We start from the raw sequence: 464,383 nt of genomic DNA, 5'->3' as shown, positions 1-464,383 counted from the left end.
CGGTGAGAAGGCAAATCGTCACGGAACCATATTGATCATCATGAATTGTTACATTCTGTACCGAGCAGATATTTCAGACGATGTTGGTTTCAATATTAAAAGCAAAACTCAAGGACAAAGAATTCCTAGAAATATATTATTGAAGCATAATTTTTTAGGAAAATCAACAATTCCTATTTCAAATTTTATACGAGACACCTCAGTTTGTAATTTCAAAACATTTCATAAACGAGAATTATTACCTTTCACTTTTTTGTTGTGCCTTCTGCTGTGTCGGACCTTGCTTGTATGTACCAGACCGGTTGGAGCCGGTATTCGGCGTCGATACATTGAGAGGGGTGGTTCATTGAGACCATTGCGTTGCCTGGTGGCAGGTAGTTGGCAGAGAGATGGTTCTACGTTTGAACACTTCTCACTGTCCATTCCTCTTGGTGAGGACACGTCGGGTATCGGCTCTGACCGGAGCTGCACTGCAAGCATTGTACGCGCCGCGTCACCTTCGAACTAGAGCCTTCTGCTCTGGTTCGCTCTTGTTTCTCACTTTGAAAGAATCAGAGCCTTCTGCCTGATTTGCCTTTAATCCCCCGTGGATCGGAGACTTCTTCTCCGATTCACACCTTTTGCCCCGCGATAATTACTCGACATACTTGCGTAATATAGTATTAAGTCTGTCGTTGTAAGAAAGGGAGGCAGAAGGAATATTGCATTCGTTCTGACTCCCTTTCGGGTCTCTCGTGCAGCAACCTCCTCGTGGTGAGACCTGGGCAATCGGTATTAACCTCTATTTGTAAGAACTTTTAGTGTCTTATGAATAAAGGATAAGCTAATAGCTGCACATTTAATAAATATGTTGATTTTTCAATAAATTCTATTCCTATACCTATTGTCTTTCACAACATTTTGCAATTTTACCTTCCTTCAGATCAAAATATATGTATTATCCAAGCTGATTTGCCCCGGGCGTGAACAATGTCATATATCGTCTGGTTCTATTTAGGTAAAGAGACGGGATAGTATTATAAGGCAATTACAGAATGGGTAAATACTATATCATTCTTCTTCTACTTGACGAGTATCTCGTCGTTGGTAGAACTTTTAGCGATGTGGTATTTCAGATCACTGTAAGTTCTACGTTATCCCCGCGCCCGTCGCGCTCGGTTACCGGTCCCGCTGAATAACACAGGGGCTGGCAGTCTTTAATAGTATCTCGTCGGTGGCACAGGGGCTGGCAGTCTCGTCGGTGCCGCAATTAAAGACTAAACCAGGAGATTAATTGTTAATTGCGATTATCGATTGGAGTAGAAATGTATTCGTCAATCGTTGATTACATTTTCGCCCAACTCTGGTAAAGGAAGTGTTTAACAATATCGCTGAGAAAGTAAATCTTTTCTTGACTAAAAAGTTTAAAAAATGACCGAATTCATTGTTGGTCCCCGCGATGGAAAACTATCGAAGTGAATGTAGGGGGAGCATCCCCAGACACAATTCATAATCGGAGACAACGTGTCAATTCGTTCGTTTTACCCACCCGATAGTTCACGCCTTCCATTTGTATTCCCGGTGTGTCCGTAGGACGTAATAATAATCTCTCTTTCAAAGGAATGTCGAATGAAAGCGGATGCAATAATACGCGTATAATTTCGTGCGTGCAAATGATCCGGTCGTCGTCGGCTTACTTTGATGATCGCGAGAGTAAACGTTACCTGAGACCCGGTCTTTTCCGACTTGCACGATATGCACATATACCGGTGTATCTCAAACAAACATTGCCCTGATTTTCCATTGTATAGATCGTCGATCTATAACTGCGTGTTAACATAACACATAATTAAGTGTCACCTTTGCACACGATTTGATAACGATCTTCGACAGTATAATTACCAGCCCATAAATTACATGCTTTTATTGCACTTCGGACGTTTCATTTCATTTTCAATCAAATTCTAAATGCCAGGAAACTTGCATTCACCTAGAAACCGCTGTTCCGTTCAGAGCAAAGTTGATTTTTATACAGAATATTTGAATAGTTTCCAACGAAACTACTACCAAAAAATAGTTTCAAGGACAAGTGTTCGGCTGAGAATATTGCAGTCGATTCGACGCAAAAATGTGACTGCACGAGCATTATCTTTTTCAGTCGATGTCAGTGACGTTCGAAGGCGAAGTCCGCGAAACGCTGTGTTTAGAATTCGGAATAATCATGCAAGTACATATGATGACTTTTTTATCGCTCGCTCTATTAAGCAGAACGTGCTCATTATGTTGTACGTGTGCGAAATAAGAAAATACAGCGCCATTGAAGCAATTTGATTGAAGCGCAGTGACCAAATTATTGAGAGAATTAATTCTTTGTCCATGTAATGGATAATTTACGGTGCGGCGTAATTTTCATGACGATGCGATGTAAATTTCCTCTCTGGATGTAATAGCAATTGACAATTGAGATGAAAGTGAATAGCGATCGTGGCGCTTCGAGGGATTTACGGTGACACGTTTTCCACCAGAAGATTATCTCCGTTCGACAACGTTTACACACTACTGTCGGCGAACGAAACGGACATGGGGACAAATGAACGTGGCACAGGATACAGGCCCACGCGTGTGCACTCTCTTCGCCTCCCACGGTCCTTCTTTTACGCTACAACGTATCGGCGGCGTTATAAAGTCCAGTTCGGATAAACGAACCTGAATAAGTGCAGTCGAAACAAGAACGACGTCCAACTATTGATTTGTCGCAAAGAAAAGTCACCGGACACGTCTCGAAACTTCTCAGAATTTCTTCCAACATTTCTAACGACAGACTGTTTCCAAAATCATGCTCAAAAAATATATAAAAAAAATTTTTTAAAACCACGCTTATATTAAAATGCACTAAAAAGGAGAACATAATTTTTTCCCTGGTTCTCCATAAAATATCGAATCCAGTTAAATGATTAATTTCAAGCACCATTTTACGCCCCAAAATTTTAAGCAAGTAGATCAAAATTTCTTCGGCTATAAAATTAGTGTCGGAATAGATAGAAAAATTTAATATAAATTTAAACAAAATCATGACATTAGTGACTACAAAAATGAAAGCGTGGAGCGCCCACGAAGATTACGTCAATATAGTTTAGCGCTCCACGCTTTTATTTTTATAGTCAGTAATGTCATGATTTCATTTACATTTATATTAAATTTTTCTATCTATTCCGACACTAATTTTATAGCAGAAGAAATTTTGATTAATTGCTTAAAATTTTGAGGAAAAATATTATTAATCATTTAACTGGATTCGGTATTTTATAGAGAACCGGGAAAAATTATTTTCTCCCTTTTAGTGCATTTTAATATAAGCATGGTTTTAAAAAATATTTTTATATATTTTATTTCCTACTTTTATTGTCATCGGAAGCAAGTGTGTATACAGAATTTCAGCAAGATTGGACTATGGGAAGAGGTTTAAAATTCGATTACAGGATTTGACGCATACAACAACACGGCAAGTTAATATAAGCGTGGTAAAATAATGATGCTGGGAAAGTCACTCGAACAAAAATGGATTTTTATTCAATAAAGTAACTACTGTAATGCCAGATAAATATTCGCTGGTGTAGGCGGCACCTTTGTTTAAGCTTGAAACACTATAACGTTTTGATTGTAAATATTATATGCGAGTAACTAAAAGTTCAAAATAGTTGCTCTTGATCGTTTCACAGGGCTCAGAATTGATGTACGAACTGTTACGTTACTTTCTCTGCTCCCAGGTTTTTGCAGCCACCGTTTGGTCAATTTAGCAGCAACAACCGCGTCTTCGCAAATGAATAATCTACAGCTCCCATTACGATGATGTAAGGGATTACGTGTGCCCCGTAGAACACTTTCATTAGCAGAACTTTCTTCGGCATTATTGTGCATCGAACTGGTTCTCGCATTCATTAAAGAACGTTAACAATGCGACGCCATAAATCGTTCTTGTAACAACGTCTGCGTGCTTCATAACACATCTTCACCGATCGAATATCACCGTTTCGCAAGATCGTACGAGCTCGGACGAGTTTGTTACATTGCTCTTCTGATCCCGAGCGAAAAACTGCTTCGAGACGTGAATGCTCAGCTGGTTCTTAGCCTCGCGTTGCACACGGAAAACGCTGCCACGAGCGATCTGTACTATGGACATCGATAAGTACAGTGTTTGTCGTTCTTGTCGTCGTAAGATGAATGTTCGCGCTGTGGAAACGACGTCTCGTCACTTTGTTTCGTAAAAAAACCCGTTGACGTGTAGAACTTGATCTCAGAAGAGTCAAAATTGTATATGTACATTAAATATCGTGTCAACTGTATAAATTCTGATCCGGAATGAATAATGCATCCATTCAAAATATGCCTGATGAATAAATTCTGACCATGAACAAATAATACGTTCGTTCAAAATGTACGTTCCGAATAAATTCTGATCCACAATAAATAGATCCAATAGGCAGATTGAAAACGGGAATTTTCGCAGAGCGTAAAATGCTGAAGAAAGACGGGAACGTGAAAGCATGACTCGGTTCGAGCCTGATTCCATTGCTGCGAATAAGATAAACCAACAGTCGTGTTGTTGAACTCGTGTCGCGTATAATGCGGCTGACTTCTCTTTATGCGTTTGTCCGCGGGCCGCAATAAAACGCGCGTGCATATATTATGCAGCCGCCTTTTCACGAGGACCACCTAGACGGCCCATGACCGTGGACAATGATGATCTAACCGTTTCCGATCTTGTGGGAACTCTCGCCGTCCCTTGGGATTCGATGAAGAAACACGTCGGAGGCGACGGTCGTGCAAACAACGAACAATAAAACGATTTTACGCAATCTTACATGGACGTTTCAGGCGATTAAAAATTACCATTGATTCCTCTCGACAGGGCCTATAAATTACGCTTTAGTGTCGATGATTAAATTGCAATTCTATTTGGTCTTTAGCTTCCAAATATGTCTACGGATATGTTAAATTAATTCTGAATTTTTCAGATTGATGCATGGATATCGTCAAGAGAAGAAATTGAAAATTGAGGTCTCATTGTTCTCTGTAGAGCTGCAGCTAATTAATAATAAAGCAAACACATCCGCACTGCAGTTACTCACTCGAGTATCAGACATCGCGTGATATCGGTCAATGGCAGTCTGTCTAGATCCTCGGCGTCGGGCATAACACAATGATCATAATGCAATCGTTTAAGCAGGCTCGAGTATATACATTCGAGTGTATCGAATCCTCGCGTGACGTGAATGCCTCGCATGCTACGTCGCGATTTAAACCAACATGAACGCGACCTTTTCATTTGTTACGCTCGATGAAATTGAAATTGCTCGACTACCCCATTCTGGCGCTCCAGATTTTTCCAAATTTCACGAATCCCTGAAAACACGATAGATAAATTCATGTATGGACACGTGACTAAATTCAAATTTAACTTTCGATCATTATATTTAAATCTAAATTCACATTCAATCGTTATATTTATATCTAAATTCAAATTCAACAGCTCGAAACAAGAAATATATGACTTCGACCACTTTCATAATTATGGGCACAATTGTGCGTTTTACCCCCTCCACTGGCGAACGGTTGGCGAGACGAGGCTCGCTTAATATTCCGGGAATGTTCGGATAAGCGGTCCGATATTGATGGGTAAGAGCGACTGATTGCGAAGGAGGTCAATGTCAACTGAACCGTGAGATAGAAAGCCTGGGAAAATTGACCCGCGGCCTGCACGAGTTGCACCGTCATACACGGCGTTGTTGCATCCTCCTCGTAACGGGGCCATTTTTCTAGAGAAAGACCGGAAGCGAGTAACGAGTGAAAATGATTTCACCGAATTCCAGCGTGGATTCGCGCGACGCTCGCTACACATGCATATACGCAATCTCTTTCTCGGCGCTTCGAGCGCGAGAGTATCGAAGCAACTACTTTAATTGCAGGATGTCGTTAGACCATTGCGACCCGTGAATTACTTCATCCGCTTGACCATGGGGTAGCAACACCCATAGAACACGATTTCGTCGAAATCGACGCCTGTTACGTATCGATACACAAAAAATCGCAACGCTCGCATCGCGTCCTCTAGTCCAGTTGCTGGATCCAGCGATCACTAGATCTTTACGCATTCATATGCGCACGTTTAAACAATTTTCAAATTCTATCCTCACCATAAGGAATTTTTTAATTGATAAAGATATAACCAACGTGTTAAATTAGTCAACCAATTCCGGACGAGAACGTGAACGTTCCACCAGGTGCTGAAACGCAACTGCGACTTGTCAACGTACAGTTTCCCACGAAGTAATTGCTGTATAATGCTCTAATCGTGAGAGTTGATCTCGTTTCTCACGTGTGTATGCAGTTTTAAACATGCTTTTTAACGAGGCTGATCAAGCAGCGAAGCTGACGCGAATTTCGGGGCCACGACAGCAATCTCGGCGAACTGCTTCGTGATTTCGGCTCAGCGAAGTGCAGAAGCAATGTCAGAGAGAGAAAGAGAGAGAGAGAGAGGGGTGAAGAGAGGAACTTCGGTAATTAAGTGGGAGCAGCTCGAGCTGGCAGACATTAAGCGTTGTCCCTTTGTGACCGTGCAAACGCAATTTAATCCGGTTTGCCGAGTGGCAGGCGGTTCGCGACCTCTCCATAAATTCAAGTTAACCCCGCCGGCATGGCAGTCAGAAGTCAAGTATCTTGATCGGCGTCATCGGTCTCTGTCAGTATCGTCGAAACGTCTCGGTTCGTCAGAAAAATATCGGACGTCGCGGCCACCCTCGCGAGGGACGACCTTCTTTATTGACGACGCGCTGGAAATTCAATTTCACATCGAATCAAACGACGCGAGACTGCGTTGCACTGCGGTGTCACTCTGTTTCCTCGTATGGGATCGTTCGAGGTCCGACAGGGTCAACGGAGTACGGGGACGAAAATGATTGTAAATGGTTTTCGAGTTCTTGACACTTTGAGTAATCTGTCTTTGTTATTATCACATTGAGATAAACTGTATTTCAATAAAAACGGAAGGTAAGACCGTAGACCACGCTGATTCTGGGAATTGGTAGAATGTCAGGGCTTGGTTACTACCAGAAAATAAAGGATTACTATCAGAAACAAGCCCTGACATCATTTATTAAGAACTCCCACGCGATTTCGTTATTCTTGATTTTCATCTTATTTCCAGTCATAGATTCGACCTGACCTACTTTATACCAGAGTTGGGCCAAAATTTAGCCAACGATTGACGTATAAATTTCTACTTTAATCGTTAATCGCAATTAACAATTAATCTCCTACTTTAGTCGTTAAAATTGCGGTTAATAAACGATTAAATACTTATTAATCGTTAATTGGGAATAATGGTTGCATTTCTACTTTATTCGTTAATTGTAATTAACGATTACATTCCGTTCAATCATTACAATGATTACTTTTTAAATCGTACACATTAATCAATCAACCTTGATTAATGAAACACCCTGTGTATGGTCTAAGGGTAAGACCTTAAAGGTCAGCTATGTTTTCGCTCAATTCTACCACATTTTCGCTGGAATTTTCTACGTAGCCCAACATGGCGCATCTAGATAAAACAGAGCACACCATGAAGCAGCAGCAGTTAATTTCCAGGGGCCGCGGTATCTATGGAATTTCCATAGGGTCCTGAATGTCAGACGCAGACTATTGATTCGAAGCAACCTATGTTTAGCGAGACATTTTGGGGAGCCGGGGTCGAATGAGTCCCGATAAAGCGACTAAAGAGCATTGTTCTCTCGCAGGAACACTCTCTGGTAGCAACAGCTCGAACAGCTGACACGATCCTTGCGTGACGGCCTTGCGTAATTCGCATTACGTAATGGCGGTCGCGCCGATGACAGAGGCTTGGATCGGCGTCATCGGCTTTGTCCCAGACTAAATATCGATCACTGTCCCGCATACGCTGCGTTATTATCGCGAGTATCGTTGGCCTATGCGATTTCTCGTTCTCCTGGCGCCCCTTGATTCCCATAGAAAAAAAAACACGCCAGCCATGGCGACAGTTATGAAAGACTGCTTGCTTACTATATCTCTCGCCGGTGATCATTGCGCAATAAAACTTTATTCGCGACTGTCTTCGCTCGTTTGCGGCCTCCTCTCATTCAGCTTTCTGTTCAACACTGCTTCCAGTCTCGCGAGACTGTACTGCTAGTCTTTAGTAACATTTATGACCTACTCTTTTCCCATAAGTGGATTTTTAATTGTTTTATTGACTGGGGACTGTTGCTTTGTTCCTTTGGAAATGTTTGTACAGTCAGCTGACTACATTATTAGTTTGGGGAGGTCCGAGGATTGCTTTTAAGTAATACAGGAAACAGGTTCGGCCTCGAGATTTAAAAAACATGTAAACAGAGGCGCGATTCATTGCCGATGCAGATTGAATTCGCCGGTCCCCCGCGGTATCACTTTCTCCGTCCCATGCCGTATTGAAAATGTAATGCGGGGAGATCTTCCAGGGCTACAGGGGCTAGGCTTCTTACTATTCGGAGAAATATCCGCATATTTTAAAGCGGCGTTCGTGTCGATGAGCGTGGTAGTCGTGCCTATTGTCTATGTTCGATTATGGAGAGGCTCACATCCGCCCTGCGTTCATTTGGTCTTTGTGCTCTTTCGCTTCGACACACCGCGAACCTATAATTACAGTCAGAGAAATCACGTTCCTCGTTCGTTCTCACTATCGATACGCAACGATGTCTCCGGGTCGACCAAAAATGCTAGAGTTGCAATCGAGAGCACGCGTCGCCAATTGTTGCCCAATCTATTCAGTAACATGTTACTCAAGGTACAGTATTGTGAAAAACAATTCTCATTTCGCACAAAAATTGCGGTCTATAATTCTTATTGAAGGAACTTCCACGAACTAAGAATTTTAATGACTCCGATTTTCCAACGAAGAAGAATTTTTCCAACAGGAAAACAGCAATTGCTTTGTGTTCCTGCTTCCGACGAACTGCTCATGTTTTATCCAGCATAACGAACAAACGTCATCAGATTTTTCGCATAAGTAGAACTAGAATACGGACATTCAGCTGGCCACTCACCGCGCAATATAGAAGATTCATGGAGGATTCAAGGACATGGGGGGTAACGCATTCCAGTTGCCTGATGAATATCACACGAGGCAATCACAAACATGTCTTGGAAATCCTGTCAATGTGTGCTGTTAGATCAATGGCAGCGATACATGGTTTTGCGCAATGATCGCTGACGCCCCATGAACAAGGGATTCGTTTGAGTCCGTGGCGCCTAAGCGATTAATCCTAAGCGGAAGTCAGTGAAGTACAAGTTCTGCGGAACATGAAATGTGTCATCGATCTGACGCGTCTTTTTTCGAAGAAGCCACAGAAATTGTCTTCAAGGGTTCTAAGAATTCTTCGTCAGTAAAAATGCTCGATACATTTTGTACAGAGAGAGAGAGATTACCATACCGACAAACATATAATATTCTCCATAGATCAATCTTTGCCTCACCCTTCTCCAGCCACTTTGTTCGACAAGTAGATGGTATCAACGCCGATCTCCGTTCTGTCAGAAAGTGAAACCCGTTGCGAAGCATTTTGAATTGTTAATGTCGAATTCCGGGACGAGATTTGGGATAGGCCGAGGGCCCGGTGTCTCGTTGCTGTTTCCCTCTCGACGGTGGTTCGATCCTTATAAGCAGCGTCGCGTCGCCTGGAGTGGGTCCCAGACGCGAAACGAAATGAATTCGTGGCCGCGAGTGCGTGGAGCATAATCGCACCCACGAGAAACACCATAACCGGGCGTCGCGTTACGTCTTTATCGTGCAGACCCCTCCCCACCCTGTCTCGCCAAAAAGGGGCCCCGATTCGAGGCCCGGGGGCGTGGCTTCCCTCGCCAATTTCCAAGGACAAACACGTAAATCTTCGCACTAGAATAATCTTTCATTTTTTCCTGAACTGCGATACGCTCGCGAGTCTAGTGACGCACAAGCATTTTATTTAGCATAAAGACGTGCAGGCCGGCGATCGAATTATTATTTATATGGAGCCATGCATACGTAATTTGAAAAACCAAAGGCGACGCTGACTTCTTTCAAGGTGAACCAAATCGGGAACGACGTCCACCTCCGGATCGGATGCACGTGTCGCGATCTCGTTTGCATCGATACTTCCAACAAACGCGGCCCGGTGCATTCCGCCGCGACCATCTTCGTACGGAACCTTGAATTCTCTTGCTTTTGAAGTTCGACCCAAGAAAACTGGAATTTGTTTTCTTCGCTGCGAGATTGCAACGTCGTCCTCTTCGCGAATGGAGAGTGGTCCGATCAAATCGAACTTTTGTAACTGCATTGTGGATTTTTATGGAAATCCTCGTTTTCAGAAGGTGCTCCGCAAGCAGCTGAATCAGTGCAAGAGAAGGCTCCACTTTGTCTTAGGGTGGTGGAAATAAGTTGAAAGGAAAGATAAGATTAAGTAGGGTTAAGGTATGTGTGGCGATAGAAGCAGGACTGTTTTCTTGGAGGATTCTTCAGATATCATCTTTGGAATAAACTGCAGAAAATATTCGTTCGTTTGCGTCTATTCAGAAAATCAAATAAATTTAACTCACTGACGTGTTACTCCTGTAACACGTGATCCAATTCACGATTCCATCCGCAAAATTGCAGATCCCGATGCTCTAACGGTAGCTAAAGACTATCGGATCGTTCATGCTATTCGTCAAGACGATGTCAATCTATGGTCTCTGCAAATACCGAGAGATATCCTGCATCCTGCAATGGAGTTTCTGTCTTTCACGGAGAAAATCGAAGCAGCAGATCAAAAGCGATCGTCGATCTGAATGACCGATGCTTGCCACTGACCTCATCCATCCTCCTCTCAGCTTTTTGTCCTTGTAGCAGCATTCTGCGTACGAAAATGACGGAAGAAACGTTGTACACGACATCCCGGGGGAAGAAACAGTGTAGAAAATCCCATGGCACGATCGCTCGAATCAGAGTAGTCGACCACCGGGGTCTTTTTACCATGAGTCATCGCTCGTGTGTCGTTTCTACCCGTTTCTCTCTCGTGTTCTTCTGCCTCCTCTTTCTGTTCACTCTCTATCTATCTCTCTCTCTTCGTCCTCTTCGCCTCCGTTTCTTCTTTCCTTCGTCCGTTTCTTTTCTTCGTCTCGTGGGATCGCACAGTGGTCCACAACGTCTTTCAGCGGTTCCAGAGTTTAAGCGCAGAGAAACGAATACAACAAAATTCAGTTTATTTTTATAGGTGTTTGTAAAAATTAATTCTGTGACATCAGAGTTGAATGAAATTGTATATGACCAAAGATTTATCTTTGAACTCATTCTTTGGATGGGTTTCGCAATGAAGTTTCGTATAAATTTTATCAAAACATTGTTCCGAGGTTGTTGGTAGACATGTTTTGCCACTAATATTAAACAACATTTACAAAATATCTACAGGAAATTTTTAGTTCTCTTGAAGAAAATAACCAATGCTGATAGTAAATCGTAGAGTCCCGATTCGAAACCGCTGCATCGCCAGGACTTGCAACTCGCGTCTACTTCGCTGGTAGGTATTCACCGAAAAGAAAGCGAAGAGAAAGAAAATGGCCGCGTCGAGAACCGGCGGAGGAGGCGGAGGAGGATGGAAGAGGACAAAGGCTCTCGAGGTGGAGGCTTTGAACGAACCGAAGGAACCGAAGGGTATACAGCAGACTCGATCGACCAAGCTCTGCGTGTATGTCGTCGTCAGCCAAACCGAAAAAAGACCCGTCGTAAATGTTGCTTCGACGTAGGCCGGGCTGTAAAAAAATCGACAGAGGCGCCGAAACGTTGGCCGCGATTTAACCGCATCCTCGGCGAACCATCGACGAGACCCTGTCGGAAAAGAAATCTCCGTCGACGCCGCCCCGGTCGTAACAAGCTCGAAAAATGCTCCGGCAATATTTCCATGCATGCATCCTGCTGCACTGTTGTTGCACATCCTTGAAATTGTTGCCTCAGACTGTTGCAATCATACTCAGGATTCCCAGAATGTTTTCTGAGAAATTTGAAGATGGGATAAAACGTCTGTATTTAGAACGACTACATTTTCTGTTGAAATTTGGGGAGGAAAAATGGAATTGGCTAGCAGAGTTTGGGCAGAACGAAATCGAAAATTCTATGGCAGAACGAAAAGGGGAACGGACGCATAAAGATAATGGACGCGGCGCTACTTAACGGTTCACGGCCGCGTAGGGATTCGACATTCCGCGGATTTACGATTCTCGCCCCGAGGACTGAATTATGGCGGCTCATAGCCCTTCGGAGTTGGCGCATTTGCAAACCCGTCGTGGCGTGCTCGGCCAGGTTTTGCGCGTTACATTTTATATCCGGCGGGTGCATGCCACGACAGGTACTTACATAGCCGGCAACAGGCGTTGCAACGCGCGCTGCAGCGTACGGTTACAAGTGAAAATAACGAAGAAACCATCGCGGGGTTACGGGCCTCTTAACAATTAGCGCGTACCGTTCACGCCACGGACCTTCGACACCCATAAATACACGCGCACAGCGATAATGAAACAAGTTGGCCGAAAAATCCGGACGCCGCCGCCATTAAACCGGACCCCGTCCTCGCCTCGGACAATTAAGCCTCTTTTTCTCTTTTTTCGAAGGCTTCCCGGTTACGCTGTCTCGACGATAGTGCCCGCCGGCAGTGAACAATTCTCGGCGCAAGTCTCTGCAAACAGGCGTGATGACTTTTTACCGAATTCTGCGAGATTTTAATTGCTGGGTCGGCTTGGACGCCATGTTGGCGAGCGGTGGCCTCTATCGGTAGAAACGGAAACTATAGTTGTCCATTATTTGACTGTGGATTTGTGAATTTTTTCAAAAAATGAAAAGCTTCTCCCAATTTCCCAGCATTTCTTACCACTCTTCCTGCTCTGATCACGAAGCATAACATTCTTTTGCATATCCTATGCAACACCTCTTGATTAACGTACTGTAAAATACGACTAATAGATGCAAATGGCTCATGAACATAGCACACATGAAAAATGTTGCTCCATAAAGGATACAGAGTAATTTATGGACTGTTGCTCCCAATTATTAGCGTTAAAGGCCACTTAAGTGAACGCAAGGTCTTAATACAGCCAGGAAATCGGATAATAAATATCTCTACGGCGCCTAGCGCTTTTCAAACACAGTCATGGCGTTCCATTAGTGTCGAAACGCTAATTACACACACCAGTCCTCAATCAGGCCGGCAGAAACAAAGCATCGAGAGATATTATCCAAGATTTTGAATAAACACCGAGCAGATAGGATCGAAGCTCAATGGTTTCTATTTACAGTAACACGAGATAAGGATAGCCGGCGCGAACTATGCAATCTTTCCGCGGTATCGCGTTCTGTTCGGACCCAGCAGGTGTTCTACCGCTGTCTAGCAGTCGCGCGCGGATTATTAATAACGCAAATACGTTCCGCAATAATGCGAATTGCAAAACCGCTTGATCCTGGTTAAAAGTCGCTAATTTGGACGGCCTATGACCGCCAAGGATAATAAGCTGGGTTCTGAACAACCACGGTGGTCCCAGATCAGGCTTCAACCGTTCACTAGGTTTTAATATCCGCTAGTAGTAATTCTAAATGAAATGGCAAGGAAAAACCTTCATTTTGACACGCAGATTGTACACGGGAGTTTACATTGACGATTTTGTGCGTCCGCGAAAGGGAATTCGCTCTGGGCAGAAATTTCGCCAGATCGAATAATAATCGTCGTTACACCGTGGGCCGGGTTCTTCGATTAACCCGGATAACCTCGTGGGTCCCCAAAGGATCGTGATAATGCGATCTGCCGCGTTTATCTATCGTCGATTCGTGGCTTCGAGCAACTCCCTCTTGCTCAACCCGAGGCCGAGAGCCCAGTGATTCACGAGTCGTGTTGCACGTTACGATTCCGGCGTGATACACATAGAAAACCAGTCGCGTGCACACGCGTGCATTTCATGCAGGTACTGTCTTGCGACACGTTCATCTACTCTCTAATTACCTGCGCTTCCTTCCACACGCTCGGGATCCGTGTCCGACAACTTATGGCTGTCTAACGGCACCTAAAGGGAGTCTTTTTTACCCTTCGTTCTCAAGTGACATTGTCTTTTGCGGGTCCGACACTGTCAAACTCCGGGCAACTCCTTTCTACGAAGCAGGAACTTTTTAGCAGTAAGGACGAAATACTGATCCTTTCGACTTCATTAAAAATTGCAATGGAGAGCAACGAGCACAACGAGTGAAACAGGAACGGGTAAATTATTGTGGGATCATCCGTGCAATTGTTTCTGAGGATTGCACGAGGTTCGAACAAGCAATGAATCCTTTCTCCGGTGTTCACCTAACTAGACCGTAGCTCAGGATGCTCTGATGTTCGAACACTTTCGTCGGCCAATTAATTCTTCCAGAATGAGGTCTCTGTCCGCCAGGTAGTGGTCAAGCATTCACGCTCACTCCGTTTCACTCGTGTGCGGTGGTTGAACGCGGTAACTAACCGATTCATGAATGCGTTCCCGTAGATCGTTACGATTATTGTAAAGCGTAACATGCCGGTGGCGCGGCGGGGCGCGGCGTCGCGGCGTGCAGAAAGCGTTCAAACTTGAAACTCTCGTTGCGGGGGAGAGTGAGTCAGAGCCGAGCTATCTCATAGAGCCGACTAGACGCGCCTGTTTCGTTTCGTTTCGTTGTTGCCCGGCAATTACGAACCACGAGCCACGAACTGGTGAGGGTCGAGGAACGTTCACACGGGAGGGGTTGCCTTGCGAAATAATAAACGCCGGCTCCTTTATCGATTCGAGACACGGGGCCGTTGCATTGTACTCTGGACAGTCACTTTTTGCGACCTCAACTCCATTCTTCAACTCTAAATACCTCGACTTCAGAACGAAGTGATTCGACTATTTTGCTCGATCAAAATACGAAGAGTATATTTTCGTAAGCGTTCACAATTGATGAATCACCGAGTTTCGGATGATTAACCCTTTGGGCTCGAAGCAATTTTAATTCAAGACATTTCTGAAACCTAGATCATTTTTATTTTTAGCCGACTTCGAAAAAGGAGGAGGTTACTCAATTCGATCTGTACCTATGTGCGTTATTTTATTTTTTTTACGCTTTTTTTCAATGTATGTTCACCGATTACGCCGAGATGGATGGACCAATCGGAACGGAACCTTTTGCATCTTGTAAAGTATGTCCCCGAAAAAGAATTTGCATTTTTTTATTCCTTACGATTTTATTTGCGAAAAATGAATTATTTCATGTATATTCGCCGATTACTTCTGCATTTTGTAGGGTGTGTCTCCCGATTGGTCCCGTGAAAACAAATTTTGCATTTTTTCATTCTTTGCGGTTTTTATTACAAATAATCAATAAGACCGAAAAAACATCCTACGGTGTTCTACAAATTCTGCTCGTTCCACTAAAAAGTGTGTAATAAAAAGATTTTATAGAACAAAAATTAAATCGACTTCGAAAAAACGCACTAAAAAGTATGAAATAATTTCCATTTAATTTATGTGAATACACACGAACTTAAATACAATACAATACAATCTTTTCAGAGGCGGCGCAAAATTGAAAATTTTCCAAATGACAGACGTTGCTGATTATGATTTCATTGGAATATGGTGGACTAGGAGATCATTAGGTGGGAAGAGAAGATACATTAATATGTGAAAGCATGTAGAAGAAAATTTAAGGATTTTCGTCATTTCCAGTGTCGAAAATTTTCAATTTTGCGCCGCTTCCGAAAAGATTGTATTGTATTTAAGTTCGTGTGTATTCACATAAATTAAATGGAAATTATTTCATACTTTTTAGGGCATTTTTTAGTGCGTTTTTTTATGTAATCTTTTTTACATTGGGCACATAAAATTGAACCTGTTTTCTCATACAATGGTGAAGCTTTTTGCAATTCATTGTATAGTGGATAATCAATTTTTAAATATTCTTCGAATCAGTATGATGTACTGACGTCGTCCCCGAAAGGTTAATTATTGATCAATTCTAACTTGGGACTTCCGTGTCCGATTGCGTATTTTAATGATCACGTCCACGGCTGTCAATCGAGGACTATTTTAAATGCATCGGACTCCACAGTATGAATCATAGGCACGTGGTCGACTATTAAATCGTTAAACACTAGGCAGGCTACCAGAGGTGTTTATCGACACTTAATATATCGTCCGAGGCGATTCCATTTGCATGATGGTTTTCGGGATATGCTTGAAATGCGTGGAGCAGAGTTAGGGGATGCCTCATGACTGAACTGATGGGTTAAAAGCTATTTATTTATGCGAGACGCGTTTCAGAGGGTATTGGCGACCCAAGGACCCTCGAGTCGACCCTCCATTAATATTTCCTTTGTCCCAGTGACACATTCGTTGCTACTAGATACTGTACACAATTTTTTGAATTGGTGTAATCATCCTTCTAGCAAAAGAATGATGATTACGGAAGTGTATTGGTTCGGTTTCGGCAGCTTGTCTTCAGGGTAAAGCAGAAAGTAGTTCGAAGTAACACTGGTAGCACAATCGAGTCTGATGTATCTCTAGGGAACTATAGTTTGCATAAAAGAAAGTGGCGGCCATGTTGGCCACCGCCAACGCCGGCGCCTTTCATATTTTCTACGACGATTCTGACATCCATCTGGTGGAACATGATTTACTTAATTTTGCCATTTCCAACAACTCTCTAATTAGTGTTAGTTGTACTCCTCACAAATGAAATTCCGAAACGAATTAATACATCGATTATGAAACTGTCTGTAAAACGATCTCGTCTATTCCGAAAAAGTTCTCCATTGAAGGGTCTACAGACCCAATCGAACACACCCTGACGCAGCACGAGCTCAGGAAATCGACTTGAATCGAGTCCACCGAACCGTATCCGGCCGCGTAGACAAACCGCATATCCTCCCAATGACACGACACTTCCCCGAATCCAAACAGCTCCCTCGAAGCTAGAGCCTAAAGGTCGATCTACACTATACGGCACGATAGTATACACTAGGGCTGTTACTTTCCTTCGGAGCTTCGAAAAGCTCCGTAGTAAATTATTTCGGAAAAGTACCAGCCCTAGCATAGTGTAGACCGACCTTAATGCAAAGGGCAGAACACGCGTATCACCTGAAACCGGCGTACACTTTCTGCCCTTTGTCGTCGCGCGCGGGTTCGATTCATCTTGACTTTTCAAGGCGAGTGTAGGGTCATCGTCGTCGCCCACGAAACGGACGAATCGGTATGAATGAACGTCAGGTACGAGGGGGCAGGTGAGGGAAGCAGGGGGAGGCTCTTTTCGAGGGTGCTCACGTGCCTGTCACGTGAGGTAGGCACGCCCATTGTCTCGCGGAGAATGCAGCCGAGTCGTGTGTGCATGTGCGAGTCGTGCGGTGACTCTCTCGCACACATGTTCATCAATATAGAGGTATGCTCATGTGTGTGTGTGTTGCTGGCGGCGGTGGCACAACGCAGGTTACGAGAACGGTGGCTGAATATTAAAGAGGGGAAGAAGTAAAAGGCGATAGGATGTGGCGCGAGGTGGAGACCCAACGGAAGTACCACGACACCGGCGCTAATCGTGAAAGAAAACCGTTTTGCCGAGGGTCGTCTTCCTTTCGACGTTCCAAGTGCCTCGCTTTTTCTCGATTCAGCGTCCTCCTCCATGCTCTTGCCCTCCTGCGAGCCTCCTCTTTGGTAGTTCATTCGAAATAACACCGGGGACGCAGCTATATCGGCTACAATCTTCGTTTCCAATTTGACTTTAGCGTCGCATCGATATCTATTTCTCATTTTTCTGGTTCTGGTGTGTTTCTGCATGATGACCTCAATAACCTTCGCTGTGACGCGATAATAACGTTAAACAGACGAGAACGCTACAGGGTCGATAAAGACCCCGAGCACGGTTGAAGGGAAGCGTATATTCGAGAGTAAATTCACGGCACGCGAGGGCTCGGCGTTCACGTATTAAAGATTCAGCAGGAAATGGCGGCGGCCGGGCCGCGTCGCCCAACACACACCTAAGATCATTCTTCCATCTTTATGCGGTGCCTGGCAAGGGCAATTTGCCATTTATTTTTCCGTCGGTCTGCGTCGTGCTTGTAATTCGCAACAGGGGGAAGCGAATTACTCGAGGCATTCGAGGAATTCCACGGGCTCCAGTATCGTTCACAGTATGTCACTCTAATTACTACATGGTTGACCGAACACGGATCGGTGGAATTGGGCAATTGCGAGTGTTTTACTCCGATTACGCGAGGGACCTGCGATTAACGTCGGGGCGAATGCGCGAACATATCCGAACGGTGATGTAGAATCGAATCTTTAATTGTTGAAATATGTTCGCAACACTTTGTATGTCAAGTATAATTCGCGTCACGGGGCGTGCAGTGTCAACGTCGAAACGGTGGAGAAAGACAATGGGGATCGATGAGGTTGGCGAGGATCGAGGCAAGAGTCGCGATAGCCAATAACGGGGATGTTTTATTCGTCCTAATTGTGCCGGCGATTAGGTCTCGTTAACGAGAGTGGCTCTCGGAATGCTTTATCGACTGGTAAATTAATTGGTACGAATGTAAGCAGGCTCGAGATAGAGGATAGACGTAACCGTCTTACGGTTCGTTCGGGTCACGTGTCCTCCATTACACGATACCAGAAAAAAAATCGAGGGGGTTTGCTGCGCTGTTGATGAAGAATAACGACGCGGAGAAATTCGTGGCGGTAGTTGTAACCGAACATGGAAAAATTATTTTACAAAATACACGGACGAACGCTGAAGTACCCAGTTGGGTGACACCAATTGTGTATCGCGTTTGTAACAAGGTGCAACCGTATAATGCAGCCGACAAAATGGAAATGGAGCTGGCAGCATCGAAGCGAAAACGAGCGAATGTAAACAGGAGGAGTCACGCGTGTGTGTGGCTGGGCCATCGAAGCTTCCGCTTGTTTAGCTCTGTTTGTTTTGGCTGCGCCGTGAGACGAGCTGCCCCGCTTTAACTCTCTCCTCCATTACGATCGCCGGTGTTATATTGCTCTTTAAACGGCTTTTTCCGTTTCGCTCTTTTTCTTCGGCTCCTTTTTTATTCGCCGACCGACGTCAGCCGGTTTTACGATGTCGTGCAGCGGCGGACAAAGATCGACGCGTGAGAAATTCACCCCGCGTCGCGTATTGGGTCCGAAACGACATTCCCGCAGCACGAAAATCTCCAGAGACAATTATGAACGAACATTTGTCTATCAAACAGAAAATGAATTTTTAGACCACAAATAGAACCCGGAGGAACATTGGCTCGGTCTCGGACGACTAAAAATAAAATAGCAGACTCGCGAGAGAAAATGGAAACGTGTCGACAAAGAAACAAAACGGTTGATGCAAGTAGATACGATTACCATGTCGAGCAGATTGCACGGAAGTATTATGTTTACCGCGTAAACCGGCAAAAACGCGTCGCTGAACCGCCGTTCATTGTAAAATGCACGATTCCGATACGCCATTACATGCGAATCGCAACTGTCGGATATTATAGTCGCGTGACGGGAAGCTTTAACATTTTTCCGTTAGGGTAGCGAAGGTTTATCTAGAGATCGATAGATCGGTGCCTCCCCTGAACACCGATGCGACAGCGGACGCGTTTAGTAAACGTCTGGCCCCATAAATGGGTACGCCCTAATAAGAAAAATGCTCCTAATTGCAGGGGTGTCTCTCTCTTAAGTATCTTTATTGTTATCGGCCATATAAGAAATTAGGGGGAAGCTACAGCGAGCGGAGAGTGCGCTCGTGCTTAACGGATGTGTCGTACCAAGGTCATTTCAAGGCTGACGAACTTTAATTGCATACCAACTGCTGACGTTGGAAGATGATGTTAGTTACAATTGTTAAATTAAAAAATGACGCAGTGATCTGGCTAAATTAGTTCTTGTGCAGCCTCGGTCATTGAACGAGTCTAGAAAATCCAATACACTAAGCCAGTTTAAATAATTAAAAATTTACTACGATGCACAGTGGGCGGAACTACTAGGGTAAACTACTTACATCTTTGATTTTTTAAATTTTTTAGTTGGGACGCAGGTAAAACAAAAATTTTCCGATTCTGAGGACATTTAATATTTGCATTATTGCTCAAAATTTTGATGATCCACAGTAAACCGTATCAGGGCGAATCATTATAATCTCGCTGCATCTTTGTATCGAGTAAATATTTTTAGTGATCCTAGTTGTAAGTGTAATTATAGCTCCAAGGACTTGGATCATGTTCTATGGCAGTGTCGTCTTTATGATTCCCAAAGAATTAAATTAGTAAATAAGTTGCGCAAAATTAAGTTTTTTCTACCATTGAAAGCGGACATTTTCTTTGCTAAACCTAATGTTAAAGCCTGTGAATATATCTTCCAGTTTTTAAACGACTGCAATCTACATCTCTAGCGATTATTAAGTCTGTCATTGTACACTAACTATAAGCCTACTGTATAATGGTTAAAGCTGAAATAAACCTATAATAGGTTTCAGTAGCTCAATAAAAAAATAAATATTTGCATTATTCGCGAGGAAAGTTGCAACTGATATTCTAATTTAATATCGAGCTCGCCCAATTAATTTCTGCGGCAGTTCGGTCGTTAAATGGGTCCCAAAGAATCCGGCCGGCGTTTTTTAATTGCCAGGCGGTCGAGAGCTAAACGCGCGGAGAGAAGAGAGAGAGAGAGAGAGAAAAAGAAGCGTGTAAGAAGTGAAAGTTCGGTGAACCGAAGATTCGAGGGACGTAGACCTGGGTGCGCACCCTTTAATCCCATTTAACGCGTCGGGTGGCTCGGGCACGCCTAAAGTCGCGCTGAAACGCGATCCAGGTATATATCGTTCCGCAGTTCCGGCGTTCCGGACGTCCCGTTCCGTCGTTCCACGGTTCGAGCGCGAGAGTAGGCAGTTGCGTGTGTCGTGTCAGTTATATCTCGGCAGCGAGTGCCGTCAGGCGCACGGGTGTTACGACGCGCGTCGTTCCTTCGAAATCCTCGTGTATCTTTGCTCTAACGCAATTGTCACAGTTTTAAACAATTCTAAACTGTCCATCGTGATTTCCCCAGTTGTACAAAGTGTGCCTTTTCGCGTGGTTGCAAAGTGTCAACAACAGTTTATTTACCTACTAAGAACGTATATGTTTGTGTTTACATCAGCGAAGAAAATGTTTGTGTACATTGAGGAATACTCACTCTCAGGTTGGAATTGGTCCGTCGACACGTGACAGTGTTCGCGATTTCTTCTGATTTCGATCGATCGAATAAACCTTGATGCTGGTCGGCGGTAGTATCGCTAGCATGCATGGCGGGACACAATTACCTGCAGGACATTATAATGAATTATGTAGGAGATCGAATCACGTCTGTTCGAGAATCATCGACGTTGCACGGTCGATGGTCCTTACGCGTTGAAATAAACGTTGGTTAATTTTCAAGTGTTTTATACTATTTTCGTGGATGTTTTCGATTGATATCGTGCGTACCTGTGTTTTGATCGATGTGGAATGGTGATTCTACCCCCCAATTGTCAGCGTGAAGTTTTCTCGTTCGATCCTCTTGTGGGAATCGATTCGTTTTCCTGTGACTCACTCGCGGCACACGTGTTCCACTTGGTAACAACCACTTTTGCAACACCAACGAGGATTTTTAAGACGCTATTGATTGTCTGAACTATTTAATTCGCGGGAGACACTTTACTGCACGAGATAGAATACATATATTAGTATTGCCTGGAAACCACGAAGTTGCGCTTGCGCGTCGCGTACTCGAAATCGATCGGGATCGAGATGAGGTGTTTTTTCGATTATCGAACGATCGCGGCGACAGGGACAGTGAGCTTAGGGTTGCCAGATGTCCTCCTTTCGGATTATTTGTTCTTTCTCTGAGGTGCGTCAGTTCTATTCTCTTTTTAGTTGTTTATTATACTCTTAAAGCCTTATTATAAAAGTAATTATATATATGTAAATTAATTATGTAAATTGCAACAGGAATTTTCAGTAGTTCTGTTTCAATGTTGATCTATAACAGTTGATGTAATGTTAGAAAATGGAAAAGACCGACATGGTACACATGCTACACATCAAATTGCAAAGTATTTTCAGATGATTCTTTTTGCATCGTGCCGTCTGGTAACCCTAAGTGTTAGGTGAGTTCGAACGTTGACAGTGAGGTTATAGTGCAGTATAGTGAGTAAAGTGGTTTCCCGGAAGATCATTAGAAAAGGAAAACTCGGATAATCGTGATGGCTTACGTGCTCTGGCGAGTGTTCATGAAGAGGTACTTGAAGGTGCGGCTGGGCCTCAGGAATTTACCGGTAAGCGTGCCTGAGTTTTGTAATTTCGTGCGTCCATGATTCCGCGGATGCGAGCGCGCAGACTCCGCTTCCTGCGCGCTTGATTCGAACGCTGGCAAATTCGGACGCGCGCAATTTAAACGCGTGAAATTTGAACGCGCAGAGTAGAAATGCGTGAATTCGAGTGCGTGTAATTTTAGCGCGTGAAATTCGAACGCGCTCAATTTTTAACGCGTAAAATAGAAATGCGCTGAATTCGAGTGCGTGAAATTCAAGCGCCCAAGGTTATATTTTGCCAGCAAACTCCGCAAAAATTTAATCCGAAAATGCATGTTTCGCGAATATCCCAGCGCTACGGTAAAAGCCCCCGCAATAATTTACTAGCAGCATAAATATTTGAAACGTGTTGCGGGAAACATTGAAATTCGAGCGGCCATCGCAGAAAGTCCGCGAGCGGTGCAATTATTAGACTGCAACCGCGGCTAATGCGAGCACGGGTAATTGGATAATTGCCGTTCAGCTCGTGCACCGCTTCTTTTCTTTCTTCTTTTTTGTCACGATTCTACGGCAGACATCGATTCGCATCGATACATCGTGATCGATAGGATGCGTGCACGGTTCATTGAATTCCCTCACGCGGGATTCTTTCTTGAGCCGTTTCATCGTCGAACCACGACGATAGACGGTACGCAATTATCGTCAGAGAAACGTTTCTTCTTTTGCAACTCGCTCACCGGCATCGTTATTAACACGTTGACTGTCGATCGAAATTATACTTCTTCATTTCCCGTTCACGCTCCGCCGAGATTTCCGAGATTAACACGTGCGTACGGTTTCTTTCTATTTATCCCTCTTTCCCTGTTAGACGGTGTACTTGATCAAACTGGCCGAGTTCCTTTCCTGTAATTTGCCCTGTAAGCCCATTCATTTATGGGGATCACACTTTCATTTATTTCCCCACATTTTGTTTAACACGTTTCATGCCACGTGTACCACCGATGGTACTCGTTAAACTGTCCATTCAGGCTGACGTATTTGTTTAATGCGCTAAAAGCATATTATAAAAAATGCATTATAGAACAAAGCACACAACTTCGTTTAACTGTCGAGCAAAAACATCACGGATAGGTAAAAACGCAGTCGATAAATTCTGTAAATGAACGAATAAGAATTGAGTGAATAAAGTCTCTGTTTTCCATAAAATACATTGAGCACTGCAATTTTTTGGAGATCTCGTGGCTGTTTAAGAATTGTTTGATTAAATTGAAACTTTTTAGTGACTGCCGAGGTGGGTGGTAGTAATGTTAACGCATTAGTCGTGGATCTGTATCGCTCTCATTTGTCGATAGATCCTGTTATTAAATTTTCCCGGTGAACGGGTTGACTCGCTGGCGAACACGGCGCCGACAGGCCTCCGTGAGGCGTGTTTAATCAATCAAGGAAAAGAGGTACCCCGATGACCGGTCTGTGTACCCAAAGGCACACCCTGCTAATAAATTTCGTACAGCAGACCGGAAGGGAAATATAACCGTGAGGCAGGGTGCAGTGCAATTTACGACGTGTCGGGTTGGATTACTTTGATCGTCGCGCCGGACGATCTATTCCGCGGTCAGGCGAACCACTGTTTCATTCTGGAGTGATTAGGATACCTGTTAACCGATCGATCGATACCCATTCTACAACAATTAACCCTTGGTAAAGAAAAAAATATTCTTCATTCGATTTTCCAAACAAGATTATACACCGAGGAGGTCAACCTATTCCTCGATCGATATCGAATGCAACGCGTTTGATCTTTTTAAACTTACTTGGAGATATTTTTGTCTCTGTTTGACGTGGTCTATGCTAATAAAACTTGCACCATGATCTTCAAACACCACTTGATAAAATTTCTTTCCTGAACCCTCTGAAACGATTGATTAAGATATTGTGCGCGAGTCAATTTAAATAAAAGAATTCGGAATGGTAGGGGAACAGCGAATTGTTGTTTGAAATGATAAGGTATCGACGAGAGAGTGTTGAAGCAGTTTCTCTTCTCTTTGTATGAAATTCTTGGAACAGCACGGTCATTTGTCGGGCCCTCCTCAGACCTCGTTTCTTAATCACTTTTGCCATTTAAATCGGTTCGAGTGAATAATGATCGCTCACCCATTGACGAGTTATCTTCCGTTGTCCTTGCGAAAGAAGTCTTTACACAACGCGGATGATCATTCTTTCTTCAATGCCGACTTCAAATTAGCAATTGTTCGTTATGAAACTCCTTTACAATCTATGCTCGGTTGTTTATGGCACAGAGCAATTCCTTTGCAGGATGATCTGCGATAGTGATAGTATTTTACGATGCTTTAATGCGAGTAAATAACAACGATTATAGAAATTGTTTCTGAATGATTCATGATACAATTGGTCTGTGTCGAAAGGGACTACTCTACTTCATACTAGTCTGGTTATTCGTAATCTGGTGGAGAGGATCACTGTATTTTGTAGTCAGACAAAAGATTGAATACTTGAAGAAGCAATTTTTAAAAAATCGTAACTTACGGACACCCCGAAATTCTTTGAAAGGGCACTCGGTCTAAAAAAATGCTCACTGGGCCAAAGAAGGTATCTGGACGGTATCAAGACACGAAGCATCCTCTTAATAAATTAAGAGAGGGTGGGAGGTAAAAAAGGTAGGGTAGACGAGCCAGAGGGAGACTGTTGGAGAGCAGTCGGGAAGAAAGGAGCGGTAGGCGGTCAGAAACAGCCGGATCAGGGGCTGTGGCGGGTGCGGGGAGGTTCTGCAATTCAGTTTGCGGTCGCCGAGTCAGGTTACGTTAGGTTAGTCCAGCGGTTGGTCCCCGTGACCGTGAACCACGGCTGACCTGCGACACAAACACAGTCTCTCTCTCCCCTATCTAGCTCTCTCCTTCTCCTTCTCCTCCTCACCCCTCATTCTCTCCCTTTCTCTCTCTCTCACTTGCCTCCCACCTTCCATAAATCTACCTGCATTACATCGCGTCTCGTTCCACGATGGTTGGAACCATTCCCTCTTTCTCTTTCTGCTCTCGGTCTCCGTGGCCGTTGCATTGTGCGCTCTTCTGGATCTTCGAGTGATAAATACGGCTGGGCCACCCTCTAGTCTGTCCTCCTCCTCTGGCTCGATCCTCTCGTGGAACCGTTTCCCGGTTTTATCGTAGTTACGACCGTCGAGGAACTCCCCGGAGACATCGTCCCTGCGTGGGCGTGCGCTGATCTATTTCGTTTTTCTTCGATCCGTGTGTCTGACTACCTTGCCCGGTTGTTTCGCGGGAGTAGTCCCAGCCTGCTGGCCCCCTTATCGCCGTTAACAATTGCCCACGGGAATATCGCGCGTTCCCTCGGAGACGCTGTCAATTGCGCTCGTGATGCGCACCGGACGCCTCAAAACTGGTGGCCCACTTTTCGTCCAAACGTATATGCTGAGACGCAAAGTAATGCGATTGGAGGCAATAAATTAGTCTAAAATCCGCAGTCTACTGATTACCTAGCACGGTTTTAAGTAACCAAGCCGGTCTTGTCTATCTATGCACCCACAGTATGGACAGAGCGTGAATCGAACACAGTTAGTAATAATACACCCATAATGTTCGACGAGCGAAACACAATGGCCTCCGACGTCCTCAGGAAAAGATAAGCATGGTAGCAATTGAACCGCGGATTTATCAATACGTCAGATTGACGTTCCCCCTCGTGTTATCGCAATGTTGTTCAGCATTATCATCCTCGCTCCCGGGTAGATAGCAAAATCCATCCACTCCTCTCGCTGTATGACTATTTAATTGTTTCGTCTTGGCGCTAATTTAATTGCTGCCGGCGCGGCGGTCGGTATCGGTGCAACGCCCACGATCGGTAGCCTCTTCGTTTTATCTGAAATAATTTGTTCCATTATCGGCGCACTTGTGAATCGAATGTGGAAACACCGAGAAGAATGTTTCCTTTGGACGAATGTAGGCGGACAGATTGATCGATGGCTCTTTAATCGCTATTGTGAACGTTCACGGCCGTTGCAGATCGGATCAGCCATGTGAGATGAGTCTCGCAGTTGAACGAACGAGCCCGGCAGAATTGTCCATCCTGCATTTGCATACTCATTGCGAGCCGTTTGTCCTCTTAATTCGTTTAAGACTCTTGCGAAAACCCTTTCGCCGGGCCCGCAATGAAAACCATCGGATCATTTTTGTCTGGGAAATAATCCTGTAGAGGATTAGAATAAAAATTCTCAACAATTTGTTCACTATTCTAAATATTTCCTAGTTTCGAACTAGGAAATCATTGTTACCAAAATACTAAGAGAACTTCTACTACTACTTCATACCATAAAGATACGTCTCCCTATAAATCTCACGCAGGTTATATCACGGCGTGTAAGCAAAACAAAGTTCCCATAAGGAGACGACAAGTGTTGACACTGAGATACAGCCTCGCAAATTTGCTCTAGCACCTTTCCCAACAAGCAGCACCCAGAAAAATCCATCCTCTCATACTTTGCTCAACGATATCTTGATTTATAACTGCGAGAGTACCGTTTGGTGACTGCTACTGACTAGTCATCGTATTCTCGCGCACAGTAATAGGACGAGGAACGAGAGAAAAACTCTGCGAACAAGCCGACGTGTGTTTAAGGACGATTATGGTCGGGCTTTTCAATCAGTGACTGCCATAGAATTTCTATCTTTCGTTAATAATTAGGAGTCTCGAACACAATAGAACGAGCGACTTTCATGGCAATCGTTCGCTATCGAAATCTAGATACATATTTTCAATTGTTCCTGCTTAGTATATTAATCCCGATCCGGATGTACAGAAAAGCGTGAGTAACATGGCGCCACAGATGAATGCAGATCGGCTTTCACAAGCAATCTGCAGCACTTAGGGGTGAAAATCTCGAATTTCTACAACGTCGAACAGCACGTGAGAACACAGTTTAGTGTGCTGAGAATGAAAAAGTTTGATCCGGAAGCGAAACCTGGTAAATGGAGCAGGGAGCTTAGGTTAAACGTCTCTCCTCGTTTCATTTTTCTCGCGGTCTACATGAACGATTATGATTAACCAAGGAAAGAGAGAGAGAGATAGAAAAACGGTAAGCATGCATTCTTAGACGGCTGTTGGCGGCACAGGATGCTTCGATCCGAGCAAAAGGATTCTCGGCTGCGCGATGCGCCGCGTGCAATTTCACTTACTTTCGCCGCTAATTAATCGAGCTCGCTTCGAGTCGGCCGACTTGCAAGTCGCAACGTTCGTGCGGATCCAGAGAAAGGTGCGCTATGCAAATTCCGTCGAAAAAACGAAACGCGTGCCCTTCCCCCACCACCATTTACCTGGTTGTGTTCCGGCGTGATCGGACGCCATGGCTCGTTGCTTCCATTAAGTATCGTCATTGTGTCGTGCCCGGAACCTTGAAGAGAATCCACGAAGGGAGAAAGTGAACCCGGCAGGACTCGTCGAATTTTCGTCCGTGTCCCTGTCACACGATATTTATCGTCTCCTTTGTCGACGCCAGTTGTTCGAATATTTTTCGTCCGCCAGGCTACTTTGCATTTGTTTTCCGTTCGTTAGAATATTTATAATTAGGAAGACAAAAACGATTTACCCTCGAACAACAACGAACAAGACTCGGAACGAAGAAATCGTATTAAAGGCCGTTTCCCAGGGTCTTAGGCATTAGGCAAATGACTTTCGTCTTCCATGAACCCTGGCAGATTCGCTGAAGGGTCAAAATCCGGGAAAAGGCAGTGAGGGACAATCGAACATAGTGGCCGTTCCTTTCCAAGGACAATCCATTATTCCGATTAGCCGTCGGCCATTACGGTATAATGGAGGCGTGCTCTGAACCGGGTTGGCTGGCCGTGCACGTCGAGTTTCAACGATTCAATTCACTCCATTGAAACGGGCGAACTGGAGTGAACAATTTTGGAGCGAACGATATCTCGAGGCCTTGATTGCGATCTAGAATCTAGACTGTCGTGGTCGTCGTCGTCAGTTGTATATCTGGTACGCGGCCTTTTGTTTCATCGGCGACAGAGCGACTTCTCTCTGTCTGTCGTGTTGCGTCTCTGCCGTGGCAAGAGAAACTTATTGTTAGCGAAACAGCGGCCGTGTACACTGGGGACTAGCTTCCGGCCTGCCTGGCAAAAACCTTAATCGCAATTAAGACAATTTCACGGCAGGAATGGGCATTGTCTTGAACCCGTGTTCGCGACCGAGCTCTGTTCTTTGGTGCTCGTTGCTTACTGATGGGATCAAGTTCAATATCTCCTCGCGAATCCGAGACAACGATACAGCGACAGTCTGGAGACTTGGTTTAGGTCCTAGCTGGGGTGTCGTTCACAAATTAGACTGCATATACAATATAACAAAAGTAATTCAATAATCTGCCATAACAAAAATAATTTAAAACACTCACCACTGTCTTTAACCTACTTGCGAAGAACTTGAGCCCATCTCTAGCCACCTCTGTCTCTTTCCCCCCGAAAGGTGAACGCTCGTAGCAAAGGACTCCGAGCGAGGAGATGTGCCAGCTGACTCGGCCAGCAATGTCGGAAGATAATTGATGATAGTTGCTTAGCAGTCGACGCACAAAAGGTTCATCCTGGACTCCTTTTCGCCCTGGCCGCGTTAGGCAGAAAAATTTAAATTAGTACAATGAAAGAGCATTCAGGCAGCGGCCTCTCGTACTCTCGCGTGTACACCGAGGAACTCGGTTCTTGTCGCGATGAATTATATTATGTCCGACCCCGTATAATGAGCCTAACGCGTAGGAGATGTTCTCTTTGATCTCCTTCTTTGTTGGGGACTTCGGCCACTGACGTTAGTTTGTTTTCGACGATATGGAAACCGGGAACATGGTCTCGCTTCTTTTGCTGCTCGTGTTCCACTGTCGGTACATTGTCGATTCGAGGCTGTAGAAATGAAAGAATCGCGCTGGAGGTTCTTTAAATAATTTTTGCAATTCCTCAGTGAATATTTTCTTTGAACCTAGAGAGTGAATGTATTTTCGTTTTCCGCTGATTGTTCAAGACGAGCGTCAAATTTGATTGTTTAATCAAACAGGCTCCATAAAACAGGGTGGTTGGAATAACCAAAGAGCTGTTTTATTATTCCGTAAACCGAAAGTTACGAGCAATTGCCTTACCTTTCCCTTCCTTTGGTTTCCTCCTTCGCTCGGCGCATCCAACCATGAATTCGGTCATAAAGGGAGAAGAATAAATCAGCTCGGTAAACAGAAGATTTCCAGATAAAATACCGGGGCTCCCTCGGAAGCTCGATCGTGAATCGCTATCGGGTTATCTCTTTCTCTCTCGTCTAGACTACGCTATTCTTTGCTTGCACAACGCTGTTGCACCACATGTGTACATTCCATGGTGAATTTCGACCACGTGTCTCTCGCTGGCTCCACCGCGACAATTTGTATTCTTTGGGAAACAATATGTTGCCAAACAAATGTCCAGCCTCCGTTCGGAATCTTCGTAAAATATAAGTACTGTTGATTTTATGCAACGAAATTCTGCAATCTGTCCTGAATCTTTATTCTTGTACCTGAGTGTGAAACGCGCACAAAAGCGATTCATGGAACGGCTGTGTCAGGTACGATTACGGTGTTCCGCAGTGTGCCGTTAATGAAATCATCGACGTAACCGCGGAAATACGTAAAACCGTGTTAGGCCTCCTAGCAAACCGCTGGTCATTCATGTTACTCAGCGTTCCATTTTTCAAGAACGCTCTATAAATTTTCTGCCCATCGATTTTTCAAAAAAAAAAACTCTTCGAAACATTCTTAAACCATTTGACGTACATTCATTTTTACATCATTTTGTTCTGCATCTTTTCCTGCGGTTACAAATAGTGCATCAACCCAATGCACTTCTACCGCTGAATTTTTATTCCTATCCAGAATTGAATCGCTGCGTTCGCAATGACAATATGATTCTCTCCTACGTTCCTCGGTGTGACTAATTTTTATTGCCGGCAATTTCCTCTCGATTTTTTCCACCGGTAACAAATTGAGTAGTAACCCAATGCAGCCTGAACGCTCTGAAATGACCGAGTATTATCGTTGCGCGAGTTGATTGGTGTGCGATCATACTTTGAGCTCCACAAAGCGTCCGCGCAATTACAACTACTTTCTGCGGCCGGTGTATTGTGCCGCCCATCGGCATACAAACCGCGCCGGCATATCCAACACGCATGTTGATTAATATTAATTTCTCGACAATGGATTTTGTCGCTAGGAGAGCGTGGGACCCCGTTCCTCTGTTGTGCCGTTGTTGGTTTTACACCATCGCGATAAGCAGACACCCGTGAAATTCACACTAGAATTTCCCTGTTCGACGTCGACGATCGCCGATAACTCGATGTCTAACGGAACTCGAGCGTTTCTACTGTTCTTCTTCTGCGCGTGGAGAATGAAATTTAAACAATTCGGAGAGGATCAGGTGTACGAACTAAGAAATTTTGGACGATTGAACGAGAACTGTATCGTAGGGAACAATGATACCCGGTGCATGGAAAAGCGATCAACGGTGTGAAGCAATGAGGAAGCATTCGCGGCATTATTTATTACTGTGGCTCAGGAAGTTGTTAGCTGAAGTTATGATGCATTGAGTTACACTGAATACTGGGCTAGATGCACGAGATACGGACTGTCCTGTGCCTATAGGTGGATGCAACGCAGGTAACACTGGTCTCGATACGAACGAGATGCAGATCGATCCAAAACGAACCAGTTTCAACGATCCAATTACTTTCGATCATCTGAACAATTTGACACGTTTTAAAACGTTCTAAACGTCGGGGACAAGAACCTCTGAAGGCAAGTCTGAATTATATGGAGGAGATTGAACTTTATTACTCGTTTATTCAACAACAATCCCCAAACAAACGTCGCTCCCAGTCTCTAAACAAAAAGGAGTCGTCCAACGCTTACAGCAGGAAATTAAATACTTTCGCGAGATAATGGGAGATCCCGTGCGCAGATTTCGCGGAGCACGTGCGCCGCATACTTCTCTTATCATTACTGCTCCCGGTTTGTCCAGCAGTAGGCATAAATGATCATTTTTCTGAGATCGGCGCGCGCCGTCCGGCGCGAAATTGAATGGACCATCGAAGGAGAAGCGCAATCGTTTAAAAGTTAATGGGGTAGACTCGTTTCCAGGATTGGAAAGAATGATAAGTCAAACATGGGGCTTTTCAATAGCCAAAAGCGCTAGGTAAAAGATTAATCTAGGTCGCAGTCGCCCTCATAAGTCCTATTTTTATTTGGCGTCATGTAGATGTCGCAGCTTTATGCTTCCGAATAATGCAAACTACGCATTGTAAACGTAATAAAATATATAAAAAAAGCTTTTTAAAAACCACGCTTATATTAAAACGCTTAAAAATATTTAAAAATAATTAAAAATATTTTTCCCCAAAATTTTAAGCAATTATGTAGTTAAAAATTTCTTCTGTTATAAAATTAGTGTCGGAATAGATGGAAAAATTTAATATAAATTTAAATAAAATCATGACATTAGTGACTATGAATAAAGGCGTGGAGCGCCCAAGAAGATTACGTCAATATAGTTTAGCGCTGCACGCTTTTATTTTTATAATCACGAATGTCGTGATTTTATTTAAATTTATATTAAATTTTTCCATCTATTCCGACACTAATTTTATAACAGAAGAAATTTTTAACTAATTGCTCAAAATTTTGGGGAAAAATATTATCAATCATTTAACTGGATTCGGTATTTTATGGAGAACCAGGAAAAAAATTATTTTCTCCTTTTTAGGGCGTTTTAATTTAAGCGTGGTTTTAAAAAATTTTTTTTCTATTTTCTACTTTTATTGTCATCGGAAGCAAGTGTGTATACAAAATGCAAGATTCGACTATGGGAAGAGGTTTAAAATTCGATTACAGGATTTGACGCATACAACAACAACACGGCAAGTTAATATAAGCGTGGTAATAAAAATAGGAAATTTGGTGGCGGCCTAGATTGATCTTTTGTCTAGCGTTTTCACTACTGAACAGCCTCATCTTTCCATTATCGAGAAATGAGAAGAAACGAGCCTACCCCCTAAGCTGTCCTCGGATTCCTTCGGTCTGGTCCCCGGTGTGTGTTTACGAGTTTTGCACCGAAAAACAGAGTGAGCTGCGTCGCGTGGTGCCGGTCTCACGGGTAAACAAAGATCGTAATCGAACGCAGCCTCCCGATAGTTTACTACGGCACGTCGCCGGATCTATGTACACAGAAGCCAACTAAGGGAACGAAGTGTTTCAATTTATCGCCGCATGCCAGCGACTCTCTGTACAGTTACTCGTGTGAACGCGGACTCTAATAACATTATAAATAAAGATACGAATCTCGGTGCGAGAGCGCGCGCGCTTCTTCTTCACCCCGAGCTGTTTTCTACGCTCGAACGCGATACGGTGTCCGTTTACCATAGACATCGTACGATACTCTTTCCCTCTCTTCCACTTATCCACGTTCCTCTTTCTCTCCTTCTCTCCGTCCCTTCCAACGAGCGATCAACTGACAATTAAGTGCCCCTCTGAAATGCTTATGAAGTATTCTTCATTATCATCGAGCCCCGCTAGCTTCCTACAGCCTAGCCGGGCCCCTCTGGCTGTTAATGATCATTCTTTTCGATATCTGAACGAGGATCTCGCGCCGCGAGATTGAATTATCGGGTGGACACGGAAGCTCTGTTCTTCGTTCCGTTCGGTATTTTTCTAGGGAAAACCGGTAACGGTATCTGTGCTGGTTGCGTTAGATTACACGCTTCGGACGGTATTTCAACCTTTTGGAGGCTCATGATATAAAAGAGTGCAGTCTACATTTTCGGTTCAGTTTTTCCGGTAGAATCGGCTCATCCAGGTCCCATCGTGAACATCGGTCTCCTCGCAGCAATGTAGGCCTTGGAAAGTGTCGGGAAATGTAATTTTTCGCGAATTGGAGCAAATTAACGGGTAACCTCTATGTGCGACGGTCTGGCGTAAGGTCAAGGCGATAAATCGTGGCTCGTTAGCCGGCAGGATCGCACACAAAAGCCCCACGAAACTGTTCCGCAGAAGCAACGAATTGTTTCAGAGAGCGTTCGGCACGCTCTTCCGGTCGTTGATTGTTCACCGTTAGACAAGCCGCGCGACGGCTGCGCGGTTCCCCTTTTTTTTTTCTTTTCGTCTCGACGACGGGGTCGATCGCGCTCGTTTTCCCGCGGCCACTAAATCAATCGGATGATAAACGTGATAGGGTATATCGGAAACAATGTACAATGGGGGTTTCTCGCCTATTGTTACGAATTATCGCCGGTGATCGTTCGTTTCTTTAATAAGCGGCCTGCGCCCCGGGGCCTTTTGTTTGGGCGCGGGCATATCGCGGTTTCCGCGAACAGGGAAACGCGGTCTGGAACCGTCTCGAACGGGCCCACGAAGAGGAGTTGTCGCACGACGACACAATGAACAAGCAGACACGGTCCCGGATCGAGACTCGCAGATTTATCGCGGCAGGAAGACTTTACCTACGTAATTATTTATCTAGCGCGATACAGACCGATAGATCGACGTTGAAACCCGACTGGATTATCCGTTTCGCGCTATTGTTGCACCTAAACGCTGATAAATCGACCGACGATTTACTTCTAACGATCTACCGGTCTCTCTATGAGCCTATCGACGGATCGTTCCCCGTGGAAATCGGAAAAATTGGATAGGTTGCGCAGAAGTCGCTATTGTTGCCTCGGGATCCAGATAAATCGACCTACGACTCGTTCGCGACGATCGGCACGTGTCAACGATCTGCAGCGACTTTTTAAAATGTACAATGTACAAAACACGTTGTAGCAGATCTGGACGGTGTGTAAATCGTATTCTCGTTTCTCCGGAACGTTTGCTCGATTAATTACAAGCATTGATCCGTGTGAGGATAGCTTCTTGCTAGGACTTTTTGTTCGCGATCCGTTCTACCGTTAAGGGTACAGCCTTTTTTCCAAGATGAACGCGGGTAGCATCTTTTCTCACCGATTCAAGGCACCGGGAACGGTTCCTTGTCTGCCCGGTCAATTAATGTTCGTTAATAACAGGCTCGTCAACGAGGCCCGTGTAATTACACGACGATTAAAGCGCGTGGAGGACAAAGTGGCCGATCCGCGGGGCTGCACGCGGAAAACAGGCCGCAGGTATCAATTTCTTATGTAAATATCGCGGCAGATAAGGCGGAGATGTAATTGAGCGCTCAGATCGACGGTGGAACTTTCACCTGCGCTTCCGATCGCGAATTAATCGATAGCGATCGATTTTGCGAGATTTTCGAACGCGTCGCCCTCGCATCCATCCACGAGCAAGTTTTTCAACAAATCTTTGGGGCTTGAAGATAGAAAATAACCGAACTTGTAAAGAATCCAATTCTCATAATAATTTTAATTTTAGATTGCAGAATGGGAGTTCTCATTAATTGTATCAGTTACATACGTCCCACTTTAGCAGAACGCGATTCATGCGCAAACAAAGAACGCTTTCCAATAAAATTATGTCCATATAAATAAACAATTGTGGACCGAAGCATTGGATACAACAGGAAAGGAGGTCAGTGTGTTGTATAACTCTCTGGCAATTTAATTCAATCTCACCCGCGATGCCTAAATTATTTGTACAAAATAAACAATTAGCACAGGAACCATCAGACACAATACGAAACAGGGTCAGTGTGTTAGATAACTTTCTGAAAGCGGTATTATAATCTCTCTCCTATGACGACTAATTTATTTGTAACTAATGAACGCAGCGCATGACAGAATGAGTGTAGTTTCGAAGACCTAGATCCATTGTCGTGGATCATTAAAACCATAATTAATGTATTTCACGAGTGATCACCGGAGAGCATGGTCTTTAGCGCTGTTTATTAACACGTTGTCTCGTCGCATAACTCGCGTGGAACGACACGATTCTGAATCTTGACTTTCAAATCAGTTTTTACAACGCGGCAATTAAATCGTCGTTAGAATATGCAAGATACAAGAAAGTGAAAAAGTTGAGATTTTCCTTCCACGAATGAAAACTACTATTTTCTCGTGTTAAAGCCAACTGTGGCTGTTCCACGAATACGCGATATTATTATTGGCAGCAGTCGATGGCGTGGCAGCCTCTTTCAAGCAGCAACATTGAACGGTCCTCGGTGCACGTGCTATTGTGGCCGCGCGTCTGATTGCGTGGAGGATCCTAATGAGGCGAGGAAGCTTCTTTCGCAATTGATTTGCGTCAGCGTAATGCGCACTCTGCCTCTCCTCCTTCCTCCTTCTCACTCTCTTTCTATCTATTACAAGCACCTCGTCATCTTTCCGGTTGATTTCAAAGGTATAAAGGTGCACGACTCCGGGCGAAATGCAATCGCGATCAATTTCACAGGTAATTTTTATCGGCGCTCATTAAGCCGCTCGATTAATCTGCTCCGCCAAAAATCCAATCAACGGAGAGAAATTGCACGCGATATTTGTAATAACCAATTCCCTTTGTATCTCAAACATTTTTTCAAATTGAAACGAGCATTTCCTACAGTCCCCAAAGACCATGCAGAATATAAGACAATTCTATTATCTTTGAAACTGTTTCTCCTTCTGCACACAACAATGTACAGGTGAGATTTATTCAGAAAAAGGTATGCGGCTTCCTGAAATTACCGGGTAGAAGATCAGAAAGCCGGATAAGCTTCACGCCTTCCAGTTTTTACATGGGAAAAATGACTGTGTCTAGAGGAAAAATAATGATTGGGCGTCTCGCGTGCTAATAAACACTGAATAACACGAAATCCTGCTTGCAATTAGAGTGGCGTTCTCGAACTAATAATGCGAGGAAACCGTATAATGTATGACAATGGATTCAAGGAGCATTCCATTAAGCGGATCATTGTCTAATAAGAATTGTCTGCAGTCGTTGGAAGATTCCGTGTTCCTTGGAATTTTACATCTTCTGAAGATTCGCAGGAATTGATTAACTGCATCCATTCCTCCCACTTGAATCATCTCGTTCTCGTGCCTCTCAATTCTTAGTCACAAGGAACAAATTCTCAAATAATTCTGTTCTTCGAGTAAGAGTTGCAGTAGGTAAAAATCGTCTTCGTTTAAACCTGAACTGCACGATCAGCAAAGATCAAATTATGGCTGAGGAAGAATGTGTCTTCTTCAGCGATATTAGATCCAATCGCTCATGTTAGCGTATCAAGTATATGAAAAGTTGCTGCATCTAAAACCTGCAGTAACAGCCAAGGAGTATTCTCATTTTCAAACACGTCGTTTGAAGCGAATTTCAAAATTCGAAATATTATCGCAAACCATTATTCTCCGCGTCGATATTCTCTAATTTTCAAGAACATAGGTGGAAAGAGATGGTATCTCCGGGGAGAAGAGGAGACACTGATCTCCCCGTATATTCAGAGCAGAGAAGAAGCGGGATTCGCACTTAGAGCGTCTGACAATTTGATTGCTATCCGGCAGCGGTATCGCAACATCGTCGAACCGGGCCAGCGCCTGTACACCGGCCGATTTATCTTGATTTACACGTGATCGTGATGCCGGATACCCCGTAATTGAATCATAGCGCTCTTGCCCGTGTACATTCTTTACACGTTCCACGTTCCATCGTGCACCACCCTTACACCGCCGTAATTTGCGATTTCGGAGGTGTAACATTCTTTTATTTCAATCAACCCACTGTAGCAATTTTTCCAGATGAATAAAGTTCCAATGAGTCTTAATTTTGACGTATCAGCAAATTCTTTCGATGACTTTCATTTCACATTAAGAAACAAATATCCTACGAACTTTCACGTTCTAATTGCGACTTAAAAATAAGCGTAATTACAGCGACTGTCGGTGCATCGCGCCATTTTTTTTTAACGAGGACCTACAGTAATTCGGCGTCGTTTATCATGCAGTAATAAAGATTGAGCAATCGGTTCATTAGCAGCAGATTGTTTGGTGCAGCCTTTTTATTAGTTAATTAGTCGGCGGATTTTTTTTCTTGGACCGTTCGACTAATTGGCGAAAGTAATTGGGCCTCGTATCGGTCGGGGGAAAACGCGTTTTCCCGTGTCGGAAGTTCGCGAGGATAAACCGTTCGCGATATTGTTCGTCGGTTGCGAAGGAAGCGGATAACGCGGACCGATTAGCATGCAAATTCGCGATGACTTTCTCGTTAGCGGATCTGGTTGCTCTATCACGATCGAGAGACTGCATTGTTGATGAAACGCGGAAGAAGTCGCTCGGGTGCAGACTCCTTTGGACAGATGGCGCCAGTCTGCCTGCTGCGAACGCATTCTGCACACTTCTAACTCGCACGGTGCCTCAGACATTCACCTTCTTGACGGTCGCCGGTGACCGTCGCTCAACCTTCGACTGACAAATTTTCTTTTTCAACACTCGTACTTCCTTAAAGTTTCATAAATGTGCCCTACAAAAATCCTACATCGAATAAGAATAAACGAAAATCGTAAAATATGCTTGCATGTTATAAACAAATTCAAAATTAACAAACTGATGACTTAAACTCCCCCTAATCTCGTACATACTACTCTCCATTGAATTTTGAACAAAATCCCTGGCACGGTGGCGAAGATACACGAAAAAGTGACGTCATTGTTGCAGTTAATAGTCGAATGCACTTCGCGAGGAATGCAATTTCCTGGATCTACGGGAGTTTGGATTGCCCATTTGGCATGTTAAGAAATTTCGTGTTGCAGATAATGTTCATTAGAGATGCATGAAATTCGCGGTATTTCAACTGCAATGACGATGCACCGATCGAGCGGGCAGCGATGCGTTTTGCGGGAATAACGGAGAACGTCGTGGCCAAGTGTCGAGTCCCGTAACGCAACGAGAGGTCCGGCATCGGTGGTGACATGACTCGGTCGTTGATGAAAGAGTCATTCAATTAACCACTAGCTGGGAATGACGAATCAAAGCGTCCGGACGAACAAGGGATCTAACGAAAGCCGAGTTCGCGAACTCCTCTTTTCTCTTGCATCTCGCCGACGACAGTGATTTCATAGTCACGAGCTTGGGGGATCGCAGCCTGTGTGTTCGGCGATGACAATCGTTGCTTGAAATCCGATAAAGCGTAGTTTCCTCGCTGCAGAATGCACAACGCATTGTGAATAATACAGTAATATTAAAAATTTCGAATACGTCCGTTTTGTTCCCGGTCGTATCTTAATAAAAACGAAGAGGGTAATGAAAAAGTACTTGGCGAAAAGGCTCGATTAACTGGGATCTGATCCTGGATGACCAGAGAAGTTAATGGCAAATCGCAAAGTGTTCTCGAGCACGAATCATGTTCATAAAGTATCGCATTTGATAAGGGTCGGCGTGGCTTCGTTACGAAAGCGTGCGCGTCGGCTGGCAAGGAATTTATCGTCGAAAATCGTAATCGGCCAGTATTAAAGGAACGCAGAGAAGTGAAAATGGGATGAGGTTTCGCCCCGTGATATGTAGGATTTTCACTTGGCGGGCGAGCGATCACGCGAAGCAATTCGCGTGAGATGAAAGTACGAGGAATGAGTGGCCGACGCGGATTCGCGAGATAAGTGCCGCGAGCACGGCACCCAATAAATCCTGTTTCGCTTTTGTTGGACAGCTTTGCCTCATCATCAGAAAAGAAGACTGAAAGAAAGCACACTCCTCCGTTCAATTATTATTGACATTACCTTTGACAATTATCAGCTTATGTCCTCCTATTAAAAGATGGTTAAACAGATGAACTAAATAAGACCGCAATTCCCAAAATTTTGGAACGTCTCCAAATTTCAAGGTTGCAATTCAAAGAACCGACAATATCTCCAGAGCAGGAATCGATCCTAGCCCCATTCAAGGACGCCGCAGCTTCGACCCCGGAGCAAGAAGGCCAAAAAGCCACTTGCCCTACGATTCTTTCAATCGAAGAATCAGCTCGTCTCGCCTGTTCCGATAAATCCCAGTTGATACGGGAGCATAGAGCGAATCCCGCACGCGTCTGCTTCATTCACGGTGGCAGGCTGGGTCCGGAGTCGATGGCAGCAGTTCGATTATCCCCTCGTCGAGTCGACGTGAGCGTACTGGCGGCGTCGTTATCACGCATGCCCGCGCGGTGTGCGCCGCTGGTAGAGTGCCGGGCACAGTGTCGGCTCCCGTGGAAACGGCAGATATTTTGACAGTACGCCGCCCTGCATCCTCCGGTTTATGCCAGCCCGTCGGCGACCCTTCCCTCGGTGCTCGTTCGCCCTCTGGATCCTGCGTTTTCAGGGAAAACAAAAACGGTCTGTGCAACTAGCTCGACGATAGCTAACTCCTGAAACCGGGTCAGTCGATAGACGACGACGACGACGTGGAAAGAGCAGTCCTCGGTGCATCATGGTGTTAGTGCGATAGTGCTTTTCTCCGGGCAGCTAGAAGTTAGCTGTGGGGTTCTAGGGAGGGGATAAGGTCTCCCAAGGTGGATCAGTATTTACGGTTCTCGTCCAGGAAATTCGGGAGACTTCCGAGACGGATGGAAAGGTGTCACGCGACGACGACGACGACTCGGAGCTGTGCTTTCAGGTCGCGTTGATCATTCCCTAGCCCGGGCACATCGATCGTCCGCGAATAAAAGCCGGCCAACGGTGACCGTCGGTGCTCTGTGGATACCCAGTGAAGTGCCACCCTGTTTCCCCAGTGTTCAACGTCTCTCCGAATAGTGATCCTCATTCTCGTATAATGGATACCTCGTCCAGTTCTTCGCATAGTGATCGCGGGGTCGCGAACCACGGGAAGCTGGGGAATGATCCCGCAGGGACCCGGCCGGCGATGAACGTTCGCGAGGGTTGTTATTAAACGGAGCACGCGAGAATTATCGTTTTAACGTGGTGGTCGTGGTCCCGAGCTGTCCGAGCGAGCTGCCTCGAAACAAAGCAGAGAGAACAGGCAAACGACGAAGTAGAGACGAAGAAGAAGAAGTAAAAATCACCCGGAAGGCCTTGGGAAGAAGGCGAATATCCGAGCGACTTCTCGGGCCCAGGCTGCACTATTTCTCTCCGTTGCACTCTCGAGGTTCTGATCTCTCTCGCGTGCATCCCGAGTGGGCGGATGCCGCTGTCCATACCAAGGACACGTATCCTCGGGCGCGAGGCCGGAGAACAATGAGGATTTCAGCGTGGAGGCTCGCGAGGATGCCGTGTCGGGAATGCAAAGTCCATAGCGTCTCGTGTCGGTCGTGTTCCTCGTCCTCGGGTCCGTCCTGCTGCTCGTCGTCTTGGTCGTTCTCGTTGAGACGCGTCAACGAAACTTAGCCCGGTCTTTCTATCCCTCTCTCTCCTCTCTCTCTTTCTTTTTCTCTTCTCCTCGGTTCGGCTCTCTTTCTCTTTCTCTTCTGTATCTGTTCGGCTCTCTCTTTCTCTTCGGGGTCTGTTTCTCTGGGAGAAGCCAGGACCGTGCACACCGTGGGAATAAATCGACCGGCCGGGTGACACGAGAGAGAAGCTAGAACAGGAGGAAAGGAGCCGCGGAGCGAAGAACGGCGAGCCAACCTCACGATAAAAGAGAGGCTAACGAGCCGAACAGGATGAGTCACTTCGACTGGAAGCTGCTGCGCCGGAAGAAGGTACATACATACCTTGTCCTCGGACGCGAACACACTTTCCGTGTGCTCCTATTCCGAACTCCTGACCCCTCGCATGCCCCGTCACCGTTACTCGACTTATCGACCCGTGAAAAATACGCTGCGGGGGTGGATATATCGCCACGCAGAGAACCACGGCTCTCTAAATGGATCACGGGCCGCGAGACAGGGGGACGTCGCGCAGACCTCGACGTCCATTTGTCAACGGAACCCGGAGAGAGTCGATCCGAGGCCACATTAGGCTTGTCAACTCGTTCTCACCTCGCGCCCTCCGGTGTCAGCGCCGCCAGATAACTGGCGATGCGCAATTCCAGCGATTTCCGGTCAAGGTTTTTGCCAAGCACTCTGCGAAATTGTCACGGGCTTGCGCTTTTCGTGCAGCGTTCGCTATATTCAACGAAGTCTTGAACGAAGTTTCTTATTCTAGGGGGTTGTATTTGCAGAATTGTCCCTCGAAACGTTAAGATGTGTCTTACCAAGATTCGCTATAAAAGTACGCTGATCGTGTGTAGAATCTCCAAGGATGTGAAATGAAGGTTCGCAGTCAAGGGGAGAATGTCCGCAAGGTTAGGTTGATGGTCGAGCTATTAGATCGAAATGGAGGCCCTCCCATGGTCCCCGGACGTTTCCTTTTGCATTTTCTGAACATTCTACGTCGGCTGCAGGTCTCCCGCCGGAACTAGGGCACCGGGACTTAATCGGTTTTCTAGAAAGTAGCCTCCGCGATTACATCGCGAGGCGATTGCTTCGTTCCTCGTCGAATCGCGGAAGCCGGTGGAAGCGTTTTGCCACGGCAGCTTTCGAATTTAGCCGGGCTGTTACACGTTTTTCGAACATGCTCCTGCAATTCGTTCGAGTACTCTGTTTACGCTGCTTTCGACCAGTCATTACGACTCGCTCACCCGCGTACGCATTATGTACTCCACTTGGAATGGTTGAGAGCATGGTTTCCATGGAACCATCAAAACATTAACATTATAGTTGTCTAACATTTTCGTTGTCTCAATCAATTTTGTGTACGGTTTATTAGAATCGAATAGAAACAAACATGTCGTACATTTTTATTAATTCTTCGAAGCAATGTTGGGAAGCATTTTATAACTGTTCGAACACGTCACGAATGTATATCGCTTTCTCAACACCATGTACATACGACTCTGTACCGTGTGTGCTTTCTCCGTCATCGACGACAATATTCAACGGTCCCGAACATCGTCGAAAAACCGGGATCCCAGACGAGCCTCGGTTAATTAATAACCGAATTACCACGCAGCCGAGAGACACGACAAGCTCCTCGTTTTCATGCTTGCGACATAAATCTAATATAACCTGTCTCTCGCGGCTTGTTCCCGCGTCCGTTCCCATCCCCTTTGCTCGCTCCTGGTTCCTGGATCCGCGACGTTCGCCTGACGTCCTGTTAAATGTATAACAAACTCATTTCCAATTAATGGTCCCTCGAAACGTGGGTAACTGCCGTAGTATACACCGATTCACCGAGGATCGTGAGCCGTTCCGCGATCTGATGGGTGGCTGCGAACGTGTTTCTTGTGCCGAAGATGAAAGTCGTTGCGACAGAATCACTGTTCGTGAGGTAATCGTTCTCCGATGCGAATTTTAATGGGAATCAGAGCTAATCTTGCTTCGTTTCATTCACCTCGTTCGTAAATTCGTGCCGGGTTAATGCGAGTCTATAGAAAATCGACTCTTTGATTGTGAAAGCTGTTTTCCTTTCAAAGGGTTCCGCGGTGCTTGAAATTATAAATGGAGGGTTTGAAGACATATTTAATACTCCCTAAATTCACAATCTGGAGATAATATAAAATAAAATAAAAATCCACACAGGAACATCCTTCTTTCTTGAACAATTTTCTAGGTCGAGGCTAATCGAGACTTTTCAGTTTCCGCCCCAAATGCATAAAGTCCACGGTCCAGCAATAGCGTAACTCACACGTGCGGCTAGTTGTCGAAGACTAAAGTGGCGCATAATAATTTCCATGGGCGAAAAGCCGCGCGGCATCGAGCGCTATCATCGTTACCCCGAATAAGAACAGTATAAGTTCGAACACAAGTGGCGGACACGAGCACACTCGGCAGCGAGCGTACGGCAGTAAGGAAGCAGAGTGTTGAAGTTACGAGGTTACCGGTCGTAATTATACCAATCATTCCGCTTTCTCAAATTTGCCGGGGTCCGTCGGCTCGCACGCGATTCCTCCGGGATAAAAGACGATTATTATCGGTCGGCTCGGGCATTGTGTCCCGGGTCCATAGAATCGGTGTGCGGGTGCGGTTCAAAGACACCTCATGTCGATGAACCGATTCACCCGGCCTGTCGGTAATTCAGCGTCCACGGACGTTTATGCTCGCGGCGTCGGGCAGGTTTATCGCGGCTGAAAAACGTATGGGAAAAGTTCTACCTGGTTTCACGGTGTACAACCCGTGTGTGGTAGCCCCGGCGTGCCTCTAATTATCGCTCCGCTATAACGTACAACGTATTATGAAACCGCTCTATAAATATATCGTCGGAACAGCCCTATTAGCGGCATAATGCGAACTTTCCTGCATAAATTATCGCCGCTCGCAGAACGGAGAAAGCCACTTACAGCTTAATTCATTTTACCGTTTCTAATTACCGTGGCTACCTCACCAACCCCCTTCCACGCTCAAAAGCTCCACCAGCTGACCTGTACGATACACGATCGCGCACCGCCCGCCGATTCTCTAATTAACGACAGGTGCCATACACTTTGAACTACGAGCATACGTTTCGGCAACCTGCTCCACGCGTAACTGTGCATCCCCTTCGTCACTGAATGTCCAACGGGACTGCCAAACGTGGCCTAATACCCCATACTCGAGAGACCTTCCGAACAATGCCATTTTCTTGAGCTAAAGATCGGAGTATCTTGATTCAACTGGGACATTCTTAATGGGATCATAGAGGAGCATTTTCGTGACTATTTGAATTTTTTTATATTCTTCACGGGGGCGGAGTTTTGAATATTTTTTGTGCGAGACGTTGGGTCTAACTTTGAGCCCATTGGTTTTGCCGTTGTTTGTAGAGATATGTACGGAAAAATGATTGAAGAATATATTGTTGTGCTTTGTGAGGGAAATTTGATTGTAATGGTGAAGATCGGCTCAAGGCCATCTCAAGGTCGTGGCTCTCTGAAATGTTGCCAATAGTAATGAATTGATTAGTAACATTAAAAAATTCATATCTGAATATAATACCGAATAAAACAACGAAATACTTCCGGCGAAAATCGATTCTGTAAATAATGTGTGTGACCAGCTTTCATGTGGAACGTGAGAAAGCAAACTCGCAACGTTCTTCGCAATGTTTGCAAGTTTTGCAACAGTGAAGGTGACTCTGTGTCAACGTCTAGATCCTCGTTGGCGTATCGAAAAATCGTTTGAACGTAGTTCCGTCGGCCCGTTAGCATAAATTGCCAGGTTTCCGGTGAAACAGTGTGCGCAGAACTACGGTTATTACATAAAACCGTTGTGTTCGGAGGTGTAGGTTGCTCGATGGTATCTGCACCGCGTGGTTTCTCGCAATGGACAGCCCCTTCGAAAAAAAAAGACAAAACAAACCGCGTTTCGGTATTCAAACCGCGCGATCGTGCTGGGAAAATCGAGCACCGCGGTCAAATAGAACCGGCCCGTGCTTTTACGTGGAACCTGAGAAATGTGTAGCCAAGCTCGTTGACGGGTTTACGTGGCCTCTCTATGATACTCAATCACAATGCTATACGCGTTTGCCGGCGGATCTGTTGAACGTTTCGCGCTCGGTATTTGATTATCTTGATTTCAAAGTTACGAGACAAACGCCTGCGTTTGTTATTCTTGGAAGTACTGCCACTCCGCGGAGTTATGTTCTTTTATTCTGGATGTCTTTGTTGCGACAACAATCTTTGAAGTGTGTCAGGTTCTTTCAATTTATTTATATTCTATTGTGGAATTAGACCCCTTCCTGCTTCGAATTCTTTCGAATATTTATGCTCGAAACTTTCGTTCACTTTTACGGTTTACATTTTATCGGCTCTTTGGAGCTACAGAATCGTAAGTTGGTATTGAAGTCGAAGATCAATAGCAAAATTCCTACGAGAGCAATTCTCTCCATTCTTCATATTCTGTTCATTCTCTCCATTCTTTCTGTCAAGTGGAACGGAGGCTTCAGGTGTTCGGAACGCGCTTTTACGAGCTGCTGGCGAGGCAAGCAAGCAAGATTTTCCGCTTGTTACTTCTGTTCGGCGTGAAACGTCACGTATTCCTTTGTGAAAACGAGGAATCGATCGTAGTCCGTGTGCTCTCCGCATCAGCAGACGTCGAATTGTCGCCTGAGTGAATAGGAGCGCCAGTTTGCTAGGGTTGGGGGTAGTTATACCGTAACTGGAGTTGGAAAGTTAAAGCTTTACCTAGCGGAAGTCTGTTTGCTGAACGTTCCACGATTGTGCATATTTAAAAGCAGTTTGAAGAATTGATTAAGAACGACACAGTTATGAATCATAAACTCTTATAAACGAGTGAACTGATCGTTGGCAGGTTGCGTGCGCGTGTAGAACGAATGCTATAGCGCCTCGAGTTTGTTAGCGCCGGGGGTTGCTATGCTATAGGTATCGTTTGCGAGTCGAAGTAGGCCAACAGAGAACCGTGCGTCGGCCGGCACCGCGAGGGTAGCTTCGGTCGATGCAGTTTCGAATCAATAATCGCGTCTGCAGTTGGCTATTTAAGTTTCGTCGGGGATACACTTGCTCCAAGAATAGCGAGCCTCCCGACACACGGGCTTCGCGATATCTATTCCGTCAATATTTGCTTGTATAACATCGATATGTTTGTTAACGCGTCGTCTGGACGGACCGGTGCGTCGATTCGTCTCTATTCATAGCGACCGGCTGCCGGTTCAACGAATAAATACACCGCAAATAAACTATAAACTGCCCCGGGAATAAAGTATAAACTTGGCCAGGTTATTGGCCGCCCGTCGACTCGAAACAGTGTGTGACTCGAATATTTGTTAATTGATCGTTGACTCGACGGCTTCGATGATCAGACGCCATGCTTGCGTGGGTGAGGAGGTTTCTCGCTCGGAGCAGAAGGCTAATATCGAGGGTAAGATCTCTGCCTTAAATCATTTTATTATATTCACTTTAAATATATATATATATATATATACATTAGCTTTATGTTACCATCGCAAATGGAAAAATGCATTTCATTTTCCATGTGATTAACTTCAACAACCATCATCGTTAAAAATAAGTTACTTGTCGCAGGCTTCGCAGATTTCTCCGTGCCACTGATCTTTCACACTGCCCCGTCAATTCTCGACGACAAAATTGCGGATCTGTCCCCAGAAATTCGTCGTTGAATGGCGTTATTAAACGACGGTGTTGAATTTTTAACAAAGTCAGAATCCCAAGCTCGTCTCCGGTGGATAATAGAATGGAACGCCGACTGAAATTCAATTTTTCAACGTCACTGTTCGCTAATGGGACAGATCCCACGCCATTTCTCAGCCGATTTGCTATTTAAATAAACTGGTCCCCGGCGAGGTGAAGTTCAACGGAGGTACACCGTCTGAATGAACGAAAGAGGCTTTCTCTACTGGTTTTCAGAATAGACAAATTGATGGATAGAAGATTATGCATGCGAGGCCGAGGGAAACCAAATACTCGGGCAACGGCGAGAAGAAACTTATGCTATCCTCTGTTTTCGCGGACGTAGGCGTTTGTCACAAAAATTCTGTTGACACTATCATTAGACTGAAAACGCCCGAAGCAATTTATTCGTGACTAAAGATCGACAAAATTGTAAAAGAATTCGTTCTATCCTCTTTGCAATGGATCGTCAGAAGAACAGAGGATGAAAATCTGTTATTAAAATCCTTTTAATATAAAGTTTCGTTACGCCAAGATTGAAACCATTGTGCAGCTTTATTCGCGAAAATAACTTTTACATTTTCTCCACACGTTGTCAAAGGATTTAACGAACAGCGTACTCGAACGTTTCTGTTGTATCAAAGTGTTTTGTATAAACCGCTTCCAGTTCTTTATTGTTCCAGCAAGCACAGAAAAATTATTCCCTCTCTCACTCTCGCAATTCATTCCCACGGAACACTCTGTGTGTTTTAATTACGAAGACTAATTGAAAAAGGTCGCGTTTGAAAACTTAACAAGATGTGAAATTGCTTTGCGTTCTGAATACAACGCGGAATTCAACGAATGTATTAATATTAATGATTACACTTGTTTCTACTCAGTAATTATTTTGTAACAGTGGAGTTGTGCATTCAACAACTTTTTATTGAAACATCTGATTCAATATTCCTGCTGGATTCTCCTTTAGCATAAAGCTAGCTTCAAAATTGGGTGTGGCCCAGATTCTCGGGCAAGACGGCTGCTTTAAACTGAATCGATAGCTGCATTCTGACTCGTCGCAGTTGCAGGTTGCAGTTTCTAGTCCTGGAATGAAATGCATTCTCGAGATTGTAAAAAGTTGAGTGGAAACTATCAGTTTCTTCAGATGTTGCTCCAGTGAATTAAATCCTCATGTGAAATTCAAATAAAGTATACTAAAATATGTGACATTAATGCACTCAATCCAATTTGTTTAAAAAATTTTTAAAGCACGAAGCATTGGTTAATGAACGACGTAAAAATGTTTCAATATTAACGTGAACATCAGATATGAAATTCTAGTAAAGTATTGTACTCACTCCAATCTGTTTTAAATATTTTAAAATGATGAAGCATTGGTTATTGAACGACGTAAAATGTTTCAATGTTAACATGAACATTAAACTTGACAAATCTCCACTAGACCAATATATCAGGAGACCAATACATCCTCTATACACAAGAAAAATAGCAGAGACGCAAAACCATGGGGAAAGGGCGTCGGAAGGGTCCTAGGAAAAAAGCGAGGCAGACTGTGGGTATCATGGCAAAAGGGCCATCCTTTAGTCGGCAGGAAGTCGTTCGGTTCTGGGAGTCCTACGCGAGATAGACCTATCGGGAGGATGCTACTGATAAGTGATATATCTCGGCTGATTTTCTACCTGCGTTGTCGTCGATAAAGTATCTTATTATAAAGCACGGTATAGCTCCCTCGGCCTCGTCGGCGATGCGTCTACCATCGCCAAAGGATCGAGGGCACTGCCTCTCCGCCCTTCTCGCCCCTCTTCGCCTTGCGTCTATCCAGGGTGGGGCTGAAATCGATTTTAACCTCCCCCCTGGTGCAGCCTCCCAGCCCAGTGGAAGTTGCTTCGGGGACTCCAACCCCCGAGTAGCAAAAAGCTTTTTCTCCCTTAAAGCGCCGCCGCTTTGTACGCCTCTTCCATCCCCGCAAATCCCTGCCAACCCCCTCGCCCTCTCTATACTACCGCCGACTCTCCCGTTCTCTCTATTTTCTCTGAACCCCCGGCCACACTCCAACCCTCCAGCCTCACCTTGCCCTTGGACCCGCGTTTCGACGAGGTATAACCCGTTCTCTTCTATAGAGAGACCTCCTGCTGACAGACATCCCGGAAACTGGCCCTCACTGTGTTAATCGTGGTGACTGCGTGGGTTTTTCAATGTCCTGATCTCTTGGTTCCAGGGGCCGGTTGCTTTAGGGGATGATACCGTGCCGAGATATTCCGACCTTCAACTTTCAGGGCTGTTTTCACCCCTATCATGTAGACGGTGGTTGATAAAAATATATAAGCCCAATATTTTTCTAATAACCACCTGCTCCCAATGTTTCGTCTTAATCATCGTGTACCACTTTCGGCATTTTCCCTTGTTCGCAACTTATTTTATAGTCCCCCATCGCACAGTGCCGACAAACCTGGCATATCTCATTACTCGTTTATCCATAAATCTAGATTATTAAATTTCATTTTTTTCGAATAATCACCATTGCATAGACATTAGTAACCAAATTTAGATTTTTGTCCAAAATTTTACCATTTGTCCGCCACAGTCACAGTGCGGAATTTACTGGAAAAATTCAATATTCGTGTGGATCACGCTATGAAGTACATTTCTTTTGCAAACATATATATTAGATTACAGATAAAATACGTATTTTTTATAAGAAACTGTTCATTTCTTGTCAGATTTATTAATTGTATTCTTAAATTTCATTTTCTGCGAATTACCTTATGTATACATTAGTAGCCAAATGTAGAAAAGTGCCGAGTTGTGGCCATTTGTCCGCACTGTGCATCGGCAGGAAAATCAAGTGTATTCTGGTGTGCTCGAGTTCATCAGGTGTACCGACGTGATTCTAGTCGGACAGGGGGGGGGGTGTAGGGAAATTTGGCGAGTGTCCAGAGCCATCCTCCAATGAGGTTTCCATTATGACTCGCCGTGGATGAAGCGGAATTTCATTTACGAACCACGTACCGGTCGTCCTGCACGTTACGGTAGTAACGAGTGTACGTGATCACCATAATACACGAGATCGGATGAATCGTGGCTACACGCTTGATTTATTTCCCCTTTAAAATCCGCCGTGGAAGACGGTTGAATTATTGGGATCCGTGAGCGGGGATGGAAATTCCAATCGAACGGTTTGCATACTCGAAAATTTGTTTCTACGTATACATCGATCGTTAATCATACAAAAAGTCCTGGCAAAACCCGAAAACGAAGTGAAAGAATGATTAAAAACGAGCCGAACATCCCGATCAAATCACTTGGTATAAAACAAAATTATCTTTCGACGAAGTGTAAAACGCAGGTCGTCAAGATGCTCGTGAAGACAAATGCTCGCGCGGGAACGTGTGAAATAAATCGACGAACGACCGCTGGTTAATTAACAAGAATTACCGAGAAACGTAACGGGATCGTTATCTCGCGCTCACGATCGAAACGGACGAATTAACGGGCGACAAGTCTCGATCGGTTTCCAGCAATCGTCGGAACATCTCTCCAGGGGGAGCCTCTCTCTCTCTTTCTCTCTCTCTCTCTCTTTAGCATAATATCGTGTCAATGATTATGCGCTGCTCGATTTTAATTTCTCGACGATCCACCGCACATCGAGGCTCCTCGGAACCGATTCGGGCAACTCGACCGTGAAGCCTCGTGAAATTCGAGCTTAAATTTCACCCGGAGGACCATTCACGTCTCCGTAGCCGATCCTCGTGAAATAAGGTTATTGAGATATAATCAAGCGGCACCGGCAAAAGCGACTGGCCAAGGAATCTGCCGGTAGACACGGATCAGCGCGGGTACACAGGGTCCTGCGCAGGTTTTACGGCCAAAGAAGAGAGAAACTTTTCGGGCGAAAAAGAAACTTCACGAAGAACCGGGCCCACCCAAGCAAGCTGAAAATCTCGCGAACTTTCGACGTTCTTGCGAACCTGGCCGCGGTTTCCGAATTTTCTACAGATCGGTTTTTGCACTTCAATCCTCCTCTTTCAATGTACTCAACCTTCATTTACTCGCACTACATTTCTTCCCCGTAACTCCAACATAAATAAATTTTTATTCCATAGAATAACTACTTAAATGCAAAATAGATATTTGCTAGTGTAGTCGAAACCTTCTCGAAAAAATTAAGATTGGAAATGGTAAATAATCCTAATGAAGCGACAACAAGATCAGGAACAACTCTCGATGCAGTATTTGCAAGACATTTAGACAAAATTGAATCAAGAATATTTATATCATATTTTAGCTATCACAAGCCAATTGTTTCAATGATAGAATCATAGGAAATCATAGAACATAGAAAAATATAATGAACGATGAAATTTTGCGACGCAAAGAAGGAGACCGTATAGGAAATGTTATGAACTATGTCTCTTTCTTGAAGTTTCACTTCAAAAGTTTTCAGATTGTCAGTACTATACGCGAATAATTAAAAGATAAAAATCGTCAATAGACCGAGGATTTTACGCATTCTAACTTACGAGTTCTAACGAGCAGTTTAATTGCGGCACAGAGTCTCCAAATTTGGAATCCAATGGGCAATTTACCAATTGATTGCGGAGGGAACACAGTAGTTTCTCTTTACAGTTATCCCCAACAATGAGCAAACAACAGTAAACAGTTTTTTACGGTCTCAAGACGAAAGTACGATAGAGAGGCTCGAGGACCAGACAAATGGGCAAAGTGACTCGATGATTGAACGTTGAAAAATATTAAACACGATGATCCAGCAGGTACATCGTCAAAGTCAGAGTTCAGCGTCCGCTTTCTATGGTACCCAATCGATTCCTGTTCGATTCCGGTTTAATAACAAACCCGACAGAATGTAAACACCAAGTAAACGTCGAATGGTAGCCCGTACGCGTGGTCGTTAATCAGAATTAAGTTTCTACGCGAGCGAACGATGTTCTTGCTGTGTCACGCAGCCTCTCAGTGATCTCGCTGCGTCTTCGGTGTGTTTGCTCAGTATCCTGAACGAGGAGAAACCTTCGAGCATGATTCTTTTGGGGTGGGAGCAATTTATCCGAGGAATGCTTCGCCATCGTTTGCTACTTCATGTTCACTATCAAATTTCACTGATAGAATTAGAAAATACATGCACTGAATTTTTGGGAGTTGTTCAGAAAAATGGAGATTCTCAAGGAGAACGGTGCAAGTAACGTCTCGGTCGAGAGCAGACGAGGAAGTTTCTTCATAGAACGTGGTCGGGCTGGGTGATTTACGAACAAGTCGTCCGCGACGCTCCTCACCGTTTCCTAACGCGATCCATTCCGCTTGGATAGCCCCCGGCCGACAGATAGAGTACCGATGTATAAATTACGCATGGACCAATTAACATTGTCGCCGGACGAGTGTGGACCCGGCTTCGGGAACCGGACTCGGCTGGCTGACTGCCACCTAAGCACGGGGGTGGACGAGGAAGATTAATTGAGACCTTTTCCCCTCGGCTATCTCGAGGAAAGCGTACCTCTCCCAGGAACCCGTTCGACTCCGCGACGAGGAATTAATTCCGCGAGCGCGAATCCTCGCGATCGTCGCGCGATTCCCTCTGGTAGCCGCCTCCGAGACCTCGGGCACCCCTTGGGAACCAGAAACAAAATAGTTGAAATACTACTGGATGTAGTACACGACACAGTCCGTGCAAGAAAATTTTGATAAGTGGAAATACACTACTATTTGGAACACTATTTTGGACAGATTATTTAGTGTAAAATAATGTGATGTGAAATCACTGATAAATCCGTTTTTTTTTTAATTTTTATTTAGACCACTTTCATCGTTTACAACTGTTTATCACTGTTAGTGCAGTATTTTGCCCATCCGGGATTACTCGTAGGATACGACCAGGGAGGATCGCTCGCATAATTTCCTTCTTAACGAGACCAAGGGGACCGTAATTCACGGTAGGAATCGGAAATTTTCAATATATGATAATCTGTGAGAGCGAGTGGACGCTCGTTCCGCAACGATTTTAAATAGCCAGCTCGCCGGACGAGACTGAGACTCTTAACTCAACGCTTGTTCGAGGTTCGGCCTGGTAATCGGGCGCGTTATCTAGTTCCAATGGCCGATTAAATTCACCGTTATGGCCGAGTCGTGTTAATCCGCGAGAAGTTTCGTCGTAAACCGTGATTTGTTGGTGGACGCTCGGAAATTGCTTTATTTATGCGGTGAGAGAGCCTCTCTCGTGGATAGAGAAGACTACAATTGTCCACAAATTTTGAACATTCTTGACTATGATGACACTAAAAATCTCTCATTTCCTTTGTCACAAGTGCATTCATAGATTCCGACAATTGCGAGAAACGTCAGCAGCTACCAGCTGCAAAGACGCTCCCGGTGTAACGAGCAGCGCTGTCGCTCCTCCGGCTTGCTATTACACGATATTTCATTGTCTCGTTGAATATTGTTGCGCAATTATCCTGGTGCACCCTTTTAGCGCTCGTGGTTGCACAACGCACGGTGCGCGCCCATTTATAAACGCCGCATCGGCGATCGGTAACTTCTCGTTACCGCTACTACCAGTGCCGGTCTACTGGCACTGGTACTTGGTTCCTAAACCCTTCAGTAGTTTATTTAATTTTGAGAGCGAGCACACAGGTGCAGAAAATCATAGCAAGTGCACACGCCATTTCTACGAACTCGAAGTAAATGCTAGTAAAATGTTTCTTATACTTATCGCTATTCTAAAATGTATAAAAATTGCTAACTTTACATAACAGGAGAGTTTCTCTTTTTTCTCCGACGAATCTACCCGTCTCCGAACAAAAAATTGCCAGCCACTCATGACGAATATACTCGACAGTAACATCGCGAGGGTTAACGGGTTCCCGTGCACAACTCTCACCCACGCTTCCGGCGCAACGGTGATTTAGCGGCGCGGAATCGCGCAACGACGCGACGGAACGCGTCGATTTCACGTGTCCAGCAGCACCTTGTCTCGCCCGGAAAGAAGATATCGCGTGAATGATCATGCGCAGCCGATCGTTACTCTTCGCTGTCGCATCTCTGACGATTTAATCGGAGTTTTCGGGTCGGGGAGGACGCCGATCCACCGAGACAGTGAGCAACGATGCGACGCTACACTTTTACGTCGTGTACCTCGATGATCTGCTTCGCTTCCTGTTGCTAAACCTCGCGTTAAAATCGTTTTAATAATCAAAATATAGTAGACATGCTAAACTGCGAATTTTTCATATCAAAGAAGAATTTCATATTGCGACTTTCCAATGAAGTTTACGTAACGTAGACTTTCTTTTATCACAGTGGAGGTATTACGAAGATTTACAGCGCGGCGTAAATTGATTTTGGTTTTATTGGTCCGTGTCCAGGTCTCGTGAAATAAATTTCGCGGCGATACCCGCGCATGTAGCGCGAGTAAACAGAGAATTACAGCGACGCGCGAGCTGATATTTCTTAGACAATAGAAATTGGATTCGACGCGGCTTGACCAGGTCCGCGATAAACAAGCCTAGTTATCCGATGAGATATCTCCTCGGAGATCGTCTTTCCTTGCGCGCGCGCGGCGCGATGTTTTTCCCACAGAATCTATCCGTTGTGTAAACGGTGCCAAAGGGAGATGAAAACCTCTCGGAAAAAGTAGGAAAAAAACGTTGGTACAAGCACGGGCCGCGTAGCGTCGTCGTTCGAACAATAAATCTACGAGTTCCCGGGAGAGATAGAGAGAAAGGGTACTAGCGTGTACGTTCCATCAATTTGCTTCTCACAATAAGCTGCCAGAGTCGTTTAATATTCTCCGGGTGTTATTTTTCCGCGTGCAAAAGCTGGGAGAAAAGGCGTACAAGTGGAAGAGGATGACGAAGAAGTAGCAGAAGAGGACCGGCGCGCAGAGAACTTTCCCTCTTGACGGTGCCTCGCGAGAGACGAGGGAGACACGCGCTTTGAATGAGCTGCCCGCCTCGAAAGATTAGCTCTTCGACTCGCTCCCACGCCTCATCTCGCTATCGCATCATCGCCGAGATTCAATCTCCAGCCTGCTTCCAGACTCCTCGAACGATAGAACTTAGCCCGGGCTGCACTGTCGATCCGCGGAATGCCCGACGCAAAAACACGCGGGCTCGCTGCGAGGCAAGCTTATTAAGGAAGAGATATTCGGCCGTCGTTTCCGCGTTTACATTGAATGTGCGCGAGCCAAGTTGAATTCAGCCGATTGATGACTCCGCGAACGCGGTGTTGCTTGAGTGAAACGCTGATCGTGAATTATGGAGAGGACATAATGATCGGGGGACGAGGGAGGAATTAGGGAGATTAGAGAAGAGGAGTATGAAGGGAACCGATGTCAACTTAGATACCTGGACCCAGCAACTGGAGTAGAGCGAACGCGAACGGGTTGCTATAAAGCGTACGAAGGCGTGCGCAGTCAACAATAAAGAAAACATGGCCAGACGTTCTAAATAATGAAGTGATTTGTCCAGGAAAGTGACGCAACACCTGACGTCAGCGCGCACAGTAACCGCATATCCCGGTGCACCGTGAAAGGTGCAGAGATCGTAGCTCGTCCCACTCGTCCATCCGAAGTGTTAACAATCCATCTGTGAAGTTCGCCCGCAGCGTGATAGCCGTGCAAGAAACGTTAAGTAACGACCCAGCCGATACCGTTCGCGGTGCATAAAGAGGACAGTGAACCAGGGACGGGATCGGGTCGTTCCCGAGCATCATTTAGAAAATAACCGTGTTTCATCCTTAAAGATCGTATTTACGGTGGAGTCGAGTATAGAGAAGAAGAGGACAGGGGACAGGAGGATGGTGGGACGGGAATGATGGGTGGCCGAATCTTGTGTGTGCAGCTCGGAAGGGGCTGTTTCAGGTTGTCGATAGCCGGGGTCCGGGGACAGAGTGACGCTAATCCTCGCGTGTGAAGAGGACAGTGAACCACAAGAAGAGCAGAGGAGAGTTGTTGCGACCGGCTCCGTAACTCAGACCGCCGTGACTCACGTTGTTGAGCGTTTCGCTTGGGATCAGAGCATCGTTGTATTTCAGAATCCAGGAAACCAGGAAGTCGCCGGGCATTATGAAATCGGAGATATTACGCGAGGAAGTTGTATTCACGGCGATCTTATGGGCACGGTCGCGCGGGAAGGTGGCCGCCGAACCCCGAGCGTAAAATATCATCGTTATGCACCGCCTCGAGGTTAATATTAGCCGCGGCGCCGCCGTCCGCGATATTTACTATAAGCCCCATTGTTTTATGCGGCGCTGAACCACGGCCGACAGCCGCTGATACAGTTGTACGCCGCACCTCCGCAACGCTACCTACTCCGCAATGCCTTTCTTGCGAAATCGAATCGAATCACCGCTCTCGACACAACACCCGTTTCCGTCCTCTAGTCTACCATTTTTCAATCACTATGCCTGTCGATTCTCGCATTCGCCACACCGCTCAACTGCCGATAACAAAGGCGCTTTCATTAGGCACGATGGATCGTGCGATTATAACAAATGAATATTATCGAATTTTGGGTGGGATTTTGCTAGACAGTGATTCGGCAACGAACGTGCCAAACTAATACCAGCTAATACCAGTGTCAACAGGTCGATACGGATCAATTCACTCCATAAGCCAGTTAGGTGGGCGATGACCTCGAATCTGCAATCAATAAGCGATACAAGCGTCATTGACCTAGTTCTCCATCTCAGGTCGTCCGAATCCAAATGCAACCCAGTTTCGATCTAACCCACTTTCCACCCTGTCCGGACTGTTTTCACCCTAATCCAGTTTTTGACCCGATAAGCAAAAGTTACTTTCACGGAGGGGACTGAGACCTTGTACACGCAAGTGGACATCCTCTAACATATTTCAACTTTTTGTTCCAGGTGATACCGGCGGAGCGTCGAGTGCCGGAGAAAGATGAGACCTGGACCCTAGCTCCGGAGTCCAGCGATCCCTGCACTTACTATGAAGATCCTTCCGAGGCAAAAGCCAAAGGGTCCCAGGACGAGGCTCCTAAGATCTCTGACGTTCCAGAGACCTCTAGCGAAGCTCCAGAGACTGGTACCCTGCCTAGAAACCAGGAATCTCGAAAAAGTAAAACGAAGAAAGTGAAAAGCTACCTTAGAAAGTGCAAGGGTGCTCTATCGAAAGGTGACGAAGCCTCCTCGGACAAGAAGCGACAGGAACAGTGCACCTCCTGGTACCTCGAAGAGTCTCAATCACCAGAGGACGTGGATATCCGTGAAAAACAGCGCGATGCTTCGACAGAGAGGATCATCGAGGCTGAAGAAGCACTGGCAGTCGAAGAGGACAATGCTATCATGCCAACGAACCCTCCGAAAGACGAGGTTGAAACTCCTGACGAAGTTCTGGCTAGGCTCTTAGATGAGGATCGCAAGAATGATCTGAGAAGTAGTCGATCGTCTCTCTACGAAGATGCTAGAGATTCCATAAACGAGCCAGTTGTAGTTGTTGATAGCAGTTCCAGCAAGGTGGCTAAAGAGAGGAACGAGGCGGTGTCCCTGGAGACGTTGACTACGGAGGACACGAACCTGAACAAGTGCGACTCGAGCGATACTTTGATAGCGGAGGCAGGAGAAGTGTGCACGGCGTATCAGCCAGCTGACGGAGAACAGGGCGAAGAGGATGAGGGCAACGAGGAGACGCTGCAGGCGATGTCTCTGCTTGGGGTGAGTAAAGACTCCCTTTTACAGTATGCTAGATGTTTGCGACAGGGTATATGGATTATGCTGTTTAGATTAGGTGTAGATGTCTAAGAACCCAGTTTGCAATGTCGAGGAACTCCGGTTCTCCAGACATTTAACCATGTTTGACCAGCTCGATGCGCGAGTAGTCATCGCCAGCCATATCTACCCACCAAGTATAACAACAATAACAAACCCGAAGCACTGCCCACCAGTCGCACCACGCAAACGTGCAAGAACCCAATCGTGCGGTTACATTGAATCATGCTCGACCACATCCGAAGGTGGCAACGATGTCCTAGGCTCCGTTTGTTTACCGGCGGCGAGGAAACAGGGGAATTACTCATAACGCGAGATTTTCCGCGATACCGTGGTCCCGATAACATCGATCTCCCGGTTGGCGGCCTCTCCGTGGCACTGCTATTGAATCTAACGGTACAAGCAGCAACGAGTGGCAGCGTATATAAAAGGAGCGTGCAGCGGCCATTTGAATACAAACCACAAACGGTTTACCGCGGACTCGCGAGCTGGCGGAGAGCAGTAAAGCAAATTGCAAGCGCATGCACTGCACACACGGGCGTGTTGTACACACTCGCGAAACGCGGTGGCTTGGGCCAGAAACCACCGCGCACCGGGGCTCCCTACTTAGTAATTTATGCCGGCGGTCTTAATGCACTTGTACCGATGATTAAAACGTAATTTCCCCGGATGGGAAGAAACATACCGCAGCGCAGCAGCACTCCACCGCACCGTCGGCGGCTGGTTTTTTGTGTCGATCCTTCCCGCTTTATGATATACGACGCCCAGTTTTCCCGACGCCCAGGTTGATTTACACGCGTTGTTGTCGCGTCCCGAGGGACATACCCTACCTCCACAGTATTTATCGCTCGAAGCCGACTGCCGTGTGCCGGAATCCCCGGGATTATTGAAATTCGGCGGCCGATTGGGTGGTCCCCAGAAACTTGTTCGGGCCACGTTCGAATTACACGGACCCTCCAACCACGTTTCCACCGACTACGTTTACCTGCTACTCTCTGGACCAATGACTTTTAATGACCGGAACGCTGACCAACTTACGCCGCCTCCAAATTGTCTCATTTTGCTGCCCACTCGCTGCCGCCGTAAACGTTTTTGTGGACTTTTCATGGGTTTAACTGCGACCCTTCTGTGGAATTAGTGGACCATCCTGTTTTAGTGTTCCGATTTTAAAATAATTTCTAACTTACATTCCTTCCACGGTCACTCGTAAAATAGGTCGATTAATCGATCGAAAAATTCGGGAAAAACCAACACCACCTATAGAACTAAGCCAAACAGCTTCGCTGTGACGTCATCGCTAAGAGGCGTTCACGATTTACTCGGAATAGTAAGATTCACTTAAATAATATGCATATGTATAAGCAATAACTTCATTTAGTTTATAATAACATAAAAAAAAATAAAATATTCAATTCTTTATAACTATTACAAAAAATAATACAAATTGTGTGCTTTTTTTTATGTTCTGCGACACAGAAATTTTGTCGGTGAATAGCGTTTACCCATTTCTGTTTAACCCTTTCGTCGCGCGGAAATTTAAAAGCATGCAATTTTGAATTATCACCAGCAGATAATTTTGCATTACACTTAGATACACAACACTTATGAACCATTTTTAACTATTTACAATTCAAACGACTATAAATATAGCAAAATGTCGTTCAGATCACATGTAATACGAAAATATTCGTAAAATATGTATACGTATGACAAATTAAAAGTGACAGTACGAATTTGGACACCACCAGGTGGTGCTGATGCTAGGCCTCTTGTGTATGACGTCACAGGCTGATTTTTTCGGAGCTGTTTGGCATTATTACATAGGTGGTGTTGGAAAAACCCGCGGTTCAATTTCGCCGAGTCAAAGTAATTAAACGCCACATAAATACAGTATCGGACTACGCCCAAACTTTCCCCGCCGGCTTTTCTATATTTTTTTTCTTCTCTCTCTCTCTCTCTCTCTCTCTCTCTCTCTTTCGCTGCTCGGAGTGTCGATGATTTCTCGGTAGCAGAGCGGCGAGGGATCTCCCCGATCTATAAATCTCTCGCTCGCGATTAAGCTCGCTGTTCGCACACGACAGTCACGAGCGTCGTTATTCACAGTTATTTTAAAGGTAATTTTCAATCCGCACCGTGTAATAATTAAGTAGGATTCTGTTCCGCGGAACACTTGTTTAGCCGCGGGGTTTACAACTGTTCTCTCGATGTGATTGAAAGGTGGCTGCGCCTTCTAATACAGCGGGAGGTTAACGCCGTTGCTTGTTCCGCCTGCATACAGGGTGGGCCCTGACAATGATCGCCCGGAATCGTTCAATTAACTTTTATCGTTGCGCAAACCGAGACCGTGTTCTGATAACAAATTGCCCCGGCCACGTTTACGGCCATACGCTCCGCAGATAAACGCGCGCGAAAAGACATTTTATTTAAATCTTTTCGTCGATCGCGTGACAGAACGTTTTACAAGACGTCATATTCTGTGTATATATTTTATTCACCAGTGGCAGCTATTCACTACGGTATTGCTTTCTTTCGTTCATTATTAGAAGTGACTTTCATCGTTGCGCAAACGAGCCCCGTGTTCTGGGAACAAATTGCTCTGGAAACATTTATGGCCGTGGTTTCAGATAAACGTACAGAGACTCGAGAAAGGTACGTTTTATTCGAAGCTATCTTTTTGCGAGGCAACAAGACGTTTTACAAGATGCTGTATTTTATTAACGTGACGAGAGCCAATTGAATGAAATTGTCTGCCCGGGAGATTGACTGTCAATTATACGTTCTGTCTGGACTATTGCCAACTGACAATGTATTCAATTTTTTGGCTACAGTGTATGATTAGCTAACTAGAAAATTAAACATTTCTTCCGACCTAGAATATTTTCATTCTCAATGACTTGTGTGTTTTTGATGGATACGAAATTGATATGATACCTCATACAATATATCAATGTTCAATTTTTTAATGGCTCCTCAGAGTCGCCACCCGAGTGACCATATCCAGAAGATGGACGTTTCCCTAAAACCATGCGCAGATTTTCGAGTTCCGAAGGCACCGTTACAGCAGAAAGACCCTCATCAAGAGGAGATAACTTGGATCGTTAGGACCACCCTGTACATCGCGTTATTCGGCGCACATAGGCGTCGCACGTACGGAAAAGCCCGGCGATGTCGTTTGTCACTAGGCCCGCGGTAACTCGCGTACAGGCCCCGCTTGTGTGTATGTGTGCGGGTCTCTCGAATCCCACGAGTCATGTTCCCTCGCGAACTGTCATCGATAAGGCATGATCGATAAACGAGACAAATTCACGGCAATCTCACCCGCGTTACGCCCACGCGAATTTCAGCGGGAGACAACGATCGAAAGGAACACGGGACGACCTCGCGTGTCCCGGCACCACGCGGTCCTTATAAATTCACCGATAACGTTCTCGCAGAAAGACTTTTCACCCGTGTTGTATCGCGGCTGGGCCCCTCCGAGAGCTAACCTCGCCCCTGTAAATTTCGCTGGTGAAATACGAGCCGGTCTAATTGGAAATCCGCGGAATCACTGCGATTCATATTTAATTCGATACGACAAACGTTCCGCGACGCTCGACACACACTCGGACACTCCTTTCTTTTCCGCGACGCAATAACTAGACTGCGAAATTTATGCGTTCATTGTGGACATTGCTATTGAATATAAACAATGGCGCTCGCCACTCCAATAATATTTGATACCCCGGCTCTTTTGTCTTGCCGGGCTTCCAGGCATTAGTCGCGGCGAATATATGAATTCCTGATGCCAGACGCGATCATGCAAATTGCTGTCTTCTTGCTGAAACGCTGCGCCGATTGGTCAAACGTTTTGTGAAAAACACTCGAATTCTGATCGTTTCAAATTTTTCTAGCGGTCCTACTGTTTTAAATTACACCTACTCATTTTTTCCATAAATCCGTAAAATCCGCTGTGTAATGATTAGACTGAATTCAGCACCATTTTTATTTGTTTTCGATCTACAAAGTCTGTTCTCATCAAAAATAAGATTTTCTTTCATTGCACTCTCTTAAAATTTGTCTATAAAAATTGGAAATTGCATAAACATCCGCTGACTCAAATTGTCAAACCATTGTCGAAGAAAGTAGGATTTTCTTGAGCTTTGGCCGGTTCAACTTTGCCCGCGAAAGTGTGAATTCGCAGAAGGATCGACACCGCGTTCTGGTTATGGAAACAGAAATTGCGGGGAAACGATATTTTGTCACTGTCATTCTATACATCGGGTTTGTGTGTTCCTGGTACACGATCGCCAGAAAGAGTCTAGTACTCGGAACAGAATCCCAGCGCCTATCCCAAGCTTTCCAACGACAATTTCTTTCGGGATTCGAGTTCAGTATGTCTCCATCGGGCGGCCGAGTAGAGAGAATCCGGCAAAAGCGGTTCGAGGCAGCGTCGATACACGACGCCTGTAAACTCCGTTGCCTCGGTGACTCCCGAGAGCGACCGTACAACCGACTCTGGTCCAGATAGATCACGTCCGATATAATTAATGAGCACGACCTGCAATTCCCATACACACCTCTGGGCTCCGCGGGTCCGCCTTAACAAGTACCTCGGCGAACCAAGTCTAACCAGGGCCAACCCCTACTCGTGCCGGCTACACCAACTATTTTCCTATCGGAGAAACTGTTTCTACAGTCGCCTTCAGCTTTTCAAATGGAACGTCTAATATTTTTTCTCAAATTCGGATAAATTATGAAATTCTCAATAGGAAAATATGAATAATAAATTTTGTTCCATTGTTTCTGTAGTTTGCAGATCCTTTTGTATAATAAATATAATGAATATAAACGTGAAAACGCTATTTCTCTGGACAATGACACTGCACAGTCCCAACAATTACGACAACGACACCGACGAGAATGGTTCAGCGAATGGTCCAGCTTTCGATTCGAGTATTGAAACCCCATCTCGAGAAACTCGCCAAGCGAAAGTGTTAGGCACCGAATCCCCGGCGTCACCCTTCAGACAACGGACAACTGAATAATCCCAGAGACAACGGTGAACCGTTCCGGCAAACTAGAAAATGGAATATTTCCCGTGGCAAGTATCTCGGTACGTCGGTTACCGGGACAGCGCGTAAATATCCGCGGCGAGGAAAAGTCGCGGAAGTGGCGAAGTTCGTTCCACTTGTCTTCGGGTGGACAATGTGCCGCGGGAAGTGTGTGCCACCGAGGTGAGTGCAACGGGCTGCACAGGTCCGCTGCATGCTCTCTCGAAGACAGTGCACACCACTTTGTAGCACTAGTCCGAGGCGCCTGGCCGCGCCTGTCAGCTGATTGCTCTTGATGGACTGCGTATTTCTGTCTACATGCAAATCTAGATTTCTCTATTTTATTCACCTTGTATATATATTCTCTGCATTCTACAAAGAAGTTGAAAGTCGAGCAACAAGCCACTGTGACCTAGATGTTCATTCCTTGCGTCGGAGACCGGATAAATTAGCCCTTTAACGCTAAATCTACCACCGGTTTCTGGTTTTTTATTTTACATGTATTGAAATTATAATGATGCTTTTACTGGAAATAATTACGCACACCTTTGCATCCAAGTAAAATTCATAATAAAAGTGATGTAATTTTTACAAGGAAACACGTGCCAGTCATTTTTAGAGCTCGGTAGGTTTAGCGTTAGTACGTGGTAATGCTAGGTATTTGTTTGAATCTGTTCCAGAAAGTTTAATTCGCGTGCCACATCTACTAAAATTATTAAAGAAAGAAATCCGAAAATGGCTCTTGCACCCAGCAACAGGTGAAGAAAATTTTGATTCTACATAAGAATTCGTCCAATAGGGATTTGACGGGCCCGTCAAGTTGGCAAATGGAGGGTATTCCGCACGTGTTCGCAGGGTGGCGTAAATGCGAGTAGTCGGTGGAGCGCTACCCGGTGATCAGTCGTGAAAGCTGGCCGAGGGAAAATGATCGGGCGACCCGCGTGGCCGGGTACATACTGCGACGACGGTACAATTCAGGTTCTCTCCATCCTCTTCTGCGTTCGATCCGCGCGCGGCGGCACGCATACCTGCGAGCCCGTTAGCTCTCCCGCGTCGGATTATAGATTAAGCCGCGCCTCCGCGCGGAAAACGATAAGCGGAATACGGCGCGGGATTTATTGTAATTGGCGGTAATGATGGTTTTACGCCGCGGCTGCCACCACCACCATTAAACCGGCCGCCTCTCTCCTGATCCGGTGCGTGCTCTGTCTCTAGAAACGCTCGCACCCTGCGACAAAACCATTTCGAAGATAATACTACAATGCTGTTAAAATCTTCTTATATTTTCATGGTTCAACAATTCCCGAAAATTGCACATCATTTGGGCGTGTCGTCGTTTTATCGCGAGGTGTACGACCGCGATAGTGCACGCACTTGCACACGTGCTCTCTCCGCGGCTGGCTCGTTGCATCTTCTTGTTCACCTCTGAGAGGAGAGGAGAAAGAGTGAGAGAGAGAGAGAGAGAGGGGCGCAGGAAACTCGATGCCCAGAGATCGCGGAGCACGCGCGAACCTCGGATAGGTTTCCCATCCCGGCTCGTAAATTTCTAGTCGGTCGCGTTCCATCCTTTGATAGAATATAAATCGTAGCATTACGTAAATGCGTTTCGGACGCATGTACCACCGGCGACCGAACGGGATTTACCGGTCGTGTAATGATTACTCAATTACACTTACACTCGCCGCGTCGATTTCGTTTCTGTCCACTGGAGTAGCCCCCGACGTGTTCTGTTCCTTGAAGAATTTTTCCGTTTCACTGTTAAAGAGAATTCGTGATTATAAGAGAGACAAGGAGTCGTGACCGATGACCCGCGAGAGGAAGCTGCGGTGTTCCCTCGTTGGATGTGGTACGGGAAGATTGGTCGCGTGATACTCGGTAAAAGCGACCGGACTCCGGGTCTAGAGACATATTAGACGCGTGGGACTTCGGGTAAACAATCTCGGACGAGAGGACTCGAGGGTATCGTAGAACCTACTTGGGATCGCTGCGTACGATGCTGAGAGCCGCGGTTGTTCCAACGAGGCTCCGAGACTTGGAGGATAGATCGAAAGTTCGCTTCATAATTCTTTTCGTTAGAGGATACCCTATTGTTTGATTCCGAATGTGTCATTGCACTTAATCAGATGGCGATTCTGGAACTGTGCATTGACTCTTTTTGTGCCTGTTCTTATTTTTCCTGCTTCATCCTTCATTTGCTAGACGATCGAAGATGCTTGCTGCACTTTCAGAGACCTCCCGGTCTGTCAGCGATTACCTACAAATTCTGGGATACCTGCGAGCTGTTTCACCTCCGTGTTTGTTTCCATTGATTGGCCATTGACAGACGCGAGCCGCAATCACTCCCCTCAATCTATCATCCTTGTCTCCGCGTCTGATCAATGTTCAATCGATCTACTTACTCCGAAATTGTTTCCACGATATCAGTTAACTCCGTTTCAAGCCAGTCCATATCTACTCGACCTGGAAACGTATATCTCCAGCGTTCCGATATCATCAGCATATCCCGTCGTTACGATACCGGAGCTCCACGGTTCCCAACGAATCCGATGTTATCTGTACATCGTGTCGTGTCTGCCGACTCGGAAGTCACGGCGACAGCCTAATATATTTCAATCAGCCTTCTATTCCCAATCACGTGACAGTTACACGGATTGAATGGACCCGAGAGAAAAAAGTATCTCGGAGAAAATTCTGACGCTCGATTCATTTAGCATGTATCTCTCTACTTTTTTATTCCTTCGTGGTACAAGAAAGAGAGAGAGAGAGAGAGAGGGGGGGGGGTGAAATGCAGTTCTCTGCTGTACCCTATTAGACCTAATAGGAAGTGTGTTCGCAATTTGCATGATTCGGCCTGGGACAGGTACCTTTCTAGTTTCTTTATTAGCATCGGCTAGACCGGGGCTGTTTAAATATGGAAGATATTGAATAAGCCGGTTACGTGCCGGAGTTCTCGAGTGTCGGATAAAGGATCGTTTCTTCATTGAACCGTGGCGGGTCTGCTCTCCAGATTGCGAGCCGACGATCGAATCTTACGATCCACAAGAGAGAAAGAGAGAATCAGGCCAGGATTATTCCGCGTGACTTCCGATCGGAATATAGTTTACCGGGCCATTCTTTTCTCCGACCGACGACTTTCGCCGTGACGAACGGGCCCCGGCAATTTCTTCTCGCGATGATCAACGGGCCCCGGGCCCCCGGCAACGCGATAATAAGGTGTCAACGTTCACGGACCTCCGTCCCATGTCAGACCGTTTCCGGGTTATGCTCGTGCGAACCCAAACAACCGAACCCGATAATCACGGTCCCGATCCCAGCCTCGACAAAGATCCCGAGAACGGATCGAGGTTACTCCGCCCTGCCTCATAGTAAACACTGCTTCATTCTGATCGAGAGATTGCTGGTTTTTGGGAAGCAAGGTAATCTTCTAATAAAAAGGCATTCATTTCTGTTTCATACATATATCAACGCACTCTCTTATGGCGTGCGCAGGCTTCTAAAATATTAAACCACGAGTTTTGTACTGTTTCATAGATAAAGAATACGTAACAAGTTTGGTGTCGCGTGAGGACTTCACGGTTTACCTTTCATTCGAAGCTGGATAAATTGACTGTAAAGATGTCTGTGCGCGAGGATTCGAAACTCGATCCCTTTCGCAGGAAGAGACTAATAACAATAACAGCCAGGCTCGATCTAATCGTGCAACAAGTAGCCGATTATCTGGTTGTAATTATCGACGAGTTATCGGTATCGCGTCGCAGGATCGTCTGCAGCCGATTTTTGTCGAGGCTCGTGCGCGCGCGAAGCTCATAGATCCTCGGGCCCGTCGAAAAAGCAGCTCGTCATTAATATTCGCCGGAGTTCGGCGCAGCAACACCCGATACCCACCACTTCGAACGTATAAGATTACAATCCTCTCGCTACGGTACCTGACTACCGTTAAATATATGTTTTACAGCGTGTTCGGGCCGTGTCGGTCCCGGCGAAGTATTGCTCGGGCCCCGATCCAGAAGGATCGAGCGCGTTACGTTCCACGTTTCGTTTTCCCCTTCTTTCTTTCTCACCCCTCTCTCTCTTTCTCACTGGTTTCCTCTCCCGTCGTCCCGATAGGCTTAAGATCGGCTTTCAAGGTCGCCGAGTTTCCCGAGATTCAATGCCAGCCCACGCGAACCGCCGCGCCGGCTAATAAGCAATTAAATTTCGCGGTTTACCGAGCACGCCGCGCCGGTTCAAGAGCGATACGCACTCTGCGGTTTACCACTGGTCTACCGATCGATTCCTTTTCGCCTACGACCGCCTCGTTCATGGCAATTAGCGACCGGCCATTCCTCGACACGTTCTCCTTCGATTTTTCCCTGTGGCTCCCTGCCAGCGCGCAAACAACTCGACAAAATTCGTGTCTCTGTTAACCCTTTGCACTCGAGTGGCGACTCGGAGGCACCGCTAACTTGTTACGTTATTACATTATTTTATATGCAATAAATGATTAAACATTTGAGTATTGCATGAGTAAATTGCATCAGTTTAAGACGCATAAAATGAAAAAATCATATAGAAATCATAAATAAATTTTTTAGTTTAGTAATTGATTAGATGCCAATATATTTAATAATCTAAACAAAATTTTGAATAATGAGTGCTAAGAGTTAATTACACATTAGTCATTGCTAGAGTGAAGTCTCCAGTCTCTCAAACTTGATTTGCTCGAGTATTATTATTTTACTTCAACTCGCTGTCCGAAATTCTTCTTTTGCACGCGGATCCACAGCATAATTATCGATCGCACTTGTACCTCGCTTGACCCCGAATGATTCACGGCCATCAGAAAACACCTGACCAACTGCCCCCGAGACCGGGCAATCACGATTAACCAAAAGTACTCTGCCAACGTCCCCAATGACACGGTCTCGGTTATCGAGCAGTAAATACGTCTTTTACGATTTGTGAAGCGGGTCAGAAGCTGACAGCCTCCTCGACCGAAGATCCTTCACGGTTAAAATTTTTGTGAAACTCACTCCGATCGGTCGAGTGTCGACTCCGCTGATAAGAATCGTCGAAATCGCAATAACCCCGGGTGAAAGCATATCCGCGGGTACGTCTGCTTTCACGAAACCGCGGAGAGTTTAAGTGGCTACTTTTTCCGACTGCCACGGATCACTTCGGTTCCACCGCCGAAATTATTTTGCGGTTTGTTGTGCAACTTTCGATATTGCGAACTCAAAGCAGACGAGCAATTTTAATTTCGGTCTGGGAACGTTGCGAAACGTGTGAGTGTGATCAACGTTTGTGAGCAAAATCGATTTTCGCTTTTTTCTCATTTCCTGAAAAAGGAACAGCTTGCTCGCCGAGATTCGGGGACAAAAGTTTTAGTAGAAGCAATCTCGACGATTTTCAAGGATTCAGTCCACCGTGAACGAATCCAGAGTCTCCGAAATTGAGCAAAGGTGCCCTGCTAGATGAGAACCGTCCAGACGTGTTCGTCGAGAGAAAGTGATTGGCCAGAATGAAAGAGGAGGATAGACTCTAGCTCTCCTGGCTAACAGACGCCCAGCCTCAGGAGTCGACGTTCTTTCGTGATGCTCGTGATACGACGATATCTTCTTGCCGTTGCAGTGGCCGATGCACATGAGCCGTGCCGCGCGTGTCACCGGCGAGCGGGTCACGTTTCCGGTAATTAATGGCTCACGTCATCGGCCGTGGCTCAGCCACCGGTTACATCTGTCGATCGTTTGCTGCATCCGGACCTGGACGTTCGATGGGCCGAGGGATCGTTCTATTCAGAACCGACTGCTATTAGCTGACCCTCGGTCTTCGAGACTCTCGAACAGATCAGAATCACTTATATGACCGAACTTGGGCCCGTTGATTTTTACGAGATTTAACTGGGTGAGACAATTACTGGAACTGCTTCCAAATTCTCGATGTTAAAATAGTGGAAACTTATAGGAATCACTTAAGTGACCGAACTTGGGCCCGTTGATTTTGACCAGATTTAACTGATTGAGATAATTATTGGTATTTTGGGACGTCTTAGATGTTAATTTTATTATATTATTTATTATATATTTACTATGTTTATAAATTTTAAGGAAAAATAGATTTTTACGAGATTTAACTGGGTGAGACAATTACTGGAACTGCTTCAAAATTTTCGATGTTAAAATAGTGGAAACTTATAGGAATCACTTAACTGACCGAACTTGGGCCCGTTGATTTTTACGAGATTTAACTGGGTGAGAAAATTACTGAAACTGCTTCGAAATTCTCAATGTTAAAATAGTGGAAACTTATAGGAAATACTTAGGTGACCGAACTTGGACCCATTGATTTTGACGAGATTTAACTGAGTGAGATAGTTATTGAAATTGTATTTGCCACATATTTCTCTATTTGCAATTCTCAATGTTAATCCTTACGTCAATAGTCGGGTTGTTAAAATGCGCGTACGAGAAAGTGAAGAGTCAAAGGAGCCGCGCACACTTTATTACGTCTTGATCACTTCCGAAGCGAGCAGGATGCGCTTTCGAGCCGCGTTTGTCACGGTCTCAGGTCTGTAACCGACGTGCACGAATTATTTAATCCGCATGAATTTCACGGCGGATTGCCGACGCCGTGACAAACCGATTTGCCGGCGATTAATCCGCTCGTTCGATGAAATTTTACGGCAATTCCTCGCTCTATTCAGCGTTTTGTCGCCTGTCTATCGCCGCGGTAAACGTGATTGACGAGACAGATAATCCTACACTGTTGCTGACTAGTGTGCTCTTCTTATTAAAGGTATCGTCCTTATTTCTGAAACTGGCATCTTGCTAACTCGCTATCTCGCGAACCAACCGTGGAATTTGCTTGAGACTTTGCAAACACCTTCTGTGGAGGTTCTATTCTCATGTGAAAAAGAATTTTCTCTGGAAAAGCAGACTGAAAGGGCTTTAGAATCGAGACAAAGGGTACAGCGAAAAATGTTGAGGCACCGTGACGCAATGTCTCTGGGACAATTACGTTGGGGCTGAACTCGGTTGCGTCTAGCGTGCATTCGTGATCGATCGTCATGATTCATCCTTGTTCGGGTAACGAAACGAATATGGGTTACATACATACAGGCTTACGGTCGTGCCGTGGAAATAGAATCACGCAACGCTTGTCCTAAATCGCGGGCATGTCGTTCTTCACTGCGGAACACACGAAAGCCTGGTGGGTAAGGCAATGAGCGGCGTTGCTCGGCCATTAATCGACCGTATCCTTTAATCCTTCAAACGTGTACAACCGTAACCGCTCGTGGCGGACGAAACAACGCCGCCTCGAGGCCTTCCCTTTGTTCCACCCTGACTTCCGAAGCCCTCGACTTTACGTTCTTGTTAATTTCGTTACGAAACAGGCTTACATCGCGCTTCGATCCCCACCCGTCCGCTCCGGCGAATTACATGCATCGACTCCGAACTGTGCACGAGCATCGGCCCACCAGGATAATCGATACGTACCACTCCGGTGACAGAGGATTCGTTTCGCTGACTAATTAACAACTCGCTGACGAGCCACGGAAATTGATAATGTAGCCATTTTTTGAGAGATAAGTAATCGGCGTATCTGATTCAAAATCTGTGACTTGATTTGTCGATCATTGGAGAATGTAAGACAATTTTTTTCATTCGAAAACGGAAGTCGTTTGGAAAGAAAATCCGGATGTTATGTTACAGCACGTTTTTGATGTTACTATATGTGCCAGTAAACTACAAGGGGAAGAAGTCGCCGGATGTTCGACGGAAGTTTTACGAGGACGGTGGCTCGTCTTGAGAGTGAAAGTGTCCCGCTGCTTGGGGGAATCGAGGGCGAAAGAAACGAGGGGATGAAGAGCGAAATGTACTGTGTAAATGGCTCGTTGAGTCTCTTGTGTGCTCAAGAGTAATTAAGTGGTGTAATTTAGAGGAGCCGGAGACAATAGAAAGCGAAATTTAGGCTTTTAAATTTGCATAGCTGGCGACGATTGTGAACAGCGGAAGATTATCCTCTCTGAAAATCTGAAACTTAACCTGAATGAAAATAATTTTCGTGTAAAATGAACACTCAACATTCGTTGATAGGCTCAGTCAGGCTAAGGAGCAGGGAGTACCACGAAGAAGCAGCCGACAGGGATCGGGGTCATTAAACATCCCGCTAGAAGAGGGGTAATCGTTAAGAGGGAGCCCACGCGTTCGCAGAACCCTTTTTGCGAAGGATGCACCGTGATGCAGCGTGATGCGCTTGGTCTACGCTCGTTGCTCGATATTTATTCCCGGCCGTGGCTGCATAGCGTGTTCCCATCGCGCACGAGCTGATTATCCGTCTGCCTTCCGAGTAACGACTAACAACTGCTGCGACTCGAATCGGTTGGCCTCACCCTGTAACACACTTGCTAGGCGTGGATTAAACCGCATGTAATCAGTCGTGATGGAACGCTTGAACGAACTAAATTGTGCGCTGGGAAATTTAGACGCATTCCGAGAACGCTGCTGGCGTTGTAACCGCGACCGGAGTTGCTCGGAGATTGGTGGAAATTGTGGAAGACAGGCTGATTGAGCTGAAGTTGATGATGCGAGAATGGGTTCCAACAAAAGTTCAGCACATTGATCAATGAATAAGGGTTGCAAAGAGTGGAATATCTCTCGAGGAGGGTTCCAGGTCAACGGAACAGTCTCAGAATCAAAACGAAGTTAGTGGATCCCTGGTCTGTTGATCGGAGCTCGGGTGACCTTTAATTGCGCTGCCAGATAGCGATCGCGAGTGGAAAGAGCGCGATCTTTCCATCGTTTCGCACCTGAAAAACGGGCCTGTTCGCGCCAGGGGGGTGTCCCGCGGTGGTTGCCGGGCCTTCTGCGCCCGATTGAGCCGTCCAGGTGGACGTCCCGACACACCGGGACGTCTGAACGGTCTTTAATGAAGAAAGACACCCGGTGTCGTGGTGGCTGACGGAGTACAAGCGTTGCTAACGCGCCGCTGATCCTCCTCCTCTTCTTCTTCCCTTTCATCCGGCTGGTTCGCGGGACTTTCCAGAGACCGCCTCGGCCTTCTTTGCCAAAGAAACCGGTGAAGCGCGATCAACCGGTGCTTTCTACACGAGCGATACCGGCAAAAAACCCTTCGCGTCTCTTATTACACGCGCGAAAAACACCGTGTTGACGAAAACGGCTCTCGGGACCGAGCCCGCGATTCAATCAACTTTTTCAATCAACGCCGCCGCGCCGCCTGGACTCATTAACGGAGACTTCCGGCTTCGTTGGTGGCGCCGAGGAGATTGCTTGTCGCCTGAAATTTGTTTGAGGCCGATGTGTGCTGGGATGAAATGTTCAGGGGGATGTTAGTCTTCATTTTCAATCTACCAAAAAAGTCGTTAGACCGTAATCCTATAGATGGATGATACACTAAAAAGCATCTTCGAGTCCCAAAGAGCAGCGTCTCTCATAGCCACGATCCCAGCAACATCGTCGTGCCCGAGGACCAACCTATCCTAGGTATGAGCAGTCGCTATTGATCCTGGGTTCAGCGAGCAACCATTAAAGGCACGGTAACCCTTCGTCGCGGAGATAAATACACGGCGGCCCACTTTCGAGCGGGTAACGCGGCGTCTTTCGATCGTCCCGGGGGCTTCAATCATAACGGCGTAACCGGCTCCATAAATTTGTCGGAAAAGATAGTGGCGCGCACGGTTACACGTAGCACAACGACGAAGAGAACGACGACGACGACGACGATCGTGGAGCCCCATCGCGACAAGAGACGGCTCTCTCGGGGCCCAGTCGGGAGACACAACCACGTGGAAAATGTCATCCTCGTGGCGGAAGAGCAGGCCCGACGTGTGCCGCGAGCGTGGGATGTGGGTCACAGGGCTCGGCCCGGGTGTGATCGCCTCTTCAAGACGGAGAAGAAGAGCCGCGGGGATGCGGTGACGTTCTCGGGGGCCTGGGGCCCCGTGGACACGGGCCCCGACCCCGTCATGCGACACCGGAGACCCCCTCGACACTGTAATCACCGGCCATTACCTAATACTAGCGATGGCATGGAGTCCCTTGCGAGTTGAGGCTAGAATGATTGAAGATCTGAAGCTTTCATGGATTGGCATCTACCGTCTCAGCTGTTGAGTCTTTCTGATGCAAGCTGGGACCTTTCGGAATTATTCATTTTTCACCAGTCAGTTTACAAAACTAGAAAATTCCGCATGATAGTCTCGTTTCCAAGCGCCTTCAAAGAGATCCTTTGAGCCTTTAAAGGTCTTTTCGGTGGCGCAAATAGAAAAATTGGATTTTCTCACGCCAGGACGGTTGCTCCGGTGGAAATCGAGGAAGCCACGGTATAATATTCATGCATTCAGAGCTGATTATATTTGCAAAACACTCTCGAGCACGCGACTATCGAGGAACCATCAAACTGTTTGAACTATCCTCCTTTCCCGTCCGCGTTAGAATCTATTAGGCAAGATCGCTAAACTGTCTCTCCGTCTCTCACTCGTTCTCGCGTGTATACTTTCACAGTGAGGACACCTAACCATTAAACATAAAGTTTCATGGCCAATCTGTACCGCTCGGGCCCTGAGAACACTGAAAGATTCCCAGGATTCTGTCGCGCTAGGTATTTTTCCAACGGTGAAAAATCACCGGGGTAGAGAAGGGCACCGTCAGGTGAAGTGTCCCGAGGATCAATATTTGTCGTCTTGTCTCGCGCTGACGCGGACCTTGTCGAGAGTATCGGTCGACGTCGCTCGGGTAATTTAACTCTCGAGCTCTCTCTTCTAGAGAAAACTTCTTCGCTGCTCGTGCTGGACGGAACGTCATTTTTCATCGATGGTGTCGCTGAGAATGGACCCTTGCTTCTGACGATTTCATAACAGGCTTAGCTGGAGCCATCTTCGCGTTTGAATCCTGTTATTCGACATCAACACGTTGATCCTTTTAGGACGCAAACAGATCCGAAGATTCCACTTTAATCCATAATCCACTACATCGTTGACCCTTTTTCGACTGTGGGGCGACGTCCATCGTCTCTCGAAGGGAACGTATCACCTATGGCTCACGCCAAGTTCTCGTTGACGATGCCGCGGCTTATTACGATAGCGTAAATCGGAACGCTAAGCCGCGGACCGGTCGTGCACGTCGTAAGCTTATCTGCTTCCAGGCTATAGGGAGCATTAACGTCGCGAGCGGCGATCAAGTCTTGGTACCTGTCGACGGAACACGGCACACTTCCCATCCAGTACCGACGCACGCTTCCGTGAGCAAACACCACGCTGACAGCAGCTTCCTACCCTCCGAACTTTCATTTTTAGCGGTGCTAAGATGATGAATCCGCCGTCGCGGAAACTATTCAACCAAGCAATCCCATCCGTATCAAGGATCAACAATCTAAATAGACGAATATCATTGATTGCGATGATCTTTGCTACGTGTAGCACGTGATGTGCGCTGAGTGTTCGCTGGAACGACCACCCACACAGATGTCGGAAAAAATTGTGTGACTGATTGAAGGATCGAAGAGTTTATTTAACAAATAGCTAGCTGTACTTGGTAGTGAGACCTCGTTCGTCTTCTGCTTGGAATCAAGTTGTTCGGAGGAACCTCAATGCTGATTTGCTCACAAAAATGACTCCAACCCGCATTATGCCCGATGCCCTTTCTCTCGCACCCATATCAGCGTCAAGGGTGGATGTGAGGAAGGGTCCCATGGAAATCACCGACAACATTTCACCGACTTCAGATTTGACCGACAACGAATTTGATCCACAACGACTTGAGACGACCACAGGATGATGATACATATAATTAAACTGCGGATCTTCATGCAAAATAAAAAATGTTTGCATTGATTGCAAGACACAGGAGGCAAATGAAAATTTCCGTCTTCTTTTAATTATGCTAGATACTATTGTGAAATTAATGCAATGGTGGCCCTAAATCTTTTTAATATGTCCACTGTTTTAAATTGTACGTACCTCTTTTTGTCATAAATGAAAAATATATACTGTGGTCGTCTCAAGTCGTTGTGGATCAAATTGGTCAAAGTCGTTGCCGGTGAAAATCATTTTCTGTTAAAGGCGTTGTCGGCCAAAGTTATTGTCAGTCAAATCTAGAGTCGGTGAAATGTTGTCGGGGAAATTTGTGTCGGTGATTTCCATGGGATCCGTGAGGAAAGCCCTCTTTTCTTTCGAACCCAAATGTTGACCGGTTCGGCAGACCCAAAAGGTAGATCATGACTTTAAAAATGGAGGATGAAGACAAAATGGTAGCTGAGGATTAATCGGAACGTACCAGTGTTTGGACTCGATTTGTGGATCTATTTCAAGCTTGTACTTGCTCATTGATTCAAATAAGAAAATGTAACCAGTGTACCGTTCGAAAGCGGTAGCAAGTCCGAGGTCGAAGCCGGTACGATAGCAAGTTACAAGTCCCCCCGATTTGCATGAAGTTAGCCAGTCGCGGGACGGTCTCGCTAACAGACGAAGCATCGTTTCCGCCCACGCGAGCTTAGGGTGTGCGCTCGCGGTGGCTGGTATACTCGCCAGGATATCGTTGCAAAAGGCACCGCGCGCTGGTTTCTGCTCCTAAACGCTCCGCGCGAGTGACAGAACGCGCTTACTGTGCTGTCCGACGCGGCGACACGCACAATAAGGCCCCCTGACCGCAAGCATTACGGTCTTTATCACTCTAATCTACGGCCCGATACTCGCCGACTCTACACTCCCAGCCAAAATGATAACTCGCGGATTATATCCCTCTTTCCTCGATGATCGTTCATCTTTCGACTGGAGATAATCAGTTCATACATTATAGTTAGACATTTCTCATTTTCTTCAATTAAGTTTCAGGAAATTATAGATCGCAAATGGAGATAGGAGAACGTGTGCGATCTTTTTGGCAGAGATTGTAGCTCGCGAGTGCTGGATCCTGTCCCGTGTCTCGCGGATCGGATTCCGCGGCCACGCTCTCGCGTTTACGTTTATTAAAGGTTCCGTTATAGTTACCGAGCCACTTCCGGCTGCCCTCGGACAGAGACGGCCCGAGGATATCGCAGCCAACGCCTGTTACACCGCGCAGCTCGATAAATCTTCGACAAATTTGCGGCTTGTTGCGCGGCACGTTGCTCTCTAGCCTCTATGGGCTTTTTCGAGACTGGTTCCGCTTTGATCGGTCACCTGGAAGATGTTGCTTTGCTGAATCACGGAAGTTCACGGACCATCGTGAACAGAGGCTGGACTCTGTGTTCCTTTTTGGGGATGCGGAAGTTGGTGCATGTTGGGGGAGAATGTGTCAATTAATTTCGCAACTTAATGCAGCGGGCGGATTGAAAGAATTTAGAAATGTCAATGGGCCTTCGTTCGAACTGATTAAAATCATTAATGAGCGAATTTCAAATAAAGTTGATGCATGTTGTCGGAGAAAGTGTCTCACACTGATTATTAGATTGTGGAGTTTATGAGAAAAATTGGTAAGTGCAATTTAATGCAGCGGGTGGGTTAAAAGAATTGAAAGGTGTTAATGTGTTCGCTAAATTAAGAATTTTTCTATTTGAGGACACACTGCCTCCCTTATCCGCACAGTTAATTCGCGTGGGTGGCATGCGAACTTCTTGGTGTATTGGTCGCGCGTCGCTTATCGTTCTTGTGTTTCGTTGATACCAGTTGGAGAATTGTGTTATCGGGATGCTGACGCGCGAGATAATTCCGCCTTTCTACTCGCAGAGCTCGAGACTGCAGCTTGCTGCAAGCTGGTAGTTGCTCTTTGCCAATGCAACTCTGCAGAATGTCTATTATCTACACAGCTTCTGGGAAACAATTCTGTAATCAGTACAATTATTATTTTCGTAGTTGTACAGCTTCATAGTACAACATAAATGTTCATTGCGAAGCACCGTACAAGCAAACAACCCACTGAACTCGAAAAAACAGTTCATTTCACGTCAGGGGAATGAGATTCCACTGAAAGGAGCGGTCGTCCGTCTTGCGAGAAGTAATTAAGCGAGACCACCGGCGCGAGCAACGTCTCGTACGAGCAAAGAAGACACTATTATTAATCAACATCCCAGAGAGGAACCGCGACACGACGACAAGCGGAACCGTGATAAATCGCGTCCGGACGTCGGTGACCGGCGTCGAAAGCGAGAATGGAAACGTCACAGGGCCCGTTTAATGTCTGCGATATCCTCGAGGATCAGGGCGGCGCCGCTAATCGCCGCGACTAATTATTTTCACGTTTCATATTTCAGACACGGCCGGACCGTATCCCCGGAATTTCATCGCTTGACAAGGATAGTTGCAATAGTTGCAGTAGCATGTTTGAAATAGTTATAATAAAAATCCACTTATTGGCGTACCGAAAAAATTAAGTGGAAACCTAACTGTTTAGAAAGCCAGATTTCATAGCGTCGAAGCGCTTTTGTTTCGTCGGAAAGTTTGCCAGGAATTTATTTACGAGTCTCTTCATTTTGAATGAACCTGATGGAATGGTCGGTTATTTAACCAACCAAGTAGAGAATTCGCGGAAGCTTCGGATTGACAGCTTCGAAAAACCTGAATAGAGAAGACCGAAGAAATACGATGAAAGTTCTTAGATAAAATTAGTGGTTTGGGGCCGCTGCGGTTAGATGTCTTCACATTTACGGACTAGGAAATCGTTAACTTCGTAGAATGCAGCTAGCGTTTGGCCTTCGCGCTTTCATTTCGCCAATTTCAGTAATCGTGTTGTGTGCGAGCGAACCTTCCGAAGTTTGGGACTAGATGAATAGAGATTTCCATTATTGAGGAACGTTTGTTTCTGATTTATGATCCGGTGTCGTCGCTTTTCACCGATTTTATTCCCATGGGTGTGGCCACTTTCGGATTACAAATTGTTAATTATGGCGGATGCGAGAGGCATTGCAAAATATACTCCTCGATAAAATGTAATATTTTATTAAATTCTGGATGCTGAAATATTGGAATCATCGACACGGGCGGGATATTCAAGCTCCTGCAAAAAGCGAATAAAAAATTTTATTAAATATTTGGGTCAGCTAAAAATTGTGTTTGTGGATTGTTAATGGCAGCACGATTTTAATAGTCTTTTAACTGCATTCTGTAAAATATTCCCACCATTGTGTTCGACATTTCCTAATTGTTGAGCAGGAACATTTTTGCACATACCAAGCGGCGCACCATTAATTACCGTATTATGTACAATTTTTCACGAGGGATCATTAGATCACGGTTCGATCACCCCGATTGCGCAGCACAATAAATACCGAACTCCTACCGCTGGCAAGATAACAATAAGGAACGTTAAGCAATTAACCGAAGAGAACTAATTGAATCAGAAGTAACGTTACGCGGTGATTACGTTCTCGCGGACCGTTTTAACGAAAGAACCGATCCCCGATGCGGCGCGGCGTTGCGATACTGAAACCGCGATTCCCTTTAAATTATAATCCCCGTTGGGATCGTCGTTTGCAATTACCGGTGCAATTAATAGCCGTGTCGTCGTTACTATCGCCGCGCGGCTCGGACGTCACGTTCCGTAATCCTAACTTCAGTTAGGATCCGAGTTTCGATCATAGCTATTGTCGTAACTGTCCCGCGAGATATTACTGCGTCGGCGAGTTGATAGGCTTTTGCGGTGGAGTCTGGTTAATCTGGCCTGAAAACTAAATCGTTCGTTACAAAATAATCAACAGTTCCCAAGTAGCACGTTCGATTCTACAATTACGTGGAAAAATTTTACAACGATACAGAAGAAGTGAATATAAATTCTGCAATTCCATAAAAATATTAGGTTGGAGGGGAAAGTTCTGTCGTATTTTAAATAAGCATATTTCTAGAAAATCATTCAAATGTTTTCTTTAAAATACAACAGAACTTTCCATCCGACCAAATACAATGATACAAGAAAAGTCGGTGGATTAAGAAAATGGAAGGGACTCTCGAGGGAACGGTTCGAGAAAGCTGTTCGTTGGACTACCGAGTCGAAGGGTTAATACGACACTCGACGGTTCCCCGTGGCTGCGTCTAGAATGTTTATAAAGGGCAGCGACCTGCTTCTTCAGCGTTCGGGAACGGCGTAAAGTCGCCGGGCAAATATTTGCGGTATCGTCGTGGCCGGGTGTACATAGTCGGCGCAGGGTTAATAAAAGCGGTGGGTGCCTACGGGAGAGAATGAACAGCGAGAGCATCGGAAGGAGTAGAGAAAAGAAGAAGGATGAAGGTGGAAGAAGGTGAGGAGTAACAGGGGAGAAAGAAGTAGAAGAGGAGGCGGGACAGAACGAGCACGTCTCGGTCGAACCACTCGAGAGGTGGTTGCTCCTGTGCCCGATCGGTATGAACATCGAGATATCCGAGTTTCCACCTACGAGTCGCCGGAAGGGACGTTTCCGAGATCCAGACCAGCTCGGGATTTCGTTCGTCGGCGTGATTCCGTTTGAACCAGCCGAGATCTCCAGGGCGGCGGCGGCGGCGGCGCAGCGGCGGCTATCCTTTCTTATCCTTTCTTTTGCGCAAGCCGCGCTAAAGCCAAGCACCGCGAGCGATCCCTCGTGATCGTCGTGGCAACCAATAGCGGCCTCGGTGAAAGTCTGTCTCCTCTTCTGCTTTCTTCGGCTTTGCTGATCCCTACGTACTTCTGGCTCTCGCTCCTTCTTCCTCTGGTACGGAGTAGGAACGGTTTTGAAATTGAGTGCTTATCATTGCACCGAGATGAGTTCAGTTTTAGGATCAGCGGTTCGAAAGATCGCTGGAGAGGGGGCCAGGGTTCATAAGCGACCCTTGCGCGAACTCACTCGGCACGTTGTTCGCGCGGCTAGGAAACGCGTTCGCTCGGCCCGTAAATCAGCTTGCAGCGGAACATCGCGTTGTGCAATGGCCTCTGCGTCCCTCCGGTAACAAAGTCGCCGGGTGATGAACGAGTACACCGCTCGGAAGGAGTCGGATTTCCTCCGCGAAACCGCGATTTTCCGCGAGCAAGATGCATGCGACCGCTCGAGGCTGTTGTTCGCCTCGCTTCGGGATAGAGACCGCGATACAGAGAGAGAGAGAGTGAATAATCCAGCGAGCAACGGGAAGCTAGAAAGGGACAAGACGAGATCTAAAGAGACAGATATGGAGAGAGCAACTGCGGAGTAGAATTTTCTAGAATTAATCAGCTAAAGCGAGGAGGAAAATATGAAAAAGCTAATCAACAGAAAATGTAGCTCAACGACGTTACTACTCCCAGCGCAATTAAACTAACTACCCCAGGACTTGTTTACGAACGAAGCCGGCCAAGGTAGGAAAGTGATGGAAGCGTTTTAATTCCGACAAACGAGTTACACGCGACCATTTCCCTGGCAGCCGCACACGTTACAGGTTACACCGCCGGACAATGACGCTCCGATTTTCTTGCGTTACGTCGCGTCGGCCCGCAAATTGCGCCGATTAGCCGGCGACTTACAAGCGACCGATTCCGGTTACGTAACGGAAATCCCAGACTTCAGAAGTGTCGTTAACTCGGGGAAAATTGCGTTACACGGGTTTTGCGTAACGTTCACATCTCGGTCTGATCGAAAATTACGCGCCAGGAGCGAACGACAGCGCGACGTTGTAATAAAATGTTACGATAATGGCGACGGAAGCCTGTCGTTATTTAATTTGTCGAATCCGTGATCTATCACCCTGCTGTACACTCGATGGCTACCATTTATGGTTGAGAAAGCGTTCTCGATCATGTGGAAACTGTTAAAAACGTTTGAAACAATTTTTGGGGTCAGTGGATTTTTCGGATGGCGGTTCCATTTCCGTTTAATTTTAATGTATGTAAATAATTTTTGAATTAGAGTGGCGTGAGTCATCGGACGCGTCGGCTGGAGAGTTCGACGTATGGTCGAGCATCAACGTCGCTATACGAGTACATATCATAGAAATTGTTTCTATCGTCCCAACCAACATCTAGAACGGAATGCGAGTACATAATTGAACTATTCTGTTACATTAACATCCACGAATTGCGTCGATAAATCCAGGAACTCCGCTAGAAAAGTCGAAATTAGCATAAACGCTTCGAGATAAGGAAACTATAATTACTGGAGGGAAGAATTATATTTCAGATTAAACACACCTGTGCCTGTGCGTTGAGAATAATATTCCGCATTAACCGACGTCTTGTGCTTCTTATAATATTCATATAACCGCTTCAGACGAACACAACCACGCCGACGCTAATGATCTCTCAATTAATAACCGGCGGTCACTTAACAAGCAATTGAATCGCCACACACCGATCTAGGAACGAGCAAAACATACGGGACAGAATCGAGCCGATCAAACGAGCTGGATATTTTCTGCGCCCCCGTGATACTAAATGAAACGAAACGAAACCTATGATATAGAGAGTTTCCTCGTCGATCATCGACGGCGTTCAAGATCGACTCGAGCGGCATTAGGCGAGCGCCGATAGGTGCGTGGAACGAAACAAATAGGGGAAAGTCCAATATAACGTCGGACGCGGGAACGGGTAATAATGGAAACGCGACAGATCATACTGGACGCCTATTTATCGACTGATATCGTTCAACTCTCTCTTCTGCTCGGTGAAAAATCGCGCGCCGCGAGACAGCCCGCTAAGAAAACGTTCGGAGAACGACAAGCGTAATCACTGTAATTCGTGCAATGATCGCGCGTTCGCCATGCTGATTCGATATTTCCCGCCGGTGGCAAGGAAACCGACTGCCAAATTTTCCTTTTTTTTTTTTAGTAACTTCGTTTAAGGGCGTAGTCTCGTTTCTAGGATTGCAAACGTAAAAATAGGGCGACTGCGGCCTAGGTTGATCTTTTATCTCGCGGTTTTGACTACTGAGAAACGCCATCTTTGCATTATCGAGAAATGAGAAGGCGCATCCCGCACTCCCCAAATCGTGGAAACGGGACTGCCCCCTTAAGATCGCATCGACTATTGTCTGCGAGTTTCGTGTCTCGCTTTTACTCTTGCGAGGTTCGGGTCGAACGGCGGGTTGGCAATCATTTAGGTTAAATCAGCCCGGTTTGAGGCTGCCGGCTGACAAAATGGGATCTGTTAACTCCCGGGCCGGGCACGATTACCTTCCCTTTCGTGGCCGGTTCAGACGAACGGAGCGAGCAGAGCGAGCAAAGTGAACCGAGTGCAGCGCAATGAGCGCAGAGTGCTGCGCGCCGCGGCGTTTGTAATAGCGGCCTCGTCGCTCCTAGCGCCAGCCGGAGTCACAAAGGGTATGGGAGCGACACACCCACCGGATGCATTTTATATACACCTCTGCCACTCCGTAGGTAACCCGCTCGCGAGGTGACGTCACCGTCCTATATACAGGGTGCCGCAACCGTGACCCGTCGCCGCGACCCGTTCGCAGACTCGCCGATTCTTTGCCCGAGCGGGAAAGTCTCTTAAGCGCTTGCTCGCTCGCTCGCTCGCTTGCTTGCTTATTCGCTTGTTCTATACTATATAGCTCGCGCCGGATTCTTGATACCACCACCGATAACAACCACCGGCATTCCAGCAGCGCGGCGTCACGCCATTTGTCGGCAAGCTTTTCTTCGCAACCTTCACCGACACCCTTTTTTCCCTCCCCTACCGGTCGAGTCCTATTCAACGCGCAGCTTTACATGCAGCCAATCAACTCGAGAAATGTTGTAATTAGACCCGCCAGAGAGACCCAGCTCCATTCAGCTCCGCGATCTCGGTTGACAGTGCTTTGAATGCACCGTGTTAGTCGCAGCTTTTCAGGCCTCTCTTGGAAGGTCGTGCTGCAGTGCTTTGAGATCTTCCTTTTGTGGGATTTTTTTACGTTCCCAAGGTTGAAGAGATTTTAAACTTTGAAAATGTCAAATGTTCAAGGGACTCCAGTGTTAGGACAATTTCTCAGCAGGAAAGGAAATTGTGAGATTATAAAAATTTGCGAAATAAAAAGCCAGTCATTTGGTCGCGGCAGATCCGGTAAAATTCGTTTCTCAGTGAACGCAATCTACTAGGGAAGTTAGTCACGCGTTCCACAAAGCAGCAACGGCAACCAACAGATTTTTACGATTCCCGTTGACCCGCGGGCCCGAACTTACAATGTTACACACAGATTCGAGCACCGTCCGTGGACCGGAACGGATTAATTGCAATCGAGCAATTAAATCCAGACAGACCGAAGATTGATACATCGAGCGGCGCGGATATGATAATACTCGAAGCAGCTTGTTCTTTCTGATTCGGTTTATTAATTCGTCCTGGGAAATGGGCTTCGTCAATCTCGATCCCCGACCTCGGCCCGGCCAACCTAGCAACGCTATTAATTTGAAACACTGTCAGAAATGATTATTCGAATGGTTTATTAGCCGGGCCGCCGCCGCCGTGCCGTGGTAATATACGTTTCGAACAATTGCGAAACGAACGCGCGATACACGCGGAGTTCTAATGCGTTTTAGATGTTATTGGCAGGGGCGTGTTGTATACCCGGTCTCTGGACAGTTACAAGTCCTTAATTATCGTTGATTAGCGCTCGTTCGACGAATATTTTATTCAACCCCAACAAAGTTTCAATCGCTGTCTGACGAATGTGAAATTGTGCAAACCGCCCAGCCGTTTCACTTAGCCTGCGATTTTTTAGGCGACTCTGTTTGCGTATTATTAGTGGAATCGATCAACCGATGGATGAATAGTGTGTCTGTAATTATTAGACTGCGGATTTTATTGCAAAATAAAAATTGTCTGCATCGATTGCAAGAAATAGACGTCTTCAATTCTAAAAATTTTTCAAGAATTTTGAGTTTCATGTACTGAATTTTGCTATAATGCATAAAGTTCCGCAATCTAGTAATTATTATGGAACACATTATATTGGGTTGGGGAGAAAGTTTCTTCGTATCCACCCGATAGATGGCCTCACCATGTCATAACTCTGTTAATATTAATCGGATCTGGCATTACTTGAGTGCGTCCGAAAGGTGATGTATCATAGAGTATAATTACAAATAAGAAATTGCGATATTTGTTTATTTAGTTAAAAGTTATTACGTCTTGAAAATGAATGAAAATAAAGAAGCAATTCGATACATTTTGAAATTTTATTAGAGAAAAGGAAAGAATGCGACTCACGCTGCTAAAAAAAATTAAGATGTTTATGGACGTGATACAGTATCAGTACGTGATGCAAAAAGTGGGTACAAGCGTTGTGAATTTGGAAATTTTTATGTCAATGATACACCTCGTTCTGGTCGACCACACAGAAAAAATCGACGAAATCATGTAAACAGTTGAGCAAGACCGGCACATTAGCAGTCGTGACATCGGTAACGAACTAAACATCGACCACAGAACTGTTCTAAACCACTTAAAGAAGGCTGGATACAAAAAACAGCTCGATGTTTGGGTGCTTCGTGAGTTAACATTGAAAAATTTAATGGATTGACATCTTTGGCGACCTGTCAAAACTTAAGAGAGCTTGGCTGAGAAGTTTAGATGCATCCACCTGATGTATAGTCCTGATATTGTACCATCAGACTACCATTTGTTTCGGCATCTACAGACCTCTCATAATGGTGTGAAGTTGACTATAAAAGAGGCCTGTAAAAATCACGTGTCGCAGTTTTTCGCCCAGAAATCACTGAAGTTCTACAGTGACGGGATTATGGTTTTACCTCAAAAATGGCAAAAGATGGTCGATCAAAACGGCACATACTTGATCTAATAAACTTCATTTAAAATATGGAAAAAACTTGATTCATTTCTGCATTGAAATGCGAAGAAACTTTGTCCCCGAGCCAATATTTAAGGCGACAGAAAAAACACGTGTCGAAATCTTCTTGCGGATAATTGAATTGCCATTTCAGAGAAGAGCTGGCGAGTCGGTGCGAGTCGAAATAATTTGGTCGTGGAGGGTTTGTTTCCTGGTGGGACGCAGTTAGTACCGTTTAGAGTGGTCCGTCTTGTCCCGCATGTTCGCGCACGTCAGGTTATTAATCTCAAATGGAGGCAGGCAACGTGAACGTCTCTCGAACGCGAATAAATATTAGGAAACGTAACCTTTGGTCCCTTCAAACTTTCTCCGCGGGGGACACCGGCTCATTTATCTCTCGCGCTGGTGGCATGATGCGTCCGCGGATTTTTCACGAAGCGTACGACGACGGGACGCGGGGCCGTCGTCTCTTCGCGTGTGGCAGCGTGGAACCGCCGCGGAATTAACGGCGCCCATTGGTCGCCGTTTCTAGCATGAAATATCGGCTGGTTGTCGCCGATATCTGCCGTTGTAATCTGAGTGGAAACAAATCCGTGGAATGCACCGCGGCGCTGGATTGAGTCGTCGTTGCACGACTCTTGCAACGATTGCACCTCGTCTCGGCGCGCTGCGCCGCGGCGGCGTTCGAGCGTCGCCTTCCCTTCGCGTCCGAACGAAAGCCGAGCATTGTTCCGCCATCGACGGAGGACTGGGGCCGTGGAACCGAGATAACGAATCAATTTTAGATACAAATATCACGGTGACATATAAAGCTGTTCTCTGGACAACGCCGCAGCCGCCTTTTCCTTCTCCTTTCGGCCGATCGCCGTCTCTAAAAGTCAATTCCACACTCAAACAGTAAAAAATCACCGGTTTCAATCATTTTATTCTATAATACAATTATTAAAATGTAGATTTAGATTTTCTAATTTTTAATTGTCTACTTGACTAATTCCAATCTCCGCCTGATAACCATTAACCCGCGATGCATGCAGGGTAGCTAACCCAGACCTAGATCAGATTAGATAAGATTTGTCGTCGCATGAGGGGCCAGCAGGATTCGCTGCCCCCCTGCGAGGTTGTAGATTATCGACTGCATTCACGAGGATATGTTAAATGCCGTGAACTATCAAGCTGCGCTATCAGGTTGTTTCACAACTTTATTATGCCTCTGTCACAGGAGGGAATCATTCTTCAGTCGTCAAGCAGACGTTTTTATTCGGAGCGATCAATTCCAGCCAATTCGTAACGGATTAACTGATTAGATTGTTGTCGATCAATTTCAAATAATTTTTTACTCTTGTTTATTCCACTGTTGGAAAATTCGTCTACAAAAATTGAGAATTCCATAAACATCCGCAGTCTAGTGGACACGAACGAAATAAAGAATAAAGGACAACAATTCTCACCAGAGAACCATCGTCCAAGTCTCTCCCTCGAAATCCTCGTTCAATCAAACACAGGATCGTAACACAAAAACCACTGTGACACGACAAAGCACAAGGCAGTACATCGTCATCGTCTCAGCCGGGGTCCACCGCAAAACAATTTACAAAGTTTATCGAGAGCCTATGCTGTCTGTGGCACGGGTAACCGGGGGTTTCCACGTGCGGAGATTGATTAATGCGCGTTTCCATGCTGTCTCCTCGTTCTTCTCTCCTTCGCTCGGTGTGTGCCCGTCTCGCTCGAGAAACTCTCTCTTCATGGTCTCCGCGGACTCGGTGGTCCGTTGCATTATCCCCGGCGACCTAAACAACAAGGTATTGATGGATATCGCGGGCCGCTTCTGGTGTATTGTGCAACCGGCGCGGCGCAACTCTTGCCAACTCCGTTTCCGATGGCTTTTCTCGATCCTCGATTTAATTAACGATCGATCCTTCCGGCCGAACTCGATTTTTCGATAATTACGACGCGTCGAACGATCGACGAGACGCTTCTAACGAGTCCTCGGAGAAAATATTGGCGAAAGTGGACTGAAATTGTTCGGACGTTAGATCTGTTACGGGCCTAACGTAGTTCGGGGACTATCGATCTTAGATTTCGATTCGATGGATCACTATCCTCCTTAAAGCTGAGGTTCTTCTCTCTGGAATTTGTTCAAGTGTGCAGGAGGCTTAAGGCTCGCGCCCTAAATGTATCTAGGCTACTTGGACGCGACCAGCTGTTTTCCCATGGCAAATAAAGCGGCAGCAGTCGGTTTCATCCGAAACTAGTACTCGGCGCGTCTCTTGACAGATGATCTAAAGGAGAGAAAGAGAGAGAGGTAACGTTTGATTACCCTTTGGTGGCGGAGAGTTCAAGTGAAGATTGTTTGAGAAGCCTGAAGAGAAGATGAAGGCGTGGCGCTACCTCCCGCAGCGCTCCTATCTTGAAGTATTTACTCTGGAAAGAATATTTTCTATCCGCCTTGATACGCCGGCTATTTGCTATACTAAGATCCCGGCTCGAGAACCAATATTCTTAATTCATGCGGAGAAACACACCGATTATATTGTTCAAACTCGAATATCCCTTTATGAAAATGGAAAGGGATTGAATTTATTCAGACTTCGCACGATTCTTACTCAAAAATGTGAATGAATTGTGAAAAGCAGAAAATCTGAAGTAGTTCGTTGAAGTTTTAAGAACGGATTGTGGGAAAAAGCGTTTAGAGGGGACAGTCGATGTTCGAAGCGGCCATTTGGCGAACCGAAAGCGCAAGTGACGGGCTGCGAATTCGCCACAAGCTCCGTTGAATAGAGGCCACGGGTAAGAAGGTGTCAGACACGCCATGGAGAGTGATAACCCGTCAGTTATATAAATGTATTAAATTATATTCTATTGCGCAGACACGCATCTGCGGAGAATGGGCCTGGACGTCTGGCTGATTGGTTAGGGAGATCGTGTAACAAATGTTTTCACGATCTGTATTATTCCCGTCCCGTTTAAAAATCTATTCCCTCTGGTTCTGGCTCTCCGCGAGAGCCCCGTTTTGCTGTCCCTTCCATCCCATTCGTCCTCGCCGTCGCCGTTTCATTGTTTCCATTATGATCGGCCATAGATTCCCATGGAGCAGAGGACTTTTCGAGAGACGACGATCGCGTTACGGGGAAGACAAATCTGCCGAGATTACATTAGACGCGTTGCGAAACGCTCCCGCCGCCGCCGCCGCAAGCCGTTAAATAAATGCGAGACCGGTGAGATATCGTCGGGAAGACCGTTTTGCATCGATAAAATGCGACTTCGGAACCCGCCGCCGCCGCTGTATGTCGATAACTATTCCCCACGATAGTGGACAGTGGGTCGTCGACGATTTCTCTCCACGCTATCAACCACCATTTTTAGAAATCCCGTTTGTTATTTGACACCGATCGCGATCTCGTATCTTGCTCGGAGAATTCCTTTGTTGAGGACTCTTTCGGAATTTTATTTTATTACTTGTTAAGGTGGCGAGTTGCATTTTGTGCAGAGTGCGCGTTATTCAGCCATCAGTTTCACATTCTCAATTATTATTAGACTTTTAATTGCTCAATAATTTTATTGAATGCTTTGATGACAATGGAAACAACTTGAGGACATGTAAGGGCTTGGGTGGTCCTCTGGGTACGAAGGAGTCCTTCGAGGGTGCTATTGGCCCCTTGGAATCGGTGGCGGGTCCTTCAAGAACGTGGGTGGTCCTCGGTACCCAATAGAGCGTTCTCAAAGGGCTGGGCGGTCATCCAAAACCTCTGACGAGTCCTGCAAGGGTGTTATTGTTCTTCTGCAGGGTTTGGTGATCCTCCTTTATGCAAAATAAAAATTGTCTGCGTCACTGGCAAAGAATTGGTACCGAGAAAATATTTCTTTTGCTAGATCGCAGTTCCTCCGCCAATGAATTTCGCCCCGAAATGTTCCCATGGTGGCCGTTCATCTCGCGAAACATCGCCTCGTGCATCCTCGAATTCATCCGAGTCCGACGAAATGCAAATTGGTGGGCGTGAAGGGAACCGCGGCTCGCATAACGGGCCGCGATTAAACAAAGCGGCCGGTTAAACAAAGAGGCTAATCAAGGCCCACCCTATGGTACTTCCCCGCTCAATTTCAATTCCGCAGGCGGAACGCTTTGCTGTCAGCGAGCAACGAACAACGCGAGAGGCAGGGTTGCGCACTGCCACACGCTGACGTCCCAATTCTCCTCGCGTTCTTTCTATGCCGAGGGATTCGGCTTTGTAGTGCCGACAGTTTCGACTTACTTTTTTATGTTTTTTCTCCCTCCGCCCCATCTACCCCTTCCGACCGAGGTTTAATGAATGTATTCGCTGCAAGGATTTGCGTGAACCACGGACAGGGACTCTCCACCTACGCTCGACTCATTGTTCCCGAAAAATGTTCAATCGAACTTCGTCAAATACAATTCCCTCGGTCGGGCCACCTTTGTGCAGTCACTTCAAAGTCTCGTCATACTTTTTCAGCCTGGCTTTCGCGCTGTTATATGGGAGCCGTGCAAATTCTCTGGGGTTCAGATAAAATGATTTTGCGAACGGAAATTGATTATTTAGCTAGAATAGCTCACACACACACATTCGAGAATTTATTGCAGGAGGACTGAATGAGGTAGAGCTACGAGACTCTCGGCATTGTGTTCAAGCATGAATGTATATTGCAAACAAATTTTTTTTACAGAATAGTTAGGGTTCATAAAACCCTAAAATTAGTGTCTTCAATTTCAGTAACAGGGCCACGGTGCGGCTATGGGAATAACGGGGCCACTCGAGGGCTCGTCACGGCCAATATTTGGTCAGGCCGAAATTTATGGGGAAAGGGTGAGCTAGTCAGTGCATAAAAGGCTCGTTAGGTTAGGGTGAAAATCCCTCAAGGGAATCGTGGGGGATGAAATCCAGCAAGTAGCCGTATAGGAATAGGAGACACGGTCCACGCATAAATCCAGTCCTGGTTCACGTGCTGGTGGCTTGAATCGCTCACCTCACGGGCACGCGTTGTTTATTAATGCGTTTGCTCGAATGAACGGCCCTTCCCTGATCTACCATCGCTCGTATTTATGGCTCGGTGAGCTAACGCCGAGTGATTTATCCCGCGGAAACACCGGCCACGAGACAGTCTGCCGACTTTCCTGGACCGAACCGATTTCCTAAGAGGCTACGCTATAGTGACATTTAGGTGCCGTTTACAGAGCACGGGCTGACACGTTCTTGGGAAATTCCCCGGCTGATTGTGTGGGTGGCTGGCTCGCTGATTAACTTCGAGTGAGAACGTGTGGTCCCTGCTAATAGTCCCGGGCGTGTTTCATTGTTCGAAATTATTCGAAGAATTCCTTTTCCGTGTCCACAGTGTCCACACTGCGAATATAACCCTTATGTCAAAAAATTTCGTCATGGAAGCTCTTTCGGATCTTCTTTAATTGAAAGACAATTATCTAATTATCTGATTTTGATAGACAAATATACTTTAAGACTTTTTTTAAAAATTGTATTCGGAATCTCATTGTCAATAAGAAGGATGCCCAGGTATCAACCTATAGAAACATAAATACAATACAAAATAATACGATATCATTATAGGCAGTGTTGGTCAAATTTTATTTTAAATAATAAATAAACGTGTGATTTTAATTGCAATTAATATACATATAACTACACTTGTTATTTTAATAAATTATTTACTTAAATAAATTATTATTTCTTATTTGCAAATAAAAGATTATTTATTATTTGGATTGAGGAGGAAATCAAATAAATAGTTTTTGGTCTCCTCTTATTTCTTGTATTGTGTGTATACAATGTACACGTGCGCGATTTTTGTCTGCTATAGCAATCCTTTTAGGTCGGTCCTGTCCGAAGGGCCTAGTTGCCTATAAAAAAATACAATTTAAATAATAATTTGAAATTGTATTTGTAAATAACAATTAACTATATTATTTTAAATAATTCATTTAGACTTGCTCAAGTAATAAATAACTTGTTATTTACATTTTTATTTAAATAATCATTCATTTAAATAAATTTATTTATTGCCCAACACTGATTATAGGGATAATTTAATAAACAAAAACAAATATTTATATGTAAAAGGCAGGAGTTATAAACTTTTGTTTCATACAATTGATTTGGACAATTTTTATTTCGTGCAAAGATCCGCAGTCTATGGATCACGAAACATGTGCGCTCCTAGCTGGAGTCTCTTAGCACCCCACCATGCCTCCAGCATTCGACACACCATGAGACACACCGCCCCCCTAGCCCGAAAATTATTGATAGTCGAGGGTCGCGAGACAATGGCAGATTTATGCTACTTGTTTACGAGCACGTAACAGCAGGCGGGTCCGGTGTAAATGGGACATTACAAATTGTAACCGCGATCGAGCCGCGCGTCGGCTCGCTAACCGTGGCCATTAATTCAATTATGTCTCCTTCTTTGCTATCCCATTGTATAATAGTTATTGTTAGATTCGCTGGGAATGGCTGGGGCCGGAATTGCTGTCCCTTTTTTTCCCTGGCCGCTCTCGATTTATATATTACACACCGTTGTCGAAGAGAAAAGTGTTAGAGGTGGGATAGTTAACCTGCTAACCGGCCGGCGTGCATTTTTTCTTCTGTTTGTTGTTGCTCAGAGTGGAGATCGAAAGTAGATGCGATGCAGATAAACGAAAACGATCTGGCGCACCTTGTTTGACATTTAGCGCTGCTATGATGGAGTTCCAGCTATTACTGGACCCTGGAAAAATGGTTAAGAGACAAATACCGAGTGTGTGCCTCGATGTAGCTCGGTTTCTATGAATGAGTGTCGAGTGTGTAGGTACTTTTACTGAGATTTGGTTGTTTCTTATTTTTCAACAAGATTCTGATGGCGTTCGCTGAACATTTTTGTGGTTTTATTGCTCTACAAAGAAGTAGCAGCAAAAATAATGTTGCTCGGCTAGAATCTGGGTATGTGCGCGGTACACTGAATACCAAAGCGGACAAGTGGCGTGCGTCGTGCTGCAGCGGCGCACCCGCGATGTGGGTGCATTATACCGGGTCGCGTCGTTACGCCGGACTGCATAAACATTGCAGTTTAGCGAGGGCACGGACGCGAGGAGTAACCATTATACACGAGCGTGATCGCCCACGTGTTTCCGCCCTCGGGCATCCGCGAGATCCGAATCGAGATCACGTTATCAGAGGAAATGCCGCCGAAATTATGCTATCGGCCACGTCCACTGCAATTGTTTGCAGTTTAAGAAAGTCAAAAAGCGTCCAATAAAAATTAAAATAGGTTATTATTTAGAAAGAGGCACAAAGAGGTGAAAAAGAAAAAGTTGATCAAAATGTGTAGCTGCAGAACATATTTAAATTTCATCAAAATCGGAGAGGAGTGCCTTTTTCTAAATAATTACCTTAAAATAAACTTACAACGACGTGACTCAACAAAAGAATTAGTACAAGAGGAAAATGGTCAAGAAGATTCGCCGAATTTTGCACTGGAGGTAAACGGGTTTAGGAATTTCTTTGATTAAGCCGTCAGTGACAGATCCAATAAGGGGTCTGCCAGTGTCCAGGATTTCCTCAAAGCAGAAAAGATCCCAGAGAGAAGGTCGTAGGATGCTGCCGGAATTAATGTTCTTCCCTAAAACCGTGTGCAGGTCGTTGGTAGTCGTCCTGGGCGCTGCCATAAAATTCAATTTATTCCCCCTTGTTTGTTCTCACCGTTGGGGGAGATCGGCGTCGATAACAGATTCTCCTGGCGTAGGCCATGATTCCATAACAATATGGAAGAAGTTGGGACCGTTACTTCGAGCCTGTCCCCTCGAGTCGAGCGCTTCCCGTTTCCGGAACCGTAGGCTCTCGCACGTTACCAGCTTCTGAGAATGCGGAAAACCCCCATGGGCATTACGTAATTCAGGAATGCCGTTTGGCAACCAGCTAAATCTACTAACAATGCATACGTTGCGCCCGGTTCCGTTGCGTTAACTTTTCAACCTTCTCTGTAAATAATATTCCGACCGAAGAACGTCTGTTAACCCTCGTGCAACTTGGTGAGGTGAATTTACATGAAATAAACAGTGAAAACGAAACAGTATAAATTTTTCATACGGCGCTTCGTTTCGGAAATATTCGACTTCGGAAGTTTAATATGCAGAAGTCACTGTTCCCTCGAGTAAGTAGAAACAGCCGGCCATGTACAGACATGCTAGACGATTCAGTGGCACGTGCGCTGTACAAATTGTCGAATTCATTTATCTCCGACAAAATTTTATTATTTTTATTTTATTAGTTTCCCACGTAGAATTATAAAAGGATTGTAAAACGTTTTCACCTTCACAATTGAAGATCTAAGCTTTCGATAATTGGAAATTGTTGGATTAAATATCTAAATCTTCGTTCTTGATAAACCGATAATAAACGAAGTTACACACGTGATCGTCAGGATCGTGATAAGCTAACGACACTCTCGAGATAATCATTCAAGCATCGGTAGAGTCGCGCGGAGATAGGAACAGCATATCGCGTTACTGTGGCAAGCACTTGCTCCTGCAAGGATGTAGGAGTATATCATGATAAATCCCAACAATACTCGAGTATCTTGTTTTACGTTACCCGTTGATAGTCGATCATTCTCGGCGAGCATCCATCGAGTTGGTGAAAGTGGTCTAAAATTGTACCGAACACCCACAATCCGGCATTATTTTCAATTTCTATCCAGTACATTAACTTGTCCGGCGACTTACGTAAACATACAAACAAATTGCGAACATTACGCGTTTAATTATATAATATTTATATTCTGTCTTATTGGTAGCGAACAGGTCGGTGATGTTAAATGAGCTTCGTGTATGTCCATTACATAATAAATGCGTTTAGCTTTATATAAATCTGTGCTTGCTACCGGCAAGTTAACTCGCTTGCATAAATCATAACAACATTCGCAGCGCGAGCATTTATTGGTAATGCAAACAAATGGCTCGAATTAACAAATTTATACAGACATGAAAATTTCTATTAAAAATTTAAAGGAGAGATTAAAGAAGATTAATTCTTGTACTTTACTGCATCAAAACCCGCAGCATGATGATTAGATACTGTAGAAATTATTATTAGATAAAATGCTGAATCTGTGGAATCAGCCAGGCCCCATAAAAATTGTGCACAGGGGGATAAGGATTCCCAGCATATTTAATCGCTGATGAAAAGGTTCCTGTGTTACAGGGTCGCGGAGACGTCGCCTCGTTGGTCCGGAACTTGCTTGGCCCGATTTACGGCGATGGTGTTATCAATCTACTGATACGACAGGCCCGGGACATCCTGGTCTGCGCTTATCACGGCAACTTGGAGAACTTCCTCAGGACTTATCTCTCACCGGCCGCTTCGCTGATCGCGGAAGTGAAGACCATCGCCTCCGAAACGGTGAGTCCTCCTGTTCTCCTTTCGGCACACTCCTTTACAGAAGTATAGCACACAGCACACCCATTGTGCGTCATCGAGATCAAAATAAAAAATTGCAAAATCTTCAATGTACACGTTCCAAAACAATTTCAATTTTAACCCTTTGCACTCGGAGCTATTTCAACTCGAAAATTGAACATTTCTTTCGACCTGGAACAATTCCATTCTATATGATTTTTCTCATTTTGCGGATATGAAGTAATCCTTAAATATCTAGTAATGGCACAGCAACATTTACTGGTGACTCCGAATCATCGCTCGAGTGCTAAGGGTTAAAACCTGTGCTCAACAAAAATGACCATATCGTTTCACTTCCATCATCGTCAAGGTTGGTACGCACAAAGATGCACCGTTCAGTAATTACCCGAGAAGATCACGGTTTTCTAATTATAATACGGTTGTATAGTACGGGTTTTTCCCCGGTTATGTCTGTATGACAGCTCTTGGATGCACGTGAAAACTGGTCACGGCGGAGTGTCCGCGAGGCAGAAAATGTGAAAGAGAGGAGAGAATGTCGTTCGCCGGACGGATTGTTCCGCGAAGCGATTAAAGTAATCAGTCGCGTGCTCACGTCCAAGTATGGCCGGATACCTTGGATCCAGTTCGCGGACAGTTGCGAAATCTGAGTTATCGCCGCTCGTCACGATGACACGGCCTTCTATTTATATAATGCCTGACCGATTTAATCGCCGATGAAAGCAACCGATCGAAGCACCGGGAAGCCAACGTTCGTTGCTCCCTGCGCGTCTTCCGGGGATGCTGCCACTGCTTTTCCACTTGATCTGACACTGCATTTCCTATTCAATCTCGTATTTCATTAATTACTAGACTGCGGGGGTCTTTACGCAATCTCCCATGCTCGCAGCTGATTTTCTAAACGCCGAATTCAGGAATTAAGAAAACTGAGAGTATGTTATATTTAGACTGCGAAGGTGTATGCAATTTTTAATTTCTGTAGGCAAATTTTAAGGAACCGGGAACAAATGAAAACTTATTTTCAGTGGTAGTATCCTTTGTAGATCTAAAATATTTAAAAACCGTATTAAATTCTGTGGAATTTTACATTTTTTGAAAATTTTTAGAAGCCATAAATACATAAGCATCCCCAGTCTAGTTATATTTCATGAATGATTTCATTCCGAGAAAAATGAGTAGATGAAATTGAAAACAGTGAAAATATTCGAAGAATTTAAAAATATTTTGTTATATCATTTTTGACTTATTAAGAAAACTGAGTAGGTGAAATTGAAAACAGTGAAAATATTCGGAGAATTTAAAAATATTTTGTCGTATCATTTTTGATTAATTAAGACAAATGAGTAGATGAAATTGAAAACAGTGAAAATATTCGGAGAATTTAAAAATATTTTGTCCTATCATTTTTGACTAATTAAGACAAATGAGTAGATGAAATTGAAAACAGTGAAAATATTCGGAGAATTTAAAAATATTTTGTTATATCATTTTTGACTTATCAGTCGATGAAGAAAATCCCAGGTTCGTAAAATATTTGATTAGGCACCAAGGTCCGTTGCGGTAAGCTCGCCCCTCGCGAGGACACTCCCGATGACAGTGCTCGGCATTAACACCGGGGAATTCAATTAAGCCTGAGCAAGAATCCACGAGCAGAAAGAGAAAGGTAGGGAGGATCGTCGTGGAGAAAGGCAACCCTTCTCTCTCACGATTGCCTCTAATAACCCCTGTAGTTGCGGGTAACCGTCTCCCATGCTGCAGAACGACATGGGGGTGGCGACGACGCGTCGAAGCACGTGCCCTCTTAAGGGTTAATTTATTTAAGTCGAGGGCTCAGCCAGCAGCACGAGGTGTCTCGAGAGGGCGTTCAGACCTCGCGTCCCAAATTTGACTATACTCAACGATTCGTGAACGTTAATTAAAGCTCGCAATAAAGGGGCCGGTTCGGGAGCCCCGAAAATCGCCGGCGCGCGGACAGTGGAGGGTTGATTAGGCGATTGGGAGGCTTATGTTTGATCCGTGATTTCGAGCCATTAGTAATTTTCCAGCTGGAGCCCTAATATAGGATTATTTCTCATCGTACATTTGATTAAAAATTTTTAGTGGAACGCCGAGTGGGTTGTTTAGGTATTGTGGTCGATAGGGAGCGATTTTTTAATTTTTCCAAATTTTTTGCTGCAACCGTAGAATGGCCAAAAAGTTAGCCGACGAGGTTATTGATGAAATTCGAACGCGGCCGGCAAGTCTGCGAGATACCTTATAAAATACACTGTTCCCGAGCATCCCGGCGATGATGTCTCTTAAGAAACCCATTTTAAAAGGGATAAAAGGCGCAAGGCAAGAGCACACGCGGCGATCGGCACCGCGGAGCCCGTTCGCACACGTGACCGCCATTAAAAACACCTTGAACGTTCCCGGTAACGAGCAATTTGACTCAAGTATCCGGAGGCCGCCGTTAATTCCTATGTTTAAGAGCCGGTTGCGGCACGACAATGACCATTAACCCGGCGCGAACTAGGCGAGCCGAATGAACTCGTTAGCGGGTATCGTGTTTCCATAATTCCGGTCGATACGGGCAATTTTCATGGCATCGGCCACCGTCGACCGTTCACGGTTGTTTCTTCTATACATACATATAGTACGTTTCTTAACTCCTCACGCGAAGCTGCATATTTTTCATTGAATCGTACAATGTTGAACCAAATTTTAGCCAAGGTTAAAGTAATGGTATCCGCGAAGCCTGCCTACCTAAATGAAATTCCTGTGGTCTGCACACCGCACCAACGTCCGTACAATAGAATTTACCGACGATACCTTGTCGATAAATTGCCGGCCAATAAAGAAAACGATGCGCTCTCGGCCACACGACAATTTGGCAGATATGGGGCAGCGATGTCCACCGGTGGAAAGCGGAGCGAGCCTCTTTCCCTCTCTTTCTCTCTCGTCTCTCCGTGGTCTCCCTCTATCTCTTTCTCTCGCTGTGTGTTCCGTCGCTCGTTAGCGCAGAATTTCTGAAAGTAGGTAGGCAGAGAACCGGCGCGTTCTACCTAATATAGGCGAGCGTAACCGAGCGGATCGCCGTCGCCGTCGTTGCTCGACGAACGCACCGGGCTCCGACGAGAAAGATCCGGCACTGTCGATCTGGAAATTTGTCCCCTGTCCCGGGTGAGCTGTTCGGGGACGATTCGGGATCTCCTTCTTTGGGAACGCCACTTTGTTCGCGTCAACCGGCTAATAGAATTCAACCCGGCAAAAGTATTCCTACGGGCGCAGCGTTCGAGCCGGGAGATGGGAACCGTTTTGCCGCCCAGGAAACTGGTTTGCCAGCAACGGAATTATAATAGAAACGAGCCTTGCTATTTTGAAGCCACGGTAATGGGGAGTACTGGGTAGCCGGGATTTTTTTCAACTGTTCGGCAGCGAGTAAATTTTTCAGAGAATAATCTTCCAAGAAAAGTCTCGCAGCAGAAATCAAAGCCATTACACAGTTACTTCGCAATTAACCGAGGGGTGTTCAGAGCCAGAGAAGTCTGCTCCGATTCCAGTATTTCTAGAATATGAAAACGAGAATGCCGCGTGGAAAAATGCGGCATCGATTAGGTTGACAAGAGACACGGTCCCCGGCTTAGCAGAAATTACCCTGGCGTTAAATACGAGCGTCCCTGAGAGATAGTCCGTCGAATGCGTGCTGAGAGTGAATTACCTAACGGACAAGTAATTCGATAGAGCTCGCACTACGCCCAGGTTGGCATCCAATTAAATCCGGTGTGTGTGCTGCTAGGACTGGTCGCGCGATTCGTGTTTCGCGATTTCCAGCCCGGCCCAATGTTTACACCGATCGTTGGTTTACGGCGCATCCGTAATCGGCCCGTATCAACATAACCGATAACAAGGCTGCTCTCTCGCCGTAATACTAATAATTTCGCGGCAAGCGATCACCCGCCCTACCGTCCACACGAGGATTGGATGATTTACGAAACGAGCTCTCCTCTCGAAATTGCAGGATGCCCCGAGGGGACATCGTTCTCTTCTGTCCCTCTAGTCACTCTTCGTGATCTCCGTTTCGACGTTTCTCCCGCTCCTCGAAACTATTTCTCCTTGGGAGTATATTAGCTTCGTTAAATTTTAATGTTCTGCGTGTTGTTTGAACAAATGCTTTGTGTGAATAAATGCTTGTATACACCCTGAGAAACAAAAATCACTTCAAACGCAAATTACGCCTCGCAAACGTAAAAGTAGGACTTTTGAGGGAAACAGCGGTCTAGATTGATCTCTTCTCTAGCGTTCCTGACTACTGAAAAGCCCTATCTATGCGTTATCGAGAAATGAGGAGGCGCGTCCCGCACCCTCGCAGTCCTGGAAAGGAGAACACCCCCTTAACGTCTCCTGAAGACTCTATGGAGGTGAAGAAGCTGCCTAAGACGACTGGACCTAACAGAAGACCAAGTCAGTCGGTAGTCCATGTAACAAACAGAGACACAAGTAGAAACACGGCCGGGGCAGATCAGGAAGAATGGCATAGAGCAAGGTAGACCAAGGTAGAGTAAGGTAGAGCAAGGTAAAGGCAAGGCGCACGTAGCTCCCTGATCGAGAGGCCTGCCAGGTGGTCAGGAACCACGGACAGCAGGCATCCACGTAGTCGGTCCTCAGGGTGTGTATAGGTGGACGGTGTGGAACGGGACTGGCGAGGCACCGCCGCCAAAGAATAGTAGTAGGTGTACCTAAGATAGTAGCGGCGGGAGAGAGAGCATGACCATCGAAGACACCGGTAACGGTGCCTCGTCCGAACTGATTGACAATGATTGAAGGCTGCGCCGGGTTTCGACTACGGGACTGCACGGCCAGGTTCCGGCGGGTTCCTGTAAACCACTGATATATATTTCTGCCGTCGCTATCCGACCATCTTCCTCTGCTACGGGGACTTTAGAACCTGAAGCATAACTGCTCCCGACGACACCGACTGGTCCCGCATCAGGATTCAGCTCTGCAGGATCAATGCGAGTGGTTTTTACAGTCTGATTGAGTTGGACATTCTTCAGTGGAGGCCTAAGAAAAATCATGGAAAAAAAATCGTACATCAAATTATTTGACAGCATTTTGAAGAGGAGATTCTAATCTTCAACCTCGCATTGATTTTATTCTTCTGAAAAATTTTTTAATGTCGCTAGCGTAGATTGAATTTGAACAATTTGGTATTTGCTCTTTCATCATCTCCCAAGACAGAGGTACGTTTTTCAGAGAACGAACTGAGCGCACAGCGATTGAATTAGATGCATTCAATTCGTTTCTGTGTCCGAACGAACCCGTTGAAGTGCCAGAACAGCTAAGAGTGGACCGCCTCAAGCAGAAACGGGAAAATCAACGACGACGGCCCACGCTCCCCGTATCGGCCGGTTTCTCGATCATCTCGATCTCGGCTCACGTTGCCATACCCGCTCCTATAATTTTCGACTGATTAAATTAACCCGATCTTTCCCCGATATATCGCGATAACTCGCTCCCTAGGAGAAACACATCGATGACCGAGTTCCGTGACGATGCGACTCCGAACGTCCGAGCGCGTGGGCGACGCTCATTTAGAATATTGGGATTCCGCAAGAGAGAGAGAGAGAGAGAGACAGAGAAATAGAGAGAGACTCGAGCGGTCAACCCAATCGTCCGGAAAACGAAGGATACCGTCGGCGAATCTAGGTTGAAGACTAGATACCATAGCCTTCGGAGGGGAAAGAAAAAACGGGAGCACTTATGGGGATACGTGGCCAGAGATAGGAGCATTGATTGGGATTGCCGAGTCGCCTGGGTTAGTAGATCCACGCCGATGTCCTGGATCTACCGGTGTGCAGTCCTCCATCCAGGGAAAAACGAACTTTCACTCGCGTTTTTTCCGCTCCTCATCTTTCGTCATCGCTGACTCTTTTATTATGATTAAAGATGATTATCTCATTCAGGAATATTTGTTTCTTTACTAAATGTATATTAAATTGAAGAACTAAATCCTTAGTCCAGCGGGACAATTGTTACTTCGCATAAAGACCCGAAGAGTCAGCTTGCAAACTTGAGGATTAAACATGCGCGAAACTGAAGTTCATGTCAAAGAGACATTTCCGACAACGACAGAAGTGATTCAGAGGGTCACATCGAACAATTCGAGAAAACTGACCGGAGGTCACGGTTGTTCGTCATCGTCCCTGTGTATCGAGCGGAACGGAACGGAACGGACACTTGTCGCAGCTCTTCCAAGACATCGAGCCGCGTAGTCGGAACAAAGCAGCGCGCCAGGAGCTCTTGCAGGTAACGCAGGTAACGCGGTTTCATTATCATACAAGGTCGACACCGGAGGAATCTCGCGGAGAGAAATCCTTTTGACGCGAAGCATTTGTCTTGACGAAGGCGCGCGAGGCTGTTCGATTTTACAGCCACGTTGAACAGGGTCGGCACGCATAAGCTCGCGCACGGATTGCTAGGATGCTCTCGCGTGCAGGAGATGCCTTGAATTTTCATTTTTGTTACTGTGCTCGTTGTTTTGCCGCGCGGTGAATCGTCTGGGATCTGCTAACGCGGTTGGGATCGTTATCTTTATACGATGCTGAGGAAATGTGGGCACCGAGATGTGCACCTCTGCAATTTGAAGATTGTACGGATGTCTTCAATGCCTGAACATGGTGTAACGATTGCGTAAAAATGTCCTCTTCATTATCTGAATGATCTTAACATTGTCTGAAGATCCTCCATTTAATTGGTACTTGTGTATTACTCGTATTTCTTCGACTTCAACTGCACTTGATTTCGGCAAAACGAGAATGACGAAATCGGATGCAGTTCAAACATTTCTATCGGGCATCGATCGGACTAGAAAAGCGTCCTCAGGGTTCAGGCGACTCAAATGAAAACGACGACACGTCGGTCGGTGCATAGTGCATGATATATCGGTATCGAGAAGACAGTATCCGCGTGCGGCTACCAGCTACTTAACCCGCGACCAATCGGTTACGTACCCGGCTGGTTGCATTACCTACCTACCTACTTGTTTAATGGCCTGCCAGCTACCAAACGGGAATCGACCTCCATGCGAGGGACAATGAGACTAGGCATCTTCGCTTTCGAAGTGGCTACCGTTTCTTGTTTACCCGTTCCCTTGCAGGATCGAGACCCTTCTCAGAGGCCTATGGCTAAGTCTTTATTTGCTGAAGAAACTCTACCTCGGCTACCTCTCCGCGCCACAACGCTGTCACTTAAAATGCAGAAATTGTTGCTACGTTCTCGGAAGTAGCAAACGGGCTGCCACTCGGCCTACCGTTCCTAGATATTTGTTCGCTTGTTACCTTGATTCGATCTGGATACGGACTCGCTACTGCCAATCGCAGCCAAATGGATCGGTCCGTTGCGCTTCGCGATTCTCGCAATTAAGCGGAAAATTCTTCATTTATCAGAAAAATAGAGGACTGTAAACTTTTCTTAAGAAAATGTTCACGAAACAGAGAAAAATAGCCACCCTCGGCAAACAATTTTTCCGGTGCTTCCCTAATTAACTGCGACGATCAAACTTTTCCGAAAGTTCGAATCGATCGCGACGGGTGACGCGAAACGCGGCAAAGAGAGGGAACACAAAGCCTGTTAATTAAACCGAGTTCGGGTGAACAAAGGAACTCCGTGGAACTCCGTTTCCTTTGTGGCGCGGGGTCTGCAGCCTCTCGGATGATTTATTAAGAAAGAAGCCGCAGCCTCACAGCTCCGAAGCAAGAAAGCCGGCGTAGTCGGAGAGGCAGTCGGCCAGTCAAGGCAGCACTTTTTCCGCCGGGGCTGAAAGTGTTTTTCATGGGTTTTCTTTTCGGCGAGGCCCCGCTATCAGCCGCAGCATCGCTTACGCGTATCACAGGCGGCTCATTGTTCGCGGAAGATTCAATCTCTACGAGCGAGCAGCCTTTCTCTGCTCTCCTGCATCCGCGACAGAGACCGAGAGCCGGCTTCAAGATAAATGAAGCAAGTGGTATTTTCCCGAACTGCTCGACGGCTTTTACGTAATCCGGGGAGGAAAGTCAGGAAACTCTTGCCGCGCCGGATGTTCTCGCGTTTTATGGCGTTCCTTGGGGAAAGAGACGGGGAACGATGGGACAGGTGGATGGATTAGGACCTGCGAGGGTGTGGCAAGTATGTTACACACGTATGAAACGTATTTTTAGGGCAGCCTAATAATAGTTGGAGAACTGGAAGCTTTGCCAGCGCGAAACGCTTAACTACGCACGCGTTCCTCTCGATGGTAGATCCTGATAAGATACAGCAACGCTGCTTGTCATCGTGACCACGAGCCAGAGACGAAGACAACGTTTCTTTTGCAGTCTTGCTCGGTTTCCTCTTCAGCTTTGTGATTCACTCTCCGTTTCTACGTGCTTCCTTCCCTCCGTTTCCGCTTGGAAATGCCGCTTCTCTTGCTGAAGCATCTTGATGGGATCAAAATAGATCTCTATTCCTTAAGTTTTCCTTAAGAATTTATTCAGATTTTTTATTATATAAATTTTTTAAGATCAGTTTGGAAAAGTGCGACAATCAGCTGGAACCACGGGGTTAACTGAATCGCGGAAAAGTGAAAGCGCGTGAGATATGTTTGGCGGCTCATTAGAGTTGTCGAGTACTTGCTGGAACGCAACATGCTAGGAGTACACACTTACCAGGACATGCAGCATTGCTCTCGAGTGGACGGAGATTTGACAGTTGGTCCCGGTGTCCTACTCTATGGCAGTTTATTCTCCATTAGTTGTGCAAATTTCATGCTGGAGAGTGTGCCTCGAGTGGACGCTGACGTAAAAGCTGGCTGAGGGTTAGTCTGATGTAGCAGTGCTATTCGGAGTTGGTGCGACGTTGTACCACGCGAAATCTGCATAGATTTGCAAATGTTAATCATACAATATCTCCAGGTGGTTCAAATACGATTAGCACTGCTACTCGTTTTTGTCGTGCAGAAGCTTCGCAACCCAGCTGAATTTAAATGTAGCAACTCTCGAGCTAGCCTGAAGGCTAATCGTAGTACTCTCTGGAATTAACTCCTCCCACTGATTTCTCGATATTTACTCGAACGTTCCGATGTTCCGTATTCTTTCTCTTAATATTATTTTCTACACAGGCCAATTAAAATGTCTGGGAAATTTATGAAAAAGCCAGATGAACCAACAACTCTCTTTTCCAAGGAAGCGCAAGCCAATCATGATTTGAAAGTTCTAATAAAAACGAACGCACGCGTGAATGCAATCTTGTTTGTAGCTCACCCGGTAGAGTTGTGTGCCCGCCTGATTTTCTTCGGGTAAAAATCCGTCGCTAAATGATCCTTGCGAGAGACATGGTATCTATCACGAGCGGGAGTGATTAATAAACTACCCACCCAGTTGCGAGTGAATCAATAATTCTCCAGCAACCATTTGCGCAGGAGAATTTCTTTGGATCACTTTCTTGCAACTGGAACACGTTCGTTCGAAGAGGAGAGAATTATCGGAAGAACTGTGTCGTGATTAACAGCATTCTTTATAAGTCGAGTGCAGAGGGTTAATATAAAAACCCCATTAATGCTTCGCGACGTAAACGTTTCGAAATCCGCGAACGCGTCATAAACGCGAGGCCCGTTGATTGCCAGTGGTGCTAAGAACAACAGGACATTTGACAGCAAATTGCGGTCGCATGTTCGGCTGACGGTTTTTCAGCGGCAGCGTAACGAACAGCCTATTTAGCGCATAGGAAATAAGTTCAGCCTTGAGGGACGCCGAGAGGGTAGGGTGGCCGGCCTTAGCCGAGCAAGAAAGTGGCGCGAAGAAACCCGGTGAATCAAACTGCTTGCATTTCACGAAGATTGGAAGGAAGATTGCGCGGGTTTCTTGCGGACAGGAAGGACGAGACGCGACGGGACGGTTTCCGTGATGCTCGCCCAGGTAGTTAATAAATTAGTCCCATAACGTAGGCCGCGGCAAAAACTAGCGCTGCTCCGTAAGCCCGGTATAGTGGCTCGAAAGAGCTCCTCCAGCTCTCGGTTAGTCTCTAACTCGCGGGGGAGAGCAGAGTTTGCTGCCTTAAACAACCAGCACGCGAGCTATCTGTAACAGCGGTCCTCTTAAAGGAGATACAATTTAATTGGAGCTCGGTTTCCTCAGCCTTTCACCTAACAGACCATCCGACTCTGCCACGCTCGTGTTCCGGTCGTCCAGGTTTCTCGACGCGCTTCGATCGCGAATTATGGCCAACAATAAATTGGTACGGCGGAGACGACAATGGAGTTACGATGGAAATGTTCTGGATGATTGATAATCTTCCTAATACGTACCTCTCAGTTCCGAAAAAGCCTCTCTCGGACTATCACAATTAAACCCAATAGCAGGTGTGCAGTAACCACAGAATACCCCAGCAGAATAGATCCTTTGTGCGGGTACTTTATCCATCTAAATTCAAGTCAGTCCCGAAGAATAAACAACGAGGCGGGCTCTATCGATCTCCATCCGGCCGGCTCGGTGATTTCAGTCTATTGTCTTCGAAATGTATGGCATTAATGCCGCACAATTTGCACGTATTAGCGTAACCGAAAGGGCCTGTAGACAGTGGTAGTAACATAGAACGTTGGTTTTCCTGGTCCCGACACCGAGTTACGCGTGATAACGTCAACGGAATAGAGAAAGTGGTCTTCGTAAATTCAGCTGTATACAGTAGCTCGAGAAAGCAATCTCTCGGTTAACGGCGTACGTTTTCCGTTTTGTCTAATCTATTTCTGCCGATGAAAAGCCTCGCTCACTGCTTTCACAGGTATAGCGGCGGCAGCATCCTCTCCGCGAACAGAACCCTGCAGGCTCCTCCAACGACGACGTTGACTTCTTCTTGCTGCCTCGTCGTTAACATGTTGCTCGGTCCGTGTAACTCGTTTCTAGTGGCCGTGCACCCCGGATCATTATTGCTAGGCTGTGCGCGCGAGCATGATCGTCGTCTGTTTTTGAAACGCAACCGCTGCGCCGCCACCGCCGCGCGCTGAGTTACAGGAACATTCACGTCAAATCACCGCTGCCTTAAATGGCCAATATATAATGCGATTGATGTGGAAATTGACGGGCCGGTGGCAAGAAAGCTAACCGCCTACGTATTACCCGCAAATCGAGAACCGCGTTATTGCACGGCGAATTGGGAACTTTCATGCGTGCGCATTTTTTGGGAATCGCGTTCCTGCACGCTCGGGAATGTTATCATGCGAGTTCCGTGAAAGCATTCGCCGAGTGAAATTTGTCAAGAGACCAGGGTAAGATCGATTGGCGGTAAGTGTACCTCCCCGGGACAAATCACCAGTTACAGAGTTTTTGTTCACATTATACCGCTGGTCTCGTGGGGAATTATTGAATTTTCTTTGGCTACGCGTGAGGTGCAATATTGAATCGTTTTGAATTCCATCGGTTCATTTTTACCACGAAGACACGAAATCTGCAGTTCGATTGTTTGCGATAGACACTGAAGAAAATTTCATTCATTCTTAAAAAATCAGTGTGATCGAGTTATTCCAATCTGATCAAATTAAAAGTTCCAGATTTTTTGTTGAGATTATAATGGTGCTCTCGTGGGAAATTATTGAATAAATTTCTTTATCCAAGCATGTGCTACAATGTACAATATTGAATAGTTTTGAATTCCATCAATTCATGTTTGCCATGAATGCATGAAATCCGCAGTCTAATTGTTTGAGATAGACACTTAAAAAAATTTCATTCATTCTTAAAAAGTCAGTGTGATCGAGTTATTCGAATCTGATCAAATTATAAGTTCCAGATTTTGTATTGAAATTATAAAGGTGCGTGGGAAATTATTGAATTTCTTTATCCAAGCATGTGGTATAATGTACAATATTGAATAGTTTCGAATTCCATCGATTCATTTTTACCATGAATACATGAAATCTGCAGTCTGATTGTTCGAGATAGACACTTGAGAAAATTCTCTAAAATAATATATTGATAATAAATATTACACAGTATCACACCATCAATATTCACCACCTAGATTCTTCTAATCCGAACAAATTAAAAGTACCCAATTTAAGGCAAGTTCGCTGCACCTCCAACAGAAATTCTTTGCCGCAATAATTACTATACCGAGGTAATGCGTTCCCGCAGAACTAATGCGACCACTCTAGCATCTATCGGAAGGAACAAGCCGAGAAACAAGTATGCTCGCGTTCCCTTATCAGCGACGTGCCAGCTGGTGCAACGTTGCCGCGATAGTTGCGCCGGAATATACTGCACCAGCAACTTTCCACGGTCGCGTCGCTTCGAATATTAATTGAATGATCGCACCCACGGCTATTCATTATGCACGCGCTAATCCGACCATGCTGTATCTGGCTCCGGCGCGCATCTCGTATGCCCTCCCTTGCGTCTCGCCGCTCTTACGGAAGCCGATTAGGCCAAGAATTATTCATTCGCGTCGGTACTTCTGCGATTAATACGACAGGCATCTGTTTGTATTTAATTTCTTTTTAAATTAGACAATTTTGATTTTCTCTAAATAAATTGGACCGATAAAAGATGTAGAATTTGAGAATTTGGTAATAATTGTTTGAGCGGTGTTAAAATCTACGTTTACGAATTCGATGCGTCTTTTATCTTCGTCGATCGGTCTTCGCACGGTGAAACACGAAGATCAAGGGCCGGGTGCATCTTCAGCGGTAAGATGCCTTTTTTAGCGGCTCATTATGCGGCGGCGCAACACCGGGGGAATCACGGGAGTACCATTATCATTATGCCTGCCCGCGGATAACGTAATTGAAACTCTAACTGCGTCTTGGTAGCGTCGCTACTTATTACCGCGGCGCTCGTTAATCCGCGCCGAGGGAAGCCGATAAGGCGAGAGAGGCACAGGTGCAGCTCTCGCGGCTCGATGATAATGGATCGACGTATAGTGGATCGCAAGGCGGCGCGGAGATACGAGGAGAGCCCTCGATCCTACAGGGAAATTAAATAATTACCGACAGTAATCGATCTGTCGGCTCGATCCGCCCGATATTGATGACAACCGAACGAAAACAGAGAGCTCTTGCGCTCGCGGTGAAAGCGTTCTCGGTAGTTCCACGCTTGTGATTGATTGTCAAGGAGATTGAGTAGCGCTGATGTATCTCGTTCACTCGCGTACACATATACCCACACGGTCGCCTAATGACGGCCGAGGGACCATTCGCTGAACGATGCGAGCAGCCGCGTAATCGATCGCGAAACACTACGGTGCTTTAGGCGATCGCGTGAAACGCTTCAACGGAAAATCGGATGATGAGAACCTTGACTCCCGGGTCAGGGTCAGGGTCACAGTCCTGTGAAGCTTCTTCAACGTCTGGACTCGGAAAAGCATTTGTTCTATAATCTTTCGCGATTTTTCAGCAATATTAAAGATCCCAACAAAAATATCCTGTAAACAGGAGTCAAGTTCCTATGGCCGTAAAAAGTTGTGAGATCAAACAAAATACGGCCAAGTTCGCTAGCTTAGAAATATCTCTTGCAATACTGAAAAAAGCGTTTGTAAAAATTAGTTTAAAAGAATGCCATTTAATTTTTAAGGAGTTATACATGGAGGGCTAAATTATTCAAATTTGGCCGCTACCTAACACCTTTTACGGCCATTGGTTTAAAAAGTAACGGCCAAGTTTGAATAATTTAGCTCTCCATGTAACTCTTTAAAAATTAAATAGCGTTCTTTTAAACTAATTTTTACAAACGCTTTTTTCAGTATTGCAAGAAGTATTTCTATATCTCACAACTTTTTACGGCACTTGGCTCCTGTTTATAGGATGTTTTTGTTGGGATTTTATCAATTTTTGTTGAAATTTCATCAATTATCAAGTAGGTATTACTCTTATCCCTGATTCATTAAATCCTAAACATTTTTTATCTTTAAGGTGGACATTAAGTAAATTACTAAATGCATGTTCTATTCTACGTACCTATTTCGTAATGTTTTTTTTCAATACAACCCCTTTAAGGTGTAAAATTTCAAACTTTGATAATTATTTACTTTGATAAATTTCAAGTTTGTAGGTCAATGGGAAGTACCCAAAAGGTTTTGATGATCTGTTAGTCAGTCACTCAGTGACAAATTTAGCGATTTTTGATGTCCTATATCTCGGAACCTACTAATGTTGGAAGATTAATGTTTTGTCAATATTGAGACATGATAGAATTTAACAAGTGTACGAAACTACATCTCTCCATCTGCCTCCAGTGCCGAATTATAAGCCTCCAAAAAACGGTTAAGTTGTTTCGTGTAAAAGCACTACCGTGCACCTAGATTCCATGCTTGTAAAAATGAAATTTACACCGCATAAAGAATGTTGAAAGAGCTTTGAGAAAATGGTAATCCGATGGCACGTCCTCTCCGTAAAAAGCACACAATTTTTTCCTTCGTACACTGTTTTTGTACCCTTGCGGTAATAAAGAAGTAAAAGGTGATGGAAATGCGTACTTTGATTTTGAACATTTGATGCAAGGCACACAATAATCATAACTAAATCTGGTGTTGAAGAGAAACATCCTTTTTGATAAAAGTCAGCAAATTGTTTAAAAGAACACGAGCCTCGTAGCGCACATTTGATCGGAATCGCAATAACAAACGAGCCGGGCATTGTTCAACAATTTTCTTATCGATAACAGGTCCTAGTGCACCGGTCGCAGTTCTTATTGCCCCGAAACGGTCGTTTTCACGGTCCAGGAAACTTCCACGATCGAATTAATGTTCCCCGAGCGTTCAACGGACGTTTCACCGGGTAGGGACAACGATTTGTAGTCAGGGATTTTTGCAGAGTCGTTTTGCAAAGATACGCGCCGATTAGAGTGGTCTCTATCAGAGGACCGGGAAAACTTGCGACCTCGTAAGCTTTCCGCGATAGTATCGCACTGGTTACAGCCGGGCGTGGGCGTATGAAAATGTTACAGTCGCCGGAGAAAGTGTATCGGGCGCGTGCGTCGCTCGCGAGCCCGCGCGCGCGTGTACGATTTTCACGGAAGAAATTTCGCACGTGGCCAGATCGCATCGTGATTGGAATAATTATGTTTTCCCGGGTCTCGCGCCGCCAGCCCGGCCCGAGCCGTGTCCAAACAGGAATTTCTTAATCATTATCATTACGTCGATCCACTGCGTTCGATCGGTTTTGAAGTAATCGCTGTTAACGTTTTACATTCCGTCCGGGCTGTGTCTTGTAATTTGTTCGGCGACGTTTTTCAGCTGTCTGGGACTCAACCAGGTATGATATGTTTCTTGAAATTATTATAAAATCATGTCTGGCTTAATCGTGGTAAAATTGAATAAAGGCAAATTTTTGGAGATTGAGTGAATCAACAAAAGATATTGGTTGATTATGATGGATGGATCTGTTGGATATTCCTGAATGGAAACAAAATGGAAAGGTGCCGGGTCGTTAATGCTCCTTTTCTCTATCAGTTTGAGAGAAACTAGTTGTGTGATCGAACACGTGTGCCATTCGTGTTTACAGGCTCGCTTGAACGCGCCTCCTTGATGAAAGGGTAACGCGCGCGCCATTATGCTTATAAAAACCCACAATAAATCTCGCTACCATGCGTGGTAGAATAATTACGAGAGGACAGCGGGAAGCATTCATTTGCTTTTCACTTGGCTCGTGTTGCCGGTGTCAATGGATTCAGTCGATGAATTTTGTTTTGTTAATTTGCTCATTAGTACAGTGTACAAACGTCTACACTTTCTTTGAAAATTACGAAGAAATTGCATTCATGTATTTTTTAAAGAAATATTTAACTTTCAACAATTATTGTTGGCATTACTTCACGACGGTAAGAATTGAAATTGATCTACTCAAAAAGATTTTCAGGGTGTCATGTAGATCACATAAAAACAGGTACAACGGATTATTTATGCAACGTTTTATGAACGGAATTTTAATAGTGTTTTCAGAGAAACGTGTTTGGCCCCTCGGCGTATGGTAAAACGATTGGCAAGGGGTGAGTTCTGCATAAATAGGGTGCAGTCCAATAGTTGAGCTCTCGACCGCTAGATGGCGACTGGCTTCGTGGAGTTTCTCGCTCGACAAAGTGTGCAGCAAACGTTACATCTACCAGCAGCCGAGAAGCACTAGTCAGCTTTGCGCAGTGGCGATATCGTAACCAATGAGGCTCTACCGAGGTGCGATTATTGCTAGTTGAAAACTTTTACCAATACCCCGCCAAGACGATGTGAAATACCATCGGCTACGGCAATTTTTGATAACCCCTACGGGGGTTGCATACCAACGCAAAATTAATTTTCCAGGCTAATCTTTTAGACTTCTCGAAGTCTAAAAGAATGTAATAAACTTTCTTCCTGATCCAAGTTCACTTCACTCGATTCTGAAACTTCACTTCTTCCTGATATCGATTCAAACTTTGTACTCTCTACTCAATTGAGGATGTCTACGTATGTTTCGTCTGGCATCAATGTAGCAGTTCCGATATATTCTTTCCCCTTTTCATTCACGGTATATACCCCCCACACCTACCTGTCTTTACACCAGTCCATTGAAGTCGGCGCAACCGCGAATCGCGGTATGGCATTCAATTCATGAAACTTTTATGAAAGAACTTGTATGACGAGAACCGATCACGAGAACCGATCACGAGCAACGATAGAAGCAACGCCCTGTAATTCTCGGCAATTCTCAGGCTTCCGCGGGTGCGTATTGTTACGAGATAATTAGATGAATGAAAGCAGACCTTGTTCCACGATATACCTTCATCTGTAACGACTGTAACCATTGTTTTCATCCACAGTACATCAACTCCAAATTCCCCAACACTGCGAGACATCGAATTCCCCAAATCTGTCACAAGTTCGAAAAACTATTCTATCAGCGCAAACCGAGATCGTTGATTCATTTTCGACAACGAACAATAACTTCATTGTCCTGCTTCATTTTTCGAATTCCCAAAAGCGTCTAGAGCCACCCACACCGCGTAAATCAAACGCAGCATGCGTGTCACCGACCACCTGCCTCATGCGATTGTCCCCCGGGTTTATTTTCATTTCATTGTCCACCGCTCGTTTAATCCGGCTCATTGATTCCCGATTTCACCGTGCATTTCCCGCGGTAAATTTCTTATCGATTTCACTCCATCCGGAGTATCGATTCACGCGTTTCGCGTGGACCTTTTAAAGACGAACCGCTCGAATACCTTCAATATTGTATATACGCGCGCGTGCAGTAGGTCCGAGGCAGTTTCGGGTCCGTCGACCCCGTGATTTCCGGCTTCGGCAATTTGGGTGAATAGCGGCGCGACCGGCATTTAGACGAGCGCGTTTAGGCCAGCGTTCGAAACTCCATTCAGGACGGACGACACGCCGCGATTAACCTATTTACCTATTGATCGACGAGGTCTTCCGGCAACCTTGTTTCGACGTGGATCGATGTGTACCCGCCGGTCGTTACGCGCAATTACCGCCGAGGATGTTATCTCTGTCCTGCAACGGAGCTGCAGCCGTCGAGCTATCCTCGTGGTTATGCAATGTCGTTCACTGGGGAGAATCCTGCAGCCATTGATGCCTTCGATGCAGCTCCAGCACCGCTCCACATGTGTTGCATTTCTTTAATTAGTATTTTATTTATGAGATACAACGAGCAAAAGTCAGTTGATATTCCATTTCATATGTCTACAGTCTACAGGACGTCCCGAGATGGTATAAACGTGAACTCTACATGAGAAAATATAGAAGAAATTTTGTTCATTTGTCTCCTCCTTCCCGACTTTGCATTTGAAAATTCAGCGAACACGCGTGCTATCGAATAGGAACCGTCTGACGCGTCTGTTCATGATCGGCTCATTCTACTTCTTAAGAACGCTGGGCATGCGAACTTGACGGATTGTTAAAGAATTTATTCATCTTATCAGTTTCATGTTATCAAATTTTATATAAATTTACTAATTTATACGCATATTAAATTTTTCCTTAAATTTCATAACAAATCTACTAATCTATTCTATAATTTTAACCCCTCCTTTTAAATTATATAATAAATTTACTAATTTACATTCTAATATTAAATCTTTCTCATAAATTTACTAATTTATACTATTTGGGGATAAGTCAAGGATGAAATCATGAGTTCGTATAGTATTTTGGGTGAAAAACAGAAAGCCAGGTATCTATGTGCAACGAAATGACGTTGGTATACAACACATGCAGCATCAACGTAAACACCCCACGTCAAATCCCGAACCACGAAACATGATTGTTTAACTACGAAACAGAACCACGGTAAAACGGTGAATCGGTATAATCGAACGATGATTGCGATACACAAACAACGTTCTCACGAGGTTCGCGAAATAATCCGCGGGACGATCACGCTCGCGAACTTCCGACGACTCCTCCGCCGCCCTTCAGACGCGTAATTACCGATCGCGTGTGAGTAACGAGCGTCCGCATTGTTAAAACGCGTCGGCAACGTTTAACGGAAAGCGTTACATCATTATGGAAATAAAACGGCGAGTCCCGTTCCACGCGGGCATCGCGGAGTCACTCGAAAACGCTTCGTTAGATCCTCGATCCTCGTTCAACCTGCGATCTCAACGTCCCGCCGATCTCGCTTGCGTGGTTTATTAGCATCTTATAATTGATTTCGTCGATACACTCGGTCATGGGCACGCGATAACTTGCCGCGATGATTGTCTGCTCCGTCGGACGAGCAATCATCCTCAATTGTCCTGTCACGAAGGTTAAGTGAACTGTCCCTTGGTGAAATTGCAGTCTGATCGGCAGCGATGCAGTGTGCAGTTTCAACAGCTGTTTAACCGCCTTTACCGCGGTAACAAATATTTATGGAAAAGAGAATTCTATAGAAATTCATCTCACAAGTTATTTTCAAATTTTTCTGCTTGGAAAATGGAAGGTGCTCTCCGGTCTCTTCCTCGGAACCTTCATTTCCACAAAGAATGCGCCCAACCCCATTCCGCCAATCGATCTGCAGTCCCGCGAAACTATGCAATCGTTCGCATTCCGGAAGTTCGGTGAACTGGCAGCCGGATAGGGATGGTTTCAGCCACCGGGTGCGACGGTTAGAACAATGGTCACACCCCATCGACGAATCGGCACGCGAACCACCCTCTAGCACGGCAACCATCGATGCCGAGACTCTGTTCGGAAGTCGTTACTCCGGAAAGACAGCGGCGAAGACCTCTGCATCCGTTCCGTACTTTTAATCGCGTAATTTCCACGGCAACTTCAGTCCGTTCCATTTCCGGCGCTTTTACGGGATGGGTGCGGGCAGGACGCTTATCACTAGCTTCCACGTGGCGAGAGAACTTGCTGTGCAATTAAAAGTCTGCCGTCGTCGATCAACCCCACACACCCTGCACAACCCCCTTCTGTCGCCACGCAGAAAGGCTCCAACGCCACGAACTTCGCGAAAGTTCGCGATGATGCACTTTACTGGGTTTCGCGGGGGCGGAGCCGGAATTTGCACGCGTGCATATACCGGGTGCAGCTTCGTTTGCGATGGAATGTGTTCGACTTTCGAGTACGTCTTTTTCTATTTGGATTGAACTGTGTATTTATTCGTACAATTTCTATTTTATTCTTTTTGTTCCGCTGGAATGAAAGATATGGTCGCTGCCACTTAATCCAGATTTTTCAGTGTCCCTAAATTCCGCACCACCCTGTACATGATCGCTCCTGAATTTCTGCACAGTCGAGAGAAGGAACTCGTTTCGCGATCCCGATGCCAGCGCCGCGATTACCAGCCGCGATTTTTATCATGGCGCGTGTGCGTCGGCAATATTATCCGGGCTCGGTGTATTTTTTACGGGGAAGTTCGTGGCCCGGCCTTCCGGTTGCACGTGAACAATTCTGGGAAACGTTGATGAATCTTTTGGGACGGTCGTCGCCGGACCAGCTAACAGGGCTGTGTTTTAATTGAACGCAGCGAATAAAGCTGCTCTTTATTCCGAGCGCAGCAACATTATACTTGCGAAGAATCCGGTCTCGGTACGTACATTCTACAGTTAACGATGCTGGGTTAATATACTTTACCTTGGCCGCTTGTTAAGATCGTGTTTTTTTTCGAAACCGGGAGGTCATTGGCATTTTTCTGCAGAATTATGCGAACGAGCGTGTCGCCCTCGGGTGTTTCGTTACGTCGCTAATCATTAGCGCAGTTACAGTAAAAATTTAGATAAGAAATCAATTTCCATTTTACTAGGGGAAAAATTTTCTCTTCGTTGCGGATCTTCTCAAAACTGCTGATAAGAATAAACTGTGGTTTGAATAATTTTCTGAGAAGTCAGAAATGATTAACGAGAAGACTAATATTAATTTCCCCGCGGTTAGGGCCCGATAAGACGGGCCCTCAGCCGTAAACACTTCCAAGAGCCCATCAGCTTCGTCCGCAGTCTCATTGTTTCCATTTCCATGGTCCCGCACGGCTCACGAAAACAGGAAAAACGATCCCTGTATCGGCATCGTTTCTCTATTCGCCTCGAATTCACGGTTAATCGTGGCCTGACCCGCAGGTGACTCAATTACCAGATACACGAGCCACCGGCGGATATCGAGGACTCTCTCTTTCTCACGTTACGTATCGCCACCTGGTCGGCTAGGCGATTCCCGGTTCATAAATCGAGCTCCATCAAAATGAAATTTTCCACGGTGCTGCTGGAAAAACCTGGAGACGCGCGAGCCTTTCGGCTTGTACTCATTAATTGGATCGCCAGAAGTGACTCCAAACCAACCATAACGAATCTACCAATTGGTCTGCGAGCATTCGAATAAATTCGAATACGTATGATCTTCCACTACGTACAATGCAGTCGATGATGCTGTAAATGTAGAAAATGATTAAGAAACTAGCATTGGGTCGCACTAGAGAAGAACCGAGCCCGCTGTCAGTATGAAAAGTCAGTTTGCCAGAGGCCAGGCCGGCAGCCACGGAAGATCAGGGCAATTTCGCGTCTCTTAAGTCGGTTTCCGATGGAACACAGGCGGATCCACGGTGAGCGCGTTTAAAGAGGTCCGCGGCAGGCTATTTGTCTTCGTTTTGCGGTGTTCATGCACTGATAGGAACGCCATTAATCATATGCCGGTCGTACGGGGCCCAAGGCCCCTGCGGACCTGATATCCATTATTGCGGTTGCGGCGAGACACTGACGCCCGATGGATTAATTGCGTATCGCGTCGTCACGCCGATTAGAATATCTAAGGTTCTGGCTGTGGCCCCCGGGACAACCGGAATCTCGTCTGCACGCGTGCATGTTACCTCAATTATAAATTAAATTCGCTGTGGGATCTTGCCCTCAATGATACGGGAAAGCGGTGGTGATTTTAGTGGGGGTTGCTTCGAAGAAAGGGAAAGGATCCGTTTGTTGATACTCAAGTTACAGACTACACTATAGCTTCGTGACGTCACTCGGACGTCCGAACTGTAGCATTCCCCCACTATTTTTCCTAGGACTGCACATTCTCCGCAAATTAGCTTTGCACTCAAAACTATTTCTACACCACTATGTTTGTATCTAAAGAATCGATAAAAATTTAACTATTATAAGTACGAGTCGCAATAATATTCTAGATCGGACGAAATGTATTTAAAACAAAACATTTGGATGAATTTGGAAAAGTACAGGGTGGTCCATTTATCCTGGGGCAGTCAATTATTACGGAAACCAGCAGGAATATGAAAAAATGTTTTATATAAATGTTCTTCATATGAAAGGGCACATTTAATGGCGCTATGCACATTTTTCCATAATGGCCCTTTAAGGGTCAGATGAAGGGAAACTTCATTTTTTCAAATGGAAACCCATACTTTTTATTTCATATTCTTATTCTACATCGAAAAATAATAATATTTCGTATGAAACATTTTTTCCTAGCGTGCACGGTTTTATTAGACAAATTGTGGTGAATATCCCAATATTTGTAATGACTAGGTTGCGGATCTTCATGCAAAATAAAAAATGTTTGCATTGATTGCAGGACACAGGAGCCAAATAAAAATGGTATTCTCCTTTTAATTATCCTATTAAGCTGAAACTAATACTTTGGTGTCCTTAATTATTTTCAACATGTCCGCTGCTTTAAATTACATGTACCCGTTTTTGTCATAAATGCATAAAATCCGCAGTCTAGTAATGACAAAAAATACTGAGTTTGATCTGAAGTCATAAAAATCTAGTAAGCGGTGACAGGAATACGTGTGTAGTACATTAAGCATCGTAGCTGGCGTTATTGCCGCCTATTAGATGAAGATTCACAATACATGTTGTATGCCATTATGCAAGCTTTGCAACATTTATCATGGTATCGTTAAAAAATGGTAAGTTCAGGAAAAAAATGTTTTATACGAAATATTATTATTTTTCGATGTAGAATAAGAATATAAAATAAAAAATATGCATTTCCATTTGAAAAAATGAAGTTGCCCTTCATCTGACTCTTAAAGGGCCATTATGGAAAAATGTGCATAGCGCATAAAACATTTTTTCATATTCCTGCTGGTTTCCGTAATAATTGACTGTCTCAAGATAAATGGACCACCCTGTATATGATTAATATCATTCAATGAAATAATTTCCGTTATTTGTAACAACTTGTTGCCATCTCGCAGATAACCTGTCAATTCCTCTGTTTCAACATATGTTTTCCATTTACAAGCAAAATTACCTGCGCATTTAAAATACGACAGAACCTCCCCACCAGTCTAATAATTAGCCAGCAACAAAGCGACAGTTTTATGGAACTTTCGGCCAATGTTTGAGAGAATTGCGACTGTGACCGCCGGCAGATGCGCCCGGGGCCCGGTGCTACTTTGTGCTAGGTTGTACCTCGCCTGACCTACCGGTGCCCGGCACGAACATGGAAAAATATGTAAATATCGGGACTCATCCATTATCCAACACGGAGAGAGAAACTGGAGAAAGAAGGGAACGGCTCGTGTGTACGCGCTCGCTCGTGCACGTGACTCGGGACCGGAAGGTACAACGACCCGCACCCGCAACCGCGCGCGAAACCTTCCCGTCGCTGTTTTAGCAACGGCATGCGTATCGATTCCCGTGGAATTGTGTATGTGTGAGTGTGTGTGTGCACGCGCTCTGTAGTTTTCCTTTCTTTCTTTCTATCCCCCTTTTTTCCTCTTGTTTTAATCAGAGCCTACACAGTTGTTCGAAGCATCGAGTTCGTAAATAGCCCCGATACCGGACCTCCTTTGTTGTTGTTTTGACTGGTGCGCCGATTGCGAGGGAACTCGAGATGGTTTTTCTTGCTCGCTAGATTTGAGTTATCGGATCGATGGGTCCGGGCATGTTAATTGCGGGAGTACTGCTGCGATAAGCAGCCACTTTTGCGGTGATTTGTTGCCCGCGATTGGCGTCCTTGGGCGGAATGCGATCATTGAAATCGTGGAATATACGGAGGGAATGTTTTAAAATGTTTCAACCTGCCCTTCGGTGGAATTATTGCTCTGAAAAGAGAAGGGAATGCGACGAGCATTTTTATTTTCTACCATATGCAACGTGTGTTGTCAATAATATGCAAAGAGCCTAATAAAACTTCATGAACTTTCTGGTGGATCGATCGTACAGAGGATTTTCTCGAAGCAGTTCTTGTGAGAATATCATAGCCGACGTATATGTAGGATACCTCAGGGCGGTTTTCAAGTGGAATTACAGGGGAGTATCAAGACGAGAGAGTGGTGACTATACTTCTGGCTGTTGTTTAGTGAACCGCGCGTTCATCCGTGTCTTTGGAAAGTGCGAGGATAAACAGTTATACAATGGACGCCGCGGCGTAATGCGAGTGATGTCGGTGCCCTTTTCCGTTGTGCAACTGTTTTACATAAGCCCGGAAAACTGGTAATCGCAAAATACCCCTTTCGAAACGCAATCGGTTGACCTTCGATTCTTTCGATTGCGAACTGACTAGCAGGACGAGAGATTTTAGAAACTCCATTCTGAACGAAAATAAATGTGTCGCTTTATTATTTCGTTAAATATTGACTCGTCACCTGAGAACAGCGTCAGTAAATTTCGCTCGCGAGCTCTCTCAACTTCTCAGTTTGGATAGGGACTGTCTCCCAGGGCCGGGGGTGGCAATCCACCGAATAATGGAGAGCCCAACGTCCTCCATTATCCGGTGGTTGTTGGTTCAGAGAATTTCGACGGCCTGCTGGTATCTGCCAGCTCGCGGGAACGCCGGATGCCGGGAAGGGTGACGGTTTTAGGTAATAGTTCGTACAGGGTAGAGAGTGCCCGAAGTTCCGGCTGCAGGGTGAATGGCGGTTGTTACCCCCGTTGCTGTAGCAGACGGTGATTTTTCATCCTGACGCCTCCGCTCTCCGGCTAATGCGAAAATCCTTCTCCCTCTTCTTTCCTCACCCCGCCACTCCACCGGTATCATTGAAACTTTCTGTCTGCTGACCTTTCAACCTTGAGGCTTCGTTAACACCAGCTGTTCATTAAAATGTCGCTGGACGTTGTTTACGACCGGTGAATGGAGGACCGTGAATGGGCGTTTTCTTTCTTGGCTGTGTTAAGTATTGTAATATTTCAGTGGGATGCTCGCTTCGGTTTTTATTGTGTTCGGTGGACAGCCATTGTTTTCTCCTCGGTCTTCCGAAAGGGAGGATCTGCGTTGCTTTTTACGTATTCCTTTTCGATACTGTTAATCATTCCGTTTCGTTTGCTTGGTGTGAGGAAGACAATAAAGGTGCAGGTTTTGTCGAATACACCCTTTTGCAAATTAAATTTAACCTTTTAGAAATAAAGCATTTTTAACGAAGTTTTTGTAAAAATTCAAGATTCAGTAAGAATTCAAGGGAGATGCTTTCAAGCGTAATTAATTTTAAATATCCTTAATGGGTGAAATTGATTTGCAAAATGGTGAATTTGGAGTGAAAAACCTATGATTCAATATCATTGGAAAACAGTTGAAGAACAGAATTTAATGCTGGCTCTTGCATTCAAAAAATCGTATCAGACGTAGGAAACATACCAAATTCGAAAATATTACTGAAAGAGGCGAGTTTATAAAAATGAATATAATTAATATGAGGGACAGAAGGTTCAACCTAAACAGTCCAATCGGTAAAACAATGATCGCATCACCTAAACGTGTTCAGGGTGACAGTGTCCGACCATCGGGGGCTCGTACACACGGGTGAGCCGGGTCTGCATCAAGCCGTCGGAAAAGTAGTATGTTTGGTGGGGATGCGGTGTGTCTGGTGGGGAGGAAGGGAGCCCAGGCAGGGTTCCGAGCGCGTCGGCGGCGCTTAAGCGTTCGTCGCGGGGGCATTGCCGTCGTGGCCACAGTTACGATCCGATCGAGCGTCTCGCAGCGCGTTGTGTGCGACTCCTCCGCAGGATACTCGCTGCGAACCAATCGGCCGGACACGTGTTCGTCCCATTCTACATTCCATTGAACGCATACAGTGATCGAAACATCATCGCACAAACCCGTGACAAGATGGTAGCTTGAATCATCCTCGCGACACCTGGCCGGAGGACGTTACTCCTTGACGTATCAGTGTATCGAGCACCAACAATTTCATCATAGGATTCTCGGTGTTCCGATGGTGGTTAGACAATCTTTGTGTATATCCAGTTAGAGGACAAATTCTTTGGAGGATCAGTGTGTTGAGTGGCATGCGTGTTGGCCTGAAAGGAGTTAGGTGTTCCGGTGATTGTTTGACAATCTTTGCGTACATCTAGTCACAGGACAAATTCTTTAGAGGATCAGTGTGTTGAGTGCCTAAGCGTGTCCGTCTCAAAAAATTCTCTTGAAGGGGACTCTGTGTTCTGAAGGTAGCTTAGCAATCCTTGTGTGCAGCTGGAGGATCGATGTGTTGGCTACCAATCGTGTTCGTCTCACAGGATCCTCTAAATCGAGTCTTGGTATCCTGATGGTGGCTTGACCATCATAGCACACACTTGGAACATCAGTGTGTTGGGTATCAATAGCTTCGTTCAAGGATTCTCAGTGTTCTGATACTAGCTTGACCTGATCAGAGGACACGTATCTTTTTGGAGGATCGTCGTGCTGGGTCCCAACAAGTTCTTTGAAGGACCCTGACATTTTCACGCATCCTGGGGAAAGTGAAGTGGCTCGTTCCGCGAACACTCTCGGCTTGGTTTTCGGCGCGCGTCTCGTGGCCCATTCAGCCGGCCGCCGGTGAATGAAGCTCCCAGGGGCCAGCGGCTCGCCGTAGGTCAGTTTCTCGAAGGAGGTCGTACATCGCAGCCCCGCCCCCCGTCTTTCGCCTGGCCCCGACACAGCCCCGGAACATGTCCCCCGGGTCCAACCCGGTCCTGGACCCAGCTCCTCTTTGTTTCACTCGACGCGGATCCCATCTTCGGAGATGACAAGATCTCGAGCTTGCTCTTGGTATCTGGAAGCTTCGTTGCTCGTAACGCTCTGCGGAGTACCTTGAGATTCTGTCAGGGTGCTTTGACGGATTGTACGAGTGCCTTCGAGTGTTTTATTCAGGCAACTTTGAGCTGGCGTGATCGTCGTGAACTTGTCAGTGAGCAGAACGAGTCGTGACCATAGTGATTCGTTAGTATTTGTATCCGTGGCCGGACGTGGTTAACAGGACCTTGTGTGGACAGTGTGTGGTGCCGGACCCTGCGACTCAGACTGAGCCTCTTTCGGATTAATCGACGCTGCTGGTCTCCGAGGTCAGTGATACTTCGAGCTCTTGCTTTTTGCGAGTTAGGTCATCAAAAAATTGTTTGAAGAATTCTATGTGACAGTCGATCAGAAATTGGTCCGATCGGTTATATCAGCTGCGATCTCTTCAGGGTTAGAACGAGGACGGTGATTAGGTACACAGTCTATTTATAGTCGACGTTCACTTAACGAGACAGTTTTCTGCATGACGATTACTTTCTTTCGACGGCGATTCGTTCGGGGTGTTCTTGCGACGACGTTTTCTTGCTTGACAATTCATTCGCGAACCGTGATTTATCGATCGAAAGCACTCGCCCGACGTTTATGGTTATCGACACTCGAGTGATTAATGTGTAATTTCGATAATCCTAGTTTTATACTTGCAAACGGAACGTGAAGCGCTCTCCTAATTGGGGTATAAATTGACACAAGTCCGCGCAAATAAAAATGTTCTGCATTGAATGTGGGAAGCAGGAATAAAATACAAATCGATTTCATCCCTTAATGACTTTGGTACATTAAAAACAACATTATGATAATCTTGAATTTTTCTAATCCTTTACTGTTTTATATTTTTCCCAACCAATTTCTTCATAAACGCATAAAAATGGACAGTCTATTAATCAGGAATAAAATACAAATCGATTTCATCCCTTAATAACGTTGTTACATTAAAAACAACATTATGATAATCTTGAATTGTTCTAATCCTTTACTGTTTTATATTTTTCCCAACCAATTTCTTCATAAATGCATAAAGATCGGCAGTCTATTAATCACCAAATCGAATTTGCACCGAGCTAACAATTATTAATCATTGAATTGCCATCGAACACAGTACAGTTATGAAACTGTAACGGCATTGGATGTACAGTGAATGTGACGCTAGGTACACGAGTTATGACAATATCGTGCGCCACGATAATAAAGGAAGCTAGCATAACCGTGAGGTGATAATCGTCGTAGGACAGAGAATATACAGCGAATCTGACAGAATTCCGAATTCGAGGTCATGCGGTTTTCGCGGTGCAAAACGTGAGAATATGGCGGAGCGTTGTCACGAACAGGGACACAGGACCCTTTCCGTTATGCGGTGTTGGTTGTTGCTCTGGCGACGTTAGAATACAAATCGATATTTAGACTGACATAAAGGTGAATGTTGACGTCCTCAAGCTGCTCTCTTATCTCTCCCCTAATCGGATGGTAATGGCAACAACGGAGCGTCTTTCCCAGAATTTATGGGTCTCTTCCTTCTTTACTTGGCTCTGAGATTCTCAGCTGTTTGGTGCAGCATTCTCCATCCATTAATCTTCACACTTCATTATATTTTTGCAACAGAATCTTACAATTAATCTCTTCATTTCGTGTCTCTTAAATTACACTCGAATGCCTCGGCATTAATGCATTCAACTCGTAATTTCACCAGAACAGCGGCAGATTCCAAATATCCATTCAGTATAGAATCTTATAGTAACCGTGAGTCGACAAGAACCGCAATATGCTGACTGCCACCTATAAATGACTCCATGATTCGACTAAATATAGGAATTAAATCAGTTAGCGTATAAAACAGTGGAAGGCTGAAGGAACAATCAGTATGACAAATATTAACTTTCCTGTTTTCCTTTCAATTGATAAATTACGTCGATTTTTCGACAATCATCCACTAATTCTCGTCACTTTCCACGTGTCTTGTTCTATCATTACTTCTTTTCTGTCTCTCACTGCGAAAGTTATTAATTTTCTTCATTCTTTTCTCTTTCTTCTGTTCAGAATGCTGATTCATTTGCTCATTTATTCATTTAGCTCCACGACTCGCGGTGATAGGATATAAATAAAATTGATTTCAACTCGACAAGTCCACTCGAAAGGTATGCAAAAATTTCATAAAAACATTGTGAAAAAAATTAATTCATTTCCCCCACTCTGCCGACATGCTGCTACCACAAAATCGTTACCAAGCGTCGACGAGAGCTGCAGTCGATACGATAACCCAGAAACCCTCGCCGACACGCGTTTATCGTCGATGCCCGTCGACGACGTCGTCCGTCGGGACGACGGGCACGAAACCAGCGCCAATAAAACTCGTCCTAGCCCCTCTTCACCAGGAGTGGTATTAAATATCATCAGGAAACGGCGTCGCGCTACCATAAATCGCTTGCACGCTACAGCAACGGGCTGCCGGCCCGTAAATCGGCCTTGCGACACGTTTATTTCCAGCCGGCATTAATTAAAACGAGCCCGTGCCCTCTCCTCAACCCTCTCGATTCCTCCCGCACCCTTTTCCGCAATCGTTTCCGCGCGCGGAATCGCTGGAACGCGAAATAATTGTGCAATACTGCTGGGAAGGGCGGAATGGCTTGCCGCAAGTGTGTTCCGCTACTCGTCCGAATCTGATTTCCATTCAGGGCGTTGACGGTGCCGGGTCTGGATCGCGAGATCGAGATCCAGGCTCGAAACGAGTTTGACAGGTCGGCTCCTGTGCCACCACCTCGGAACCGTTTTTTTACCGGAGACACGCGCCGCGAAAAACTGTGTCGCGAAACATGAATGGTCGCGCGATCGCCTTTCGGATCTTTCTCCAAGGCTCTTTCGAGACCGTTTCAACCCCTTCTACTCGGCTCGACACGATGGAGAGACATTCCTGAATTGATAGAGGAAATTTTAGTTATGCGTGCTGACATCCGGCAGGTGTTTGATCCGAGCGATTTTATTCCTGATGAAATAATGCAGTTCTGGAACGGCTCACAAAGTCTAAGAACTGTTGCTGTCACCAGCGGAAATGACGATTAGTAGAAGAGTCGGTTTAGGCAGGACATATCTGGTATACTATATAGTATAGTTTTTTATTCGCTATTTTCATACACAACAAAGTCTTTTAATTAGACTAGAACTCCGCTCCAACCGTATCTTTCAACAATTTCGTTGGTAGTAGTTATTTAATTTTGACGCGACCCCCACCTCAATATTTGTTCACACAAAACCTCTGCGTTAATCAATTACGTCGCATAGTTGATGTCGAGCAGCCCTCGTAATTCCCTCTGAAGCACCCGGTGCAACAAACGTCCAACAAATTGGCCTCGTTATTCGCGATACTCGCAAATCGCGAAACGTGCCGCATGCACTCCGACAGCGCAATAAGGAGCAGAGAGAAAGAGAGGGCGAGAAGGGGGATGGGGGGTTGTGATGCGAAATAGGCAGGCCGATATTTTCCTAGGTAATTTACGCGGAATGAAGGGAACGTGCAATAAACGTTCGCGCCGTCGATGCTCCGATAATCCTTTTACGGTCTGGCATCGGATCGAAGCGTGCCGTACGATAGAGCAATAAATCGCATCAACGATACTTAACCGATCGCACGAAACGAGCGTCGACGTCCCGTCGAGAAAGTAATCCGCGGCGGTTTCTGCGTTCGTACACCGTTGTGTGCTAAAACACACATCTCTCTTTCTCCCTCTATTCGAGGTGTCCGTGTGTATGTTTTCACCGGACAGATTATACTACTCGAAGCCGAGCGTACGATGGGAAAGACGACGGACAAGGAAAAAACGATCCACGAGCAAACGAACACGAACCGTTTAGCACGATCGGCGCCGGTAGAACACGGGCCCGTCCGAAAATCGTCTCGTGTTCTGGCGCGAGCGGTTTCGAAACGCTGAAAACGCAGCTATCAAGGCCTCGGAACAACGTTAGCCCATTCCGTGAACCTTGTACGCGGGCGATATACACGCCCATCGAACGATACGATAACGAGAGAGAGAGGGAGAGAAAGAGAGAGAGACCCGGAGAGCTAAAGGGGCCTCAAATCCACGATCGCCGGAGCGTGAGATCGAACGTCGAGTCCCCACGATCGAGACGCGATTAACCAACCGATCGAGACCGTTTTTCTCACGGCCCGGAGTTTATTGGTCGCCATTGGCGAATCCGTTTTCGCCGATCGAAAACTACGGCCACCATTATTCCGCAGCTTCCGTTTTTCGCGGAACCCGACGGGGTTACACCGATCAATCTACGGTCACGATCGGTCGAGATCGTAATCGTTACGTCACTGTACCACTATTCTCCAAACTTTTTGATTCGCAATCTTTTCGATCGTCCACTAAGCGATTCCCGGCACCCGTCGATCCCGGAGCTTCCGGTTTCCGCGACCCCGAACGAGAATCCGCGAGTTAATCAACGGTCACGATCGTCCTAGATCGTGAACCATGTGGACTTCGATTTCGATCGGGCTGAAGTCGAGAAGTCGTGTTTGACTTCTGTAATGTTGGTCCGAAGATTGTTAGGTCGTGTGGTAGGAAATGTTGTACTTCAAATGGATTGCTGCTGGATCGTTTAAGTAGACATTCGATTGAATATTCAGAAGATTCAGTGGATTCCCGTCTTGAAGAATTAATCCTGGGCTCTCGGCAGGGTCTGAATGAACACGGGAGCGGTACAGTAGCCTCAGAAAGAGGAGAGACAGTCTAGCAGACGTTCTTTCCCGGTTTTATCGAGTTATTTCATGGGGGAATCGGTCAGCGAAGCGTTGCGGCTCGCGAACAGGGGGCTCGACTCCCTCGATACTCATTCATTTACTCGTTTTCTCTCCCTCGAGCATGCTCCGCTCGATGTTTCTCTTTTTTTTTCACCGAGACACGCGGTATCTGATGCGCGACAACCTAAAAGGCAAGGGACTTGAGTCGTTCGTCGTCCGTTTAGCCGAGTTTCTCGTTTTCGCATGTATCGCGTCGCCTCTCTCTCTCTCTAGAGACTTATTAAGTACGAATCCGCGGCTCGTAATTATTTCAGTTGTCTCTCATCTCGAAAACTAACGTCTCTCTCCCTCTCTGTCTCCCTCTATCTTCTGCACGGGGAACACGCAAATGCGTTGTAGCGCTGCCACACGATCTCATTAGCGCGTTCCTGTTCCTTTCCAGGAAACACGCTTTGTTCGACCATGTCTTCTCTCGCCTCTCGAACATTTTTTTCTCTTCGTTCTTCTCCCGCTCCCTTCTTCTCCCTTCATGATCGTTCCTAGCCTAACCTTTCTCGCTGTTTTCCAGATCCAATTACCTTTCGCAATTTATCGCCGACGTTTTATTGCCGCCCATAATTTAATGAGCAGATGGTACGCGCGTGTAATTCAGGCAGGAGATTCCCAAGCACGGATTAAACGCGAAACAAATTTTACTGCGATCGCGAATTAGGATTCGCTGCGAGATCGTGTGTCGGAGCAACTGCGAATCGTCGGTTATAGTTCATTCATTTTTAATGGTCGCTTTAATTAGAGACGTATTTTTTTAAGGTGTTCTTCAATTCGCTTGTGCGTCTAGGAGTCTGTTCATCAATGGAATGCTCTTGGTACTCCAATCAGAGAGCACGATAAACACGAACCTGTCCGATTGTACCAAGCGAACGAACCGTAGGAAGTGTGCCAAAAATTGGCAATAAATTTGGGGAAACAGTTAAATGGCTCACCTCGCCGCTGAACCCCGCGGACGAGAACAATCGAAGAATCGATTCCAGTTCACGGTTTAGGCGATACCCAATGGTAGCCCGGTGAAAGAATGCGGTAAATATGCGCGGGGGAACGCAAAGAGCCGCTGGATACGTCGTTATCCTGAATCGCGCGATCGTCGGATAAACGCTTGTTAGGTATCGCTGCCGGTGCTCGGGAAAAGTCTTTAATGGCTCGCGCCGGGCATACCGACCCGATGGCGGTCTTTCGGAATGAATAGAAACGAGGTGGCCGCGAGTTAGCGTCCGGCTCCGCGAGCGAATTCTTCGTCGACGCCTTGACGAATCGCGAAGCCAGCTCTGAAAACTCCGTTCGACCGCGACCAGGCCTGCTACTATTACTATTGCTGTTGCTATTGCAATTGCTACTGCTCGGTGTCGACTTCATTGAGAAAGCGGCTTTCGTTTCGCGAATACTTTCGCGGGGCCGATTCGAATTACGACTGGCCGGAGAGTTGCGCGAAGGGTAGCATTGCGTCAGATTCAGAGGAATTGTGTGTCCGGCTGGGGAAAAGTTTTCTGCGCTGCAGGAAGTGTACCTTTGAGTCACCACGATATTAGATCCTCAAGCCATTGAATTCTCACACTATTGGATCCCCAAACTAGTTCTCCAACCTCCCATGCAATCAAACCCTCAAATCCTGAATCGCTCTCATCCGAGAAGCATCAGTTCCCAAACTCATGAGAGCCTAAAATTGTGTATTCCCAATCTCATGGAGCCCCGGATCTTCCAGCTCGTCGAGTGACGTAGCACGCGCGTTGTTGGTGCATTGGCCGGCGGGGTTCAGGCAATATCAATGATATGAATTATCTAACTGCGTGGGCGTACCTGTGCAGCCTCTACCAACAGAGCAGCACCGACTGTCACGGTCTCCCTTCGAGATCGGGCACGAGCACACTGTGCGAGCCGGTCGTGGCTTACAACGGTCCGGCCGCGGCACCTCGCTCTCCTGCTAGCCGCGCTAATAAAGACGGCTGTGTTGGCTCTGGTGCTCGGTATTAGGACGATAATACTCGACGAGAACCGCTTGGCCGGCTGCATACACGCATTCCGCGCTGCCCACGGCCTCTCGGCAGGTAGCACGAAGTGGTTACGGCCACGGGGTAGGCTGCTGCGAAACACCAGGGGGGAATCGGAGGGGTACTATAGGAAACCATGGTGGTACGAAGAGGTGCGAGGGGAGCACGAAACAGGGTGCGGGGGCAGTTGCGAGTTGCGTACAGAAGGGTGGACAAGGGGAAGGAGGCGGTTAATGGCACATAATCGAGCCGATACGTGGGCGATGTTACTCGCCGACTCGCGAAACTGCCGATTTCGAAAAGGTAGATCGTGAACGGGCCGCATTCCCTCCTGGTTGGCTGGCTCGCCGACTCGCTGGCTGGTTGGCCGACATGTTCCCAGAATGGGGAGCCGCTTCATATATCATAATTGCTGCCAGGTGCACAAGCGTCCGGAATACCGAGCCGGCTGATCGGACACGATGGACCTCGAGCACTTCGACGCGGACAGAATGCCTCCACCTAACACTCGATACACTGTCAAACCAATTTTTACTCGTTCCATGATCCCTTTGTACGGTACACATCAACATTTATTCATATCACTCCTTTTCCATTTTTTTTTTATAATTTCTTGTGCTTTCGTCATGGATTTCTTTATTAAAGTCACTATGAACATGTAAGGATTGCTAGCACTTTTTAAAACATTTTAAACTAATCATGAACAAAAATTGCTCTCTGAAACGCTGTTCTCATACCATCAAACACAAGAGCCATGAAGCTACGCGCACTAGGCATACTTTGATGGAAGTGACATGGATGTCTTTCGTGGGAAAAGAATTCAGATTTGCAATCTTGAAGCCAGTTTACGTTTCCCAACATTTGTGATTTCCAAGCCAGTTTATGTTTCCCAGGTTTGAGATTTGTGAGTTTGAGAGTAAGGAATGGGTAGTTGTATCACGGTAGCAGGAAGCGCGGAGAGAAATTTCGCCGTTTAAACGATTTAAGTCGCGTTCTCTCGCAACGTTTCATCCTATCGACGGATCGTCGAACACGCGGCAGAAGACCAGCCATCGGTTCGACTTTTTCTCGTCTTTTTTTTTCCCCCGGTTTTGCCGAGCACAGAGCGAACTTGCGGACGATCGTCCGTGACGATTGTCCCGTGATTTATTGCACGGCGCATCTATGCACGCGAATAGTTGTTGCAGTTCACGTGTATTCCCTGCTACGTATCTGCCTCTGCAGAAGCGTGGCTGCATTTGCCAATGATCCGGAGAAGGGACTGTGAATTCGCGAGCTTTCTCCCGTTTACCGCAACCTACGCTGCTCAAATTCCAAGTTCACTTGCCTAATCGATCGAACTCTTTCTCCCGGTATATGTATACAGGGTGATTCTGGGAACTGGAACTGGCAATTATGACATATGATTTTTTGTCCCAGTTCCCAGAATCACCCTGTATACAAGATAAATAGCAGTTTTCAAACGATAAGAAAGTCTCCTGATAAGAAAATCGAAAATCAACCATTTTCTTCCTGCTGCAAAGTGTCTCGTTCGACACCGATTGAAATTGTGGTGTAACTGGCTTCGAAAAGCTCTGGTTTCCGAGACGCAGGTCTCATTGCCACACGAATTTGTTTTCCCTTTCACTGGCAAATTTTTCGCAACAGTTCGTGACGTCGTACTCGTTGATATTTGCCTTCGTTGCGTTGTCGCGGCCTTTGTGTTTACTACGTCGACGAGAGAGACCACCGTGGTCGCGTGTTCGATACGCCGTCGAGCACGTTCCACGCCATTGTTTGCCTTTCGTAATGGCGGCCGTTTCCGGTTTCGGTAATCTCTCATTACTGGCATAACACGATTGCCTGGTAATTGGTCGCACGGAGATCGAACTAGCGCAAACATACTCTCGCGGTTATTATCAAGGGTACTACGAGCCTAGTCACTCTGGAATTATCCTTTCTCCTTTCTGGATCGAGATCTTCTTTCCTGGTAGCCGACAATACTACCTTCTCGAGAAAATCGAATCAATTTTTCACATGCTCCTACCAATTTCACCATTTTTTCGCTGAATTCGATGTGCAATCACAGCTGTAAGTTCATCGAGTTTGCATAATTCCGATCCTTTAAGACCGCTGATCACGCACATGTTGCTACAAACCTTCTCTTCGGATTTCTGGGATTTCCTGGGATTCAATTTTTCAGCCCGTTCCTTTAATTTTGTAAGTTTTTACGTAATTGAAAGTGTGAGATGGCACCAAAGTACGACGAATGCAATTTAAAAGCAACAACATCCCATCGCGACAAGAATTTACTTACCTATGCAAACCTAATCTCAATTTCCACAGCAATTACAGCTGGTTTCCATGTAGCGCGGTATCACCGCGATCAAATTAAATAACCTGGTCCCGATCTAAATTGAATTCTTTGTAGGTGTTCACGATGAAGAAATTACTCCTGTCCGAGATAATCCATATCTCTTAATTAGAGGCATTCGCCCGACGATACTCGGAGTATTCTCAGATATGAATGGAACGCGTACTCTGATTTTACTTTTTAGACTCGGCTATGCGAAGAATGCGGCACGGTAACGACGCGTTAACAAGCTGCCGGTCGGGTGCGCGTTTAATTTGCTCTCGACAGTGGCAGCGAGTTTCCGAGAAAAATTCGTGTCTCGTAGTCACGAAGATTCCTGATTGAGAGTCGATGAAATGGGCGAGGCTGTTTTCTATCATCGTGTGGCAACGCCATAACCGTGACACACGGTGGCAATCAGTCGGCGAGCTTCTATTTCGCATCGCGTTATTACCGTGCATCGTGTTCCAGGTTATATGCGTAGGCTGCATCTCCGTGGATGCAACGAGATGCAGTATGCACCACGTAAACCACCATCTGCATTAGGCGCCCCGAGCTGCTCGGCACAGGCTATTCTGCACGTGAGGCGATTTCTTTTCGGGAAAAGGAAAGCAAGTGCGGGGATACCGGGAAAACTATGCGATCACTGTAATCCTGGGAACGAGGATTCGATACTCCCTGATCTGATCGCGTAGGGAACCGTTAGATTCGGTTGCTGGGAGCATACCGAGAAAATTTGTCTTTTAGGTCATCGAAGCGGAAAATCAATAATTTTCTTGAATTTAAAAATCGAGGAGAAATATGTTGGATTTGGAGAACCTCTCAGCTTGAAGAATTTTTTAAACCGCCGTAAACGAAAAAATAATTATGAAAAAAATACAGCGATACTCTTTAACCTCTTCAAGAGAAGAATTTTATTTTTCTCAAAATTCCGGAATGTACTTCCAAATATCGAATAATTCTCCACAAGAGGGAGAACCACTCAAGAAACGACGGTAAATTTTCTGCAATTATTCTCCTATACAAACTGAATGGTCAACTAAAACAATGTTGAAAGAACGAAAAATGTAGAGATACTCTTCAACCTCCTCAACTCTGTTCATTTGAACGGAGAAGAATTTTTATTCTTCTCAAAATTCAGGAATGTACTTCCAAATATCGAATAATTCTCCACAAGAGGGAGAACCACTCGAGAAACGATGGTAAATTTTCTGGAATTATTCTCCTATACAAACTGAACGGTCGACTAAAACAATGTTGAAAGAACGTCTGGCAGATCCGTCCACATATTCGATTTCCATTCACGTTCAAGCAGCCACGCCCCCGCTTAAAGAAACGAGTCGCGAGGAAACAGCCGTCGTTGTAGAAACGGCGTCTCAGAAAAGAAAAGAATAATCCGCGACGAAGCAGGCATTTGACCCCGGTTATGCTCGGTTCGCATGACAGGTTGCGCCTGCAATCGTCGGCTTGTCTCTCCTCCTCGTTCCTCGCCGGGTTCGTTATTCCCGAGCCGTTCCTTCGTAGAAAACCAGTCCGGCGCGTTCGGAACGATCGCAATCTGTTCTGTGTGCAGTGTGCAACTTTGTTGCGCTTCTCGCTTCGTCTGTGTCCACGTCGCGTGTCAACCCTCGTTCCTTCGGGAAACGAACCTACAACCATCGAAATTGGATCTTTGAGCTTCGGTAGCCGTGTATTTTGTAGCTGGGAATTGAAATGTCGTGGAACTTCTCCATTAAAAAGAAATTCCACTGAAATTCGGGAATTTCATCAGAACCAATTCCGTGTTTTAAATAGTTAGACTTATTACATCATAATGCAGCTGTTTCCAACCTTCATGCTGCTACGTCTCCATGAAAAAATTTTTTTTCTGCGCCCCCCTTTATTTAGTACATATAATAATGTGGACACAGTTTGTTTGTAGATACATATGTTTTCTTTCAAATACGACAAAACTTTCCCTCCAGCCTAATATATTGCCACTTTTATAATTATTGCTACATTTATAAAATGTACTTCTCAAATCGTTATTTGAATAAGATCATTTTTTGGTTTTCACGAGAATGCACCTCGGAGACGTTGAAAAATCGAATAAAAAATGCCAGAGTCGAAACACGTCGATTTCCAGCGGACTAGTGGTCGCCGACGATAACGAATCGACGGAAACCAATCTGGTTTCCTTTCCGAGATAATTGCAGGCGTCGCGGTTCTGTTTTTACGTGGTGGTTCTCGATGGTTTCGCGGAATCCCCTACGCCCAGGGAAATCTCTAGCTCGTCGATGCTATACGCGAGGCGGAGAGCGAAAAAACACGGGGCGGGCGTAATGTTATTTGCGGGAATAACAACGGTGGTTCACCCGGTTGCAGACGTTGCCCGACAAGCGTGATATATTGCGTGAGCGTTAGCCAACCCCTCGCCCCGATTCAATTCCACCCTGTCTGCGAGCCACGCCAACGAATAATCGCGAGCCGTCTGGGTGTCGCGAGTAAAATTCGTTGAACTGCAATTTTTCGCATTCCATTACCGCGATTAGACGCGTTTCTTCTGTTACCACACGACTTGGCACTGTCACTCGGCTGGTCAAGGTCAGTACTCTGCTGGATCATTGCCAGGCTCATGGTTTTTTCCCCGGAGAATTCATGCTGGACGACATAAAACAAAGAAATAAATCGTGGAGGTATGACATGTTCGGAATAAGCATTTTTATGTTTTTGTTATCAAGATGTTTATTTCCATTTGAAAACATTTCTGACAAAAAGATTTCGATTCAATTTCTACACAAAGAGAATGATTCTGTATCAAATGCATTATTGATTCGAGTTTTCCTTTCTTTCTAGACTCTCCCCGTCGTGTCTATCATCTGCACAAGCATGATTAATAGCTGTCTTCAGCCGCGATTACGTTTTATTGCCATCGCAGCGACGTTACATCAACCGAGTCCCAACGAGGCTACGATCGTTCAGATCAACTTTTCCTCGTTTTTTGCCCGCACACGTTTCGGTACGATCACAATCGAACGAAAGATCGGCCATCTCTATATTACCGAAAGTGACTCGGTGTTCCCGTAAATGTTCAGACAAAACCATCTCCGCTTTCACCTCGATCGACGAACACCCTTTCTGGCTGCTATCTGACCGCACGTCGATCTAGGCTCACGTTTCCAGAGCCGTTTATCGATTTACAGTGGCGAGACTGTGCTCGGGTCTTTGGTGACCCTTGGCTTCTCTTCTGGGATCTTGACTTTTTCCCTGAAGAATTAAAAACTTCAGCAAAGACGTAAAAATTCATTTTTCACGTTACACGTTTTTCATTTAAAGTTTGAAGACATCCTGTAACGAAACAATTACCACAAAAATATGAATTTGTCTGACGATGTGTATTGTTGTTACAAGCGAATTTTTCTGGCCATAGCCATCAGTCAAGGGGTTTTTCAATTTCTTTTGCCTCTCGCAGAGCAAAGACGATTCCTGACAATGGTTGCCTTTGTTTCCAAGCTGGTTATTAATTGTACTCGGTCGCGACGAGACGTTTAACGTCACGATCGGCGCCTGGTCGCGTTCGATTCGGACGTGGATCGATGCGTTCCTCTCTTTCTCTATCTCTCGCCTCGTTGGAAGCTGACTCGCATTGCGCAACACACATTTTTCCTCGCTTCTGCGAGTTCTTCTGCGGGTTAGGTTCGCTTCGAGCAGGAAGTCGCAACCGTTAATCGTTCCTCGGGAGCTCTAAGGGTGCACGCTTACATAAAAACAGTTTGCATTACTGTACTCGAAACGCGAAGGTACGCGAACTTTCTCCGGTGGCTTTCTTTGAACCTGGTCTTACACTTTCCTCGTTACTCAAACAAATGTTATCAGCAAAATCTGCGGGAAAAATAAAAAATTCGCATTTTTACAAATTTATGTATGTAATGCCAGATATTACGCACTCATGAATCATGTAAAAGTCTACACGTTGAGTCATAGCTCGCTCGAATTCCTCGGCTCGCAGATTCACAAGAAACCACAATAATCTCCACGATAGTCCTCTGAATAATCCATTCGGTATCCCACACGACAGGCGGAAGACAATAAACGCAAACGAGAGGCGGAGGAAAAATAAAACTGAAAACCGGAAAAAAGATCGAGCGACAGAGTTTAAACGAGGCCTGCGCGTTTGTTGTCGAGCGAAATAGAAACGAGAGCGAGGGAAGTAACTCTTCTGAATAGACCCGTCCCATGGTTCTGTCGCCTCGGAACCACTTTCTTCCGCAGCGTCGCGGAATATATAGTATTCGTAACGCTCTCTCGGCCGAAGAAAGAAGAAAAGTCGTCTGGAACGATAATCGTTAGTCACGCCGCCGCCTCGTCCCGTGCTCAAGCGAAATACGTAACAAAACTTTCGCGAGCAGGACAAAGCTCGCGCACATCCATACTGCACACCTACTCGGTGTCCTAGTCTTTTCCGTTCGCACCGATTTTATTCGTATTTATCTATTCCAATTTTTATTGAAGTCCTAGCGCTTGAATTTTTACTCCGAGGTACCACTAAAAATTGCCTGCTCGCGTACTAGTCTTTTCCATTCGCACCGATTTTATTCGTACTGATCCACTCCAATTTTTATTGAAGTTCTAGCGCTCGAATTTTTACTCCGAGGTTGTACCACTAAAAATGGTCTGCTCGCGTCCTAGTCACTTCTGTTCGCACCGATTTTATTCGTATTGATCCACTCTAATTTTTATTAAATTCCTAGCATTCGAATTTCCACTCCGAGGTACCACTAAAAATTGCAACAGATAAATTTCTCTCATTGACTAAGAGATTCCTTTCGCACAATTCGGAGTCGAGCAATCATAGCGTTCTTAAAAATTAAACCACACAGCGCTCTTCCCTCCCACATTATTTTCTTTGATTCGCCACAATCCTCCAAGAATTTCGACTCCGAGGTTCCACTAAAACTTGCTACAGATAAATTTCTCTCTTTGACTAAGAGATTCCTTTCGCACAATTCGAAGACAAGCAACCAGTGTATTCTTAAAAATTAAACGACACGCTGTTCCCTTCCCATGCACATTATTTTCTTCGATTCTCCACATCCTCCAAAAATTTCAATTCATTCTACTTCATTCAGTGCATTCTCCTGCATGTTTTTTCGGCGAATATTAGCGATCGAAAGGAGACACCCCGTGTGCAAGAAGGGTCAACGGTCGTCGGTGTTGCTCGACGCAGAAACGGTCGCGCATGGACCCGGACTCATTCGGCCGGTCGTCGAAGATTTCGCAAGCGGATCAGGCGTTTGCTCTCGACACACCGACACCGAGACACGGCGTTCTCAGGTATGCGATAGCGTGGCACACTCGGCATTTGCATGTCACGTTGTTCAGCCCGCTAAAGCGCAGGTAAAAGCGGGAAGGCTCCCACCCCGGGGCTGATCCGGGGATTAGTCGAACGATCGACGCTGGATCGGACCCGGCTGCTCTGATCGATGGAAATCGTGAACGGCGCCCGATGCAATCGACACACTCGGGAAATTATCGAGTCATAGAGCAGACCGACGGAAACGGTTCTACGGATTCGGTGTTTACGAGCGACACTTGTTGCCGCGCCGATTTTCACCGACTAGTTCCTGTCTTGCCGGTTCCATACACTTAAACCGCTTTTCTGCAACCCTTGCGTGCGATGCAAGAGAACGGTGCAATGGAGTGCTGCGATTTATTCAGAGATGTGTTTCGTAAAGTTGGTCAAATGCACTTACCATAAGCTATTCAATTTATTAGGGTCGCTCGAAAAAGACTTTCCTTCCTCGGCTAATAAATATTCCTCAAAATATTACACTTGTGAACGAACGTAATGAACAAGTTTATATTTATACTGGGCGTTGATTGATTTATATGTGCATTGAATCGAATGTTTAAACTAATATCAAGCCGGCTGGAGCAGACACGATTCCCAATTTCCCTCCTGTCCCGGACAGATTGAAAATCCCTGTCCATAAAAAAGATTAAAAACAAAAACACGGGGGAGAGTGGGTTACGATAAAACCATCATCCACCGCGTCGGAATTCGCATCGGCTTTTCACGGAAAAATTCAAACGGAGAAAGAGAGAGAGAGAGAGAGAAATGGATAGTCGGCCAGAGTTGGTGGACCGGTTGCAGGATTTTTCCGCTCGTTCCCGTCGAACGTTTGGGATAATTGATTCGCGTCTGTCGGTGACATTTTCAACGGTTTTTCGTTCGGCGGCCGAGACCAATCGGAAATGCAAGGGGGGCCGAGAGCGAGTGCATCGAGCGAGCATTTGCATTCTGCCCGGCATTAAACGCGGTTTCATAATCGTCACGCTGCTGCCGGCGCGGCTCGAGTGTTTGTATCGGGATCGGTCCGTGTATTTATGGGTTGACACTCTCATTCACTCTGTTATGTAACTGCGACGACGAGGGATTACCGAGACCAAAAATTTACTGACCTGCGATTTGCTGTTGTCATTCGCATTCCGGCTCTGCTGAAATCTGAACGGATTGAGTAACCAGGGAATGCAGATTTTTTTTGTTGAACTTGTGACGGTCATTGCAATTTATTGTTTTACATTGGCGATTTTTTGGCTGTACTCTTTTTGCCACCAAAAGGAAAGAAACTATTCAGCAGTTCTGCTAAAATAAATTCTTAAAGATCCCTTCTTCTACAATGACATAAAACCAGGGCTACGGAGTCGGTAGACAAAATTCTTACCTCTCCGACTCCGATTCTCCAAATTGAAAAAATATGTACTCAAAATAATTAACAGTTTTAATAAAACTGAATAAATAATTGAAATATTGTATTAACAATGTATTGTATCAACAACACAACGCGACTGTTACTTTCTCACTTTCAGGAAATAGGTAGAAAATACTACTACCATAACTTTAACTGTTTCTTCTCTACATAGTGCCGAGGTATATATGTACATATACAATACGTCTATACTGTAGATCGAATATTAGCAATTTATTTATGTATACATAAATCTATTAATGATTTATAAACAAAAGAGCCAGAGTTGGAGTCGGAGTCGATATATTTTTTCAGACTCTGACTCCGACTCCAGGAGTCGATATGTATATAGCTTTTTTTTACTCCGGCTCCGATTCCAGTGATCAGCAATTACATACTCCCAAACTCCGACTCCGACTCCGAAGCTCTGCATAAAACTGCTCATGAAAGAATATTGGAAACACATTTACTTCAGTCACGTGACTACCCAGTAAAAGAGATACATTGCATTTGTGGATGCGACGATGAGAAACAGGCGACGGTAAAATGAAGACAATAGCTCGCAGAATGCAAGGTACGTCGAACTCGTCGAACGCTTCTGACATTCTCGGGACACCTGTGCGCCGAACAGAGGGATAAGAGAAAAGAGTGAGTCGCTCCATCATCGCGTTAGCACTCGTAAAACGTAAGGGAGCACGTGTTCCCGTTGCTCGGTTAGCCCATTCTTTTTTCGTTCGACGGGGAACGTTGTTGGCAATCGTGTAGACACAGGTGGGCCGGTCCTGGTAATGCGCCCGATGCGCCCGATGCACTTTGCGCCGCGTGTACACTTCCACGTCGGTGTCAGCGCTGGCTCCTGCAAATGTTAACCGGTATCGAGCGCGGCGGACCGGCTCGTTAACGATATTCCCCTTCTCGAATTAACCGCACGTAACCGCGCGATAAAACGCGGCCTACGTTGCAAAACGGCGCGAAAACGCCGGTGCAATTTGTCCGGCCGATGCAACTGTTTTATGCACTCGTTCATAACACACCCCTCGTTCCAGCTAGTCTCCATCGTTTTAACCTAGTTCGGATGCATTAGATTTATTGTTCTCTATTTTCACACTTACATTTGTAACTAACGAAATGTAGACAAATTTAATAATACACAAAATATTTCGTCAAATATTTTTCAAACGATTTTTGCAAGTAAAAATTCGAAGATTGTTTAATAAAACTTACGAACTACAACAAATTACTGGACAGACGAAGGCTCGGTTCACTCAAGATCCATTCGACCTCGAACACAGCACGAAATTCATCTCACGGGCGTCGGTCCCAGAAGATAGGATCGTAAAATGGTACAATGGGTCGGGGCCCGTTAGCGCCGAATCAATTCTCAGCCTCTCATCGCCTCGCCTAATAACCATCGTTCAAGGCTAATGTACACGTCTCCATTAAATTATCTCGAGCTCGACCTTGGTAATTAACTTCCGCGTCTGGGTCGTACGGTTTTCTCGATCGTTTTCCTCTTGACTCTCAAGGCCTCAGGGAGCTCGATGAAATATTTCGTTCAACCAAGCTACAAACCTCTCTGCAAGATAGAAACGAATTTTTCACGAATGCATCTTGACAATTTCAATAGTCGTCTGATTGCGAAGTAAAATTTTCTGCAAGTGCCAGAGTGATGCGAAAGAGACTGCAGCTCTAGAACCGAGCCAGTGACGCATGTAACTGTACGAGCTGTACGGAATATGATACAGTCCCTCTGTGTTCCTCTTTATAAGGCCGCGCGGCTCGGGAATCGCGCGTAGGGCCTACTTTATGTACTCTCTGGTACCTAGCGGGATTATGTAGTGACCTATGTACCTCGTGTGTTTCTGCGTCTCCTCGGGGGCCCGATCCTCTCCGATCCTCCCTGATCCCCGTATTCGCGAGAGCCGCGTGGACGGCTTCGTATTGCAAACTGGGCTATTGCACGCGATGCATCCGACCGCTTCTAGAACAATGCACCCCGATGCACTCCCAACGAGTCGGAATGCAGCGCGTGCGACTGCGTTTCCGTTTAATCGCGTCGGATTTAACACTGCGCTCGCGGATCCGCATAATTTATCGATTTTCAAAGAGTAGAAAAGAACAGGTCTTTTGGAATAACTTGATGGACTTTGATTGTACTGTATTTATGAAATGGAGTTTGCTCATTGAAATTGATTGGGATTCGTAAAATACATACTGAACTCGACGCCATGTCCCTAATCACCAGGAACGTACACGAGTGTCGTTAAACGCCGACAACCAGCCAACCTTCCACCAGAGAATTAAAACCGTGCGGCGCTACGCGTTCGAGTTAATTAATGAATCGTTCGGGAAATTGATCGGAGACTGTGCGCCTGGTAATTACGCTTCTTCTGGAAACCGGCGAGACGCTTAATGGACCAGAAATTATTGCCTGCTGCGAGTGTAGTAGACGGAAAACGCGCTCCCAACGGATTCGAGCGGATTGGGTAATTTCATTTGGTTTTCGGGGTGACGACGTTTCAAGGCGACACTGACGATCTCTAACGAATATTTAGACTTGCTCGAGTGTTTTCGAAACCAAAAATTTTACGTGAAATTTGGAAGACACTTGAATACACTGCAGATTTTATGCAGTAAATGAAATGTAGGATGTAAAAACATTTAAAGAATTTCAAGAAACTGCCTAGTTTAATATATTAAACAATTTTGAGAATGATTATTCCCAGGGCCCTCTAGGGGCGGGCAACCCGAACATTTGTCCGGGGCGCCAAAATTTAGGGGCGCCATTTTGGCTGTAAGTGTGAGAAAAATATAAATAGCCAATTAATAGAAAATTTGCTTTTATTAAAATTTAAATAAAATTATTAAATTTTTATTTGAAATAAAAAATATGTACCTTTATTTAAAAAATATATATATGTATATTCTTAAGGGGCGGCAATTTGTCTTTTTGTCCGGGGCGACGTAACCGCTAGAGCGGGATTCCATAACTTCTCCATTCCATCGCTAGCCGTCACAGCTCACCAGAACAGCCAGTTCGGTAATTAATCGCGAAAAGCGACGCGAACTCGTCGAATGCGTTCGCGACTCCGCTCGCGAAATGGAAAACGGCTCTCATCGAGACGTTTTCGAGGATCATTCAGCTGGTAATTCGTAAGAGCGCGAGAGGATGTCGAGACAGATCGGCTTACACATGTTCCACCAACTGGCGAGCAGGTCGAGCCCCCCTGCGATCGATTTATCGCGCAACAGGCGGGACAACGACTCCACTAAACGCGAGATCGAACGTTTTTACATGGAACAAGAGAAAGAGAGAAAGAACTAAACTGTCGACGCTGGCATACGTTCCACCCACCCTTTTCTTCGCGAATTCCTGTTATTAATTCCTACCGTGTCACGCGGTGATCGAGGACTTTACAAGGGCCTTGTTCCGCCCGCAAATTCCTATTGTTGCGGCCGCGATTGATCACCGGTTACGCTCAGCTTGCGCTTTATTGTCGTTTCCAGCGGCTGTTGGTCGATTGCTTTTGTTGGCACCACGGTTCCCGGATTCGAGCGGCATTTTAATTGGCTCGTGTGTTCGATAAATATGTGCCAACTTTCTCACGTCGAATAAACAGTATTAATATGTTCCCTTCTACGAACTTCTTCGTAACGATCTCTCACAAATATTTTACACTGGCTCGAGTGTTTTTAGGAGCAACAGTTTTGGGTGAAATTTGGAAGACAAACGAATAAACTGCGAATTTCATGCACAATAAGTAAAATGCAAAATAGTAAAAACTTTTTTGATATATATTAAAATATTGATAAATATGTGCCAACTTTCTCACGCGTCGAATAAACGGTATTAATACGTTCCCTTTTATACTAACATTTTCGGGCGAAGATGTTGTAAAACAGTCCAAGAAATTATTCGTAAAACTCGACGAAAAATTCTTCAGAGCTCTCGATTTAATATTTAATATTTAATAATCGATTTAATACTCTCACAAATATTTAAACTGGCTCGAGTGTTTTTAGAAGCACAAATTTTGGGTGAAATTTGGAAGACAAACGAATAAACTGCGAATTTCATGCACAATAAGTAAAATGCAAAATAGTAAACACTTTTTTGATATATTAAAATATATTGATAAATATGTGCCAACTTTCTCACGTCGAATAAACGGTATTAATACGTTCCCTTTTACTAACTTTCTCGGGCAAAGATGTTGTAAAACAGTTCAACAAATTGTTCGTAAAACCCGTCGAAAAATTCTTCAACTCTCTCGATTTAATTCTGCGCTGACTGGACAGAATCAGTAGAAGCACCCCATGCGATCAGCCAACCACCATAGAACCATTTCCCACCGTGGGCATTACGCAATCCGTTGCTGTGCCAGGTCTCGTCGATTTTTCCATCGAATTCGAAGCACGCGGCGCGCACAGATACCCGATAACCTTTAATCTGGCCGTCGAATGAATCAGAGTCGCATTATCGCCTTGCCCCTCTTGTCCACCGTCTAAGTAACCATTACACGATCGATACACAACCGGCAACGGTCCAGGCTCCGCTTATTCAACCGGTCGATTGTCCATCGAGCGTACGACAGATAATGGCACTTGTGAATGAAAGGATTGACGAGCGCAAGCAGGTACACCGTCGTGTAGCCCCGGATATTTTTTTTCATTCTCTCTAGCTCTCTTTCTCTTTACCCTGTGTGGACACTGATTATTTGTAGGGTAGACACGATCGTCAGGAACGAAGCCAAGCAGCCGGATAATTGAGCGCACATGTTTCCCGTGTTACCTTTTCTTTTTCTACCTTTTCTTTCGCCCCTCAAAACCCGCGCACTGCCCACTGTTTATCTCGGAAACTGTTGCAGCTACACGAGAGATTTTCTTGCGGGAATTAACCTTTGAGCATCGCCGATTTTATGGCGGAGCTCTGAATTTTTTGGTGCCGTTCTGCGGTTCTGCACAGGGTCCTCGAGTTGTAAGATTTTTTCTCGGAAATCTTGTTTTTGCTGTGGACGTGTTTTGTGGCAATTCACGAACTGAAAAATGTCTATTTGATCTGCCCAATACATTTTTGTAGATTAAATCCCAACAAAAACATCCTGTAAACAGGAGCCAAGTTCCTATGGCCGTAAAAAGTTGTGAGATCAAACAAAATACGGCCAAGTTCGTTAGCTTAGAAATACCTCTTGTAATACTGAAAAAAAGCGTTTGTAAAAATTAGTTTAAAAGAACGCTATTTATTTTTTAAAGAGTTACATGGAGGGCTAAATTATTCAAACTTGGCCGCTACCTAACACCTTTTATGGCCATTGGTTTAAAAAAGTAACGGCCAAGTTTGAATGATTTAACCCACCATGTAACTTGTTAAAAATTAAAAAGCGTTCTTTTAAACTAATTTTTACAAACGCTTTTTTCAGTATTGCAAGAGGTATTTCTAAACTAACGAACTTGGCTCCTGTTTACAGGATGTTTTTGTTGGGATTTCATTAATTTTTGATGAAATTTCATCAATTATCAAGTAGGTATCAAAGAAAACCAATCCTTTTCTAATCTGCAAGACAAAATCCAAATTCAATGTATCGAAGATTAACACTCTGCCGGCGACGCGACGCTCGGATCCGTTTGTCTTCTGCCGCTATAGAGGATGCAGTTTCTTTTGTTTATGTTAGAGCGATTGTGTTTTTCATCAGTATTTTTTGCGACTTCGAAGCTAATAAAACGTATACTTATGTATGTTATGCTTCTATGTTCTATCCTACGTACCTATTTCGTAATGTTTCTTTTTCAATACAACCCCTTTAAGGTGTAAAATTTCAAACTTTGATAATTATTCCTTTGAGTGATTGTTATGGTGGACGTATGTATCAAATTTCAAGCTTGTAGGTCAATGGGAAGTACCCAAAAGGTTTCGATGATATGCCAGTCAGTCAGTCAGTGAGAAAAGCGATTTTTGAGGTCCTATATCTCGGAACCTACTAATGTTGAAAGATTAATGTTTTGTTAATATTGAGACATGATAGCATTTAACAAGTGTACGAAACTACATCTCTCCATCTGCCTCCAATACAGAGTTATAAGCCTCTAAAAAACTACGAAGTTGTTTCGTGTAAAAGGAGGTAGTGCGAGAACTTACAGCTAGATTTATTTTGCATAAGAATTTCCTCCTGATCTTAATTGTTATGAAGAAAAGTATGTGGAATAATGTCCGGCAAAGATGATTCTTACATTTCAGTTTATACAGGGCGTCCTGAAAATGTTGTACTCCCTTGACAAGCTAATGTACAATCAGTACGGATAGTGAACACCCTGTACATTCACTCTCCATTCTCTGCGGACCTAGTGTGTCCGCGAGATTGCGTGTCGGACGAATAAGCGGAATAAGAGATAGAGGCAATATAGCGGCGGAATGGAATTGCAGGGCGGCGGTGGAGAGACACAATGCTTGTTATGCATTGTGTTCGGGGGGCCTCCGCTCCGGTTCCCTTTTCTCTTTTCTGTTCTGCTCCGCATCGAGGGAGCAGCCGCGGCCGATGGCTTATTAGTTTCGTATGAACAATGTGTGTCACAATTTATTCGGAATCGGTGGTGTAGCATCGCGCGGATTGCACTCGGGCGGGGGTTGGATTGTTTGTTGCACGCGCTGTGTATACGAGGGAATATCGCAGTAGATGTTCACAATGCTCCGGAGAAACGGATTAGTCGACGATCGTCGTTCGAGAGCTGGTTATTTTGTTTCGCGACAGGGGATATTGCGTGTTCCGTGTCAGCGGGATTCGGCGATGACGATGCACGGAGAAGCGCATCGCGCGAGGCAATCGGAATTTTTATTCTTTGATGCACGGAGAGGGGAATTAGATTTTTTAAAGCAGTTTCAGACCCAGGAATTTGATACGAGCCTTTTTGAATTGATAAATGGATTTTGAGATTATCTTGCTTCTTTTAATCTACTGTTTAAAATGCACCAAGAACCACACAAGACGCACGAACACGAATTTTTCCGGTTTTGATAGGACATTAATTACGAACGATTATCGGACGAACGGAAAATTCGATCGTGGATCTCGCTACCGCGATCGCATGCGTCCAGGAGCAGCGTTCCCCGGCGATAAATCATCGCGGCACGCCGTCGACGATCATAATTTACCTGGTGAATAATAAACAGCGTCGAGCGCAGCGATTCGCTCGCGAATTTGCATCTCGATCCCCGTTAAGCTCACCCACGCGAGATACAGGGTGTTCGTTAACAGGTGAGAGAAAATTTACATTATTCATGCACGAAAAGAATTGTATACATACCTAATATCTTTATGCATAATAATAATTCTCCGCCTCAACTGCAACAAACTGCAGGAGAAATAAAAATTTCTAGGATCAGGAAAGATCTGTGAAATGAAAGATCGAAATTTTTTCTGTTCGTTGTCCTGCAGGGTTATGATCGAAATGATTTGTCGGACATTGCGGAACACGGTGTACATTAGAAGACGCGCGAAACGATGGCTCATTAACGCCGGTCTCACCGACAGAAGCCGGCGTTTCCGCGGCCGTGCGCTCTCCGCGCGAGCACGCTCGGCTCCGCTCGGTCCTATCGTCAATCTGCGAAAGGTCAACGCTTGGTCTGGAACGCGAGTTCATGTAACACGATCCCCGGTAGCCGGGGTAACTGAAATCTCTTTTCTGTCCTTTCGGAAACGGGTGCTTCGTGACGCGATTCGTGCCCGAAAACCAACCATTCCCCGGTCGTGTCCGCGATCCTATCCGCCCACGTAATATTACGTCCGAGAGCGGCGTCGACGAGACCCTCCGGAAGACACTCGGACCACTTTGCGTCTCTTGAATACGGAATAGGACGATGATATAGCGCGGTCTTCTTATTAACGTCATAGCTAAATAATGGCTACGAGAGAGGACGTCTTTCTCGCTCTGCTGGTAACCGAGACCTGTTGATTTTCGAGGAGCACTGATGCTGCGTTGAATCTTGTTCGCAATTGAATTTAGCCCTCATCCGTCCCTTGTATCGATTTGACACAGTTTTCGAAACTTCGTGATTTTTATTATTTAATGCGAAACATATAACCGAAAAAACATCGAGAAATAACTCTGTTTACCATGATATTTCATTGATCTTTTACTACTGTGTCAATTTGACACCGAGGGACAGATTCAGCTCGTGAAATGAGTAAATATTGTAATTTCGTATCGATAAAATTAAAAAAATCATATAGAATGGAATTATTCTAGGTCGGGAGAAATATTTAATTTTCGAGTTAAAGTAGCTCCGAGTGCAGAGGGTTAATATCAAGTGATTTTCGGGAGTTCCAGTCAATTTAAAAATGTGTTCCCGTGGGAAACTTTTACCGTTCGAGGACTTAAGTTGAAGATGAAAGAAGTCTCTTCACGATGGATTAACTGTGGTTTAAAAAAGTCAAACTAGAATTGCTTTGGAATTAGAGTAAGGAGCATAACTGATTCCACACACTTTAAATCAGAATAACTTTTATATGAATGGACCAAACGACTTCAATTTCTCTGTAAGGCTAGAAGAATTAGTTTAGTAAATGACGTCTAATAAATAAGTAAGAAAAACAATACTAAAACTTGATTTTTACAACTTTTTTAACTGGCCCGATACCGAAAATTTAAAAAATGTGTTTTGTCAACTGGTTCAAATTAGATACGCTATGAAAATTTCATTGAAATTGATTAACGGATTATAAACGATCAAAAATGGTAAAACTTGCCACTTTTTATGGTACACTACAAATTACCACTTTTGTTCGTTTATAATTGGCAAACCAATTAACCAATTTCAATGAAATTTTCGGAGCGTATATAATTTATACCGGTTGACCAGACACATCTTTTGAATTTTCGTTATTGGCCCCGCTACAAAGGTAAAAATCAATTTTTACTATTGTTTTTCACAATTCCGTCCAAATGCATTTTTTCAACATATTTTTTACACATCACTTACTAAACTAATTCTTCTAGCCTTACAGAGAAATTGAAGTCGGTTAGTCCATTTATAAAACAGTTGTTCTGATTTAAAGTGTGTAGAATCAGTTATTCTCCTTACTGTATGTTTATGTTATTTTATTAGAATTAGAATTATTTATTCTTCAGAATTATGAATTTATATCAGCCTCTGAGACTCCCACAAGCTAGCCAAGACTATGGTTGACTCGCAACCGTTCAGGAATACAAAGAGCGTGCTGGAATCCGCCCGGAAAAAGGCGTAGTCGCCGAACGCGTCTAGAATGCGACTCGCGGGGGCGATTTTGCACAGGCGGATAAGCGGTTCGCCGAGGTTTGTTATCGCGGACGAATTCATTAGCCGTAATTATTATGTAATCGGCGTCGGTGAGTCGCGGGGCTTGGGAACCGCCGCGCCGGTGGTAGTCGGGCACGTCGGGCCCGAATCGATTTTCAATAAATCAACGAGCCCATCGGCAGCACACACCGCGGTCGCTTAGTATGCGCATATTAAGCGAGCGGGTACACCGCGGGCCCCCGACGTCTGTTTATCCTCTTCGGGCCCCGACGCACACGCCCGTTATCGGCTGTTTATTCGTCTCCGGGCCCTAGCGGCCCGCACGCGTTTCCCAATTAGATCTAACGTCGTTCCGAACCGATTTCAAACCGGTACACGCGACCCCGGCCACGCCAGTACGTTTCAAGCGTGGCGGAAGTTGCTCACCGCAGTAATATCCAAAAAACCACGTGAGAATATTTTATGAAATTATTTCTGAGGGTACATATTGGAAATGGGTGTTTAAAATAAAACTATTCTGTATCTCGCAGCGTGGGAGAAAGCTCTTTACTTCACGAAAAGTAAAGTATCAAATGGGATACTTCGTAATCTCCGGTTATTAATACGATTCCGAGATCGTTGATTCACTTTTGACAGTAAACAATAAGTTCACTGTGCTTGTAACTTATTGATAATCCAACAGCACACGTATATGTAGAATTATGTACAGCGTTTATCAAAAATTCAGCACACCGAACGCGGTATACCCTTTCGTTTTCGAAGAGCATAATTTCGTCGGGACGTTTAGCATCGGTTAAATCGATAAAATAATTCAGTGCCCGGGTTTTCTCGTGGAAATGCATTTACGGGCGGCGATGAAGCGCGTCTGTTGCGCGTCGAGCACGTTTTAAAATAGGTGAAGTGCGGCTCTTCGTGAAAAGAGCGACGAGACTGCGCTGCTAGCACTTCGTTATCGCTCCAGTGCTATTGACCTTATATCGAAAGCACTCTCCGGCCACGGTTCAACGTATTTAACGAGCTCGCATACCATCAAGGATCCGTGTCGAAACGATCGTTCCACCGCGAGCGGAATACTTATTGTTGCCATTCCCGGGACGACATCATCGATCCACGGGTAAATCGAAGTTGTTCGTTTGTTCGACACGATCTACGATCCCGGTGATCCTGCACCTTCTCTCCTCGAAATTTCCTGCGCAAAAAGCCGGAGGTAGAAGTACACTTTTCATTCGGAGTTCGATAAAACGACTATCAAAAAATCGTACGTCAATTTCCGGGGAATCGTTGTAAAGAGGAAGCTTCAATCGTCAAATCCGTGGTAGAATCAGCCACGAAAAATTTTTTTTAACATTTCCCGAGACGTTGAATCTGTGCCATTTTCGAGAAATAATCGTCTCTTGATTTTTTGCAGCATGTCAAAAATTTTGTAAAATGAAATGACCGACGGTAACGCTATGCTCCTTTACGAAACTTTTGCAGTTTGAATGCGTTTTGGCATCAGTGCAAATTCACAGCGGCGCCATTATAGATTCTCCGGTTTCGTCTATTTCCAAAGTGAAAGATATGGCAAAGGGGTTCAGTTGTTCGCGGAACGGCGTTGTTATCGCGCACTATACCAAAACAAGGGGGTCTGCCAGCTATTTCGAACGCGATTCGCGAACGCGTGACGATTCGGGGCGGGCGCGTGCGTTCCTCGAATAAACGGAGCCCACGCACCTCAGCACGCACGCACGCACTCACTCACGCACGGGAAAATACAGGATCTATAATAATCGCGTTGGCCTGGTCAGTGACACGACACCTTAAAGCACGCTCGCTACCGAACGAAAGCGCGATAAGGAGTTATCCAGCCCGATGAGAAACGGTGCAAAGTGCGCTCGCGATTAGGCGAACCGCGTTTATATTTCCCCGACGACGACGAGACGCGAAACGCTCGTAAAATTCGACTCGTTTCACTTAGGTGTCTTGTCCGCCGGTATCCACGGCTATATTAATTATTTACGGGGCGTACCGTGTACCCAGGCTATTTCTGGCCTTTAATGTGACCAGATAAGCGGCGGCCAACGATCTGCTCGCATTATGCTTCGCTCCGAACCTGTCCCCGCTTCTCTCGCTGCGATCGAAGCGTTTTCTGCTCGGTTCGCGTCGCTTGTTCCGCCGCGTTCCCATTCCCTTTATTATCTTTCCGACAACAGTATTTTCATATAAACTGTGACGCGATGTTAGACGGCTGCCGTAAATTCCCCGCAACGATGTGGGATGTGATTTTACAAGCGACACATTGTCGATCGCTCCGCCGTTTTATGCTCGAAATCACTGTGCTTGCGCGATCGAGGATTTGAAACGAATAATTCCCTCTTCCCAGGAACACGAAATTTTTTCTCGAAAGCATCAGGTCGCCCATCAAATTTTGAACAAATCATAAAGTGCAGCAAAAATTCTAAATTTTTGCTAACATTCGAAAAAAGAATCTGTGAAAGTTCGAGAATATTGATCGACCGCTAACTGGTGAAAGCCGAGATCATTTGCAGGCAACATCGTTCCACGAAACTTTGATTGACAGCGACCACGCCAATTCCGGCTTCGAAACCAGGTTTCCTAAACGCGATCGCGGTTTTCCCTGAAGCCGGGCCGGATTCCGTGCAACAATGCGAGTTCCCCCGTATTATAGCATAATCGACCGTCGACGATATACCAGCGTAGCTGTTCGCATAAATTGCCGAGTTTCGGCCGGGGTTCACGCGAACTTCCGTGCGACTCCGTAACTCAATTTGCCATGGTTAGTCCGGGTAAGATCGTTTTGCAAAAGCGAGGAGGGCGGGCAACGATTTTCATAGTGGCTGGCGAGGTGACTGCAAAATACTTTATCTGTCGGCTCGCATCACGGACTTTGAACGCGAACATTCAATAACCTGAAAACCCGGCCACTGGAGAACTGTAATTTGCAACAATTAGTTTCTCGAGAACGACGATAAGTTGCAGCTTCGAATAAAATTAGCGGCCCGAGCGAAATGCTCGCCGGATAACCGTGCAAAGCGGTGCAAAGCGGTGCAATAAAAATCCCCTTCCCAGCCCCCGCTCTTCTGGATACCCGTGATCTATGGATCGAGATACAGCGATCTTTGCCGGGAAAGTAGCCATCGGTGGCCAAAAGTATCGGCGCTGGACCCCGTGATTAATGGTGGCAGACAATATTGCTCTATCTAGATTAAGTGGGCTGATTAAAAAAACTGGCTTATTACCCGAGTTTTTACTGCGATCGAGCAAGTGGCTGTGATTTATGCGCACGGTGCCGCCGGTACTTGGGAAAATTTAGAAAGTGAAGGCTCCGTTTACCGGCTATTTTATCGAACATTTATAAGTTTCAGCCGTGGTTTTTTTTGCGATAAACATTCTTATACCACAAATTTATTAACTCCGCCTCGGGATCTCATCCGAGGCTGAAAATTGTAATAATTCATAACAATTTACACACTTTGAATAATCTCCAACACTCCAAAGGAAAGTACTATTCCATGTAGCAATTCACAAAGAGTCAACTTTAAATAAATAGAACGAGTCTAGTAGAACGACTTTCAAAATTCGCTTCGAGGTCCTCGTTTTCTCCGGCGAATTTCGCCAAATTTAATTGGACAGGTTGTTCTCGAAATTCGCTCATGAAAATGGAAATTCGAGGCAGCATTCAGGCCAGTAATTAGAGTGAACAAAGAGTTGGCCGGAGGCTCGAGGCGACTAGATATAATGGAACACGAGGAAACAATCCAGTTTCGTCGGGACAATCGCTACCATAAAATCGCCTCTGCTATAGTTCGCGTGGTGGACACTGTCATGTCTGTCTCGGTGGACTTAGATGGACTACCTGTTTCTACCGGTTTGGTATCGGCGCCAACGCTGCGAAAGGCGCTGTCTGCCTTCGCATACCTGTATACACGTGCGCGACTTCTCGTGCGCAAGACTCGGCAAGAAGAGACAATAGATGATAGAAGCGGCGCGGCGCACGGAGGCATGCCAGACCACTTTTCTACTGTGTCCAAGGGGGAGGGAGAATATCAACTTTGTCGGTTGATCCTGGACTGACAGGATCTCCACTTTGAAATTCATGAGTCGAGGAAAACTGAGATGAGCGACTTCGTACCGAGATACTTCATACTAGGATCTTTATACAGAATTTATACAGAAATTCATAAAATACAATGCAGTACGTGAAGATCTTATAGAAATTCATAAACTATGTTCAAGTACCTGGAGATCTTAAAGAAATTCATAAAATACAATGAAGAACTCGAAGATCTTATAGAAATTCATAAAGTATGTTCAGGTTCCTGAAGATCTTAAAGAAATTCATAAAATACAATGAAGTACCTGAATATCTTATAGAAATTCATAAAGTATGGTCAAGTTCCTGAAGATCTTAAAGAAATTCATAAAATACTATGAAGTACCTTATTTTATAGAAATTCATAAAGTATGTTCAAGTTCCTGAAGATCTTAAAGAAATTCATAAAATAGAATGAAGTACCTGAATATCTTATAGAAATTCATAAAGTATGTTCAAGTTCCTGAAGATCTTAATGAAATTCATAAAATACAATGAAGTACCTGAATATCTTATAGAAATTCATAAAGTATGTTCAAGTTCCTGAAGATCTTAAAGAAATTCATAAAATAGAATGAAGTACCTGAATATCTTATAGAAATTCATAAAATATGATGAACTGTCTGAGGATCTTCAATGAATTCATGAAGTGCCAGATCATTGTTCGGAGACTTCGAGCAAATTTACGAAACGCAGACTACAGTCTAGGAAAAGTGATAAGGAATTGCAAGGAGCATTAAGAGTTCGTTTAATTAATTTTAGCTCGCGAGCGCACGAGGCAATTGATCACTGATTACGGTGATTTAGCTGTTGGTCTAAAGTCTACTTTGTTGGAAAGGTCATAGGGAACGCAAATCAGCTGAAAGTAAAGCCTAAATTAACCCGAATTACGAGTCCCGAGCTGGAGCGGAGCGATCGGCAGTGAAAACTAAATTCGACGTAAACGCTCCATTCACGTCGGGCTCGAGCCGCTCTACTAGAAGAGAACGGGTTTCGAGGTTTCACCTAATGGTATATTGTACTGCGCGCTACTTTTTTTCTTTTTCGCGTAGGCCATGCTAATGCTACGCTACTAGGGTCAGGATAATTTCACACTGTCTCCAGATGGAGCGAGTGAAACCTAGGACTCTGAGAGTCCCGCGTGAGAAACGTCGCATGATCCTCTTTTGTCTCTGCTCTCTAATCTTCGACCAGCGGCGCGATGTTAGCGAATATGAATATAATGTTCTTCTTTGTCTGGAGAATGTACAATGGTCACTCGTCAAGCTCTATCCCCGAGGAATTCGTAATTAATGTACCGTCTGAAGACAGTGAAAGCTGAAATGTGAGAGAATAAGAGTTAACGCATTATTAAACTCTCAGTTGTACATTGATCACTCGAATCTCAAAATACTGTATTCACAGTGGAGAAACACGAAAATTAAAAGCAATAAAGTCCTCCATCAGCGAAAGAAAAACATTGCAGGCTGTGAAACCAGCTGGGTTAATCCCGAAACTGAATCGTTTAGCTCCGCCACAGCCTTTGAGCGACTCGACGAGGTGGTACGCGAAGAAGTCAAAGGAAGAAAGCGGTTTGCAGAGAAAACAGCGCCGGAAATGCTGCGAGATGAAAGAGTAGCCTCGGATCTATATAAAGGAAGGAAGCTGGGAATAGCGGAGGATGTCGAACCGGAAACGGGACAAGGATCTCATGAAATTTCATCGATTGTCGCCGGTTGTGTCCGCGGATACGAAGACGATATAATTTTGATCGGACGATATCGTCTGGCCACTCGGCTCGGCCCTAAGATCCTTATTTATTCGGCCGGAGCCGCAACAATGACGCATAATAAGAGTTTCGCAGAAGACTAAGCGAAAGAAACGAAGGCTGCCGGCGCGGCGGGCTCGTGACCGGCGTTATCTAAAATACGAGTTCCAGAAACTAGAAAATACCGATCAAAAGGGAGCCACCGGACGGCGAAGGGCTCACCCCGGCTATTTTTAAGAAGGGGCTCGTGCGAGGGTATCCTATTAACATACAATAAGGACATAATTCTCTGCTGGCTCCTGCGGAACACAGGACGCCGCGTGCTCCGGGCCCTCTTCGGGAGCCCCCACCAACCATCCTCCGCGCCCTTTATGGCTGCGACGGGATACAAGAACAAAGGAACGGGCAATTTCGCGTATTGTCCGCCGGACACTCTTACCGAGCCTAAGACTGATTAGGAACCGGGCGTCCCCCGAAATCAGCGTGACAAATGGGAATCGATGGCGACCCTCCTTTGCAAAATAGCAGTCTAGAAACATAAAAATGCATAACAAGTATCATTCCACTGAAGGACTTGCCTCGATGCTTACACCCAGGTCCCCAAGTGCACCGGGAGTGTATGAACATCGCAGACAGTGGGAAAGAGAGGGGGGACCAGTCCCATCAGCATCGTTATCGAGCATCTGCTCCCGTTCCCATCTGAGGGCCCCGAAATCCCGATAAAGACAAAAAAGAGGAGGGACAGAGAAGAATACGCGCGGTGGGCGTGTCGAGAAGCCTGGCCCCGATTTCGGGTCTGCTCGGGGCGGCGTTTACGATCCGCTCGTAAACGCAACCGGGTCCCGTCAGCCCTCTCGGCGCATCTCGTTAACGCGCCTCGTAACTTTATCGTCGAGAGAGGGTCTCGCGACCCGTTTATTACGCGCGCGCTGCAAACAATATTCCGGGGTTCCTCTCGTCACGGGCCGAGTCTCTTCAACGAGAGAGCGAGGCTTACCCTCGCGGAGAGGACTCGCGAGATTTGCAACCACGCAGCTCGGATCTCCGAATTATTTATCGCCTTTGCGTTTCGTCACGAAATTGCTCTTCCTTTTTCTTCCTCTTGCTCTTTCTTGCGTAACGCGTTTACGCGCGCGGATTTTAACGCGAGGAATTTGTCTGAACACTATACGACGCTTTTCGGACCGTAAATCCTTGCGTAACGGGGACCACCTGTGTACAGGATGATTTCGAGATCGGAGACCTGTTAGGTTCGTTATACCGTTTAATCCTTGATGAGAAATCATTTGATTAGCTTCTGGACGGTGGTTCAATTCATTTTTGTAGGTCCAGAAATAAATTCCAACAGATCGTTTGCTTGTTTCATTAAAAAATTGAGGATGTTGAATGATTTGTGGTTGAATGGTTCATTGTTCCGCGAAGACTTGTGTCCTACGGTAAAGTTCCTCTCTCGAGATACCTTGAACGATAGTTCCTTGACTTTGATATGATGTAAGAGAAGAGGCCTACGTGATTCCTGCCGGTTTTTCTGAACCCGTGTGACTGGAATCCTTTGTGAGAGAGTATCGATGAAAGTTGCACCGACTCGAGGAACAGTCGACACTCTGATACGTTTAGCGATGGCGACTCTGGTATCTTGATGGCGGTGCGCCGAGATTCAGATAGAATGGGAGCCTAACGGGTCCCGTTTTCACAGTTTTAATGATACCGCACGGTGGATCTTGTTTCGAAACGCAATCTCCGATCCTTGAGAAAACTGATTTCCCATGATCCCTAATATTTGCAAATCAAAGGAGTGTACATTATTAAAGGAAAGCTTGCGCGTATTGGAGATAACAGAGGGTCTCCGAAATAAATTCCACTATCGCCAGAGGCAATACCGATGCATCGGCCCCAAGGCTACCGCCACGCCTCGTACTAACTATAGTCACCACCAATTTCTCGACTCTCCCCGACGGCGTTATTTCCAACATGGCACTCGGCCAGAGATACGCATTTACTAGTCTGCTTACTCGCAACTTTGAACTGCTCTATATATAAACAGTCTATCAATAACACTATCAATAAACACTGTTGCTAATAGCTTTTCGTTTCTTTTTCAGGTATGTACATTCTTCATCCTGTCTACGATTGAACGAGATCCAATCTTGCATCCGTGAGTTGATCGAATTTTATTCTATACTTAAGCGTAAACATTTTCCACGATAATTAAGTAAATCGAAGATCTTAAGCAATGAATTTTATTCGGCCATCCGGCTTAATTTATCCGATGGTATTTTCTCTGAAAGTGTAGCAAAAGGTCTGAAAAAAGAGTTCTTTTGCGTGCTATCGTCGAAGCATATAATTGTGAGCACCAAGACGATCGATAAGGGATTATTGACGTACGGTTTCGATCGGGATCGCGGCTCCCGTATCATCGGAAGCGATCGAGGACGCAAAAATCGAGACCAGGCCGGCACCTCAGGGCCTCCACCTCCTCTCTTCGTCTTCTTCGTCTGCTTCTTCTTCTGGTGCTCTGGTCGGAATTTTTTTACGAGGGCGGCAACCGGTGGAACCGGCGGGCACACCACTTGGGCCTTAATTTGTTCGGGCGCACTTAGGTAGTCACCTTAACAGCCCTTAAGACAACGTCGCCGACCACAGGCTCTCTCGCTCGTGTGAACGTCCATTACGGCCGTTAAATTGAACAATTGCCGTCGATGGGATCTCTTTTAAACACCTTCGATCTCACGCGCGTATTCTTCCCACGCGCCGCAGACCGCCACGTATGAAATTGTTCCGTTAGACGGATCCCTCGAAAACATTTTACGGAAATGTTTGCCTTTTCCTGCGTACACGGACTCTCGCGTGAGCCGCCGGACACGAAATCTCGTAAAAATCCTACTGCACTCAGTTCTTAAATTTTTACTCTCGCAATTCGGTTGTGTTTCGCGTTCGGGATCGTTTCTTGCGTTCCTTTTCTGTTTTAATTCGTCCAGTTAAAATTTCATCGAAAAGGCAGGAATTTTTATGTTTCATGTCTTGTAAGATTTTGAGGTTGAATGCACTTTTTACGCATCGTACGATGAATTTTCCCATGAATATCTTCGCGGATGGCACCAGCTACTTCCACTTCCTTTAGTACCTCACTTTTTCGAGGGCGTCCAACCTGCAGCACGTTCTCCAGAAGAAGCAGAAGAAGAAGAAGAAAAAGAAGAGGTCCTTCATCTCGCAAGAATAATAAGAAGAATAATAAGAAGAGGAGTCGGTTGCCGGCTTCCGTTCGTCATGAGTGGATCCCATACATCCCGATCCGGTACGGTATGAATTCAGTTATGAGAGCGGCCGATACATATTCATGACTGAATTCATTTGCCGCGGAGGAGGTTCGGCTGATCGCGGCGGTCCACTCCGTCTCCTTCGCCTGTTGTTCTCTTCGTGTCTGAGGCTCTCTATTCATTACGTTTCTCGCATAGAAACCATCGAGAGAGACAGAGACAGAATGAACCATAAGCGAAAGAATACAGGAAAGAAAGAAGCTCCATCCTCGCCGAGGGAGTAGGGTCTTCAGCAATTGATTTCAAAGAGGACCGCCCATCCGTTCTTCGAATAAAACATGAGGAAAGAATTTTCATTCGAATTACACCGGCACGTATATACATATGTATCCCACATGTATATATGTATACATACGTGTTCGTCCTACGTGACTACGTAACCCCGTAATCCCGTCGATGTAACGCGCGCCGGTAGACGAACTCCATGGCCCACCGGCATTAACTATCCTATTACGATCGTGATGATAATGCCGGCCAGACGCCCGGTTACTATGCCTTTATGAACCGGCACACCGTGATCAATCGTGTCGCGTGAATCGAACATGAGCATCGATACTCACCCTGGAAACGCTAATCGACCACGGAAAATCGTGCGTGGAGGATCGCTTCGCTCCGGCTACGACGTTCTACGTTCTTGTTGGCGATCTGTGCGATCATACTTGGGACACTTGTCGTCGTTTATCGTTGTTCTCCAAAGTTCTGTATGACAGGAATTTTCCTGTTATATTAGTTAGGACGGAAAGTTCTGTCGTATTTGAAATAAGCAGGTAATTTTTACTTGCAAATGGAAAACAAGAATTGACAGGTTATCTTGAAGATGGCAACAAGTTGTTACAAATAATGGAAATTATATCATTGATATTTTAAGAAACTGATTCAAAAATGTTTTCTTTAAAATAGAACGACCACACGAATCTGCTTGGATCCTCTAACTTAACTGAATCTATCTTCATGTACCAAGAATAATTGACGGTACTAGAAGTATCTGAGCCTGACCATCTCAAAAAGTGTATTCGATCTTAACGAAACCTGATGATGGAACAGCGTGTATGTTGAAAGAGTGGGAAGGACGGCGCTTTTCCCAAGCTAATCGAATGATCGGACAGCGTTGATGCTGGGATGGAGGACGGCCCTTTACCCAAGCTAATCGAATGACCGAACGGATGAAGCTATTGAGTAACCGTCTCTGCGGTTTACTCCGGATAAGCAGCTCGTGGCGAGAGCGTGTGTCCCCTGGTTGTCCCGTTGCTCGGCCAATTGGCAAAGCATAAATTCTCGCGATCGTAAAGGACAATCGGCGTCTCCGGAGGCGGTGGAGACTATCACTTTCCAGGTCGTCGCGCGTGACGGAACACCAGCGGCAACCTGGAAGGGCGCTGAGAGTTCTCTACCGTTGTAGAACCGAGAGAGGTTGGTACTAGAAGGTGCTCGCAGCAAGAACGAACAGCAACGACGAGGACATGTCCTGGTCCCAGCAGCTATGGCCACCGCCATTGGCATCGACGGTTGCCATAGAATATGCAAAACGCCGTTCGTTACGCGTTCGCATAAAAATCCGTCTAATGCCGGCGCGCCGGTCGACTGGCAGCCGTGCCAGCTCTCGGCCCGGCGTGCCTGCCCGTTGTTGGTAATTACGCGTTGCAAAACAGAGACACGACATCGACGACCCTACGACCCTGTGCTCGCCTGATCTCGGGACCACGGGCAGCCTGCGAGCGAGAAACGATCACGAGGACGAGCCTGCGAGACCTAGACGCGTCACTGAACCAGCCACTAGCTTTTCAGCTGATTTTTAGGCTTTCCAGGTTCTAAATTCGAAAATTTGTGAGGTCTCTGTTTGGTCCAAAAATGATGGTCTATTTCCAACTTCTTTACTGGGCTCATCAAAGTGGCATCTGGACGCGTCACTGAACCAGCCACTAGCTTTCAGCTGATTTTCATCTTTGCCTCTTCAAGTTCTAAATTTGATAATTCGTGAGGTCTCTGTTTCGTCCAAAGATGATTGTCCATTTTCAACTTCTCTACTAGGCTCAATAAAATGGGATCTGGATTTGTCTCAGTTTACTAAATTGTTGAAGAGTTGAAATTCTCGCCGATACCACGCCAAAGTTACGCGACTCTGATGCAGCGGGATGCATTCTCACGGGTATCTCCACTGCGTCAGATAAATGTCGTGCCATCGGGACGTAGATAAATGATAATACTCGTAGGATCGCCGTTCGCTGTGTACACTACTGGAAAGACAACAGGATTGAAACGGGAATCTCCGGCGTCGCGATAACGTGTTTATTATGGACTCGTTATCAGCGTTTCAATGCATTTCCATCGCTAGCGTTCAATCTCCTCGACATTTTTTAACCTGTTTCCTCGAACCAGGATGGAAACATTCATTTCTGAGTTTCAACTCTTCTGCTGTATTCAATTATTTACTCACGTGAACGAACACAATCATTTTTCAACTCATTCAATTATTTATCATTCAGTTTAATGTTACACATTTTTATTATATGATTTCAGAAATCCACTAGAAGTGCCATTTTCTTAAAGACAACACTTATTCTTAAAAAATCAACTATACTACCTAAATATTATGCGTAATAGTGTCTCTCTACTCTCGTTCAATGCTTCAAAGTAAACCTAACTTCAACCCAACAATCACTTACCAATCATAAACCGACAAAGTACCGTTTTCCTCTAACCAGGACTCGAGACAGCTACCATACATCTTGCAGTTCCGACAAATCATTAGCATAACTCCGACAAATATCTCGACCACGAAAAATTATCAAAGGATAAAAAAGGTCCTAGAGACTCGTAGTTGGTTCACAAGAGTCGCCAGGAGCGAAGTAGCAAGCACCGTGCTATTACTCACCGTCGAATTGCCGCGAATGTCAGCTAATTCGCATTTTTCCGCGTCCGGTCGATGTCGCAAGTATAATACGTCGTAGGGAATAAGTTCCCGGCCGATCGAGCGTGGGTGTGCCTGGCTCGAGTCGTGAAACACTCGAACTTGTCCGGTTCTACGTGATCCCAGTTAAGTCGGCTTGGCTCAGATATCTCGGATATTTCCCCAAGATTTTTCTACAATTGTTGTCACGAGCATCAAAATGTTTTCCAAAGAGAGTTTCATTAAAATCCGTTCTGTACAACAGGGATATGTTCTCTGGTACGTTCCCAACGGTTCGGGACACGTTCGTAGACGCGGTGTCACCTGGAAGGTCGATAATGAATCCCGCAGCTGGACCATGTCGATTGGTCACGTTCCCGGCGAGTATCGATTTTGCTAAATTACCCGGCTAATGTCACTCGGCTCGTGCGATTTCTCTCGACGGCTAATCTCTATCGGAGAGGAAATTTTCGAACTGCGAGAAACACCGAGAGGCTTTTCCACGCAACCAATGCCAGAAATGGCAGTCCCTCCTTCTCACTCGGCTACCCAATAATTACGATGATTGGCGGTAGCCGGCCGAGAGTGTGCCGAGGCATTTAAATATCACCGGCCGCCGATTAAAAGTCGGATTTTTCATGCGCTCGTGGGAATTAGGTGGATGTTAAACGGTTTGATAGGACTCTCAGACTCTAGCTAGAACGGCGATCAAAGATTTGTCTTTGAGACTACATAATCCAAATGATCCAAACACGTTTAAAAAAAACAGTAGTCATTTTTCCTTGCCGCTTTGCGAGTTATTTAAATACTGGATACAGCACGAAGGACCTACAGGTCGGCAGATAACAGTGTGAGAGATGTAGGAAAGTGTTGTATAATTTATTCTCGGTGGTAGTTTAGCGGAACTATTGTGTGTTTATCGAGAGGCGAGACGGTGTCGACAGGAATCGTTTCGCGCCGGGTGAATCATAGATTAGTGGTGTGAACGCGGCTTAAGGTAGATCCTCCGGGTCCCACTGGGGTCTTAGACCGTGACCGGTCGACACGAGGCCCGTCACACGATCGCACGGTTCCCGATCTGCCGATCCTCGTGGTCGATTCTACCTCTTTTCCTCGCCGTCTAAACTGTCCTTGGATTTCGCCTATATACGGTGTCTCTTTAAAACCTGCGACCCTCCTCTCAACCACAGTAACTCAAACCCCAAACACCTTCACACTCTTACTCTTCATCATATTGATCGAAACTGTAATAAATTTTTTACTCAATAATTAGTCGAGTCCTTCAATATTATACATTACCTGCTCGAATCTTATAATTAGTATATACAATCTCCACATAATTGTTCCATTGTTCGATAATACTATTCTCTAGACCAGGGGAGGCCAACCTTTCACATACCATGCGGCAATTTTTTTCTACTTTCAACTCTAGCACCTGTTCTACCTTCTTACGTTCATTGTTGGAAAATAGGAACTGCAGTAGGATCTGCTAATTACTTTACGCCAGTTCAAAAGACACGTTTATTGGAGCACCGATCTACGAAGTCTGTATGAATTCAGCTGTCGATGAAAACGCTCAATTTGAAAATGTGAAGATGGATTCAGTTACGGTTGCCAGAAATGTTTTATCCAAATATAGAAGAAGTAGTGAAAACTGCAATTATGTATATATGAGATAGGCTCAAAATATAGGAGTTCAAGTAAAAGAGGTACACAGCACATTTTAAACTTTTCTATTCAAACGAAGATTTTTGAAAATTCCTATAGATCAAGTTCAAATATAGATGACTCGTATCTAATATAGAAGATCTGGCAATCCTAGATTCAGTTGTGGCGCCTATTTCAAAAGAATGAGTAGACGCAAAGATGCAACGCGCCACAGGTTGACCACCCCTGGTCTAGACTGCAGACCTTGGATGTTAATGCAAAATCACAACCAGCAATTATCCAACTATCCATTACGTGCTCCTTGCAACTCCGAGAATATAAATGTCTGATATGTAGCATCATTTTTTAGCACAAGGATTTAGGTGGAACTTGCATTCAGTTTATGTAACGACGCTCACACGACTCCGATCTTTACATCAAATCCTAGGACGTATGGGGTCCTGTATTTAAAGGACACCGAGTGTGTAGGAGCCACGAGGCCGTGGAACTATTGTGGGATCGTGACGCCGATAGCGGAGCCAGGCTGCATCGTTCCCGTCGTCTCGTTGTTGTCGTCGGCGTCGATAGTCGTCTTCGTCGTGTCACCGTTCCATGGCTCTGCTGCACTAGTTTCCCTGACCGAATTCGAGCCCCGAGAAACAGCGTCTGTCTTTCTCGGTTTCGTGAGAACCACGCGCGAAACAACGCGGACAACGTCGAATCAGATCAGACCCGTAACCATTTTCGGAGAGAGAGAGTGGGTTGGGCTCTCTTCTCTAATTAATTGCACCGGCATAACCAATCGTGATCGAAAATCATTGTAGAGTAATCTAGGCTGTAGAACGGTGCACAAAATCGTTTCTATCCCTGAGGACCAAGCTGAGCAGAACAGTTCGCGCAAAGATTGAAATCAGCGAGGAGGGTGAACAGCAGAAGCAAGTCTGCGGTTTTCCAGCTCGATTCCCGGGCAAGTCCATGTGCTCCTTTTCCCTTTTGTTTCCCCCACGGCGCGGCGTGTCCCTCCCTCATAAGACATTCATATATTCGAGCGATCTCGACGGGTTCCACGGGTTCCTGGAAGACTGGCATTAGAAACCGGACGGGGAACCGGAGACCGGCTCTCCTTCCTTTCCGATTTGCTCCCGGGGGCCAGTGTTTATCTCACCCGGGATCCCACGGTGGTGGCTTTCGTCCTTTGACCCCCCTTCTCTCCCTTCTGTTTCTCCGCCCCTGCCACCCCGCCCCAACATGTGTGTCCATGTGTTCGTTCGTTCGCTCGCTTCGTTCTCTCGAATAGATCGTCCACGGTGGATCGCACGATCGAACGGCAGAACGGCCGCGTACCACCGGCAGATTTATCGCTATTTGATCGTCGCCGTCCTATTGATATACCGTTCATGGTGCTTCCCCTCCTTTTTTCCCTCCCCGTAGCCGGGGACGTCCGGTGAAACCGAGAGCGGGAACGAAGAAATCGAAAGCGAGTCGAACGTGCACCCGCCTCTCCGGCTACCCTGTCTTTGCACGCTTGCCTCCGAGGTGTTGGTTACCTGGACCATCAGGTATTCTCATTGTCTACCCGTGAAATTCGTTTTTATGCGAGCCACGCGTTTTAAAAAATTTTTAAAACACAAGAATCTTTGCTCGGTAATTTCGAAACAGTGTTCGAGGACAAACGTATTTTCTAACTTTCTTGTGTACGCGTAATGTTTGAACGATCGCCTGAAATATTGAGCGTTGAATAGGCATTGTAGATCCGCAGGATAGAATGGAAGATCTCATTGTTCTCGGGTAACGGTGACGATACATCATCGAAACAGGGGTTTGCGTAATTACTTTCCGCGAGGGAGAATCGCTCGACGGTTCTTTTAAATAAATCAGGGTACACGTTACACATTAACGTGGAAAAGAGCGGGCGTCGTATATTATCTGTCGCATAGCTCCTCTGACAACCAGGATACACCACACTGTGTCTTTGTCGAGCGCGAAACACCGCGTCCCAGTGTATAATTCATCGTGTCACGTTTATCGTTTCCGCGACATTTTATTGAATAATGAACGAGAAATGGTAGGAGCGTTCGCTTCTCGAGATCCCCGTTCCTATCGGTCGCCATAGGAATTCCAATATTTACAAATCCTCGTATATCCTCGACGTACATCAGTGTTTCGTATAATAAATTTCTTCAGAAGCTCACAACAATTACCATACATTTATGTCCGCCACTACACAGCTTGAAAAATCTGGTTCACAAAATTTAACACACGAAGCAATCATTGTTTTAATAAGAAATTTGATGGTTTTCTTCGCGAGACTTTCCACCGGAAGTCCAGGTTCAATCCGAGCGACCATGGTCTCTCTAAAAATGGTCAGCCATTATCCGGCGCGCGAAGCACCGAGAATAAAGTGCCAATAAACATGCGAGTCGGTAGAAACTGACCGGGGTCCAGGCCAGAGAGAAATAAGTCAGAGAAAGCTTAATTATCGTTCGAATCGCGGCACGAACGCGTGGACGCGCGCGAAATTTAAACTCTGAACCCCGCGAGACGACGTCGACTTGCTGAGGAACGATGCTGAAGAGGAATCGTCACGTCACGGCGCGGCGTCTTCTTGCCGAGAGAGTAGGAGAAAGAGTAAGGATCCTAGGCGCGATCCTAAGCGTGTTTAATGTCACTGCGGCACCTGGACCCGATCGGCCAATAAAGATGCGATAGGAGAATCGCGGAGAAAGCGGCCTGTCTCGGGACCCACAGGCTCTGTAGGGGGCCCACGAATATCGATGAGAAAATGTGGTGGGGTCCCAAGAATGGCCGCTCGTTCCTCCTCGATCCGGAGTTCCACATTTTCCAGTGACAATGAGCAGACAATTTTATTCATGAGAAGTGATACAATCAATTCTGGGTGCAATTTAAAATGGGAAAGACATCGCGCAAGAATTTAGGAGCATCGATGTATTGCTGTCGACTCTTGAAATTATTAACGAAAGGAAGAACTTTTTATGCATGTGGACAACTTAATCCCTTGCACTACAACATCGTGTCAGACTCGTGATGAAGATTCAGAACAGAGTCTAATTAATATGTATGTTATTAATTTCCTTTAAACCAGGGCTGGCCAACCCAAATGGTTTCACGGGCCACTTTGATGACGCGTAACGTTACAGCGGGCCGCACTTTAGGTAAACATGCTTTTAAAAAATGTAATACAAATACAAAATGAATAAAACTTTATTGTTATACTATGATTCAATATTATTAACTCTCGAGTCTTAATTAATGAGATATTTGTTTATCCTTTCTATCACTTAATTTTTGTAAATCTATATTTATGTTCGATATTGCACATCTTTTGTTAGCTGGTTTTGTAAATTGGCATCAGTTAATGAAGCACGTGAAGAACTCTTTGTAAATTTGATCTTCGGAAAAAATGTTTCAACTGTCTGGTTAGATGCAATGTATTTAACCCGATCTTGATCCAACTCTTAGAATTTTCAGAGCGGTACAGTTTTTAGTAAATGTTCAACAAATGTTTACAACTCGTTCTGCAAAATATCTTAAGTTGGAATATCTCTCGGATGTAATATAAGTATTGTAAAAATTAATTTTTGATGTGGATGAAAAAATTTGTTTCATTTTATTGTTGCACTGTAACTCAATTATATCAAAGATATCAAATATAGAACTGAAATTCGTAGTCGCAGTTGCGCATTATAACAATAACTTCATTTATTTAATATATTTTGTATACATACAACGAGAAACAAAAGTTTCAATAGAAATATAAAATCGCCCGGCGGGCCGCGTGTTGGACAGGCCTGCTTTAAAACGAAATAAAAATCTAGTTTGGTCTTGTTAATACACAGCTGTTGGAGAACATATAGGCATACAATTTATATCAATTTTCTCCCTTTTTTAGGAAATTATGAACCACAAAGAAAGTTCTAATCAGTGAAACCGTAAAATAAATCGTAGGGCAAGGGGTTAAAAAAGATTTGAGGTTATTGACAATGCTCCCTGATTATTTATTTAGAAGGTTAGGAGATTGAATATATTTTTTAACATTAGATGTTTATTCGAATAACACAGGACAATGAAGTAAACTTTGTTTTGACTGGGAACTTTGCGTGAATCGTGTGAGAGCTGTGACGAAAAATGGCGGTACCCGACGTATAATAAAACGCAGCTCAAAAGACCTTTCTGAACAGAACATCGTTTCGACGGTGTAAATTTCGATTTTCATTCCACCAGCACCATAAAACTCGAACGCGTGGTAAGCGGTATCGGGATAAAGCGGATCGATTCGCGACGGTGTAAATAGCTCGATCGAACAATCGAAAGTAGCCACCAGAAGTGTGTGTGCTCATGGGGCGCGAATCGAGCAAACAGTGAAAACCGGCGAGAATCGATTTATACGGTCGATAGGTTCTCATGCGGGCGATCGGGTCCCGATCGACGGCGAGCGACGGCGACAATCGGAACGCCTTGGCGCGCGGCTCTGCTTCGAGAAATCGGAACCCAAGAAGGAAGAACACGCCCCTGGTATATACCAGAATTATCTCGGGGCCGGTCGTACGAATGATTTTCTATGCTCTCGTGCAAACTCGCGCGGCGGAATGATCGCAGAGGCCGAACGTAGTCGGAGTATAGTATAATCCCGGGACCAGGCCGAGCGCTTTCACACGTGTCGCTGAATTACGGGATCTCACGTGGGCGGCGACACTTTTCTGCTCTCTCGCGACCCGCGAAATACGAGCGAAATACGCGTTCGCGAAACCACCACCGTGTGTTCCGCGTTTGAACACCTGGAAACTGGTTCGTGGAAACGCGCCGAGCACCGTGATACTTCGCGATCCTTCCGATTAGCCGAATCCGGCGAATTCGGCTGACAAACGCGAATCTTGAACAGAAATCAAATAAAAATCCGCGATCAAATTAAAATTGTTGTTAACCCTCATCCGTCCCCTTTACACAGTGGTAAAACCTCGATGAAATAACAAGGTAAACTATTATTTTTCTATGTTTTTTTTATTGCAATTGATGAGTTCGAAAGTTTAGTTGAAAAGATGAAATTCAATATTGTTGAAACATTTTTTGAATTGAAGATGTACAATATATGATTTTTCCTCCATTAACATCATTAAGGGAAGAAATAACATTCGATTTATTTTCAATTTCTTGCAATCGATACAGACAATTTTTATTTTGCATAAAGAACCGCAGTCTATTGATGAGTTACAAATAACAGAACGGTACAATTTATTACGGAAAACTGTGTCAAATTGTCACAGGGGACGAAGGGTTAAGTGGAATTTCCGTAAAAGTGGAATTTCTGGGAGTCCCCGCGACAAATCGGCCGCGATCGCGCGCGGAATCCCGGATCCGCTGACACTATCAATTTGTAAACAAGCAACGGCGGCGGTGCTTGTCACCGTGCAAAAAGACGCCGGCCAGGACGAGTCTCCGAGGAAGCAAAAACGAGTTGCGTTTCCACGGTTCATTACTCGAGGCTGCCGCGCGACTCTGTAACATCCATATTGCATGATCCGAACGGACGCCTGGTCGCTAGGAAATACGTACTCCGAAGCTTTCGACGATTTTCCAATGGATCTGGCAACTCCCTGCGGGAGCCAGGAACATGTCTTCCACCCCATAAAACTCGCGGACATCGTAGATTCGATTGAAACGTTTCCGTCTTCCACGTTTCTTTCGATTGTCGAAGAAAAGTCACGATGAAAAACGACCAACAGCCCTGGGATCGGTTGGCTCCTGCAGGTTGAAGATAAAATTGATAAAAATACGCAGTGCGGCGTCGTATTTCCACGGGGATTCTAGGAAAACATGCTTCTTGTATTTCTTGCAACTTCTGCGTTCAGTCAGGTACAATACGATACCATTCAGTGTACAACGGTTAGGGGTTAATCTGCCGTTTCAATCTATGACAATGCAGAACACAATATTCGCAACGCTATCAACATCTGCCACGATAGATCGCCGCTGATTAAGATGCAAAAACGTCCGAGCGCACTTTGTAGCAGGTAAAAGTGTCGGCGGCGATCACCGTAGAGAAAGTTCCTCTATAGATGAAAAAAAAGATCTGCATTGCGTGAGAATGTTTTCACTCTCGGCCGCCTCCTCTCACTGTTATTAAGCGAACTTGCCTGATCTATCTTAGCAACCCCCTGCGGAGAGCTTCGAGCTTCGCGCACGCGTTCGAATCAACGACGACCTCGTCCTGGATCGAATAAGTATTTTCCTAAGCGTATATCCCCTCTTGGAAAATGATTGTTACCTCTAGGCGGATTCAAATTAAATCTTCCATGGTCCTAACGAGCCACGTCGCTGGTTTGATAGTCTAAGCGAATCGTTCTCACGTTTGATACCTGCAGAGAATTGCTGGATCTTTAATTTCCACACTCTAAAGCAAGCATTAGCAATCAGAAAAATGGTTGAACCTTCGTCTGAGGACACTTCCTCCCACAGGAAGCACAGAATCTCCATCGCATCCTGCATCAAAGCGTCCAGACAGCGTTCGATCAGATATCAGCATCCGGAGTCGAGCTTTCCACGAACCACCGTACCCGTTCTCAAGGGATAGAAAAGAGATGGAGGCGACGACAGCACTAAAGACGACGAAAGAGCAAAAGGGATAAAGGAAAAAAGGAGTGCAGGATGCATTGCTGGATGCGTCGACGCGTCGCGTGGCCTTCGACGTGCGCGGAATGACGCTTCTCGAATCGGCGACTTCGAGGGAAGATCGAGTAGAGACAGAGAGAGAGAGAAATAGAAAAAAAAGAAGAAAAAGAAATAATTGCGGGGGCATCGGTTCCCCGTAGAACAGAGTCGTGGTCGATCGTAGAAAATCATCGGTTCTCCGACGGCAATTAAACCCGGATCGGGGAAGACCCACGTCAGGGCTGCAGCGATTTCGCCGAAAGCGAGGAGGCGACTTTGTGCCTTGAACGAGTAAACGCCGGCGTTACGGGGAAGAAACGATGTTGGGTCATCGAATTTTACGAGCTGGTTCGTTAGGCAGGTCCCGGATCCACCAGTGAATCCTTTTCGGGTCCAAATCGAGCGCCTTTTTTGGCGGATCGGACGTAAGATGGAGAACGTGGGCCCCGTGCATGGAAATTGGGACGGTGGAATGTTTGGGAAGTTAGTAGCCAATGTGTTCCATTTACTACACCACAAAAATTCGTGTGCGATGCCGAATCATGTTCGAACACATCCCAAAAAATTTTTTAGCTCTACATCGTTCACTTTTCCTACAATAAATTTCTAAAGTCGACCTATTTAATGTTGAATATAAAATCGTCCGAGAATCTTTCAAGGGTTAATTATCCCTGGCGTTTTCTAAGGGCGAGTGTCCACGTCGGATAAAGCGGCTGATTATTCCGCGTTGCACCTGTACCGCTATGTCTCTCGCGGTCTTCCGCGAGGCTCGTTACGTAACGCTGCCACGGCAGAGAATTTACGCGAAGAAACAGGAATACCAATTAGTCTGCGAGCGAGTCGTGTGTGGATTTATTCGGGCCCGTTTGCTCGCAGCGCCGAGAGCTGGTAACGATGCTCAGAGGTCCGGAACTATAACCTGCCTGATCATTTCTGAATGTAAATTTTTCAATTACAATTCTTTCTTCAGAGCGCGGCGATGAAAAGTTTGAAAAGTTGATTTTCTAAAATCGAGGGAAAATCTACATTTTCAATTACAATTCTGTCTTAAATTTGAGCTAAATTTAACTAGTCCTAGGACATCGATAATCTTGAGGACACCATAAATCGTACTATTTCCATCGTTCTGGGAAGCGATGGATTCAGAGTTGGGAAAAAGTTGCTTTTCCAGGGAACGAGTAGCTGGATTTTATTTCCGGAGTACAGCGAGTTCAAGGCGGCAGGACTCTAAAGGACCTCGCGCGCGCCGCGCCAGGATGCCATCGGCATTTTTCTCGCCTTGGCAAAAATAACCTCGCGACAGGATTACCGCCGCGGCAATTGCACAATACCCTGGATAATTCCGTGACGGTGACCGGTCTTCACTCTCGCCTCGTTACCGCCGCGAGATTTCTGCCGTGCGGCATACTATGTTCTTCTCTCTCTCCTCTCTTTCCTCTCTTGTTCGTTCTTCAGCCAGCTTCGGCTTGCCGGTTCCTGTTCCACCGGCAGAAGAACTGGAATCACGGTCTCTCCGCGTTCTTGCCCGGCAGCCGGTCCGCCGATGATTATCGTGCTAACTGGAGAAGACCCTGTCGCCTTTTGCTCCCTGGAACTAGGAGACGCCTCCTCGGAGAAATGATCGTGATATATCTGATCTGCTGAAACAGCGAACGCCCTCGGGCATCGGAACGGGCTCTGGAAACGTAGCTCGGAATCGGAACTATTTTGATCGCCAGACCCCGGATGACAAACAAAAATTGCAATAATTACTAGACAGCGGATCTTTATGCAAAATAAAAATGTTCTACCTGATTGCGACAAACTGGAGTGAAATAGAAATTTATTTTCTCTCTTAATAAGGTTAATAATTTTTCTAATGTTTTTACTGTTTTAAATTTTACACTTACTCAATTTTGTTCTAAAATCCACTGTCTAATAATTATTTAAGAATACGACTCTTATCATGTGATGCAACCAGAGGTGAGCATTATTTGGCGAAAAAATATTTGAAATACCATTTAATATTTTAGATTTTATTTTGCTTAAAGAAAATAGTATTTTGTTTGAACAATCTGAACCTCAAATATTTTCCAATATGTCCAAATATTTTCAATATTCTTAAAATAAAATACTATTTTCAAATACTATTTTCAAAAATTACTGCATCAAATAAAATATTTTATTTTCATAAATTACTTTACAGATACTGTAAAAAAAAAGTAAAAGGGATTATTTACTAGTTACTATTTAAAATACTATTTTCCCCAGCTCTGTGGATGCAACACAGGGCTGACCATTGTCTGCTCGCATCAAAATTGCCTAATCGCTTCCATCAGCGTTAACCCATCGCTGTCGAACAGTAGTCATCGTTTAACAATTTACCAGAATCTATCCAAAGAGAAATTTCTTCGGTATTGTCTAGAATTTTTCCAACTTCCACATCGCGCAGGGGATTGCGCAAGAAGATCGCAGACACGCGCGCGCGCTCGCGATTGTTCGCGGGAACACTTGGCGAGGCGAGCGTAAAAGGGGAATTAATAGACGCTTGTTCGGCCGTATCAGATTCTCTCCATTAACAGTCGCCGATGAACGAAAAGGTCGTTACAAGCAAATGCCAGATAGTTCCTCAATGGATTCACGATCCCCGTAGGATCGTTCCGCAGCGGTCTGTGTTCTGTGTTCTATGTTCTCTCCCGAAGCTCTCCTCGCCAACTGGATCCATTAGTCATCGGGCTGTTCCCCGGCTATCAAGGGACCCGCTGATGTGGTTTCCATTCGACTGGGTGGTCCGCGAGAGATATGCCCCGGGCAAATCGGATTAGAACCTGATCGCCTTGCTCTTCGCCCCTGGAAATTCGTCTGTCCCCAGAAAAAATGCCCTCGGCAAAAACCGGCGTCGCATTCTTCCGATTAAATCCACTGGAAGATGAATTTCCCCATGAAAAATGTCTGATTTGATCTTGCTAATACATTTTTGTAGATTAGAATGATTGATGAACGCACATGAATATTTCTACCCGAGCCAATCAATTAAGAAAAAAATTTCAATGTCCTCCCTCCTGATCTTAATAAAATCCTCGCCAAGACGACGTCCGTCTGAAAAGTACAGTTCGTGTGTTAAAGCATGGTGGGCAGCACGGAACGCGTTCCTGATAACAATAAATCTCAATCCCGGCTGTAAACACGACAAAACGGCGAACAATCCATCACGAAAAACGTCTTCCTCCCGGAAGCCGACGGTACGTGAGTTGCTCGGAAAGGTCAGGGTAGATCGAGACACGGGGGCTGAGGAGAGGGGGGCTGAAGAAGGGGGCAGATGCTGGCCAAGGAAATATATATGTTCGGTTACTACCTCGCTTTCCATCGTTAATCACGGCAGTAAATTAAACGGATCCGATGCATCATTATCTCCGCGGAATTACAACGTTCCATGCCCCGGCGTCGAACCCTCGAAATCGATTCGAGCCGTTAGACGCCGCTGCCGCCGACGCCATGATAACGCTACCAGCAGTGCTGCTAACTGCGGTTAGGTTTTTGCCTTGAACAACCCTTTCTTTTACACATTAGACGATTTTCTTACACCTTAGCTCGCAAAAATCCTCTTCAGCTCTAACCGAGCCCTTAATGTCTTGTTTTAATGACTAAGCCGTGGATTAACGTGGTTGGAAAAAGTTTGTTAATAATGAGGACACTCGAATCAGAATTTAGGGGCAGCTTCGTCGAAAAGCTGGCACGCGAGCCAAGAGAAGCCATACTCGGTTCCCATACGGGTCAACGAGCCCGTTCCTTTTCCCGTTCGATTAAAAGGGGTAAGCCTCTTTTTCTAACGAGAATGCAATCGTTTCTCTCTCGCTTAACGCGAGCGCCACACGGTGCAACTCGGTGCAACGCCGTGCAACGTCAGGTCGCGCCGTCCACCGAGAACGAAACGCACGTCACTCGTCTCGTCTCGTATATCCAGCCGAACGACACACCTGCGAGCTAATCCGATTACCTGCCGCGGATCGACGCCCGCGTATCCCGTCGCGATCACACGAAATCACGATCCAACAGAGAAACGAAACCGAGATTGCGTTTCAATAACGCTGCGCGCGATCTACCGAGAACGATGCCCTATTTTCGAGTGTCCTGTCGCGTGACCAGAGGAAATCGAGACACTATGTTTTCAAATGTGCTGAGGAAAGGTGAAGGGATTTTCGTCTAGAGTTACTATCCTAAGAGAATGATCGATTGATCCAGTACTGATTTTGTAGGACTGTAGAAAATTTTTGACGGTGATCAGCTGATTCGAGGATGGTTCATTCATTTTCTATATTCATCGTAAGAGTGAGTGATGAATTTCCTGTTCGGATCGAATCAAGATCAAAGGCACGAAGGATTGATGACTCGGGTATCGGGCTACAGTGCTTTGTAATTACAAGTCCCTGCCGATGGTAACATATCGGAAACAGGTAGACAAGCAGTCCCATCGAGGATGAACCGTTCACAATCGTCTAACAGGTGACACTGGAGGGTTAGCTCTCTCTCTCTCTCTCCCTCAGGCGTATAACGAGCGTTTAACAAGCGGTTTTCAGGGACTGAGGAGAGATTCCTGGAAGCCACGAAGGTCTGATCATCAATCTCGAGTTACGTGGAAATGGTCCGCCACTCCCGGGGAAGATTGAATTAGAAGTTGATGGAGGTGAGAGAGGGATGATGACTGCCTTTTAGATTTTTCTGCGTCCGAACGTTTCTGCGAAGTTTGTTGCAGAGAAACGAGCCTGGTTAAAGCGTCTTTCGCTTAGAAATTATTCAAATCGTTACTGGAACATCCTAGCTACAATTTGTCTATTCGAATCCTTGCTCTTCTGACAATTTAATTAGTGAATCATTAACTACTAATATTGATGAATCTGAAAAAATATCGGTACTGTGTAATTTGGTCCGAAAAATTCTTTATCATCGAAACATGTCTGTATCCATTTTCTCCAGAAACACATTTTACAATTCTCGTAAATTTTCAAAAAGTCCGACCGATTCGTTGATAATTCCAATTACCGCGATTCTATTAATAAACAGAGGTGTTTTACAGTTCATGCACATTACCGTACCTTCATTGAGGTATGCGCGATGCTCCCACATACTCCCACACACTCGCGCGAAACGGAGCGCGGCCCAGGTTCCCGGGATCGTCGGCGATTCGCTATCTCGGCGCGCGAGTATAGCCGCCGATGGGGCAATTAAGTCGTAATCAGTGCTAATTAGGCGAAACGCGAGCGCCGGTTCGGCTCGCGGGTCGTGAGCAGCTTGCCGCCGCACGCCCACGCGTTTTCTCTGTTTCACCTCTCGGGGCCGGCTTTCACGCGGCGGGCCATTAGCCACGCCGTGTCCCTGCGCGTGTCGTCAGGCCCGCGGGGCCAGAGTGGGGCCCCGGGGCACGGGCGTGGGCGTGCGAGGGCATTATTCACGAGCGTGCGTGCTCGGAAATTCGTACCAGAGCCCTCGGAGCAATGGGACGCGACCCGACACGAATTGTTCTGGATCGCGTTAGGCCCGGTCTTAGATCATTCTGTGCTTGGCCTAGCCTTGAGAACTGTGGCGTTAATGATTTTAATCAGTAGACTGAGGATTTTTATGCGGAATGAAACGTCAGAATATAATCAGAAATGTTCAGAAAATTTCGGAGGCCGTCAGAATATAATCAGAAATGTTCAAAATATTTCGTAGGCTGTCAGAATGTGATCACAAATATTCAGAAAATTTCAGAGGCTTTGAGAATATCATCAGAAATGTTCAGAAAATTTCAGATAGTGTCCGAACATCATCAAAAATATTTAGAGGCCGTCAGAATATAATCAGAAATATTCAGAAAATTTCGGAGGCCGTCAGAATATAATCAGAACTGTTCAGAAAATTTCAGATAGTGTCCGAACATTATCAAAAATATTTAGAGGCCGTCAGAATATAATCAGAAATGTTCATAAAATTTCGGAGGCTGTCAGAATATCATCAGAAATATTCAGAGGCTGTAGGAATATCATCAGGAATATTCAGAGGCTGTCAGCATATCATCAGAAATATTGAGAAAATTTCAGAGGCTCTCAGAACGTAATCAGAAATATTCACAAATTGTCAGACATAGTCTGAAATAGTCCGAAGCCATCAACCAGGAACAAGTTGCACGGCAGCCTCGCAATTGCTACCCCTAAATAAAAAATGTCCCATTCCCGCACGGTTACAAATCGTCGGCGATTTTTCCGTGCCACAAACGCGAAGATCCGAGGTACAGTAATTATAATCCCAGTACCGTTGCGAATAGTCCTGCAACGTTTCGGGTCATTAGTGTCGGTGATTTATACGCGGCAGCATCGACCCAGCCTTTGCCTTATCAGAACGGTTTCCTCGCCGCGAATGGAAGAACGATAGATAGTTTTCCTTACGGTGGCAAAGCCTACGTGGATTTATAGGCTTATTGATCGGCGCTTTTCTTCTTCCACCCGGCAGCGCAGCGAAGTGGCAGGGTGAAGCAACCCAGACACACGGAGAAATAGAAGCTCCGAGAAGAAGGATTTTCCACGGGCTTGATGGAACAAGATTTCTGGTCGGCCGTTTTAATGAGGGTGGACAGTGACTTATGAAACTTCGCTGTCTAGATAAAGAGATTTAGCGGCGTTCCAGACGCGATATTCAGGTTGCAAGCGATGTACTTTTTGTTCTTTCGGCCGATACCTTCTAGAAAGTTGCTGTGTTGCTCTCGTCCATTTTCACCCTTTTTGGTCCTCGGAATTTACGGTGTTGATAATTGTGTTGCGGGACTTTATGCAATTCCTGGTTTTTGTAGACTGATTCAAGACCGTCGAGTTTTATACGCATAAATGTAGTTCTCATTAATATGCTAATCGCGTTCGATTCGATATTGGTAAAAACGAGAACGGTGCTGAATGTTAGTATAGGTTGTTTACAATCTCTGTTAAGAGCTCCGCGAAATATAAATTCTGTTCTTATCACGCTGCTAATTGAAATACACTGAATTTCATGTAAGCGAAATGAAGACATTAGAAAATGTTGATACAGTCACTCATTTATACCTATCTCTGCGTAGTAAAGCGTCCATAAAAACATAAAATTATCACCTTGTAAAATTAATTGGCTACATAGGATCAGGCAATTTTTATTAGATAAAATGAATCAGCGTACCATGTAACTCCAATAAACACACCAGTGTGAGAAAATGTTCATTTCCGCAAGAAATATCAAAAATTTCGTACCTGAATACCTCGAAGAGAAAAATTTGAGAATTATACGTACATCCAATGGAAACATAAAAGACAGCTTTCTCCACCTGAAATCCGATTTTCCCGCGTCAACTAAACTGTTTCTCGCGTTTCGCCGTGTCGGTACACGGCCCTTACACAGCATAAAGCTTGCGCGAGGCTGTGTAAGCGACTTTATGGTCTCGAAAGAATATCGTCGTTGTCGCGGGAACGTTAAGCCGCTTGTTTATCTCGGCGACAGTGCCGGGCGACAAAATGTATGCAAAAGAGAGTCGGTCCGCTTACGAGAGGCGGGAACGAAGAAATCTGTTGCCGCGCCGCTTTATATTCGTGTCTACATACAGGGTGTCCTGTAACAGGTGGTACTGATCGAGCAAGAAGCGAAAGTACGTGTTCGAGCAAATCGAAAACTGAGAATGAAAGTTTCTTGTCCGAGGCGTCCGGTACCGAGGAAATCGATTATAAAGGCTCGCTCGTTCTATCACCATTACCGTCCAATCAACCAAGCGTTCCACATCAAATTGTTTAAAATTTCACGGTTACCCTCACCTCTCCATCTCTGTACTAAATTTATAATTGACTGACCTGGCTCTGTTCCACATCGAATTGATTCGAATTTCATGCTTCCTCTTTCTCCGCGTTCCATTCAATTTCTAATTAAAGTGAGTTAAAAATTGTTGAGATTGTTTACGTTATTAAATGATTGATTACATTAGTATAAAGGGTGAACATTTAATTTTCACCAGATTCACCTCATGAGTTTCCTTTTCACTTCTCCAGCAACCACGTGGAAACCCCCGCAGTCTATGGTTGTACCTACGGGGTAAACGGACCCCGAAGAAGCCGAAGGGCTTGCTCGGGCTGCTTAGCATAACGGAGCATCGACGCAGAAGGTTCGAGAGTACCCGGCACACCCACCTCGATCCTGGGTGGCAGGTCGTTGGTAATAACCCCATAGGTAGACCACCACGAAAGCGCAATCTGCGCTTAATGGCGGCAGCCGCCGTGAGATATCGCGATGCCAGTTCCTCTCTGCTTGGCAAGACGATCGCGGCATGGTCCACGACGTGTCTACACGCACCGAAGACGACCCGCAACCAGAATCGTACCCTTCTACCTGGCGGGTGTTTATGCGGCGAATTTCGTATTCAGTCGAGAAAACCCGCGTCCCGAGTCGCGAACTTAACGTACACTGTGTCCGACAACTTGTCCTCTTGTTACCCTGTCGAGACTCCCATGGGGACCCTAACCTCTTGCAATTTATTCGCATGGGAATTGCGCGAGGTCCCCTTGCTTTTAGAGCAGTGCTCCCTATTAGCAGCCTCCTAAAATTTTTCCGCTCCATAGAAACTTGCTTAAACAATTTCTTCTGGTGCATGGAAAAATTATTCGGAGATGCGTATACCTACAAATTTTCACGAAAAATTGTAATGCTCCGTACAAAAATTATTTTTTAAAAAATCAGTTTATACTAAATGATTCTTCATTTAAAGACGCACAAATTGAATTTTGAAATTTTTGTCTAGGCCTAATATTTTTGGAAATAATCAAATGGATTTTTCACTCAAATTTTGATGGCAAATTTTGACCCCCTTAACATGAATGAATATCATACCAAAATTTTATTAAAATCAAGATAGTGCTCAACATTATATGGAATTCATTGAAATATCTCGAAACAAGAAATACATGACTTTGACCACTTTCATAATGATGGGCACATATAACGGTGGACTGTTTCCTTGAAAAATTGACCACGAGCCAGGACCACAGCCATAAGTTCTCGGTAAGGCTCGAAAACCGACGAACCTCGAGCGAAAAGAGCAAGCAAGAGTTCAAGTGACGCGTTCTCGCAAGCCAAGAGGAGGAAGCATCGCTTGTACATATGCGACGCACGTGTCCCACCGTTTACTCATGTTCCCCACGTAAAGAGCAGAAAGAAACGAGCAAGAGAGAGAGAGAGAGATAGGTTTGCTCACGTCTCCTCAGAAAAATACGCGCACGTCTCGCCGCGAAACAAGCAAGGAAAAAATACACGCGCGTAAACGCGCCCGTCCTCTGCGGATCGCTCTGTTCAGCACGCAATCTTATTAGGGACGTGACGTCGCCGAGCAGGAAGTCCCCCTACGATATTCTTTCGTCGATAAGGATAACGAGGCAGGTCAGCGAGCGGCCGGGCCACGAAGCCCGCTTAATAAATCACGTTTTCCCAGGCCGCGCCGATTATCCACCTGATCGACGATAACTGTCTGCCGATGCCTGATAGAACTGCATCCGGGCTGTGGGACCTCCACGATTTTCGAATGTTCAAACAAATCTCGTATTCGTAGCCTACTTAACCTTCAATTACTCGCACTCCACTTTTATTCAATGAAATAACTACCAGGTCGTTCGGAAAGTAATTTCGTTTTTCGTGTGAGATGGTATTGCTTCCACATTTGTTGTTGCTACATTGCGAATCTTTAGAAACTTTTCAAAAAAGGCTAGAATATTGAAAATGTTGAAAGACCAGAAATTCAACAAGCACGGGATCTTCAAGTTGCCTGAAAAATCATAGAACAATAAAACTTCTTCGAAATGGTTAAAAAGTCGCTTTCATTTTCCCTTGAGAAAACGAAACGACTTTCCGAACGATCTAATACTTCAATGCAAAATCACCTTTTGTTTCCGCTTGAAACACTTTTAAAATTTTGAGATTGTAAATACTACATGCAAGTAATTAAAAGATGAAAATTCTTACGATGTTCAATCCCTTCTTAACCTTTAATTACTCGCACTCGACATTCTACATAACTGGTTACATGTATCTTTACGTAGCTCCAGCATAAATCAATTTCTGTTGAATGAAATAACTACTTTAATGCAAAATCAATATTTGCTAGTGTGGTCGACACCTCTGTTTATGCTTAAAACACTAAATTTAAAGTTTCTACGATGTGCAATCCCTGGTTAAGCGATCGACCTCTTCCCAAGCAATAACGAGGCAGACTCGTTCCGAAGATTTCGAGCAGAAATCGTAAAGTAAAGGGTTAACAAGCAACGGAACTTTGTAGCAGGAGTAGACATTGACTGATAGTGCGAAACACTTGGCTGCAATCCCGTTTTCCAAAGTAATTGGAAATTCTTAGCAGGAGCGATTCTAACTGTCGGCGCAGCAAGCAGTAACCCGTCGAAAGAAAACTCTCGCGTGAGTATAAAATCGTTTTGATCGATCATAAAGTTGGTGGGTAGTGTCATTCTTTGATCTACCTCACGATACCAGTGGACCGTATACATAAAGTTCACTTCGTACGGAAACTTTGCTTGACACTTCTCCGAGACTTCATCGGACTATGAAAGTAATAAACACATCTATAAAGTGGAACCTTGGACTATCTCCGGATCCGATGGCAAAAATCAGGTTAGAGTACCCGCGAAGCAGGTCACAAATCACTCTAACCTTTCCGCGGCGCTAGCACGCAGCTTAAAAAGCTGAGAGCTGGCTGACTTTTCCGAGATCAGTCGAACAGATAGCGGATATTGAAAGGTCGGCCGAGATTGAAGGCGGCGAGCGCACCTAAAATTGATAATTAACTCTTTGCACTTAAGTGGCGACTCCGAGGCACCACTGAAAATCATAATTCCACGCAATCTTCGCGTTAGAAAATTTGTTTGCCGATAATAGATCGCTGAACGTGCTCGGCCTTTCTCTTTGGGAGCGAGCAGACAAAGTTGAAATGTAGAAAACGTTAGAATTTATCAATGGTACAGTCTTCTTTTCTATTTGTAAAATGTGCTGGATCAATTTTGAAATTTTAAGATTCAGTGGAATGTCTAGAATCCAAAGCATCTTCAATTTCGAATGATTAATATTCAGGATCATCGAGAAAACGGCACGTTTAGCAGCATCATTGCCCATCGAACAGCAACAAAATCTAAACCGGCCGCGCCTTCTTGCCTTGTAATTAAGACGAGATAGGAAAGTGCTTATGGTCGGGCAGTATCGGCGAAACAGTCGATATATAATCGCGAGGCCGATATTAACGCTCGAGAGTACCCGTGTGCTCTCACTGGCTCTCGTTCTTATTAATTGGAATTATCCGTTCCGATACAACTACCCTTTGGTCGCTCATGCGTGCTCGTGGATTCGCCTGGACCCAACTAGTTTAAAGATGATTAACATTTCACGCTGCAGTGACGATATTAGTCCGTTGCTTCGAGGAGACGTTTACAAATCCAGTCGGTCGTTATTAACTTCCTTCTACTTCGAGCTGTCGTTGTAAGGACGTGAATCGCTTGTCCGGTGGGAACCGATGAAGAAAGCTGCAGCTGCAGTGGGCGGAGCTAGGCGACGCCCTGCCACGTGGCGCTGTGCCATTGGCCGTGGCACTTGGCGACCGATAATATCACTGTTTTCTGGCTTAGGCCCATTTTCTGCAATTTTTTCTCAATTTAAAAAATGCCAAGCAGATCGAGCTGGTTAAAAATTGTTTTAAAAAATGAGGTCAATCCAAGTCTCAATTTGATATGCAGTGAGTTGAGATTGAACTAAGATGTGTGTAAAAATTGAAAATGTTTCGAAGAAAATTTTCCTCATTTCCGCAGACCGATTAATTATCCCTCGACGCAGGTATTAACGTCGAGGAAAAACTGGAGGTGAAGAGGATAATTCTCGGCGGCTCCTAGCGCGTTTTACCGGGAGGAAATCGATCGATTCATCAATCGAACCGGCCCCCATCGATCCGCTTTAATTTACGCGAGGAAAGTCAAGCCTGATAGCTAGCAGTCGATAATAATTAAGTGGTCCGACGTTCGAGCCGCTCGTTAATTATTGGCTTTTTTAGGCAGACTAGGCGCGCGCGCGTGTCTTTCTAATCCTCGTCGATCCCTCGTGGCTTTCCCGCCTCGTTGAGTTATTTCGTTATTCGGCGAGAAAGCACCGATTAAATGGCCCCGCGCACGATTTACGCTTGTCTAAACCCGATAGCGAAATGGAGGACGACGCGTGTAAACGCTGTTCCGATCGAAATCCTTGCTAGTCGAGGATCGAGCGCGATGTTCGACGAGTGTAGGCCACCCTGAAGCGTGTTAACGCGGAGTCGAGGAGATAATTCTGCCGGGAAATTCCTCGCACATTATTTTCGATGCCGTTGCTCGGAGTCGTTCGTTTCGGATCGGTGAGAATTGAATCGTAGATGGAAATGTACACTCCATAAGTTACCGGATACTTATTCAAATTTGGATGCAGAAGATTTTGTTATTAAAGGACCTATAGTATCATGAAATAAAAATGGCATTTACTAATTTTTTCGAATGTAGAAAACATGTATAATTTTTAAAAAAGTGGAGTAATTGTTTTCTAATTTGGATTCTAGAGCTGTCCATAATTATTTATTCAAATAGTACACGTATATATTTTACTAAAAATTTTATTGTTCTCAGGGGTAAAAGAAGATGCTCACAATTATTCTATCGGAGAATTAGTGAGCCCTTAATTTTCCGTCTTCGAAGATTGTGGGAACGGGTGCATTCTAGAGGATGCGTAAACGGGGCGGAAGTGGATAGAAGCGATGCGCATCCGCGCACGCCGCTATTAGAATCGCATTAGGCACGCGGAAGGCGTCACCGGCAATGAATCACACGGCGACCTCATAGGTTAACGGCCGAAACAATTTCTTAATTGTTTGCGGCGGTCGCCGGCGATAAATCGACGCTCATCTGTTAATCAAACCGGAAGGAGAATGCTGATTATCGACGATCACCGATTAAAATCTGAATAGGAGCATTTTTGAGATTTGCGTACACAGCGAAATCGAAGCTAGCCGCTTCGATCGGTGCGTCCGGTGTTAATTTTCTCGGGCGCTGGTTTAATTGCTACGTCCCAGAGTACGGACATCATGGATCTCGCTGGACCGGACCGAGAACTAAATTAATCAGCGCCCTGTCCGGTTTTTGCTGCGAGGGTCTTTTAATTGATTAGATGATGGGATTACTTTGGAGTAATTAGGTGGACGAGGATAATCGAGTGTCACGCGTGGTTTATCTCATTGTTAGGGTTCCCTCCCTCGATCACTGATAAAACACTCCTCGCAGGATAATCTGATCTGGACGTACCAGTTCCGCAGGATCGTTCACTATTAAATCGTTGAACGATTAGATCGGAGCGTCAAACGAATATTTTTCTTGACTGAATTAGAAAAATTTGCCGGACTCGTTAAATCGCGCAGCATTAAGATCGACGGATAATTCTTCAATTTTTTAAAGACTTTAATTGATTAGGTTCGCGCGGTGTGCATTTATGTCGTAATTAATTGGAAGCTGTCGAGGTGGCTGGTTGAAGTTATGGATCGTGTAATGGATAACAGCAGCCAGACAGAAGAAACAGGTAAATTGTCAATTGGTTTTTGTATGGACGAAGATGTTCGTCCACTTGTATTCCGCTTCCTGTCATTCAAAGAAGCCGTAGACCCGCGATTGGCTTATCGTTCGTGCACCTACGGCCTATGTATGCACTTTGTTATCCTATAAGAGTCTATCGGGTTCGCAGAATCGGCAGAATTGCCCTCGATCCAGAAAAACTTCGCGGAAAACGCCACAGTCCCATTTCATTCACCCCTTAAAGTGTCGCCTGAAAGACAGAAACTGAAACCTCCAATTCATAATATTTCTCTAACAAAATTTATGTAACTCCCGCTCCTCCCAACTATAATTCCAGTGATAATAACGTCAAACAAGGTTCCCGCACATAAGCCGAAGTCTGGAGACTCGAAGTAGAATAAGACGACACGTGTCAGACACTCGACTAGTTCCCATTGTCGCGCGACAAAGGAAACTTAAACGTTCGAGATTATGCAGATAGTATTTTACTAAAGACGTCACGGACGTTGTTAAGCCCGGCGTAAACTTGGAAATATTATTTCGTAACATTGTGCTCGGACTGAGGAACGTATTGTGCTCGCATAGAATCCATTGTGTCAATCCTGAATAAACGTGAATCATTTGTAAACGTCCCTAACAATTCACTAGCATTCGAAAATAGATCATCATTTTAAACAATGGACCTCCCGTGGACATTGTTGAACTTCTGCTTCACAAATTTGTTTTCGGCTCTTTCTATCGTTTAAACAATTTTCCAGCTGACTGTAACACGATCAGTAGAAGTTCCGACCGAAATAAATCGTATGCAAGCGCATAGAAGGCGGATAGAGTACGCGAGAACGGATCCGCCGCCGAATTCAATCTGCCGGCGCTGTTAATTCGATCCCGGCGAGCGGTATTTCATGGTTTATACGATCATTAACAAGAAACCCCCTTCGGGATCATAAATCGTGTCTGATTCGCGGGTAATTAGAAAGGATGTCGATCGTCCCTGATCCTCCGAACAGAAGTCCGCGGCCGCGTTTATGAGGTTCACGCAGCCAGCGTTCTATTAGGGGCCCCGGCGCGGCGTAATGCTCTCGCCGCGTCTCCTATAAATCAACCGGGGGCCCGTTGCTCATGTGTTTGTTCATTAGGTTCTTTCCGACGGCGAGCATCGCGCGCGATTATCTGCCCGATTAATCTCGAACCGGTCACCGGAGCGGCGCGACTATACCAGCCGGACGTTTTTCCCGGTTTCTTCCCTCGGGACGTCCGCTTATACCACTCTGCCCGACATACTCGTTCGACCGAGTTTGCTCTCTCTCCCGAGAGATCAAATGGTCGGGCTCTATTTGACGACTTTGTGTGCTCTAGACCAGCAGTGGTCAACCCATTTACCAATTTACTGTCCATTTTTTTCGCATACACAAAAGGCACACGTTTATATTTATGCATTTATGAAAACATTGGCTGGATGAGGTATTGGGTTGGCAAATAAGTTCGTTCGGTTGTTTAAAGTGGAATAAATCACAAAAACCGAAGAACTTATTTGCCAACCCAATACAATACACTTGACTATAACACACCTGAGCACTCAGGTGTTGCAAATATGAAGATGGCGCTTACTTCAAGTTATGGCGCCTACTTCAAAAGAATAAGTAGGCACTTGTAATCATCGAATGCGCCACAGGTTGGCCACCCCTGCTCTAGATGATTGAGTAATTAGTGCACCACTGATTTGAACGCAAACCCACAGGCAACATACAGGGGAATCGCATTGAAATTACTTAATATTTGAATTACTGTAACTTTAGAACCATCTACGCTATTTTAGTAAATCTTAGACCGTTGTAGAGCGCGAAGCCTGCGCTTTAAAACGGTTTTTGTTGCATCGCGATACGATACTTGGTTCCCGAGATATCGCCGTGTAAAGGCAGAGGTAATTTTTAACATTTGACTACCTCTTTCTCTCTCGCACCAGCGGTACTGACCTATCCCTACGCGCCACTAGTAGAGGCAGGTCAGATTTTACTGCTGCTATTAGTGCATGCTATTATCTATGAATGGGCCCCCACTCCTCGCGTCTCACGTGACGACTTCGATCGCTCGTATCTCGAGAACGGATTGAGATATCGAGACGGGACAAAATGTATTGGAAAGGGCATGAACTGTATTATTGTCTCCGCCTGGCGACATAACTTTCTGTGCCCATTATAATTTCCGGGCCAGAAATGCAAATTAGTATTTTGTGTATTTCAGTGATAAATCCAAAAGAGAAGAAATGATAAATTCCAGTTTCGGTTCTATCCGAATTAATGACAACTTGTGAGGCACGGAGAGTACGTAACGTACAGTCTATAAGAACAGAGGATTTCGCTTGGAGAACTTCCGGGGATGGTCGTCTCCGGCCGGACGATTAATCAGCGAGCTCCGCGGAAACGATAGGCAGGAAGGGTCGACGATAAAAGCTGGAAGGGAAGAAGTAAGGGCGGGGAAAGGAAAGGAAAGGTAGGGAGGGGGACAGCCAGGGTCCCGGTGGTTCTCTCAGATTTATCATCGCCCGGAGCAACGGACTCCTGGGCGAGCGGCGCGCATTCAATTGCCGTTGCCAGCTTATTCGTCTCCCGTTAATCCCGGCCGATCGTTTGTTACCTCTTAACTCGCGATCCACGGCCAATTATTCTCGGCATTACGCCCTCTCCGCGAACGGATCGGGCCGCACGACGATTAAGTCGGCAAACGGTCTCGAGGCGGTCGCAGGTGCCAGCCCGAGACCCGCGGAACAGGAAATCATTAACATACCTAATAACGCATAACTCGCCGCCGCTGAAGAACCACTCGCCAGATGGAATATGTTGATAACTTTGCGATATGTTCAACCAGCTCTGCTCCGGAATCCCCCGGTGGCCCTGCGCCATTTTATCCTCTGCCATTATGCTACATTTTTTACTTATTATTCAGTGGAGCAGCTGACGTTCCTTCGTCGGTTCCTTCTTCAGTCGATAGATTAAATTGAGGACACAAAAAAAAAATGAATTACCAAAATTCGAAATAAAAATCATTCAACGAAAAATTGTTTTGCATGCATCGATCGAAACCAACACGAAACCAGTGCCAGGATTGGCAAGGTCTTCATACCCGAAGAAGCGCGGCTCGTCGCGATATTCCAGCGAAGATAAGACGGGGAAGGTCTCGTTCATTTCGCCGAGTAATTAGCGGAGGTTGTACGTTCTCGTCAGAGGAGTGGCGCTAGTCATTTGTCGCCGGTTGGGAGTCAGGCTGCTCGCTGAGATATCGCGACGGCGACACCGAAAACACGCTGACACTGTCGTGTTTGCTTAAACCTGACCGCTACGGTCCTTCAGAAAATAAAACGGACAAAACGGAGGAGCAATGAAACCGTCAAATGATAACCTGGTCGGTGTAATCCCGTGAAATGATCTTGCGGCGACTCGGCTGCGACTTGCAGGGACCAGTTCGGGTTTTTGGTGGGCTGTCAACTGAGAAGTTCATTAACACTGTGACATTTTTTTAATTGATTCGTTCGATATAAGTTGTGTAATTTTTTGTATACAGTTGAAGACAGGTAATTGGAAATGTTGTCGAAACGCGAATAATAAAACAGGCAAGCCTGTTTAAACTGCGGCAAATGAATGCGAGCTATAAAATTAGGTTTCGCGCAATAAATCTAGAGCGCGGAGTTAATACGAACGTCTCGTTGGTGACTTGAATGCGTGGTAAGTAGCTTAAGACCTATTCATACGAGACACTCGGTGTCTGGCTACTGCAAACCCGAATCCATTCACACGTTTCTCATCCTTACAGTATCAGACACGTCTGAATATATCGTTTAACCCACAATTGTCGTTCACTAACCAAAAATAAGTTTCAATAAATTAAAATACAATTACAATAGACTGTGGTTAGATCGGAATAAAAATTGAACGAAAATACATGGAATTAAACTAGATGAGATTGGAAAAATGTGTATCAGGAAGTATTTTCCGCTAACGGTACAGGCTTTACCGAGCGAAGATTCCCGGCAGGAAGTGGCAAATACATTTCAGTGCACCGGTAGGAAGCGGCGGAGGGGTCTTGGCTGATAGTTAACGTGTTAATCCAGAGGCAGTTACTCTTCGCATTAGGTCCCGCGTGGCTCGGTAAGCAGCTTAAATTGTCAAGCACCTCGAGGCACTTCCGACGCTTGAATATCCTGCCGCGTGTGCTCTCGGAAGATGCCTTTCTAGAAAAAGCACGAGCGAGCGTGTTGCCGAGGCTCACGCGAGGTCTACCCTTTCAGGAATTCATTAGCGCGTTTAGCTTCGAGTGTCCTCGGACGAATCGCCGCCTTTTAACACATTACCTACCGGTGATTATTCCATTATTGTTGAAAGTCTATGTTCATGGCTGAGGATTTTTTGAAAGAATCCTTCAATAGCAACAGCGAATTTAATCATAAACCAACAACTTACCCTCAATAACAAAATCCAATAATTTCCTTCGGGATTATTGTGTAAAAGAAGATTTCTAAGCTTCCATTTGGTGTAGTCTTAATACCTTGGGGACACCTTCGTTGAACCATTCTTTTTTACTTTTCCATACCTAAATCAACACTACAGTAAAGTAATGATAATCGAAAAATGATGAAAGAAATGTGAGAACGAGCATAGAATATCCCTCTGATAAAATGGGCCCTGTGGCTCCTTTTGCAATAATGAGCGAAAGCCAGCGACACATTGCAAAAATGTGTAGTGGAAACTGGAAACTTGACCCGAAGGATCGTGGAGGAGTCAGGAGAGAACAAGGTTTAAGCTTGTATATCCTGGAAATCGAGAGAAAGATGATCCTTGGTGGAGACGACGATTGAGAGAAATTATTTTAGTTGCTCGCGGAGCGGCCATTTTATGAGCGTACGTGTTTTCCAGGAGAAGTTTGTCTCATAACCGCGAACTCTGAACCAAGAGCCGAGTGATCCTCGATCACCGACGTAACTGTACAGGTCATCAGACAATTTTCCTTCTTTCATGCTGTTCGAACGGTGCTTCTCGACATGAGCTCACTTGCGTCTTGAAAGAGAATCGATAGTTCTCCCTTTTGTCGTAGTTACGTTGAATATCGCGTTTGTTCATCTTCTTCCTAGTATACTCGAAAAAGCTGATCGATAAAATCTAATAAATAAAAATGAATTCTTTCGCGTTATGAATACGCATGCTGCCCGTTGGAGCACGCGTGAACCGTCCAAGATAATAAATACCCAGCGGGTAAGAAAAGCCACGGACGATAGTCATCTGCGTTTCGACGCCCTGTGGACCCCTGTGGGCCCCTGTGTTCCTCGGTGTTGATTTCGGGCCCCTACGGAACCCTATACGAGCATAAATCGTGGTTGAATTTCGTCTGGGGGGCTTGAGTCTCGTCGAGGAAACTGATTCGTGGATCTGGGGTCATGTTGACAACGGGGATCCTCCAATAAAAATCTCTTCTTTATTCCCTGTGACCCTGGAAAATGGTTGGAACGTTTCATTTTACTGGCGTGTACCTTTATAATTATCAATTACAATTATTTACACTTACGCAGTAATTACAAGCGCCTCTATCTTTCCATTCTCTGGAAAATGGTTATAACGTTTTATTTTACTGGCGTGTACCTTTATAATTATGAATTTTTATTATTTACACTTACGCAGTAATTACTAGCGCCTCTATCTTTCCGTACTCGATCACGCCCGACGACTCTCTCGCCGAATGAATCGGTGGAAAACATGTTCCACCGGTCCGCTAATCCGAAATGTTATTTGCTTTATACTCGCGGAAACATTTCGCCCATAAATATTCATGCAACCACTTGACACTGACAAAATCATCGATTTGCACACCGCGCTAATGACTTTTACCACCTGGGACACAAGTTTCACCGTGTCCGGACCATTAAAACCAACAACTCCAATGCTCGCCGATATACTCGCGAGACGGTGCACTGAAAACGGCAGGAATCGTTTAAGAATCTGAGCGCGAGATACGCGAATAAATCGTGCCGGTGGTTCCGTAAGATTCCCGAGTTGAATCGGCACGAATCAATCGCGCGGAGACAGAGAGAAGTATCGAGCGCGCGGCTTGTCAACTTTCCACTCCGATAAAATCTCGTAATCAACATCGGCGAAAGGCTTCCCTTCAGGTGCGTCGTACATCACCCGGCATACTCATAATAGCCGCGACCATGCTCAAGCTAAGTATACAGCGCACCTTCGCGTATGGAGAGCAGGTCAAGTGCGTTTCTCGGTGTCCAAGAACGAGCGGATAACGCGCGCAACCTTTCACGGCGCTTCCTCGCTCGGGGCGGTGCTCTGGCATTAGAATCATCCACCGGGAAAAAATCGAAATGACTTGATCGAGGCCACGGCTGCAATTTTGGAAACCTCCTTTCTGCTCCAGTTATCCCAAACAACTCTGCTTTGCTTCACGGACGCTCGAGATTCACTGTGTCTGTTGCGCGGTTTCATTTTTGTGGAAAATGGTTCGTCAAGTACGAATTTCAATCCTTCGTCAGACTCGTCATGAAGATTGTAAGAAAGTCTAACAATTATGACTAACAAAATAAAATTTGATTCGTTTGTAATTAATATTTAAGCATTAAAATAAATGTAGCCATAAGAAAATGTAAATATTTTCTTTTCCTTTCTACGACATTTTTGGGGATAAAGACATTTTAATCACTGTAACTTTAAAGAAAATGGTACGGCAAGGGTTAACTCGAAAATTAAACATTTCTTCCGATCTATTATAGAATAATTCCACTCTATATTAATTCTTTTCTTTGTATGAATATGAAATTGTAAATGTTTGGTAATTGATTAGATACCGGCACATTTAATAATCTAAACAATATTTTTAATAATGGTACAGCAACTTTTTCTGAGTCACCACTCGAGTGCTAGGGGTTCAAATAAAATACGAGATAGACGGAAGAAAAATGAGAAACCAGTTCAGAATCAGCGATCCTGCGAAGCAAGGTAGCCAGATTATTTCCACCGATTTGTACCGATTATTTGCCGGGATTCGAGCGGTTTCGCACAATGCAGCCGCAGGGTTGCAAAAGCTGAGATATTGGCCGGAAGAGAAAATCCGCACGCGAGGCGTAATTGCGTTCTATCGCGGGGGACGACGGCGACGAGCGACACCGCGGGATCGATTTATCGATCGGATCGATCGATCGGCGAAATCTCTTTCGCTTTCCCGGCGTGTAACCACTGCGCACGGTTGTGGACTTCGTCGCGTGGCAGCAGTCACGACGATCCTTTTCCACATTGGTCCCCGAGCAATCGAAGATTACGATCGTATCGATCATTCTTTTTCTCGTGTTTGTCGCGCGTACACCGCGCTCGAGTTTCACCGTGAATGTCTCTATCCACCGGTGGTCGATGGCAATCATGAAACGTTGGACTAGAGAGAGAGAGAGAAGAGAGAGAGGACATCGCGGTATCATTAAGCAATTATTAGCACTGTTCTGATTGGCGGTCGAGTGCTACGGTGATCAAGATACATACACAATTTCATGGACATAAATTGTTCATTGACCGCTGATCACTGGCATCCGGTTGTTTGACTACCTGTTGACCAGAGAGTTATTAAATTGTGGGCTTCCTAGCGGCGGTTTTTGCGAGACGTTCGTTATCTTTGCGGTACTCTGTGATCCAGAATGATCAATTAAGTGATGTTATGCTTTTTGAAAGATGGATAGTAAATTTTCTTTCAAATATTTTTTCATTGTTTCTACGGGTCAGAATGGACCCGCGTCGCACAGTGCACCAGAAACCCATCTTTTTGGACAAAAATCTGCCGAAAGCTCAGTTTTTCATCGATTCAATTGGAATTTTTTTTTAAATGTTCGTGAAGGACTATACTTTGATGACGTGCTGCGCGAAAATCGTTAAATGTCACAATCGAGAGTCCTCATCTACAAAGCCCAATAACTCCGATACTTCATCCGCCCATACCATAAATTTGCATGTCCAAGCTGAGTTGCCGACCCTTCTTAACCCTAAACCGCAAAATTTTAAACTGTAAAAAAATTTTTTTTAAAATAAATTTTTATTAAAATTTATCCATGGCATAGACTACCTCCATCTGTTCATAAGGTACTGCAACATGGAAGTGAAGTACTTGCTACATTTGAACTGCCAATTGGTTTGTATTCAGAAGAGCCACAAGAGGCAAATAATAAAGACTTCAGGAAATCAGAAGCTGAAAACTCCCGAATGTGTTGCCGCAAAAAGACAAATATAGATATTATACGGCATATGTTATTATCATCCGATCCACTTATAAGCTCTCTAAGAATAAAGAATGGCAATCACAAGGAAGTTCTTTCTCCAGAAGCGAAAACGCTGCTGTTGGATCCATAAATTAATGGTAAGTCTCATAAGTGCCGAATGTAATTCTATTCAATTGGTAATTCTCAGGGCCAGATTTACAGTTTAAAATTTTGCGGTGTAGGGTTTAGGGTTAAGAAGTGTCGGCAACTCAGCTGGGACATGCTTTATGGTATGAGCGGATGAAGTATCGGAGTTATTGGGCTTTGTAGATAAGGATTCTTGATTGTGACAGTTAACGATTTCCGCGCAGCACGTCATCAAGGTATCTTCGCGAACATTTAAAAAAAATTTGAATTGAATCGATGAAAAACTGAGTTGTCGGCAGACTTTTGTCGAAAAAGATCGGTTTCTGGCCCACTGTGCGTCGGTCCGAGAAAGGGCTAGACGATCCCAGTGGAGCGATTTGCCAAGCAGCGCACGGAGACGACGCATTATAACATTAAATCTCCGCGAATCCTTAAGCCCCCGTGAGATCCTTCCGGGCTCTCGTCTTCGTCGCACCACCCACGTGGCCGGAGCTGTCGAGCCACCGATCCTTTTCATCCTAAACGAGCGATTCAAAGCTCGACGTAAGGTAAATCCCCCGGCATAGTCACGGCGAAGTCGTATATATTTCGCGTGTAGCACATGCTCGCGCCGAGTGCCCGTACTCCCTTACCCTCCTCGCCGTTCTTCCCGGGGCCCCCCTCTTGTGCCCCTCTTGTGCGCCGTGTGTGGTCCTTTTATATAATTTGTTCCCGGTCTCCTCCTTCTTCTTCTTCTCTCCCCGGCCTGTCTGCGTGCGCTCCTCTTCCCGGACGACTGCGTTACGGCACTTCTGCGAATGTTTGCGAATGTTTGCGAACGTTTGTTCCATCTTCGTCCGGAACACACGGTTCCGTCAACGGGAACAATGGCCGGAATCCTGTTCCGCTTAATTTCGCTGAATGATCACCCCAACAACCACCAAAAGCGTCGTGCATTGTCTTTTCGAGACGGCAAAGCAGAATTTATTTTAATGTCGTAGATATTCTATTTTGTGATTTCTCTGACGTTAGCAGTCACAGCCAAAACATTTCATTCCGCGTAAATGCTCCTAACTCGACCATAAAATTTAGAGCAGAGCCCAACGTAATTCGCAAAATACACAATGAAGATCGCGTGACGCAACAACGCAAGAAACTCGGACGAGGTGGATACGATAGAAGCGCGGAGCTTCGTTTATAACAACCCGAAGAAGTTAGCGGGCAAAGCGCAATCTCTGAGGCACCAGCTGGACTCAACCATCTGACAAAACAACCGAGTCTAATTTCTCGGAACGCGATCGCCGAGTAAACATTGCCGCGGTAATTCTGCGAGTCGGTTTTATCGCGCATTCCGCCGTCAGTCGGTCAGGTGAGAAACAGGCGATTCACCTTGCGTCATTAACTCCGTAATACACTGCGATACCATTCAGCGGGAAAACAATAATAGCGGACTCCAAAAGCCCATTCTTTTTAGAAAGAATTAAACAATTCGCAGAATCTAGACTACAATTGATACCTCCAAGAATTTCTTCGGTTTACAATGTCAGCGCAAACCGCAAGATTTATGGCAACCCCTCGAAACGACCACGGAAAAATCGTTCCGGGTTCCCGGACGGCTGCGCCTGTGTGTGTGATGATTTACGATAGAATCGCGACGAGTATCGATTACTCGTTGTGACGGCACTCCGCTCTGTTCCCTAAAGAGGAGCATCGTCCACGTCCACTTTCGCCTTTGCCGGCATGCAAATCGCTCTGTAACCGAGGCCCGGGGACCGGCATTAGCGGTATTACGGTTTTCTAAATGCGCCCGCTCGTAATCTCGGATTTAAGTATCGCGTAATGATACTTAAAAGTATTTTTCCGGCGGAGATGGGTTCCCACAAGGAACACCTGCAATTACGGGCTATTACCCGCGGCTCGAGAGTTTGTTTCGCGGGCATGCTCGCCAAACGATTTTTTGCCAGACTGCCCGGAGGGTGGCCCCCAACCATGGGGCCTCGTGAAGCCCGCGGTGGCCCGCACCGAAACGTTGACATTTTCACGGCCCTTTTTGAAACTTCTGTGCAAAAGTCTGGCAAGCTTTCGATATGAAAAATGTGAAAACGTTCAAAAGATCGGTGCTGGCTCCAGTGGGAGGATTTTCGCGGATCTGCGGAGGATCTTTCACTCGGTTAAACGTGAGAGGCCCCGATCGCGGGTCCCATGGGCACGGATCGGTCGCGTGGGAACCGGTCGGCCGTTCTCCCGCCCTTCTTTTCCCCGTTGGAAAATTGAATGGTACGAGAGGACGCCGATCGATCGTTAGACGACCAATCGTTTGCCGCTTTACGAATCGGCCGGTGAAATGGCTCCGATAAGTGCACCGATAACGACCGGTCGCGGGGGCCATCGTCTGCACGCGTGCACACCTTCATCCACCTCCTCTTGAACCTCTTTGTGCGCCTAACTTTCGGGCCCATCATTTTATAGTTCGAATGAAAATTATGAGTAGAAAGCGGCGTGTTCCCTAGCGTTTGACGCGAGCTTCGCGCGGGTCGATGGAAATTGAGGATCGGGGCACGTCGAGGGCCCCAATTTGTTACGTGTTCCGCGGAAATCGTTATCCCCCCCGGGCGCCACGGTGCGATCGATTCCCGACATTTTATATTCCGCTTGATCCGCTCCAACATTTATTGATCGTTAAGCGATGCCAGATAAATGACGAACCGCGTCAGCGCTGCACTAAGTGTCGTTGCGGAGGAGCTTTCTAATATCGACGTTGGACACTGATTGTTTAATAAAGATTTAATCAGACAATTTAAACGTTTATTCAGTCAGACGATCCCCCTGAAATTTTGCGTGCATTATATTGCAGCATAGTTAAAAATGGTCTCAGCGAGAATGCTCTGGGAGGAAGCAGCTTTCTAGGAAGCGACGGCCGAAACAGTTTTCAACTTTCTACCGCCCCGAAAAATAAAAACGCTGCTCCGAAGGAGAAAACAGTGGCCGAGCATTTTTCTTTATTATCCCCCGATTTTTGTCACTTTCATCGCCGCTACCCGTCTAGAGAGACGGTCCGCGTCTGAAAGAATCCGCTGGTGAACAGTCTCGAACCCGCTCGCTCGCGTGCGAGCAGCAGGATTTCTCCCGCATCGAATTTATCGCACGGCAGTATTTGCACTTAAATGGGAAGAGGTTAATCGCGCGTCGCCGACCTTTCCACGACTTCTTCTTCGGAGCGGTTTCCGCGCGAAAAGCGCTCGCTCACCGTGCGCTTTCAGTCGCGAAAAAATTCTGCCAGGTGCATCGCACTGCTCCGCAACCTTTACCACCCGGGAAATCCTAAAATTGAAAATTTCAAGATCAATTCCCTGCTTCTAATTCATTTAATATTTGCAATGCTCTTTGTTTCATTGAAGTTTTAAAAAACCCGTCGCCGGAGATAGTGGACGATACTTTAAACAGTTCGCTGGAGGATCTCCGAATCGAATTTCCGGCTCGTGGTTCTTTCTCGCGAAGGTTTCCTTCTAATTGTAAGCCGCTTTCCCGAGAGACCTCGCGATCGTTCGCCGATTGATAGCGGCGCGGTAACCAACGTAATTGCAGCGTTAAATTCATACGTCTGTCGGAGGTCGGGACGGTAATTGGTTTATTTGCACGCGCCACCGGCAGTTCTCGCTTCCCGGTGATTTAAGTGAACCGGTTTTCTTGGAAACGAGCCGTTTCGGGTGCTCATCAGATGCGATCCGTGGATCGTTGCGTGAAACCTTGCGTGGAGGCTGTGTTTGTGATCTCTCGATCCGCTTTTTATCGTTCCCTTCAACTTTGCACCGAGAGAAACTCGATACGAATCTCCAGAAAAATTAGCCGGAAATCCTGCTACGAAAATTTCAGTCACATGACTTTTTAATAGGTTTTAAAAAAATCTAGAACACTAATGGGAAAAAATAAACGACCCTAGAGGGTTAAATACAGTGGCAATTCCGTTATCGAATAACATCGTCCCGAATAACATGTTGCACGCGTTAGACTCATGCATCATTCTCCGATTAACCGAATCGAGCCGCCATAATCACAGTTCAGCGCGCAGCAATTACACGAGCGAACAATTTAATTGATACACTGGGATTGTTTCAATGAGGCCCGACGCCCAGGTCGGTAAACGAGATTTATTATATTGTAATAGATCGAGGCGGTGAGTCCGATTCTCATCGATCCTCTTAATTCATTCGCGTCGAGATACGATACCGCGGAATGAATGAATGAGTTTTCATCAATCGCTGGAACAATCAATAGCCAGATATTCACGGCGAAAAGTCGTCGAACACGTGGATGCGATCGGTATGCAAACCGGTCGTAATTCATGCTGCCGGTCGGCGCGCTTATGAGTGCCCCCCGCGGCTTTTATGCGCGCGGCGTTTGAACAATGAAAACGGCTCCACTGAAATATTGTAATGGTGGACCGTGATGCATCGGCGCGGCGCCCTCTGTTCTCACGCGTTGCAGGATCCTCGATTTTCGCGTGACTTACCGGAAGTATCGGCGCAACCCGCAATATCGCAGCCTCCCGACGATCGATCATCAACTTCCCCTTAATCGTATATTCGACGATGCTCCTCGGTCTCGTTTTCTTCCGTCGAAATTGCTACAATGTTCGCTTGAATGTTTAAAGCTGAAATGAAGCTTGTACATTTAAAAAGACACGCTTTAAAGTCAAAGCACAATCTCCAGGCTCCCGTAATCACTTAAAACCCGTCCACACCGAACCAAGCGACTTTACCGAAGCGATGAAAAAAGTGAATTTACGAGTTCCATTTGCGACGTTCGAAAACCATCGTCCGATCGAAGAACCAGTTGTTTTCACAAATTCCACCGACGGTTTCAGAATTTGCAACGCGTCCCCATGCCCAAAAAACGAGATGACCGCGGAACAATCCGAGAGACGCTTGCTTTCTCCGAGTGCGAGTATGTCCAGCCGGTAATTAACGGGACGAACAATATATTAGCGCGTGGTCCGTTGCGTAATTGCTTAATCATCCCGATTCGATTTCTTCTTCCGCGGCGCGTTCGAGCTCGCAAAGGCTGTTGCGCAATGCGCAATTTCGCGCGTTCGACGCATTTCTCTCGTGCCGCCGCGCCGCGGGTACGTGGACACGATTTCTTTCCTCGCGGAGCGGATCGAGAGCCATCCCGATTATGCAAAAACAATTATCTTCGGTCACGTATAAGGAGCGCAATTATTAAGCCGGTTAAACGGCAGTCGGCGCGGTGCAGAGCAGTGCAGAGCGTTCTTGCGAAAGCGGCGTAAAACATCTCGCGAGTTCTCTCTCTCTCTCTCTCTCCTTTCTGTTGCGTCAGCTCTCGTTCCATCCCGATTTTTTTCGCGACCGGTTTTCCTGCCGCGATAAAAAATAGGGCCGCTGGAATGACGTTCGTGACACCGTTCTTCGCGCTCCTCGCTCGTCGCTTTCGAGGGAACAGGTGCCGATCCGAGACACTGAAAAGAAACCCGCCGCGTGCTGCTACAAATAAAAATTAGATGGATCAGCATCTGCGTTGCCATCGTGAGCTAATTCTGTTCTTATCTCTTGCTAGCACTTCGATACGGAATAAGTTACACTCGATTCTTATTGAATAAAAATTAGCTGCCTCTGCCAGGAGAAGAGCTACTCGCGATTGTTGGACGCAATGGAATTTTTCAGATACGAACAGAACGGATTAAAAAAGTGTTTCATTTCTGAAATATGTTGTTCTTGTGCTTTAATTACCAACAACGAGATTTTTAACAAAATCCTCGCTGAAATGATAGTCTCCTTTAAATACAGTCATTTTTCTTCTGTAACTCTCATCGCCGCTAGTCGTCTACAATACAGAATCACTATTGGTTGGTCTGTGCACGATATACACAGCGAGTCTTGAATGGTATCGTCTGCCGCTGGTATTGTTCTAATGCTTTAGCATCCTCAGATATATCTGGTGGTTGAATTTTATCTTCAGCGTTTATATTCATTTGTAATCCACGTTCTCCAGACTCTTGCCAAATTATGTTCGATGGGTTGTCGTCCCTTGGAGTGGGATTTCTAGAGAACCAATAAAAAACAAGTAGGAAAATTTTTATAAATCCATGAAATCGTGATCTTACCCGCATTTCGCGAAGTTAGCCCACATCGCAGACACCTTCGTTCGGAACACGTTGACGGGATCATTGGGATCGGTAGGTTCGCGAGTCATGGCAATGTGGAATACATACTGCAGGTCGTCAGCGTGAGAAGTTCCTGTATCAAAAATCATTTCTTATTATAACCATCTTTATCACAGTGAAAATTTAAGAAATCGATTGTCATACCGTTCAAGTTTTCTCCATTTTGTCTGTGCAAGGCGTACGGAGAATCATAGGTAAAAATATAAGAATAAATTGGCAAGTTTCTATCTTGCTCCTGAATTACCCTGCGGGTTAGGTCTTGTGGTGCTGTGTAGTACCAGTCAGTCAAGAACTGTGAACGAGAGAACAAGAAATTACTTACAATTCTATTAATATCTATAATTTCTCTTTGTTCAGAAGACTTTAATTAATACAAAGATGTAGTCAGTGTTGGGCAATAAATAATTATTTAAATAACAAGTCATTTGTTATTTGGATATTCAAATAAAAAGCAAAAATAATTGTTTATTATTTGAGCAAGTATAAATAGAATTATTTAAAATAATAAAGTTAATTGTTATTTACAAATATAATTTCAATTATTATTTGTATTGACAAATAATAAATTATCCGGACGGGCCCGACCACTGGCGGTATACGTGTTCATTATACAAGAAATAAGAGAAGACCAAAAACTATTTATTTTATTTCCACCTCAAACCAAATAATAAATAATCTTTTATTTGCAAATAAGAAATAATGAATAGATCACTTTTTTTGAATTATTTAAATTACTATTATTTAAATAAAAAGCTCAGTTATTATTTGCAATTAAAATAACACTTTTATTTATTATTTAATTATTTATTATTTAAAGTAAAATTTTCCCAACACTGGATGTAGTGCAATAAATAGACTACGGATTTGATGCATTTGCAATAAAAATGAATGGGAAATAGAGAACAGATTTAATGAATTTCCACTCACCACAGAGTACTCCTTGGCTTTGCCTTTCATGAACCTGTCAAACACGTCCTGATCGATATCTAACAGTCTGTCAAAGTTTGTCCAAGTATCATTTAGAGTGCCTGTGTAGCCAGCTGTAACATGCAAATATAAAGTATGCAATCAGTATTGCCCTGCATATTTAACGATTGACGTTGAGTAGACGAAAACCTGATTTGTTCGATTACTTACGTCTAGTGAAACCAAGAGCTTCCTCCTTGGTGTGGCCCATCATGATGGGCACCTTATTGAATCTTCCAGTTTTGTACAATGTTAATGGACATTCTGTCAAGAACGCTCTATCGCCTGCGCTCTTCAACTCTTTAGTTGGTCTGAACGGTATACTGAGCTGAAATTTCCAAAATGATTCAATGAATTTGTCCCAGGTTTAGTTTTCCATTCAATTTATTCTCACACACTCAAGTTTGAGTCAGACAATTAAATAGAAAGTACAATTTTACCGTTTGTGTAATTTCATCCATATACTGGCTGCCATTCACGAGATCCTTCGCAGGTGCATTCATATAGAATTGCAAAAGTGCATCCGAGTCCTGCGCGTTGTTTCCAAGGAAGGAAGCCAGCTGTTTCGCTTTGGCCATTGTTTGCTCGGGTGTGTGGTACGCCCATGGCGCCAATGCTGTGCCACTCATGGCAATTGCTCTCACGAACAATCCTGATTCAAGGAAAAACAGCAACATTAAGAAAGACAGTTCACATTTTTATATATCACCTAGAATATTTTCGGCTCCTTCTATTAGGTTGTTGCAAATGAAATGGCCGTTTTGAATCTTTAACATAAACTTTTATTTTACAAGCTTTATTCATATTCCACTAATTGAAATAATTTCCATCGACATCAATGCACTTCTTCCATCGTGATACAAGTGCCTGAATGCCTTTCTGGTAGAAATCTAATAAACGTGAGGCAATCAGTTCATCAAATTCTTCTTTGAATATTTTTCCATTCAAAAAGACATCTAGGTGCTTGAAAAAATGGTAACCAGAAGGTGACAGGTCAGCCGAATAATGAGGGTGAGGAAGAACTTCACACTTCAACTTTGCTAATTTTTTTACTGTTTCTTTCGCAATATGTGTTTCGCAATATACGTCTATTGACTAATGCGGACTGTTGAACACGCAGTGTGTGTTTTTCGTCCATTATATCAATTTCCTGACAGTATTTATCAGCAATTATGGTTTCACGTGAATACCTTTCAACTATCTGTTTTAAATCTAAATCTTTAATAGCTGCTGGCTTATGACCATTTTCCAGATTTGTATCTCCGGAACGAAATTTTTCAAACCAACGCCTTATGGTCCGATCACTCGCTATACCTTCACCGAAAGCGGCATTTATGTTTTCTGCTTCAGACGCAGTATTTCCAAGTTTGAATTCGTACAAGTAAATTATACGAATTTCCTTTTTTTCCACGGTGAACGAAAATCGATTTTGAATTCATGTACCAGATATGTACTTTTCAAATTGTACAACTTCAACCTCATCTGTCGTGGAAAAATTAAACTACAAAGGCGGGAAGTTTCAAATGTGAAAAACGGTCATTTCGATTGTAACAACCTAATAGATTCTGTAAATATTCTAATTTGTTTGGAACAATTTTTTAATTTCCTTTTGTAAGGAAGATGTTGGCGTACCTGTCGACATCGGCGACAATATATGGAAATGAACTAGCGCACTGCCAGCACTCTCCCCGAATATCGTCACTCGTCTCGGATCGCCACCGAATTTCGCAATATTCTGCTGCACCCATTTCAGAGCTAGAATTTGGTCCTTTAATCCTGCGTTGCCCAGCGCCTCCTCTCGAGACAGCGACAGGAATCCTGCCACGACAATATAATAATTAATAAGAATTGAAGAATCGAAACAGAGTAAATCACTTTATCGAATTTCTCAATAATTACCGAGTGCGCCGAGACGATAATTGAAGGTGACCACCACAACGTCCTGTTCTAGAAGCATATCTGGCCCATAAAATGCAGTCAAAGATGATCCCGCATTGTAGGATCCACCATAGATCCACACCATCACTGCCTTTCTATGCGTGGACTTCCCAAACGAAGTCTGTCCAATAATAAATATTTAAAAAATATGAATTTCATAAAATTGACGAGATTTTTATGATTATACTTACAATAGGACTGAACACGTTCATGTACAAGCAGTCTTCATCCCCCACGTATCTGTTACCGCCAGCTTCATCGATTTGTGGGCACGCCACAGCGTCCGCGGTTGCGTTCAACGTATTCCGCCATGGTTCCGCTGGCACCGGCGGCTATAGTGACAATAGACAATTAATAACAGAGCTTGGACTGTGCCAATCCCTCGGCTACTGTTCACCGCGCATTTCCAATTCAAATGGCGTTGATCATTTTTTTCATTCTATGATTTAATACTGCCTTCGCAGGTGCTTTTGTCAAACAGATTGTATCAAGTCACAATCAATGTCACGATCGTAAAATACGAGTGACTCGAGATACATAATCATAAATGTCAATGTTCTACATGCACAGGGTGATTCTGGGAACTGGGACAAGTTACTGCTCTTATTTTAAGTAAAAATATAAAGTTTTTAGTTAATGCTCTTTTTTCAGTAAATAACAGAAATTTATTAGGGAGCTTTACCTGGTATCGAAGGTTTCCGATGGGCGGTTTTGCGTAAGGAATGCCTCTGAAGGATGAGTATGGCTTCGCTTTCAAGAAAGTAGTCTTCACCTCACCCTGTACTGGTCCTGAATTCGTGTGGATCACTGGCGTTAGGGCACCGAAACATTCTGACGAGAGTAGTAAAACAGATAAAGCTAAGAGATGCTTCATCTTGATGACACCTCTTTCCTGCAACAGTGAATTACGAAAATTTGCACAATATGTCAAGAAATTCACCACTGCAATTGTCACAAAAAATTACAAGACAGCTCCTTTTCACACTAAAAGTCAACGAGGTCCCACCTGCAGAATACCGTGCAGTCTGAGACGACAACCGTTTTTCGTGAGAGGATCGACTGAACAGCACTCGTTGAGGAAACTCGCTGATATATATCGCGACTGGGAGTCAGCGTGACAGACGTGAGTCATACTTCATTGTGCCAACAATGTTGACAGCTTGGGAAAATCCAATACGGCCCGTAGGCGAGCACTTGATAACCTCGATTACGAAAGTGGATCCGTGGCACGCAACGAAAAACGTTATCTCGCTTTATTTTCCTGGTTCGCGGTCAATTTGCATTCCGATGACAGTGCCTTTGACAACTCCCAAGATAGTGGCTTCACGGCTTCACGTTTCAACGAACCGGTGGCTATCTTGTAATTTATGCAAATTGGTCAATTGTTTAAACGCGTGCTTCGCGGAACATGAATTTATCAAGGTGATACCAAAGTGGGCTTTATTCTAAGATCTGAGACTGTTATTACGTGGAATAAATTATTTTTTTGGTGTTTAAATTGTCTAGGATGGTGTTAAACATTTTCTTAAGGATGTTCTGAAGGTATATAAAAATGCAACAAAATTTTTGAAAATTTGACAATATATAATTCTTATTAAATTAATGCAATTACCAAAGTTTGGGTTCGATTCACTGCACCGTTTAAGAATTATAGCAACTTAAAGTTTGCACATTTTAACACGTCTTATCCATAAGGAGAATTCATAAAATTCATCTTCAAACCCTATTTAAACCTTGAAAGAACGCAATTAGAAACTCCAGTTTTTTTATATATGTATAGTAAAAATTATGTAATTAATTATGCTCAAAATTTATTAGGATTCACTAAACAGTTACAGAGCAAAAATTTATAAACTGTTACAAAACGTCCAATTTATCGTGTTGTCGTGTTTATTATCTTGGACTTCAAATCAGAGGGTACAATTATTCGCAAAAGTCACTTATAATTTTTTATAATATGAAGACAATTTGATTAAAAAATAAATATAACATGAAATTCACTGATTGAACGAAAGCTTTTTAAATTAATCTATTTTTTTAATGCAAAATATACTCAATGGCTTTCATTGCCAATATATTGATAGATTTCGAATTTCTTGTACTTTTGTCTTCCATTGTACCTCCAGAACATCCTTAAAACTTGTTGGAAAATATTTTGCAAACTCATGACTTTATTAAAAATCCGATTACCAGGATAAACTCAGCATTAAAAAGCCGCCAGATGTTATTTACTAAAATTTACCTTATTGAGCATGAAACAATTCACATATTGATTGTTGTCTAACAGCTGCATTACCCTGATAAGATACGAATAAACTAACATTAATAGGAAAACATCTCTCGCGGTCGCGAGGTATAAATATTAGCTGAGATGCTCTCAGACCTGCGCAAATATTAACAGCACGCCGTTCGTGTCCCAGAATCAAGGAAACCGTAACATTTCATTGCAAGAAACGGTTTCATTGCGGTTAAATCCAGAAAAACAGTTCTTAAATTAGCGTATGAGGAAAACTTGTGGCTAATTATTCCGCAGCGATTACAAAATGTTCCGTTTGCGTAACCACAACAACAACAGGCAGGCAAATTTTCCGTATTAACGATCATTTTCTTAGATCAGTATGCTATGTCAGTATTTGCTGTCGGATATCGAGGAGTTTTAACAACGTCCCATACTTTTTTTTTAATGATTTATTTACAGATCGCATCAACATCAAGGTCATTAGCGACCACAAGAATTATAACATGTAAATTACAAATTTAGATCCTTATACTTAGAACTAATTACAAGTACATTACAGAGTGTGGTACATATTGATGGATTTTAGAAATGTTATGACTTGTTTGATATTCTTATTAACCTTGAGGCATTCACTTAATTTGCTCGGGATAGCCAAGCGACATCTTTGGAAGGAGAAAAGGAGACGGTACAGTATGAGATGTTCCAATCGAAAGTGGAGTTTGACATTGACTATGGTGATCCAGGTGGTTCGAGAAGACGTCAGAGTATGTAGGATTATTGGGAGACGAAATCAATTTAGCAGCGTAAGTTAGACAGAGCTGTTTTCTCCTAAACTCCAAGGGTACAACATTACTCTCCGCCAGGATACTAGAAATACATCCCATACTTGTTTACACAAAATTCGCAGGCTAGCCAGCATTCAGGGTCACCGAAAAAAAAACTATAGTTGACGAATTCGCGTTCGGGGAAACGATAAAGAACGCAGATGTATATAGTAATCAACAGAAAGCCACCGGCAGAGGTACGCCTTTCCACGGTCCCAGTGACACAGGTTTACGACTGGCGGCCGTAAAACGGCAAATCGATTATCGCCGGCAAACACTCCCATGAATCGGTCGTTAATTCCGATATTCCGATATTATGGCGCATTGTACATCTATTATCTCGGTTTCGCCGAGACCGCGATCGTTATCGGCTCGGAGTACTAGCGGTTCGTTAAATTAACAATGAATTATCGCGCTAATGTCCACGATTTTCTCAGCTGACTCGCCATTAAAATGCAGGGGAAAAGTGCAGGCCGTCAATTATCGTAAAACTTTCCTATAAATTGTTTAACCACCGACAGATTGTTTTACTGTGCTCTAAACTACCGTTCGCTGTTTATACCTAGCACAATCTTCGGTCTGAATTGTGCCTGTTTCGTCGAGTGTCTTCATTTTAATACTTCAGAGTGATTTAGGTGAGATTGGTCGAGGAAATGTTTTCCAAGATGATTATCATGGAATAGGTACTGTTTACTGCGTGCCTTTATTTTAATAAGCAGGTAATTTTGCTTGTAAATCAAACACACGAATGATGGAAATTATATCATTGAATGATATTAAATATAGATTTTTATAAATTCACTCAAATGTTTTCTTCAAAATACGGCAGAACTTTCCCCCTCCAACCTAATATATTTAGAATATTTTGGAATATCCTCGAATCAATTAATTACAATACAATTAATTACAATTCTTTCTTTAGACCACACTCTGAAAAATGTAGAATAAAATGACAGAACGTTATCACAGTGTTCGATGTAAATGTTGTGCTACATAGGAGAGGTAACTACATGAAAATGATCGGCAAAAGGCTGGTGATCGCGGCGATGTCCAGCGTACCGAAACGGAAGCGTTTAATTAGCCGAGGAAGAAGAAGTTTATTACTATATTTACAGTGGTCTTCAGACATCTTCAGTTGTCGATCACAGGGGTTGAGATGTTGCTCGACAGGCTCGGAGGCACGAGAGACGTGGAAGAGAGTCATCGAAAGACACCTGGCGTACCGAAAGAAGATCGTACTTACACACAAGCCAATGATCTATACCCGGTGCAGTCGGAGGCTTGCACCCGAAGCGATGCATCTCAGGCTGGTTGCGTGCCATTTGTTATTACCTGTGTCGTCCTGCCGGTGGACTCCAGGCAAAAACAGGGTGGCGATCTCTCAAACGATCATCAGCACGATGAAAGGAGTTTCATTATTCATCGATCCGTCTCATGGGGACACCGTGCAAGCAGAATAGGTGGGCCTACAGTTAATGATTCAGCGAGGGGAACCTTGGTGCTCGATGGAATGCAGCTAACAAGATGTAAATAGCATTTTCGAGGACGATGGAACCGCTTGCTATGCCCAGTTTCGTGTTCAACTTGCAAACTGATTATCCAAACGTGAAAGGAGACGTTGACAAAACACTTGGACAGATAGCCTGTGTATATTGAATGAAATACTCGTGTGACACTTTGAGGAAATTAATATATTCTCTCGGTTCTGGAAGATGATTTATGAATATTGGAAGATATTTAGAGCATACATTCGAGCCAATAGAGAGAAAGTGCAGAAAAAGATAGCAATAGCCCGTGGTGCATAAAAATAAAAAACTGTGCAACAAGGAGTAGGATCGTTTTACGATCTTCAACTGGCGGCATGCGCCTTGCGCCCAACATGACCAATGTTCGCAGGGCTCATTAATCTTTGTTGCATTCATTAAAGAAGCAGTAAACCACTCATTACTCGATCTTCATGGCGTTCTTGATGCGTGTATCCCGGGGTGATCCCGGTGGCAATCTCTCGTTCTAGAGTATCCTGCAAGTGGAGTCAAGTTGAAATCCTTAAGCGACATGATGAGCATCGGCCATCTTCCTCTTCCCAGAACCTGGGGCTAGCTTCTGCAGATACATACACGCACCTGAACAGTCATTACGAACGGTTGCATCCCTATCACGTGAACGTTCTACCTTCCTCTCAAGTTCCGGGTTCGATTATTGCTTCAATTATTGCTGTCGACGTATCGGTAATCCTTCGATTGGTCTCCGAGACTGGTATTTCACTTTCCTGTTATTGAGAATCCATTACATGTTGGAATTCCCGTATGCTCGCGGTGCAAGGACGTTTCCGTTTCAGTACACTCTAGTTACCTTGAATGGTAATGTTGCTTTAAGGAAAATTCAGAAATGGAACCTAGAATGTTATATTTTGTGGGCAGTATTATTTCTGTGCTTTGGCTAGATAAATGTATATTATCTCTCGAATTTTTTTTCGTCTGTCTCGATAAATAACGATCCAATACGAACCCGTAGCATCATAACAATCCAATAAAGATCGCGATCTAGCAGACCGATGTCTAGACACCGGTCACCGTCTTCATTTCTCTATATCTCGTCGTCGTCTGCCCGGGTCCAGCTCGCAACGAGATCATCGATATCTCTGGGCCGCGCACACCTATGCAATTATAATAATTGTACCGCGAGCCGATCGCGGATACACCGCCGGTCATAATTAATCACGGCGCGGCGGTTCGAGGAACATGCGTCGATCCGCGACAATTAGAGTGTCACGTCAGCGAAACGGAACGGGACGATCTAATTGGCTCCTGCAGGAAATATCGCAGGTGAATATGTTCTCGCGGTGAAATCCTCGGCTGCGCGCTTTATCATCGTTTAGGTTCGTGCGTGACGTGCGTGACAACTTCTTCGAGTTCTGGAATTTGTATAGGCGGATCTTCGCGCAAAGTAAAAATGTTCCGCATTGCCTGCAGCAAACAGGGATCAAAGATTATGCAAATTCTTATTTGATAGAATGTAGTGCGATTTTTATTAACACTAAACCTACCACGAGGGGTGAAATGACCCATTTTAGATTTTTCATTTGACAATTATCGACATTGTAAAGGTGTTCTCATGGGAATTTATTGAACATATTTTTTGACTTCAGTACATATTATAGTAAAAAAATCGCACAAAATATAAATAAATTTATTCTTGTTATTTTTATAATATACTTCTCAAAAGAATTAAGGGATCACCTCTGCGAAACCGAAAAATTGCTACAAGTTTACATGATCATAATTCCGGCCTTAATTCTTTTGAGGAGTGTACTATACACATCAGTCACTTTTGATGGTCGGTAGGTTCAGTGTTAAAAATCCATTAAAAATAGGATTTCATTGAATTCTATTTTCTTAAAAATTCTCTAAAGAATGAAAATTGCATAAACCTCCCCAGTCCAGTAATTAGTACGAGAAATACAACTAGAAGCTCCGAACTCGCTTCAACTTGGCCATCGACTATATTTGGAGTTCGCCCACTATCTCGGTAGTTCATAGGGGAAGTTCGAGTAGAGGTTAAAGTTACCATGAACTTAGTAGGATGCAGACGGTTCGATAATCAGTGGCAGGATGCGCCTGTCTAGGGGAGAGCCAACTCCTCGTCGACCAACAAAGAATGTCGATAACGAAATGATTGGCAGTCTGCTAATTAAGCGACGCAATTTACTTGGCCGCTCTATATTTAGCAAGCAACAATCTACGAGTCTCGCAGCCGGTCATCCATTCGCGGGAGCTTGCCTCTCCATGGAAATCGACCGTGAGGCGGCTGAACTCTCTGTCGTTTCCACAGCTGGCCACCGCTTTCACAATCCTCTAAACACTCGTTCCCAGGAGACAATGTTATCTTCCGGTCCTTTCCGATGTCTCGAAGAAAAAGAATTCGACAGCGCGATAAGAACTTTAAGAACAAGATCTCCGGCCTGCGAGATTTCATTTCTTGATCAAAGACTCGACTTTGCTTCTCCCGAACCTCCGTTTCTAATAAGCACTTTGTAGCTGGGGATGTCTTCGGCTAAAGTATTAGGTTCGTGAGAAGCAGATGGCAGTGGCGTTGCCGTCCCACTGTGAGAATGGTTATTTTATTGTTTCATTCAAGGTTTAGATACTTGTCATAATTGTTGCCGAACCAGTCGCTTTCGTTAGCCAAGTTGAACGCTCCTCGAGCACTCGCGCTTTTGTTGGCTGCGAGCAGCTTTTCGCTTTCGAATTTCGCCAGCACTCTCCCGTCGTCCCATATTGCCAAAGACTTCAGGTGCAAGCTGGAACCCGAGTAAACCAGGACCTGTCCGAGTCTGTCGTGTCTCCCTCGGACCTGACCTCGCTGGCCTCGCCCCTCCGAGGCTGGATAACAATCGCGATAATTACACCGTGAGAACGATAATTGGCTGGCGGGCGCGTTGCCCCTTTGGTCGATCAGGCTAATCTGCGCGAGTCCCCCGTCATATTTTCATGAAATGTCACATCAGATAATGGGGCCGAGTTGCGCGACCCGGAAAAGAATCGAACGTTAACACACACACACACACACATATACAGAGAGAACAGCGTTAAATCGCACGGTGAAATTGCGAGCCGATCGCGATTTCGTTGCTCGATCCTCGATCGATCTCTGACACGGGACCCAGCTATGGTCTAAAGATACCGATCGAGGCAACGAGAGACCCGACGACGACAATGTTGAAAGTTGCCACGGGAGGTTTTCTTTCGCGAGCCGCCGGGAGACTCGTGTCCAGTTGTTATCTGTCACTTGTGAGAACGCTGTTTATGATATCTGATCGGTCCGGGACGCGGTGTTGCTGTCGCGTCGTTTATCTCCGCCGAATGATGGATGCCCGTGGAATTGCTAATGTTCCCGCCGGTTTTCTCTGCCAGAGAAAACTGCTCCTTGGATAGAGGCGACTCGGATACGTGTGGATGCCAGCTGGGAGCACCGGGTGTCTCGAGACACCTGATACCTGTGTCTTCGCGGATGAGATACTGGAGCTGTAGCTGAAGTTGTTGGATCATGATGATCGATAGGATTTTCGAGGGTGTGATGCCTGGCAGAGGGATTTATTGGAGTTGGTTTGCTACCTGGTGGCAATGAGGAGCTCCGGACTTCATCATTGTGATTGATAAGATTTTAGAGGGTGTGATGCTTGGCAGAAGAACTTGTAGCAGTTGGTTTGCTACCTGGTGGCAATGAAGAGCTCCGGACTTGATCATTGTGATTGATAAGATTTTAGAGGGTGTGATGCTTGGCAGAAGAACTTGTAGCAGTTGGTTTGCTACCTGATGGCAATGAGGAGCTCCGGACTTCATCATTGTGATTGATAAGATTTTAGAGGGTGTGATGCTTGGCAGAAGAACTTGTAGCAGTTGGTTTGCTACCTGGTGGCAATGAGGAGCTCCGACACTTGATCATTGTGATTGATAAGATTTTAGAGGGTGTGATGCTTGGCAGAAGAACTTGTAGCAGTTGGTTTGCTACCTGGTGGCAATGAGGAGCTCCGGACTTCATCATTGTGATTGATAAGATTTTAGAGGGTGTGATGCTTGGGAGGGAAACTTGTTGAAGTTGGTTTGCTACCTGGTGGCAATGAGGACCTCCGGACTTCATCGTCGTGATCGATCTTCCCACATCTCGCTTGATCTGAAAGCTTGTGTTCATCTTCTGGTACTCTAGATAATGTACATCGTATGGTAGCAGGTTTAATGGCAGTTGTGCCAGCTGGTGGCAATTGGCAGCTCCGATAAGCAATATGAAGAGCTCACACGTTGGGTTGATCGATCTTGTCCGATCTTAACTGATCTAGACGCTCGTACGTGTCTTTACGGATTCTAAAGGATATACATCATTTGATAGCAGGTTTAATGGCGGTTTTGCAACCTAGTAACAATAGGTAGCTTCTGTAAGAGACATGAACGATCATCTTGATCGATCTTGATTGATCTGAACGCATAAATGTATTTTATGGAATTCTAGAAGATATACACCGTTCGATAGCAAGTTTAATGGTGCTACTACTGTCTTAGTAGCAGCAGGAAGCTTCGATAAGATGTATGAAGATTTTTTTCGGAGTCGGTCGCTTGATCATCTTGATCGATCCCCGCCGATCTAAACGATTAGATGCGTCTTTAGAGATTCTAGAGGATATGCATCATCTGATAGCAGGTTTAGTGTCAGTTGTGCAATCTGTTAGTAATGGTGGTTTTTGATGAGGTTCCCGATTTTTATGATCTATTTGACAATAATGATGAATGAAACTGTGCAGTGGAAAGACAATCTTCTTGACATTTGAAGTGAAAACGTTTCATCTTAGAACGTCTTCGAGGTGCTGCATTGTCGGCCAGGCTGAAAGGAACATCGAAGTTATGCTCTCTTGACGCGGCCGAAACCGCATTCACGATAATTTAATGATCGTTTCGAGAGAATTGACTTTCCTCGACGATCGACCGGTTGTATAATTCCCCGGGGAACCAAAGCCGCGACGATGATTAATTGGACTTGAAGAAATAGTCGCGGCCCGAGAGCCTCAGTGATTCCCTTGCGCGCTTATGTGAAAACGCGGTGGCAATAACTTCGACCAAATTGATTCCGCCGCGCGAATTCCGGTTCCCAGACTGTAAATCTACCTGTTGCGAATGTCAAATGCTCACACCGCGTGCCAATTGATTGCGACCTGGCGGCGTCTTTGCCCGTACACCTGCGCATGTCACGAGCTGGGAAATCTGCAATATTGTTTCTGCTGCACGTTTCGCTGCTTCCAGTCTACCAATCAGAAGAAAATAAATTTTCTCTTATTTCTCAGAAACAGCATGAAAGGGTTTAGGATAATATTTGGATGGCGGGTACAAACGTGTACCCGATCGTACCCGGTGAAACGCGACATTCGGTCGCACGACACGGTGATCGCGATAACAAGCAACGTGTTAATCGGCACCCGCGATCGCCTCGAACGGGACTCGGACTTATTAACTCGATACCAACGCCAGTGCCCGATGAATCGATCGTGATTCATGAGACGAATGCTCGAGAACGGTAGCCGAGTGTACGCAGCCGATCCCAGATACCTCGATAATGAATTGCATCGTCGCCTCAAATGAACCACCTTCTCTCTATCGATACCAGTTCGCGGTTAGCGATCACTACCTGTCGGTGATAGCCGAAGAGGATCCCGGTGATCGCCAGGCGATCGCTAAATGAAGCTGTCGCCTGCGATCCATCAACAGCTGGACGATCAGACCGAGCAATCAAACTGATCAGGGACTTAAGGAGGTAGACTCGTTTCTCCAGTATTGCAAGGTTGCAGGATGCGCGTTCTCATTTCTCGATAATACAAAAATGTTTCTCAGTAGTCAAAAGCGCTAGATGAAAGATCAATCTAAGGTGCAGCCGCTCCCAAATTTCATATTTTTACCACGCTTATATTAGCTTACCGAGTTGTAGTTGTTGTTGTTGTATGCGTCAAATCTTGTAATCGAATTTCAAACCACTTCCCGATGAGCTAGAGACTTGAAACTTTGAACATGGCTCAGAACTGGATGACAATGCAATATTAAAAAACAAATTTTAAAAAACTGTGCGTTCAGGAGAAAAAGAAATTTTCCATCCACGCTTTTATTTATAGTCACTAATGTCTAAAAAAATTATTTTCTCCTAATATAAGCGTGATTTTTAAAAAGTTTCTTTTTATATATTTTTTTTACGTTTACGAGTCGTAATTTGCATTATTCTGCAATGAAAAACGCAAATTACGCCTCGTAAACGTAAAAATAGAACTTTTTGAGGGCGATCGCGGCGTAGATTGATCTTTTATCTAGCGTTTTTGACTATTCACCTGGGGTAGCATCTCGATTCGAAGGAAATTGTTCTCAGTTTTTGAAAAATTAACACTATTTGCTTGGCAGACCGAGCCGCATTTTCCATCGCGTTTACTTCAATACTGTCTCGATAACTTAGACGTCTTCAACTTCGCCGGAAGAGACCTCTGTCTCGCGGCGGGTTCTTTCAGACGTTGCCGCACGCTTTAGAGTTTAGAGGCAACAGCTGCCATTCGAGCCTGGCTCCTTGGTTTCCTTCTACGGCGGGTTTCCCTTTTATTTACTCCCGGAATTATATGAATTAATATACGGCCGGCTGGCTGGCGGCGTTCGACGTGTACACACTTTCTCTTTTATCATTCCCGTTTAATTAGTCCGAAGATACACGCGACACGGCCGGAGAAACGCCTGCGCACGCGAGCCGTTCATTAAGTGCATCGCAAAGCGATCTACGTTTCTGACTCTCGTCCGCGGGGATACATGTGGGAAAGTAGAAGCGAAGAAACCCGCGGGGAACCTGTGTTTATGGTTTCATCAACGGCGGATTCGTTTTCCGAACGCCTATTACAGCCTCGAGACACTTGTCAATGGCCGTGTAACCGCGAGATGGAAATAAGAAGCTGTTCAGACGGAATGTTCATTAAGCGCTCTTTAAACGAGATTTATGGCACTCGAGCTGAGACCTCCTTTTTTCTCCGCGACGGGCAGCAAGAAATCCTGTGACAGACTGTCGTGTTACTCTAGCCAGACGATGAAGAAAAATAGAACTTAAGAACTACAAATGGCTGATACGGACTTTACGAATACATTTTTCGATGCGCGCAATCCCATCAACGTGGCTGTAATCAAAGGATATAAAAGACTGTTTGAAAGTCCTTTCAGCAAGCTCCTCGTGCGTCACTGGTCTCTCGCACCTGCCCCAGGTAGTTGCATAATTCCAGTAAGTGGAGTTTTAAATAATGTCGCGCGATTACTCGCAATTAGTGTCCTCGGAAAGTCCCGGGACGCGGTAATTAACCCTTGCGCAACCCTCCCGCGACGAATCACCGAAGATGGTGATGCACGTACCGATTAATATCTCGGTGAAATGAAGATTTGCACCGGGGGACAGGTGCTCGCAATCTCGTATTCAATGGCGCCGAGAGTTGTGCGGCCTGTCGTTTCATAACTCGAAGCCTTGGGAACGTTAATTTCATCGGAATGAACCGCTACCGTGGACCGTTGACTAGAAATTTGCCGAGCGAAATGGCTTTTATCGAGCTTCGAATCTTTCAGTAGATAAGGTCGTGTATGGTCAGACATGACGGAATACCGTGCAATTACTTTGCCGGGAGATTGATCGACGATGTCTTCGGAGAAATATGGACAGAGGAGGGATTAAGACGTCTTAATATCACCGGGGACTAATTATCGGGAACGTAGAATGTCTGGCTTTATGGCCGCGGATATGGCGCCGTCGGAAAGCCTGACTGCTTCATCGCTAACAAATTATAAATAGCATTTCACTTTCCAGAAAAATACTCTCCGTTGCTGGAATCTTCAAATTGACGAAGCACTATCATCCTTTATCGCTTCCAGTCGTTTTCGAGTGACAGAAAAATTTTCAGTCAAATGTTATAGTGCTAATGCAATTTTCTAAGACATACTTTTATTTTTCGTTGCCCTTAGCTGGGAGTGTTGAGCTGGTTAGAACACCTTCAGCATTCGAAATCGGCACAACGCGATAAGATTATGGTTCGATACCTCGAACACTGCATCAAACCTCTCAGTGGAAGTCTGTGTAACTTCAACAAGCTCAAACATTGGCTGACCATGTCCGCGTGGACAATCAATAGACATTATCAGCGTTTGCAGATGCAATGGGAGCTGAGTCTAGCTTTGTGTTCGGCGATCACTCGAATTCGATTAGAATCGAGCGACATAGTGGCGACAGTGGTGGTTGGATTTAGTCTGGAAGGACGCAGACAATTTTACTTTGAATTCTAGCGTGTATAAGAGAAAATGAAATAAATTGAAGCTTGCAACGCAAATATTACATTATTTGAAATTTTGGGTCTCGCGTAGATATGTAGTACTAGGTGGTTGGAACACTGTGGGATGTTAGCCGAGTGCAGGCCAAGGAAGGCAGAGAGAGCCACAGCTCGTTTAAAATGCAGATTAGACGTTAGGCCGTCTTTTAGAGCTGCTCGTTTCTGGCGACACGCGCGCCGGAACCTAGCCTTTGCGGCTTTTCAAATGACTCCACAATGGGTCTCCATTTGCGGCGCAACGGGGCCCTATTTGGCGCGGCAACCCGCGTGTATTTGTCTTCAGTCTTTTGCGATAGCCTCGCGATGCAAGCCGAGGCATGCACTCCTCCCGTGAGAATGCAGCCGGGAGCTGTTGATGCTCCAATACCTGGCATACATTCGGAACTTGATAATAACACGGCCACAATAACGCCAACTATAACATGGTGCTGTGTTATGTCGGATTTCTCTCTGATTGTCTTCTGGATCGATGTATCTGTTCGTGCACATTGTTCTGCAGCTGTCACCGCCATGTTTCGAATATTCACTTCATATTCACTGTTATATGAATTGATTTTAATATAGAAATTTATACAGAATATTCTAAATTGTATAACTTTGGACTAATAACAAGAGAAGGTTACATTACGATACTCCAGAGAATTTTCAGTTGACAACGCGTTGGTACAATCTTTCCTTATCTGGCACAGAAAATGTCCTACCATAAATTCGTGCAATCAGCAGAACCTTAACCTATTAAATACAGTGGAATACATAAACATTTTTTGTCAGATATTAAAATAATATTTCTAAGCCACGCTTTTTAATATGAAAAAAATATTAGATGAGATATTATATACAGATACAGAAAACATGAAATAAATGTTAAAGAAATGTAAACTAAATATTCATCAAATATGAGAGACATATTTAAAATATGTAAAGTAAATATCCAGAAAATATACAATCAATCTTTAAAAAATGTAAAATAAAGTTTCTGTTATATTCTATGAATATTTGTGCTACATACTAGGGTAGTTTGCGACTGGTCTGTAAATTGCTGAATATAAGAAAACCCAAATAATTAAATAATATTCTTATAATGTAAATTTATGTAAGTGACACGCACAACATATATTTAAACTAAATTCAAAGTAAGTATTTTACGTTTAATATTAAATAAAGATTTATTCTATACTTAAAGTCAATATTTTATTCATAATATGAAATGTGTATTCTTTCCATATTATGGGACAAATATTTTTTTTATGATAAATATAGAATATTTCTTGATAATTAGGGAAAAAAATATTCTGTTTCTAATATTAAATAAAGATTCATTTAGTATTCAGAAAGAAATATTTTTCTCATAATATAAAATAAATAGTATTATCTGTACATTAGGCAAAAATATTCTATATATATTCCCAATATTAAATAAAAATTCATTTTACATTTGGAAGAAAGTTTTATTTTCTCGTAACATGAAATACATATGTACTGTATATTTGAAAAAAATATTTGTTACTTAATGTAAAATAAATATTGTACGTATATTTCAATATTAAAAACAGATTGGATCTCTTTTTAATAGCACATGAATGTCTATACAATATTTTCTGCTACTAGGGTATACTTTTAACTACACACGTAAGAGTTCATTCGTCTCACTTTCTGCCGAGCAATATCGGTTCCCATCAATTTTTGCCGGACATTTGCCTCCAATAAAATCCGGCAACAAGTGTTCGCAGCGCCCGTTGAAAAACTGCATAAAATTTGCCTGTACCTTGGCTCGTAAAGCGCAAGCCAGCGAGAGATTGGGATCGCAAAAGCCGAGCAGCCTACCACCACTGCCGCGGCGATGCTTGACAAAACAATGAGCGGCTCCGAAAGATCTCATCAGGCTGTTGTGAAGCCGGCTGCGGGTGCTCGTAAACTCTCGGCGTTCCCAAGTAGAATATTACACGGGTTGCGCTATATTATTCATATCGTCGCGATTTACCACGAGGCCGTATCGGAGAGCCAAGGGACCGCTTTCTCGACACTTTATGCCGGCGCTTTGGAGCTGTTACTTTATCGGCTCCTCGAGCACACACAATCAATTTTGTATTATGCACAATTTCATGTAACTCGTTCTATTGCTAACTATCCAATTAAAATCGTAGTGCGAAGGGTTGACACTTTTACAACTATGAAATGTGTCAATAAATTTCTGTATTCAAGTAAATCCAAGTAAATATAGTCTTGTCACTTTTGTAAGGTAAAAGATTTTAATCGATTTTAGTGCTCGGCGGGTTTAGCGTTAAGAAATAAAATAAAATAAAATTTTACACGAAGATTCTCTGTCTCGTCATCAGCATCGCATGGCAGCGACTTCAAACAGCTGTGCAGCTAATCGAGCGCATCAATCCGCCTCGATGACAAAAGAGGGAGGTGGTAGGCGGTTAGGGACGTGTAATGTCACAGGATTTGATCGGATAGGGCACGGTGTAAGTTTGTTGGAAAGCAATCAACGTCGCCGGTGACAACAGAGGACAGAGAATCGGCGAGTCGGCGGGAGGCCGGACGTTTATGATGGACGCGATAAGGAGCGGGGCTCGTGGCTGTCGCCGCGTGTCTCATTAGCGGTAAACGGTCCGCGGGAGATGTATCTAGCCCGCCGAAACTAACCGGCTTTCACTGCGCCGTGATTTACCGATCCAGCGCCCTTCAATTTACGTCGCGAGTCGCGCCCCTGCCTCTCTCCCTCGCCCTCTCTCTCCCTCGGAGAGAGAACCATTCCGCCGCGCGGAATACATAGAGATAGGAAGCGTGTAAATCAAACCGTTCAGCCCGCGATCCTTGCTCCGGATCGTTAAGCCGCTGGATCTTAGATCCTGCCGGGAAGAGACCATAAAGCTCGACTTGAAACGATTCCGAAAATAATGACTGCTTAAAAGTGGTTGATAAAGGTTCATGATTCGAGGAGTTGCGGCCGAGAGTTGCGATGAGGAATTGTCGCAGGTAACACTAACTTGCAAGCACTGTATGATTCAACACGTTAAACAGTGTGTCTTAACCCTCAGCCGTCCCTCGTGTCAATTTCACACGGTTTTCCCGAAATAAGTTATACTGTTCTATTATTTGCAAGTAAATATGGCCCGAAACTTATTCCCACCTAGACTAATTCCATTCTATATTAATTTTTTTCTTTGTATGAGTATAAAATTGATGTAATACCTCATGCAATACTTAAATGTTTAGTACATAATTGTTTGTGAAATGAGGTACGGAACAGGGTTAAAATATTAAATCAGTAAAATAGTAAGATATTAAAAAATATCTTCGCTGCCTCAATATATTTCAATTTGCATTTAAATTTAGATAAAAAGTGAATTCTAACTTCTATACAGCTCCGAAAATTTTAATCCGATATAAGACGACGCACAGTGTGTCCAAACGGCGAAATCGTCGTCCGAACCTCAAAACTCGCTTCAATCTGGACAAAATTGGACAAAAATTGGTACATGAGCGGTGATTACGAATCTGAACTTAAAAGTTTAAAAAACAAAAGCGAATCCAATATGGCGGACATGTACAGCAAAAAATTGTTTTTTCCTTTAAAAAATTTGTACAGTAATCCTTTTAGGTTTCTAATTATTAGTTGAAATCTATTTTTTAAAAATTTTTCATATTTAAAAATTCGAATTTACTTTAATGTACAACTTACAAATCATGAGTTCATTTATTTACGGATGAAAACCTATAATACATAATTAGATATAACATTACACTGCAAAAAGAACAGAAAGTTCAGTAAAATTTTGCCACAACACCCAAACAAATCAAACGAAAGCACGCAAGACGCTGCTTCATTCTGCATTTACAAAATGATCTTACAAAAAAAGCACTTTAGAGCAGCCAATTTTTGCAAATATTGAAACTTTTCTGTTCATGTCTTCTAATAAGGTTTATAATTATACAACGTAACCATTAAGTATTTCAGATATACTAGTAGTCAGAGACATTCTAGTTACTTCCAGGAACAGCAACCATTTTACAGAATTCAAAATTAAATAAACCGTTTTCGAATTATTCAGTTTTCACTTTTCGCTTTTACACTGTTCCTCACAACACGATTACTGTACGAATAAGGAACGAAAACTTCGTGCTCTCACCATTTTTCAGGTATAAGTAATAAAACCTTCGCACCTCGGTTTTTCCATAGGCACATTACTAAAGAATCTGAAATAGTACTAACCGAAAAGTTTATTTTCGAGGTTTTAGCCACGATTCCGCCGTTTGGACACGCTGTGCGACATCTCGGGACCGGCGTTCGCCGTATTTCGGACGAAAGTACTCTCGAATGAAACTGTGGCTGTCCGGGTGGCCGAAAAGTCGTCGGTCTAGCGCCATAATCGTCGAAGAATGGAAACAATGCGTTCGCTCGCAGCATTGTTCATTCATTTGGCTCGCGTGTCCTTTTCGCGCTCACGGCCGCCGGAGTCCCGGAATCTGGGCCAGTTCCTGCTGGCCAGCACGTTCGATCAACACGCAAAGAAACCGCAACACGTGCCACGCGACACACGTATATAGCATATACATATACGTAGATTATACATGATATATATAGTATGCACCGTGCATGTGCACAGCGCGGCGACTTAATTAAGCTGCATTCCCCGGTCCGATTGCGCAAACTCTTCCGTCGCGTGATATGATCTTTCGACGCGCGACGGACACACGCCGATTACCACCACCACCAACGGCCCGTGAGAATCGGTTTTTCATGATCGGTATCGATACCTCGATGGAATTCGACTGTCAACCACCAACAAGGCTCCCGAATCGTTGCTCGAGTATGCGACTTTATTATCTTTGTTATTTATTATCGCGACACAGAGAACGTTCGCTCGTGTATCTGCGATCTGCTCGGTTGACATAATGGACCGAGGTGCGGTTCATTAGCGGACGTGTTATTGAGAGTTAATTTGGGTATGCACATTCCTGGCCGCTGGTGACATAACTTCGTTCCATATTCTAGACATTGTTGCTCCGGGGACATTTTCTTTTCGGTGCTGAATGTTCTCTTTCTGATTTTGTCGACTGCTTGAATAGTGTTCTATCGTCGTATGATCTCGCTCCTGGATAAAAATAGTCACTCAAGGCAGTCTCCTTGACTCCTCACACTCGAATAAATCAGCAGGCGATAGGTCAGACCTTTATAAAACTCGGAAATCAGTTACAGCAGGTAAAAACACGGGACAACCTCCACTGTGTTCAATTATGGTAAACGAATCTGTTTTTCCACGATCAATATGTGTCGGACTTGAGCGCGCTCGCGCAGAGAGGGGTGGATGCGTGTAGAGAGGTGGTTATCCGTAAAAACTGGCATACCTCTTTCGAATCCGCGTCCCGTTTAATTTGCAACGGTTGGTATGCAGGCAAGGTGTGAGCATTCTACCGGTCGCTTTTATTCGCGCGTTGCGCCGTCTAATTGCTTACACGTTGGGCTGCGCGCATCGATGCACGTGGGCGAGAGACGAGGGGGCGCGCGCATTGCTGCGCAGCCACGCTGTCCTTTCAGAGATTCTGACGAGGAGCCCCCGGAATCTGATGCACGCCGTGGTGAAAACGTTCGAATCGTATCGAGTTTGTCGCTGATAAATGGGTATCTCAAGTTAGCAATTTTTCCTAGAAAAAATGGTCCATCATGCGGACAAAAATCTTATTCGAGTTCATTGCTCTGTCATTCTAGAACGCAAATATATTTTTTTATTTCATTTCATCAGAGCCGCTCTTCAGAGAAATGTGGCGAAAAATTATCAGTTAATAATTCCGTTGCCAAAAATTTGATCAACCGTCCACGAACCGGGTATCACGCGGGGTAATGCATCGATTTAGATGCAAACTCGCCGGTGTTTCAATCCGGATGCACCGGTGTGCCCCCGACGCAATTTGGCGGGCCGATTAAATTCTGGCCGCATTCCTTCGGTCTCTCGCGGGTAACGCGAATGCAGAGTGAAACCGTGGGACAACTGTGGCGGTGTGGCCGGCCCGGCCCGGCCCGTGGAAGAGCATCATTCAGCTGGGGCACGTCTCCTCAATTTTGGGCGTACCCCCGCGCGGTTCGCCGTTGATTGCTCTCTAATCAGCGTGATTAACGTGCGCCGGGGCTTGGCTCTCCGCAATTACTCTCCCTTTCGCGTGTAACTTATTTAGAGGAATTTCATTAGCCTTGCGAAGCTTCCGGCTTGGTTTTAATTAATCGCGAACGATTGTCCGTGGGGCCTTTTCAACGACCCATAGAGGGATCGAATTGATGTGGGAAGGTAGAGACTCGATCTTCTTGGATTTGTTTGGTCTGCGTGTGTGGGGAAGATACACTGTTCATTCTGATAACATCTTGTAATAGTCTGGTACAATTTAAGATTGACTTTTTATTAAAAGAATCGATTGGTGGGTGCACTGAAATTAAATGAAACTGTTGATTTCGTGTTACAGGGGAACGAATCCGTGGTACCAGAAGGCTGGCCTCTGACGTTGGGCAGACGTGGCCTCATCCTGCAACTAGGAGAGCTAGAAGCCTCCGCACTACGTCTCGGGGAATGTTACCTCTGCATACGCAGCGCAGCTGCAGTTGCAACCACCTCGGGGAGCGGCGAACCGGCGGCTGGTGAAACCGTCGAGCGGAATACCGTCGAGGTGAGTCACGTTCCTTTGTCATTTTTCTTTTTATTCCTATCAACTGTCCCCCTGCTTGACTTCTCAGCACCATTGCTATCATTCCTGAAAAACCTTATCACTCCCTTCCAACACTGCCGGTATTGAATGTTCCTCACAATTGCAAAACTTGACCGCACATGCAGAACTAATCAAACGGTCATCGTATAGAACTTGAACATGAATGTGGATCTTATCACTCCCTCCCACGGAAATGGAAACCAACAAGTAGCTCACAATTGCAAAACTAATCGGACGTACGGAACAGAACAATAGAGAACTTGACCAGAAATGCAAAAATAGTCAGATGTTGGTCATAATTAGATTGCGGATCTTTATGCAAAATAAAAATTGTCTGCATCGATTGCAAGAAATCGACTGTTGTTTCTTCCCTCAATGATTTTAACAGAGGACGAATCATATAGGGTGGAAATTATAAAGTCTTACAAACGAATAACTCCAAAAATATTGATAATGCGCAAAAATGTTTCAGATGAAAGTTGTTCAGTACCGAGGGGGATATCATGTGGTGGGACTTTTATTTTTCCCGGTGGACACTCCAAGGTGAGGTGAAGGTCAACTTTCTTTTTTTAAATGGAATATTTTATTTTTTACACTATAGATCGATAGAGTGTCAAATTCTAAGTATAAAACTGTTTGCCTTCATATGTCAAAAACCTAATAGTTACGAGATATTATCCAAAGAAGAAAGAAAATTGTTTCAATAATATCTCGTAAACTATTACGTTAAGGACATATGAAGGCAAACACTTTTATACTTAGAATTTGACACTCTATCGATCTATGGTATAAAATAAAATATTCCATTTAAAAAAAGAAAGTTGACCTTTTCCTCACCTTGGAGTGTTCATCGGAAAAAATAAAAATCCTACCACATGATGCCCCCCTCGGTACTGAACAACTTTCATCTGAAACATTTTTGGGTATAATCAATATTGCTTGAGATATTCGTCTGTAACGCTTAATAATTTCCACTCTGTATATCGACATCTTTAATTTTTAAAATTTTCCAACAGTTTTGAATGTCATCTACTGAATTTTGCTATAAATACATAAAGATCCGCAGTCTAATCCTAATCAAATGTTTCTTCGCAATAAATATTTCCAATTTGTATCACGACCTTCGCCAGCCTGTTTCCAGCTGATAGACGTTACTTCAACACGAACTGTCCACAGATCGCAGTAGTTTGGAGAACGACGTCGATGAGGGCCCCAGGGTTCCTCGGTTGGGACCGCGAGGAGGAGTTCATGGACTGGCGGGAAGTATCTCGCAAGGGTCAAGGTAGTTCGTCGGGCGTAGGCGGTAGTATTTCGGGTCCCCAATCGTCGAGCACGGTGAAGGCGACGCGTCCTCGTCGAAGATCTCGCGAGGAGCCTCGCGCAAGAACTAGGGAAGGCTTTGCAATCGATCATCGTCGCGAGGAGACCCGGTCGATCGATCGGTTGGAGTGTAAAAGCTCGAATGAGAACCGCGAGACCGAAGCCGAAGAGGCTGGACACGCGGTGATGAAGTCCAGGTCGACGTCAAGCGTGAACACGTGGAAGCCAGACCTCGACGAGGACTCTGAACAAACAACAACAACAACAACAACATCAACAACAAACAGAGTCAGCTCGAACAACTGTTCTAGTCTTACCGGCGACGAGAGCCGCGCAAGAGTGAAGAGGTGCGCCAAGGTTGTCTCGTCGTCGACCATGGAGAAGTGGAAGGAGACGGCCAGGTGCGAGACCAGGAGCAAACCCCTGGCTCCTGAAGACCTGAAGACACCCCTGAGACTTGACAAAGCTGTCCTCGAGCGCAAGAAAGCTGGCAGCGATCCTGATCAGGATGACAGATTGCAGAATCTCGACGATGTCAGCGATGATGATCTGCCTGCTTTCATCGGGAATCTTCTGATTTCTGTGGAGAGGAAAATTGAAAGGGTTTCGTTGGATGACCTTACCTTCCCTTGTCCAGCGTGCAGGAATATTGATACTGATGATCCGCTGCTGGGGTGCAGGTGTGCAGGGGATGATTGCAGCTGTGGAGCTGGAGAGGATACTTGTGACTGTTCGAACTCTGGAAAGAGGAAGGAGCAGTCTGCGAGGAGCTTCGAAGTGGCTGGCATCAAGCATATTGACAGCGACGATGAGGAGGAGGTGCGGATGGGATTCGGTGAGTGATTTTTGCTTTCATTCGTTATTTAATTGATCACATAAAAATTGCTAAGAGTGATCCTCTCGTGACAGAACTAATAACAATTTCGTAATCTATAAAATATGGCAAGATTTTGTGGTACTGCCCGAACCGTTCGATTTTCGAGATTCAGAGAAGTTGAGCGTCGCCCACGACTCGCTCGGAACAACTTCATACAGGGGAATGATTTATCGAAACCCTCAATGAACTTGAAATTCTGTCGGAAGCGAGGCGTGGGTGGTTAGCCGTGGTTAAGTGGCTACTTCGCGTCACGACGGCCATCTAGGCGCCTCCTTGGAAAAAGTTTGACGCCGACTAGACCTATGCAACGTTCCTGGAACGCATTGTGTCTGATTGCTCGCCGGAAACTGTGCGCAGAGGTCGATTTCATGCGCGTGGGCGGACAAAATTCATTTGCTCAAAAGCCGGCCGTTTTAAAGCCGCGTTCTTAACGTTTCCTACAAATTCCACGCAGCATTCATTCGGGAAAATTATTGAAAGACATATACATTGCTGTTAGAATGTAATACAAACGAGTCGGACTGCAAATTCGAAGCACCATTTATTCTGGAAAATTATTGAGAGAAGTATAAATTGCTGTTAAAATGTAATATAAACGAATTAAACTGCAAGTTTGAAGAACGCGATTCTCGTACGAGGATGAACGGGAGCTTCGAAGGATGTATCGTCAATAAGTCACGTGTCCCGAGTGCGACATTTGCATTTCGAGAGGTCGTGTTTAATTAGCGAGCCCCGGCGGACGGCACGCGCGCTCCTGGAATCCCGACAGCTGGCTGGCTGCGAGAGAGACTGTTTTCACACTCGAGCGATTTAGAACCGCGGTGAGCGGAATTAATCTTGAGCACACAGTTTGTTTTCCCGTAGACCATAAACCGCGCAGAGGCGTTCGCGGATAGCCGACTGACTTGACTTTCAATTTTGATGTGTAACCACCGCCGAGCTTCATTATTCAATTTACAGTAGATTAATGGAGACCGCGCTGACAGCTTGGGAATAGAAGCAGAAATGTTTGCGCACGTATAGATCCTTGTCTGTTCTGAGAAACCAGGAATTTATTTCCCTTGAATAGAGACTCGTCCGATGGAGAATGAAACAATGATTTTATCGAGCGTTTTATTGTGAAATTGCTTGTATTTCAGACGGATTTGTAGAACTAGAAATTTTTTACTCATTTCTGTTTTTGATCAGTATTATATTTTTCATTTTACAATTATTGAAATTACGAACTTGTTTACGTGGAAATTGATTCGATAAATTTCTGTATCCAAGCACATATTGTAATAAAAATTTTAATCGCTTTTAGTGCTCGGTAGGTTTAGTGTTAAATGATCCTCCAGGATTGAAAATGATTTCGTGCAAAAATTCACACGGGATTCCAGCATTCGGATAGATTTTATTTAGTCGTTATTACGGCTAATCGCTCGGTCGGAAAACTATGCCGTCGATGCGCGTTGATCTAAGGCGGATTGGGGACAATCCGCGCAAGAATGTCCGCCGGTCGACAGCGCAACGTCGCGGCAATTCCCCGTCCAAATTCGAAGAACGACAGGCATCCCTTTCAGGGTGCCGGCTCTCGTTCCATCGAGCGAAACGGTGAAAAAACGCGCGGAATGGTTCCCGTTCACCTACGCGACGACACTAAACCGGCCGGCAATGGAGATCCGTATTACGTAAGCCGTGTACAAGGGGAGACAAATACCATAAGTCACTGTTACGTTGCCGCAAACACACCGCTAATGACATGCCGCTCGGGTGGGTGGCGAGAGAGCGTTTTGGTCGTCTGAGTTCCCTCTCTCTCTCTCTCTTGCTCTCTTTGCGGGCTCATGCTGCAAACCTGTCGGCGGCGGCACCAAAGACCAACTCGCCGGAAGACGAGCGTGGGAGGACGCGAAAAGAGATCGGTCGAGTCACGGAACCTCTCGCGACCCCAAAGGGATTCGCCGTAACAAACGCTCCTTTTATTTTGCACGGTGCAGCATCAACCGAGAGACAATCTTCTGAACGAGCCGTCTGCTTTTGGAAAATTTTTGCGAAATGAATGCACTAGTTAATTTCATTATCATGGTCTCCTACAACATTAATCCTTTGCAGTCGGAGAGAGCTCTATTCTAATTAAAAAATTAACATTTCTTTCGACCTAGAATAAGTCCATTCATATCTATACAACACTTAACTGTTTAGTAATTGCTTCGATACCAGCATATTTATGGTATGGTACAGCAATTTTTAGTGGTGCCTCTCAGCTTTGTTTTATAACAATTCAAGTATGGAAATAATCATAAAATTGATATGGACCCCGAAGCCACCGCAACTAAATAGCTTCCACAGACAATTCTGACTTACCACCACAAGGTAACAGCAAATTTTCATCGGCGCGATCCCACGTCAATCCTCGCAGAGTCTGAAGAGCCATTGTCCCCGTGGCTATAATCGACCACGCGGCGTCTATTGATTTTTCATTTCTCAGCCAATTCAATTATCCGCGAGGACAATTGGATTAATTCAACCCGGTAATTCCCTTGCTTCCGACAATTGAGTTAGATGGCTTGATTCCGCGCGCGGTTGTTTGCCCCGCAGCGTAGCGGCCATCATGCTCGGTATTAAATATCAGAGCCGGCATTAAGGACAAAAGCGCTTGATGGTTCCAGCTTGCAACCGAGCCTAACCGAGTGCCATAAGGGGTACTCGTCGATCGATCGAAACGCGAGATAAACCGTACAGAATTCAGGGGAATTTCCCTGTCGTCGACGGTGAACTAAAACGTTGTCGGCACGATCCGTGTCCGTTGGATAAAGTTGTTTGTTTCGTCGAACAGGGAGAGAGAGAGAGAGAGAGAGAGAGCCGGTCTTCAACCATGCGAATAAATGCCCCGGGAATTACACGGGCCATTACCAGCGATCAGTTTATTTTACAAACAGGCACACACGCACACGCATCGCGAGGTCCCACAGGAAGAACAACGCGAGGAACAACGGGGCGGAAGGCCATTACAAGCTTCCTCTTATTAGGACAGCTACCCCTCGCGATCTCGTGTTACCTTTGAGGACTTTAGGACGGTGCCAGCCATGGATGAATCCTGTCTCCTCGTGTCCAACCCTCGGCTTTTTCATGCCGATGATATCGTTTTGTTAAACGAGACGTCCAGGCTCTTTGTAGACAAAGCTGCTGGCGGTGGAGGGTGTAAACAAGAAAAAATTAATGCACGAACGTTTCAAGTGCTCCTCTACTTTTACGATCCACTGATTTTCATCGTGGATTCATTTACTTCCACCGATTGTATAATGAAAATTAGCTCCACGTAATTGCCACCAAAGAATTCCACAACATTTAAAAAATTTGTATCGCAAAGAACAGTTACGCCCGTGCCTGCAATCATTCTCGTGGCGTTCTCAAGGTAACGGGCTTGATCTTCCGATTCCCGGGACTGTCAATCACGCCGCTATTGTCAGCAGCTCCGAAACCCCGAAGATTGACCCAGAAACGAAGCCGAAATTCCTGTCGGGTCTCGTCGAACGCGGCGAGATACCAGGAATCGCCGAAAACCGTTCTCGATCGGCGTGACAAGAAAGCGCGGGAACCGGTCGTAACGTCAGTCATGTTGTCAACGTCGAAGAACCTGCGACTCGTCTCCTCAACGTTTAACGCCACGAGATCGGACGTGACTTTGCGCCGGCTGTCGCGTTTCATTAGCGCGCGCCTTATTGTCCGGCTACGGCTTCCCGTTCGTTCGCGATCGTCCCACTCGTTTTCAAGCGATTCCTCTTTGGGCCTCTGGGGAGCAAACAGTTCCCTGTGTCTCGTTCCAGGACCTATAATTTGTTACGTCATCGTACAATTCAATCACACCGAGGCATAAAATTTCAACAATTTTGGAATGGAAAATCGATGGGATGAAGTGTTCTGCACGAACTGATCGTTAGAATAATTGGGACTATCATTCACGGATCAGAGTCGCATTCCTCGCGCAGCCAACTTGTCGTCTCCCCCGAAGGGCTTCTAACTAACCGATTCCCTTTCCGGTGTTGTTCGATCATTCCCCGAGAGCCTTTATATCCGTCGATATCGAAGCAACGGAAGGCCACGGTATGGAAGATCGTTTATCCATCGAATGGTGGTCGATCGTTCATCGATATGTTGCGCAACAGAGCATTTCCACGTCGCGATCTATCCTTGGGGTCTAGATAAAGCTGCCAGACGGGTAGCTTGTATCACTACGTCATCGTCGGTACATTTCGCATCGGCCTCCCGTGACGATGCTGTACGCTGTACACCATGAACACGCACACCGTCCGAACAGTGCGCGCGAGAGTCTTATTAAGAAAACGACTTCTCCCTGTTTACTGAACCATGAAGACTGGCTGCTGCCGAGGCTATAGCACTTCGGTAACACGGCTACCATAGAGGATAGGTCGAATTGAAGCGTTTCGGTGCAGGAGGCCTCTCCGATATCGAACGATTAACAGAGGGAGAGGGAAAGAGAATTACGTTAAGAGAAGACCAACGGCGTTTCCTATACCCGGTGGCTCCCATTGATCCTCTCTATGGCGGTTCTCAATCATATCTACTTAAGCCGGGGGAATCAAGCTCACCGGCTACCGCAAACAGAGGCTGTTCACCTCGACAGAGACCGGCCCCGCTACGCGGCGGTACATAATGGACGATGTTAAACGCCACGATAAAATAGTGTCTGCGTTTCATGCTCCGCCGGTCGGTCGCCCGTTTCGGTCGCGAAACACTCCGCCGACGATTCATTCCGCTGTTAGGCTAATCTGCACTACCAACGCCACGGCCAGCCTCCGTTCTTCTTTTGCTCGTGGTCGAGACTCGCCTTTTCCTTCTCGTTATCGTCACCGTTCCTATCAGTTTTTAATTTATTTGTTTCATTTTTTAACACTAAACCTACCGACCGCGACCCTGTAAAAGCGATTTAAATGTTTCAGCTTGCAAAAATGACAGGGCTCTATGTATTTAGATCTCGTAGAATTTTTATTACAATATTTGCTTGGATGAAAACATTTATGTAACTTCATAATTTCAATAATTGGAAAAATAAAAATATAAAACTGGTCATTCGACTGCCTGTGGTTGGTTTAGCGTTAACACTCCGGTTCGAAAGTTTAGAACAAATGGTTGGGCAGTTTCTTGCTGATCATTCGATTGAGGTAGCAACATAATTAACAATTACTGAAATTAGAGAAGATATATGAATTAACGCTCCGCTTATAATGAGTCACAGAAAGTAAGCGAGTGGGGTGGGGGGAGCGCGAGCGTCATTGGCCGCTCGATAACCAGTTGCCTTTAGCCCGCAGCTCTCGCAGCCCCCAACACAGATACTTATCGGGCCGTTCTGCATTACTGTCTGAAATAAAATCGTTGGAGGAAACGGTTCCCGCCATTAAATCGCCTTTGGACACCCAACCCGAACTCGAATAACGCGTCAGATCTTTCCACTGGTCGTTTCTATTCACCGCGATCGCCGCTGCAGGTCCTCGATTATATCCGTGGTCTCGATCATCCGGGGTCACGAACTCTATCTCAAACAACAACTGCTTTCTGTGATATTATGCTTGCAGCTTGGAAGACATTCGATGACCTGATCTGTCCATCTCGGGTGGTTATGTGGGTCAGCTGTTTGTTAGAGAGGATGCTGAACTTGTAGACCGGATAGGATCTGGAAGGAACGTTTAACACGATCAACAATGGATGTTCACTTTTTTCTTCTGAACTATTAATATTCGTGACTCGTTCGGCTAATAGTTTAAGGCTGGATTTTTAATACCTAATGGATCTCGAAAGCATGTCACGATTTTTCAACCTACTTCGAATCGAGACATGTCGAATGTTCAACGTTTTAGACATGAGGTTCTCGAGGATCGCAAACGTGTCAACAGGTCATTCTAATTAACGCGGCGTTGCTCGCCGATTTTGACGGTTCCCCGTGCAACGGAGACGAAATAATTCGCGAAAAATGAAGCAGCAGTGCGAATTAGCGTGTAATTAGCGAGATCCACGAGGCTTTGTCGATATAAACGACCGTGGGTGGGAACATCCGGCGGCGTATTGTCCTGTTTCATTATCACGTAGACGTTCATTGACGAGTTCGTTACTCCGGCTGGTCGATCGGTTATTCGCCGGAGGTGTTTCTATCCACAACGCTGTCCATCAACGTTAACAACGACGTCAAGATACCAAAAGATTTTCGTAAAATAATCCATGAAAAGGAGCAATATTAGCGACACCGAACACTGTCTCGGATATTGGACAGGCTGACGCTTCTTCTGGAGGACAGTTAACAGTTCCATAACCGTAACTCGCTGCTCGCGAAAGTAAACAGCGCCCCACTCAAAAAGTTACAGAACCTTTGAACAAACCGCCGCGGAAACCATCGCGGTCGGAAGGATTCACGGTAACGGTTGGCAACGGTTCGCGGTTTCACGGTCCCTGGCCCGAGGGAAGGTTAAACTAGAAAATTGTTCCGACGATGATTACGACTGAGCAAAGTAGCTCTTGCTCGTTTGATCGCAATCGGCTCTGGAGCGGCTTATCTTGCGACATTTCTTGCGTGTGATTCATTTCCATTCATGAATAATATATCGTGGCTAGATAAAATCGCAAATAATTTACACAGTATCTCGAGACTCTCAGGATGCAAAAGTTCCCGAATCTGCCTCCTCACAGCAAGAGAAGCGATCCGACGTTAATTTCCAAGGCTTCAAGCGACAGACACGGTGCATCGGCTCTCTGTTCCTTGAACCTGACCGATTTATCCGACAATCCCTCGCCGCCATTATCCGGCGGCGTTTGCCATTCGAAGTTACTGAAATCTGGCGCGACTGGCTGCTAGCGGAAGCAGTTAAAGTCGCAAATGGAAACTGGAAATGATCATCCAAGCGGTGTGTGTTGCCGCGCGTTAGCCTCCCAAGTTTCTTGGGAGAGCTCTACGACGACGGTCAACCGTGAAGAGAGAGAGAGAGGCTAGAGAGGAGACGGTCCGTTGAATACCAACGAGAACCTTTCTGCTTCTTCTGGTTTACTCGCGAAAGGACACGGTAATTGCCGAATCGTTCCGCGTGCGAATTCTATTTGCAAGCTGAAACCGTTCGTGACGCGAATCGGCCGTGCCGGGGCCAAGATTATAGACGGATAGGCTTCGGTAGGTCGTCCAGTCTCTGCTTGATGCATTTCTCCGCGGAAGATAAACCGGCATACTGGCTTTTGGACGTGCTCCAACGATCCTTGCAACGTCGTTTACACCAAACTGAATATTGCACAAAATTGTTTTCAGAACGTCTCACACTGGTTCACGCGCTCGATTTAGCTTGATTTGGTAAAAAAGCAACTTGCACAAATCGATGTTTATTGAATGTATATTGCTTCCTAAATGTCCATGACATTCGAAAACGATGAAATTAATCAGATTTATTAGAAATTCTGATTAGAACAAGCATTTAAAAATCGACATTTGCCACCGAAAAAATTACCTCTTTTCTTATTGATATTCTGGAAAATCTATTTAATATTGTGTCCATTTTTGTTGCAAATGAATAGTATTTGTCTATATTTACAGTATATTTATTTTTTAACACGTTCCGTGCCGAGCCGTTTTTGCTCGACAATTAAACAAACTTATGTGCTCTGTTCTATTCTTTATTTTTTGAACTCGGACAAGTTGCTGCTCTTTTGTAAGAGAAAATAGAAGAAAATGATAGAGGAAAAATCATATCATAATACGTCCTAACTTCCCATGACCTTATTTTTATGTGGATGCACCGGCGCACCCGCCAGGTGCGATTGCACTTTATTCCTTAATGCAACCCAATTAATTTTTATACGGTTGGTAGTTTTATTTTTGAAATGAAGAAGAAATAGCGAAGTACGTCAGATTTGTTTTCTCGACAATGCAGCAGCCGCGAAAGCCCTGAGCAATTTACATCCGAAAAATAAATCTTCCGCATCCGCAACATGGCGTCCGAGTGTCACGAGGTCACGCGACCGCGAAAAATCATCGAGCAAATGGAACGGGACGCGGCGCCGGGGAAAGGCAGAAAGAAAGATGGATAGGAAATGGAAACGTTTAAATCGCGAACGGCTCCTCGTAAAGCAAGCAGATCCAATCAACCTTCGGTTACAAGTCAATCCGAGTCATCGTCTTATGGTAATGGACTTTAGTTTCCTCGTCGCGATCCTCTTCTGGAGGGCCTCTCCCATTCAAAATCGCACGGCCCCGAGCGATTCCTTGTCCGCAACCTAATGCGATTTCTAACGTGGAATCGCGGGTTTATACAGAAGTCTCTGCCGGTCTCTCGGGTCTCTCATTGGCGTTAACTGTCTCGCGATCGTGGAAAACTGAGAATAGTATTAACCCAGATTCTCGATTTCTTTTCGTTCTGGTCGAACTGCTGTCGAATACCGATTTTCGATGCTAATTTCAGTTAACAGGCGTGCAAAACTAGCTACACTTTTATCCGGAACGATCCTAACTGGTTTCGAGTGTGGCCAATTTGTTTCGCGAAAGTGTCGGCTTTAAATAAACGTGTGCGTTTCCTGGTAGCGTAGCGAACATTTTATGATGTATTGTAATTCTCGGAAGTAGGACTTCAAAGTATCGAATTAGTAAAGCTGCAAGGGCGAAAATTGTGGAGAATTATTGAAACCAGGGATCGTTTTAAAATAAATGTTTGCGCCTCGTCATACTGTAGTAAATATTCAAATATTGCGCCAGCAATTTCTGTTGTAATTCTGAAGAGAAGTAGAAGGTCTGTAAAGTGGAGGATTGTTAAAATCAATGGTGTGAAAATTATGGAAAATTATTCAAACCAGAGAACGTTCTAAAATAAATGTTCGCATTCCTTCATTGTTAAATAAATCCTTTGCAGAATGATTTACCAATACCAATTTCACGAGGAATTAGAAAGCTTGCAAATTAGAGGGTTGTTAAATTGAAAGGTGCTAAAATGATAGAAAATTGAAACTTCCAAGTAAATGGCATTTCCACTAGCTTTCACAACATTCTGCAGGTCATACGGTTTTTTTTTGCAAAAACACTACACGGTAGGAAATTCACTGTCTTCTCGCTGCGTGATCCTGTATCGATTTGATTATCTATTGTTCACGTGGTGCGTCTAGCCTAGGTATATTACTTGACGGCGCCAGCCGAGTAAAATGAAAAAATCTGTGAATTATAATTGCAGATGAACGCATTGTGCGTATGCACCTGCGTCGTAAAAATAAACAGTTGAATTATTCATGCGTGTTCGCCGTTCTTCAGCATCGGCTCCATTATTTTCATCTTGTAGATGTTAATCTACGGTTAATTCATTCGCTCGGATAATGTCTTCATTAACTCTTTCGTTCTGAAATTAAAACGCTTCCGTTCGATTCGAGAGACCTTTAACAGCAAGACCGAATTCATGTTCCGATTCTCAGAAATAAATCTAATGGCGTTCATGGTCCGAAAATATTTCTGGGACTTCGTTAACTTCTCTAATAGACTTCTCGGTATTATGATTCGTCGTAGGTCTGGCCGGGGAGTATGAGAATCGCGCGTTTCAGCAGATGTTAGCAAAGGCAGATACGAGTCGCGTCAGAATCAGGCTTCGGTCTGGTTTCTATGAACCGAGGAACGGCTGCATTCGCGGGACACGGCGTGTGCAGCAACATCCGATTGCGTATCAGCGACCTCGATCGTCCCCCGGTGCATTCCCCTTTCCCTCTCTTGTTCTCCCCCACCCTGCCATTCAGATCATTATGTCAATGATCCCGGCTAGATCCGAGAGGAGGAAGCTTCTAACGCGGCAGCGCGAGCCTCATCCGCATACAACCATAAACTTCCTGATTCCCTTCGTCGCGGACCCTAATCCGTCCCGCGAGGCTGCAGAATTTTATTGCACCTCCGGGATGCATCCACGTGTGTCCAACGATTCGCATTTTTAATTGACGGACCCTTGACAGTATTAAAAATTTATATTTGCTTGCATCACCGTCTACGAACAGAATAACGGCTTGCATTTTCTTATATTAAATTAGTAGCTAGTTGTACAAATATTACAATATTTATAAATTGGCACAGACACATTTTTAGAATTAATTGCGAAGTGATCTGGAGCAGCAGGTTAAATTCGCAGGAACCATCCTATTTTTTTCCGGTTCCCTAGCGAATAACGAGCGAAATCCTGCGGTCGCATAATCGCCGCCAAAATGGGACGTTCCGCGGATGTTTTCTCCGCGATTATGCTGTCCAAACGTCTCGAGAGAAACATTTGTGGGTACAAGAAACGACCGGTTGGTCCGTCGAAAGGGAATCCTGGGGGCAGGGTGTTCGGTTTTTGTGGGAATGCGGTCAGGTGGCCCTAATCGCTTCATTTTACGGCGTTTCAGGTGCCGGTTGCTACCGGTTAGGTCAATCCCGGAGACCTAAGATCAGAGGAACAGAATGTATCGGCTTTAGTCGAGAACGCTGCCGTTGTGTACTCGCGCGCGCGGTAGGTGCCGTCGAATTTAGGTTAATGCACGTTAATGCATCAAACGTGGAACCGGTTTTTCCACGGGTGTCGTTTCTCAGCCGTCGGATTCGGACGTCCCGTTCCGTTCCAGTCGTTTGTAGTCGTTACGTATTAATCACGCTGCGAGGCCTGCTGCTTTGTACCTATCGGAAAACAATGAGATCGATCGAACGGTAACGATTCCTTCTCTGCGATCCCCGGAGACGCTTAACCGGGGCTCTGTGATCGAACCGATTCGATAATGCGGTCGTTCACCTGCTCGCTGCGGCACAATTGCTCCGAAAAGTTCCACAAAATCACGATAATTCGTTTAACATCAACAATGGTCCAGTCACTCGTAAAAAGTCTGTATTTTTTAAAAACGAATATTATGGTGTGGTAATTGCTCCATAAAGTTCCACAAAATCACGATAATTCATTTAACGTCAACGACAAAATGGTTTAGTCTCTCGTAAAAATTTTATACTTTTTAAAAACGCTGTGCTGGGGTTCATCCTGTGAATTACCTTCTAGTAATTGCTCCAAAAAGTTTCATGTAATCACAATAGTTCATTTAACATCAATGACAATGGTTCTAGTCTCTCGTAAAAAATTTATATTTTTTAAAAACGCTGCTGGGGTTCATCCTGTGAATATTACCTTCTAGTAATTGCTCCATAAAGTTCTACATAATCACGATAATTCATTTAACGTCAACGACAATGGTTCTAGTCACTCGTAAAAATTTTGCATTTTTTAAAAACGCTGCTGGGATTCATGAATATTACCTTCCAGTAATTCATGTCGTTCAAATCCACTGGGGGTGCAAAAGACAAGAAAAATGTTACTATAAATAATTGCCGCAGGAACAAAGATCGCTGAAAATTGGAGAAACAGTTCAGGTCTGAATGTGCGCCGTCACAGTGACAGGAAGTTGATTGCCGGTTGTGTATCTCCGAATTCAGGACGACAACCATACTCCCCGGTAAACGGACAACTATATTACTCTAAAACGCGTGTCGCGACGATAATCACAGTGATCGGTGCCGCGCGAACGGCCACGGGAGACAAGACGGGGCTCGGATAATGATTGCAATTAAAACGAGCGATCGTCCGGGACGTAATTATCGGGCACGCACCGACGCATTATTTACGCGGTCCACGTTTGACTGCGATTAACGAGAGGATTTATGGCACGCGACGGCGCGGCGCGGCGGATCGACAGCCGCGGATTTCTAATTTCTAGGGAACGAGCATAACCCGCGGGCTCGATCGCGTCGGTCAACGATCCACCGGCGATTAAATCGCTGATTGGACCACGTCACGCGATGCGGAACAGCTGATCCCGCTTTCGATGTCTTTGCTGGATTTAGCACCGAACTTTCGGCCCTTTCTTTCGGAGAAACGCTGCCGAAACACGCGATTTTTCCCGTTGGGACCGGTTTTATGGATCGAAAGGGATGGCATTGTTCTGTGCTCGAAGTTGAAGGCACAATGAGATTGTCTCTGGATGGATTAATTGGATAACCATCGGGTTTCGAGGGGCTTCGAATAATTGCGGAATTTTCTGCCGTTTTATGGCACAAAGCGGACGAGGGAATTTTGGGGACGTGCAACTTTCCTCATTTTTTAGTACGATTCTTTCAATTGGTGGATATTAAAAAAATTACCTTGTTAAGTAGGAATGGGATCAAGTACCTCGCAAACAGGTTCAAACCTTGATTGATGGAATTCGAACTCTCTATAAGTACTTAGAATATTTAGAACGCAAAGAAGACCCGTTATTATTTTGGCGTGAAAATTCAATCAAGTACCCCATTTTCTTTGTATAATGGCCACTTCTGTTCCTTCAGAAAGAGTTTTTCCAAAAGCAGGAAATATCATGGATAAAAAAAGAAATAGGATAAAACCAAGTATTGTAAATGAAATATTACTCTTAAATAGTTACGAATTTAATAAAGAAAGTGCTTAAAACCTACTATGCAGTTCTGATTTCCAAGATTCGAGTACTACTTGTGAAAGTTTCGATTACTTTCAAGATCGAAGTACTTATAAGTATCTTTTCGAAACTTGTAAGTACTCATTCCGAGGTTCGATAACTACTTGTATACAGTGAATACTTTTCAAGTATAATCATTGAAACTTTTATTGCTTTTAAGTAGTAATCGAAACCCATGAAATGAAGCTTGGTTATTGAACTTGACTCGGATTCGTGAGTAAATATTGAACTTGATCCCATCCCTATTGTTAAGTCTCCCCGAATATTAATGGTTGAATTGAACAAATTTGTTACTTTCAATTTTCCAGAAAAATTCATAGTACAATGTTTACGCTGCTCCCCGTTGCTTTTCCAGCGATTGTCGTCTGCTCGTTCATTTTCTACGGAAGCAGATAAACGTCACAAAATAATGGCAACGGGAGCAGTTCGAACGCGTGGTCGCGCAGATCGGAGTTCCGCGAAATCGCGAACGATAAGCGCGTCGGATAAGCAACTGCGATTCCTCGGTCGTCCCTTATCGTCGCTGTTAGTCCCCTTTGTTCTCCGGATGGTCCCCCATCGAATCATCTCGGTCTCCACCCCCTATTGTCTCGCGGGACTGTTGCCCTCGTTATCCGAGCAATTAACGCGCCGGTCGTTAACTAGTCTAACTGCTGAAATTTCCATGCAAATCACCGGCGCAACGATGTTTTGATACGTTGTTCGTGCGAAACGTCAGAACGAAGGAATCACAGGCTTCGGAAAATTGTAGCTTCGGCTGTGGAATATATAGGGGATGTCTTAATTGACGGGATTATGGTTGGAGAGAAATGACGGTGCTATGTGCTAGTGTCGGTTGCTTCCTACAGAGAACGATCAGAATGTCGAATTTATTGACGATGATAATTAATAGCTGCGCGTTAGAGGATTAACGATCGCTCTCGCGGATGATTATGGCAGCTTTGATCGACGCGGTGTCCGTCTTCATTCTGAACATGATCGACCCGCACAGCTAGAAACGAACTGGTTGCTGTCGAGCTCGAAATGTTTATGCAAATCTGCATGTTTCTACTGGACGTTCGTGAAAGCTGAAATTTAGTTTTTAAGAAATTTATAAGTATAGTGAAATTTTATCATGAATTTTTTTTATATTGGAGAAATTGGATGAAGAGATTAGAATGTTTCTTTTCAATGTTAAAAACCACAATCTCCTGCTAATTATAATAATTGGAGCAGTGATTTGCGTTTTCTACGGATCATATCTCCAGTCAAGTTTACCTGACGTTATATAATAACGAATGAATATTCATGGCATTAAATGATAGAGGCTATGTCGATCTAAAGATATAAACATTTATACCCGCCTCATGAATAATGTTAATTAATGATACCGAACGAATTACATACGTACAATCGTGTTTTTAATTCGAAATGCAACCAGTCTGTTCTCGCTGTACCATTAACTTCTTTAACGAACGATAATCTGGATAAACTGATTATAAGGACAAATTTTAATAGCATTTAAATTTTCCTGTTTCGTCAATAAATACAGTTACGTGAGTCGGAGCTGTTTCATCACGTAACGATTAGCACTCGGCAACTGTCGATTATAATTCTTATTACAAAATTTTGTTATCTCGTTATGTAAGTGCTGGATTGTTTGCAGCTTTCACGAAGGCCTCGAGCGGTGAACAATAGGATAGTGTATTAAAAAAATCGAGTGAGCGTTAGTTGCCTAAGAATGAAATGGGTAAAACAGTAATTAGTTCTTGTGCGGTATAATGTGGTAAAGATCAATGTTCAAATGTACAGAAAGAGATCGGCAGTCTAAAATTAATTTCACACACACACTGCACAACAATATAGTTGGTTTATTTCGCCAAAATATCAGAAGAGAACCACGAGAGTTGAAGAAAACAAGCACCGTAAGAACAACCGACGAGAAAGCCCTTTGTAACAAGCAAGAACCGCAGGTGTGGCACGGCGTTTCGCAGCGGTCGGTTTTATGCAACCAGCGGATCGGTCGGTAATAAAAGATCGGCGCAAAGTTATGCTCCCGTTTAAATCATCGGACTTCCTACAGTGCTCGGTCGGGTCTCATTAAACGTTAGCTACTTTCATCGGCGCTTTTGCGCGTTGTGTTTAAACCGTAAGGACGAGCCACAATAAACCATAAACTGCCAGCGAGGCGTCTTAATTGCCAGCAATTAATTTGTCCACGTCGTGGCGGTAGAAAGCGCTACAAAATGACGCCGCGCTGCGCGATTATTAGAAGGCGAAAAGATGCGTGCGTATCCCGCGAGCCGTTCACTATGCTGCTTCGTTCGTTCACCGTGCTTTTCTTCCTCGAAGGTGGCGAGGGTTAAGAGGTGAAATTAGAGGAAGCCAAGCCGCGTTCGTTCGGCACCGGCGGGGGAGAAAAGAGAAGGTCAGATTAAAAAGCGGATATTCTGAGGCTCGTTTCCGAGCCGGCAACCTTCAAATCCAGACGCGACGCGTCGGCTTCGGCGCTTCCTGTTTCGTGTCGTTCCTTCCACTATAAATTAGAAGTCCCCCGCTTGACAGAAGTTAATTTACATCTCAACTCTCGATCACGGACCAGCGACAGCCCGAACGATTTCACTTTTGTTCCGAACCCGGCACGAAACTGCATTGTATTGGGTGGGCTCTCAAGTTTTCATGCGTTTTCGAGCGAACCGCATCGCTCTTCCATGGATCATTTATTTATAGGGTCCTCTATTTGTTGTTTAACGCGTGTGGATATGTGTGATGAGAATGAAAAGGAATGTATGAAGAGAATTCCATTAAACGAGGTAAAGAAACGAGTGTGCGTTTCGTTTGGGCAGCTAATATGTTTTGTTAAATATGTGGTTCGTTAAACGTTAATAATTCCATCCACTGCACCACGCAATTACGAAAACAATCAAAGAGGAGATAAAATCTACGATCATAAACCACGGGTTAGCTAATTAGTAGACTGCGGATCTTTATGCAAAATGAAAATGTTGTACACTAATTGTGGGAAGCAGAGAAAAAATAAAAAATTGATTTCATCCCTTAATGACTTTGTTGCATTAAAAACAACATTACGATGTTCTTAAATTTTTCTAATCCTTTACTGTTTTATATTTCACCCGACCAATTTCTTCATAAGTGCATAAAGATCCGCAGTCTACTAATGAGCATGGCAATAGTCTATAAATTCATAGCTTCATTATTAAGTGACAATCAACACAATCAACATTTAGTTCTGGAAAGGATTTCACAGCAACAATATTTTTATCAAGTACAATGTGCTTCGTAAAATGATCAAAAAGGAGTCACCGATGTGTGCACATCGTGGATCATCAAACGCACCCCTTTGCACAATGCTCTCTTTTGTGCGGTGTTGTGCAAACACAGGTGGATCGCAGGGCAAAATTTCGGCAATGTCGTCGAGTGTGAAAACACGCAGCTCATGCTCCCTATCGTTTTTCGTTTCACCCGCGTCACAGGGCTCGGGGGTTCCAAGAGGGAGAGAGAGAGAGAGAGAGGGAGTTATTCGATACCCTTTCTCGTTGGGTGAATCGCGGTCATATTTGTGCAACTGTCACGAGAGGGACTTTTACGCGAGCTCCATACGGTATTATATCAGATTACCGAAATCTGCTCGGTGTACAATTCCGTATAGTCGATTGAGATGCAAACGTGGACGGAGGGAGATCGGAGCCGTAAAGGATGCGGGAGTAACGAGATCCCTGTTGTCTCCTGTTTCAGGAACGAAAAAGAGAGCCGACGACGTGGTAGCGCCCAGGACCATTCACGACGTACCGGAACACGTTCTCACGTGTGGCCTCACGCTTCCTGGTGAGTACGGAAAAACCACTAACCTGCGAGATCCTCCATACACCTTTCAATCGCGAGCTTCGATCACAACAGCCACCGGAAAAATGCCGTTGTGCCTAAATAAATTATTTTTATCCCCTTGCCGTATTTTAAGGAGTCAGACTCGTGATGAAGATTTAACAAAGTCTAACAAATATGAATGTTACGCGTTTCTTTTCAGGTAAAATAAAACTTGATTCGTTTCGAAATCAATATTTAACCCCTTGCCCTACAATATCGTGTCAGACTCGTGATCAAGATTCTGAGCAGAGTCTAATAAATATGTATGTTATTAATTTCCTCTAAACCGAGATGAAATTCTATTCTTGTTCGCTAATGTACAGTTATTAGAAAACATGTAGGCATACGATAGATATGAATTTTCTCCTTTGTTAGGAAATTACGAACTGCAAAAAAAGTTCTAATCACTGAAACCGTAAAATAAATGTAGCCATACAGAAGAGATGCATTTTCTTTTCGCTTCGACGACATTTTCGGGGATAAAAACACGTTTTAATCACTGTAACTGTGAACAAAATGTTATGGCAAGGGGTTAGAAAGAACATTATCATTTGTAAGAAGGACATCACCTAACAAAATCCTGAGACACTCCTTCCACTTGCTGAAGTAGTGTTCTGACAGATAATAGCGCACCCCGTGCAACACGATCCGGTGAAAAAGAATTTCCCACGCGACCATTTCACCGACCCACATATCCTCAGCGTTCCTCTATCCTTCGGCCGAGGACCTTCCTTTGCGAGCGTACACAAACACACAAACACCTCTCGCCCCGTTAATCGTTGACAAAGCACCCGCGCTGGAATACAGTTAGACATCCGCGGATCCGGCCAGCTGAGAGCCTCGGTGGAAAGGACGAAGGACAAAGGAGTAGAATGCCGCGCGATTGTATGTATGCATCGGCGAAGCGTCCTCAACCACGTAAATAGATGCGACGCGGTCGAGGATGCGGGGGCGTGTGAACCGAGAGAGCCTAACAGGGCCCACGTGGTGGGCGGGTGTGCCCCGGCTTCCGCATACTCCTCCGCGTTATCTTTCCGAGGCGACAGCTGCAACAGTATATCGCGCGAACCAGCTTAACCCTTTAACTAAACAGTGCTAAACACCTTTTCGATCGAGCAGTCGAGGAATAAGTTGCTAAATTGCAATCAAATTCGGTTCCAGCCAGATGTTCCTTCAACCCTTTGTACTCGAATGGTGAAAATATTGTTTACATTATTAAATATATTGGTGTCTAATCAATTACTAAACATTTAAGTATTGGAGGAGGTGTTACATCAATTTCTTTCCCATAAAATGAAAAAAATGACATAGAATGGAATTATTCTAGATAGAAAGAAATGTTTAATTTTCGAGTTAATACAGCTCCGCGTACAAAGGGTTGAACTGGAAGCAGCACAGAGGAAAGGCAGCACGCGGTTCAAATGAAAGTTAGAATTGTATAATGCATGGGAGTTTGTTTCCACGGAATATAACTTCACAACCTGATATATGCAAAAAGGAACACTCGCTTGTATCCCGTCCGTCTGTTGGTTCGTTCTTTTATGATTCTTTCCGTTCCGCCGTGTTATTAATCAGTCTACAAATGTTCCAGTGAAAACCGAAAAGATTCCGTGAGCCGAGAGATTTTTTCACCGGCGAACAATTATAGCGATCGCCTATAGCGTAGAAAGTAAGAGGCTCTCTGCTCCAAAATACGATGACGAGTGAAAGGAAAAGTAGTATCTCGCGTTTCAATGGCTAAAGTAGCTCTCCTCGACAGGGCTCTAAATGTACTGGGTGTCTCTCGCGTTCTGGGAACCTTCGAACCAAAAACATCTTAAAAAAGAAATTTACTTTTACCACTCTCCAATCTCTCAAGCTTGTCAGAATCCTCAAAATCTCGAAATCCGCCTGGAAGTTTGAAAATCCTCCTAATACCTTTAGAACCGCTAAAGTTGAGTAGCATCTCCAGCACCCTGAAGATTTCAATTTTCCCTCAACATCTTCTTTGAGGTATTTAGCGTCCCGAGTAGCAACTTCCGAGGTCCATAATGTCCCCCTAATCTCTCAAGACTCTTAGTATCCCCTGCGCCCATAAAATCCTCAAAAATGCCATACTCTGATCCAGGCCACGTCAAGCCATATCCGAGCAGAGGATGTTCCCATTGACAACATCACATTAAGGAACCAGGTTCTTTGCGGAGGCAACATTAGTCGAACGTCGATAGTGTCTCCGACATTTCCCCCGAGTATTTCCCCTTCTGGTCCGTTCTTTCCTGCTTTCCGTGTTGCTCGTATCCAAGGATGTCTAACTGTATTCCCGTACTTGGCGGAGAGCTGCCGCTTTGTCGCCGATTAGCTGTGTACGAACCTCCTCTTTCCCTCTCTGTCTTTCTCGCGCTGTAAATGCAGGAAGAAGAGGAGCCGGTGAACGGGGTAATCGCTGCCACGCAGCGTCCGAGAAAACGGAACAGATAGGGAGCGATAACGATGCTGAGAGCTATCTGTTTTAATTGCCGCGTATGGTACCCTGTTTTTGCGGCCGGATCGAGCAAATGAATTCTTGCGACGTTACTTCGCTCTGTCTCCTTTATCGCTTTTTGCGAGCGCCGTTCAATAAGGAAAGTGGAATGCCGGTGGGAAGACCGCGTGTAATCTTCGGAAAAATTGCCTAACAACCGATATCGAATCCACCGGGTGTCCTGCAACCACCAGCGAAACAGTCCCCACCGAAAAGAAGTCGGAGCGAACCGCAGAATTCATTTTTTCCCCCGTGACGTCTTTACAAGAAAATATTTTCTCTGCTTTTAAAATATTTTATTTTTGGCTCATCTTTTGACACGGACAATTTTGTAATTTTTACCAAGCTGGATATTAATTTTCCAGGGAACGTTCATTAGCGAAACACGATATCCCAAGTGCATTTGTCGCGACGCAACGTAGACAATAAGCTTCCCAGTGCACCGTAACAGGAATACACAGCCAGGATTAGCCAACTCTTCAACTTCCACGTCCTCGTGTTTGCATTTCTGAGTAAATATACACATTCCCAACCCTGCGCCTCGACTCCGTGCATTCTTCCGGCAGCGGAGAACTGTTCTCCTCCACGCCAGCCAGTTTATTTAATTAATGTCGCGCGTTTCAGCCGAGCAGAGACTTCACACGACTTGTTTATTATCACCGTAGCAAAGTGTTCTTTCGCGTTCTTCCTGTGCTATGAAGGAATTATCCTCCAGTTATGCTATTTTCTCCGCCATTATAGTATCATATTGTTCATCAGGAATAATCCCGCGACGTATCATCAGGGGTTCCCTTAAGAATAGCTTAGGAGCACAGGGTAATCATCCCGCATCCTTTCTTTGATGTGCTCGAAACACCGTTCGCGTGACTGATTAAAAATCTGGTTTAATTAGGGTGTCGTGACGTAATCGTGAATGTGCACAGCTCTGTGTCTGTTCCTTACATTAATATTTAATTTAATTTGCGTCGCTCAAACGTGAATATAGACAGCTGTAAAAAATACGTGTCGTATAATAAACATGCTAATCGATGAACTAACACGAATTCCATCACGTGTTCGAATCCAACACGAATCTATAATGAAATCTGTGAGTGTTTCGAGTTCGTGATGATTGCTGATGTCTTCGATACGTTATCATTTCATTAAGACGACTGTTATCATGATCGAGGTGCAATCACGGAAGACAGATCGGGTCCATAAATCACAGATTGATAGATTTCTCTCGATGACCGGTTACCAGCGATGTAATTCGTACTCTGTGGCCTGATTGAGTAGGAAACAGCAACAAATTAATAACTCGGCAAGCCGTTTAGCGTCGATTCGATTAAATCGGCCGTAGCGGAGGCCTGTGTTTTACCAGTCAGAGAAATTAGAGCAAATGGAGGCGTGTGTATCCTCGGACGCCTCCGAGCGATGAAAAGTTCCCGGAATACGTTAGACAGGCCGGCCAACTTTCGAAACACCGATCGGAACCGTGGCCGTCGATCGATATGGATCCTCGAACGATCCATCCAACTTCCTCTTCCTGTTTATCCATGCTCACACGAATTTTTCAGCAACGTTCGACGATCTATCTGTATCCTGTTCTTGCTCTCGAGAAAAACGAGGAAGCTTCGAAAGTTCTGTTTTTCTCCAGGAAATTGAGACCTTCCAGCAACGTGTCAATTTGAGAATTTTGCAACAACCTGTCAATTTCAGATTGTAAAGCAGTTCTGAAATTTTATTTGCACATTAACGTGCCACAATGTAGTTCTTAACAACGGTATAGCATTATCCTGGCGATCATCGTAGCAATGCTATAAGGATACCATGACACATATCCTCCGACCATTATCGATGACGGATGATTACTATTATTTCAGAGATCCGATCGACGTTTGCTAGTTTACTTTCCAGCGATCATGAAGTTATGCGGTGTATCCAGAGACTGAAGTTATAAAGTTCGTTCTGACAGTCTCGATCGACTTTATAACGATGCTTAACGTTGTCGGAGGAAATTGTTATAACATAATCCGTCGCTGGATTGCGTATTCATTATGCATTTACAGCATGTGTCATTCTATAATAGTCCTTGCGAATGCAACTATGTTTGAAAACAAATAAATTTCTAGAAGAGAAAAATGGAAGACGCGGTAGCCTCGAACGAAGTATTTCGTAAATTTCAAGAAAACTCCATTAAATATGGTGAACGGTGGCACTTATACGAGACAGCCAATGAAGTTTATGGCCCAGTCGACCGGTCCAGATCATAGTGAGGCACTTAGCTCACCGAAGCTTGCGCGAGAAAGCGATCCCGGCTCTTCAGGCTCGCTCGTTCGGCAATAAAGATGTTCAGCAAGCCATTGACCCGGCGACTTCCATAATGTTCCCTCCCGCGGTCTATCCGAGCGATATTCTATCGTCGACGTTGCTTGAAAAGTTCACGGATAATTATGAACACGCCACGGATTAGAAACCGCCGATGAAAGAGTAGAAACGGTACACACATACACACAGGCGATAATTACGCCGCGGCGGTTCAGGAGAGACCTTTGTCGCCGGGGAGAACGAGTTAGTGTATCCAGGTGGTATTTGACTCGGACCTTTCGCGATTGATGATTCGGGCCCTCGAATTGTGTATGTAATTGGCTGGATTAAACTATGGACGAGGGTCGATTGGAAGATTGTGAGTTAAACGTCTCGCTGGGCTCTGGCTCCCTCATTAATACCGCCCGCTTCAACATTGGCAAACAATTTCCCCAATAACCATTTCCAGTAGATACTTTCAATAATTGTTTACGGGCCAATGAAAAAGGTTCTCAGCGACTTACTTATATTTTTGTTCAAAATTGAGTCACACCTAAATGGGACACCCTGTATAATCCACAGTAAATTTCATCGAGTGAGTGATTACCGCGCGGAACAGAGAATGTGTCCCATTATATCCTAATCCCTGTCCCCATATTTTCTCGCGTACTCGCGTTCCTCCTGGCGGTAGAAAGCTCATTAACATCAGTATTTAAACAACATTAGATAACGCAAAAGGATGAATGGAAGGCGAACGCCACCATCGCGATCGTCATAAATTCATTATTAACAAGCCAGGACAAATAATGGCCGGGCTGCGGAAAGGTTCGAGGCTGTGTCTTTAATTAACGTCGTCCTGGGCCCGAACACAATGAACAAAGTACCGCAAACCGTGCATAGATAATTAGTCTAATGCCTCGTCTTCGCATAAGCGCGGCCATTATCATAACTCGTCTATATACGGGTCCGGGGCCATGGAGAGGCGATGCAAATTTTCCGTCGATAAATTATCGTGCGTGCACCGATGATTCTTGCCGGGATGGTCGTCTGCTGATTCCCCTGCGAGCGGCAAGAATTATTGGCGCTTTGTGTACTGCGCTTTTCAACGATGCACCGCGGTATGCACTAGCTGTTACACCTACGCTAGGCTACGAGGTCCGACCAGGTGGTACCAAGGCCGTTTTTCAGCTGGATGCACTATGGCCGAGATACCGATGATGAAACGCTTCCTCGTCGCGTGGCGACACATTCTTAATCGGACTTTGATTATTGCTGGCGAGCAGGCCTCGGGATAATTAGGGTCTTCGTGCAAAATTAAAATTGTCCTGGTCAGTTGCAGGAAACTTGAATAACATTTCCTCCTTCAATAATTGTAGCGAGTCACAGATAATGACAGTATTCAAGAAGGTACAATAATTGCGGTATTTTAAGGTGAAAACCCAATTTTTTTTATTTAACCCTTACACGTTGCTCAGGGTGAAAATTCACCCATTTACTTATTTCATATACTGTGTAATTAATAATTACTTCTTCGCAACCATGCGGGAATAAAATTCTTAGAGCTGAGTTCACAAATCGGGCTATAGTTGCGTGATTAGTTTCCTCTAATTCTTTACAACATAGCAAATGCGGCTAGGTTACCTCGTTTTCACACAACTTTCCTATTATTAAATTTGCAATATATCGACCTACGCCATTAGTGGTTTCATCTACGGAAATCCATACGTAGTGATTTGCTATGTATTCCTTGATGTTTTGAAGTACAGAATTGTAGCAATCGTCTAAATAAGTTTTACGTAGCGTCGATTCATCCGGAATGGGTTGGTCTATATATTTTGTCAGAAAATTCCTCCATATATCATTATTTAAAGCACGCCGCGGAATATTAACAGCAACCATCGCTTTCGTTAAGTCTGTATAAAATTCACTTTTTTAAAAATTGTTGCTCGGTTCCCGGAATTTTCCGCGGCGGTTGTAATATTTGCTTGATCACTATTTTTTTGTGCGTGGGAGTATTAATATGTTGAATTAATTGCGATTTTGTATCGCACTTTACAATAATGAATAATAATAATAGCAATAATGAAATTGGGATCGCCTTCGATCCAGCTTTTCATCAGTGAAACCCTACTTTTCCGAACTTTCGGCGTTTTAATAATGTTGGCACGCACTCTCACAAAATTCGCCTTATCACTTCGAGTATCAAACTGATCTGTTCGAATTCTAAATACCAGCAGCTACATGTGACATTTAGTAAGCAATATAAGATCGTAACATCATAACTTGTTGAGGCGTCTTCAGTATTATATTGACGTATAACTATTATCGACGGTATTCGGTTATGATACGCGTGCTTATTAATAGATTAAATAAATTTAACAAGATAAATGATTCATATGAGCATGAGATATGCATATACACGGAAAGTAATATGTTCTGCATATTTCTCATGAAAAACATTATGTAAAAAGTGCAAAATAAAAAACATATTTCTGGAATCCTCTAATCGCAAAACATATTTCTGTTTAAGTCCCATTGCTTTATCAATTTTCTATATAAATATGCATTTGCATAAACATCCGCAGTCTAGTAATTATTATTGATCCTTTTATGTCTATGCTGTGAGATGTATTTCTTTAAAATGTGACGTTACAAATAAAACATAGTTTGCCAATTTATCGTGTAGAAGAATAATTGGAGAATTTGTTATCCCAGTATCTTTTATGTAACTATTTTTGAGGAGCGTATGAGGGTTAAGCAATGAATTTTAATCGATAAAATATTTCCATTTGGTTCGATGATCTTTTGCTATCTTTCAAGTAGCTTATAGTTCAATTCATAACTCACAAGCTTCATAATTCACAATTCAAAACGATAGTTTTATATTTGACCGGACCGTTTTTGTTATAAACTTGAAAAAATCCGCAAAAATTCGTTTCGGCTCCCGAGATGGTCGCTCGGATTCCCCGAAGTTGTCATACAAAGGGAACTCGAGGAGAAGGGCGGCTATCGTTTAAAAACCGGTTGATGCCCGGTGGAGATGGAACATTGTAATTTTCGATACTCGATAATGACAGATCCGGGCGTCGTTTTAGGTGGTGGTTGGAGTCCGGTGCCCTGCTACGTGAGCAATTACGGTTCCCCGGCCTGTGTACACGGTGCACGCAGCCAGAATTCAGGGTACGACCCAGATCCCAAGGAGCTGTCCGGCTAAGGTTTCGCCGAGGCCAATCGATAATTCCTCCCCGGTCTGATCGATGCGCCTCGCCTTTATTCGTCGCGGATTTTCCACGCCGCTAATTGCCAAGCATATTGCCTCCTCTCTTTGCTGGCGAAGCCGAACACACGAGCCGGTACAACGCGATGGGAACGCGTCCAGCGTGAAAGCGGCGAATTTCCTGCTACCTGCTACTCGCGTTTCCACGCTTCCGATTAGAAATTTATTGACCTAGACATTCCGCGAATCCCCGGCGAATTAATAGCCTTATGAAACTATTCGATTCGAATTTTTTCCTCCAGCGAAATTGCTCTATGCTCGCTCGCGTGATTTGTGGCGGCAGGAAGCTGTTGTGCAATCTGCCTGGGAGAATATTCTCAGTCTGGGAAGTAGTGCGAATTTTGTTAAATTAAGTCACACAATTGAAAAGTTTTCTGGACAAAAATTATAACATAATTACCAGTGGCAACTAGAGGCCCCGGGGCCCAATTAAACAGCTGACCGACTTAGAAGGTCACCTGGATCTGTGAGGCTCGGATCTCGTTCTCTCGATCCCGACGGAGGGACACGCGCGATCTTCAATTGGTCGAGTAATTATTCGTTAATCGGGGCCGTGTTGGTGGGGGGAGGTAGGGGGGCGGAGTAAAGCAAAGCGATCGTGGGCCTTGCCGCTCGGTGGTATCGCGGTCAGCGAAACGGAGAATTATCGTTTAATTAATCACGCCGCGAGTCATCGCCCGCCGCGTGTACTTTCATTCAATTATTCACGTTTCTTGGGCCCGAGTGCGGCGGCGCGCCGATCGAGGCGTTCGAGCGAGAGAACCCGCTCGCGCGCTCGATCCTCTCTCGATCCTCCCCGATCCCACTCGCGCCACTCGATCCTCTCTCGATCGCGAGACGCCCGGCGAATTATTATCTGATCAATCAGCCGGCGGAGTACGCTGTCCGATCGATCGGATCGAATCACTATTTCGTAGTCAACCGAGCGGAGAATAATCGGTGAATTAATCAAACGGGGAATTATCGTGCGATCGGGGATTCCATTAATCAGCGATCACCGGCCGCCAGTCGCTGATTCTCTCGTTGCCTCGTTACGAAGCTTATTGTTAGATCGTTTTGATCCTTCTCTCTTTCTCTCATCCCCTGTCGATGTCCGCCATCTTTCTCTTTCGTTTCTGCTCGCTTCGCAATCGGTTCGATGAATGATGCGATCGTCAGGCCTGAATCGCTTAATGAGACAGCGTGTATATCAATGTAATACGTTTCGAACTTTGTTCTTCGCGTTTCGGGGATTCGTGGAGGCCGCGCAGCTAGGTGAAATTTATTCGTCTTTATTATCCTCGTAATTTCCGGTAATTAGTTTCGGTATTAGTTCCTGTCTATGTTTGATAGCGAGTTGATTTGTTACCGACGCCATGTTCGACGGTTTTATGCAGCTTTCTTTTGAAATACAGAAATTCCTCAAGCACAAACCTTTCGCTACCACCGAGCGATTAACTGCAAATGAAGGTTCTCACTCCATTCCCATTAAGCTAGAAGTCCATGACAAGTATACTGGGATATACACTTCCCGTCGGCCCGGTGTCACAAGCTTCCCTCGAATTTGAATTTCCAATTCCGAGCTGTCACACCGAACACCTCCCATCCAGCCACGCCAAACCGCAATGTAGCATAATAACCGAAACGCCTGGTCTGGCGAATGACGTCGTCGCAGGGTCATAATTCATTCAGGAAGCCACCTGACGCAGGGACAGGAAGTGGCCGAGGATTGTCGGGACACGGGGATCGAGGACTGCTAGTGGCTGACCACTGGATCCGATCGTTTCCTCTTTTGTATCGCTCTTTACCATTTATCCTAATCATTGAATGCTGATACTACCTTTAAAATCATTTGAGAATGAACAAGTAACTTCACAGTCGATTTACCCTCAAAACTGGCATAATCTCAGCCCCACTGATATTGCCGCAATTAAGAGTAACGAACCAGGAAACTAGTATCTCAGATCGAGCACAACGAGAAGTAATTGATCACCGATACATACTCGCATGGAGATCCAGCGATCGTTGAAAAATCGTTAGACGCCGTTGCGCGTGTTAGAATTCTCGTTCGGTAAATCTTCGAGGCGGATTCCTTCTTTTCGCGCGGCGAGGAGCGTATCAGGCCGAGCAATTTAATCTCGCGGTTGGTCAATAATATTTGCATAAACATATCTGAAAAGATATTTCAAGCCCGATCAGGCCGGTCACCGGTGTACCGTTAAATCGAGGTCTAAATGAACGCGCAACGATTACTCAAGAAGCTCGCTGTTGAATGCGCGCGGCTCAATGAGAAACGGGACCTAAATTGGCGGTTCTCATCGAATAGTCAACGAAAGCGAGGATCAAGGAGGCAGTTCCGCACGACACCGTGATCACGGCGACGACGTGCAGTGAAATTTATTAGCTTGCCGTAAATTCACCTTGACACTAATCACGCAGAGCCCCGCACCGGAGGGGAATGACACTCCGCTGGTAGTCAGAGACGAGAGACTATTTCTCCCCCTTTCCATCGCGAATTCTTCCGAATATCGCCGATCCATCGATCACTCGAAACGCATTGTGCGATTAAAGTTCTACGAATTCCTCCTTTTTTCCCTTGGCGTTCGGAATGCGACACGGGGCTACGGGATTTCTGGCAAAAACGATTTAATGTCTGTGTCTCGATCCCTCGAACGTGACAAGTTGATTCGATTTTTAGATCCGCCGAATTTTTGTTCACGATTTATTGTGATGGATGGAGCTCGCGGAGATGGGCAATCAATCATCGATGTTTAGAACCATGCGTTGCAGCTGAAAAATCGACGAAAAAGGTTTGACACGGTTTATTGGGATTTATTAGGCGTTTTAGGCGGGGAAAGATTAACGATGTTTTTATAGGTAGAACAAAGTCTCGTTCCCAGTAGCACAAATCAATGGAGCCAGTAGTACAAGTCAGCCATTGGTCAGACAGACCATCGGATACCGATTACAAGTTCTTTACCTTCGTACAGACGTGATTTCTGTCGCAAATACTTGCTACCAAAAATCGAGGCGACTGATTAAGAGCTAAATTAACATTCCTACATCATTATTTCACTGCAGTCCCCTCTGATTGTCTAAAAAAAATTTTATACCGAGTACTTACATGAAAGAAACCTGAAATTTCGTCACAAGAATTCAATGTATAAATTAGACTGATTATATTACTTAACGTAACAAGATCGTTACGGGATGAAATCAATTTTTATGTTATTCCTGCTTCCCACAATCAGTGCAAAACATTTTTAGTTTGCATGAAGATCCGCGGTCTAATTATAATATTAGTATATTTCTACATTAAGTATTGTACTTCAATAATAATGAACAAATGTCGCAGAAAAAATTTTAATAAAACATGATTGGAAATCGACGGAACAGTATGATGCTGGAGGGAAGAGAGCAGATCGGTATCGACGTCCAGTCGGTAGCTCGGTTGAATAATTATCGGATCTCCGGATCGTTGTCGCGACATCTGGTACGCTCGATTGGTCCCACCGATGACTTATTCCCGGCGTTAATTGCACCGATAAGCGGCCAGGAAGCGTTGGATTGTTTCGAACGAGCGATCGGACGATCGTAAACGATTCTGACCATCGGCCGGCGTCGGACACACACATACACACACCTGTGCGCCGTTCTTCAACGTCGGGAACGCTCTGAAACCGCGATCGAGAGATACCGGACAGATGTAAGTCGCTCCGTGGTGAAAGGCGAGCCGATTTTTGGAAATTAATGGGATCGGATCTAACGCGATAGCCGCGCTATTGTTGCTGTGCTCGGCACCGACCCGTTTCAACAATCCTTTTAGTCGACTTTTCATCTGGATGCACGAGCAATCCTGCACACTAATTGTTTTATTGTGTCGGAAGCATTATCGTATTGAATTGAAATCATCCTGCTGACAATTGAAATTGAATAATGAGACGGCAATGAAGTTTGTTTAGAAGCAATAAACCGTCGATGTTTAGGGATTGTTTAAAATCAATTTGAAGAAATTTCTATTAATCGTACGTGTATATTTAGTTGAACAGTTCAGTATTGTTTGCACTCGGTCGCGGTTGAGAACGGAGTATCGATCGGCGGTCTCCGAATCAACGATCAATATAACTCTAAGAGATACATTCGATCGCTGCTGGGAGCGTGACGTACGCCCACCCGCCGTAGACCCGTTATCGGTGGCTGTTATCACTGATCTGCGCTCCTGGAACGAGTAGTTCCGCGAAACATCGTGGCGATCTCGTTTCCTCGGGAAACTGACACGATGCTGGAAAAAATCCAAGTCCTAGATCCATTCTAGAGGAGATCGGGATCGATTCAGTGGAACTGCTTTTAACTTCCTCGTATCGTAGCTCTCGCTGAAATCTGTGGACGTAAATACGCGAATAAATTAATCGCTCGATACAATTGCTATTTCAAGCCAACGAAGGCGGAAATTGGAATGACAGGGAATTATAGCGAAATTTATATTGTACTGTTATTTTACGCTCGCTCTTGCCCTGCAGTGGTTGGATAGATGAAATTATTAATGATCATTCGTATTAATATTCAATTCAAATTCGATGCTGATACTACTCGGGGTTCTTTAATTTGTGAATTAAAAAACATTAATGTTCATTGACATTGATATTCATGTGACTCCAGCCACAGTCACAGGTCGTTATTACTAGACTAGGCGGATGTTTATGCATTTTCCAATTTATGTCGACAAATACTGAGACAGTGGAATCAAATAAAATCATATTTTTAATGGAAACAGCCTTTGTGGACACAAAACAAATCAAAATTGTACAAAATTGTATCGAATTTTACATATATTCTAGCCATTTTTGAACATTTTCATAAGGCACAAATGCGTAAAGATCCCCAGTCTAGTTATCCGGACGCTGCCTAATCCCACGACAACCATGTTCACCCCGATCCCCAATTCCCGTATCTCTGTTGAGCACCTTCCCGAGCGTCTCTCCCACACATCAGGACCCTCAGCTTTCATCTCGGCTGTCAGAGAGCCGCTATCTACGAGGCCCACGAGCCCGTCACAGAAACGAGATCCTCGTAAGAGGGAACAGCCGCGGCGAACAGTTCGCACGGATAATCTTGCGCTTCTATTAGGTGTACCAGAAAGTATGGTACACGCGCGCGGTGAAAAAAATTTGCGGCCGAAAGTGAACCATCCGCTCGCACACACGCGCCGCGTGTTCGTGCGTGGCTAACGCGCTCGATCCAATCCCGTCCGGCTGATAACCATAATCACGTAGCGGCCGGAGGTGTGCCGATGGCTCGCGCGCGAGGATGATGCGCCGCCTTTCTCCGTTTCCTGCGAGTTCCGCTGGCAACGCGGTGTACAACGCGTCGACTGGCCCGCGTCCCAGTTCCCCCACCACTCGAGTTTCGAAGCGGATCGGGCCCCCGTGGCGGGTCCCACGCCCGCGCGCGCGATCCTCGTTATTTACGAGTAGAAACGGAGGGTCGAGGGCGGACCGGCTGGCCTGTCCGAGCGCGGAACGGGATCGAGCTACTAATTGGCGAGCGAATTTTAATCGATCGCGAGAGGAACGTGCTCGCGCCTCTTCGCTGATGGGACGAGGATCTCCGCGGATCTGGAGACGCGTGCATCTATGGGAAACCGGTCGTTCCACATTTTCCCTTGGAAGGTTGATAGATCTTTTATTGGACATGCGTTTGGAAAATGTTTTCGTGAAGATTTATAATCGAGGTGGATTTAATTTTCAGGAGCATTTACCGGGGGAACCACAATTTCATAAACTGTTATATAACAGTCATTTTAGAAGTAATTAAAAAATAGATCCGAAACACAATTCACTTCGATCGCTCCGGGTTTCTCCGGCCGTATGCGAGTTACACTTCCAATTTCCGGCGACTTCCGCCGGCAGCAGAACGTATGTACGTATCCCCCTTGTTCCGCGTTTAATGATCCATTTCTATGATCGATCCAGACCCGCTAATTGGCCGCTAGATCTCTCCCATGGTTTCTCGGGAACGGTCACGATGGAATGATAAAGCCCGGGCGTGGTTTAACGTCATTTTAACGTCGCGACGTGCAACGAGGGTCGTGGGTCAGGGATCGAAACACACGTACTGCCCCCGTCGAACGGCATATGGGACACACGTTTCGCTGATGGAAAGTTCCGATAGCGGATCGTTCCTCCAGAAAAATCGATTCTAATGTCGTTCGGTTTTCAGCGGTTCGCGAGCGGGTCAGACCCCCGGGGAAGTTTCCGGAAACTGTTTCTCCGATCATTAAAGTCTTTGTTCACAATGGGAGAATGTTTGGTTCAGAGCCGTTCGGGGAATGAAAAATACCGCGGGGTTACGGGTTGACATTTAGAAAATCGTTCGCCAGGGAATTTTCCTCGGGTTCTATTGTGTCAGGGAACTATCTACTATAAATATGTGATTGGGAGATATGAAGGTAATTGAACGGATTTGTGAATGCTTCGAAGTTGAGTGCCGGGCCATTAGGCGATTTTCAGTTTTCGTGACTCGGCTCGTTTCTTTAATTATAGTCGCGGCAGGAGCCATTCTATCTGATCGCGACTCGTATTGCTGGTTCGACGAAGTTTACTGTTCGGAGAGGAAGCAGACAGTCGGAACTGGATTTTAGTTGTGGCTGACGGTGGCTGTCTAATTCCACTGTCAACAGATATTGAATAGACTCGGAGAGGCGCCGCTAATAATTCATATAGCATTATTCTAAATATCCGTTGCATTATTATTAATGCATTAATATTTTAATAAACTACTGAAAGTGTTGTACGAGGTATTATATCACTTTTACATCGACAAGGTTAAGAAAATCATATAAATTGGAAATATTTCAGGTCGCAAGAAAAATTCGGTTTTCGAACTAGAATAATTCCGAGACCAAAGGGTTAATATGGGTCATTCCATGCCAAATCGATCACTTTTTGCAGGCACCATCGTCGATTTTGTTCTAAATGAGATATGTTGTAGTCCATGTGAAATTAGGGGGTTTAAGTCATCATTTTGCCGGTTTCGAATTTTTTTTTAAATGGCAGGCCTTCAAAGTTTTCAATTTTTGCCCATTTCGGCGAAAACGGGCCTCGCTTACGAATTTTTATCCCGGGAACTGTTCGTCCGATTGAACTACATTCTTTTTGTAATATTTTCTCTTTGTAATGCCCAATCCTTTCCGAATAAAAAAAAATGTAGCTCAATCAGACAAACAGTTCCCGAGATAAAAATTTGTAAGCGAGGCCCGTTTTCGCCGAAATGGACAAAAATTGAAAACTTTGAAGGCCTTCCATTTCTAAAAAAATTCGAAACCGGCAAAATGATGACCCCCCCAATTTCACAAGGACTACATCATATTTCATTTAAGGGAGTAATATTATTCATAGAAATTTATGTAGAATTTAAAAATATTATTAAATTAATATGAAAATTCAAATATCTAATATTATTTATAGAAATTTTATATAGAAATTAGAAATATAATTAAATTAATATGAAAATTCATATATCTAATATTATTTGAGGGAATAATATTATTTATAGAAATTTTATATAGAATTTAGAAATATTATTATAAATTAATATGAAAATTCATATATCTAATATTATTTAAGGGAGTAATATTATTCATAGAAATTTATATAGAATTTAAAAATATAATTGAATTAATAAGATAATTTTTATATCTAATATTATTTGAGGGAGTAATATTATTTATAGAAATTTTATATAGAATTTTAAAATATTATTAAATTAATATGAAAATTTATATATCTAATATTATTTGAGAGAGTAACATTATTTATAGAAATTTTATATAGAATTTAGAAACATTATTAAATTAACAAAATCGACGATGATGCCTACAAAAAGTGATCGATTTGGCATGGAATGACCCTATAGCACAATTCGCATCGATTTTGAAAAAAATATCAATACAAAATGTCCAGCAACACTTCTTTGATTACACAGCATCCAGTTGCACGAATCTGCATCTCCGCCCGAATCTCTCATCAATCAACGGCGTTTGAAGGCCGCTAATGAAGACGTTTCTGGAAACGTTGATGATGAACGAGCATCGACCCGTGAAACAGTTCACAACGGTCTGCAACAGTGTGTGTACACCGGGAATCTATTTTTACGAGGATCTTTATATCCTGTCGGGCGTCGATCTCGCGGTAGTGCGCGATCAATGGACGAGCGCGAATTAAGCGTTGATTAATGCCCGCGAGAACATCTTATTTGCGGAAAGGCTCGGCGAGGCGGCTCGACGCAAAAGTGCATCGGCTTGTTCGGTGCGCAGGCACGAATGTTCCCCGGTAATGCGAAAGAAACGCGGACCTCTATTAACCTTCAATCTTTCACCTTTCGACAGACTATCGACTCCTGCGTACCGCTCGTCGATCATCCGACCATGGACGGCGCCTCTCCTAACGCGTTTCCGTATATCTCGCGCGCATAAATATATCAACCCGTCCGTGTATTAGCTGCAAATTGCGCAACAAAGTATCCGACATTCCTGCGGACTCGGCTTGACGCCGCTTGTCCACCTTCCTTTGCTTTATTCGGGGACACCTTTCATCGTTTATCACGTCTGAATTTTTAGAAATAGATGTGAGATATCGTCGGGAAGAAAGAATTTATTTTTCAAAGGTTCGATAATATTTTAACAGGACGGTACCTGGTGAAAAATGAACCGGTGTCTACCTGCTGGCTCGAAATTATAATTGCAGATAGTTTTGTACGATTTGTGCCAGCGTTACCGGTGGATTTACATCGGCGTTGCGCATGAGAAACGTACCGGGTACCGATTATTCCGAGAAGAACGCGGCGGCGCGGCTCACCGACTAATTAAGCGATTATAGCGTCCCGAGCGAGCTAACGAGTGTTAATCCAGAGCCAAGTCGTGCCCGATAGAGCTCGCTAGGGTCAACCTGCCGCGCACGCTCAGGTGAGCACGACGATAATTTTACTTATCAGTGTGTTTATACGGACTCCTCTTCCCGGCGTAATGTAAATGATTGTCCTCTTTGCCGAGACCCCAAAGGCCGTCCTCCTATTAGTCTGCCTCCAATTAAAATCAATTTCTTTAACGCGTTGAAACGGACGTTGATACTTCCTCTTCGAGGATCTCGTCGAGTGAAAATTGAACACGTGGATGTACAATCCCCTTCACAAGTATCCAACTCGCTCGATTCACTCCACTCGTCATCGAATCATTGTGTCTATCAGCATAAATTTTATAGACATTAATACTACATTTTAATTAATATAAATAAATAGAAAACAATTAGTCTTAGTAAATCCAGGAGTAAGTCTGTTCAGAAGGCAGTTTGACCAATTACGTGGCTGAATACCCTAATCCACGCAGTCAACAGCTAGAAACTCAGTCAGACATACCAATCCCCTCAGCACCAGCGACAGCGTCTTCAAACAGAATTCCTTATCGCAAAAATCCGCGTGTCGACGGAAAACTTGACGTTTCCCAGTCGTCTAATCTACGTGCAGAATCTATCTATACATCTATCTATCCATCTTACGGATTCTTCGCGGCAACTAGCTTGTCCATTAAAGTCCATCAATTCGCCGTGCATCACGTCGAAAGAATCCAACCGTGTGTGTAGGGGAAAAGTCCCGGAAATTTATCAGTCATCTCGTGTGCTTTTTCGCGAAAGCTCGCTGGTTTCCGGAAAATTACCGTTAAACGGGCCGGAGATCCTAACCGTCGCGTCGTGTCGTTTGGTAGCATAATCGTCGACGAGGCTTCTATTAGCGATGGGATGGAGCATCTTGCAAGCTGATTCTGCATACAGATTGGAAATCGTTAGGAGAACAGAGGCATTTGTGTTTCCGAGTTTCTCTTGCTTGGTACAAACAATTTTTATTTTATATGTATACAATGCGTGGTGGATTGTGGTTCGAAAGCAATTTGTATAAAATGACTACGTTACAAACTCGGTCACTGAAATTTAATAGCTTTTGGGAATCAAGATTTACAAAATGGGGCTGGAGTATCAAAATTGATTCTGATTGCTAAATATATGTAAAACTTGATCCCATCCCTGGTTCCGCGCGAGATTCCCGCGTCCGTTAGACGTCTGCGGCGTCTTTATACCGAAGCGCGACTAATTAAGCGATTAGCGGCTCGCTCGGCCGAGGGAGCATTAATCTGAAGTCGATGACCAAGGTTTCCGATGATCGCTGGACCCGCTGGAAATCATCGACCCAACGATGAGTCGCCGTATGTTCTCCGGAATAATCTTTCAAAAAATCCTGCTGTCTTTCTATCTGACTAAGAAAATTTCTATCCACTCCCAGAGGAATTTGCAACGTGGGATATTTTTCTTAACAAGTTCTACCGGGTCCAGATTGTGAATACAGCCAGTTGAAAAATTGTTCGAGTCTCTGGATACCTGGAAAACAGCTCGAAGCTCCGCGATCGAGAAACTGGGCGGGGAGCAGAGGCCTCTCGGTGGGGATAGGATCTCGGTCACGTAATTAGAAATCACGGGGCGGCAATAAATCGAAAAACCAACGGCTAATGGCACGCGTATTGACGTATCCATCGGACTATCGTTCATCTTTCTCACGAGTCCGCGGCACGCAGTCAGCCTCGCGGCTACTCGCGATCCTCTTGGGCCCTCTCTCCTTCGATTCGTTCGTTTCGCAATCTTTTTTTTCGATCTCTCCTGCTGTTCTCACTCGGAAATCTCTTGGGCCTTTTTCTTATTCTTGGATCCTTTAGGATCTTCTAGGATTCCCTGACTCTCTATTTCTTGTTCCAGAAGTTTCGGAATTGTAGTTTCTCTTTGTTGCTCTATCCGCAGCTTTCGGATTTCGTTAATCGGCGAGCAGTAGACGAATGGATCGCTCGTCCGCGAATCCCTCTTCCTCCAGCCACACGTGATCATAAGTACGGTTGATTTACGCTAAAAGCTAACTCGCCGTTCGGTCTTTATCGAAGGGGGTAATGCGATGATGATGGACGACCGACGATTTGTAGAGGCGGACTCCAGCCGACCAGCAGATATATGCGCGCCTCCGCCTGATTATTGTAACTCGATCCTGGGACCAGGATACTGGTAGAAAGTGCTGGAATTTCGTCGCTGCGGAAATCTATGATCGACCTGGAACTGTTCCTTATTTTTACGCCTCGATCCCTTCAAAACAATCCATAATCCAATTATTATATACCGCTTCTGAGTACTGCTGAAAACCCCAGCTTCGCATTATGGAGAAACGAGTCTACCCCCTTAATCCAACATTCCGCTCCAAACAACCCTCATCCCCGATCCACTAGCGTACCTGGGAAAAGCAAACGCTTTCAGCGATAATGAAGTCGCCGTTCCTAGCAGCGGAGCAAATTCGGTTCTGCACTTCCTGTAGTCTCTCCTCTCTCTCTCTCTCCAGCTAAATCCAGGCGCACGTTTCCAGGGAAACACGCGAGCGTTCCCCGGAGGCTGCATACAAAATCGGTCGACGAGAGAGAGAGAGAGAGGGGGAGCAGGGGAAAGATAGAGAACAGGGCAGGGAACGGGCAAGTTAATCGAGTCGTAAACATCGAACACTCGGCGTGATTTCTCGAAGCGAGGAAATGCAGAGGAGAGCAAGAGAGGCCGGTCGCTTAGGCTCGCGACCTTTTTTTAACGATCCGCGCCGCTCGGATTACCATAACCGATCGATTACCCGGCCGACTCGAGAGCGGTTTCACCGCGAGATGAAGACGTTAAGCCTAGCACTGCCTGCAGCTCGGCCGACTGGCATCGCTGTCACGAGGTGCACGACGTCCGGATGGACGTTTTCACACATTTACTATGTGGATGCCGCGCTCTGACACGCTTCCACCTTTTTATTACGGGCACCGGTCTTCCGGGGGAAAAAGAGGAACCGCCGTGCCGGTTCGATGCTAAAGGAAACGCGAACCCAACGGGACATGAATATTGATGGCGGGAACGCGGTTTTTAGAGAGATGGTCTCCCGACTTTGACTGTCGACGATCATTGTTGTTCCCGTGGAAATGTTCAAGCCTTCTAGATGAACGCTTCTAGTTGCTGAATATTCGACTGGAAAGTTCGGGTGAGATGTAACGATGCCGTGCAAAATCACTGACCGTGATTTATCACTGTGTTCGAAAAATTGTAATCACATCCCTGATTTTAACTTCACTCTTGCCGTGATCGTGATTTTTTAATCTAGAGGAAATTCGCTCATTGTCAACCTCATTTTTCATCTCGATCGAGTTACATCTTTTTTAAAATAAGATTTTTTAAAATTCAAGTCGAATTGTAAGAAACTGAAGTTGGACGAAATTGTACTTTTTCTTTCATTCTCGCCGTGATTTTTTAATTTAGAGGAAATTCGCTCACTGTCATCCTCATTTTTCGTCTCGATTGAGTAAATCTTTTTTTAAATAAATGCGAGATGAAGATTTTTTAAAATTCAAGTCAAATTGTAAGGAACTGAAGTTGAACGAAATTGTACTTTTTCTTTCATTCTCGCCGTGATTTTTTAATTTAGAGGAAACTCGCTCACTCTCATCCTCATTTTTCGTCTCGATTGAGTAAATCTTTTTTTAAATAAATGCGAGATGAAGATTTTTTAAAATTCAAGTCAAATTGTAAGGAACTGAAGTTGAACGAAAGTGTGCTTTCCTTTTTAATCATCTCATGGAGTCGAAAATAAAAAATCGATGTCCTAGGAAATATAATTGCAGCTATTAGTCTTCTTTAATATCGTTTCCTGGGCAGAAGGAAATTAGAGGAGGCGAAGGCAAATGAACGCTGACACGCGTGATCACACGCTCACGACACGTGCCGTTACGACGAAGCGATGAGCATAAATGCGCAACACCTTGAAATTCGCCTAAAGGCGTACAGCCCCGGGCGTTCATGATAATTCATGCCGGCGTAAGTTATACGGACGATTACGTGGTAACGCGATAATAATGCTCGATGCCAGTGGGCAGATACTCGGTCTTGGGTTTGAGTTCTCTTGTGCACGCCCGCAAATTCTCAGGGTGCTAATGCTAATGCACTTTCGGCCTCGGTTATGGGGGTTCCATTCACCCCGACTCGATCCTCGATGCTCAACTTGCGAGTTCGGTGCTCCCTTTCTTCTTCCAGTTAACATGTATTCAAGTTCCATTAGCGGGTAATCGGTACCACTAATGACAGAGACTCGCTCGAACAGGAAGTAATTGAATAATTCTTCCTTTATTAAGGATTTAATGGCAGCTTCCTTAATCGTCTGCGAACCTCCAAGTAAATTCAAAATTGTCTCTATTGACTAGGAGACACCGTTCTAATATAATTTTCAAACTGAATTTCACTTGTACATAAATTGTCTTAAATACATCAATATTAACCATCTGGAGTAAAAATTGAAAAATAAAAATTTGGTACTCAATTAATGAATAAATAGGATCCCTGGAGGTCTGAAATCGTCTTAAAAATAGAAATATTAACCATCTAGAGTAAAAATATAAAAATAAAAATTTGGTACTCAATGGATGAATAAATAGGATCTGTGGAGGCCTGAGATGAAAGTTCGAAAAATGTTGCCTGGGAGACAAGCTCCAATTGAACTCACCACGATTTCCTAGTTACGTTTATTTCGTTGTTTATGGCGACACCGGTAAGTGCAGCTGAATCAGCCGAAAGATCGGCAATCTTTAAGACCTCGCGGATCTCGCAAATAAAAGATGGTCTGGATCGGCAAAGAGCGCCGATCGGCGGATGGCACGATCTCCAAGGAGCGACGAGCTTGTAAACCAAGATCACTCGTGAGTCTTGATTCCAAGCGATACGGGTGTAGGACGTACCGGTGCCGGTCGCGTCGCTTGGGTCACGATTAAGACAATAAGATTTTACGATGTCCCCTATTTCACGTTATCCGGCGGCGATCGGTACGTGTTCGATATGTTATTACATTTTCATCGAGCGGCTTGCCGATCGCGGCGCACGGGGCACATTGGTCCGTCGTCGTTTCAGATCCTCGAGAGCTCGAACAAACAGTTCGCACAGAGAAACGAATCGAACGGAATTAAGTGCTATGTACATTCTTCATAACCGTGCGATTCTTAATAAATATTTCCTGTTGCGGTAAAAAAGGAGTCACTTAAAAATGTTAGATACTCAATTAGAAGTCAATGTTGACATAAATGCGCAAAATCTGCATTCTATTCAAGACACTTCATTTAACCCTCATTCTGAGTGGTGAGATGTATTCCTTTAAATTTCTTTAAAGTAATTTTTTGTTGATCTAAAGTGGGATTTTTTTATATGACAATTTCTGAGGAGCGTAATGATTCTGCTTATCTAGGTGCACGGTAGTGCACCAGCCAAGTTCTCGCACTACCTCCTTTTAGACGGTTTCGTCTAAGTTTCGTCTAAAATAAAATAAAGGTGTTAGGTAGCGGCCAAGTTCGAATAATTTAGCCCTCCATGTAACTCTTTAAAAATGAAATAGCGTTCTTTTAAACTAATTTTTACAAACGCTTTTTTCAGTATTGCAAGAGGTATTTCTAAGGTAACGAACTTGGCCGTATTTTGTTTGATCTCACTACTTTTTACGGCCACAGGAACTTGGCTCCTGTTTACAGGACGTTTTGGTTGGGTTTTTAAATTCAGGTATGACAGAGCTGTGGTGGCTCAGCTTTCGCAACTGAAAGATTCCGTCCGTCGATGACCTACTCTGCGTATGATAGCAACAACGGCAGCTTGGCTAACAGCCGATCATTTAATAACTTACGCCCGGCGAGAGATTACGATCGGCCGCGGTACAAAGCGAAAACAGATCACGGCCTGTAATCAAATGCTGTTACCGACTTTTATTAGGTCGTTAATGCGACTCGCGCCGCGACGGACATCATTTTTGCAAGGCGACCAGCATTTCCTTCTGATATCCTCCCACAGGACGTTTCATAACGTCCGACCTGGGTGGACAAACGTCCGCGTAAAATGTTTCACTAATAGAGCGATTCGATTGCGACTCGTGTCCGACAGTGTTATAGTCGTCGAGGGATTTTTGCTACGCTCGTTAATCGCGAACGACGAGTTAACTCGTCGAGAAATGTTCTGTTCCGGCGATTATCTGCCGTTTTATCGTGTCGTTACGTTGATCTGTAATATAAACCGCTGTTCGGTGCGTTTAGTGTGGGATCTTTTGATTCGAGCCCGTTTGTTTCGAGCCAGGTGATTACGAGCTATAAATTAGAGCAACGCGATCCCGGCGGTTTCAGTCTACTAGAGTACTGAATAATTGTAAATGAGAGACTGTTAAACGGTTTTATGGGTTGGTCGATAATCCCCGTTTCAATAGAGCTGTTACCCCGGCGACGGGTTTGTAATTAAGTGTCTCGTTTATTGCAGATCATTTTCTACTGTTTTTGGTTGAAAATATTATTCGTCTGAGACTGATCGATATTGATTGCACCATTGATTTTCTGCTTACAGGGTACACGGACGTAAATGGCAGACCTGTTCTCGAGTTCGTGGATGTTCCAGCTACAAGAGAAGCCCTGAGTGCTAAGGATGTGTCGTCTTTTATTCTCTACCTCGCACGCTTGCACAGGTGTGTATTATTCTTCCTGTAGACACCACTGTTATTCGAGTGTTACACATCCTCATAATTTCACGAGTAAAGTGTTTCTAGAAAAACATAGAAACCAGATGTGTGCCCATAATTATATGAAAGTGGTCTAAATTATATATGTATTTCTTGTTCCGAGAAATTCAAACTTTCATAATTATGGTCACGTATGAAGAACATCGCTCTAACCACACAAAAAGAATCAAGCTTACACAATTTCTCATCCACACCAACGCAGAAAAAATAATCAGGCTCCATCAATCACCCATAAACACAATGTTCCCATAGAAACTCACCACTGACACAGTCTCCACTCAAATCTCTATCGTTTAAGCAATTTACCAGCATCCTCGTCCATTTCGTATGGAAATCCGTGAAACAGTATTTACTCGACGATTCGTGTCGGAACAATCCTTCGGCAGAAACGAAATCACTGGAAACGCAACAAAACTAGTATCACTTTAACTGTCGGAGAGATCTCTCTCGCTTATGGCTGGAAACTCAGTACATATTACCCTTTCGGCTGTAGGCTTGAATCGAACGATTTATCGGCGGGACGTATAATGACTGGAATCGCGCTCGCGCGCGCTCACGTGGAATTGGCAATTTGTTAATCAACAGCGAGAGGAGGCCGGGACGCTTTCCAACAAATAAACCGTGCCGGGGCTTTCCGTAATAATTATAATTTTCCCGGGGCCCCGTGACGTCCCCGTCACGCCCACCATAATCACAGACGAGGTGCAAAATCGCGGCTTGTATATCGTTCTCGAGGTAACGTGCAAACCGCGAATTTCCGCGAGCGGAACGTGCGGCGGCCATTAATTAGCCGACACGGGGTTAGCGCAGGTTTTTCTAATTAATCTAAGAGCGGACGCCCGGCTGCCGACCTGCCGGCAAACTAATCGCGACTAGGTGAAAAATCGGCCCCCGGTTTAGTAATTGCAGTGCTCGTCGCGCGGATAATTTAATTACCGCGAGTTACGGCCGAGCTGTGTTATCGCCGGGCTCTATTGATTAACACACCCCCTCTGCTGACTATCATGGAATTCAGATCATTCTGCGATTTCTGAATATTCAAATTGTAAAGATGCAACAAATTCATTTCTTTCGGTATACAGTGAGGAGCAAAAGTAAACGCACATACGATATACAGAATACAGAAAACAGATATACAGAAACGTATTTTTATTTAATGCTTGCGTGTAAAATAGAATAAAAATAAAATACATAGTATATTAAGTACAAAGTTTTAGCTTTTTCCGTGTAGTCGGTTTTCCACCGTATTAGAATGTTTGTAGCTGAGAAACGTAAACGTATCTTTTGTAAACAGTGACCGGTGTTATTCGAGTCCGGGAGTGCTCTAGTAGTTGTACTTTTATTGTTCGTGCAGTAACACGCATTAACATACTATCGTGAAGCCATTAGCTGTGAAAGATAGCATTATTTCTCAATTAAAATTTGGCTTATCAACGAGAAAAGTTGTCGAGAAGTTTGCAGTTAGTCAAGCTGTAGTACATAAAATACGAAAACGAAATTGTAATGATGTTCGTACATATTTCGCAGGACGTCCAGAAATATTGTCTTACCAGGACAAGCGACGATTAACAAAATAAATTCAATAAACATACATTTTTGTAAAAATATCGTTTGTGTGTTCACTTTTGCTCCTCACTGTATATTACTTAAAAAATTACCTAAAAATTTGTATGGAAACATTCTTCTTATTCTTATCAAGTAACGTAGAATAGCCACTTTTAGATTAGATTCGCCTAACCAGTAGAATTTTTGGCAAAAGCGTACTTCCGATAGCAACGCACGCAATCAAGTCCTGGAAAAGTTTGGCAAGTTTTCCCGAAGCCGAGAAAACCGGCTCGGTTTCCACCGTGCGGGGAATATCAGAGTTCCGAGACCGTTTTCGATCAGGAAACGTTTATTGGAGGCATTCCAGTCATGGAATTGGCAACCGGTGTGTCCGATGCCGGTCCCGATCGATCGGCACTCGTTCGAGAGACGCTCGGATATATAAACGAACGAACCGGTGGAATAGCAATAAAATAAATTGGCGTTATGCCCGATTCTTATCAATGAAATATGCACTTTCTCCGAACAATGGGCGTTATTACGTAATGCGAAATATATATTCAGTTTCCTCGTGTGTTCACTTTCCTCGATGCCACGATAATGGCGGATCGTTATTCAAAATTCTATTCCCGACGCGTTAAGTGGCGCATGATTTACCGCCTTTCTCGTGCCGCGCTTTTATTCAGGGACTGTCCGCGGCGGAACACACAAGAGAGACACCGTAAACACCGGGGTTTTAATGCGAGCGGGTCGATACGATCGAAATATTCCCCCCTTTATTTCGCTCTCCCGACTCCCTTTACTTTTTGCTCTTCCTTCCCCAGGAACGGTGCCCGCTCCCGAAAGAAATTCCCGCGGTGAACGGCGACAAACACCTGTTCCAGGCCGCGAGCCTTTTATCCGACACCCTGCGAAATCGGCAGCCTCCATATTGCCGACCCGTTCACTCGGAACAATCGAATTCAAATAGAAACTTTCCGTGAACTCGTCGGAACGCTACTTCCTCTCTGATTTTGATGAAATTGAAATATGTTGCAAGTTTTTGTAGGGCTTTTATAAAAGCAATTTATTATTTTCTATTCGATTTCTGTCCAATTATCTTGATAACGACCATCAACTATAAACTACTACAGTATTCTAAACAACTTTTTTCTGTACATATAGTAGGGGCAGTCTCTTTTAGTTTTTTAGGTATTCCCAAAAATATTTTTAAAAAATTAAAAGAGACCGCTTATTATTTGTATAGGAAAAAGTTGTGTAGAATGGCGAGATTTCTAACATATGTCAATTTCCTCAAAATCCGTGAGGAAGTGACTATGAATTCTATAAATTTTCGCCTCGGTAAAATCCGCAAAGGGAATAAAATTAATTTTTAATGGATTACTGCTTGTCGCAACCGATTCGGGCAATTTTTCTCGGGTCCAGTAATAACGCTGTCGGAAAGCCGTCGGAGCCGAAGATGCCAAACGATAGAGCGACGTTTCTCGAGAGCGAGCGGAGCCCCGAGCGGAATATGTATCGCGAGTCCTCTCTCCAGGTTGGTGTTCTTTGTCGACTCGCAATGAATAAGAAAAGGAGAGCCCCGTGGCTCTCTGGCTGGGACGGTTGCAAGGGGCACCATAAAGCCGCGCGATGAACGATACCGCAATAGGCTGCTGCCGTGGCTATCGTACGTGATATGTTTTATGAGCCGACCGGCATACGAATGCGGTTAAACGAGCAGAGCCGAGGACGTCTCTCGCGCGCGAACGCGATCTCCTCTTGGCCACCGACTCCATCCTTTACGATCCTCTTTAGCTCCGCAGGGTTCAACGCCGATCGAACCCTCCTCCAACCTACTTGTCCCTCGATCGACGCATCCGAACGATCCTTAATCGCGATTCGGTCCACAGAAAAACCCACCGCATCCGGCTGTTTACGATCGCGATTCACACTTCGGGGGAGGATTGCTATAGTTCTGGGTTCTGGCCGACCGACGCGACGCACGGTGGGCCAGATCGACGCGCTAGCTGTTCACGCCCATTTCACCATTATTTCAAAACATAAAGACCACGTTAAATAGGTAGTTGGTTTCATCTTGGCGTCAGCTATAACATTATTGAATAAAAAGTAATAGTTATAAATAAATAATCAAGGTGACTACAATTATTTAATAAAAAAAAAGAATTCTTGAAATTTTTTGTATTGAGATTTGTAGAAGACTGTGTACTGATTACTTTTTGTAGGAAACATTTTTTTGTCACACCACCGGAAATGTCTGAAAAATCGTGTGAATAATGATGAATAATTGAAAACTGGCTATTCAGACATTCAAGCAAGAGTAATCTATAATTATTGAATGAATGAAGTTTATTACATTTAATGAAATAACAAAAATGTGTTATTATTGGAAAATATGCAATAATAATATAATAAATTATTATTAATATGTAAAAACTGCTGTGATGCTATACTACGATGCTGTTACTGTAATCGCTCAAATACAAATGATTCAACTAAGCTAGCAAGAAGTTCGAATGTTTATCAATGGTCGTATAATCTAAAAAATTCATAAGATAGGTCTTTACATTCTTAAAAGCCGCTGAGTCGTCAATGCGTCTCGTGCAACGCGACTCGCCGCGGAATAGCGTGTCACACGACGCTTTAAACCATCATAATTTCCAAATATGGATGAGAACGGACGAGAACTTTGCAGGATCTTTTAGAAGAGATGTTGCTGAAAATGTTCCACTTTGTTAGAGCATGACTCTGTATGCACTTTTTAACTTATCCCTTGTCAAATGTGAAAAACTTCGACGATTTTCCTTAGTTGACTAAGTATTTTTTTTATAACAAATTATGAACAATAATGTTTAGTTCCTGGTGTGTTCTCAACATAGATATACATTCTTCATATAAAAAAAATTGGGCACATAATCTTCAGTAGGTTTCCCAGACATCGTTATGAAGAAAAGGAATTTTTTCGGTGATAAATCGTATCTGAAAAGGTTTGATCTTTGAACGCTTATTGTAACGAGAGTTTTTAATAACTTTAATTAATATTATCGTTTTATAGTAGGCGTTTTATTCTAGGCGTGGGAGAGTCTGATCTCTTCTTGAGGCCGTTCGTTTTGGTACTCTGGTCATGGTAATTAACGCTTTATTTGCTGGAAGCTAATCAATTAGATTTTCAATAATTGTATGAAGTGGAGCTTTGAAATCCTGCCAAATAAAATTATTAGATTACAATATTGGGGGCGAGTCGTTGTAACTTAAAATTCTTAATAATGTTGAGGGGTGATTCAGAGTCGCCAGTAAAAATTGCTGCACCATGCGATCAGATGCGAATGATTCTAAAGAGTCTATAGAAATGGAATCATCTCCCTGCGGTATTGCCGAGAGAGAGAAATTCGCGTCGTCCATTTGTTCTTTTCTCGAGATCATGTGAAAATGTCAGCTCCAACAGGATTTCCCATGGGCAATTGGGAGCGACTGAAATTACCCGCGAAATTCCGAACACTCGCGCGATTTTCCCATGGAAAAACAGTCGTTACCGGTTGAAAAATTCCGAAATTACGAACCCGGAATACTGAAGCGAGCGAATGCTTCGCGTGACAAGCCGGCATTATCAAGCTTTCATAGTGGACACAAATCACCGGAGAGACAGGGATAAAAGTCGATGAAGACGTTCTGCCAAGCGGGAAAATTATAAATTCTTCGCATAACAGGGATGTCTGGATTTCTTTTTTTTCTTCGGAATAATGTACGTCTCCGTGATTATGGCAATTAATGCTTCATCGAATTACATCTGTACCAGTGTAAATCGTACTCGCGTTTGTAGCAGGCCCGGACGTATCAGATCGTTCTTATTAATTTTCACTCGCCTCTGCATAGACGTTTATGAGCTAGAAACTGCTCGGTTAACAAGTCGATAAATAATCACGGTGCGCGCTATTAAATTTTCGATATACCCGTTTAATACGTCTGAACTCTCGAGTCGTTAAAATATTCCACAATAAAATCGACGAAATTCGTTTCCGATGTTTGTTTTCTACTTCCGCCAGGAAGTGTTCGTTTGCATAAAGAATCTGTTGCGTTCAGTTTACGATACGAGAATTCTTCGTGTAAAGGGTGAGAAACTGCTCGGATGTGACTTTCTAAAATCGATCTAGATGTAGCAATGGGTAAATCGAATATGAATTGAGTGCACAATTTGTTAACTTCTTGCAACTTAAGAGACCATTCTAATTTCAATTCTGAACCAGCGGGGTCATTTCTGGTTGCATACATCCAAGAAAAAGATATTGCACAATGCAATGTTCGACGAGGAAACGCAGGGCCGTCGTTTTCCCACGATTCCTCGAAACAATCGTCTCGAGGGGACATTTTCACCTTTCAGCATCCCCGAAAAGGGTACGCGGAAGGTCGCGAGAGGTCTCAGGGACCGTTCAGGCTTCTCGTGCCGTGATTACGCGTCCATTATTAGCGTCGCGTCGATATTTTCCAGTGGCGAGGATAGGGAAAAGAGGAAGAAGAAGAAAGCGTGGGTTCTCGGTGCGTAGCCAGCCGGATAGTCCGGCTGGAATCCGCCGACGAAAGCCAACAGTGTCATAATGATCCTCTGAGCGGAACACGCTCGCCATAAATCAGCGTACCGGTTACGCGGGATTCATTAGCATTCTTTTTTCCTGTTCGTTTCTGCGAGCCGCGCCGGGAAAGCGCGAGAACGACGTTGACATAGCGAGTGCGTCGATCGGTGGCGGATTATTCATTTGCACGTTCTCCGGATCACAAAACCCTGCTAAATAGCGTCCGAACTTTCGTGTTCATACTCGCGAAAAAGATGCTGTATTTTGCACTTGAACAAAGATATTTTATTTTTCGAAAAATGTATTAGGTCGCTCGGAAAGTCATTTCGTTTTCTCAGGGGAAAATGAAAATCAACTTCTTATGAAGAAATTGGTTGGGTAAAATATAAAACAGTAAAGGATTAAAAAAATTTACGAATATTGTAATGTTGTTTTTAGTGTAACAAAGTCGCTAAGGGATGAAATCAATTTTTATTTTATTCGTGCTTCCGAAAAACGAAATTACTTTCCGAACGACCTAACGTTACCACGCCGGATCAAATCACCGTCGCGACAATGCGATACCGGTCCCAAATCAGCGCCGATAACACCCGTCGATCCTATATTCCGTATCAGATCGATTCGAATCACCCAGAGACAGCTGCCCCTCTTAATTGCCGGCTGTCGAGATTTATTAGCCCAAGGTCGAGGATTTTCACTTCACCGCTACTTCCTAGATTCAGCCAGGCAGAAACCTGTCGCGAGCGGGGCTGAAAAATTGGCATCGTGCTGCTCGATTTCGCGGGGATTGAAGGTGAAATGGCGAAAGTCTTGGAACACACTGGTTCCCTCTACCTTTCTTACTTCTTTTCTTTTTTGCACGCACCGTGGGTGCTGTGGTAGGTTCTAACGGTAGAACGTTCGAAGACAACGCGCGAATTATGGCGGACGATCGGGGACGAGTGATAACAGACACTACCTGCGTGTATCCAGAATTTAGTTTGATCGGATATGTTAGGCTGTTGTCGAGATTTTGTACTGTTTGCGTAGAATGTTGCCCTTTCTCTGGAATTGTACCGATCGTGGACCCTGTGTGTACTTTCATGTTTGCACCTTCACCGTTGCAATTACGTGGATACCTAACTAGACTCTGTTTTCATGCATATCGTGTACAGTTCTTTAACCATTTGCACTCGCAGCTAGTTCAACTCGAAAATTAAACATTTCTTCCGACCTAGAATAATTCCATTTTACGTGATCTTTATCTTTTCGTGGATACGAAATTATACCATGGTACAGTAATTTTTAGTGGTAACTAAGGGTTAATTCTTCACAAAACAAAATCATCTTGCAATCTATGTATATCGCGCCTCAAATAACACTCAAAAACAGTCTCAAAATTCATGAAAACTCATCATACCAAGCTTCGAAAATTCCCATCTGTCACGAACGAATAAAATACACTGCAATCTGCAAATGCAGCACAGACGGCAAATTCCCTGAACCGCAATAGGTGTCGCAAAACGCAGCAATCCTATTCGCGAATAGCAAAGAACCCGAAGGATCGTTCCATCGATGGTCGTTCAGAGGAGAGACTCGGAGGAGTAGAACAAGGAGGGAGAAAGAGTGGAGAGGAGAGAAACAAGAGAACGATGAGAGGAAGGAGAGCCCGAAGAGAGGCAGATACGATCTCGGAAGTGGGTCGACAAACTGCAGTTCCAGATCTTCGTCCCGGAGGGAAAAGCGAGATAGCGACGAGGGACGTTTCGCCGAACCCGTTACCGTTACCATGGTCGAACATGGCACGGGGGTGGCTGAGGGAGGCGGGACGAATGCACATGATGTACCATGGAAGGGGGGAGGGTCTGCGAGGGAGGGCGAGAGGATTGATGCACGTCCATAACTCATGCAGAAACGCGGTCAGGTGCACAACTGGATCAACCAGAGATCCCCCGCGATCCTATCGTCCTGCGATCTACGTCGTGACTCCCTCTCGTGCGATACGCGATACGACGAGGTGCCTGGATCATACTAAACGCTGGATCATACTACGTCCACTGTTGCTGCCTAATTGTTACCTGAGAATCCCCGAGAATCGGCTTGGAAAAATCGGCACAATGGCCTGCACACTGGGCCATTTATTTTGGAGAAATTGGAGAAATATTGTTCTGGAAAAATTAAATTCTATTGAAATTGTATCGCGAGGATATAGTGACTCCCGCTAATATTCGGACACCCTTAGAAAGACTTTTTTAAATATTTGAATAACAAATATTAGAATAGTTTGAGATGGAAACAATTTTGGAAAAATTGCATGTTGTCGGAAGAAGTATTTTTCAGAAATTTCGTTTCGGAAAAATTGTATTTTCGGATAGAAAGAGAGAGGATGGTCGTTTGGAGATTCGAAGAAATGATTTTCGTTTGATTTAGTTGTTCAGTTTAGATTAAAATCTAGATAGAATCGGTACTGATAATAAACGTTTCATGAGTCTATCACGTCAGAGCCTGACCACTGACAGCGTCCATTATAGCACCACCTTTGCCACGCCATTATTCCCGGAGTTCTCGAAGGTAACTTTTGAGCACCGGCAAGAAGTTCGCAGGATTCTACCTTCGTTCCAGTTTTTTCTTGAACCCACGACGTGTTTCGTCGGAAGCCGATTAACGCCATTAAACCGTCGCGCGCGAGCTGTTGCGTGTCCAGACGTTAGACAGCTATTAGCGCTATTAGAACATTATTAAGGATATGGGGCTTCTTGTTTTTCCAAAGTGTTCCACGCGAGCTATGGCTCACCTACTCGAACTTCGCTATCGTGCAATTATCAGATACCTAGAACGCGGGTAATTAGAAAATTCATGGAACCTAACAACGAAATTTTTCTATATTATTACTTAAATCGTCGTGAACGACTGGGGTCTTTATATTAACCCTTTGTTAAGTGTTGGAACATTTATGAATTCAATTCGTTGTTTGATTACGGCACGATTTTTCTGTGTTAATATTTAAACTGTTTAAATTATTGTTTTCAACTCTTCCGAAACAAGAGTACTCGAAATTTGATTAAGAGAAATCTTGATCGTTCTGAGAAAAGTTTTTGTTGATTTCCGAGTGAACACAGCAGATTCACGAGTCGTGGGACAGTGATAGCGTCCGAAAGACAAGAAGACGAAGCGAAGGAGGACGATGCAGCATTCTAGCGGACGTTCTAAGGAAACGGTTAGTCGTGACGAGGTCTTTGCTCGACAACCTTTGCCCACCCAGGTCGCGGCTGTGGTTTTAGGTATACACACGATGAGCTGTCGCGATACCGAACGCGCCGCTCTTCCACCAAGCTCTAGCTTTACAATGCTGCTAATGCACGGGTCTTCTTCTTCTTCTTCGAGGAGTGGGCAGTGGCGTAGGGTACCACCGACAGTTACGATCGAATTGTAAATCCACGTGTCAGAGGATTATTGCGGGCCCGTTCGACGGGCACCGCGAAAAGTCACGGGGTTAATTGAGAGAACGATCCTTCTCCCCGTCGCGTAGCCGACGCTCATGGAAATCGGCCCTGTCTCACGGGAATCCCGATTTTACTCGCAACCTTTGTCTCGACGGAGGCTTCTGGTATCACAGAAGTGATGTATTCGTCGTGGAAGATTTTAACGAGTTCCTGAAGAAGCGGAATCCCCGAACAGAAAATAAAGTCGCGCGACAACCACGCTTCCGCTTTGAAATAATCTCAGCTGTTAAGTCCGATCAAGTCCAATTTCGGGTTTGGAGATTTTGGAGCAACTTTTCTGAAACAGTTTTCGTTTTAATTTTTATAATATTTTAAAGATATAAAGATATTTTTATAATAACAATTGAATGGAGTGCTCCGTAATTGAGTGGAGAGACATTCAGACAATAAAAAATTAAAACACTGTTACCTACGAAGAAAGTGCATTCGTTCAAAATTATTAACAAGAAGAGAGGCACAGCAGTCTCTCCGAATGGCAAGTGTAGTTCATTCTGCAAAATCCCTGGCAGTCTCTTTGCTCGCAGTTCTGCTGTTTATTTTGCAAGACTCGGCCAAGGGGTCTGCAAACGCTCAGAGCGTCTTCTGTTGGACATGTTCATTCGGTGCCAGAAGAATCAAAGGGACAGGGGACAGGGGGGATGGTATACTACAGGACTGATAGTCGCGTTTTCGTTTGACAGATGTCAAACGAAACAGACGTGAAAGGTACGCGAGGCGGATTAAAGCAATCACGAGCACGCGTACAAAGAGTGGTATTGTGGCCAGTGGATGCGCCACTGTGAAGTGGAAGCATGATTGCTGTACGTATGAAAGGGATCGAAGGGAACGAACGAGGGGAGAGAGGGGTGCCACTGGAGCCGCGTGAGAAACGCTGCATACTTACGCGAAACCACCCACGTGTCATAACTGAATGCGGATCGTGATACGCTTTTCCTGCATTCGGTACGCCTGCGCCTTTGCGGTCCCGTGTCCTCCGGGCAGAACATGTTCGTCGCCGGAATTGAAGGGTGGAAGCTCGAGGAAATTAGGTTCGTGCGTTGCGCAAGAATTTTATGGCTGTGGGTTCCGACCAATTTATGAAATATGGAAATCTTGTCGAAGGTTCACTACCGTTCCCTACTGTGCCATTAGAGGTACGGTTACTTATCTTTAACAAAATGGTAATTAAAGAATACAAGCTCCCAGCTTCATTCTATTGTTTGATTTTGATCAGATGTAGCTATTATACGGTAATACTGGAATGCAACATTAAATATATACAGTGAGGAGCATAACAGATTCCACACATTTCAAATCAGAATAACTTTTATATGAATGGACCAAACGACTTCAATTTTCCACTCATATTCCACTCATATCAATTGCTCCACTCATAAAAAAGTTGTTCTGATTTAAAGTGTGTGGAAGTTATGCTCCTTACTGTACATATACAATTTGAATAACAGTTGGAAAAAAGAGATTGAGAAATTGTGGGATGATTATAAACAGCTCTAAAAGCCAGATTGGAAAACAATTACCCACTTACATTTAAAAAATTAGAAAATACAAGGATAATAATTGAAATTTAGAAAATATAGGATATTTTGGTCAGATTTGACTTACATGTTCTATACATTCAAAAAGATTATTATGTATCAAATTCCTGTTATCTTATTAAAAAATGCAGAATATAAAATAAATCTGCGCAAAAACCGTCGCGAATTATTCTACGGGAATCAATTACGCGTGCGAGGAGGTGTTGGCTCAGCGATTTAGCGCCCTTATGGTACCTCGTGTGCGTCTCGGGGCATGCATAATCGGTCCTCGAGGTGTCGACAGAGCGGCGGACGCCTCGTTTCACCTGGAGCATGACTCGGAGGAGAAATCGCGGCGACACGGCGCTCGTCACGCGGTAGATCTTGTCAACCGTGTTGACTACCGTATCAACGGTGACTCACCGTGCCCGGGAATACCTTCGATAATTGACTCGGGGCAGTAAATATTTCGCCGTCACGAATAATTCGAATTCGTCTCGTCATCGAACTAACCGTTGCTCTCGTTTGCTTTCAGCGTTGACCAGGCGAGGAACGGATTCACCATGTTGGTCCTCGGCGACTCTCCAGCCTGTCTGGAGTTCCTGGACAAGGTCCTGGCCCTTCTAAAGGTAAACCAACCGCCGACACAATCCCTGGTTCCGACAATAGGTCCCCATTGAATCCCCAATCGATCCTGCGAGACTCGAACCGCCACAATCATCCGGTGTTTGTGTTACAGGACCGAGTGAACGTTCCGCAAGCCTTGTTGCTGCAAATCTCCGTACCAGACGGTTCAACAGACTCGCAGTTACCTTTGAGCCGCGTCAAGGTGAGCCATTAATAATTAACTCCTTAAACCCCCCACCTCTTGCCCCAGACAATCGCTGTTCCGCTTGGCGCGACAGATTCGCTGTTTCCTAAGAATACCATAATACAGGGTGTCTCAGCTGCAGGAGACCACCTTAATATCTCCTTTATTTTTAATGGCACAAAAGATACTTATGGCATAATGTATCGAAGAAGGAATATCATAGAACAATTTCTTTTTCCGATTAGTATTCATAGTTTTTTCAAGGTCGTCGTTCTTTTTTCATCGAAAAACTTTATTTTTATTCCACCTTATAGCAGCTGAAAAAAAAATACATTTGAATATGCTTAAGACATTAACAAGATGGAATAAAACAAAATAAGTTTGCCCGATAAAAAATGACGATGAACTTGAAAAAACTATGAAAAAATAACCGGACAAATAGAAAATTGTTCTTCTATGATATTCCTCCTTCGATACCATTTAAATTATGCCATAAATATTTCTTTTTATTCCTTTTTTGACTCCTTCAACTGAGACACCCTGTATGATAACAATAGGGTTTTTAACAATTCAATTATATTATAGCACAATTATTTTTTCAATTTTTCTCCTTTACTCGTTCCTGAAAGGGCTCTCGAGATCTTTCCTCGCTCCCTTTTAAAATTATTTTCGCGTATCTAAACATTCAGGATGTTATTTTAAAAAATAGTGTTATATTCAGGAGAGCCTAAAGAATCATCCTGCGTAAATCTCCTTTGTGTACCTCTTACGGTTTGCTCGGGGAAAATAGCTAAAGTGAAAATTAATTTCTTGAAAAGGAAAGGTCACCTTCGAGGAAAGACTCCTCGGGGTCCCTGTTTGCTCTGTGCTGAAGGGTTTCCAATTCTGCTTTTCAGACGACCATAGCAGACCGCGACACGCTGTGCAAACACATTCCCAGGCGGGAAGAAAACCACGACCAGTCGCTGTGGATCGCGTTCTATAAGGTAATTGAAGCCGTGCCGCGCGCATTTGCATCGGCCTCGAGTGCTTCCTGCGGATTTTTTTCTGCGTACGACCACTCTGCGAACATGTAAATCCGCGTTCCTTAAATCCGGAGACCCGCGGCCAGGGCCCTTGAGCCAACGCGACGTCTCTCCTCTCGATGCAGATCCTCGAATTTATGTCGTCTCCACTCCAGGATTCTCGCCTGCCAGGAAAACGCAGTCGCAGCTGCGCAAAAGTCCCTCGGAATGAAGGCTTCGGCTTGTCTCGGCTAAGTTATGCCCATCTCCTAATTGCGTTTTGCTCTTGTTCGACTGAGAACTACGGTTTACAAAATGGCTTATGCTGTTTTACCATTTTTGCAGGAGCTTCTCCGTGCAAGTGCATATAATGATGCACCCTTAGATCATAATTTCGAAGGCTCCCGTTCTAACGAGCTCGCAATTTATTCCGAACAGATGACAAGTGAATCGAACATCGCGACAACAAATTGCTCGAGCGAACGATCGCATTCACAGAGAGACGATCAGGAATGTTCTGGTTGGTTGACCGAATGTCACGACAGTGATTCGGCAGGTTCGATGAAAAATTACTATGGGACCGGCCCGTAATAATCGTGTCGGCTGTCCTCTCGAAAATCGAGAGGCAATTATTCCGGTGGCACTGACCGATGTTGACGATTTATCAACGGTGCTCGACTATCGGAGGACATTCTGGGACATTCTACATAATTACTGGAAAGATCTTCAAAAAATTTGTTAGTATGCGTATTTCGCAATTTTCGAATTATTAATGGGAAAATTGTCATCTGTTTTTCAATTCGCAATTTCATGCTAGTCTTTTACATTAGAAATCTCTCTCAGAAAAATCCAATGTTACTGATCAACCACTCTAATAGTAATTTCGTAGCAGTCGCATTCCAAACAAAAATGTCTCTCGCCCCACCTCCTTCTCTCGTTAATGGGGTTTTAATGGGTCCCGTTAAGAAGAAAAAAACGAGCGGACGCAATATATCTCGATGGCGATTCGTTACGCTCTTCGTAATCTGCTCTCGCAGTTGGTAGACACGCGCGTCCGGTGGAATTGTCCGTCTCTCATTCAATCGACCATTTTATTCCGTCGCATTTTTATAGTCAAACGAGTGATACAGAGAAAAACAGTTTTTATTCCATCCGATTTCTAGGATCAGTCTACTAGATCGCTGGTTTCCTTTTTCGTCGAGATACAGTCTGTCAAAAGAGTACGTGTAACCTCAACACCGAATACCTTTTTAAAAACGAGTTCAGACGAGTTGAATCTTTGTTTATGGTATTATAAGAATGAACTTAACTATTTTTATTTTCGCCTCATTCGATTGATGTCTATTTAAAAAATCAGAACTCGTCTAATTCGCTTCGAAAAAATTCATTCTTGAAGAAGTGAAGGCATTTGTATGTAGACTTCTTCATCCGACTGTATCGAACCGATTAAAAAATCGTCATCCGCAACACCTCGGACCGTTCGATCGATATCTATCCTAGACGCGATCTAAATCGTAGATCGCCACGTCAAATCGTCTCGCAGCTCGTCTTTCTCATTTTCTCGGCCACAGGGACGTTGGTAAAAATCGCGTTGACCGTTATCGAGTTGTCGGGAATGGAAAACGTTGGCGTGACTAATGTTATCGATTTATTGAGAGGCCGATAAGCCGTCTTCGGGCGACCTTGCCAGTCGATATACCCGCGTACGGAAAGCGTTACAAGGAGAAAATTGCACTGTTCCGCCGCTGCTTGGAAAATGTTTATAAATTATCGACCCGGTCAGCCGATGCTCGCCGAGATAGCCAGTAACATAGTGCGTCCCGGTCGCTTCGGCGAGCATGGGATTCTTCGGCAGAAAGTAAGGACTCCCACAGACGCCACTCGGCTACCTATTTCCACCAAGTATCCTCGGAACGAGGATTTACTATGCGTACTATGCGTGTATGCCTGCAGCGTACGGTACTCCGCGAGCTCCTTCGAAATTTCGAACTTTCTCGTCTGGCCGATTGTTCTCCGGTCTTTGTTGGAAAAATTGTTATTTTTACACACACATCCGAATTCTGGTTACGATATACGAACAATGATAGTACAAAATAGCGTAGATCGATGTTCTCAGATTATTTTGAACATGTTGGTACCTAATGAATTACTACACATTTAAGTATTGCATGAGGTATTATATCAATTTCATATCCATAAATGGTAATAAACCGAATTCGAAAAAACGCACTACAAAATGCACTAAAAAGTATGAAATAATTTCCATTTAATTTATGTGAATACACACGAACTTAAATATTATACAATACAATCTTTTCGGAGGCGGCGCAAGAACTAAAAATTCTCCAAATGACAGATGTTGCTGATTATGATTTCATTGGAATATGATGGATTTGGAAATCAGTAGGTGGGAAGAGAAGCTACATTAATTTGTGAAAGCATGTAGAAGAATTTAAGGATTTTCGTAATTTCCAGTGTCGAAAATTTTCAATTTTGCGCCGCGCCGCCTCCGAAAAGATTGTATTGTATTCAAGTTCGTGTGTATTCACATAAATTAAATGGCAATTATTTCATACATTTTAGTGCATTTTTTAGTGCGGTTTTTCGAAGTCGGTTTAATTTTTTTTATAAAATTTTTTTATTTCACACTTTTTAGAGGAACGAGCAGAATTTGTAGAACACCGTAGAATGGTTTTTCGGTCTTATTGGTTATTTGCAATAAAAACCGCAAAGACTGAAAAAATGCATAAGGTTTCGTCCTGACTGGTCCATCCATCTCGGCGTGATCGGTGAACATACATAGGAAAAAAGCGAAAAAAAAGAAAAAGGGCACATACAGATCGAATTGAGTAACCTCCTCCTTTTTCGAAGTCGGTTAAAAATCATGGAATTATTCTAGGATAGAAAAAAACTTTTAATTCTCCAGTTAAAGTAGCTCCGAGTGCTAAGGGTTAAATTGCACCTACTTTTATGATAAATGCGTCCGCAGTATGGTCACACCAGTGCGACGAATCCTCGAAAATTGGAGCACGAGAGCGAAAAAGAAACCGGTCGAATCATAGATAAAAGGTGTTCAAGCTCGAGCATGCAACCGATCGATTGACGTCTCAATATCGCGGAATCATCATCGGTAAGATTGATCGATCGTTCGATCTACCATTGCCGGGGGCTGACTACTTGCAGTGCACTCGTTCTGTATCGCTGTCGTGAAGTGGTTCGAGGGTCGCTCGATAGCTCAAACTCGAGACGATGAGCAGCGATCGTTCATAACTCCTCGACGAACTCGCATCTCTAGAGAATCTTCGGGTGGTCCGATAAGTGCTACCCGAAAGAACCCGCCGGGCCTGATGATACATCATCGGGAGCAATTAGAAAAATCAATTACCGCTGCCAGTCTCGGATGAAGAATTAACCTTTAAAGCCGTTTGTTACCTCGCTCCCTGAACCACTCTTTCGCTCCGGTGGCCGCTCGAAAGCTGCACCAAAAATTTCTTCTGCATAAATTGTTAATTATGTAATATTGGTATTAATTGTGCCAAGAGTACGGCAGCGCGTAGAGACACGTAACGCTTGGCATTTGTCAGAGGGCTGTAGAACGCTTTGAGAAGCCGGCCTGCTGACAGCCAACGCCAATTAGTCAGTGCAGAAGCATTTCTCTATGTATATTCCCTCGGTGGATGATTCCATGTGATTGGAATTTCGATCGACCGAGAATGCACCATAATAAGCAAATCGAACGGACTGGTAGCTAAGGTGTGCCTGTCCTGCATTCTGCGTACTTGTGTCGTTGTCGATACCGTACAGCGTGTTTCGATAGCCTGTGCCTTCATTGTAACTTTGTTCATTTTATCACACCGATAGATTACATAGAACCATAATTCTCCTACTAAAAATACGTGGAAGAATTCTTCGCTTAGAAAATACGACAAATGTTTGCTGGACTTAAAGAACCAGACCTAACTGACAGAATGCGTGTTTGAGTGCGGAAGTCGTTGCAGAAGACGAGACCAGACCGTTCACTGATTAACTTTCGCAATCACAGTTTGAGTAATGGCGTGATTTCCGTTTTCCGCAGGAGTACGACAGCCTGATGACAGAGTGGCAGGCTGCAGGTCGCAGACTGGCCCTGGAGATGTCCGAGCTGAAGGAATGCAGCAGCCTGTCTGGAGCGTTGACGCCTCTCGGCCGGTTGCTGACGGATCCAACATTGAGGCGGACATCGCGGGACGCTGAAGAGGCGATCTCCTCTCTTGAAGAACGCGCAGCGCCGCTTCTGCACCTCGAGCATGTTAGGTTAGACCTTGTCCGTAACTCCTGCGAACTAGAAACTCCTACCCACCAGCGAATCTCACTATTGTTTCTTCAGGATCCAATCAGTACCTTCAATTTCTCCTGGGAAGTCGAGTCGAGGTCCTACTGTACTAGATTCATATTAAATTTTGGGTTAACAAAGATATGATTAAAAATATGGACAGGTTAAGGATAGGCATGTGTATAAAAGTTGTACAATGTTCATGGAAATATAATTCATTCTACCTATAATTTTGAGAATATCTTTGCTAGACCAAAATCAGTAATTTAGTAACAGTCTCAAGAACATAATTTTATAAAATTTTTCGGAATGAGAGAAACAGTATTACCTCGACATTTTCCATGTAGTATGTTCAAGGAGCCCTTCCCCAAGACTTCCTGAGGTTAATAATCACGACAAGGGTCCCAGGGATCTCTCCCAGCGTCCGGCCACTAAACTATCATCCATTCGTCTATTAATTTCTCCGAGGAAAAATGTCGAATTCTCCCCAACAACGAATAAAAAAGAAAAAAATCCGGGAGACTCAAAGGCGATCCGCCGGCGATGACTCGTCGGTTTCCGTTCGAGACACCCAGCTTGTCAGAGATTCGCGGTTAAGATTCCCTCGGATTCGAGAGTGTTCGAAGACAGTTCGGCTGAAAGAGGACACCTATGCGTCTTTGTGTCGGTGCGGCGACCGGCGGAGAGTCTATTTTATAGAATAGTCTTCGGCCGAGCTTGAACGCGCGAGAGAAAGAGCATACTCTTACACGAGTAATCGGCCGGGTAAGATTCTCGGCGGCGCATAGCTGGCCCCGAAGGACATTTTAATGCGAAGATAACGTCCGGCGGCGTGTTAGTCAGCGCCCACTCGTGCCTTATGCGCCGCAGCGGACTATCGCAAAGTTAGGGCTCGATGTTTCGTTAGCGATAAGACGCAACAAGAATTCCTAACGGTGCGCCGCACAGCCCCGCGCGATCACGGTTCCTTTTTATCTTTCCAGATTGTCGGTGAAACGGGCACGAGGACTGGTCGAGGAGGTCGGGAACGCTGCCACCAGGCTCGAATCCTCCTTCGAGTCACGGAGAGCGACCATACGCAACCTCGCCGTCCTGAGAAGCATCGAGGACCAGGCGCATGAGGTAAGTCCATCATCTGCGTGTCTTTCAGGACTGATTACTGCTAGGACATAAATGACCCTCGAACGGTCAGGGCTCTATCGCGACAGTCGCAGCTGGACAGCTGTGCAAACCTCTAGAAAGCTCGAAGACCGAGGTACTTTATCAGTAGACTGTCGATCATCAAGTCTCCGATTCAAATTATTAATCCAAGAATCAAAATTATTAAGTGCTGATCTTCAGGTCCCTGGACTCTGATACAGGACTCGAACGATCATCCAAGAGTCCATCAAAATTATTAACTGGACAGTTGCCTGAATCTCTAGGAAACTTAGGGACTAAGATACGTGATTACTAGACTGGGATTTAATTCTTTTAATTCTACCAAGTCATAAATGCCCAAAAATCCTATAATATAATAGTTGATTCACAGAAGAAATAAAGTATGTCAATTTGACAGAGATGCACGTACTATATTCGTTGAAGATCTATAGGCATCTTCACCTGAATTGCTTTGCAGATAGGCACTTTTGATCGAAGAACTTTCGAAGGCGTCTAACGACTCGGAGATTAATTCGATTTTTATGGGACGTTGTTTGCGGACGGGAAACGTTCCCGGAGAGATTGCTACATTAATAATGGCGGAAAGGAACGAACGAGAAATTAGAAACGAGAATCACGTTCCTCGCCAGCTAATTCCAATCCTTCCGCGAGAAGAAGCTCGAGCTGAATTCCATAGTCGCCCGGAGGCCTTGTTCGAACCTTTCGCAAGCGCGTGAGGACGTCCTTTGACGGCGTCTCGGGGCGCGTATCAAACAGCCATAACGCGTCGTCGACGATTCGTGTACCGGGAAACTTTCTATATACGTGGCTGTACTGTTTGAAACGGTACCGGGTCCACGGTGGACACGATATTGAGATTTAATGACTGGGGATCGTGATCGGAGGAATGTGGAACTTGGCTCATTCGGAAAGGCAAATGTTGACTGGAAATTTATGGCGGAGCTTTTGGAAAGGTACATTTTTTCGCGGTCATTCCAGTCTTCAATAACCAAATAAATAGCATAGGACGTATGTATTCTGTGTTTTAATTTTTAGGAAGGGCAGAATGGAATACCCTGCAATCTTTAGAGAATTGCCTCGCCAAAAAGTAGTATAATTGGAATTTGCGTAGAACGCGATTTACCAGTGGAACTCTGAAAAATTTGCAGGACGGGGTACCATTAAATTAAAAAATCTATCACCTCTTATAGTTCTCAAAAATTTGAGAAACCAAAGAAATTGCACAGAACGCATACATTCTGTGTTTCAATTGTTAGGAATGGCAGAATGGAATACCCTGCAATCTTTAGAGAATTGCCTCGCCAAAAAGTAGTATAATTGGAATTTGCGTAGAACGCGATTTACCAGTGGAATTCTGAAAAATTTGCAAAAAGGACTACCTGTTTATTAAAAAATCTGTCACGAATCGAATGAAAAAATTGTGGTGTCTATTTAATAACTAGAAGAGTTGCTGGAAGCTCTCGAATGTTGAAGAAGAAAAAAGGAACTGATGATAAACAGAGCCCCGACTGGGTTTACCTTATCGGCGGCAAAAGCACGTGCTATCCGCATGTCCTCATCGATTATCCCGCCTCGTCACCGTCGGCGTTCAGAGGAGACGGTCGTCGATTTATCGCGAATTCACGGTACGTCGATTGCGAGCATTAACATTTTTCCACTGGCAGACCCGTTCGCGGCGTGTAGCCGTAGACCGGCTGTCAGGAGGTCCTCGCGCGGAAGTGCGAAACCCGATCCTCCTTCCGCGATCTTGGATCGAACGTTTCCCACAATACGCCGCGAAACTCGTCGGACCGTTTACCGACACCGGCGATGTCGTATTATCGATTAGCCTCGGCCATGTGTAAAATCTCCCCCGCGAACGCTTTTATGGGAACCTGCCTCGCCTGTCAGCCCGAAACTATTCGATACACTAGCTTAGTTTCGCAATCCAGCTTCGAACTTCTTCGCTAGATTTCAAATTAGAATATCACAGTCAACATTTTTACAACGTGAACAATGGCGAACTTCAGCTCAACCCTCCCTTCGTTCCCCGAAATAAGAGTCACGAGTAGACTGCGGATGTTTACGCAATTTTCAATTTTTGTAGATGAATTTTAAGAGAAAGTGGAATAAAGTACAATCTTATTTCTAGTGGTAGCCTTTGCAGATCTTAACAAAATAAAAACTGTACTAAATTCAGTCGAATTGTATATTCCACTCTTTTTTAGGAAATTTTTTTTACGTGCCTCGAAATTCTTCACTGGATTTCAAATTTGAATATCACGGTACATACTTCATCGTTTATAAATAGAGCTGGAATTTTCTGAACATTTTTACAACGGCGAATTTTACAATGGTGAACTTCAGCTCAACTTGCCTTCGATCCCCGAAATAAGAGTCATGGGACGAGATCAGGGGACGACATGCTCGATGACTCCCGCAAACTAGGCCGAACATCGGCTCGAGGTCGCCGAGGATGCCAGAAACGAGGTTAGCGAGGCCGCTGACTCCAGAGCAGCCTGTGGAAAAGCCTGTCGAACAAAACGCGTCTCGAAGTATCGATCGATCCAGCGTATCGTCACACACCGGGTGTCCCAGGATCGGGGACCGGCCAACCATGCGATTTTCGAAGTGAAAGTCCGACTTCCATCCTGGACAACGAGCCCTTTGTCTATCGGGCTGATGGGGGTGCCTCGAAATTGGAGCACCCTCGTCAACAGAGTTGTGCAAGTGACTCGCCCGATGAAAGCTGCTGATTGGATTGTTGATTCCACTTGGGAACGATGTGCTAATTGGTTCGGCGCATTAGCTAATCAATTAGGTTGTTTGCAGAGGATACTGTCTCCCAGCGGTTGCTAGGTTAGCGTGGGATGTATTCAAATCGTTTTTGATCGTCCAAATGAATTTATTACCGGCCGTCTATTTACGTTTCTAATAAATGTCTAAAATTACTCCGTTGCATAATCCATCGCGAACGATCGTTCCGTTCGGGACGACAGTTATATAAAATGTTCACAATTGTTCCGACGTAACAATGCGGGTCTCGTCGCGTCGTTTAATCGGCAGGCTAAATCCCGCGCGTTATTCGCCGCCACTCATTGTGTTATGCTAATTAAACGTGTAATCAGTTTGTCGTACACACCACGTGCTCACCGGGAGACGCGTGGCACAACACGATCCGCACGTACGCGCGACACACGTGACAACTTCGTTTCAGGCGGAAACACGTGGACGTACGTGATGCAATCGTGTGATGTACATTGCGACGATGCACGTCCTCGGATCCTGGACGCGCGAGGCACTGGCATTTAGCGGCCACGTGCTGGGAGGTGCACGTCGTGACATAATCACCGAGATGCTTTTATTTCATCTTACTATGTATTATGGAAGCTTATGGAACACGAAATAAAGGACTGGAGTTGTTCGGTTGGGGGGCAGTCGTAGTTAGTTATCCAACAGGAATAGCAGCATTACTATTTTTAGACAGAAGCAGCACACTGGAATTCTTGTAGAATGATTCGCAGGTTCGCAATTTGCGAGGATCAGTTAATATCGAACATTTTAAGAAAGTTCCTGACCCTCTAATGACACCAGTATCCACGTGAGCGGTTCTGTCTAAAGTTTCCCATCACTTTCTTGTAACTTTCTTCGTGGCGGTCAGTTGCTTAGTGTCTTTAAGGAGGTCAACGACACCGGTGACCGAAATTTGATGGAAACGTGGATCGATTATAACTCGTTCGCACAAAGAAGTAGAAGCATCGCTACAAAAATCTTTGAAAACCGACCGGCCCGATGTAAAAAGAGTTCAATTAAAAAATTAGAGAAACTAAACGAAAAATTAGTTCGAAATTTCATAGTTTACCGTTATTTCCTTTCTCGATTTCTTTCTCTGTAGTTTTGACAAAAAGTATAGAGGTCCGGCTCGAACATACGCGGGAAAAAACCTAGCGCAATTTACTGTAGAAGAGTATAGTAGCAGTGGACTCTCGGAGTCAGCAATGCCAGCAGCAACGTTTCTCAGCCGTCTTCTCAGCCTCCTCCGGCGGCCGATTCCTTTCTTGCTGCGAGTCGTTAAGCCCGCAAACGGTTGTTCGGCTTCCTATACGCACAAAGCGTTCCTCGATAATTAGATTCGAGATGTGCTCCGCTCGTTCCAGCGCCGACGCGTTCCTCGACAAAAGTCATACGCCCCAGACGTGTCGTTGACTTTCACCAGTCGATGCTCCTCGTCCATTTCAGTTTCGATCGATTCCCAACGATCGAGACCGACGATCAAGAGGTATACCGAACAGAAACATTCCAAACTTCATTCTTGAATCATCTAAAACTCGATCTTAGATCAGCTAGCTTAAATTATACTCGATTTGAAACATGATATTTAGCCTGCGGATCTTTATGCATTATGGCTTCTGAAAATTTTCAAAAAATTGCATAAACTCCCGCAGTCCGATAATATTGTTGCGACCGGTAAAAAGGAGGCTTCGATATTCTTCTCGGGCATTATTACCGAAAATGATTAACTGCGAACATTGTCAGGGATCGAACAATAAATAATACAGTTGCAGAGATTGCTCTTTCGACTCCCCACCAGATCGAGAACCGGAGATCTCGATCGGACAGCGCCGCAATTACGACAGGATTGTACCTCGACGTCGATGCGCCGCGAATAAACAAATAGGGTGGGCTTGCTTCTCGTCGACAACGCTCTTACTCTCGCCGTGGAACGTCTCTCCATATAAGCCGACGTTCGATCTTGATCGAAACGATCGCACATCATATATCCCGGAGTGCGCGATGCTCTCCTCGATCTTTTTCTTTATTTCTTTCTTTCTTCTTTTCGCTGGTTCCTTTTCATCCGCATGGCGAACAGTGGCGCGCGTTGTGAATACAGGCGCGAGGAAGGACGCGTCAAGTGGGTCGCCACTGACAATTGTTTAATTGTTCTGACCTCCACGGCTTTCACGTGCGATGACGAAAGCTTGATGATCGCGGAATGAGACATTGAATTCACTTTCTCGGTCCCGAAAATTCTCTGTCGATAGTTAACCCTATTTCAGGGGACTCGCAGACAATTTATATAGTCCAGAGCTGCTCACCTATTAAGGGGGTAGTCACGTTTCCAGGATTGCAGTGGAGCGGGATGCGCTTTCTCATTTCTCGATAATGCAAAGATGGGGGTTTACAATAGTCAAAAGCGCTAGATAAAAGATCATTCTAGACCGCGATCGTCCTCCAGACCCCTATTTTTACGTTTACGAAGCGTAATTTGCATTATTCGGAAGAATAAAGCTACGCATGTAGCTATTTTCATAAACCTGCGACAGCTACAAGCTGCCGAACGATGCAAATTACGCCTCGTAAACGTAAAAATAGGACTTTTGAGGGCGATCGCGGCCTAGATTGACCTTTAAGTACTGAAAACGTCCTTGCAATTCTGGAAACGAGTCTACCCCCTTAATGACTGAGGACAGAGAAGCCCGGCAGTATGTACTGTTCGTCTACGAGATGGTGACTTGCGAAATAACAGACAGTCAACGGGGAATTTCCATTTGCTCCGCTTGATTTCCATTCTTACTCGCTCGGAGCCTATCACAACCCTACTGCACGAATCGTCACGCCACTAGTGACCCCCACCATTCGTACATTGTTCGGACAGTTCTCGGAACACGACGTGGTATTGCGTCGTACCATCTTCTGGACGAACAGTAGAACCGACACCCAAAAAAGCCCGAAGAGGATCCGACCTGCCGCCGATTCAGCACACTTTCCCACACACGCCCGTAATTCCGTACGCGGCGCTCGCTCTCGTCGAGAGGGAGGAACCGGTGTTACGGCAATTAATTCGAGCCCGATCGGTGCCCGCCTCTGATCCTTCTCTCTCGCCTGGCCAGGTACACGCGCGCTATTTCCGTGAACCAAATACGGCGGTCGGCCGATCGACGTGCGCAACATAGAGGGCACGCCAGAGGACGAAGGTGGTTGTTGCGAGACGATCAAAGTGGAACGCGTAATAACGGAATGCAGCGTGTTGATCCGCTTCTCCTGCTGTCCCGAGGTCGTTCGTTGCAGGTCCCCGAGCTCTGATCTTTTTCGGGAGGACCTGGGCGTGGGCGTGCACTGACGTCAAGAATTTTTAGTCGAAGAGCTTGCATTCAGATCCGATGGATCAGGATTCAGATCGAGACGGAGATGGAAATGTCTATCGGTAACTAGGATCTTTCTAAAAAAATTTTTGTCGGTAGAGTGGCATCCGTGATAAAATTCTTCCACTTATTCGAAGAGAAATAATGAAAAATTCCTGAAGTCATCTGAATTTTCGTCTTCAAATCAGAATGTCCTCTCAGAAATGTTTCTGAAAATTGATAATTGGCTGAAAATACTAATTCGAACCTGAGGAGCACCTCGACCATTTCCATCCCGATCGCTATATCTCCGGATCACGTTCTGCACTTTCCACTAACCATCGGGTGCCGGTCCCGCATTAGAAATTCCGGGCTGACGATTACGCGTTCTGCTCGCGATTCGCGAGATCTCTATCCCGCCGCTTTCGCGAAAGTCTCGCGAAAGAGTCACATCGGAGTGCTCGTCTCTGTTCCGTTCGTCAGGCACAGCCTTCCAGGTCCCGGGGAGAATAAATCGACGCGGTCCCCCGTCGTCCTAGAAAAACGAACCACGATGAAAAATCCGCTTTCACGGTGCGACCAGCAAGGGGGCCCAGGCAAATAATGGTAAATAATGCATGAACGTTGGGGAAATTGTCGAAGAGGTGCTTTTCTGCCGATGATCCGGCCTGCGCCCGTCACGGCCCGTTTTGCATAATAGCGAGCGCACGGCACATAGCGACTTTCGGTCGTGACGATTCCGCTCTCGTGACGTGCATTCCGCTTCGTGGGGGTTGGATTTTCAAGATCGGTTCCGTGAACTTGCCCAAGCATGATGCAGGCCCTGCTGACGATGCAGACGGCGCAGTCTCTCATTTTTATGCCGATTAACCGATTCGCGGCAATGCTTACTGGAGTGGCGTTCGTTGGTGCCATTTGTGAAGTTCGGGTGGCATTAGGTGAATTTTACCCTTAAGTTTTAACGACTACTCTTCGTATAGACGTTTTTACAAGGACGTCCGGTCGACAGGAAGTGGAATTGAATTTCTCCGGCTCTTCCCTTTCATTCTAATTAGGAACGCTTGAATAACAATGACTATCAATTGTTCGACGGAAGGTACGCAATTTTTCACCGGCCGGAGAACCGCCGGGGGGCGCGATAATTTTGCAGCGTCGCAAAAATCATTTAGACCCGCGATGCAATAAATAACGCGAGCGGAGAAGAAGAGGAAGAAGCAGAGAGCGGGCCTTTGTTCGAAGGTATAATAAGCCCTCGGGAGTGTACGAGCGCGTGCTGCGTGTCGATGCGCGTGGTCTGCTCATGGGTGATAGGAAACTTGATGATTTCGTGGACTATAGCCAGCCATAGTCTTCCAGACAGTCCTCTGGACAGTCCAGAAGAAGAAAGTAGTCGAAGAAACGCCACCAGATTCCCTGGCGAACAATAAAGAACACGAAATCCTCGCAGCTTCGACCGCTCCGGAGATTGATGGATCTATGACGCGGCAACGATCCAGGAGTAAAGAACCGCTGGGAAGATCAACAGGCAACATCAAAGGGATCCTCTCTCGCGGAGAGCCTTGTGTCCGTTTTATTGGCGAGAGATTTATGCATCCCGAGTCCCACGGATACGATCGATTGAAATTAATTGGAGGTGTCTAAGCTCTCGGCGAATGATTGATACGGGATTGGACGTTGAGCAAGAAACCTTGTCCCGGTAATGTTCCGTGATGAACGACAGTGTAATGAGTGTCGTTCCATGGTTCACTAATCCCCGATACACATGCGTGTGCGCACCGGTCGAGAGTATCGAAAGTGGAGCGAGTTTCGACATTTTGCTCGTACTGTCTGTGTGTGTCTCGCTCGTCAAATTCGTTCGATAAAAAATCAAAATCAAGATAACCGGTTGCTCAATCCTTGTTAGCAGTTGTCAGTCAACGTGCGGGCTGGGAAAAAAAAAACGGGAAAAATTGGAATTTGTGGGCTTTACGATCGTTTGTCATTAATTGCTTCGGTTAGGAGTCGTATTCTTTTCACTGATAGCATCTCCGCGGTGAAATAATTGATCTTCGAGAGAGTTAGGCGAGTCTTTCCGCTTGTGCATTGAGATGTCTGTCTTACTGTCAGGTGGTTGATTTATGTGTGTATAGTTTGGCAGCGTTTGTTCTATTTTTTCTTTTCGGTTTCCTTGTAGAAAATCGTGTTCGTCAACTTTCCCTCGGAATTCTCTTTATTCGATTAAGATAAACTGTCTGGTTGTATTCGGAAAATGGTAGGTGGTCTGAAGGGTGGTCCATAGAGCGCGGATAACATCTGGTTAAGAACTTTTCCCATTAGCCGGCGGTACCAGCCGGAAAAATCGCGTAGACGATAAAATAGTGGGCGCGTTACGTCGGGTAACTGTGGTCTCGCGTTTTCCCAAGTCCGTGGCGAAGTGTTCGCGCGGTATCAGCTCGGAAAATCAGCTGGTAGGAAAAGCAGGCGATCGAAATGTTCGTTATGCAACGTCGGAGCAGCGTTGTAGCCGCGTCGGGAGCGGAACGACATTGCGAAAACAGCGATACAGGCTCGGAACAATGAGGGAGTCGCGGCACAATGGCTAGATAAGGGGGCGTGCGAGGGGGTTGCGGAGGGTGGAAGAGGTGGAAGAGGTAGGAGGAGAGGGCTGGTTGTAAAAGGCGATACACCTAGGCTCGTCGTCTTGCGTGCTGATATGCACGCGTGCGCTATAAATGCACGCGGCGGAACAACGGATGAATGCGAGTACATACTCCCGCGAGGGAAAAGTGTTCGCCTTCATTGGCTATGCCCGGCGCATCTCTTTATCTGATGGAAAGAAGCCGCCTCGCGAGGCGAGCCAGACTTTTGCCCTCGTGCGAGATCGAGAACGACTTCTCGATTGCGCAGAGCAAAGAGGAGCGCGAAGAGCAGCAGAGAAAAGAGAGGAGAGAGGTTCGTGAGTCACCGGGCCTCTCACGGCGCGAACCTTAAATTCTTCCTCCGTTTCTAAACACGCTTTCTTCGACAACGAGGCACCGATAAATGACATCCCAGAGAGCATCGGGCTCCACGGACCGGCTCGTGACTCTCGTTTATCTGGCCACCGAGCCGCCATTGTCGAGAACACCCGCCGGAGACCGAACCGGAGATTGCGGATTTAGAAATTAACCCCGGACCACGCTCTCGCTTTCGAATGGCTTGCGGTGCCAGCACTTCCTCAGGATGTCAGGATATCAGGATCATTCCGAAGCATCCGGTTTCATTTTCTCGATAAATATTTTTCTTGGTTTCATGAAACGCGTGAATACAATCACTTTGTTCAGTTTTCAGTACAGACGAAACCATTTGCAGTAATTCATTAGGTATGGTCTGCCAACGTCCACCGCTCTAGACCTGTGAATAGAATCCTCGGAAAGGGAACTCAATGACCCGTGTACATCCTGTCCTTTGTGGGTTCTTTCGTGGAAACGATAAAACGTCAGCAGAATCGGTGGGGGAGGAAGTGCAGAAAACAAGATAAAGAAACCAAGAAAAAAGGAGAGAGAGAGGGAGAACAGAGTGGTCGCCACCGCAGGCAGGAAACTCCGGCCGTGATTCTACCTATAAGGCGTTATGACACGCCGTCGAGGGCCGCTGTCCGCTGATTTGCATGCGGTTTCCTACGACAATGGTATCAGCGGCGGTGCACCGCTCGCCTAGTTGCATCCTCCGTTGCATTCTACGCGGTCCGGGACCCGCGGGGACGCGAGATCGCTCTTTTGTTTGCTAATAAATCACAATGTTGCGAATGTTACGCGGGATAGAAGATCAACAGGCCGGGCCCCTTGTTACCTGAGCTTTCGATGCTGTGCCCCAAAGAAATACCGTGTTGCACCGTCGGTGCATCATAGCGAACTCGCATAAGGCTGCTGGACTGGTTGCGAATCTGATATCGGACGGCTTTGGCTCGAATTTCTGTTTTTTTCTTACGATAAGGACTGGTTTTGAGAGACTGTTAGATCTGGTTGTTAATGGGGGCTTCTGGCAAGTTTTTCATTAAAGTTTGCTTCCGTGAAATGAATACTTATGAATAAACATGAGCGGGACAACGAGTACTCTGTCAACCCTCTTCTATATTACAGTTCTAAACGGTACTAAAAATTCATTTTTGCTTTAGAACATTTTACTGATGTACAAAGTATTAAAACGTGAAGATGTATTAAGACAAACAGGATTTTCTATGATCCGCATCAATTTGACAACGCCAGCGTCCGCGAAGGGCTGACACAAGCAGAATCCGGTTGCTTTATCTCGAAAGCCTGGAAGACTCCAGCCAGGGACAAGGAATGGTACCACGAGCGTCATTCCGTCAAACGGGCGAGAATATCAGCGCCTGTTATCGAAACGATGAAGCACTGCCAGACTCAGATACCGAAGAAGATGTTGATATCCAGATTATCTTGTTCCTCTGTGGAATCCTACTACATCACGCGCGGATCCGTAAAAGGGGATTAGTGTTCGGACGAAGTAAATCACTGCCGAAAGCTTCTGCAGCCTTGCGTTACCCTTGTAGGCGATAACCATCCCGAGATTAGGATTAGAACGAGGGAGTCGGTACGTGGTAGCTAGGCTCCTGGATTGGTGAATGGGTTCTGTGTCGTTTTGGGTTCGATTGCTGTTTGTTGGGAGCCTAGATCCTTCGGTAATCCTTCAGGAATTAATTGGGAATTAATTTAAAAGTTAATTTTTGTTGTATTTCAGCGGAGCAAATTTTATTAGAATGCAGAAGGATGCTTGAAAGTTGTGGAATTTTTATCGCCAATGTCGTTCGGTTTCTATATATAAGATCGCGTTGTGTCGCCGATAGATTTCGAGATAATCGCAACTCTACACCGGGATGCACAATGTTTACGATGCTCCCTGGAAGTGTCTCTTCCTCTTAAGCGGCGTTTCGTGGAAGCACGACGAAAACGAGCACTGCCGGTTTCACCTTTACCGTCTGGCGACCAATTACCTAGCGCGGCGTTTTTCGGCGTTTAATTAAACGTCCCCGGGATTGCTCGAAAGCGTTTCCCCGGCCGTGGCGAGAGATGATTATCGAGATCCCACGGCTAGATAGCTGCGAGCGTGGTCGATACGTTTTCTGGAAATTAGAGGGCAATTAATTCGATTAATGCTTGTAATTAATTTCCGTTGCGCCGGCGGCTTTAATTGAGTCATCGCCGGCATCCGAACGCCTCCTCAGTTTAACTCGCGCGTCCCTCAAAATCTATGCGAACGAAAAAGATAAAATAGTAGAATTTTAAATTTAAATAACATTAAATGTAGACACACCCATCGCTGTAGGTATCAAAAAAAATAATGGGTTAACTTTGCTATAATTGTTTAGCTGTCGAACTCTGAAATTTCATCAAACCGGAAACTCGGCACCGAAACTAGTCAGAACCAGCAACTGCCGGGAATTGCAGCTGGCAATTTAGATGGGCGCCGTTCGAAATGGACGGAAGAAAACAGGAAAAGTTGTTCTATCCGGTGCGGGTTGGCTAGAGGTGGCGTCTTAATTAAAAAAGTTAGGTGGCTGTTCCTCGAGGAAGCATGATCGCGGCGAGTCCTCGTGCTAAACGGTTCCCGTAGGTGATTCGCATGGAAACGGTGGAATTGCGTGACTGCCGGCCATCGGCTGACAGAATCGGCGTGCGCCATTAGCCTCTCGCCCAGAACTTACTGTGCTTACTGCTACGTATTATCCGGCGTCTTCGCGGCGAGGTCGTGGATCGAACTTCCGGACTGGTCCGGTGGTACCTTGCGGGACAACGTATCGGGTGTACTCTTCTTGCGACGCAATTAGAACGAAACGGAAGGTTAATGGGATTAACTGTGAGCAATGGAGGGGGATAAGGGCGACGTCGCTGGTAACGGGAAACGTTTTCTGGTGGCGTTGCGTTCGACAGGGTTATCGCACCTTGGGGAAATTCGGAGAGAGAGATCGGAATAATTGGTATTACGAGAATGACTTTCTTTTTGGGGTCGTGTAGGGAATGATAATGGTCGGGCTGGGACGTGGAGATTAGAGGGATTATATTGGTATTGAACCTGCGGTGATGCGAGATCAAGTGGGTTGGATTAAAAGGTTGAGTTTAACCTGCGGATCTTTATGCATTTACGGCTTCTGGAAATGTTCAAAAAATGCTAGAATATAAACTTCCACTGAATTGAATACGATTTTTATTCATTTCATATCTATAAACGCCAGTAGCATAACGAGGACGTGGTGAAGAAAGCGGCCGCCACAGGCGCAACTGGGTTTGGGGCGCAATACAAAGGATACCGACCCGGTTGAGGGTCGCTTGGACGCTTTTCAAATCTTGCAAAAAAATTACGAACTCTCATTACAAAACACGTATCCAAATCTAGACATAGCATTAAGGATTTTCATAACAATGCCTGTAACAACAGCTTCCTGCAAACGTTCGTTTAGCAAATTAAAAATTGTAAAATCGTACCTTCGTTCTTTTATTGGGCAAGAGAGATTAACAAACATGTCTATAATATCAATTGAAAAAAAGATGTTGCCAAAACATTGAATTATGACGATATAATAGATGTGTTCGCAAATGAAAAAGCGAGAAAAATTACTTTATATTACTTTATAAAATAAGCTGAAATGTTTTATGTTTTCATTATTATTTTAACATATACCTATGTTTTGTATTTCTTTTATTTTGTCGTCATTGAATATGAATAAAAATTTGTTCTTATTTAAGTTATAGATTATAGATTATTTATTCATACAAATACCTTGACAAATACATTATTGTATATACAGGCAACTAATTTTGATGAGGTTAATAGTATTTAATATATTGCATTTTTAGTATAATTTAACTTGTTACATTAAAATTTTTATTTTTTGTCATTATTGGGTTACGGGGAGGCGCAAGTTAGACACTTGCCACAGACGTTTCATACCCTCGTTACGGCACTGATAAACGCTACCACTATTTCTTAAAATTAGCCTAGCAAAATTAAAATTTCCCTAAACATCCGCAGTCTAGTTGAGATATTAGTGAAAATGTGGGGAAGATTCTAGAGCAATGAAAGCCTATTTAATTCCCATTGTCACCGGACCAAGAGGACTTCACGTGGAGCTCTCGCAGAAGTTAGGCGAGGCAACCTAACAGACCCGATATCCCTCATCCTTCGGGACACGTTGGAGAACGATCTCGTTCGTCGATGACGTCCAAGCGCTCTGCCGGACCGCGATATCAGACACAGATTATACGTGTACACGGCGTGGCGAAGATTCTGTTAAGATACGGGAGAGGCTCGAGCCGTGCATCATACAAATATTTACACGGCGTGTATACACGCGCGGCTCGAGGTTACGCTCAGACATTGGTAGCGAGCGTGATCCATGGACCGCTCGGTCTACAGGTTTTCGCCCCCTTTTACTCGCTAGATCTATCTCCTCAGCATCTCCGTCGCGACTCTTTTCCACGATGCGCGCGTGCGCTTCTTTCCCGAGGCGGTCGGTCCCCATTTATCTAGATTTTTACCGTTTCCGCGAGCACGTCCGCCGAGATCTACTAGCGAAAGCGCCGTGGAAACTGGAGGATGAGACTTCCTCCGTGTTATCCCGTTTGAAACATCTGGTACAATTTTCAGCTATTTTCCATCATCCATTACTTCAGACAGTCTTGAAGTGCTAATCGTAGGCTGGTTTTATTAAAAGTGAAATTAAAGGCACCATTAAAAGTACTTCCTTTAAAACCACACGCAGGACTGAATCGTCTACGTAAACATCCGCAGTCCAACTAAACCTTATTTACACTTCCCAGTGATTTCCTCACCTCAAAAGCGTTCCTCTGCCATCAAACAACCCTCCCTACGAACACAGTAGTAAGGGTTGTTTCAACCCCAGCGTAAATCTCCTTTCCAATGCAAAATCGAGTCCGCCAGCCATCGGTCCAGAGATCGTCGCGTCGAGTGTCGTCAGTCTCGATCCTTCTAAATGCGTTCCCGACCAAATACAGGAGTACTAAAGGGTGAGGTTAGTTACAATCGAGCAGACTAAATCGAGAAAGCGACAGGGAATAATAGGAGCAGACCGCATCAAAGGCTGGCTCAGGAACCGACCCAGGGGATCAGTATTTATTCAGTCGCAATTAATCCCGCTATAAACATTTTTCCACGTGTACAATAGTACTTGCAACAATTTTGGCTTTGAGAAAATTCTCAGAAATTCATTTTAACGTAATCACCATTTATTAATTCTTCAATGTAAAACATCGAAAAAGTATTATTAGTTGGAGGCATTATGGCTCAGGGGAAGACTTGAAAATTATACCAAACGAGCTCGGGGTCGAAACAACGCGTTTCAGGGAAAGCAGCAGAGTTACGATCGCGATCGTAGAATGATCGGCATAATCGAGCGACACGCGGCCTCGAGTTATCGTCTTTACGCCTAATTACGAAGTTAATTGCGGGCGCGAGCGCGAGCGGCCACGGACGAGCCGAATCGGCCGGCGATCATCGGAATTAACCGGCCGATTACGTTATCTCTCTCGCCCCCCGTTCCACGGTGGTCTCTCTTTCGGGCTGCTACGGTATCCACTTTCCAACGCCGGGAATCTCTCAATCTCTCCTAACGGTTGTACGATATTCCTCGTCCTTTCTCTGTCCGGCGATAATCTATACCCATAACTCCTTGCCGATCGCGAACGCTCTCGCTTCTCAAACACGTCCGTCTTTGTCCTCCTGCGGTCCTTATGTCGATGGTACGGTTTGGACACTTGTCGACATTGTCAAAATATTGTCAGTGAGAGCGGAAATATCTCTGGAATCAGCACAAAAAAATTTAAGATTTTTATAACAATATACGGTGCTTAAATAAAGCTTGGAATTACAGCAAAGGAAATAACTTCTCTATCGCCTCGCTCGAATTCTGAGCAGCCTTGTACCCGCGCGAGCAGAAAGCATAAACGTTCCAGCTATGATGAACGAACCTTAAATCAGTCACAGCGCATTAGCGGCACTTAAGTCTGCGAGCACGCCTCCGAAGAATTTTCCGATGTCGGAGTCCGCGATCGAATAACGCGGGAAGTTGTGTCTCGGACAGGACGATAATTAAATGTCCCGGACCGGACGGTTTATGCCATTCAATTAGCGATAATTGGCAAATTACACAGACCGGGCAAGTTACGCGGCAACGTTCCCCGACGAAACTGCGTGAGCGAACGGTTACGAGCGCCGATTTAATCGAGCCGAGGAGAATTCGCGTTTGAGGTCGCCCATGATCGACCGCGAAACCATCCGCGATCATGTTTCTTTCCGACGTGCCTGGCCAGAGGTCCTACTCGATCATTCTTTGAAAGCATACCTCGAAAAACAAAAGAGACTCGCTTTCAACGTTCCATACGCATCGAATACTTTGCTTCAAAGATCGATTCGATCATCTTTCGATTTCTGTATGTTTTTATAACGATCGATACAGCTTGGAAGAGCGAAGCTTTCATTGTAGGGTCGATCATCTTTCAGTTCCGTGTCTCTAGAGTTTTATAATGATCTAAGTTGAAGGATTCAAGACTGCAGCTTTGAGTGCTCGGTTTCAATCATCTTTCTAGATTTTTATAAGCGACGTGGACCGTGAAATCGCTGGACACATTTGATCCTGTTTTTCGAATGATTATACTTGATGAGTCTCGGAGATTTTCGTGGAACAGACTCAGCGGATATTAAGATCGTTTGAGGCGTTCTTAGTGGTCGTTCAAGGGTTCTTTCGAAGCTTCATCAATTGGTAATCGTCTGCGGTTTCATTTAAAGTTTGACTGTAGGTTTCCTGATGGTTATTGAATAGCATTCCTGGAAATCGTTCGGAGAACATATTTAAATCAATTCGTAAAATCCTGCGGTCTCATTCGATCGAAGTATTTATACTCTGGTTTAATCTTGGGGGTCTGAATTTCTATAAATCAACTCAATAAGATTCAAACGAAATTTCCTGACTCGGAGATTTCAGAATATATTCGAAGAAAATAAAATTCCTGTTGGACTCTTTCGAACTGAATTCATCGAAATGGAACTCGAAAAGATCAAGCACGCTGTAAATGGACAAAATGCATAACCTAGTGTAAAAGTTCAAGGCATGTAGCTCCCTGTACGAGAGCTAGTGTCCCATTTCGCTGGCAAAGTGGAGCGTTTTATGACTTTCGGACGATCGGGAGATCGTCCGATCCGAAACGTTAAAAATGCAGGGCGAACTGGTTGTCTGGAATTTGAATACGGGACCAGGGCGTCGTAGAAGGCGACAGGCTGGCTGTGTCTTCGTTTTCTCCGGCCATCTTGAAACAGGTTGTCCGGTACACGACACCTGCTCAGACCTGAAAATTCCTCTCTGAGAGGACCCTGTGGGCCCTCCTTATCGAGTTTGCTCATCTCCAATCAGGGCCTGGTCCGCTTCGACGAATAATCTCACCGATATTTCGACGGTATTAAGCCGGGGACGACGTTCCAACGTGTCTACCATGTTTGTCGTTACCCTCTTCGCCATTATTTTGACGAGACACCAAAATAGAAAAAACTATAACATTATTATAGCAAAATAAAAATTTTCTTCCTGAATCGCAACAAACTGCAGTGTGAAACAGAAATTTATTTTCTTTGTTAACATGTTTGGTAGGCTGAAAATAATAGAACAGTATTTATAAATTCTTCTAATATTTTTATATAAATGTGCATGTAAACCGCAGTCTAATTATTATTATTCTGTATGCACAGATCTTGCCACTTCCAACTTTTATAATATTATTTTCTCCGAACAATAAAGAACAGTTTTTATGAAACCCAGGTGCAAACGACACTGTAGTGAACATGTTCGCGCCAGACTATTTGTCATAATTACACAGAGGCGAGTGTCGAGGTATTTCTTCTTATAAATCAGATACCCAATCCACCGGGTGACAATCCCAATGGAAATACTCGTTGGTAACCGATAATCGATCACGGTACAGTCGACAGAATTTTCATCGCGTCCTCATTTTTTCTCGTTCTTTTTTCGAGACTGGCCGAGCGGCTCGATGATGAATCTCTCCGCGGGACGTTTCGCGCCAAGTGCATCGTGTACTAACAGAAAGTTATCGCAACTAAGTGAATCCAGATAGGTTTGTCGAGCAGGATTTATCGATCCGATATACATAACTGGTCCGAACTATCGGCCTCAGTAATTGATCGCGGGCATGCGCGACTGCAAATATCCACTGTGAGGCTTTTATCGAAATAAATATCGGCGAGTGTCAATTAACACCACTCGGCAACTTTGTAACGATCGCCGAGCAAATTTCAATCGTTGCGCAACAGATCGGATTCGTTTTCGAACAACGAACCCCTGCTGGATCTGCAATCTCTCTTTCTGCGTCGAGGCGCGCGTTGATTTTATTATTTTCCATGTTGAACAGAGATTGAAATGAAGCCTTCGTTGAGCACATTTTTATTAGCTTCACTTGTTTCCTACCATTATTTTGCTGTACCTGAATTGTTCTCTTGTCAATTATATTTGCATTTTATATTGAAAACGCCAAGCAGTGACAGGAAGTTTCCAATGATTTTTATGAAGGATTTAGTCATATCTCACTGCGGTTTTGGAAGAAAACAACTCTTCCACCACTCGATCACGTATTCGCGGTTACAGACCCGGAAATTATTTGATTCATACGCTTCGTTTATTAACTTTCCTCGAAATTGAGCCTTCCATCAGCAATCTGCCATGTTACATAGATTTTCGTGAGATCGACCGCTTAAACGATTCCGGATAACTTTTTGTCCGTTCGTTCGTCGGGTATGCGATGATTCTGTGTCAATGGACCCTTAATGACTTTATTCACTTTTTTTAATGGCTTCGTCGGTCTCTGTTTGCGTGGACTTTCACTTCGATTCGACGAAACTGTCTTTCTTCTATCTACGTTGTCCCGTAAGACTGCAAAATTCAAATTTAAATTCAAATATTCACATAGAAACGCCCGATTTCGAACTTTCGCATACAAATTTTCAAATTCTAACTTTCACATATACAAAAATTTTAAATGCAAATTTTCGATAACACTTTCTTCCAGCACGCGAAAGTTAAATGATCAGTAAACCACTGCTCATTACCAAACGACGAACAATAAAGAATCCCAAACGAAAGCGTTACGAAACAGCGTCGAAAACGAGAGAAAATCAATATACTAAATTGTTTCATTACCCAGTCGGTAGCCATGATTACAAAATGACGTAACCCACAGTCATCATAAGGAATTCCAATTACATCCAGTAGAAAATCCAGTGACATAATGTTCTGGATCGGGCGCAGCCATCCGCAGTGCAATCCAATTAAAAGTAATAACACTTGAAACAATACACTCACGTGTACGTGACGGTGGCCGTCAAAATTCACTCGCTGACAGTGCCCCGGTGACTTTGATGCTTGGCAAGGCACGATCCGTAAATCGGAATCATTTCTCTTTCGATCTCATTGCTCGATTTCAATTCGAAGGTACAATTTCAGCCTTTAGGCTCGTTTATCTGATAAACGGTTCGAACGTATTCGATCGAAAATGCATTTCGGCTAACTATAACCTTGATCTTGCATAATTGGACCCTGGATTTTATGGATTTATGATCGAAATATTAGAACCACTTGCATGAGTCAATTCTGTATTGGAACAATCAATTGTTAAATGAAATTCACAGTGGATATCTATTATTTTTCACCTGTACGCACGCGAGTCAATTAGCTTGTTTGTTCTGATGCACTCGGCAGCCATGGCACATTTGATCACTGTACGTCGGAGACGCACGAACTGTAACCGCAGCCGCCATAATCGTCTCGATCTTCTTTTTCACTTTCGGAATTGGTGCTCTACAATTCCGAGGATCTCTCGATCGGGCCACCGTACAGACACGGAATTAAAGTTGGCCGCGCAACGAAGCTGCAATTTCACGCAATTATCATACAAAGTGGTCCCCGTGTGTATCTGGCGCGAAGTTAGGCCCCGTCGTTGGGGCCCTTTATATTGCGGATCACGAGAGCACGGGAACTTTCTCTGAAAATCACCGGGGCCTCACGAGGCTTGTCGATCTCGCCACGGAGCAGCGCGGCGCGGCGTTATCTCGTCCACGGTGACGATCGATCGATCCTTCCATCGATCCTTTGTCCGCAACCGCGATAAGCCCTCGTCGAATCACGGGACGTCGTTGCTGATTTTGCAATCGCCCCACCTCTCCCGCTGACTTTCGCATAAATTACGCGCGTGTCTTGCTCGCGCACGACAATTATTACGAAACTGTCGCCGGGACACGTCCTCCGTTGGGTGTCGCTCCGTCCGACTTTTATTGCGGACGTGACCTCTGGCACAAAGGGACACGGATAAGTATACTTTGTCGCATGAGTTTGCGATCGGCTCTGGTGGTCTTTGATATTTAATTTTAAAGAAGCTACGAGGTACTTTGTCAATGTATTCTTCTATCTATCGAGAATACACAGTAATTTTTGTAAGCAAAAATGTCTCTTTTTTTTTATTAACGCTGGGGAATGTTGAAAAACGAGACTCATTATAGCGGATGTACAGTTGGCGATCATCCAAGAAACGGTTCCTAATCCCGAAGAATGTAACAAGATCATGAATCTTTCAGAGTTCTGTAAAAGTGTCGGCCATCATGGTTTTATGGCTCGGAACATCAGGCGTCGAAAGAAAATTCTAACGAATTATTCAGTCATTTGTTACGCAAGCTGAACATCTCGGTTTCCTTTAACACCAACCAGAGATCCGCCGGTCTATAATATTAGAGTCGCTAAGCCTTTTATTGCTTATTCCTTTTATAAGTAGAATGTGTGAATAGGCGAGCCGTTACCGACGCCGTGAGATCTATAAACGATGGAACGCAATACGCCTTGGTGCTTCTGTAGCAACGATTTGATAGAATCTTCGGTGGCTTTAATGGAACACGAATGAATCTTGATTGTGCATCTTGTCTCGTTCCCAAACTCCGTCATTTCTTTCATTCATTCGTTTCAGTAAGGTTAGCAACGGTATTTCCTCACCGGGCCATTGTGTATAATGACGTAAATATGCAATGAGCGAACAGGGAATTTGTTAAGTCGGTAATTAAAGTAGAAGATTGAGATGGCCCTCATTTTTGTATCGCAACTCTTCGCAAAAAAATCGCAGATCAATTTTTTTAGTATCGTTGGAAAGAGAAAGCTTCAATCTTCACATCTGCAAAAAAATTTTTGCAGCATTTTCGAGCAAAAACATGTCTTCAGGTTACGACCTGTTACATCATGCACAAGAATGTTAAGAAAAAATTAACAATGCCTCGTAAAACTAGAGGCTTTAAACTTTAAAACGAGCCTAAGTTTATTATCATACAATTTTTTTTACGTATTTATACCAGTTCAAACATCAGGAATTTTTCGAAAAAATGAGTTTGGTGTCCGAATACTTTACGGAGTCATTGTACTTTATTTCGGCGAGGTTACGGGAAGAACGAATATTTCTGAGGTCGATGACAGTTCGGAACAAGTTTCGAGAAGGATTTGCGAAAAGTATTTCGCGAGACAACTCGAAGATGAACGAATGAGTCAGCGTGGCTCGTCTCTCGGATCAGCGAGGAGCGGAACGGCTCTCTGCTCGGTTCCTGGAACGCTCTGGTATGCTAATTGCGATCCGCGTGCGTGCTCGAGTGCGCGCAAGCATTGTTGTATGCGTACACGTTGCGTGCACGCGCACCTTGATCCACCTTGTACAGCGATTGCTCGCGGTACCCATGCTACGTACGATCTAAGACGGCTCCCACCTTCCTCCCTCTTTTTCTTCCTGCTGCTCGTTTTTCCCCCCTCGACGCCGATGTCGTTCCCTGTGTACAGGCTGCTTCATCGAGCCTGTTGCAAAATGATTGCCCTTCAAGTTACGTACCAAAACCCCTTTCTATGGAGAGCAGATTTTCTGCAGCAATGTCTGAAATGAACTGTGGGAAAAATTTTGATGCAATTCATTCGGTTGAAACGAAAGTTCGTAGCGTTTCTAAATTAAAACTCAAAGATAAAATTAAGATATTTATACATAGGGGTTCGTTCAATAACATATTTTCCATTCGGTTCTATTACTTTTTGCCATTTCTAGGCGATTTATCACGTTATTCAATAAACCTAGGTATAAATATCTTAATTTTATCTTTGAATTTTGATTTAAAAACGCTACGAACTTTCGTTGCAACCCAATTGTTAAATATTTCAGTAGGAAAAACCTATCGTAGTAAACGGTAAACCTACCGAGCACTAAAAGCGATTAAAATGTTTTAGCTTACAAAAATGAAAAGGCTCTATTTATTTAGATTATGTGCCATTTTTATTACAATATGTTCTCGAATAAAGAAATTTATCGAATCAATTTCCATGTAATTTCAATAATTGTAAGATGAAAAATACAAAACCGGTCATTTGACCGACAGTGGTAGGTTTAGTGTTAATGAAAACATGTTGAAGGTGCTAATAGGTGCGAGTTAGGTCTGGGTTACGTTTGTACAGGTCGAGTACGAACCTAATTACTGAAGCACCCTGTACACAGAGGCCGGAGAACACGTGGAACCGCGGAGCTCGTTATAAGGGCGCGGTTACGACATCGAGTGCCGTTCGAAGCGGCGGGATCGATGGAAATCGTGTTCCCGCACCACGTGATACCTCTTGGCTAATGGTTACTTGATGGTGATTAGCTCGGTTCGTTAATTACACGAGAGGGAGCACCGCGTGACAGCGAAACGTTCGTCTCAGGGACGAACGTGGTCGCGGTTATTGAGTTTACTGTCCTTGGATTTTCAGCTGTTCCTCGTTGCTTCACCTGGCTTTCATGACTTTGCTCGGAAGTGTCACCGCTTTTTTACTTGCTTATTAAATCTGCCATTCTTCTCTCCGTGGCAGCGAATGGCGAAAGATTTTAAACGTTCGCCATTGTCGGAGCCAAGGAGCACACCTGAAAGTGTCCTTTGCTTAATGAGTTAAAAGTTGAGACATGGTTAAGAAGGATGTATTATAAAAACAATTTTTTTGGCGATCAACTCGAGTGAAAGTGAAAAATGATCTGAAAAGAACGTCGAGACCAGACTGACTCTGAAGACAAACTTAAAAGAGGATAGAGACTGTCCTAATTCTAGAAATAAATTTAAAAGTGATTAGAAACATGAAAAAATCATTCTACAATTTCCTACTGTATCAAAAATTAAGGGAATAGCTGTTTATACTACCACATTTTTTTATCACATCACAACCATTCGAAAATACAGTTAAAATTCTCCAAAAAACGGTGTATGAAACGAACACTCGGAGTGGAGCTATCAGCCGAATTGCATTCCAGTTCGCAGGAACTGCACTCCGTTCAGCCGATATCTCGTTGCACCGATACCAAGGGATCGATTAACAATTCGCCGGTCACGCGACGCATAAATATTTCGCGTCTGTATTTATCGTCCGGTGTTTATTAGAATGTAATTAATCGGCCTGGTGGATGTAGGTCGCTGCTCGATGCGGCCTACAACGAGAATATTTCGAGAGACCGTGGCGCGTCGAAGATTTAATTGAATAAGTATGTCGCGAGGGACGCATAACCGCGGATTATCAGCTCGCAGTGATCGCGGAGATGGTGTATACACGGGATTTCATCTACTATAACTGAAACACCGATGCCTCTTGGATAAGGTTAAGCGTCTCACGGGTTACCTGGCCGAGGCGTTTTGTATAGCTAGATCGGACGCGATTATCGTCGACGGAATTCACGTTTGGATTCCTCCTTGCCGCGAGCTGTTGACAATGGAACGCGGATCGTCGTGTGAAAAAATTTGTTTCGGTGCGTCGATCGCTGTTTCGGAACGCGTGGATCCGAATTGTTTGCTGAGGAACGATCGTCTGGGAACTTGTGGATTCGAGACGTTCTACAGAGCGATTCACAATATGTGAGACATAGTTAAAATTTAAATGTTAATCTACAAAATTTAATTTTGGTAGTGTGGATACCTGAATGTTTGGAAAAATTTTAAAATTGGAACCCGGAGATCTGCAAATTGTAACACTTTCGTTCAAGCTTGAGAATGCGGATTGCTTGAAACTTTCAATATTACAATTCGTAATTAAGTTTAGAAAACTTGGTCTGAACCTATACTTTAAATTTGCATTCGAAGATGCCACCAACGCTCGCCTAACTGCCTACGCGAGCACATTTCCTCTAACAAGCAGCGCGCAGTTCCGTATTTACTAAAGGCTCGGTGCCTGCAGAAGTTTCCTCGTTTCGTGACTGGAGCTCCGAACTCTAATTACGTGTAAATATGCAAATAAAACATGCTGTACCTAGCACGATTCCTTGGCAGATAACAGAATATTAACATCACTTTAAATCACCGGTACATAATCGCATTTAACGCAGCCGAGGATTTTCAGATGTCCGTACTAGGCTACGAACCGCAAGAACCATAAAAAAGTTCTTCCAGCACTAAAATGAAACGATAGATGACAAAAACTAGCACTCAATATATCAATTACCGATGGCGGTCATAAATTATCCGAGCGCGTTAGAATGAAAAGCAGCATCGTCGTTGAAACGAAATGAAATGAAATGAAATATATAAATGCAGTGACGCACACGGTGAACGAACGTAATCGCAACGGTGAAATGGAACGAATTACGCGTGGGGCTCGCGGCGATTGGAGGCGCTCAATAACGATCAATGCCGTGTAATTATTTCCAGGATAGAGCGAGAATGTGAAGAAATAAACGATCGGGAGGTGTATCCTGGGTGGTAGATTAGAAGTTTTCGAGTTGCACGGATGTTCCCGGCCGGTGGAGCCGTGCCTCGCGGCCCGAGACTCGCATACTTAATGACATGACTGAGTCCGAAGCTATTTCCTGTAATAAGGATCTTCGTCCATCTGCCTGGATCTCGAACGGTTACGCGCGAGAACGAAACATACGAGAACCCGTGCCGCATAATTCACCGGCCCTGGCTAATATCCGAGCCCGGATGACTCAGACGTTCCTGTAAAATACTAATTGTTCAACGGTTCGAGAATACATACAGTAAGTAGCATAACTGATTCCACACACTTTAAATCAGAACAACTTTTTTACGAATGGACCAAACGACTTCAATTTCTCTGTAAGGCTAGAAGAATTAGTTTAGTAAATGATGTGTAAAAAATATGTTGAAAAAATGTATTTGGACGGAATTGTGAAAAACAATAGAGTAAAAATTGATTTTTACAACTTTTTTAGCTGGGCCAATAACGAAAATTCAAAAGATGTGTCTGGTGAACTGGTATAAATTATATACGCTCTGAAAATTTCATTGAAATTAGTTAATTGGTTTGCGATTTATAAACGATCAAAAGTGGTGAAAATTGCAATTTTTCAAGATTTTTGGCCTCTTTACCATTTTTGATCATTTATAATTCGTAAACCAATTAACCAAATTCAATGAAATTTTCAGAGCGTATATAATTTATACCAGTTGACAGAACACATTTTTTAAATTTTCGTTATTGGGCCTGCTAAAAAAGTTGGAAAAATCAATTTTTACTATTGTTTTTCACAATTCCGACCAAATACATTTTTTCATCTTATTTATTAGTCGTCATTTACTAAACTAATTCTTCTAGCTTTACAGAGAAATTGAGGTCGTTTGGTCCATTCATATAAAAGTTATTCTGATTTATAGTGTGTGGAATCAGTTATGCTCCTTACTGTGCGTATGTGTAGCCTGTGAAACAGAAAAAGAGTTTTTCGCACTAAAATCACTGTATCTTCGGCAATTCGACAATTATTCCAAACAGCCGGGACGAATTTTGGCTATGATTCATCTTGCAATTTCAAAAAATTAAATTCGAGATCGGCCCTTCCAAAACAAAAAAATATAGAAAATATACAGTGACTCCCATTTTGACTATATATAACATAGTATAAATAAACACTGTATATATAAATATACAGTGACTCCCAGTGACTAATTGTTTTGAGAAATTAGAGCAATTAGTTTACTACACACTACAGATCTACGAAACGTGTTTTCAAAAAAGTTGCAAAATAAAACTTAGTATTTTCTCTACAATTGCAACAACTTGCAATTTATAAAAAATTTAAAATGTGTGATCAATTGTTAATAAAGTTATCGGCTTTTTAAGGGTATCCGAAAATTAGTGGGAGTCACTTCAATTACTGAACTGATTTTTCCTCGTTGAAAATCGCACTGATTTTTTTTTTATTGAAGCTCTTTAGACCCTTAAATGTGTCCATGTCACTTTACAATGTGGTATTACAATTTTACAGGTTGGTATTCCAATGTTACAAGATGTAATTATGATCTAAATAGATAATTTACAATCTTTGAAATACGACTGAATATAACTGCAAGCCTTAATATTAGGTTCCGCTATAAACATGTTGATCGCACTGATTTCGCACTACACTAACCGAGTGATTTCAAGGATTTAGCAGGTCGCAGCAAGCCTCGGGAACGTTCGGTCCCGAAGGGTAATTATCGCGGCGACGATTCGTGGCCGGTCATTAAAATCGGGATCGGTGTTTCGGAAATGGAAGGTGTGGGCAATGTGGCGCAAGTATCATGGCCAGGTGGGAGGGGCGTGTGGCGGTGTGCTCGCCAGCAGAGCGTAGGTACGAGTTGACGGTGGATCGGGCCGGGCATCAGTGACTCTTTCTCTGCCGCAGCATCCGATCGTCTCCCGAGCCGTGTGTGTCCGTTCTCTCTCTCTCGAAGAGCCGCGTGTGTTCGAACAATTACACCGTTCCCGTGTCAGTGATCCTTCGACATGCGTGAAACGCAAGGCCACACCGAGCTGCCGATCACGCACGCGATTCGCAGACAACCGATACACCGGCCCCTGCCCGGGCACGTAATCCCTCGATCCGATCGATCGATTTGATCGGTTGCATCCTCGACTGGATCCGTGAAAACGAACGACAACCATGGTGACACGCGACGTGAACGTTCTTCGAGACGTGATGAACAGTGTGCTTGTTCTGTCGGGATTCTGAACTGTTGACCAACTGTTTGACTTCGCCATTTGCTTCTTGTGTTTGCTGTTGATTGATGATCAACAGTGATTTGGATAATCTGGATCTGTTTGTGGAGACCGTTAGTCGGTTCAGTGTAGTTCCCTGGGGATTTGGAAGTCTCCACACGGTAAGAGGATTTTTCCAGACGTTCTTCAGTGTTTGAGGATTTTATCTTTTTAGAATATAGTAAACAATATTGTCTAATTGAATAGTTAGGATTTATGTACACGATGATGATATTGCTACGACTGTGGAGAATTAAATTAGAGACACACATTATTCAAGCAGTACTCTTGGCAAGATTGTGTGCTGTCGCTAAAAGCACCTCGTTTATTATATTAATGTTCAGTGAACCAATGCTTCGATCTTCATAGAATCGCCAAGCATAGTAGCTACACTATTCAGTCATAGTCATTGTATACGCGTATCTACACTCTCCGCTTCGGTGACTTCAATGCATGGTAAAAGCGCACACGGTAGCGTTCGGCGATTTGAATGCGTGGTCAGGCAGCTTCTGTCGAGTCAATCGGATTATTTCGAGAATTTTATTACTTGCAATTCATAAAAGCACTATGGAGTACCAAAACTTTCTTTTACCTTATCGAATACAAATAATCGAAAGAAACAATTTAAAAAATTTCTTGGAGCGTATAGATACATCGTTGGGCTACAAGAAAACATTTTGTTTAGTCGCATTTGTTTGTCTATTTATCGGACAGCATGCAATCATGTCAACCTGTTCAACCTGTTCAACTTGTAAGCTCTTATTTGAGTGATGCGGTAGCATCAGTCATAGTCGTGCAAAAGGAAAACATGAATCTTAATGTTAGATAAATTGCTCTGGAATTACACCCACATTTTTCTCGAAAACAAAAAGATATAAAGAAATGCCCAAAACTCAATTTTCTGAACCTGTTTCACCAGAGCGTCACCTAAAAGGCGTCATCAAACTCGATCTCGGTATCAGTCGATCTCTCCTCGTCCCCTTTCTCGGAGTAGAAAATCGACTAAAAAGACTAACAACTGTAGCGAAGGGTGGCACGAAAGGGTGGTTCACAAATCGGCGTGAGATAGTGATCTCGGCACTCGTCGCGGCAAGTAGCAGGTACTCAAAATCGGGTCCCGGACCGGTCCGTAAACACTGGTACACGACGTCCTACGGTGACTCCTCCTCGAGTGCTCCCATGTCATGGTGTGTTCGAGACACACGCGGTGTGTGGTCCCCTTAAGGAGCCTTTGCAAGGGGTACACGATTCTCTGTTTCTCCTTTGGTGGACGATGCGAGACGATACGAGAGGAATGGAGGTGGTGGCGTGACCCCTGAAAGAAGGGGGTTACAGAAGAGGAGACCCCTATGGTGATTTACGCTTCGCCAATGGCGCCTTTTGTCTAGCCAACTGGCTGTCAGTCGTGTTTGATTTTCGCAATATATTATGAGGCCCGGCGAATTATATTGCGAACGGTCGCGGCTATAATTCAACGGCGACCAAGTGGCACGCTCGTCTCCTCTTTGACGCCAGTCGACGAAATGGAGCCGAACGTCCGGAAACAACACTGTGTTCCGTTCGACGGACATGAAAGGTTCCCACGGATTCGTGGGACCATCCTCGAAGATGTCTCTGCCAGTATTCATGATTTTTGTTGCCTCGACTCGAGGAACTGGTTGCTTGACACAGTACTCCTTTAACGAGTCTTCTGTATTTTTAACAAAATTTTACAAGGTGTGGAAATATTAACTCGAAAATTAAACATTTCTTCCGACCTAGCATAATTCCATTCTATATTAATTCTTTCCTTTGTATGATTATAAATTTATATAATACCTCGTGCAATACTTGAATTGATTAGATAAAATCGTCATTAGATTCTACTACACTTTATCGTATCATATGAAATTATGAAATTGATTTATCTTTGAAGAAGATATCCATAGAGGCGTTTCGAGCAAAGGATACCGAAAATTTCCCCAAGGATATTGAATTTCAGACTTTCTCTTTAAGGAGAATCGTACTGATAGAGACCGAGGGATTCATACTGGTCAGAGCGCTGTCATAATACGTTCGGATGTTATTCGATGGGTCGAACGTGACTGGACCGTGAACGATAGCGAGCATTAAAGCATAAAATAATATTTGACTGAATCGTGACCGCGCTGTGTATGCAGCTCGCTGTGCAGAATCCTCTGTGATGTCGTAGTTCCGTTCTTTGAGGACGATCTTTCATTTGAAAATTAAATCTGCATTTTTATCTTGCACATTGTAAAAAATACAGGAGAGTTCAAGATACAGAGATCTACGTTTAAATAAACATCCGTACAGCCAGCCTCTCCGCTCTCCAATTAAATATAAATACAAAGTAAACCGACTCTACATTCCACGACTCCGTACTTTAATCAATCCAAGAAATAAGATAAGCCCCATTATATTCAAGATTCTTGTATCAAGCAACGTTTCCTCAGATAGCATTCAATTCAAAGCAAAAATCCGAAACAGGAAGCATAATTCAGCCCGCCACTGATTGCTCCGAATGAATTATTATAATATTTCATTATATTCACGGTTCTCAAGAGCCTATTTCATCCAGCACGGCCGATCTTTCCCTGATTTCAGGCATATGCCATAATTAAAGCACGATCGCCGCGCTTTAGGGTCTTCTCACGCGCTTACACTTTCATTTTTCACGCCCGTGGGAACGGGATCCGGCGAATTCATTTAGAAAAGTGGTAATTAACGTCGTTATGCGTTTTTTCCACGGGCGATCATCGCAATTCGACACAATGGATGCTCTGTCGCTGGTAAACAGGAAACACGGGTGCCGTGTAACCATGTGTTCGCCGTGTAAACGTTCTCCGGTCACGTGTAATTAGTTTCCACGCGTGTGTACAGTCACGTAAGTGGTCTCTCTCTCTCTCTGTCCCTCGTCTTATCTTATCAGGGGTTGCTGGGGATTAGGAGACACAACGGTGATAACTTCCACGGTTTACAACTTAACGCGTCCCTTGGAATTGCTTCTTCAGCCGGAACCGCCAGCGGTACGAGTAAAACACGATCGTAGGATGATTCCACACGAAAAAGCGAGTCGAAATCGTGATATCGAGTTTCGTCGTAGGACCCTTCGTTTCCGAGAAAAGAATCATTTAAATTATCTGAAAAACTACTAAATAAGTAACAAATTAACAATTTTTAATGTCATTTTAAGACAACAAAATTTAAAGGATTAATTAGAAAATCATTACAAAAACTATATTTATTACGATAATTATATCAGTAGGTAGGAATAATTTTTAAATGTATTTTAGTGGAAATTCATCCCGATATCTTTTATGGTTCAAAAGTTATAGTAAAATGTCACGATATACCTCGATCCAGCCCACTGTAGCGCCAGATTGAGACTACTTTCCCACCTTCCCCTTGCACGACGCTGTTCCCCCACCCTTCTTTAGCCTGCTGCGGCCCGAGGCACGTTTTGGCTCTTCGCGCAGCGGTCAGAATGTCCCGTCCCGAGTGGATTTCGGCTGATTTCGGTATTGCCAAATAGACCGATATTTCGCGACCTTTTCATCTTTTTTCTACATAGGAAAAATGCATTCCCAGTACCCGCGCGTAAGAGTCCGCCCCTCCAGGAGGGGGCGAAACTTACCAGGGGACGGGGACGGGGTTTTTATCCACAGGACAGGCCTGATCTGACTGGGAAATTGTCCGGGCGAGGCAAACAATATACGTTGCCTCGCCCGGCCGATTCAGACCACGGATTTGCTCATATTTATTTAACGGTTCATTTTACAGGATTTTATTACTATATCCCCATTTTTTTCTCAAAAACGTCACAGAAAAAGTTACAGAAAAGATTTTGTTCAGTTTTTCATACGGAAGATGCTGCTTCATATCATTTTATTGATTGAAGATCAAGAAATTTAGTGAAATTGATTTTTCGACCGAAGTCGATTGATATTTCTCGACCGGCAGATCGTGCTCCGTGAAATTTATCAGGGATCGATAATCGATCGGCGCCTTTTTCGATCGTGTTACGCAACGAATAGAAAGCAAGTACGGCTTGCGGTAAGTTTCTCGGGCTTTTCGAGGGTGAAACCAGGCGGCGGCGGCGGCGATCGTCTCCGGCAAAACGAAAACTGATCTCGTACAAGGCGTCCTTTAATTGGTCACGTTCGATCCGCTTCTTATCAGACCGGGGGACGCGAGGATCGGCCCCCCGTCCCCTCCCCGGACTCGGTCGTTTCCTCGACAAAGTGTTCCCGTGGGAACGATCGTTAATTGTCCATAAAATGCACTCTCACCTTGCGCCGTGCTAAAAGCAGAACCGTGTTCGAAGCCGAGAGAGTTACGTATCCGCGGCAGGACAACGATGATCCGAAAGAAGCGGCGTGGCGGTCCCCTTGCCACCTATGTCGCCGTGGTCCACGATAGTTTTCTAAGAGTGTCATTAATCTTTCATTAGTGCTCTCGCCTAACGGGCGAAATTATGCTGAAGCGTGCTGGACGCTCGCTGATCTTTGTCGCTTTAGTTTCAAGGCCTCTTTCGGGGACGAAAATGATCGATGGAGTCTACGGTGCATTCTAGAGCTTGGCTAGAGTTCGAGTGAATTTTTTTGTGACTGGGAATGATTAATAAAGTGAAGAGATGATACTAGAACTTGTAGACTCCTTCACTGTCAAAAATGTCAAAGAATTCTAAAGACTATTTTGTCAAGAGTTTAGTTCAAGAGCTAAAGTCATTTTATAATGAACAAAAAAGCAGTGCTCCTTCTTCTTAGTTGAATGATTGATTTAAGAACGAAAATGAAGAATGATGTGTAGGGACTATTAGCGATCTTAACTTCCAGCTGATTATCTACGATTACTTACGCCAGTGAAAATAGAGCAAGTCCAAGGTTTCTTGCTTCTATTTCAAGAATTCATCCGCGAGAACGAAAATGAACAAGTCCTCCGAGACTATTAGCGAGTCCGAAGCTTACGAGTCATTTTGTTTGCCAGCTCTAATTCTAGTTTCGACGATGGGAACGAAGATAAATTGTTTCGCGGCGTTCCCCCCGCCGGTATATTCCCATTTATATTAATTAGTTTGCCCCGGCAACTGTACGGGATCCTACGCGCGACGTCTTACTCGAAGCAATGAAATTTAAAGGTTAATACGGTATTAAGTGTTACAAGAAAGTTCATTAGTTCACGCGCAAGAAGTTAATGCAGTGAAACTTTGACGGTAAGTCGTGGTTCTGGAACGGGCCTCCTCTTCGCTGGTCTTCGAACGAGGTTGAGGACCTAATTTTCTTATGGTTGTATGGGTTTCTTGCGACTCTTCGCTGAAATGCAAAGGAGACACTGGTGACTGACGCTAATGAACTGCGCACTGCAAACTTCATATTCGCGACTCCCACCAATCTGAAATTGCTCAGATCTCCCATGGAAAATGAAGGATCTGGTTTAGCCATTTTTCAGGATGTCTACGACCGAAAAAGTGGATGGCGTGTAATTACGCAGTATCGTTTAGAAGTGTAAACATTTTAGGACACGCATCGCGTACGTTCCCGAATGAATCGCGGCATTCCAGCTCACGGGGCCGGCGTCGTGGAATCCCTTTTCCTTCTTGTTCGAGAGCAAACAAACCGTGTATCTTTATTACAGTAATAACTATAATCTCGGGTCTGAGAAGGAGAAGGCTCTCGCTTCCATATGGGATGGTGTACCGGGGGCCCCGGGTTCTCTTCCTCGAAACTGCGTAATCAGTTGCCGTCTCTGCTTCGTGAAAGAGAAGCTCTGCTTCTCTCCTCAGTTTGAATCACCTTATCCGACTCACGGTTGCTGGATCGACGGTGGAACACGGTGGTACACACCGTGTTGTGCTCGCTGTCATTAGAGGGAACGCGATTAGAGTTGAAATAGACCCGGCCTGATACAAACAACTCGCGATCAAATTGATTCCGCCGGCAATTTCCGAGCCGCGGTAGTATACTCGCATAGTACTCGCTTCCCATTCGACCATGGCCCTTTTGTTCGCCGCGTAAATCGTTTAGCGTGATTCGTTAGAAATAATTGGAACCCTTGTTTGCCCGTATGGCGCGCCAGATGGGCCTCGGTTTGTAATAACTGTGACCCATCGTCGTGGATCTCTCTTGTCGAGTCTCTTATTTGTTTTATTAAATTTGTAAAGAGATTTCGATTTGTCTTGGGTTTATGTATGTAGGCCACAATCGATTATCAATATGCTCCACTTATTTTCCGATGCTTGGAATCGTTCATTCGTACAGCGTGCGCCACCATTTTATTATTACAGCACGCGCGTCTAACGATCTTGTCTGCAGAGAAACCACTGGTACTATTGTCTTCGGACAGGTTGTCATTACATCGAGCGTGATTCTCTTCGTACAAGGTAACTCGAAGGCCGTCTTGCGTAACCGTTTACAATGAAACATCTTTGTTGTTATGCGAGCAGGGAAACTGCACCCAGTAATGCAATCTGCTTCATTAAACTGTTAATCGTCTTGCCTACTAATCAAGCTGACAAGGGAGAGTAGTTATACCAATCCAAATTGTTCATCCATTTCATCAAAAATTACCTCGAGATTCATAGACGAATCAAATACTTCTGATTAAACCTTGCAAGAGCTCAGACAGCCCTCTGGGGCACTGCAAGGGGGTCCTCCGCGCTCGAGAGGAGGACATCCCCCACACCTTCCTCTCAATCTCAACCCAAAATATCCATCACAACACCCCATGAACGTCCCAAAAGATGCTAACCACGCCCTCAAACAAATCATAGCTCCGCTCACCGACTGTAAAACACCACCTGCCTGCTCATAAAACCAGAAACGTCTAAAATCCTCTTACAATCCCGAAGAATACTTGCCGGACACATTTCCCGTAGAATGTACCATACCATGCACCCCCCCACACTTGTCACCCTCGTAATTCACGCCCATACGGCACGCAATTTCAGCGCGAGCGTTACGATCCTGCGAGCTCATCCGGCGTTTAACGAGTCTTGGGCGAAAAAGAAAAGGGAAAAAAGTGGCAAGTGGCTGTGTAGCAACACATGTATACGACGAAGGCGGTGGTATCGACGCAGCCTCGTTAATTTCACGGGACGATTTACAATCGGGTGAACGCCTACCGTGCGTGTTCCCGCGATCGTTTCACGGTCGGCTCCCGCGAGCATAAAACGCGAGCGGGACGAGGGAGAGAGAGAAGTCTTCGGCCAGGATACAGTATTTTATATCGAGGATTTCATTGTGCTGTCGCGCTGGTCCATGGCCCCGCAGCTGCCCCGGTAATATCCACGGGATTACGTTTCTTCGCTCGCGGTCCTTCTCGTTAAGACATTCGCGCCTGTTAATGGCCAGACGAGCCGACAAGGTGCAACGGGTTTTACGCGCGGATCCGCGCCGTACATGGCGAGGAAGCGGCCAGTTTGCCCCGTAAAATATGACGCTTATCTTCTTATTAGGAGTAAATTGTATCCTCATTACAGGCCGCAGAGCGAGCCTGCCATCCCCGCCCCGTGACGCTTCCTCCCCGTTACGCTACATTCAATCGCGAGCCAGGATAATCGGACCGCCGAATGCGCGATCCGGAGTTAGGGGATTGCTAACGAGCAGGCTGTGGATTTTTATGCAAAGCAAAATCGTATTTGAATTATTTTGAAACCCTTTTAAATGACTTCACTGCTGTTTTTGTCTGTTAATATAATTGTCTATCCTCCAGGAATCGTTTCGAAAGTGCACGGTCAGAAAAAACACATGTTTGTAGAAACGCCCACAGAGACCAGTAAATAACAGCCGTCAGAACCTTTTTACAGGTTGCACAGCTCGCACCCGGTACCTGTCGCCGTAATTTGTAGGCTCTTAAAATTATCATCGCCGTCGTAGCATTCATTTCCTTGGATTTCAATAATAACCTCTAATTGACCAAGGAATTCTTCGGAATGATTTAGAGAGTGTCATAGGCAGTCGCTAGTTAGCGAGCCACGGTATTAACGTTGATATCCCGACCGGTAGATTCTAATCGGCTAACCTAATTCGTCGGTGTGCCGTGTGGCAGTGTCTCCGCGCTGCTGGTCGCGTAACGCACCATTCAAATCGCGATCACTGTGCCCGATAAAAATCGTGCGAGCGTATAGATCACGCGTAATTTACGAGCGGTCGGCGTGTCAGTCGTCCGGCGTGTGCTCGAACGCTTATATAATTTATGAAATCGTCGTATAATATCTATCAGGGTATTTCGAACGTTGAAAAAGTTTACAGCCCGGCCGCCGCGGCCGTCCGTCAAGGTAATTTTGCGACGGTAATAACTGGCGGGAGAGATAACTCTCTCGCCTGGGTTCTTATGGATCTGCTAAATTGATCGTTTATTAAAATTCGGAAGCACGGTGTTATTGACCATTGTATGCAAAATTGTCGCTTGGCCGCCTGTAACGAAGCGACCGGGACACGCTGTCTGTTTAAAGCCGATCGAACGGGTTCTCCTACAGGTTGTGGGTGTTGGAAATCACTTAATTGGCTGACAGCACTTTCTACGAGAAATTAACCCCTAACCGGTCGCGTGACATCTGCGAAAGTTCGCGGGTTTTGTAGTGCTTTTTGCGGTTCCAATTAAATTTTTATTTGCCGCGGCGCGGCGTTGACAAGAGAAAAGAGTATTCATATTAAATCTGTAACAAATTCTAAGAGCTTCTACTAAGCCTATAAATGAATTTTTCTCTTCGGTAGATCAATCATATCAGGACATCCGTTCAAAAACGGCGCAGGAATTATTACTGTTTGTACAGAGAATTGTCCGACCTGTTAATAGAAGTTGATTCTGTGGTGACGCGAAGATCGTCCCTCAATTCGCCAAAGTTCCCCGCAAATCGTGCGCCTAATTGGACACTCGTCCGCGCTCATAGCTGCCACAGGCGGCTTTCGCAAATGGACGGCTGACGAATGGAAGCATGAAACGACGGACGAGCAGCCAGTCGTATATCATCGCGCGTGATATTAACGGGCGAAACGATTCGGGAGGGTGATCGTTGCACAACCGAAATTGTTTCTTTCCTACGGGCGAAATTCGCTCGGCGTTCAACGACGACCGAGACGAATGTCGCTCACCGTCTCATCTCCTCGACTGGTCCGGATTGTTGGGGACCAGGACGGGAATGAGCGGAACCGAGGCCCTGGGCGGTACGATTACTCATTGAGACGTTGATTGCGGCTGTGGCATACTTACCGAATCTCCTGTCGGCCGTCTTCCAGACCACGGGGATCTCGAACCTCGAATTTTTGGAGGTTCCTTACATTCCTTTGCTTTTTCTTCGTGTACTGCTCTGTTTCTCTTGTATATTCTACAGCCTTTAATAATAAAAAGACGAATATAGAAGATTTCACATCAGCCTAGCGCATGAATGTAGTTGAATCATTTTGCTCATTGTCTCGAACGAAAAGAGTTTGAGAATTATTAGGCGGAGTGAAGAATGTTTCCGTGATTTATCGATCGAAACACGGCGAGGAGAATTGAGTCTTTCGGTGAAGATGATTTTACAGCGTCCATACCGAATGATTAATTAAGCACAGCACCGCGGGATGTTAACTGCAACCCTCTTTTCACGGACCATTGTACTATTCTCCGACGAGGAGCAGAGGAGAGACTATAAATACGCGGCTGACAATATATCCTGCAGGCTCGTGCAAGTCGAATCGAGGATGCGGCTATCCAGGCGAAAATCCAGCGAACTTTTACCGATAGGGAATCACGGATTCCCGCGTGGGTGATCCGAGTCGAATGATCGGATCAGTTCAGCCAGCGAGCCAGACCCTAACTTTGTTTTCTAATGGAAAATTCAACGAACCCCTGAACAAGTCGCGATAAACTTCATGTAGCAGTACCTGAACTTAAATCTAACAAACTTGATGTTGCTTAATGCTTCAAAAATAATTGATCAACATGTTCGTAGTCCTCAAAAGCGATTCAAAAGGGAGATATATGGAGTAAACGATGTATAAAAATTGGGTCCGGCCAATCTTTTGAACTAAAACGCGTCGCGATCACGTTCCTGGTTCGACGTCCCTTCGATCTGGTCTCCGACGCGAATGTGGGACGATAAAACGAGGCTCCCTCGTCCCAAGAGCCAAACGAGCCGGTGTCGTAAAACGCTTGTTTCGGGGAAGGTGCATCGTTACGGCGAAGAAGGTCTTCATTGGACCCGGGAAAAGGGATCGTCAACAGCCTTTATCTGGAACAAGAGTGTCCCCGCCTGATAAGGACCCTAAATGCTCCCTATAAACCCTGCTCCACTCCACCCGAGTCAAATATTATTTCTGGTCGTAAAGACTTATTGCTGTCTGAGCCGTGGAACGAACGGATCAAAGACAGGAATTCCAACAGGAATGAAATCCACTTCAGCGATCGCGGAGCTTGCAGACAAAATGGTAGGGGAGGGCGGTTACCCGAAAATCTATGATGTTCGGATGTCGTAACACAATAAAAATTTTCGGGTTCCCGACCCGACTTGAACCCGAATTTCCGGGTACCCGCCCACCCCTACAAAATGGCCAGTGTAGCAGTGCAGTGTATCAAAGAGGCCATGCCACAGTGCTCTTTATATTCACGCCGCAGGGTCCATGCAGCATGTCGGAGCCTTAGTACCTCGAAAGCGAGGTTCCTAGTAAAAATGCTGCAGCATTGCGAGGAAGATAAATCTCGCGTGTCGAATGTCCCGAAAGAATCCTCGGAAAGGACACCCACGCGGGTCACCGGATCGAGCGTTAGTCTCGTGGTTCTTTAAAAAAGTCGATTTCACGCGGTTAGACGTGAACAATCGTCTATCCCTCGGAAGTGTCCATAGCGATTCGAGACGAATCGGCGACTTCTCTGCGATTCATACTGTACGTATGTATACGTGTGTGTGTGTGTGTGTGTGTGTGTGTGTGTGTGTGTGTGTGTGTGTGTGTGTGTGTGTGTGTGTGGATCGGGCATATTCGCCGCGAGCGATAAGATCGCATAACAGAGAGTCCCGGCCTCGTGAGAAGATGCACCGCAGGCGGAAGCGCCGCCGGCAAACCTAAATACCTATCTAGCCGGCCGTTAGGCGTGCACACCGGCGAGCCAAGCGTGTTTACACGGTTTAACATGCACAAGCGAGGACCAGAGGCGAGATAAAACGTACGAGAGGGTCGCAGGACCATCGCCGGAGAGCTCGTTTGCACACGCTTCGAAGTTCGCACCTGTGCACGCGCGTCTCGCGCACACCATTGCGAGTGTCATTCCATCGGAGCACGCGGCCCAGTGACCCCCATAACCTGCCGTAACCCCCCATGAATCCCCGAGACCCTCCAGAATTGTTCAAGTTCGTCCATAGACTTTAAAAACTTCGATTCGAGTTTAATTCTTTAGCGTTTGCATTTTAAACATTGTTTATTTTTATTTTGAGCTATTCTTAAATGTTAGAATAGACCTCATCTTTGTTAAAGGATAATTCAAAGACGATTTGTATGAATTTTTTTTGAATGCGGAGGATTTTTGAACATGCTCACCTAATTCGGCCCAGTGACCCGGAAAAAGGCAACTTTGCTTATAATTGAAGCGGTTTCGGGGCCCCTCCAGCAAAACGAGCATACCTCGTCGAGGAAGAAGACACCGCGATTGGTGTCCGTTCCCCCTGTTTCCCCCTCCCCTGTCTGCTCCCGTTAATTATTCTCACGTACTTTTCGCTCGCCGCGCCGCGCCGGCACGTCCGGGCTCAACGACGAATCATTAATCACGCGTGACACGCCCGTACCAGCGATCTAATTACCGACTAAAGGAGCACCGAGTTGCTCGCGAATACTTGGGGCACCTTCGGGACGAGTTGACAGGTGAAGTAATCAGGGGGGCCTAATTTTCTGCTAAAAGTCTCTCAATAATAAAATATCAAGAACACGGAGCGTACTGAGACACTGACAAAGATCAAATGAATTTTTCGAGCGATTCCTCCTTTAGCAATTCGCACGGAACGTGTTTGAAGAAACTGGTATTGATTTATAGGATCCTGGAGACCGTAAAGTGGAGGCTGGATTAATTCGGACATTTTTGCACCGCCGTAAAAAACTGATTTACGCTGCGACCACAGCTGCGACCACTGTTAATTATTTAACGAATCCGGGCGGACGTTAATTACTCACTGTCCAGCCACGTTACACACATTTTGCAACCGTGTATGTATATCGGAAGGTGGCGACCGTTGCCATGCGGAGCGGCTCGAGAACGATGGCGCAAGCCACTGTGCTGTATTCGATCGTGTTAAATGTAGCATGCACTGAAGAGAGAACTAAATTCGATGCTGATGTGTCGGATGTTTGCATAATCGGTTTTAAAGACCGTGCGAGACGTGCAACGAGCTGTTGCAGTCGTGCATCCGCTGTTGTTGGCAAAATTCTGTTCGAACAATATGAAGTTAGATCGATGCAGACAAAAATGTCGAAGACATAAACGTGTTTGTTTATAATTGCAGGTGCTGGGCTGGCTGTGCAAAAAGGGCGAGGATATCCTGTCGAAGCACGCGCAGCACTCGGCGACGAATTTGACAGCGGCGCGTCTGAACGAGAGGGAATTTGAGAAGTTCTATTTCACGTCGATGGTGAGTACCATAACCCATTATAACAGAGCCTCGAAAGCAGATCGCAGAGCCCGGGTCTCATATGTTCCACGAAGTTTCACTTTTTTCACGTCTCATCGAGTCGTTCGTCACGCTTCGATACGGAAGAAATTTGTTGGAGAGTCGGGTCCACGGAGATAATAAAAGACCGACAAAGCCGAGATGTCTGCAAAGGTCGTCGACAATTTCGCAAAGTTCTTTCGGTGAAAAGACACTTCAAAAAACGGAACGATATAAATAAGTAGAAACGTTGTCTGATCGAATCTGGTCGAAGAGAACGATTTAGATCGGCCGGACTTGACAATTGAATGTCTAACGATGACTGGCGAGTTTCTCGTATAGCCTGCGCGATCTCTATCTAAATTTGAAGCTGAATCCTCTTAAGATTGTGTTCCCTGTTTGTCTCAAACGTGACTGCGTTGTTAAAATTCAAATTGAATTGGGAAAAAAAATTTCTAAAGGATCCATGGATCAGTGAACTGTTTTACCGGCGAGAATACCGTCGATACAATCGGTTCTTGTAACAATTTAGAGCGAGATCACTGAATCATAGCCTCGGAAATATACTGGATACAAGATAATTAATTTTTGAGATCGATGTGTTCGAGAATTGTTAGAAAAATATTTGCACAAACGATTGCGGAATCAAACCACGCGCTAGATCTCTACAGAACCGGGTAATCCCCGTTGTCTAGTCACGTGGCGCCGCCGATCGTCGATTTCCGCAAGCAGCTCGCTGCTCTACCGACCGATCGACTCCGCGCCAATTCAAACAGATTAGAAAGTCCTCTGTCTCCGAATGGCAGCGACTATTCCGCTCCCGTGACCCAAGATAATCGCTCCGTGCAATTCGAATCGCGTCTACCGCAATCAACAAATCGAATCACGGCAATTGATTCTAGTGGCCGAACCTATTTCGCAAACTTTTGCAATTAGAGATCCATCTGCGGAGGAGTCGATTAGCGATTCTCTTCGATGAGACTTGAACTAAGTGGAGACCAGTGTCTGGCGATATCTGACGGCCGTGCAAGCCTGTGTCCAGTGACATGCTCGTTTTCCACTGATAACGTGACCTACGCTTTCCCATTTTCTCGATAAGAGACGGAACTTCAAAGTGCAATTAAAGGGAGATCACTTGGAGAAACGCTAACTTCCTGGAGAGAGAGATAATTGGATTGTCTAAGTAGACAGCGGATTTGATGCATTTATCACATAAATGGGCAGGTGTAATTTAAAACGATAGGGACATTAGAAGAATTCTATTTCCTTCCAGTTTGTTGCAATTTAGGTAGAAAGTTTTTATTTTGCATACAGACACAAAACATTAAGGCTGTTAAGAAAATTGATAGTGTCGATATATATATGGAAATAATAGTGAATCATTGCGTTAAATGAATGGGAGCGATTTCTCCGCGGAAAATCATGATCGCAAGGACATCATCGAAGAGGACGTCGATGCATCACGTTGCACCCGCATCGGTTATGCTTGTTCCTTGCGGTTAGCAGGCACCGGGATCATTATCCAGAATACGCGGACGGCCCAATGACCCCCATCCGTGGCTTCTACCCACACACGCTGTCATAATTGTCAACGTCGATCGAGAAAACTGATTATTTGGGTCGGGCCGTACGGAACTGGAACGTATCGCCGATTTATTATTAAGCGGTCGGAGGCTGCGGCGTCCTGGCAACCCGATATTTGGTGCATCGAGTTAATTGCGCGACGTCCGGCTAAGGAGCGTATCAATCGAAACGATCGTAAATTAATTCGACGATAAAGGTACCGGTGGAATCGGCCGGGCAGAGTGGATCAAAACGCGCGACGATCCTCTCTTTTTTTTTTACTCTCTCCCTCTCTCTTACTCCTGCATCTTTCGATGCACCCTCTTGGCCCGGATGCATCTGCTTAAAAGTTTGTTCGAATGGTCCACGAATGGACCCTCCTCCAACATTATTTCATCGTGGTTTTATTTGCACTTTGCGTTTAACTTGATGTTCCGGAATGCACTGTCCACTTCCTCAAGAGGAAGATTAAATAGCTAGAACAGTTAGTACGAAAATCACTTTGAAGAAAATACAAGATAAATAGAAGCAGCAGTGCAATTTTGTGAAAGTATAGGAAAAATAACTTCACGATCGAACAACTGAAATGAGTTCCATCGATCACCGCACAATCGACCAGCACAGTAATCATTTCTCAACCCACCAGCCCACCGAACCATGCACTTTTTTCCAAGAAACCGCCTTATTCGCGCAATTCCGCGTTTACTGCTCTCGCTTTCCGCGAGTTTGAATTTCTCCGGGAATTCTTCGGGTGAAAGAGAACAAGAAGCGTTAATTGCCGAGCTGAGTGACACTCGTTGCCGGTGGTATTCCACCTGGCGGTCGATCAACGGCATCGTAAGGTCTCCCGTAAAGTACAAAGCGGTGTCACGTACCGGAAAACACCGACGAAATCGTCAAGGTGGTCGTGGGGAGTCGTGGGCAGCGTTCTCGTAACCTAATTACGCGACGCGATGTGTCCATGATCGGAATGAAAAAACGAGGAGGCGACTGCGACTGTCTGCGATCACTGTCCAACACGTTCGAAAATATTCCAGTAAGTCTAAACATTTTCCTCGATTTTGTTGAAAATGTTTCACAATGAACAATAAGTTCATTGTGCTGGTAAGTTATCGATAATCTATTCTTCTTTGAATTGATAATCAATTTTATAAATTGAGGGGTGATTTCGATGTTCGGGTGAAGAATTGTGTCACTCGTATAACATAGACGTAGCAGTGGACACTTTAATGAGGATCACGTGAAATCATGGTCTTCTGAGTTAGGTTGGCCGAAAGGAAATTCCATCGGACGAAAACGAGCCGCATTCCGCGGCGAAACGGTGACCGCGTGACCGGCCGATTCCCGCGAATACCAAACCGTGCGGAATTCCGTGGCAATCGATCGTGAAAGTAGACGGTGTTTTTCTCGAGTCTAGAGAAACCTACGCGTTTCCGTCGAAATCTTGGTTTTTGGCCACCCTGTCTCCATCCAGGAATTTTTATGTACACGCAAATCGGTTTCGTTTTTGCGTACGACCAGGATTACGATCGTTCGAGTAGAAAACAAATGAGCTGCAACAATTTCAGGAATTCCGACCGCCTTTGAATTTGAATTGAAAGTTCGCTGTCTCAATCGTTGATCTATTCTCGATACTTCTGAAAACCACTAATTTTTGTCGAAAACCGAAAGAATTCGCAGTCGTGTTGAGTATAATGTTGAAACATAAATCTTCCGTGTTTCATAGAAACATTGAAGTAAAATAGTGGATGACACAGCAAAGCGAAACGATTTATAATAGTACAAGAAAACATCACAACCGCAATATATCTTCCGTAATCGCGGAACGCTTTATAATGAGTCAGAGTCTAGTAATTGGCAGCTAGATCATCGTCAATGTGAAATCCTCCAGAGGAACATAGACAGTTGCATGATTTCAACTAGGATAAGCAGGATCGACGGAAATCCTTTGGCTGGAACAGGTTATCTGAAACGTTTATAATTTAATTGTCCGCTTTTTAATTGTACAATTATTGTTGGGCAATCTGCAGATTACAATTAAAGCGTATTATAAAGCAATTAACCTAAAAGCTGTTTCCTGAGCTGCTGTTTGGAACGACGATTTCTACAAATCCTGAATTCGATGCTTGCAGCCATTGTGCTGATTGCACAATCTTCTGTCTTCATCTTCGTTCATCAAAATCAAATCAAAATTAAGCCAATGGGATCTTCTTCTAAGAATATTTGCGAAAACGTTCCACAATTTAAATCAAATTCCCTTTCTAACACAAATTGAAATTTTATCTACGATCGAAAGATCATAAAGAAGATATGCAATCCTAAATGTTTCTCTTTTCAATCGACCAGCTAATAAAAATCTTTAAAAATGCTGAAATCTGAAACCTGCATCGCCGAAGATCAACAATGATGGCCGGTGCCAAATGGTCACCGAAGCAGAAGCAGTGAATTATTTTCTTTCAAATAAAGAATGGAATCTCCGGACGATCGCCACAGGATAGCATCAACTTTCCACGATATCTCGATTCGAATCGCTCCTCGATATCAAGAGAGAGAGAGAGAGCGAGAGAGAGAGAGAGAGACCGGCCGTGGAACGGTGTTGCGAGGCGCTATATCCGGTGGACGCGTGTCACGAATCGCGATCGGGAAATCGTTTCGAAAACCCTCGCTTGCAACATCGCGAATCGGCACAAGGCGGTTATGCTCGTTAGTCGCAGCGTATTATTCTCCGCGCTCTCCAGGCCCAGGTGAATTCAAACTTGAATCGCACTCTCTGCGCTATATCCTCGGCTCGAGCACGAAATTCCCCGCAGTCGATTTTAATTAAGACACGTGGCCGACCAACGCAGTTAATTCGATAATAAATATGGAAATACGCGTCTGGACCGCCGGGGATACACATGGTAATTGAACGATTAAAATGTTGATTGACCCACCGCGAATCGGCTTTGCGACCAACCCTTTTCTGTCTGCTATTTTCGCCGGAAAATGAAAATACTGTTTGCTCTGTGGTCTGGGTTGAATTTTTGCATGTTTTTGTGTAATGAATTTGTGTAATTTAAAACAGCGAAAATGTTGGAAGAATTTAAAAATACTGATATGTTTATTAAACAGAAATTATAAACGGAGAGTTAAGCAGCTCGTCAAATCCTCGACGAAGTTTGAAATTCTTTTTCTGGATGATCATTTGGAATGGACCACTTTTGTACAACGATTGCAGAGTTCTTTCGCCATAATCGCATTCCGCTGGTCTCCTAATCGCATCGCATCCCCATCGAATTAGCTCGACTGCGAAGATCGATAGAGCCCTCTCACTATTCAAATTGCAGAACAGTCGTCGACGACTGGTGATGATCGCGTGGATTCAATTGGCTACGTTATCTATGAGCGAGAGACTGCACTCGCGAAATTGGGGGTCCGCCAACCCGAAATTTTATTAGTCCAACCCTCTTTCTCGATGCTAGTCAGTGGCTGGTCGCGTGAAAAGGCTTAATCGCCTAATCGTACCTCGCTCCACTATGAAACTCGATGGATCCGTGCAGAGGGGGATCGAAATACCCTCTTGCAGCTCCCGGGAACATCTGTCGTTCGATTTGATACTGTGCTTGAACGCTTTCTTCTCGAAATTTTGCGGAAATTGCTTTTCGGAATCTCCTTTGAAGCTCAATTTCAGAAGTTGATAGAATTGTACGAGGAAAAAGATTGGCAACGTGGTACAACAGTCTTGTAACTTCAAAAATAAATATGCTTGATTATGGGGTGTTGAGCGACGACAGCGTCGGTTAATTTGTTTTGGCATGTACGAAAAAAATTATCGGAGGCTGTCATGTTCGTTGACACAACATGTCTGCATGTCCGAGCCAGTCAGCTGTTCCAAAGTGGATTATTATTAAGATAACTTTCATGCCAGTTGCCGAGTATAAACCCATTAAAGAAAGATGACAATTTACAATCCAATTAAGCCTGCGCAGCTCAGGTAGCCATCTGAACCTTTCTCCGAGGAACTTTAACACATTGGACATGAATGGTGATTGGTACAGCATGACATACCGTTAAGAGACTTAATAAAATTGATTTATAGTGGCGTCGATTGTATCAAAATCAATGTATAAAAATGAAATTATGAAAGCGATTACTTCTTTTCTCCTGCATGCTACAAAGTTTAATGAAAGAGTTAACGAATAGTTTCTAGACCTGACCAAAACCACCACTTAGTACATTTTCGATTTAGCGTGTCAGTGTAGTTGGCAGCAAGTTGTGGCATTGGTCTCGAATAATTCATGAAGAAAATGGAAAATGGCGGATGATCTGTCATCGCCTGCCCTTCCCGGTTAATAACGTGTTATGCAATGGAGCTTTCGCGATTGTCGTCCGCGTTTCACCGAAGAAACCGTAAAACGCCACGCCTTCGTCGCATAAATGTAACGGGTCACGGTGAGCTTAGGCGAGCACGTAAGAAACTGAAGACCTTGGAATACCTTGCACGCGGATTCTGTCCCGTAGCGGCGTGGCGGCTGATCCTCTCTCATAGCTCATAGGCCTGCTTGGCCGTATACCCTATTTGGGTTGATCGCCGTTTCACTTTTTCGCCGCGACCTGTTATCTCGTAACTGGCTCGCAGGAAATTTTCTCCTAATAGTTCCGATGATTAGCTTCACGGCCAATTAAAACGGATTAACGAACCGAAAGCGGTACACCCGATAACGGCGCGTTTCTTTCTCTAAACTTTCTTTTTATTCGCGCCTATCCCCACTCGCAAATCCACTCGCTAATCGATTCACAAATCGATTCATACCGCGATCTTAACTTCTGAATTAACCCCACTGGGATGTACCTAAAAAGTCCAATAAAATTTAATGAAAACGCCTGAATTGCGAAAAGGAGAAACTAATTCGGTCAGAGAGTCGGACTGGCACTAAACGCCTGGTGTAATTAACTTTACTCGGCTTTATACCCCGTGCACGAGCAATTACAGGTGGATTAAACAGATATTGCCCGATCGCGGGTTTCCTTGCCTCCAGTTATCTTCATCTTACTAATTGGTCGTTAACACATTTCCAGTTTCCCCGGCGTTCACTGCGATACCATAAAACCGGTGGTCTAGGTCAGGCTCTGGAAACCAGTCGGTCGTCTTGCGGACTCGCAAATTTGTAATAGCTTATAATTTTTGGCTGTTGCCAAGATATTCAAGACATGTTAACAAACAGAAGGGAGTACCTCGCTGACTGGAAACGGAGCAAACACGCACATTTAATAAACAACTTTTATAAAAAGCCCTACAAATTATCGAACGTTACTTCACCCGATGGAACAATTTGAGCAATTGATAGAAAAATGTTCGACGACGAAGAACACATCGTTCAAACAAGGAAAAAGAAAATCAGGATGGACTACAAGCGGGTTCAAGTACATCCGGCGATTGAAGGGCGACGGTCTCAGGTTTTAACAAACAGTCGGTGTAGGCTCGTTCCACTTCGGGCCGTCGATTAACCCAGATATCTTTCGATGTACTTACGATGCATCTTATTTTTCACGTTACGCCCACGCGTGTCGTTGTTGGCGCTCGTCGTCTGTGAACGTAAGTGAACGGCGAGCGAACGGGCGTGAACCCGCATTCTTGCCGGTTTGCACGTGCACAGACACGCATTAATGGGATAATGCGTCTCGTTCGGCCACTTCTTGATTGGCCGTCTCGCGGAATCTTGTTCCTGAACCTGCGACGCTTCCTTGTTCGACTTCTGCGATCTTGTTTTTCTGATTTCTGCGCTTCACGACTGGTCCGAGGACATTTATCCGCATTTGCATTCTTGAGGTTCGAGAAAGGTGCGAAAAGAGGGTAGAATTCTTTTTTCAGCGGCTGCTGGTGTCGGAGAGCCAAGTTTATTGAAATTGAAGTAAAATTTGTATTCTGTAAATTTCTCAGACATTTATACGCCGTAAACTTAATGAATTCACCATTAAGGATTATAGTACAAGTAAATCAAACTTAAACTGGTAGCTCCACCGTCTCGTTAAACTTTCTACACATTTCGTTTTTTAAGAATGTTTACAGCACGTTTGAAACGCATAAAATCAAGAGGCACATAAAAATTGACCTGCTCTGCATTCGATCGCTTGCATTGATTGGATTGATTTAAGACTTGTCCGTGTACGGTGTTACTAATGCATTCAACTGTGTCAAACATTTAATTTGGAATGTTCCGAAAAAGTTCAGGCCTTTTTCGAGTAGAAGAAATAGCGTTGAATAATAACGTCGATGTCGGTAACAATACAATTATCCACGGTATAATAGAACAAGCTACACGAGTGGTTCGGTGATTTCAACGCTTGGGTGGCAGCGACCCCGCACCCGAAGCGTTAAACCTCCACATTAATGAATTCCTTAAGGAAACACGAGCACGTGGAAGACAATGAAAGCCGTACGGTTTACGTAAGTTCTCTATTACTTCTATATTTATTCAAACATAATAAAGAAATACGAGACGAAAGCTATAACGAAACGGTTGCGTAAGCGCCGAACATGAATCGCTGTTAGTGAGGTAATAATAAGTAAGTGGAATCTAGATCTTGATCGACGCACTGGAACCCTCTTTTTCCATCGAAATTGCTATAATAATGGGCTCCGAACATTGCATAAGCTTAGCCGTTCAATTTCTATCTAACACGACCAATTCCAATTCATTAAACAAGTATCAACTACATATTTACTTAAGCTTAATTCTATTTTATTTGAATAGATTGTTGTAACAAATATTGGCAGTTTATCGAAGTTCTCGTTTCCCAACGTTGCAACATGATCAATCGCAACCTTTCCACAGGAGTCGCGATACTAATCGTTCGAGGTGCTCGCGTTACTTACCCCTCGCCTTCGCAATCTCACGCGCGAATCGGCAAAATGGCTGACATTAGCCGTAGCGACATAAATAAGTCCATAAAAAGAATATCGAGAGGCGAAATTGTTCGAGATCTTCGAGGCAGATACTCGAGCGTGTCCCCCATAGATCGATTGTAATGGCTTCGATCGAATCGATGGTTTCCTCGAATCCGCGAATGACGGTCGAAAGACAATGGATTTAAATAACAGCAAATAACCAGAGATCAGAATCGGCAATGTAAGATAGAAATAAAATAACAAACCTTAGCATGTCATTATAAAAAATCGTGACTGAATTTATTATCTGCAGCTGTAGTCCGGACGTTCAATAAAGTTTGTTCGATCTATCTGTTGCAAAATCCAAGTATGCATCTCCTCAAGCTATCCAATAAAATAATTCAGTGTAAATCGTACTAGAAGAAGAAACAACCACAGAATAGTACTGTTTAGTCGATGTAAGGAGAGATGATGAAAATTTTGAATGGTTCCTGGTCGGCTGGCCATTTTAGGACATTGTGGGTCGCCGGGACCAATCTATAGGTTGGCTTGAAAAATCTCCGACGCCTGTCGCGAGTTATGTACGTGATCTACATGAAAAATGAATGGGCGAGCGGGCTTATGCGCCATTACACGGCGAGTACCTGTGCCGCGTAGGAATGAGTGGAAAACGTAACTGTACCTTAATATCTTTCGGCGAGATGTCATCGCTGGGAACGTGACTTTAAGCTGAGGTCTTCGTCATCGACGCCTACCAGGAGATCCTCTGGGTTTTTAGAGCAATGAACAGCGATTTGTATTGGTCAGAAAAATTGAGGATGCGAGTCCGATGAAAAATTTATAACCATTGATTTTGCAACCGAACGTTTGATTGCACAACGTCACGACCTAACGCAACATTTGTTCATAATTTCGTGTGTTATGAATACCGCGACGATTTTAATATTTATATGTGGTTGTCCACTGTTTTTAGCGACACGAGATTTTATATTTGGCAACCGGGCACGTGATGCGAATTTTAGGATCGAGGATTGTTTACGATGATATAAAAGTATTCTGCTAGCAGATATAAATATGCTCAGCTTCTGATATGAATTTTTTATACTAGGAAATTTTTCAATTCGGACATGTTTATGCGTAAATTGTGAAGATGCGGATGATGGTGGTTTCACTTGGGACCTGTTTTGATCCTCCGTCGTTTGGCATAATAGAATGAAAACGATCGATTCGGTTCAGCGCGGTGTTCAATAATTGGCCTTAATTTATCGACATACTTCTACACGCTATCTCCAGCCGTTCGCTAGACTATCATTCGAGCGAGACTAGGTCTTGTGCACCTCCAAGAGAAATTAACGTTCACTGTCAGTGATTTCGATAACTGGAACGATCGGAACTAGCCAGCACCTCGGAACGTTGTCCTCGAATTTTCTGTACTTCGTCAAATATCTGTATTTTCATATAGATCAGTAATAGTAAAGTCGGGTCCGAGTTGTTTCTTACGTATACCGGCTTGCGCCAGGCCTTACGTGCGAGAGAGATTCGATTTTCTCAGGTTTTTATCGAACGCTCCACAATTTGCGAGAAAAAAAATGTATATATCACGCGTCCGCGGACAGCGGCTTACGCAAATAGTCCGCATTCCTCCGTTCACTGCACCCTAAGATATTCGACTCACGTTCGGCGTAAAACGCTTATTATTATCTCTCTGCGTTTCTCAATGGTACTCGGCGAATGTCAGTTCTCGAACAAAAAGAAGAGTTAACTGGCTCGTGAAATCCTCGGGGGACCCGGTGTGTGACGAAAAGGGGATTGTCATTCAGGGGATCAAGGCTGTCGCCTTCGGTTTATTTACAACAGTGACGCAAACCACGTCGGAAAGAGCCTCGAATTTGGCATACAATGGATAACAATCGTTCGTCGCCTCTTGTTCTCTGTGCTTATTCGCGAGAAAATCGCTCCGACATTCGTGCCACTGGGTTATACTATACTTTCGAGTTCGGCTAAATCGGCCACTGTTGTCTGAAATTAACCGCTTTCGTGCAACGACCAAAACAATCCGACAAACAGATAGACAGACATTCGCAGCAGCCGCCGCCGCTGTTGGATTTTCTTCTTTTTTTGACGGCAGACGCCGCGCCGCGGGTTTCGCGGGTTGTTGCTTCCTGTTACGAGCTGAACGTTCGCGTCCAGTTCGCTTTTGCACGCCTGTCGTGTAATTAATAACTTCCTCGAACCATCGTTCCGTAATAATACAAGCTCCGAGCTGGTCTGGATCGGAAATTGGACTCGCACGAATCGGAGGAGTGGCTTGAGCAATCAGAAAGCGAGAAATCCTCCAAGCCAGATGCTGGCTGGATGATTTTAATTAATTCTTTCAATTAATTCCAATTTTATTCCGTGTACAATATGTTTAAATTCATTGTAGTGCTTCTTCAGACCAAGATAGGGTCAAAATGGAAATGAAAAATGTGAAAAATTCAGGCCTCCCGGGCGTTAAATCGCAGAGCACGTTGACGAAGCCAGCGAATAACGATTCGATAGATCGATGACGCGTCGCCGGCCTTGAAAGACAGTTTTGCACCCCGTTTCGTCAAGAATCGTCCCCCGCATAGCAAATATCAGCCAGCAGGTTGCTGTCGAGACCCGAGCTCGATTTCTCCGGAGAAACGTCTGGTGGTGTCGGTGACAACGCGAGAGGACATCACCGCGACACGTCCGATCGTTCTTTTCGTTCTTTCCACCGATCGGACACTCCTTAATCGGCTAACGAGACGACGCTCAGCCCGGATTACCGTGCCGCTTTCATCGCAACTATGCCATTGTGCGTATGCACGAAGCATTACATATTCGTTACGCGGACATCGCGTTACCCCGAAGAGCTAACGAACCCCTGGTTCACTGGACTTCTTCGTACGCGGCCTTGAATCTAAAGTTTCGACCAGAGTCGCCAGATTAAGACTTGCCTCCCCACTCTACCGTTCCCCTTCTACGACGCTGTTCCCCCACGCTACTGGAACTCGAAGAGAGAGAGAGAGGGTAACTATTTCTTCTCAATTCTAGAGACTCTGCTTTAGACACCAAATTGGGACCATTCTTCAGGGACCACGTGTTAGAAAATAAAATTAAGTAGAACAATTAGGTGGAACAGCACATAGAAAATTAGAAGGTAATGAAGTATCCTCTATCTTGGAGCTCATTTGAGAGGAATGTGCTCGAAGATCCAGGTAAAAGTTTCCAGCGTTTCTGAAGAAGTATCTCACAGTCAGATAAGCATCCGAGTGGCCCAAGTTCACGGCGAGCACGCATTTTCTCTGAACCGGCTCGCTTTTATTCGGCCCGCGTCGTACTGGACGCGACGAGACACGTCGTCGCGCATCGTTCTCTCGAAAATAAAGATTGTCCCTCTCTTTACGGGCCCGGATTCCGTGAACCAGCTTTGACATCCAACTTCGCAAGGACATTGATTCCTTCCTTTCTCTCGCGATCGCAACACGCCGAGCCTTTCTACGCCCGAGTGCAGTCGGCCTGCATCACATCGCATGCAATGGCCGATTATGACTCGATCGATGCTCGCTTGCAGATGAGGCGCCACGCAGTTAGTGTAATGAATTCTGTTGCCTCCATTCTGCTTCTACCTGTAGGCGTTCCAAGGATGATTAGGCTCGTTGTTCCTTCATTGATGCTTGTCCAACATTTTGATAAACCATACTTGGTATAGAAATTAGAAATTTGAGGACACAGACAACTCAGTGACACTGACATTTAAAAATTCCAAGAAACACGTTGAAATTCTTCAGACTATTATTCTTGAAGGTTCATGAAACACCTAATATAATCGCAGGGTTGCCAGAGTCACCGGGACAGCCGTAAACTAATATCGAATTGCTACCAGGGGGTTCATTAAAAGTCAAGCTTTCACGTCGAGCTGCAGCAGCTGCGGAGTGCACGCGACTGAATGCAACGCGGATGCAGCGTGTTCATCATCTCGGCCGTGTTATTAGAGTTCCCCGCTCGCGTCTCCGCGGCTCCCATAAATTATCCGAGCGACGTTGGTCAGCTTCGGTCGCGATCACTTTTCCCAGCGATCCACGGAACACGATGGAAAAAGTTTCTAACACGTCGCACGAGTTTAATTTGTACACGGAACGAAACTAATTTGATGCCGAATCACTCTCGACCACCATCATCTCTCTCCCCTGCCGAGACCTGTAATTTGTCGTTAATAGACTGCGGATTTTTATGCAAAATGAAAATTATCTGCATTATTCTCGTGCTACAGGAGTTACACGTTTCTTTTCTTGATAATAGTAAGAATAGTATATTTAAATTCTGATTAGACCATTCAAGATCGTTTGATCACCTGACACGTCCCTGGACTGATATATTCCACGTGGACCACGGGAAAAAATGCATAACTGGGCGGAGGATCGAGCACACTTGTCCCGACCTTGCGTCGATCATGGGAGTGACACCGTTCCGTGCAAACGAGATACCTCGGCATCCCAAGGACGAAGGATTCCCATCTGAGATCTTGAGATCTACCTAGAAACGATTATGATCGATTTGCTTTTCCACACAGTCTCTTTGTCTATTATATTTATCCCGTTTTCCATCTTGAAAGATCCTAGAACGTAGTTCCGCCGAGGATCTCCGAGTAGCAAACTATAACGTGCTCGAGTCATACGTAAAGGAAACCTGTTATTTCTTCGGGGAGATGTGTATCGTACATTGTACTTACTGAAACAGTTTTTTCAAGGTCGGGAACGTCTGCAGCTTCATGTAAGTATGGAGAGTGGAGACCGAAATGTAGCAATTGAATCGGGATAACGGTCTTCAGGTTTCTCATCCCAGTATATTAATGTTTAATATGAGAGCAGCGGAATTAGAGGGATTGCGTTATGTCGAGAATTGTGTTGCATACTGATGCCACGAGTTTCTTGCAATCAGCTACGGTGTAATAACGTTGATCAGCGATTTGGAAAACGCTCGTGAAGAACTTTCGACAAGAACTCTCCACAAGTTTGTCGATAAATGAATTCCAAAACTTTCCAAAAAATTCCTCGTAGCCAAGAAAATACAATTAAGTCTACAGTGGTAGTACATAGTAGCAATTTTCCCTGCTTAATGGCTGCACCCCTGTCGAATAAATTTAAAAAGGGGCTGTCAAAATCTCTCAGCATCGAAATACCATTGGTCCCACCGAAAAGCAAAGATCAAAGAGCACTGCGGCAAAGTGAGAAGACGCACTAAAGGGAGAACATGCTATAACAATCAACTCCGTACGCGAAACCCCAAAAAGGTCAACGGAATCGCAACGATCGCTCACACTAGCGGTGCATCGCGAATTCTCACGGTCTCGTTATCACGCAAACATTCCGATTTATTTGCACCGGCGATAATTGACGACCGGGCACGCGTCCATCGTCGCGAAATCACGTGTCGGTGCTGCGTGCTGCAATTAATGGAATCGCGGGCGCACGTGCGTGAACGAATCCGCGAGCGGACACGTGCTGTGTTAGGCGAGATATGGATCTGCAGGGGACTCTTCTTTTGAAATGGCCGGTGTAAATAAAGACTCCGCGTGGAACAGTGTTTTAGGGTGTTGCTGCGCAGGGGGAGGTTCGATCTTTGAGTCTGCCAAAGATTCGGTCGTGATAAAAACTTCAAAAACATCAAATGTTTTCTTTAAAATACGACAGAACTTTCCCTCCAACCTAATAATTTCATTATAGATCTATATAATTCAATAGAACTTTATGTTTAACATTATTCAATGATATAATTTCCATTCTTTACAACTTGTTTCCATCTCTCAGATAACCTGTCAATTCCTGTTCCCCAATGACTCACTGGCAACACGTGTTTACGATTTACAAGCAAAATCACCTGCTCATTTAAAACGCGACAGAACTTTCCCTCGAACCTAACAAAAGAGTCGCGGAGCAAAGAAAATTTTTCGGACTCACAGCGGATGTTTAAAAAATTGGAACTCGGAGGTAAAAACGCGGGAACGTGGAGAGTGTAGGGTATCGATTGCATCAAAGCTTCAGTTTCACCGTCGTCGTATTAAAATGAGCGAGTGTCGCCGAGGAACTGCGAAAGAAATGCCTGGAACGGCTTTATCGGTCGCGTGTTGCTGCGTTTTTGCTGGATGCGGCGATCGGTGTTCTCTCCGAGGTACATACAAAAGAAATCAATGAAGATTTCCGAGGAGCTTGGATCAAAAGAGAGAGAGAGAGAGAGGGAGAGAGAGAAAGAGGGGGAGGGAGAAAGAACAGAACCAGTCTGTACGCGAGTCAGGTGTGGCGAGCCGCACGCAAAAACCCGTGAAAACCGCGAGGAACAAGAGAGTGGCTCGATAACGGAGAGCGGCCGATACAGGCGAACAGGTACATCCACGTGAAATTTTACACCGGATGCAATCCGAGAAATGGCACAATAGAAAATCCTGTCCGTTCCTCTCTCGCGGGCTGGCAAAACCGAGCTGTCGCTCTATTAACGAGCTATGCGGGACACTTTCATGGTCTCTGTCTCTTTCTCTCTGCCTCTTTGCTCCCTTTTCACACCCGCCCCATCGATCCTAGCCATATGGCACCGTACCCGATGCTCATGGACTCCCTCGAATGCGATTGCAGAGTTGTCGGAACACATTTTCACTCGTTTGAAAGGGATCCCGTGTCGCGTACGGTACTTGATGAGATTTCGAGTCACTCCGACTGCATTCGACGCTGTGGATTTGTGGAGTTGCGGCTGGATGTCGTGGTTTGATGCGTTCAAGTTCGTAATTTGACGAAGAAGTTGAAATGTACGTAGAATTAATATCAATGCAAAAATACGGTAGACAGCGGACGTGTTACAAAGCCACGGCGCAAAACGCGCGCTCTATTTTTAAACCTCATGTTTAAAACGATGACAAGCGACTCGTGATCGCTTGATGACGTTGCACTCGCGGAAAGATAACGGGCTAGCGCGTTGCTACGGTCGCAGCGAGTTCGCGTCCTTAATTTTTCGAACCGCGTTTCGTCAAAAAAAAAATCCATGCAACGAACTAACCAACCGTTCTTTCTAGAAACGCGAGGGGGCGTGTTCTCGAACGTCCTCCCCTCGCGAACAAGAATAAAATTGAAAAACTCATCCCAAAAAAGTCTAAAAATCCATCCAAAAATTTCAGCAGCGCGAGATCGCGTCTCGCACAAGCTCCACCAACCCACCAGGGTGTATCCCCTTCAGCAGATCCCCCATGCTCTCCCCACCCGCTCCGCCCACCCCCGTCAGCCGTCAATATCTCGCAGCGTCGAACAATCGTCGATGCGTGGCTTGTATATGCGAGGGCGACCGGTTCGAGCGGGTTTCCGAAAGGAAAAGGCATTCCAGGCCGTAAAGTGGCGAATCGCGCGCTGATTGGAGGACACGGTGTACGGGCTCGCGCGCGTACGTGTTCTCTCTGCATGGCGGGGCCCCGCTCTTGTGTAGAGATGGTGGTTCTCGAACGCGGCAGACAGAGAAAGGTAGAGAGAGAGAGAGAGAGAAAGAGAGAGACAAGAGAGAATACACGGGGGCCCCGTGGACTGTGGCATAGAGAGATGCCCGTGTCGGCAACGGTGAGAGTTTAGAGGCGAGTGTCGAGTAGACCGCTCGAATGGAACACGGAATCGCGTGTGCTCGCAAGCGCGCCGGCTAGACCGTGTTCTCGTCTCTCTTGCCTCGGTTCCGTGGATGTCTACGCTGTGTGTAGACTGTGTAGAGCGTGTGTCCGTGTGTCCGTGTGTCCGTGACTCCCGTGCGTGTGTTGCATACGAGGGCCGCGGTATCGTGTATCGTATCGTGTGCGCCGCGAAGCGGGATTAGGAGAGACCCAGCAGTAGGCCACCGGCGCTCGTCGCCTCTGCGTCTCTTTTTCCGGCTCGCGCGGCAAAGACCTACCGTAAACCATGGTCCCAGCCCTCTTCCACACTGTGACGTAGACCCTGCACGTCCCTGTTTGTCCCTTTTCATCGATTTTCTACTTTTCTGCCACGCGATCCGGGCGGGTTTGATTGTTCGACTCTTTCTCGGGAAATTGATTCTTTCCGGTGAACTCTTGTGACGTCAAGGATATACCTTGAAAGGATCAAGTGGTGATCCAAAGGATTTAGCAGCGTAATGGTATGTCTATCTAGTCCTGGGAGAACCAGTGTCCTGCTGCGTCGAGGGAGTAATTTAATTTGAAATCGACAGTTGTCACTTAAGTGATCGAAGGATGCTCGAAGGATGTCGTGAAGGATCGAGCGACGAATAGCAACGTGTCTCTAGTCCTGTGAGAGTAAAGTGTTCCTCTCCACTTTGGGATTAGTTCGATTTGCAATCGACAGTTGTCACTTGGATAAAAGGAGTCGAATAAATCGATGGATACCTGAAAGGATAGCATCAAGGATCGAGCGAGAATCGAGGAGCACAGAAGCAGTGTCTCAGTGTCCAGTGAGAGCTAAATTGTTCTGCTCCACTTTGGAAGATTAATTACATTTGTAATCTACAGTTGTCAGCGGTCTTGATTAAAAGGAATCAGAGGATCAGTCAAAGGATACCTTGAAGGCATATCTCGAAGGATCCAGTGAGAATTGGAGCGGGAGTCTCTCTAGTCCAGCGAGAGCTGAATTGCTCTGCTCCACTTTCGGAGTAATTAAATTTGTAATTGACATTTGTCACTTGAGTGGGAAGGATCAAAGGACGTTTCGATTTAAAGGAACAATCCTCTAAATTGTCCTACTATACTGTACGAATAATTAAATATTGCAGTCAACAATTGTCACTTAAGAAATATAGAATTAAACGAAGAATTCCTCCAAGGGTACCTTGAAGAATCTCTTGAATTACCAAGAAAGATCTCCCGAAGGATATCTTGCAGAGTGTTCCATCTTGAAAGGATCACCGGTCACGACCCTGCACCTCTAGTCCAGCAGAAGCTGAATCGTTCCGCTCGAAGCAATTGAATTCGTAATCTCATGTAATTGAAAGCGTAATCGACAGTTGTCACTCGAGAAGTGGAAGGGCTCGAGGATCGAGGATCGATCTCGCGTGACGCGCCTGCCGGTCGATCGTGAACGCGCCGTTAAATCTACGGAGTCCCGGGCTGGAATTGCCTGGAGTTTCTTCTCCCCGTGGAACTTTGAGGATAATGTTCCGCGAGAGGGTGGATCTTCTCTCGGAGAAAACATCGAACGGGAGACTCGAGCGGCTATAATTTAGCCCGTCGGTAATCTGAAATCGAGCCAGCCGGGATTACACGATATTAGACGCTGCGTATTGGTTTCACTTCGCTTCTCGATCCGTTCGGGTGAACCGGTCAGTGCGATCGCTGTCTGCGCGCAACAAGTTGCTGAAAAGGAGTATTCTTTTATACTTGAGGGGGGAAAACTGGACACCGGTGGTTTTGTTTTCGAGCGGTGTGATTACTCGACGATCTGGGGAGTAACTACGAATTAGGATTCTAGCGGAGCGAGAGAGGAGCAAGAAGTAAGAGCACGAGTATACCAACGGAAGCTGAGAAGTTGCTGATTACTCTGGGATCTTTGGTTTCAGCTTGTGGGGAGATCGTATCGAGGATTAATTACGAACTGATAGCTGTAATTGGGAAGTCGAGGGCCACGCGTGTGTCTATGTGTTTGTGTGTACGGGAACAATAGTGGGCGATTGGCATGGTTGATGGAGTTGCAGTAATTGGAAGTGTAGACTGAAAGTTAATATTTCTGAGAACTTCAGCGTCGAGACACGAGATTGCAGGATTGAATTAAAAGCTGGGTTTCTCGATTGGTTCCTTTGTATCAGGATGAGGAAATGTATTTTCAATGTGAAATTGAAACTGTTCGATAAAATGGAAAATTAAGCACCATGAATTTGAAATGCTATTCGAAAAAAGCCCGCGCCGGGCCCGGTATCGCGGAGAGCCGGCGTAGGCGATGACGCGCGTGTTCGCGTAGTTATTTCGGATGTACATCATCGAGGAAGATAGTGGGGACGACGGCGGCTGCCGTCTGATCTCCGTCCGTCAGTGCGTCGACGCTGACGGGCCGCGCGAGACGCCGGAGAAACGACGTCCTGACGTAGACGTCGTCGACGCTGCCAGTCTACTCGAAGTCAAGTGTTTCCCACGTGTGGCCAAGGCTCCTATATTAAAACGTGCCTCCTTCGAGGAGAAGCTCAAAGATTCCACGCAATCCCTTAAAACCGTTCAAACCTCAGATGTCTCGAACCAACCAGTATCCACCATCAACAACGAAGATTCAAAGACAGCAACTCACGAGGAACCAGCAGAGTCTTTAAAAAACATCATCAACTCACCTGACGATCGCAGCGCTTTAAAGACTGCTGTTGATCTGATCGAAGTGGTGGACTGTAGAAGCACTTGCGATGATCAGGGCTTCAAGACCACGGTGAACTTTCAATACAAGGATACTTTGACTCGTTCCATCAATGTGTCGAAGGTCGACAAGGCTAGATGCCTGAGGAGGAGCGTCTCAGCTCCTGGGAACGGCTCGGAAGGCCAGGAGAGGACCAAAGAGGAGGAGAGCGAGGATTCGAGGATACGCAAGGATACCAAAGACAGCGTCTACGCGAAGAACCCTGCGAAATGTTCAGCCTCCAATAAGGTCGATGCGAAATACCGTGCGAGGAACAGTCGGGCCCAGGAGTTCAGCACGAAGACAGAGCAGTTGATCGCTAGGAGGAGTAGGCAGGATCATCCCGCGCGGCGCGCTAGAGCGTCCTCGTTCGTGATCGAGAGGAAAAGGCATAGGCAACCGGCAATTACGTCCTCCAGGTCCACGGAGGATCTGTCCAGGTGCCCGCCGAGCGAAAAGACCGAGGAAACGGCCGATGGAATGCGGAATTGCAGCGGCGTCGCCGGCGTCGACGAGGACGAGGGCTGCGTGCTCCTCGGGGTTAGGTCCCTCAACGATGGCCCCCAGCTGACTCTCGCGCCGAGACAGGACGACAGGTGCACCAGGAGGGACAGGGAACGAGCGAGGATACTCAGGAGACGGAGGATCAACGGCAGGTCCGCGTCCGTGCCCAGGGTGAATGTGAGTTGAGATTATACTGATGGGATGGGGGGTCTTTTGAACGTGGTTGGACGCGTTAGGCTTGCTGGAAGGGAAATTGTTGGGGAATTGAATATGTTAAAGAGCTGAGACGTTACCGCTGTGCTTGATGGGAAAGTCCTGTCCAGTTGAGGCCAAAGTCCTTGGTTGGTTTCCGCAATTGAATCGACAAGTAGTAAAACATTTCTATGGGTATACGTTTTAAAATCCAGGGATTTTTCTTCGAGCTTCCGATAGCGAGAATCGAGTACAAACAGCTCGCGGTTCGATCGTTAAAAATTACCTCGTTAACGACAATCTCTCAAGCAGTGGGTATCAGCGTGACCAATCAGTCGGTATGATTGATGCGAGCTGAAATAACAGCTAAAAAAACAAAGCAGACCTCGAGATGAGTCTGGCGGGCAACGTTTCTTGAGAAGAGTACATTCGATTCATTTTCACCCACGTCGAGGGACACGTGAATCGGAGGAGACGCGTGTACGTGAAGGGTGTGTGGGTGGCTGGCGCACCAGGTAAATTCCTGCTCGGGTCGAGGCACTCGCCAACGCAAATACCCGAAGAGAGGCTTTCGCAACAGCCGATCGGCCCGCATCTAAATACCACGTTGCCGTGTTCCACCGTGTGTCGTTTTCTCTCTTTCTTTCGTTATTTCCCTTTCCTTCGATCGCCGCGAACCGTGTGGGTGCACCTTTAAGAACACCGCACCGCGATCTTATACTATACCTCTGACAGCGGAACCCGGGGGGCAACAGGGTGGCACACGGAGATGCATTTTAGCAGGTTGATGCCTCGACGTGATTTACTCGCGCAATAGAATGCACGATGCAGTCTGAATGGTAGGAACTGCAATATATCGCCGCGTAAACCGATAGGCGTGCTTTAATGCCCTAACAGCGGATCCTCCACGGCTCCTTCCGAAGAGGTTTTTCTTGTTGGAATTCTCTTATTGCAACTTTCTTGTTATGCTGTTTTGATGAATCTCCTCCGATTCTTACTCCATTTTGTTTCGACCATCTGTTCGATCCATCCCAGCTTCCATTAATTAGTTCATAAAAATCTCTATTTACCTAAACATACGTGGGCCCATTAATGACCGACTACTGACTGACGCTTCTATTATGACTTCCTGCTATGTTGACTTCATCCGCTCTACAAAGGTCCTGTCAAACACGCCCTCTTCACTCTTCAAACAACGTAAACACCGTTCTCATTCAAACGTCAGCTGGAGATGCCTCCCCAAAAACATGTTCCAAAATAAACACCTCCATTAAAGACCCCCCGATCAACATATAAAAGACACTGGAAGAAGGAAAATCAACAAGGTACTATGCGCTGATCCGTAATCCACATATTGAAATACACTGAACTCCTCAGAGACTGTGTGCATTGTGTACTGAGCCTGACGAGTATTTCAAAAGTTATTAGATTCTATAAATTTTCGTCTTTCCGAGCAGTTCTCTATCGATTCGAGACTTATCGCACTTTGTGGCGCCACCCAGTCGCGATATTCAATTTCCAGGGTATCGTACACCCTGTTTTTTTTGTGGTGCAAATAGGGAATTTCGGTGACGTAATGGAGCACACGTTTGTTTAAGATACCGGGCGTCTGGCACGACGGGCATTCGACAGCTGGCGTCGCCTATTGAAAAACAATGTGCGGCTCGAATGCATTCCGTATCGGTTGCTGCACGTGCGCCCAAAGTGCACGCGGATGATTAACGATTCGTTAACGGCGCGTCGGTATACAAGTAACCGGTGATAACGCCGGGCAAGCGTTTTAAGAACCTTCGTAGATAAACGCCCCCGTTCCCTCCTCGTAGAAACGCATTAGCCTGTTTTTTCGTCGATTTTGCGGTTCTCCGGTTCTGATATCGTCTAACACGGAGCGGCGTCTCGCATGTTCTGCGAATTCAAACATTTCGAATAATCATCTATAAGCATAACTCGTCTTTATTGCTGACTGAATCATTCGAGTCGTAAAAGGAACTATTATTTATATTGACTTATAACTATCGTTCAAATAACGAGAGTATTACCGTAAACGAGCTGGATTACGTGGCTTTTCAATTGCATGGTTATTGAATCTGATTGTGGAGTAGCGGAGTTGGGCATTAATCAATTAAAATTTTAATCATGATTGAATGATTAATGTGTACGATTAAAAAAAGAAATCATCGAAAAATCGACGATTGATTCAATCGATTGATGATGTTAATCGTCAATCGTTGATTAAAAGAAGAAATCATCGAAAAATCGACGATTGATTCAATCGATTGATGAAAAAAGAAATTATCAAAAAAAACATAAAAGTACGTAAACAGAGTTTGTATTATATACATATAGACCAAATGACAATACATACACCTAAATTCAGTTTACATTTTTTTCAGTATTCATACAGTTTTGATTCCGTATTTCATTTCGAAATTTCAGCAGTTAATCATTAATCAATTATCCGATTGACGATTAATAATCGTTAATCGCAATTAACGACTAAAGTAGAAATTTAATCGTCAACCGCAATTAACGATTAATGAGTATTTAATCGTTGACAGCAATTAACGACTAAACTAGGAGATTAATTGTAAATTGCGATTAACGATTGAAGTAGAAATTTAATCGTCAACCGTTGATTAAATTTTTGCCCCTGGGTTAATGATTAGATCAATGAATTTTGTTCATCTACGGAAAATAGGATTGTTTAAATATGTTTTCAAGAATGCGAGATTTAGTAGAATTCAATACAGCTTCTTTTTAGTTTATATACTATTGTATGTTTTAAAAATGAGAGAGATAACAATGTATGTGCATCGTAGGTCGCAAAGTAATCAGGCATTTTATCGTAGCCATTAGTGCCTTTCCCTCCGTTACGTCTCCAAACATAACCAACTAAAATATCTCCAAAAAAGGCCCCGCAATCTAAAGCTTTATTCTGATAAATCTACCCGAAAACACATAATATTTGCTATTTTTTCCAAATAAGACTATCAAGCACAATGACTAACATTTTCATATTTTCTGTAGATCATTATGAGGTCATCCTAGTAGTGTACAAATTCAAATCATTCCTTCAGTGATTATTGTTGCAAACCCCGCACAGTTACAGCAATAACAATAATTGTACAATAATCTACAAACATGAAAGAGCACTCAGACATTTTTTTTTTAATTTCATGAACATAAATCTTGAAAATTGAAAAATGTTTTGGTGGGATTTAACTGGAAAGTGGTTCGTAGAGGTCACGCAAGGTCACCGTTGGTTACTGAACCGGTCGATTCCGAATTTCACCGTTGTTTACACGGTAACGAGCCCCGAACCTATGGGAACCTGTCGAAATTTATGCAAAACCAGCCGTCACGAAATTGCCGGGCACGGACCGCGGGAATGTTAATGGTCGCCAGGGTGGTTCAGCAAGTCGAGGTAAATAATACCGAAGGCCTAGGACCGGTCTAACGTTCCGATCCAGTTCGAAACCACTTTCGTTTTTTCCCCCCAGCTCGCGTTCGTTCGTTCGTTCGCCAGTCGGAGACCGAAAGGAAACGATACATGGCTGTGTTTTTACCGACGCGACAATGCAAGGCGTGGCGTCTCCTTTTTGCAAGGCGACACGACTAGGGATCGCTCTCCAAATGTCAAATCACCGTTGACTCGCAAGGGGCACGTTTTTACAACCCACGGGAACGAAATACACTCTCCATCGTTCAATCCATCATCGAAATCGAGTGGTGATCCTGAGAGAGGCGCCGCTAAAAATTGCTGTACCATTATTCAAAATATTGTTTGCATTTTTAAATATTTCAGTATTGTATGAGGTATTATATCAATTTCATGTCCACAAAATGAAATACATCATATAGAGTGAAATTAGCCTAGGTCGGAAGAGATGTTTCATTTTCGAGTTAAAATAGCTCCGACTGAAAAGTTGTTGGTCAGTTCTTTATAAATATCGATTGTGGCTAGGAATTCTAGTAGCTGTGTCTAAAACTGTTGACATTGAATCAGAAAAGTATGATTAAACACAAATTATTATTTTGAACTGTACAGTAATGAGCATAACTGGTTCCACACACTTTAAATCAGAACAACTTTTTTATGAACGGACCAAACAACTTCAATTTCTCTGTAAGGCTAGAAGAATTAGTTTAGTAAATGATGTGTAAAAAATATGTTGAAAAAATGCATTTGAACGGAATTGTGAAAAACAATAGTAAAAATTGATTTTTACAACTTTTTTAGCTGGGCCAATAACGAAAATTCAAAAGATGTGTCTGGTCAACTGATATAAATTACATGCTCTGAAAATTTCATTGAAATTAGTTAGTTGGTTTGCGAATTATTAACGATCAAAGGTGGTAAAAATTGCAATTTTTCAATATTTTCGACCTCATTACCACTTTTGATCGTTTATAATTCGTAAACCAATTAACCAATTTCAAAGAAATTTTCAGAGCGTATATAATTTATACCAGTTGACAAAACACATTTTTTAAATTTTCGTTATTGGGTCAGCTAAAAAGTTGGAAAAATCAATTTTTAGTATTGTTTTTCACAATTCCGACCAAATGCATTTTTTCAACTTATTTACTAGACGTCATTTACTAAACTAATTCTTCTAGCCTAATAGAGAAATTGAAGTCGTCTGGTCCATTCATATAAAAGTTATTCCGAGTTAAAGTGTGTGGAATGACTACGATAAAGGATTTCAGTAAGCAAAAATGTGCATTTGTCGTTTCGGATCGATTAAAGCCGTCGTTTGGGGGTCCATTTAACCAGCGAATGGTGTTATTCTCGCAAAAAATGTCGGTGACGATGCATATTGAGGTCGGACATCGTACAAGTGCGCGAAGAAGCCGTACCCTAAACGAACTAGAATCGAGATGGTCAATTGTGTCAGAGTTCGCATCGATTCGATTTGTCGCAGGAAACGATCAACCAGAAGAAACCTCGTCTAATCCTCGATCTCTTCCCGGATCGACGTGTAATTATCAAATTGTTATAAATCGCCGGCCAGGGAATCATTAAAAACAATGCACTTTCTCCCTGTGAAACCGCTCGCTCGAGAAACTTCAAGATGTACAAACTCGTAGCCGGAAGTTCATTAGAACCCGAGCCATTAGCTCATTTTCTCCATTTGAAGATCGGAACGGGCTCCCAAGAAATTAAGTAACAAATTTTTGTCATTATCGATCATGTATGTTCAAGGATGGGTAGCTCTTTCGAATCGATTAGTTTGACACATTGAGAGCAGTCGGAGACTTTCCGACCGGAAGTCATCAAGATCCAAGCGATTGCACGGTTCTAGGCCACTTTTTCTGTGATAACAAGCCAGTTCTGAAAATGAACAATGCTTCTGGAAAAAGACTGTCTTTACCCCTATTAGCGTTAATTTCTTTCTTTCTTCAGGGAACAATCCTGCTTTCCATGACACAAATGGAATGACAAAATCGAAAATAACTGCAGTTGTTTTTCCGAGTTCGATTAGTGAAATTCAGATCTCTGACGAAACCGAATGCTATTAAAATGGTAAACACTGAATGGCCAATAGAAGAGAACGTATCTCGTAAAGGACATTGCGACATTTTTCACATTCCTGCTTTTAACCTTTTCAACTTCGGAAACCTGTTCCGTTTTGTAACGTCACTGCATAATACATTTCATTTTTTTGTAAGAAAGAGAATGCTTAGAACAGTTATCAAATGTTTCTAATAGATTCGAAGGGATATTTTCTAAATACTATATGTTCTATCTTCATTGATGGACAGTCTTCTGAATGACAAGATGGCGACTGGTAACGTCTTACTCTCGGGCTCTAATCATTCGACGCGAAGAACACGCATGATGCAATGGGTAATTACACGCATCGGGCCCCTTTTAATTCAACCAACAGACCAATCAGACCATGAATGACGACTGACTTGTGTTTATACTTCAGCGTAACTGAACATTGCTCGCTTATGCTTGTCAAAATGAGGATTGGTTATGCCACCGTCACACACAGTCAACACGATGATTAATAGCCGCTCGATAAGGAATCTTTTCATTCCGTTGAATTCCTGAAGCGAAAGCAATCGAAATTATTTCAGACATATTCACTTCGAAAGCCACAAATCTCTTTGGGTATTCAATTATGCTTTTCAAGTTTCATTTTACATATACCTCGGTAACTAATCAGAGATAAACATACGTATAAGATGATTAATTCAATTGTTTTAATTTACTATTCACACTTAATTCTCATTTTCTGTGCACGATCCAAACGACAAATTCAGTAATTTGTCAGAAATATTTTGGCGAGTTCACAGAGAAACCTCAGGGTTGTTCGCGTAAATTAGCGCGCAGTCCACTTTCAACGGAAGATTTCGCTCTAACAAGCGATCGAGAGTCTTTCTCAGCCGGCAATCTCGCTCCGGTAGCGAAATTGGCATCGGTTAACGATCCGCAAAGCCGAAACGGCCGATACCATCGAATCGCAAACGAGTTTCGAATTCTTTCGCTATCTTATCTAAAGCAGCCAATTCCAAAGGTAATTCCGCATCGGCGTCGAGCGTATAGTTGCGAGAAAATCACGATGCCGGCACGATATACATACACACGAGTTTCGTTACGTAAATCGGGGCCAGCAGTTACGCCTCGATCCGCACTTTTCCCAGTTGGAAAAATCTCTCTTGCGCTATCGAGGGAAAAACGCCAGAAGAACGTGTGAAAGTTCGGTTGGCGAGCTCGCGAGGAATCCAGATTATAATTGTTACGAATTCAATTTAGGCAAACGAGACTATCGAATTCCTACTGTAATCGTCAGTTGGAATTGGGAGATTAAATTCCCACCTCTTGAGCACAAATTGCGATTGATGACTATAATCAGAATTAAATTGGGAATTAAATTCACGCACTAGTTGAACCATTAATTAAATAATTGTTTCACTATTAACTGTTGAAAGAAGGAAGATTATCGAGTATGAATTTTTCAAATCGCAAGCATCGCTGAAATTAGAACTTCTAATCGATTAGTAGCTGTAATTTGGATTGCCGGCTATTATTAACGCTGACAGCCGATAGTGCACCGGTCTCGCGGTCTGTTTGCAATTGCATAATCGAAATCGCTGCACCGTGGAGAGCCCGTAAGGATCCCTTATTACTCGCTAATGCGACGGAATGGTCTAGAAAGGCAATTGATGGTTTCTCGAATCGCTCGTTGTTCTTCCGCGACGGGGAAACAATAGGCTTGCGCGCGTCGTTGTTACGAGGCCTCGTTACGAGCTAGCTGAAATGGGCGGAATTTTGTTTGAATAACAGATGACGTATAGAAATAGTGCATTAGCGTTTCGTTCGACCGCGGATTAAACAGTTACCTGCGTTCGTTTCGCCCGTATCTGTCCAATTTTCTCACGGACAAGCAAATATTTTCTATTTTATCCGTTCCTTCCTCGTTTCAGTTCCCAATCCCCATTCGCATTCCTGTAACAATCGGACCAGGACTAGAAAGTCCTGTTCAGTCTCGAAATTCATTAAAACATTACGTTCATAATTTTATTTTATTTTTGTTAGCTTGCCCTTCATGTTTATCGCAAAATTGTGGCTCTCTGTACACTTGTACCATTTTCGTAATAAATACATGAAATCCCAAATGACGATCACTCGCCGCTCACTCGGAGCTCGCATGATTAATCGGAGTCGGCGAGAGATCCCGGAGCGGAGGTTACGCGATAGCATAACGTATTCTCGACGGAGTTTAATGGACCACTGGCAAAGTCGCCCGACCGGCATCATCCTACTTTTCATCGGGAACGCTCCGTTCGAGGATTCAATAAGTATGAATCTGTTAGCACAGTTCCGGGTTCAATTACGAGCGGCACGCTGTTTATTTACAGTTACCGAGCCGCGTTCCATTCATTACACGCGGATTAATTGCTCCCAATTTACATGAGATTCTCTCGCGCCTGTTTGCTCCCGTTCGAGGAAAGTCCTTGCAAAGTCTCTTCTCCGCATTATACATATTATATAATCCCTGTGTATAGTGCACGCGCTGTCCAGGAAAACCCCTTATCATACTCCGAGCATCGACCGGCGAAACATAATCCGGCGATGCAATTACCGACCGGTGCAATTACCGCGTTACGCCGTCCCGCTAATGCAAGAGGATCACCTGCATATCGATTCGGTAGAAAGTTGCATGAAATTCCTTCGCTAACTATTTTTTGTCTGAAGCTTTCATCGACTAGTTTTTTTAGGCTGAATACAAATTCGTGGGACCATTAAATTGCTCCACGAGCAAGGTCTACTACGAAGTCCAAGGTCATAGTTCGCCAGAGGTCGAAGATCAAACTAACCTCGATGGTAAGAAGGTCGTTCTTGCAAACAGGAAGTCGATTCATTCAAGCCGATGTAAAGGGCATCGGAATAGCAAAATTATCAAGAAAGTCTTCTTAGAGCCTCGATAAAACCGTGAGGCTACACACAGAAACTGTTTAAACGTCCACTTCCTCCTACGTCCTTTTATCCAAAGATTGCTTCCGGTTAACTTTCTTTACTTCTTCTTGCGCAACTTGCATCCGGTCAACCGAGAAATTTCATCGACTATTGTCTTCTCTTTCGAACCAGTTTCTCCTAATTAGCTCCCATCGTAAAAGAATTTTCCGAATTCGTCCACTGCGACAATTCAATTCTCAGTTGAATTATCAGAGATTCAGAGACTTCAGAGATTCCCAGTTCAATTTTCTAGGATCATGTTAACAGTCTAAATAAATTCTCCATCTGTTACTGGAATTATTTTCACGTGGCATAAGAGTAATCTCATTCTTTTCTTATTAGCGTATAAAACCATGCAGCACGAACTCCCTCCTTCCAAAAACAGATCAATTAACCGTTCCATCCAATACAATCCCACTTCGAAGAAGGTCTCGTGGTATCAGCAAGAAGATATACAAGCACTTGCCCATCGTCAGCATCCTCAGAGCTATATCTCGTTCCCGGTAACGAGACTCTGTATAGCCGCGCAATCACATTTTTTCGTCTCGACTGGACGAAACGGTTTTCCCTGATAAGGAAAGAGGTGTCGGTGTCGCAACGTTGACAGTTCGGCCGAATACAAATGACAGAGTCGTTGGTTGCGTGTCATACATACACCCGGGGAAAGCTGACTTCCGTCCCGAGCGGAACCGGCAATTGGAGAAATCTAAAGCCGACGATTACGCTTCTGGTGCAATCGGCCCGTGTAACCGATAATTAACGCCTCGGCGACGAACGGCTCGTCGACTTTCGGTCAATCTGTTCCGGTACTAGTTCCGACGCAGGCGATAACGCGTGTGCTGGAATTCGAGCTGGAGAAACGAGAATCGATATACAGGGTGTCTCCGATCACGCTTCCGAATCACCTAATTATCTATCTAATTTACCGCTGAAAAACATCTCGGACCAAAGTTATACTACTTGAAGTGCTACAACTGACATTCGAAAGTATTTTTTCTCGAGGTCATTTTTCAACGAGATTTTAAAGGTCATCAGCATTTTGTAAAAATATGCTTCCATGAATTAAAGAATGATACTTCACTGTCACATGTACCTAGCCATTAAGACAGTGTAATCTTCTTTGGAAAAAGTGTTTCTATACAACAGTGAATAAGACGGATGGTTAGAGACACCCTGTATAGAACATGTTCGAGGATATTTCATGTAGCGCGAACAGGAATCGTTGTTTATGGTGGTCGAGTATTTTTTGTCGTTCGATTTTATCGGGCGCCTATCTCGTATCTCATTATCTAATGACTTCCTTCCAGTTCACTTTTGCCTGCGGGAAATCATGTAATCTCTGACAGTTTGAGGAATTCGAATGCGGAAAGTCGACACTCTCGAGAAAAAGAGAATACGTGGAACACGATTCGTGAAAAATGTTCGAGAAGAGTTAAGAGCCCGTTCAAACACTGAATGATAAAATGGTAAAAAATTCCCTTTCATTTTCCCCTGAGAAAATGAAATGACTTTCCGAACGACCGAACAGTTGATAAATGTACGAAAATGCCGAATCTCTAAAATGGGTTGGAACAAATCGCAGTGATTTTGCGTAGTTCGATAGCCTAAGGAAATTCCAGTGAGTCACGGATAATAGAACCAAATCAAAACGAATCTGAACATACTCGGGGGAAGCAGAGATGGTGATAGCTTACAGATTTTCCAGACGATTCTCGAGGCAATATCTCTCGCGGAATTGAATGTATCGAAATGAATCTGCCGGTGCTTTCGCAGGGTCCGCGTGGGATCGTTCGCGCACTAGAAATAAACTGCCCGAGGAAAATATTTTCCTTCGTATCTCGTGTATATCTCGTACATTTCCCTGGTGGCGCCGAGTCGAGGCGTTCGTTAATCATAAAGACCAGGGCCGCCGGCGAATAATACTGCAACAGCGAGAGCCCTCGGATAAATTGAACACCTTTTTTTCCAGGTGGTACCGATCCAATAACTCGCGAAGCTGTACGCAAATAGTGTACCTCGTTATAACGCTCGGAACATGCTTTAATGGAACTCTGTGCGAACCGTGGGTAATCGGTGGAAAATCGCGACGAAGCTTTCTCGCGGAGAAATTCGCAGGAAAATTGCGAAAATGATATAATGAGGTAGTAAGATGGAGGAAAGAGTTGGAAACGCGTAAATTATCACTGAACTGTTTATGAACATTATTTTGAAATTAAACGAGTCCCGTTGATTCGTTCATTTGGTTCTGTCTAAAAATATATTGATATATATCCTATTCTAAAAATGGTAATTTGCGAATTTCTAAATCCAGCGAGCATTCCATGCCACGGTGTATTTACGAGATTCCCGTAAAAGGTACGCGGAGCATTTTCGAGGTTGAGCCAAAGGAGTCGTTGGCTTTCGGCTCATCTATATTTTTAGGCATCACGGTTGGTCAACATTTTCTCTTTCCCGTCTCGTCCCCCTCGTATTTTCTTTAAGGGAGTGCGCGCGCGTGTCGTCTGTTTTGCAGCGCGGCTAACGGCCGCAGCTGTCGCGGAATCGCGTGCATTTTAATTGCACAGATCACCCGGCTATTTCAAGGTGAACCTCGGGCGAGGGTGCACCGAGGCGAGCCACCGACTGAATTAAGGTTTGTTGTTCCAACGTCTCGCGATCACTGGTTTCGTCGTTCGAGCTGTCGATTGCGGTCGCCACCGGAGACGGTTTATTAGTTTTAATTGCTAATGGATTCGCCGATCGAACAGTCCAGCTTCGGAGTTGTTGTTTCAACTGCGAAATTCCGGCTGTCGTTCTCCCAGTGTGTGGTCGCCGACTTATTAAAATAAAAATTAATTTCCATCTCACTCCATTTTGTGTCTCGATGCAGGTAGAAAATGTTTGAATTGCATAAACATCCGCCGTCTATTTTTGCACAAAGTCCGCAGCCCGCTAATGAATTTGAAAGCGTTTACGATTTTATTCAACCGGTATTTCTGATTGCATGTTTATGTATAATGTACCGCTACAGGAAGCAGTGGTTTCACACGCTAAGTCCCTTTCAAAAATTCGAAATTCGTTTATTTTCCACGTAGACGCTAATCTTTCGAAAACGACGCATCTTCCAAGCTTAGAAGAGTGATTGCATGCTGGCGGAGTCATCAACGGGTCGTTACGAGGCCCAAGGGAATGTAATTCCTTGTGCAAACGACGGTGAGCTACCGGTTAACGTCGATCCATCGATCTCCCACGGTTAATCGCGTTGCTCGCGCTTGTTCTAGGGAAATTAGGATCGCGTTAAGCGGCGCGGTACCGATTTCATTTGCAATCTCGTTAGTATTCGGCCGAATACTACACGGCGCAGAACCATTAAGCGTTGACTAACGAGATTTCGCGCCCGCGCGCCTCGGACCGCACGCGGATCGCCGTTGTACGTGAAAAAGAATGAAAAAAAAACAAGCGCGAGTGGCTTATTAAAATTCATGTTCAATTCGCCGGGCACGGATTGCGCAACCCTGTCGTGCAAGTATCCTGCGATTATCCTTCCGCACAATCTCCTCGGTCGAGGCTGACTGGCTTGGCCTTTCGCTTTCCATCAGAGCTCGTGGACTTTTCGCCCGGATTTTCATACTAATCGCGAATTCGCGCTGCGGGAAGGCCGCGCGCAATTTATCTGTGCGGTGTTGGAGCACGCTAGGTGGTTGTTGTCATTTTTATATCGACGAGGAGAGAAGCTAGAAAATCCTAAATTATTCTAAGGAATCCTAAAAGGAGCATTTTATTCGCTGATTTAAGTTCTTTCCACAACATCTGGAGACACGAGTGCAATTGAACGTTTAAAATTCGAACACATATCTTTCCACATCATCCAGAAAGACACGAAGAACAGCAGCGCGAAGCACTCATGCAGTCTTGAATTGATTCGAGCGAACCTAACCAGTCGATTTAAATGACCATTCGCGAATCGTTCCACCAGCCAGCACCTGGCAACTCATCATCATCAGTCACGGTGACATAATTTCGTCGAGCCTCGTTCGCCAGAGCAGATTTACATCCCCGGAGGGGCCCGAACCGGCGAATTCGCGTCCCTCTGGTAATTGTTCGCAGATGCGCAGGACACGCTGTCCTTAAGTATAGAAAAAGAACACGTGGATGTGTCGCGAACCTTACCACCGCGACGAATTCCCCTTAATTCGATGTATATTTTTAGCGGTGACGGGTCGTAGGATCGTGATTTCGAGATTCCAGCTATACCGGGGGCTCCGGAACCGTCTACATCTGCGCAATTGCCTTTTCTGCGTTCGAGTATCGCGATTCCCGCGAAATACACGCAGCCCGATCATTTTTCTCGATTTATTGACGGTATTTGATGGATCGCCTCTCCCAAGAACTGGTGATTAACGACGATCAACTGGTTCGATGCTCGTAAAGTGTTGTACCTCTGATGCGATAGGATGTGTTCGGTAAATAGAAAAACACATGGACTGGTGTAATTAGAAGCGTTTCTTCGTTTTTCAGAAAAGAAGAATCTCCACGATCAGGCGGATTCGAGCGTGGTGTTCCGCGAATGCTGAGTTTATCGCGGGGATGTAGAAAGTTTAGTATATTAGCGTGAGATTATTTTATGAACATTTTAGTCCCGTCTCGAAGGAATTTTATAGACAGAGATAACGGTGTTACAAGCCAGTATTAATCATTAGTGTAAGTCCGGCTCATCAATTTTCCCTGCTTCTGAAAAAGCAGTTCTGTCAGTCCTATTTAGACCGTCTCTCATTTTAGATACAATTTTTTTATTTTCGCAGAGGTCGTGCGAAAATTAAATTTTTTCATCGTATTAATTTTTTTCAATCTTTGATATTGAATCGTATAAAATGCTTCGTAAAACTTCGGGGAAATTAAGTTCCCTAAAATTCTGGCTTTTTCGATTCTCGGTTGTTTTAAATTTTACGTACCTCGTTACCACTTTTGGGACACCTTGTACATTCTACCGGGGAGCGAACGGTCTCCGGGACCGCTCCACAAGCAATTTCCACGTCCTGAGTCATCGAACTTGATCAGGATTCCAGTTGCTCTTCTCTTCCTAAGAAGAGAACGGGGTCTGTGCCCAAATTCTACCAGGCTGAGTCACCGCGAGCATCACCACCATAGGAAACGAACAACAGCCTTTCCTGTAACAAAAAAAGAAGACAAATTACCCACGAGTCCGTGACGCGACGAAGAAAAATTCGCTGCTTTTGGCAACGGTGCCCCTTTCAACCAGGGACGACGAAGTAACTCGTCATTTGTACAGAATCTTTTTATTTTCTTAACTCTTTCATTGGAATGAACGTGATATTTCGTTTGGAAATCTGTGCTGAAGACACTCTTCGGGATAAATGTTCAGTGGACGATGTATCGGTATTCCGAGGATAGGCCCGAAGGCCTTCTGGAGGCCACGTGACACGATTTTCAATGACATCCGAGCCGGGAGGGCTTGGTCTCGGAGGGCTGGGTCAAGATTAGTAGTCTAATACCGGTCCCCTGCTGACATACTTGCGAATACGCTTGTATACTATAAAATTCCCGTTAGCCGAACCGCCTATTGTCCGGGATGAATATGTTTCTCATTACTAGACACATCTTTATGCAAAACAGGAATTTTCTGCGTCAGCCACCACAAACAGCAACCTAATTTTCCTCGTACATGACAAAACGAGAAATTAATGGAGATTATTTAAACAAGATGGAAGCTCATCTGTTCTAAATGAATTTCATCTGCCTAATATAATTCAGTTCTAAATCAAAATCAATTCCAGTCACACGCTAAGGTTTTCGTGATCCTATAAAATTTTTCAGTGATTCCCATGCTCAACGAGCACCACATGCTCGTCCGTCGCTGTCGCCCGAGTTCGAAATTCGTTTCCCACAATGGATCCAGTGTGTGCCCGGTTAAAATGTAGCGTCGCGCGCACGCCAGTTAACATCGTTTACACACGGCCGTGAAACGGAACGCGAGCAAACACGCAAATGGCAGAGACAACAAATGGAACGACACCGCGTCGGCGCGCACACACACGCGTATACGCTCCGATTTGAATGAGAATGGTCCACAACGCGGCGCTCTGAGCTATCTGCGCGACGCGATCTCGGTGATTTGAATATATCTTTGCGGCGGAATCGAATTATCACCGGATAACCGAGCCGTGACGAGCACCGATACGATCTGCCGCTGCTTCGATCATTCTTCCGCGTGCGATTGTCCCCGGTTCGATTTTTCTTTCCATTTTTGCGTCGCGAGGAAGGTATCAACGCTAAGGGTGCGTGCTTCGATAAAAATAACCGGCCTCGGATTTCCTACTTTGCTTCCATTGCAAAATTCTGAAATTTCGAAACAGATTTATTAACATTAAATTCTCCTCAGAGCGCGTTAAAAATTGAAAACGAGACCACAGCTCTGCGACGTATCGATCTTATTTATCTTGAATGGTGTCATTGTTTCAATAGACCTCCCTTGTGCGTTCTACTTTGTGTTCGGCGAAAAAGTGCTATCGACGCGTTGACGACGTCGTAAAGATAAGATAGACAATATCAAAAATTATATTTCTTGTTAATGGTCGACGCTTGCCACAAATTGTTGACACGAGAAAATCTAGCCCCTTAAAAATATATTCCCGAGGAACAATATTGAATTCGAAATAAACCCAACGTTCGTAACAATTCCTATCCCGGTGCGCTTGCGGTTCCAGGGTTCACGCCTCACGCGCGAAGACTATCGATACAATCTCTTAACCACTGTTCCACATATCCAGGAGCCTAACTTCAGATATCCTGGTCGACGTGGCTGGACAGGGACCGATCGCTCACGTGCATTTATTATCGCGAGCGCCTTGATAATCGGCGAATAACAGGATCGCCCACGTGTCGACGACAAGAATGTCGCGGCGTTGATCATTCTTTCGAACCGGCTAGATCCCGAGGACCCTACTCGATGATCTAACGCTCCCGTTCCTTATGCGGAATCGGTCGAACCGCCCACGGGTACTTTAACCTTTCAACTGGACGACTTTTCAATCGCGAAAAACGTATCAACACGTATAAAATCGCCACAAGAATTTCCTGTTAACCGTGAGACATTTCGAGAAACTAGATTACAGAAACAAATTACTCAGCATCCTTCTGAAAAGTTGTATAATTCTGGACGAAGCGAGTGCGAATAATGTTTCGAATTCTTTTCATTTTTATATAAGTGTGCTTAATTGCACCTGGAGTCGCACACAGTGTTGTTCGCATTGGGAAACACTGTGCTAGACAGTCATCAGTCTAAAAATAATAGTGCTCGCGGTGGGAACAAGTCGCGATAGAAGCCACTCGCTGCGGCCATAACGCTTTGTCACGAGGATCGTGCTCGCATGCGTCGTGCACGCGCTGTTAACGCGTGCATCGGTGCAACGCGGTGCACCAGTCCCATGCATTCCCAAGATTTGCGGCTTGTACCTTCGCGGCGGGACCGTTCGCGAATTAATCACCGAGATTATGGCCGTGGATCGATTGTATCGCAGCTGAAATAAACTTCGCGCGAACTGTAATCGCGTAAACTACTTCTGCGTCGTTTCCAATTGATTTAGGGTGTTGGGCAGAGTTGGGCTAAATGTAATTTCAATTACAATTACAATTACTTACCAATTACTGTAATTTGAAATTGAAAAATTACATGTTGAATTAAAAATTACATGTAATTGTAATTTTATTTCTGCAATTACAAGTAACTGTAATTGGTAGTTGCAATTACTTAACGCCAAAATGGATCTAAAAAAAAAGTAATTAGATACCTTTTTTTGATTGATTGTTTCGCTTCTTCAACTGCTATAGTTATTAAGCGAAAAGTAATTAGATACCTACTCAATGGAAATGTCTAAAAAGAACAAACAAAAAGCATATGTTAGGAAATATTTATTTGTAGCTCATTATTTGATATTTCATAAAAACGATTACCATTACCTTTCAAAATGACCCTCATTTCAAAGTTGGAGTTGGATAATATATAACATATGCTTTTTGTTTGTTCTTTTTAGACATTTCCATTGAGTAGGTATCTAATTACTTTCTTTTAGTGTCATTTTGGCGTTAAGTAATTGCAACTACCAATTACAATTACTTGTAATTGCGTTAAAATTACTTGAAATTGCAGAAATAAAATTACAATGACACGATTACAGTAATTATAATTGAGTGTAACAATTACGTCGGTGTAATTGTTCGTTTAAACCACTAATGTTTATGTTTTGGACCATTTAACCGTTTTCTTATTATAATTATAGTCCACTTTTGCACATGTAATTGAATATGTAATTAAATACTCATGTAATTAATTACTGTCCAACTCTGGTGTTGGGTACCACTCAAGATTCTGTTACTTGAATGACTCTACCAGTAATAAAATGTATACTTGTAATGGATTTTTCAATTCTCTTTCCAAAGTCTTTTCGTACAGTATGCCAGTTTTAAAAAATTTTTTAGAGAACTTTCATAGAAAATATTGAAACGGCGCCATTTCCGAAGAAGCTTCAGACACATCTTGTGCAGTATAAGTTTAAATAGGCTAACTAGAAAGGATTACAGCTCGTTATTGCACCAGCGAGCGTCGATGAGTAACATAGGCGCGTTAGGCGTAAAAAGTTACATTGCCTTAAATAATAAGGTATCGTTATTACAGCTCGAATGTTTTATCGAGCATGGCGAGTCGAGTTTTCACTAAACAGCAACGCGCGGACGATGTGAAATGAAAAACTGGAGCACGCGAGCAGATACGAGCAAATTACTGTCGCTAGTCTGAAGAGTTAATAGTTAGCACAATAACGCAGAACCATGTTATCAGGCCACCTTGATCACGCTTCATAAATCAAGGAACTGTTCGATTTCGCATAATGTTTGCTTTTCGGAGCGCAATGAATGCGATGCACGTCATTATGGTGATTAAGGGTCGTCGAACCTTGAAGCGGCTTATCAACATCGCGGGAAGAGGCATCCTCGAGCCACATAATCGCTCTAAACGGTATCGAAACACCGTTCTCCCCGCGGTTATTGTCAAAAGCGTGCAACAATGTAGAAAAACATCGAGGGCGTACGGCTCATGGATCCCGCGCGCGTACGCGGCTACTATAACGAACGTTCGATGCGGTGTAATTAATGGTAATTAGCGCGGTACGCGGAGTGATTATTCGCGCGGTGCAGTGGCAACTGTGCCGGACTATAATTTACAGTTACGCGATAACGCGCATGTGGCAAATAACGCGGACAGTGTAGTGAATAGCTGCTTGAATTCCGAGTACAATTCGCAATTCGTCTCACAGACGTATGGAATCGTTTTCTATTAAAATTCGAGTCGTGAGGTTAATCCGCAGACTATACTAACGGTGTGCAGCGTTACAACGGTGGCGCGGTTGTGAAACGCTATGTTCCTGAACTGGGGAAAACATTCGCAAAGAATATTTCCTATCTTTTTAAAGCTTCAGTATTGATAATGAAAAAATAGAATTTCATCGAACAGCGTGCTTGAAAGGACCCACAGGAATACATAATAGGAAAAATGCCTTCGCCACAGTAACGGCAGAACGACCTAGAATGATTATTCTCCGTAGGCTTTCGCAACGTTTCGTCGGCTAAACACGGTAGCGATCTTATTGAGAATCAATTCTGTCTCGCGGACTCGGATCCCGCAGTAATTTCTCAATCGTCGGCGTGCAATCGCGTCTGGAATTGCCGGTGACAAGAATGCCACGTTCCCCTCTGAAAAAGGCACAAACCTGCCACGCTCTGTTGCGCAAACCGAAAGGAACGCTGAAGTCTAGCGCCGCCACTGTCTCCCGATACGATTATGATACTGTTCGGTCCCAGTCCGGTGTAATTCGCTGTTATGGGCCGTTCCCGTGTGTAAATAAATCATATCTGGAGGCGGAATGGTTTCTGCAAGGTGCTCGGCACTGTGATGTATTAATTAACTAGAAAAGGGATTGCTCCGCTGGTTCCTAGCGTTCGCCTTTCTCCTTGCCATTTTTGCTTTGGGAACGGCTGCTCGAGGAAAACTTGATGCACTATTCGAAAATTAATTTGCCAACACGTTAAAATAAATAATTAGCTGATCTCTGCAAAAGATATCCTTTCCGGGAACTTTGATTCTCGACTCACGAGAATTGTTTTTTTATTGAAAGATGGATTAAATGATGATTTGCTTTCATCCGTTCAAAGATTGTGAATTTCTGAACGGTCGAACATCGATTTTTCCCACTGCGTCGAGCAGAGAGCAGACATTTCGAGCGGCGGCTGCTCTAGATTCTCGCGTGACTCTAGTATTCACGTTTTATTTAGCAAAAAGGTTAGCGTTCGAGAAACCTATCCTCACATTCACTTCGACACGTGGGAGGGTCTGGGTTAGATCCAGCAGATTGCCATCTTAGTGAAACAAAGAAGAATCTTTTCGTTTTCTTTTATTAAAAAATCACGAACTTCTACTTCGTTGAATCTGTTCGCATCAACCACATGAAACACCGCACACGAACCATTAAAAATCGAAACAACTGTGCTTCAGGGCTGCATTCAAGCATCTCAAAATGTTCTTCAAAGGCGATGGCTGAAATAACAGCTTGAGAAACTGGTCGAATGTTTGTACCACCGTTTCAACTCGAAACAAAAATGAATGAAGTCTGAGAGGTCCCAGAAATAATTCCTCTTTCAGACCCACGAGGCCGATTGTTTCCGCTAATTAGCTACCCTTTAGGTGCTCGAAGGTGTACCCAAGGTGTGTTTGATCCAGGGAATTCCTGAGTGAGACGGTCGATCGTATCGCGTCTCTGTTTGATCCGAGACGCACCAGGTGCGTCGACAATCGGCGACCATTAACGTCAATGAAACTCGAGTGGGCGACACTCGAATCTGATTTTCGCGACGCTGCCCTTTCATGGGGGTCGAAGGTTCCTGTGCCTTTGATGCCGCCATCGCTGTGCTGGCCGTTGCGCGTCGCGTGGAAATTAAACGAAAGGGGAGAACACGACGATTATGGCGACAAAGGCCCTTAATTTGCCCATATGTTCTGATACGCGATTCGTACGCTCCGAAAACGTGTACCCTGTGGCGTTCGGGTGACGTGGTCTGTTATTTGCGAGGATTTCGCGACGGTTCTGCTGTTCAGATTGCATTTTTCACCTTCAGTTTCTGGTACAGCGAGCTATGGACCGGCAGCGTTGCTCAATTTTTGGTTCAAGTCTCTTCAGTATCTTGTGAGTTGATTTTTGTGCATTCGCGAGAGTTGCAAATTTTTTAAACTGAAGAAATGTGTACGAAAATCAAGGCTATAATATCTTTGTCCGGTTTATTTCACGATGTAAGTATTCGAAGATTTATCAAAGCGAAGACGCAAGTCTTCATTCCGTTTCATATACGTGATTTTATAAATCTACACTATTTAAACATTTACAAACACATAAAACGAGCTGCTCGAACCTTCGTTTCACACCTGACCGTTATCGTCGGTACCGTTTCACGGAACCACTCGCACATATTCCATTCTCGGAATTGCAAATCAAAGGAAAATAAGGAACGCGTGCAAAAAATCAGCACCTTCCGCGAAACCGTCCTCGGACATCCTACATTTTAAGTCAAACACGCGATTTGCAAGTTTATGTCACGTTTTACGAGGTACTTCCGAATCGAAAACACTCTGCGAGCATTGTTCGCAGTGAATATAGTAAATGTTAATAAGCGAAAGAATTAATGAACCTGAATATCGATTAGGGAATATTTGAGAAAAATTCTAGTCCATAAAGTTCGTTCGTGCATACCGTTTTGGAATTTTTAACGAACGTATCATGGCCAGAATCCTAACCATAAAATGGTAGATCTTTAATCGAGGGATGGTAGATCGATGATCTATCCCGCGTTTGTGAAACTCGCGACGCGATTTCGTAAGTCACGACACGTCGATCGCAGCCAGCTTCGTTCTGGAAAAAGATGGGAACGTTTTCTGCTGGAGGATTCTCCATTTATCACGTCTGTTTAGTTCAATTACCCCGTAACAAACTGTATTAACTCGTTCGCAACGCACACGTGCAAGTCATGTAAAATAGTCGGTGAAATCAATCAAATGAAAAGCGAATGAATTGTAAAAATTGAAAGAACGCTTTATATCCTTCTCAGAAAAAGCTGCAGTGTCTCAATGTATCAAAGATTAAATTCTAGGACGTATTTTGCAGATACCGGAATCTCGTTAATCAAACTTTTTAATAGCAAAGCTTGTACGTTTCGGTACAGCATGAACGCAACACGCGGTTTAACAACTCCGTGAAATGTTCGTCACTCACAGTAGAACGAACATGACCACAAAGCGCGCTGACATAAAGGAACCCCGCATCTGTCGTTCCCGGACTCCGCCATCGCTGGCTCTTGGCGATCGAGCCGCCTGGAAAATGTGGTCTTTCTTCGGTGTGAAAGTCTGCAGCTGCTTCGTTAATCCTTGCACACTCGAAATGAAACGATCGTGATCCTAATGCCGCGAGATCACGCCGACCTATGGGACAATTAGCGTCACTGCTCTTGCGCAATCCCCTCGAAATCGAAGCGGAACCCCAGGGAAATGAAATCTTTGTGAAACAGGCCATGAAACGATGGCTGTAAGGTTTGCACTCGGAGCTATTCCAATTCGAAAACCGAATTTTTCTTCCGGCCTGAAATATTGCCATTTTATATGATTTTCTTAATTTTATCGATATAAAACTGATATAATAACTTCCACAATACTTTCAGTAGTTTATTAAAATATTAAATACGTTTATAGTTAAACTGGAAATGGAATGAAAAAAATGTTATTTGCGATACGAAGATGAAATTCGCGGAGTAAAGTGTTTCTGAGATGTCGAAGAGAATTTTCTCGAAATCGGCGAGGATGCAGCGACGATACAGCGATGCATTCTCGTCTCCGATCTGTCGGGCAAAGGCGCAGAAGGGCACGCAGGCCGCATAAAGGAAACAGTCGAGAGAGGAATGCGTAACCACGAGAGAGGGTGCGTCCTCATTCTTTCGCCACACGTACCACTGGAAACTGTCGTAAATCCTGCGCGGACTCCTCGGTTATGTTTCTGGAAGTGTAACCGCGGCCCTCTCGCGGTTTGTGTTTCCACGCGAGCCTCGATGTGATTGATGTTCGAACTGCGAAACTAGTTATCCGCTATTCCCTCGCTGTGAACTGTCCGGTTTGACCTCTGAGGAATCCAGACCTAACCTGCGGCTACGAGGAACGCATGATCATTTTTCAGTCGCCGGGAAAATGAATTCTTTAACGAAGAGGGCACCGCTGCATTCTCATCGGACTAGCTGGGAGCATTTCATCGAGTCGCAATTTATTTGCAAATCGAAATGTTTATTTGTAAAATTTAGACATGTTCCGAACAATTTTATTATCGATTGAGGAAAATATAGAAATACGATTGAAAAATCAGTATAAAGAGGCAATTGTCTTCGTTTCCGGTCCACCAGCACTTACCGCGGCACGTAAATCGCTTTCATCGATCCTAGGATCGATCGAACGGGGATCAAGGCGAATCGAGATGGAGGGCAACGTCGATTCACGCATCGATTGATCCAACACTTCGACTGCTCGTTTTATTGGCTGGTTTGTTAGAATCGCGAGCTACCGTGCGAACGCTGCCACGATCGTTAAGACGATCCGACGATCTGGATCATATCTATTCATTCACGATCGGCATTTATCGAACGAGAGAGCGTTGTGGTTCAGCTGGTCTGTTATGCTTTCTGCCCGTATCGCGTAACTGGATAATTTATCGCTTGTGCAGCGGATTTATCGAGCATAATGCAAACAGTTTGCACTTGAGGCAGATGACGTCGTCATTATATTAGAGTTGCTGAAAGGTTTTGATTACTCGAGCGTTGATAGAGAAGTGCGTTCCATTTATTGATTCGTTACCTCGAAATTGTATAGTGATTCTACTGGCTAGAATTCATTCCTCAATGAATTACAACAGTTGATTTCCAAGATTGGGATGGTAATCAAACTGTTAATCACTCTCGTCCAGCGCTATAAAATCCTGTTTATGAGATTCGGTCTCAAAAACAGACGTCGTATCTCCTTTCCTTTTCTCTTGCCACGCAAACACACGTGTCGCTAGATTAAAACCGAACATCAGCTGATTAGTGAAACAGTAAAAGTTTCACCATAAACTCCGCCACCAGTCCATTAATTAGAGAGACGGGGTCCATAAAACTCGCGCAAGTATCTCGAAGGGTCGATAAGCTTCGAGTTTCTTGTTTACAAGCGTGCCAGAACAAGAAACGGATTCCACGTCCGGGCAACCGGCTTAGAAAAGCCATAAGTTCGAGAGCCGGTAGCTTCATTGACCCGAGGAGGTACGCGCCGGTTTCACGTCACTTTCACAGGCCGGCTACAGAAAATTTATAATGTCCCCGGCGAACGTTAATGAAGCCACTTCTACGTGTATTGATGTTCGCGAAACTCTTTCCTAGCCTAAGGGCAAACGGACAATCGCCTGGTGTTTCTCAGATGAGACTTTTACTTTCAAAGGAGCCGGTGAGAGAATGCTAATTCGATCGGTAAGAAAGTTGCAATTTTCCACACGTAGATATTCGTTGTTGTTGTTAGCACCAGGGAAAAGTGCACGATCTCGCGTGGAATCGCTGCATCGAGGATGATGGCAGCCGCCTGCAAAGTGCACACGAGATTTTCAACCGCAATCGGTGTCCTCTCTAATATGGCGGCTGCCATAACCATGGCCCCTTCGACAGAATTTCTTTGGCCTCTGGCCCCCGCACCGCGTTTCACAATCATTAAATGTCAGTGTCCTACGCGATCCTGCTCACCGACTTTCCGCGTTTTCGGTCGGGATTCAAAGTACAGTAGTTATTATTTATTTATATAGTTTATTTTAATGCGGTCGCACACTTTGGAACCAAAATATTATTCTCACCGCTGCTGTCCAATGTATTGAAATAATATTAATTCAATGGGAAAACTGTTGGTCGTACACAGAATGGCCGTGCACGTAGTGTTTCGAGGACCGTGAAGAAAAATCGCGGACGCTTTCCATCCGACTTCCAACGCGATCTCCGAACGAAAGCGATCGTGACAGACCATTGTCTCCCTCGAACCGGACGGATAAATAAAAGTTCCCGTTCTGAAATAGACGGACCCCAGCGACGTAGCCTTCCCGGCAACAAATCACCCGCCACGATAACTTTCTCCTATCGCGATTCCTGCTACACGTTACCGAAACGCCAGAAAATCCCTCCGCCAACTACCGTGCGTCTTCGCGCGAGGGCAACGTCGTGCCAAAAGGGCCATTTATGTCGTCGTACTTCTTATCCTCGAAGCGACGGGACTGGAATAAATTAAAACGACGATTTATAGTCGGGGAAATTAAGTTCTGGCAAGGGAACGAGTTGAGAATCCATTAGCCGAGTCTAATTTATCCAGTCTAATTTATTTATTTTCATAGAAATTTCTCTAAATGATAAAACGAAGAAGCACAGGTGCTTAACATTTTTCCGAGACGAAGAAGTAGGCTAAAGGATCTTGGCCTGGAATGAAGAAAAATACTAGTATCCATGCATCTCACGGATCTCCGATTTATTAATTTTGACAGCCGATAGCAGTACATACCCTTTCTACCTCGCCTCGTAAATCAACGAAGCATTCGTTCCTCGCATCAGTATATTGTACACTCACACAACTGTACATGCACACGGTATTAATTATGCAGCGCATTAGTTCGCGCGTCTCGGATCGCCTATCTTTTTTTCCAAACGAACGGTCCGAGGGTACGAATGGTACGTGAAAGCGAATATTTCTAGTCGCTATAGTGTATATCGGCGCATGATTGCCTGGATCGTAGTCTTTGCACCTGCAGCGAGAAAGTACAAACGGAGAATTTTCATCGGAACTTGTTCGATTGCGAAGTGAAACGTTCGATGGGTCGGCTGTTTGCGTCGAGATCCCCGTGACCGATACCGAAACACTTCATCGGTGGTAATTCAGAGACCTCGTGTACCTCCGTGGCAGATCCTCGTGGGTTTTGCTGAAAAATCCGTGACGAAATGCTACACTAGCATTTTTGCGAGTCGTGAACGGGAAGATGGAATTATTACAGGGTGCTAGAGAGAAGCTAATGCGTCTGGTCGATCGAGTTGCTCGAGCCATTTGCATCGATGAGTGGCCATTTACATTTGCTTAACAACCTGTTATCACTGCGCCGAGGATCTCGGCGAAATTTCTTACGGCACGTACCAAAGATTTAAATCCAGATTTTCTTATGAACGATGCACTGTTTATTTAATGAAGAGTGTTGGTAAACTGATAATCTGCTCTTGAGACTTTCTCGTTGAAAATGGCACTCGAAGACCTGTAAACATGGCAGCCAGCTCTCTAACCTCGTTTGCGCAAACATATAAAACATGTTCTTAATATTAGAGCCTCGAATAATCATCTCCTACATCTACAATGTACTTTAGATGAACTCTAGAAACTCTTGAAGCCGCAGCCTCTGAAAATGGCACTCAGATAACGATCTTGTAAAAACAACCTACAAAACAGTTGTCTAAAGGCACCAGCTGAGATTAAGACAATCTTCTGAGCACCGCGAAGGATGCACATCATGCGGATCCACGTAGAAACGTTAATAACATGATAATAAGATGTTAATCCGAAGCCCCGACCGCTGTCATGGCCGACACGAAATTCCGAGGGCCGTGACCACGGTTACGCGACATTCTTGCATGGAATTCCACGGTGGTCAACAAACTCAACCCGTCTGGTTGTCAGGAAACGACAGAACGGTCCTCTGCGAGCTGGTACGCCAGCCTGTCGAACAGGGAAGCGCGTTTTTCGTGATCCCCGACTGTGTGTATACTGCACGCTGTCTCCGGCGGGTAGGAAAACCGTTCGGAACCGGACCCGTCTGAAACGCGAGCCGAGCTCGTATTTTGCAACCGGTCCGGACACGTCCGGTTCGTCGGGAATCTGGAAAGAGCTCTCTAGACTACCTGTAGAACCAGTGTCCGGCCTGACAAGAAAGTTAACAGACGCGGAAGCACGCCGACACGCGACGATGATGAACGAGAGGAGCCACGGACACGATGAAAGCCGGATAACCGACTTCGATCGCGTCCCTAACTGTAGATCGATTTGTTAGAATCGAAGAGGAACATTTTCTTGTGGCGCAAAATGGCCAGGAAATTTTCGGGAGAAGCGGTTGCTGAGCCTTTGCACCCGCAGCTATTTCTTCCGTCCTAGAACAATTCCGTTTTACATGATTTTTATCTTCTCATGGATATTGGATTTGATTGGATACCAATATATTTTTAATAATGTAAACAAATGTTTTGAATAATGGCACAGCCATTTTTAGCGGAGACTCCCAGAGTCGCGAGTGCTAAGGGTTAATTTTCAATCGCCTAACGTAGGAGCACGTCCCACGATTCCGATTGGCAGCCAGCCCGGTCACGTTTTTCGCTAATCTGGTTTCACGGTTGGCCAATTATGCGCCGCGTGAGAGACGCCTTTCTACATTCCGGGCGTAATAACGAGCCACAGTGACTGGGCCGGTGTTCAGATTTTCCTGTTGCGTCTGTCTATCGGCCGCGTTACGTAATTACCGCACGGATATTTGTCCTGTCACGATCCAACGACGACGATCATCATCGATAGATCGGTAATTGCACCGCGTCCTCCGGCTGCATCGGCTGGATGCGTTCTAAATATGCAACCGGCGCGGCGTGCTAGTACAGATCACTACCGAGACTGTGATTATGCAACCGAGTATTTGTTTAATAGGGGATATGTCGCTGGGACCACTGTCATTTCGTCGACAGTGCGTCCACGAGCTTATACCACCCGACTGTTATTAGTCCCTTTATGGCGCCGGTAATAGTCGCATCGAATGCCAATCGCTTGGGCGATGTGTAGCAATTTTTAAACATTCTTTCATCCGAGGGTGTTTTATGCAACGCGTTCCTACGGATCGGACTTCTTGGAAATCGTTGGAGCTGCTTATGCATTCGTTTCCGATGATTTCGAACGACTTTTAGCTTAATGCCATGTCATTTCTGCTTGTTACACTTTATTACGGATTTCAACCTTCCGCGTAATTGGGTTGCGGAGGGGCTAGGCGGTGCTGAAGTTGTTGAATGTTTATTGAAATGATACTCTAATTTTTCTCCAGATTTCCAAAATCGTTTCCCGCGCCGGAAACCCCCAGAAGCACGGAGAACTCGAGTACGGGGTTATCGTGTTTCCAGTAAATTAATTAAACGTCGCCGGCAAAGTAACGGCGCCGATGAATATGGAAACGCAAGGGGAATGTAAAGGTGTGTGCACGAGAGCATACTTTCGCGGCATACTGTGCAAGCGATTACCATAACCAGGCCGCGATACAACTATAGCGGCGATCTATTGCTCGGACTTTCGTAAGTGCATGCGGGTAGGTTCATTTCGTTCTAGACTTTCGTCAAGATGCGGGCGAATTTCCATTGCGATCTCGTTCTCTTGCGTGTCTGAGAGGATCGTCGAGGGATCCTAAATAATTTCGTTGATTAAACACGTCGGGGAGATAGAGCAGAGAGGAAAAGCTGGTTCGAATTCTCCCTTGGCAATACTTCACGCGCCCAACCCGACGTCCATTCATAATCAGGCGAGTGCAACGCGAATCGATTCGTTTCGACGGAGATGTTCAATATCCTAATTGAAACTTCGTCAGGCGTCCTCGTTACGTGTTGCTGACTCCCTGCGCATTAATTTTGATTATCCAGGCGGTATTCCTGCCTCGTGATTTTTTACGAGCTCGTCTGCTGCTATTTGCCACTGAGTTTTTTGTATTTTCACAGATCTCTCACTTTACTCGTTTTAGTTGACGCAGTCGAGCAGAGAAATGATTACTCCTGAGATAATCCGCACAATGAAAATTAGAAACCGGTCGCCGCTCGAAAAATTAAACTGATTAATCGCGCGAGCCTGCATCGTCTCGGATGCATCGAAAACAATGGATGCAAAAGATTGCAGGTTCGATCGACGAAAGAATGCAGAGCCTATGGGTGTAGATGGAGTTCATAATGTCAGCAACTTTCACTCGCGACTTGACTGACTATTCCTCACCAGAGGAGCTCTAATGACTGGTACGTTCAGGGCTGCGAGCGTTCAATGTCATCTTTCGGATTGATTCCGTTTATGCAAACGTCCCCCTAATCGTCGGAACTAATAGAAAACGACGCTAAAATTAAATCTCTTAAACCTCTCGAACTCCATAAACATTGATCCATTTATCCATTCACCATTTCGAGTTAACCTGTGCTTTCCATCACTGTCAAACTGCTAATCGCAGTTGAAGAAAGTTTAATAGGAATGATTTCACCGATAGAGATCGAGTCTAGCAGTTCGTTAACGAAGTTCGTTAACTGTTCGACAAACAGTGCTCCGGGAGCCTAAAACGCGTCGTTAACGTCGCAAACAGCATAATGCCGCACGTGTCGCGATTACTGTACGCGTTCTCTATTCGGAGCTCGGAGAAAAGCGTTTCCGATGGCTCTAGACCCTAAAACCCTAAGGGATACGGCCACGTGGCCGAGGAGAAGGGCACCGAAAGCACAAACGCTGAAAGTAGACGGAACCTTCTCCCCTTAAATGGGGGGGGTCGATAAACTCAGTCGACTGTGAAAAGCGAAACAGAAACTTTAATCAAGTGCACTTCGAGCGCCGCGAACGAAACTGAACGAATCAGCATGCGGAATATTAACTACGCGGCTAAAACCGTACATAGAGTTCATTCAACGCGCTGCTAAAGTCGAAATTAATTCCTGGGAATAAATCGTCCAACACGCGGATTGTTCGGTGCGAGAAGCAGTTAAACAAATTGACTGAGAATTCGCTGCACCGCGAGTCACGATTGTTCGGTTTTATTGTAATCACGGGATTTTTAGACTAACCCACGAGGTTATTCTCTTTGGAGAAAATAGAAAATACTATGAAAATATTAATTAGCCGGTGAACATGCAGTCCCCCCCTCCTTCGATTGAATTGTTGGCGTAAATTTTCGTCCGAGTGAGAGATTGGTCGAAAACGTGAAATCGCGTAGGTGGGCGGATTTATGGATCTTTCACGCCCCTGTGCTGCCCACCTGGGCTCAAGAGAAGCAGATACTCGAGCGACACACCGATTACAGGCGTAAATTTGTGTTACAAACTCGGAACAGTTGCGAGATCCATCGATCTCGAACAGAAAGAGAAAGAGATGCGCCCTGCGACGCTCGCCGTGGGACGCGCGATGCAGTTTCGTCACGGGTACTCAGCCCGGATCGTCCTTGTTCCAGGATGTTACTGATCCATGTCCGACGGGATTTCACGGTCCCGTGATCGCCGGCGATATTGCTCTCTCGCGGAAAGGGCTGTGTGCTCATCCACGCGAGATAGATTGGAAATTGAACGGATCGTTCTCCACCCCTGTCGTTCCAGTGAAAACCCGCTTGGGGAGCTGTTAATCTATCGGAACACGATTTTACAAGCTTCTTGTTGCATCCTGCCGCGATTATCACAAAAACGCACGAACAATTAATTTTTCCTTGAAACCATGGAATGAGGAACACCAATAAACTGTGCAATTTATTAATAACGTTATCGTAGACATTTTTAATCGCCAACTTCGCTCGGTCAAATAGACAACGTCCCACAGCGTACAGACCACAGAGCCCCATTTCATGGGTTCCCTCTCCCCATATGTCGATTTATGGTTCTTCCATTAGGGACGGGGGTCCCGTGCCGCACCGCGGGAGTTCCAGTTCGAATCGTAGACAACAGGATATCGTTTCTACCGAAGACCAAGGGTTCTTATTGTTCTCTTTTGTTGTGACCCGACTGGTGATATATTTCCGTGTGTTTACACACAATATCGTATTCACGGCAAAGCGGACGGGGGAAGGTTCCGTAGATTTATGAGAGTGTCACGTGTGGATCACGCAACATTTTGTAAACCGTACAGCAATGAAACGTACACATAGCGTGCCAGGTGACTATGCGAGTGACCGGAGACTTCAATGCCTGCGCAGGCGAGATCGCGTATGATTTATATCGTTCTTTTTCTGTTGATGTTTAAACATCTGTGCAATGTTGTGCAAATATTAATGTGTTGACGTCATTTGAGAATATGACACATATATGAACAATTTCTCAATGCTGCTCTAATGATATTCTTATCAGAAAAAGCTTCTCCTTTATAATAAAAAAGAAAATAAATTTTTAGATGAAGATGGCAATATGGACTGGCGTGATTTGGATGGTATTTTGGCTGTTACAGAGACATCTTGACAAGGGTAGCGATCTTGCGGAGGCGGCGAGCGCGAGCGGACTTCGCGAACTCGCTCGATCCTTGAAGCAACACCTCAGAGGATTTGGTTCCCGCCTGGAGGATAGGCGCGAGTACCTCGAGGACACGTCGCGATGCTGCCTGCTTCAGGACAGGGCGTTCGAGTGGGCCCAGGAGGCTCGTCTCGCTGGCGAAAGAAGGGCCCAGCAGTTCCTGATGGCGAGGCCACCCCTGCCGCCGGAGCATTTCACGGAAATGATGGCGCTCGCCGAGAAGCTCGGTAACGAGATCCTCCTCGAACAATGCCGCATAGCCAGGAACAAGTGCGCGGAAGCCCTCGAGATCGCGAGGACCACTTCCGCACCCGGCAGCCCGGCCAGGAGAAGGTCCTACGCCGCGTCCGAGTCTGCTACATCCTGGGAGGACACTCTTGCCAAGAGTACGTAATATTCTTCCTCTATTTAGCCTCTAAAATTTTCCACGATTCAAGAATCTTGTATTTTTGAGTAACAAGCTTTCTCGATAGAGATCTTTATGTACTAGAATTTCTTCAAGCAATTTTTGTAAATTTTAATGAGCCGTAGAAATTCACGAATCTCATTACCTTTGCGATAGCAAGCTAATAGGTCGTCGCGCAACGTTAGAAATTCGTGAATTAATTCGAAGATGTAGGAATCAGATTAAAAAAGTTCATTTCTTATTAGTGTTTTTCGAAAGTGTATAAAATCTACCGAGCACACTTTGAATGCTTAACAATATTATACAATAGAAAAGGTCGATGTTTCTATTTCTACAACACCGGATGTAAGTAGCACGATGATGTGCACATAAACATGACAACATCAGTGTTCTTTATTGCAAAAAGTAACCTATATATTTATTCTATTGGACACTTCTAATTCAGATACGCAGGTCTGATGCATTAATCTTTGAAGTACAGCAATCTTTGAAACTGCTCCATTGTTTCACTATGTTTCCAATGTGGCAAAGCAAAATCGATTCCTATTTACGAGGTTGGTAAAAAGATCAACATTAAAACAGTTGTTCGAAACGATGTAACCAGAAAGAAATGTGTATAGTAATAACCATTTTCCTATTCTCCCTCTACATATTAAAGTGTCATTAGAAATATAAGATTGGGTAAATGGAATTAGGTAATAAAGTTATTACACTATAGCAAAAATGTGAATGGGTCGAGGAAGACTCTAGGAACATTGTAGGGTTAATCGAGCTGTCACAATTAATTGTTAAAGCCTACTAATTAACCGACCAATTGGTCGGTAGATAGGTTCATTATCATTTCCTGAAAGAGGATATTTTCTATCGAATTGCCCATTTACCAGGAACATCGTGGGATGACAGCGACAGCAGTGCATCATATGCGTGCCCCATGGAGAGCATAGGATCCGCCGGAAGTGGCGGAAGACCAGTGCTGGACAACATCGCGGAGCTTCGTGAAAGCGCGGAACAACTTTTGGATTGTTCACCTCCAAGAACTCCGCCCCGAAGTCCAGCTCCGAGACGACTTGTCAAGCCTCCAGTGAATTCGCACCTTCACAGAGCAGCCAGCATCGCACCAGGCATGAAGGCGAAAAAGTATGTTCACCCTCTTCGTTAATTTTTTCTTCGTAGAAATAATTTTTCTCCAGATTCGCTTAAAGACAAAAATTTCTTCATCTTCTCATGCAAATAGATCGAGCACAAAGTACTTTGTATCCAATGAAATCGTGTAACTCTTTTGTCGAGACGCCGTCCAATCATGTTCTCAACCTTTCCAAGGTTCGACAATGTTGCACGTATAATTACCCTAGTGAACGTGATTGATATTCTAATTAAAAGTTCCCTGGCAAGCGAGCACAGTCAAGAAGATCGCTCCGTGGGAGATTTGATTCCACGTTTTCGTCCGATTTTCCTTCCGCGTTTCCTCGCGCTCACGCTCGACACAATGGCCAACTGTTTATCTATAATAACTCCGTGACGCGATTATGCGGCGGAATTGTTACGTCGTGGTGGCGGCTGGTCGTTAACGAGGAATTTCACCTTGCAGAACAATACTGCTCATAATGAGGGAAATGATACAGACCGAACGAGACTACGTGAAGTCCCTCGAGTACATAATAGAGGTAACTGTCCGACACTGTGATTCGTAGACGTTGAACGACTCTTGCCGGATGATTAACCCTTCTTTTCAAACTTGTCAAGAATTACATACCGGAGCTGGTGCGCGAGGACATACCGCAGGCTCTTCGAGGACAACGCAACGTGATCTTCGGCAACGTGGAGAAGATCTACGAGTTCCACAGCCAACACTTCCTGCGGGAATTGGAACAGTGCGAGCAGTCGCCGATGAACGTGGGACAATGTTTCCTCAGACATGTGAGTTCTTTTTCAAACCTATTCAATCGAGGGTTCCTTGCGAAGGCGTCTTTTTTCTTCGAGGTTTCGTTCCGCGAGTTGCTTAACAGAATCGTTAGCGTTTCGGGCGATCTTACGGCTTCTTTAACTTGTTTTGCGACTTAAGCCTTCTTACGTGGCCGGCTGGTCGTGTAAGACTTGCCGGGTGACGCGAGGTATATTTACCGTGGCTTGGATGATCGGTGGAATTCGATTGGGGATCCTTGCGCACGATAGAAACGGTCCCAGTCGAGTGCAAGAGACACAAATGATTTAAATGGAAACTCAAGAATAGTGTTCATAATCTTGTGTTCTTGTGTGTTTCATCGTTTCATCGATCAATTAAAAACGTGAATGATCGATAAGAATTGCCTGTCTTTTCCAGGAGAAGAAGTTCTACCTGTACGCCCTGTACAACAAGAACAAGCCGAACTCGGATTCTTTGATGGCCGAGTACGGCACAGTGTTCTTCAAGCAAAAGCAGCTCGAGTTAGGCGACAAGATGGACCTAGCAAGTTACTTGCTGAAGCCGGTGCAACGAATGGGTAAATATGCGTTGCTCCTGCAGCAGCTGGTTAAAGCAGGCACGGATCTGTCCGAGCAAATGTCTGGTAAAGAGGAGAAGGATGAGAAAGAGGATGGCCTGAAGCCGATGGTCGAGGGTGAGGCCGATTTGAGAGCTGCCGAGCAGATGGTCCGGTTCCAATTGCGTCATGGGAACGATCTACTGGCCATGGACTCTCTTCGTGATTGCGATGTATGTATTGCTTCATTGTCCCTCTTGTTTCGAGGATAAATCAACCCGGAGTATAAACGATGGGTCTGATCGTTCGGTTGTTCATTTGATAATGCTGATTTGATATAAGAAATAAAAATTGTCTACTTGAATCGTAACAAACTGGAGTGTAATAGACAAACTTATCTTCTTTCTGAATACGTTCGACGACTATAGGTGAACGTGAAGGAGCAAGGCAGGCTACTGAGGCAGAATGAATTCCTCGTCTGGCAAGGTAAAGGCAAGAAGTGCTTGCGACAGGTCTTCCTCTTCGAGGATCTTATACTCTTCAGCAAAGCAAGAAGATTCCCCGACAGAAAGGTAAAGGAAACTGTCAGAGGTACACTCCATAAGTTGCCGGACACTTATTCAAATTTTGATAGCTACATCTAATCAAAATAAAACGATTACATCAAGCTGGGAGCTTGTATTCTTTAATTACCGTAATGTTGACGATAAGTAAGTGTCCGATGATTTATAGACGGGAGTGTGTATAGACAGTATCTCTCGTGGGCGATCCTAGCTAAGAGGCACATTGTCTGATGGTAGAACCTGGACATCTACATCTACAAGCACAGCATCAAAACGACGGACATCGGGCTGACCGCGGTGATCGCCGACTCGCCCACGAAGTTCGAGATTTGGTTCCGCAAACGGAAACCGGGCGACACGTACACGTTGCAGTGCGCGAGCGAGGACATCAAGAAAGCCTGGACGGAGGAACTGAGCAACCTTTTATGGAAGCAGGCGCTGCGAAACAGAGGTAAAATGCCTTCGAGACTCGCCGGGACGACACCTTTGTGTTGTCTTTTGACGTGCGGACCTTGCTCCGCTCGCGAACGTCCGTATGTACCTAACGATAATCATTGTTCCGCGGTGCTCTAACGAGAGAACGCCTTTTGCGATCGTAGAAGTGCGCCTGGCGGAGATGTCGAGCATGGGCATCGGAAACAAACCTTGTTTGGACATTAGGCCTAGCGCGGATCAGATCAATGACCGTTCGATCAGTGTAGCTCAACTCTCGAAAAGTAAGTAATTTATTGCAGACTGTTCCATATAAGGTGGAATCATATAGATTCTGTACAAGAGCATGAGATTAATTTATGGTTTTCTGAACAGCACCTAGATTTAGGAACTCGATAGCAGTGTCCATGTCCGAGGACTCCGGTCGCTGCAGCAGGAGGCCGCACAGTGTCATCTCTGTCAGTTCTTCATCAAGTAGCGGTGGTAGTAGTGGTCCTCCTACGACCTTGAACCTTGGACTGGACACCAGTCCTCGACCTCATCATCGCAGCACCACGCTCAACAGCCAATGCAGCGTTGGTATGTAGCGCTTATGAGAAGCCTTCCTTAGGATACTTAAATATATTGTATTGCTTAAACATTGGTTGCAAAGAATAGAATTTTATTTTGTCCCTACCGTACAGAGACCGTAAGTTGCCAAGCGCCTATAAACAGAATAGTAAAGGAGCTAAATAAAAATTTCTTTCTTAGCGTCGAACTAACGCTTAGTCGCTAATAGACAGAAGTAGCATTTTTTGAGAGGACAAGGAGATTGAGCATCACCTAACGCAACGAACCGATTCCGTTGCAGAGAGCGGCATCATAGCCGACATTTCGATCGTCTCGGACGACGGTGGCGACGGTACAGAGAGAAGTCACTGGAACTCGACCTTAGAGAGTCCTACGTCTCACCTGCCAGCCACATCGACGCCGCTTCAATCGCCGACGAGCGCGACCGCAACGACAACAGTTACCTCGGCTTCTTCGTCCGACACTAATCTCGCACCCTACGACCAAGACATGTCCATTAATTTATAAACGCCGCCCCTGAACAGGGCCAGCCCTAACATAGAGCAGAGTGTATATGTTCTCGATTCACTTGCGAGTTGTCCTCACAACATGGGTCCACGTTGAAACGTTCGATCATCAATCATGAAATATCAAAGAACCAATCGTAACGATTCAAATCGTATTAGATCGTGTTCGAGTATTCTCCCATGGCGATCGTAAGTTGGGGGGACGATGTCGTAGCTTGTAGAAGAGCCCGGGGTCCCATAGACCGCCGCCATCACGCTTACCGAGTCCCATGAACGATCGCCATCGCGATCCAAGGACCCATAAAGAACTTTTGTGAGCCGGCACGGCGCACGAGCTCGACTTTCAAGTGAATTTTATCTTTTGATACGCTTCGAACACACACACACATACATACACGTACACATGAATACACACGAGTACACACAGACACGTGTTCTGAATGGATCCACGCGATAGTTGTCACGTCTGAATTTTATAAACCATTGATTTCCAGAAAGTAACGACGGCAACGTGTATTTTCTTATACTGTCTCCTCCGAATCCACCAACGTGCTCAAGAGAATCATAGATAGAGATGTGTTCCGACGGGGTATATATATAAATAAATGAATGAATATAAATATGAATATAAATATATAAATATAATATAGATGTGTATGGCTGCATGTTTCAACGATGCGCCTCCGCAATTATCGCGAACGGCATGCACCGGTTACCATCTTTTCTTTTTTTCCCCTACCCCCCCCCCAAATGAACATTTTGGCATTCCTGGATACCAAGGACCGTTCTTCGTACTCTCGGTGGTACTCTCTCCTTCTTCTTTTTTTTAAATATTATTATTTATACGCAGTGTAGTTAATGGATCGATTGGCACTACGCGTCGCGACACCGCACGGTTCTCGTTCGATGAAACACCTGAAGACCACCTCTGTTCTATCTCCCTCTTTCTACCTTTTTTTTTTACTTTTTCTATGTCTCATTCTCTCTATCTCTCTCTCTTCAGGTATTCCATTAGCTCTTCAGGAATGTCAGGCATACCAATGCGCACACACACATACCACTTTGTAATATAATGTAATATTAAAGGTTTATACGATGTAGCCGCAAGTAATATAACCAATAGTCTCTATTATTTCCAGATTATATATATATACATACTATATATAGAGAGATATATATATATAATATTATATTCTTTTTATGTCAGTCATTTGCGAAACCCTCTATCACCTCTAGGTGTATACCTAGACACTGGCCTGTAAACGAAAGCCAAATTACCACCCCCATCACGAGGGAATATCTTTGCTCTGCGAGACCAGAAAATTATGAAATTTTGGGTGTGTGAAGAGCGTGTGTTGGTGTATATTACACAATTTTTTTCGTTGCCCTAACTTGGCTGAATAGGGTGGAAAATTGGCGGTGATCTTAACTTGAGAACTATGAGGGGTTGAGAAGTGATTCTACGATAAAAGTTGCTTCTTTTCAGTAGAACTATCAAATAATAAAAAATTCAATTATTTTAACAATCTCAAATTGTCCAATGCTCCGATTGTTCAATAATTCATTTTTACCCCCCCCCCCAGAATAACTATAACCAACAAAAAAAATTTCGTAATATACACCGATGTATGGGCCTTATATTTCCAAAGATTCGCAATTTTCCGAGCTTGCGGACCCGCCTCTTCGTTTGTCTTTTCGTTCTCAATTAAGGGAGTTATGTTGAGATCGGTACGAGATGTGGACGTTTTGCGAGAGCCCCTAAACACGAAGAGGCTTGAGCGAAGGAGATTCGCATAATCGTATCGATGCTAATTTCCCCCGAGGAGCCACGGTGTTTTCGACAGTGCAGGCTCGATTAGGATGTCGACTGATGCTTCCGGCACGAAAACGGGATGAGCATTGTGTTCGATGAACGGGACCGATCGCAGTGGCGAGCTTAGGCGACCTAAGGAAGAGAACGGACGAAAACGGCACACGAGTAACAATCAGCAATTATCCTGTCACAATAATTCTGTATTGTTACGCCGCGCTTCCGAGTCAGTCGATTAGCCATTTCTTTTTCGTTATAATTGCCAAGGTCTGCCAAGGTATCTCGGCGATACCTTCTATGGGACAGTGACCAAAACCGTTTCTTTCATATTTCCTGGGGTACGAGACCGAGAAAACTGTTTTTAAGGTATTTAAATCACCGTAGTTTGTAGCCCGTAGTGTGGATCTTTGCAAAGATTTTTTTCTCCGGCGCAGTCCGATGCACCCTTCCCTCTAATTTCAATTCTCATCACCGAGAGAGTACCGTTTCTGTCATTTTTCTCTTTCTGTCCTTATTTTTTTCTCCCGACGAGCCGTGATTTAGTTGTATTCTTCTCTCTTTCTCTATTTTTTTATTACGTTTTCTATCGACTCCGTGGATCGTTCGACGAGTCGGAAATAAATCGAGATCGATGGAAATCGGAATCATGCCATAAAATCGGTGCATCCGGCTGGGCATCCCGTTCCTTTCGGAAGCGAGACCAACAACAGGGAACCGGAAAGTAAGAGGAGCTTTTTCTATATGGTATTTTACGGAAACGAATTTTTCATTCCGATGGGGAATCACACGTACACACATACACAGAGACATACACACACGGCTTGGTACCGCTTCACGAATTCCAGGGATGTCTCTCTCATCGATGACGATAATAACACCCGGTACCTTAAGATACACCGATAGTCACTTAAACGTTACACGCTCGTAGATATTTATTAATATTTTTTTAAGTAGATCATTTTAGTCCGTAGACGATAAGTATCCCCCGCATCATTCTAACGAAATGTATATAAATACACATATATTTACATTGATAACATGATTATTTCAGTATTGTACTGTGTCTAACACCGATGTATTTTATTACTTGCTAAATATACTGTATTGGGTGCCTTTTGTAGCGAACGCTCGACCACCAACTTTTGTCTTCCTGTGTCCTCGAACTGTACAAAATAGTCTACACAATTTTCAATTCACTGCGGAAATATTTTTCAAAGTCCCGGAAAGTTATAACAGACTCGTCCCGTATAATCGCAGAAAGAAAATTTATGACGATTATTGTACACCTCAAACATATATTCGTACACTATCTAGAAGCTTGTAAATATTGCAATTAGTTTTTTCTTGAATCGATTCATTAAATAGTCTGAAATCGCGGTAATAGTCTTGAAAAATTACGCTTCAAGAGACATACTCGTATTCTTATATCTTCTTAACACACATTGAGCAACGCATTATTTTGCAAGAATCAACTTACAACTTACAACTTACAACAATCAACTTACAAAACGAAAATTCCGTTTTCGTAGCAAAGAAAGGAAAAGACTTTCTGATAAGGACAGCTGCGATAAAATCGCAATTCAAAAGACAAATTGCAGAACAATTTTTATTCGATTCGATTACATAGAATGAAATTCGCGAAACACTTTTTGAAAGCTCGATATTTTTTTTTAGGTATCGATCGAGATCTCGATTAGACTAAGTAAATACGCTACTACACTCTCAGGTCCTGTGATATTGCCAATGTATTTTTTCGGCGGTTGTTTATAAATAGAGTCCTACATTTAATTTATAATTACCTTTTACAAATAGTTTCAAGCGTATGTTTGGTGAGAAAGTGCAGTTTGTTTCCACGGTAAGTACATTTTCTCAATAGAAATGTATAAACAACGCTCCAGAATAATTTGGTGCGTCGGTAACGTAATTTTAACCTAATATAAACAACCCTACGCGACTGTCAGTGCTGCGATAATGCGATAGCAACGAAACTATCGCAGGATCGACGTGTTATAAAAATTGTCAATGAAGGCAGCGTTTCTTTAGTGTCTGTTCGTCACTCTTAGAATTTGAAGGTGCAATATACTATCGGATAAAACTAGTCACAAGCCATTTCGAAGACAACGTGTAATACTAAATATCAATGGTACAATTCCCCTGCTTCCCCATTTTATTTTAATTCTAGAAAAGAAATCGGCATTTGAAGTGGATATCGCGTATCACATCGATCAGTCCTATAAGATTAAAAGATATTACAAGCTTTCTTCTTCTTGGACTCAATGTCGTCATTCTCCTTGGGTCACAAATCTTTTTTAGTCTCTCGCAAATTCTCAAGCGAGGACGACGGTCTCTCCGCCAACTTCAATTGCTCTGTCATGGTCCGGTCTGTTGTACTCTGTGACTTTTGCATTTGCAACTGTTTTTTCTTTAATATCGTTGCCCCAGTAAATCCTACATGCACGAGAATGCAGATTACCAATAGAGAATTTTCTTCTAACCATTCTATTCCCGATGTCGGACATGTTTCCTATGATTCTCGAATGCAAAAGTAATTACTGTACTCACCTAACAAGCCACCACTTATGGCAGCGATTCCACCAATCTTCAGCCCTGCCACCAAACCTATCGGTCCCCCGAGACATGTACCAATTATGACCCCTGCTAACGGATATGTTGCAACTTTGTATCTCGCAGCCCTTGCAAGCAATTTTTCACCTTCCGTCACGTTTACTTCCGTCTCCTCTATGTCATTCTCTGCTTTGTTCACTAACACCCTCTGATCCTAATCACAAGAAAGCATTCTACACTCTTACAACTTTTCTCGAGCTCAACGATTTTCTTTTTAGTATCAATGATAAACAAGATATTTAAAGGTGTGATAAAATAATATGTAAAATTAAACACAATGAACTTACGGCCACCATCTTGTTGATATCGACGAACAATTCATGAAACTGGCTTATGTCATCTTGCAGAGTGTTCCAAGTATGCAGACATGCCTGCTCGTCATGCAGCTCCTGCTGTACTTCTTGCAACAGGACATAGCGATCGTTAAGTGGGTGCTCTTCTTCGTGATTTTCGTTTTTGGGTGACTCTGGTTTCGACGATGGTAAGTTTAATTGCAGTTCTGTAAACATGTACATGTTATTTCAATGTATTGCATAAAGAAGATTCAAACGTAGAATTTATATGAAATTTATTCATTTACCAAAATACTCTTCGATTGCACTCATTAGACTGTTGCGAGCATTAGAAACCCGCTTGTCGAACTGTTCGATATCACAGTCCAAAACCTGTGATCTGAGGGTCTCCATCTGGTACAATAATTCTTTCAGCTGTTTCACGAGCCTCGATACATTGATCTGTTCCTTATTCAGTTTCACCCAATCATGCTGTGCTTGATACTGCGAACGCAAGAGAAATGGATGAGTCAAGTATTCAGAAACAAAGGACAGTTGCGTAAACATATATGAAATAATAACAGCAAGTTTGATAGACTTGATGATAGACTTACTTTTAGAATATTAGCCTTGTGTCGTTGCAACAGATCAACGTGATGAGGTATAGCCACGTTGAAATTATTAATTTGTATCTCCAGACGCCTAATCGGCTGTTTGATCGAGTTTTTTGGCGACGACGACATCGTCCTGTCTGATGTCTATTGTTGTTTTCAAAGAAGCGTCACTTTGCTCTGCATATCAACTGTCCGATAAATTGTTAACCACAACATTCCATATGCATACTCGTTTCTAGATCGCACGGTAATTATTCTGTTCACACTCACATCGGAAAAATTTACATTGATGTTTCACCAAAATCTTCGATAGTCCAAAAGTTATTGACACGAACTTACTTGCGTATCATCTGGAGCTCGTAAAAATAAACATGCAACTGATACTGATTGTGATTGCGGCGTATCGTCTCACGCATTAGAATCATTTACGCACACGCAGCGACATCTGCAACGATCTGCGTGAACCCGGATCGCAGATATTAGTTCCACAATATTGTGTGTGTGTGTCGGTAAACTTCCAAAAATCAGAAATGATAAGGGGGCTCGAGATGTTTCGTCGTATTGTGCCAGGATGGCGCTACTTGTACCATTTTGGGATAAATAGCACTACTGTCGAGCGTGTCTGACAACTGCCTGTCTTATTCTACTTACTCTTTTACCTATTTCACTTGTCTGACCACAGCTTGCCCCATTCTACCTGTCTGACTATTTCCAGCCCCATTCCACTCGCTTTGCAAATGAAATACAATTCAGTAGAAATTTTAGAAAAATATAAGACAGTTGTTACATTACCTTTAACGTAACTGTTAACGTTCTTAATACGACTAACAGTTGAAATAAATTTTTATTTACCTCCCCTGCTATGTAGAATCAAATCATAATATTTTTATTTTCCATAAAAATTTACCACCTACACGAATTAATTTTTAGAATACATAGAAAATAGGAAACCATACATATATAGATATATTCTCTTTCTCTCTTGACATTTAATAATACATGCTATCATATTTTATTCTTCGTCTTCCGACACAGTGGATGACCAGAGGAATAAACAAAAAGACCATGTCCTGCATCGATCGTTGTCATATTTGTCTCGGAACTCAAAAGAACCAATAAAACCCAGCAAGCATCAGCAACTGCCAATGTTCATCTGGTGCAACAGGTTGAAGAGCCCCCAACAAGAAGCCTAAACTTTGTCTTCGCCAACAACAACATCCCTATAATCCTATCTCATTCAAGTATCGTGTACATGTAGAATAAAAACTGACTCACAAGTACACTCACGGATACATTAGACTGCGGTTTTCTGTGCAACAATTTTATTCCGTCTTTATTAACTTCTAGAAATAATTAGTCAATGTACAATGTTACAAATTTGTTCATTTTCCTAAATGCACGGAATCCATTTTAATACTAATAACGAATTAGTTTGCTTCCTACTCAACGCGAAAGCGATTCTGCTTGAAAACGCTCATCTTCCAATTTTCTTTCGCCCGTAGGATCGGACCGGTTCTCATATTTCATGCGCACGGTTTCCAGTTCCATTAAAGTGAAACAATGGCCAGAAACGGTGACCAGAAGGTCGCGGATCGTTGTTCCGAAAGGACGTACGATCTTGATGAGTTTCACGAGGGTCCGGCGAATGTACAATTCGGTATAAAGCCGATGAAGCTTTCGGTAATGAAAAACCGATTGCGACCCAATAGGCCCTGGGCTGCCGGTGACGTGTAATCGAGTCTTCTCTTCCGTCCCTTCACCGTTCTCTCTCTCTCTTTATCTCTTTCTCTCGCTCTTTTGGTACGCCTCTCGTACCCTCCTTTCTCCAGCCGCCATCCTGCTAGCTTCCATTAACCACCATACGTCATATATACCGCGGGGATTCGTTTTGCCCCGGTTCCCGGTGACCTTTTATTTCAATCAGCATTCGAATTACCATGAGCTATCTCAATATTCCGACCCTTTGAGCTTTTGTCACCGAAAGGATAGATGAACACCCTCGCCACGGACCCTTTCACGTCGTATCCATTTTCTGCGATGTCTTCCGCGACATCCACAACCCCATCATTTTTATTGTCTCGTTTGAATAGCGTGGTTCGCGGTATTTTATCCTGCAGCAATTTCTGGAGCCAGAGCATTTCAAATTTTATCTGAATGATCAAGAATGGTAAAGTATTTGGTTAATAGAATACTTGTACGATTGGTAGTAGGACGTTCGGAAAGTCATTTAGTCTTATCGAGGGAAAATAGAATACTTATTCCCTGCAGTCAGTAATAAAATCTGGGGAACAAGAAAAATTTGTATTTTTAATCACGGTGACCAAAAATTATTGGGAAAAATCTATTCTCATTCGTCTCTGTGTAGAAACACTAGTACATCGATTTCGAGCAACTTTTGTATACATAATTAATTTTGTCTATTCTTCTAGTTTCGCAAAGTTTCCCGAATTTAATGGAAAAGGGATACTTCTATATCGAAATAAATGAATGGGACACTCCCCAAAATTCGTAGCGACCGACGAGCGGGCCTCGCAGGAGAGAAAGCTCGAAAATCGAGAAGTTAATAGACGGTAAAACATTGTCGGAAGCCGGCCAGGATTATTTTCCGTCGGTTCCCTATATTTCCGTTTCTATTTCCCGTTTTCAATTTAAATAAATCTCCATCGGAATCGGCGGGCGCGTTTTTCCCCGGGACAGAGCGGCGTTTTCGTTCAGCGTTATTTTTGTATTCCAACGTGGTCCGGGGCCGAGCAGCAGCAGCACTGGCGACGCTCTTTTAATGTCAACGTTTACCATTGTTTATTTCCCGGGCGCTACGACCTGTTCGGCTCGTTAATTAGCAACGCGAATTTCAAGTCCCCGGGACTAGCTAGGAGTTTAGGTATAAATTCGGAAGTGGTATTATCTCGTAACAAAGGCACGTGCTCGGCATTCGAACCCCGCGGACTGGCTAGGAACAGTCGCGACTGCACCTTCGTTTGTTTGTTCGATCCTGTACAATAAGCTCGATACGCAATGCTTTACGGGTCAAATACGATCTATACTAATTAAAAGACTGCCGGATTCTTTATGCGAAATAAACACATTTTTTCGTCGATTTACAAGACCCGCGAACCTTGTAAAAATTTCCTCCTTTCTTTAATCATTTCAGTAAGTTGGAAGTAACACATAAATGTGGGAGTACAATTTGAATACAATTCTGATTCGAAAAAGTCTGGGGTCCTCCGTGACTACAAAAAAATTTTCTGTACAATTTTTTATACAATATTACTAGATGATTGCTACTGTGATGTTTCCTTTCCTAGTTTCGAACATTTAGATTTGTAATTTTACACTGTGCATCTGGCCACATTTTAGTGATTCTTTACAGAATTTTCCGAAAGATCCTAGTACGACATTATGCAATCTGCAAAGTGTGAGAAATGAATGGTTGAGAAGTGGGATAATATTTTTAATCAGGTTTTAATCGGTGTTGATTCATTTCGACTCCGGTTCGTATCCTTCGCTCCCGTCGAATCCGTAGCTAGTTAGGAGCCTGTACCGGTCTGATTGCAGACGAGCACGCTGCATTTTAATGGGCAATGCCTTCTTATCCTCTCGCACACAAAGCGTGCGCCCGCGCCTCGTTGCTCTCCTCCATTTTTCCTCCTCTGTTTTATCTCGTTTCCCTTTCTGTTCTCGGGCTAATTGTCTTATTCAAAAAAATCGATGGGATTGCCTTTTAGCCGGGCATCCGCTCTGTTGTCCTTCTCCCAACGGTTTTATTCGCGTATCACCTGCTGACAAACAAATCTTAGCCTAACTAATTATTCCTTTCTTCCGAAAAGGATTTCCATGTTTCTCTACGAAGGACTATCTGGATTTTTAAAAAGATGAATGATGTATTGCAAGTGCAATAATTTTTCTAGAATCGGGAATTTAGTGGTAAATTACTTTTCGGCGCCGCTGTATTACGGGCCACATATTCTATCACCGCGCGTTACGAACGGCCGCGTCTCAGTTTGAAAATTTACACAGGTGCCCGGGCCGTCTCTCGCCCTGCGTGTTCGCCGCTTTTATCAAACTTCTCGCACTCGATGCTCAACCGTGCCAGTGGAAAATGAACTTTCAACGATGCAACGCAACGCGTAACGATTCGACGGCGGAGAGCAACGAGAGTAAAGTCGTTCCGGGACGGTAACTCGGTTACCAAAGGGCCATTTTTGCGCGGGGTCAGTATCGCCAGTTTTCCCCCGGCTTCGGCTAAAACTGCTAAACTTGATTCGAATTCGTTAATTTAAATATTCCAATCTAAATTCAAATATTCCATACGCGCTCCTCCCGAATAGTTTTCCGGCCACCCTCTCTCTATCCGCCGGCGGAATTCGCGGGCTGATTATAGTCTGCCGCGAACACTATTCCACCGCTGTCTCGCTGATTTTCGTTTATACCTCGTTCTCTTCTTTGTACAATTTATTATTCAATATTTTAATAGTTTCATCGAATTCATCGCTCCTCGGCGCCGGATGGGAATTTCAACACCTTCGCTCATTATTAGATTGTGGATTTAATGTATTTATGAGACAATGAAATAGAAGGACTGCAAGAATATTAGTGGATTAACAGTTTATAAAATTGTGGCTCGCTGAGGCTGTTTCCAAAACACACATTCTAAAGCACTAATGAGAACATTTTCCATCGGACTGCTAATAACAAATCATGATTCGTGGTTCACCCTGTAGAATCGTGTATACTGCACAATACAGATAAAGATCGCAAATGATTGCACGGCGGCCCCAACGTGCACGGATAAGCAAGATAAAGAAAAAACGGAAGTAGACAGGAAGTTGGCAGGGTCGTTTCCGCCTCTTAATCGGCGCAGGGGGTTCAGGGAGAAGTTTAGGGGTTAGCGGGGGTTGAACGGCACTTTTCCATATATGTTAAGTGCCAGGTGGCGTCGCGGGCCGTTTTGTCTACAGAGAAACACGACAACTCGAGGAAATCCGAAAGGGGGCGTCGGGCAACTTTCTTTCCCGAGTAACAGCGGGGGAAACGCGTTCTCTCGCCCCATGGGGGTTGTGCGGGGGGTGGACGAGGTGCGAAGAGCTGAAAGAGGGTGCGACGGAGGCGGGGGACCGGCCTCGTGAAATTATTTTCTCCGCGGGACCGAGGAACTTTTATCCAATATCCACGGCGGCAGCTGGCATCAAATGGCCCCCGCGACCAAGTGTCTCTATGGGGTTTCGGAAAATGTTCGACCATGGGGGCGCGCAGGGGGTTGGACCGTGTTGCCAGTAAACTGCATCTTTCATTGTCGTTTAATTGAATCGCAATCTCGTTCCTCGAATTCCGTTACTCCGCCGAGGGAAGAAGGTTGTCAAGGTAAGGAATGATTTTCGCAACTGCGGATTCACCGAACCAGCAATGTAAATGTCCGAAATGTTTAAAAGTACGCGAGTTACTCTCGAGAGTCAACTTCGTCAGTGTACACGGTAGTGAGAGTGCTAGCGTAGACCTGCACGAAAAACTCTCGGAGAGCGAATAATAAGTTGAAACTCGCTAATGGAACCGTTCAATTTTTCCCGCGGCAAGCAACTGTCAGCTATACGAACGCCATTCGTATAGCTGAGAGTCTTCAGTTAGTTTTCTCTGCCATTGTATACATATATTTATACATATAAATAAATCGAACAATGGCCGGAAAGTATGGCCTGACGCAGAAGTCAGAGAATCCTCAAACCCTTAAACAAACCCTTAAAAATTTTTTTAAATTGAAGATTGCTCGGATGGACTGATTTGCGACCGCAGCTTCGAACGCCGAAACTACTAGCACACGAACGAGACCGATTTTCCAGTGGGCTCGACACGCGTCGGAGGCGACCGATTGTCCAGCGACGGCGTAACATTCGAATTAGGCTATTGTTACGTCGCGCCGTGCCGGGAATTAATTAATACGCGAGTCATCGATGACCGTTTGATTACTGGCTAACGCGGCCCGACCATTATCCGACGCGCGATCATCTCCGCGGAGGCCTGGGAGCAAACTCGCGCAGCCCCGTTGCGGCGTCGTTAACGATGTGGAGCGATTCGACCAATGTTTGCGCGACGGGGTCCCTCTATAAGCGTCGACCGTCGGCTGAAAGGACTCCCGAAATTGCGGAGAATTAACGCGCGGTTTTGCCACCAACGCCGATTCAGGCCCGCTTGAAATCTGCTGCGAGCCGGCAACCGGCAGACTTTGCACGGCCTGCCTTGTATAATCAGGGGAACACGTCGCTCAATCAACCCGCCCTGTTCACCTGACTTATTAACCGCTTGCTCACGACATTCCCATAGTACTTGTGAAAATCAAAAATTTCTCGTTAGAACGGTAAAGTGGAACAGCGACACGTGCATACTTTTCTCATCACTAGGCTGTGGATCTTTATGCATTTTTAGCAAAATTGAGTAGATGAAATTCAAAAATGTCGTCAAATTTAAAATATTGTAGATGTTGGTATACAGTAGTGGACAAAAGTTTAAGCACGCTCTAAAAAATACGATAACTATTTTAATATTGTACTATACGATTTGATCTTTTTGGGTAGCTAGAGCAATTAGTTTACTACAGGATGTGAAAAGAAATTTTTTCAACAATTGCAATTGATCGGAATTGTGGAAAGAATACTAAAAATTGCATTTTCAATTTTTTTATGTGGGCCTATATTGAAAATTTAAAAAATACGTTTTGTAAACGTTTTGTGAAAGTTTCATCGAAATCGGTTGATTCGGGAAAAACGACAGGCATTGAAAGATGTAAGAATCCTTAGATTGATTGCAGTTAGAGGCCGAAAATCGTGAAAATCTGCAATTTTTACCATCTTTAAACGTTTGTAGCTCATTGCAACGTTGACCGGTTTTGATATGTTTAATTATATTATTGAATATTTGAATATGTTTAATTATTTTTAATTAATAAATTAATTTTTTAAATTTTCAATATAGGCCCACATAAAAAAGTTGAAAATGCAACTTTTAGTATTTTTTCAACAATTCTCCGATCGATTGCAATTTTTGAAAAAATTTCATTTCACATCCTGTAGTAAACTAATTGCTCTGTTTTCCCAAAAAAGTTCAAAACGTATGGTACAATATTAAAATAGTTATCGTCTTTTTTAAAGCGTCCTTAAGCTTTTGTACACTACTGTATGACTTCTCCTCTATAAAAAACATTAAGGAAAGTAATAACAGACAATTTTTATTTTGCAGAAAGATTCGCAGTCGCAAATGAAACTGCACAACAGGTTTTCTACCTCTCGTTGTACTGAAAAACAGTGGGTTTGGATCTCTGTCAACGAGCTATCAATTATTTAGCTAGCACACTCGTAGTGTGCAACATATGCGCAACGAATTTGAACGCTCCACTTATCCGGAAACGTGGTTCTACAAAAATATAAAATCCATACGAAAAATTCTGTAAAAGCTCGGTGTAAAAATACGTCGTTCTACATTTCAGACTTGCCTTTTCGAATTCGCTTGTTCGCGGGTGTGGGGTAGGGAATAGTCGGAGTTCGACAGCGAGGGGAAGAAACGGTAAAGATGGAATAGATATTCGGTGGGAGCTGAGGGAAGGAGCTGCGAGTTGCTTGAGGATGGATGGAGAATGTTCGAACATATGGTACTAGAATGTAAATAGTTAGGGAGAGGGTGGGTGCAAGGGTTGAGGACACAGCCAGCGGCGGGAAAAGTGAGGAAGCATGAAAATGGCTAAGGGAAGTGGAGCAGAAAAGAAAAGATAAAAGCCGGATAATGGGGCGTGCGAGAATGGTGTGCGTGCGTGTGTGTGTGTCTATGTGGAAGCGAGAGGTTCAGGGATGAGATATTTTATACAGCGTTCTCCGTGGCTGCCGAAAAATAATAAAAATTCTGTTCCACAGTTCCTCATCTGGATAATCGTGGCGTTTGACTTTCGTTGCTGAGAAAGAACCAGCGTTAATTAGGTAAAAGGGATGAAAAATTTCGCCGGTCGACCGGGAAGACGACGAGAAGAAAAGGTAACGCGAGATATGCACGGTCGGAGAACATGTAATTCTTAGATAGAGCGAGCTGGCTCTGTCCATTAATCAAGACCAGATAAAGAACATCCGCCGACTCCTGACCATCGAACCATATATCTGGCTCGAACAACGACAAAAGAATTTAATTTCATCATCCGTGATAAAGAGCGCCGGCGCGTTATTTACTCGCAGCCGGAAATGGCCCGGCAAGTAGCGATACATTATCCCTAAATGCGGCGAATTTGTTCTTTCATAGTCGCGAATCTATTTCACGCGGCGGCGTTGCGATTCCTCTGGCAAATGCACGGACGCTGATAGCGTCGCGGAAAATTAAGTGGTGGTCCCTATGCGGCGAATGGACTGTTTTAACCGGTGTTTTAAGCTGCGAGAACAAATGGCGCTTGGGAGGAGATCCGAACGATAAAGTGGCTCCGTCTTTTTTCGTGTACTTTGTCCCTCGTGGTTGTATCGTCGAAAGTGTTCGTCAGGACATATAGTACAACTCAGAAATAATTGATCGCAATCAGTACAACTTCTAGCTGCACGTAATCTTTCGCATTTTGCCAGAATTGCGCTACAAAACTGGGAATCCCGCGGCCAGTTCGACCAGACGGGATGCAATATAATCACTCTAGAGCAAAAGTTAATCACGAGTTGCCGAGATTATAGTCTGACTGTCCATCAACGGCAGCCCGTGAGCCGCGTAATCCACAAAAAAGATATTTCCAACGAAACAAGGCTGTTTCCTTGTCGCGTTTCAGGAGAATGAACCCGGCGCCCGCCAGGGGAAAGCAATTTCTTCTCGTCTCACAAAGAAAGCAGCCCGTGACAGACGTTACCGGCGGGTTGCCCGGTGGCACGTGGTAGGGACAGATAGAGAGGAGAGGAGAGGGAGAGCCAGGCTCGCGGGTTTTCTACATCGCCGACGGAAATTGAATGATAGCGGGGGCGGCAGGACAATTACGAGGAGCCCATTGGAATTTCAATATCATAAATGACGCCGGGCTCCCAATTTTTCTCTGCGCGGCCGCGCCCGCCGCGCCGCGAGAGTGTCACTTTCGAAATTGAGCGGACTTTTTTCTCGGCTCTCACCGACAGGATATTAGAACTCTGACCTCGTTACGCTACCGAGCCATGATCGACCGAGCACCGTTTCGATCCATTGAACTTATTCCGCGTTTTAGTTAATCGCCTGGTCGCCGATGAATTCCTCGAGAACGGCTGAATAAAACTCGCCCAATTTCGTCGGGCACTCACTAATTTTCGGAACAGTACGCTTGGTCTGGCTCTGGCTTGCTTCTGGTCTACTAGGTGTTCGTTGAAACAAGTTGTGGCAGCAAATTTCGCGTGCAAATAGTCGAGCGAGTCGGCCGGCTGAGAAGTAATTTACATGTGGTACATAAAGAACTATGCATTGGAACTGTAAATTGCAACGACATTAAATATCGCAGAAAATTTTGGTTATCAAGTGCTAATACCTTTCCAGAGTTCTTTGCATTTAGACTCTAATGGGATCGCCGATTCTCAGGGTGGAATCTCCAGGGTTGAAAAAGGGCTGAAACAGGGGAGCAAGAACGACGATATACTGTTCCAGGGGGTGGGTAGAAACTAGAATGTAACGACACGTACAATTTACTGCCGCCTTTTTGCGGGATTCTACGTGTTCGCGTGCGCCAAGAATCCGCAGAACGCCCGGTATTAGCGGAACCGAGGGCGCGAGAAACAGGGGTTGCGGGGGTGGCCGGCAATAATTCTCCCCGCGACGATATTTCAATAACGCCGCATAAAGTATCGCCGTCCAGGCAGATATAAGCCCCGGTATTCAATGGTTGCCTATCAGTTGGCCGTCATGCGCGGCATTAAATCTGCATCCGATGGAACACGCCGCGTCGTGCCGGGTCTCTCTTGGAAAACCCGGCCCGCCGGAAGAAAAAGAATCTGCCGTCGACAACGACGTGTTCCCGACGTTTCTGTCTGTCCGTGATCCACGACGAAGAGGAATGCCTCCGTCTGTCCGTCTTTTTAATAACGAACCACCCCTTCAATCGCGAAAAAAGTCCGGAGAATGGGCTGGCTCTCGTTAATCGCCGAGAATTCACTGGCTCTAAGGGTGCAGCTCATGACGCGATTATTGAAGAATTTGAACGTGGAACAATTCGCTGTCGCGCTTCAAGGTGTGCGTAGAGTTGTGTGGGAATTGGTGATTAAAATTGGTCCAGAAGACGTAGATTAAAATTCATTTTGATTTCAACAAACTCAATAATTCTTTCTATACATTTTCTACATTCCTCTATGCTTTATATTTTACTCTGATGTTTCATAGCAAAACCTTGTGACGTTTTTAAATTTCTAAATTGTTGATTTTTAGTCAGATTTCAGTGAAAGTTTGTGGGGACAATAGAATCAGGACATCATGGGTACCGCAGAATGCGAAAGGATAGCGGCGGGTTTAAGCAAGATTGGCGCGCACGGTTACCTCTAACGGCGGTCATAATTAATACTTATCGTCGCGGCCACGTAGTCAAAGTACTCCTACCTCCACACTCTGTTACACCGTTACTGTTCGCTACTTGCACACCGTGTTTCCCAGGGAACACGTCGAAGTTACGCTTGTCCGGTGCCGCGTTCGCCGTGTAAATACCGACGTTAGGATCCTACGTTATGACTTTCGAGTTGCTGAAAATTGAACGCGGAGAATCGAGAAACTGCGAAACTAGTTCCGGGACCACGGTTTTCGGAGGGGCCGAGATCCTGTCGTGGATATTAAGGGCTGATCAAACGGCGCCCTAGTTGCCAGACACGGGAACTTCAACAGTCGGAAGAAACCTGGATTGGTCTCCGAGTTTCGAGTCCTGAGCGCATCTTTGCAACTCCTTCGGACTGATTATGTCATTACTGGACTGCGGATCTTCCTGCAAAATAAAAAATGTCTGCATTGATTACAAGACACAGGAGAGAAATAAAATTTACTGTCTTCTTTTAATTATCTGATTAAGCTGCAACCAATACGCTGATGTCTTTAAATCTTTTTAATATGTCCACTGCTTTAAATTGTGCTTACCCATTTTTGTCATAAATGCATAAAATCCGCAGTCTAGGTGGAATGTAAAACAATACATGTTACGTTGTTTTCAATGTAAAGAAGCCATTAAGGGATGAAATTAATTTTTATTGAACTCCTGCTTCCCGCAAATGATGCAGAACATTTTTATTTTGTTTCAATTTTCAGCTTGGTCGCTAGAGAACTATAAAACAGTGTACTTTCTTATCGGTGTCCGAAATGAAATTTAGGGGATGAAATCCTCGAAAGTTGGACTGTAGATTTTCCAGATATTATTATATAATGTTATTGTCGAGAGAAACCGAGCTTTTCAACGTCACTGTGCGAGCGTCTCGATAGAAGCACGCCGGCTAATCGAATCTCCGAGAAACTAGGAGACTACGATTCGAAGAGAGGCCACCCTCCGGCGTACTCTATTCGAAACTCCACTTCGCTATTTACTCCATACAATCGTCTTCTCATTGATAAGCCGACGAGCGAGCCGTTCAACGGATAGGGCGAAGAGACAGAAGGACGAGAGACGGTGAAGGGAGGAAGAGAAAATTGGGGAGGGTCCTACCACCAAGGAGGGGAGGTTTCGAAGAGAAAGGGGATCCAGGGGGAGAAACAGAGTTACGTGTTCTCTGTTGGGCGCGAAATCGTCCAGCCGTGAAATGCAAGGGGTGGGTGAAAGACAGAGTAAGGGTGAGAGAGAGATGATGTTCACAGGGTGCAAGCAGAGTCCCGCTTCTCACTGAGCCGGCTACCTTGCGTAGCCTCCTGTCCTTCGTCGGCATTTAATTAATTTCGCCGACATTTAAAGCGGAAGGCAGTATCGCGTCGGATCGATCCGAGACATCGAGAGCTGCGTCGACTACGAACTTTTGATCGCGACCTTCCGATCCAACGATTCGATCCAGTTCAATTACGAATTTCTCTTCGCAGCTAATTGCTAGCCTCTTGTCGCACCTCCTCTCGATGGTCTCCGGCTCTTCTGCTTCGGCGTTTACGTGCTGCTGGGACGCTGCAGCTTCGGCAGGTGTTCGAATACTAAGTTTCTGATCCATCCCGAAATTGTCTACATACATTTGGCAGAAGAATCCTACGACCATCAATTTTCACTCATTTTGGACGTCGAAGTCTATCTCAGTAGTTCGTCGTTCATTTTCTTCGGTGTTTTCCGTGAAAGTGTACTGTCAGCATGTTTGTACTGCTAAAAAAATCCATTTCCCGAAGTTCGATTCTGTCGTTCGAACTGAGTCTCTCGTGGATCGCATTTGTATGTCGTCGTCGTGGTCCAAGACAACTTTTCCTCGTCACCCTCGGCAATCGAGGATGGGTAGGCTGGACGAAATAAGAACGGAAAAAATTTCTTAGGGGAGAGAAGCTAACCCAAAAAAGCCGGAACGCGCGACAATATCAGTGGTCAGCTTCCAGCCGCTGGTTCTTGTCCTTTTATCCCTCGCAGGATGGCTCTTTATTTACACGCCACGTACTGGGTGGAAAAATAACTTTGGTTTTCTTTTTGCTATGTTCATCTTGTTATTAGGCAAAAATAAATATTCTCAAGAAAATTATCAAGTGATCAACAATATCCCTCTTCGATATATCACGGTTGCTAACGATGCAACTAGCTAGGCTGCCAGTAATGAATGTCTATAGGATACATCTTGGCCACCGTCAGAAGGGTCAGAACACTTTCGCCGGACAGTGTACCCAGAGACCATAGCGGCGACGTCGCAACTTTATTAGCTCGTGTATCTCACCCCTCGATCCCCGAAGATCACCAGAGAGGGAGCCGACAACCGGTAGGATTTTTTGTATCTTCCCCAAAAAGCCTTGAAGTTTTATTGGCCGGGTCCATTCTGTCCCAGATAGGATTTCATATCGGGGTTGTTTTTTTTCCTCGTCTCTGCGAGGGTGGAAACGGTGGACATAGGGGGGGTAGGTAGTTCGGTCGGTCGGTCGGTCAGCGGAGAATTCAATCAGGCGAGTCCGATGCTCCTCTCGTCGCTATTACCATCAGGGATCAACTCTCTCTCTCTCCGTATATTTACTACCTGTCAAATTTCAGCTGGCCCGCAACCTGCTCGTAATTACATCCTGGAAACCGATTGGAAAGTGGTTTTCGTGGCGCGCGCGCGTGATCGCGGTATATATACGTATATATATACGCTCACCCTCGCACCAGGGTCTGTACAAGATCGTGGGGTTGTATTTGCCTTGGAAGCCTGGCTCGATTGTGTCCGAGAGGCCTATCTGTTTCCATAGGCTTCTCCTCACCCGAGGATCACGTGCATCCTATCGCTTTGCGATCAGCCGGCTGCCGGTCACTCGGACGCTGAAATCGGATACACGCGTCCGAAGCGACCTTCCATCCTCTCCTGTGATAGGCCCTATTCATTCACTCTGATGTACACTGTCTGCACAACATAGACGACGACGGCCCCGAGCCAGTTGTCAATGCCTTTCGCGCGATGCCAGGGAGAGAGCCCTGGGACGTCTATCGATTTTGTTCAAGGAGCTGTGTTCGGCCCTTATCGACAGCAGAACAGTGCAGTCGTCACAGACGAGGTATAACAGTAGACCAATCACCCAATGTATTTTTCTGTCTCACGCTCGTAGGGCTCTAGAACCCTCTTACCATTCCGTGTCACATCCTACCGTATCGACCAAAACTAATATCGTGGAACTTATATTCTACAACGGTGCTGTTACTGATAGAATTTGATATCTCATGTCGGAGATTCTACAAATGATGTGTGCAACAAAAGAATGTTGGGTCCTTTTACGCCTGTTACGTGCCGTTTCTATATGGGAAGCTTATATTCAAGTAAATCATACACATGTACAGGGTGGTTCACGCAACTTGCACACTTACAGTAAGGCGATAAATAGTTTAGAAGATATTCGAGAAAGATGATTTTGACCATAAAATTTGTTATTTATTTATTAATGTTGCAAGTTTTATGGCAAACGGTTTCGGTAACGCATTTTCCTATTCTAAGAGCTGACGAGACTGATCGAGCTCGATGAATGCGTAGTGTCCGAGTCTGTAGTCCGTACGTGTCTTACGTTTCTTTGTAAATGAAACAAAATTTGATTCGTTTGTAATCAATATTTAAGCATTCAGATAAACATAGCCGTACAAAAATATAAATTTTCTTTTCTGTTCTGCGACATTTTTAATGTAACTGAATGTTGCAGCCTGTATTTGACGCGTTTAGACAGATTTTGGAATATTGTGGTGTCATAAAAAGAAGCTACAGCAATCCTATTGTAGTAAGATCCAATAATGCAGAAAGCGTCGAGAAAATTGTCATTCCGTATTTTTGTCCGTCTAATTGACTCACCATCGGAAATAATTGACCGAAGCACGTTCGCCCAGGTATCGTTCCAACGAAGGTCCCAGCCAAACTTCGAGCATTATAGTTACACGGTGAACCTTCGACTGAAGTCACCTACATTTCGAGCTCAGTTACCTCGCCGTTCGACGATAGTCGGTCTCCAATAAACCCGGTACACAAAGGGTCAGTCTTGTTTAATTGACGTAACTCGCCAATCCCAACGCTGCTCCACGCGGGTATACCATAGTGTCGTCGGACGCTGCCGGACCGGTGTCGGACAAAGCGTCTAACAACTTCGACATCCTGGGACTCGGCGACAACTTTCCCCCGGTGTTGTATCAAGGTAACAACTTCCACGATATTGTTGAACTTCCAAACCTGCGGTGCCGGAACTCTCGTAAAAAGTTGGCCCTGTTGCCGCAACGAAAGTATTTCGCTCTCGCGAGTACCCCTTAATTATTGCTAAGTGGTTCCTTGTGTACATTCTCCCAAGGATTGCACCTGACCAGTTCGTTTTGCAATTTATCAGATACTCGATCAAATTTGTTTGCAACTATGAAGAAACGAGAATTGATTTAATCGTTTAAACAGTCCCATTTCCGCGATCGATGCATGGGTCGAACCGTTTCGACTGCAAAAACGTTGACTCCACCTCCGCGTCAATTAACGATGTTAATCACGCCCTGTGGGGTGGCGCGGGGTGAGTTCGAATTTCCGAGCCGCGTCTCTCATTACCATGCTACTAATATTCGCGATCATGGCCGTGCTCCGGACACGGAGTTTAATTTCCATCGTTACGCAGCACGCCGGTTCTTGCCGATGATATCTCGCGTTCTGGGGGTGAAACGGTGGGTTGGTAACGTTGGGGTGGATGATAAAAAGCGGGATAAACGAGGGTGCAGGGTAGACCGAAGACGCTGTTATAAATCCTGTCGCTTCGCAGGAAACTGCGAAGGACGAGTTTCCAGCGAAGAAGATCGGTAAGGGGGTGGCGCACAGGATAGAAGGGACGAGATAAACGCGGAAGCGACTAGGCTGGCGTAAAACCGACCGAGGAATAAAAAGATCGTTACTCGGCTCGTGACCGGGATGGTCCTCGCGATGGGGATTACCTGTGAACCCGTCGGCGTCGCAGAAATCGCGCATCGGTCCGTGGCTCAAAGGGCCCGGAATTAAAAGCTCAAACTTCCAGACTGACCTGAAAACTGTCCTGACGCTCGCTCGAGCGCCTCCGCCAACGTTTTCCGCGATTTTGCAAAGTTTATGAAGTTTTGAAAGCCTCCGAGAGATCTGGGAAATGTTATTCCACTGTGTTACACTCCATCGCGCTTAATATATTAAGCGGGCAGAGAGCGCCGCGATGATACCGAGGCTAACAAGTTAAACTGAAAGTGTAATGGAATCTGATTTCCAAGGGAGATACCGAGATCTTAGCTCTCGGGGACGACATGTTTATTTCTTGCGACTCTCCGGAGTTTCGCGTCTCAGCGAGCTTCGGAAGAAGACGTAATGGCTGCAGTTTTCAAGTGTTTTAATGGTTTGGTGGAGGTGCTGGTATCTGCGTTGGGTTTGGGTGTATAAATTAGTTGTCGTATACATTCATGTTTCTATTACTTTTGTAGATCATCCGATTTCGGCACGTTTCAAAGAGCTCCGTTTTATGTGCGAAAACAATACGCCGGTAAATGCGATTAATCGGTCGAACTCGGGTGGGAAACCGGATGGATTTTTAATCTTCCCGATGAAGCACGGTAAACGGGATGCTGAGGTCGCTATTGATCCCCGGACACGGGTTCCTCCTCGTTTATTGCTTTTTTCGGTGCGCGCGGACAGGATGCGTTTAATTATCGCGACGCGCGTTGAGTTAATTAACGCTCTTTGAGAGCCGGAAATTCTGTTGAACGAGTGCCCTGGCCTTTCTCTATCCCGTCTCTACCCGCCCGTCTCCCCTTCATCGTTCCCATACCGGGTTTCTAGCTGTTTAGGGGTGTATTCGATAATTTAGTGATGAGAGCTTTGCCAGGATACTGTAAAATGACCGAGTCCCCCCGTGACCATAGCTGACTTCAAACGATATTCCTCGGCACACACGCGCTTTGTGTAGAAAATTCGAGTGGTTTAATTAGGTTGACTATCTATTTGACAATGCTGTTCGTACTCGAACGCTATCGCACGCGACAACAATCAGACTGCGGATCTTCGTGGAAATATAAAAATGCTCCGAGTCTAATAATATCTGTATAAATTGCAGGGTTAAAGAGCACCGATCCGCAGAATTACGTTCGTTTTCTGTGAGGATTGTGCGGAGTTTTCGGAGAATATTCGATTGTCTGCGAGCATTCTTACCAGTCGAGCAAGCTGCTCCCAATGAGATCCGAGCCAGCTGGTCGCGTACTCCTGTTGTTTGTCGACCGAACGCGGAGATTAAACTGAGTTAACGATGCACTCGCGAATCGAAATTGAAATTCCCGCTGCGTGGAGAGCCTCGAGTTACGTGAGCCTCTTGTTCGACAATGGAACCGTGAGAAATTGAAATTGCCACGGAGAAAGCGTCCCGGCGATATTTCTTTGAGACGCGAAACTCCGCTTACTTATCGACGTTGCTGGGGCTGCGAATAATTAACTTAGCGTCTTGGCGACTTGTTTAACGTTTCATCGGCACGAGTGATTACTAGGGCTGTCATTTTCCTTAGGCGGCCGAAGATTTCGAAGCTTCGATTTCAGAAATTTCGAAGGTGATGAGAATCGAAGTTTCGAAGCTTCGGATTATATAAAGCTTTTTTTAATTTTTTTATATTCTGTGAAAATTCTGCCAAATTTATTGAAGCTTCGCACGACAGCTTATTCTTCAAAGATTTCCTTTTTCTAGAATTTTTGAATTCCTGGAGAATCAAGCTGGAAGATCCACGGATCTTTGGAGCACGTCCCCGGTTCCCGCACGCATTTTAACGCAATTGTATCGCGTAAATTATTCAACAGCCGCCGTCTGCGGCGCGTGTACGGCGGGGAGCAACAATTTTCGAAGCTGAACTAGCACTCGTTAATTGCCCTTAGAGTTTCGGCGGGGTTGCTTGGAATCCACTTCGGGACTTATTCAAATGCGGGGAAAGTGGTGAAACGCGGTCAAACAACCGTTAGCATAGAGAAAGGCGGCCGCCTGTCACAAACAGTTACGAACGCGTTTAAGGAACTTAAATCGCGATGTTTGTCCCTGGACGGCTGCCGGGTTCTTGTAAATTGAGGAATTTACGGAATCCGCGGAAGTTCCGTCGTCGCGTAATAGAGAACCGCGGCGAATTCGAACGAACCGACGTGTTTAAGCGAACACGCAATTAATTCCAGTTTCCCAAACTTCCCCGCGACATCGCTCGACGTTCACGTCGCGATTCCTTGGAGCTCGCATAATCGGTCGTTACCTCGTCGTATCTGATTCGCAAAAAAACAGAAACAATTACGATCTGATTTATTAAATTGGTTCGTTCAATATACAAGAAAATGATTGCAACCAGTGGATCACATATTTCAGCTTCTATGGATGAAATACCCTCAAAAAGATCATTCGTTCGTTTCTCATTTTAATTTTCAATTAAATCGCAAAACGGGGGAGAGATTTTCTGTTCGACACAATATAATTATTCACTTGATGAATCGTCAACGGACGAAAAACGGTCCGACACGATGCTGTTCGATTATCGAGGCGAGAGACACGGAAAAACACGTCTGACAGCGAGCAGAACGAAGAAAATCGTTTGTTACGTGAAAGAGATCGCGATTATCGGAATAATCGCCTGGAAACCGGTGGCGCGAAACGGCTACGAGCGGATCCCGTGCGAAATCGAGCGTGAAGAGATGAAATAATATTAAATTATTTTTAGGAATACACCCCCCCCCCCCGAACGCTTTCGGATTTATCGAGATGATGCTGTAGCTGCCGAGTGGATTTTTGCTCGATCATAACTCTCTTATTGGACAATCCTCGTTTCTACAATATTCATTCAATTTATACGTTATTTCGTTCGACTGCTCTTTACGCTCTGGCAAAAAATACCGGCTACTTATTGGTCCAAATATTCATTACGAAAAAAATGATTAACGAAGTTCTAGTGCAAGCATGGAATATCCTCTGAAATTAAATGTTAATTGCAATTTAGTTCTGTCAATATGTGAACCTATCCCAATTTTCCGTTCAGCGTGCAAGGGTTAATTAAAATTGAAGGAGCGATCGAACGTAACGCGTGCTCGCGTCGCGTCGGTCCGCGACAATAATTTTCACGGGTGAATAATAGCAACAACGGGCGGGCCGTTTGCGAGAGGAACGGCGAGGGAAGGAGTCGTCGATGTTCTTAGCCAATAATTCGCAATCTTTAAGGGTCGTTTCGTTGACTGCCTCGAGCGAACAAGCCGCGCTGAACGAGAGACAGGCGGGTGACAGTGGAAATTGAATCGCTCAATTACCGTCGAATGTGGCCACCCGGAAACAGTCGTTTGTTGCGACGTTATACCCTCTTAACGACGTCGGATTACGTCGGGATTTCGGTGGACAACGGGGAATCCTTGTCAAGTGTATTTGTGTATCGGTCCTGTTAAAATTTACAAACCAGCTGCAAACTTCTTCCACACACATTTATTTAATTACATCAAATCGCAACACTGTGAACCGGTCACTTACATTCACCCTATAAGAAAATCGAAATTTTCTTCTCGACTGCGTTTAACAATTTCTACGGGGAACCGGTGACCACGGTGTTCGCAAAAGAGAAACCCCCGGGGGAGAGTTCGTTAACGCGTGATTACTCCGCCGACAATCACTTTTTTTCGTTTTCCGCGGTGCGGCGAAAAACCGTGTCCCGGCGATTTTATGAACAATCCGAGCACAATAGAGCGGAGATTCGCGGAAACACGCGAGCGGGTTTCGCGTTCGCGTATTTACGGCGCGCACCGGCGATGATGTCCCGTGCCGACAGCAAAACAATTCGCCGAACGATTCACCGGATTACGCGATCCGAACCTGGGACGCTTTATTCCATTGCCTCGATCAATTGTCACCGGGATACCCGGCTATTGTTTGTTAAACTTCAACCAACATTCGATTACAGCAGTCGGCTTTGAAGGTGTCCGCTCACCGGGAAACTGTTACCCGACGGCGTTCGATCTGCTCGACGTTGCATTTAGACCGCTTTGCGAATGTGTAATGCACCTGCGACACCTGCAGATATGGTATCAGGTTCCGGGTAATCGAACGGGGTGAATAGTAATTGCACAATGTCTTTTAAGTAATTTTTGTTAGGTCGTAACATAAAATCGTTCATTCAGCAGTCTCTGCGTCTTCCCGTTGATTCTTTTCTTAATCGCAACCGTGACGACGCCCCGAAGGCTTCCTACCTTTATGCGGCACGCGATACGGGACTTAATGTACCGGGCGCGTGCACCACCGATGCACCGAGGCGACTGCAGCTGCAGGTGGCCAGGTCGGTCTACGTATTCCGCTCGGCGATCGGCTTAGGTAGTACAGTTTAAACCGACCACGTTATCTTACCACCCACGGAATCGCCTCCTCGAATCTTCCAGCGATGGTCCATCCAGCCCCACTCGCTCCCTCTCACCTTTAAGCTTAATCCGCAGTTGCGAAACTGCGGACCGGAGAACTTGCGAAATAGTTCTCCCACAGCGAGCATGGATTTAATCGCGCCGGAGATTCTGACCCCGCGGAAAATCGACGCGGTGCCTTCGGAACGATAGAGATGACCACATCTTGCGATAATAAATCGGTTCTCGAACCGTTCGAGATTTCGCTGCAATTTCACACTGCTGATGATAGGAATCATCAAATAAATATTATGCAGTATTCCATCCTTCACTGACGATAATAAAAATTGATGTAGAATCTGTGTTTTCTGGTTCGCTGGGAACGAAATTGATGCAATGGTTCCCCAGGGAGTCTGTCGGGACTCGGTGTCGGTCAATAGAAACTACGTCGGAGCTAGGATCGACCTATTCTCCTGACACACGAAGGAATCTGCAGAAAGCCACGTTTCATTCGGTCGCATCACGTGCACGTACGAGTTAACGCCGCGAACCACTTCAAATCTGACACCACATCGGCGCACGTACACCGCCAGTTAAAGCGTGCATGTTTGCACTGGCAGTGTTCCGCTAACGAACCTATCGTTGCGGCTTCAGTCAACCTCTCCGGCTGCACCCTTTTCCTAGCAACCACCCACGGAATCTTGCCACGAATTGGGAACCGTGAAATCTTGTTCGGTGACTGGATCGCTCGGTCTCTTTAAGATTTAGTAGATACGTGGCAATGCATTCTTCCTGATCTCGGACTGACACTGACATTCCACTGTAAAATAATTATAACATCGATATACCATTATGAGGAAGACTTCAATGTTCTGTAAATTTATTTCTGATTGAATAGTGAAGCTTTTAACTTCGGTAATTTATTCAGATTCTGTAGAAAATCTCTCTATTCAAGAATTTATCTAGATTTTGTAGATTCTCGAAAATTATTTCAAGAATTTTGCAAAATAAGGGTCTGCTGTAAAATCTAGACAGACTGAAATGATCTTGTCTGGAACTGGATACATGCGAATTTTTTAATAAATTTTTACAGAGTATTGCGACCGCCTCGAAAACGGCGTTTCATAGAATAACGATGCAGACAAATGCAACTCAAGAAATGCACTAAAAAGTATGAAATAATTTTCATTTAATTTATGCGAATACACACGAACTTAAATACAATACAATCTTTTCGGAGGTGTGGCGCAGAAATTAAAAATTTTCCAAATGATAGATGTTGCTGATTATGATTTTATTGGAATATGATGGACTTGGAAATCAGTAGGTGGGAAGAGAAGATACATTAATGTGTGAAAGCATGTAGAAGAATTTAAGGATTTTCGTAATTTCCAGTGTCGAAAATTTTCAATTTTGCACCGCCTGCGAAAAGATTGTATTTTATTTAAGTTCGTGTGTATTCACATAAATTAAATGGAAATTATTTCATACTTTTTAGTGCATCTTTTTAGTGCGTTTTTCGAAGTCGGTTGAATCTTTTTTTTATAAAATTTTTTTATTTCACTTTTTTTAGTGGAACGAGCAGAATTTGTAGAACACCGTAGGATGGTTTTTCGGTCTTATTGATTATTTGCAATAAAAACCGCGAAGAATGAAAAAATGCAAAATTTGTTTTCAAGGGACAAATCGGGAGACATACCCTACAAAATACAGAAGGTTTCCTCCTGATTGGTCCATCCATCTCGGAGTAATCGGTGAAATAATTCATTTTTCGCAAATAAAATCGCAAATAAAATTTTTTCATGGTACCAGCCCGGGGACATACTCTACAAGATGCAAAAGATTTCGTTCCGATTGGGTCATCCATCTCGGCGTAATCGGTGAACATACATAGAAAAGAAGCGAAAAAGGATTTTTCGAAGTCGGTTAAAAATGTCTTCGATCTGCTTTTGAATTACTCGAGGCGCATCGCTAGACAGTTTCGAAAGCTGCGGTTCGTGGAGGATTCGATTGATTCGTTCGAAAGTGAGTATCAACAGAACGGGCATGGGTCCGGTCTCAGATTCCGTGGAATCGATTCGGGTTAACGGGGATCAGGAGACGGTGGTTTTCCCGGCGATTTCCGACCGAGGGATTATTTCCATTGGTCCGAGTAGATCACCCGACATTATTCGGTATTTACGAGCACGTCGTGACGGTATATCGTGGCCGTGCTCACCCACCAATTTCGCCTGCATCCTCCTTTGAAAATGGCGGCCGCGCAAAGTGCAGCGCCGGTAGCAAATTGGATTAGCGTTACGTTGGTGCAGCTCCGCCGTCGTTCCATCGTCCCCCTGAACTACATCGACAGAACAAGCCGTTGGATTCGGCGGTTTTGCTGTGGCGCACCGACATCGTTCGCCAGCCCCCGACGTGTATGTTACACGTCTAAGAATTTCGGTGCCGTTGCCAGGCCACCCGCCGCGATTTACGGTTACTTCCAGGATTATCCTACTCGGCAAGTGTCCTGAGAACTCGTCGACCAATCCAACGTGGCCCGAGATGGGTCCGGCGTTCCTTAAAAATATCGCATCACGCTCCCATCCAAGAGAAAACCGAGAATTCGCTCGAAATCCAATAAAAGAATCGAAAAGCACAAATTAAATGCGTATACCTGAAATTGTTTCCAAGAAATCTCGTTTTCTCGCGAAAAAGCAATCGGAACCGGTACAGTCACGGTTGGGGACGATCGATCCACGTCCGACGGAAGCAACAAAATCCGACAGCAACAAAACCAGCGAGGAATTGATCGCGGTGAATCACGGGTTAGCTCGTCAGAGACCTGGATCGTGAAACAGGAGCTCGTGTAGTGCACGTCAAATTCACCGGACGAATTGAACAGGATCCCGTGCATAGGGGTTGGGGGCGGGTTACATATCGCCGTGATGTAATAAAACGTTATTTATGGTCGCGGCCGGGGTCCTCGGCACCGCGACTATAAAAAAGTTCCGCATAAAGTTGCAGTTTACAGTCTGCTAAATGTAGCGCCATGAAACCGTGCAGGATGACGACGACGACGCACGGTGCAGTCGGCGGCGGCGCGCCTAACGTTTTATGGGGTACCGCGGGTCATGCGAGACAACCTGGCAGAGATTAGGCGAAAGGTTGCGCTAGCCAGCGAGGCGCCCGGGATGTATACTCGATACGGGCGGCAGTTCTGGTCGACGTTTTATAGCGGGACGGTAACGTATCGAGGAACAGGATCTGGTCACCGGCATCCGAGGCAATTGCCGTCGATGATGGCCGATTGTTCGAATCGATTACGAATCCTGGACACTTGTTTCACGAGCGAGATATCGAGCAGACACATGTCTCTGGCTAATTACCCCCCTGGACGACAGTCGAGCATCTAATTATTAGGTTGTTGTAAAACCAACGCTTTATGGTCCGATCACTTGCTATACCTTCACCGTTAGCGGTATTTATGTTTTTCGCTGCTTCAAATACAGTATGTCCAAGTTTGAACTCGTACAAGTAAATTATACGAATTTCCTTTTTTTCCATGGTGAACGAAAATCGATTTTGAATTATGTATACTATACAATATTAATAATCTTATACACGAAAATTCATGTACGGGATATGTACTTTCCAAATTGTACAACTTCAACCCCATCTGTCGTGTTAAAAACTAAACTACAAAGGCGGGAAGTTTCAAATGTGAAAAACGGTCATTTCAATTACAACAACCTAAGAGAAAGAGACTTGATACATTTCTCAGTTTTGCATTTCTGTAATTTTCGTTTCAATCGATGAACCTTCGTCTTGACATATTGTATAGAAAAGGGATTACATCGTTGCAGTTTGGTCTTTTTGCATGGGCGATGGGATTAATAATCTCGAAATGGATAGGACGGATGTTCCCGTGTTAATAAACTTCATGGTGTTCAGGCAAAGGTCCCGTAGAACCACGTCGAACATAGAAACGCTTTCAAATCAGTGAGGCCGCGTCATTCCATAATAGACTGTTGCGGGGAATGTGCAACTGCATCCTGCAGTCACGATGATCCGCAGTTTGCTCCCTATCGCCGAAGGCAATGATTACTGTAACAATGGGGGAGAAGTTTCTTGGATTCCTAATGTTACGGTAATTAGTCTGACGTCGAACTGGGGCGAGACGGGCATTTGAATCCAGTTCCGCGTGGAGGATTAGAATCAATTCAATCGGAGAATGAAAATTATAGAATTGTTATTGAATGACTTTGGAAGAGAAAAGTGTTGGAGACATTTATGCGAACGCGTGAAACGTCTGGACACCTCCACACGTCAAAGTAGACGCATCAGAGAGGCAGTTCGTTTGCAAACCGACGGATAAAGCGAGGTGAAGAGTAGCAGTCGGGAGAAGGTCTAGGCTGAAGGGGTGTGTCCCTGGAATTAATTTCGAAGCTTCCGGCGAACCAGCCACTTACCGTCGCTTATCGTATCGCCCGATCCGAGGACGCATTAGGTTCACTGCCGGAATCCGCGGAAAGTATTAGGCGTAACCGCTAAGCGCGCTGATACGCGGCTGGGAATTAACCGGCGGCGGCCGTTCCCCAGCAATGGGGAACCCTCTATGGATCCGCAGAGTGCGTCTGGTTGATGCAGTTCCAGAGAACCAGGGTCGACGTAACTCTAGGTTACGTACTCGGTCCACACGCTCGTGGATCTGACTAGCATGATCGCTTCGCTTGTTTGGGATTCAGTGTCAGCTGACAAACAGCCAAGTTCTCGCACTACCTCCTTTTACACGAAACAACTTAGCAGTTTTTTAGAGGCTTATAACTCGGCACTGGAGGCAGATGGAGAAATGTAATTTCGTACACCTGTTAAATGCTATTATGTCTCAATATTGACTGAACATTAATCTTTCAACATTAGTAGGCTCCGAGATATAGGACCTCGTTACTTTTCAAACAAATGGCCATAAAAGATGTTAGGTAGCGGCCAAGTTTGAATAATTTAGCCCTCCATGTAACTCTTTAAAAATGAAATAGCGTTCTTTTAAACTAACGTTTACAAACGCTTTTTTCAGTATTGCAAGAGGTATTTCTAAGCTAACAAACTTGGCCGTTTTTTGTTTGATCTCACAACTTTTTACGGCCATACGAACTTGGCTCCTGTTTACAAGATGTTTTTGTTGGGATTGTGGTTAATAAGAAAGGGAATAGGTTCTACAGTTTATGACGGCCTATCGGATACCTCCATCTTGATGCTTGGGGATTTCAGAATGACAATGGAACGGTTTTCATCGAGTTCACCGTGAGAAGCGTATTCCGCGATCGATTATGCCCCGATCGCAAAAACTGTCGGCCGCGTAATTGATAACGAGCACTCGAACGCAATTAATCGACGTGATTATCGTCGTGGACCGCGCATCGCGGACGGGTTAGATTTTCCGATAGTAATTTAAATGGCGATTGATCGTCGCGGAATTACCGGCCGCCGGGACACCGTAATAGGTGTCTAATATGTAGTCGGCGAAGCTTAATAGCACGTATTAACTATTACGATCGGGGGCCGCGTGCATTACTTCGCCCCGCCAGAACAGCGAGACAGCCCGAGAGCTGTTATAAATATTGGTTTGCGCGTTTCATGAATATGCATCGGCCTCTTGAGTGTAATATCGCGCCGCGGACCTGTGACAAGTACCCCGCGTCACCGAATCCCATGGAAATCGGCCCCATTCCCCTTTTTGTGCCTTCAAAGACACTGCCGAACAACATACACTTTCATCTTCAGATGACTTCCAATTTGTTTGTAACCCTCAGCACTCGAGTTTATTCGTAATATTCTTTACATCAGTAAACATGTTGGTATCTAATAAATTACTAAACTTTTAACCCCTTGCCGTATTTTAACGAGTCACGCTCGTCGTGAAGATTTTAATGAAATAAAATTTGATTCGTTTGAAATCAATATTCAAGCATTGTAATAAATGTTGCCATACAATGAATATAAATTATCTTTTCTCTTCTACGACATTTTTCGGGATAAAGACGTTTTAGTTACTGTGACTATAAAGAAAATGACACATACATATATATCCATAAAATGAGAAAAAGTATATAGATAGAATGGAATTATTCTAGGCCGGAAGAGATGTTTAATTTTCAAGTGAAAATAGCTCCGAGTGCACAGGGTTAAAATCGCTGTGCTCGTCTAGGCCCGCTGTGAAGCAGATGGGCATGAAAGCGCGTCAAAACGCGTTCCCATCGGCGAAACGAAGCGGACGTGGATCGAACACGCGAAAATCGTCGGCGAATAAGAGCGAGCGTGGTGTAGAGAGGCGTTGGATCCCCAGTCGTTCCCACGGTAATGGCCGTAATGACGACGATAATGCGAGGCGCGCACGCCGCGACTGCATGATGTCATTTTAGTCAGGACTGATGTCGTTACCTCGCCGGCAGACGTTTCCCGTAACAATGATTCCGACATCGGGGCCGAGTGGCTCCGTTAAGTGCACCCGATGGAGCCTGTCAGATGATGTCGTTAACAACGTTATTCCGTTGTGATTCCGGGTACCGTACCGTACCGGCGCGGCACGGCGAAGCGATGCGGGTACACGTCGGGTACCGATTCCGTGTACCCCGCTCCGAAACGTTTCCATCGCGGTAACGAGAACATATTCCGCGCGGTATTACTCGTTCGAGGTGCCATTTTTATTTCTGATTGCAACCCCGGGACGAAACGATCCGCCACAGCCGTAGCCGCAATGGTAATTTCTCTCTCCGTGACGCCCGCCACCATTTGCATTATTTACTTTCCGTTAATCTACTAGCGATAGTGTCGCCAGAAATTGTTGTTCGGCTGGCCTGTGTCATCCTGGTTCCACTTAAACTGTCAAAGTAGGAATAACTTTTTTCGTGCATATTCTTTGTGTATATCGTTTTTACCCTGAAGGGGTTGAAACCCTCCCTCTCGCGAATTTCCGCCGACTGCCTCTCGAAACACCGAAGAGCACCATAAGTTCTCCGAACGTCCTCCGTCACGGTCCGCATCGAAACTTATCGGATCGACAACAATATCTCGATCAGCGTGCTATTCTTCGCGAAGAAAAATCCCGCGTGGGACTCGAGGAACTAATAACGCGCGGCCCGGTCTCGTTCCCCGAATGGCCGTTCCGTCTGGCAGCCTTTTATTTCGTGGAGTCCGTGGCGGAAAAACGAGGAGACGAAAGAAGCCCCGAAGAAGCAGCAGTAGTCGGACCAGGGGATGGAAAAGTGGGACGAGGAAAGAGGAAAAAGGTGAAGGCGGGGGGTGGGGTTGGGGTAGTAGGTTGGAAGTCAAAGAAAGACAAGCCACTCGGCCGTGACGACCCGAAAGTTCGAGGCTCCGGGAGCAACGGGACTCTGGAACGAAACTAATCGAAGAGCACGACGAGGAAGCCTCTCATCCCGGGGAGGACCGCCTCTATTGACTTAGCAAAGTTTGGATTGCCGCGCGGATAAGACGCGCGGCAGAGTCAGCAGCCAAACCGCGGGAGCTTCTGTGAGCTTGCTGTTGCTGCTACCGGTGCTGCTGCTCTGTCTTCAGCTTCGGCTTCAGGTTCTGGTGCTCGTCGCGAGCCGCCTCGTGTGTACCGAAACTTCCGGTACGCGCTGGAGAGCCTAAGTCCCGACGACTGACGACCCTCAGCCATCCCCCGGCGTTAATACCTGTGAGTATGAGGCTGAGGATGGGCGGAAATTTGTCTGAGGACCCGCCACGTGGAAAGCCCACCGCTTTCCTCTACGTCAACCCCTCTTGCTAGCCGAAAATTTGTCCGAAAGAGCTCCGCTGGACAGCTGCGCACACTTGTCTTCTTTGAAGCCATCCTCTTCAAGTGGGGTAGGTTAAAACATAATATCGCGATGGAATCCCATAAGATCCAGGACGAGACGCGTTCGCCATCTCGTCGATGAGTCGACGAAGCGAGCCGGGAGACGAACATCCGAGTCATTCTCTTTATTCTTCGTGCATCTCGCTGTCAGGCACACGCCTTTAATCATCGACCGAAAGGAAAAAGAGAGAGAGAGGAAGGAAGAAGACTGGCGGCGGAAAGATGGCCCCTTTGTCTCTGGCGATTTAGCCTCGGACTGCTCGCCGACTCTTATATAATTACGCCTTTTTCCAACGAGAATAATTCGATTGATCGCGGCCCGGCGATTCCCTTTTCTCCCCGGGTCGAAGACCTTCCTTCCCGGTTTCCTTTCGATTCATTTACCTTCGTTAATATTTGCTGTCCGGGAATTACTATTCTACTCCTCCTCCTCCTTTCACCCCCTATCGCCTGTCGCCACCCCACGACCCACCCTCTTGTTCGCCTCCTCTCTATCGTTGATTAAGCCACTGAACGGTGGAATTTTTATCGGCGCGGTTTAATCGTAACTACGAGCGTTTATTGGTTAATTGAATCCCGAAGGAGACCTTGTTTCGTCGCGTCGCGTTTCGTCGGGGAACTCGTTCTACAATTCTCCAGTTATTCTTTAACTTAATTGCCCGGCTTTGATTGGCCGTTACAACGAACCGCGCGGTTATCTTTGGACAGCTGACAGTGTCCTCCCACCCTATCACTCGAGGTTTCACGAAAGATTGTCGATGTTACCATTGTAACTATTGAAAGTAACGCGTCTATATCTTAATAATCACAATCGGTGACTGTTTTAACAATACCTGCGGATCTTTACGCGAAATAACAATTTGTAATAAAAGAGCGCAGGCATTAGAACAATTTAAGACGCACGGAATCGTAGGGCCAAGAGAGCATGATCGATAAAGACGAGGATCCGTACGCAACGCGACGGTCTCGTGCCATCTCTGCGAATCCGGCATTTAGGAATTTATATTAAAATATGCAAATTTATCGGGTCGGCCGTATTTGAAAACAGATAAATTATGCCGGCCATGTATCGCGTTCCCGCGGTAAAATATCGACGTCGGGGAGCGTGGGAGGGCGCCAGCGGAACCCGGAGTTCCTCGCATAACGGCACGTTCTGTCGCCCGGCAGAAACACGATTTATGACGATCATTGTGTAACGATCATAAATTATCTTGTTATTTACGCGCGCGCCCCCGCTACGCCCAACCCAGCGCACCGCTGATTTTATCCCGTTGCGGATTTTTTCCCCGGCCCGGCCGTCCGCGTCTCCTTGCACCTTTTCACCGGCAAATTAGCTTATTTTGCACGGTCCGCTGTCCTCCGGATTGGCCATTCGCCAGCTGGACAATGGTCACTCAAATATTGCTGCGGCAGGTTCGAATACCCCCGGAAAAAATCAGAGTCTTCAACTTCGCGTTCTGATTTCAGTCGTGGAGAATATTATTTAAGCTTCATAGGGACGTGTGAATTTATGAAATTGTTGTATCGCGAACTCCGTGACTCAGGCAGCAAATGAGCGATCGTTTAATTGGCAGCGATACAAAGCTTAACGAGCCCCGGTACAGTAAAAATATTCTGCATATTTGACTCGGTCCCATCTCGTACATTTTGCAGTGGCGTTTTTGCGCCGTTTTTGGTCCGGTTCACTCTCCATTAGGTTTATTCACGCAAATCCGCGCGCGCAAGATAAACACGGCCGTTTCATTTTCGTGAAAACAGACAGGACGTTGCTCGTTAACAAGCAACGAAAGAAGGTGATCGTATTACCAGACGAGTTACTTCCCCATGAAACAAACGGAAGTCCACGGGCCGTTTAGCTCTTTTTCTCTCTGTGTCTTGGCCGTCGGATAAACTTGCCTGATGCTCGGGGAATACTCGTATCATCCGATTTACGGAGGCGAGCGGGAATTTCTCATGGCGCTGGGCGTGTCCTTATTTTTTTTTTATAAATATTAAAAGCTTTTAAGCTCGACTGCGCTCCTTATTTATCCGGGCGACGCGACGCTCGCGTCTGCTACGAAGTAACTCGTTCCCTTCGTTTTTTGGAAGAGTGTACCGGTGAATGTTTCAAACTTCGCGACTGCCGAGGTTCCGGGAAACGGTCGGTTCAATATGCGCTCGCGAAACCAGTCGATTTCGATGTTGCGAACACGCGGCGTGTTGCAAAGTTCTTCGACCGACGCGAAATAAAAGGTAAATTTCTTCAATTTTTATTCACTTATACATTAAATTAGAGACTGCAATGAGAATCTCCGAATTTTTGAGAGATTCGACGGAGAAACGGGGTCATTAAGAAGCATTCGTTGAGAAGAGCAGGCTGGGTAGGATCAAGAATTGGCTCGCCTGAGAAGGCGAATGCCAACGGGACAGCTGATAAATGGTAGATAAACGTTTCTTTTTAATAACAGCCGCGCGGCTTGCACCTGAGGAGGATTTCTACGTCTGCTCGTTCCCATCCGTTCGTCAAAAAGAAGGATCACCGTTCCACGGGAGTTTTTCCTTGCAAATGCAAGATAAATAACGCTTATCTTTCACCGGGGGCTTGACTCCCTCCTTTTGAACGAACCTCCTCCGCCTTGTTCCTTCTTGGAACGCGAGATAACCGACCGAACTGTTCGGTATACAGTTTGACTGCATTTGCACTTTTATCGATTTCTCGAAGCGATTAATAATTGTCTATACACAGTTACCGTTTATAATTGTTGTCGTCCGTCCCTCATTTCACGAATCGAATCTGTTCCGCGGTGCCAAAATGACACAGTACTAAAAGATCGATCAAATAACAAGGTACACAGCTATTTTTTAGTGTTTTTTTTATACAAATTACAAATATTCAAAATTCAAATTACAAATAGCAGAATAGTATAACTTATGAATATTCCGTTATGTCGATCGTAGATAATGCAAATAAACAAGTTAATGATTTCGGCACCACAGGTTTGATCAAATATTACCCACAAGCAATTTTGCAATATAAATTGTTCTCAACGTTTCGATCCAAATGTGGACCATTTTCAAGAGAAAATTTGCGTCTGTAAAATACTGTAAACTATAATAATTGTTTAACAAAACCGGGTAATACCATGATCGAACCTGTGGCGCCGAAATCATTAACTTGTTTATTAGTATAACTTATTTCGGGAAAACTGTGTCAACTCATTCCGTGCAACTTCTCAAGAAAATCCAAGTGGTATCGTGCAACATTCAAAAAAATGTTGTCGTCTTCCTCAGAGCGTCCGAATATTATCGCGAGAGACTGTAAATGTCGGCGCAGGCGATCCCTGAAATTCCTCGCGGTATTTTCGCGGCGATAATGCCGAGGGGTGATTCGAGGGCCCGATACCGCCGCGGTGCCGTTAAATTTCGGCCAGTCTTATCATCGTAGACGCACGCACCTTGTTCGGTGGCCATTTGTCACGGTAAGCGGCGAGAGTTATGCGAGCGAACGCGGCCTGTGTGCACGCCGCTTGGGCATTGCGCCCCGCTTGTAAATAAGACTTTGCGTAAATGCGGGGCATCGAGACACGGCCAAGCCGGTCTGATCCCCGTGCAAACATAAGGTGGCAAGCAGTTTTTCGCCATCCAGGTAAATCGTGAGCGGCACGCACCGCGAACGCGCGTTCCCCCAGGATTTCCGGCCACCCCCTTCCCCGGGCGCAACGTCCCTAGGGAACTTTACGACGAGGATAAATCGTGGCCAGCCAGCGGGGATTAATTTCCAGCCACGCTGTTACCCGTGAGAGACTGTTAATCTCGTCACGATGCGAAGATGAACGTTGCAATAAAAATTTTAGCTCCGCGTCGGACCCTCCCCCATGGACGAATGGGCTTACCATAGGAATTTTCGTTGCATGCCCTTCCATCAGCCCGCAAAGTCCTTCCGGTTATGTTTCTGTTAATTGACGTGGTCGTTTGGTGCTTCAATTCCAAACAATTCCCTGTTCGTCCATTCGCTGACCTGTACTACTTGCTGGAATTATATTCGATTTATCTTGTATGTTCCTCCAGTGGTTGACTTGTGCTACTGAATCATCAAATTTCGACATCCATGAATTTCCACATCCCCAAATTCGACATTCTCAAATTTCCATATCCCCAAATTCGACATCCACAGTTCAGCTTCGACTGGGCTCTCGCAGCATTCTCCAGCTACAACAATCCCAACGAGCACGTTTCCCGAATTAACGCGGCGCTCGCAATTAACCGAGGTTCTCTCCGACGTACCGGTCCGCGAATTTCCCGTTCGCGGGCCGCTAATTCCGCGGCTAACGAACGCCGCGAGCGCACGCCACGAATTGAAATCTCTAATCGCCGGGTCTCCTAGAACCAGAACCATCTCTTTGGTCGCGTGACTCGTGGGGGCGCCCTGGCTCTGTCGTTTGCCGCCTTCTGCGCAACCATCATCTCGTATCCCTAATTGCGAACGGAAACGAACAGTCGCGTGCCGTCGCGTCGCCGAACGTGCCGTGCAATTTCAGTACCGCCGCGCAAAACGAGGAGCGAGGCTAATTTGAGGAAACAGTCTTGTGTTCCGAGATTATAACTTAACTGTCGCGGAGCCACGATCTCTCTCTCTCTCTCTCTCTCTCTCTCTCTCTCTCTCTCTGGAACCAGCTGAAACGTTTACTGGGACAGTACGTTTCCAATCCGGATGTCCCGCGGGATCCTCCGAACGGTTTCCCGGTGATTTCAGCCGTTTTTGTACCATTTCTTTTCGGAACTCCCCAGTCTATGAAAATTCAATGTAACTTATGCATTGTCGAAAAGAATTCGTCAAACTCAACGCAATAAAAATATCAGAGATGAAAGACTGCAATTTAATTTACTGCAAAATATAAACATTTCAAGTGCCGAAAATCTATTCAACACAGTTCTGTCAGACTTTCAGAGGCTGTGTACTTGACGAATTCAACAAGATAACGCGAAGCGGATGTCTTCAGACAAGAATATCCTGAAAAATGACTCGAACTAGGAATTAATTTTTGTCACATTACGTAGAGGAAGGTTCACTGAAAAGATCGTTACTTGTTAAAAAGTGGGCCCTCCTGGGATCTAAAAGATAGCGCATGTCAAAGATACAAATTTTTAACGATCATTTTCAGTATTTTTTTGAAATATGTTATATATTATAATCGTCAATGGAAAGTATGATTTCTTATCAATAGAGTGTGCATTTTGATGTAGAAAAAAATTCAGGGCAAGAAGTTGATCACAGTTATCAGGACACTTTAAGAATGAACAGCCAAATTATGTATGAAAAATCGATATTCCTAAATTGTCTAACTTCATGCGTGTATCACGACTAGAACTGCTATTGTATTTGAATAATTTTATCATTTTCGTGGTCGAGGTGGACATTTAGAAATTGATATCAATTGAAAAAAATATCAAAATTAGAAAGTTAATTTTTTCGAAAAATGTCGCGTGCTTCTTCAATCGAGCCCACTGTGCGGCGGTGAATTAGCCTGAGGATTTGGAAATTTGGGAGGTGGGGAAAAAATGGATATCGAAATTTGAGGATTTAGGAACTCGGAGATGTGAGAATTTAGAGATGTCGAATTTCGGGATACGGAAATTTGAGGGTGTCGAATTTTAGGGTGTGGAAATTTGGGAATGTCGAATTTGGAAATGTGGAAATTTGAGGATGTCGAATTTGAGGGTGTGAAAATGTGGGAATGTTGAATTTGAGCATGTCGAATTTAAATATGCGAAATTCATCGACAGATAGCGTAATACATGATATCATAAGAAACGAGTTCCCCGATTTAATGGCAAACAATATTAGAAAATTAACAAGCTGCCGCCCGCCTGCAGACGTCTCGGCGTCGTCTCATTAACGGGAACACCGGTCGGCTAATTACAGAATTTTCCTCTGTAACGAACCCGACCAATCTGGAATGATTACGGCAAACTGTGTTACATCATTGTTCACGTTTTTCAATTACGAGCGAAATAAACATCGGCCGGGCTTTATGCCGGGGAATTAACGTGTCCCGGATAATGCAGATGAATTTCCATGGAAATCGAACGGCGGCAGCAGCGTCATAAAGCTCGGCGCATTCTGCTGGGAAGTCGTAATTTTTCGCATTGAGTGCAACTGCACATTGCACGCGCAGTTTGGTGCTATTGGGCTCGGGTTCATCGTCTTCTGACACGGGGCTGACTAGGTTTCTAACAAAATTTGATTTTTAATATATGTAATTATCTTTAAATTTTATAATTTTTTTAATAAATTTTTTTTAATAAAGTCAAATTTTCTATTCATTGGGTATTTAACACATCATATATAATACAATTTTCCGTTTTCCTAGAATATAAACGACGAAGAAGTTCTGGTGATTGTAGGTGCGAAGAAAATTATAGTGCAAGGGTTTAGTACAGGTGGATCGCATAAACGGGTCGAGTCTTCGACTCATAGAATAGAAGCCAAGGTGGGACACAAGGAAGAAGAAGGAACCAGGACGAGGAAGAGGAAAGATGCCGTCAGAGGATCCGCAAACACTCTACGCAGAGGGTCAGCACTATGAGCTTTTACCTACGGCCAACAACGCTCCGCAGTCGATTGATTATTTAAGTTCTTCCGCACCTTATACACTCCGTAGCAGAGCTTCTCAAATTTCTGAACCGTTCCTCAAATCCTTCCTCTGTATCCAGGTACTCGGCTTTCAATTCGAATACGTTCCAGTATTTGGTCTGGACATTTCCAAATTCTACAGGAGAATCTGCAAATCGCTGCTGAACCATCATCAACACCAATTTATTTCTTCTCTTAACAATTGCAATGGAGAATGATGTAAGAGAACTTTATAAGTCTTCCAATGTGTTCAGTGTTGTAATAAATGTTTATTCACGAGTGTTCACACTAGTTGCGATTAAACAAACTAAATGGAGTGTATCGAATAAAATTAATTTGAGTATTTTTGCTGAACCGAGAGACGAGATTCACTGCTCCTTCGAACGGTGGAAATGGAGGAAAGAGGCGAAATCCGAGAAAAGAGAGTTAATAAATGCGAATAACGTCTCATCAAGTTCGCAATACAAGCTGCAGGAACGAGACAAACCGTCTCGCGTCAAGAGCTGAACGTTTGAGAAACTCTGCCCGAAAGACCTTCCGTTTCCTCTTTCACCCTTTCTCTCTCGGCTCCCTCTTCAACCGTAATCCTTTCTCCCGTCGCCAGGCTTCTCGTATATTTGTAAATTCACCTCTGTCCCGCGTTAAAGCGGAGGGGCAAAGGCTCCTCGAAAATCGAAGAGGGCCGTGTGATCGAGTCGCCGCTGTCCCGAGATCGTCATTGTGGTTGTTGCAATTTCGTTTCCAACGTATCCCCGTCCTCGTGACAGAACTATGACCACACGAGGCCAGACACACGAACCACAATCACGGGTTTCGAGTCATCTAAAATACCCGACATTCATTGCAGTATAAAAAAAATTCCAGTTCGATTGCACCACCATTTTTTCGTGGACCACGATTCGTCGAATTTTGTCATGGTCGCCGTATTGGAATATGGGTATACAATGAACCACTCACGATTAAATATGAAATAGAATTTATTATATAGATAATATATATGAAGGTACGTTGTGAGACATGTCTTTATTGTTTGACAAACACGACAGAAGTGAGGATCGCTCTAGAAAATAACAGACGTCGATCTAAGAAACAAATGAGAGTTGAGGGTCCCATGACGCAGACAGCATAGATACAATGTTCATTTGTATAGGTGCTACAGAGTCAAAAAAACTAAATTTGCCTACTAAATAACAGTAGATTATGTTTTTCAATTTGTTTCTTAAATAAGTTCCAACACGCCGATCTACGACCGCGATTTATTAGGACGGAAAGTAATTCCGTTTTCCGTGTAGAGTCAAAATAAAAATATTCTGCATTGATTGCGGGAAGCAGGAATAAAATAAAAATTGATTTCATCCCTTAACGACTTTGTTACGTTGGTAACAACATTACAATATTTTTGAATTTTTCCAATCTATTACTATTTTATATTTCACCGAATTAATTTCGTTAGAAATTTCGTAGAAATGACTTTCCGAACGACCTAATAGGTACCAACTGCTGCGTTCGCGGAAATGATTAACTCTGTTCGAGTCAGGTCTCGATCCCGTGCGGACCGGCGACAAATCCGATTGTCTCGGGAACCGGCATGGCATCTCGGATCCGTGGGGCCATTATGCTTGCGTGCACACCTTCCTCTGCGAGCCCCCTTTCGATCTGTTCGCCGCATATATCGGACCGGATCGCGAGCAACGAGAGTGGAATTCTAAGGAGACGTAGACAGAGAGACGGGCCGGGCAAGGATCGCCGAGGATAGGGGTCGAAGGAAGGCGACGTTCGACGCATACATCCGCCTCAAATTGATTGGAATTGTTCCTCGGGCCTGATATCTCGCTCCAGCTAGCCTCTGGTGGCAGCTACAGATAGACGATGCACAACTTGCACCGGCTGAGACGATCCTGGATTGCTGCCGATGCTGCCGGAAGCCTGAATCTACACTGCCAAACAAAATTGTCCGGACACTTAACATTTTGTCTGGAGCTTATCTAAGTTGAACTCCATCAAGCAACCGCGAGCAACCGTGTTACCGAAAGTAACTTATTGAATGTGCAATATAAAATGGCCCAGTGTCCTTGAATAACGATAATATTATGCCATTACTAGACTTGAGAAGTCCTCGACGCGCCCGCCTACAAATCGTTATTTTATTTTTCGAGATATGGTCAGCTAAAAGCCTACACGAAGAACAGGAATAAATGGCAGCCACTCTAACCATCACTCGTCGTTCGATCGTGCTTTCGTCGCGACGATTACGCGCTAGGTAATACCCGTCGCGTGTCGAACGTGTTCACCGTGTTCAAGGTTTAGTGGAATTCTTAGACGACAGCTATTCGCGAGGATTACTCCTCCATGATTCATGAGAGCCGAACGTGAGAAATGTCCGTCGTTCTTATCCAGCCCCGGCCGTTTCAACCCTACTTTTTCTTTTCGCGAAAAAGATCCTCCCAAGGAAACAACCCCTTCTCCGAAGCTTACCCTCGATTCTCATCAAGCTCGCGAGTCTTCGAGCCTGAACTGAAAAGCAATTCGAGGGACGATTATTTATTTTTGTCCCGTTTAGGGGCAGCCCTTTTTCGGGAGAATTTCTACTCCCGAGATCTCTCCCTCTCTCCCCATGGTTTTATGACCTCTCTGTAATGGGATTATCGGATAATCCCGTAAGCTGTTTGGACGTTCTCTGGAATATTTCAACCCGTTCGGGAGGAAGGGTTCGCGTTCCGTTTCGTTTCCACCCCCGCAGTTATTCCTTTGCATCGTTTTTCGGCGTATCCGTTTATTACGCGGATCTGCAGATTAAATTGCGCGTGTCAGGCCCGTGTAACCCGAGAAAATTGTACTGTAGTTGCAAAAAATTAGTCGATTCAATTATACATTAGTTCGCCGGTCTCCGGACACTTAGGAGGTTTCCCGATTTTTCGTGACTTAGCTGGTGCAGTTAATTCTCTATCCGGTGTAACTTTATAAAACCAACAATCATGAAATGGAGTAACGTACCACTGACGATCAGATCATATTGAATAAATGAAGAGGAAAAAGATAGTCGAAACAGAAAGAAGATTCTGCAAGTGTTTACGGGAAGATTCTCAAGAGAAAAGTGTTCAGAAGTGCGTCGAGGGAAATGATACCGGACGATTGGTAGCGCGATTCTAGAGCACCTTGTACACGTACGTCCGAACTACTCGAAGTAAGCTGGAAGTTGTTTGGCACCTTAACTGTTCCGCGCACCGGGAGATGCCTCGGGTGACAGTAAAGCTTCGCGCAGCGTGAGCTTTTGAACTGGCTGTCGGAAGTTTGCGTGCAGACCTCCTTCCCGCCTCACTCTCCCTCTCTCTCATCGCAGACTTTAGCGAATGTACACACGCTGAACGCATCCGCCTCGTCGGCCATAATGACTTTCGCCACTACAGATTTCACTTTCGTCCGACTCTCTTCCGGCTGTTCGATCAAACCTCTACCTTGCGCACACGGTTTCTCGGAAACACCAGAACTCTCCAATCTGCATCAACCCTTATGCCAACACTGAAAACATTGTACGTACAAGATTTTCACCACTTATTTCACTTTGTAATGCGTCAAGGAAGTATTTCTTATTCATTTTTAAAACGCACATTAAGAATATGTTTACTATTTAGTTGATTTCAAAGTATGTCAAGACGATTCATTAACAAAATTCATCGTACCATCCTCACAAAGGAGAATGATTCAAAGATTTCTGAACGTGTTCCTCCCGAAACTTCGTGCAGCAGGATAAAATCTCGTCACCGCTTGCAACAACGTCACTGCAGCTAGCGAGAAGCAAATAAATATTAGCGGAAATTCTCGCGGCAGTCAATTAACGTTTGACACGGTTTACTCGTCTCATCCCGGTGAAAATCACGATCGGGTTTCGGCGTGTTTAATGAAATCGAGATGCACCGCGCGAAATGATATCTCGCTGCGGAATAATTAGTGCAAAAACTACGGTCGCACTGGCGGATTTAATGGGAACCGGTTACGGCGGGTGTCTGTCATCGATTACGGTTAATTAGAGACAGTATCGAGCAGAGGGAGAGAGAGAGAAAGAGAGAGGAGAGGAGAGGGAAGACTCGTAGTTAGTAACTGTTGCCGCTGTGGTTAGAATTAATACCGAGTTTAGTCACGCAGGCCAATAATGGCATCAATCATTCAATTCTAAGGAGCGCCGCCCTTGTAATTATGGCTCGGTTATGCGCAGCCAATTTACAGTTTGTAATCAATAGCGCGTAACTAGCGGAACGGTGCGCTGCATGCAAATCGGGATCCCCGTTCAACGACGATTTACATTTATGAAAAAAGGAGCCGGGCGACCGCGTTCACGCTCTGTTAATTTTTACGTTGATTAATTCGATGATGAATAGCGTTACATTATAAACAGTGATCTTGGGAAAGATTTCGCTGGACGACGGTCGAACGCGGATGGTAATTAGCGTGACGCCCCGCGGACATTTTGTTGACGGAACTCAAGGTTTCGGTGGACCTGCTCCACTTCGGTGGAAGTTTACAGTGTTAGCAAGATTCGAAAGTGTGTAGCCATACAGAAAAATATACCCTGGAGATATTGTTTAACAATATAATGTACAACAATATTCGCTTAAATATTGACGCACTAGATTGAAGCGCGCATGAATATGCTTCAATATAAACGCATCAATATTCTCACCAATGCTCATTCTTGCATTGCAGTTGCTTTTTTGTTTTTGTTAAAATGATCTTTTGGCTTCACACGCCACAATTCCGGATAATCACGACATGCCGCTATAAGCAGGGTTGTGGAATCTCGATCTCGAACGGAACCCTGATCACTAGAAGGGGAGCTCGGTGGGTCAGCCATGTTCTCACCTCGCGGTCTCACCAGCAATTGATATTAAACGTAAATTGATATTAAATTCAAACGGTTCTTCAATATCGACAGAAAATATAATTTTCTATCAATATCTAGACGATCCATATTTCCATCAATATGGTCCTCCGTCAATATTGAAGCGAATATTGACAATATTATTGATCGGCCACTTAAAATAATGATACTAACCTTCATTCAAGTTCACCTCTATGCCGAACAAGAATCTCCGATAACTAGAATTTCGGGAAACAGACAACAAACAGTTGAACAGCGGCAGTAAAAATACGACAAAGGAAAAGATTGAATATTTTCAGAATAGTTGTGATCTTACCTCGACTTCCGAACGCATAGAGAGGGCATAGATCACTGTGCTAGCGATATCCTGCGGTTCCAATGCGGGACACTCCTGCAGAAAGCCTCCCACCACCGTGTCGAAGGCGCTGAGGTTCGTGTGGACCAGGCCGGGGCAAATACTCTAAAAAATTTGCGGGACAAGACAATATATTAATTATATTCTTTATTCATCGATCGAATGGAATTTTGCCGAACCATGACTTACGGTGACGCGAATCTTAGCCTCGATTTTCGCCAATTCCCGTCGCACAGTCTCCGTCACTGCAACAGTTCCGTGTTTGCAGGCCGGGTAAATATTGTAGCTTACGGCATCATTGTCCTTCCTCAGGGTATAATTCGGAATCATGAGTCCTAGCACGCTGAAAAACAAAAGACTGTGCTTAAGTACTACACTACTTTTCCACCTCCGTTCAGCAGCCAAGTAGAGGGGGCTCTCCTTCGCCTAAGCAACGCTCGCGAGCCGCCAGTTCGTCTCCCCTCTATGCGAAATGTGCCAGAAATGAATTTCAAAATCACAGGCACAAATATGACAGGGGCAACGTTACGACTATTTCCACGACTATGATTAACTGAAATTTATTAACTATGATTAACCAATTGAAATCGACATTGAACAAGATAACAGACCTGTTCACATTGATGATATGTCCTTCTGTATTCTGCTTGCGCATTGAATGTGAAGCTCGGATCATGAACGCTGTAGTTCCGAGCATGAAAACTTTCACCAGCTTCTCCATTGTCTCCCAGTTGGTATCTGCAAATGACATGTTTATAATTAGGAAAATTGTAAATTAACCAGTGTGTCCGGTCTCAAGTTCTTAGAGTTTCCGAAACGGAGTCGCCAATGACATAGTTTCAATTTTAAATATAACCTTGGTCAGTTAAAAAACCAGTTCGTTCCTATTTTTTTTCTACTGAATACAATTTACATGCAATGTAAACTGTGTAGATTAACATGTATAAATTATGACTGCGACTGACATTATTGACATTTGAAATTTATGCTCGTTTAGTCAGAACCGGTTCGCTAGTATTTAACAATTCTTTGGCGTGTGCATAACATTGTGGTCAACATAATCGTTAAGGCTATAGATTTTTGTGAACACAGTCATTAGTAGCATCGCTTGGAATATATGTTCATTCAATCGTAACCGGTTTATTGTTGTGATTATTTAGTGGTCAACTGAAGAGCATAAATGTTTTCGAACGGAGTCGTTCATGGTGTCACTGCTATTTTCAAATGTTTATTCAATTGCCAATTCTTGTAATCGATGCAGACAATTTATATTTAGCATGAATATAAATAAGTTTTGTGTATTTATGACAAAAATGAGTAGGTGTAATTTGAGATAGTAAAAACTTTAGAAGAATTATAAAGAATACATGTCTGTTTCATTCCAGTTTGTTGCAATTCAGGTAGAATATTTTTATTTTACACTAGCTTTTTTTCCCCCGCCAATCGTTGCTGTGGCTCAGCATTTTTTAAAAGCATGTTTTTACCTGTCACAGATGTAAAATTGCTGCTAAACATTAAATAAGGAAAAAACACGAACTAGAAAACAAAGAAAAAACTTAATAATTTAAAAATACTAACCAAATATTTTTCAATTCAAACGTAGATCAATCTACTCAGCTGAATACCAATGCAATGAGAAACTTACAGAACAAATCACTCCGAATAGGTCAATCTTTCTATTTATATACATTTCACGATATAATTTTGAAGCAGAATACCACTGAGAAGATTCTCGTCGTGACGCATTGGTGATAATGCGAATCAACACGAAACCATATCGATTATTATACATCACATAACTTAAAGTAAGCAGTTAGCGTTGTAGCCGGTGGAAAAAGTCGTCAAAACTTTTGAACGAATGGACTTTTTCGCATGCTGATTTCTCATAAACGTTCCCGAAGAAACGCTGCGTCTAATGGCTCAAACTCCAGTTTTCTAAGTTCAGCCGTTACGGAGATGACCGATTACAAACAAATGGACATTTATATTTTCATTTATATAGATAAAGGTCCGCTGCATAATCATTACCTATCACACGCGAGAAGTTGGTGAGTCCGGCGTTGTTCACCATGATGTTCACACCGCCGAGTGATTCCACGAACGTGAAAAGATCGTCAATGTCTTCCTTCTTGGAGATGTCGCATTTCTTCAGATGATACTCTCCTCTGTTGGCAAGTTGCCCCCATTTCGTGGCGGTCGACTGTAATCTCTCGTAGGCGATGTCAACGGCAATCACGTTCACGCGGTGTCGAATAAGCTCAGTTGCAATTGCTTCGCCGATGCCGGATGCAGCGCCGGTGACTATTGCGGTTTTACCAGCCCACCGTTCCATAGTTCCCTGTTTCTACAATCGGTTATGCTTCATTGTCACAGAAACCGTATTGTCTTTCGATCGACAGGCAATTTCGACGAAGCATTAGCTGCTTGTCTTACGATTTAATTCGAAGAAATATCTCAAGAGCACCAATGATATTAAACGAACGTTCAAACGAAAGTTTCGCGGTACTATTGCGTCTACCAAACTGTGTGAAAGAATTTTTTTTAACATGTTTTAATACCTTCTTGAATTTATTCAATCGATTGATGTGAAAGAGTCTTCACTGTACTAGTTTGTCGCTCAATATCTCTGCCAACTTATGCACTTAATTCATGCAATAGTAGCTCTACGCAGTTTGTAGTAGATATAATTATTCATTTACTCACCGATAAAAAGGAAATTATTCGAGGAGAACGAACGTTTATGCTATTCCGAGCAGTTTTCTCTGATCGCACACGAACCGGTCTGCACTAACGTAACTGATGCAGTGATCAACAGCTTTAATCAAGAGGTCGCGTAATATATATGTGTGCATGTGCATACATATTGTACGCGATTATGCAATCGGCGTTCTTCAGTCGCCCCGTTGTCGCCTTGTTTGACGTATGCAAATTAACGAGTTTATACATTCGTCGTCATATATTCCTCGTTTTCCACCGCTCAATGCAAAATAAAAATCGTTTACACCAATTGCAAGATGAAGGAATCAAGTGGAAACTCTTTTCTTTTGTTTAAGGACTTTAATAAGCTAGAAATGATATATGGACATTTCAAAATTCTTTTAATCTTTCTGCTTTTCCAAATTGCAGCTAAAGTCTATCCGTTTTATGAAAGAGTCGGTGTCCAGAGTCTGTTAGGTTGGCAATCTCAAGTCTTGGACGCGAAGTAGGCGACAGTTTCCCGGTCCAGGCCAGTCTTCCTTTGCGGATAAACGATACCCAGTTCCCAGACGCAATAACAACGGCGTGTATCGATCTCTCGATGCAACGGAGCAGCGATGCAGCTGGTGCCGGGTCCGGTGGTCCTCAGACCCGGAACATTATTCTCGTTCGCGCGGCACTACGAGGAAATCAACAAGAAAACCAGCGGAAGCTTTATCCGTTTCCTGGTGCTGAGCACCAGATGCTCCTGCAGCTCGGTCATTTCTCAACGTTCCCGTGATTATACGAGCCCTGCCGCCATCCCCTCACGGGGTTACTTACCGCCATGATTCCGCCTGTATTTTTCATAGTTACCGTCGGCGGATGGATGGGTCCCGAAACCGTTCGAATCGCGACTACGTGTGCCAGAAATTATTTTTGATTTCTCATTACGTATATTCTCTGAGAAATTTTAAGAAAGTGGTACCAAACAAAAATTCAAAATGAATAAAAAACGTACAGAATTCTGTCGAATTTCATACTCCAGCATTTTTTGAAACTCTTTAGAAGCCATAAATACATAAACATTAATCATAGTCTAGTGATGACATAACAAATGTTTTTAAGGAAATGTAAATGGAATATCACAAGGTGAATGCTTTGTGTATTTTATTTTTTTCTCAAGATCGTCTGATAAATAATGTTTTAAATAAATATATATTTTGTTTCTTTTATAGAGTAGAATTTAGATTAGACTCGTGTCCCGGAGCGTCGAGACGCAACTCCATGAGATAGACGGGAATTGTCTCCAGCGGAATCTTTCGTACTTATTGAAAAGAATTTAGGGGTCCGTAGAATTCGCATCGACTGGTTCCGCGTTTGATGGCGAAACCATTTCATTTTCATAGCAACGAGTGTCTCCACTGGCGCCACCATGCCACCCCCATGAACAGCGCTGAGTAATGGAAGAGCGAAATGAAAATGGACGCGAGCCCATGGGTCTAGATTTTTAAGCGGGAAGAAGTTCCAACGAGGTACAAGTTTCTCGCATCTGACAGCGCAGCATAGATAATTTCTCATTAAAAAGATCGTCAATGTTCCCTGGGAAAAATTCAGTTACAGACTATTTTTAACTTTATTTATTGTAGCGTAATTTAATGTTCGGTACATTGGACAGGATAACTTCCCGTTGGATACAAAGGAGCTATTATATCTTACTCGGACAGGTTCGAGAATTTTTAAAATTGAAAACTTCATACAAAAATTATAATTCCATAGGAAAAGTTTTAGAATTAATTAGCGTTGCTTTTTCAATCGTTCAAAGGATGGCAATGGAGTCGAGGGAAGTTGTTCATGATTCATCAGAGATTCATTCGCGAGTCTATCTCGCAAGGGTGGATCGCTGTTTATCGCGCATGTAAATTCCGTTTGCACCTGTTTAATATCGAAATTCTATCGGAATAATGCCGGAATTTGTTCCCCGTAAAATTGCAACTGTGCACCTGAGAGATTCGCACAGCTGAGGAAGACGGGGCGACGCATCTGCTAAATAGAGAGGGAGAGAGAGAGAGAGAAGAGTAAACCGACCGTCCGAGAATATTATTCTCGTTCGCGGTAAACGATGAGGAAATCAACAAGAAACCCGAGCGGCAAGACTTTACTTGTTTCTCGGTTCGGGGCGCCAGATGCTTTCGCCGCTTGATCATTTCTCAACGTGCCGTGATTACCGGCATCGTTTTGTTACCGGCAGCGTCGGCATGCTTACATCCTGCCATTTTTCTCTTCCATATATCAAAACACTGAATTAGTGACGCGTCGTCTGATACTTCTAGCGATACTGGAGCTCTGCCGAAATTTAAGAAGGTCGAACTTGTTTAGGCACTGATTCAAGCCGATCTGGGCCTGTTTTTATCACGCTTATATTAGCTTGCCGAGTTGTCGTTGTTGTCGTATGCGTCAAATCTTGTAATCGAATTTTAAACCACTTCCCGATGAGCTAGAGACTTGAAACTTTAAACATGGCTCTGAACTGGATGACTGCATTATTAAAAAGCAAATTAAAAAAAAAACTGTGCGTCTAAGAGAAAAATAATTTTAATATTAACCGTCACACCTCGCCACACGACGCTCGTGTTCAGCGATCCCCACTTCGCGCGCCAGCGCTCCCTACTCCACTACGCATTCCCACTCCGACTCATCTCCACTCCACTGACCCACTTCGCACCGAAGGAGCTCAGTATGGTGTTTCGTTCATTCAGTTCCATTTCGGACTGAGCATTCAGCTCATTCTATCTCGCGTATTTCCATATCTTGCGTTTCTATATCTTACTATTTCATACCACTATTACTATATCTTGGCCATTTAAAAAAGATTAAAAAGTAGAAAATAAAAAAATATATAAAAAAAACTTTTTAAAAACCACGCTTATATTAAAATGCACTAAAAAGGAGAAAATAATTTTTTCAGGCATTAGTGACTGTAAATAAAAGCGTGGACCGCCCACGAAGATTACGTCAATATAGTTTAGCGCTCCATGCTTTTATTTATAGTCACCATAATGCCTAAAAAAATTATTTTCGCCTTTTTAGTGTATTTTAATATAAGCGTGGTTTTTAAAAAGTTTTTTTTAATATATATATTTTTGTCCAATAACAATAACAATTGCAGCAGAAACACTCCGTGAAAATAGTACGAAGCTGTAGACAATGCTTTGCGTCATATAGGATTTAATTAACAAGAAGCATCCAATTTACGAGAAGTGAATTCAGAGAAAAATAGTGGCAATTGTCAGCAAACCGAACCTAATATGATGAAAGAATGTCCCTTTGAATATTCGATTCGTTTCACCCCGTTTACCGTGTTCTTTCCACCCCGTACACGGCCAGCTGAAAACTCGTTAACTTTCAAGCAGCAACAATGGAACCGTAAATCCAACGGAAGGTTCAGTTAATAACGGAGACCATAATCTTCCCGATGAATCTGTCTTCCTCTCTCTCTGTCTCTCTCTCTTGCTCTGTGTGAAAGTTCCGGTAATCACGGCAATAAAGATGGCGATTCCGGGCGAAGTGTCTTCGGGACGCGTAAAACTTTTTTCCACGGCAGCAGCGTCCCGGCGAGTTACAGTCTCGAATCCCCATCGAGATGGTATTCCATGAAATTTCTGCCAGACGTATAACGATTGCTGCAGGCGATGCTCCCGATGGTATCTTTGGGGACGTCATGGATTAGCCACATTCTATGATATCTGGCCAGGCTTGGTTTAAAAGGATCGGCGAATGGATGGAGTCGTCGGATCGAAAAGACACCGGCAACTGGGAAATACGTTTCGAAATGCCGCTGGTGGCGTCGTTAAAATTCAATGGTGTCGAACCGACGACGCCCCCATTGCACTCGGTGTTTCCAATCTTTATTGAAACCGTGGCGACGCGATCTCCCGGCAAAAAGACAGCGACAAAATTAACGGAAAAATGGAAAACGATTAATAACGATAACAAAATCAATGCACGAAACGACAAGGTTTCCGTTTTTCAAGTCTACAACAGAAAATAATTGTATAGCTAAAAAAATGTCACTGGGTCGTTCAACTCGAATTTAAAAGTATAACGTGTGTTCAAGTACAAACTGTTGGCCTCGCGATAATAGTAAGAAAATAAATTTCTCCTCATTTCTGTTCATGACGTAAAACTTGAAAAAATTGTTTCGCGCCCGAAATGGCCATAAATTTGAAGATCAGCCCGTTTCTGGGCGTGCGAAGGAATTTATAAGAGTGAGAAAAGATCGAAGTGGAATTGTAACGAAGAAGGAGCGTTCTCGCACAGGTGAGGCAATTTTCGCGGGATTTCGTAGCTGGGACACGCGTGCGGAATACTCTGATTGCTCTCGAACGTCTCGCGGTAACGGCCGATATTTCAAAGTGACGCTGGAAGAAATATTGTGACTGGCTGATTACAATTTATCGCGGGAACGACGACGACGACGACGACGACGACGACGATGGGCCGAGGGAACCCCCATAGGTACGAGGAAGAGGAGGGAAAAATTTATATCCGGCTGGCTTATCAACTACGTGACACGTCGCATCCAGATCTCGTTAAAAGCACAGAAACCGGCGCACGGTCGTTGCTCTCGAAACGATTTGACGGCTGTCTCATGCATAATAAGGACTCCTTCAGCCGTCGCGGGGCTTTATTTCTCGCCTGGCGTGAGCGTTCTGCAAAGTAATACGATATTTTCTGTCTATTGAGAGGCTGCCCGGCCCCCCCCGAGTCCCTCGACGACGGCTACGGTGCCGCGGCGCGTCGGGAATGGAGGTTTCAAAAGGAAACCGGTGAACGTGAAAGGGGAAAATAATATTACCGATGTAATTTAACAACCGGATAGAAAAATACGTTCTCTGAAAGCAGATTAGCAGGACGCGTCGCGCCGCCCCGGGATCCTTTTGATCCCGAGATGCTCCACCTTCGAGGAAACATACATTTTTATTCGGCTCGGCGGATGGTTCGCTCGGCAGCAAACAGAAAATAATTATTAGAAGCGTAGAAGTGAACGTATTTTAATAATGCCTGGGTTAGGCAACTTCTCCATTTCACTGTCATCATCACTCCCATCGTTTACGGCGGCACCGGGATCGGCGATAGAATTTTCGACGCGGAAAGTGCATTTCGGTCCCGGTCGCGACGCCTGTCACAGTGCTCGTTACCAGTCCCTCGAAGGGCATCATTATTGCGTGGCAATAAAGGGGGGTTTGGACCGGAGGCATTCGAAAAAAGGGGTTGACAAGCAAGCGTTCCCCTGAGCTGAGGTCTCTCGCGTCTCTCCTACTTTCCATTCTTCCCTTGTTGTTCCATTCCACGGAAGATCAGCGGCCGGGGCTTATTGCCTCATGAATATGTATGGAGCGGAGAGAGAGATCGGTCTACGGACCACCCCCATAACCCTCGGCCACCGTGGCATCAGCTCAAGGAGGTCGAAACTCGCCCTCTCTCTCTGTCTCTACCGAACCGATGCGATGGGAATGACCGCGAGAACGAGACGCCGAGAAATTAACGAGTGACCGGATATTACACGCGGGGATAAACCGAGTGTTGTCGAGCAGCTGCACAGGCGATGCTTATCCACCGAGATGCAAATTGAGGGAAATTTTCGGTTCGGGAACTTCGGAGATGGTCGTCAATATTCTGTAGTCCATGATCGGTCGACTGGGACTGTTCGGGAACAATTTTTCTAATTAGAACGATGTATTGTCTTCGAAAATTCGAAGTCGATCGATTTTCTATGATCTTTCGGTCCAGGGCACTGGGGATGGCGTGTAGGTGTTGAAATCGATCCTCGCGAATTTGAATGAACACTAAACGAAGAATTTATTATTGTTATTATTATTATATACGGACCGAGATGCTTTTATACAAATGTTTACAGTTGTTTGCATCCCGGGACGAGATGATGCTGAAGATTTTTAAATCACCTGCGAATAGGAGATACTTACAATGTTGAGAAATGGTGGTTAAATCATTAATGAACATTATAAATAGTAGAGGACCCAGGTGGGAGCCTTAAGGTACTCTTCTTAAGGTAAAGAACATTTACCGGAGATGATAGGCATTGGATGGTAGGATTATATTGTGCATTTTGGAAATTTCTTTGGCTGGCCAGCGAGGAATTGGCCCGGCAATATCTTCTGCGGTGTCCGTTGGCTCACTTTTAACCGGGGAGAGCTCTCAGCAAGGGGTAGGAAGCTCGGCGTGCATTTTCAATCAGCAACTTCCCCGCTGGCACGACGCACAATGCAGCATCGCTCACGTGGGGAGACAATATATCCTGGAATCCATTGATAAAACGTACAATACTCACATTCGAAAGCGTCTCCTCTCTCTCTCTCTCTCTCCCTCCCACCAGCCTCGTCCCTTCTCTTTCAACCCCCTGTTCCCCAACTCCCGCGCGTTCACTGGGTCTTGTTCGTCGAGCAAATGCTTCCGCATCCTCCCCGAGCTCGGAGTCTCGTATCGTTTCTGTTTGAACATAAACGAGCTACCTCTGCAGGTCCACAAATTTGTAATCACGGGGATAACGACCCTCGTTCCCTGTAGCCAAGAGAGGAACAGAGAAAGAGAGCGGGAGAGAGACGCGCGGCTCGCTCGCCACTTTTACCGCGAAATGGTCTGCGAGATGACGACCACGGAATGGAACTTTCGGAAAAAAGCCAACGTTCCCGGCCTTTTTGCCACCGTCACCGTGACTCCCAGCCTGAATCCAGTATTCCGCAATGTCGTTACCGAGAGATCCCGCCCGAAAGTCGCACGGCAAAAACCCTGACTCTCCCCTGACCAATAAAAGTATAAGCGCGCGGATTTTTCGCTGTTTACGCCGCCCTCGAGCGTTTTTGTTTCGCGGATGGGATTAAGGGACGCGCGCCCTTCGCTCAAAAAGAAAAAAATGGTCCGGCAGGATCCTTCTGGTACGTCCTCCCGGGGTTTCGTTCGAAAATTTTCTGGAACTGTTCGATTTATAAATGATTTTTTCAATTTATACATATGAAACTGAGTCCAGCTTTTTCTTATCTCCTCGTTTTCAACCTAGTTTATCTGAATGTATGTGGACGTCGTTTCTCTGCGAGAAAGAAAATTGAGACTAGAAGCGCACAGGTATGGATGCATTCCGTCAACATTTGCTCGGCGAAAGAATATCCGGGGGACAATGGCGTCTCGGCGAGCGAACTGAAGCACCGAAAACCTCGTCGTGGTGTCCCTTTGTCCAGCCGATTCGTCTTCAGGTTCGTCCATAACGATGTCCTCTCGACGAAGCCGTCCGTCGTCGCGTCGTCGACGAGTCTCGTTCGATTCTCGCGTCGAGTGACGCAATTACAATGTTCAGGACGCAGTTGCCTCTGGCTAGAAAGAGGGATGTGTTGGCGGCGCCGCGACGCTCAGTATGGTTTTAGGTAAAGCTAAGTACAGTCCGGGACCCTCTTCGGCCGTAATTGGCCCTCGGCGAGAGCTGCCCTGGCCCTCGCTGCTTCATTACGTAAATTGACTGACCGTGTAAGTGGCGCAACAGTTCAGAGTCGAAAACCACCACTTACTGCCATAACTTCGGCTAGGCCTCTTCACTCCGTTACCTGTACTCAATCCGATAGTTATCCCCCGATTGTTGACAGCCGGCTGGACGCTCGATACGAGTGGCTTTGTATACAGACCGATTTGCCGGCGGCTCACCTGTGTGCTCTCCTCGACTAGCCTGCAAGACAAAAGACCGTGCCAGTTGGACTAGTATAAGTGAATGCATAATTATTCAACGAGGCAGAAATTTATAATGATCTGCGTTTGTTGAAGAGAGCACACAAAAGATTCTGTTCGAAAACCTTGTATCTAATTATTGCCGGCCGCGAGTCCGTCCTGGGCAATAACCCATGTGTTTACGTTTCGTGTACGAGTCGTCGGTGAGGCAGACGAACTGTCGCGTTTCGGGAGTCTGTCTCACCGGTGATTTCAGCTATTCAAGTACGGCGACAATCGGCGAGGTAAACGACCTAAATTTTAACTGTACATTTTCTGTTGTGTTTTTCGCTTTATTCACCTCGACTTACCTCGTCTCATTCGACTTACGTTCTAACAGGTTCTGGAGACAAATTGAAAGGCACGCACCCGCGTATATCGACAGAAGGGTAAATAAAAATGGTGGAGCGCTCCACGGTGCGATCCGCAATATTTTCGCGCGTGCGAACCGAGTATTGCGAGGACGGGTACGGCGGAAGGGACTTCCCCGGTTGCTGAAAGCGATCCAGACAATTATTCGTGGCGTCTAAAGCGGCTAACGAGGCGGCGGGATAGGAAGTGTGCGTATTTCCATCGGACGCATCGACAAGGGAATTGCGAATTCCGCTCAGAGGTGCGATGCGTTTTGGTATTCAAGGCGCGACACGGCTATGGTGGGCTACGGGGGGCTGCGAGGGGTACGAGAGCACCGAGCCAACGAAGCCTCCGACAAACACGACATTTGCGAGGCAAATATTTCTTCGCCGACGTAAACTTTCCAGCGCCTCGCTAATGCGGAACGATCGACGCGCGAAATTCGAACGTTGCCGTCCGCACCGAGGCGTGCGTAATGTTTCGCGACTTCTTTCGCGAAACGGCTCTCTTCGAAATACGTAAGTTCTCCGACGAACAGCCGTCGATTAACGCTTTACAACGCGCAGCTCGCTCCGGATGGCAGCCCGATTTTCCTACGGGATTTTCTCCCTCGATTTTGCTTCGTTTCGGTTGGATTTAATGACGGACGTGTGTGTGGAACAGATTTGCAGATTTGTTATCAATTTATCCCCGCTACAGGGAATCGGATATATCAATTTTTTTATTAATTGTAGTTGTGATAATTTTTCTGTGTGGTTCTTTATAATTCTGTCGAATTCTGTATAACAATGTATTCTACATTGTAGATTAATGTATTCATATGTATTCTCTACAATGTATATACAGTGGGTGACGAAAGTATTCGATCGCCCTTTAAAATAGAATAACTTTTTTATAATTGTACCAAACGACCTGATTTTTTATAATCAATTAAAAGCATTGGTTTACGAAATGATATGCAGAAAAGATTTTCCAAAAATTATTATTTACAAGGTTACATGCAAAAATAAAAATAGCATCTTTTAAAACTTTTTTATTAGGACCCTTAAAGAAAATTTAAAATATATGTTTTGTAATTCGATGAAATTTTCAGCAGGTGTGTAACCACTATACATAGATCTACAAAACATATATTTTAAATTTTTATTAAGGGCCCAAATAAAAAAGTTTTAAAAAGTGCCTTTATTACGTTTGCATGCAACCTTGTAAATTGTAATTTTTAGAAAATATTTTATGAACATCATTCAATAAACCAATGCTTCTAATTGCTTACAAAACATCAGGTCATTTGGTATAATTTTAAAAAAGTTATTCTGTTTTAAAGGGTGTACGGAGACATTTTACCACGTTTTTATTATCTCGCTTTCTTGTCTGTCTCCCTGTTTTTTTGTTCGGTACAAGTTTTTTACTGAGTGTATGTCGATAATATTTATGTTGGTAATATATCAGTCAAGATACATTGCAAATGAAGATATTCAAGGACATATTCATACATATATTCAAAATAGTTACTCATACTGTTCTTCATTAACATTAAAAAATATTTTACTTGCATATCGGAAGAAAGACACATAACGTATATACAGTTACTCGAAGTAATATTAGGACGCTCTAAAAAAGACGATAACTTTTTTAATATAGTACTGTACGATTTGAACTTTTTTGGGAAGCTAGAGCAATTAGTTTACTACAGGATGTGAAAAGAAATTTTTTCAAAAATTGCAATTGATCGGAATTATAGAAAACAATACTAAAAGCTGCATTTTACAACTTTTTTATGTGGGCCTATATTGAAAATTTAAAAAATAAGTTTTGTATAGTGCAATATTAAAAATGTTATCGTCTTTCTTTAGAACGTCCGAATTTTAATTCAAGTAACTGTACCAAGGACGAAAGCTCTTCCGTATGCCACGACGTTAACTTTTTATTTTGTATGCAAATCCGCCTTGAAAACCACAACTAAGAGCAGCCGGCCTCAAACATCAGATTTACAAACGCAGAATGCGTCTTGACCGGGATCGGTATAAATCATTCAGTTTGCGGAAGCTGCGAGCGTTAAGCTGCGAACCGCGTCGCGCTCGGATAATTTGATAAAAGTTCGCGTCGCCGACCGAACCGAATCGTGGAACGTTAATGTTAATTATAAATTCTGGAATAATGGTAACGAGGGAGAGACGGACCTCGAAAGTGAGACAAAGGGATGAAGCGGAGGGGTCGGGGGTAAAAAAGGCGGGGGAAGTCCGTGGGAATAGTTCCAAATGGGAGCCATTAATTTTCCTCATCCGCCTCGCGGCAACTCGCCGCGTAATAACGAACGTGAAACGATATGAGAAAAGTTGAGATACCTGTCGGCCCACCCTCTCGCGTCAGCCCTATCCCGCATCGGTGGTTAATGTAAAATCACGTTTGCGTAACCGGCCATCTTTTTTCCACCGGCCTCCTACCTCGACTTTCTCGCGTTTCACTTTTCTTTTTTTTTCTCTCTGTTGTTTTTACGTCGCATCTGTTGCCTCGAATTTACGATTTTCTAAGCACCGCCCGTCTTCCTGGCCTCTTCGACGTAAACTCGACGAACTTCCGCGATGCTCGCTTATCAGCTTGCAGCCTTTCCACGGTTTTACGAGTTTTCCGTTGATGCACGGCTTCTTAATTGGCTAGCCGCGCGCGAATTTCCATGCGAGCCTCGGCGTCGAACGCGTCCCTTCGAACAATCGAGCGAGAAGACGCTTTCTCGTGGCGAGAACAACTGTTTTCGACCGCAAAAGGATTTGCGTGAATTCGACAGATTCTTTTCGATATTTACTTTTTGTGAACTAACCTTGAATAGATAAACGTAAAAGTTCTTTTATCGGAGTGACATTCTACATAGAAAATGATGATAGAACGATTACATCGAATGGTGCTATCATTATTGCGTAAAAATAATTATCGTGTTTTTTGAACGAATCTAGTCAGTCATCCCTTTTACTCTAAAACATCTACAATTACCGTTTGCATGCAGGAACGCGGTCGTTCGAATCGGAAACAATACGATGATAAGAAGCGGAAGCGGCGTATCGTGGGGAAACGGTTCCCGCAATGCTAAGCATTTTATGCAGCTTTGTATGCACCGTCGTGCACCATCCTGCTCGCCCCGTGCCCAGCCTGTATCGTCTCCGGGGAAAAACGTTCCGGGATTCCCGTTTTGCAATAAAAACTGGTTCTACGAGGACAGTTTCATTCGAACATATTTATCTGGCTAATACTAAATCCGTTTATCCGGTCGCCGCGAAAAATAAACGCTGTTTAAGCTGTTCCCGGGGATATCTCCCCCCCTCTTTCTCTCTCTCTCTTTTGATAAAGAACAGTAAGGGTATTAGATTCTATGAGATAAGCTCTTTAAACCGGTTATCTTCTCTTTCCCCCTTGCTCTCCGTTGCCGGGCTCGACAATCTGATACAATTATCTGATGTTTCGTTTGCTTCGAATGAAATTTAACTTTGAAAAACAGCTTTGAAACGCTTTCGGGAAGATAGAAAATGCAAGAACAGCGTTGCTGCTTTGTAACTTCGTTAGATTCGCTGCGGAAATGCATTCCCTCTTTGAGCATGATTTCGTATTTCCCTTAATAAGTTTAACGTTTTAATTAGAACGAGGACTTTCATGCAAAATGAAAATTGCCTGGCTCAATCCTCGCTTTGTCTTTAATTATATTAAATAAGATATACATTCCTGTTCATAGGTCACCGGACACTTATTCAAATTTGTATGCAGACGAAATAAAAATGGTACTTAACAAGTTTTTCGAATGTAGAGAACATGTAAATCAAATCTGACCAAAGTATCCCATATTTTCTAAATTAGGAAGGTCTGGACAAATTGCCGATTTCGCAGTGAAGGAACGAGAAATTTATTGTAAACGAGGACCGAATGAATTTCCGCGGAAAATGCAAGAAACAACAGTCGCGAGAGCCCCGCGCAGAAATGATTTGCACGCGAAACGGGCTGTTCGCTTTTTAGCGGTGTCGTTTCTGTAATGTACGGGGACAGGGGTAGGTTTTTCGGAGCCCGTTGTAAAATGAGAAATGAAACGAGACCGTCGCGAAACGGAGATGAGAACGGAACGGGATCGAGTTGCGACACGTTTTTACTTCCGTTGTTTCGCGCGGTTTCGGTCGAACGAAAAAGTTAACGAACTTCTGAACGCGTCACCATGAAGAAACCATGATAAATAAATTGCGCCGGACGATGGTGAGACGGCTGAGACCGCACGACACATTCGGTCATTAGATTAAATGTCGACGATACGTAATCTTTTATCTCGAAACTTGTATTTTGCATAAAGATCCGCTGTCTACTGATAAGATACCTTTGCCGGATACCGACCACTTACTGGTAATCGTAGGTAATTAACTAGTATCTCCAAGAATATCTTCGAAATTATCAATCGTTCAATTATTTTTAATCGTAGCTAATGCATGTGCGTCTTCTGTTTGTGTTCACAAAACATTCTAGTACAAGTGTATCCTCGCTATGAACGAGATCCACGCAAAGAAAAATGTTCAGTTTACCTTTCCTTTCGAATTTGCACGAACGCGATCGCGAGATGAAAAATTCGCCAGCGACTGGATGTCGGACAAGCGAGCTTTATTTGGTCGGCGTTCATAATTGAAACGGTATATGTATCACGAATAAACGTCACCGCGGTTGTGACCCGTTTCTAAAGTTCAATCAGCTGCTGACTCTTTCACCGTTTGCCCCGATTAATTCTATTTCCACATCGTGCGCGGAAAGTCTCGTGGAAGACGCCGAGACACGAGGACAGAAGAAACGAAAACGAAAAGAGTGTGGTCGTCGGACGATGGAATTCCTCTGGAAGCGCGGGTCCGCGACAAAGAAACGACGAGGTACAGCGAGAGCAGCTTGTCTGCCATGGTTACCATGGCCGTAGGAACGTTATTATGATACATCGCCCGGCTGAATTCAGCTCTTGAGGTTTTTTGCCCCTCGCCGGCACGGAAATTGCGGGAGATTTAGTTTTTCGTGGCGCTGGTAAATTTAAATTTATCGCCGTTACACGCCGGCGAACATGGACGCGCTTATGCCTGTTTACAGGCCGCCCCTCTTTTGTCCGACGAACCCTCTCCTGCTCTCTCCTCTCTCCTGATACCCTGTTGCGTCTTAATTGTATGACACTGGCCCGGGGATATTGAAATTCCCAGACGAAGACCGCTGGATCAGCTTGATTTTCGGGAAAGTTCCGGATCTGAAAGCCTCTTTTTCCTCGTGAACATTTTGGAAAAAGATCGGTGTGGATATTCGAAAAATTGCGGAAGTTACACGGGTTTGAACGCAGCAGGAGCCATAACGTTAAATTCTAGGGCCGATAATCTCGAACCAAGATTATTGGGAAAGGTGAAATTTTATCTGGAGGTTTAAAATAGCATTCTGTATAACGTGGAATGACTGCAAAATGATTTTATGAACTCGATTGATTTTTCGTCGACTAAACTACATGATATCGCTATCTCGAATACAGTAACGTCACTCTCTGGTCGGATAGCAGTTAAATATTTCCGTACGAGAATCGTTTCGGATAGGTAAATTTCTCGTTCCGTGTCTTCGGTCAGGAATGACAGGTCTATCAGTCGCCGGGAGACATTATACCGGTAACTTTTGATGAAAAACGTGGCCGTTGTTGTATGCATTGCGGCGAGACACGGATCACAGCCGCCGCTCGCTGCGTTTTAGTGTGTCATTCTGCGGGCACGGCGAGCCATCTCGGAAATAGAAATCTCATCTATCGGAGACCAGCCGGATACCGCAGGATACTATATCTCCCTTCTCCAGGATTAATTAAGGCACTCTCCGCGCAGTACCACAGGTACCACAGGCACTCCTGGTAGGCAAATCAATCGATCAGGTTTACCACCTTACCGCGTTACCTCGGAAGCAATTGACATTCTCGATGCATTTTCTATTTTCCGTCCTCCCTAATTAACCCCGAGTACCTTCGGGTATGTCGGTCAGCCTGCGGATATTGTTACGGCTACCTTGTACGTCGACGTCCCTTCGAGACGCTTGCTACTTTGTAATTTCATGCGTCGAAACGTGGCCCCGCCCTCCGCCGTCCCCGCAACGCGACGTCCAGTTAATTAACTATGCCCCGGGATCGTGGATCGAAATTCTAATCGGCCATTTTCCTCAAACTTGCTGGAACTCAGCTTCTCCTCTTTATTTTCACATCGCACAGTGCGTAGGAATGCCCGTTTTGTGGGAAAAATTTCATATCGTAAAAATTATAAGTGGTATAAAATGTTTCAAATAAAAGTTATAGGGTATGGCGAAGAGTACATTAAGATGATTGTATTTGTTTGATATTGTTGTAATCTTGAAGCTCTATGAAGGTCACTTTCAAAATTTCATAGGGTGATGTATATTTTTGATTATGTATTCTAATAGGTGAGGTTAAGCATCTTCAAAACACTACAAAAACATTATTATTATACATATTTACATATTCCTACGAGTGGGACAAAAGTCAAAATCGACTGTTTAGCAATGTGGTTATTTTCGTACGTTACACATATACAATAAAAAACAACAAAAAATAATAATACTAAAGACAAAACAAATGAAAACAAAAAAATCTGAAAAAATTGTTTAAAAATTTTCGGGCAGCTAGGGCCTGCTAATTCTAGTGTAATCCATTGCAGGATTCATGTATGCATATTTTCCAATAAAAATCATGGAGGAGTTTTGAGGAGTATTTTTTTAAACCTTTTCATTAAAGTTACAAAAAGCGTTGCAATTTCTGCTACTAAGTTCATTCCAAAAAAGTGAACATGAGAATCAGAACAGTGTAAAAATTCGAAGTACTTACCCTCAAAAACACGTTCCATTTCAAATAATAAAAAATTTTAACTTTCATCACACTCGTACATCAGCTCGATTAGATGATGGATTTTAACTGAAATTTTTGGCTCGCACGCAACGTGACAGAGCATCGTGAACGATTGTTTAGTTTTCCAATCTCACTTCTTATTTTAGTAATGTATATTAAAGAACCTTCCAGAGACGACATTGTGTAATAACATGGAAGTTTATTTTTTTATTTTTGTCCCATGACAACGCAGTGTGTGCGCACATCGTCGCGTTCTTGTCGTTCTGTGAGCTTTACGGATGTCCGAACAAAAAAGCGTTCATTTTATTCGTGTGTACAGTTTCAGTACGCACAAAAATGCAACGCACACGAATTGTAATGGTTTCAATTTAAGCAACAACTATTATTACTCGAGTAATGTATCTAAGCTCTTACACTTTTAAGGGACAACCTCGATGACCGAGATCAAACGGTCATGAATTCCGCAAAAATTACAATGTCAATGTCTTCAAAAATTGGTTAGAAAGCGTGAAATTTCTACTTTCGTGTCTGTGCCTTGGCTGGATAGGAACGAGGGGAACGCTAGAGGAAATACGCGACGCAAGCTATCAGTGGGGGTCGATTTCGGAGGAGATGGGAAATTTCTTGGTGCCGATACGCCGGGTATAATTGAAAATATATTCGCGTCGCCTCCGTCCTCCTTATCCCCGGTGTTTCGCCGGTCGACCGTGTGACGCGGCGAGAAGGCGATTTAAAATCGGCCGAGCGAAAATGCAAAGAGGAGCGGGTCGAGCGTGATAAATTACCGGCGACGGAATTTATTGCTATCCAATTCGGTTTTGATCGAATGTTAATTGTCCCCGTGGTATCGATCCTTGTGCATTCGCCAGAACGCATCTCACAGTTGCACGGTTCCCTGAAAAGTTTGCCGGAAATCGCAACCTAACGTTGTTTGTAATTTATATATACAGTTAACAATATCGTAGCATGTTGTTAAATGTGATACACTTTGAAGTTGAATAACTCGGCCAGAAGAAATTGTACGGCAAGCAATCAACGCTCATTTTACAGAGAAAGGTGCACACTGTCGTCTATTCTAAATACATTTCGCCGAAAAATTTCTGATCACTCCACACAGCATTGTAAAGCGAAATTCGAGCTATTCATTAAATTCCGGTGTCACTCTGTACACAGGCAGGGCGTTCGCGAATATATTTTCAATTATACCCGTCGCCGTATCGGCACCAAGAAATTTCCCTGTACATCCCCCGAAATCGACCCCCACGGATAGCTCGAGATCGCGTATTTCCTTTCTCGTTTCCCTCGTTCGCATCTAGCCGGAGACGGAGTCAGCGGTCCCAGGGTACTTTTGACATTCAAATAACGCCGACTTAATATGCACGATGCCGCTCGGAGCCAATCGAATTGCGGAGTGCTCGTTTCCTCGAGTCAAGGTCTCTCCGTTAAGAATCCCAGTCTCTTGTCTGCTCGCCTCGCAAACCAACCCTCTCTCCCACCCTCTCTTCTTCATTCGTCTCACCCTCGGATCTCGCTTTCCAGCTACAGATTTACGTATTCCACTCTTGGAGGCGCTGAACAGAGAGAATCGGGGAGAGAGAGAGAGAGGAAGAGAGCACGATCTACTCGAAAGCCCTTTCCCAACGATGTCCTTCGCCTCGTTACCTTACCTCCTACCTCTAAAGCCCGGTCCGCAGGCTCTTTTTTTTATAAACTTTGCATCACAATCGTTCCTACGCTTTGGTGCCGTGCAAATGAATCAACATCGCGGATTACATCGCTTCTTTTTTCATTCGATCTGAACGCGCAGCCATTCCCGAGGCGATGACACGCCGGCCGATGAATTGGATTTCTTGCCGATCACGCGTTTATTTTGATTGTTTCGAATGTTCGCCTCGACTCAATCATTTTCGCTTTGATGTTGTACAACTCGGCCGGAAAAAATCGCCCGACAATGAACCGACGCTGATTTTGCGCTGGACAGTGCACGCTTTCGAATTGGAGAAATGTGGTTTGTGTAAAAAAATTTCGTCCGCTCCGGGCGGTATTATGAAGTTGAATTATATTTTGAAAAATGGCAAGAGTGATCTTTATGTCGCTGTAATTTTGTCAAAAAGCTTTGAAACGATTGATACGATCATTTTTCCTGCAATTATGAAAATTTGAATTCTAAGAATGACGCTCATCGATGAAGCTGTGATTTCGCGTCATAAATCGCGTCCTCCCTAATTAACCTGCTGCCGTGAGCATTAGGGCAGTGTCGCGTAGGCATCGTGATCGCTTTTGCCTCGATCATGGTCAGAAGATAGAGCAGTGTCTGAAATTTGTTCATCGGTCAACTGGAAATGGTCCGTCGGTGTCGTCGTCCTCCCACGCTCGCCGATGGAGACTCCAACGGTAAATCGTGCGGCAAATCTGCCCTTTAATCTCGACCCTCCTGGCATAAAGGGTTAAAAATGACTGTCGTTACCCCAATGGCTAACCCTTCTCGTCCCGGGACCCCTTTGCATCGACAGAACACATCCCTGCGCCACCCACACCGTCCCTCTGCATGCGAACCGGTAATAAAGTGGGCCAGAGTGATGCACGAAATTGCATTCCTCGACCACAATTCAGTGAATTATTTTTTCGAAGCATTTGCCACCAAAGGAATAAGAAAAATTACCATATTTTGGTAACATTTGGCAGTGGCCAAATTCAATATTTTCGTAGTTGATTGATTTATTTAGAGAGCTGTAGATTATACGCTATTATTTCGAATTTCACTGTTGTATTCATAATATTCGTTCATTAACAATTCCAGCGCTGGCAAGCGATGCATTTAATTGTAATGGTCCGCGCGCGCCCATTAATGGCAATGATAAACTCACGTGGACAATTGTGAACGATGGTCACAGCTGTTCCGGATATTTTTCAGAAAATGTGCGAGGACGACGTGCGCATCGTACTCTGGTAAACAAGAATGTCACGCTGTTTAAAGAACGACGATTGCCTTAAAATAGTTTTGTAAAGCAGGACCTTCAGAAAAACGTTACTTCATCACTACAATCGCATTTCCGAATCGAACATATTTTTGCATGTCACTACGCAGCGAATATCATGCATTTATGAGCAAATGGCTACGTCAAATGCAAAACAGTAAAAACCTTGAAAGAATCCGAAGAAATAAATGTGCGGAGAGTTTCAATTTTCCATAAAAATCCGCAGTCTTCGCATTAACTTGTATTATTCAAACCAGCGAAGATGTTCTAGGCGAAAATATCAATTAACTCGCTCTTGTTGAGTGTACATTTCTTAATTGTTCCTTAATTGCTCTGTTAGCACTTCCATGAAAGTCTTCAGCGTATCGTGGCGTTGGAAGGAAGTCTTCTAAGATAATAAAATGTTGCTACCATGTTCCTGTAGAAATGAAACCATTATTTCGACATATAATTTAGCTCTCTAAATATGTATTATATACGTAAATTGTTGGATAATAATCCAGAAAAATCACTCAAGATTTTCGCAGCGCGAACCGCGAATATAACAGCGAATACCGCTGGTGGAATATACTGAAAAACAAATTTGATCGGACAACGGTCGAACGGCGGCGGCTTCGTGGAAATTAATCAGCGGCGGCGGGTAGGTATCGTTCACGCAATCAAGGAAAATGAAACGGCCGATCGATGGAAATTAAAAGTGGCACGGAAATTACGCGCGCGATATCATACAAAGCTATCGCGCCCGCCACTCGAGCGTTACATCGGCAAGTGCACTCTCCTCTGCAGCATTATCGAAGATCAAAGGGACCGGTCGAAAAATTTCGAAATTGCTCGACCGCGTCCCCCCTAGTGGACGTTTCGAAAACATCCGCAAACTCGAGCGGTGCTTGACAGATTTTTAAACATTGGTGGATGAAAAAAAAGCCGAGGCAAGGAATAAAGCGATTGAACGATTCGAAAATTGAATTCCCGTTCGAGGAGAGATAGAGAGGGAGGCGGACAAAAATTGAACGTGCACAAGGGAAAAGGAATAAAGGGAGAAAAATGGCGATTCATGCGACGATCTCCATAAACATTTTTCGGAATTCCGCGAGCGGGATGTATCAGGTGATAAAGTTCGGTGTCCGTCAGCACGGCTGCCGTATTTATCCGTCGCAACGGCAATCAATCATCGCGCTTCGAAACAAACGCGGCAGCTCCGTCGCGATCGGCGCGAGCTTTTCAGCAGATGCGACGCCTATGAATCGCGGATTTGTCATCGATTTATCGTCAATCCGTCGGCAGACTTAACGGGTCGGTCGACTGACGTGTTGCGTATCCCCGATTCTTTTTCCGGAGGTCTTGAGGACAACGTTGTCGCCTGTCGATTTGTTTCGTCATTAACTTCGAAACATTTCCATCAAAGTATATTAATCCTTAGACTGCAGTTTGGCACCTGCCCCTTGCAATTTTTATCCGCAACTGTCTATAGGGTAATGAAATAGACCAAAATAGACTATAGGTCTCCGATTAGCGTTAAATATAAAATCACGCTAGAGAGAGTGCAGCATAAATTTTTCAGATATTGTGCATATAAGATAGACAACCCAATGTCAATCTTTGATTATGATTACTCTAAAATATTAAACACAGTCAACCTGGAAACATTATCTGATCGAAGAATAGTATCCGAAGAGAGCTTTATCTTTAATTTGATAAATAATAATACAGAGAGATTGACCCGCACTCCGGAAGCAAATCAATTTCTATGTACCTGAACGAGTTTTGAGAACAAGAGCAGGATTTCGAACAATGAAATCCAAATCCACATATGGAGTAATAAATCCAGTAAATCGCATTATTGCTAGCTCAAACACACTTTATAATAATATTGATTTTTCTAATGGCACGTTACAGGCATTCAAAGGAAAATTACGCAAGATTATTTGTGAATCGTACCTGTATTTGTTTAGTTTCGCGCGTGTCCATTCTTATGTAAATTTTACGTTAAGACTTTTTTTTGTTATGTTTCTTTTTGTTTGTATCAGTTATACTGTAAAAAAACTGTATACATTTGTATAAAAGGACCTCGGTCCGTATATCATAATAATAATACTATAGGAAGTTTTTTTTTTAATAAAAAACATACTATTTTTAATTGTACTGGTTTTTTTATTTAATTATTAGGTATCAACTATGAAAATTATGTGTGAAATACGATATCTGTCAAATGACTACCACGACCACGTTTACAGACATCAATTCGAAGAAATTAATAACCAAATGTCGAATTGTTTGCTCTGATGGACGGTTATGTATGCCGAAAAAGTCACGGAACACTGATTTGCAATAACTTCAACACGCTCTTCAATCGTATACGACTCCATTGTTCAAATTGTCTATCATTGTAGGTTACAAATACAAGAAAGTGACAAGAAACAAACATGGCGTTTGACAGATATTCTCATTCAATATCCTAAAGGTGTTATTGGATAACCCATTACAAGTATTATATTTTTCGAAACAGTACACCCAATTCTAACACCCTCCAAAATTCAATTTCCAAAGCTCATACATCCCAAACGAGTTCGAAACCAGCAGTTCGATGACTTAAACCCTGCTAATTTCCCGTGTGCTACCCAATTCCCGCTTTCGAACCAAATCCGCAGCAGCGATCGCGAGGAAAGATCGATTTATCATTGAACGATCAGCAGCAGGGCCGAAAAATAGAAAGGGGCCGTTATAATCGGGATCGAGGGGGCCGCCGTAAATCGATGGCGGTCGATTAAATATTGACGCTGCAAATCATACGAATTAACGGGAAATCAAGCCGTAAATCGGGCAAACACACACATAGGAATCGGCGTAGCGGCCGGCGATGCTCGCGGATCCGATTTACCCGTGTGCCGGCCCAATAATGTCGCCCCTATTTACGTATCAAAGGGAAAACCGTTGGACGACGGTTTCGCGTGGAGCATCGTGAAGTCACAGGAACTTTATGACACGGGGAGGCCGCGTTTAATGGCCGCACAAAGGCGTGCTCGATTAATGAAGCTTGGCTCTGGCGAAAGAAGGGCAGAGCGCTGCGGGCCAATCGGGCAACGTTACGCGCATAAACTCGCGAAATTTCATCGAGGCTGCGTAACAGGAAGGTAGGGAGGAGGAGGAGGAGGGAAGGTCCCGTACACGAGTCGATAGACATAATACGCGACAATAAAGTTTATATTGCGCAAAACCAGGGGAATCCTGCATTACGATCTAGACAATCGTTTATTGGTCTGTCGCGCGAACGCGCTCGCGGCCGCTCGACCTGACCGGGCCCTGGCGTCGTGCATTAATAATGCTAATCGCGTGTATATGCCGTCGATGCATTAATTAATGCCGCGGGACGATTGTGCTCTGTAAACAATGAAACTCGTACGTGATTGCGAGACAACGCGGCACTGCCGCATGCGCGCGCGCGCGCGTTGCCCGTTAACGATTACCTCATATAATTTTGCCGTGTGCACCGCGCAGCCCGATCGGTTATTTATTTTAGCTGGACCCCCGACCCCGGAAGTCAACGGCACGGACGTTAACACAAAGCGCTAATATTTTCGTACGGCCAAGGGAATTATTTCGCGAGCCAGCGTATCAAGAACAGCTCGCGATAAATCGGCGAACGGGCCGCGTCGCGTTTGTTCTCACGATTTATATCTAGGCTGTATGGTAGAAACGATCCAGATGAAAGAGAAATATTAAGTTCGGAGAAGTGTATTTGTAAGTTTTCAATAATGAAGTCACGAGAGAAAGCATTCGCGTTCCAAGAGTTAGAAGCAAACCATCTCGGTTAGTACTTTGCAGACGCAAAATCACGAGAGGCAGCAGAATCTCAGCATTTCGCTGAAAAAAAAGAAACGGGATCCGGAGAAAAGTGCGCGAGATTGATGATCCGAGAGCAAACAGCGGCGCTTCGAGCACTTAATTACCGCATTATTCTCTGATTACGCGGAGGGGTGCGGGCGTGCACGAAAGGAGAAACGCCGAAAGAATTTCGCGGCGGGAAGAACGGTCTGACAAGACAAACACCGTGGTCGTGGAAACGGCTGGCAGAAGGAGGAAACGGAGGCGAGGTCGTTAAACCACGCGACGGCCGTTAATGAGCGGGAAACGCCGGAAGAAAACTGGCTCCGAGGAACATTCGTCTCGGTCCAGGCACTCCTCGCGGCGTGCGCGCGATAAATGTCGCGAAAAGGGACGGTACGCGTGACTTTTATACCACTCTCCCTTCGGATACTATTCCTTAGGACGGATAACAAGCGCTGCGTGACAAGTGTTTTTGCTCGTTGTATAATTTCTTCAAATTCGTACGTGAGGCGATGATTAGATGTTTCCACTATTTCGCATAAATGTTGGAGGTGTGATGATCGAAGTGGAGTTCTTTTCTAATTAAAGGACACAGCCTAGTGCAAACTTGAGCTTTTTCCAAAACTGTTTTACTTCAACACATAAAATCTGCGGATTTAGTCCACTTATCGGACGAGTAGAACGAACCCGTAACAAGTCAGACAATGGAAATTTCAATCGCAGACCCAACAAAAATTACATCCCGCAACAAGTTCAGCCTGCACTTCTGGAACAATGTATCGACTTCCATGGAACAATTACTCAGTCATCAACAAAACCAATAATTCCCTATTCTCCGTCGAAAACAGCATGGCCGGCGATCGCCTGGGACAGAAGATGAAATTCATGGTGGGAACGGTGCGCGACCCTAACCGGCCCCGCGGTACACTACGGCCAGACAATACGGCGGAACGTTTGGAATTCGTATTTCGTCGCAAATGCCGGTTCTGTTGCGACCGGTTGCAACGTGCATAGTGCACCGGCGCGGCGGCTCTCGCGTGTGTAACACAGCGGGAGGCCGTGTTTTTCACACCGGCTGGCGATTCTGCAAAGGCCCGCGATGTTCGTTCGTAAACCGTGCAATCCCGGCCAAGCCCTTCCAACGTTTCCGACCTCTCGTGTCGACACTGTCTCCACTGTGCCTCTCCTCCTCCGCCGCCAACCCCGCTACAGCCACCGACCGGCCTTTTTTCCTACCGTTTTTGTCCGTTTTTACGCGACAACGAGTGTATTTTTCGACTCTTCGCGGGTCGCGGCACGCGCGCCCGTGCTTTGTGCGTTACGTGACTTCGTTAAAACGGAATCCGAGACTAGAGAGCCGCTGTCGAGAACCTTTTTTTAAATCTTCTCGCTCTGAACCGCTCGCTTTTGCATTGTCCCACCCCCCTCCTCCCCGAAATTATTAAAATTTATTGTAAAAAGAATCGTCGCCTCAAATCAAGACGATTTGTGACGATTGGACGAAATTTAGTACAATAGGAGACAATTTTTATTTGCAGTGACTCTCACTAATATTCGGATACTATTCAAAAGACGATAACTTATTATAATTATATATAACTTCTTTATTATAATTATTATATTATATACAGTAAGGAGCATAACTGTTTCCACTCACTTTAAATCAGAATAACTTTTACATGACCAAACGACTTCTATTTCTCTGTAAGGCTAGAAGAATTAGTTTAGTAAATGACGTCTAATAAATAAGTTAAAAAAATGCATTTGGTCGGAATTGTGAAAAACAATAGTAAAAATGGATTTTTACAATTTTTTTAGCTAGCCCAATAACGAAAATTTAAAAAATGTGTTTTGTTAACTAGTATGGATTATATACGCTCTGAAAATTTGATTGAAATTAGTTAATTAGTTTGCGATTTATAAACGATCAAATGTGGTAATTTGTAGTGTACCATAAAGTGGCAAGTTTTACCATTTTTTATCGTTTCTGATTCGTAAACCAATTAACCAATTTCAATGAAACTTTCAGAGCGTATATAATTTATACCAGTTGACGAAACACATTTTTTAAATTTTCATTATTGGGCCAGCTAAAAAAGTTGTAAAAATCAATTTTTAGTATTGTTTTTCACAATTCCGACCAAATGCATTTTTTCAACTTATTTATTAGACGTCATTTACTAAACTACTTCTTCTAGCCTTACAGAGAAATTCAAGTCGTTTGGTCCATTCATAAAAAAGTTGTTCTGATTTATAGTGTGTGGAATCAGTTATGCTCCTTTACTGTTTTGAGAAATTAGAACAATTAGTTTGGTACGCAACGTGAACAAAACTTTTGTTGCAAATTTTGAATTGCAAAGAAAATTTTAAAAAGGTGTAACATGCAACTATTAGTATTTTCTCCGCATATCCGCAATTGAAAATAGCCATCTTCATGCGGCCATTTTCGACCTCTTCCACTAGTCTCGCCAATAGCAAACCTCTTCCACTGGGTACACTCGCTTCTCCTTCATGCGACTTATCTCTTACAATTTTATTATGCTTTCCAGAAGCTAAGGACTTCTTCCTCGGTCCCTTTAATCGAATTTAACGTGTCGGCAAGGGGTTTTTAGGTGGTTTAGAGTTCCGAAGAGATCCGTAGATTACGAGGAACGTTCGCGACCCAAAGGTTTCTCCGAGTTTCGAAACGGGGCAAGTTCATTAAAAAGATATACAGCGACTTTGTCGAAGTCACGTTACCATTAGCGAGAGGAGCATTTCAACCACGTAAGGCTCGTGCCACAGCACCGGGCTTTCATATAAATGATTTTTTCCTGTTTTCAAAAGCTGGAAATTACTTGCACGCTTCTGCTGACAACAAAGACACTTCTGCTTCGTTACGGTCGCTGGAAAGTTGCAAGAATTATTTTACCTGGCATTCAGAGGACTCCGGGCTCGCGTGGAGGGTAGAAACCGTGGTTTATTTCGTTGAAATGCGAACAGGGTTGACGAATTTCTTTTTGAGCCGCTACTCTGTTGCGACGTTTTTTGCGTTGCCGCAATTTGTAATTAACAGTGAATCTACAGAGAATCTACAGAATCTTGCTGAATTTTTATTACATAATCTGTAATTGCGTTGAATGACAAAGTCGAATTTATTTAGACACAGTCTTGCTTGTACGATTTTCAAATAAATCGGTGTGCTTGTTTGCCTTATGTCAGGCTGAATCTAGGTAATTGCCTGAGAAAACGTACTTGTACTCCACTTAATATTCAGTCCGGAGAATAATCAGTATTCTTTTCAAGAAATTTAATTAAGCGTCAAAAAATTATTCAATAATAAATATATGGATAGCGAGGTTAGTGTTCAAATAAAATAACAATTGTGTTCGCCATAGGAGGCAGACTTTGTTCTGCGATTTGCAAGTATTTGTACGCATTGGTTTCGCATTAATTTTTCAAAGATCGTCTCTGTGGGTGATCGTCGAGGGGTTTGAATGACAATTCAGCCACTCCCGAGGAGCAGACGATCTCCCGGTACACATTATCGACAAATCGGTACGGCCGAGCCCGCGGGAACACGGGGAACGACCATAAAGCTCCGTGCGGCGTGACGGGAATCGGAACGGGCCGCAGTCCCGTCATGTAAATCTATGCATAGCTTTTGTTCCCCCAACGCACGACTTTCGAACTTTTCTTATTGGCTGCTCCGCGAATATGGGAGAGCCGAAAGATGAGGTGCTGAATGCGCTCAAGGACTCCCGGGTACTCGATTCTTCTGTCGTTTCTTTCTCCTATCTTACGGAAGGGAACGATTCCCTTCAGCATCGTCCCGCAACTATCCCCTTCAGCATTTTATTTAACGCGCATCTTACCGAACTCGTAAACTCGAGATTCCAGTACGATTTGCGAGAGGTCTGAGATCGGTATCTCAGCCATTCTTGCTTTATCATTAGACAGCGGATTTTGATTGATACATATTTGATTACTGGAACAGTTTTTATTTTGAACTAGCTTTCACCCGCCACGCGTTGCTGTGGCTCAGTATTTTTTAAAAGCATGTTTTTACCTGTCACACAGATGTAAAATTGCTAAACATTAAATAGGGAAAACACACAAACTAAAAAACAAAGGAAAAACTTAATAATTTGAAAATACTAACCAAATATTTCAATTCAAACGCAGATCAATCTACTCAGCTGAATTTCAATGCAATGAGAAACTTGCAGAACAAATCACTCCGAACAGGTCAATCTTTCTATTTATATATATTTCACGATATAATTTGAAGCAGAATACCACTGAGAAGATTCTCGTCGTGACGCATTGGTGATAATGCGAATCAACACGAAACCATATCGATTATAATACATCAGTGTTTTCGCAAACGCGCCACATTCACATAACTTAAAGTAAACAGTTAGCGTTGTAGCCGGTGGAAAAAGTCGTCAAAACTCTCGAACGAATGGACTTTTTCGCATGCTGATTTCTCATAAACCTTCCCGAAGAAACGCTGCGTCTAATAACTCAAACCCCAGCTTTCTACGTTCAGTCGTTACGGAAATGATCGATTACAAACAAACGAACATTTACATTTTTATTTATATTGTAGATCAACATTCGTAGACAAATTTTATGTGAAAATTAAATCAACTAGAATCTTATTTTCAGTGGCAATGGCCTTTGTAGATACATAGAAATCGTACCAAATTCTATAGAATTTCGTATTCTGATATTTTTTGGAAATTTGCATACGCCATAAATGCATGAAGATCTGCAGTCTAGTAATAACTCGATACATTTCCTAACGCAATCAGACAGGAATTAAAGGCTCGTACGTGAAACGAAAAGATGAATAAAGCTTCGCTCTGAGGATTGAAATATTAAACTATAGAACCGGTACGTTTTATACGAATGTTAACGCATAGATCGGATAAAAGAGGCTCTCGTCGACGATCCCAGCAGTCCAACAAATTTTCAACATTCACTCGTGCGCTCGTTTTTTTTCCGGTATCGAACCAGTGCGGAAATAAACCGTGCGGCTCGTTAGTCTATCGAATCGTTTTACGGGGTTGGAGGTGCGCGGTTTAATCATATATAATTAAGCGGCGCTTCACGTTCTTCCGCGCAACAGGCTGTCCATGCGTGTGCAACAATGCTCAATCTCATTACAATGCGAAAAATGGCTCGTATTTGGCGTTTCGGGCAAACGGCAATCAGTCCTCGCCGAAACGGACGAGAAGCTAGGCTCTGAGGGGGGTTGCGGAGGGGACTGTGGGAGCTTCGTGGGGCAATGGGGGGCAGTGGGAGGGGAGAGGGACAGCGAATCAGTGGCTCGATTGAAAAGCGTTCGTCGATTTAAACGTTAATTCGTCCAATTCGGGGCTTGGGTCGCGATATCCATCATTACGGGGCGCGTCGATAAAAATTACGTTTAATGGCCGGTCACCGGACAGCGATTGACATGATTTAGCCCCCTCCCCCCCCCAACCTCTGATTCCGTTAATAGAGGATCACGCGCGTCGACGAATTCCGCTCGAGCACACTCCGCCTCGTTTCGACAAACGGGCCTCGAGTTTTTCCGTCGAACGGAAAACGAGGAAAACAAACGCTGGGGAAATTGCTTTCTCCTTGTGGAGGCTTGGTCCGCGCTCCCCGGCCCTCGCCCGACAAAACGAAAAAAGGAAAAACAACAAAAACGTTGACGCGAGGTGTCCTCTAGTGGACAAAGTATCGCCCCTCCCCCCGCCGCCCCTTCCCCTGCCGCGCGCCGGTTCCCACTCGACGGATCAACGGCCCAAGTGTGTTAAAAGCCACTATTCCGCAGGATGTCAACGATTTCGCGAATTATTCGGGCCAACTGGCTCTCCAGTGTTTGACTATTGGCTCGACGAGACTTGCGAGCCTCTGCGACCCTTTTGTCGCGAACCTCTTTCGTACGGAATCGCTGGATGTTGGGGAATTAATCCTAAATTGAGAACGGTACTTGGTCGTCATTACGCGTCCGACATTTTGCCGCGCAACCCATAGATTTTTATCTGATTTAATAAAGTATATCTAATAAAATAATTATATAAAATAATTTCTTTAGAGATAATGAAGCAATTGGAACAAGGTGAGCATTCGAAATGGACGAATCACAAGGATCAGACATAAACAATAGTGTTGGCTCTTTGAAAGAGAAATAAAATGTAATAAATGGAAATGGTGGCTGGACAGACAATTCAAAATTAGAACCCACAATCAAGCCGAAAAGGTTCAACCTCCCACCAAAGCCAGCTGGAAAATTTTACCTCAAAAAATTCAGAGACGTCGTCGAAATGAATCTAGCCTCCGTAAGCCATCGTTTTACTCAGGATCAGGATGCTCCAGAGTCATCGATCGAGATCGGGGATATTTGCAATGTAGATCCACCGGCGACGTAGGTTGTAGACGTTAGGACGGCTTACAGAACGGGCGCATCCCGGTTGCAGGGTTTAAGAAGCGCGAAGGAGCACACTGGGAGACAAATGTTGGAAAGGCAGCAGGGGGTGGGTGGTGGAGGAGGGTTTGGCTGGTTGGTAGCAGGCCTCGCGATGTTAAATAATCGCGTCGCCGGCACGTTTTCGCGTAACGAGGACGTTTATCAGGATCCAGCAACCGGGAACTGATTTACAAATAGGCCCCGAGAGGCGGCTCCTCATCCTCCGGGCGAGTTCTCTGCTTCGTCCTTCTGGCTACCCGGCTTTTCCAACCCTCCACCTTCTCCTCCTCCTCCTTTCTCTCGCCCTTCAACCCTCTTTCCCACCTACCGTCGAGACCTTCCATGGCAGAGACGAATCAGCTTGAATTTTCGCATTGCCGCGCCGCTAGAGGACCTTCTCTATCTCGAGTGCCGCTACGAAACTCTTCGGCACTCGCCCGGGAAAAGTTTCACCCTCGACCCCTGAAACGCGGTCCCGTAACGAGTGCTTGTCACGCGTACTATAAATACAGCCGAGTGGAATTAAAACTGCTACCTTCGATCCTCTAATTGTCCCTTATTCGGCGCCAAAGTCGATGCACGCGCCACAAAACGACTATTCTGCTTATCATAAGCCAGGAAAGTAGACGAAGCCTGTAAGAAATCAGACACGAATAGATTTCAATGAAACATAGACATGTTATGTTGTACATGTTACGTAAATACGTGAATAAAACATAGACATGTTATTAAACACATGTGTTACGTCCAGACTGCGGATGTTTATGCAATTTTTAATTTTTGCAGGCAAATTTCAAGAAAATGAGAACAAGTACTTAGCCTTTGTAGATCCGAAATAAATAAAAATCGTATTAAATTCGGTGGAATTCTATATTCCAGCGTCTTTTGAAAATTTTTAGAAGCCATGAATGCATAAAGATCCGCAGGCTAGGTATGTCATTTGTAAAGCCATTTACGCATAACTTCCACACTTCCACGAAATGTACGATGGCTGAAACAATCCGTTTAATCTCCACTACAACGAATGACATTTAATAATTCAATTCCATTTGCACCTAGCATTTACGCCGATAATAAGCACAGCACACGGAACCGCCACAGTATCTTCCACAGATACTAATTCTCGCAACCTCTAACTATCATCTCCCGCGAAGAATATTCCTCGAATCTGCATCTCGAAATACACGAAAATTTCCAGCAGAGCAGCAGCGTTACGAATCGTTCCGGAATCGTTTGTTAACCGGTCTACCAGGAGAATTTATGCGGGAACGTAAACACGGTCGATCGAGATAGAGAGAGAGAGAGAGAGAGAGAGAGAAACGAATCGAAAAGGAGCCCGGGACCACCGTAATCCCTTGCGCTTTGAGGAAGGGCCGGCCAGAACCGCACAGAGTAGAATAGCATTAATTCGTCGGAATTTATATTCCGCTCGTATTTTCGTGGACGGGCGTTCGTCGGACGCCACTGTCTGCTCAGTCTGCGGGAGTTAGCCTAAAAGACGTCCTTGGCTCCCTTGTTCCCCGATCGCGACGACGTTGCCCCTCCTTTCATCCCCCCGGGGAAATCATTTTCATTTAAGATCGGCTACGACAACGCCTCGCGACCAAGTCGAAGCCGAACTCTCGCTCTCGAATAAATTATTTCACGGTCGTCCTGCTCTATCCGGCGGCCGACGACTACCTTCCTCGATCTCCTACTACCTTTGCCAACCTTCCTCCCCTCTGTCCCTGTAGCGTGTTTTGCGAACGGCTTCAACGCCGAAGAAAAATACCCAGGGGAAAGCCGCTCCGGAAGCCGCTTCGCTCCCGCAAACACAGTCGCTCCCCGAGAAACGATCCCTCTCTCGGCGTCGATCGGATCGTCGATACACTATGCTCGAGACTTGGATCGCAATTATTACAGACGCCGGGATCGATTTTACAGATGATGTACAAAACAGTCATTCTTTACATTAGTATTATAAAAATGTCGTCGTCATCGAAGGGCTGAATACACGACAGCTCGACTCTCAGTAAGTGGAAAAGATCAATCACTGGGCAGGCTTAATCTGCCATCCATGAAACAAGTAGAACTGCACTGATTCTTTTAAAATCAATGATTGCCTAGGAATGAAGCTAGATAAAGATTTACTTCTCATGTACAGTAAGGACCATAACTGATTCCACACACTTTAAATCAGAACTTTTTTACGAATGGAACAAACGATGTCAATTTCTCTGTAAGGCTAGAACAATTATTTTAGTAAATGATGTGTGAAAAATATGTTGAAAAAATGCATTTGGACGGAATTGTGAAAAACAATAGTAAAAATTGATTTTTACAACTTTTTTACCTGAGCCAATAACGAAAATTCGAAAGATGTGTCTGGTCAACTGGCAACTGGTATAAATTATATACGCTCTGAAAATTTCATTGAAATTGGTTTGCGAATTATAAACGATCAAAAGTGGTAATTTGTAGTGTACCATAAAGTGGCAAGTCTTACCATTTTTGATCGTTTATAATTCGTAAACCAATTAACCAATTTCAATGAAACCTTCAGAGCGTATATAATTTATACCAGTTGACAAAACACATTTTTTAAATTTTCATTATTGGGCCAGCTAAAAAAGTTGTAAAAATCCATTTTTACTATTGTTTTTCACAATTCCGACTAAATGCATTTTTTCAACTTATTTATTAGACGTCATTTACTGAACTAATTCTTCTAGCCTTACAGAGAAATTAAAGTCGTTTGGTCCATTCATATAAAAGTTATTCTGATTTGAAGTGTGTGGAATCAGTTATGCTGCTTACTGTACATCATTTTAATTGATTGAAAATAACGTTTCCATATTTTTACGTTTTTTAAATGTTTTCACTGTTTTAAGTTTCACCTACTCGTTTTTGTCACAAATGCATAAAATCCGCTGTCTAATCATGACAATTTCTTTTAATTAATTTAGATTAGAAGTTGCTCGTGTGTAATAGGAAGTTAGAGTCTAGATCATTTTTGCCCCCTCTGTCAAAAATGAATTTTACGAACGAGAAGGAAACTCATCCATTTAGGAAGGAGAAATGAAGGTATACCGAGAACATCCTACGTCATCATCCCCAAAAGCAGTTTCTTCGGGTTCATAAATTTTGCTCGACAAACGTCCCGGTGATTTTTCGTGTCCCCGATAGGTTCGAAGTCAGCGGATCGGGCTTGAATTTCATTAACGATTTGACGTAAATAACGATGGAAGTTCTGTCGACCAGTCAGTAAACGTTTACCTCAAGACGAGACGGAAGCTTCTCGCCCATCGAGTCGCGTCGTCGTTTCGTAGGGTACAGAGAGAAGTTGCGGAGCCTAATTGCTTGATCGACAGGAATGTCGTTCGGACTTGGCCGGAGGAAAATTTCTCCTCGATCCTTCACTGTCGTCGTCAACGTCGCGTCAACAGCACTCCATTACGAAGGGGAACCCTCCGATCACGACAATGTTGGTGTTCGATCGATCGATCTCTCGTACGGAGCGCGGGTACACTTTTAGCGTCGCCGACGACTGACGGGTAAATATGGGTACAGCCTAAACTCCGTCGACGATCGCGTATGGTGGCCCTAATGGCGGACATTCGAGACCCCCATTGAAATTTTATGATCTGTATACTCGATCGAATTCTGCAGAAAACTTTCAAAATTCCGTCGAACGTGAGATGCAATTTATTTGGCTGTACCTTTAACAATTTAAGGAAAACAAAAAAGGAAAAGAATTGTTTCCACCAGAGTTGTGCTAATTTAAAAATACATTTTTTATTTAATTTAAAAAGAGACCAGAATTACAAATTACGTCGTAATTTAATGGAGTGAAGCGGCTGAATTTCGAATTACGAAATAATTCAACACAACTCTGGTTTACACTCCCCAGAATCGTTTGAAGGTCTAAAATTTCAGGAGAGGAGAAACAACCTCAATTCCTTTCCTCTGTTTATCACAAAATGCAACGTACCACTCCGGCAAATAATCAGAATTCCCGAAACAGCGTGCAGCGTAGTATCTCCTGGACAGAGAATATTCGTGGCACAGCTAGAAATACGTTCTCCAAAAATATCGCAAGATCCTCGGGGCTTCCAAGCACAGAGGACAGGTTCGAAACGACGTCACGTACTCGGAATAATTCGGTGCTCTGTTCCATGGTGTGGCACGGTGGTTTTTCTTCTTTTTCTTACGAGCACTCGTAACCGGGGAAGCGGAAAAAGTTCGCTTAACGACTTAGCGGGTACGTATCTGGCCGCGGCGCGGTTGTCGCGTAATTTCCGCGGGAAAGCGTCCGGAAACGCGACACTTAAAAGAATGTAAAACCAGTATGAACGCTTAAAAATGAAAAGGAGCCGCGCGGGGAAAAAAGCTGGCCGAGATTTCAATTATGAACGCGTTATCTACCGAGTGAGCGAGTGTAACAGAGAGAGAGAGAGAGGGAGAGGATGGGGGGATCACACGGGAGAAAGTTTTCCCATTAAAGGAGCGCGCGACGATCGAAACGGATTACGCGGGCATTACCGCGGGATCTCGCGGGTTATTTTATGTTCTACCAACAAACGGAAGCTTTACGCGATGCCTGTGCACGTTCGCGTTATCAGACTCGCGAATTTGCCCGCCTGTTCGCGAATGGAATCGCGAATTCTCAATCCTCGATCGTCTGGAAGCTCTATCAAGAATGATGCGTATTTTTGGGATTTTATGAAACACTGAGTTATGCTAATTCTAGCACAGTTGTATTTTCAGACATATAATTAGTGCGGTAGACATAGAGCACGATGACGTAATTCCTAAATAAGAATTGTGACGCGGGTTCATGGAGGGGATGTTAATATTGAATTACTTCATGGCGCTAGGATGCAGTTCAAAGTCTATAATAGAAAAACCAATCGATGTACTATCTAGAGCAATTGTATTTTCGCACTGCTGTACATCTTGAACGAAACAACGAATCAATGTAATATTTCCTCTCGGAGAAATTCTTTCAACCCTCAACTAGCATGATACGGTGGCTTTCTCGATCATGCAAGGCTAATTGGCATTAAATAATTGTGGTCTTATCGGTTCTCCAGACCCGCACGCAGCAGTACACTAAAACCACTCTTATATTAAAATGCACTACAAAGGAGAAAATAATTTTTTTAGACATTAGTGACTATGAATAATATATTTTATTTTCTCCTTTTTAGTGCATTTTAATATAAGCGTGGTTTTTTAAAAGTTTTTTTTCTGTATATTTTTATTTTCTACTTTTTAGTCTTTTTTAAATGGAACGCAAGATATAGTAATACTGGTATGAAATAGTAAGATATGTGGAAACACGCGAGATACATATAATGAGGGGGCGACTCCGAGAGACGACGTCTCTTGATGGAGTCCGAAATTGTCCGAAATGGAACTGAGTGTACGGAACACCACACTGACTGAGCTCCTTCGGTGCGAAATGGGTCAGTGGAGTGGGGATGAGTCGGAGTGGGAACGCGTAGTGGAGCAGGGAGCGCTTGCGCGCGGAGTGGAGATCGCTGAACGCGATCACGTACTACCGAGTGTCGCGCGACGAGGTGTGACGGTTAATATTAAAAAAAAATTTTCTCCTAGACGCACAGTTCTTTTTTTAATTTGTTTTTTAATATTGAGTTATGTTTAAAGTTTCATGTCTCTAGGTCATCGGGAAATGGTTTAAAATTCGATTACAAGATTTGACGCATACAACAACGACAACAACGACAACTCGGCAAGCTAATATAAGCGTGGTAAAAAAAGAACAACAGTTGCGAGAGAATATTCTATACTCGCGCGAACGATAGCGTTCAGCATGATCTCGGAGTTGTCTCGGGGGTGGCAGGGTCGTGTCCAGAAAGTAGGCGGAAGGGGACACAGTTGACGTAGCGGATGGGGGCCAGAAATCTTCGTGAAGAAATCGAAATTGCAGGTTTTCGTCGAAACGCTGGACTGGTAGGACGTGACCGAATTGCCAGAATAAGGGACGGCGCGTGCTCCAGCGCCAAGATAAATAGGATATTCCGGGATAAATGCTTACCTACGTGCTTTCAAATGGTATCGAGTGTTCCAGGGGGTCTGTCAGGTGGTTCCTGGGACGACGGGCCGCCCTTTTCCCGAGGCGAATTTTCCTACAAAGGAGAAGGACACACCTCCTCCGGACACATTACTCAGCCGACATACCGCGAATTAAATGAACCGAATAATTGCAGCCAGACCCTGGCCAGACCCAGGCTGCAACATCCCGTGAATCTCTTTTGCCTGTTCTAGCTACCCTTTATGCCGTTCGTGGAGCGATTATGCTAGCTATTCCCACCGGAAAACGGGACACGTCCGACCCTGGAATTTGCGATTCGGATTTTAATGCTCCCTCTTTTGTTTGTACCATTAATTCGCCATTTCCTGTCGGGTCCAACTTATTTTATTATCTAGATCTTTAGATCTGAATAAAATTTGGTTCGCTTAATAGATTTTCTTTTGCTTAATACATTATGCTGAGGAAGAATGGACCAAACCATCGTCCAGGAAAAATGACTGCAAGCTTTGTTTAAAAAAGAAATGCGGCGAGTATCGTAGAACGGTGCACAAAATTAGGTAACCCAACCCAGACATTAATCAGAGTGGAATCTGACTGGGCGAGGTAGAATCCCTAGAAGATCCCTGGGAGGAAGGGCAAGGCGAAAAAGCGGTGGTAGCAAGTTCTCTCGTTTATCATCGGCCCTCGTTCGAGATCGGATCGAATTTTTCTGGGAAACCCTTTTGGGAGACGGATACTTGACCAGGAATCGAGTGACCTTTCCCGTCACAATGCCAAAGTCACTAATGTCCCCGGGCAAAAAGTACCGTCACGCCCGTTCTCGATCCTTCAACATCCTCGTCATCCCCCTGTCAACTGCATGTACGTCGCAAGGACAATATTCGAGTGCGACTCTCGATGATCGGTTGGCACAAAACGCGACGGGGGTAATGAAAAATCGCGAGCTCGACCCATCCGCGCTGCACAGAAGCCTCGAAACTGTTTTGCCAATATCCCGGAACGTGCCAACTTCATTTTTCTCTTTTCTGGTTGACCCTTCGGTCGCTCGAGCACACTTTGTCAAGTCTCCACAAGAAAGTTTCGAACGTGTTCCTGAATTATTAGGTCACCCCGTAAGTCTTGTCAATAGACAGCGGATCTTTATGCGAAATGAAAATGTTCTGTTCGAAGTCGATGTTAAAAATAATTAGAAAATCAGCGGCGCCCGAGCGAAAAGCGGATTACCGTTTTCCCGAATGGCGGTTCGATTGCAGCCGAGCATTTGATAATTGTATTCGCTATGATCCCGCGGCGATGATTGATCGGCCGGGAATTCCTCCTGCTTGCCGCGCTGATTCTCCGAGCATTTCATTATAAATGATCACGGTAGTCGGCTTTAGACAAATGCCCTGGGTTGCTTTCCATTTTTCACGGGCGCGTTTAACCCACATTCCGTAGCCGGTACTGGCGGTCGTTAAATATTCAATGATACCGGACGATTACGGTCACGGAGGATAGTCACTTTCGGCCATTCGTGTCTGCTAAACGTTCCGTAAAATGTTCCGCCAATGCAGCGGCTTAAAAATGAAATGCCACAGCGGGGGAAAAGCATTGAGGGAATAGATTCCGGTGGAATTAGGTTCGCGGCCGGTTCATCGTCCGAAATGCGACGGGAGCTCGTCGAGAGCGCGGTTCGCTCCGCAAATATTCGTGTCCCGGTTTTCAAGATCAATTTGCATTCGAAGCTGGAAGGCAGCAATAATTTAATGTGTCTGCACGACTGTTTGCGAACGATAATTGGCTGCGTGGTCGCGGCTTGTACACAAGCGACCGCCGCTCTCGCAAGAATGGCTGGAATTCCCATTCGGACGTGTGGAACCAAAAAAAAAAAAAAAAATAGAAAAAATACTACCCCCCGCGTTATTGACAATGGTAGAGTGTGCCCTTTCCATCGGGGCACGTCAAATCTTTTCCGTTGATCCCGTTGACGAATTTATTCGTAACGCGGCTTTTTTCGTAACCCCGTTGTAACAGAGTGTAACAGAGCGACAGTTATACCGATAAATCAACACAGCGCAGAGTCGGGATTACTATGGCAACAGGGTTGCGCCGGCTCGATTTAATTACACGCCGGGAAAATGGGGTTTTGTTGCTGTTCTTGTTATGCACCGCGATCATCGACAAAACCCGAACGAGCCGCCGGGAAAGATTTTCCAAAATTTCTGTAGTGTAATCAACCCTTTTGCTCTGGGGAGCTTCAAAAGGCTACAATGCGAGCCGTCTGCCATTCACGTTCCGATAATCATTAATCGCTCGCTGCGGCGAACATGTCGGCTGCTCTGTAACTTGGGTAACCAGAAATTTTTGCCTTTTTCCTATGCAGTCCAGTAGATCTGGATAAGAAAATGCAAAAAATCCAAGTTTCCATCCTAAGAGATTAGTCGCCCAAAAGTTATCAGTGTTTAATGTTGAGCAATTTTCAGTACTTTGGCACTGTTAAAAATTGTTCTAATAGTTTGACATACTCTAAACGAGTTCGAAATTATTCTCTGTCGAATGAACGAGCACGTTTCCGAAAAATAAAGTACGGTTCTGCAGGTTCGATTTTTGCGCGCAAATCGCCGTCAGCCAGTGCACAGTTGGGAATTAATTCCGACCACGTTCGAGGAGCACGAGTAGGTATCCCGGATAGTAGAGAAAATTACCGAGTCGCCATTGTAGAACAGCGGAACCGTGAAATTAACCAAATAACGCTGGATGAATTTCTGTGCGTAACATGTTGCAAATGGCGCGCGGCGGTTTCCCATATTCCGAAACTTTGAGCAGGGGAAGGGAAAGGGATTCCACTTAATAACTACTTCTGATCCACGGACACAGGATCGGAGGGAATTACTAATTGTTGCCCGTGACTTCGCCGAAAGTTGTGGTTAATGAGTTCTACAATAATTCCGCGGGCATACATCCTCCGAACGTAATTTCACGGGTTAAATTTACTTTGGTTGCTGCTACAGTATTCGCACATAACACACGCCCTGATTACTGCAAATGTATTGCGATCTTTCAGATGCTGTTCAGTTGTCCAGTCTCTTTCGACGAGAACTGGAATATTATATTTGAAACTAGATACTCGGAATCAGAGTTGGGCAAAAATTTTATTGGAACGAAAATTTCGAATAAAGTGGGGTTTTTCCAAGTGGGTTTTAAACCCAATTTATTCGAAATTTTTATTTAAATAAAATTTTTCCTCGACTCTGCACGGAATAGATCGATCTATTCAGGAACGATGTTAATCAACTGGCCAGAGACGAAACTGAATTAGTTAGCTGACCCGAGTTTCGATCCCGCGAGATTGTCGCTATTTCGTGATTAATGCTTGCTCAACGTGGCTGCTCTCGTTTCCTTAATCGAGTCGGATTTTCGGAACAACAAGCAATTCAATTTCGTTCTCTTTTGAAGAATGAACCTGCGAAGAATCAACAACAAATGCAGCGCTACGATAAATATTTTCGAAACGCAGAAGTCTCCGTACATTTTCCCGCATATTTTTCGCTTACCCAGCATCCCTTAATCTTGAATTTGGAGAATGTAGCAGCGCTTTATCTTGATTCCACGAAAAGTTCTACGATTTCGTCCCGAAAATGGCGAAACGTTCGCGCCATGAGGCGCCGTCGAAGACGCCATCGAACAAGATACGGTTAAATCATCGTTTGCGATATTAGCTGCAGCATTATCGCCGTTCGCGTTCCTCTCGCTTCGTCGCTCAGATCGAAAATCGATAACGGCCTGCGAGAATAGGTGTAAGGAACTATTGAACGGCTGGGAACGGCTTGGCTGTCTCGCTTTCGATTAAAGGTGCCGCTTTCTTGCCTTTTCTTTCACGACTGGCTGATCTACGCTTGACAAGATTTCGCTCTGACGATGTACTTCGTAGCCGATTCCATATTGTAAAATCATTAACGCTTCTGGGGAAACGCTGCGGGGCGTACGGTGTCGCGTCGATCGCCTAATTAGCTATCTAGCTTTTCGATACGCCGGCCCTCGCAACAGGATAATTACCTAAATCAACAGCTCGCTATCTGTACATCTAATTACACACGCTAACACGTCACCTAAATGGATCGTGCTTCTTGGGCGATTGATTTTGCGAACGAAAAATTGGAGAGAATCTCTGTACAATCTTTCTCGAACATTTCTCCCAGTTCATTTTCTAAAACCGGTATCAAGAAAGATCTGATCAGTACCGTACCACACTAACTAGGACCATCCTCACATTGTTGAAAAGACAATCTTGATCCGAGGCTACGAAAAATTGAAAGAATGATCGGAAGACAGAGGATTCGGCGCAGCCATAAATTGAGATGAATTCGGGTATTCGCCGGCAATCAGTGATACTGTCGATCAATCATCGAGGCCACGGTAGGATATCGGGGAGATAGTCATTAATTAAAAGCGGAATTCGCGCGAATGAAGCAGCAATGAACACTTGACCGGTCACCGGGTCCCGCGGAACATCATCCCGATCGGTTTGAAGTGGCACCCTCTCCTCGAACCCCTGGGTGCTGGTGTTCCACAGGCAGGGTAGCCTCGAGGGTGAGAAACGGGTTTCGAGCTGTGTGTGTATGTGTGTGTGTGTGCGTGGATACTTGTGTTCGGGGCTGTTTCGACCAGAACGGCCCCCTTTCCGAGGCCAGTCCGGTCCGAAAACCGACAGGACAGTCCTGCAATTTCGATGCCGGCTCGCGGCCCTGTAATTTGATCAATTAACGCCGTACGGCCCTGCTGTACAGGATGCTCACTGTAGCCGAGAGGGTGGCTAGCTGGCTCGATGGTTAGGGGTTGCCGGGAAACGCGGGCTCTACGACCCGATCATCACGATCCAGTCGATTCCGATCCGGTCGAGCCAGGGAACTCCTCGTTTCACCATTTTTCAACCCCACTTTTAATGACTAGAATCATCCCTTCACCCTTTTCACTGGAAACATTTCGATATCGTAAAATTCGATTTTGGTGAAATGAATGCACAGCCGTGGGATAGGAACGTCTGAGGTGCTACAGTGCGGTGACAGGAAAAACGGTGTCTAAATGGTGACGTCGATAAACCGGTCGTCGAACCGGAAACTCGTCCACCGTGCACCGTGAAATTTAAAACACCGTCACTCGGCGAGATTCTGACCCCGTCACGGTTACGAATAAAAACAAAAGATTAATGCGGCACCGTGGAAACGAAAATAAAACCGGAATGCCTCTGTTGTTCTCCGTGCGCATCGCACGTGTAACAACGCATGAACAAACGAACAAAAAAGTCCATCAGTCAGCGACACGAATGAAAGGCGTACAGGTGAAATATTTTCCGGGATCGCGGTGGCCGACGGGAAATTATGCTGGCCACCCGTTCTGTTGTGTACCGACTTGGGTCGGTAATACATACGTAAAAGAATGAATTAAGTAATCAAGTATTAAGTGAGTATACAGTGCTGGTCGGAGCAGAGGTGTAAAATTATAAGCAGCAAAATAATAATCGATCGACGGCGACGCGTTGAACCCGGCCCGAATCCAAGGTAATTCACGAGATTTGTAATGTTCGGCTTTTCAAGCACTGTACACGGCGCGCGCATTACCGCTCCGTCGTTAGCAGGACGTACATGACGTCATTAGAACGAAGTGCTGCTTAACGGGTAGTTAACACATAATTACTGTGTACAACGCGCAAGCCCGGGCGCGGCGGTTTACTTATGACGTCGTGATGCCAAACCAACCTCGGCCACTTTCCGCTGCGCGCCGATTCCTGTAATGATCAGAACGCGATCGCGGGTGATGATTCCTACCAATTAACCGCTTCATCGTGTCCTCTCGACGAAGTCCTTGCACGCCCCTTAAAGATGAATATCTAAAAACCAACCAGCACTGTCTCGGTCTGGAAAAATGAAGAAGAATAGCAAACTGGAAGACGAAGGAGCCACTCTTTCTGTGAATGCAGCGTAAGAGCCATCTAAATGCGATTGAAGAGCAACAAGTACTTTCTCGAACAACTACACAGAGACCCAAAAACAGTTCTCACTAGTCATAGAAAGGGTTACCATCTCGGAACAGTATGGCCAAGGCAATAAATCCAGAAGAGGAGTCAACAAAGCAGTCCTCCGTCGAAATTAAGCCTGGTCCCCGGTCAAGTCGGAGTGTCCTAGCCAGGAGGCCAGCAGCGGTGCTATCTAAATTAAAAATACATGAGCCGGTGCGACTTGCCGGTGACTTCCTTTCTGCCGTTAGAGTGTCTTAATTACCGGCAGGAAAATCGGCGGGGAAAGAAAAGGCACCAGGCTTTCCTACTTCTCGCCAGGGCCAGGGCGAGGCTTTGAAAGAGGGTGGTCCGTCGTTGGCTTCTGAAGGAACATCTTTTCTCTCTCTCGTTCTCTCTGTGAAAAAAACGGAAAAAAGAAGCTGATGTACTCCGCCCGCGGAAAAGCTGATGGCACTGCGGGGGCTGCGGGAGGTGTTAATTAACTACTCGTCTCGCCCCCGTCACAGACATTCGAGCTAGGGCTCGACTTAACTTCGTAGTCGTTCCACCACAAGCCAGATAACGCGTCCATGATGCACCGGTAAAGAGGACAACGGTGTTTTTTTTTTTACTCCTCCAGCCATGGAATGGCGGCGCTGCGGCCGAGGGGACCTTGTATCGAGCAATTTACGTGGAGAGGGTCGTTTTCGTTAATTCGGCCACCGTTCCTGGAGAATGGCCACCCGGTTATCTCCTGGAAATTGTATTTATAATATCCCGCCAGGATTGAACGTTTATTTTCCACCGTTTTTTAATAGGGAATTTTCTTTGTTGAGTGGACGGCGGATTTTCAAGGGACCTTTTCAACTTCCCGTTTTATGGCCGTTCTGAATCTTTAACATAAAGTTTTACTTTACAAGCTTTATTCATATTCCATTAATCAAAATAATTTCCATCGACATCGATGTCGTGAAAAAATTAAACTACAAAGGCGGGACGTTTCAAATGTGAAAAACGGTCATTTCAATTGCAACAACCTAATAATTTTTTCATGCATTTTTCGTGCGATTTTCATTGTAGTGTACTGTTGATTTAATTAGAAATTAATTGTTTGTAATTTAATGTAACGTAACGCAGAACAACGTCGATCGAGATCAAAACTGCTTACATAAGAAAAATTGTAACGGAGACAATGTCAGAGCCGAGAAAGATAATTCAGGTCAGAAGTTCTTTCCGAAGAGAAAGTTCAAGGATCTCCGGAAATAAGAGATAATGTGTGTCAGTGAGTAAGGTAAAGTTGGGAACGATATTTCATTGTGGAGTTGCGACGGGATAGAACAGTTTTAATCCGGGTGTTTCCTACGTGTTCTCGAGGGATCCTCTACGTAACCCCAGTGGAATTTTCGCCAACGCTGTCCGCGCTGATGAAGGATCCGCGGCCGTGTTCGCCTCGAGGTAAGTCAGGCCATTCGATACGGCTAATTATTCTGTAAATTGCAGGCTTAACACGTGCTGACCTCTCTCATTTTCAACGGGCTTCGGGATGCCGGGAGCTGCTTCAGCTTGTCAGCGCGCTTGCAATAAGACAGCCACGTGCATCGGAAAATAAACGAGCGTTCTTCTCTTGCTTGCTTTATTTTCTTAATCAGAGCAAACCTCTTTTTAGTTTTGTGCGTCTGTTCACTGCTAGACTGCAGATTGTATGCACTATGATAGAAATTGGTAGCGGAAACAAGCAGAAATTTTTTAAATAATTGTGGGAAGCAATAAATTGAACTCTCATTCTTTGAAAATGATGTAGAACATTTTTATTTTGAGTACACAAAATCCTCGATCTTTTTATCATTCATGAATAGACTGCACGTTCCATGCACTTATGGTAGAAGTGCATAGATTTTATGCATTTAATGATATTATACAGATCAGCAAAAATGTAATAAATTTGATAATATCACTATATTATCTTCACATTTCTGAAATAATTAAGGGAACATTTTCCTTTCGCATAAACGTCCTCAATCTTTTTATTACTCGTGAATAGCTTGCAGACTTTATGTGCATTTATGAAAAAGAATGAATAGAAGCGCGAAAGGGTAAAAACATCAGATAAATTAAAGAGCGCCGTCACATTCTTCCCCACTGCATAAAAATGATTAAACGCAAAAATCTATTTAACTGCTGCTCCCTGCAGTTGACGCAGGAAATTATTTTATAAAACATACAACTCCGACAAATTCTTTAATCATACGCTTTTCGAAGAAAAATTGTAATTTCTTATCCTCCATTTAACTCGTTGCTTTGTAATACCGTGTCGGACTCGTTACGAAAATTTCAAACAGGATTTACTAAATATGAATGTTTCTTTGAAATCGAAATAAAATTATTACTGCAGATATTTATTTAAGATACAAATTTTCTGGATCAGTTTGAAGGGATAAAAGTCAAAATGTTACGTGGATTTTTTTTAATCATTGTGAAGCTTTTATTATTTCGTATTTCATTGACCCATTTTCAATTCAAATCGTGGCGCTTACATTATTTTCTTTCAGAACAGCACGTTTCAGTTGAATAGCGGCTAATTTATTTTATAAAGAATTAGTATTTGTCGTTCTCGAGTAGTTAACCGAGTAAATGGCCTGACCCCGTTCGGGAATGGCGTTCTCCCTTTTCATATTGCGAAAGATATGCGAGAAGAGATTCATGGGACGCAGAGAAGCTCGCGGTGCCTGAATTTTTGACAATACATACTTCCTGCCGGATAAAATATCTTCATTCCGGCCATTCAGCCGGCGGATAATTGGTGCGAGTCCTGAGAGTGTCTGATACCGATTTCCCCGAGTTCTCTCGCGAGTCGAGTGCAACGGACGCGTAATAAATTCCAGGTTTACCTATTCTGCTTGCGACAGGAATTATTCGGCGAGGCCGTAGGTGTACGATCGATTTAACCGGCGGATGAAATACGAGAGACGCACCAATTCGTTGCGCCGAATCGGTAGTTTCCTGTACTATTACCTCTCGATTCCCTCGCGATTGTTTCGCCGTCCGATCTTCGCCATCCGCCGATCGGAATAAAAATTTCAAAGACCTCGCTTCTGCCAATCACACATAGGATACCAATCCATATCATTGTCAATATTCATTTTTTAAAACTTTATTTTTTGACTCTCTGTCATCCAAGAATTTTTTAACAAGAGGACAGCCATTTGAGCAGTATGTTTCTCTCTTGTGTCAGCTGCATATCAGATGCATTACCTGGTGGAACAGGTAGCTGGAGGAATCCGAAGACGAAGGGTGGGTGCTGTCTTGGCACGTAATCGACGGTATTTGCGCCAGGACTTACAGTTTCGTCTCCTTCTGCTAACGAACCGCTCCGCGGTAGAGTGGCCTAGCAATTTCTCCAGAGATCTTAGATCTTTCCCGTGGAAACCCATCCGCAAGGAGATCCTTTTGTTTCACTTGCAGATTAGCGATCTGGAAGACATACTGGCGGGGGGTGCTGTGGATAAACAATGCGAGAATTTTTCGCACTTGTCCCCACTGTTCCACATTTCTAGATTGTCCTAGATCGGTACACACGTGTAGACTCAGATTCTTGGAAATCATGTTAGATCTCAGACTCCGTGAAAGATGAGGGCAGGCCCACTGTACCCAAAGGAATCAAGCGGAGCACGTACGGAAACATCAAGATCATTGAACAGCAAACAACATTTTCACGAAAGATCAAATTTAAGGGTTGAAGTCCTGCAGGGAGCTAAACAGGGGCAAGGAAAAGGAACGAAGAAGGCGGTCATCAAGGAAGATGAGACCAGGATCTTAGTTTTTCGTGGGCACGAAACAGGAACGATGGGTGGAGGGATGGAGAACGGAAGGGTGACAAATCAATGGCGGATGGTAGGGTAGGTAGCGGCATATGAGCACTGGGCTCCTATCTTATCAACGCATTATTCAACGGCGGAGGCTGCTCGGGACTCTAACTGCCTGCATTTGCATAAATCCATAGATCTCCCGGACCTGCTCGGCTGCCCGGCCGTGTCTATCCATCTCTGGATGCATGCATACAGCAAATTACAGTGCCCGCAAGCGGAATTGTGGGTGGCGGACCCGTGTCTCCCTCTACCGAACCCTCCGACGACCGCCCCTCCCTTGTTCAACGAAAGGACCGAAGGGTGCCACTACACTGTCTGGATAGGTGGAACAGGGGGCTAGGTGGCATCCACTTCGACGGTGTCTTGGTATTAGATCGTTAACGACACCCACGCAGCTATCATATACCGGTGTCCGTCTTGGAAGTGTGTCGTAAAGGATCACCCCATTTCGTTCGACACTTTGCGGTGTCTCTAGTATCTTCTATTGACCAAGAAGATTTTTATGAACTCATTGCGGAACCTCTATTATCCGAACTACATCCTGGGATACTTTCAACAAACAATACTGAGTATCCGAGCATGTATTAAGCCTTTGCACAAAATTAAACATTTCTTCCGAGCTAGATTTCTTCCGACGATGATTTTTTAAATTGGTATAATACCTCATACAATACCTAAATGTTTAGTAATTGATTAGATATCGACATATTTAATAATGTAAATAATATTTTGAATAATGGCACAGCAATTTTTAGTGTCGCTTCACCATTCCAGTGCTAAGGGCTAATATAGTTCTTCAATCAAAATAATGACGTCTGTAAGTCTGCAAAGTTTGAAAATGCTCATCTCGTAATAACGATCGATGGTGGCTGCAACACTTAGGTTACATCTCACCTGTAGTCTACGTTGCCCTTTTCTACCCCCATCCGTCCTTATTTTCGCAATTCAACCCTAGACTGCGGGGTTAGGTTCTGACGTTCTGCAATTCTTCTTCTTCACGCGGAGAAATTTTTGCATTTTCTCCGCAGCTGAGCCCAGAGTGTAATTCGTGGACCTCGCTCGGGAGGTCCTCTGTCATTTGACGTCAATTCTGCCGTTTATGCGAGCGTCGATCTTCCTAAATTCGACGTAGAAAAATCGTTAAGGATCTCTCTCTCTCAGAGGAGAGAATTCTAATTTACATACTACGGGAACGATCAATTTACTTTCGAGATTGATTTCGCACTTCCCTATCCTCAATTCCACTGCTGGCGCGATCTCTAGTTTTCTGCGTCTTCTTTTACAAACTTAAAATTCATTGATTCCTGTCAGGACCCACCAGAACGAATTAACAACAACCTTCGTATTTCCACGAGCGCAGTCTGGGATCCAGCGTAAAGCTTCCGCAGAGTTTAATCTCCCATAAATATCAACATTGACGCACCCAGCCAGGAGGCTTATCATTCCCACGCAGAAAAAAGCTCTTCAATTATGATCATGCTTCGCGTCCACCCCCGCGCAGCTTTTCTCCAGCTTTTTTCGAGCGTACAGAAGTGTACAAAAGGCTCGCGACAGCCACCGAAGGATTAGACCGGGCGTTGGACACTGCATTTCCATTACAAATCGGATTTCACCGGGGCGTGCGGGGGACGGTCAGACTGAGATACGGTCGAAAAACAATAACAACGATAAACAGTTGAACATCGCGCCATCCGATTCACCCCTCGAGCCCCCTACGGTGAAACAGCAGGCTGATAGGTATCGCGTCACGGACGGCAAACATTGCTACCGGATTACGTTGCCGAGCCCCGCGGAATCACTTTATGTATTTCTGCCTCGATGATCTCGAGCTGCGACCTTGAATTCCGATCGACCCGGTCGCGGAAATGCTTTCGACTCATTCGAATTAATTCTCCATTAGCCATTTGCACTCGAGAGCAATTTTCACTCAACAATCAAGAAGTTTCTTCGATGATTTTCAAATTATTCTTCTGAGATTATTTTTGTCTAGCCCCTTGAAAATCTTAACAGAGGATATTAATAATATCCAAGTTGTTTGTTGCCACGTTACGGCAGTCCCGAACGTTGTACAGCAATCTGTGAAGTGTTTGCGACCGAGAAAGCCACAGTGACAGTGCGTGATGAGAGCGAAACGGACAACGATGCAACAGAGCGCGTGACGCGCGCTAACATTGACCATGCTTGTCTCTGCGAGTGGCCAAGCTTTCTCAGGAAATGATATTGTCTGGACTCAGGTGTAAACCTCTGAATTCAGTTGTGACGTCGGTGCTACACAAACCATCCAGTTAATTAATTCTTCTCTAATACGTTTCTTAATAAATCGTTTCAATCTCCAATCTTTCTCCGCTAGAAAAATTAAAAAACACAACAGGGGGAATTTCATTAAAGTAATTATTATTTTCACGCATCTGAAACAAACTTCACAACAAGCTAAAGCTGAAGAAAAGAATGATTGGCCCTCATTCCAGCAGTCGAGCAGAAAATTGCTGAGCATCGCCTCGTGCTTAGCAATAAATCAAACGATAAAAATGCCGTTTGGTCGCGGGTCGCCGGAAATCGAATGGGACTCGAAATTTCCGGCGAGTTCAGCCCAGAAATCTCTTTTTATTTCTTCCGCGGGTGTCGGCCTCTTATAATCATCTCGCCTAACCCCGCACCCTCTTCTCCGACGAATGCTATTCCTGGTGGATAGGTTCCGACCGTGCGAAGTGTCCCTCCATTTCCGAAACGCTATAGAGAGCCTCCTCTCCAGGTTGACGAGTGGAAGGGCGCCAAGAAAAACGAGACACCACTCGAACCTCGTCGCTACCCTTTATTTGCCACTTAGCCTAACCCCTCCTTTCACCAGGCAAAACCATCCCCCGTTGAAACACTAGACGGCGCCACTCTTCTCTTCGCCTAACACGAAACGCGGCCGCTACTTGTTCGACTTAAGGGCGGTTCACGCGTTTACGTCTTCGCGACCCCTTCGACGCGATGCAACAATGATGGAGTGGCTGATGGAGTTGCCAAATCTCCCGGACGTCGATTAACGTCCGCGTTCGAACTGCGATAAAATGACAAGGAAAAAATATCGTACATCATATTTTCAGATATAAAAATTCTTCTGTATTCTAGAAATTGCTAAAAATTCAAATGTCGTACGAGAAAACAGTTTCAATTTCATGTGAATAGTGTAAAAAAGATTATACGGAATAAAAATCTTCCACGGTGAAAGATATGTTTCGAGTTCGGAATGAAAATTGCTTCGAGTCAAAAGGGTTAATCTTCGCGTCCGACAAAA

At 44.7% G+C, this 464,383-nt stretch overlaps 5 protein-coding genes and 1 non-coding gene across 16 annotated transcripts; 3 read left to right on the top strand and 3 right to left on the bottom strand.

Annotated features, from left to right (window-relative positions):
- The first annotated feature begins 20,968 nt into the window (after positions 1-20,968).
- On the top strand, positions 20,969-374,294 carry LOC143211916 (uncharacterized). 4 transcript variants are annotated; one of them, XM_076430044.1, is made up of 24 exons: positions 20,969-21,918; positions 22,134-22,345; positions 56,204-57,010; positions 92,946-93,143; positions 215,450-215,650; positions 216,866-217,844; positions 234,102-234,191; positions 257,737-257,854; positions 269,553-269,646; positions 269,757-269,846; positions 270,725-270,814; positions 274,908-275,125; positions 276,128-276,266; positions 314,929-315,054; positions 364,362-364,809; positions 365,714-365,966; positions 366,418-366,493; positions 366,573-366,746; positions 367,150-367,521; positions 367,717-367,860; positions 368,089-368,302; positions 368,451-368,567; positions 368,659-368,862; positions 369,134-374,294. In XM_076430044.1, the coding sequence occupies exons 2-24, from the start codon at positions 22,274-22,276 to the stop codon at positions 369,358-369,360; spliced, it is 5,451 nt and encodes a 1,816-aa protein (XP_076286159.1). In that variant the 5' UTR covers positions 20,969-21,918; positions 22,134-22,273; the 3' UTR covers positions 369,361-374,294. The 4 variants fall into 4 exon arrangements, with proteins under 4 accessions (XP_076286159.1, XP_076286158.1, XP_076286161.1 ...); XM_076430043.1 differs by having other exon boundaries at positions 20,969-22,345; XM_076430046.1 differs by lacking the exons at positions 20,969-21,918; positions 22,134-22,345 and adding an exon at positions 39,438-40,931.
- On the top strand, positions 106,901-180,081 carry LOC143211920 (uncharacterized). Its single transcript, XM_076430056.1, has 2 exons — positions 106,901-119,821; positions 152,603-180,081. The coding sequence occupies exon 2, from the start codon at positions 173,243-173,245 to the stop codon at positions 173,579-173,581; it is 339 nt and encodes a 112-aa protein (XP_076286171.1). The 5' UTR covers positions 106,901-119,821; positions 152,603-173,242; the 3' UTR covers positions 173,582-180,081.
- LOC143212497 (U4 spliceosomal RNA) lies at positions 109,263-109,403 on the top strand. The gene has a single exon (XR_013009715.1). It is a non-coding gene; the product is annotated as a U4 spliceosomal RNA (small nuclear RNA).
- Positions 192,688-197,216, bottom strand: LOC143211917 (juvenile hormone esterase-like). The gene is made up of 11 exons (XM_076430047.1): positions 197,057-197,216; positions 196,733-196,942; positions 196,242-196,382; positions 196,012-196,171; positions 195,745-195,930; positions 194,553-194,764; positions 194,284-194,440; positions 194,074-194,186; positions 193,291-193,438; positions 193,087-193,219; positions 192,688-193,024 (listed from the first exon to the last, which is right to left on the bottom strand). Exons 1-11 carry the CDS (start codon positions 197,180-197,182, stop codon positions 192,823-192,825), a joined length of 1,788 nt encoding a protein of 595 aa, XP_076286162.1. The 5' UTR covers positions 197,183-197,216; the 3' UTR covers positions 192,688-192,822.
- Positions 372,762-375,108, bottom strand: Syx17 (syntaxin 17). The gene is made up of 6 exons (XM_076430049.1): positions 374,951-375,108; positions 374,681-374,868; positions 374,375-374,570; positions 374,082-374,293; positions 373,732-373,948; positions 372,762-373,617 (listed from the first exon to the last, which is right to left on the bottom strand). The coding sequence occupies exons 2-6, from the start codon at positions 374,807-374,809 to the stop codon at positions 373,466-373,468; spliced, it is 906 nt and encodes a 301-aa protein (XP_076286164.1). The 5' UTR covers positions 374,810-374,868; positions 374,951-375,108; the 3' UTR covers positions 372,762-373,465.
- Positions 375,109-410,065: 34,957 nt separating this feature from the next.
- On the bottom strand, positions 410,066-417,145 carry LOC143211919 (farnesol dehydrogenase). 8 transcript variants are annotated; one of them, XR_013009570.1, is made up of 8 exons: positions 416,996-417,145; positions 416,321-416,636; positions 414,904-415,030; positions 414,482-414,635; positions 414,254-414,397; positions 414,112-414,155; positions 412,269-412,580; positions 410,066-410,998 (listed from the first exon to the last, which is right to left on the bottom strand). XR_013009570.1 is itself a non-coding variant. In XM_076430050.1 (7 exons), exons 2-6 carry the CDS (start codon positions 416,622-416,624, stop codon positions 414,114-414,116), a joined length of 771 nt encoding a protein of 256 aa, XP_076286165.1. In that variant the 5' UTR covers positions 416,625-416,636; positions 416,996-417,145; the 3' UTR covers positions 410,066-412,580; positions 414,112-414,113. The 8 variants fall into 8 exon arrangements, 6 of the variants coding, with proteins under 6 accessions (XP_076286165.1, XP_076286166.1, XP_076286168.1 ...); XR_013009571.1 differs by having other exon boundaries at positions 410,066-410,993; XM_076430050.1 differs by having other exon boundaries at positions 410,066-412,580.
- Positions 417,146-464,383: the final 47,238 nt, after the last annotated feature.

The sequence above is a fragment of the Lasioglossum baleicum genome, chromosome 9 (assembly GCF_051020765.1).
Source record: "Lasioglossum baleicum chromosome 9, iyLasBale1, whole genome shotgun sequence".
Taxonomy (NCBI): Eukaryota; Metazoa; Arthropoda; class Insecta; order Hymenoptera; family Halictidae; genus Lasioglossum; species Lasioglossum baleicum.
This window is presented reverse-complemented; position numbering and strand designations above follow the sequence as displayed.

Bases quoted from the DNA above. Each gene is read 5' to 3' on its own strand.
- LOC143211916 (XM_076430044.1), top strand. From the start codon at position 22,274: ATGGCTTACGTGCTCTGGCGAGTGTTCATGAAGAGGTACTTGAAGGTG. The intron at 22,346-56,203 runs GTAAGCGTGCCT...TTTTTGTTCCAG, and splicing joins TGGGCCTCAGGAATTTACCG to GTGATACCGGCGGAGCGTCG. The intron at 365,967-366,417 runs GTATGTTCACCC...TTCACCTTGCAG, and splicing joins CCAGGCATGAAGGCGAAAAA to AACAATACTGCTCATAATGA.
- LOC143211920 (XM_076430056.1), top strand. From the start codon at position 173,243: ATGGCGGCAGCCGCCGTGAGATATCGCGATGCCAGTTCCTCTCTGCTT.
- LOC143211917 (XM_076430047.1), bottom strand. From the start codon at position 197,182: ATGACTCACGTCTGTCACGCTGACTCCCAGTCGCGATATATATCAGCG. The intron at 196,172-196,241 runs GTAAGTATAATC...ATTATTGGACAG, and splicing joins TGAACGTGTTCAGTCCTATT to ACTTCGTTTGGGAAGTCCAC. The intron at 194,441-194,552 runs GTAAAATTGTAC...TGGAAATTTCAG, and splicing joins TGGATGAAATTACACAAACG to CTCAGTATACCGTTCAGACC.
- Syx17 (XM_076430049.1), bottom strand. From the start codon at position 374,809: ATGTCGTCGTCGCCAAAAAACTCGATCAAACAGCCGATTAGGCGTCTG. The intron at 374,294-374,374 runs GTAAATGAATAA...ACATGTTTACAG, and splicing joins TGCAATCGAAGAGTATTTTG to AACTGCAATTAAACTTACCA. The intron at 373,949-374,081 runs GTAAGTTCATTG...TCTTGTGATTAG, and splicing joins ATATCAACAAGATGGTGGCC to GATCAGAGGGTGTTAGTGAA.
- LOC143211919 (XM_076430050.1), bottom strand. From the start codon at position 416,624: ATGGAACGGTGGGCTGGTAAAACCGCAATAGTCACCGGCGCTGCATCC. The intron at 414,398-414,481 runs GTAAGTCATGGT...CAAATTTTTTAG, and splicing joins AGGCTAAGATTCGCGTCACC to AGTATTTGCCCCGGCCTGGT. The intron at 414,156-414,253 runs GTAAGATCACAA...CCGAAATTCTAG, and splicing joins CTATGCGTTCGGAAGTCGAG to TTATCGGAGATTCTTGTTCG.